At 44.6% G+C, this 576,716-nt stretch overlaps 6 protein-coding genes and 1 pseudogene across 7 annotated transcripts in view; 6 read left to right on the forward strand and 1 right to left on the reverse strand.

Moving 5' to 3' along the window:
- The window catches only part of LOC309569508 (tyrosinase-like), a 14,082-nt gene extending 12,534 nt beyond the window's left edge, over window positions 1-1,548 (forward strand). Inside the window, exon 4 of the mRNA XM_082275374.1 lies at window positions 1,326-1,548. Coding sequence (XP_082131500.1) covers window positions 1,326-1,506 — 181 coding nt within the window. The 3' untranslated portion in view covers window positions 1,507-1,548. The remainder of the gene's footprint in view (window positions 1-1,325) is intronic.
- Window positions 1,549-45,011: 43,463 nt separating this feature from the next.
- LOC309569509 (tyrosinase-like) lies at window positions 45,012-61,856 on the forward strand. The gene is made up of 4 exons (XM_082275375.1): window positions 45,012-45,842; window positions 53,460-53,673; window positions 55,667-55,808; window positions 61,601-61,856. The coding sequence occupies exons 1-4, from the start codon at window positions 45,048-45,050 to the stop codon at window positions 61,779-61,781; spliced, it is 1,332 nt and encodes a 443-aa protein (XP_082131501.1). The 5' UTR covers window positions 45,012-45,047; the 3' UTR covers window positions 61,782-61,856.
- A 57,183-nt stretch (window positions 61,857-119,039) lies between these two features.
- Window positions 119,040-425,746, forward strand: LOC309569234 (tyrosinase-like; the record flags this gene model as incomplete). Its single annotated transcript, XM_082274986.1, has 5 exons — window positions 119,040-119,136; window positions 156,089-156,948; window positions 184,172-184,385; window positions 423,099-423,240; window positions 425,566-425,746. The coding sequence occupies exons 2-5, from the start codon at window positions 156,154-156,156 to the stop codon at window positions 425,744-425,746; spliced, it is 1,332 nt and encodes a 443-aa protein (XP_082131112.1). The 5' UTR covers window positions 119,040-119,136; window positions 156,089-156,153.
- LOC309569512 (tyrosinase-like) lies at window positions 291,958-315,854 on the forward strand (the record flags this gene model as incomplete). The annotated part of the gene is made up of 4 exons (XM_082275378.1): window positions 291,958-292,752; window positions 303,905-304,118; window positions 306,402-306,543; window positions 315,657-315,854. 4 exons carry the CDS (start codon window positions 291,958-291,960, stop codon window positions 315,835-315,837), a joined length of 1,332 nt encoding a protein of 443 aa, XP_082131504.1. The 3' UTR covers window positions 315,838-315,854.
- Window positions 364,623-365,717, reverse strand: LOC309569520 (proline-rich AKT1 substrate 1-like; annotated as a pseudogene). The gene has a single exon. The product of its transcript is annotated as a proline-rich AKT1 substrate 1-like (transcript).
- On the forward strand, window positions 408,509-416,669 carry LOC309569870 (tyrosinase-like; the record flags this gene model as incomplete). Its single annotated transcript, XM_082275862.1, has 2 exons — window positions 408,509-409,362; window positions 416,436-416,669. Exons 1-2 carry the CDS (start codon window positions 408,568-408,570, stop codon window positions 416,667-416,669), a joined length of 1,029 nt encoding a protein of 342 aa, XP_082131988.1. The 5' UTR covers window positions 408,509-408,567.
- Window positions 425,747-469,413: 43,667 nt separating the features above from the next.
- Window positions 469,414-484,503, forward strand: LOC309569510 (tyrosinase-like). Its single transcript, XM_082275376.1, has 4 exons — window positions 469,414-470,267; window positions 473,546-473,759; window positions 481,422-481,563; window positions 484,122-484,503. The coding sequence occupies exons 1-4, from the start codon at window positions 469,473-469,475 to the stop codon at window positions 484,300-484,302; spliced, it is 1,332 nt and encodes a 443-aa protein (XP_082131502.1). The 5' UTR covers window positions 469,414-469,472; the 3' UTR covers window positions 484,303-484,503.
- Window positions 484,504-576,716: the final 92,213 nt, after the last annotated feature.

The raw sequence follows: 576,716 nt of genomic DNA on the forward strand, positions 1-576,716 counted from the left end.
TATGTTAATTACTTTGTGTAACTTTCGGGGTTTTTATATATGAGGATTTACTAAAATGTGTATGCTGCCTTTAGTTGTACTTTAAAGCGAAAGTCTCGTATTTTTTCCAATAAAAATACCAAACGTGTTATACTTCCCTCCTCTGTTGCAGTGGATTTGCACAGAGAAGCCCCAATCCTCCTCTTCTCGGGTCTCTCTTCTGTGCTCCTGGCCCCTCCCTCCTGTTCAGTGCCCCACTGCTAGCAGCTTTAATTATGGCCTGGTCATGAAGGTGGTAAAACCTTCCGGAGGTCAAGTGGTTGAATGTCTTCATCAATCTGTACACATTGCTCTTCCCAAAGGCGTCATCTCTGTAAACATTCTATAGTAGGGATCAACCGATTATCGGCAAAGCCGATATATCGAGGGCCGATATGCACTTTCCCCGATATATCGGAATAGGCCACTAAGGTGGCCGATATTACCGATATTTTGAAAAGTGCCTGTACCGGAGTAATGCCCACAGCTAGAGGCATCACCCCGGTACCGGCGTCCATAGCCGACGGTCGGCTGTCTTGTAATGACAACCGATGTGACTGAGAAGCCAATCAGCTGTCATTACAAGGAGCGGGAGGTGATGTCCCCCCTCCTCCCGCTGCCTTCCGCGGCTCGCCCGGGTCTCCCGTCCCACTGGGAGACCCAGGCAACCAGCCTGCATGGCCGCCGAAGACCCGATCAAAGCCGCATTCGGCTCTGATTGGGTCTCCATGCAAAAACCCAGAAGTGATGTCATGACATCACTTCCGGGTACTCGGCGCCAGATTAAAAAAAATGACAGCATTCCAAACAGCCAAACTTGGCGTTTTGAATGCTTTTTAGCACAGAGGAGAAGTATGGGGTCTTTTAGACCCCCAGATCCCTCCACAAGAGTACCTGTCAAGTAAAAAAAAAATATATATATATATATATATATTTTTTAAAATGTACAAATATAGCGGCCCATATCAGCCAATATCGATACGCGATGACCAAAATATCGGTATCGGCAATGAAAAAACGATATCGGTCGATCCCTATTCTGTAGTCTTCTGTGGATGTCTGACAGCCTGCACCCCTCCTTCATCAAAACTCAATGATGGCCCATTACTTGTGCTTGGAATTCAATATTTACATTTAATGAAAAAGATGAAGAGCTCCTGAGAATAGTTACTCTACCAACATATAAAATTTGAATGACCTATGTAAATTAATAAAAAAGTTAAACCAACTTTTGCATTTCTTTCAGTACAGCCCTCATTGATTTTTGTCTGGATTTTGTATCTTCACATATTCATCAATATTTGTAGGATCTTCGAGGAATGGATTCGCAGACACAAGGCAACTTCAGACATGTACCCTATAAATGACCAACCAGGCCAAGGTCCTGAAGAGTGCTCCACTCCGTACTTCCCGTGTTACAGGAACAAAGACCTCCTACGCACCTCTACCCGATTTGGATATATCTACTCTAAATATCAGGGGATGTAAAGCGCCATTGAAACAAGTCTTATGAGACCGGGATCTGCTCTTTGTGTGATGAGAAATCGATTCAAACAAGCGTGCAACCTCAGAACCACAACAAGCTCTCATATCAGATCTGTCCAATCGTCTCACTTCAAAAATCTTCCATGATGTGTTTCTAGTGTAATTTTGTAAATCATAACACATTCTAACTGAGGAATTAAAATCATGAAAAAAAAAAAACCTTCCACTACTGATTTTATTTGAAATTGCTACTTAGTTGTCTGTGATTGTGATCCAAAAGCTTCAACAACAGCTCACTGTCATTGGCATCAAAGCAGCATGGAGGCTCTAGCTTTGGTGATCTCTTAAAGCGGAGTTCCGGCCTCGGGGGTGAAATTTAGCTAAAAATACCCCCCTGGGACAGTCAGGGCTAGTACATTCCACAATGGATAGCCTCTGTACTATCCCGGGTCGCACTTACCTTTTAGAAGAAATACTTACCTTGAAAATTTCTTCTCCAGTGCTGCCATCTCAGGTGTGGGCAGCTGAAGTCGGAGCGTCCTCTTCTGCGTCCTCTTCCGTGTCCTCTTCTCCCAGAATGCACCAGAAGCTGTTTAGCGGGAATGAGGCGCCCGCGCTGGAAGTGACGAGCGGGGCAGGTGCAGGCGCATTGATTCCTGGGAGCGATGACGTTCATCTCCCAGGAGTCAATGCAAAGAGGAAGTGACGGCGCGGGCCGCGGCCGCAGATGGAGGAAGTGGAAGAAAGGTGAGTATATTTTCTTCAATAACAAGGTAAGTAAACAGGAAAAAAAAAATCGTAACTATCTATTTGTTTTTCAGGTGACCGAAAAAAAAAGCGGATGGCCCAAAATCGATTATGTCGATTTTGAGGCCGAAACTCCGCTTTAAGAATTAGCGATGGGACCTTGTGAAGGTCTGGTTCTTCAGTCTGGAAGCTTTTGTGTGTGTGTGAGTAGTTTCTTGAGTAAAGAATCATACACATTACGATTTTTTGTACTCTGTGGCAGACTCCGGACACCCTGACTCGGTATCTCTGCCAATAAACCGCTTCCTAAGCTCTAGAAAATGAGGCAAGTGACTATAGTTGTAGCTACCCCAAAGAACTAGCAGAAATAAGAGGGGGAAAGAAACAATAACCCCCAAAGACATTAGGACTTTATGGGCATCCACTGGTTAATCTCACAGAAAATTTAGTATGTATTCACACTACTTAGGATTGTATGTTTTCTGTGAGATTAACCAGTGGATGCCCATAAAGTCCTAATGTCTTTGGGGGTTAGTGTTTCTTTTCCCCTCTTATTTCTGCTAATTCTTTGGGGTAGCTACAACAATTGCACCACCCGCTAGCTTAAAAACACCTGAAAAAAAATTGGATAATTAAAATTTTTTTTTTTCACTTACCTTGTTTTTAATGAAAATCTACTTACCTTCCTTACTCTTCCTCCCTCTGCGGACACGGCCTCCGACGTCACTTCCTCCTTGCGTTGACTCCTGGGAGATGAGCGTCATCAATCCCAGGAGTCAATGCGCCTGCACCGGTGTCACTCATCACTTCCGGTGCAGGCACGTAATTTCCTGCTGAACAGCTTCTGGACATGCCCAGAAGCTGTTCAGGGATGCCCCGGAAGTGACGAGCAGGGCCGGTGCAGGGCATTCTGGGACTCGGACATCACAGAAAAGGACACAAAGAGGGACGCTCCGGCTTCAGCTGTCCACACCTGAGATGGCAGCGCTGGGCAAGACATTTTCAAGGTAAGTATTTCTTCTTACAGGTAAGTGAAACAGGGGACAGTTCAGAGGCTATCGTTGCTTAAATGCACTAGCCCTGAATGTCCTGGGGGTATTTTTAGCTAGAAAATTTTTTTTGCCCAGAACTCCACATTAACCAGTGGATGCCCATAAAGTCCTACTATCTTTGGGGGTTAGTGTTTCTTTTCCCCTCTTATTTCTGTTCATTCACTATATGGGATGAGGCACCACGACATTTGGGATCATGTCTCAATTTTTGCATATACCCCAAAGAACTAGACCCCCAGATGATTTGATCCAAAAAGCGACATGTTCCATGGATGGGGCCAAAGTGACAGCTGGTTAAAATTACACGGGTGTCGTTCGTGGAGTACCCAGGCAACAGTTCCATAGCCGTGGTTACCAAACCCCGGTGAGATGTAACTCTGAAGTTCCAAGGTTCCCGAGCAAGCTCCCTCTCAGTAACCACCCCAACCCATGCCCCACCAAAAGGAGAACATAGTCCCAAAAGAGCAAGGTGGCAGGACAATGGGCCTTTGAAGTGACTCCTAGTAAAGTTGGCTAGTATTCCTACTGGCCCTAGCCAATATACAGTTCCAAGCGAATGTGGCTAGGACCCGGTGACGTGCTAATGGAGTGCCCAGGCTAGATGGGTGTTTGGATGGGCATAAAAGTCAACTGGTGACCACCTCCTTCTGGATAACCTGAAAACACAGTAAAACACAGAGTTTTCTGGGCAATGGTTCTCCTGCAGCCCCAAGTCCATGACATACTCACTGCAAAACCTGCTTATAGGTGGGGTGCAGCAGGCTGTGGCTGGAATTACACACAGTGCAGGTGCAATAAAAGAATTTGTATTCAAATAATGCAGAGACAGTTCACAAATAACACCGATGGGAAGGCAGCTCAGCCGAGGAACACTCACAGTTCCATCAGTGTGTAGAGAGCAGGATGCAGCCGAACTGACAGCGCCTGTAGTGAGGGGAAGAATGCAGCCTGGTCATCTTTTTGCGAGACCTGAACTTTACCTTTTCATCAGGAACCTTTCTCTGCTGCTAGTGCTGTCCCTGACAAACGGGGGAACCGGCCGTACTCTACCAACTCACAAATGCGTGCCAAACCTGAGGGCTAGGCCCTTAAAAAGGCTCTGCCTGACCCAAGATGGCAGCCAGAGTCACACGGAGCGACAACATCCATTGGGAAAGTTTTCCCAGTGACCCAGGAACCATAGAGGAACCCTGTTCCTCCTGACTTTCTCTTTAACTGCAGTGTCGCTGTGGGAGAGCGCCACCTGCTGTGGAGAAAGTAGACTTGCCCTGCCTACATGTGTCTCTTAGTTCCCTATTTGGAAGGCTAGGGGCTACCCCCTACTATGCCCCCAGCAGGGGAGAAAATGGACTATCTCGATACCCAGAAAGTAGGAAAAACGTAATACATTTTTTTTTTACATTTTATTATACAAACTGGTTAAAAAAAGACACATATCCATATACATGAATAAAAACAATGTTTCCAATAACAGATTTTTCAAATTGGTATTGCTGGTGATATAGTATCCTCAGGTAATCATAAGAGCACAAGATGTAGTTAAATCTCCATGTGCAGCAAGTCCTCTACATGTTTCGCGGTAACAACTGCTTCTTCAGGAGGAAATTATTACTACCATTTATAATATAGATAAGGGGCACAATTCACTAAGCAATATTTTACCGCATTCGAGCATGCAGTAAAATAACGCACAACGCTCCGAAGAAAAAAAACTGTGCAATTCACAAAGAAACTCTCCTTAAAATCTTGCATGCGTTATCTTACCTTAAATACCACTTGAAACAGTACAGTAAGTTAACGTAAGCGAAGTGTAAGGCAGCCAGCAATTTGTATCATGGGTGGTATGGTATGGCTTCTCTGTGTTGAGGGCTCAAGGTACCCTATGAGTTGGGTATAACGCTCCAAGATAAGTGGCTTGGATAACCAGAACTTCTGCAGGGTATCAGCATTGGAGAATTGATTCAGCAATGTGCATTCCTTAAAGCTTCTTTCCTTAAAAGGGAGTGCTTGAGATCTTCTCCTCCTCCTCTTCTGCATTACTTTATATTCCAGAAGACTGGGTTCAAAGGGCTCCATCCACTTTGCTATGCTGTCTGCCAGCCTTCAGAAGCAACTCCTGACTAATGTCTAGCGGACACCTGCTCCAGCTTGCCCTTTGCCACCTACAGTGAGAGAAAAAAGTATTTGATCACCCGGCTGATTTTGTATGTTTGCCCACTGACAAAGAAATGATCAGTCTATATTTTAATAGTATGGTTTTTTTTTAACAGTGAGAGACAGAATAACAAAAAAAAAAAAATATTCCAAAAAACGCATTTCAAAAATGTTATAAATTGATTTTCATTTTAATGAGTTAAAAAAGGAATTTGATCCCCTATCAGTCAGCAAGATTTCTGGTTCCTGGGTGTCTTCTATATAGGTAACGAGCTGAGATTAGGAGCACTCTCTTAAGGGAGTGCTCCTAATCTCAGCTTGTTACCTGTATAAAAGACACCTCTCCACAGAAGAAATCAATCAGATTCCAATCATGGCTAAGACCAAAGAGCTGTCCAAGGATGTCAGAGACAAGATTTTAGATCTACACAAGGCTGGAATGGGCTACAAGACCATCGCCAAATCACCTTGGTGACAGGGTGCTGAAAAAAGGGATCGGTGAGAGGGTGACAACAGTTGGTACGTTAATTCTCAAATGGAAGAAACACAAAATAACTGAAGATTCGAGTTACCAAACAGCAGTCTCGAAACCTTAATGACTTGGAGAGGATCTGCTGTACAAAGAGGAGTGGGACAAAATCCCTCCTGAGATGTGTGCAAACCTGGTGGCCAACTACAAGAAACATCTGACCTCTGTGACTGTTAACAAGGGTTTCTCCACCAAGTACTAAGTCATGTTTTGCCAAGGGGTAAAATACTTTTCTTTATCATACATCATGGGACACAGAGCAGCCATATTCATTACTATATGGGTTATACGCCACCTATAGGTGAATGGACACAGGCAACCAATCACACAGGAAGTCCCCCCATATAACCCCTCCCATACAGGAAGTACCTCAGTTTTTTCTGAGGTTTTTTTTAAGCCCGTGAAGAAGCTCTCCACATTTTTATGTTTTTTTTCAAAGAAGAAGAAAGAAGATTATGCTACATACCCCAATCAAAGATCTCTGAATCTAAGGGGATTAGCAATCAGATCCATCCAAAAAAATTCAAAGACTAAAGGGATGGCACCTGAGCCTCGGGAAAGGAGATACGAGGGTTTGCCTGTAATGTTGTGCTTTTTAGGCACTGGACCCTGGGACCCGAACCCTTGGTAAAACCAAACCCCAAAGGCGCTCCGTTAGGGTGCTCTACAGGTCCAAGGTAGTGGCCCCTCAAAACAAGGGGACCCAGTCCTTGAAGTAGTCCTTAAAGATATAGTAAGCACTGGTAATGAGGGAAAGGAGGGAGGGGCGTTGGGATCATTATGTTACTTACCCAAGAGAAACTAGCAGCCAATGACAGAAGAAAAGTAAGGGCACCTGAGGGTACTCCCCACACAGCAGACAAGGGGGGCAAACTGCAAGCACACGTATCTATGGATCATTCAGAATAGAAAATTGTGGTTTTCCATGGCTAACAAATACCTTGTTGTAGTATATCTCACTATAACTTAAAGTAGAGAATAGAAACACGAAAGAGCGGAGGAAGTGGAAGGGTGAGAAAAAGGGGAGAGAAAAGAAAAGGGGAAGTGGGGAAGGAGGAGAGGGAGGGGAGAGAAGGGAATGGAGAATGGAAAAGGGGAGGTGGGGAAGGAGGAGAGGGAAGGGAGAGAAGGGAATGGGAAAAGGGGAAGTGGGGATGGAGGAGAGGGAGGGGAGAGAAGGGGATGGAGAAAGTAAAAGGGGAAAGTTGGGGGGGGGGGGGAGAGAAGGGGATGGAGAAAGGAAAAGGGGAAAGTTGGGGAAGGAGGGGAGGGAGGGGAGAGAAGGGAACAGAGAAATGAAAAGGGAAAGTGGGGAAGGAGGCGAGGAAGGGGAGAGAAGGGAAGAGAGAAAGGAAAAGGGGAAGTGGGGAAGGAGGAAAGAGAAGGGGATGGAGAAAGGAAAAGGGGAAAGTTGGGGATGGAGGGGAGAGAAGGGGATGGAGAAAGGAAAAGGGGAAGTGGGGAAGGAGGAAAGCAAGGGGAGAGAAGGGAATGGAGAAAGGAAAAACCAAAGTGGGGATGGAGGAGAGGGAGGGGAGAGAAGGGAATGGAGAAAAGGAAAGGGGAAAGTTGGGGAGGGAGCCTAGATAAGGGGATGGAGAAAGGAAAAGGGTAAGTGGGGAAGGAGGAGAGGGAGGGGGGAGAAGGGGATGGAGAAAGGAAAAGGGGAAAGTTGGGGAGGGAGGGGAGAGAAGGGAACAGAGAAAGGAAAAGGGAAAGTGGGGAAGGAGGAGAGGGAGGGGAGAGAAGGGAAAAGAGAAAGGAAAAGGGGAAGTGGCGAAGGAGGAGAGAGAAGGGGATGGAGAAAGGAAAATTGGAAAGTTGGGGAGGGAGGGGAGAGAAGGGGATGGAGAAAGGAAAAGGGGAAGTGGGGAAGGAGGAAAGCGAGGGGAGAGAAGGGAATGGAGAAAGGAAAAACCAAAGTGGGGATGGAGGAGAGGGAGGGGAGAGAAGGAAATGGAGAAAAGAAAGGGGGAAAGTTGGGGAGGAAGCTGAGAGAAGAGGATGGAGAAAGGAAAAGGGGAAGTGGGGAAGGAGGAGAGGGAGGGGGGAGAAGGGGATGGAGAAAGGAAAGGGGAAAGTTGGGGAAGGAGGGGAGGGAGGGAGGGGAGAGAAGGGAACAGAGGAAGGAAAAGGGGAAGTGGGAAAGGAGGAAACAGAAGGGGAGAGAAGGGAATTGAGAAAGGAAAAGGGGGAAGTTGGGGAAGAGGAGAGGAATGGGAGAGAAGGGAATTGAGAAAGGAAAAGGGGAAGTGGGGAAGGGGAGAGGGAGGGGAGAGAAGGGAATAGAGAAATAAAAAGGGAAAGTGGGGAAGGAGGAGAGGGAGGAGAGAGAAGAGGATAGAGAAAAGAAAAGGGGAAGTGGGGAAGGAGGGGGGGGAAGGAGAAAGGAAAAGGGGAGAGTTGGGGAAGCAAGAGAGGGCAGGGGAGAGAAGGGGATAGATAAGGTAAAAGGGGAGGTGGGAATGGAGGAGACGGAGGGGATGGAGAAAGAAAAAAGGGAACGTTGGGGAAGGAGAAGAGGGAAGGGAGAGAAGGGGATTGAGAAAGGAAAAGGGGAAGTGGGGAAGGAGGAGGGGGGGGGAGAAGGGGAGGGAGAAAGGAAAATGGGAGAGAGTTGGGGAAGCAAGAGAGGGCAGGGGAGAGAAGGGGATGAAGATAAAGTAAAAGGGGAGGTGGGGAAGGAGGAGAGGGAGGGGAGAGAAGGGCATGGAGAAACAAACACACAGTATACACACACTATACACACCCACACAGTACACACACACCAGCACTTATATCAGCCTGATCGAACACACTGCTGCTTCCCCTCATCTCCTGGCATGCTGGTACTTGTAGTGCCCCAGCAGGTCACAGACATTAAATGTGGTATTGCAGGAGAGGTGGGAGTGGGCAGGTAACGAGTAGGGAGGAGTAGCAGACTTTGGGGGAGAAGTTTAGAACATGTCCTTCCTCCAGAAGCAGTGCACTGCTCCTCACACAGAAAATCTAAAAGCCTCAGAGACAGGAGGAGCCCTGCTACACTGCTAGAGGAAACAGTCTCCCCCCTCCTGCTCACCAGGGTAAGCACTGACAATAATACATTTAGTGTAGCTTGGCTAGCTCACCTTCTTCTAGCAGGCTCCAGCCTGTCCCACAGTGCAGACTGTGTACACTCCTCCCTCTCCTGTCCTTCAGCAGTCAGCATCTCCTGCTCTAAAGTCAAATAAGGTGGGCTGGGGAAGGGGGCGGGAACTCTGTGTTCCTATTGGCTGAGGAGGCAGTGGAGAGGCGGAGCAGCTATAGCCTCCGGATTTTTACAGCAGAAGGATGTCAGTAACTGACATTTCAGGCCCTGTTCATACCTCAGTATTTTTCAGCTCGTAAAACGTTCATCTCTGAAGTCTCAAAATGCCCAACAAGCCAAATCCCATTCATTCACATATGAGCGTTTTGTCACCTGAAGCAAAGTGCCTGAAGCTCAAATAAGTACATGAGTTTCTTTTTTGGCTGATAACAAGCGTTTTTGGTAGATGTCAATGCCTGCCTCCAAACACCTGCAAAAAATGCCTGGAAAAAACACCTGAAAAATGGCAAAAAAAAACACCTGGAAAAACCGTATAAAAAAAAAGCCTGAAAATGATACCTTTAGTCATAAAAAAAAAGCACAGATTTTTAATTAAAGAATTACCTCTGCCACCCCTCTTAAAGTCCTGCCTGGGTCCAATGGACCCCGCGGAACCCATGGTAGGGGCGACCCTGTGTGTTGCCATCTACGGATGGGGCCCATCATGGACTGCCACTATCCTAGAAGGAGGAGGCGGGGATTTGCCCAAAAACACACCAGAATGAACCAAAAATTTTCCAGGAAAAAAAATGATATCTGATTTAAGAATAAAAAAAAATATTGTGTGGATGTCTTATGCACTAACACCATGATCACCATATTACGAGTCATATTGTAATTGAATGTTATTAAAAATGACCTTTCCTATTCAATGTGCAGCTGTTGTAATTTTCTGAAAATTCAATATGGCCGCCTGGAGCTGTTCTGTACACAGAATGTATACTGACCACACCCCCAGAAACATCATTTCCTGCTTGTGTGATTGGCTCACCAATTTTCCCAGAAGTCTCCGCTAAAATACAAATCAGATTTCTGGCATCTCCTGCAACAAAAATGTCATTTTTGGTGAGATCCTCCCAATAGGAACACGTCTAAAGGGATGCAGGCCCAGCAGCTTTCCTCATTAGAGCCCTGCAGCTGCACAGCTGATTGATAATTATGAAACCACTCCCATTAGACCCACTCAGCACAGAGGAACAAACAATGATTTCTTCGGAATAACAAAAAGTAGGAATCTGCAACAAAGTTTGCTAAAATCCCTGCAATGTACAGAGATCACTCAGAGGGGAATGTTTTTTTTTTTTTTCAACAAAAGCAGAGTTACGCTTTAAAAAAAAAAAAAAAAAAATTAAATTCATATCTACCACTAGATGGAGACAAAGCACAGGATTTCTGGGAGTCCCAGGATCATGCCAGGGAACTCAGCTGCATTACAAAATAAAAAAAAAATCAAATCAACGCAAAAAAAAAAGCCAGTTTGCGTAGGAGGGATTTACAGCATAGAAAATTGTACAAGCCTGCAGTTTCATCATAATTAGTCAAATGTAAGCGCATACTTTAAAAATTAATGTGAAATATATTTAAAAAAATTTATTTTAAAATGAAAAATAAACTTTCACTTTAAAGACATGTATATATTATTGTTAGAATATTCTCTACACAAGCCAATTTATAATTGAATATTAGTTTAAAATGATCCTTCAGCTTCAATCTTGTAGCCAAATGCAATTTTCTAGAACAGCAAAATAAATAAACGAAGAAATAATGATATACTATTAAAGAAACAAAAACAAAATAGTTTCTTCCTTTTAGCCAAAACAACCCGAGGCATTTTCTAGATTATTCCAGCATAGAATGTCCCAATAAATTTCAGTTGCCGCCAGTAAGACTGACTCCTCTTTGAAGTAATAATAATAGGATGTTCGCTAAGTAATAAAACATATATATTTATTTATTTATTTATTTATAGGGAAGAAAAGTAAAATATATTTATATATACCCTTATTTAGTTTCGGAATTATGAAATATCCCACATAAATATTTTGTATTTCCATACTCAGCCTGAAGGTGGAGCCCTAATCTTAAGGGGCCATTCACACTTCTGCAATGTGTGCTAAAACACACGCCTTAACGTGCAATAACCGCATCACATGGTCATCACAAGTGGTCCTGCCGGTGACCCCCTCTAGTGATATGAAGATCTATATAGAGGAATCAGGACCTCTTTCCTCCTGCTGGTGACCCCTCTAGTGATATAAAGATCTATATAGAGGAATCAGGACCTCCTTCCTCCTGCTGGTGACCCCTCTAGTGATATTTAGAGGAATCAGGCATCAGGACCTCCTTTCTCGTGCTGGTGATTCCTCTAGTAATAGAAAGTTCTATATAGAGGAATCAGAAACTCCATCCTTCTGCTGGTGACCCCTCTAATGATATAGAGATCTATATAGAGGAATCAGGACCTCCTTCCTCCTGCTTGTGACCCCTCTAGTGATATAAAGTTCTATATAGAGGAATCAGGACCTCCTTCCTCCTGCTAGTGACCCCCTCTAGTCAGTTGTCGGCTGGTGCTCAAAAATTTTTTTTTGGGGGGGGGGGGGGGGGGCGCAAACAGAAAAATGTAATAGGTATTGGTTTGCGGCCAAAAACGCTGTAAAAAATTGCGTGACTTTGAGGTCACAAAAGTGTGAAAGGGGCCTTCAGTGATCAAGGTATAGTGTGCCCCCTTTCAATGCAGAGTGACCACAGCGTGCCCCCTTTCAATACAGAGACCAGCATGCCCCCTTTCAATACAGAGATCATCGTACCCCCTTTCAATGCAGAGATCATTGTACCCCCTTTCAATGCAGAGACCAGCGTGCCCCCTTTCAATGCAGAGACCAGCGTACCCCCTTTCAATGCAGAGACCAGCGTGCCCCCTTTCAATGCAGAGACCAGGGTGCCCCCTTTCAATGCAGAGACCAGGGTGCCCCCTTTCAATGCAGAGACCAGCGTACCCCCTTTCAATGCAGAGACCAGCGTGCCCCCTTTCAATGCAGAGACCAGCATGCCCCCTTTCAATGCAGGGACCAGCGTGCCCCCTTTCAATGCAGAGACCAGCATACCCCCTTTCAATGCAGAGACCAGCGTGCCCCCTTTCAATGCAGAGACCAGCGTGCCCCCTTTCAATGCAGAGACCAGCATGCCCCCTTCAATGCAGAGACCAGCGTGCCAAGCCCCCCCCCCCCTGAGACCAGTGCACTTACCTGTAGCGGTGGCTTCTCTTTAGTCCCCGCGTCTCCTCGAGTCCTCAGTCCTCCCACCTCCTCCTCGGCCAATGGCATGGGGTTTACCTTTCGGCCAATCAGGAAGCGGGTCTCGGACCCGCTTCCTGATTTGCCAGGAGGAGGATCCGTGTGACAATAGTGAATTTTCATTCGCTATTGTCACACAATGGGTGGGCTCGGGGCACACTGCTCTGCACCCCGGGTCCACCCTTTGCTGAAGCCTATTAGAGCCTCTGGCTCTAATCCGGTGATGTAAAAAAAAAAAAGCCCCATTGAACTCCATGCGTCTGGCGCCCCGCATGTAGATTTGGGGGCCAGATGCATGGATAGGGGGGGCGGCACCCCTGCGCCCCCAACGCATCAGCCGCCACTGCCTCTAGTGATATAAAGATCTATATAGAGGAATCAGGACCTCCTTCCTCCTGCTAGTGACCCCTCTAGTAATATAAAGATCTATATAGAGAAATCAGTACCTCCAAGCAAGTACCTCCAAATCTTCTTCCTCCATAGTTAGGCCAACAAATACCCCCAATATTGTACTCTATAAGAATTTTCTTTCTCCTTAATCCCATTATGTTCTATTCAAACCAGTTTTCTATATATACAGTACATTCCCTTTTCCTGTGTGACACCAGGATGATGTGCATTCAGTAAGAATAATCATCCAGGACATAATTTGCTTTAATTGTCAAATTAAGGACTAGCACGTCTACCTTGTTAGAGCTTCCGGGCAAATACATCAAGCTTGTAATCCTCCGGCGTTTACTGAGCTGCACTGCAATGCTAATTTTTTTATTTCAGGAAAATCATGACAGTTCAAATCTATGTTGTGTGCGCAAATCAACAAAATTGTTTATTTTTTTTAATCAGACTGGAAACATTTGTATTGTATTCTGCGGGTTTGGTCAGAATAGCGAGTCCATTGACCTTCCATAGATCCCAGCATGATGGTGGTTTACCAGGCCCAGAAACTTCTAACCACCTGGATGGCAAAGCTCTGTGCCATGGCTTGATCCTGCATGACTGGCTGGTGGAGCCCCCTAGGTGTATATCTGTTTTTTGGTGTCTCACTCAGCACAGTGGGGAAAAGAACGAACCTCTCTCAAGTTTTATTGTTTATGGCAGGGGTAGTCAACCTTTGAATGGTAAGAGATCAATCTGAGCAACATGTAAGAGATCAAAGATCCCTGGGGTTCAGCACCCCCCCCCCTTTTTTTTCTTTTTTTAACCACTTAAGCCCCGGAAGATTTTACCCCCTTCCTCACCAGGGGGTATTTTGCGATTCGGCACTGCGTGACTTTAACGGACAATTGCGCGGTCGTGCGAGACTGTACCTAAACGAATTTGACGTCCTTTTTTTTCCCACAAACAGAGCTTTGTTTTGGTGGTATTTGATCACCTGTGCGATTTTTTGATCATGCGCTATAAACAAAAAAAAGCGTCAATTTTGCAAAAATAACAATATTTTTCAAATTTTTTTATATGAAATTCCCCCCCAAAAAATGTAAAAATCAACATTTTCAGCCAATTTGTTTTCTGCTACATATGTTTGGTAAAAAAAAAATCGCAGAAAGCGTATTTTGATTGGTTTGCGCAAAAGTTATCGCGTTTACTAACAAAGGGAAAGATTTTTGTTATTTTTGTTGTTTTTTTTTAACTCGTAATGGCGGCGATCTGCGATTTTTTTGCGGTACTGCGACATTGCGGCGGACAGATCGGACCCTTGACTGACATTTTTGACACTTTTGGGGTTACCAGTGACATTTCTACAGTAATCAGTGCTATACATATGCACTGTGCCTGTAAAATTACACTGGCAGTGAAGGGGTTAACTTTATTTGAGAGGGAGGGGCTGAGTGTGTCCCTAGGGGCGTGATTCTAACTGTGATTGGCTGTGGCTTGAGCTGTAGGAACAATGATCAACGGTACCTACATAGTAGAACCGTATGATCATTGTTTCTACACAGGGGAGAATGACAGGCGGCTTGTTTACACTAGCTGCCTGCCTTTCTCCCTCTCCCCCGACGATCGCCGAGTGACCGGCGGACATCGGGTCCGCTGGTCACACGCGCGGGGGGGCCCGTGACCGGCGGCGCGCGGGAGCTCCCCAGAGCCTCACAGGCTAGTGACATATATATACGTCACTTTGCCTGTGAGGGGCTGACCGCCGCAGTATATGTACTTGCGGCGGTCGGCAAGTGGTTAAGAAATTACCTAAGAAGGATTAACTAAGTAGTATGGGAACTTAGAAAAGTATATTAAAACAAATGTAGTGCCATGTGTGTGCCAATAAAATTATTATTTGTGCTGCTTTGACCAGCCCGTTTTTTTGGATGCTGTAGAGCGGTGGTCCTCAACTCCGGTCCTCTGGGCCCACTAACAGGCCAGGTTTGCAAGATAACTAAATTACATCACAGGTGATCTCATTTGCTGCTCAGTGATTGCAGTATTCTAGTCTGCATCTCCCCAAGGTAATACTTAAAATCTGGCCTGTTACTGTAATGGGCCCCAAAGACCAGAGTTGAGGACCACTGCTGTAGAGGGCTGGCCTACCAGCCCAATTTTATGCCATTTGTCTCTTATAGGGGGGCCGGTTGAGGTTTGGTGACCTTTATTATCCACTTCCCTACCGTAGGACATCCATGGACTTCCTTAGGTTGAGGTGGTTATACCGGGATCAAAAGGTTTAAATATAGGCTATGAATATTCTGGTACCTCATCCATAATATCTACCCACGAAAAAGAATCTATAGCACCTCGCAGACTTTACTGGTACCAGAAAAGGACAGTGAAAGAATATATTTTTTTAAAAAAAAAAGAATATTTTATTACTAAGAGCTAAAAAATATTTCATAAAATCATACAAATCGGTGCTTGTATGAATAGTACAGATCGCAAATGTAAGATTTCTTCAATATTCCTTTGCTACCGTTTCAAGAGGTTGACGCGTTTCACAATTTTTGCTTCCTTCAGGACCTCAAGTATTATGGTTTCTTTTTTGTGGTTATACCGAGATGATGCCTGCAGCTACAGACATCATCCCGGGGGTATATTTTTTTTAGCTAGCGATTCAATTTTTTTTGTAAAAGCTATCCTAGCAGCTGATTAGCCACTGGATACACAATATTGTCAAAAGTATTGGGACGCCTGCCTTTACACACATATGAACTTTAATGGCATCCCAGTCTTAGTCTGTAGGGTTTAACCACTTTACCACCGGAGGATTTTGCTGTCTTACGTCTGGGCCACTTTTTGCAATTCGGCACTGTGCGAATTTAACTGACAATTGCACGGTCATGCAACGCCGTACCCAAAAGAAATTTACGTCCTTTTTTTCCCACAAACAGAGCTTTCTTTTGGTGGTATTTGATAATCTCTGCGATTTTTATTTTTTGCGATATTAATTAAAAAAATGCGACAATTTTGAAAAAATAACAATATTTTTCTACTTTGACAGTTAAAAAATATCCAATATATTCAATTTTTGTCATATATTTAGGCCAAAATGTATTTAGCTACATATCTTTGACAAAAAAATTCTCAATGAGCGTATTTTTAACCGCTTTAAGACCAGAAGATTTTACCCCATTCCTGACCAGGCCATATTTTGAGATTCGGCACTGCTTTATTTTAACGGACAATTGCGCGGTCGTGCGATGATGTACCCAAATTAAATTTACGTCCTTTTTTTCCCCACAAACAGAGCTTTCTTTTGGTGGTATTTGATCATCTCTGCGGTTTTTATTTTTTGCGATATTAATTAAAAAATGCGACAATTATGAAAAAATAACAATATTTTTCTACTTTGACAGTTAAAAAATATCCAATATATTCAATTGTTGTCATATATTTAGGCCAAAATGTATTTAGCTACATGTCTTTGGCAAAAAAATTCTCAATGAGAGTATTTTTAACCGCTTTAAGACCAGAAGATTTTACCCCATTCCTGACCAGGCCATATTTTGCGATTCGGCACTGCGTTACTTTAACGGACAATTGCGCGGTCGTGCGATGCTGTACCCAAATTAAATTGACGTCCTTTTTTTCCCCACAAACAGAGCTTTCTTTTGGTGGTATTTGATCACCTGTGCGATTTTTACTTTTTGCGCTATAAAGAGGGGAATGTCTGGTGACTTTCAGTTTTTTATTTGTTAACAAAGTTTGAAATATCCAATAAATTTTGTTCCACTTCATGATTGTGTCCCACTTGTTGTTGATTCTTCAAAAAAAATTACAGTTTTATATCTTTATGTTTGAAGCCGGAAATGTGGCAAAAGGTTGAAAAGTTCAAGGGGGCCGAATACTTTCGCAATGCACTGTATGTGCAATAAATCACAGGTGAATCACATCCGGCTGCAAACACTAAAAGTGCTTACACCTTCGCAATCAAATACCAATAAAAAGCAAAGTGTTGCGCCAGAAAAAAATCTCACATAACAACTGTGATACAAATGAGAGTAAGTGAAATTCATAAATCACACATAACAACTGTGAAGAGGATAAAAGTAAGTAGACTTTCAAAATATAAATGACTAAACAAAATCATATATGGTGCAATATATGTGAATAAATGTTCATCAAATAAATCCCTGAATCCACACAGGTGACACCTCAGTGAATGTGTATTCCTTCACCATACAAAGTGGCCTCTCACCTTGTTTCTAGGCCTGAGTAATGCAGGTCAATCCAAGCATTTTTCCCTCAAACAGGGAGATGTCAGACTATAGTTACAGGGAGGCTGATCCTGGATTCCACTTCCGATCATAGATGGTCATACATGAAGATTTAACCACTTTACCACCGGAGGATTTTGCTGTCTTACGTCTGGGCCACTTTTTGCGATTCAGCGCTGTGCGACTTTAACGGACAATTGCACGGTCGTGCGACGCTGTACCCAAACAAAATTTACGTCCTTTTTTTCCCACAAACAGAGCTTTCTTTTGGTGGTATTTGATCACCTGTGCGATTTTTACTTTTTGCGCTATAAACAAAAAAAGAGCGTTTATTTTGAAAAAATAACAATATTTTTAACATTTTTTTATATGAAATTCCCCCCAAAAAAATGTAAAAATCAAATTTTTTGTAAATTTTTGGCCAATTTGTTTTCTGCTACCTATGTTTGGTAAAAAAAAATCACAATAAGTGTATTTTGATTGGTTTGCGCAAAAGTTATTGTGTTTACTAACTAAGGGAAAGATTTCTGTCATTTTTGGTGTTTTTTTTTTAACGAGTAATGGCGGCGATCTGCGATTTTTTTTTGCGGGACTGCGACATTGTGGCGGACAGATCGGACCCTCGACTGACATTTTTGACACTTTTGGGGGTACCAGTGACATTACTACAGTAATCAGTGCTATAAATATGCACTGTTACTGTAAAAATGACACTGGCAGGGAAGGGGTTAATTTTATTGGAGAGGGGGGGTTAATGTATGCCTGGTGCTTACTGACGTGTGTGGGGGGAGGTGACTGAGTGAGTCAGGGACAGATTGGATGTTCAGCTATGCTGAACCCTGCAATCTGTCACTCCCTGTCACTTAGGAGATCCGCCCGCTCTGTTTACACAGGCGGGCGGATCTCCTAACTAGATTCCCTATGATCGGGGAAGAGCGGCGGCGATCGGCGCCGCTCCTCCCCTGGCCCGACTCCCGCTGTGACTGAAAACAGTGGGAGCAGTGGGTAGGCCGCGCACGAGCGCCGCCTACAGGGGGAGGAGTCTAGCGACGTAGTACTACATCGCTAGACGATAACGAGCCACGTTGCTGCAGTAGCAGCAACGTGAGCAGACGGCAAGTGGTTAAAAAGAAGAAATCTAGTGCTCTCTGCTTATTTAAACAGTAATTTAATGAATACATAGCTGCACTTACATAGATGGCACTCAGCAGTGCCTGCTTAAAACACAGTTCATGGCAGATCAGGGAAAGATGCAACGTCGGGTATGCAGGCTCCGTCCCCTATACGCGTTGCGTCAATGCTTCCCAGCTGTGACTTCCTCGGTAGGGGTCTTATATATTATATACATTGTATATACAGTATATATATATATATATATATATATATATATATATATATATATATATATATCATATGTATGCTGCCATAGATTGGCCTCAGGAAAACGGAAAATTGCTATCATAATGTGGTATTTGTGTGTTATATAATCATATAGTGATGTCACCTGTGAGGCATCTATGCGGCACCCCGGGGTATGGCGAGGGTGGAGGTGTCAGCAGCCAACCGCAACGGGAAAATCAGGTCACAGCAATTCCTCAATTACTGTTAATTATAACCTGATTATTTCTGTGGTTGGGTCACAGGTGGAGAACCGGTTATCAAGCTTAATAGTTATGTAAAGAAATATAAAGAATAAAAAGCAGCGCTCAAACATCGAGAGACATATAAAGTGCAATGTGTTATACAAATACAGTATATACATTAACACATAAATTCATATAACCAAAAGAAATTTTGAGTGAAAGGAGACTTTTTTTTCAAGAATGTATAATACACTTACTGTATATACAGTATATACATATACAGTGCCTTGAAAAAGTATTCACACCCCTTGAAGTTTTCAACATTTTGTCAATTTACAACCAAAAACGCAAATGTATTTTATTGGGATTTTATGTGATAGACCGACACAAAGTGGCACAGAATTGTGAAGTGGAAGGAAAATGATAATGGAAAATTGTATCAATTACTTACCGTAATTTTTCTTTCCTGGCCTATCCTCATGTCAGCACACAACAGGTTAAGACCTCCTCCGGAGCCCACAGGACCACCTCTTCCTAGCTAAAAAAAAGACAGCCCCTCACCCAACTGAAGTGTTCAATAACCTAGCCTGCGACAGGCCACTAGGGAGGGAGTCCTGTGCTGACATGAGGATAGGCCAGGAAAGGAAAGTTACGGTAAGTACGATAACAATTTTCCATTTTCCTGGCCCACCTCACGTCAGCACACAACGGGTATACCCTAGCTCATAGGTGTGCGCAGCCTAATGCATTAGGGTATGCACATCAAAGCTCAAACACACACTACCGATCATGCACGATGTTCATTCAGAAAGGGAGGGGGCTGGAAAATTATATATTTACCGGCCCCTTTCCCCATTCATCCTAAAACATCCCCACAGCAACAGCCGGCTGGATAGGAGAGGAGGGAAGTGGGGGTAAGTGGGAGGGGAGCCAGGGCAGTAGGGGATTCTGTGCTGCACAGCACGATTAGGGTGTGCCTGGGCACACCTGGCACACCCTGTGCGCACACCTATGCCCTAGCTGAATATATGGCAGGAGAGAACACATGAAGAGAGTCACTCAAAGAAAATCTGTTAAATTAAAAAATAATTAATACCTCTTGTCCCAATTGCACATCTAGTTTGTAAGGTTGAATGAAGGCCGCACAAGAACTTCAAGCTAGCGGCCTTACATAGATCTTCAGAGAAATCCTTGCATATCTGCCCCAAAGGTTACCGTCCCTCTAGTCAAATAAGCTTGCAACTGTTTCAGAGCAGAAAGGCCTACTTCCTGCATGCCAATTGTAACGGATCAACTGGCACCCCGACTGGGTACCTCCATTGACGGATGCTCCTGGTGCTTCCCGAGGGCTCCAAACACTCCACCAGACACCATAACCACCTCAGATTCCACTAATCGCCGCAACTTTGTTGGGTCTCACCATCTCCTACCCACCCTGGACCTACGACAAGGCTCCAGGTTCCAGGAACAGGAACAAGCTCTTACAAGAGCTTAGTGATTATTCAAGGGAGAATGAAGAGCATAGCAATCCCTTGTAGCAGATTCCCTGTCACGATCCGGGGTCAGGCTCCAAGACCAGTAGCTATAGCAGTCGCAGGTCACACAGGAACCAGCAGGATAGGAACACTGGCAGGTCACCCAGGCAGATGACGCAGGCTCACCTGAGGTGCGGAGTCTAAGTACTAACCGGTCTTTACCAGCGCTCCTGAAGGTGGAGATGGATTTTGCTGCGTGTTAGCACCAGGTCGCAGTCCTCAAGATCGCCCCACCAGGAGGTGAGCTAGTCAGAGTCCAGTAGCAGATAGGGATTAAGCTGAAGCGTAGTAAAGGAGTAGCCAAAAGGTCGGTAACCAGTAGTTGCAGGTTGGGATCAAGCAGAAGAGTAGTCGAGGAACAAGCCAAGTGTCGATAATGGATGTTAGCAAAGATACGGACGGCAGCAGGAGAGACAAGCGAGATATCGGCTGTTGAAGGCACAATATTCTGGCAACCAGGAAGTGCAAAGACATGGCTTATAACAGGAAGTTCATGGGAGGAGAAAAGGGTTCAAGGTTCAAGGCAATAAAGATTCACAGCAGGATCATTCAAGGATTTGTCCAGGGAGCTGTCCAGCATTCCAGGTAGCTCAGCGAGTAGAGTCATTGCCAGACACCATGGAGGTCCCAGGTTCAAGTCTGGGTCCTCACATTCCCCCAATAAGAGACAGGACTCTAGATTGAGGGTGAAGTAGAACTCTTTATTGAACAGTCACACAGAATGTATATACAGCATGGACCTCCCCCTCCTGATCATATTACCACACACAGGTGAAGGGGTTGCCTGATTACATTATCATATGCAGATGGAACCGTATACAGAAACAGAATTAACCTGAACTAATTATCTAGCCATCTGGAAAGAACAATGTGAGGTCATTAACATTCAACAATGGGACAGACAGACGTAACACAATCCACATTCCATCTCAATAGATAGACAATAGGACAAGACTGAAAATGACAGTCTGCCGTCTTACATTGAAATATACATCTAGGTGTCACAGACTCCATGGCAACAGGCCACAGGTCTCACAGTGTAAAGTGGGACTAAATCTTCATACTCCTTGAGAGATATTGCTGACAAATATCATTTTCTAACTTGAAGCAATCCAAACCATTAAGTATCGGTCTTTCACTCCCAGTGACGGTTAAAAACGTCACACCAATGTAATCAATTAAATCCAACAGTGGATGACTCTTGAGGACCTGATGGCTAAACGAAAAGATTGTCCACTTTCCTCTTTGACCAAGTACACAGTAACTTGACCACGTGTAAGGAACAGAAGTCTTCCTGCTGTGCACCCAGTGACTCTTGTCTTGTGTGAAAACTCAGAGGGACTACTTCACAGTTTTGCTGGAAACTGGATATCACTTTAAATTTGAGCTTTGGAGATAGACATAGTATCACTATTTCTGGTAAAAAAAGGAAAAGACACAAAAGGGCCCTTGCAGAAAAAAGTGTTGCAATCTTCAACATCCTTCTGTCTGAAGTAGTTGCTGGCAGATGAACTAGTTTTTCTGGTTTCTGGAGAAATTTAATGGTAATGAAACCATTGGAGCAAAGGGTGCCAGCCCCATTGCTCTCAGATCCAAGCCTAATTCCCACAGAGGGAACAAGGATCTCATTCAAGGTCATATTTAGATAGTCAACTGCAAAAAAGCATCTGGTAACTGGCTCTTCCACCCGTCTGAAGCCTGTGAAAGATAAGGTAAAGATTTGTACCTCAAATGGAGTTGTATGCCAGATCAACCTCTAGCACCGACCGTAAAATGTCCAGGATATTGGCTAGAGCAGGGAACACAGGAAAGAAACAAACAAAACCAACTTTTTTCATATCCTCTCATATGTAGCATTTACGGATGATCTTCTGGACACCAAGGTCTGAGCAAGCATGAATGAGAATCCCTGCATCTCTAGTCTGGCCTATTCCATAGCCAGGCTATTAAAGTAGTCTCATTGGATTTGGGTACTGTCACTGACCTTGCCATTAAAGATTTCATTTGACCAGAAACGGGTTTGGTGGCGCTGATGACATCTGGGGGAGGAGTGTAAGCCAAGGCCTTCTCGGTAGGTGGGAATTACTTGTATGGCATAGACTTGTTCTGTTCAAATTTTCACAAGCAACTTTATATTCAAGGAGAGAGAGACAAAGATCAAACGGAAAATTTCATGGAACTGTGAGCCTATCTTGAATGACGGAGTCTTTGCATTGGTATCCTGTTGCAAATATCCGAAGCTGCATGTTCAGTGGAGTCTCACTGGAGGACACCGGAGAGAGACAAAGATTAGAGTTGAGCGGACACCTGGATGTCCGTGTTCGGCGGGTTCGGCCGAACTTGAAAAAAAAGTCCGGGTCCGTGTCCCGGACTTTTTCCGAACTTTACCCAGACACCGAACCCCATTGAAGTCAATGGGGACCCGAACTTTCAGGCACTAAAATGGCTCTAAAACACCAATGGAAAGGGCTAGAGTGCTGCAAATGGCAGCAAAATGTAGTTAAGAGTGCAAGTGCTCTTAAAAAAATCCCCTTTAACCACTTTAATACAGGGCACTTCCCTCCCTTCCTGCCCAGGCCAATTTTCCCCTTTTAGCGCTGTTGCATTTTGAATGACAATTGCGCGGTCATGCAACACTGTACTTACACAAAATTTATTTCATTTTCCCCCCACAAATAGAGCTTTCTTTTGGTGGTAGTTGATCACCTGTGCGATTTTTACTTTTTGCTAAACAAATAAAAAAAGACCGAAAAGTTTGAAAAAAAAAAGTTTTTTGTTTATGTTATACAATTTTGTAAATAAATAAGTTTTTTCCTGCACTGATGAGCACTGATGAGACTGCACTGACAGGCACTGATGAGGAGGCACTGATGGGGTGGCACTGATGGGGTGGCACTGATGGGGTGGCACTGATAGGCGGCACTGATATGCGGCACTGATAGACACTGATATGTGGCACTGATAGGTAGCACAGATATGCAGCATTGGTGGGCACTGATAGGCGGCACTGCTGGGCACTGATAGGCGGCATTGATAGACACTGATAGGTGGCACTGACGGGCACTGATAGGTGGCACTGACGGGCACTAATGGGCACTGATAGGCGGCACTGGTGGGCACTGATCGGCACTGACGGGCAGCACTGATGGGCACTAATGGGCACTGATAGGCGGCACTGGTGGGCACTGATCGGCACTGACGGGCGGCACTGATGGGCACTAATGGGCACTGATAGGCGGCACTGGTGGGCAATAATGGGCACTGGTGGGCGACACTAAAGGATGGCAATGATGGGCACTTGTGGGCAGCACTGATAGGGAGGACACTGGTGGGCATCACTGATGGGGAGGGCAATGGGGGGCTCCCTGAGCCCTGATTGCCATCCCTGGTGGCCATAGTGGGCATCCCTGGGGTCATAGTGGGCATCCCTGGGGTCATAGTGGGCATCCCTGGTGGATCTAGTGGCATCCCCCCCCCCGAGGGTCTGCACTGGTAATCAATGATCTGATTACCAGTGCGACCCCCCCCTGTCAGGGGAGCCGCCGATCGGCGCTCCTTTACTCGTGCCTGTCAGGCACGAACTAAGGAAAGCCGATCAACGGCTGTTCCTGTTTACGATGTGACCAGCCATAATTGGACACGGCTGATCACATGGTAAAGAGCTACGTCAGTAGTCTCTTTACCGAGATCGGAGAGGCAGGGTGTCAGACTGACACCTCGCATCACCGATCGGCGCTCTGTGCGCCCCCGGGGGGTGCCCAGAGCTGTGTTATCCTGCCGCCGTCATATGACGTCCGGTCAGGATAACACAACCACATTCCCACCGTCATTTTGTCATAGGGCGGGCGGGAAGTGGTTAAATTTGTAATTTTTAAATAGCAGATTAGAACAGCAATCTGTAGTGAAATATAGCTGAACGCTGCACACAACAGACTGATAAAAATAGATTTTTTTTCTCCCTCCTCCTCCTCAGTGGGCTCAAGTGAGGGCAAAAAGATCGTTCACTGCACCACCCCCACACAGCAAAATCGATGTAGACTGTCCCTGCCTAATCGCTCCAGCCTGTCCCTAAAATGCTCAAAAAGATCGTTCACTGCACCACCCCCTACACAGCAAAATCGATGTAGACTGTCCCTGCCTAATCTCTCCAGCCTGTCACTAAAATGCTCAAATAACTGTCCCTGCCTACACTCCTACCTGTCCCTGCATTCTTTTCGGGCACAATTTTTCCCTGTCTGTCCCTAATCAGCAGCAGCCAGCATGTATGATGTGTGCTCTCTCCCTAAACTACAGCAGAATGACGCACCGCACTGTGGCACTCGAACTTATAAAGACATGGGTCACATGCTTCAGATGGCCAATCACAGCTACTAATACATTAGTAGGCATGGCTGGGATGGCGCACACCAGTTAAACGCTTGTTGATTGGCTGTTGAAAGCCCGCCATTAAAAGCGCGCCATTACATACAAAACAGGAAATACAATTACCGAACACGGATTTTAAACCCGAACATACAGTAAAGTTTTCGGGTCCGTGTTCGGGTAACAAAAATCTAATTATTCGGTACGAACCCGAATAATACAGTCCGTGTTCGCTCAACACTAACAAAGATCAAACTGAAAATTCCATGGCACTGTGAACCTATCTTGAATGATGGAGTCCTTGCATTGGTATCCTGTTGCAAATATCCAAAGCTGCATGTTCAATGGAGTCTCCCTGTGAGCTACTGCTGGAAAGCCTCATTGGCCCAATATTCCGCCTAACCAAACCACTAGTTGATTTTGCTTTCCTGGCAAGAAGGCCAACGTTAAAGCAGAGTTCCGGCCTCGGGGGTCAAATTTAGATAAAAATACCCCCAGGACAGTCAGGGCTAGTACATTCCACAATGGATAGCCTCTAAACTGTCCCGGGTCGCACTTACCTGTAAGAAGAAATACTTACCTTGAAAAGTTCTTCTCCAGAGCTGCCATCTCAGGTGTGGGCAGCTGAAGCCGGAGCGGCCTCTTCAATGACTCAGAGTCCCACAATGCACTACACCGGCCCTGCTCGTCACTTCCGGGGCAGGTGCGTCATCCCTGCAGCTGTTTAGCAGGGAATGCCGCGCTTGCACCGGAAGTGATGAGCGGGGTCGGTGAAGGTGCATTGACTCCTGGGAGCGATGACGTTCAGCTCCCAGGAGTCAATGAAAGCAGGAAGTGACGGCATGGGCCACGGCCGCAGAGGGAGGAAGTGGAAGGAAGGTGAGTATATTTTCTTAAATGACAAGGTAAGTGACCAAAAAAAAAAATTGGGAGCATCCATTTCTTTTTCAGGTGGCACTCAGCAAGCGGATGGCCCAAAATCAATTGTTTCGATTTTGAGGCCGGAACTCCGCTGTGTGTGGCTCTCTACCCAGCAAAACGTTTCTGTTGCAAGATGTAACAGGAAAAGACTTCTGATGCCCCCCGGGCAAGAAATGTAGGCTACTGCTGTCTTGTTGTCAACCAACGTCACTCAGACCCCTTTGAAGTAGATACTGAAAGGCTTGCAATGCTAGAAAAGGTTTCCTTCAGTTCCAGATAATTGGGGAGTCTGCATTCCACCTGTTGCTTCAGATTGTGGACTCCCCCAGCCCCGAAGACTGGGATCTGCCATCAGAATCATCCTATCCCCTGGGCTGAGAGGCATGCCCTGAAAGAAGTACAGTGGCGATGTCCAAAATTCCAGTTCTTGCTGAATTTGTACAGGCACAAAGATTTTCTGATCCATAGACAGCCCAGCTCATAGACCAAAGAAGGCAAATTAAAAAAGGCCCTCATGTGCCACCTGGCCCAAGGTACCACCACTGCCAACAAGATCTTCAAAAGATTCCTGGGGCTGTGCCATTTCTGTAAAAGGCAAACACCTGAACTGGAAGTGACATCTGGCCACCGCAAATCCCACGTGCCTCTGGTGCTCGGCATTGATCGGTACCTGGAAGTATGAGTCGGCGGGTCACCAAAAAAGAAGAACGCTTCAGTTGGGGGGAGGGGCTGTCTTTTATCTAGCTAGGAAGAGGTGGTCCTGTGGGCTCCAGAACATGGGCTAACCCGTTGTGTGCTGACGTGAGGTGGGCCAGGAAAGGAAAATTATGGTAAGTATTTGATACAATTCTCCATTATCCTTTTCCTATCACTTCACAATTAGGTGCCACTTTGTGTCGGTCTATCACATAAAATCCCAATAAAATGCATTTACATTTTTGTTTGTAAATTGACAAAATGTTGAAAATTTCAAGGCGTGTGAATACTTTTTCAAGGCACTGTATATGTATATACTGTATATACAGTAAGTGTATTATCCATTCTTGAAAAAAAGTCTTTCACTCAAAATGTATTCTGGATATATGAATTTATTTGTTAATATATATATATATATATATATATATATACTGTATTTGTATAACACATTGCACTTTATATGTCTCTCGATGTTTGAGCTCTGCTTTTTATTCTTTATATCTCTTTACATAACTAATAAGCTTGATAACCGGTTCTCCACCTGTGCCCCAACCACAGAAATAATCAGGTTATAATTAACAGTAATTGAGGAATTGCTGTGACCTGATTTTCCCGTTGCGGTTGGCTGTTGACACCTCCACCCTCGCCGTACCCCGGGGTGCCGCATAGATGCCTCACAGGTGACATCACTATATGATTATATAACACACAAATACACAAATACCACATTAATGTTTTTAATTACAGTGAATGCATGGCATGGAATGGTAGTTACTTATTTTATGGACCTGACACTTTGTATTTTGGCCTCATAGCCCCGCCCATTTATTTCACATTTTCTTTCTATCCCAGGGCAATGTATGGATAGATATACTTCCCAAAATATTGGAAACAAATCCCTTTTCTTCCTTGTTGCTCCTCAAAGGTCCCTCTTCCTGGTCTAAGATGTAGACTTCTCCAAAAATAAAAAATAAAAGACGCTATAGAAATGTATTTATTTAAAAAAAAAAAAAAAAGGAAAGAAAATACACTATAGAAAAGTATTAAAAAAAAAAAAAAGCAAATACACTATTGAAATGTATTTCTAAAAAATAAAAAACAAGAAAAAAACGAAAGAAAAGACACTATAGAAATCTATTTATTGGAAAAAAAAACAATAGAGATGTATTTATTAAAAGAAAATACACTATTGAAATGTATTTCTAAAAAAAAAAAAACGAAAGAAAAGACACTATAGAAATCCATTAATTGGAAAAAAAAAAAACAATAGAGATGTATTTATTAAAAGAAAATAAACGATTGAAATGTATTTCTAAAAAAAAAAAAAAAAAAAAAAAAAAACGAAAGAAAAGACACTGTAGAAATCTATTTATTGGGAAAAAAACAATAAAGATGTATTTATTAAAACAAAAAAAAAGGAAAGAAAATACACTATATAAATGTATTTATTGGAAAAAAAAGAATAGAAATGTATTTATTAAAAAAAAAAAAAAAAGGGAAAGGAAGTACACTATGGAAATGTCTTTATTTAAAAAAAAAAAGACACTATATAAATGTATTTATTAAAACAAAAGAAAACAAAAAAAAAAAGGAAAGAAAATACACTATAGAAAAGTATTTAAAAAAAAAAAAAAAAAAAGAAAAAATGAAAGAAAAGACACTATAGAAATCTATTTATTGGAAAAAAAAACAATAGAGATGTATTTATTAAAAAAAAGGAAAGAAAATACACTATAGAAATGTATTTATTGGGAAAAAAAACAATAGAAATGTATTTATTAAAAAAAAAAAAGGGAAAGGAAGTACACTATGGAAATGTCTTTATTTAAAAAAAAAAGAAAATACACTATATAAATGTATTTATTAAAACAAAAGAAAACAAAAAAAAAAAAGAAAAGAAAGGAAAGAAAATACACTATAGAAAAGTATTAAAAAAAAAAAAAAGAAAATACACTATTGAAATGTATTTCTAAAAAAAAAAAAAAAAAAAACAAAACCCAAAGAAAAGACACTATAGAAATCTATTTATTGGAAAAAAAAACAATAGAGATGTATTTATTAAAAGAAAATACACTATTGAAATGTATGTCTAAAAAAAAAAAAAAAAAGAAAAAAAAGACACTGTAGAAATCTATTTATTGGAAAAAAAACAATAGAGATGTATTTATTAAAAGAAAATACACTATTGAAATGTATTTCTAAAAAAAAAAAAAAAAAAACGAAAGAAAAGACACTGTAGAAATCTATTTATTGGAAAAAAAACAATAAAGATGTATTTATTAAAAAAAAAAGGAAAGAAAATACACTATATAAATGTATTTATTGGAAAAAAAAGAATAGAAATGTATTTATTAAAAAAAAAAAAAAAAAAAAAAAAAGGGAAAGGAAGTACACTATGGAAATGTCTTTATTTAAAAAAAAAAAGACACTATATAAATGTATTTATTAAAACAAAAGAAAACAAAAAAAAGGAAAGAAAATACACTATAGAAAAGTATTAAAAAAAAAAAAAAGAAAATACACTATTGAAATGTATTTCTAAAAAAAAAAAAAAAGAAAAAATGAAAGAAAAGACACTATAGAAATCTATTTATTGGAAAAAAAAACAATAGAGATGTATTTATTTAAAAAAAAGGAAAGAAAATACACTATAGAAATGTATTTATTGGGAAAAAAAAACAATAGAGATGTATTTATTAAAAAAAAAAAAAAGGGAAAGGAAGTACACTATGGAAATGTCTTTATTTAAAAAAAAGAAAATACACTATAGAAATGTATTTATGTAAAAAAAAGGAAAGAAAATACACTATAGAAAAGTATTAAAAAAAAAAAAAAAAAAGAAAATACACTATTGAAATGTATTTCTAAAAAAAATAAAAAAAAAAAACAAAAGAAAAGACACTATAGAAATCTATTTATTGGAAAAAAAAACAATAGAGATGTATTTATTAAAAGAAAATACACTATTGAAATGTATGTCTAAAAAAAAAAAAAAAAAGAAAAAACGAAAGAAAAGACACTGTAGAAATCTATTTATTGGAAAAAAAACAATAAAGATGTATTTATTAAAAAAAAAAAAAAAAAAGGAAAGAAAATACACTATAGAAATGTATTTATTGAAAAAAAAAAGAATAGAAATGTATTTATTAAAAAAAAAAAAAGGGGAAAGGAAGTACACTATGGAAATGTCTTTATTTAAAAAAAAAGAAAAGAAAAGAAAATACACTATATAAATGTATTTATTAAAACAAAAGAAAACAAAAAAAAAAAGAAAAGAAAGGAAAGAAAATACACTATAGAAAAGTATTTCTAAAAACAAAACAAAAGAAAGCACCCCCTAGAGACACATTTAACCCTTTCTTCTGTCAGCAATGAACACAGAGATCCTCTTATTTAGGAACTCAGGTCTCTGTGTTCATGCAGCAAGTCCATCCCCCCACACAATTAGAAAACACCCCCTAGGCTCACATTTACCCCTTTGATCGCCTCTGGTGTTAACTTCCATCCTGCCAGTGTCATTAGTACAGTAACAGTGCATATTTTTAGCACTGATTACTGTAGTAATGTCACTGGTACCCCCAAAAGTGTCAAAAATGTCAGTCAGGGGTCCGATCTGTCCGCCGCAATGTTGCAGTCCCGCTAAAAATCGCAGATCGCCGCCATTACTAGTAAAAAATAAATAAATAAATAAATAAAAATTGCATAAATCTTTCCCCTAGTTAGATGCAATAACTTTTGCACAAACCAATCAAAATACGCCTATTGGGACTTTTTTTTTTTTACCAAAAAAATATGTAACAGAATACAAATTGTCCTTAAATGATGAAAAAAAATAGATTTTTACATTTTTTTGGGGAATGTTATATAGTAGAAAGTGAAAAATATAGTTTTTTTTATTTTTTCAGAATTGTCGCTCTTTTTTTGTTTATACACAAAAAATAAAAATCGCACAGGTGATCAAATACCACCAAAAGAAATCTCTATTTGTGGGAAAAAAGGACATCAATTTTATTTGGGTACAGCGTCGCACGATCGCGCAATTGTCCGTTAAAGTAACGCAGTGCCGAATCACAAAAAATGGCCTGGTCATTAAGGGGGCAAATTCTTGGGGTCCAGAAGTGGTTAAATAGACAGGAAGTTAGGAAAAAACTCCCATATGGGGACTCTAGAATGTCAAATAGTTTTCAATTTGTTTTCGAGTTTCCAAAGAGAATAAAATAGAATAGAAAGTAAAGGAATAACATAGAAAAGAACAGAGAAGAATAAAAAAAGGATAGAATAAAATATAAAGAATATAACATCTCTATCTGGCAACCATCTAACAGCTGTAATTTTATTTTCTCCAGCAGCCCATCCCCCACAGTTATTACCTCTTGTATCTCTTGACCCCCTCACCCCCCCCCCCCTCATAGATTGTAAGCTCTAATTTGAGTTTGAATACATAAGAAAAGAGTAGAAAAGAAAATAATATAAAAAAATAATAGAATAGACTAGGAAAAAATAGAATTAAAAAAAAAAAACAGAAGAATAGAATAAGTATAACCATTTCCCACAATTCAAATAGAACCAATAAGAATTTAAATAGAATAGAAAAGATCAGATTAAATAGGACTAGAAAATAAAAAAATAGTAGAGAGAAAAAAGACTAGAACAGAATAGAATAGAACAAATATAATAAATTCGGTATTTTACATAGAATACATTTAAATAGAAAAGAATAGAATAGATTAGAATATAATACATTTAAATAGAAAAGAATAGAATAGAATAGAATAAAAAAATTGAAAAATTAAAATTAAAAAAACAATAGAATAGAAAGAATATATCCATGTTTCAAAATACAAATAGAATCAATTCAAATGTAAATAGAATAGAAGAGAATAGATTAGAATATGAAGATGGTTATATTCTTTCTATTCTATTGTTTTTTTTTTCTTTTTCTATTTTTTTATTCTATTCTATTTTATTTTTTTCTATTCCATTCTATTCTAATATATTCTATTCTTTTCTATTCAAATGTATTCTATATAAAATTTGAATTTGTTATATTTGTTCTATTCTAGTCTGTTGTTTATTTCCATACTATTCTATTATTTTCTATTCGATTCAAATTTGAATTGATTCTATTTGAATTTTGGGAAATAGTTATATTTATTCTATTCTATTGTTTTTTTAAATTCTATTCTTTTCTTTTCTGTTTTATTTTCTATTCAATTTTGTTCTGTTTTTCTCTACTATATTCTACTCTTTTATGTTCTGTTATACAGTATTCTTCTCTATTCTATTCTTTTCTATTCAAATATATTCTATATAAAATTCAAATTTGTTATATTTTGTTCTAGTCTAGTCTGTTTTTTTTCCTATACTATTCTTTTGTTTTCTCTTCTATTCGAATCTGATCTTTTCTATTCCATTCAAATTTGAATTGACTCTATTTGAATTTTGGGAAATAGTTATATTTATTATATTCTATTGTCTTTTTTAAATTCTATTCTTTTATAGTCTATTCTTTTTTTTTCTATTCTTTTCTATTCTACTCTTTTATGTATTCAAATATATTCTATTTGAAATTTGAATTGATTCTATTTGAATTTTGGGAAATGGTTATATTTATTCTATTCTATTGTTTTTTTTTTAATTTTATTTTTTTCTTTTCTGTTTTATTTTCTATTCCATTTTGTTCTGTTTTTCTCTACTATATTCTACTCTTTTATGTTATGTTATACAGTATTCTTCTCTATTCTATTATTTTCTATTCTATTCCTTTATCTTCTTTTCTATTTTATTGTCTTTGGAAATTGGAAAACAAATCGAAAATACTTTTTGAATTTGAAAGAGGCCCTCAGCACTTTATTAAAAAAACGATTCTATTCTATTTTATTATTTTCTATTCTAATCTATTCTATTCTTTTCTATTCAAATATATTCTACATAAAATTTGAATTTGTTATATTTGTTCTATTCTATTCCGCTCTAGTCTGTTGTTTTTTTTCTATACTATTGTTTTATTTTCTATTCTAATCTAATCTGATCCTTCAAATTGACTCTATTTGAATTTTGGGAAATGGTTATATTTATTCTATTCTATTGTTTTTTTAAAATATATTCTTTTCTTTTCTGTTTTATTTTCTATTACATTTTTTTCTGTTTTTCTCTACTATATTCTACTCTTCTATGTTCTGTTATACAGTATTCTTCTCTATTCTATTATTTTCTATTCTATTCATTTATCTTCTTTTCTATTTTATTGTCTTTGGAAATTGGAAAACAAATCGAAAACTTTTTGAATTTAAAAACGTTTTGAATTTGAAAGAGGCCCTCAGCACTCAATTAAAAAACAATTCTATTCTATTCTTTTCTATTCAAACATATTCTATATAAAATTTGAATTTGTTATATTTATTCTATTCTATTCTGTTCTAGTCTGTTGTTTTTTTTCTATACTATTCTTTTATTTTCTATTCTATTATAATCTGATCCTTCGAATTGACTCTATTTAAATTTTGGGAAATTGTATATTTATTCTATTCTATTGTTTTTTAAATTCTATTCTTTTCTTTTCTGTTTTATTTTCTATTACATTTTTTTCTGTTTTTCTCTACTATATTCTATTCTTTTATGTTATGTTATACAGTATTCTTCTTTATTCTAATATTTTCTATTATATTCCTTTATCTTCTTTTCTATTTTATTGCCTTTGGAAATTGGAAAACAAATCGAAAACTTTTTGAATTTGAAAACCTTTTGAATTTGAAAGAAGCCCTCAGCACTCTATTAAAAAACGATTCTATTCTATTCTATTATTTTCTATTCTATTCCAATCTATTCTATTCTTTTCTATTCAAATATATTTTATATAAAATTCTAATTTGTTATATTTGTTCTATTCTATTTTATTCTGCTCTTTTCTGTTGTTTTTTTTTTCTACACTATTCTTTTATTTTCTATTCTAATCTGATCCTTCGAATTGACTCTATTTGAATTTTGGGAAATGGTTATATTTATACTATTCTACTGTTTTTTTAAATTCTATTCTTTTCTGTTCTTTTTTATTTTCTATTACATATTGTTCTGTTTTTCTCTACTATATTCTACTCTTTTATATTCTGTTATATTATTTTCTATTCTATTTTTTTTTCTCTATTATATTTCTTTTATTTTATTGTCTTTGGAAATTGGAAAACAAATCGAAAACTTTTTGAATTTGAAAACTTTTTGAATTTGAAAGAGGCCCTCAGCACTCTATTAAAAACGATTCTATTCTATTCTATATAAAATTTGAATTTGTTATATTTGTTCTATTCTATTCTGTTCAAGTCTGTTGTTTTATTTTTTTCTATACTATTCTTTTATTTTCTATTCTAATCTGATCCTTCAAACTGACTCTATTTGAATATTGGGAAACGGTTATATTTATTCTATTCTATTGTTTTTTTAAATTCTATTCTTTTCTTTTCTGTTTTTTTTTCTATTACATTTTGTTCTGTTTTTCTCTAATATATTTTACTCCTTTATGTTCTGTTATACAGTATTCTTCTTTATTCTATTATTTTTTATTATATTCTATTTTATTCTATTAATTTATCTCCTTTTCTATTTTATTGTCTTTGGAAATTAGAAAAAAAATTGATAACTTTTTGAATTTGAAAACTTTTTGAATTTGAAAGAGGCCCTCAGCACTCAATTAAAAAACGATTCTATTCTATTCTTTTCTATTAAAATATATTCTATATAAAATTCCAATTTGTTATATTTGTTCTATTCTATTCTGTTCTAGTCTGTTGTTTTTTTTCTATACTATTCTTTTATTTTCTATTCTATTCTAATCTGATCCTTTGAATTGACTCTATTTGAATTTTGGAAAATAGTTATATTTATTCTATTCTATTGTTTTTTTAAATTCTATTTTTTATTTTTCTGTTTTATTTTCAATTACATTTTGTTCTGTTTTCTCTACTATATTCTACTCTTTTATGTTCTGTTATACAGTATTCTTCTTTATTCTTTTATTTTCTATTCTATTCTATTCTATTCCTTTATCTTCTTTTCTATTTTATTGTCTTTGGAAATTTAGAAAACAAATCGATAACTTTTTGAATTTGAAAACTTTTTCAAATTAAAAGAGGCCCTCAGCACTCTATTAAAAAAAAAAAAAAAAAAAATCTGTGGAATAATGATTCACAGAGGAAATTATTTCCCCAACCAGGAAGTGTGTGATGTAGGTGACCTGATATGTGATGATGTCTGACATTGGATTGTACAGATTATGACTTCCTTCTGTATTGCTACACATTGGGTTTCTTGTTCTTCCTGGTGATATCAGCCACACTGCACACATGGGAAGGAAATACAAATTTTATTTTCTGAATCAGATTCTAAAACAACTTTATTGTGGCAAAAATTAAAAAAAAAAAAAAATTAAAAAAGTATTTTTAAAGCCACGCTTTTTTTTTTTTTTTTTTTTTTTTTGTGTTTTTTATTTGATTAGGAAATTGGTTGAACCTCTGACAGCTTTTTTTGTTTTCCATCTGTGTCTCTTTGGGGAGATTTCCTTTGACTTGCTGTACTGGAAACACAAAAGTATTTTGGAATCTTACAAAAGAGAAGGAATTCCCCTTTAAGGCCCCTTTCACACTTGTGCGACTTGTGACTGCAAAGTCGCATGACAAGCCGTGTACCATGATTTCCAATGAGTATCGTTCATATCTGTGCGACTTCAAGTTGCAACGACTTCAAAGTAGTCCCTGCACTACTTTGGTCTGAGTTTGATGCGTTTTGAGGTCCATAGACATAGGCATTGCTTCAAGGCCAGTTAAAATTGTGGCAAAAAATTATGGTAAAATTGTGTGACTTTTAGGTCGCACAAGTGTGAAAGGGGCCTACAGTATCTCACAAAAATGAGTACACCCCTCACATTTTTGTAAATATTTTATTCTATCTTTTCATGTGACAACACTGAAGAAATGACACTTTGCTACAATGTAAAGTAGTGAGTGTGCAGCTTGTATAACAGTGTAAATTTGCTGTCCCCTCAAAATAACTCAACACACAGCCATTAATGTCTAAACCGCTGGCAAAAAAAGTGAGTACACCCCTAAGTGACAATGTCCAAATTGGGCCCAATTAGCTATTTTCCCTCCCCGGTGTCATGTGACTCATTAGTGTTACAAGGTCTCAGGTGTGAATGGGGGAGCAGGTGTGGTAAATTTGGTGTTATCGCTCTCACCCTCTCATACTGGTCACTGGAAGTTCAACATGGCACCTCATGGCAAAGACCTCTCTGAGGATCTGAAAAAAATAATTTTTGCTCTACATAAAGATGGCCTATGCTATAAGAAGATTGCCAAGACCCCAAAACTGAGCTGCAGCACGGTGGCCAAGACCATAAAGCAGTTTAAAAGGACAGGTTCCAGTCAGAACAGGCCTCGCCATGGACAACCAAATAAGTTGAGTGTACGTGCTCAGCCTCATATCCAGATGTTGTCTTTGGGAAATAGATGTATGAGTGCTGCCAGCATTGCTGCAGAGGTTGAAGGGGTGGGGGGTCAGCCTGTCAGTGCTCAGACCATACGCCGCACACTGCATCAAATTGGTCTGCATGGCTGTCATCCCAGAAGGAAGCCTCTTCTAAAGATGATGCACAAGAAAGCCCACAAACAGTTTGCTGAAGACAAGCAGACTAAGGGCATGGATTACTGGAACCATCTCCTGTGGTCTGATGAGACCAAGATAAACTTATTTAGTTTAGATGGTGTCAGGCGTGTGTGGTGGCAACCAGGTTAGGAGTACAAAGACAAGTGTGTCTTGCCTACAGTCAAGCATGGTGGTGGGAGTCTCATGGTCTGGGACTGTATGAGTGCTGCCGGCACTGGGGGGGGCTACAGTTCATTGAGGGAACCATGAATGCCAACATGTACTGTGACATACTGAAGCACAGCATGATCCTCTCTGGGCCACAGGACAATATTCCAACATGATAACAACCCCAAACACCTCCAAGACAACCACTGCCTTGCTAAAGAAGCTGAGGGTAAAGGTGATGGACTGGCCAAGCATGTCTCCAGACCTAAACCCTATTGAGCATCTGTGGGGTATCCTCAAATGGAAGGTGGAGGAGTGCAAGGTCTCTAACATCCACCAGCTCTGTGATGTCATCACGGAGGAGGGGAAGAGGACCCCAGTGACAACCTGTGATTCTCTGGTGAGCTCCATGCCCAAGAGGGTTAAGGCAGTGCAGGGAAAATAATGGTGACCACAAAATATTGACATTTTTAGGCCCCATTTGGACATAGAGGTGTACTCACTTTTGTTGCCAGTGGTTTAGACATTAATGGCTGTGTGTTGAGTTATTTTGAGGGGACAGCAAATTTACACTGTTATACAAGCTGTACACTCACTACTTTACATTGTAGCAAAGTGTCATTTCTTCAGTGTTGTCACAGGAAAAGATAGAATAAAATATTTACAATAATGTGAGGGGTGTACTCACTTTTGTGAGATCCTGTATATACTGGAATTTACACAACTGCCAATGACGGTAATCAGCGACTTATTGTGAGACTGTGATAGTGTGGCGGCCAATCTGGCGCTAACTGACACTGGCTCGGAACTAACACTGATGTCACTAGTGACACTAATACAGTGATCAGTGATAATACTATACACTGTACTAATGACGCTGGCTGGGAAGGGGTTAACAAAAAGGGGCCATCAAGAGGTTAACTGTGTGCCTAAAAATGTGTAATGTGTGCTGACCTGGCTGTTTTTTCTCCCTGCTTTTCAGGGGAGAATAAACAGCCAGATCACTGTTCTGTGTTTGTAAACACAGAACACTCTTCTGTGATTGGACCCAGATGAAGTCATTGGATGAAACCTGCTGACAAACTCGTGCTGCCTGTGTCCAATCACAGCATGGGTCAGCAGGGGGCGAACTCATGCGCGCACCAAACCTGGAACGAAACCGGCAATTTAAGTTGCCATGCCCGCACCTGCCGCCCGCTCACACCATGTTATTGGTGAATGGGTTGGCAAATGGTTAAACCCAAAAACAAACATTTATTATAGCTTACCAATTGTTCGATGTAACTGCTGCATTTGCCTTTATTTTCACCTGGTGATCCTGCCAGTAAGTTTGTTGTTTTTCAACTTCCTTTAACCACTTGCTGACCAACCGCTGCCTATGTACGGCGTCAGGTCGGAAGGTTCCCGCGAATCACCTGTATCCTGAGGGTGCGGGGAAGCTGAGGCGCGGGGCCACGATCGCTCCCCATGGAGAGAGAGCGATGGTCTGCTGTTGTAAACACAGCTGACCGTTGTTCTCTCAGTAATCATCACAGAGCTCCCGTGTTCACCCTATTTAGGATCACAGGTCTCTGTGATGATTCCATAAGCCCATCCCCCCCACAGTTAGAAAGGACCCCTTAGGCTCACACTTAACCCTTTGATCGCCCTTGGGTTAAACCCTTCCCTGCCAATGGCATTATTACAGTAACAGAGGATATTTTTAGCACTGATTACTGTAGTAATGTCACTGGTCCCCCAAAAGTGTCAAAAATGTCAGTCAGGGGTCTGATCTGTCGCAATCCTGCTAAAAATTGCTGATTGCCGCCATTACTAGTAAAAAAATAAAAATAAATAAAAATGACAAATCTTTCCCCTTGTTTGAAGACGCAATAACTTTTGCGCAAACCAATCAAAATACGCTTATTGCAATTTTTTTTTTTACTAAAAATATGTAGCAGAAAACAAATTGGCCTAAAATGATGAGAACATTTTATTTTTAAATATTTTTTTGGGGTATGTTATATAGCAGAAAGTGAAAGATATATGTATTTTTTTTCAGAACTGTCGCTATTTTTTTGTTTATAGCGCAAAAAATAAAAAGCCCAGAGGTGATCAAATACCACCAAAAGAAAGCTCTATTTGTGGGGAAAAAAAGACATTGATTTTATTTGGGTACAGCGTCTTATATATAGAATCACAGGTCTCTATGATCATTTCAAAAACCCAACCCCGCACAGTTAGTAAACACGCCCCTAGGCTCACACTTAACCCTTTGATTGCCCCTGGGTTAACCCCTTCCCTGCCAGTGTCATTTTTACAGTAACAGTACATATTTTTAGCACTGATTACTGTAGTAATGTCACTGGTCCCCCCAAAAGTGTCAAAAATGTCAGTTAGGGGTCCAATCTGTCCGCCGCAATGTCGCAGTCCCACAAAAAGCGCAGATCGCCGCCATTACTAAAATAAATAAAAATGACATAAATCTTTCCCTTAGTTAGTAGACGCGATAACTTTTGCGCAAACCAATCAAAATACGCTTATTGTTTTTTTTTGTTTTACCAAAAATATGTAGCAGAAAACAAATTGGCCTAAGATGTTAAAAAATTATATTTTAAATTTTTTTTTTTGGGAATGTTTTAAAGCAGAAACTAAAAATATCGTGTTTTTTTCTCAGAATTGTCTCTCTTTTTTTGTTTATAGCGCAAAAAAAAAAAAAATCGCACAGGTGATCAAATACCACCAAAAGAAAGCTCTATTTGTGGTAAAAAAAGGACGTAAATTTCGTTTGGGTACAGCGTCGCAAGACCGCGAATTGTCCGTTAAAGTAACAGTGCAGAATCGCAAATTACGACCTGGTCAGGAAGGGGGCAAATCCTTCCGGTCTTAAAGTGGTTAATATCTCTCAGGACAAACAAACTAAGGTAAAATATAGGTCACAGCTGGCATTTGTGGTGTCTCTTCTTAGCTGGACTTGTAGCGTTTACTTCAGTGTGTTCACTGGTTGGTCCAGGGTCTTCTGAACCTCTAATTTTACCTGAACCCACCTTGGAGTCTCTCTTCTCCCTCTGCAGGTTGGCAAGAAGTAACAAACAGCAAACATGGGCACATAATAACTAATTAAATAGTATATGACAGTGAAACATTTCTACGCCTTGCTCTGGCATTTCTTGAATCATGTTGGGATTACATAATGGATTAAATGTTTGTTGTCATCAGGAAGTCACCGAATGCATTAAAAAACAACAGGAAATTCAAGAATATACATTCTGTTCTAAAAATAGAAGAGTTCCTGTTTCGGACATCGCAATTCCTCTGCCCATATATAAATGGAGAAGATGCAGAGATCCTCATTGGCACTGGGATTCAAGAACTGGTGGAGCCAAGACTATGGTCCTTCTCCTTCCAGCTTTGGCCTGCTGAAGAGACATTGATTTTGGGGTAAGGTTTCTGAAGTTTACTTATTTGTCTTTTCTATGTAACGCTGGCCCTTTTTCCATGTCACTTTACTGAGAACAACCAACCAACCAATTATTCGCAACATTTTTGGTCCTCAAAGAAGGTTGAAATGCTGGTTAGTGAGACAGCTGCTGCCCCGGCCGGGAGGGTTAGAGTCAACTACAGTATGTTTCCCGGGTTTATCTTGGTGGGCTTCTTGCGTCTGACCCATTGGCCCTGTGTTTTTTTTTTAAAAGGGGCAGAGGACCGGATCCCCGGGTCCTCACTGCTGATGCCATTGGTGGAGTCCGTCCTTCCAGTCTTCTGTGCCATGCCAAGTCCAAAGTTCAGGCTGATTAAAGTCTGGCTTCAGGAGCTTTCCACAGCGTAGGGGGATAAGACTCTTACCTCCTGTAAGTATGCTGGGGCAGCCACAAGCCTGAGTTTGGGACTAGGGTAGTTAGGGAAATTATTATGCCAAAAAGTTTCAGAAAAGCTTTTGAAACTTTGTCTTTGCATGCTTTGAAGTTACTAAAGAGGTGCAACGAATGAAACCAGCACTCAAAGTCTACAGTTTGGGTCAGTAAAACCACATTGGGGTATGAAAACAGTATGTAGTTACCAAGGGTAATAAAGGTTTTACAAACAGCCTGTCGTGTGGCAGGTGGGGCAGCCTCTTGCAGCGAGGGAGTAGTTGTCGGCACTCTCTCTGTGAGCGGTCCCTCCCCTGAGGTAGGGGAGATACACTATACAGGAGAGAGAGCATCAGCTTTGCATGTCCCTCCTTAATGCAACAAGTGACAGTAGTGGTGTGTGTTGACATGGGGCTCAAGAGAATTACCTAAAGTTCAGTCGTCTGTTTAAGTGTGCACAGTGTATGGCCATCTTTAAATCAGAGGTCTGCCTTAAGGTTGAGTTATCCCTGAAAGCGACCTCCACCCTATCCCATGGCATTGGTGGGCACGTCACAAGCAAAGGCTCCCCCATGTGCAGGAGAGCGACCTGTTCTAGGTGCCTAGTGCAACCCAGAAGAACCCACCTTGGGATAGGCCTCCTAGCTGACCCACATTTGGCGCCTAACCGGTAGAGGATCATGGAGGAAGTGTCTGCTGCCTACTATACACGGACTTATGACCCTACCATGAATAAATACACAAGATATGGGACATATTTAGCCTATTCTCTCCTTCAACCTCAAAGATTAATCGACTATGGAAACCAGACAAAAAAGAGCTAGCCCTGGTGTGCCATAATCCTAAATTGCAAAATTTGGGGGAAGGTGTGGCTATTGAGCCAAACCAAGGAGAGAAACGGACTTTAAAGGCACATAATGAGTAGGCAATAATTATGTTTATTAAGTAGATTAAAACAAACATATATGTGAATACATACAATAAACAAGTTTAAAAAGCATAGAGAGGGATAAAAACCCTTAATATGACTACATATGTCATTTTACAGCACATCATAGTTAGAAGTGCAAATAAAATACTGGTCTAGAAAAGGTCAACGCGTTTCGCAATATGCTTCCTCAGGACCACAGACGGTTGTATCACCTCTTGATGAAACAAACAAAATAAGAAATTAACAGGTATAATAGTAACATAGTAACATTATATCTTTATCATAATTCTTGCCTGATAAGTATTAAGGTAAGTGAACCAACCTGTCTAAAGTGCAAAAAAATGATCATCCACCACAGGTATGATAGCCAAAAATGGGGGGCAAAGAGTAAAAGTGTTATGTTTGTTTTAATCTAAACATAATTATTTTTAAGAATCACTGCCTACTCATTATGTGCCTTTAAAGTCCATCTCTCTCCTTGGTTTGGCTCAATAGCCACACCTTCCCCCAAAGATTAATCGACTATGTTGCAAAAATTAAAATACCAGATATACCTGTAAAGAAGATAGTCAATAACTGCTGTTCCAGTGAAGATTAACTACCATCTTAACTTTCTTCTGAAACCTCCAATTTCGGAACTGTGAACCTTGCACGTGCCCTGGTATTTCCTGCTGACCTCACTGTCACCAATCGAGGTTCTAGTTTCTGCACTGTAGATGTTTACATATCCCCATGTTCTCTTGTACTGAGCAAGGATTTTTAACACTAAAGAAACCCTGTTATCTTAAGAGTGTAGACCAGCCATTCTCATCCAGGGTTCCATGGAACCCTAGGGTTCCTCCAGAGGTTGCTTAAAGTTCCTTGAGCTGTGGTTGATTGCCCTCCACTTTGATGATGCCTGCATGGCTCCAGAGCCAACATCACAGTCAGAGACATGACACCAATGATCTTGTGGCACTCTAACCACCACTGTAGGGCTTTCTTCTGACTCCCAATGTAAGGGGCAGTTTTCCCACTGACCCTGAAGAACTGGTTTTAGCAAACCAAAAAACAGTTTCAAAGGTTCCTCTAGGGTAAAAAGATTGAGAAAGGCTGGCACAGACCCTTAGCTTGGGGATACAAGTATTGCTTAAATCAGGTGTCCCACTGGCCACAGTCGGGTCCCACAAAAGTCTGAAGGACAGTAAACAAGCCCTTTCTTCAGGAGCTTTCTGAAGAAAGGGCTTGTTTACTGTCCTTCAGACTTTTGTGGGACCCGACTGTGGCCAGTGGGAATAGACAATGTCTCAGGCTTGGTGGTCAATGGAAGTAAAGAAAAAAATTACATAGTGCCTTGGTCAGTAGGGGGAAAATTAGTACTTTATTGTTGGTGTCAGTGGGAAGAATGGTGCCCCACTGTTGGTGTTAGTGGGAGGAATAGTGCCCCACTGTTGGTGTCAGTGGGAGGAATAGTGCCCCACTGTTGGTGTCAGTGGGAGGAATAGTGCCCCACTGTTGGTGTCAGTGGGAGGAATAGTGCCCCACTGTTGGTGTAAGTGGGAGGAATAGTGCCCCACTGTTGGTGTCAGTGGGAGGAATAGTGCCCCACTGTCAGTGGGAGGAATAGTGCCCCACTGTTGGTGTCAGTGGGAGGAATAGTGCCCCACTGTTGGTGTCAGTGGAAGGAATAGTGCCCCACTGTTGGTGTCAGTGGAAGGAATAGTGCCCCACTGTTGGTGTCAGTGAGAGGAATGGCGCCTCATTGTTGATGTCATTGGGTGGAATAGTGCCTTGCATCAGTGGAAGGAAAAGTGCCCCAGTGGCCAGATAAAGGCAAGCAAAGGGATCTAAACCTGTTGACAAATTTTTCTATCTGGCTTTTTCAGTGGTCACCACCTTTGTCTACCTGGGCCTAAAGGCATGAGAGTAATGAAGAAGTGGGGTCACGTTTTCTTAAGCTGAACTCTAGGTAGTATGAACGACCCAATTCAGTGAATCTCTTAAATTAAAAAAATTACATTAAATTATGTATTCTTAGTATAAGCTGTGTAAGATCCTGAATTTGAGATAGTATCAGCCTTCTGCAGTCACCGTACAGCAGAGCTGTAGTATGGGTGGAAAAAGCAGCACAAGGAACCAATCAGATGACAAGAAGCTGATATGAGGAGACCTGGGCGACAGCGAGATAAGCTCATCAATTTGCTGCTTCTCACTTACTGCCCAGTTTTTTTTGGTGTGATGCCAGGGAGAATTCCCTCCACTTTCCGTTCCCAGAGCATTAGCAGGAAGTTGGAGAAGATCCCTCCAAAGCAAGGGACATCCCTTTGGGGCTTCTGGTTTGACCTTATTTAAGCACTTTTGATTCATGTTTTATAAACCTATAAAATGTCTTAGGCTGGCCATAGACAGTTTGAATCTTGCTGAACTGGCCGAGATTCGAATTGTGCATGGGCAGGCTGAATGTTCCCAAGTTGATCGATCAAGCTTGGGTACAACCAGCCTGTAGTATTTTACATGGCTGGTATAGCTGCTAACATTACTCATTGTCTTCTCCCAGTGGGGATGGCTTCCCCGCCCCTCCACCGGTAGAATACAATGACTAGGGGGGAGGGATTCCCCTGTCAATACTGTCTTTGTTAATGGGGGAATCCTGTGGTTGCAGGAAAGAATTTCACTCCATGCCTTATTTTCCACTTGCAGCCAGCAGCTGGTGTCATTAAGGCAGTGCTTTGCAATTCTGCCGAGTAATTGCATGGCTTTGCAAGGGATAGTCTGATGTAATTCAATTTCCTGTTGTTCAGCATTGTGCACTTCCGTTCTCGGCTGTAGACTGGAAGTGACGTCAACCAACTCCTCCCGACGCGTTGCGTCACACTACACGTGACTTCATCATTATGGACTTTTTCATTACCTGCATTCTTTTAGTCATCAGTTTGTAGTGAATTTAATATACTATATTACATGTTGGGAGTTGTTCATCACTTTATGTATTCTGTATGTCATGCACTTTTTGAATTTCATCTTTTGTTTTTTACACAGATGTGTATATTTTATATACTTTATATGTTTTCACGTCAATTTTAAGGTTTTAGCGCCGATGTATTATTTATTATTCATTGCTATAAGAATTTGCAGTTAGAGAGAGGCAGTCAAAAAGTGAGCAGGCAGTCCTGGATCTTTTTAGAAATCCCAGTATTCTCCTCAAAGTGATTTGGAATCACCCATGAAGCAGTAGATATGTGCAGGACGAAAACATTTGTTTTGTTTCGATTCAATATTTACATAAATTTGTTTAGTTAAATTTGTTTAATTCCTTTTCAGAATTTGTTTAATTTTTTTCTAATTGGAATCTATTCGAATTTCCGAATTCGGTTGAATTTAAGTCAATTTGACCTAATTCTGAAAATTCAAATCAATTAGAATTCCATTCAAAACCATATTTATTCTATTTGAAATTATATTCTTTCTATTCTATTTTCTGTTCTATTCTTTTTTACTTTATTCTATTCTATTTGAATTTATTCTATTCGATATTTGAACTTTTAGAGGATGGCTATATTCTATTTTATTCGATTGTATTCTTTTCTATTCTATTCGAAATTTAGGAAATGATTATATTTACTCCATTCTATTCTTTTTTCTTTTCTATTCAACAACTCAAATTTTTGAAGAAGGTTATTTTCTTTGAATTTCATTCTATTCTATTGTTTTTTGTTCTTTTGTTTCTTAAATATATATATATATATATATATATATATATATATATATTTTTTTTTTAATTCAAATTTCAGAAGATGGTTATATTCTACTTTGTTCTTTTTTTTTCTTTTTTTTTATTCTAATCTATTCTATTCCTTTATTTTATTCTGTTCCTTTAATTTGTATTCAATTTTGTTCTGTTTAACTATTTTCTTTTATTTTCTATTCTATTCCTTTATTTTCTATTCTATCCCTTTATTTTCTATTCCATTTTTTTTTTATTCTTTTATTTTCTAGTCTGCTCTTTTCTATTCTATTCTCTGTGGAAATTTGAATTCGAATCTGATTCAAAAATTATTCGAATTCAATTGCATTTTGTTATTTTGGATTCGTTACTATTGTCATTCGGAAATTCGGATACATCTGTATATCCAAATAACAAAAAATTACAAAATAACAAAAAATTTGTCATAATTTCGACTCAGAACTAACTGCACATGTCTGTGGAGCAGCAAAGAGGAAAAATGTGCAAGGTCTGCTAGCTGAATATACATCTCATTACCCTTTTAATGTTTTATGCATTTTGCAGTCACCGTATTGTACATTATCTTTCTTCTTTTTTTTTTTTAGACTGGAATTCCTACTATCTTCACCAGGGGTCAGTTTTTCTGCAGTGAACCATGATTGTCCTCTGTGCCTTCCTCGTTCTTTGCTGTCATTTAGTCCAGGGTCAGTTCCCACGGGCCTGTACCACATCTGCCACGTTTCGGACCAAATCCTGTTGCCCCCTTTGGAAGGACGGCAGCCCCTGCGGCTCCATCTCGGGTCGTGGCAGATGCCGTAACCGGGTTGTGTTTACTTCCTTTGCAGCTGGCCGAGAACGCCAATATGATGACGACCGCTTGGACTGGCCGAAATATTACTATGACAAAACCTGCGAGTGCTTTGGAAATTACAGCGGCTACGACTGCGGTGACTGTAAGTATGGGCATTTCGGAGAAAAATGCGACCGCAAAAACTCCGTTGTGCGAAAGGAAATTCGAGAACTTTCTTTGCTCGAAAGGAAAAGATTCTTCAGCTACTTGGCACTGGCCAAAACCACAAGAAGTCAGGACTTTGTCATCCTCTACACCGGAGACCGCCATCACAAGGACACATACCGCTTTGTCGATGCCACCATCTATGATGTTTTTTCCTGGATCCATTACTACTCTATAAAGCCAATTCTAAGGAATGGGACCTTTGATTATAGAACAAATTACGCCCATCAAGGTCCGGCTTTTCCCGGTTGGCATCGGTTGGGCCTCCTCTTCCTGGAGAGGCAAATTCAGCTCTTGACGGGGGATGAAAATTTTGCCCTTCCTTATTGGGACTGGAGAGGAGACAAAAACTGCTCAATCTGCACCAATGACTTTATTGGAGATAATGATGTTCAAGGGTTTCTCAGTCAATACTCCCATTTTGCTTTTTGGAAGGTAAGTAGAATAACAATAATACTTTTAGGACAGTTACATTTTTTTTAAGTTTATTTTTTTTGTTATTGTTTAAGTGTATATTTTTTGGTGGTGGGGGTTATATGTGTAGCGCTCACCCCCGAAGGGGCCGCTGAAGTAGACTGGTTCTCTCGGTACGTACAGACTCTCTTACAGTACTACCAAGGCTTCCATCTACAAGAACAGCTCCATGCACACCGACAATACAGGCTCAGTTTAGGGCAGTGATGGGGAACCTTGGCACCCCAGATGTTTTGGAACTACATTTCCTATTATGCTCAGGCACTCTGCAGTGTAGTTGAGCATCATGGGAAATGTAGTTCTAAAACATCTGGGGTGCCAAGGTTCACCATCACTGGTGTAGGAGATGTCTTATTACTATTTAGTTCTAAAGAACTTGAACAAGAGAGAGGTTTAGGGTCACAGGATACTCCAAAATCATAATAGCAGTCAATGGGAGGACCAACTTCTCACTAATCTTTCTTAAATCAGCCCTTCCTGGAAGTAACAAGGCATGACCAGAATATCTAGGACTCTATAAGAGCAGTCCCACTCTATATAGTATCCCCTGGCACATAGTTTCCTTCTTGCACACCCACCACGGCCTTTACTCACAATGCCCCAGTTGTTGTCTCCCAGCATCCACAGGTAGATCTTCAGTAAGGTCAGGGCTTTTTTTCGCAGAGAATAGGTGCAGGAACTCCTCCCTTCTGAGTCACCCCTTAACTCTGTCCCCTACCCACCCCTGAGTACCATTCCTTGGTTTCACCTCCTACCCACCTCCCAGTACCACCCCTTTTAGAGAATTAACAATACCAAGAAAGGCAATATAATAGATCTAGAAACAATGGACACCCCAGCAACAATAAATCCCTATGAGCAACAGAAGACCTCCCCAGCAACAATAGACCCCCATCCTCTGCAGCAAAAGATTCCCTATTAGCCAGCATCAATAGACCCTCCAGCACACCCCAGCACCCATTACAGACATTCAGTTCTGGAGGTGCCGGAACTGCGTTCCCTCGCGTTCCCGCTGAAAAAAAAGCCCTGAGTAAGGGTGATAAAAGATCTTTCTCCAGTTTAGGACTTTAGGACAGTGCCCTCCAGCAAACAATCCATTAACAATGTCCTCCAGCCCCTCAGCCCAGCTCCTTCTGAGACCCAGACTGCAATTTCTTGTCTCATTAACTGTCTACTAGGGGCAGCAGCCTCAGAAAAACTGGAACCCTCCCTGGAGAGGAAAGAACACTTTAGAAAGGCCTCACAAACATTTATCGCCTCCCTGATCACCTTCTGAATGCCTCCATCCAGGGATTGGCTGGGGAATAATACAAAGTCAATATTCAACTCTTTCCTAGGGGTAGCAGCCCCAAACGAGCTGGAACCCTCCCTGGAGAGGATAGAACACATTAAAAAGACCTCTTAAACTTATATCCACTCCCCAACCACCTTCTGGACGCCTCCTTCCTATGACTGGCCAGAGAATAATAAATGTTCACCTCTCTCAGGGTAGCAGTCCTAGGAGAGCTATAACCCTCCTTCGAGAGGAAAGAACACTCTAGAAAGGCCTTCTGAACACTTATCACCTCCCCTCCCACCTTCTGGATGCCTCCTTCCAGTGATTGGCTGGGGAATAATAAATATTCACTTCTGTCCTAGGGTCAGCAGCCAAATGGAGAACAGGAACCCTCCCTGGAGAAAGAACACTCGAGAAAGGCCTCCTAAAAACGTATCACCTCCTCAATCACCTTCTGGATGCCTCCTTCCAGTGATTGGCTGAGGAATGATAAATATTCATACTGGTCATTTGAATCTCCCTGCCCTATATACTGGAAACTCCTTTCGGAAGTCAACTGGATGAACACAGACTGGAACTCAACTGGATGAACACAGAGATCTGTGTTCCTGAACCGGAGGAATGCAGGATCCCTGTGTTCATCTCTGACAGAAGAAAGGGTTAAATGTGTCCCTAGGGCAGTGATGGCGAACCTTGGCACCCCCAGATGTTTTAGTACTACATTTCCCCATGATGCTCATGCAGTCTGCAGTGTAGTTGAGCATCATGGGAAAAGTAGTTTCAAAACATCTGGCGTGCCAAGGTTCGCTATCACTTCCTTAGGGAGTGCTTTCTAACTGTGTGGGGGATGGGCTTGCTGAATGAACACAGAGATCTGTGTTCCTACATAACAGGATCCCTGTGTTCATTACTGACAGAACAGCGGTCTGCCGTGTTTACAATGGCAGATCGCCGTTCTGTCTCCCATGGGGAGCGATCGCAGGTGCCCGGCGACAATCGCGGCCGCTGGACCTGCTGATTGGCTCCCCCCTGTAGCTAATCGCGTCCCCCCACTAGTAGTCTCAGTTACGTAGTTTTGCAGGACAGAGCCGACCTGCCACAGTATATGTACTGCTGGCGGTCGGTAAGTGGTTAACCTAACAACCTAAGTAGAAGAGGGCGCTGCACACGCTCGGTGTTCTGTTCCAAAAAAAAAAAAAGAATATTTCTGAAATTCAGAAATACCAGGAATAAGCAAACTGTGGCATAGTTGCCAACATTTAAAAAAAAAATTCCAGGGACACACCTATTAATTACCACACCCACTTTCCTGAAGCTCCGCCCACTCTGCATTATTATTCTCGCCTACTTATCAGATTATAGAGTCTACTCAATATAGAGAAAATTACAGGAAATTAAAAAACAGAATTTTAGTAAAATCTTACCGTAAAATTCCTTTCTCTGAGTCCTCTGACAGTCGCCGCCCACTCATACAGTCTTCACCAATGGGTATTGACCTCTTATCCATAGGAGCAAGCTAGGCATAAGACTTGTTAGAAACAAAGCAATTTACATAGACACACCTTTAGGGGGCTGTCCCTCTGGTCCAATACCCCCCTGCTATCAGCATTCCCAACTCAGTTTGGTAGCAAGCAGTTAAAGTCCAAGAGAACCCCACAAGAGGGGCGGGGGCGGCGACTGTCAGAGAATTCAGAGAAAGGAATTTTACGGTAAGATTTTACAAAAATTCAGTTTTCTCTTACGTCCTCTGACAGTCGCCGCCCACTCATACAGTCTTCACCAATGGGATGTCCCAAAGCAGTGTAGACATGAGGGGTTGGAAGCGCAACCATCACAAAGGCAACGCAGCACCCAGGTCAGAGAAAGGAACCTTATCTAAAAACTCTGGGTAACAGAAAAGCTCAACTGGAGCAAACAACCCAGGAAAGCAAATAAAAAAGAGAGAAAACAACCCCAACAAATGGGGACCGGCCATGGCCCCCTCAAGGCACTGCCGCACACAGAACTTTGCGGCCAAAGGAGGTATCTGCTGATGCCAAAACATCAAGTTTGTAGAATTTGGAAAAGGTGTGCACGGACGACCAAGTTGCTGCCTTGCACACCTGGGCCACCGAAGCCTGATGTCGGAAAGCCCATGACGCACTCACCGCTCTGGTAGAGTGCGCCTTGACAGGGAAGGGCGGAACCCGTTCCCTAATAGAATAGGCCTGTACAATCGTCTGCCTGATCCATTTCAAAATGGTTGCCGCAGACGCAGCAATACCCTTCCGAGGGCCCTCGGGAAGGACAAAAAGGGAATCCGACTTTCTGAAGGATTCAGTAGACGACAGGTACACCCTGATCGCCCGGACTACATCCAAGGAATGCAAGGCAAACTCCTTAGGATGCTTAGGATTCGCACACAGCGAAGGCAAGACAATATCCTCTTAAGGTGAAAATCTGAAACCACCTTAGGAAGAAAAGATTGGTGAGGTCGCAAGACCACCTTATCCCTATGAACAACCAGGTAAGGGGAGCGGCACGACAGGGCCGCCAACTGTGACACTCTGCGGGCAGATGTGATCGCCACCAGGAAGGCAACCTTCCGAGACAGCACAGGCAGAGGAATCTCCCGGATGCTCTCAAAGAGAGGACGGACCAAATTCAAGTCCCAAGGAGGTAAAGGTGCTCTCCTAGGGGGAGCCAAATGACGCACCCCTTGAATAAAAGTGCGTATTAAAGAGTTTGATGCCAAGGGGCGCTGGAAAAGGATTGCCAGTGCAGACAACTGACCCTTAATCGTGGTGAGCGCAAGACGCTGGTCCACACCAGTTTGCAGGAAGGCCAACACCCTCGCCACCGAAAAGGAGTGAGGATGGACGCCCCTGGATTCACACCAGGCAAAATAAGCCATCCAGGTAAGATAATAAATCTTACCGGACGAGGCCTTCCTAGCCTTAAGCAGGATGGAAGATCGGCCCCTGAGACAGCAGATTGTCCCGTAACGGGAGACGCCATGGAGGCTCGACGACCAGTTGTATGATGTCCGCGTACCAAGACCGGCGTGGCCAGTCCGGGGCCACCAGAATCACCAACTTCGGTTCCGAGACCAACCTGCGAAGAAACCTGGACAACAACTGAATCAGGGGGAAGGTATAAATCAGGCGATACTGATTCCAGGCACCCCCAGCGCATCCGAGGTGTCTGCCAGAGGATCGTGCGTTCTTGCCATGAACCTTCCCACCTTGTTGTTTAGCCGGGATGCAAACAGATCCACATCCGGGGATCCCCATCACGCACACAGCATTTGAAACACCTCCGGGTGTAGGGACCATTCCCCCTGGTCCAGGGTCTGGCAGCTCAGATAATCGGCCTGCCAATTCTCCACACCCGGAATGTGAACTGCCGAAATCGCCAGGACGTGTGTCTCGGCCCAAGACAGAATTTTGGTCACTTCCTGGGCCGCCTGGGCACTCCTGGTGCCCCCTTGGTGATTGATGTAAGCCACCACAGTGGCGTTGTCCGTCTGCACCCGCACAGGGCGGCCCTGAAGATGATCCGACCAACGGAGCAAGCACAGTCTGATCGCTCGCAGTTCCAAGATGTTTATCGGCAGGAAGGATTCCTCCTCTTACCAAGTGCCCTGGGCAGACAGAGTGCCCAGAACGCCACCCCAGCCCGACAGGCTGGTGTCCGTGGTGATCACTGTCCACAACAACGGCCGGAAGGACTTCCCCTCCGTCATAGCCGGAGACTGGAGCCACCACAGAAGAGCCTCTCTGGCTTGGCGACTCAAAGATATCCTCTTTTTCCAAGGATTGAGGAAGCCTGTCCAACCTGGCTAGGATCTCCACTTGGAGAGATCGTGTGTGGAACTGTGCAAACGGTATCGCCTCGAAGGCTGACCCCATCAATCCCAGGGAGCGCATGCAGGTCCTGAGCGACGAGGATTCGCTGTCCCTGAGGGACCTGACCTCGTTCTGCAGAGTCTGGAGCTTGTCCTCCGGCAGAAAGACTTTTGCTTGGGCGGAATCCAGGACCATCCCCTAGTAAGGGAGTCGAACAGAAGGGGACAACGTTGATGGTCCACCCGAACTCCTGGAGCGTCTGAACCTTAGTTGACAGATCGCGTAACAGACTCAGGCTGGCACTTGATCTTAACAGGAGATCGTCCAGATATCCCAAGATCGCAACTCCCTGCGCCCATAACAGGGCCAGAACAGGATCCAGCACTTTGGTAAACACCCTTGAAGCCGAAGCGAGACTGAAAGGTAACGCAACAAACTGATATTGTTCCTCCGCGATTGCGAATCGGAGGTACCTCTGATGACCCTCGAATATGGGGATGTGTAAATACGCATCCTTGAGGTCGATGGAAGCCAGGAAATCTCCAGGGAGGCTACCACCGAACGGAGGGATTCCATGTGGAATTTTTGAACCCGCACAAAGTGGTTCAGAGATTTCAAGTCCAGAATCGGACGTACCTTGCCCTCCTTTCTGGGCACAGTGAACAGATTTGAGTAAAACCCCTGAAATCTGTCCCGATGCTGCAACGGAACGATAACCCCCTGGGCGAGAAGATCCTGAACCACCCGATGAAGATCTTGTAAACGATCTGGGGTCAAATGAAGATTTGAGGGAAAGAACCTGTCCGCTGGCCGCGAAAGGAATTCGATCTTGTAACCTGATCGAATGATTTCCTGAACCCACCTGTCCGGGATCCGGAGCAGCCAAGGTTCAAGAAAACCGCGCAGACATCCCCCCACCCCTGGAATGGGTAAGGGTGTCCCTTCAGGTCGCGGCAGACTGGGCCGCCGCGCCAGCGTGGGCGGCTTTTGACTTGCCCGCCCAAGGCTTCCTCTGGCCACCATGGCCTTTGAAGGATTTGCCCTTGTCCTGTGCCTTGAAGGCACGAAAGGATCCCTGATTTGGTTTAAAGGAAGGGCCCCGCTTACCGCGGAAAAACTTACCCTTGGTATTCTGGGGCAGCAGAGTGCTCTTGCCCCCAGTGACCCCTTTAACAAATTCGCCAGGGAGTCCCCAAAAAGGCGAGTCCCCGCATAAGTAATGTCAGACGCCGTCTTCCTGGAAGTGTGTTCAGCCGACCAGCTCTTCAGCCATACCAAACGACGGGTTATCACCGTGACAGCAGATAGGCGTGCGGGTAAAGGGGCCTTATCCAAGGCCACGTCACACAGGTACAGAACAGCCTGAATAATCTGGTCCACCATCTCCAAAATAGTAGGAGGGGCGGAATCCGCCACAAGGGTGCGTCTGAGCACCTTGGCCTAATCTACCACAGCCTGAGAGACCATCACTGAGGCGAAAATAGGTTTCATCAAGGACTCTATCAACGCACGGAACCGCGGTTGAGGCGTCCTAGCGGGTGCCGTCAGCCAAACAGAACTCTAGCAACGCACGGAACCGCGGTTGAGGCGTCCTAGCGAGGTGGCCACCTCGCGAGCTTTTGTCCCTGAGGACAGGGACAGGTCGTTTGCGAGGCCAGGGCGTACGCATAGCCTGCTAAATGCTCTATGGTGGGCTGGGATTCCATAAGGTTCTCTGTCCTGGGACACCAGGACAACCAGTCCGATTCCCAGCCCCGCAAACGCTGTAGTCTTCCGAAGATCCGACTAACTAAGGGCAGGAACAAATAAAAAGCTAGTAGTGCAAAGAAAACACTTAGCATAAAATAAAAGTAATAAAACAGAAGAAAGGCTGAGACTGTAGCCCCAGCACAGGGATAGTCTATCTTACCCCTAACTAGGCAGAAGACAAACTGAGTTGGGAATGCTGATAGCAGGGGGGTATTGGACCAGAGGGACAGCCTATGGTGTGTCTATGTAAATTGCTTTGTTTCCAACAAGTCTTATGCCTAGCTTGCTCCTATGGATAAGAGGTCAATACCCATTGGTGAAGACTGTATGAGTGGGCGGCGACTGTCAGAGGACGTAAGAGAAAAGGAATTTCAAACTTAAGGCCACAGTTGCAGAGTTGGAATAATTCTCCCATTCAGCTTCACTACTTCTGCGTAACATTTATGGGCAGCCCGGTTAACAGGCGCTTCCAGGGACAATATAAATTACCTGGGACAGGCTCCTATTTGCAGGGACTGTCCCAGGAAAAAAGGGACAGTTGCCAAAGTATGCTGTGGCCCTCCAAGACTACAAGTCCCATCATGCCTCTGCCTCTGGGTGTCTTGCTTTTGGCTGTCAGAGTCCTGCTATGCCTCATGGGACTTATAGTTGTGCAACAGCTGGATAGCCACAGTTTGCATATCCCTGCTCTATATTAACAAGGATATTTATGTTGCTCTCCTTTAGTCTATTTGCAGCGGTTACGATTATGATGAGGCTTACTGCCTGGGTGCTGATGATCAGAATCAGATGGAAAAACTGCATAGGAAGCCTGGCGTTAATCCGGATTCCCCTAGGCTGCCCAACTTCCTAGATGTGGAGGAAACTCTGAAATGGGAAGATTTTGATCTCCCTCCCTACAACAGAGCAGCAAACAAAAGCTTCCGTAATGCCTTAGAAGGTGGGCAAGCAGTATTGTAACTTTACTTCCTTTTTCTTAAAGTGTGTATTTCGCCCACGCAATGTTTTGATGTTTTTGAAATAGAAGGAAACTTTTTTTTTGTACCATTACTGAAATTTCCCCTCACTTCCTTTCTTGGAGATGCAACAGGAAGTGAGAGGAAATCTCTCCAAAGCGATACACCTTCTTAGACATTACAAGTTCATTAGGTTTATGCAGGGCTTTTTGTAGCTCAGAGAAAAGGAACCTCCCCAGAGTAACCTATTCTCTCCGCCCCCTACTTACTGTCCCTTGTCTCTATTTCACTACCAACCCCCCCCCCCCCAGTATTACTTCTTTTAGAGACTACAGAACCAATCATCATTTTGTGGTGCTAAATAGTTTGTATGGAATTTGTAAAAGATAACAACAAAAGTAGCAAAACAAATCCCAAGCAGCCAGCAATAATAGACCATCCCCCAGCAACCAAGGACCCCCCCTGCAACATTAGACCCCCGCCCCCAGCAATTATAGACTCCTCCAGCAACAATAGTTACCCCAGCAACACTGGACCCCCAGCAACAATGGACCCCTCACAGCAATGATAGACTCCTCCAGCAACAATAGTTTCCCAAGCAATAATGGACCCCTCCAGCAACATTGGACCCCCCTAAGCAACAATGGACCCCCAGCAGCAACATTAGACCTCCCCTACAGCAAAAATAGACTCCTACAGCAACAATGGAACCCTCACAGCAGTAATAGTCTCCTCCAGCAACAATATATTCCCAAGCAACAATGGACCTCCCAGCAACATTAGACCCCCTCCCCTCCCACAGCAATGATAGACTCCTACAGCAACAATAGTTTCCCCAGCAACAATGGACCCCTCACAGCAATGATAGACTCCTCCAGCAACAATAGTTTCCCAAGCAATAATGGACCCCTCCAGCAACATTTGACCCCCCCTAAGCAACAATGGACCCCCCAGTAACATTAGACCCCCCCCCTACAGCAACGATAGACTCCCACAGCAACAATGGAACCCTCACAGCAGTAATAGTCTCCTCCAGCAACAATATGTTCCCAAGTAACAATGGACCCCCCAGCAACATTAGACCCCCCCCTCCCACAGCAATGAGAGAGTCCTACAGCAACAATAGTTTGCCCAGCAACAATGGACCCCTCACAGTAATGATAGTCTCCTTTAGCAACAATGGACCCCCCCCCTAAGCAACAATGGACCCCCAGAGAACATTAGACCCTCCCCCACCCCCACAGCAATGATAGACTCCTCCAGCAACAATAGTTTCCCCAGCAACAATGGACCCCTCACAGCAACATTATGCCCCCCCCCCCCACAGCAATGATAGCCTCCTACAGCAACAGTAGTTCCCCCAGCAACAATGGACACCTCACAGCAATGATGGTCTCCTCCAGCAACAATAGTTTTCCAAGCAACAATGGACCCCCCCCAGCAACAATATACCCCCAGAGAACATTAGACCCCCCAAAGCAATGATAGACTCCTCCAGCAACAATAGTTTCCCAAGCAACGATGGACCCCCCCCCCCCCAGCAACAATGGAGTCCCCAGAAACATTATACCCCCCCCCCCCCACAGCAATGATAGCCTCCTACAGCAGCAATAGTTTCCCCAGCAACCTGCTTTCCAAAGTAGATCCCCCACCAACACTACAACCCCCGCAATAATAAAACGGCCTGCAGTCAGCATTTATAGACCCTTCAGCACACCTTGCCAGTACATACATGCAATGCTGGAGATGCTGGCACTGCGTACCACCACATTGCTGCTGAAAAAAGCCCTGGGTTTATGTCACACTTTAGATGCAGATATTAATTACCCTATCTTCGCATGGTTTTTATTTCTTTTATTTGCCAAACTCAAAGTTAGCAAGTGGTACCCAAGACCCAATAAGGGAAAAGTGTGGGATATGGGAGCTTGAAAGGAAATGTAATCAGATGGCTGTAATATTGTATTATGATCTTTGCAGGCTTTATAAATCCTAAAGATGGGGTAACGCGACAGATTGGCATGCATAACCTGGTCCATAACTTCCTTGGAGGGACGATGTCCGAGGTTGTAATCTCCAGCAACGATCCCATATTTGTACTGCACCATTGTTTCGTTGACAAGTAAGTTTTATTTCTAAACAGGGGCGTAATTACAGGGGTTGCAGGGGTTGCAATTGCAACAAAGCCCCATGCTCCAGGGGGCCTGTGCGGCTCCCCTGTACACCTGGATAGGAGGGGCAGCGGGGGCACCATGTAGAGAAATCACTGTCCTCCTTTTTCCTCCTCTAGCTGCAGGAGGAAAATGGAGGAGATTGGTTCCTCTGTATGCTGTCCCCGCCGCTCCTCCTATCCAGTTCACTTGTGTAATGCTGACTCTGGGCCCCTGTGTGCCCCCCTTGTCCTCCCTCCCCCTATCGTGCTGCCCCCCCACTGTTCTCCCCCCCCCCCCTGTGCTGCCCCCCCCCCCCACTGTGCTCCCTCCCCTCTCCTCCCGGCTGCTGCAGGGGATGTGTCACAATAGAGAACCAGGCAGGGGTCGATAAATATGTAATTTACCAGCTCTTTCCTTTTCTGAATGGACAGAGTCATAGTTAGTGATATTGTAAAAAAAAAAATAATATGATAAAAAATAATACAATACCAAAAAATAAAAACTACTGACACCAGTGGGTGAGCTTCCAGGATTGCAAAGGTCACACTTGCAACCGGGCCCTGGCATTCCACCACCGTGGGGAGGCCCCAAGATGGCAGGAAGGGGGCCCACTGCAGAACTTGTGAAAGGGTCCCGCAACGAGAGTAAAGGGCCCCAGGATCAGTGGGAAGGCCAGGGGTCCGGGGGGGGGGGGGGCCCTTCATGGTTTCTTGCACCGGGGCCCTGAAGGTTTTAGTTACGCCTCTGTCTCTAAATCTGTTGCATCAGAGGTGGGAAACTTACTGGATACATGATCCTTCAACTATGACCCATGACATCACCAAAGGGCCATGTATGATATTCAGAATTTGTGGTGCCACAGGAAATTGTCAGACATACTATAGGTGTGATTAGAGAAGACAGTCAGAGCAGGGGCGTAACTACAGGGGTTGCAGGGGTTGCAATCGCTACCGGGCCCCATGCTCCAGGGGGCCCGGTAGCAAACCAGTGGGTGAACTTCCAGAATCGCAAAGGTCACACTTGCGACCGGACCCTGGCATTGCACCACTGTGGGGAGGCCCCAAGATTGCAGGAAGGGGGCCCACAAGATTGCAGGAAGGGGGCCCACTGCAGAACTAGTGAAAGAATCCTGCTCTGGGACCGTAATAAAAGGCCATGCAACAAGTGTAAAGAGCCCCAGGATTAGTGGGAAGAGCCCTGGGCTTGAAGGTAAGGGCCCCGGCCAGGGGTCTGGGGGGCCCTTCATGGTTTCTTGCATCAGGGCCCTGAAGGTTCTAGTTACGCCTCTGAGTCAGAGTGGGAACATGGTATATGAGACTGCTAGAGAATATTATCATTACATTACCTTCACAACTCAATTCTCCAAGTCCTACTACTGACTGAGCCTTGCAGCCATGTAGGGGTCTAACAAGGAAACCAGCATGTTGGTGGGCATAGGCCTCTGAAAATGAAGAAAGAGGTTTTCTGAGGCTTCAGTGCTGGAACAGAGGAGAGGTAGGAGAAAATGGGCCAGAAAGAGGAGTATACTCGGTCTTATATTGCAGGGCACCAGTTTGAAATCTTTAGAAACCGGACAGGGTCTCTTTAACCCCTTGCCACCCATATAATGCATATGTGCAGCAATAAAGAGGGTGGACATTAATGACCACACTGCACATATGGTTCCATGGGCAGCCAGGGTGTCTGTGCTGATAAACCTTCCACCCAGAACCCCGCCCCCTGCAGCCCTCATTGGGAGTGCTCTGTGACCGCCTTGTCCTTCGGACACAGCTGATCACAGATCGGGGGAAAGAGCCAACCACAGTGGCCCTTTACCATGTGATCAGCTATGTCCAATCACAGCTGATCATGTGTAAACAGACTTGTTGGTCATCAGCAGTCCCAATAACTGGCAAGGCTGTCAGCACACTGTTTACACTAATAATCAGGACACTGGTCACCAGTGTCCTGATTATCAGTGCAGCCCCATGAATGCCAATCAGTACATATTAATGCAGCTTTTCAGTGCAGCCTCATCAGTGCCCATCAGTGCAACCTCATCAATGCCTATCAGTGCCAATCAGTGCCGCCTCACCAGTGCAGCCCCATCAGTGCCCATCAGTTCAGCCTCATCAGTGCCCATCAGTGCAACATCATCAGTGCAGCCTATCAGTAGCCATCAGTGCCACCTCACCAGTGCAACCTCATCAATGCCTATCAGTGCCAATCAGTGCCGCCTCACCAGTGCAGCCTCATCAGTGCCCATCAGTGCAGCCTCATCAGTGCTTATCAGTGCAGCCTATCAGTACCCATCAGTGCTGCCTCACCAGGGCAGCCTCATCAGTGCCTATTAGTACCCATCAGTGCCGCCTCACCAGTTCAGCCTCATCAGTGCCTATCAGTGCAGCCTATTAGTACCCATCAGTGCCACCTCACCAGTTCAGCTTCATCAGTGCCCATCAGTGCAACATCATCAGTGCCCATCAGTGCAGCCTCATCAGTACCACCTCACCAGGGCAGCCTCATCAGTGCCTATTAGTACCAATCAGTGCCAACTCGCCAGTGCAGCCTCATCAGTGCCCATCAGTTCAGCCTCATCAGTGCCCATCAATGCAGCCTATCAGTAGCCACCAGTGCAGCCTCATCAGTGCCCACCAGTGCAGAATTAGCGCACATCAGCGAAGAAGAAAAATTACTTATCTGCAGTTTTATAACCGAAACAAAGAAAAACTTTTTTTTTTTTGTTTAGTTAATGTTGGTCTTTTTTAGTTTGTTTAGCAAAAAATTAAAAAAAAACCCAGGGGTGATCAAACGCCTCCAAAAGAAAGCTCTTAGTGCGTGGAAAAAATCCTATAAATTTCATTTGGGTACAGTGTAGCATGACCGCGCAATTGTCATTCAAAGTGCGACAGCGCTGAAAGCTGAAAATTGGCCTGGGCAGGAAGGGGGTGAAAGTGCCCGGTATTGAAGTGGTTAGAGGGATGCCGGGCCTGGGTGGGAAGGGGTTAAGTTGAAGTTTCCATGTTTTAGAAAATGTACTATGTGTTTTTTTTAATAAATAGCAGGGCTGTACCCAAAGTATTGCAAAAGTGGGCCTAAACTTTTTATTAACCTACATCGGTTGTTCAAATTGATGATAGAGTTGATCAGTTGAGTTGATCAAGAGTAACTCTTCCTCTGTAGGATCTCTACTTCTTCTTCTTCATTGCAGGTAAATAATGGATTGCAAGCAGAAGCAACATGCCGCCATTGAGTTCTTGACAAAGGAAGAATGCAGGCCGTGTGACATCTACTTAACCTCCTGCTGACCGCTCACAGGAAATATACTGCGATTGGGCGGCAGGTGCAGACATGGCAACATATATGTATGCTGCTGGCTTGGTTCCAGGTTTGGGATGCCCATGCCCCCCTGCCGTGATTGGATACAGTACAAGGTTGGCAGCAGATTTCAGCCAACGACTTTGGCTAAAACCTGCTGATCGGCTGTGTCCAATCACATACAGAGTTCTATGTTTACAAATCTGTATACTGAGAACAGCGATTTCACTGTTTTTTTCTCCCTGAAAAGCAGGGAGAAAAAACAACTAAGTAAGAGCAGCACGCGTTACACATTGTTAGGCACACGGGTAACCCCATAATTGCCCCTATAAGTTAATCCCTTCACAGCCAGTGTCATTAGTACAGTGTATAGTATTATCACTCAACTATTCTCCGGCATGGAGGAGTCTCCTCAGTCCTCGGCTCCCGGCTCCCGCCTCCTCTACCAGCCAATTGCATTGGGTTTGCCTTTCGGCCAATCAGGAAGCGCGTATCGGACGCGCTTCCTGATTGGCCAGGAGGAGGATCCATGTGACAATAGCAAATTTTCATTTGCTATTGTCACACAATGGGTGGGCTCAGGGCGCACTGCTCTGCGCCCCGGGTCCACCCTTTGCATCGCCCTATTAGAGCCTCTGGCTCTAATCAGGTGATGCAAAAAAAAAAAGCCCATTGAACTCCATGCGTCCGGCGCCCCTGCATGAAGATTAGGGGGCCGGACGCATGGATGGGGGGGGGGGCAGTGCCCCTGTGCCCTCAACGAACCAGCCGCCACTGTTATCACTGATCACTGTATTAGTGTCACTAGCGATGTCAGGGTCAGTTAGTGACCCTCCCAGCCGGTGTCTGTTAGCACCAGATTGCTCACCACCCTATCGCAGTCACTCTATATGCCAGGGGTGCCAAAGTCAATTTTATCACGGCCGCATCAGCATTATGGTTGCCTTCAAAGGGCCAGTTGTATCTGTAAGACTAGATGTCCTCACTCCCTCTTAGATCAGATATAAAGAGCCCCCCCCCCCCTCCACCATCAGAAGTCAAGAGACCTGACCCCCCCCCCCTTACATCACAGTGTACACCCCTTACCTTGTGCTGCTGCTGGGAAGAAGCTGGGGCAGATCTGGGAGGCAGAAAGTGCAGGGTCTGGAGGAGGACTGAAGTCTGCTGAATGCTGAGACAAGGGGAGGCAGAGTCAAAGGGGTGCTGTGGCTTCATAAAGAGACACAGAATCTGTAGGAGGTGTTCTTTCCTTCTCTCTGCTGCTGACTGCTGAGAAAGGAGAGCAGACACAAGCCTCTCCAGGGCTATATTAGGGGGTACTGCAGCTGCAGGAGAGCTGCGAGGGCCACAAAAAAGCCTAGAGGGACGGATTTGGCCCACGGGCCTTGTTTTTGACACATGTGCTATATGCCATTACAGTATAGCGTCTATAGCTACGTAAATTCCAGTACAAATACCAGGGGTCTCTAAACTTTCTAACCAAAGGGCCAGTTTACTGCCCTTCAAGTGGGGCAGATGTGAGTGGGGTGGGGCAGAATGTGGGAGCAGAAAATGCCTCGGCATCAGTGGGCATAAAAAATGCTTCATCATTGGTTTTATTGGAAGGAAGAAGCCTCCATCGTTGGTATCAATGGGAAGAATAGTGCCATCAATGGTGTCAGTGGGAGTTAAAGTGTCCCATCATTGGTGTTAGTTGGTGGCATAGTGCCCCGAGGGCCAGATAAAGACAAGCAAAGGGCCACATCTGGCCCCTGGGCCGTAGTTTGGAGACCACTGATATATACTATAGCTTGTAGACTCTAACTTTCGCGCAAACAAATTAATATACATTTATTAGAATTTTTATTTTTTTTTACCAAGACATGTTTAAGAATACATTTTGGCCTAAATTTATGAAGAGATTATATTTTTTTCTTTTAAATTTTTTTATTGGATATGTTTTTTAACAGAAAGTAGAAAATATTAGTTTTTTTTTTTTTAAAAATGTTTTGTATTTTTTTTTAATATATATAAAAACAGTGGTAATCAAATACCACCAAAAAAAAGCTCTATTTGTGAAAAAAAAAAAAAAATGTTATAAATTTTGTTTGGGTACAGTGTGGCATGACCGCACAATTACCAATTAAAGTAGCGCAGCGCTGAATAGCAAAAAATTGCCTGGTCATGAAGGGGAGGTCAAGTGGTTGAACCTCTTCTTGTCAATGGTGTCATCCTTAAACATTCTTGTGTAGATGTCAGACAGCCTGCACCCCTCCAAGAACTCAATGATGGCTTCTGCTTGGAATCCATTATCTACTTATCTAAGGAGAAGAAGAGCTCCTATAGTTACTTCGCCAACATGTGAAATTTGAATGACCTATGTAAATAACAAAAAAGTTATGCTCACTTTTGGATTTCTTTCGGTAAAGCCCTCATTGGTTTTTGTCTAGATTTTGTATCTTCACATATCCATTAATATTTGTAGGATCTTCGAGGAATGGATTTGCAGACACGATGGAACCTCAGACATGTACCCTGAAAATACCCAACCAGGCCAAGGTCCTGATGAGTGCTCCACTCCGTACTTCCCGTGTTACAGGAACAAAGACCTCCTACGCACCTCTACCGAATTTGGATACATCTATTCGAAATACCAGGGGATGTAATGTGATGAAGCAAGTCTTATAGGACTGGGATCTGCTCTTTGTGTGACGGGAAAAATTATTCAAATGCATGTGCAACCTCAGAACCACAACAATATCAAATATCGTCCAATCATCTCACCTAAAAAAATCCTCCATGATGATTTCCAGTGTGATTTTGTAAATCATAACACACTCTAACTAAAGAATTAAAATCACAAAAGGAAATCTACCACTATTGACTTTATTTGAAATTGCTACTTACTTGACTAGGATTGTGATTCAATTGCTTCACCGACAGCCGAGTCATTGGCCTCAAAGAAGCACCGAGGTCAGAAGTTCTGTTTTTCGTGCTACATAATTGTTCGAACAATTTTTAGATGTACTGCAGGGGTAAAGATCCATTTGTTTTGGAGAATCAGGGCTCCAGCTTTAGTAATCCCTTCTGAATGAGTAATGGGACCTTATAAAGGGTCCTAGGCTTCTCAGCTCTTGGAGGTACAAGACGGGGTGCTGGTTCTTCAGCCTGGAAGCTTTTCTATTGGCACTTTTCCACTGCAAGTACCAGCTAGTACCGGCTTGGCTCTACTCGGCCCTGCTTGGCCTGGTTTGCTTTTCCACTGCTGGTACCGCATGGTATAGGGTCGGAACGGTTCGGTACGGTACGGTATAGGTTTGCTTTTCCACTAAAGCAGTACTAAAGTTAAGTGGGTGGGATAACAACGGGGTGGGTGGGATTCTCTGACCAATCAGTGGCTAGTAGTGACTGCATGCAAAGGATTGTGGGATATGGTACCAGTTTGGTACCTGTTGGAACCACAATCGAGTAGGTACTGTTTTTTCAGGGCCGTACCGTTCGGTTCCATGCAGTGGAAAAGCAAACCTATACCGTACCGTACCGAACCGTTCCGACCCTATACCATGCGGTACCGCAGTGGAAAAGCACAAAAGGGTGCCGAACAGGTACGGTTCCATGCAGTGGAAAAGCGCCATATGTGTGAGTAGATCTTGAGTAAAGAATCCTACACATTAAAGATGGGATTTTTTTTGTATTCACAGTAAAAACCACTTTTCTTAGCTCATTGAAGTGTACAGTATAGATCTCTGACCATCTATGACCATTGGGGTTTGGCATCACCTTCAGCACTAGGACACCAGGCAACAAAAACAAGAGCACAACCTGATGCCTCGTACACACGCAATGATTATCGGCCGACCGATCGGCCGACTTTTGTCCATTGTTGTTGTGTTGGTTGAAATGTGCTCTAGACTGCACACGAATTTTCTCGCCAACAAAAATCTACTTCAGAAGTGATGTCATGGGATGGTTTACTTTCCGTGTGTTTTTTCATCTCTGAGCATGCCCAGTCTTGCTCATCAGATTTTTGTCTGCCGAAATCTGTGCTGACTGACGGAAAATCGGCCGTTGTGGTGACGGCCAACAAAAATTTTATAGCCTGCACACCAGATTTTATTCGGCCGAAAAGTCAGAGTCGGTTGTCGAAAGCATCATACTAACAAGCCGACAATAGGCCGATCGGACGTTGGCCGAAAATTCACGGCCAACTATCGATGCGTGTGTACGAGGCATGAGGATAATCCCCCATTTGTGAAAGGCAACTCTAATTACTCGGGATATAATCCTCCATTGAAGCAAGTCTTCAAGTTGAAGAAAGTCTGTGATTGGGGTCAGCTCTCTATGTGATGGGAAAACCCTTCAAATGACCGTGTGACCTTGGGACCACAACAAGCTCGCCAAAACAAATCTGTACATTCATCTCACTTTAAAATATTTTATTGTAATTTTTTACACTTTGGACACAGTAGAGATCTTGATCTCTGACCATTGGGATGCTCCAAAACAGTGCATATCGAGGGGTGGGAAAACCAATAAAAAAAGGAAGAAATCCATGCACAGAGGAAAGAGATTCCCATCAGGTCACTGCTCCTTGACACTAATGCCCCATACACACGTGCAGATTATCTGCAGACTTTTGTCTGCAGACTTACCTTTTCTATGTAGTGCAAGGGCCTGCCGGATTGCATACAAATTGAAAGTGTTTAGGTTTGATCTCATATTATATGGTTTTGGTAAGTCTGCAGATAATCTGCACGTGTGTATGGGGCATAAGTTAAGAGCTGAGATTCTTTTTGCAGATGGGGAGGGTTCACCGCCATCAGAGGCTGCCCCTAGGCTGTGCTCTTGTTTTTTTTTTTTGCCTAGTGCCCTTCTCCAGAAGGTGGCGCCAAAACCGCCTAGTGCCCTTCTCCAGAAGGTGGCGCCAAAACCCAATGGTCAGAGATCAAGATCTTTGCTGCGTTCTTCAATAAATGCAAGAGAAAATTTGATTCCAGACTTGACTAAGAATAAGAATAGTCAGTGCAATTGGGGGATTAGGACTCCCTACTTCATCTGATGATTCTTTACTCAAGGTGGCATATACACAAAAGCATTCTTGTTTTTGGGTCGTATTTTTTTCTCTAAGGTCTCTTAGGTCAATAGTTTTTTTTCTCTTATTACAGCGCTCTGACTAATAATGTGACCCTATCACTTAGCACATGCTAGTGGAATCCATATTTGACTTCATGTTCAGTTCATGATGTTCAGTTGAATGCACCACATTACCCATACACAATAACCAAAACTCAAAAATTGGACTTTTGTGGTGTAAATAATGTATACAGTTGTATAAAATGTTTAATTTATCAATTAAAAATGTGTTTTATAAAACATTTGTACAGTATTCATTCACATGCCTATCAATCTATCATATCCTTTTCGATAGACAAAAGAATACAATAATGCATAGTTATATTTATCAATTCAGGATTTAAATAATAATTAGCGTAGCGCCCTCTAGTGTGTGCTACTAGTGTGAGACCTACTAGTAAGACAAGGAGGGGGGAGGGCGGGACTTTAAATGAAACGCACGGTGGGATTGGCCGTGCGCCTCCATCCCTAATATCAATTGAGACAATGCAAAAAAGGTTGGGACTTTGAATGAGAGACATGACAGAGTAAAAAATGTTATATCATATTTATTGATACATAAAAAAGGGGGTAATAATAATGTATTGCACGTATAGGCTAGCATGGTATAATAACAGTGAAGTAATAGAGTACATATGTACACCCCGACAATGACAATCTCAAAAGAACCAACATGGCAATAAAACAGTAGTACAGAGTATTAGCATGACAACATAACATCCATTGACTGACGCGTTTCGTTGACTAACGCCACTTCTTCAGAGTCGGTGTATGATCATATCTATAAGTAAATGAGTATAAGCGTATAAGTACATTGCATTAGATGGTAGTCTGGAAATTGGGGGAGAAGGGGAGAAAAAGAGGGGGGGAATGGGAAACAAGGTCCCCATAGCCCCAACACTTACACAGTGGTTCCAAAGGTGACTGGTTCTGGGGGTGGGGGCAGCAACCCCTGATGTCTCCCCCGGGAGCTGAGGGCACGAGGGGTCCGCGGGTAAGGCGAAGGTGTCACATATAGAGTAAATTTGTAGAAATGTTGCTGGGAAAGCGGAGTATATCTGAATAGAGTAAACGGCCATAATTAATGGTAATTGATTGTATTAAGTATACAACTTGATGTTACTGAACTGCTGTGTGTGATGAAGGAAAATAAAGATGGTGTGAGGATGGAAAATGAAGTGAGGTGAAATGGGGGGATGTGATGAGGGACTGAGATAATAAAAAGATTGTAAAATGGTCATGGTTATGATAAATATATAACAGTAGCCAAAGTATATCTATATGAAATGAGTATAAATATTAACTGTAATAGATAAGTATGTACTATATAGGGGATATAAGGCTACTTAGTTGGTATGTATAGTAATAGAATACCTACATGGCTATGTACTTTGTGAAGAAAATAATGCTAGTAAATGGTATATGTAGTAAGGGAGTTGTGGTAAGGGAATGTCAAAACATATTAACTTGGAAATTATATTGAGTGAATGGGTGTGGGGGTGATATGTGGTGAAGTGAAATAGTAAAGGCAGAAAAAAGGGGGAGTCATGGGATGGTGGTAAAAATGTGAATGAAGTGATAGATGTGAATGAAGTCGGAAGAAGCCCGACTGGTAGCTGTGCCTGATTAAGGAAGCGTGTAATAGTGACTGAATGAAGAGCGGGGTGATAAGGGAAGGGAATTGGTGTGAGAGTAGTAGAAGTAGAAGAATGATATAAAGTAACCTGTAACAAGAGTAAATCCAGCCAGAAAGGAGAGTGTGACACACTATAACGCCCGAGCCTGCCGACCATCAAGCGCCCAGCGTCACGAGGTGCAGAGATATGGAGCCGCAGAGCGGAGGCAGACGCCATACCGCCCAGCCGGCTTCCTCTTATGCACCGGGTGGAACAGCAGCCGTTGGCGTGCGGGGGCCAGATGACGTCACACGCCGGCGCAGAGCGTGACGCCGATGTGTGTCGGGACCGCCCACCCGATCCGCCGTGCTCGAGGAGCATAGGGGGAAGGGGAGGGCCCCCGTCACACATCGCAGCTCCCGAGGTATGCAGAGGGGAGAGAGCCATCACCGCCAGCCAGCACCGCTGGAGCAAACTGGAAAGTCATTAAATGATCACATATAGGCCTGTGAGAATAAATATGTATCAAGTATGGAGTATATGTTATATATAAATATACGAATATAACTGGGGTTGATACCTGTGACTAAAGTGCAAAGAAACCCCCAGCGAAGCCAGGGGGAATCTATATTGACACAGCACGTTTAGGCTAAAAAAATGTAAGCCAATATGTGCAGTCAATGCACAGTGAAACAAAATTGTATCAACCTGTCATGTCTCTCCATCCCTGATTCAGGTAAGACAAGGAGGGGGGAGGGCGGGACTTTAAATAAAAAGCACGGTGGGATTGGCCGTGCGCCTCCATCCCTAATATCAATTGAGACAATGCAAAAAAGGTTGGGACTTTGAATGAGAGACATGACTGAGTAAAAAATGTTATATCATATTTATTGATACATAAAAAAGGGGGTAATAATAATGTATTGCACGTATAGGCTAGCATGGTATAATCTAGTGTGTGCTACTAGTGTGAGACCTACTAGTAGTTTGCACCTTATCCTGACTCATGATTAATGGGGTTGTAAAAGCATAGGGTTTTTTTTTTATCTTAATGCATTCTATGCATTAAGATTAAAAAACCTTCTGCGTGCAGAACCCCCCCTCAGCCCCTCTTATACATATCTGAGCTTCTCTATCCAGTGATGTTGAAGGAGTGTCTCAGCTGCCCTGGACTCCCCTCCTCATTGGCTGAGACAGCAGCGTGGGGCGATTGGCTCCTTCTGCTGTCAATCAAAGTCAGTCAGCCAATCAGGAGAGAAAGGGGCAGGATGGGGCCGGGTCGCGGCTCCATGTCTGAATGGACACAGGGAGCTGTGACTCGGCTCGGGTATCCCCACAGCAAGCTGCTTGCTATGGGGGCACTCAACAGGAGGGAGGGGCCAGGAGCACGGAACAGGGACCCAAGAAGAGGAGGATCCGGGCTGCTCTGTGCGAAACCATTACACAGAGCAGGTAAGTATAACATTTTTGTTATTTATGTAGCACCCTCCTAGGTAGGTGCTAGGAAAAGTAAATGTGTGGCCCTGTCTGCTTATCAGGGGGGCTTGATCAGTTACTTATGGCGCTTTTCCACTGCATGGAACGGATCAGTTTGGCTAGGTTTGGCGCCTTTCCACTGCATGGTACGTGTTAGAACGGTTTGGTGCGGTTTGGTACAGCGGCGCTTTTCCACTATATGGTTCGGCTCGCTTAAACAGTACCACCTCAGTTGGGGTTCCAAACGGGCCGTACCTATACCATATCCCACAATCCTTTGCATGCAGCATTGATTGTTTGCCACTACTAGCCACTGATTGGTCAGAGAATCGTTGTAATCCCACCCACTTTGTACTAAGTACTACAACAGTGGAAAAGCAAACCGAGCCGAGTAGAGCCTATACAGTGCTGAAAGGTGCCGACTCGTACCACGCAGTGGAAAAGCAAACTGAGCCGAGCTGGGCTAAGCAGTGCCAAGTGGAGCCGAGCCGGTACTTGCAGTGGAAAAGTGCCATTAGGCTGTTATGTGTTTCCAGGTGTGGTCTGTTGAGTCTGGGGAGTCTCCCCACTGTATCCAATGAGGGCTTTTGTTGGATGGTGGAGGAAACCGTGCCAATAGCGCACCAGGGTTTATAGCTGTCCCAGTGGGCGGAGTTCGCCACAATGGACCCTGGGATTGGGTATAAACCTGGTGGGAGAATGTGACAGAGCATCTTTGGCGGAAAGCAGAGTCCCAGGAGGAGGCTGACGGCTGTCTCTCCTCCTGTCAGAGCGAGTGAAGGTGTCCTGGGCAGTCGGCCTGAAGGACCGGAGGTTGAGCTGGGCTGCAGAAAGGGATCCAGAGTGTTGCTGACCGAGTGGAGCTGCTGGGCAGAAGTTTCCTGGAAAAACAGTGTTGTGAGTACTCAAAATCTGCCCAGGGGTCTGCCTATGAAAGGGGGCCACTCCAGAAGGTCAAAGGAATCCAGGAGCCAGCCAACCGGTAGCTGTGGCATAGAAAGGGGGTGCCAAGTGTTTAAGCCCTGAAGATAAGGGAGTGAAAGGGGGCACCCGTGTGGGCCCTGAAGCGTTCAGCAGTGCAGCAAAAGCGTACAAGTAGCTACCTCAGAAATGAGTACCTAAGGCAGCTAAGAGAGGACTTTTTTAGTTGAAGCTCAGTTACAAGAATAGGTCAGCCGTAACCGGCATCCGGCCAGCATTAACCAGCGTGAAGTCAGCAGTGGCAGGCATTCAGCCAGCGTCAAGCCAGCGTCAAACAGAACTTCTTAAGTGTCTCCACCAAATTGTGCATAGTTGAGTTAAAGGAGTATCCAGGGCTTTTTTTCTCAAATAGTAGGTGCAGGAACTCCCCCCTTCTGAGTCACCCCTTGTTTCTGCCCCTTACCCACCCCCAAGCACATCCCTTGGTCTCACCCCCTACCCACCTCCCAGTACCGCCCCATTTAGAGAACAGAGAACCAAGTATCATTCTATGGTGCTAAGTAATTTGTATTGAACTTGTTCATTTTAACAAGAAATGCAGCAAAATAGATCCCCTGCAGCCAGCAACAATAGACCACCAGAAACAAGAGATCACCCACACAACAATGCTCCCCCACAACAAAATACCACCCCAGCAGCAATAGATCCACCCCAGCGACAATAGACCACTAGCAACACCATTAAATTCTCCAGCAGCCAGCAACAATAGACCTCTTTCAACAGTAGATCCCTTCTAGCAACAATGGACTCCCCAGAAGTATAAGATCCCTCCCAGCAACAATAGATCCTCCTCCAGCAACAACAGACCCCCCATGCAAAAATAAATCCCCACTAGCGACAATAGATCTCCCAGGGGCCATCATCAATAGACCATCCAGCACACCCCAGCACCCCTTGCACTTAAATACATTCAGTGCTGGAGGTGCCGGAACTGCGTTCCCCCAGAAAAAAAGCCCTGGGAGTATCCCACTCATCCCTTCTCCCATCCAAGTTCCTAAATAAATCAAAAACCCAAAGATTCTGGACTGGTCATTGTCTCAGTGCTCACACTTGGAGAAACATGCTTAAATATGCTGTTGTTGTTAGCGGTAACCCAGGGGGACCCATATCCAGCAAAACTGCTTGGAATTATTATTATTATTCAGGATTTATATAGCGCCAGCAGTTTACACAGCACTTTACAATATAAAAGGGAGACAATACAATTACAATACAATAAAATACAAGAGGATTAAGAGGGCCCTGCTCAGAAGAGCTTACAATCTAATGGGGTGGGGCAGATGTTACAAGAGGTTGTGGAATGAGCTGATGGAAGATTAGTGATAGGCTTCCCTGAAGAGATGAGTTTTCAGGGATCGCCTTAAAGCAGCTAGAGTAGGAGATAGCCGTACAGGTTGAGGTAGAGCGTTCCAGAGGATGGGAGAGGCCCTGGAGAAATCCTGGAGACGAGCATGGGAGGAGGAGACAAGGGAGCTTGAGAGTAGGAGGTCTTGAGAGGAGTGGAGAGGACGGTTTGGGTGATATTTGGAGACAAGTTTGGTGATGTAGCTCGGGGCAGAGTTGTGAATGGCTTTGTATGTTGTGGTTAGTATTCTGAATGTCAATCGCTGGGCAATCGGGAGCCAGTGTAGGGATTGGCAGAGAGGGAAGGCAGACACTGAGCGGTTGGTAAGGTGACAACAAGCTGTTGCAACATTGTGCTACATTTAAAAAAAAAACAAGACTTTATAATCACTTTCTGTGAGTCTGTAATTGGGTCAGGGTTAGTAGAGTTCAGGGCAGCATCACTCATACACATAGCTCTCTGGTGCCACCCCCTGGTTCTAGAATATTGGATAATGTTCTGGAAACTAGCTGCCATAACCCTGGTAGACTTTTTTTACTGTGGGCAATTTGCCATCTAATAAAAGTTATCCCGGCAGCTGATTTCAAATGGAAACACTTTTAGAGGCAGCGGGAGAGGTGCCCCCGCTGCTTTCGGGGTTTACTGGAGCCAATCGGTGAACCCGGATGCGATCCGATCCATTTGATGGATAGGCAGGAAGTCAAGTAAGAGCAAGATGTCCCTCCCACTCAGATCTATGCCCTTTGAGGACCGGAGAGACTTCAGTTGTCACTTCCAGGTCTCGGGGTTTAAAGAGATGATTTTTTTTTTTTAAAGAGGAAGTAAACCCTCATAAAAAAAAGGAAAAAAAAAAAAAAAACCTGTAAAGACAAAGGCATAATGAGCTAGTATTACATAGTTACATAGTTTGTGAGGTTGAAAAAAGACATCAGTCCATCCAGTTCAACCTATGATGTGTGTGTGTGATTGCTGTTAACCGTACATTGTATACCCCTGTATGTTGTACATTGTATACCCCTGTATGTTGTACATTGTATACCCCTGTATGTTGTACATTGTATACCCCTGTATGTTGTACATTGTATACCCCCTGTATGTTGTACATTGTATACCCCTGTATGTTGTACATTGTATACCCCTGTATGTTGTACATTGTATACCCCTGTATGTTGTACATTGTATACCCCCTGTATGTTGTACATTGTATACCCCTGTATGTTGTACATTGTATACCCCTGTATGTTGTACATTGTATACCCCTGTATGTTGTACATTGTATACCCCTGTATGTTGTACATTGTATACCCCTGTATGTTGTGGTCTTTAAGGTGCCCATCTAATAGATAGTTGCATAGTTTGTGAGGTTGAAAAAAGACATCAAAGCCATCGAAGCCCTCGCAGTGCCGCCCGCTCAGCGACAGGACGGCCGACATGTCCGGCCGTCCTGCTTCCTTGTTTTCGTTCTCTGGCCATCTGATTGGCGCGGGATACGCCGTTCGCGGCATAGGGCTGTGAAGGAACGGCACGGGTGGCCGTTCCTTCAAAGCGCATGCGCCGATGATGTCATCGGCTCCATGCACTGTAAATATCTCCTAAACTGTGCATGTTTAGGAGATATTTATAGCACCTATAGGTAAACCTTAATATAGGCGTACCTATACGCAGAAGACTTTAAAGTGGGTTTACAACCACTTTAAGTCAAAGTGTAAAAAAAAAGAAAAAAAATGTTTTTTTTTTTTTTGCTTTTAAAGGTAAATGAGAGATCTGGGATCTTTTTGACCCTAGATCTCTCAAAAGAAAGGACCTGTCATGCTTATTTCTATGACACTACATAAAAAAAAAAAAAAAAAAAAAATTAAGGAATTGTGTACAAATAAAAAGTAAAATAAATAAATAATAATAAAACATAAATAAATAAGAAAAAAATAAAGTGCCCCATTCCACTGTGCTCGCACGCAGAAGTGAACGCATACGTATGTTGCGCTCGCATATGTAAACGGTATTCAAACCACACATGTGAGGTATCGCCACGATCGTTAGAGCGAGATCAATAATTCTAGCACTGGATCTCCTCTTTTAAACTTTTAAATTGTCACCCATGGAGATTTTTAATTACCATTGTTTGTTGCCATTCCACAAGCGTGCACGATTTTAAAGCGTGACATTTTAGGTATCTATTTACCCGGCGTGACTTCATCTTTCACATTATACAAAAAAATTATGCAAACTTTCGTGTTTTTTTTTAATTCATTAAAGTGTATTTCTTTCAAAAAAATTACGTTTGAAAGACCGCTGCACAAATACTGCGTGACATAAAATACTCCAATGATCGCCATTTTATTCTATAGGGTCTCTGCCAAAAAAAAAAAAAAATAAATATATATATATATATATATATATATATACATACAGTGCCTTGCGAAAGTATTCGGCCCCCTTGAACTTTGCGACCTTTTGCCACATTTCAGGCTTCAAACATAAAGATATAAAACCGTAATTTTTTGTGAAGAATCAACAAGTGGGACACAATCATGAAGTGGAACGAAATTTATTGGATATTTCAAACTTTGTTAACAAATAAAAAACTTAAAAATTGGGCGTGCAAAATTATTCAGCCCCCTTAAGTTAATAATTTGTAGCGCCACCTTTTGCTGCGATTACAGCTGTAAGTCGCTTGGGGTATGTCTCTATCAGTTTTGCACATCGAGAGACTGAAATTTTTGCCCATTCCTCCTTGCCAAACAGCTCGAGCTCAGTGAGGTTGCATGGAGAGCGTTTGTGAACAGCAGTTTTCAGTTCTTTCCACAGATTCTCGATTGGATTCAGGTCTGGACTTTGACTTGGCCATTCTAACACCTGGATATGTTTATTTGTGAACCATTCCATTGTAGATTTTGCTTTATATTTTGGATCATTGTCTTGTTGGAAGACAAATCTCCATCCCAGTCTCAGGTCTTTTGCAGACTCCATCAGGTTTTCTTCCAGAATGGTCCTGTATTTGGCTCCATCCATCTTCCCATCAATTTTAACCATCTTCCCTGTCCCTGCTGAAGAAAAGCAGGCCCAAACCATGATGCTGCCACCACCATGTTTGACAGTGGGGGTGGTGTGTTCAGGGTGATGAGCTGTGTTGCTTTTACGCCAAACATAACGTTTTGCATTGTTGCCAAAAAGTTTGATTTTGGTTTCATCTGAACAGAGCGCCTTCCTCCACAAGTTTGGTGTCTCCCAGGTGGCTTGTGGCAAACTTTAAACAACACTTTTTATGGATATCTTTAAGAAATGGCTTTCTTCTTGCCACTCTTCCATAAAGGCCAGATTTGTGCAGTATACGACTGATTGTTGTCCTATGGACAGAGTCTCCCACCTCAGCTGTAGATCTCTGCAGTTCATCCAGAGTGATCATGGGCCTCTTGGCTGCATCTCTGATCAGTCTTCTCCTTGTATGAGCTGAAAGTTTAGAGGGACGGCCAGGTCTTCGTAGATTTGCAGTGGTCTGATACTCCTTCCATTTCAATATTATCGCTTGCACAGTGCTCCTTGGGATGTTTAAAGCTTGGGAAATCTTTTTGTATCCAAATCCGGCTTTAAACTTCTCCACAAAAGTATCTCGGACCTGCCTGGTGTGTTCCTTGTTCTTCATGATGCTCTCTGCGCTTTAAACGGACCTCTGAGACTATCACAGTGCAGGTGCATTTATACGGAGACTTGATTACACACAGGTGGATTCTATTTATCATCATTAGTCATTTAGGTCAACATTGGATCATTCAGGGTCCAGGATCCTCACTGAACTTCTGAAGAGAGTTTGCTGCACTGAAAGTAAAGGGGCTGAATAATTTTGCACGCCCAATTTTTCAGTTTTTTATTTGTTAAAAAAGTTTGAAATATCCAATAAATTTCGTTCCACTTCATGATTGTGTCCCACTTGTTGATTCTTCACAAAAAATGACAGTTTTATATCTTTATGTTTGAAGCCTGAAATGTGGCAAAAGGTCGAAAAGTTCAAGGGGGTCGAATACTTTTGCAAGGCACTGTATTGTTGCCATAACCCCAGGATTTTTTTAAATGGCGGGTGGTCTGCTTTAACTTTAGGGTGGTCCCAGCGGCGGATTCCCCACTGGATCATCCTTATGGGCAGTGGGAGCGGTGCCCGCCGCTTCCTGGTCATTTTCCCAGCTTACTGGACCCGCCGGTAGCAGGGAGAACGATCCGGTCCGCTCTCCTCTCAGGCAGGAAGTCGAGTGAGGGCAAGATGGCCCCCACTCCACTCTATGGCCTTGGAGGACCGGAGCAATGTCATATGTCGCTTCCTAGCAATGGATTTAAAGAGTCAATTTTTTTTTCATCATGAAAAAATGTGAATTTTACATTTTTTATTTTTTTTTTATTTTTTAGTGTAGATGTGAGATGTGAGGTTTTTTTGACCCCAGATATCACATTAAAGAGGTCCTGTCCTGCTTATTTCTATTACAAGGGATGTTTACATTCCTTGTAATAGGAATAAAAGTGTTCATATTTTATTTTTTTAAACAGTGTAAAAATAAAAAAATAAAAGATAAAATAAATAGGAAAAAAATAAGTAAAGCGCTCTGTCCCCGTTAGCTCGCGCGCAGAAGCGAACGAATACGCAAGTCGCACCCACATATGTAAACGGTGTTCAAACCACACATGTGAGGTATCGCCAAGATCGTTAGAGTGAGAGCAATAATTTGAGCCCTAGACCTCCTCTGTAACTCTTAACTGGTAACCTGTAGAAATTTTTAAAATGTCGCCTATGGGGATTTTCAAGTTCCAATGTTTGTCATTCCACGAGCGTGCGCAATTTTGAAGCATGACATGTTGGGTATCTATTCACTCAGCATAACATTATCTTTTACATTATAGAAACAAATTGGGCTAACTTTACTGTTTTTTCATTTTTTAATTAAAAAAAGTAAATTTTTTCCCCCCAAAAATTGGGTTTGTAAGACCACTGCGCAAGTATGGTGTGATAAAAAAAATTGCAACGATCTCCATTTTATTATCTAGGGTCTCTGCTAAATAAAAAAAATAAATAAATAATTAAAAAAAAAAATAATAAAAAAAAAAAAAAATATATATATATATATATATATATATATATATATATATATATATATATATATATATATATATATATATATTATATATATAATGTTTGTCTCTAGCAAAAAAAGAAAAAAAAATGATTTTAACTTGTAAACAACAAGTGTCAGAAAAAGGCCCGGTCCAGAAGTGGTTAAATGTGTTTGCATAGCAATTTTCAGAGTCAGCATATCATATAAAACCATATATATCATTAACAAAACAAAATAACACAAACAACGCATCAGTCCATAAAGTGTCCTTTGGTATGAATTTGCTTGCATATGCTCAATCTTTCATAGAAAACAGACTTGTGTTCACATATCCAAACGACTGCATCCTTAATTAGTGTTCACCACTAAGTTCTCCAATCATCCACATACATAAATGATAATCCCCTCCTCCGATGTGCCCTGACCTAAGGCATAAGACCAACCAATGGTCTATATGCGCTTTTGTGCCTCTCTGGGGATCTGTTTTATGCTGTTTAACTCCTTTGGTAGGTTTAGCTCCTCCTTTTTTAGCTCCTTTTACTAGGAGCTGCTCCCGGTCTTGAGACAATAACAGCAGATCGTCAAGATAGTGGTGGAGATTACCGTATTTATCGGCGTATAACACGCACTTTTTCCTCCTAAAAATGGAGGAAAAAGCAGCAGTGCGTGTTATACGCCGATATTAAAACGAAACGGCCAGGAAGCATTGCCGAGAGCAGAAGGGGTGGGCCGGGCCGAGGAGAAGGAAGGACGAGCTGTCATAAGAGCAGAAGGGGGCGGGCCGAGCCGAGGAGAAGAGAGAACGAGCGAGCGCAGTCATCGGAAGTCCCGCCTATGACAGATGTCACACGTCTCCGCAGAGGAGGCGGGACTTCCGATGACTGTGCTCGCTCGTTCTCACTTCTCCTCGGCTCAGCCCGCCCCCTTCTGCTCTTATGACAGCTCGTCCTTCCTTCTCGGCCCGGCCCGCCCCTTCTGCTCTCGGCGCTGCTTCCCAGTCTTTTTAAAAACAAATGAGGTCAGTTCCAATGGCGCTTGCGATGCTGCATATTTGGACATTGCGCTTGCGAGGCTGCATTTATGGACACTTGGTGGGCTGCATGTATGGACACTTGGTGGGCTGCATTTATGGACACTTGGTGGGCTGCATGTATGGACACTTGGTGGGCTGCATTTATGGACACTTGGTGGGCTGCATGTATGGACACTTTGTGGGCTGCATGTATGGACACTTGGTGGGCTGCATTTATGGACACTTGGTGGGCTGCATGTATGGACACTTGGTGGGCTGCATTCATTGACACTGCTGGTGGGCTGCATTCATTGACACTGCTGGTGGGCTGCATGTATGGACACTGCTGGTGGGCTGCATATATTGAGGCTGGATATATGGACACTGCTGGTGGGCTGCATTGTTGGACACTGCTGATGAGACTGCATATATGGGCACTGGTGAGATATCATTTGATTTTAAAAAAAAAAAATGTTCTGAGTTTAAAGCTGTTTGTTAAATTTAAGCTTTTTTCCTGAAATTTCTCTCCAAATATTGGGTGCGTGTTATACGCCGGCGCGTGTTATACGCCGATAAATACGGTAATTCCTTTGGTCCTGACCAGGCCCACAACGGCCAATAAGAGCTTTGAAAATACATGAGGCGATGTCGTAAGCCCGAACGGGAGACATGTAAACTGGAGGTGGATCTGATCTACGTGAACCGAAGAAACCTCTGGAAGTCTGCTGCTATTGGGACATGGAAGTAAGTGTCCTTCAGATCTATCGACACAAGCCACTCCGCTGGCTGAACTGCCTGACGGCTAGTAAACAATATCTCTATTTCAAATTTTTTGTTTTTGATGAAGGAATTCAGGTGCATAAGGTCTATGACCGTTCTCCAGGCACCATTCTTCTTTAATACCAGGAAGAGAGGGGAGTACAGGCCCAGGGATCTTTCGTCGGCCGGAACAGGCACGGCAGCCCCTTGAGCCACCTGTAAATTCATGTAAGACAGAAGAACTTGCCTCTTTTATTCGGAATGTGGTAATGAAGTGGGAACAAACCTGAGTCTGGGTGGGCTGCAGAATGTCCAGGTATGGCCTGAAGAAACTGTCATGACCACCCAGTAGTCTTCGATCAAGGCTGCCCAGACGTGCTGAAAACGGAGTAGATGAGCACGACTTGCTTCGCCTGGGCATGCCCAAAAAGATTTAGTGGCTTCCCGTCCACCAGAAGACACTCCCTTGGACACCTTCTGGCCTGATGACTGATTTATCTTCCAGGTCTTCCTGAATTCACGGCCAGGCCTATAAAGGCGAGCATCCCTTGCCCGATCAGAACCCTGCCTGGGCTGAGCCCTCTTCTGGCCTAGCAGGCGCCGATCCTGGGGTAGGAATCCCAACTTCCCGCCCATGGCGCGAGAAATGACACTCTCCAACTTGTTGCCGAAGAGAGAGGATCCCTCGAATGGAATCCAACACCATGCTTGCTTTGAAGCAGGGTCAGCTAACCAGGGGAGCAGCCACAAGGCACTTTTAGCAGTAACAGAAGAAAGCATGACCCGCGCCACCAAACAAATAATGTCAAGGGAAGCCTCCCCCAGAAAGGTAGCCGCCAGTCTCAGCTTGTGTACCGCCAAGCTCCTGGCCACCTCTTCAGAAACACTTCTTAGAGTCACGTCCACATTATCTGTCCAGGCCTCCATTGCTTTGGATAGGGCCGCAAGGGCCAAGGCTGGTTTACAGGCCATGCCTGCTGAAATGTAAATGCGTTTGAGATCGGTATCAATTCGCCTCTCAAGGCCATCTTTAAAAGATACCGTGTCTTCCAGTGGGAGAGTGACATGCCTCACCAATCTCAATAAGGCCACATCCACAAGAGGAGCTGACTCTAGATGTTTCACCACATCTTCAGTCTTAAATGGATACATCTTCGCTACCTTAGATAGCAGGGAATTTTTCCTTTCAGCTCAACTCCATTCCCCTGTAATAATTTCGCCGAGTTCACCCAAGAAGGGGAAATATTGGCATTTCTTCTTAAGGTGTTTAAAATACCTCTTCTGTTTGGAAGGTGACTCCACTGGTTCCTCCCACTTCAAGGCTTCCTTGACTGCTTTTACCAGTGTGGGATCCAGGGCAAAGTCAAAACCCACACCGGGGTCGTCCACTTCTGCCTCACTATCCGAGGAATCAGTTGAAGAATGGCTCCGCTGAGAAGGATCAGGAATATAAGGATTGTCCCCAACAGGAGTGCCCACCAAGCCGGCAGAGGGGCTGCTGGTACGGCCAGTTTCCAAATCTTTTAAGGATTCCTGGACCACCTGTCTAACCAGAGACTCCACCTGCTGGTTACTACCCTCCCTTTCACTCGTGCCATGGTGGTAACAAGGCTCACAAAGCGATTTGCCATCAGGGACCTGCGATTCACATCCCCAGCAGGATCTCCTGTCAGAGTGGTGTCCTGATGCCATTCTGGAATCTTCTCTATGATGCCTAGTGGATGACCTGTGGTGACTAGAACCTGAAGATGAATGCCGGTGTTGTGACCTAGAAGGGTCTTTATCTTCATGTGCGTGTGCCTTTCAGACCTAAAAGGGCTTCAGAGAAAGCGAAGGGTTAACAGAAAAGGGGAAACCCAAACCGTACAGGGAGAGAAAAAAAAAGAAAAACAATCCAACCTGTATTGTAAGGGCTGGCCAACAGGGGGCAGTGAAACACCCATGCCTCTGAAGGTGGACTGCAAGAAACATCATAATATTAGCCAGGGAGAGAAGGACACAGACCTCTCGTTCCCTGCATAAGCAGTACTCACCCATAGAAGAAACCAGCTGAGTCCAGGGAAGCCGCATAGGATTTGCAGAGCAACCCAGAGAATAGATGTTCTGACAGCTATTTAAATCTGCTGCCAGTGATGACGTCACCGCCCACGGCGCCTGCCCTGCAAACAGCGAAACCCTGTGGCGCTCGTGCACATGCGCGACTGCCGTCATTTCGGCCGCACTGCGCATGCGTAAACCAAGCCTTGATTCGGGTCGAGGCCGGAAGGCACAGGCAGACAGCGGGGCGGAAGAGAACGCCGTGGATTGGAACGCAGATGCGTTCCATAGCGAGCTAGTCCCCAGGGAAAAGGGAGAGAAAAACAAAAAGACATTTCAAACGGTACAGATATAAACTGCTGCCATAAACAGGAAAGATGTTACAACTCCACGACCAGACCTGGGACTACCGGAAGACACCGCAGCTACACGTTTTCAGGGCATATTAATGGGCCACCCGCTAATAGCTAGGACGATTGGCCATATTGCCGCTTGCCTGCCAATGACCAGGCTTGTAAGCTCTTCTTGGCACAGAACTCCACGCCCGTGTCCACCCCGCTAATAGCCAGGGCTTGTTGGACCTCAAAGGGGACACCGCCAGAATCCATTGTGTAGACTGCCAGGCCTGAATCGGGAAATCTTCATGAGGTAAGACTTGACCAAATCCATTAGGGGGAGGACAAAAAAGGAACATGTCCTCTGGCCCAGAGCAAAGATTTATGGGAGTAGGGTCCTATGAGATAGGAGGAGTCGGGACTAACCCACACATAGGCTGCCATGGAGTCTGTCAGGAAATATATATATATATATATATATATATATATATATATATATATATGTGTGTGTACAGTAGCTCACAAAAGTGAGTACACCCCTCACATTTTTGTAAATATTTTATTATATCTTTCTCCTCTCACCTTCCAGGACGGCAATCATATGAGAGATGAGAGGCTCCTCCCTACAGGAAACACAATCAGTTCAAAGCTGTTAAAAGGCCTCACCCTTCCCCTTGTCCCTGCTTGATTGTGTTTCTCCCACAGCGAAACATTTATTTTTTTGTCTCTGACCTGAAGACTTTGAGTTGGATGGTCCCCCTGTGAGCTGAAAAGCGCGCTCCAAGCCTTGTTTTGAAAACTGGAACATCCGGTTTATGTTCGAAAGGCAGAGCATGCGCAGCGCTACCCGGAAGGATTGGTTGGTGTGTAAGAGTTAATTGGGACCCTTGGTGGTTTGGGCTACTGCCCGCCCCTTGATGAACTAGAGTCATTGTTTTCTGCCACTCTGATGGTTTTCTGGGTGTAAACCTCTACACAAAGAGCTGCATTTACTAACCTATATTTAATGTTTGCTTATTAAGCCCTTCAGGTGTCTGTTTACCTCCAAGCTAAAATTGTGTCCACCTCTTCCTGAGGCTGACTTAATTGATCTCCAGGTCTGTGCTAGTTAAGACCTTAGATGCTGGTAGACTTGGATTCCCACCTGTGTGTGGGCTAACTACACCTACTCATACAATGATAGGGTAACAGCTACTACTACTGTGGTGTATGCACCCACCTTAGACTTCCAATTTTTTGGAACTACCCTGGTTCTCCTCTGGTGGAGGAAGGTTTAGTATCTAGAGCCCAAGCTATGCCTATATAAAGCTTGCCCTCTGCTGGCTATTTTTTAGTTGAATTCACCATGACTCTGACTCTACGCCTGGTCTGGCTGTATCTCAGAAATACACAATGTGGAAGTTTATTTGTGTCTTTACGGTGTTTTGCTGCTCATCAGAAATACGCAACACTAAGTTGTCTGTCTTTTCTGTTTATTTTGGCTATATGATTCTTTTGCTTAGTAGAAATACACCACATTGAAAGTTGGGGGCGTCTTTCTATTATACCTTATTCTTCTGTACATTAGAAATGCACTACATTGTTGTTAGTAACATTTGTGTTGGTTAAATGGCTGTACCCAGGCTGCTAAGTCAGAAATGCACAAAGGTTCCCAGTAGTGATCAACCGATATCGTTCCTTCATTGTCGATACCGATATTTTGGTTATCGCGTATCGGTATGGGCAGATATTTTCGTACATTTAAAAAATATATATTTTTTTTTACTTGACAGGTACTCTTGTGGAGGGATCTGGGGGTCTAAAAGACCCCAAACCCCTCCTCTGCACTTAAAAGAATTCAAAACGCCAAGTTTGGATGTTTTGAATGCTGTCATTTTTTTTTAATCTGGCGCTGAGTACCCAGAAGTGATGTCATGACATCACTTTCCAGGTCTTTGCATGGAGACCCGATCAGAGCCGAATGCGGCTTTGATCGGGTCTTCGGCGGCCATGCAGGCTGGTTGCCCGGGTCTCCCGGTGGGACGGGAGACCCGAGCGAGCCGCAGAAGGTTGTCTTTACAAGACAGCTGACCGTCGGCTATGGACGCCGGTACCAGGGTGATGCCTCTAGCTGCAAACATCACTCCGGTACAAGCACTTTCCGAAATATCGGTAATATTGGCCACCTTGGTGGCCGATTCCGATATATCGGGGAAAGTGCATATCGGCCCTCGATATATCGGCTTTGCCGATAATCGGTCGATCCCTAGTTCCCAGTGTCATTTCTGTTATACTGTAACTACACTGGTAATAATCAAAGTGCGCAACTTTAAAGTGCTGTTTGTAACATCTCTGTTACGTGGCTGTACCAGGTTACTATTCAGAAATGCGCAACTTTAAGGATTGCTAGTTACATTTCTGTCAGGACTACATTGTTACTTTTCAAGTTGCACACATTTTTAAACTTGGTTAGTAACATTTCTGTTACATGGCTATACCATGTTACTATTCAGAAATGCACAGCATTAATGCACAACATTGAAGATGGCTAAGTGACATTTCTGTTATGACTACCCAGTTACTTATCAAGTTGCACAAACTTTTACATTTTGTTAGTAACATTTCTGTTACATGGCTATACCATGTTACTATTCAGGAATTCACACCATTAAAAATGTCTAGTGACATTTCTATTATGTCTGCATTGTTACTAATCAAGGGCCTATTTTGCGATTAGGCACTGCGTGAGGTTAACTGACAATCGTGCGACGCTGTACCCAAATCAAATTGACGTCCTTTTTTTCCCACAAATAGAGCTTTCTTTTGGTGGTATTTGATCACCTGTGCGATTTTTACTTTTTGCGCTATAAACAAAAAAAGAGCGACAATTTTGAAAAAATTATATTTTTCACATTTTTTTAAATGAAATTCTCAAAAATAAAATGTAAAAATCAAATTTTTTTAACATTTTAGGCCAATTTGTTTTCTGCTGCACATTTTTGGTAAAAAAAATCACAATAAGCGGATTTTGATTGGTTTGCGCAAAAGTTATTGCGTTTACAAACCACGGGAAAGATTTATGTCATTTTTATTGTTTTTTTTTTAACTAGTAATGGCGGCGATCTGCAATATTTTTTTTGCAGGACTGCGACATTGCGGCGGACAGATCGGACCCTTGACTGACATTTTTGACACTTTTGGGGGTACCAGTGACATTACTACAGTAATCAGTGCTATAAATATGCACTGTTACTGTAAAAATGACACTGGCAGGGAAGGGGTTAACTTTATTAGTGATCAAGGGGTTAAGTGTGTCCCTAGGAGTGTGATTCTAACTGTCAAGGGGCGTGGCTTGTGATGTAACCACAGAGACATACGATCCTACATGGCAGGATCGTATGATCTCTGCAGTTACATCAGGGAGAATGACAGACGGCTGTGCTTACATCAGCCGCCTGCCTTTCTCCCTCTATAGCGGGAGATTGCGAGTGGCCGGCGGCCATCGGAGCCGCCGGTCACTCGCGTGGGGATGCCAGGGATCGAGCGGGGCGGGAGCGCGCGCTCGCCCCCTAGAGGCTCATGGGCAAGTGAGCCCAAGTCAGCCCAGGAGGGGCTGACTGCCACAGTATACTGTATGTACTTGCGTCGGTCGGCAAGTGGTTAAAAAAAAATGCACAGCATTTACGTTTTGTTAGCGACTTTTTTTTGGTTGATCTTATGACTGTACCCTGTTGCTAATCAGATATAAGCAACATTGACGTTAGCAATGTACTTGCACTATATGACTATACCTTGTTGCTAATTGGAAACGCACAACATTGACATTGTTAGTGTCTTCTGTTATGACTGTACCTTGCTGACAATCAGAAATGTATGACATTAAAGTCTAGTGTCTTTCTGACATATAACTATACCTTGTTGCTTATCATAAATGCACAAACTTGGGAGTTTGTATCTTATCTGTTATGTTTGTTATATGAAGCTACCTTGTCAGGGATCAGCAATACACAGCAAGGGAGTTTGTGTCCCTTCTATCTTTATGTTGGTTTTATTGCTGATCTTGCTACACTTAAGAAATGCACAACATGCATGTTTGTCCCACTTCCTGTTGAATCTGTGTCAAGATTGCCTGGTTTTCAGTCAACCTCTGCACAGATTGCTGTGTGAGCCTGAGTAACTTTACTAAATCACTGGATTCAGCAGGCCTCCTTTGATCATTTAAAGCGGAGTTCCGGGCACAGAAATTATTTTTTACTGAACATACCCCCGGGACAGTCAGGGCTAGCACATTCCACAATGGCTAGCCTCTGATCTGTCCCGGTTCGCACTTACCTTTTAGAAGAAATACTTACTTTTAAAAATTTCTTCCACAGCGTTTCCATCTCTCTTGTGGGCAGCTGAAGCCGGCGCGGTCCTCTTCGGTGTCTTCTTCCGCGTCTTCTTCTCCCAGAATGCGCCGCACCGGCCCCTCTCATCACTTCCGGTGCGGCGCCGCATTCCTAAACAGCTTCTGGGCATGCCCAGAAGCTGTTTAGCAGGGGAATGCGGCGTCGCCCGGAATGGACGTGCGGGGCCGGTGCCGTCGCATTGATTCCTAGGAGCGATGACGTTCAGCTCCCAGGAATCATTGCGAGGCAGTAAGTGACGGGGTGAGCCTCGGCACTGGAGGAGGAAGTACCCTGAGGTGAGTATTTACGATCTTCAATTACAAGGTGAGTATACAAAAAAAAAAAAAAATAACTATCCAATTCCTTTTCAGGTTATGTGTAGCTAGCGGAAGGGCACAAAAAAAAAATACAGATTTTGTGCCCGGAACTCCGCTTTAAGATCTCGAACCTTTTTAGGACCTAGAAAAAAAAAAAAAAAAGCTTACCGGTTGCTAAGCTCTGCTTCATCCGCTGCATGTGAATTGGCAGGTGAGGTGCCTGAATGCCCCTGCACAAATTAAAAGAAGAGAATGTAGGCCACATCCAAGTAACATCATGAACATTTTCTTAGAACATGTCCACCTTGTTAAGTCAGATCACATACTCCGGCATTGAATGCAGAATTCTTGCCAGCTCAAGTTTCAGCTCCAGTTCTATCTCCAGGTCCAGCTCCAGCTCCAACTCCAGCTACTCCTTCATAAGAGGCTAGATTTTCTATAAAAAAAGGCCAAGAAATAGATTAGGAGCAAACATTAGGCTGTAAGAATTATTTGCCATTTGTAAACATGGTTTAATGGATCAAGCACTGGGCCCAAACATTCCAAACTGGTTTCCTACTTTTTTTGCAGGGCTCATAGGACACTTGCTAACACTCCAAAATAACAGAATTGTGTGTCTAAAAAGGCATGGTATGAATCTAAGGCAGGGGGCACATTAATGACTTGTCCTGTCTTTTTGGGGCCACACATTTAGGGCAACACTGCAAAAAAATGGTAATAGCTTAATCCACAGTCAAACAAACATTTATCCACACCACGTTAGCAATACAAAAAAAAAACCCAAAACTTCCTCCAGGCCTTGCTGCAGTGTGGGTTACCGCTCCTCCTCCTGCTGATGTTGTGCTGTAAATAGAACATTGCCATGTGAGTTAACATTTGTAGAGGAGAGAACAGTCTTACACATTGTTTGGCACATTCACATTTTTTACTTACCAGGAGTGATGAACATCTCCACATGGGTGCCATCCTCCTCATCACTTGAGAGGACTGGAGAGGACAGACAAAAAAAAAAAGAAGATTTGAAGAACAAGTAGAAAAGCACACTAAAATTTCATATAGGATACTAGTTACAAATTTCAGAACAACTCACACAAGTAAGATCCAAGAGTTAGTTACTTACCACTCTGCCAGCCATCGGTATCCGGTATCCCCATAAAGACAAGTATTTGCAACTGAACAAGTATGTCATCCCTGTATTCTACTTCACAGACATAAGCTGCTGATGCCTGTGCATTTAACTTTACATCTAGGCAAACACTGCTTTTTATGCCGCTGTATGTAGCGAAGCCAAGGACCAGGAATTGTTGTGGGTGGAGGAATTTCGATGAAACCTGGTCTACTGGTCACATGTGTTGAATTCCTCAGAGATCATTGCCTCATTCATTTTTATAAATGTTAGGTGGTTTACACTGTCACGAGCTAGGCGAGTGCTCTTATCGGTCACGATCCCCCTTGCTGCGCTGAACGTCCTTTCGGACGGGACACTGGATGGAGGGCAAGCCAACATTTCCATTGCAAATTGTGCAAGCTCTGGCCTGAGGTCAAGCCTGCCCTCCCAGTAGTCCAGGGGTTCATCACTCCTCAGAGCGTCCACATCGGCCGTTAACCCGATGTAGTCGGACACCTGTCGGTCTAGGCATTCCCTCATGCTGGATCCAGAGTACAGCTGTCGATGGTTCGGCTGAACGAAGGATCTCATATCTGAAGTGACCAAGACATCTTCCAACCGCCCTCTTCTTGCAGGCGCTGTTGGATTGCAACTTTCTCTCTGTGACTGGAAATTCCTCTGCCAGCGCACGGAAAAGCAGAATGCAGCATTTCCCGCAGCAAGGCCTGGAAGTGCTGCATTCTGACCGCCCTCTGTGATTGTGGTAACATTTCCGCCATTTTTTGTTTTTTACCGGGGGTCTAAGTACGTTGCCACCCAGAACTGGTCCTTGGCCTTTATGCGTTTTATACGGGGGTCCCCCTTAAAACACTGCAGCATGTAGGCCCCCATTCCCACTAAACTGGAAGCGGTATAGTGGCCTGCTGCCAGCTCATCATCCAGGATAATGTCATCCTTGTTCTCCTCCCCCCATCCACGGATAACACCATGGATCCCAGAAAGGTTTAAAGCATGCTCTTCTTGCTCCTCCTCATCCCCCCCCCCCAGCACCATCCTCCTCCTTTGACTCCTCTTCAGACTCCTGCTGTTGATTTGTCTCAGATGGAGTAGCACCCCCTGGGAATTCATCCAACATTGCGACTTCCTGATCTTCCTGCTCCTGCTCCTCGACGGCTTGATCAATGACACAACGCAATGCACGCTCCAGAAAGAAGGTGTAAGGTATGATGTCACTTATGGCGCCCTGGCCGTGACTGACCAGTTTGGTGATTTCATCGAATGGCCACAGAAGTCTGCATGCGTCCCGCATGAGCAGCCACTGGCGAGGTGAAAAAAACCCAAGCTCCCCAGAACCTGTCCTGCCGCCGAGTTCGAACAGGTAGTCATTCACTGCACGTTTCTGCTGGAGCAGCCTATCGAGCATATGCAATGTTGAGTTCCATCGCGTTGGGCAGTCACAAATAAGAAACCTGAGGGGCAGGTTGTGTCGCCGCTGAATCTCAGTAAGGCGAGCCATGGCTGTGTAAGATCTTCGGAAATGGCCTGAGATTTTCCTGGCGTGCCGCATGACGTCCTGGACCCCAGGGTATTTGCCAATGAATCGCTGCACCACCAAGTTCAGGACGTGTGCCATGCATGGCACGTGTGTTATTTTGCCCTTTTTCAGCGCGCTCAGCAGATTGGCATCGTTGTCGCACACCACTTTACCAACTGACAAATTCAGCGGTCTCAGCCACTGATCTGCCTGTGAACGCAAAGCTGAAAGGAGTGCAGGACCAGTGTGGCTCTTAGCTTCCAGGCACAACAGACACAGCACAGCATGGCAACGTCTCACCTGGCATGTGGAATAGGTTCTGGGGATCTTGGGTGGCGCAGGAGAAGAGACGGTAGCACCGGAAGAGGAGGGGTCAGCCGAGGAGGAGAGGGAGGATGGAGGGGGAGGAGAAGAAAAGGCAGGCCTGCTTGCAATCCATGGCGGTACAACTAAATCTACACGGGTGCCACGGGTTACATGCTTAACGGCCATCAGAAGGTTCACCCAGTGGGCAGTAAAAGTGATATACCTCCCCTGCCCATGTTTGCTAGACCATGTGTATGTGGTCAGATGTATCTTGGCACCAACACTGTGTGCCAGAGATATATTCACTTGCCGCTTAACATGGTCATACAGCTCTGAAATGCCCTTTTGCGAGAAATATTTCCTGCCTGGGACCTTCCATTGTGGTGTTCCAATGGCCACAAATTTACGAAAGGCCTCCGAGTCCACCAGTTTATATGGCAGTAGTTGGCGGGCTATCAGTTCCGACAAGCTAGCAGTCAAACGTTGGGCAAGAGGGTTATCCGGCGTCATCATTTTTTTCCGCTCCAACATTTGGACCACAGAAGCCTGCCTTTTTCCAGAACAATGTGACGACAACATCATGGAAGGTGGAGGGCAAATGTGAGGAGAGAGGAGAAGGAGAAGCAGAAGGAGAAGGGGCTGGACGGTGAGAGCCTGGAGTGTGGCTTTGTGGGTTCTGACGGTGTTGCTCCCACTGGGCTCGGTGATGGGAGTTCTTAAGGCGGTTGTCCCTAGGTGAGTGTTGGGCTTACCGCGACTTATGCGTTGACTGCAAAGGCTGCAGATGGCAACACTGTTGTCAGCAACGGACACATTAAAAAAAGCCCACACTGCGGAGCATTGTGCCGGCATCCTGAGAGTGCCAGATGTGACTGTACATGGTTGATGGCTCACTCCTGATACATTTGCAGTCTGATTTCTACCTCTTGTGCAATGCAAGTTCTGCCTGCCTCTCCTCCCTATCTGCCGGTCCGTCTCTCCCTCTGAACTCCCTTTTTCTTCCTCTCTTGTGGACACCCACGTGACGTCCATAGACTCGTCATCATCAACGTCATCTTCCCCACCACTAACATTCGAGATCTCGGAGTAGGCAGCAACAGCGGGGACCAACCTCCTTGGGCTGATCTGGGTACTGTTGTCTGACTGCTGAGTGGTGGCTGTTGCTACCTCCTCTTCCTGATCCGATTCCAACAATGGCTGCGCATCGCAAACATCTTGTGATAGATCAGAAAATAATTCTGAAATTCTAAATAAGTGACCCACTCAACCAAGTCTGGTGCGTCCTTTGTTGTAATTGCACGCGGCTTTTGAAACTTCAGATTTAGGCTCCGGCTTACCGCTCCTGCCCTACCCCTACCACCCCTGCGTACATCTCTACCTCTTCCTCTGCCTGTCATGTTTTTTACTTCAATTAATTTTTATTTGATTTTCACAAAAGGAGAACAAACATATACCAAACATAATAAACAAAAAAAAATGTTTTTTAATTACCCTGTGACAACAGTCTCTAGAGAATCGCAGTATATCTGAAAAAAGGTAGATAACACCCCGATTCAATCTGTGGTATTGGGGGGGCCACAGGTTTATCACACCAGTTCTACAAATAATTGGCCAGTATCTGTTGTCACTGTGTGTAGCACAGTTAACACAGCAAAAGAGGCCAAATTTTTGCAGGACTAAAATACAATCTTAGAAAAGTATACTGTTAAATAACAACCCGCTTCAATGTGTGCTATTGGGGGGCCACTGGTCTATCACACCAGTTCTACAAAAAAATTGGCCAGTGAGTTTGGCACTGTGTGTATCAGACTTCACACAGCAAAAGAGGCAATATCGTTGCAGGACACAAATACACTTGTAAAGGTATACTCTGATAACACCCCACTTCAATATGTGCTATTGGGGGGCCACTGGTCTATCACACCAGTTCTACAAATAATTGGCCAGTAACTGTTGTCACTGTGTGTAGCACAGTCAAACCAGCAAGAGAGGCCAAATTTTAGCAGGACTAAAATACACTCTTATAAAAGTATACTGTTAAATAACACCCTGCTTCAATATGTGCTATTGGGGGGGCCACTGGTTTATCACACCAGTTGTTGAAAAAATTGGCCAGTGAGTTTGGCACTGTGTGTACCAGACTTCACACAGCAAAAGAGGCAATATTGTTGCAGGACACAAACACACTTGTAAAAGTATACTCTGATAACACCCCACTTCAATATGTGCCATTGGGGGGCCACTGGTCTATCACACCAGTTCTACAAATAATTAGCCAGGGAGTTTGCCACTGTGTGTAGTGTTGCTGCAGAAACGCTCAGTCTCGCCACCACACCTGTCACAATGCTGCACAGTGCACAATAATACTACTAATCCACTATAATATGCTTTCTACAAAGTATATTATACTGTGGATTACCCCCCTCCCCCACCCCCCCCCCCCCCTTTTTAGTGTACTGCACAGCAATACCAAAACATTTGCAGCCCTTTAAATGACTTTTGTGGACATTGACAGAGCGATTTCTGTGTGACTGCAGCCGATCTCTAACTGCCCCTAAAGCAACCGCTGGATACCTCTCCCTATAGTAAAGATACTGTAATAGACCCTAGAACGACATTGGAGCACTTTAAATGACTTTTGTGGACATTGACAGAGCGATTTCTGTGTGACTGCAGCCGATCTCTAACTGCCCCTAAAGCAACCACTGGATACCTCTCCCTATAGTAAAGAGATTGTAATAGACCCTAGAACGACATTGGAGCACTTTAAATGACTTTTGTGGACATTGACAGAGTGATTTCTGTGTGACTGCAGCCGATCTCTAACTGCCCCTAAAGCAACCACAGGATACCTCTCCCTAAGCTCAAAAGATACTAGACCTATACCGAAAAATACCAGCTCTGAAAAGGACTTTTGTGGACATTGACAGAGCGATTTGTGTGTGACTGCAGCCGATCTCTAACTGCCCCTAAAGCAACCACTGGATACCTCTCCCTGAGCTCAAAAGATACTAGACCTATACCGAAAAATACCAGCCCTGAAAAGGACTTTTGTGGATCTTCACAGCGCTATATGTGTCTAGCAAACTCTCCCTGATGAGCACAGCAGACCTCTCCCTACACTGCCAGAAAACGGAATGTGAAATGGCCGCCAGATCGGGTCTATTTATAAGGTATGGGGACTGTCTATGTGCTGGAATGTTTCAATTGGCTGTCCCGTTCCACCTGACGGCTGTGTCATGGGTCAAAGTTCTCCCCAATGTAAACAAATATGGCCACCACGAACGACGTCCATGTGTCCGAAAATTTGGCGGGTAGGGAACAAGCAAAATTTGCCGCGAACCGACCGCCGGGCGAACCGCAAGGCCATCTCTAGTTGGGACTACAACTCATGACTTAGCAGTCCTTGTCTATGAGCATAGACCACTACACCAATGTAAACAAGCAAAAAATTGGGGGAGCAAACCCTGAACATGTATATCTAAAGCCGGTGCAGCTATGGACCAAGCGACATGAATATTAAAAAAGAATAGCGCACACATGCAATAGAAATGACTATCAAATATGGAGACAATCCATAAATAAAAATGGGGATTTAGTCCCACCATATGGCCATATCGTGCTCAAGCCCACCACTACACCAATGTGCTGAGAACAATTAGAGATGACTGAAAGTTTAAGATGAATAAATAATGAATGTTGATAATTAGAGAGCCCTGTAGTCTACTAATATTAAATCTAAAGGTTAAAACCCATAACTATACATAAAACATAAATGTAACCATAATAGCTCACATTGCTCTGTAATATTGATTCAGAATATAGGAATTTCCGTTTATGAAAAATGCGACCGCAAATTGGTATACTCTTATCGGACATTCACTATTGCATCTAGTCGTAAGTTTATATTTGCAGGTACATTTAGTTAAGGTGTTATTTACTCTAGCTGGGAGTAGTTAAATGGGAAGTGAGCATTTCTACTCCTTTCTTTTAGTGTATTTGGCTCACTGTATGGAATTCAGTAAAATAAACACTAGGCTGGTCAATGGTAAATGAACTCAGTGTTGGTGCTATATCAGGTTAAGGTAAATGACCGTAAGTACATAAATAAGCATATAGAGAAATAGATCACAGTTCATTAAACTATATGATCATTAGGTTATAGCAGTTTAGAATGGAGCTGTATATGATTTATTTTTTTCCATAACTGATAATCTCTAAATTAGCAATAACCAATGGTATACAAAATGGCAACAACAATGGTGATCAACAGTGCTTTAACATTTCCGCAACCTAGCTATGCTGCTTAGAATTCACTCTGTAGGGTTGATTTACTAAAACTGGAGAATGCAAAATCTGGTGCAGCTGTGCATGGTAGCCAATCAACTTCTAACTCCACCTTGTTCAAGTAAGCTTTGACAAAAAAAAACCTGAAAGCTGATTGGTTTCTATAAAGAGCTGTATCAGATTTTGCACTCTCCAATTTTAATAAATCATCCCCTGTATGACTTGCTACTCTTAGGCCCAGACCTTCCTACAGAGGTACCTCTTACTCTTGACAACAAGTAAAGTCCTTATAGAACAGCAATTTGAGGGGACAGTCCTTTCTTCAGCTAGCTAATGTTGGGGCTCAGTCTTTATGGTGATGAACATAAGTACAGTCCCAGAAAAGTCTGCATGCAGTTGGTAAGGCTGCTAATTGGATGGCCAGTCCCTGTGTGCTCAGTCTCTGCTAGCAGCAATAGGTTAGTGGCAGCAACGCCCTTTCACCAGTCTCAATGATACAGCAACAACTATCCAGCCATCCGATAGTCAACTCACGTCTGGATTGGCCTGGAGTGGCTCCAATCTTTCAAAGGATTAGTCCCAGCACTCGGGTGTAGGTGCTTACAGATCTGACCTGCTCCAGTCCCACACAGCCAAGAGACCCTTCAGTGCCTCAGTCCTGATACTTTGGTCTCTAGTTGAGGTGTTAATTACTCTAGCTGGGAGTAGTTAAATGGGAAGTGAGCATTTCTACTCCTTTATTTTAGTGAATTAGGCTCACTGCATGGAATTCAGTGAAATAAACACTAGGCTGGTTAATGGTAAATTAACTCAGCGTGCTATATCGGGTCAAGGTAAATGACCGTATGTACATAAATAAGCATAGAGAAATAGGTCACAGTTCATTAAACTATATGATCATTAGGTTATAGCAGTTTAGAATGGAGCTGTATATGATTTATTTTTTTCCATACCTGATAATCTCTAAATTAGCAATAACCAATGGCATACAAAATGGCAATAACAATGGTGATCAACACTGCAATAACATTTCCGCAACCTAGCTATGCTGCTTAGAATGCATTCTGTAGGGTTGATTTACTAAAACTGGAGAATGCAAAATCTGGTGCAGCTGTGCATGGTAGCCAATCAACTTCTAACTCCACCTTGTTCAATAAAGCTTTGACAAAAAACCTGAAAGCTGATTGGTTTCTATGCAGAACGTTATCAGATTTTGCACTCTCCAATTTTAGTAAATCTACTTCTGTATGACTTGCTACTCTAAGGCTCAGACCTTCCTACAGAGGTACCTCTTACTCTTTACAACAAGTAAAATCCTTAAAGAACAGCAATCTGAGGAGACAGTCCTTTCTTCAGCTAGCTAATGTTGGGGCTCAGTCTTTATGGTGGTGAACATAAGTACAGTCCCAGATAAGTCTGCATGCAGTTGGTAAGGCTGCTAGTTGGACGGCCAGTCCCTGTTTGCTCAGTCTCTGCTAGCAGCAATAGGTTAGTGGCAGCAACGCCCTTTCACCAGTCTCAATGATACAGCAACAACTATCCAGCCATCCGATAGTCAGCTCACGTCTGGATTGACCTGGAGTGGCTCCAATCTTTCAAAGGATTAGTCCCAGCACTCGGGTGTAGGTGCTTACAGATCTGACCTGCTCCAGTCCCACACAGCCAAGAGACCCTTCAGTGCCTCAGTCCTGATACTTTGGTCTCTAGTTGAGGTGTTAATTACTCTAGCTGGGAGTAGTTAAATGGGAAGTGAACATTTCTACTCCTTTATTTTAGTGAATTAGGCTCACTGCATGGAATTCAGTGAAATAAACACTAGGCTGGTTAATGGTAAATTAACTCAGCGTGCTATATCGGGTCAAGGTAAATGACCGTATGTACATAAATAAGCATAGAGAAATAGGTCACAGTTCATTAAACCATATGATCATTAGGTTATAGCAGTTTAGAATGGAGCTGTATATGATTTATTTTTTTCCATACCTGATAATCTCTAAATTAGCAATAACCAATGGCATACAAAATGGCAATAGCAATGGTGATCAACACTGCAATAACATTTCCACAACCTAGCTATGCTGCTTAGAATGCATTCTGTAGGGTTGATTTACTAAAACTGGAGAATGCAAAATCTGGTGCAGCTGTGCATGGTAGCCAATCAACTTCTAACTCCACCTTGTTCAATAAAGCTTTGACAAAAAACCTGAAAGCTGATTGGTTTCTATGCAGAACGTTATCAGATTTTGCACTCTCCAATTTTAGTAAATCTACTTCTGTATGACTTGCTACTCTAAGGCTCAGACCTTCCTACACATGTACCTCTTACTCTTTACAACAAATAAAATCCTTAAAGAACAGCAATCTGAGGAGACAGTCCTTTCTTCAGCTAGCTAATGTTGGGGCTCAATCTTTATGGTGGTGAACATAAGTACAGTCCCAGATAAGTCTGCATGCAGTTGGTAAGGCTGCTAGTTGGACGGCCAGTCCCTGTTTGCTCAGTCTCTGCTAGCAGCAAAAGGTTAGAGGCAGTAACGCCCTTTCACCAGTCTCAATGAGACAGCAACAACTGTCCAGCCATCCGATAGTCAGCTCACGTCTGGATTGGCCTGGAGTGGCTCCAGTCCTTCAAAGGATTAGTCCCAGCACTCAGGTCTAGGTGCTTACAGATCTGGCCAGCTCCAGCCCCACACAGCCAAGAGATCCTTCAGTGCCTCAGTCCTGATACTTTGGTCCCTACACAGGCTCAGTCTCCCTGGCACTCCTGCTGCCAGGAGGGGGTAAAAGAGGGAGCAGAGGCACACTCACACAGCCCACAGTGGTGGGTGGAGGATCACACAGCCAGCAGGGCACCCTGGTAAACAAAGAAAAGAGGACATTCAAGATAAACTCAAACAATATCTTGCCAAAGTAAGCAACAAATTTGGGGAAACGCCTAAAATACTATGCAGAGAATGGCTCAGAGAACGCAAGGTGTAAAACAAACTATTCTGAGGAAGCATGGAATTATTTTCCAGACTAATGTCCCCTTCAATCCAGAACAAAATAGAGAGAATAGACCTCTTTACTACCACCAATGCATGCCATACATCAGTGGGTTTGGGGGTTTTACACACACTGTGTATGCAAATCTGACAAGCCACCTTTCAGCTGTCAAGTGATATACAGCTGCCAGATCACTCCCACACTCCTCCCATTATTGCTGACCCCCCCCCCCCCTCATTACTGATTGGTAATGTTAGGAACTACCTGGAAGCATTGGGAGAGGGGACACAAGAAATACCCAGGATAACATTGTAGCAGGTTTTCCAGGCAGTGGGCCTGATGTGGGTCTGCCATTGTTACCGGTGACACCTTCAGCCCTTTTAAGCTGAATACCCAAGTGTGAGATTGGAGACAATAACCATTCCAGCATATTTGTTTTTTTTTTTATAATGGGGATGGGAGAAGGGAATGAGTGGGATAATCCTCTGGCTCAATTAGGTACAATTGGGACACTTTGCATAAAAATGCCTGTTAGCGCTGTCTTGATGCCAGCTGAATGCCGACCAACGCTTGCTGGCGCTTGAAAAAAAACTGACTTGCTGAACTTGTGCTTGAACTTGACCTTTGACACTCTGGTTAGCTCAAAAGTCCTGGACTATACTGAGACTTGACTCTTGACACTCTGGTTAGCTCAAAAGTCCTGTAAACAGCTCCCTCCAGCCCTTCACTGACTGAGGTAGCTCTTTGTAACTGCTTGTGCTGCTGCAACTCTCAACACTGTAAACTGCACACTGTACACTTTAACTCTTCAGGGTCCAACCGCTGGCGCCCCCTTTACACTTCAGGGTCCTCTCTCTAGGTACCTCCTCTACACTTCAGGGTCCTCTCACTAGGCACCCCCTCTACACTTCAGGGTCAACACTGGCACCCCCTTTACCGCTAGCTTGCTTCTTGATCCCCTGTGTTAGGGTTCAGGTGGTAGCCTGAAAGCAGAGGAAGGCCTAGTGTGGGTCAGAGGGCGGAGCTTGGATGGGAACCCCCAAGGTGAGTGGCACAGGCTAGCCTGAGGTGTGGAGTCTAAGTATCCACCGGTTTTCGCCAGAGCCTCTAGTGGTGAGGATGGACTTCGCTGTGTGGGAATACCAGGTTGCAGTCCTCAGGGTCGCCCCACCAAGGCGAAACTGGTCAAGCTCCGAAGGCAGATAAGCAGAGAAGGAAGATCCGAGAGAATGGTCAAAGAAGCCGGGGTCGGGACGGGCAGCAGGTTGACAAAGTCAGGAACAAGCCAAAGGTCAAACGAGTATCAAGCAGGTAACAGGACACAGGTTTCAGGAACACCAGAGGAGCTACAGACAAGACAGCAAACACACAGTGCTGCTGAGGTGTTTAAATAAGGCAGCCTGTTGCCAATTACTGCAATTAGTCTGCACTAGGTTAACCCTTAGATGGCCCAATAGGTTTCTCTTTTGTGGATGGGCCTGAAAAAAACGCCTGGATTAAGTCAGCAGCGTGGATGTTTCATTCAGGCTGCCAAGAGTTCTCTTCCGGGCCATAACCCTTCCACTTAATGAGAAACTGTAGCTGATTACCCTTCTTCAGACAGTCCACCACAGCCTCAATTTTGTATTCCATGTCTCCATCCACGATTAAAGGTTCTGGGGTTCCTGGACTTCTGTTAGGGAAGGCATCGGTGATCATGGGCTTCAACAGCGAGACATGAAATACAGGATGTATCCAAAGGGTATCTGGCAGGGATAATTCATAGGATACAGCGATGAGTTTCCTTTTAACTGGGAATGGGCCGATAAATCGGGGAGCCAATTTTTTGGATGAGCAGGCCAAACAAAGATTAACCGTGGTTAGCAAAACTCGGTCGTTTGGTTGGAGAACCAGCCCCCCCCCCCCCTTCTTCCCATCGAAATTTCTCTTGGAAGCCGTCTGAGCTTTGGCTAAGGTTTCCTGCAGAAGGTTGTTGTTACGGGAAAAGAAGTTGATGGTGTCTTGGACTGTGGGCACTCCGGATTCAGACGGAATATCAGCTAGGAAAGAAGGATGGAACCCGTAGTTAGCGAAAAAAAAGAAGATTGTCCGGTAATGGAGTGTTTGGAATTAGTGTAGGCAAATTCCGCGAGTGGCAACAGGGTTACCCAGTTGTCCTGGACAAAGGTGGTAAAACACCAGAGGTACTGTTCCAGGGTCTGATTTGTCCTCTTGGTTTGTCCGTTCGTCTGTGGGTGGTAGGCCGAGGACATGGACAACTCAATCTTCAGTAATTTACATAAGGCCCTCCAAAAGCGGGACATGAACGGCACCCCTATGTCCGATATAATATTTGTGGGTACCCCATGGAGTTGCACGATCTCCTTAATGAAGATTTCCGCAGTATCTCTCGCAGTGGGAGTACCCTTGAGGGGTAAAAAATGGGCCATTTTAGAAAGCCGGTCTACCACCACAAAAATTACGGAGCAACCTGCCGAAGGTGGAAGTTCCACAATGAAATCCATAGCGATGGTTTTCCAGGGCCAGTCGGGGATGGGAGATGGTCTGAGGAGACCCCACGCCTTACTTCTAGTGGTTTTACTCTTGGAATAAGTGGCGCAGGAGAATACATAATTCCTGCAGTCTTTTTCCATATCAGGCCACCAGAAGTTTCGTTGCATGAGGTCAAGGGTCCTATGGACAACAAAATGGCCGGCCAGAGGGTGATCATGGCAGGCCACTAGAACCGATCCTCTGATATCCTCCAGGACAAAGATTTTGTCCTTGCGAGACAGGGGTTTTCCCGGGGGACCGGAAATGTTGGCAGAGGCCTGCTCGAGACTGGCCTTCAAGCTAGTAAGTGGAAGCAGGAAGTTCCTTTCAGATAGGATGGTGTCAGGTACCGAATTCTCCTTAGGCTTGTCAAACATCAGGGACAGGGCATCTAGTTTGATATTTTTGGACCCGGGCCGATAGGTGATGTGAAATGAGAATCTCGAGAAAAACAGAGCCCATCGTGCCTGACGGGGTCTCAGTCACTTTGCAGATCTCAAATACTCAAGGTTCTTATGATCAGTGAAAATAAGAATAAGGTGCGTTGTTCCTTTGAGCAGATACCGCCACTCCTCAAGAGCGGCTTTGATAGCCAGGAGCTCCTGGTCTCCAACATCATAATATTTCTCCGTGGGGGAGAGTTTCCCAGAAAAGAAAGCTATCGGGTGTATTAAGTTCCTGATTCCCTGTCTTTGGGAGATGATTGCCCCGATAGCGACTTCTGATGCGTCTACCTCTAGGAGGTAGGGTAAGGTAGGATCCGGGTGACTCAGGATAGGGGCAGAGATGAAGAGTTTTTTAAGAATTGAGAAGGCAGATTGAGCTTCAGGGGTCCACTGGAAGCGGACGTTCTTCTTGGTGAGGTGAGTAATAGGGGCAATAATGTTAGAAAATCCCTTAATGAACCTCCTATAGAAATTAGCAAAACCAACGAAGCGCTGTACTCCCTTTTTGTCCGATGGAGGAGGCCAGTCCAGGATGGCAGAGACATTCTGGGGATCCATTTTTATTCCATCTGTGGAAATTATTAACCCCAGAAACGGAATGCTGCTCTGCTCGAAAATGCACTTCTCTGCCTTGGCGTAGAGACCGTGCTGACGAAGGCGACTGAGGATATTTCGAACATGCTCACGGTGTTGCTCTAGGGACGTTGAAAAGATTAGGATGTCATCCAAGTACATGATGATGAAAATGTCTAACCAATCCCTGAAGATGTTGTTCACAAAGTGTTAATATGTGGCAGAAGCATTGCAGAGGCTAAACAGCATCACTAGGCATTCGAAATGTCCGAATCTGGTGCGGAAAGCAGTTTTCCACTTGTCGCCTTCTCGGATACGCAGGAGCGTGATGATGTCAATGGTGACGAAACGTGGTTACGTCATTTCCGCCCCACTGGAACGCAGATCCGGCCGCTGACACGCATAGCATCCCGGAAGCAGCGGCTAACAAGGGTTTTGTGGTCCCTAATCCTTTACATGCTCGTTTACCAGTTTCTTTATGTGAGTACATTATTTTATTTAATAAAGCATCCGTTTTAAATGGTACATCACTATATGAGGCCTTGTAACGCTCTGATTATTTAGATCAATGGTCTGGATCTACAGCTGCAGAGTTCCACTCAGTAGTCTTGTAGAGAAATGTTAAATCACCTGATCCAACTCTCTTGACTCATCATAGTGGTTCAGCCTGGTTCAGTATGCACATGTACAAACACTCAGTAAGTGATGTTATGAGAGTGATAGGTACTAAATGCAAGTAGCAGTGAATTGATACACTGAAGGTATAGGTTCTGAGGAATGGTAGTAATTGGTGATGAATAGTAATCTCAAGAGCTAGCAATCTAGTACATTCAACAGGTGGTAAATAGTAGTAGGCAAGATGTACAAGAGTTGGTAAGCTAGTTCAGTAATGCAGGTTTAGGTATTAGCAAGCAAGATGTATGAGAGCTAGCAATCTAATTCAGCAATGCAGGTAATAGATGTTAAAGAGCAAGATGTATAAGAGCTAGCAATCAGTTCAATAATGCAGGTAAAAGGTAGCAAGCGTTGTTGATAAGGAGGGGTCCCCTGTGGGGTACTTATCAATAGCCAGGAAGCAAATGAGCGTAGAGCGAGGTAGCGAGGCTCTGTTCAATCCAGAAATGGGGCGTGTCACTGGAAGATTCGGCAGCGTCAGGTTAGGCATCTATCAGGAGCGGTTGCACGAACAATGTGTGAGTGCAGACCGTCAGTTGAAATAGGCGCCCTATGCGGCGCCTGATGATGACGTCAGCGCTGTGAACCATTACCACACCCATATGCGTTCCACCTACCTGAGTGGTGGAACGCAACCCGGAAGTAAAGAGGCAGAAAGGCACTGAATATACCAGGGATCTTACAGGCCTTCTTCTTGCATACAACCCTGGATACTTACATACCTATTATTTTTTGTACGATTATCTATTGATCACTTCAATATTAGAAAAATTAAAGTATGTCTACTGTATATGGGTATCGAAACATAAGATGCAGTACAAAATGGTACCAACGTCCCTATATTAAATGTTCAGAAAAAACATTGCTCTGAAACTTCAGAGCTCTCGCCGTAGCCAGATTTGGAGAGGGCTAAAAAAACCAAGATGGGACTTTATGGGTACCAGATAGAGATCAAGGATTGGCAAATATATATAAAATCATTTAAATTTTATTAGATATTAATGTAAAATCAAGCAAAATACAAAAAAAAAAGAAAACAGGGGAAAAAGGAAAAGAAAGAACATGGATATATTATACAGCGGTATTCATAGGTGTAAATAGACCATAGGCATAGTTAGTCATAATTAAATGGCTTGTCCGGATGGTAACCCGGCTATTGTCCACAAAACAGCGCCCAACATGTTTCGCCAAGAGCCAAGAACTGGACCAGTCCACGGGAACGCTATGCGAAGCAACACACACAGCATTACAAACCCTCTCAGTCTTTGATAAGGGCTAACTACCTTTCAAGCCTCTCCATAATGCTTTGTCCTGGGATCTTCTCAGACGCATTTAATTAAAATCATCAGCTTAAATAGTTATCTCTGGAATTTTGTAAACTGATAGTGCAGAAGCTCTGCATATATCCATCTTTTTCCTGTGGCCTCCCTGTTATTTCTTAATGGTAGCAGGATATGTTATATGCAAATCAGTGATCTGATCAGGTGTCAAATAAGTACCTTTATGACCATACTTACAGCAGCTATACGCGCCTGAAGAAGCTCTTGGCGAAACATGTTGGGCGCTGTTTTGTGGACAATAGCCGGGTTACCATCCGGACAAGCCATTTAATTATGACTATCTATGCCTATGGTCTATTTACACCTATGAATACCGCTGTATAATGTATCCATGTTCTTTCTTTTCCTTTTTCCCCTGTTTTCTTTTTTTGTATTTTGCTTGATTTTACATTAATATCTAATAAAATTTAAATGATTTTATATATATTTGCCAATCCTTGATCTCTATCTGGTACCCGTAAAGTCCCATCTTGGTCTCTTTAGCCCTCTCCAAAGTTTCAGAGAAATGTTTTTTCTGATCACTTCAATATATCACACTGTAGCACTTTGGATTTGGACGCATCCACTGAGGCACTTTCTATTTATATTTATATATTTTTACATATTTTGATATTTTATTTTATTCTATGTCTTGGTTTCTCCCATTTAGAACAGACACCTATTGTTCACTTTAGCACTTTATATAAATTTTTTCAATATCACCAACACTGACATCTTATTGCAATGTTATTGTGTTATTATTGATTATGTACGTCATGGTTTTTTAATCATATCTTTATACAGTTTTGGGTTAGAACCCCGCCTCTCTTTATTTCATACCTATTTTTAATTTTACCTTCAGGCAGCCCCACCTACCTCACTACACCTTACAAATACTGAAACTAGGCAAATATGCATGTCTGTTTCTTGAATATACGTGGCCATTGACATGCAATTTTAGGTGATGTAGCCAATGTATTACTATGTGGCAAAAAAATAATGACACACAACTGTGAACACACAGGGTGTTAGCATGGCTGGGGCTTGAACTCATGACCTAGCAATCTTTGTCTAGGAGCATAGACCACTAGACCAAAAGGCTGAACACAATCAGACATGCCTGAAAGTTTCAGATGAATAAGGGTCCTTTCACACATGGAGTCCATCGGACGGACTCCGTTTTTCTCAGCGGGGGATCGATCCGTCGATCCCCCGCTGAGCAGGCGGATGACAGCTGTTCTCCACATTGTGTGCGGAGACACAGCTGTCAGGTCCCCATACATCTCTATGGGGGAATCGGATGGGAACGGACCGTTCTCATCCGATCCCATCCAATCCGATCCGCTGGACAGATGGAAAATTTAGTTTCCATCTGTCCAAATTTGATGGACAGGATTGGATCGGATGTCAGTGGACATGTCTCCTCTGACATCCGATGCCCCATAGGGATGCATGAGGGGACCGTTCAGATCCACCAAAAAAACTGACAGGCGGATCTGTGAAAGGGGCCTTAAAAATGAAGATTGCTAATTAGACAGCTGTGTAGTTTGCTATTAGTAAATCTAAAGGTTCAAACACATAAGATACATAACTATACCTAAAAAATAAAATAAACTATAATAGATGACATTGCTGTGTAATAGTGATTCAGAATAGACAAATTTCCTTTTATGAAAAACACAAACGGAATTTGGTTAACTCCAAACCCGAATTCACTAAAGCACCTAGTTGAAGTTTTAACTCTAGCAGCTTCACCGAATTAAGATGCTAATGAGTTTAGGTTGGAGTTAGTTTTGGAGAAGTGAGCAGCTCTACTCCAAACTCTTAGTGAATTAGGCCCTCAGTGACACTTTTGGGGACCAGTGACACCAATACAGTGATCAGTGCTAAATAATATGCACAGTTACTGTATAAATGACACTGGCAAGGAAGGGGTTAATATCAGGAGGGAGCAAGAGGTAGTGTGTTCCTAGGGAGTGATTTCTAACCGTGTGGGGGATGGACTGACAGCAGGAAGGGAGAGATCGGTGTTCCTGATCAGTAGGAACACACAATCTCTCCCTTCCTGTCTGACAGAACAGCCGTCTCCCATGTTTACATAGGCAGACGGCCGTTCTGTCAGTCTCCTTCACAATCGCGGATGGCCAGCAGTGATCTCGGCCGCTGGACCCGCAGACTGGCTCGCGCCCCCCTAGAGCCCTAAAGCAAAATCACCTATACTGTATGTACATGCTTTTCCGCTTAAGGGCCGCCCTGCCACAGTATATGTACAGTAGGTGGTCCTTAAGTGGTTAAACAAATGGAAGCATTTCCAAATTTCATGGCTGGGCCGTAGAGCATCGATTAAAATGACAATTTTACCCAAGATCCTGTATTATTTCTTGACTTTACCGATACCTGTTCCTCAAGCACAACTTAACCACTTTAACCACTTTACCACCGGAGGATTTTGCTGTCTTACGTCCAGGCCACTTTTTGTGATTCGGCGCTGTGCGACTTTAACTGACAATTGTGCGGTCGTGCGACGCTGTACCCAAACGAAATTTATGTCCTTTTTTTTCCCACAAACAGAGCTTTCTTTTGGTGGTATTTGATCACCTGTGTGATTTTTACTTTTTGCGCTATAAACAAAAAAAGAGCGTACATTTTGAAAAAACAACAATATTTTTCACATTTTTTTATATGAAATTCCCCCCCAAAAAAATGTAAAAATCTAAATTTTTTTACATTTTTGGCCAATTTGTTTTCTGCTACATATGTTTGGTAAAAAAAATTCACAATAAGCGTATTTTGATTGGTTTGCACAAAAGTTTTTGCGTTTACTAACAAAGGGAAAGATTTTTGTCATTTTTTTTTTTAACGCGTAATGGCGGCAATCTGCAATTTTTTTTGAGGGACTGCGACATTGCGGCGGACATATCGGACCCTTGACTGACATTTTTGACACTTTTGGGGTTACCAGTGACATTACTACAGTAATCAGTGCTATACATATGCACTGTTACTGTAAAAATGACACTGGCAGGGAAGGGGTTAATTTTTATTGGAGAGGGAGGGGTTAATGTATGCCTGGTGCTTACTAACGTGTGTGGGGGGAGGTGACTGAGTGAGTCATGGACAGATCGGATGTTCTGCTATGCTGAACACTCCGATCTGTCACTGCCTGTCACTTAGGAGATCCGCCCGCTTGTGTTTACACAGGCGGGCGGATCTCCACACTAGATCCCCGATGATCGGGGAAGAGCGGCGGCGATCGCCGCTGCTCCTCCCCTGGCCAGACTCCCGCTGTGACTGAAAACAGCGGGAGCGAGCCTCCGGCGGTGCAGGCGCGCCGCCGAGAAAGGAGAGTGTTGTAACGCTCCTGCGTTTTATGTATAATGTGGATTTACAGCTGCAGAAATATTCCACTTCAGTAGTCATGTAGAGAAACGCTGAGACACCAATCCCAACTCCCAAGACTCATTATGTATGGATAGTCTCAATTCAGCAAGTAAATACACACACTCAATAAGATGTTCCTAGAGTGACTTATATGTATAGTAATAAAGTGATGATAGGCTGAAGAGACAGGTTGGGTAGAGGTGGTAGATGACAGACACTTGAAAGGAATGTTCTTGAAAGTAAGATAGTAGCAGATGGGATGCAGATATGTTTAGCAATCATGTATGGTAGCAGATGATAGAGTAGCAGGTGAACATACAGGATAGACCAACCCAGTGCAAGAGCAGATGGTATTAGGCTCAAGAGCTAGCAATCTTAGTTAGTGCAGATGTAGTAATAGTCCTTAGTATGCAGAGCTAGATAGTGTAAGCTTTAGTATGAAGGTTATAGAGGTTTCCCCTGTGGGGTACTTATCACTAGTAGCAATGTAGTAGAGGAGAGGTTCGACAAGAGCGGATGATCCGGTAACGGGATACAGGGATCAGCAGCGTGGTTCCGATAGCGAGGTATGCTTGCAAGCATGAGAGCTTCAAGGCAGATTATGCGGCGTTGAACGAACATGTGAGTGAGACCGCCGGAGGTTGAAATAGCCGCTCCAACGGCGCTCAGTGATGACAGCATCGGTCTTAAAGGTGTATGCGCACCTTACCAAAAGAGAATGGTGGGGCGCATACACTTAGGAAAAGTGGAATTAGGGTACCAAAGGTACCAGAACATTACAAGTGTCTGACGACGTAGTACTACGTCGTCAGACGATAACGAGCCACTCTGCCACAGTAATATTACTGCAGGCAGACGGCAAGTTGTTAAGACCGGAAGGATTTGCCCCCTTAATGACCAGGCCACTTTTTTCCACTTGGCACTGCGTGATTTTAACTGACAATTACGCAGTCATGCAATGCTGTACCCAAACAAAATTTACATCCTTTTTTTCCCACAAATAGAGCTTTCTCTTGGTGGTATTTAATCACCTGTGCGATTTTTATTTTTTGCGCTATAAAAAAGAAAACAGAGTGACAATTCTGAAAAAAAAAAAATATTTTTCACATTCTGCTATATACCCTTTCAAAAAAAAAATTAAAATTAAAAAATAAAAATGTTTTAACATTTTAGGCCAATTTGTTTTCTGCTACATATTTTTGGTAAAAAAAAATCGCAATAAGCGCAAAAGTTATTGCTTCTTCTAACTACGGGAAAAATTTATGTCATTTTTATTGTTTTTATTTTTACCAGTAATGGCGGCGATCTGTGATTTTTTTTGCGGGACTGCAACATTACATCGGACAGATCAGACCCTTGTATATATACAATAAGTCGCGCTAAATGATAATAGAACAAATAAATGTCCAATAAATTGCAAAAAAAAGGTCCCAAATTAATGAACGTGGATAATGAAGAAATGATGGTTGGAATCTTGATCAGCACACAAATATTCTAGATTCCCTTAGGAAATGCGCTTACCAGACAGGTAATTCAAGATCGCAAATTTCATATGCTTAGGATGACTCGATTGCATAGATTCCAACGTTGAAGTACTCGATAAGTGGTGTCATAAATCATATAGAAAAAAGGAAAAACACTCCATAGCGTGATACCGTAAAAAAATAGTTAAATCATTTTCCCTATAGAAAATACAAAAAATCATTGACAAGACATATGCTTAACGCCGCTAAATCCCTCATCCCAATACATTGGAATACAAAAGTGGCCCCCACTAGGGTTGAGCGAACACCTAGATGTCCGTGTTCGACGGGTTCGGCCGAACTTTAAAAAAAAGTCCGGGTCCGTGTCCCGGACTTTTACCGAACTTTTCCCGGACACCGAACCCCATTGAAGTCAATGGGGACCCGAACTTTAAGGCACTAAAATGGCTCTAAAACACCAAAGGAAAGGGCTAGAGTGCTGCAAATGGCAGCAAAACGTAATTAAGAGCATGGCAAGTGCTCTGCAAACAAATGTGGATAGGGAAATAACTTAAAACAACAAAAAAAAACAGAAAAATAAAACAATGTTCTTCTTCATCTCTGAAGGACGAGGCCCATATGGAGTAGGAGGGAGGTTGAGGTGGTGGTGGATGTGGCGGTGACATAGGCGTGCGCACAGGGTGTGCTGGGTGTGCCTGGGCACACCCTAATCACCTAGGGCACATAGCATTGCCAGTGAGGAGATGGGAAAGATCTCCCTGGGACCTGCTCTGCTCTATTTCTCCTTGCCTACAGGTACATGGCCCCGATACATTACTCTCCCTGCTGGCAAACACATGCATGTGTATTTCAACTTTGGGGTGCACACCTTAATGCAATAGGCTGCGCACACCTATGGGCGGTGTAGGTGGAAGCGGCGGTGGAGGAGGACCAGGGCCGGATTAACAGCATCATGGGCTTGGTGCTGAGGATTTTGAAGGGCCTTAGGGCCGTGCCTTGCCATGCACCCAGAGGAGGAAGGGTGCAGCCATGCATGCCTAATTCAACATGGGATGCTGTCTCTGAAGCCCATAAACACATCCATGCATCGCCAACTGTCCCTCCTTGTCCGGCCTTCGCGCTGTGTGGGGAGGTTCTGAGGGTGCTGCCTGGGGAAGTGAGCATAGAAGCTAGACTTCTGTGTTTACAAGTGACAGAAGAGCGGTAACAGTGAATATGGCCAACCCGGGGGCCTATATAAAAGGTAGGGGCCTGGAGCTGCAGCTCCAATAGCCCCTACATTAATCTGGCCCTGAGGAGGAGGACGAGGTAGCCAACACTGCTTCTTTTCACAAATTTTAAATGAGGGTACACCCCAAAAGAGTGAGAAAGAGCAAAAATGGAACAATGGGTGGGTAAGGTCGGTATCCATTGCTATTCTGCACAAGGTACGGAAAAGTCCCGTGGGATCCATGCCTGGTTCATTTTAATGAACGTGAGCTTGTCCACATTGTCTCTGGACAGGCGGCTGCGCTTGTCTGTTATAACGCCCCCAGCCGTGCTAAATACCCGTTCAGATAATACACTGGCTGCAGGGCACGCCAGCACCTCCAAGGCGTAAAGGGCAAGCTCAGGCCATGTGCCCAATTTGGAGACCCAGAAGTTGAAGGGGGCAGACCCGTCATTCACTACATGTAGGCGTGTGCACACATACTGCTCCACCATGTTGGTAAAATGCTGCCTCCTGCTAAGACGTTCCATCTGAGCTGCTGGTGCTGCTGTTTGTTGTGGCGTGCTGACAAAGCTTTTCCACATTTCGGCCATGCTAACCCTGCCTTCTGAGGTGCTGGCGGTGCCCTGGTTGCGTTGGCGACCTCCTCCTCCTCCTCCTCTGCCTTGTGCTTCCACTGTGGCCCCGCTGTCAGATGGGAATGCCAGCAGCATGGCGTCTACCAGCGTGCGCTTGTACTCGCGCATCTTGCGATCGCGCTCCAGTGAGTGAATTAAGGACGGTACGTTGTCCTTGTAACGGGGATCCAGCAGCGTGGCCACCCAGTAATCAGCACAAGTTAGAATGTGGGCAACTCGGCGGTCGTTGTGGAGACACTGCAGCATGTAATCGCTCATGTGTGCCAGGCTGCCCAGAGGCAACGAAAGGCTGTCCTCTGTGGGAGGTGTATGGTCCGTGTCCTCTGTATCCCCCCAGCCACGCACCAGTGATGGCCATGAGCTGGCCTGGGTGCCACCCTGCTGTGAACATGGTTCCATCTCCTCCTCCAGCTCCTCCTCCTCCTCATCCTCCTCATCCTCCAGAACTGTGCCCCTGCTGGACAATTGCGTCCCTGGCGTTTGCGTGTGCAGGAACCCACCCTCGGAGCCCCTTGCGAATGACTGCCCTGAAAGCCTTGGAAATGTTACCTCTTCATCCTCCTCCTCCTCCTCATCCTGTGCCACATCCTCTTCCATCATCGCCCGAATTGTTTTTTCAAGGAGGCATAGAAGTGGGATAGTTAAGCTGAGAACGGCGTCATTGCCACTGGCCATGTTGGTGGAGTACTCAAAACAGCGCAACAAGGCACACAGGTCTCGCATGGAGGCCCAGTTATTGGTGGTGAAGTGGTGCTGTTCCGCAGAGCGACTCACGCGTGCGTGCTGCAGCTGAAACTCCACTATGGCCTGCTGCTGCTCGCACAGTCTTTCCAGCATGTGCAAGGTGGAGTTCCACCTTGTGGGCACGTCACATATGAGGCGGTGAGCGGGAAGGCCGAAGTTACGCTGCAGCGCTGCCAGGCGAGCAGCAGCAGGGTGAGAACGCCGAAAGTGCGCACAAACGGCCCGCACTTTCTGCAGCAGCTCTGACATATCGGGGTAGTTTTTAAGGAACCTCTGCACCACCAAATTCAGCACATGCGCCAGGCAAGGGATGTGCGTCAAACCGGCTAGGCCCAGAGCTGCTATGAGATTTCGCCCGTTATCGCACACCACCAGGCCGGGCTTGAGGCTCGCTGGCAGCAACCACTCATTTGTCTGCTGTTCCATGCTCCTCCACAACTCCTGCGCGGTGTGTGGTTTGTCCCCCAAACAGGCAAGTTGTAAAACTGCCTGCTGTCGTTTACCCCTGGCCGTGCTGAAGTTGGTGGTGAAGGTGTTACGCTGTCCGGATGAGGAGGCGGTAGAGGATGAGGAAGCGGAGTAGGAGGAGTTAGGAACAGGAGGCAAACTGAAGCGCCCTGCAATCCTCGGTGGTGGAAGGACATGCGCCAAATTGCTATCCGCCTCAGGCCCATCCGCCACTGCATTTACCCAGTGTGCCGTTAGGGAGATATAACGCCCCTGACCGTGCTTACTGGTCCACGTATCCGTAGTTAGGTGGACCTTGGCACAGATGGCGTTGCGCAGTGCACACCTGATTTTTTCCCCCACTTGGTTGTGCAGGGAAGGGATGGCTTGCCTGGAAAAGTAGTGGCGGCTGGGCACGACGTACTGTGGGACAGCCACCGACATAAGGTTTTTAAAACTGTGCGTCTCCACCAGACGGAATGACAGCATTTCAAAGGCCAATAATTTTGAAATGCTGGCATTCAGGGCCAGGGATCGCGGGTGGGTAGGGGGGTACTTCCTCTTCCTCTCAAGTGTTTGGGAGATGGAAAGCTGAACGCTTCCACGGGACATTGTGGAGATGGTTGTTGGTGACCCAGGTGGTGGTGTTGCTGACAGATCGTCTGTTTGCGGGGTGGCAGGTGCCGGTATCACTACAGATGTGGCTGGAGCGGCCGAGACTGCAGCAGAAGAGGAAGCAGGATGAGCCAGAGACGTTTCTTGGTTTTGAAGGTGTGTACTCCACTGCAGCTCGTGCTTTGCACTTAGATGCCTGATCATGCAGGTTGTGCTCAGGTTGAGAAGGTTCATGCCTCGCTTCAAGCTCTGATTGCACAGGGTGCAAACCACTCGTGTCCTGTCATCAGCACATTTTCTAAAGAACTTCCACGCTAGAGAACTCCTTTGAGCTGACTTTGGTGCGCTCGTTCCCTTGCTGCGTTGGGCAGTAGCGGGCGTAGTGTCTAGGGCACGGCCGCTCCGCTTCTGCACCCTGCTCCCTCTTCTGCTGTGCTGGTGGCTCTGTGCGACCACCGCCTCTTCCTCCAAACTACTCAGTTCACCTGCATGACGTTCATTCCATGTGGGGTCGAGGACCTCATCGTCCTCCACATCATCTTCCACCCAGTCTTCACCCCTGCCCTCCTTGTCGGTCTCCACAATGCTGAACGCCGCAGCAGTTGGCACCTGCGTTTCGTCATCATCGGAGACGTGCTGCGATGATCCTTGCATGTACTCATCTTGAGAAATAAGTGGTTGGGCATCGCTGCACTCAATCTCTTCCACTTCTGGGGCAGGGCTAGGTGGATGGCCCTGGGAAACCCTGCTGACAGAGTCCTCAAAAAGAATAAGAGACTGCTGTATGGCTTGGGGCTCAGACTGCTGGCCTGATTTGCAAGGGGGTGAGGTGAAAGACGGTTGGACATTGGCTGCAGGTGCCAACTCTGACCTTTCTGCAGTAGACTGGGTGGGAGACAATGTGAAGGAACTGGAGGCACTGTCAGCAGCAAACCAATCTACTATCGCCTCAACTTGTTCTGGCCTCATCACTTCTAGGGGCGTTTGATGCCCTACCAAATACTGATGCAGGTTCTGTCGCCTACTCACACTTGAGGAAGGTGTTTCACTTGTGCGTGTAGCTGGCACAGATCGACCATGTCCTCTCCTTGCAACAGGAGCTCTACCAGCAGCACCACGACCCAGGCCACGGCCCTTATTTGACGGTCTCCTCATATTTCTGTAATTTAAGATCTTGCCCTAGAAAGGTTTTTATTGAATAGCGGAATAGAAAATATGATCCAAAAAAAGTGTATGTATATCACACGTACACAACCACACTAGGCCCCAATTACTATTGTTTGTACCCCTAAAAGGCTAGGAGTAGGGGGAGTATGGAACAGGCAGCACCCTCAAACCTTCAGAAGTATGAGATGAACCCCAACAACTTGGAAAGGTGGATCTCTCTCACACGTACCGACACAGACTATCCCGCAATTCAATTGATCCTCAAAGGTTTTTATTGAATAGCGGAATAGGAAATATGATCAAAAAAAGTGTATGTATCTCGCACGTACACAACCACACTAGGCCCCAATTACTATTGTTTGTACCCCTAAAAGGCTAGATGAGGAGTAGGGGGGGTATGGAACAGGCAGCACCCTCAAACCTTCAGAAGTATGAGATGAACCCCAACAACTTGGAAAGGTGGATCTCTCTCACACGTACCGACACAGACTATCCCCCAATTTAACTGATCCCCAAAGGTTTTTGATTAAATAGCGGAATAGAAAATATGATCCCAAAAAAGTGTATGTATATCACACGTACACAACCACACTAGGCCCCAATTACTATTGTTTGTACCCCTAAAAGGCTAGGAGTAGGGGGAGTATGGAACAGGCAGCACCCTCAAACCTTCAGAAGTATGAGATGAACCCCAACAACTTGGAAAGGTGGATCTCTCTCACACGTACCAACACAGACTATCCCCCAATTTAACTGATCCCCAAAGGTTTTTGATTAAATAGCGGAATAGAAAATATGATCCCAAAAAAGTGTATGTATATCACACGTACACAACCACACTAGGCCCCAATTACTATTGTTTGTACCCCTAAAAGGCTAGGAGTAGGGGGAGTATGGAACAGGCAGCACCCTCAAACCTTCAGAAGTATGAGATGAACCCCAACAACTTGGAAAGGTGGATCTCTCTCACACGTACCAACACAGACTATCCCCCAATTTAACTGATCCCCAAAGGTTTTTGATTAAATAGCGGAATAGAAAATATGATCCCAAAAAAGTGTATGTATATCACACGTACACAACCACACTAGGCCCCAATTACTATTGTTTGTACCCCTAAAAGGCTAGGAGTAGGGGGAGTATGGAACAGGCAGCACCCTCAAACCTTCAGAAGTATGAGATGAACCCCAACAACTTGGAAAGGTGGATCTCTCTCACACGTACCAACACAGACTATCCCCCAATTTAACTGATCCCCAAAGGTTTTTGATTAAATAGCGGAATAGAAAATATGATCCCAAAAAAGTGTATGTATATCACACGTACACAACCACACTAGGCCCCAATTACTATTGTTTGTACCCCTAAAAGGCTAGGAGTAGGGGGAGTATGGAACAGGCAGCACCCTCAAACCTTCAGAAGTATGAGATGAACCTCAACAACTTGGAAAGGTGGATCTCTCTCACACGTACCAACACAGACTATCCCCCAATTTAACTGATCCCCAAAGGTTTTTGATTAAATAGCGGAATAGAAAATATGATCCCAAAAAAGTGTATGTATATCACACGTACACAACCACACTAGGCCCCAATTACTATTGTTTGTACCCCTAAAAGGCTAGATGAGGAGTAGGGGGGGTATGGAACAGGCAGCACCCTCAAACCTTCAGAAGTATGAGATGAACCCCAACAACTTGGAAAGGTGGATCTCTCTCACACGTACCGACACAGACTATCCCGCAATTCAATTGATCCTCAAAGGTTTTTATTGAATAGCGGAATAGGAAATATGATCAAAAAAAGTGTATGTATCTCGCACGTACACAACCACACTAGGCCCCAATTACTATTGTTTGTACCCCTAAAAGGCTAGATGAGGAGTAGGGGGGGTATGGAACAGGCAGCACCCTCAAACCTTCAGAAGTATGAGATGAACCCCAACAACTTGGAAAGGTGGATCTCTCTCACACGTACCGACACAGACTATCCCGCAATTCAATTGATCCTCAAAGGTTTTTATTGAATAGCGGAATAGGAAATATGATCAAAAAAAGTGTATGTATCTCGCACGTACACAACCACACTAGGCCCCAATTACTATTGTTTGTACCCCTAAAAGGCTAGATGAGGAGTAGGGGGGGTATGGAACAGGCAGCACCCTCAAACCTTCAGAAGTATGAGATGAACCCCAACAACTTGGAAAGGTGGATCTCTCTCACACGTACCGACACAGACTATCCCGCAATTCAATTGATCCTCAAAGGTTTTTATTGAATAGCGGAATAGGAAATATGATCAAAAAAAGTGTATGTATCTCGCACGTACACAACCACACTAGGCCCCAATTACTATTGTTTGTACCCCTAAAAGGCTAGATGAGGAGTAGGGGGGGTATGGAACAGGCAGCACCCTCAAACCTTCAGAAGTATGAGATGAACCCCAACAACTTGGAAAGGTGGATCTCTCTCACACGTACCAACACAGACTATCCCCCAATTTAACTGATCCCCAAAGGTTTTTGATTAAATAGCGGAATAGAAAATATGATCCCAAAAAAGTGTATGTATATCACACGTACACAACCACACTAGGCCCCAATTACTATTGTTTGTACCCCTAAAAGGCTAGGAGTAGGGGGGGTATGGAACAGGCAGCACCCTCAAACCTTCAGAAGTATGAGATGAACCCCAACAACTTGGAAAGGTGGATCTCTCTCACACGTACCAACACAGACTATCCCCCAATTTAACTGATCCCCAAAGGTTTTTGATTAAATAGCGGAATAGAAAATATGATCCCAAAAAAGTGTATGTATATCACACGTACACAACCACACTAGGCCCCAATTACTATTGTTTGTACCCCTAAAAGGCTAGGAGTAGGGGGGGTATGGAACAGGCAGCACCCTCAAACCTTCAGAAGTATGAGATGAACCCCAACAACTTGGAAAGGTGGATCTCTCTCACACGTACCAACACAGACTATCCCCCAATTTAACTGATCCCCAAAGGTTTTTGATTAAATAGCGGAATAGAAAATATGATCCCAAAAAAGTGTATGTATATCACACGTACACAACCACACTAGGCCCCAATTACTATTGTTTGTACCCCTAAAAGGCTAGGAGTAGGGGGAGTATGGAACAGGCAGCACCCTCAAACCTTCAGAAGTATGAGATGAACCCCAACAACTTGGAAAGGTGGATCTCTCTCACACGTACCAACACAGACTATCCCCCAATTTAACTGATCCCCAAAGGTTTTTGATTAAATAGCGGAATAGAAAATATGATCCCAAAAAAGTGTATGTATATCACACGTACACAACCACACTAGGCCCCAATTACTATTGTTTGTACCCCTAAAAGGCTAGGAGTAGGGGGAGTATGGAACAGGCAGCACCCTCAAACCTTCAGAAGTATGAGATGAACCTCAACAACTTGGAAAGGTGGATCTCTCTCACACGTACCAACACAGACTATCCCCCAATTTAACTGATCCCCAAAGGTTTTTGATTAAATAGCGGAATAGAAAATATGATCCCAAAAAAGTGTATGTATATCACACGTACACAACCACACTAGGCCCCAATTACTATTGTTTGTACCCCTAAAAGGCTAGATGAGGAGTAGGGGGGGTATGGAACAGGCAGCACCCTCAAACCTTCAGAAGTATGAGATGAACCCCAACAACTTGGAAAGGTGGATCTCTCTCACACGTACCGACACAGACTATCCCGCAATTCAATTGATCCTCAAAGGTTTTTATTGAATAGCGGAATAGGAAATATGATCAAAAAAAGTGTATGTATCTCGCACGTACACAACCACACTAGGCCCCAATTACTATTGTTTGTACCCCTAAAAGGCTAGATGAGGAGTAGGGGGGGTATGGAACAGGCAGCACCCTCAAACCTTCAGAAGTATGAGATGAACCCCAACAACTTGGAAAGGTGGATCTCTCTCACACGTACCGACACAGACTATCCCGCAATTCAATTGATCCTCAAAGGTTTTTATTGAATAGCGGAATAGGAAATATGATCAAAAAAAGTGTATGTATCTCGCACGTACACAACCACACTAGGCCCCAATTACTATTGTTTGTACCCCTAAAAGGCTAGATGAGGAGTAGGGGGGGTATGGAACAGGCAGCACCCTCAAACCTTCAGAAGTATGAGATGAACCCCAACAACTTGGAAAGGTGGATCTCTCTCACACGTACCGACACAGACTATCCCGCAATTCAATTGATCCTCAAAGGTTTTTATTGAATAGCGGAATAGGAAATATGATCAAAAAAAGTGTATGTATCTCGCACGTACACAACCACACTAGGCCCCAATTACTATTGTTTGTACCCCTAAAAGGCTAGATGAGGAGTAGGGGGGGTATGGAACAGGCAGCACCCTCAAACCTTCAGAAGTATGAGATGAACCCCAACAACTTGGAAAGGTGGATCTCTCTCACACGTACCAACACAGACTATTCCCCAATTTAACTGATCCCCAAAGGTTTTTGATTAAATAGCGGAATAGAAAATATGATCCCAAAAAAGTGTATGTATATCACACGTACACAACCACACTAGGCCCCAATTACTATTGTTTGTACCCCTAAAAGGCTAGGAGTAGGGGGGGGTATGGAACAGGCAGCACCCTCAAACCTTCAGAAGTATGAGATGAACCCCAACAACTTGGAAAGGTGGATCTCTCTCACACGTACCAACACAGACTATCCCCCAATTTAACTGATCCCCAAAGGTTTTTGATTAAATAGCGGAATAGAAAATATGATCCCAAAAAAGTGTATGTATATCACACGTACACAACCACACTAGGCCCCAATTACTATTGTTTGTACCCCTAAAAGGCTAGGAGTAGGGGGGGTATGGAACAGGCAGCACCCTCAAACCTTCAGAAGTATGAGATGAACCCCAACAACTTGGAAAGGTGGATCTCTCTCACACGTACCAACACAGACTATCCCCCAATTTAACTGATCCCCAAAGGTTTTTGATTAAATAGCGGAATAGAAAATATGATCCCAAAAAAGTGTATGTATATCACACGTACACAACCACACTAGGCCCCAATTACTATTGTTTGTACCCCTAAAAGGCTAGGAGTAGGGGGAGTATGGAACAGGCAGCACCCTCAAACCTTCAGAAGTATGAGATGAACCCCAACAACTTGGAAAGGTGGATCTCTCTCACACGTACCAACACAGACTATCCCCCAATTTAACTGATCCCCAAAGGTTTTTGATTAAATAGCGGAATAGAAAATATGATCCCAAAAAAGTGTATGTATATCACACGTACACAACCACACTAGGCCCCAATTACTATTGTTTGTACCCCTAAAAGGCTAGGAGTAGGGGGGGTATGGAACAGGCAGCACCCTCAAACCTTCAGAAGTATGAGATGAACCCCAACAACTTGGAAAGGTGGATCTCTCTCACACGTACCAACACAGACTATCCCCCAATTTAACTGATCCCCAAAGGTTTTTGATTAAATAGCGGAATAGAAAATATGATCCCAAAAAAGTGTATGTATATCACACGTACACAACCACACTAGGCCCCAATTACTATTGTTTGTACCCCTAAAAGGCTAGGAGTAGGGGGAGTATGGAACAGGCAGCACCCTCAAACCTTCAGAAGTATGAGATGAACCCCAACAACTTGGAAAGGTGGATCTCTCTCACACGTACCAACACAGACTATCCCCCAATTTAACTGATCCCCAAAGGTTTTTGATTAAATAGCGGAATAGAAAATATGATCCCAAAAAAGTGTATGTATATCACACGTACACAACCACACTAGGCCCCAATTACTATTGTTTGTACCCCTAAAAGGCTAGGAGTAGGGGGAGTATGGAACAGGCAGCACCCTCAAACCTTCAGAAGTATGAGATGAACCCCAACAACTTGGAAAGGTGGATCTCTCTCACACGTACCAACACAGACTATCCCCCAATTTAACTGATCCCCAAAGGTTTTTGATTAAATAGCGGAATAGAAAATATGATCCCAAAAAAGTGTATGTATATCACACGTACACAACCACACTAGGCCCCAATTACTATTGTTTGTACCCCTAAAAGGCTAGATGAGGAGTAGGGGGAGTATGGAACAGGCAGCACCCTCAAACCTTCAGTATGAGATTGTGTTCACTGTACCCCACAAAGATTGAGTTCACTGCACCCCACAATGATTGTGTTCACTGCACCCCACAAAGATTGTGTTCACTGCACCTCACAAAGATTGTGTTCACTGTACCCCCCAAAGATTGTGTTCACTGCACCCCACAAAGATTCTGTTCACTGTACCCCACAAAGATTGTGTTCACTGCACCCCAAAAAGATTGTGTTCACTGCACCCCAAAAAGGATGTTGTTCACTGCACCCCAAAAAGGATGTTGTTCACTCCACCCCAAAAAGATTGTGTTCACTGCACCCCACAAAGATTGTGTTCACTGCACCCCAAAAAGATTGTGTTCACTGCACCCCAAAAATGATTTTGTTCACTGCACCCCAAAAAGGATTTTGTTCACTGCACCCCAAAAAGGATGTTGTTCACTCCACCCCAAAAAGATTGTGTTCACTGCACCCCAAAAAGATTGTGTTCACTGCACCCCACAAAGGATTTTGTTCACTGCACCCCAAAAAGATTGTGTTCACTGCACCCCAAAAAGGATGTTGTTCACTGCACCCCAAAAAGGATTTTGTTCACTGCACCCCAAAAAGATTGTGTTCACTGCACCCCACAAAGGATTTTGTTCACTGCACCCCACAAAGATTGTGTTCACTGCACACCAAAAAGGATTGTGTTCACTGCACCCCAAAAAGATTTTGTTCACTGCACCCCAAAAGATTGTGTTCACTGCAGCCCAAAAAGATTGTGTTCACAGCCCAAAAAGATTGTGTTCACTGCAGCCCAAAAAGATTGTGTTCACTGCAGCCCAAAAAGATTGTGTTCACTGCAGCCCAAAAAGATTGTGTTCACTGCAGCTCACACACAGAAAAATGGATGTGGATCACTGACACCTGCCTATCTCCAATCCCACACCACACAGCAATATCGATTGTAGTTTGTAGAACACAGTTTCCCTAAAATTCAGCAGACTCTGTCCCTAACAGGATTGAGAAGAGATCGTAGATCAGGATTGAGTGCAGACCCCACCCCCCACACAGCAATATCGATTGTAGTTTGTAGAAGACACTGACCCTATATAATTCAGCAGACTCTATCCCTAAAATGCCTACAACTCGCCCTGCCTAAACACTCCGACCTGTCCCTCAATTCTATCCGGACACAAATGGTTTTTTCCTGCCTATCTTTCCCTAATCAGCAGCCAGCACGTTGATGTGTGCTCTGTCCCTGAATCTAAGCAGCATAATGACGCCGCTGCGGCTGCCTCGAACTTATAAAGACTTGGTCACATGCTTCAGACGGCCAATCACAGCTACTGAGACATTTGCAGGCATGGCTGGGATGGCTTAAGGCACACCAGTTAAACGATTGTTGATTGGCTGTTGAAAGCCCGCCATGAAAAGAGCGCCAAAGCATGCAAAACCCGGAAATAAAACGACCGAACACGGATTTTTACCCGAACATACAGTAAAGTGTCCGTGTCCGTGTTCGGGTACAAAAAATCCAATTATTCGGTACGAACACGAATAATACAGTCCGTGTTCGCTCAACACTAGCCCCCACAACAAAAGATTGGCTGGACAGAATTGGCTACATATATGAGATGGAGGAGACTCTGGCTAGAAAACTGGAAAGAAACGATATTTTTCAAAAAATGTGGTCCCCCTGGAAAACATTCACGGTCTCATCAGAGTACAAAGACCTTATGGCAGCTCAATAAGACTCAAATAGGTCATTCACTTAAACTCAGGCACATTGACAACTTTTACCCCACCCCTATCCCCCATCCCTTTACCTTCCTACCCCGTCCCACTCTTCTATTATCTCTACTTCTCACTCCTTTATATTTCTTTTCATCTCTCATCTTTCTTTCTCTTTTTGCTCTGTTTTTCTTCATTATACAGGCGAGCCACGTCACGTGACTCGTCTGTTGGACAATATCACAACAGTAACTGACTTACATTCCATCTTTATGGACTATATGCTTATAAAATTTATACGTTTGGAAATATATATGCAGGTCTATTTTCATTTATGCATCTCACACCTTCTCTTTGAGAATGGATTGTGGATACCTTATGTGAATGTTTCTTAGCCTTATTTGAATGTTACTGAACAAAATGTTTAAATTTGATATACACTTTACCATTGTAATGCATACTATTCCTTGTTTGTTCATTTTCACGAATAAAAGTTTTATATTGAGAAAAAAAAATAAAAAATAAATAAATAGTATTCAAACAATAAATTCCACCACCACATAGAAGTGCAGATATCCGTCACCAACTGTGAAGCTGCTTACCAGAACAATGTGAATCAAAAACATAGATAACTTCCCAATGGTGAGTGAGAGGAAAGGACCACCACCGACCATATAGCCTCTTACCAGATAGAAAAAAGAAAATCAGAGGATTCAGAAATAAAGGTTCCAGATACAGCTACTCCTCAGACTTGACACCCAAAGACACTCTGTGCCTCTTACCAGATCTCGGTTTCAGGTGCACAAGGATGTATTAACTCGATGCACTCCCCCAGCGTATGAACAGGCAGCCACAGGAACCAGATTGATGCTAACAATGTGTCAACATATATTCTCAAAAACCAGAGCCATGCCAGTAGGTGAACCGGACCAGTCCAGATAAAAGAGAGAAAGCGCCAATAGTGTGAAATCCTCAAAACAGATTTATTAGTAAAAAGAGGTACACTTACAAGTATAAACGGATTAAAACACAGGGAGGATGAAAGCCGCCGGCCGGACGGCAAAGCGCATCCGTTCCTTCCACACGCTTCCGGAGATGACGTCAGCACGCCGTGACCTAACGGCGTTTCGTCCAAGAAGACGTTATCAAAGGTGACCCTTGACTGACATTTTTGACACTTTTCGAGGGGACCAGTGACATTACTACAGTAATCAGTGCTAAAAATATGCACTGTCACTGTAATAATGACACTGGCAGGGAAGGGGTTAACACTGTGGGTGATCAAGGGGTTAAATGTGAGCCTAGGGGAGTGATTCTAACTGTGGGGGGACATGGCTTGTGAAATTACCATAGAGACCTGTGTTCCTATATAGAAGGATCACAGGCGCTCTGTGATCATTCCAGGGAGAAGAACGGTCAGCTGTGTTTACAACAGCTGACCGTTCTTCTCTCTCAGCGGGGAACAATCGCGGGTGTCAGGCGGCAATTGGAGCCCCCTAGCCTCCTGCTCATGAGCGCCGTACAGTTATGGTGATTTGCCTGGGAGCGGCTGCCTGCCGCAGTTCATCTGCGGTTGTAAAGCTGTTAAGAATCTTCAAGCAGACTCTTAAACTTTATATGGAATTACAGACAACATAGGGTACCTCGCTCTACACTCTTTGCCTTTTGGAATGAGGGGAGCCTAGCTTTCCCCAACCTCATACATAATTATCATGCTGCCCAATTACGAGCCATTGCCTCATGGGTCACACTTCCGGCGTATAACCGCTGGACACAAATCTCTATCTGTTTTTGTATGATTAAATTTAAAACTTTAATAAAAATTGTCAATTATATTAAAAAAAAAAAAAAAGGGCTCATCCATGTATCTGCAGCCGCTTGCAGACACCCTTGACCTGCATGTATAATGTTACAACATAAATCAACTTGAGTTCTACTGGACATCGTTTTACACAAATAAACCTTTCTAGCAAATTTAAACTAAGTTCAATGATTTGCTTACACTACAGTATGTAAAAAAAAGTTAACAGTCTCCTTTCTGAATGAAATACGTTCTTTTTATTGGCTACATTGGATTTTAGGTAGCATTGTCACACCTTTTCTGGGATGTATTTTCTATCTATGGTAATTTTCTGACTTTATAAGCTGATGCATAAAGAAGAAATCCTCAGAGTTATATCCATATTAACAAGAAATCTTTCATCCTGACAGAGAAGACGTCCATCCCAGACACAAGTAAGTTTTATTTTTATTTTTTGCCATGGCAATATTGCCATGTTCTTAATGGGTTGGTTCACCTTATCGCAAAACAATGAAAAGGTGAAATAAAGCCATCCATACACAGTTACAGACTGAACTAAAAAAAAAAAAAAATTTACCTATTTCTCATTCCTGCTATACAGCCTTGATGGGCAAATCTCCTGCTGTCCCTATTGCATTCTGATGGCTGTCACCAATGTCGGAACACCTAAGCAGTGGCTGTACCTTGGGTTCCCCAAGGCTCTGTTCTTGGACCCCTTCTCTTCTTTATCCACACCTCCTCCCTTGGTCACTTGATAACTGCCCCTTTCAATACCATCTATAGTAAACAAGCAAAAAAATTTGGGGGAGCATACCCATGTATTTCTAAAGCTGGTGCAGCTATGAACCAAAAGACATGTATATTAAAAAAGAATAGCGCACACATGCAAAAGAAATTACCAAATTTGAAGACAATCCATAAATAAAAATGGGGATTTGGTCCCACCATATGGCCATATAGTGCTCAAGCCCACCACTACGTCAAAGTTTTTTTTTTTAATATACATGTCTTTTGGTTCATAGCTGCACCAGCTTTAGAAATACATGGGTATGCTCCCCCAAATTTTTTTGCTTGTTTATTATGTATTCGGTCTGACCAGACTACCGAGGTTGAGCAGCCCACCCCCCCCCCCCCCCCACACACCTGTACTCCATCAGTGTCCACTATCAAGTGGATATAGGAGGAGTCCCCTGTAGTGCATTTGCACATCTTTCCCAGCAAGGAGTGTTGTCTCCCAGGGTTAGAAAGGCTGGATTCACCCCTTTTTCATGGATAGTGTAGGACCCACTGATAATGGGGTACTTTAACGTAGTGGTGGGCTTGAGCACTATATGGCCTTATGGTGGACCAAATCCCCATTTTTATTTATGGATTGTCTTCAAATTTGGTAATTTCTTTTGCATGTGTGCGCTATTCTTTTTTAATATACATGTCTTTTGGCTCATAGCTGCACCAGCTTTAGAAATACATGGGTGTGCTCCCCCAAATTTTTTTGCTTGTTTATTATGTATTCGGTCTGACCAGACTACCGAGGTTGAGCAGCCCACCCCACCCCCCACACACACCTGTACTCCATCAGTGTCCACTATCAAGTGGATATAGGAGAAGTCCCCTGTAGTGCATTTGCACATCTTTCCCAGGAAGAGTGTTGTCTCCAAGGGTTAGAAAGGCTGGATTCATCTCTTTTTCATGGATAGTGTAGGACCCACTGATAATGGGGTACTTTGACGTAGTGGTGGGCTTGAGCACTATATGGCCATATGGTGGGACCAAATCCCCATTTTTATTTATGGATTGTCTTCAAATTTGGTAATTTCTTTTGCATGTGTGCGCTATTCTTTTTTAATACCATCTATAGGCCAATGACACCCTAATCTATCTGCCTACTCCTCACCTCACTCCTTCAGTCTACTCTGGCATTACTAACTTACTAACTGACATATCAGCATGGATGTTGCACCACTTCCTTAAACAAAATCTCTCTAAAACCCAGCTGATAATATTCCCCCTCGCCCATGCCCTCCTCCATGACTTTTCTATCAAAATCAATAATGCAACCATCAATCCCTCCCCTCAACCAGGATACTCTACTAGGTGTAATCCTATACTCTGACCCGTCTTTCAGCCCCTAATCCAATCGTTGTCAAAAGCTTTAACTTTTCACCTTTGTAACATCTCTAAAATTCGCCCCTTTTTAACCACTTTACCACCGGAGGATTTTGCTGTCTTATGTCCAGGCCACTTTTTGCGATTCGGCACTGTGCGACTTTAACTGACAATTGCGCGCTCGTGCGACGCCGTACCAAAACGAAATTTACGTCCTTTTTTCCCACAAACAGAGCTTTCTTTTGGTGGTATTTGATCACTTGTCGATTTTTACTTTTTGCACTATAAACAAAAAAAAGAGCGTTTATTTTGAAAAAAATAACAATATTTTTAACATTTTTTTATATGAAATTCCCCCCCCCCCCCCCAAAAAATGTAAAAATCAAATTTTTTAAAAATTTTTGGCCAATTTGTTTTCTGCTACCTATGTTTGGTAAAAAAAAATCACAATAAGTGTATTTTGATTGATTTGCGCAAAAGTTATTGCGTTTACTAACAAAAGGAAAGATTTCTGTCATTTTTGGTGTTTTTTTTTTAACGAGTAATGGCGGCGATCTGCGATTTTTTTTTTTTTTGCGGGACTGCGACATTGCGGCGGACAGATCGGACCCTTGACTGACATTTTTGACACTTTTGGGGGTACCAGTGACATTACTACAGTAATCAGTGCTAAAAATATGCACTGTTACTGTAAAAATGACACTGGCAGGGAAAGGGTTAATTTTATTGGAGAGGGAGGGGTTAATGTATGCCTGGTGCTTACTAACGTGTGTGGGGGGAGGTGACTGAGTGACACAGGGACAGATCGCATGTTCAGCTATGCTGAACCCTGCAGTCTGTCACTGTTTGTCACTTAGGAGATCCGCCCGCTCTGTTTACACAAGCAGGCGGATCTCCAAACTCGATTCCCCGACGATCGGGGAAGAGCAGCGGCGATCGCCGCTGCTCCTCCCCTGGCCCGACTCCCGCTGTGACTGAAAACAGCGGGAGCGCGCCTCCGGCGGCGCACGAGCGCCGCCTACAGGGGGAGGAGTCCAGCGACGTAGGTCTACGTCGCTGGACGGAATCGAGCCAGTTTGCCGCAGTACAGTCCCAGTGACTGGTCGGCAAGTGGTTAACAAATGAAACCACCAAGCTACTCATTCACTTCCTTGTTATCTCTTGCCTTGACTACTTGAACTCCCTTATCATAGGCCTACCTCTCCATAGGCTTTCCCCAATACAGTCTATCATGAATGCTGCTGCCAGACTCATCTACCTTACCAACCGCTCAATGCCTGCCACCCCTCTCCGCCAATCCCTACACTGGCTTCCGATCAGCCAGTAAATTAAATTTGAAATACTAACAACAACATACAAAGCCATTCACAACTCTAACCGAGCTACATCACCAGTCTTGTTTTCAAATATCACCCAAAACCATCCTCCCTGCTCCTCTCAAGACCTCCTATTCTCAAGCTCCCTTGTCTCCTTCTGCTATGTTTGACTCCAGGATTTCTCCAAACCCTCTCACATCCTCTGCAACTCTCTACCTCAACCTGTCTGGCTATCTCCTACTCTAACTGCCTTTAGGCAATCCCTGAAAACTCCTCTTCTCAGGGAAGCCTATCACCTCCTCCAACTAATCTTTTACCTCTTCCATCAGCTAATTCCCCACAGTTACAACCAGTTGTACCACCTGCCCCACCCTATTAGATTGTAAACTCTTCTGAGGCCCCCCTCCTAATCCATTTGCTTTTTATTGTATTGTAATTGTATTGTCTCCCTTTTATATTGTAAAACGCTGTGTAAACTGTTGGCGCTATATAAATTCTGTATTATAATAATAATAATAATAATAATAATATCTGATTGGATGCAGCTGCTGTTTGGCTGAGAATTTTGCTTAACAGATCCCTTGATTCTTCAGTTGAAAGATGTTTGGCAGGAGGGTAGTGACAGGGCAACCCATGTAGCAAATTTTGGCCAATTCATGAAGAACCATCCAAAATGTGCATAGCCTATGGCCAACGTAACTCCCAACACCATCCCCATCCCTGCAGTCCCCTCTGCATGTAAATTATGTGATCCCCATCTTCTACTGCCCTCTCCAGCCGGTATAATGGTCAGGCAGCTTAAAACTTTACAACACAATGCCTGGAATAAGGAAGAGAATGCGCTGACCAATGAGAAACACTTCTTTATTCCAAGATGCAGTCCCAGAGGAAAGCAACCTCAAAAGGATTCTCATTGGTTAGTGAGAATCCTTTTAAGGTTCCATTTTTCTGGCATCCCAGAATTTCATGAATTTCATGTCATTTTTTTTCTGTGGGAACATAGGGGAACGCAGTGCCAGCACCTCCAGCACTGAATGTATGTAATGGCGAGGGGTGCTGGATAGGGATGGGACGAACACCCCCCTATTTGGTTCACACCAGAACATCTTGAACAGGAAAAAAGTTCTAGTGAGCATGCAAACTTTATTAAAGTCTATGGGACACAAACATGAAAAATTAAAAGTCCTCATTTTAAGGCTTATATGCAAGTTATTGCCATAAAAAGGGTATGGGGGTCCGGGTACTGCCCTGGCAGACATGAATCAATGCAAAACAAAAAAAAAAACGTTTTTAAAACAATCGTTTTTATAGGAGCAGTGATTTAATGATGCTTAGAGTGAAACAATAAAAATGAAAAACTCCTTTAAATATTGTGCCTGGGGGGGTCCCCTTAGTAAAGTGGAGCATCTGTAAGATGTATGGATCCTGCTGCAGCAATACTGACATTTCTAAAGGAAAAAATGTCATTTAAACTTGCTCACAGCTGTAATGTATTGCCGGCTCCCGGCAATACAGATACAAAAAAACAGCATGGGGTACACCCCAAAATCCATACAAGACCCTTATCCGGGCACGCAGCCTGGCAGGCCAGGAAAGGGGAGGGGACTCCAGATCCCGCTCCCCCTATGTAAATAGGTATCGGGTACATTGTACCCCTATCCATTCACCAAAAAAGTGTACAAAAAATAAAATAAACACGTAACACAGTTATTGACAAGTCAAAAATAAAGATAAAAAAATAGTGTCCCCCGATATAAATCCATCGTCAATCACGCCGCCCGCCGGACCTAAAAAATAGAAAAAAAAGAAAAGCTCCACTCTCGGTGATAGGTTATAGTGGACTGTCTAATAGCGGTATGACAGTTCGTATATAGGGAATGGGTGGGGCCACATCGATGACATCACCGGGTGGTCCCGCCCATGACGTCCCAGACCGGTGCATGCTGGGTCGGTGATGTCACGAGGGGTGGGACTGTCGGGTGACATCACCGGTGTGGCCCTGTCCATTCCCTATATAAGAACTGTCAAAACCGCAAATAGGCAGTCCGTGGAAAGCGTTCACTGAGAGCCAAGCTTTTTTTTTTTCTTTTTTCGGGTCAGCGGGTGCGGCAGGCAGCGTCATTGACGTTGGATTTACATCGGGGGACACTATTTTTTTATTTTTATTTGTTAAAGGGGGCTTCCAGATTCCGATAAGTCCCCCACCTGCAGACCCTGATAACCACAGCCCAGGGTTGTCAGGAAGAGGGCCTTGTCCCCATCAACATGGGAACAAAGTGCTTTGGGGTGCACCCCAAACCATCCTCCCCATGTTAAGGGCAAGTGACCTGATATGGTTCAGGAAGGGGGGGTGCAAAGAAGTAGTAGAACCGCACTCAGGTAGATGAAAGTAAAAAGAATACTTTTTTATTCTTCAAATCATAGATAAACAGACAGTGCAGGGGAACAGGCAATCCAAGGTTAACGCGTTTCACGGCACATACAGCCGCTTACTCATAACCATAGTGATGGATCACGGAAATCGGTTTGATATACACATTCTAATATGATGATTGATCGCAGATTTGTGTCATCAACTTGATGTTTCTCAATTGAGAGACCGATAAGTCAGTGATTCAGCACCTGGGATATTTAGACATACATATGGGAGTGCTTCACAAACATGACAATAGATGTAAACAACATAAAAAGGTGTACAACATAAGTGGTAATAACTATAATAATAAAATCATGTGATGCAAGAGGAAAATCCATATCGGCATAATGCAGAGGAAAATATATATACAACAAAACATGAACATCAAAACGAAAATGTATTATATAAATACATAATATTGCATAACTTTCCTCTGTTATCTTGCATAGATATTGGGTCTCAAGACATGCCTGTATCTAAATAGCAATAAATGATGGAAAATAATATTGGGAAAACAAATATATTATATTTGTTTTCCCAATATTATTTTCCATCATTTATTGCTATTTAGATACAGGCATGTCTTGAGACCCAATATCTATGCAAGATAACAGAGGAAAGTTATGCAATATTATGTATTTATATAATACATTTTCGTTTTGATGTTCATGTTTTGTTGTATATATATTTTCCTCTGCATTATGCCGATATGGATTTTCCTCTTGCATCACATGATTTTATTATTATAGTTATTACCACTTATGTTGTACACCTTTTTATGTTGTTTACATCTATTGTCATGTTTGTGAAGCACTCCCATATGTATGTCTAAATATCCCAGGTGCTGAATCACGGACTTATCGGTCTCTCAATTGAGAAACATCAAGTTGATGACACAAACCTGCGATCAATCATCATATTAGAATGTGTATATCAAACCGATTTCTGTGATCCATCACTACGGTTATGAGCAAGTGGCTGTATGTGCCGTGAAACGCGTTAACCTTGGATTGCCTGTTCCCCTGCACTGTCTGTTTATCTATGATTTGAAGAATAAAAAAGTATTCTTTTTACTTTCATCTACCTGAGTGCGGTTCTACTACTTCTTTGCACTTCATCCGGATGACGGGTCTTACCAGCACCAGGTCGGACTGGCACACCTGAGCGGCTCTATCTCTCCCATACCCTTGATCTCCGTGATTACAGCCAGCCCGGTGAGTCCTGTTTCAATTCCTTCAATTTCTTCAACACTTACGGATTTTACATCGACTACAAGCAGACAGTGCATTTGTGTGTCTCACACACGGAACAGATATGGAGGCACCCTCTACGAGCCGAACGCTTAGACTATTAAGCAATAATCCGCTGCGGCAAGATGCACAAGCCACCCTCAAAAAGGCTAAAGATGATTCTTCTTCTTCCATTAAAACGATTTTTCACAAACTGGAAAAGCTTATGACCAAAGAAGTCAAAGCTTACTGGGAGAAAACCACATTAAGCGAGTATATTGATGTCGCAAGGATCCCAAGAGGTCTCCGTATAAAAAAATTTCCAACCTTTGATTTGCATAATGACGATCTCAAACAACAGTGGACAGATACCTTATCCAAATGCTCTTTTGAGCTCATGAGGCTCATCGTGGATTCCAAAAACTTGGAGCTTGATAAATTACAAGAGGAGATTCTATCATTACAAACAGAACTTTCACCATTCAAGGAGTCCTCACTTTTTGCAGACCTGGATCATGGTTTGAATGATAAAATCGATAAGCTTGAACTGGACATTATAAAGGGAAAACAAGAAAAGCTGCTCAGAAATGAGATCGATTATGATACAAAAAATGTCTACACGTGGAAAAGAACAAACACCTGGTATCGTCAATATCCTACCAAGAAACGGGTTAGCTTTTCAGATCCTGACATGGGGGCCATAGACACATCGATGGCTAATACATCGGACACATCAATGGAATCCAGATCGGGCAATGTGTCATCGGCTTCAAAAAACGGATCAAGCAAACGCAACAGAGGGTACACAAAGTAAAAGGGCAAAAACGCACAAGAAGAGGAGGGAGAAGACACCACCGGCAAATCTCGCCTCCGTTCCTCTCGGAAATAGACTCAAACAATTCATCTACCGGTATCATAACAGCAAGTAATAATGTTATTTATTTGTCTAAAAGAACTTTAACTGCTGATGATGTCAGTCTATTATCCAAAGGTCTAAATTTTTGCCCCCATGTTCATTTTGACCCCTTTCAAACCATTCTACAGGTCAACAAATTTGTTCGCAATTTAACGCTTAAAAGGCATTTTTTTGATAATATTGATACCATCTCCAATGATGTTGATCTTGCCACATCCCCCATTTTAGACAGGCCTGTGCTCACCTTCCGTGAGGCATGTGCCGTTGTTGAATTGGAGGATCTGGCAATGGAGAGTTTATATCAGTCAGATGAGAGTTCTGAGGAAGGGATCAAGAGAATCACTTTGTCTAGCTTCTCTAACTTTTACCCGATCCAGTCACGATCACCAAGCATGGACCTCTTCCAAAGGGCAGTGGAGAGGGACATATTTGGCTTAGCCATTGTTACACCGTCCTCCATACCTAGGTCCCTTGACAATTTAACCAGCAAAGAGAGAGTCTCTTTAAAATCATTGAGGCAGGACACAACCATCACCATCAGAAATGCTGACAAGGGAGGGGCAATTGTTATACTTGACAGTGAGGCTTACAAAAGAGAAGCCTTTAGACAACTAAATGGCACCTGCACCTACCAGCCTTTGAAAAGTGATCCCACTGTGAATTATAAATCGGCACTATGCACTTTAGTTGAGAAAGGCTTAACCCTTGGTGTTTTTTCTGCCAATGTAGCAGAGAAACTCCTCCCAGACCACCCAGTTACACCTATTTTTCACCATCTCCCCAAAGTCCACAAGGGCTTAGATCCAATTTTGGGGAGACCTATTGTCTCTGGGATTGGATCTCTCTGTGAAAAATTGGGTGAATGGTTGGACGGTCAATTACAGGACCTTGTACTAGAACTCCCTAGCTACTTAAGGGATACCAAACATCTTTTAAACATTATGGATGCATTTTCATGGGCGGAGGACTACATCTGGATTACATGCGATGTATCCAGTTTGTATTCCTCTATACCCCATGATCTTGCCGTTACAGCCATAGATACTTTTCTTAAACAACATACTCATCTCAGTGCCGAACTACAAGCCTACATTCTTGAGGTATTGTTATTTCTTTTGCAACACAATTTCTTTTCATTTGATGGCAATTTTTACCTCCAAAGGTGTGGGGCAGCGATGGGGGCTAAGTTTTCCCCCTCTCTCGCCAACCTATACATGGGTTGGTGGGAGAGACCCCACATCTTTGGAGGTGACAATCCATTTAGAGACCGAATTGCACTTTACTATCGCTACATAGACGACCTCATCTTTGTCTGTCACAACAGTGTGAACTTGGATGATTTTTTGTTACACTTAAATCACAACTCTTTGAATTTAAAGTTTACAGGCACTTCAAGTGCACAAAAAATAGAATTCTTGGATGTTGTGTTGAGCCATGAGAACAACAGAATTACATCCAATTTATATAGGAAACCTTTGTCTGGTAACAGTTTATTACACGCACACTCTAGTCATCCAATTCACACGATTAAGGGCATCCCTGTAGGACAATTTCTCAGAGTTCGCAGGATTTGCAGTAGTTTACAAGACTTTAAGAAACAAGCGACATTATTATACCATCGTTTTTTGGACAGGGGCTATCCTAAATGGATGTTAAATAGGGCTTATTCCATCGCCTTAAATAAAGATCGTTCAGATCTTCTAACATTAGATAGCTCAAGAGACCCATGTCATACACAACACGATATTGTTCCCCGGAACAACCATAGGAACACAACGTGGAAAAATGCCAGGAAATCTAGGAGTTCCAAAAAAATGATTCCTTCGATCACATTATCTTTGCCCTACAGTTTAGAGTTTAACAAGATAAAAAAGATTCTTCTAAAGCAATTGCCCACATTATATACAGATGATATTTGTGCAAATGTCCTTGAAGATGGGGTGAATATAGTAGCGAAGAGGGCAGCCACCTTGGGTAATTACCTGTCTCCCAGTCTTTATATTTCTGAAAAACCTAATACATCTAGGACATGGCTTTACTGTAAAGGGAATTTTAAATGTGGCATGTCAGATTGTGTTACTTGCCCACACATTATCAGCGGGGACAATTTTGTCTCTACTCATGATGGGAGGGTATACACCATCAAAGATTTTTTCAACTGTAACACAAAATACCTCATTTATAGGGTTGAGCGAACACCTAGATGTCCGTGTTCGACGGGTTCGGCCGAACTTTAAAAAAAAGTCCGGGTCCGTGTCCCGGACTTTTACCGAACTTTTCCCGGACACCGAACCCCATTGAAGTCAATGGGGACCCGAACTTTAAGGCACTAAAATGGCTCTAAAACACCAAAGGAAAGGGCTAGAGTGCTGCAAATGGCAGCAAAACGTAATTAAGAGCATGGCAAGTGCTCTGCAAACAAATGTGGATAGGGAAATAACTTAAAACAACAAAAAAAAAACAGAAAAATAAAACAATGTTCTTCTTCATCTCTGAAGGACGAGGCCCATATGGAGTAGGAGGGAGGTTGAGGTGGTGGTGGATGTGGCGGTGACATAGGCGTGCGCACAGGGTGTGCTGGGTGTGCCTGGGCACACCCTAATCACCTAGGGCACATAGCATTGCCAGTGAGGAGATGGGAAAGATCTCCCTGGGACCTGCTCTGCTCTATTTCTCCTTGCCTACAGGTACATGGCCCCGATACATTACTCTCCCTGCTGGCAAACACATGCATGTGTATTTCAACTTTGGGGTGCACACCTTAATGCAATAGGCTGCGCACACCTATGGGCGGTGTAGGTGGAAGCGGCGGTGGAGGAGGACCAGGGCCGGATTAACAGCATCATGGGCTTGGTGCTGAGGATTTTGAAGGGCCTTAAGGGCCGTGCCTTGCCATGCACCCAGAGGAGGAAGGGTGCAGCCATGCATGCCTAATTCAACATGGGATGCTGTCTCTGAAGCCCATAAACACATCCATGCATCGCCAACTGTCCCTCCTTGTCCGGCCTTCACGCTGTGTGGGGAGGTTCTGAGGGTGCTGCCTGGGGAAGCGAGCATAGAAGCCAGACTTCTGTGTTTACAAGTGACAGAAGAGCGGTAACAGTGAATATGGCCAACCCGGGGCCTATATAAAAGGTAGGGGCCTGGAGCTGCAGCTCCAATAGCCCCTACATTAATCTGGCCCTGAGGAGGAGGACGAGGTAGCCAACACTGCTTCTTTTCAAAAATTTTAAATGAGGGTACACCCCAAAAGAGTGAGAAAGAGCAAAAATGGAACAATGGGTGGGTAAGGTCGGTATCCATTGCTATTCTGCATAAGGTACGGAAAAGTCCCGTGGGATCCATGCCTGGTTCATTTTAATGAACGTGAGCTTGTCCACATTGTCTCTGGACAGGCGGCTGCGCTTGTCTGTTATAACGCCCCCAGCCGTGCTAAATACCCGTTCAGATAATACACTGGCTGCAGGGCACGCCAGCACCTCCAAGGCGTAAAGGGCAAGCTCAGGCCATGTGCCCAATTTGGAGACCCAGAAGTTGAAGGGGGCAGACCCGTCATTCACTACATGTAGGCGTGTTCACACATACTGCTCCACCATGTTGGTAAAATGCTGCCTCCTGCTAAGACGTTCCATCTGAGCTGCTGGTGCTGCTGTTTGTTGTGGCGTGCTGACAAAGCTTTTCCACATTTCGGCCATGCTAACCCTGCCTTCTGAGGTGCTGGCGGTGCCCTGGTTGCGTTGGCGACCTCCTCCTCCTCCTCCTCTGCCTTGTGCTTCCACTGTGGCCCCGCTGTCAGATGGGAATGCCAGCAGCATGGCGTCTACCAGCGTGCGCTTGTACTCGCGCATCTTGCGATCGCGCTCCAGTGAGTGAATTAAGGACGGTACGTTGTCCTTGTAACGGGGATCCAGCAGCGTGGCCACCCAGTAATCAGCACAAGTTAGAATGTGGGCAACTCGGCGGTCGTTGTGGAGACACTGCAGCATGTAATCGCTCATGTGTGCCAGGCTGCCCAGAGGCGACGAAAGGCTGTCCTCTGTGGGAGGTGTATCGTCCGTGTCCTCTGTATCCCCCCAGCCACGCACCAGTGATGGCCATGAGCTGGCCTGGGTGCCACCCTGCTGTGAACATGGTTCCATCTCCTCCTCCAGCTCCTCCTCCTCCTCATCCTCCTCATCCTCCAGAACTGTGCCCCTGCTGGACAATTGCGTCCCTGGCGTTTGCGTGTGCAGGAACCCACCCTCGGAGCCCCTTGCGAATGACTGCCCTGAAAGCCTTGGAAATGTTACCTCTTCATCCTCCTCCTCCTCCTCATCCTGTGCCACATCCTCTTCCATCATCGCCCGAATTGTTTTTTCAAGGAGGCATAGAAGTGGGATAGTTAAGCTGAGAACGGCGTCATTGCCACTGGCCATGTTGGTGGAGTACTCAAAACAGCGCAACAAGGCACACAGGTCTCGCATGGAGGCCCAGTTATTGGTGGTGAAGTGGTGCTGTTCCGCAGAGCGACTCACGCGTGCGTGCTGCAGCTGAAACTCCACTATGGCCTGCTGCTGCTCGCACAGTCTTTCCAGCATGTGCAAGGTGGAGTTCCACCTTGTGGGCACGTCACATATGAGGCGGTGAGCGGGAAGGCCGAAGTTACGCTGCAGCGCTGCCAGGCGAGCAGCAGCAGGGTGAGAACGCCGAAAGTGCGCACAAACGGCCCTCACTTTCTGCAGCAGCTCTGACATATCGGGGTAGTTTTTAAGGAACCTCTGCACCACCAAATTCAGCACATGCGCCAGGCAAGGGATGTGCGTCAAACCGGCTAGGCCCAGAGCTGCTATGAGATTTCGCCCGTTATCACACACCACCAGGCCGGGCTTGAGGCTCGCTGGCAGCAACCACTCATTTGTCTGCTGTTCCATGCTCCTCCACAACTCCTGCGCGGTGTGTGGTTTGTCCCCCAAACAGGCAAGTTGTAAAACTGCCTGCTGTCGTTTACCCCTGGCCGTGCTGAAGTTGGTGGTGAAGGTGTTACGCTGTCCGGATGAGGAGGCGGTAGAGGATGAGGAAGCGGAGTAGGAGGAGTTACGAACAGGAGGCAAACTGAAGCGCCCTGCAATCCTCGGTGGTGGAAGGACATGCGCCAAATTGCTATCCGCCTCAGGCCCATCCGCCACTGCATTTACCCAGTGTGCCGTTAGGGAGATATAACGCCCCTGACCGTGCTTACTGGTCCACGTATCCGTAGTTAGGTGGACCTTGGCACAGATGGCGTTGCGCAGTGCACACCTGATATTTTCCCCCACTTGGTTGTGCAGGGAAGGGATGGCTTGCCTGGAAAAGTAGTGGCGGCTGGGCACGACGTACTGTGGGACAGCCACCGACATAAGGTTTTTAAAACTGTGCGTCTCCACCAGACGGAATGACAGCATTTCAAAGGCCAATAATTTTGAAATGCTGGCATTCAGGGCCAGGGATCGCGGGTGGGTAGGGGGGTACTTCCTCTTCCTCTCAAGTGTTTGGGAGATGGAAAGCTGAACGCTTCCACGGGACATTGTGGAGATGGTTGTTGGTGACCCAGGTGGTGGTGTTGCTGACAGATCGTCTGTTTGCGGGGTGGCAGGTGCCGGTATCACTACAGATGTGGCTGGAGCGGCCGAGACTGCAGCAGAAGAGGAAGCAGGATGAGCCAGAGACGTTTCTTGGTTTTGAAGGTGTGTACTCCACTGCAGCTCGTGCTTTGCACTTAGATGCCTGATCATGCAGGTTGTGCTCAGGTTGAGAAGGTTCATGCCTCGCTTCAAGCTCTGATTGCACAGGGTGCAAACCACTCGTGTCCTGTCATCAGCACATTTTCTAAAGAACTTCCACGCTAGAGAACTCCTTTGAGCTGACTTTGGTGCGCTCGTTCCCTTGCTGCGTTGGGCAGTAGCGGGCGTAGTGTCTAGGGCACGGCCGCTCCGCTTCTGCACCCTGCTCCCTCTTCTGCTGTGCTGGTGGCTCTGTGCGACCACCGCCTCTTCCTCCAAACTACTCAGGTCACCTGCATGACGTTCATTCCATGTGGGGTCGAGGACCTCATCGTCCTCCACATCATCTTCCACCCAGTCTTCACCCCTGCCCTCCTTGTCGGTCTCCACAATGCTGAACGCCGCAGCAGTTGGCACCTGCGTTTCGTCATCATCGGAGACGTGCTGCGATGATCCTTGCATGTACTCATCTTGAGAAATAAGTGGTTGGGCATCGCTGCACTCAATCTCTTCCACTTCTGGGGCAGGGCTAGGTGGATGGCCCTGGGAAACCCTGCTGACAGAGTCCTCAAAAAGAATAAGAGACTGCTGTATGGCTTGGGGCTCAGACTGCTGGCCTGATTTGCAAGGGGGTGAGGTGAAAGACGGTTGGACATTGGCTGCAGGTGCCAACTCTGACCTTTCTGCAGTAGACTGGGTGGGAGACAATGTGAAGGAACTGGAGGCACTGTCAGCAGCAAACCAATCTACTATCGCCTCAACTTGTTCTGGCCTCATCACTTCTAGGGGCGTTTGATGCCCTACCAAATACTGATGCAGGTTCTGTCGCCTACTCACACTTGAGGAAGGTGTTTCACTTGTGCGTGTAGCTGGCACAGATCGACCATGTCCTCTCCTTGCAACAGGAGCTCTACCAGCAGCACCACGACCCAGGCCACGGCCCTTATTTGACGGTCTCCTCATATTTCTGTAATTTAAGATCTTGCCCTAGAAAGGTTTTTATTGAATAGCGGAATAGAAAATATGATCCAAAAAAAGTGTATGTATATCACACGTACACAACCACACTAGGCCCCAATTACTATTGTTTGTACCCCTAAAAGGCTAGATGAGGAGTAGGGGGAGTATGGAACAGGCAGCACCCTCAAACCTTCAGAAGTATGAGATGAACCCCAACAACTTGGAAAGGTGGATCTCTCTCACACGTACCGACACAGACTATCCCGCAATTCAATTGATCCTCAAAGGTTTTTATTGAATAGCGGAATAGGAAATATGATCAAAAAAAGTGTATGTATCTCGCACGTACACAACCACACTAGGCCCCAATTACTATTGTTTGTACCCCTAAAAGGCTAGATGAGGAGTAGGGGGAGTATGGAACAGGCAGCACCCTCAAACCTTCAGAAGTATGAGATGAACCCCAACAACTTGGAAAGGTGGATCTCTCTCACACGTACCGACACAGACTATCCCGCAATTCAATTGATCCTCAAAGGTTTTTATTGAATAGCGGAATAGGAAATATGATCAAAAAAAGTGTATGTATCTCGCACGTACACAACCACACTAGGCCCCAATTACTATTGTTTGTACCCCTAAAAGGCTAGATGAGGAGTAGGGGGAGTATGGAACAGGCAGCACCCTCAAACCTTCAGAAGTATGAGATGAACCCCAACAACTTGGAAAGGTGGATCTCTCTCACACGTACCGACACAGACTATCCCGCAATTCAATTGATCCTCAAAGGTTTTTATTGAATAGCGGAATAGGAAATATGATCAAAAAAAGTGTATGTATCTCGCACGTACACAACCACACTAGGCCCCAATTACTATTGTTTGTACCCCTAAAAGGCTAGATGAGGAGTAGGGGGGGTATGGAACAGGCAGCACCCTCAAACCTTCAGAAGTATGAGATGAACCCCAACAACTTGGAAAGGTGGATCTCTCTCACACGTACCAACACAGACTATCCCCCAATTTAACTGATCCCCAAAGGTTTTTGATTAAATAGCGGAATAGAAAATATGATCCAAAAAAAGTGTATGTATATCACACGTACACAACCACACTAGGCCCCAATTACTATTGTTTGTACCCCTAAAAGGCTAGATGAGGAGTAGGGGGAGTATGGAACAGACAGCACCCTCAAACCTTCAGAAGTATGAGATGAACCCCAACAACTTGGAAAGGTGGATCTCTCTCACACGTACCGACACAGACTATCCCGCAATTCAATTGATCCTCAAAGGTTTTTATTGAATAGCGGAATAGGAAATATGATCAAAAAAAGTGTATGTATCTCGCACGTACACAACCACACTAGGCCCCAATTACTATTGTTTGTACCCCTAAAAGGCTAGATGAGGAGTAGGGGGAGTATGGAACAGGCAGCACCCTCAAACCTTCAGAAGTATGAGATGAACCCCAACAACTTGGAAAGGTGGATCTCTCTCACACGTACCGACACAGACTATCCCGCAATTCAATTGATCCTCAAAGGTTTTTATTGAATAGCGGAATAGGAAATATGATCAAAAAAAGTGTATGTATCTCGCACGTACACAACCACACTAGGCCCCAATTACTATTGTTTGTACCCCTAAAAGGCTAGATGAGGAGTAGGGGGAGTATGGAACAGGCAGCACCCTCAAACCTTCAGAAGTATGAGATGAACCCCAACAACTTGGAAAGGTGGATCTCTCTCACACGTACCGACACAGACTATCCCGCAATTCAATTGATCCTCAAAGGTTTTTATTGAATAGCGGAATAGGAAATATGATCAAAAAAAGTGTATGTATCTCGCACGTACACAACCACACTAGGCCCCAATTACTATTGTTTGTACCCCTAAAAGGCTAGATGAGGAGTAGGGGGGGTATGGAACAGGCAGCACCCTCAAACCTTCAGAAGTATGAGATGAACCCCAACAACTTGGAAAGGTGGATCTCTCTCACACGTACCAACACAGACTATACCCCAATTTAACTGATCCCCAAAGGTTTTTGATTAAATAGCGGAATAGAAAATATGATCCAAAAAAAGTGTATGTATATCACACGTACACAACCACACTAGGCCCCAATTACTATTGTTTGTACCCCTAAAAGGCTAGATGAGGAGTAGGGGGAGTATGGAACAGGCAGCACCCTCAAACCTTCAGAAGTATGAGATGAACCCCAACAACTTGGAAAGGTGGATCTCTCTCACACGTACCGACACAGACTATCCCGCAATTCAATTGATCCTCAAAGGTTTTTATTGAATAGCGGAATAGGAAATATGATCAAAAAAAGTGTATGTATCTCGCACATACACAACCACACTAGGCCCCAATTACTATTGTTTGTACCCCTAAAAGGCTAGATGAGGAGTAGGGGGAGTATGGAACAGGCAGCACCCTCAAACCTTCAGAAGTATGAGATGAACCCCAACAACTTGGAAAGGTGGATCTCTCTCACACGTACCAACACAGACTATCCCCCAATTTAACTGATCCCCAAAGGTTCTTGATTAAATAGCGGAATAGAAAATATGATCCCAAAAAAGTGTATGTATATCACACGTACACAACCACACTAGGCCCCAATTACTATTGTTTGTACCCCTAAAAGGCTAGGAGTAGGGGGAGTATGGAACAGGCAGCACCCTCAAACCTTCAGAAGTATGAGATGAACCCCAACAACTTGGAAAGGTGGATCTCTCTCACACGTACCAACACAGACTATCCCCCAATTTAACTGATCCCCAAAGGTTTTTGATTAAATAGCGGAATAGAAAATATGATCCCAAAAAAGTGTATGTATATCACACGTACACAACCACACTAGGCCCCAATTACTATTGTTTGTACCCCTAAAAGGCTAGGAGTAGGGGGAGTATGGAACAGGCAGCACCCTCAAACCTTCAGAAGTATGAGATGAACCCCAACAACTTGGAAAGGTGGATCTCTCTCACACGTACCAACACAGACTATCCCCCAATTTAACTGATCCCCAAAGGTTTTTGATTAAATAGCGGAATAGAAAATATGATCCCAAAAAAGTGTATGTATATCACACGTACACAACCACACTAGGCCCCAATTACTATTGTTTGTACCCCTAAAAGGCTAGGAGTAGGGGGAGTATGGAACAGGCAGCACCCTCAAACCTTCAGAAGTATGAGATGAACCCCAACAACTTGGAAAGGTGGATCTCTCTCACACGTACCAACACAGACTATCCCCCAATTTAACTGATCCCCAAAGGTTTTTGATTAAATAGCGGAATAGAAAATATGATCCCAAAAAAGTGTATGTATATCACACGTACACAACCACACTAGGCCCCAATTACTATTGTTTGTACCCCTAAAAGGCTAGGAGTAGGGGGAGTATGGAACAGGCAGCACCCTCAAACCTTCAGAAGTATGAGATGAACCCCAACAACTTGGAAAGGTGGATCTCTCTCACACGTACCAACACAGACTATCCCCCAATTTAACTGATCCCCAAAGGTTTTTGATTAAATAGCGGAATAGAAAATATGATCCCAAAAAAGTGTATGTATATCACACGTACACAACCACACTAGGCCCCAATTACTATTGTTTGTACCCCTAAAAGGCTAGGAGTAGGGGGAGTATGGAACAGGCAGCACCCTCAAACCTTCAGAAGTATGAGATGAACCCCAACAACTTGGAAAGGTGGATCTCTCTCACACGTACCAACACAGACTATCCCCCAATTTAACTGATCCCCAAAGGTTTTTGATTAAATAGCGGAATAGAAAATATGATCCCAAAAAAGTGTATGTATATCACACGTACACAACCACACTAGGCCCCAATTACTATTGTTTGTACCCCTAAAAGGCTAGGAGTAGGGGGAGTATGGAACAGGCAGCACCCTCAAACCTTCAGAAGTATGAGATGAACCCCAACAACTTGGAAAGGTGGATCTCTCTCACACGTACCAACACAGACTATCCCCCAATTTAACTGATCCCCAAAGGTTTTTGATTAAATAGCGGAATAGAAAATATGATCCCAAAAAAGTGTATGTATCTCACACGTACACAACTACACTAGGCCCCAATTACTATTGTTTGTACCCCTAAAAGGCTAGGAGTAGGGGGAGTATGGAACAGGCAGCACCCTCAAACCTTCAGAAGTATGAGATGAACCCCAACAACTTGGAAAGGTGGATCTCTCTCACACGTACCAACACAGACTATCCCCCAATTTAACTGATCCCCAAAGGTTTTTGATTAAATAGCGGAATAGAAAATATGATCCCAAAAAAGTGTATGTATATCACACGTACACAACCACACTAGGCCCCAATTACTATTGTTTGTACCCCTAAAAGGCTAGGAGTAGGGGGAGTATGGAACAGGCAGCACCCTCAAACCTTCAGAAGTATGAGATGAACCCCAACAACTTGGAAAGGTGGATCTCTCTCACACGTACCAACACAGACTATCCCCCAATTTAACTGATCCCCAAAGGTTTTTGATTAAATAGCGGAATAGAAAATATGATCCCAAAAAAGTGTATGTATATCACACGTACACAACCACACTAGGCCCCAATTACTATTGTTTGTACCCCTAAAAGGCTAGGAGTAGGGGGAGTATGGAACAGGCAGCACCCTCAAACCTTCAGAAGTATGAGATGAACCCCAACAACTTGGAAAGGTGGATCTCTCTCACACGTACCAACACAGACTATCCCCCAATTTAACTGATCCCCAAAGGTTTTTGATTAAATAGCGGAATAGAAAATATGATCCCAAAAAAGTGTATGTATATCACACGTACACAACCACACTAGGCCCCAATTACTATTGTTTGTACCCCTAAAAGGCTAGGAGTAGGGGGAGTATGGAACAGGCAGCACCCTCAAACCTTCAGAAGTATGAGATGAACCCCAACAACTTGGAAAGGTGGATCTCTCTCACACGTACCAACACAGACTATCCCCCAATTTAACTGATCCCCAAAGGTTTTTGATTAAATAGCGGAATAGAAAATATGATCCCAAAAAAGTGTATGTATATCACACGTACACAACCACACTAGGCCCCAATTACTATTGTTTGTACCCCTAAAAGGCTAGGAGTAGGGGGAGTATGGAACAGGCAGCACCCTCAAACCTTCAGAAGTATGAGATGAACCCCAACAACTTGGAAAGGTGGATCTCTCTCACACGTACCAACACAGACTATCCCCCAATTTAACTGATCCCCAAAGGTTTTTGATTAAATAGCGGAATAGAAAATATGATCCCAAAAAAGTGTATGTATATCACACGTACACAACCACACTAGGCCCCAATTACTATTGTTTGTACCCCTAAAAGGCTAGGAGTAGGGGGAGTATGGAACAGGCAGCACCCTCAAACCTTCAGAAGTATGAGATGAACCCCAACAACTTGGAAAGGTGGATCTCTCTCACACGTACCAACACAGACTATCCCCCAATTTAACTGATCCCCAAAGGTTTTTGATTAAATAGCGGAATAGAAAATATGATCCCAAAAAAGTGTATGTATATCACACGTACACAACCACACTAGGCCCCAATTACTATTGTTTGTACCCCTAAAAGGCTAGGAGTAGGGGGAGTATGGAACAGGCAGCACCCTCAAACCTTCAGAAGTATGAGATGAACCCCAACAACTTGGAAAGGTGGATCTCTCTCACACGTACCAACACAGACTATCCCCCAATTTAACTGATCCCCAAAGGTTTTTGATTAAATAGCGGAATAGAAAATATGATCCCAAAAAAGTGTATGTATATCACACGTACACAACCACACTAGGCCCCAATTACTATTGTTTGTACCCCTAAAAGGCTAGGAGTAGGGGGAGTATGGAACAGGCAGCACCCTCAAACCTTCAGAAGTATGAGATGAACCCCAACAACTTGGAAAGGTGGATCTCTCTCACACGTACCAACACAGACTATCCCCCAATTTAACTGATCCCCAAAGGTTTTTGATTAAATAGCGGAATAGAAAATATGATCCCAAAAAAGTGTATGTATATCACACGTACACAACCACACTAGGCCCCAATTACTATTGTTTGTACCCCTAAAAGGCTAGGAGTAGGGGGAGTATGGAACAGGCAGCACCCTCAAACCTTCAGAAGTATGAGATGAACCCCAACAACTTGGAAAGGTGGATCTCTCTCACACGTACCAACACAGACTATCCCCCAATTTAACTGATCCCCAAAGGTTTTTGATTAAATAGCGGAATAGAAAATATGATCCCAAAAAAGTGTATGTATATCACACGTACACAACCACACTAGGCCCCAATTACTATTGTTTGTACCCCTAAAAGGCTAGGAGTAGGGGGAGTATGGAACAGGCAGCACCCTCAAACCTTCAGAAGTATGAGATGAACCCCAACAACTTGGAAAGGTGGATCTCTCTCACACGTACCAACACAGACTATCCCCCAATTTAACTGATCCCCAAAGGTTTTTGATTAAATAGCGGAATAGAAAATATGATCCCAAAAAAGTGTATGTATATCACACGTACACAACCACACTAGGCCCCAATTACTATTGTTTGTACCCCTAAAAGGCTAGGAGTAGGGGGAGTATGGAACAGGCAGCACCCTCAAACCTTCAGAAGTATGAGATGAACCCCAACAACTTGGAAAGGTGGATCTCTCTCACACGTACCAACACAGACTATCCCCCAATTTAACTGATCCCCAAAGGTTTTTGATTAAATAGCGGAATAGAAAATATGATCCCAAAAAAGTGTATGTATATCACACGTACACAACCACACTAGGCCCCAATTACTATTGTTTGTACCCCTAAAAGGCTAGATGAGGAGTAGGGGGAGTATGGAACAGGCAGCACCCTCAAACCTTCAGAAGTATGAGATGAACCCCAACAACTTGGAAAGGTGGATCTCTCTCACACGTACCAACACAGACTATCCCCCAATTTAACTGATCCCCAAAGGTTTTTGATTAAATAGCGGAATAGAAAATATGATCCCAAAAAAGTGTATGTATATCACACGTACACAACCACACTAGGCCCCAATTACTATTGTTTGTACCCCTAAAAGGCTAGGAGTAGGGGGAGTATGGAACAGGCAGCACCCTCAAACCTTCAGAAGTATGAGATGAACCCCAACAACTTGGAAAGGTGGATCTCTCTCACACGTACCAACACAGACTATCCCCCAATTTAACTGATCCCCAAAGGTTTTTGATTAAATAGCGGAATAGAAAATATGATCCCAAAAAAGTGTATGTATATCACACGTACACAACCACACTAGGCCCCAATTACTATTGTTTGTACCCCTAAAAGGCTAGGAGTAGGGGGAGTATGGAACAGGCAGCACCCTCAAACCTTCAGAAGTATGAGATGAACCCCAACAACTTGGAAAGGTGGATCTCTCTCACACGTACCAACACAGACTATCCCCCAATTTAACTGATCCCCAAAGGTTTTTGATTAAATAGCGGAATAGAAAATATGATCCCAAAAAAGTGTATGTATATCACACGTACACAACCACACTAGGCCCCAATTACTATTGTTTGTACCCCTAAAAGGCTAGGAGTAGGGGGAGTATGGAACAGGCAGCACCCTCAAACCTTCAGAAGTATGAGATGAACCCCAACAACTTGGAAAGGTGGATCTCTCTCACACGTACCAACACAGACTATCCCCCAATTTAACTGATCCCCAAAGGTTTTTGATTAAATAGCGGAATAGAAAATATGATCCCAAAAAAGTGTATGTATATCACACGTACACAACCACACTAGGCCCCAATTACTATTGTTTGTACCCCTAAAAGGCTAGGAGTAGGGGGAGTATGGAACAGGCAGCACCCTCAAACCTTCAGAAGTATGAGATGAACCCCAACAACTTGGAAAGGTGGATCTCTCTCACACGTACCAACACAGACTATCCCCCAATTTAACTGATCCCCAAAGGTTTTTGATTAAATAGCGGAATAGAAAATATGATCCCAAAAAAGTGTATGTATATCACACGTACACAACCACACTAGGCCCCAATTACTATTGTTTGTACCCCTAAAAGGCTAGGAGTAGGGGGAGTATGGAACAGGCAGCACCCTCAAACCTTCAGAAGTATGAGATGAACCCCAACAACTTGGAAAGGTGGATCTCTCTCACACGTACCAACACAGACTATCCCCCAATTTAACTGATCCCCAAAGGTTTTTGATTAAATAGCGGAATAGAAAATATGATCCCAAAAAAGTGTATGTATATCACACGTACACAACCACACTAGGCCCCAATTACTATTGTTTGTACCCCTAAAAGGCTAGGAGTAGGGGGAGTATGGAACAGGCAGCACCCTCAAACCTTCAGAAGTATGAGATGAACCCCAACAACTTGGAAAGGTGGATCTCTCTCACACGTACCAACACAGACTATCCCCCAATTTAACTGATCCCCAAAGGTTTTTGATTAAATAGCGGAATAGAAAATATGATCCCAAAAAAGTGTATGTATATCACACGTACACAACCACACTAGGCCCCAATTACTATTGTTTGTACCCCTAAAAGGCTAGGAGTAGGGGGAGTATGGAACAGGCAGCACCCTCAAACCTTCAGAAGTATGAGATGAACCCCAACAACTTGGAAAGGTGGATCTCTCTCACACGTACCAACACAGACTATCCCCCAATTTAACTGATCCCCAAAGGTTTTTGATTAAATAGCGGAATAGAAAATATGATCCCAAAAAAGTGTATGTATATCACACGTACACAACCACACTAGGCCCCAATTACTATTGTTTGTACCCCTAAAAGGCTAGGAGTAGGGGGAGTATGGAACAGGCAGCACCCTCAAACCTTCAGAAGTATGAGATGAACCCCAACAACTTGGAAAGGTGGATCTCTCTCACACGTACCAACACAGACTATCCCCCAATTTAACTGATCCCCAAAGGTTTTTGATTAAATAGCGGAATAGAAAATATGATCCCAAAAAAGTGTATGTATATCACACGTACACAACCACACTAGGCCCCAATTACTATTGTTTGTACCCCTAAAAGGCTAGGAGTAGGGGGAGTATGGAACAGGCAGCACCCTCAAACCTTCAGAAGTATGAGATGAACCCCAACAACTTGGAAAGGTGGATCTCTCTCACACGTACCAACACAGACTATCCCCCAATTTAACTGATCCCCAAAGGTTTTTGATTAAATAGCGGAATAGAAAATATGATCCCAAAAAAGTGTATGTATATCACACGTACACAACCACACTAGGCCCCAATTACTATTGTTTGTACCCCTAAAAGGCTAGGAGTAGGGGGAGTATGGAACAGGCAGCACCCTCAAACCTTCAGAAGTATGAGATGAACCCCAACAACTTGGAAAGGTGGATCTCTCTCACACGTACCAACACAGACTATCCCCCAATTTAACTGATCCCCAAAGGTTTTTGATTAAATAGCGGAATAGAAAATATGATCCCAAAAAAGTGTATGTATATCACACGTACACAACCACACTAGGCCCCAATTACTATTGTTTGTACCCCTAAAAGGCTAGATGAGGAGTAGGGGGAGTATGGAACAGGCAGCACCCTCAAACCTTCAGAAGTATGAGATTGTGTTCACTGTACCCCACAAAGATTGAGTTCACTGCACCCCACAATGATTGTGTTCACTGCACCCCACAAAGATTGTGTTCACTGCACCTCACAAAGATTGTGTTCACTGTACCCCCCAAAGATTGTGTTCACTGCACCCCACAAAGATTCTGTTCACTGTACCCCACAAAGATTGTGTTCACTGCACCCCAAAAAGATTGTGTTCACTGCACCCCAAAAAGGATGTTGTTCACTGCACCCCAAAAAGGATGTTGTTCACTCCACCCCAAAAAGATTGTGTTCACTGCACCCCACAAAGATTGTGTTCACTGCACCCCAAAAAGATTGTGTTCACTGCACCCCAAAAATGATTTTGTTCACTGCACCCCAAAAAGGATTTTGTTCACTGCACCCCAAAAAGGATGTTGTTCACTCCACCCCAAAAAGATTGTGTTCACTGCACCCCAAAAAGATTGTGTTCACTGCACCCCACAAAGGATTTTGTTCACTGCACCCCAAAAAGATTGTGTTCACTGCACCCCAAAAAGGATGTTGTTCACTGCACCCCAAAAAGGATTTTGTTCACTGCACCCCAAAAAGATTGTGTTCACTGCACCCCACAAAGATTGTGTTCACTGCACACCAAAAAGGATTGTGTTCACTGCACCCCAAAAAGATTTTGTTCACTGCACCCCAAAAAGATTGTGTTCACTGCAGCCCAAAAAGATTGTGTTCACTGCAGCCCAAAAAGATTGTGTTCACTGCAGCTCACACACAGAAAAATGGATGTGGATCACTGACACCTGCCTATCTCCAATCCCACACCACACAGCAATATCGATTGTAGTTTGTAGAACACAGTTTCCCTAAAATTCAGCAGACTCTGTCCCTAACAGGATTGAGAAGAGATCGTAGATCAGGATTGAGTGCAGACCCCACCCCCCACACAGCAATATCGATTGTAGTTTGTAGAAGACACTGACCCTATAATTCAGCAGACTCTATCCCTAAAATGCCTACAACTCGCCCTGCCTAAACACTCCGACCTGTCCCTCAATTCTATCCGGACACAAATGGTTTTTTCCTGCCTATCTTTCCCTAATCAGCAGCCAGCACGTTGATGTGTGCTCTGTCCCTGAATCTAAGCAGCATAATGACGCCGCTGCGGCTGCCTCGAACTTATAAAGACTTGGTCACATGCTTCAGACGGCCAATCACAGCTACTGAGACATTTGCAGGCATGGCTGGGATGGCTTAAGGCACACCAGTTAAACGATTGTTGATTGGCTGTTGAAAGCCCGCCATGAAAAGAGCGCCAAAGCATGCAAAACCCGGAAATAAAACGACCGAACACGGATTTTTACCCGAACATACAGTAAAGTGTCCGTGTCCGTGTTCGGGTACAAAAAATCCAATTATTCGGTACGAACACGAATAATACAGTCCGTGTTCGCTCAACACTACTCATTTATTTAATTTCATGTAAATCATGCTCTATGCAATACGTAGGCAGAACCACTCGTAGATTAAAAGACCGGTTCAGAGAGCACCTTAGTGACATTCGTACTTTAAAATCCACTAACATAGCTAAACATTTCAACAATATACATCAAGGAGATATGTCTTTAGTACAGGTCCAAATCATTGACCGTGTCACCAGACCTCCTCGAGGTGGTGACATTTTTAAATTGCTTTGCAAAAGGGAGGTTTTTTGGATTTTTAAGTTACACACACGGATACCTCATGGGATAAACTGGGAATGGGATGTCACTCATTTCTATGAGTGACTTCCTTCCCTTGGCGTCTTTTAACACCCACAACCCATTTCTTTTGGTATTCATTTTTTCTTCTCCCAGTCTGAGCTCAACTTCCTATATAATATTGATGTGTTATTTTCTTGTTTCAACAGGGAACATATACACTAATTTATTCCATTTATTCATAGCGTCTTCGGTCTGTTTCTGATATCAGTGGTTATTGTTATATGTTCACATGTGTGCATTTACAATTTATATGACATCCATCAAATGCGGCCATTGATTATTCTGACCACTTGTTTTCATTACAGTTATGAGGGTCCTCCGTTCATCTTTTTCCCGTTGGTTTTTGGTCCTATGAAATCGCTGCTTCGTTGGCATTAATTAATTATTTATTAGTCTTATATTTTTTATGTTTGCCTTCGACTGCTATTGTGTGTCTTTTACTATTGTAGCATGTGTTGACATTATTACCCTTGTCTGCAATGGTTCATTGACCTCTTCTTTACTTCCTTTTTTCCAACGGGTATATGTATATAGTGTTTATGGAATATATTCATCTCGACTATGATCTTGCGTCTCTAGACATTCTTCATTATTTTTCATTAAGTTTACAACAAAAAACATCTTTACTGCAACATTTAAGTTTTATCACTTTCATTATTGTCATATACACATCATAGCGCATATCTTCATCAATTAGTACATGCACAATACACAACAGATTGTTTCGCCCATTTTATCAGGTTCACTCACCATTTTACATGGTCTACATTATCTTTCTGTTGTTTATCAATTCTCACACTTTTAATTTTAATTTTGTCACTTCACTATCATTTCTCATGATTGGCACAAACATTGTTATTTATTCACAAATTTTATTCAATAGCCTTTTACTGCCAACTATGGTATCTCACACACCCTTTGCATTCACTTTTTATTACCTGTCACTACCCATCCTTTCCTTCCACCCCCCTCTTTTTTCCTTTCTCTCCCCCTTTCCCCTTTCCCTTTCCCTTCCCCACCCCTCCTTTTTCCTTCCCTTTCTTCCCTCCTTTTTTACATATTCATTGCATATACTTCACGTTCATGCACTTGGTTTGATTATAATATATAGGATTGACACGATGTTTAAGATATACGGTGCTGGGTTTGATTGCCATATTTATTTATGCATACATGCACGATTTTTTTTTTTGTAGGATGACTTTTGTCTTATATATGTATCTTTCCTACATGTACATGTATGTTATTATTTTTTATGGCTTTGAGCATTTTACCCATGCATGCTCATGTGCGTGATTGTGTACACTTGTGTTGCATTTGATACATTTGGATACACGCATACACTACGTACACTTTATATTTCACATCATATATATATTTTTATATTTTCATTGGGAAACAGTTATATTATTTTTGTCCAATTGTTTATATTCATACAAAATACTATATTTGTTTTCCCAATATTATTTTCCATCATTTATTGCTATTTAGATACAGGCATGTCTTGAGACCCAATATCTATGCAAGATAACAGAGGAAAGTTATGCAATATTATGTATTTATATAATACATTTTCGTTTTGATGTTCATGTTTTGTTGTATATATATTTTCCTCTGCATTATGCCGATATGGATTTTCCTCTTGCATCACATGATTTTATTATTATAGTTATTACCACTTATGTTGTACACCTTTTTATGTTGTTTACATCTATTGTCATGTTTGTGAAGCACTCCCATATGTATGTCTAAATATCCCAGGTGCTGAATCACGGACTTATCGGTCTCTCAATTGAGAAACATCAAGTTGATGACACAAACCTGCGATCAATCATCATATTAGAATGTGTATATCAAACCGATTTCCGTGATCCATCACTACGGTTATGAGTAAGCGGCTGTATGTGCCGTGAAACGCGTTAACCTTGGATTGCCTGTTCCCCTGCACTGTCTGTTTATCTATGATTTGAAGAATAAAAAAGTATTCTTTTTACTTTCATCTACCTGAGTGCGGTTCTACTACTTCTTTGCACTTCATCCGGATGACGGGTCTTACCAGCACCAGGTCAGACTGACACACCTGAGCGGCTCTATCTCTCCCATACCCTTGATCTCAGGAAGGGGGGGGACGCTCACTCATCCCTCCCCTTTCCTTGCCTGCCCGGCTGCATGCTCTGATAAGGGTCTGGTAAGGATTTTGGGGGGGCCCATGTCGTTTTTATTCTTAATTCTTAAAAGCCATACGAGACCCAAGCAAGCTGTTTTTACCCCAATTTTTTTTAATTTACACTTTATTTTTGCAGTCATTTTTTTAAATGTAGCTCTCAGCAGGGAAGCCTTAACCACTTGCCGCCCACCCGCTACAGATATACCGCGGCAGGCTGGCTCAGCTGCGTGAACCGCCATACCTGAACGGTGGTTTGCGGGAGCGCTCCTAAAGCGCGCGGAGGCTTGCACCCACCCCATTAGGAAGCGGGGAAGCCAGGCACCCGTGATCGCTCCCCTCTGAGAGAGAACGATGGTCTGCTGTTGTAAACACTGCAGACAGTTGTTCTCTCTGGAATGAACACAGAGAGCCTGTGTTCCTCCTATTTAGGAACACAGGTCTCTATGTTGATTCCACAAGTCCCTCCCCCATACAGTTAGAAAACACTCCCCTAGGCTTACACTTAACCCTTTGATCACCCCTGGGTTAACCCCTTCCCTGCCAGTGTCATTATTACAGTAACAATGCATATTTTTAGCACTGATTACTGTAATAATGTCACTGGTCCCCCCAAAAGTGTAAAAAATGTCAGTTAGGTGTTCAATCTGTCTGCCGCAATGTCGCAGTCCTGCTAAAAATCGCAGATCGCCATCATTAGTAGTATAACAAAAATAAATAAATAAATAAAAATGACATAAATCTTTCCCTTAGTTTGTAGCTGTGATAACTTTTGTGCAAACCAATGCAAATACGCTAATTGGGATTTTTTTTTTACCAAAAAAAATGTAGCAGAATACAAATTGGCCTAAAGGGATGAAAAATTTTGATTTTAAATGTTTTTTTTTTTTGTGAATTTTATATAGCAGAAAGCGAAAAATATTGTTTTTTTTCAGAATTTTTTTGTTTATAGCGTAAAAAATAAAAATTGCCCAGGTGATCAAATACCACCAAAATAAAGGACATCAATTTTATTAGGGTACAGCATTGCACAACCGCGCAATTTTCCATTAAGGTAACGCAAAGCCGAATCGCAAAAAATGGCTTGGTCATTAAGGGGGCAAAACCTTACAGTCCAGAAGTGGTTAATAACATATTGACTGTTCGCTCGGCAGGCAAACATCCCGCTAAGTGCCGAGAAAGTTCAGGTGTTGGGTGAGTACCTGAATGGGTGATGTTTAGGCCAAACTTGTGCTTGGCCCAAACCATTCACCCATCCCTAGTGGTGCTTGAACACTGTAACCCTTCACAGTTACTCTTGCTGGGCGCAGGAATGGGTCCTGCTGTTAAAAATGAGTAAAAAAAATTGAAATTACATGCACCTGTCAAACAGGTGCAGAAAAATTGGGTCATGGGTGTTGGTTGTGCCGTAAACCAAAAAAATTGTTGGAAGCTAGCATAATCAAGATTCAGGAATAGGATAGGCAGCATAGGCAGTCTTAAAGGGATTCCAGATCCCTAGAAAATTCAATCAGTTACATCAGCATCAGGGACTTTATAGCTGCTGTTGATCCAGGACTGATTCATTTTGATAAATGTCATCCGGTCAACGGAGTCTGTGGACAGACACACTTTTTTATCCGTCACAAAACCTCCAGCAGCACTGAATGTCCATTCGGAAAGCAGGACAGGCCAGTGGCTCGATTGCATATTGAGCAAGTTCTGCCCAGTGGTTCATCCTCAAGACCCAGTAACCCAGTGGATGCTCAGTTGAAAAGGTCTCCAAGTCTGCTCTTGCCCCTAGAAAATCCTGCATCATATGATGCAGATGCTGTCAATAGTTGCCTAAACCTAACAGCCCTGGGCACTGAGGACAAAAGAATTGTTTAAAGGTCAGCCGGCCGCCTTCTCCACCTCTCCTCCTTTGACCAAATGAAGCCTCAGAAACACGTTGTCCAGGAAATGGTAACCTCACAATGTCTGTAAAGGTGTTACAAATTTTTCTTCAAGGCGTCCTCAAGAGGTTTCATCCTCTGCGAACCCTTGTAACGTGGATCAAGAAGGGTTGTCAACCAGTAATGTCAATGGTCCCCCCAAAAGTGTTTAAAAATGTCAGCTAATGTCTGATGTCGCAGTCCCGCTAAAAATCACAGGTCGGCGCTATTACTAGTAAAAAATAAATAAATAAATAAAAATTACATCAATTTTTCCCCTAGTTTGTAGATGCGATACTTTTGCGCAAACCAATCAAAATACATTTATTACGATTTTTTTTGATTAAAAAATGTTATTTAAAATATTTTTATTGGGAATGTTTTATAGCAAAAAGCAAAAAAATATAGTTTTTTTTCCAAATTGTCACTCTTTTTTGTTTATAGCGCAAAAAATTAAAATCGCACATGTGATCAAATACCACCAAAAGAAAGGTCTATTTATGGGAGAAAAGGACATCAATTTTATTTAGGTACAGCGTCGCACGACCGTGTCAGTGTCAGTTAAAATAATGCAGTGCCAACTCGCATAAAATGGCCTGGTCATGAAGGGAGAAAATCTTCCGGTCCAGAATGGTTAACATCAACTCTATACATTTACCCAAATCATGTATTAACATTGGTAAATAGCAGCACTGAAAAGCTAATATAAAATGCAAAAAAAAAAAAGTTTTATTTTTTTTCAATGGTGTTAAACAATGCTCTAACTGTATCCACTGATCCAGTGCATACTATAGATGGAAGATGTGAGGAACAGTAATACTTAGCAAAAGTGGAAAAACAGTTCAGTCCATTAGAGAGTTCATGAGCTTTAACCACTTCAGCCCCGGAAGGTTTTCCCCCTTCCTGGCCAGGCCCTATTTTGCGATTCGGCACTGCGTTATTTTAACGGACAATTGCGCGGTCGTGAGACGCTGTACCCAAACGAAATTTACGTCCTTTTTTTCCCACAAATAGAGGTTTCTTTTGGTGGTATTTGGTCACCTGTGTGATTTTTATTTTTTGCGCTATAAACAAAAAAAGAGCGACATCTGTGAAAAAAACAAAAATTTTCACATTCTGCTATAGGACATTCCAAAAAAAAAAAAAAATTAAAAATCTAAATTTTTTAACATTTTAGGCCAATTTGTTTTCTGCTACATATTTTTGGTTAAAAAAAAAAAAAAATTGCAATAAGCATATTTAGATTGGTTTGGGCAAAAGTTATCGCATCTTCTAACTACAGGAAAGATTTATGTCATTTTTATTTTTATTTTTCTTTTACTAGTAATGGCGGTGATCTGCGAATTTTTAGCGGAACTGCGAGATTGCGGTGGACAGATCGGAACCCTAACTGACATTTTTTACACCTTTGGGGGGTACCAGTGACATTCCTACAGTAATCAGTGCTAAAAATGTGCACTGTTACTGTAATAATGACACTGGCAGGGAAGGGGTTAACCCTGTGGGTGATCAAAGGGGTTAATGTATGCCTGTATGCTTACTAACTGTGTGTGTGTGTGTGTGTGTGTGTTTCTGTGACAGGCTCAGACAGATCGGGGTTGTAGCTTAGCTGAAACTGCTGATCTCTCTCTGCCTGTCTCACAGAAGATGCGCCTGCTTTGTTTACATAAGCAGGCGGGTCTTCTCTCCATTTCCCGGATGATCGCGGGAGGAAGGCGCGCCGCCAAAACCACATGCACTCCAGTCACTAAGTGACTGGACGCAGCCGAGCCGTTCTGCCGCAGTAATATTACTATGGGCGGTCAGCAAGGGGTTAAATCTCTCAATTCATCTTCCTTTGTAGTGGAAAAACTGTATCCAAATTCACACTGGTCATACAATCTTCATAACACACCAAGGGAGGCACACGTGTCACTGCTTCCCCATCACATATATACTCACCACATGACTTTTCCTCACACTCCCATGCTCTCAAATGTAAAGCGCAAACACTTACATTTTCTCTGTCCTCTTGCCTTGTGGAGTGACCCTCTGCTCCCCCCACAGTCTCTTGTCCATCTCCTCCTGTGGGCAGGCTGGGGAGTGTAGTCTTTGCCCCCAGGGATTGATATGGGGCCGCTGGTGATAGAGACTACATGTCCCACAATGCTTTGCAGCTGCTGGAGTCCAGACAGATGATGGGCTCTGTCCCCCTGCCAATGAGGAAGCAGGGGAGGGAACAGAGTGGGTGGCTGCTCTCACGCACTGCAGTGTCAAGAGGGGGGAGGAGCTAACAGGCTCGATCTCACTCGGAGCCTGCCAGAAGATTAGTGAGAGGCTTTGAGGGCAACCAGTGGGGCTGCAGGTGACATAGAGGCCCCCCCTACCTACAAGAGTGCCACCTGAGCCGAATGCTGATAAGTGCCACTGTATAGAAATTGGCTGGGGACTGTATGAGTGTGGGAGGCACACAATGGAGCCCCAGCACTCAGAGGACGGATGGGCAAATTGCCGCCCTAGGCCTGGGCATTGTCGGCCTAGGCCAAAATACAGCACTGGCCTAGACCAGTGTTTCTCAACCTCTTTTCAGTCAAGGCACCCTTTAAAAATATGAACGATCTCAAGGCACCCCATTCTAAAATGTAAAAGCTAATCGAATAGTTTTATATAATGCAGCAACAACCACACAAGTAGGTACACTTTTGAAAACTGGTACTGACTAGTATTCCAATGTTTCTCTTCTCGCTCAGTTTTTCTCTATCACTCTTCACTAATGTGACCCCAATGCTGATGGAGAGGGGCAGGGGAAGATGCTATAAAACAAGGATGCTGTGAAGGCGACTGACATCCTCCCTATCAACTGATGATGCCATTGGGTGTTAGGACGCCGGAAGCTAGACGGTTGTAATGGTGCACAATGAAACCCTGTGACTCCTCTATCATGTAACTGACACTATTATCAAGTAATTCAGGTGACTCCTCTGTGCATGATGGTGAGGCTATGGAAGGAGTAGCTGTGGACAAGGAGCCTGGCTATGGCAGCTGCGGTGGAAGGTAAACTACTACGAGCCTGGGTAACAGAGGATGAGGAGGATAAGGGCGGCTTAGTTATCCACCAGAAAAAAAGGACAAGCGTGCCCCGCCTGCAGAGGATGTACCATGTCCACGACCACCACTTTTCACTGTGGACACAGAGGCTGCTTGCCCTCTTTTTGTGGCCTGTGAGCAACTGCCCCTTTTTGTTGACCTTTTGGACATGATGGGGATTTTTGGCGGGGGGGGTTTATAACTTTTTATTATAGAATGTGGGATGGAAATATGATGCTTGGGTGCAATACTTTTGTGCTTGGTGCGCTATAAACCGTTTCAATATTGTTTTTTTTTTTTTGGGGGGGGGGTGGCGATTTTTATAACTTTTTATTATAGAGTGTGGAAAGGGAATATGGTGTTTGGGTGCAATAAGTTTGTGCTTGGTGCCAGGGCTGCTGTTAGAAATCGCGGGGCCCCGTACAGACTACCTGGCAAGGCCCCCCCCCCCCCCCAAGAAAATATTAAAGCTATATTTAGCTAAAATTGCAACAAAATCACTATTATCAGACACAAATATAACATAACTCGCATAATTCCTGCTAAATCTAAAAAAAAACTATGTTAAATAAAAAAGAAGATGAGATGAGAAAAATATATAGGCTGGGCAGTTGGAGCTCAGAGATCAGAGAGACAGAGAGAGAGAAACAAAGTTACAATTTACAAATAAACTCCTGAGCAGAGATAAGTGCTTGGAGGGGGTCCCACACAAGGGAGGGGGATTAGTGAGGCACAACTGTCTCTTTCTCAACAAAAGCTGATAGCAGGGAGAGGGACAGATCAGATTCAGGTGCTGGAGGAAGATTTCTGTATTAGCTGTCCATCACTAATCCCCCTCTCTGTGTGGGCCCCCCTGTGTGCTCGGGCCCCCTGCAAGAGGGCTGGTGGCCCCCCCTATCAGCGGCCCTGCTTGGTGCACTATAAAGCATTTTATTATAGTTTATAGTTTATTATAGTATTATAGTATTATAGTTGATTTTTAATAGAGAAAAACGTAATAAAGAAAAAAAAGAAAACCCCTGCTGATGCAGAAGGAATAGCACATAAAATTAGTGCTGCTGCGCCACAAAAACAAAAGAAAACCCCTGCTGATGCAGAAGGGGGGACAGCAATTATGTCCAAAATATTATTAGTGCTGCTGTGCCACAAAAAAAACCCTGCTGATGCAGAAGCAATAGCACCTGCAACGCAGAAAGGGGTGACAGCAATTATTGCCCTAAATATTATTAGCCCTGCTGTGCCACAAAAAAAACCCACTGCTGATGCAGAAGGAATAGCACCTGTGATGCAGAAGGGGGACAGCAATTATGCCCTAAATATGATTAGTGCTGTTGTGCCAGAAAAAAAAATCCCTGCTGATGCAGAAGGAATAGCACCTGCAACGCAGAATGGGGGGACAGCAATTATGCCCTAAATTTTATTAGTGCTGCTGTGCCACAAAAAAACCCTGCGGATGCAGAAGCAATAGCACCTGCAACGCAGAAGGGGGTGACAGCAATTATTGCCCTAAATATTATTAGCCCTGCTGTGCCACAAAAAAAACCCACTGCTGATGCAGAAGGAATAGCACCTGTGATGCAGAAGGGGGACAGCAATTATGCCCTAAATATGATTAGTGCTGTTGTGCCAGAAAAAAAAATCCCTGCTGATGCAGAAGGAATAGCACCTGCAACGCAGAAGGGGGGACAGCAAATATGCCCTAAATATTATTAGTGCTGCTGTGCCAGGAAAAAGAAACAGACACACACTGCTTACGTAGAAAAAATAGCACCTGCAACACAGAAGGGGGGACAGCTTTTATGTTCTAAATATTATATATGCTGCTGTGCCACGGAAAAAAAGAAGAAAAAACACACTGCTGACGTAGAAGGAATAGCACCTTCGACGCAGAAGGGGGGAACAGAAAGTATTGCCCTAAATATTATTAGTGTTGTTGTGCCACGGAAAAAAAAAAAAACACTGCTGACACAGAAGGAATAGCACCTGCGAAACAGAAGGGGGGACAGCAATTATTCCCTAAATATTATTAGTGTTGCTGCGCCACAAAAAAAAATCACTGCTGAGGCAGAAGGAATAGCACCTGGGACACAGAAGGATGAGTACTAATATTGCAGCAACAGAACCTGATGCTGCAAAAAGAAATATATATTTCAATGAAAAAAAAATGGGATCAGTGGGGTGACACAGAGGTGTTGTATACACCAACACTTCAGTGGCACCACTACACTGTGTTACACAGGAATCACAGCACAGCACTACACTGACTGCACTACACTGTGTTACACAAGAATCAGCCCTACACTACACTCCACTGACTGCATGAAACATCAAAGCACAATCCACTAACTACAGTGCCTAATCTCCACTCCTAACACACTAAACAGGGCTGCCATGTAAGCAGCCTTACATAGTGTGGGGCGTAGACTTAGCCCCTCAGCCATGATTGGCTAAAGGCATCCTGTCTTTGGCCAATCATGGCTCTGACAGGACATTGTATTATGATAGGCCAAAGCATACAGGTCAGGTGCCTGCTTTGGCCAATCACAAGCACTTAATGCACTGCAATCGCACAGTGCATTATGAGGCACTTGTTGGCAGACGAACTTCCGGCTGAGCGCCCCGGGTGTTCACTAGTGCTGGGGTGTGCTGGAAGGTGTATTGTTGCTAGCTGCTGAGAATCTATTGTCACTGGGGGATCTTAATATTGCATTAAAGGTCTATTGTTGGTAGTGGGGGGGGGGGTCTACTATTGCTGAGGGTTCAGTGTTGTTAGCAGGGATCTACTTTTGCGGGAGAGATCTATTGTGTCCTGGCACTACAGCCAGGACAAGATGATCCAGAGCACAGGGTGAACATTCCAAACTGCAACCCCCCCAAGATGTATGAGCATTACTGTATGTGTCAACAAAAATCTTCCCACAATAACACTGAGCACTAATCTACATGCTTACCCCTAAGCCTAAATTTCCCCTCCTCCCAGTACAAATCTGCCCCCCTGCTAAAATCCCCCATCTCAGTCCTTGCTCCCCCATCCTCCAAATCCCACCAGCTCAAATCCCCCCCCCCCAAAAAAAAAAATGTCCCCTCTTAGTACACATCTTCCTCCCGTCACTTCAAATCCCCTCTCCCAGCACAAATTCCCCACAAATTCCTCTCTCCTAGTACAAATCTTGCCCCCACCCCCCCCCCCCTCTGAGCACAAATCCCTTAAATCCGCACTTTTAGCACCCCCCCATTTCCCCTCCTAGAACAATACTTGCCCCCTGGCACCCCCCAAATTCCCCCTACCAACACAAATCCCCTCCTCCTCAATCTCCTTGTGGCGCTCCCCTCACCTCACATGAGGTGAGGCAGCCGCCCCTCTGCCCACCCCTTGTTCCAGTCCTGCCTGGCACTCTTGCAGCATTCTATAGAGCCACCCTTGAATGTAGGCCCTAAAGCTGTCACCCCACACTTTGTGCATCAATAGAAACACACAGCTCTGTAGCTTAGGATGGCAAGGCACTCCCCTACCCCCTCCCTTCTCCTCCCCCCTCCAAGATAACAGACTGACTAGAGACTGCACTGTCCACTGTTAACTGGAATTCACGGATTCAGCACTGGGAGTAGGAGCCAGCAGCATTAAAAGTTGTAAACTGCAGGTGGCGGGGTTTCAATTAAAAGTTTACTGTGGATTTTTTTTTTCTTTTGTGCTCAATGGGCTCAGCTAAAAATAAGGGAAACAAAAGCTGAGGGTTTAACACTAATTTAACAAAAAAATATTAAATATTAATGAAAGTGGTTCTCAATTCAGAAGGTGCATTCTATGCATTAAAATAATTACCTTTCGATTCAGCAATGTTGCACGAGAGTCTCAGCTGTCCAGGACTCCCCTCCTCATTGGCCAAGACAGCAGGTGGAATTATGTAAGATTGCAAAAGGCTACAATTTTATGTATTATTTATTTTGATGTTGTTATTCTGTGAGCTGCATATTATTATTATTATTATTATTATCTTCATTTGAATAAGCAAAATCCAGAATAATAAGAGGGTAAAAATATGAAAATGTGAAAGGTCTACTTGCTGAATGTACATGATCATTTCCCATTAAAGTTTTATATAACACTAAAAAGTCTTTTACAACACCTTTCTTTTTTTTGTTTAGGTTTGAGTTCCTAAAATCTCTGGCTCCACTGTCCTCTCTAGGAGTTGATTTTTCTGCAGCAAGCCATGATTGTCTTTTGGGTTGTCCTTGTTCTTTGCTATAATTTGGTCCAGGGTCAGTTCCCACGGGCCTGTGTCACAGATAAGGCATTACATGACAAAGAATGTTGCCCACCTTGGAAGGATGGCAGCCCCTGTGGCTCTAAGTCAGGCCGTGGCATATGCAGAGACCATATTGTGCCTGCTTTGAATAAAACTAGCCAAGTGCCCCTATACAATGATGACCGCCTAGACTGGCCAAATTTTTACTTTGACCATGCCTGCCAGTGCTCTGGAAACTACAGTGGCTACAACTGCGGTGACTGTAAGTACGGTTATTTCGGAGAAAAATGTGACCGCAAAATCACCATAGAGCGGAAGGAAATTCGACAACTTTCTTTCCTTGAAAGGAAAAGATTTTTCAGCTACTTGGCACTGGCCAAAATCACAAAAAGTGAGGACTTTGTCATCCTCTACACCGGAGACCGTCATCACAAGGACACATACCGCTTTGCTGATGTCGCCATCTATGATGTTTTTTCCTGGAACCATTACTACTCCATGAAGCCAATTCTAAAGAATGGGACCTTTGATGATGCCACAAACTACGCCCATCAAGGTCCAGCTTTTCCCGGTTGGCATCGTCTGGGTCTCCTCTTCCTGGAGAGACAAATTCAGCTCATGACGGGGGATGAGAACTTTGCCCTTCCTTATTGGGACTGGAGAGGAGAGAAAAACTGCTCAATCTGTACTGATGACTTCTTAGGGAACAACGATGAGCAAGGGTTTCTCAGTCCATACTCATATTTTGCCTTGTGGAAGGTAAGTAGGAAACTATAACTATTTTTAACAATAGATATACAGTGTAATTGCAGCCAAAAGTGGGGAGGGATTAGAGGTTCTGTCCGGTTTAGATTTTCTCTGATTTTGTGGGGTTGACAACAATTTTATCTGATAGGAAATTGGGAAAAAATTGTAACAGAAATATGGCACATACACAGCAAAAATACTGCGGCAGGCTGGCCCTCCTGCGTGAACCACTATAGGTATACGTCAGTCACGCACCTGCTGCTAGGGGGCGAGGAGATATTATTAGGAGATATTTGCAGTGCATGCAGCCGCTCACGCGAGCGAGCGGCGCATGCGCTTTGAAGGTCCGGGGGGTCCTTCAGTTTTCCTTGCCGGGAGCTTGCCGGAAAATCACTCGCGGGAGTGACGTCATCGCGGCTCCGGCCAATCACAGCGCCGGAGCCGCCGAACCCGGAAGAGGCATACTAGCTCATTATGCCTTTGTCTTGCAGGTTTTTTTTTTTTCGGGTTTACAACCGCTTTAAACCTGTAATATACGAGTAGAAGCATGGCAAGAGGTCATGCGGATGTGGAAAAGTGGTTGTCGGCCCGGAATACGAAGTATATATTAAAGTGTGGACATCTGTAATCCGTGCTGGAGATGGCAGCCTCTGTTTGGGATTTTTTTTTTACCAAAAATATGTAGCGGAAAACAAATTGGCCTAAAATGTTAAAACATTTTGATTTTTTTTTTTTTGAGAATATCATATAGCAGAATGTGAAAAATATTGTTTTGTTTTTTTTTCAAAATCGTCGGTCATTTTTGTTTATAGCACAAAAAAAAAAAAAAAAAAAATCGCACAGGTGGTCAAATACCACCAAAAGATAGTTCTATTTATGGGAAAAAAAGGACATCAATTTTATTTGGGTACAGCGTCGCATGACCGTGCAATTGTCCCTTAAAGTAACACAGTGCCGAATCCCAAAATAGGGCCTGGTCACTAAGGCGGCAAATCCTTCCTGTCTTAAGGTGGTTAAGGGGAAAACCTTCCGGTCCAGAAGTGGTTAATAAAGCACAGGCACTAGGATAGAGATTGCAATCTAACAGAGAGGATGAGGTAAACATAAGATTTTTTTGTAGCAGTGGGGAGGGGAGCAGAGTGGCACCAGTGAGAGCTGACAGGCAGGGAGGGGAGGGAGAGGAGGACAGGAGGGCTGCAGATGACGGAGACACCTACGCTGACCACGGTGTCAGGGCTCAGAAGTCATGATACACCTTGTTCAGCGTACAGGGGGAGGGTAGAAACTGGCAGGATCAGCCAGGATTTTTTAGGCATTACAGGGGGCCAAATGACACAGCACAAGCACAAGCTGTATAACATGCTTTAACCACTTAAGCCCCGGAGGATTTTCCTGCTTAAAGACCAGGCCCTATTTTGCGTTTGGGCACTGCGTGAATTTAACAGACAATTGCGTGGTCGTGCGACGCTGTACCCAAATAAAATTGAAGTTCTTTTTTTCCCCACAAACAGAGCTTTCTTTTGGTGGTATTTGATCACCTGTGCGATTTTTACTTTTTGCGCTATAAACAAAAAAAAGAGCGTCAATTTTGAAAAAATAACAATATTTTTCACATTTTTTTATATGAAATTCCCCCCCAAAAAAAGTAAAAATCAAAGTTTTTTAACATTTTAGGCCAATTTGTTTTCTGCTACATATGTTTGGTAAAAAAAAAAATCGCAATAAGCGTATTTTAATTGGTTTGCGCAAAAGTTATTGCGTTTACTATCTAAGGGAAAGATGTATGTCATTTTTATTGTTTTTTTTTTTTTTTTACTATTAATGGAGGTGATCTGCATTTTTTTGCGGGACTGCGACATTGCAGCAGATAGATCGGACCCTTGACTGACATTTTTGACACTTTTGGGGGTACCAGTGACATTACTACAGTAATCAGTGCTATACATATGCACTGTTACTGTAAAAATGACACTGGTAGGGAAGGGGTTAACTTTATTAGGGATCAAGGGGTTAAATGTATCCCTAGGGGCGTGATTCTAACTGTGGGGGGCGTGGCTTGTGATGTAACCACAGAGACATACGATCCTGCACAGAAGGATCGTATGATCTCTGCTGTTACACCAGGGAGAATGACAGGCGGCTTTGTTTACATCAGCCGCCTGCCTTTCTCCCTCTCCATCGGGAGATCGCGGGTGACCGGCGGACATCGGAGCCGCCGGTCACTCGCGCGGGGATGTTAGTGAATGAGCGGGGGCGGGAGCGCGCTTCCGGCGGCACACGCTCGCCCCCTAGAGGCACTGCACCACCCCCACACAGCAAAATCGATGTAGACTGTCCCTGCCTAATCTCTCCAGCCTGTCCCTAAAATGCTCAAATAACTTTCCCTGCCTACACTCCGACCTGTCCCTGCATTCTTTTCGGACACAATTTTTCACTGTCTGTCCCTAATCAGCAGCCAGTACATATGATGTGTGCTCTCTCCCTATACTACAGCAGAATGACGCACCGCGCTGTGACTCTCAAACTTATAAAGACATGGGTCACATGCTTCAGATGGCCAATCACAGCTACTAATACATTAGTAGGCATGGCTGGGATGGCTTAAGGCACACCAGTTAAACGCTTGTTGATTGGCTGTTGAAAGCCCGCCATTACATACAAAACAGGAAATAAAATTACCGAACACGGATTTTAAACCCGAACATACAGTAAAGTTTTCGGGTCCGTGTTCGGGTAACAAAAATCCAATTATTCGGTATGAACCCGAATAATACAGTCCGTGTTTGCTCAACACTAATCAGGAGCGAGCCATCAACCGTGTACAGTCACATCTGGCGCTCCCAGGATGCCGGCACATGGCTCCGCAGTGTGGGCTTTTTTTAATGTGTCCGTTGCTGAAAATAGTGTTGCCATCTGCAGCCTTTGCAGTCAATGCATAAGTCGTGGTAAGCCCAACATTCACCTAGGGACGACCGCCTTAAGAAGGCACCTGAACTCCCATCACCGAGCCCAGTGGGAGCAACACCGTCAAAACCCACAAAGCCACACTCCAGGCTCTCACCGTCCAGCCCCTTCTCCTTTTCCTCTCTCCTCACATTTGCCCTCCATTCCACCTTCCATGATGCCGTCGTCACGTTGTTCTGGAAAAAGGCAAGCTTCTGTGGTCCAAATGTTGGAGCGTAAAAAAATGATGATGCCAGAAAACCCTCTTGCCCAACGTTTGACTGCTGGCTTGTCAGAATTGATAGCCCGCCAACTACAGCCATATCAACTGGTGGACTCGGAGGCCTTTCGTAAATTTGTGGCCATTGGAACACCACAATGGAAGGTCCCAGGCAGGAAATATTTTTCGCAAAAGGGCATTCCAGAGCTGTATGGCCATGTTCAGCAGCAAGTGAATATATCTCTGGCACAAAGTGTTGGTTCCCAGATACATCTGACCTCAGACACATGGTCTAGCAAACATGGTCTAGCAAACACGGCCAGGGAAGGTATATCACTTTTATTGTCCACTGGGTGAACCTTCTGACGGCCGTTAAGCATCTAACCTGTGGCACCCGTGTAGATTTAGTTGTACTGCCACGGATTGCAAGCCGGCTTGCCTCTTCTCCTCCTCCTCCATCCTCCCTCTCCTCCTCGGCTGACTCCTTCTCTTCCGCTGCTACCGTCTCTTCTCCTGCACCGCCCAAGATCCCCAGAACCTATTCCACATGCCAGGTGAGACATTGCCATGTTGTGCTGCGTCTAGTGTGCCGAGAAGCCAAAAGCCACACTGGTCCTGCACTCCTTTCAGCTTTGCGTTCACAGGCAGATCAGTGGCTGACACCGCTGAATTTGACAGTTGGTAACGTGGTGTGCGACAAGGGTGCCAATCTGCTGAGTGCTCTGAAACAGGGCAAAATAACACACGTGCCATGCATGGCACATGTCCTGAACCTGGTGGTGCAGCGATTCGTTGGCAAATACCCTGGGGTCCAGGACGTCTTGCGGCTGGCCAGGAAAATCTCGGGCCACTTCCGAAGAACTTACACAGCCATGGCTCGCCTTGCTGACATTCAGCAGCGACACAACCTGCCTCTCAGGCGTCTTATTTGTGACTGCCCGATGTGATGGAACTCAACATTGCATATGCTCGATAGGCTGCTCGAGCTGAAACGTGCAGTTAACGACTACCTGTTCAAACTCGGCAGCAGGACAGGTTCTGGGGAGATTGGGTTTTTTCACCTCGCCAGTGGCTGCTAATGCGGGACGCATGCAGACTTCTGCGGCCATTCGATGAGATCACCAAACTGGTCAGTCACGGCCAGGGTGCCATAAGTGACATCATACCTTACGCCTTCTTTCTGGAGCGTGCATTGCGTCGTGTCATTGATCAAGGCGTCGAGGAGCAGGAAGATCAGGAAGTCGTAATGTTGGATGAATTCCCAGTGCGTGCTACTCCATCTGAGACAAGTCAACAACAGGAGTCTGAAGAGGAGTCAGAGGAGGATAGTGCTGGGGGGGATGAGGAGGAGCAAGAAGAGCATGCTTTAAACCTTTCTGGGATCCCTGGTGTTATCCGTGGACTGGGGGAGGAGAACGAGGACGACATTATCCTGGATGATGAGCTGGAAGCAGGCCACTACACCGCTTCCAGTTTAGTGCGAATGGGGGCCTTCATGCTCCAGTGTTTTAAGGGGGACCCCGTATGAAACGCAAAAAAATGCCCAGAGGGACTTTATATGAGGTGGACCCAATAGTCATGACACTTAAGTTGAAATATATCTGGTTTATTGTGTAGAACCAATATACAAAGTAATACAACATGAATGTTTGACATACACAAAACAGAACATAGTCATAAAAATATATTAAAATGTCTCGTAACAGTAACAATATGCACATCAATACATAAATCTTGGAAACTGGATGCACGTTTCGTGGGTCGTATTGCCCACTCGTCAGGAGTGTAAGTGTGCAGGCAGGTCTGGAAAGAAATGATTATTATTGTATTATAAACATGCAGGGTTGGTGGCTATTGGAGTATGAATACTCAAAAATAGAACCCATGTGGGGAGACAACATACTCACAAATATAGCCGCGTCATTGTGCTTAAAGAGGAAGTAAACCCTCCTCTGTAACTTGTACCTATAGGTAAGCCTATGATAAGGCTTACCTATAGGTACTGTAAATATCTCCTAAACATGTACCGTTTAGGAGATATTTACCTTACATGCAGCCAGTGACGTCACTGGTGCATGCGCTCAGAAGGAACGGCTGCTCGTGCCGTTACTTCAGAGCTCCATGCCGTGACCGTCGGCTCCCGCGCGTGTGCGCGGGAGTGACGTCACCGCGGCTCCGGCCAATCAGATGGCCGGATGCCGCGATCCCGGAAGACGGGCGACTGGACATGTCTAGAACAAGGTTAAAACAGCGCTAGCATCACATGAAAAAGTGACTGGTGAATGTAATAAGGTTCTGAAAGTGCAAGGTGATCAATATAAATAATATATAAAAATATAAATATAGATGTGAACCAGCAATAAATCATAATAAATATATATAAATATGGACTAGTAATGAATCACCATAGATCACAATAAATATTCCTAAAAAAAGTCCTTAAATCTTGGTGTAATAAAAATAAGGTGCTCAGGTGCAGAAACCGTCCGATCAAGCAGTGCTCAAGTGAGTGGCCTGTCCCTCCAGGTCCCCTACTCACCACAGGTATGTATCAGACACGCTTGATAGGATCATATATGGCTTAGGTGGCCAGGCTTCATTATGGATAGTCCCAGGGAAAAAAGGAATGCCTTATTTAGGATCGCTCCAAAAGGTCTCCGTTGTTCCCAGATGGAAGAAAAGAGAAGGGGCCAATAGTGTAATACGTTCTTTAAAATGTATTCCCCCAAAGCATGTATTGTACTTACAAGATGAACGAACAAAGCTCGCATTGAATGTGTACAAGAGGTAAGGAGCGCCGCTGACGGCGTGCGTTCCACTGACTCCAGGAAGTAAAACCGGATGTGACGATGCGTACCCGTGTGCCGGAAATTACGTCAACGCGTTTCACCCGTAAAGTGGGCGTTTTCAAAGCTCCATGCCGCCAATCAGATGGCCGGATGCCGCGATCCCGGAAGACGGGCGACTGGACATGTCGCCCGTCATACAGGTAAGCGGACGACACGGCTAAGGTAAGTATTTCATAATGAGCTAGTATGCGATGCATACTAGCTCATTATGTGTTTCTCTTGCAGGTTGCAAAAAGAAAAAAAATTTTTTGGGGGGTTTACAACCTCTTTAAAGCCAGTGCTTCCATACAGCGGCGGCCAAATAGTCCAACATGGGAGCTGAGGGGGCAGGATCCAGAGGCATTGCAATCGACTCAAGGAGAGCAATGAGAAAGTGTTGCATGTGTATCAATCAAACACCTGGCTAGAGATGTACCGAACTGTTCGCCGGCGGACAGTTCCCGGCGAACTTAGCATGTTCGCGTTCGCCGCTGCGGGCGAACATATGCGATGTTCGGTCCGCCCCCTATAATACATCATTGAGGCAAACTTTGACCCTGAACTTCACAGTCAGCAGGCACATTTCCAGCCAATCAGCATACCTCCCTCCCACACCCTCCCACCTCCTATAAATAAGCAAGGGCAGCATCCATCTTAGATCATTCTGAAGCAGTGTGTTAGTGAGAGCAGGGAGAGTGTTGCTGCTGCTGCTGCTGCTGTTAATAGCTAGGCACAGTTGTTAGTCAGTGTTCTTGGTCCACTATTGCTGTAAGGACAGCATCCTGACAGCACCCCAAAAAGCCCTTCTAAGGGCTGGTATTTGTGTAATTTATTATATATATATATATATATATATATATATATATATATATATATATCTAGTGTCCCCAAAAGCCCTTTTAAGGGCTGGTAATTGAGTATTTTTTTTTATTTATATATATATATCTATATATATAGTGTCCCCAAAAGCCCTTTTTAGGGCTGGTAATTGAGTATTTTTTATATATATATATATATATATATATATATATATATATATATATATATATCTATTGTACACTGCAGTTGCCTGCCCACTGTGTGTGAGAGGCCACAGACCCACCACAGACTGTACTGTGTGCACACCACACTCATTTCGGGTGGCACAGGCACAGTACCTTGCATTTTAAAAAAAAAAAAAAAATTCCTGTCATAATTGCAGTGAGTGCTGTGTCAGGTCCACAGAGTGCACTGTACCCACTGCAGTGCACTTCCCACCACTGATATATATACGGTGGCACAGCATCTTGTTGCAAATTGAAAAAAAAAAATATTTTTTATTATTGCAGTTGCCTGGGCTGCCAGTGACTGTCAGGTCCACAGAGTGTACTGTGCCCACTGTAGTGCCACTGCGTGCCCACCCACCACTGATATATATACGGTGGCACAGCAGCTTGCAAAGTAAAAATATATATATTTTTTTTATAATTGCAGTTGCCTGGGTGCCAGTGACTGTCAGGTCCACAGAGTGTACTGTGCCCACTGCAGTGCCACTGCCCACCCACCACTGATATATACGGTGGCAGGCATGACTTTTTTTGGATTAGTGTCTGGGGGGGTCTAAAAAGCCTGTGAAGTTTCAGCTCTGTAGCATGTCCAGAACCAGAAAAAAAAGATCATATAGGTGTAAAAGGGGTTCCCATCATCCCTGCTCTACTGAAAAATGATCTTTTTTTCTGGTTCTGGACATGCTACAGAGCTGAAACTTCACAGGTACACTTTTTAGACCCCCTAGACACCAAATCACACAAAAAAAGTTCTTAAAAATTGTCATTTTTGATAGAGAGCCAATTATTGGAAAAATTAAAAAAAAAAACTTAAAAAAAAAATTCTTTGTATTTATTGTCTGGGGGGGTCTAAAAAGCATACCTGTGAAGTTTCAGCTCTGTAGCATGTCCAGAACCAGAAAAAAAGATCATATAGGTGTAAAAGGGGTTCCCACCATCCCTGCTCTACTAAAAAATGATCTTTTTTTCTGGTTCTGGACATGCTACAGAGCTGAAACTTCACAGGTACACTTTTTAGACCCCCTAGACACTAAATCACACAAAAAAGTTCTTAAAAATTGTCATTTTTGATAGAGAGCCAATTATTGGAAAACTTAAAAAAAAAAAAACTAAAAAAAAAAAAAATTATTTGGATTTATTGTCTGGGGGGTCTAAAAGGTGTACCTGTGAAGTTTCAGCTCTGTAGCATGGCCAGAACCAGAAAAAAGTTAGGGTCAGGGCTAAGGTTAGGGTTATTTTTAGTGCTTAGGGTTAGAGGGTTAGAGTTAGAGGGGTAGGGGTAGGGCTACTAACTCTAACCCTAAGTATCTCACCGTAACCCTAACCCTAGCCCCTAACACTAAACCTAACCCTAACCCTCTAACCATAACCCTAACCCTCTAACCTTAACCCTAACCCTCTAAGCCTAGAAATAAAAATAACCCTAACCCTAAACCTAACCCTAACCTTAACCCTAACCCTAACCCTAACCCTAGCCCTAACCCTAGCCCTAACCCTAATTCGTAATTATTTCTGGTTCCGGACATGCTACAGAGCTGAAACTTCACAGCTACACTTTTTAGACCCCCCAGATGCTAAATCCAAAGAATTTTTTTTTTTTTTTAATTTTTCCAATCATTGGCTCTCTATCAAAAAGGACAATTTTTAATAACTTTTTTTTGTGTGATTTAGTGTCTGGGGGGGTCTAAAAAGTGTACCTGTGAAGTTTCAGCTCTGTAGCATGTCCAGAACCAGAAAAAAAAATAGAATTAGGGTTAGGGCTAGGGTTAGGGTTAGGGCTAGGGTTAGGGTCAGGGCTAAGGTTAGGGTTATTTTTAGTGCTTAGGGTTAGAGGGTTAGAGTTAGAGGGGTAGGGGTAGGGCTACTAACTCTAACCCTAAGTATCTCACCGTAACCCTAACCCTAGCCCCTAACACTAAACCTAACCCTAACCCTCTAACCATAACCCTAACCCTCTAACCTTAACCCTAACCCTCTAACCTTAACCCTAACCCTCTAAGCCTAGCCATAAAAATAACCCTAACCCTAAACCTAACCCTAGCCCTAACCCTAGCCCTAACCCTAACCCTAGCCCTAACCCTAGCCCTAACCCTAGCCCTAACCCTAGCCCTAAGCCTAACCCTAGCCCTAACCCTAATTCATATTTTTTTTCTGGTTCCGGACTTGCTACAGAACTGAAACTTCACAGGTACACTTTTTAGACCCCCCATATGCTAAATCCAAAGAAATTTTTTATTTTTATTTTGTTTTAATTTTTCCAATAATTGGCTCTCTATCAAAAAATTACACTTTTTAAGAACTTTTTTTTTGTGTGATTCAGTGTTTGGGGGTCTAAAAAGTGTACCTGTGAAGTTTCAGCTCTGTAGCATGTCCAGAACCAGAAAAAAAATTAGAATTAGGGTTAGGGCTAGGGTTAGGGTTAGGGCTAGGGTTAGGGTTATTTTTAGTGCTTAGGGTTAGACGGTTAGGGTTAGAGGCGTAGGGGTAGGGTTACTAACTCTAACCCTAAGTATCTCACCATAACCCTAACCCTAGCCCCTAACACTAAACCTAACCCTAACCCTTAAAGCCCAGTTCCTGTCCCATTTTGGTCGGTTCTGGTCTGTTTGCGGTTGTTTGCGGTGCGTTAAACGGGGAGTTTGGTCTGTCACTGTGAAGCGGGCGTAACCCTTACACTACCTGATCGATACAACATCATACCTGATCGTATACACACACTGGATGTTTTAAAGCACGTTATTCCAAACAATTTAGGAATGTTAGGTGATTTATGCCCTTTATGGAATAAAACCAGACTCTGCGTCAACTACGTAATTTTCCATGGGAGTTTTGCCATGGATCCCCCTCCGGCATGCCACAGTCCAGGTGTTTGTCCCCTTGAAACAACTTTTCCATTACTATTGTGGCCAGAAAGAGTCCCTGTCGGTTTTAAAATTCGCCTGCCTATTAAAGTCTATGGTGGTTCGCAATGTTCGCCGGTTTGCGAACATTCGCCGATGTTCGCGTTCGCCGTTCGCGAACGGCGAATTTTATGTTCGCGACATCACTACACCTGGCCAGTCTCTAAATGAAAAAGTATACATGTGGGTAAGTAAGCAGTTGCTTCCTGTAGGATAGCAGCCAAAAAATTGATAATAGTAATATATATTGGATGCATCAGAGACCTGAGTATGGACCAGGGAATGAAAAGAAATAACCAAAGGGTAAAGAAAGGTGCCCAGGTAGATAAAAGTAACCCAAGTGAATAAGGATGAAAAGATATAAGACTGAATAAAACCAATATAAATAAATCACCATGGAGTGCATATGTGAAGTGATACAATAAAGACACGAGAAGGGAAAGAAAAGCAGAAAAAAAGGGAAGAAAAAGAAGTGGAAAGTGAATGGAAAGTGATGTGAAACAAAGTGGCTGTGTGCTTACCATAAAGAAATGAATGCTGTTGTTTAGTATCCACCCTGTGTTGAAAGATTGGACTGTCTGTGATCACTCATCCTCGCCTTAAATGTCTTGCAAAGCATCATAGGTCCCGCCCCCAACGTCATGTCTCAGGTGTTTTGATTGCAGACAATTACATGCAGCATGTGGAGCCATATGTGAACACCTGAGATAAACGCAGGCATCCATTCACCTGGGTGATGGTCTCGCCGCAGGTAACAACGCATGACGCCGCAAAGTGGACGTACTGCGTGCATCGCGGGACCATGACGCCGATGCACAGGTGGCCCCACCCGAATGGTCAGGAGGGGACAGGGGGAGTCTGTGATGAGTGATCACAGACAGTCCAATCTTTCAACACAGGGTGGATACCAAACAACAGCATTCATTTCTTTATGGTAAGCACACAGCCACTTTGTTTCACAGCACTTTCCATCCACTTTCCACTTCTTTTTCTTCCCTTTTTTCTGCTTTTGTTTCCCTTCTCATGTCTTTTTTGTATCACTTCTAGGGTTGAGCGAACACGGACTGTATTATTTGTGTTCGTACCGAATAATTGGATTTTTGTTACCCGAACACGGACCCGAAAACTTTACTGTATGTTCGGGTAAAAATCTGTGTTCGGTCATTTTATTTCCGGGTTTTGCATGCATTGGCGCGCTTTTCATGGCGGGCTTTCAACAGCCAATCAACAAGCGTTTAACTGGTGTGCCTAAGCCATCCCAGCCATGCCTACAAATGTATTAGTAGCTGTGATTGGCCATCTGAAGCATGTGACCAAGTCTTTATAAGTTCGAGGCAGCGCCGCTGCGGCGTCATTCTGCTGTGTACTAGTTCAGGGACAGAGCACACATACGTGCTGGCTGCTGATTAGGGACAGACAGGCAGGCAAAACTCATTTGTGTCCGCATAGAATTGAGGGACAGGTCGGAGTGTGTTAGGCAGGGCGAGTTGTAGGCATTTTAGGGAGAGAGTCTGCTGATTTTTAGGGTCAGTTTTCTACGATCGATTTTGCTGTGTGAGAGGGGTTTGCAGTGACCGATCTACGATCTTATCAATCCTTTTAGGGAGAGAGTCTGCTGATTTTTAGGGTCAGTGTGTTCTACAAACTACAATCGATATTGCTGTGTGGGGTGGGGTTTGCAGTGACCGATCTACGATCTTATCAATCCTTTTAGGGAGAGAGTCTGCTGATTTTTAGGGTCAGTGTGTTCTACAAACTACAATCGATATTGCTGTGTGGGGTGGGGTTTGCAGTGACCGATCTACGATCTTATCAATCCTTTTAGGGAGAGAGTCTGCTGATTTTTAGGGTCAGTGTGTTCTACAAACTACAATCGATATTGCTGTGTGGGGTGGGGTTTGCAGTGACCGATCTACGATCTTATCAATCCTTTTAGGGAGAGAGTCTGCTGATTTTTAGGGTCAGTGTGTTCTACAAACTACAATCGATATTGCTGTGTGGGGTGGGGTTTGCAGTGACCAATCTACGATCTTATCAATCCTTTTAGGAAGAGAGTCTGCTGATTTTTAGGGTCAGTGTGTTCTACAAACTACAATCGATATTGCTGTGTGGGGTGGGGTTTGCAGTGACCGATCTACGATCTTATCAATCCTTTTAGGGAGAGAGTCTGCTGATTTTTAGGGTCAGTGTGTTCTACAAACTACAATCGATATTGCTGTGTGGGGTGGGGTTTGCAGTGACCGATCTACAATCTTATCAATCATTTTAGGGAGAGAGTCTGCTGATTTTTAGGGTCAGTGTGTTCTACAAACTACAATCGATATTGCTGTGTGGGGTGGGGTTTGCAGTCACCCGATCTACGATCTTATCAATCCTTTTAGGGAGAGAGTCTGCTGATTTTTAGGGTCAGTGTGTTCTACAAACTACAATCGATATTGCTGTGTGGGGTGGGATAGGAGATAGGCAGGTGTCAGTGGTCCACATCCATTTTGCTGTGTGTGGGGTGCAGTGAACACAATCTTTTTGGGGTGCAGTGAACAAAATTTTTTTGGGGTACAGTGAACACAATCTTTTTGGGGTGCAGTGAACACAATCTTTTTTGCCCACTGAGGAGGAGGGAGAAAAGTATTTTTCTATCAGGCACTGTGTGCAGCGTTTTTCCTTCAGCTGTGCTGTGCTGACTAATCATACACTGCTGTGTTCAGTTCACATGTGCTATTATTGAGTGGTTTCAAAAATCATACACTTTTTTTCTATTCCACTATTCAATATACAGCCTTGGGTTAAAAAAAAATTAAATTGTGGCCTGCAGCAGAGCTGAATGATATTTGGGTTTTTTGGGGTTCATCTCATACTTCTGAAGATTTGAGGGTGCTGCCTGTTCCAAACTCCTCCTACTCCTCATCCAGCCTTTTAGGGATACAAACAATAGCAATTGGGGCCTAGTGTGCTTCTGTACGTGTGAGATACATACACTTTTTTTGATCATATTTTCTATTCCGCTATTCAATAAAAACCTTTGGGGATCAGTTAAATTGCGGGATAGTCTGTGTTGGTACGTGTGAGATCCACCTTTCCAAGTTTTTGGGGTTCATCTCATACTTCTGAAGATTTGAGGGTGCTGCCTGTTCCATACTCCTCCTACTCCTCCATCCAGCCTTTTAGGGATACAAACAATAGTAATTGGGGCCTAGTGTGCTTCTGTACGTGTGAGATACATACACTTTTTTTGATCATATTTCCTATTCCGCTATTCAATAAAAACCTTTGGGGATCAATTAAATTGCGGGATAGTTTGTGTTGGTACGTGTGAGATCCACCTTTCCAAGTTTTTGGGGTTCATCTCATACTTCTGAAGATTTGAGGGTGCTGCCTGTTCCATACTCCTCCTATTCCTCATCCAGCCTTTTAGGGGTACAAACAATAGTAATTGGGGCCTAGTGTGCTTCTGTACGTGTGAGATACATACACTTTTTTTGATCATATTTCCTATTCCGCTATTCAATAAAAACCTTTGGGGATCAATTAAATTGCGGGATAGTCTGTGTTGGTACGTGTGAGATCCACCTTTCCAAGTTTTTGGGGTTCATCTCATACTTCTGAAGATTTGAGGGTGCTGCCTGTTCCATACTCCTCCTACTCCTCATCCAGCCTTTTAGGGGTACAAACAATAGTAATTGGGGCCTAGTGTGCTTCTGTACGTGTGAGATACATACACTTTTTTTGATCATATTTCCCATTCCGCTATTCAATAAAAACCTTTGGGGATCAATTAAATTGCGGGATAGTCTGTGTTGGTACGTGTGAGATCCACCTTTCCAAGTTTTTGGGGTTCATCTCATACTTCTGAAGATTTGAGGGTGCTGCCTGTTCCATACTCCTCCTACTCCTCATCCAGCCTTTTAGGGGTACAAACAATAGTAATTGGGGCCTAGTGTGCTTCTGTACGTGTGAGATACATACACTTTTTTTGATCATATTTCCCATTCCGCTATTCAATAAAAACCTTTGGGGATCAATTAAATTGCGGGATAGTCTGTGTTGGTACGTGTGAGATCCACCTTTCCAAGTTTTTGGGGTTCATCTCATACTTCTGAAGATTTGAGGGTGCTGCCTGTTCCATACTCCTCCTACTCCTCATCCAGCCTTTTAGGGGTACAAACAATAGTAATTGGAGCCTAGTGTGCTTCTGTACGTGTGAGATACATACACTTTTTTTGATCATATTTCCTATTCCGCTATTCAATAAAAACCTTTGGGGATCAGTTAAATTGCGGGATAGTCTGTGTTGGTACGTGTGAGATCCACCTTTCCAAGTTTTTGGGGTTCATCTCATACTTCTGAAGATTTGAGGGTGCTGCCTGTTCCATACTCCTCCTACTCCTCCATCCAGCCTTTTAGGGATACAAACAATAGTAATTGGGGCCTAGTGTGCTTCTGTACGTGTGAGATACATACACTTTTTTTGATCATATTTCCTATTCCGCTATTCAATAAAAACCTTTGGGGATCAATTAAATTGCGGGATAGTTTGTGTTGGTACGTGTGAGATCCACCTTTCCAAGTTTTTGGGGTTCATCTCATACTTCTGAAGATTTGAGGGTGCTGCCTGTTCCAAACTCCTCCTACTCCTCATCCAGCCTTTTAGGGATACAAACAATAGCAATTGGGGCCTAGTGTGCTTCTGTACGTGTGAGATACATACACTTTTTTTGATCATATTTTCTATTCCGCTATTCAATAAAAACCTTTGGGGATCAGTTAAATTGCGGGATAGTCTGTGTTGGTACGTGTGAGATCCACCTTTCCAAGTTTTTGGGGTTCATCTCATACTTCTGAAGATTTGAGGGTGCTGCCTGTTCCATACTCCTCCTACTCCTCCATCCAGCCTTTTAGGGATACAAACAATAGTAATTGGGGCCTAGTGTGCTTCTGTACGTGTGAGATACATACACTTTTTTTGATCATATTTCCTATTCCGCTATTCAATAAAAACCTTTGGGGATCAATTAAATTGCGGGATAGTTTGTGTTGGTACGTGTGAGATCCACCTTTCCAAGTTTTTGGGGTTCATCTCATACTTCTGAAGATTTGAGGGTGCTGCCTGTTCCATACTCCTCCTATTCCTCATCCAGCCTTTTAGGGGTACAAACAATAGTAATTGGGGCCTAGTGTGCTTCTGTACGTGTGAGATACATACACTTTTTTTGATCATATTTCCTATTCCGCTATTCAATAAAAACCTTTGGGGATCAATTAAATTGCGGGATAGTCTGTGTTGGTACGTGTGAGATCCACCTTTCCAAGTTTTTGGGGTTCATCTCATACTTCTGGAGATTTGAGGGTGCTGCCTGTTCCATACTCCTCCTACTCCTCATCCAGCCTTTTAGGGGTACAAACAATAGTAATTGGGGCCTAGTGTGCTTCTGTACGTGTGAGATACATACACTTTTTTTGATCATATTTCCCATTCCGCTATTCAATAAAAACCTTTGGGGATCAATTAAATTGCGGGATAGTCTGTGTTGGTACGTGTGAGATCCACCTTTCCAAGTTTTTGGGGTTCATCTCATACTTCTGAAGATTTGAGGGTGCTGCCTGTTCCATACTCCTCCTACTCCTCATCCAGCCTTTTAGGGGTACAAACAATAGTAATTGGAGCCTAGTGTGCTTCTGTACGTGTGAGATACATACACTTTTTTTGATCATATTTCCTATTCCGCTATTCAATAAAAACCTTTGGGGATCAATTAAATTGCGGGATAGTCTGTGTTGGTACGTGTAAGATCCACCTTTCCAAGTTTTTGGGGTTCATCTCATACTTCTGAAGATTTGAGGGTGCTGCCTGTTCCAAACTCCTCCTACTCCTCATCCTGCCTTTAGGGGTACAAACAATAGTAATTGGGGCCTAGTGTGCTTCTGTACGTGTGAGATACACCTTTCCAATTTTTGGGGCGCATCTCATACTGCCGAGGATTTGAGGGTGCTTCAGTCTGCCTCCTGCCTGTTCCGAACTCCTCCTACTCCTCATCCTGGCTTTAGGGTACAAAAAATTGTAATCGGGGCCTAGATTGTGTTTGTACGTGTGAGATACACCGTTTTGTAAAATTTGTCCTATTCCGCTATTCAATATACACCCTGTTTGAGTGTAAAAAATTCAATTGCGGGATAGTCTGTACCGGTACATGTGAGATACACCTTTTTAAATTTGTTTGGCGCATCTCCTTCTACCGCCGAGGATTGCAGGGCGCTTCAGTTTGGCTCCTGTTCCCAACTCCTCCTACTCCTCTTCCTCATCCTGCCTTTAGGGTACAAAAAATTGTAATCGGGGCCTAGTTTGTGTGTTTGTACGTGTGAGATACACCGTTTTGTAAAATTTGTCCTATTCCGCTATTCAATATACACCCTGTTTGAGTGTAAAAAATTAAATTGCGGGATAGTCTGTATCGGTACATGTGAGATACACCTTTTTAAATTTGTTTGGCGCATCTCCTTCTACCGCCGAGGATTGCAGGGCGCTTCAGTTTGCCTCCTGTTCCCAACTCCTCCTACTCCTCTTCCTCATCCTGCCTTTAGGGTACAAAAAATTGTAATCGGGGCCTAGTCTGTGTTTGTACGTGTGAGATACACCGTATTATAAAATTTTTCCTATTCCGCTATTCAATATACACCCTTTTGGAGTGTAAGAAAATTAAATTACGGCATAGTCTGTATCGGTACGTGTGAGATACACCTTTTAAATTTGTTTGGCGCATCTCCTTCCACCGCCAAGGATTGCAGGGCGCTTCAGTTTGCCTCCTGTTCCCAACTCCTCCTACTCCTCTTCCTCATCCTCCCTTTAGGGTACAAAAAATTTTAATTGGGGCCTAGTCTGTGTTTGTACGTGTGAGATACACCGTTTTTTTATCCTTTTTCCTATTCCGCTATTCAATATACACCCTTTTGGGGTAAAAAACATTAAATTGCGGCATAGTTTGCAAATTTGACTGTCAGATACACCCATACGATACTGTTGTTGTTTTGTTCCGCTATTCAATAAACACCTTTCTAGGGCAAGATCATAAATTACAGAAATATGAGGAGACCGTCAAATAGGGGCCGTGGCCTGGGTCGTGGTGCTGCTGGTAGAGCTCCTGTTGCAAGGAGAGGATGTGGTCGATCTGTGCCAGCTACACGCACAAGTGAAACACCTTCCACAAGTGTGAGTAGGCGACAGAACCTGCAGCAGTATTTGTTAGGGCATAATGCGCCTCTAGACGTGATGAGGCCTGAAGAAGTACAGGCGATAGTAGATTGGGTTGCTGACAGTGCCTCCAGTTCCTTCACATTGTCTCCCACCCAGTCTACTGCAGAAAGGTCAGAGTTGGCACCTGCAGCCAATGTCCAACCGTCTTTCACCTCACCCCCTTGCAAATCAGGCAAGCAGTCTGAGCCCCAATCCATACAGCAGTCTCTTGTTCTTTTTGAGGACTCTGTCAGCAGGGTTTCCCAGGGCCATCCACCTAGCCCTGCCCCAGAAGTGGAAGAGATTGAGTGCAGCGATGCCCAACCACTTATTTCTCAAGATGAGTACATGCAAGGACCATCGCAGCACGTCTCCGATGATGACGAAACGCAGGTGCCAACTGCTACGGCGTTCAGAATTGTGGAGACCGACAAGGAGGGCAGGGGTGAAGACTGGGTGGAAGATGATGTGGAGGACGATGAGGTCCTCGACCCCACATGGAATGAACGTCATGCAGGTGACCTGAGTAGTTTGGAGGAAGAGGCGGTGGTCGCACAGAGCCACCAGCACAGCAGAAGAGGGAGCAGGGTGCAGAAGCGGAGTGGCCGTGCCCTAGACACTACGCCCGCTACTGCCCAATGCAGCAAGGGAACGAGCGCACCAAAGTCAGCTCAAAGGAGTTCTCTAGCGTGGAAGTTCTTTAGACAATGTGCTGATGACAGGACACGAGTGGTTTGCACCCTGTGCAATCAGAGCCTGAAGCGAGGCATAAACCTTCTCAACCTGAGCACAACCTGCATGATCAGGCATCTAAGTGCAAAGCACGAGCTGCAGTGGAGTAGACACCTTAAAAACCAAGAAACGTCTCTGGCTCATCCTGCTTCCTCTTCTGCTGCAGTCTCGGCCGCTCCAGCCACATCTGTAGTGATACCGGCACCTGCCACCCCGCAAACAGAGGATCTGTCAGCAACACCACCACCTGGGTCACCAACCATCTCCACAATGTCCCGTGGAAGCGTTCAGCTTTCCATCTCCCAAACACTTGAGAGGAAGAGGAAGTACCCCCCTACCCACCCGCGATCCCTGGCCCTGAATGCCAGCATTTCAAAATTCTTGGCCTTTGAAATGCTGTCATTCCGTCTGGTGGAGACGCACAGTTTTGAAAACCTTATGTTGGTGGCTGTCCCACAGTACGTCGAGCCCAGCGGCCACTACTTTTCCAGGCAAGCCATCCCTTCCCTGCACAACCAAGTGAGGGAAAAAATCAGGTGTGCACTGCGCAACGCCATCTGTGGCAAGGTCCACCTAACTACCGATACGTGGACCAGTAAGCACGGTCAGGGGCGTTATATCCCCCGAACGGCACACTGGGTAAATGCAATGACGGATGGGCCTGAGGCGGATAGCAATTTGGCGCATGTCCTTCCACCACCGAGGATTGCAGGGCGCTTCAGTTTGCCTCCTGTTCCTAACTCCTCCTACTCCGCTTCCTCATCCTCTACCGCCTCCTCATCCGGACAGCGTAACACCTTCACCACCAACTTCAGCACGGCCAGGGGTAAACGACAGCAGGCAGTTTAAAAACTTGCCTGTTTGGGGGACAAACCACACACCGTGCAGGAGTTGTGGAGGAGCATGGAACAGCAGACAAATGAGTGGTTGCTGCCAGCGAGCCTCAAGACCGGCCTGGTGGTGTGCGATAACGGGCGAAATCTCATAGCAGCTCTGGGCCTAGCCGGTTTGACGCACATCCCTTGCCTGGCGCATATGCTGAATTTGGTGGTGCAGAGGTTCCTTAAAAACTACCCAGATATGTCAAAGCTGCTGCAGAAAGTGCGGGCTGTCTGTGAGCACTTTCGGCGTTCTCACCCTGCTGCTGCTCGCCTGTCAGCGCTGCAGCGTAACTTCGGCCTTCCCGCTCACCGTCTCATATGTGACGTGCCCACAAGGTGGAACTCCACCTTGCACATGCTGCAAAGACTGTGCGAGCAGCAGCAGGCCATAGTGGAGTTTCAGCTGCAGCACGCACGCGTGAGTCGCTCTGCGGAACAGCACCACTTCACCACCAATAACTGGGCCTCCATGCGAGACCTGTGTGCCTTGTTGCGCTGTTTTGAGTACTCCACCAACATGGCCAGTGCCGATGACGCCGTTCTCAGCTTAACTATCCCACTTCTATGCCTCCTTGAAAAAACAATTCGGGCGATGATGGAAGAGGATGTGGCACAGGATGAGGAGGAGGAGGAGGATCAAGAGGTAACATTTCCAAGGCTTTCAGGGCAGTCATTCGCAAGGGGCTCAGAGGGTGGGTTCCTGCACACACAAACGCCAGGGACACAATTGTCCAGCAAGGGCACAGTTCTGGAGGATAAGTTGGATGAGGAGGATGAGGAGGAGGAGCTGGAGGAGGAGATGGAAGCATGTTCACAGCAGGGTGGCACCCAGGCCAGCTCATGGCCATCACTTGTGCGTGGCTGGGGGGATACAGAGGACACGGACGATACACCTCCCACAGAGGACAGCCTTTCGTTGCCTCTGGGCAGCCTGGCACACATGAGCGATTACATGCTGCATTGTCTCCACAATGACCGCCGAGTTGCCCACATTCTAACTTGTGCTGATTACTGGGTGGCCACGCTGCTGGATCCCCGTTACAAGGACAACGTACCGTCCTTAATTCACTCACTGGAGCATGATCGCAAGATGCGCGAGTACAAGCGCACGCTGGTAGATGCGATGCTGCTGGCATTCCCACCTGACAGCGGGGCCACAGTGGAAGCACAAGGCAGAGGAGGAGGAGGAGGAGGAAGAGGTCGCCAATGCAACCAGGGCACCGCCAGCACCTCAGAAGGCAGGGTTAGCGTGGCCGAAATGTGGAAAAGCTTTGTCAGCACGCCACAACAAACAGCAGCACCAGCAGCTCATATGGAACGTCTTAGCAGGAGGCAGCATTTCACCAACATGGTGGAGCAGTATGTGTGCACACGCCTAGACGTACTGAATGAGGGGTCTGCCCCCTTCAACTTCTGGATCTCCAAGTTGGGCACATGGCCTGAGCTTGCCCTTTACGCCTTGGAGGTGCTGGCGTGCCCTGCAGCCAGTGTATTATCTGAACGGGTATTTAGCACGGCTGGGGGCGTTATCACAGACAAGCGCAGCCGCCTGTCCAGAGACAATGTGGACAAGCTCACGTTCATTAAAATGAACCAGGTATGGATCCCACGGGACTTTTCCGTAACTTGTGCAGAATAGCGATGGATACCGACCTTACCCAGCCATTGTTCCATTTTTGCTCTTTCTCACTCTTTTGGGGTGTACCCTCATTTAAAATTTGTGAAAAGAAGCAGTGTTGGCTACCTCGTCTTCCTCAGGGTCAGATTAACGTAGGGGCTATTGGAGCTGCAGCTCCAGGCCCCTACCTTTATATAGGCCCCGGGCTGGCCATATTCACTGTTACCGCTCTTCTGTCACTTGTAAACACAGAAGTCTGGCTTCTCTGCTCGCTACCCCAGGCAGCTCCCTCAGAACCTCCCCACACAGCACGAAGGCCAGACAAGGAGGGACAGTTGCCGATGCATGGATGTGTTTATGGGCTTCAGAGACAGAATCCCATTTTGAAGTAGGCATGCATGGCTGCACCCTTCCTCCTCTGGGTGCATGCCAAGGCACGGCCCTTAAGGCCCTTCAAAATCCTCAGCACCAAGCCCATGATGCTCTTAATCCGGCCATCGTCCTCCTCCACCGCCGCTTCCACCTACAACGCCCATAGGTGTGCGCAGCCTATTGCATTAGGGTGTGCACCCCAAAGTTTAAATACACATGCATGTGTTTACCTACATGTACATGGCCCCGATACATTACTCTCCCTGCTGGCAAAGAGAAATAGAGCAGAGCAGGTCCGAGGGAGATCTTTCCCATCTCCTCACTGGCAAACAGAGCGATAATGCTATGTGCCCTAGGTGATTAGGGTGTGCCCAGGCACATCCCGCACACCCTGTGCGCACGCCTATGAGACCGCCACATCCACCACCACCTCAACCTCCCTCCTACTCCATATGGGCCTCGTCCTTCAGAGATGAAGAACATTGTTTTATTTTTCTGTTTTTTTTTTGTTGTTTTAAGTTATTTCCCTATCCACATTTGTTTGCAGAGCACTTGCCATTAGTGATGTCGCGAACATAAAATTCGCTGTTCGCGAACGGCGAACGCGAACATCGGCGAATGTTCGCGAACCGGCGAACATTGCGAACCGCCATAGACTTTAATAGGCAGGCGAATTTTAAAACCCACAGGGACTCTTTCTGGCCACAATAGTAATGGAAAAGTTGTTTCAAGGGGACAAACACCTGGACTGTGGCATGCCGGAGAGGGATCACACAAAAAAAAGTTCTTAAAAATTGTAATTTTTTGATAGAGAGCCAATTATTGGAAAAATTAAAAAAAAAATAAAAATAAAAAATTTCTTTGGATTTAGCATCTGGGGGGTCTAAAAAGTGTACCTGTGAAGTTTCAGCTCTGTAGCATGTCCGGAACCAGAAAAAAATACGAATTAGGGTTAGGGTTAGGGCTAGGGTTAGGGTTAGGGTTAGGTTTAGGGTTAGGGTTATTTTTATGGCTAGGCTTAGAGGGTTAGGGTTAAGGTTAGAGGGTTAGGGTTATGGTTAGAGGGTTAGGGTTAGGTTTAGTGTTAGGGGCTAGGGTTACGGTGAGATACTTAGGGTTAGAGTTAGTAGCCCTACCCCTACAACTCTAACCCTAAGCACTAAAAATAACCCTAACCTTAGCCCTGACCCTAACCCTAACCCTAACCCTGATTCTATTTTTTTTTCTGGTTCCGGACATGCTACAGAGCTGAAACTTCACAGGTACACCTTTTAGACCCCCCAGACAATAAATCCAAAGAATTTTTTTTTTTTGTTAAGTTTTTTTTTTTTTCCAATAATTGGCTCTCTATCAAAAATGACAATTTTTAAGAACTTTTTTTTGTGCGATTTAGAGACTAGGGGGTCTAAAAAGTGTACCTGTGAAGTTTCAGCTCTGTAGCATGTCCAGAACCAGAAAAAAAGATAATTTTTCAGTAGAGCAGGGATGGTGGGAACCCCTTTTACACCTATATGATCTTTTTTTCCTGGTTCTGGACATGCTGCAGAGCTGAAACTTCACAGGTACACTTTTTAGACCCCCCAGACAATAAATCCAAAGAAATTTTTTTTTTGTTAAGTTTTTTTTTTTTTTCCAATAATTGGCTCTCTATCAAAAATGACAATTTTTAAGAACTTTTTTTGTGCGATTTAGTGTCTAGGGGGTCTAAAAGGTGTACCTGTGAAGTTTCAGCTCTGTAGCATGTCCGGAACCAGAAGAAAATACGAATTAGGGTTAGGGCTAGGGTTAGGGTTAGGGCTAGGGTTAGGGCTAGGGTTAGGGTTAGGGTTAGGGTTAGGTTTAGGGTTAGGTTTAGGGTTAGGGTTATTTTTATGACTAGGCTTAGAGGGTTAGGGTTAAGGTTAGAGGGTTAGGGTTATGGTTAGAGGGTTAGGGTTAGGTTTAGTGTTAGGGGCTAGGGTTAGGGTTACGGTGAGATACTTAGGGTTAGAGTTAGTAGCCCTACCCCTACCCCTCTAACTCTAACCCTAAGCACTAAAAATAACCCTAACCTTAGCCCTGACCCTAACCCTAACCCTAACCCTGATTATATTTTTTTTTTCTGGTTCTGGACATGCTACAGAGCTGAAACTTCACAGGTACACTTTTTAGACCCCCCAGACAATAAATCCAAAGAAATTTTTTTTTGTTAAGTTTTTTTTTTCCCAATAATTGGCTCTCTATCAAAAATGACAATTTTTAAGAACTTTTTTTGTGCAATTTAGAGACTAGGGGGTCTAAAAGTGTACCTGTGAAGTTTCAGCTCTGTAGCATGTCCAGAACCAGAAAAAAAGATAATTTTTCAGTAGAGCAGGGATGGTGGGAACCCCTTTTACACCTATATGATCTTTTTTTCCTGGTTCTGGACATGCTGCAGAGCTGAAACTTCACAGGTACACTTTTTAGACCCCCCAGACAATAAATCCAAAGAAATTTTTTTTGTTAAGTTTTTTTTTTTTTTCCAATAATTGGCTCTCTATCAAAAATGACAATTTTTAAGAACTTTTTTGTGCGATTTAGTGTCTAGGGGGTCTAAAAGGTGTACCTGTGAAGTTTCAGCTCTGTAGCATGTCCAGAACCAGAAAAAAAGATAATTTTTCAGTAGAGCAGGGATGGTGGGAACCCCTTTTACACCTATATGATCTTTTTTTTCTGGTTCTGGACATGCTACATATATATATATATATATTAAAAAATACTCAAATACCAGCCCTCAAAGGGGCTTTTGGGGACAATATATATATATATATATATATATATATCACAGAACAAAAAAAATTACACAAATACCAGCCCTCAAAAGGGCTTTTGGGGACAATATATATATATATATATATATATATATATATATATATCACAGAACAAAAAAAATTACACAAATACCAGCCCTCAAAAGGGCTTTTGGGGACAATATATATATATATATATATATATATATATCACAGAACAAAACAAAATTACACAAATACCAGCCCTCAAAAGGGCTTTTGGGCTTTTGGGGACAATAGATATATATATATATATATATATATATATATATATATATATATATATATATATATATATCCAAAAAAAAACCTCAAATACTAGCCCTAGGAAGGGCTTTTTGGGGTGCTGTCCTTACAGCAGGAGTGTACCAAGAACACTGGCTAACAAGACCGGGAACTGTCCCCAGCTATAACAGCAGCAGCAGCAGCAGCACTTTCCCTGCTCTCAGTAACACAGAAATGATCTAAGATGGATGCTGCCCTTGCTTATTTATAGGAGGTGGGAGGGTGTGGGAGGGAGGGTATGCTGATTGGCCTGGAATGTGTCTGCTGACTGTGATGTTCAGGGTCAAAGTTTGCCTCAATGATGATGTATAGGAGGCGGACCGAACATCGCATATGTTCGCCCGCAGCGGCGAACGCGAACGTTCGAAGTTCGCCGGGAACCGTTCGCTGGCGAACCGTTTGGTACATCTCTACTTGCCATGCTCTTAACAATGTTTTGCTGTCATTTGCAGCACTCTAGCCCTTTCCATTGGTGTTTTAGAGCCATTTTAGTGCCTGAAAGTTCGGGTCCCCATTGACTTCAATGGGGTTCGGTGTCCGGGAAAAGTTCGGCAAAAGTCCGGGACACGGACCCGGATTTTTTTTCAAAGTTCGGCCGAACCCACCGAACACGGACATCCAGGTTTCCGCTCAACTCTAATCACTTCACATATGCACTCCATGGTGATTTATTTATATTGGTTTTATTCAGTCTTATAACCAATCTTTTCATCCTTATTCACTTGGGTTACTTTTATCTACCTGGGCACCTTTCTTTACCCTTTGGTTATTTCTTTTCATTTCCTGGTCCATACTCAGATCTCTTGATGCACAAGATGTCTTGGTCACTTCAGATATGAGATCCTTCTTTCAGCCGAACCATCGACAGCTATATTCCGGATCCAGCATGAGGGAACGCCTAGACCGTCAGGTGTCTGACTACATCAGGTTAACGGCCCATGTGGACGCTCTGAGGAGTGATGAACCCCTGGACTACTGGGTGGACAGGCTTGACCTCTGGCCAGAGCTTGCACAATTTGCAATGGAAATGTTGGCTTGCCCCCCGTCTAGTGTCCTGTCCGAAAGGACGTTCAGCGCAGCAGGGGGGATCGTGACCGATAAGCGCACTCGCCTAGCTCATGACAGTGTAGACTACCTCACATTTATAAAAATAAATGAGGCACGGATCTCTGAGGAATGCAACACATGTGACCAGTAGACCATGTTTCATCGAAATTCCTCATGCCAGGCCACAAATATCCGCCAGACCGCCATCCAACCACAGCAATTCCTGGTCCTTGGCTTCCCTACATACAGTGGCATAAAAGGCATTTCATGTCCATTGAATGGCACATTTTTGGGGCCTTTCAGGGCCGACAATTATTTTTTCTGTGAATGCCTAATGTACCTCCAGCCACCAAATACTTCGTTCTTTGCTGTCAGTTAAACCCATGTGGGCTAATTTTTGGGGCCTATACAGGCCGACACTTACTTCTGTATATTGTGTGAATGCCTAATGTACCTTCAGCCACAGAATACTACGTACTTAGCTGTCAGGTAAACCCATGTGGGCTAATTTTTGGGGCCTATACAGGCCAACACTTCTGTATCCTGTGAAAGCCTACTGAACCTCTCTCCATCAAATACTAAGTTCTTTGCTGTCAGTTAAACCCATGTGGGCTAATTTTTGGGGCTTATACAGGCTGACACTTTTGTATCCTGTGAAAGCCTACTGTACCTCTAGCCATCAAATACTAAGTTCTTTGCTGTCAGTTCAACCCATGTGAGCTAGTTTATGGGGCCTATACAGGCCAACGCTTCTGTATCCTGTGAACGCCTACTGTACCTCCAGTCGTCAAATAAACGACATTCTTTGCTGTCAGTTAAACCCATGTGGGCTAATTTTTGGGGCCTATACTGGCCGACACTTACTTCTGTATACTGTGTCAATGCCTAATGTACCTTCAGCCACAGAATACTACGTACTTAGCTGTCAGGCAGGTAAACCCATGTGGGCTAATTTTTGGGGCCTATACAGGCCGACACTTACTTCTGCATCCGGTGAATGCCTAATGTACCTTCAGCTACAGAATACTACATTCTTAGCTGTTAGGTAAACCCATGTGGGCTAATTTTTGGGGCCAATACTGGCCGACACTTACTTCTGTTACCTGTGAATGCCTAATGTACCTTCAGCCACAGAATACTACGTTCTTAGCTGTCAGGTAAACACATGTGGGCTAATTTTTGGGGCCTGGAATGGCCGACACTTACTTCTTTATCCTGTGAATGCCAAATTTTTAAGACTGGAAATAAAAAACAATGGGTCTGTAAAGGTTCCGCCAAATTGTGGAATGGATGCGGACCCATTTTACAGATGTGTGAATGCACCCTATATGTATTAGACAATTTATTCACCGGCTGCTGTCAGTTCTGGCTGATTTATGAAAAAAAAAAATATTTTTGCTGTAAAAAAAAAATTTAAAAATTTAGGGCAACTTTTTCAATTGCAATACTTCTGTTATGACATTGTCCATGTGCTGGGACTATTTGTGCACAGCTAGTACGTCTTTTGTGGCTGCAAATATGACCTAAAGGTTTTTAAAGTTCGCCTCCCATTAAAGTCAATGGGGCCCGCCGCAAACTCGCGGTTCGCGGACTTTTGAGAAAATTTGCGTCTGACGTTCACGAACGGCCCCGGCCGATGTTCGTTCATCTCTATTGCCAAATAATCAGGTTGCTAATGTTCTATGAGCAGACATTAAAGTGGAGTTTTTATATTTTGTCTGAATTTTTCCTCAACCCTTGAACATATCATCAACATTTATCGTTGATCACCATCTTGAATCCCCTTTCCACCAATGATGACCACCTTGAATCTCCTCCTTATCATTGATAGCCATCTATGAATCCCCTCTTCTCTAATGATGACCAACTTGAATCCCCTCTCTATCATTGATAACCATCTGTGAATCCCCTCTCTACTAATGATGACCAACTTGAATCCCCATTCTACCAATCACAATCACCTGTAAATCCCTTCCCCATTATTGATAACCAATACTGTCCTTGTTATGCTCTTCTATTAGAACTAAGCTTTAACCCACCCCTTGTATGCTATTGATTCTAGCATGGCATATACAAAATATGACCAAAAGTTGACACTTAACCATCAAACACACACACTAGGGGGCACACCATCACACAGGCTGGGTTGGCAGTACTCCAGGACTGCGCAAAGTTCATATATCAATACATGAGCACCACTCAGTCCTGGAAGAATGCCCTCCCCATTACTAACTAAAGAGGAACAGGGAGTACTGATGATGTAATATTGAAAATCAGCAAATAGGCATTTATCTTTCTCTTAACAAAGCTTTTCATATTTCCATCTTTTAGTCTATTTGCAGCGGGTACAACTATATTGATGTTTACTGCCTGGGTGCTGATGACTTCAATCAGTTGGAGAAACTACACAGGAAGCCTGGCACTAATCCTGATGCCCCTACACTGCCCACCTTCCAAGATGTAGAGGACACTTTGCAATGGAAAGACTTTGACACCTATCCCTACAACAGATCGGCACAAAAAAGCTTCCGTAATATATTAGAAGGTGGGCAAGCAGAATTGTAATGTTACTTTTTTTTTCCCCTTAACCACTTCAGCTCTGGAAGGTTTTACACCCTTAATTCCTCTACTCTTGTAGCTGCTGACTTAGCATTTCTGAAAGGGGGGGGGGGGGATTCCGCTTTAAGCTTAGTAGACATGGGCCGAATGTCGGGCGGCATTGGCCGGTTTAATAGAAACCGGCTGACGTTCAGCTTGTGTGTACTGCATTTGGTCCCACAGAACCGGCTTCTGTTGAAGGGGCATAACTGAAAAAGGTCTGCTGATTGGCTCCCAATCAGCGTTCTCAGCCAATGGCTGAGAGTCTGACCATAGTGTTCTGGTGGGGGGCTGCCCCTCCCTGTCAGAAGACAATAGAACAGCAGCAGAGATCACTGTACTAACATCAGATAGTTAGTACAGCGACTCCCCCCTGAGCTGTCAGTTTTTGTTTTCGTTCAGCCCTGCTGAATTGAACAAAGAAAAAACTATTAGTATGTACCAGGCGATAGTGGAGAAAACTGGTTTTACAGTTTTTTCCAGAATTGGTAACTATGGGATTGGTTGGGTCCTGGAGTCCGGAGGCTTCGAAGATTCTAGGGAGGGAAGAAGCCTCTAGCTCTGTGCCCATGTCTTACTGGAGACCAGCAGCCTGACTGTATAGGTGTGCAAAGCCCTTATAATTAAGGGGCAGGCAGTGATTAAGGGTTCCACCCTGGAGACAGGAAGTCCCCTGCCCAGGCCTGGGTGTGGGCCAGTGCAGCATGGAGTTGTGAGAGAGACGGTGTGTCTTTAGGCAGGAGCCTGTTAAGCCCAGCGGGGCTGTGTGGAGACAGACTCTGAGATTGCAAAGTCTGAATAGCTTTCTATCGTGTTCTATCGTGGTGAAGATAAACACCCCTGGGGGGGTATATGTTTTGGATTTGTTTTTAAACATTTACTTTATTCTTAAATAAAAAAAGTGGGTCATCAAATCTTGAAAATGTATTTCCCAGCTGGGGAAATGAACCTTCGGGGGCCTTTCACAAGGTCCGTCTCCGCAGGTGGACTCCTTGCTGCTCAGCGGGGATCGATCCGCCGATCCCCGCTGAGCAGGCAGATGACAGCTCCGTCTCCGCTCTGTGTGCAGAGAGGGAGGTGTCAGATCCCTGCTGTTCTCTATGGGGGAATCGAATGAGAACGGACCGCCTGTCCGTTCTCATCCGATCCGATCTGTTCCTCCAGACGGATGGAAAATAGGGTTTCCATCCGTCTGGATTTCACGGACAGGATCGGAATCGGATAGCAGCTGGTGTCGGTGGAGATGTCTCTGCTGACATCCGCTGCCCCATAGGGATGCATGGAGGATCCGATCAGGTCCACCTAAAAAACTGACAGGCGGATCTGATCGGATCATACGTGTGAAAGGACCCTAAAGCGATATTAAACCCTTGGTTTTTTTTTAAATACCAAACATGTTATACTTACCTGCTCTGTGTAATGGTTTTGTACAGAGCAGCCCAGATCCTCCTCTTCTCAGATCCTTCTTCGGTGCTCCTGGCCCCACCCTCCTGCCGGGTGCCCCTACAGCAAGCAGCTTGCTCTGGGGTCACCCAAGCAGGCGCGCTCCCGACCCAGGGCTCTGTGTGTCCATTCACACACGAAGCCCCCTCTGTCTCCTGATTGGCTCACAAAAGCCAATCAGGAGTGGGAGTCCCCGGAGAGGCAAGGCTCTCGTGGACATCACTGGATCGAGAGAGGGCTTAGGTAAGCATAAGGGGGGTGGGGGGGGGGGCTGCTGCATACAGAAGGTTTTTAACCTTCATGCATAGAGTGCGTGAAGGTAAAAAACCTTGTGCCTTTACAACCACTTTAATGGCAAGGGCACTATACTTGAGAGAAACCCCCAAATACCACAAGATATAGACAAAACTAAAAAACTTGACATTGGTTCCCTAATCCATCAAAAATAAAACAAAACAAAAAACCCTTTACACAGGTGAGGAAATTCTAATTCCTGGGTATGGACCCTGATTTTTAAAACCATAGGGGCACCTTAGATCAGTGACGGCTGGAGCTTAATTTTTTTTGGGGGGCGGCAAACAAACTCCCTTCCTGGTCCACACTCACCCCATCCATGGTAGAGGCCTCCCCAGCTTTTTCTCCTTGCTAATCCGGTCTTAAGATCCACCTCCTGTCCTGATTGGCTGGGAGGAGAAGCCTTAATTTGCTAATGTCACAAGTGGGTGGATTCTGGGCGTAGTGCTCTGAGCCCAACCATTTTGAAGCCAATCAGAGCCTCAGGCTCTAATCATATGCTTCCAAAAAAAAAAAATGAATGGGAGCCTATGAGCCCGGCACCCCACATGGAAATTAGGCCCCTGCGCCCCTTATGAACCAGCCACCGCTGCCTTAGACACTTGTACTACAGAAATGGTTGTAGAAATGTATTAGGTTTATGTCACAGGGCCATTCTACATGCAGATAGTAATAATACCGAAAGATTAGTAGGGGTTTTTCTTTTTTTTTTTACAAATATAAGTTTTATTAAGATTTCAGGGTGAGACAGTATAATCCAAAATTCAATAGACAAAACATATCATATTCAAATATATTTCTACATCAATCTGTTCATTACACAGCTAATTTTGGATGTGCTCTTCTCACCCTATCATCCCTATTTCTATATAACCCAAATCAACCCCGGACATTTTTAATTTTTTAATTTGCCAAACTCAGCATTAGCTTGTGGTACCTACAGACCCAATAAAGGAAAATAGAAAGACATGGGAACTCAAAAGGAAATGTAACCAGAGGACTATAACCTTGTTATATTATCTTTGTAGGTTTTGTTAATCCAGCAAATGGGAGCACACAACAGACTACCATGCATAACCTGGTCCATAACTTCCTTGGAGGAACGATGTCTGAGGTTCCAATCTCCAGCAATGATCCTATGTTTATACTGCACCATTGTTTTGTTGACAAGTACGTTTTATTACCAAATCTGTTTCAATAAAGGTGGGCAACTTACTAGATAAATAGGACTTCAAAAACAGCCCATGGCATCACCAAAGGGCCATATACACTCACCGGCCTATATACACTCACCGGCCACTTTATTCGGTACACCTTGCTAGTACCTGGTTGGACCCCCTTTTGTCTGACGTGAGCTCTAACGTGTTTCACCCACAACAGTCCTAGCCTAGAGAAAAGTTTGGTTACAGGGGTACAAACTTGAGCAACACTATTAAACTGTAATAAATGCATATATTTACAGTATACAGTAAAACCTTGGATTGCGAGCATAATTCGTTCTGAAAACATGCTTGTAATCCAAAGCACTCTCATATCAAAGCGAATTTTCCCATAAGAAATAATGGAAACTCAGATGATTCGTTCCACAACCATTTATTCATAAGTCTTTCAGTTTATAGTCTATATACAAAGATTATAGCAATGTGATAGGTTGTGTCATCATAAAATGTCCATCCACAAATGGCGCCTCCACAAGGGGATGAGAAGCAAAATCCAGCAGGAGCTACAGAGTATAAAAGAGAAGAGAGGCGCCTCTAAGTGTAGCAGTATGGGGACATTTAATGAAGGTACAACATTTAGCAACTCACATGGTTGATGATTAAGAGGCACATCTAAGTATGCAGGCATCCGGCGTAAAGCTGTCCACATAGATTACTTCTGAACCACTGGCTCTCACCGATGTCAGTCTGCAATTGTGATTGGGAAGACTACCCTGCAGTAGAGTGATCTGAAAGCGAGACTTTGAATCGCTCGTGGAGCGCAGCGTGGAAGGGTGTGATGAAGATGGCAGTGCGGAGGATGGTCTATATGGACAGCTTTACCCCGGATGCCTGAATACTTAGATGTGCCTGTTTTAATCATCAACCATGTGAGCTGCTAAATATTGAACCTTCATTAAATGTAATAATATTGCTACACTTAGAGGCGCCTCTCTTCTCTTTTATAAAGAAAAAAGATAGCCCTAATGGGACTTTATATGAGGTGAATACAATAGTCACTAGGAGTAAAAAAGTAGATTTTATTGTAAAATACAATGCATAATAAATATATATGTGTGCATGAACACAAGCATAATTGCAAGACATGTAAGGCAGATTGAACACATTGAAGAAGTAACAACATTGCAGCATATTGAACATAATAACAGCATATCAACATCAATGTAACATGACGATAAATAATTTGTAATGGAGACTCTACGCGTTTCGTGGGTCCTTATGCCCACTCATCAGGAGTATATAGATAAATCTGTATGAAAATAATGAAATAAGATGTCAATGTCCACTATGCATTATTTGGCCAGCAAATATGGAATTTCAAAAAATGAATAAAAATAAGAAATGTGTGTAGCCCAAATGGGGAAACCACACTTACTTCTGGCTAAATCAGACTGGAAAACACTACCATAGAGTGGGGGTATATTCGTCTGATCCGGGAGCTGAAGGGGCAAGGATATGCTGCACCACGGCGGAGAGCCAGGAGAGGAGACATATGTGGTTAGAAAAGGTGAATCAAGGTGGATGAAGTGACACTGGCTGGAAATATATAAATATGTATGAATAAATGAGTATATCGGTACATTTATATAAATGAATCAATCAGTATATCATAATATAAAGGTATGTACTGTATCACGAAGTGATACCAAAAAGAAAGAAGAAGTATTTATATATGGAAAATGTATTCCAACAAAACCAGTGTCAGAATCAAAAAAAAAAAAGGGAGAAAACAGGCAATAAAAGAAAAGAAGCTTAGGACCCAAGAAAAAGTGCTGATCTCTGTGCATCTAATGAACCAAGAAAATGACCAAAGTGCTAGATCACAAGAGAAAAGGTGAGAAGAGTAAGTAGACTTGTCTGACTGTGAAACATTAGTGGGATTGACACATGTGTAAAGTTACACAGGATGGCAGTAGTAAAAAGTAGCAATATTGTGAGAATGGAATCAGATTGAGACAAGTGTATAAACAAAAGTAACCAGAGAAAGTGAAGAGACAGGGGGGAGTGAGAAATCAGTGAGTGAGATAACCCCGTAGTCAGGAGCTCAAGACATGGCAGGAAAAGAGAAATGTGCAGAGACCAATGATGTATCCCAATAAGAAGAGAAAAAATGAAGATGAATAGACATGAAGCAGTGAAGTGCAAAGAGAGATGGTTCCTCACCTAAATGTCCGTGTAGGCTGCATGCAAATCCAGTCCCTAACTTCGTGATACAGTACATACCTTTATATTATGATATACTGATTAAAATAATATGTACCGATAAATGTACCGATATACTCATTTATTCATACATATTTATATATTTCCAGCCAGTGTCACTTCATCCACCTTGATTCACCTTTTCTAACCACATATGTCTCCTCTCCTGGCTCTCCGCCGTGGTGCAGCATATCCTTGCCCCTTCAGCTCCCGGATCAGACGAATATACCCCCACTCTATGGTAGTGTTTTCCAGTCTGATTTAGCCAGAAGTAAGTGTGGTTTCCCCATTTGGGCTACACACATTTCTTATTTTTATTCATTTTTTGAAATTCCATATTTGCTGGCCAAATAATGCATAGTTGACATTGACATCTTATTTCATTTTTTTCATACAGATTTATCTATATACTTCTGATGAGTGGGCATAAGGACCCACGAAACGCGTAGAGTCTCCATTACAAATTATTTATCGTCATGTTACATTGATGTTGATATGCTGTTATTATGTTCAATATGCTGCAATGTTGTTACTTCTTCAATGTGTTCAATCTGCCTTACATGTCTTGCAATTATGCTTGTGTTCATGCACACATATATATTTATTATGCATTGTATTTTACAATAAAATCTACTTTTTTACTCCTAGTGACTATTGTATTCACCTCATATAAAGTCCCATTAGGGCTATCTTTTTTCTTTGCAAATATTAGGGATGGAGGTGTTTACAATTGCAAGTGTTAGACCAACCCCTCTTGACTCTTCTCTTTTATACCCAGTTGTGACATGACGCTACTTGTATATCAAGACATCGCTTGTATATCAAGTCAAAATTTATTTAAAAAATGTGCTTGTCTTGCAAAGCGCTCTCAAACCAAGGTTTTACTGTATACACTCACTGGGCACTTTATAAGGTACCCCTTTCTAGTATGGGGTTGGACGGACCCCCTTTTGCCTTCAGAACTGCCTTCATTCTTCGTGGCATAGATACAACAAGGTGTTGGAAACTCCCCAGAGATTTTGCTCCATAGTGACATGATAACGTCGCGCAGTTGCTGCAGATTTGTCGGCTGCAAATCCATGATACGAATTTCCCGTTCCACCACATCCCAAAGGTGCTCTATTGGATGAGATATGGTGAGTGTGGAGGCCATTGGAGGACAGTGACCTCATTGTCATGGTGAAGAAACCAGTGGTGAGATGATTGGAGCTTTGTGACATGGTGCATTATCCTGCTGGAAGGAGCCATCAGAAGATGGGGACACTGTAGTCATAAAGGGATGGCCATGGTCAGCAACAATACTCAGGTAGGGTTTGGCCTTTAAACGGTGTTCAATTGGTACTGAGGGGCCCAAAGTGTGCCAAGAAAATACCCCTCACCAGTGAGAACCGGTGATACAAGGAAGGATGGATCCATGCGCCAAATTCTGACCCTCCCATCTGAATGTCGCAGCTGAAATCCAGACTCATCAGACCAGGCAACGTTTTTCCAATCTTATATTGTCCAATTTTGGTGAGCCTGTGCCAATTGTAGCCTCAGTTTTCTGTTCTTAGCTGACAGGAGTGGCACCCAGTGTGGTCTTCTGCTGCTGTAGCTCATCTGCTTTAAAGTGATTGTAAAGTCTTGTTTTTTTTTTTAGTGGAACAGGGGACCCGGACGAGCGACAGAAGGCAGCAGGAGGGGGGGGGGAACGTCCCCTCCCCCTGCTTGTGCACTGGGGGCATGTCAGGACAAGTCTGATCATTGGAGGAGAGCATATATAAACGGTGGGGGGTACTGCGCTTCTGGGTAAGTGAATAATATTGAATAATAAATAAATAAAATGCACTAAAACTGGTGTATGTGACTAACACAGTGTATACACATGGGAACTAAACCATATACATAAAATTCATAATCATAGTGAACAAGGGTAAACAAACAATAACCTAAAAATCACTTAATGTGTTCATCATTCTTTAGTGATAGATAAAGTGCTCAGGTGCATATATAAGTGTCGTCTGTGCTTCACAGAAAAATAAATCGCGGTCTGGGTGTAAATAAAGTCCAAAGACTAAAAAAATTGTGCAGGTGAATAAACATAAGTCCACAGGTGCTATTCCTTCACCAACCACCGTGCTATAAAAAATGGGGTGCTTCTCCTTCCCCTCAGGGTGTCCAAGCCTCTCACCTTAAATACTAAGGGTAAAAGCCTTAATAGTCATCCAGGGGGCTCCTCTCCAGTTTTATGCCGTACTCCACTAGTGACAGATATCTGGGCTACTGCAGATGATAAGACTCCCTCTCCCACTCCAGATTCTCCACAGTTCCAATGGCTCTCAAAACAGAATGCTCAAAATAGTGCAGTATGTCTGGATAATGGGTTCTTTATTAAAATTAGCTTTAAAAATACTCACATTTGTTGAGTATAAACAGCGCAAAAACAAAGGATAGCGTCGGAGTGGGATCGCAGTCCTCACTTCCGCGATGTGCGTCACTTCCGGTCCGAACGTCCCTACGCGTTACGCCACTTCCGCGTCACGTGGCTTCTTCAGGGGTAGCTATTGGACGCGTGTGACGCTCATAAATACTGTTGAAGCCGGATATACTGATCTCGCCATTTTGGATAAGGGTGTTGGATTGATTGTCCGAAAACCGGATATACCGATTCCGCCATCTTACTGGAGCCCGCTCCGGACTTACATAGTATTTCATAATTATATAATTTGGTCTGTGAGTAACGATTTGCAACTGACTGTATAAATACAGACAGGGCAATCGTATTCATAAGGAAGTGCAACTAGATAAAGCCGAATCCATTCAAGTTATTAACGGAGGACTGTGTCCCGGGAGTGTAGCACATATTACCATTACTGAATAATTGAATATTTTATGCTAATACCTAATAATATATACTCTAAAATTCCTATACATTTGAATACATCATTAAAATATAATTAAATTGATAAACCCTGAAAGAAATAATAATAATAAAGCACTGGGTCAAAAGGTACATTCATAAATAATCCTAAATCGCATAATCACTGATTCATCTCAAATATATATATAATGTATCCCAAAATCCATATATCTACAGGCAGATATTTATATATAGACAAAAATAATATTAGTGTGTCCAATATATGTTAAAATAATGAATATTATTAAAAAAATATATATATAATATATTCAATGGGTCCTAATCAACGGAAGGAAACAAAAGAAAGATGTATAATAAGTTCCTACCACCAGGTGGAACCCATTTTAGAAACTAGGGAGATATAGTCATAGAATAATGGACAGATGATGAAGGATGGTATAAATAGGGATCTAGAGTCTCCTAATGGGATAAAGTGGTTCAATACCATCCTTCATCATCTGTCCATTATTCTATGACTATATCTCCCTAGTTTCTAAAATGGGTTCCACCTGGTGGTAGGAACTTATTATACATCTTTCTTTTGTTTCCTTCCGTTGATTAGGACCCATTGAATATATTATATATATATTTTTTTAATAATATTCATTATTTTAACATATATTGGACACACTAATATTATTTTTGTCTATATATAAATATCTGCCTGTAGATATATGGATTTTGGGATACATTATATATATATTTGAGATGAATCAGTGATTATGCGATTTAGGATTATTTATGAATGTACCTTTTGACCCAGTGCTTTATTATTATTATTTCTTTCAGGGTTTATCAATTTAATTATATTTTAATGATGTATTCAAATGTATAGGAATTTTAGAGTATATATTATTAGGTATTAGCATAAAATATTCAATTATTCAGTAATGGTAATATGTGCTACACTCCCGGGACACAGTCCTCCGTTAATAACTTGAATGGATTCGGCTTTATCTAGTTGCACTTCCTTATGAATACGATTGCCCTGTCTGTATTTATACAGTCAGTTGCAAATCGTTACTCACAGACCAAATTATATAATTATGAAATACTATGTAAGTCCGGAGCGGGCTCCAGTAAGATGGCGGAATCGGTATATCCGGTTTTCGGACAATCAATCCAACACCCTTATCCAAAATGGCGAGATCAGTATATCCGGCTTCAACAGTATTTATGAGCGTCACACGCGTCCAATAGCTACCCCTGAAGAAGCCACGTGACGCGGAAGTGGCGTAACGCGTAGGGACGTTCGGACCGGAAGTGACGCACATCGCGGAAGTGAGGACTGCGATCCCACTCCGACGCTATCCTTTGTTTTTGCGCTGTTTATACTCAACAAATGTGAGTATTTTTAAAGCTAATTTTAATAAAGAACCCATTATCCAGACATACTGCACTATTTTGAGCATTCTGTTTTGAGAGCCATTGGAACTGTGGAGAATCTGGAGTGGGAGAGGGAGTCTTATCATCTGCAGTAGCCCAGATATCTGTCACTAGTGGAGTACGGCATAAAACTGGAGAGGAGCCCCCTGGATGACTATTAAGGCTTTTACCCTTAGTCTTTAAGGTGAGAGGCTTGGACACCCTGAGGGGAAGGAGAAGCACCCCATTTTTTATAGCACGGTGGTTGGTGAAGGAATAGCACCTGTGGACTTATGTTTATTCACCTGCACAATTTTTTTAGTCTTTGGACTTTATTTACACCCAGACCGCGATTTATTTTTCTGTGAAGCACAGACGACACTTATATATGCACCTGAGCACTTTATCTATCACTAAAGAATGATGAACACATTAAGTGATTTTTAGGTTATTGTTTGTTTACCCTTGTTCACTATGATTATGAATTTTATGTATATGGTTTAGTTCCCATGTGTATACACTGTGTTAGTCACATACACCAGTTTTAGTGCATTTTATTTATTTATTATTCAATATTATTCACTTACCCAGAAGCGCAGTACCCCCCACCGTTTATATATCTCACACTGTATGGTCACCAGTTCCGGTACTAGCAGCATCTGGGGTCTCCATTTTATCCCCTATCACCCTAGTTTAGACAGCGCAGGACTCATTGTACTATACGATTGGAGGAGAGCAGGCTGAGTTCCCAGCACAGCTAGAGAACTGACCGTGGTGTGCTCTCCTGCTTAGTGTGGTCAGTTTTGAATAAGAAAGCAGAAGGAGTGACAGGATCACCAGGGATTTTACATAAAGGAAACAATACAAAGAGAATAGGGGACTTTCTCATACAAGTACACGGCACAGCAGGAATATGAAATGCTGGGGTAATGCTGGGGCATGACAGCTGCCGGAAATCAGCCGATACACAGTCTTCTGTGCCACTATCTCCTGCCCTGTGGGGACCTCTGTGTGCGGGGAGGGAGGGGGGATGGGGGGAGGGGTAACATGTTTTGAATAGAATTTTAATATTTCTGAAAATTGTTTTAGCCATGAGAAAAAAAAAATTCCCGGAAGAAATGGACATTTTTGGAAAAACCGAAAAAAAAAAAAAATTCAGTGTGGAGTTTTACAAATTGAAAGTAGTTTTGTCACACTGGGAAGGTGAAATTCAGTGTATATAAAAGTATTATGCTTGAAATAAAAGTGCAGTTTTTTTCAGTAAATAAACTAAACTTTTCTTTACAAATGGAATAACAAAGACTGTTACATTTTACCTATACATGAGAACAGGTATTCCCCTCCCCCCATTTCCCTCGTAATAATCTAAAAGCTTCTTGCCAATATGCATGTTCAGTTAACCGCTTGCCCGACTGCCTGCCACAGATTTATTGCGACAGGCTGGCTCGGCTGCAGGAACCGACGTAGGGGTACGTCGGCTCGCTGGAGTGGTCCTGGGGGTGAGCACGTGCCGCCACCGCGCACCCGCCCCCACTAGGCAGCGGGGATGCCAATGCACAGGACCAGCGGCACCGATTGCCGCCGGGCACCCGCGATCGCTCCCCGCTGAGAGAGAAGGACGGCCAGCTGTTGTAAACACAGCCGACCGTTGTTCTCTCTGGAATGATCACAGAGCGCCTGTGATCCTTCTATATAGGATCACAGGTCTCTATGATCATTTCACAACTCTGTCCCTCATACAGTTAGAAAACACCCCCTAGGCTCACATGTAACCCTTTGATCACCCCTAGGTTAAAGAGGTTGTAAACTCTTTTTTTTTTTTTACACCCTGAAAGACAAACACATAATGAGCTAGTATGCATCGCATACTAGCTCATTATAAAATGCTTACCTCAGAATGAGCCCCCGCCGTGCCGCCCGCTTACCTGTATGACGGGCGACATGTTAAGTCGCCCGTCTTCCGGGATCGCGGCATCCGGCCATCTGATTGGCCGGAGCCGCGGTGACGTCAATCCCGTGCATGTGCGCGGGAGCCGACGGTCACGGCACGGGGCTCTGAAGGAACGGCACCAGCGGCCGTTCCTTCAGAGCGCATGGCCAGTGACGTCACTGGCTGCATGTAAGGTAAATATCTCCTAAACGGTACATGTTTAGGAGATATTTACAGTACCTATAGGTAAGCCTTAATATAGGATCACCTATAGGTACAACTTCCTGAGGAGGGTTTACTTCCTCTTTAACCCCTTCCCTGCCAGTGTCATTAGTACAGTGACAGTGCATATTTTTAGCACTGATTACTGTAATAATGTCACTGGTCCCCCCAAAAGTGTCAGAAATGATTTGTTGGTGTTAGCCAACAATATAATTAGGTTTATCTATTATTTTTTATAATGTTGGGATAATATAATCATTATGATCTCTGTTTGAAACTATTATACCGCGTGAATCATTGCTGAACTTTGCACATTGCATGCTAAACAATATTGGCTGACCCAATCCTTTATAAATCCTCCAGTTGCCCCCAGTGGCAGTTTGAAAACAGTGGCTGTCCTTCGAAACATGTTATCGTCCCCTGTACCCTCCCCCCCTTCCCCCCAACATAGAGGTGAACTGTGGGTGTGTTATGGTTTTTTTTTCTAATAAACAATGCTTTTATTCTAATGTGGATCCCGCGCTCCTGTGTTTCTGTTCTTATGAGACTGCTAGAGGTTACGGTCATTACAGTACCTTGAAAATCAATGCTTCATCGTCTATTACTGACTTAATCTTGCAGGAATGTAGGAGTCAGGGGAAGAAACTGGCATGCCATGGGAACACAGGCCTGGGAAGAAGGGATATATGTTCCTAAAGTGTGTCTATGGTGGGGAAGGGGGGTGTCTGGGTTAGGTAGGTGGTTGGGCAAGGATGTGCCTGTAGGGAATGTGAGACAGCCAAGAAAGAATGTCTTTTGTTGAGGTGTCCAGGGATAGACATCTGCCTCTGCAGGGCATAAGACGGTTGTTAAAAGTGGGAGAGGCAACTGAGGATGGATTTCTGAGAGTGGGGTAGGGCCAGAAATTGATATCTGTCAGTGGGGTATGGGGTTGAGATGGATGAGGGGGCCAGAAATGGATATCTGTCAGTGGGGTAGAGGGTTGAGGAGGCCAGAAATGGATATCTGCTAGTGGGGTAGGGGGTTAAGGAGGCCAGAAATGCATATATGTTAGTGGGGTATGGGGTTAAGATGGATGAGGGGGCCAGAAATGGATATCTGTCAGTGGGGTAGAGGGTTGAGGAGGCCAGAAATGGATATCTGTCAGTGGGGTAGGGGGTTGAGGAGGCCAGAAATGCATATCTGTCAGTGGGGTATGGGGTTGAGATGGATGAGGGGGGGCAGAAATGGATATCTGTCAGTGGGGTAGGGGGTTGAGGAGGCCAGAAATTGATATCTGTTAATGGGGTAGGGGGTTGAGGAGGCCAGAAATGGATATCTATCAGTGGAGTAGGGGGTTGAGGAGGCCAGAAATGGATATCTGTCAGTGGGGTAGGGGGTTAAGATGGCCAGAAATGCATATCTGTCAGTGGGGTTTGGGGTTGAGATGGATGAGGGGGGCAGAAATGGATATCTGTCAGTGGGGTAGGGGGTTGAGGAGGCCAGAAATTGATATCTGTCAATAGGGTAGAGGGTTGAGGAGGCCAGAAATGGATATCTATCAGTGGGGTATGGGGTTGAGGTGGATGAGGGGGCCAGAAATGGATATCTGTCAGTGGGGTAGGGGGTTGGGGAGGCCAGAAATGGATATCTGTCAGTGGGGTAGGGGGTTGAGGAGGCAAGAAATGGATATCTGTCATTGGGGTAGGGGGTTGAGGGGGATGAGGGAGCCAGAAATGGATATCTGTCAGTGGGGTAGGGGGTTGAGGAGGCCAGAAATGGATATCTGTCAGTGGGGTAGGGGGTTGAGGGGAACGAGGGAGCCAGAAATGGATATCTGTCAGTGGGGGTAGGGGGTTGAGGAGGCCAGAAATGGATATCTGTCAATGGGGAAGGGGGTTGAGGAGGCCAGAAATGAATATCTGTCAGTGGAAGATAGTGAAAATGTAAGAGAGGGGTGGATTTAAGGAGTGAAGGGAGGGGTGGTAGTGGGATTGTCGATTGGGGGGGGGGGTGATAAGGTAGCCACTAGCCAGGGTAATCTATATGTGTTTGTAGAGAAAGAGGAGTGAGTGAGGTTACCAGGAATGGATATGGGATGGGAGGTGAGCTGCTGTGAATGTTGAAGAGCTGACATGGAAGTTTTTTGCGATTATTTGCTCCGGTCACATATCTTTGGAGGATCGGGGACTGATCAGTGTCTGACATGTTTTGGTGGTCAGGGACAGAGGAAGCCAGGAATGTGGTACAATTGTGGTGTGTACGTAGTGCAGGGATTGATTAATTGGGTAATACAGGAAAATAGATTTTGTGACCGAATCCCCCCAATGACAAAACGCAAATAAGGCTTTATATAATAGGATTTTTGTATGGAGATTCATTATCTTTATCTATCCATAAATATTTCTAGGATATTTGAAGAATGGCTTCGCAGATACAATGCAACTCCAGATGTGTACCCTGAAAATGATCAACCAGGTCAAGGTCCTGACGAATGTGTTACTCCGTACTTCCCGTGTTACACTAATAAACAGCTCTTACACAGGTCAGATGTATTTGGATACAAGTACTCTAAACACAATTGGATGTAATATTCCATTGCAGCAAGTCTTATCAGATTGACGTCTGTCTTTAAATCTCTTTACTTGACTGCTTAATCTGAGGACAACAGCAAGTTCTCATAACAAATCTGTCCAATCATCTCACTTCAAAAATCCTAATGCTGATTTTCCAGAGTAACTATGTAAACCATAATACAATCTAACTGCAAAATAAAAATGAATTGCCGATAGTAGTGGTCAGTTTTTATTTGTCTGAAAATGTTACTTAATTGTCCATCATTGGGATCGAATATCTTCAACACCAGCTGAGTCATTGACCCCAAAGAAGCATGGAGGTCAGGAATTCTGTCTTCACTTGCCACATAATGGTTCTAAAATGCTTTAGGTGTGCTGGACAGAATTTAATTTTTTTCTTGATAATCAGAGTTTTAGCTTTGAGCCTCTCTGATGAAGGGTCTTTGAGCCCTTGTGGGGGTCCTAGGCTGGTCTACTTCTGCAGGTACCAGGCAGGAAGCTGGTTTCTCAAGCTGAGCCTTGAGTGAAAAATCATACACATAAAAATGTTGATTCTGGACTTAAAGCTGAATTAAAGATACTGTATGAATTGTACGGATACTTACATTAGACCAGCGTGGACCAATGTACAGTAAGTATGTATGTGCCATACCTGGCCGAGCCTGTGGAAGCTGAAGATCGCTGTAGTAGGCACCTCTAGTACCATGATCAGTACTAGTTTCTGAGTCCCAGGCTGAGTGGCTGCCCTACTGCTTAGTGAACACTGGAGGCTTCTCACTCTGCATGGCGCACGATTCAGAGAACACTTTGCAGTTTCTAAATGAATGTAAAGCAATCTCTGATTGGACAAGCTGGAGATCATGACATAACTGTCCTGCCTCTCCACCTTGTCTAATCAAAGAACTCTGCATTCATTGAGAAAATGCAAAGTATTTTCTGAATGATGACAATGGCGAACATTTGACCAAGGGCAGCCACTCAGCACGAGACCTGGAAGCTAGTGGAAATCACTGTAGTAGCAGTACCTACAACAGAGATTGCCAGCTTGATGGGAGATTGGCCAGGTTATGGATTGTGCGTGGTTACATTGGTCCAAGCTAGACCAATGTAACTATGCAAAAATATCCATACCCGGAATTCATATTTAATTGGTCAAAGGAATACATTTTATGTATTTGAGGGATAAGGACTAGAGTTGATTGAACACCTGGATGTCCGGGTTCGGCGGGTTCTGCCGAACTTGAAAGAAAAGTCTGGGTTCGTGACCCGGACTTAACCCGAACTTTACCCTGATCCCGAAACCCTTTGAAGTCAATGGTGACCCAAACTTTTGAGCACTAAAATGGCTCTAAAAAACACATGGAAAGGGCTAGAGGGCTGCAAATGGCAGAAAAATCTTCATAAGAGCATGACAAGCGCTCTGCAAACAAATGTGGATATGGAAATAACTTAAAATACATAAAAAACAGAAAAATAAAAAATAATCATCTTGATCTAGGAGGACGAGGCCCATATGGAGTAGGAGGTTGAGGTGGCGGAGGATATGGTGGTGTAGGTGGAAGCGGCGGCGGCGGTGGAGGAGGAGGAGGACGAGGCCCATATGGAGTAGGAGGTTGAGGTGGAGGTAGATATGGCGGTGTAGGTGGAAGCGGCGGCGGTGGAGGAGGACGAGGTAGCCAACACTGGTTTTTGTTTTTAATTTTATTTCTTTTTAAATTAGGGTACACCCAAAAAGAGTGAAAAAGATGAAAAATACAACAATGGCTGGGTAAGGCCGGTATACATGTCTATTCTGCACAAGGTACGGACAAGTCCTGTGGGATCCATGCCTGGTTCATTTTAATGAACGTGAGCTTGTCCACATTGGCTATGGACAGGCGGCTGTGCTTGTCTGTGATAACGCCCCCAGCCGTGCTAAATACACATTCAGATAATACACTGGCTGGAGGGCAGGCCAGAACCTCCAAGGCGTAAAGGGCAAGCTCAGGCCATATGCCCAACTTGGAGACCCAGAAGTTTAAGTTGGCAGACCCGTCATTCAGTACGTCTAGGCATGTGCACACATACTGCTCCACCATGTTAGTGCAATGCTGCCTCCTGCTAAGATGTTCCATATCAGCTGGTGGTGCTGCTGCTTCTTGTGGCGTGCTGACAAAGCTTTTCCACATTTCGGCCATGCTAACCCTGCCTTCTGAGGTGCTGGCGGTGCCCTTGCTGCATTGGCGACCTCTTCCTCCTCCTCTGCCTTGGCCTTGTGCTTCCACTGTGCCCCCGCTGTCAGGTGGGAATGCCACCAGCAGCGAGTCTACCAGCGTGCGCTTGTACTCGCGCATTTTCTGATCACGATCCAGTGAGGGAATTAAGGACGGTACGTTGTCCTTGTAATGGGGATCCAGCAGCATGGCCACCCAGTAATCAGCACACGTTACAATGTGGGAAACTCGGCGGTCGTTGTGGAGACACTGCAGCATGTAATCGCTCATGTGTGCCAGGCTGCCCAGTGTAAGATTCTGGTACCTTTGGTACCCTTATTTATCATTTTCCTTTCAACATTGCGTCCCACCTTTCTAGTTAGGTGGAACGCATACACCTTTAAGACGGATGACGTCATCGCTGAGTGCCGCTGAGCAGCTATTTCAATCGCCGGCGTTCTCTCTCACGTTGTTCACTCACTGTGTGTCTACATGCTTACAAGCCTTGTCTTGCTGTCGGAACCTCCAGCTATTCGCCTTTACCTGGAACAGACCGGAACCTCGCTACTGATCCCGTATCTCACTAACGGATCACTCCCTCACTACTGGACCCCTCTACTTACTAAACCTTACTAGTGATAAGTACCCCACAGGGGAATCCTCCATAACTAACTTACACTATCATCTTCTGCACATTAAGGACTGTTACTATCTATGCATACTAATTCTACCATCTGCACTGTTACATAGATTGCTAGCTCTTGAGTCTACTACCATCTATCCTTGCACTGGGTTAGTCTATCCTGTATATGTCATCTGCTGTCCTTACCACCTGTTACCATACATGATTACTAACCTATCTGCATTCTACCTATTACCATCTACTACTCTCCTGAACATTACTATCAAGTGCTTACCATTACTGTCACTGCTCACACCTGTCCCTTCAGCACATCACCACCATACTATCATATACATCCTATCACTCCAGGAACATCTTATTGAGTGTGTGTATATCTGTATGCTGAAGCAGACAGGCCCACAGTGATGAGTCTGGAGAGTTGGATCTGGTATTCCAACACATCTCTACATGACTGCTGAGTGGAGATTCTGCAGCTGCAAATCCAGCTTACAATAAAAACGCAGGAGCGTTACACCCAGAGGAAATGAAAAGCTGTCCTCTGTGGGAGGTGTATCCTCTGTGTCCTCTGTATCCCCCCAGCCACGCACCAGTGATGGCCATGAGCTGGCCTGGGTGCCACCCTGCTGTGAACATGGTTCCATATCCTCCTCCATCTCCTCCTCCTCATCCTCCAGAACTGTGCCCCTGCTGGACAATTGTGTACCTGGCGTTCGTGGGTGCAGGAACCCATCCTTGGAGCCACTTGTGAATGACTGCCCTGAAAGCCTTGAAAATTATACCTCTTCCTCCTCCTCCTAATCCTGTGCCACACCCTCTTCCATCATCGCCCGAAGCGTTTTTTTCAAGAAGGCATAGAAGTGGGATAGTTAAGCTGAGAACGGCATCATCGGCACTGGCCGTGTTGGTGGAGTACTCGAAACAGCGCAACAAGGCACACAGGTCTCGCGGATGCCCAGTTACTGGTGGTAAAGTGGTGCTGTTCCGCAGAGCGACTCATGCGTGCGTGCTGCAGCTGAAACTCCACTATGGCCTGCTGCTGCTCACACAGTCTGGCCAGCATGTGCAAGGTGGAGTTCCACCTTGTGGGCACGTCACATATGAGGCGGTGAGCGGGAAGGCCGAAGTTACGCTGCAGCGCTGAAAGGCGAGCAGCAGCAGGGTGAGAGCACTGAAAGTGCGCACAGAAAGGCCGCACTTTCTGCAGCAGCTCTGACATATCGGGGTAATTTCTAAGGAACCTCTGCACCACCAAATTCAGCACATGCGCCAAGCAAGGGATGTGTGTCAAACCGGCTATGACCAGAGCTGCTACGAGATTTCGCCCGTTATCACACACCACCAGGCCGGGCTTGAGGCTCACTGGCCGCAACCACTCATTGGTCTGCAGTTCAATGCCCCTCCACAACTCCTGCGCGGTGTGTGGTTTTTCCCACAAACAGGCAAGTTTTAAAACTGCCTGCTGTCATTTACCCCTGGCTGTGCTGAAGTTGGTGGTGAAGGTGTTACGCTGTCCGGATGAGGAGGCGGTAGAGGATGAGGAAGCGGAGTAGGAGGAGTTAGGAACAGGAGGCAAACTGAAGCGCCCTGCAATCCTCGGTGGTGGAAGGACATGCGCCAAACTGCTACAGGCCCAGGCGCCACGGCATTTACCCAGTGTTCTGTTAGGGAGATATAACGTCCTTGACCGTGCTTACTGGTCCACGTATCAGTAGTTAGGTGGACCTTGCCACAGATGGCGTTGCACAGTGCACACCTGATTTTGTCACCCACTTGGTTGTGCAGGGAAGGGATGGCTTGCCTGGAAAAGTAGTGGCGGCTGGGCACGACGTACTGTGGGACAGCCACCGCCATAAGGCTTTTAAAACTCTGCGTCTCCACCAGATGGAATGACAGCATTTCAAAGGCGAGGAATTTTGAAATGCTGGCATTCAGGGCCAGGGATCCCGGGTTGGTAGGGGGGTACTTCCTCTTCTGCTCCAGTGTTTCGGAGAAAGAAAGGTGAACGCTTCCACGGGACATTGTGGAGATGGTTGTTGGTGACCCAGGTTGTGGTTTTGCTGGCAGATCCTCTGTTTGCGGGGTGATACTGTCCCTACAGAGGTGGATGAAGAGGCTGAGACTGCAGCAGCAGAAGAGGAAGCAGGAGGAGCCAGAGACCTTTCTTGGTTTTTGATGTGTCTACTCCACTGCAGCTCGCTTTGCACTTAGATGCCTGGTCATGCAGGTTGGGCTCAGGTTGAGAAGGTTTATGCCTCGCTTCAGGCTCTGATTGTACAGCGTGCAAACCACTCGTGTCATCATCACATTGTCTGAAGAACAGCCACGCTAGGGAACTCCTTTGAGCTGGCTTTGGTGTGCTCTGTCCCTTGCTGCGTTGGGCAGTAAAAGGCGTAGTGTCTAGGCCATGGCCGCTCCGCTTTTGCACCCTGCTCCCTCTTCTTCTGTGCTGGTGGCTCTGTGCGACCACCACCTCTTCCTCCAAACTACTCAGGTCACCTGCATGATGTTCATTCCATGTGGGGGCGAGGACCTCATCGTCCTCCACATCATCTTCCACCCAGTCTTCACCCCTGCCCTACTTGTCGGTTTCCACAATTCGGAATTCTGCAGCAGTTGGCACCTGTGTTTCGTCATCATCCGAGACGTGCTGCAATGGTCCTCCCATGTACTCATCTTGAGACATAAGTGGTTGGGCATCAGTGCACTCAATCTCTTCCAATTCTGGGGCAGGGCTACGTGGATGGCCCTGGGAAACCATGCTAACAGAGTCATCAAAAAGAAGAAGAGACTGCTGCATGACTTGGGTCTCAGACTGCTTGGCAGATTTGCAAGGGGGTGAGGTGAAAGATTGATGGACATCGGCTGCAGGTGCCAACTCTGAACTTTTAGCAGTAGACTGGGTGGGAGACTATGTGAAGGAATTGGAGGCACTGTCAGCAACCCAATCTACTATCGCCTGTACCTGTTCTGGCCTCAAGATTTGTAGAGGCGCATTAGGCCCTGCCAAATACTGCTGCAGGTTCTGTCGCCTACTCGCAGCTGAAAAAGGTGTTCCACCAGCAGCATCACGAACCAGGCCATGTCCCTTTTTTGACCTTCTACTCATATTTCTCTAATTTTGGATCTTCCCCTAAATGGGTTTTTATTGAAAAGCGGAATACAACAACAGTATCCAATGGGTGTATCTCACTGTAACATATGCAGACTAGGCCACAATTAAATTTTTATCCCCTAAATGGGTTTTTATTGAAAAGCAGAATACAACAAGAGTATCCAGTGTGTGTATCTCACAGTAACATATGCAGACTAGGCTGCAATTTAATTTTTTTTCCCCTAAATGGGTTTTTATTGAAAAGCGGAATACAACAACAGTATCCAATGGGTGTATCTCACTGTAACATATCCAGACTAGGCCGCAATTAAATGTTTTCCCCTAAATGGGTTTTTATTGAAAAGCGGAATACAACAACAGTATCCAATGGGTGTATCTCACTGTAACATATGCAGACTAGGCCACAATTTAATTTTTTCCCCTAAATGGGTTTTTATTGAAAAGCAGAATACAACAACAGTATCCAATGGGTGTGTATCACTGTAACATATGCAGACTAGGCCACAATTTAATTTTTTTCCCCTAAATGGGTTTTTATTGAAAAGCAGAATACAACAACAGTATCCAATGGGTGTATCTCACTGTAACATATGCAGACTAGGCCGCAATTTAATTTTTTTCCCCTAAATGGGTTTTTATTGAAAAGCGGAATACAACAAGAGTATCCAATGGGTGTATATCACAGTAACATATGCACAAAATGCCGCAATTTAATTTTTTCATTCCCCTAAATGGGTTTTTATTAAAAAGCAGAATACAAAAACAGTATCCAATGGGTATATCTCACTGTAACATATGCAGACAAGGCTGCAATTTAATTTTTTCCACTAAATTGGTTTTTATGGAAAAGCAGAATATAACAACAGTATCCAATGGGTGTATCACACTGTAACATATGCAGACTAGGCCGCAATTTAATTTTTTCCCCCTAAATGGGAAAAGCGGAATACAACAACATTATCCAATGGGTATATCTCACTGTAACATATGCAGACTAGGCCACAATTTATTTTTGCCCCCTAAATGGGTTTTTATTGAAAAGCGGAATACTACAACAGTATCCAATGGGTGTATCTCACTGTAACATATGCAGACTAGGCAGCAATTTAATTTTTTCCCCTAAATAGGTTTTTATTGAAAAGCGGAATACAACAACAGTATCCAATGGGTGTATCTCACTGTGACATATGCAGACTAGGCTGCAATTAAATTTTTTCCCCCTAAATGGGTTTTTATTGAAAAGCGGAATAGAACAACTGTATCCAATGGGTGTATCTCACAGTAACTTATGCAGACTAGGCTGCAATTTAACTTTTTTCCCCGAAATGGGTTTTTATTGAAAAGCGGAATACAACAACAGTATCCAATGGGTGTATCCCTCTGTAACATATGCAGACTAGGCTGCAATATACTTGTTTTCCACTAAATGGGTTTTAATTGAAAAGCGGAATAGAACAACAGTATCCAATGGGTGTATCTCATTGTATCATATGCAGACTAGGCTGCAATTTAATTGTTTTCCCCTAAATGGGTTTTTATTGAAAAGAGGAATACAACAACTTTATCCAATGGGTGAATCTCACTGTAACATATGCAGACTAGGCCGCAATTAATTTTTTTTCCCCTAAATGGGTTTTTATTGAAAAGCGGAATACAGCAACAGTATCCAATGGGTATATCTCACTGTAACATATGCATACTAGGCCGCAATTTAATTTTTTTTCCCTAAAAGGGTTTTTATTGAAAAGTGGAATACAACAACAGTATCCAATGGGTGTATCTCTCTGTAACATATGCAGAAAATGCCGCAATTTAATTTTTTCTTTCCCCTAAATGGGTTTTTATTGAAAAGCGGAATAGAACAACAGTATCCAATAGGTGTATCTCACTGTAACATATGCAGACTAGGCTGCAATTTAATTTTTTTCCCCTAAATGGGTTTTTATTGAAAAGCGGAATACAACAACAGTATCCAATGGGTTTATCCCACTGTAACATATGCAGATTAGGCTGCAATATACTTTTTTTTTCCCCTAAATGGGTTTTTATTGAAAAAGCGGAATACAACAACAGTATCCAATGGGTGTATCTCACTGTAACACTTGCAGACTATGACGCAATTTAATTTTTTTCCCCTAAATGGGTTTTTATTGAAAAGCAGAATACAACAACAGTATCCAATGGGTGTATCTCACTGTAACATATGCAGACTAGGCCACAATTTAATTTTTTCACCCTAAATGGGTTTTTATTGAAAATCGTAATACTACAACATTATCCAATGGGTCTATCTCACTGCAACATAGGCAGACTAGGCCGGGATTAAATTTTTTTCCCCTAAATGGGTTGTTATTGAAAAGTGGAATACAACAACAGTATCCAATTGGTGTATCTCATTGTAACATATGCAGACTAGGCCGCAAATTAAATTTTTTCCCCCTAAATGGGTTTTTATTGAAAAGCGGAAAACAACAACAGTATCCAATGGGTGTATCTCACTGTAACATATGCAGACTAGGCCGCAATTTAATTTTTTTCCCCCTAAATGGGTTTTTATTGAAAAGCGGGATACCACAACATTATCCAATGGGTGTATCTCACTGTAACATAAGCAGACGAGGCCGCAATTTATTTTTTCCCCTAAATGGGATTTTATTGAAAAACGGAATACAAGAACAGTATCCAATGGGTGTATCTCACTGCAACATATGCAAACTAGGCCGCAATTTAATTTTTTCCCCCTAAATGGGATTTAATTGAAAACCAGAATACAACAACAGTATCCAGTGGGTGTATCTCACTGTAACATTTGCAGACCAGGCCGCAATTTAATTTTTTTCCCCTAAATGGTTTTTTTTTAAAGCGGAATACAACAAGAGTATCCCATGGGTGTGTCTCACTGTAACATATGCAGACTAGGCCGCAATTTAATTTTTTTCCCCTAAATGGGTTTTTATTGAAAAGCGGAATACAACAATAGTATCCAGTGGGTGTATCTCACTGTAACATTTGCAGACAAGGCCGCAATTAAATTTATTTCCCCTAAATTGGTTTTTATTGAAAAGCGGAATTCAACAACAGTATCCAATGGGTGTGTCTTACGGTAACATATGCAGACTAGACAGCAATTAAATTTTTTCCCCCTAAATGGGTTTTTATTGAAAAGCTGAATACTACAACAGTACCCAATGGGTGTATCTCACTGTAACATATGCAGATTAGGCTGCAATTTAATTTTTTCCCCTAAATGGGTTTTAATTGAAAAGCGGAATACAACAACAGTATCCAATGGGTGTATCTCACTGTAACATATGCAGACTAGGCCGCAATTTAATTTTTTTTCCCTTTAAATGGGTTTTAATTGAAAAGCAGAATACAACAACAGTATCCAATGGGTGTGTCTCACTGTAACATATGCAGACTAGGTCGCAATTTAATTTTTTTCCCCTAAATGGGTTTTTATTGAAAAGCAGAATACAACAACAGTATCCAATGGGTGTATCTCACAGTAACATATGCAGACTAGGCAGCAATTTTTTTTTCCCCTAAATGGGTTTTTATTGAAAAGCGGAATAGAACAACAGTATCCAATGGGTGTATCTCACTCTAACATATGCTGACTAGGCCACAATTTTAGTTTTTCCCCCTAAATGGGTTTTTATTGAAAAGCGGAATACTACAACAGTATCCAATGGGTGAATCTCACTGTACCATATGCAGACTAAGCTGCATTTTAAATTTTTTCCCCTAAATGGTTTTTTATTGAAAAGCGGAATACAACAACAGTATCCAATGGGTGTATCTCACAGTAACACATGCAGAAAATGCAACAATTTTAGTTTTTTCTTTCCCCTAAATGGGTTTTTATTGAAAAGCGGAATGGAACAAAAGTATCCAATGGGTGTATCTCACTGTAACATATGCAGACTAGGCTGCAATTTAATTTTTTCCCCTAAATGGGTTTTTATTGATAAGCGGAATACAAAAACAGTATCCAATAGGTGTATCTCACTGTAACATATGCAGACCAGGCTGCATTTTAATTTTTTTCCCCTAAATGGGTTTTTATTGAAAAGCGGAATACAACAACAGTATCCAATGGGTATATCTTACAGTAACACATGCAGAAAATGCCACAATTACATTTTTTCTTTACCCTAAATGGGTTTTTATTGAAAAGCGGAATAGAACAACAGTATCCGATGGGTGTATCTCACTGTAACATATGCAGACTAGGCCGCAATTTACGTTTTTTTTCCCCTAAATGGGTTTTAATTGAAAAGCGGAAAACAACATCAGTATCCAATGGGTGTATCTCACTGTAACATTTGCAGACTAGGCCGCAATTTAATTTTTTTCCCCTAAATGGGTTTTTATTGAAAAGCGGAATACAACAACAGTATCCAATGGGTGTATCTCACAGTAACACCTGCAGAAAATGCCACAATTTAATTTTTTCTTTCCCCTAAATGGGTTTTTATTGAAAAGCGGAAGACAACAACAGTATCCAATGGGTGTATCTCACTGTAACATATGCAGACTAAGCTGCAACTTAATTTTTATCCCCTAAATGGGTTTTTATTGAAAAGCGGAATACAACAACAGTATCCAATGGGTGTATCTCACAGTAACACCTGCAGAAAATGCCACAATTTAATTTTTTCTTTCCCCTAAATGTTTTTTTTTTGAAAAGCGGAATAGAACAACAGTATCCAATGGGTGTATCTCACTGTAACATATGCAGACTAGGCTGCAATTAAATTTTTTCCCCTAAATGGGTTTTTATTGATAAGCGGAATACAACAACAGTATCCAATGGGTGTATCTCACAGTAAAATATGCAGACTAAGCTGCAACTTAATTTTTTTCCCCTTAATGGGTTTTTATTGAAAAGCGGAATAAAACAACAGTATCCAATGGGTGTATCTCATTGTAACATATGCAGACTAGGCCGCAATTTAATTTTTTCCCCTAAATGGGTTTTTATTGATAAGCGGAATACAACAACAGTATCCAATGGGTGTATCTCACTGTAACATATGCAGACTAGGCCGCAATTTAAGTTTTTTCCCCAAATGGGTTTTTATTGAAAAGCGGAAAACAACAACCTTATCCAATGGGTGTATCTCACTGTAACATATGCAGACTAGGCCGCAATTTAATTTTTCCCCCCTAAATGGGTTTTAATTGAAAAGCGGAATACAACAACAGTATCCAATTGGTGTATCTCACAGTAACATATGCAGACTAGGCAGCAATTTTTTCTCCCTACATGGGTTTTTATTGAAAAGCGGAATAGAACAACAGTACCCAACGGGCGTATCTCACAGTAACATATGCAGACTAGGCCGCAATTTAATTTTTTTCCCCTATATGGGTTTTTATTGAACAAGCGGAATACAACAACCGTATCCAATGGGTGTATCTCTCTCTAACATATGCAGACTAGGCCACAATTTAATTTCTTCCCCTAAATGGGTTTTTATTGAAAAGCGGAATAGAACAACAGTATCCAATGGGTGTATCTCACAGTAAAATATGCAGACTAAGCTGCAACTTAATTTTTTTCCCCTAAATGGGTTTTTATTGAAAAGCGGAATACAACAACAGTATCCAATGGGTGTATCTCACAGTAACACCTGCAGAAAATGCCACAATTTAATTTTTTCTGTCCCCTAAATGGGTTTTTATTGAAAAGCGGAATAGAACAACAGTATCCAATGGGTTTATCTCACTGTAACATATGCAGACTAGGCTGCAATTTAATTTTTTCCCCTAAATGGGTTTTTATTGATAAGCGGAATACAACAACAGTATCCAATGGGTGTATCTCACTGTAACATATGCAGACTAGGCCGCAATTTAATTTTTTTCCCCAAATGGGTTTTTATTGAAAAGCGGAAAACAACAACCTTATCCAATGGGTGTATCTCACTGTAACATATGCAGACTAGGCCGCAATTTAATTTCCCCCCCCTAAATGGGTTTTAATTGAAAAGCGGAATACAACAACAGTATCCAATGGGTGTATCTCATAGTAACATATGCAGACTAGGCAGCAATTTTTTTTTCCCTACATGGGTTTTTATTGAAAAGCGGAATAGAACAACAGTACCCAACAGGCGTATCTCACAGTAACATATGCAGACTAGGCCGCAATTTATTTTTTTTCCCCTATATGGGTTTTCATTGAAAAGCGGAATTCAACAACCGTATCCAATGGGTGTATCTCTCTCTAACATATGCAGACTAGGCCACAATTTAATTTTTTTCCCCTAAATGGGTTTTTATTGAAAAGCGGAATAGAACAACAGTATCCAATGGGTGTATCTCACAGTAACATATGCAGACTAGGCTGCAATTTAACTTTTTTCCCCTAAATGGGTTTTTATTGAAAAGCGGAATACAACAACAGTATCCAATGGGTGTGTCTCACAGTAGCACATGCAGAAAATGCCACAATTTAATTTTTTCTTTCCCCTAAATGGGTTTTTATTGAAAAGCGGAATAGAACAACAGTATCCAATGGGTGTATCTCACTGTAACATATGCAGATTAGGCCGCAATTTAATTTTTTCCCCCTAAATGGGTTTTAATTGAAAAACAGAATAGAACAACCGTATCCAATGGGTGTATCTCACAGTAACATATGCAGACTAGGCTGCAATTTAATTTTTTTCTCCCTATATGAGTTTTTATTGAAAAGCGGAATACAACAACCGTATCCAATGGGTGTATCTCACTGTAACATATGCAGACTAGGCCGCAATTTAATTTTTTCCCCCTAAATGGGTTTTTATTGAAAAGCGGAATACAACAACAGTATCCAATGGGTGTGTCTCACTGTAACATATGCAGACTAGGCCGCAATTTTTTTTTTTCCCCCTAAATGGGTTTTTATTGAAAAGCGGAATACAACAACAGTATCCAATGGGTGTATCTCACCGTAACATATGCAGACTAGGCTGCAATTTAATTTGGTGGACTTTCATCTTTCCTCTTCCTCAGCATGCAATTCTCTATGTGGATCTTATCATTTATATTTTTTATTATTATTATTATTATTATTATAATACAGGATTTATATAGCGCCAACAGTTTGCACAGCGCTTAACAAAATGAAGGCAGACATTACAGTTACACTACAATTTGGAACAAAAGGAATTAGAGGGCCCTGCTCGTTAGAGCTTACAATCTATATGCCCTTTTACACCATCTTTCTGGTAAGAAGCTCATCTTCACAGGTGGTGGGATACTTCACAAAGTTCAGCTGGTCTTTGATATCTTCTTGAACGACACCTGTATTTATTTGTTTCTACCACAGACACTTTTTTTGGACTTTTTCAGTGCCGGTTCACACTACCGCGATTTGTCAGGCGACTTGGTTGCCTGACAAGTCGCGGTCCTTTCTGTGCTACGGGAACCGTTCTAATAGGATCGACTCAAGTCGCTCCGACTTAGAAAAAGGTTCCTGTACTACTTTTGACTGAAGTCGGAGCGACTTGCATTGACTTCCATTATGTGAAGTCCGTGCAAGTCGCGCCGAAGTCACGATGCACGGCGACATCACAGGTCGCCCCGAAGTCGTGTCGCCATAGTGTGAACCGACTCTTACTTTGCACTGTTATTTTATCAACAGTTTTTTTTATGTTACACATTTGTGGTTGCACCCAGCACTAGGGTGGGAATTTCACTTCAATTTTTGCTGCATTGCAAGGATTGTTTGTTTGGATATACTTGTACCAACAGGCATGTTTATTGAGTGATATATGTTTGCACATAGCACATTATTGAGTATTTCACCTGGATTTTTGTGTTCGCATTATCAGGACCCTCTTATTTTGTGCACTTCACATATAAGTTGATAACAACTCATTTATATAGTGTTTTACACTCTAGAGTTATTTACATTTATTTGTTAGTGCACCTGATATATATACACTTCATTCACATTTTCACCATAATTGGCTCCAAGGTTGCAGCTTCCCATAGTATTTAATCAGCACACCTTTCATACCCCACTCATGGATATTGGGGGAACCCTACGCCATTTTTTCTTTTAAATTTTTGATTGGAGTTCCCCTTAAAATCTGTATCGGCCCCTTAGGGCCTGGTGTGGATTTTGGGGGGGAACCCATGCTGTTTTTTTTTATTCTGTCATAGGGTTCCCCTTAATCACTTAAATACAGGGCACTTTAACCCCCCTTTCTGCCGAAACCAATGTTTAGCTTTCAGTGCTCATTGGCATCTATGGAAAATATTGATCAGCCTAATATGGCACTACTCCCCATCTTTAACATTGGCATCTATGGGAAATATTGGTTAGCTTGACATGGCACTGTTCCCCTTCTTTAACATTGGTGTCTATGGGAAATATTATTATATGCATGGTTACCTGGTTACTCTCCTACCAACAGTTCACCTCATTCACTTTGTAATTATTCCATCAGTCTATACTCCTACTCTCCTATCTACAGCATGCAAGTAGCATGAAGCTTTCCTATATAGTATATACTCAGTTATTACCTATTTTTACTCATTCTATATAGATACTACTTCTACGTGACTACCAGCATCAATTTCAACACCTTGATCTACACTCTTTTCTGTGTGTGGCATCTTTCGCCCTGACCGCTGACCTCATGCTCCCTCAGCTCCCATGGGAGGCGTCTGGGTCCTTCCCTCATCCTCCAGCAATGGCCTACTGCCAGACACAATGTGTAAGTTCTGGGAATGTGGGGATTATCTCCCCCCCCCCTTCCCAGTTCTCATCAACCATCAATTAATGTAATGTCTTTACATACATCTTTTATAGTCATGGATCATACACCTACTCTTGAAGAAGTGGAGATTTTGTCCACAAAACGCATCCGTTTATGGATGTTATGATGTCATATATTTTTTTTATCTTTTTACTATTTCCTATAATTATTATGTTGGTTTTTCTTGGTTTGGGGGTTAATATTTTCACCAGCCAGTCTTATACCATTTACTTATGATGTTTGTATTGTATACATTATGTTTATATACATTTTTGCATGCATCATTCAATGAGGTATTCTTTTTCCACCAGTCTTGTCATGTTATGTCATGTTTCTCACTCAAAGTCCCAACCTCTCGGTATTTCTATTTGATATTAGGGATGGAGACGCACGGCAAATCCCACCGGACTACAACATATCTATACATTTTAAAAGTGGGGTATGCCTGTACACTACACTGACTGCACTAAACTAACTCAACACACTATCCACTAACTACCTGCCTAATCTCTATCATAACACACTATACACGGCTGCTGTGTTAGCAGCAGCCTTAGATAGTGTGGGGCGTGGACTTAGCCCCTGAGGCATTATTGGCTAAAGGAACCCTGCCTTTTGCCAATCATGGCTCTGACAGGACATTGTGCTGTGATTGGCCAAAGCATACAGGTCAGGTGCATGCTTTGGCAAATCATCAGCAATCAATGCACTGCAACAGCACAGTGCATTATGGGGCGCTCATCAGCGGGCAAATTTCCCGCTGAGCGCCCCATTTGTTCGTGTGTTCAGCGAACACACATACAGCTGATGTTCGAGTTGAACTTACATTCAACTTGAATGTAAAGCCAATCCCTAGCTGGCAGACAAGCCTACGGTGTCCTCCAGGGAGCCGGCTCTCACACTCCTTGGTTAGGTTCGCACCAGAACTCCCTAACATGGAAAAAGTTCAGACTCGAACCGCGAACCCTATTAACCGAATATATATAGAGGAATTCTTATAAATATACAACCTTATATGTAAAAGAATTCAGTAGCGCAATATCTGATATAGACCCAATAAATCAAATTTGCGTTTCATCATTTCAGACTTCGTCACAGGGTTCAACCCTATTAACCACTTCCAGACTACCCACCGCATATATACTGTGGCAGGGCGGCCCAGGTGTGCAAAATCATTTTCAGCTAAGCTGAAACACTGATATCTCTTTTCCTCTAGTACATCCACTCCCCCTACAGTTAGAAAACACTCCCTAGAAGCACACTTAACCCCTTGATCACCCCTAATGTTATCCCCTCCCTGTCAGTGTCATTTATACAGTTACAGTGCATATTTTTAGCACTGATCACTGTATTGGTGTCACTGGTTCCCCAAAAGTGTAATTTAGTGTCAGCCGCAATGTCACAGTCCCACTAAAAATCGCGTATCACTGCCATTGTGAATAAAAACAATTAAAAAAATAAAAAGTCCATAAATCTATCTCATAGTTTGTAAATGCTATAACTTTGCGCAAACCAATCAATATACGCTTTTTGGGATTTTATTTACCAAAATTATGTAGCAGAATACAAGTTGGCCTCCGTTCGCAGGCTTTGAAAAATAAGGGAGCCTATGCACAGCAAGTTTTGTGGAGGCATGAGAAGCAGACTCCTCTGGGTCACTGAGGATTACAGTATCTGGGACTACCTCCTCTTAGCCACGTACAACTTTAAAGGGTTCTGGGGATGGAAAACCATCTGTTAAGGCTTGACATAAGTCTTGCTCTGCGTTAATGCCTCCAAAACTGCCAAAATCCTCCTCCTCCCTCTCCTCTTGAGTGTTCTGTGGTGTGGCAAGAATGGTGTCTGTATAAATCGGGCTTTGAGAGGAAAGGAAGTCCTCCACTTCCTCCCACTTGCTCTGCCTCGAGTGCCCTGTCCATATTGACATGCAGAGTCTGCTTCAGCAGAAACACAACAGGGATTGTGTCACTGATGCATGCATCGTCACGGCTCACTATCCTTGTGGCCTCCTCAAATGGTGACAGAAAAGCCCTGGTGGGCATGTCACAAATCAGGTAGTTTACGGGCAGGTGGTATGCCTGCTGAATTTCAGCCAACCGATCACTGGCTGTGTATGACTGCCTGAAATGGCTACAGACTCCTCCATCTTTAGAAGATCTTCCAACCCTGGGTACCTACTTAAGAAAAGCTGCACCACCAAATTGAGGACATATGCCAGCCAGCATGTGTCAACTTTCCCTGTCTAAAGGCAAATGGGAGGTTTGTGCCATTATCGCACACCACCATTCCTGGCTCCAGCTGGCATGGTGTGAACCACCTCTGAGTCTTCTCCTGCAGAGCTGCAAGAATCCTTGCTCCTGTGTGGCTCCTGTCCCCTGGAGAGACCAGCTGAAGCACTGCATGGCACCTTTTAGCCTGACTCAATAAATAGCCCGTTGAATGCTTAGGGGGTACTTGTGGTTCATAGGACAATTCAGCAGGAGAGGGCATGGGGGAGGAGGAGGAGGGGGTGGAGCTAGTAAATCTCACATCATCACCACTAGCTGTATGGAGACATGGCGGCACAACATGCTGCAGCATTAAGCCCTGTCCTGCATCCTTCCAAGTTGAATGCAGAGTTACCCAGTGTGCTGTGAACTAAATATTGTCATGAATCTGCAGTAATGTTTGATTCCCTGACTGTCTGCTTACCTGTCTGGTCTGTGTATCAGCTTTAGGGACCGTACTCTCACACCTGTGTGTTTAAGTAATCTTCTCTCAGCATGGCTTCACCCCAGCCTCTAACAGGAAACACTATATTAACCTGCGCACTGCAAGCCAGCTTTTGCCTGAGCAACAATTGTGTGAAGGCTTCCCTGAGTGTTTCTTGCCGTGTGCTCTACGTCTGATCTCTGCATACCGACTTTGGCTTGTTCACCTGACCATCCCTGTCTGCTTGTTACCCCAACCTTCGGCTTGTCCTTCTGACAATCCCTGTCTGCTTGTTGCCCTGACCTTTGGCTTGTCCTCTTGACAATCCCTTGTGGCCCTGTACTGCTGCTTCCTCTCCATCCACCACAGCCAGCCATGAGCATGAACTGGGAGACCCTGGGGACAACGACCTGAAGTCAGCTGCAGCCAAATCCATCCTCACCATCAGAGGCTCTGGGGAAAACCTGCTGTCTCTTAGACTCCACGCCCGGAGAATCTTATGCTCTAGCTCCCTGTCCAGGACCGTGGCTGCAACCCTGTGTAACTGTTTCTCTGAGCCATTAACCCTCAGCAGTCAGCCGTTGGGTTCACAACCTCCACGGTGTGCTTCCCGTCACTTCCTGCAGGTGACACTGAGAAATATATCATCACTGACCATACTTGCTGGACCACGTGTCAGCAGTAATGTGGGACTTGCGGCTGTCTGCCTTGCCCAATGATACCACAACATTGCCTTTCACTTGATGGTAGAGAGCTGGAATGGCCTTCCATGAAAAGAAAAAGTGACTGGGAACCTGCCATTGTGGTACAGCGCATTCTGAAAATTCACAGCATAATCCACCAGAGAGAAAGGCAGGAGTTGTAAAACCAGCAGCTTTTACAAGCTTGAATTTAGACGCAGGGCATATGGGTGGCAGTGACTGTTTTGTTTTTCCTTTTTTGCTGCAGCAGATGGGGCAGGAAAACTTGCCTGCTATAGTCTACAGCTGGGGGTTTGCTACTGGAAGACATGCTGCAAGGACTTGGGACACCCTGGGCTAAACCATTATCCCTGTCCATGGAGACTGCTTAGAGATCATGAGGTATAGCGGGGTAGATCGGAAAGGTGAGGAGTGAGGAGGAGCAAAATTACCTCCCTTTTGTGTGGCTTTCGGGTGCTCTTGCCAACTGGCTGAGTGCCGGAAGGTTTAATGTCTTGTCAAGCACGTTTTACCCAATTTGAAAATTGCAACATTGCGATCGGCTGCACATGTGCTAAAAAAGGCCCAAAAAAACTGAGCTGTGGGAAGTGGACCGGGAGATAACAGCTCCACAATCTGATGGAGTAGGGTGGCTGCTCTCTACTCTTCAATGATGGCTGCCTCTTTGGGGTTGTGCCTCACCCTCATTTTCCTTCTCTGTTCTATACAGCACCCAAGTCGCATCAGTGTCCTCATCATCATCATCCCCGCCATCCTTATTATCACTGGAGACTACTTGGTAATATGCTGCGGCTGGGGGAACATGACTGCCAATTTGTTGTATACCTGAGAAAAGGGTCGATCCCTGATACCTAGATAAGTAGGTGTAGCCTCCGTCCCAGAAAAACGTTTAGGAGCAAGTTTGATGCCTCAGGTCAAGGGATTGGGACTTTGCGGGCTTAGTAAAATGCTATATTTATTAAAAATAATAATAATATGCTGATAGCAAAAATAATGATACAAACAATATAAACACAGTAAGTGCCAATGGGTTATAGACCCATGTGAGTAGGTGAGGTAGAACGAAAGGTGATAAGGTGGAAATGGTGACTTTAAAGAACTCTGTCTATTTAGGGCTCATAAATGTGAGCTTGAGAGAGAGTATCTTTGTCAGACTTCCAAGTCTGACAAAGATACTCTCTCTCAAGCTCACATTTATGAGCCCTAAATAGACAGAGTTCTTTAAAGTCACCATTTCCACCTTGTCACCTTTCGTTCTACCTCACCTACTCACATGGGTCTATAACCCATTGGCACTTACTGTGTTTATATTGTTTGTATCATTATTTTTGCTATCAGCATATTATTATTATTTTTAATAAATATAGCATTTTACTAAGCCCGCAAAGTCCCAATCCCTTGACCTGAGGCATCAAACTTGCTCCAATTTGTTGTATACCTTGTTGTTTACCAGTGTTCTCCCCTTTCTGTAGGCTCATGTTCCTACCTTCCTCAACCTCAGAACCAACATCTGAATCAAGTAATCGCCGTGCATTGTCAAGGAGCAAGTGGCTGACTCTGTGTTCAAATAACTCACCTGACTCCATGCCTAGTGCTGGGGCTGTGGCAGGAGTAGCTGTGAACAAGGAGGCAGAATAAGCCACTCTGGCAGCTGCGGTGGACTGCACGCTAGTCTCTGATTGGGTGACGGAGGATGAGGAGGGTTTAGTAAGACAGTCCACAGCCTCCTCTGCATGCTGTGGCTGGATAGCACAGGCAACATCACTAAATAGAGGAAATGATGCCCTGCCTGACCACGTCCACCTTTGCCTCTGGACACATTTGCTGCTTGCCCCCTCACAGTGCCATGGGATTGTCTGCAACTCCTTGTTTGCCTCCCAGACATGATGGGGGGCGCTTATTAACAAAATGTAACAAAGATGTTGAAATGCGTGTGTGGATGCAGTTTAATCAATGGAAAGTGGTTTTTGGTGCACTTTAAATTTAGTACTCACTACACAGACACAGAAGGTCCAGATATGCCAGGGAAATATAGAAAAAGGGAACTGGACATAGAGGACAGAGATGTCGCGAACCTAAAATTTGCCGTTCGCGAACGGCGAACGCGAACCTCCGCAAATGTTCGCGAACGGGCGAACCGGGCGAACCGCCATAGACTTCAATAGGCAAGCGAATTTTAAAACCCACAGGGACTCTTTCTGGCCACAATAGTGATGGAAAAGTTGTTTCAAGGGGACAAACACCTGGACTGTGGCATGCCGGAGGGGGATCCATGGCAAAACTCCCATGGAAAATTACGTAGTTGACGCAGAGTCTGGTTTTAATCCATAAAGGGCATAAATCACCTAACATTCCTAAATTGTTTGGAATAACGTGCTTTAAAACATCCAGTGTGTGTATACGATCAGGTATGATGTTGTATCAATCAGGTAGTGTAAGGGTTATGCCCGCTTCACAGTGACAGACCAAACTCTGACAGACCAAACTCCCCATTTAATGAGTGGTGGGCACTGCAGTGGGCACAGTACACTCTGTGGACCTGACACTCACTGGCAGGCCAGGCAACTGCAATTATAAAAAATATATATTTTTTTTAATTTGCAAGGTGCTGTGCCACCATATATATATATGAGTGGTGGGCACTGCAGTGGGCACAGTACACTCTGTGGACCTGACACTCACTGGCAGGCCAGGCAACTGCAATTATAAAAAATATATATTTTTTTAATTTGCAAGGTGCTGTGCCACCGTATATATATGAGTGGTGGGCACTGCAGTGGGCACAGTACACTCTGTGAACCTGACACTCACTGGCAGGCCAGGCAACTGCAATTATAAAAAATAGATATTTTTTTAATTTGCAAGGTGCTGTGCCACCGTATATATGAGTGGTGGGCACTGCAGTGGGCACAGTACACTCTGTGGACCTGACACTCACTGGCAGGCCAGGCAACTGCAATTATAAAAAATATATATTTTTTTAATTTGCAAGGTGCTGTGCCACCGTATAAATCAGTGGTGGGCACTGCAGTGGGCACAGTACACTCTGTGGACCTGACACTCACTGGCAGCCAGCAGGCAACTGCAATTATGACAGAGGAAAAAAAATATATATTTTTTTAAACTGCAAGGTACTGTGCCACCTGAGATGAGTGTGGTGTGCACACAGTACAGTCTGTGGTGGGTCTGTGGCCTCTCACACACGGCGGGCAGGCAACTGCACAATATATATATATATATATATATATATATATATATATATCAAAAAACAAATTGACTGAAATACCAACCCTAAAAAGGGCTTTTTGGGGTGCTGTCAGGATGCTGTCCTTACAGCAGGAGTGGACCGAGAACACTATCTAACAACTGTCCCTATTAACAGCAGCAGCAGCACTCTCCCTGCTCTCACTAACACACTGCTTCAGAATGATCTAATATGGATGCTGCCCTTGCTTTTTTATAGGAGGTGGGAGGGTGTGGGAGGGAGGGTATGCTGATTGGCTGGAATGTGTCTGCTGACTGTGAGGTACAGGGTCAAAGTTTGCCTCAATGATGAAGTATAGGGGGCGGACCGAACATCGCATATGTTCGCCCGCAACGGCGGACGCGAACAAGCGATGTTCGCCGGGAACTGTTCGCCGGCGAATAGTTCGGGACATCTCTAATAGAGGAAGGGACACCAGCATATCTGGGAAATGGGGATTTAAATGTGCCTATCAAACACCTTGAATTATATAAAGAGTCGTTTTGTAAAAAAAAATATCAAAAAAGTTTTATTATATATGTATCAAAGGAATCATATTATATTTGTATTACAAACATATAGATAATTGCAAAAGTATTTTACAATACGGTTGTCCCAAAAGGGCAATACATAAATGGATCTATTGCTGGATCAATGCATTTCGCTGAAGATGCTTTATCAGGGTCCAGCAAGTTTTAATTCACAATAGAGTTATACAATGATATCAAATCTAAAGATAGACAATATAACAGTTAGAACATAAAAGTAGAGTATATATATGTTTTAGAAAATATTGATAATAGTCATGATTAGTGATGTCGCGAACCTAAAATTCGCCGTTCACGAACGGCGAACGCGAACATCGGCAAATGTACGCGAACCGGCGAACCGGGCGAACCGCCATAGAGTTCAATAGGCAGGCGAATTTTAAAACACACAGGGACTCTTTCTGGCCACAATAGTGATGGAAAAGTTGTTTCAAGGGGACTAACACCTGGACTGTGGCATGCCGGAGGGGGATCCATGGCAAAACTCCCATGGAAAATTACGTAGTTGACGTAGAGTCGGGTTTTGATCCATAAAGGGCATAAATCACCTAACATTCCTAAATTGTTTGGAATAACGTGCTTTAAAACATCCAGTGTGTGAATACGATCAGGTATGATGTTTTATCGGTCAAGTAGTGTAAGGGTTACGCCCGCTTCACAGTGACAGACCAAACTCTGACAGACCAAACTCCCCCTTTAACAACAGTCAGTCAGTCCATTTGCACAACCGCAAACTCCCCATTTGCACAAGGTTGGATACCAAGCTAGCCATGTCCCGTTCCTTGTCCTCACTAACATCATTGAAGGTCTCTTCCTCCACCCAGCCAAGTACAACACCAAGGGTCCCCGAAAGGTGAGAACAAGCCCCCTGGGACGCCTGCTGTGGCTGGTATTCCACCTCCTCAAAGCCACCTTCCTCCTCTGACTTCTCTTCTTCAGACTCCTCTCTCTGCGTTGCCACAGGTCCAGCAATTGACAATGACAAGGCTGCTTCTGGTGGTGATGGGGAGTGGACCACAACTCTTCCTCTTCATGCTCATCTACAGCCTGATCCAGTACTCTTCGTAGGGCACGCTCCAGAAAAAACGCATATGGGATGAGGTCGATGATGTTGCCTTGGGTTCGACTGACCACCAGGGTTGTCACCTCCGCAAAAGGACGCATGAGCCTACAGCCATTGTTCATGAGCATTCAGTAACGCGGCCAAAAAATACCCAGCTCCGCAATGAAAGAAAATGAATGTTTTTTCTATGAAAAATGATCCTGCGGATCGCTTTTGGTCTGTTCACAATGAAGCAACGACCTTATCATCTGGGGTGTGCCAACACACTCCTAGAGGTGATCGCTTCATTGTGATACGCAAGCCCCTTCACCACGACAAGGTAACGATCACGAAGGGGAATTGACACATGTATGTGCCTTTTTTTTTGTTTTTTGTTTTTTTGCAGCCACAGAGGCCAGAAAAATTAGGCATGTACACATGCATGAAAAAGCAGGTATTGTTGCAGCCGCTGCTATAGCAGCGGCCTGAAAAATTGAGGTTTTCAAGGCAGAAAGTGCACTAAAACATTGCGGCTTGAACCGTAGTTGGTGGCGGAGACGTCACGTAAGTCATCCGGCATGCAGAGAATGATTAAAGACAGCAGCGTGTGGACCATTTTTAGGCCAAGGCATCTCAGTCATCACCAGGCCTTTTTTAGTCAAATGCATCCCCCACTGTCAGTCCCTTCGGGATCCATGCCTCATTCATCTTAATAAACGTGAGGTAATCAAGACTTTTTTGACCTAGGCGACTTCTCTTCTCAGTGACAATACCTCCTGCTGCGCTGAAGGTCCTTTCTGACAGCCCACTTGAAGCGGGGCAGGCCAGAAGTTCAATGGCAAATTGGGATAGCTCAGGCCACAGGTCAAGCCTGCACACCCAGTAGTCAAGGGGTTCATCGCTCCTCAGAGTGTCGATATCTGCAGTTAAGGCAAGGTAGTCTGCTACCTGTCGGTCGAGTTGTTCTCTGAGGGTGGACCCCGAAGGGCTGTGGCGATGCATAGGACTAAAAAAGCTCCGCATGTCCTCCATCAACAAGACGTCTGTAAAGCGTCCTGTCCTTGCCGGCGTGGTTGTGGTGGTAGGAGGAGGATTACTTTCACCTCTTCCCCTGTTGGATTCCCGTTGTGCTGTGACATCACCCTTATATGCTGTGTAAAGCATACTTTTCAACTTATTTTGTAGCTGCTGCATCCTTTGCGACTGCCGGTAATTGGGTAACATATCAGAGACTTTCTGCTTATACCGGGGGTCTAGTAGCGTGGCCACCCAGTACAGGTCGTTCTCCTTCAGCCTTTTTATACGAGGGTCCCTCAACAGGCATGACAGCATGAAAGACCCCATTTGCACAAGGTTGGATGCCGAGCTACTCATGTCCAATTCCTCGTCCTCACTGATGTCATTGAAGGTGTGTTCTTCCCCCCAGCCACGTACAACACCACGGGTACCAGATAGGTGACAACGAGCACCCTGGGATACCTGCTGTGGTTGGTGTTCCTCCTCCTCAAAGCCACATTCCTCCTCTGACTCCTCTTCCTCACACTCCTCTTCCAGTGTTGCCGCAGGTCTAGCAAGCGATGGTAAGGCTGTTTCTGGTGGTGGTGATGGTGACCACAACTCTTCCTCTTCCTCTTCTCGCTCATCTACGGCCTGATCCAGCACTCTTCGCAGGGCACGCTCCAGGAAAAAAACATATGGGATGATGTCGCTGATGGTGCCTTTGGTGCGACTCACTAGGTTTGTCACCTCCTCAAAAGGACGCATGAGCCTATAGGCATTGCGCATGAGCGTCCAGTAACGTGGCAAAAAAATACCCAGCTCCGCAGAGGCTGTCCTAGCACCCCGGTCATACAAATACTCGTTTACCGCTTTTTCTTGTTGGAGCAGGCGGTCGAACATTAGCAGTGTTGAATTCCAACGTGTCGGGCTGTCGCAAATCAAGCGCCTCACTGGCATGTTGTTTCGCCGCTGAATATCTGCAAAGTGCGCCATGGCCGTGTAGGAACGCCTGAAATGGCCACACACCTTCCTGGCCTGCTTGAGGACGTCCTGTAAGCCTGGGTACTTCTGCACAAAACGTTGCACAATCAGATTCAACACATGTGCCATGCACGGCACATGTGTCAACTTGCCCAAATTCAATGCCGCCAACAAATTGCTGCCGTTGTCACACACCACTTTGCCGATCTCCAGTTGGTGCGGGGTCAGCCACTGATCCACCTGTGCGTTTAGGGCGGACAGTAGTGCTGGTCCGGTGTGACTCTCTGCTTTCAGGCAAGTCAACCCCAAGACAGCGTGACACTGTCGTATCCGGCATGTGGAATAGCCCCTGGGGAGCTGGGGGGGTGCAGTTGGTGTGGAGCAAGACGCAACAGCAGAAGAAGACTCAGCCGAGGAGGTTAGCAAAGAGGATGGAGTAGGAGGAGTAGAGGAGGTGGCAGCACGCCTGCCTGCAAGTCGTGGCGTGTCACCAACTCCTCTGCAGCAGAGCCACGCATTCCATGCTTGGCAGCCGCCAGCAGGTTTACCCAATGCGCAGTGTAAGTTATATACCTGCCCTGACCGTGCTTTGCAGACCAGCTATCAGTGGTCAGATGGACCCTTGCCCCAACACTGTGTGCCAGACGGGACATGATTTCCTTTTCCACAATAGAGTACAGGTTGGGGATTGCCTTTTGTAAAAAATAATTTCGGCCGGGTACCTTCCACTGCGGTGTCCCAATAGCGACAAATTTTTTGAAGGCCTCAGACTCCACCAGCTTGTATGGTAAAAGCTGGCGGGCTAAGAGTTCCGACAAGCCAGCTGTCAGACGCCGGGCAAGGGGGTGACTCTGTGAGATTGGCTTCTTACGCTCAAACATTTCCTTGACAGACACCTGACTGTGGGCAGGTGACGAGCAGGAACTGCTGAAGGTGAGAGGCGGAGGGGCGGGTTGTTGATAGGGGGCATGGAGGACAGCAGTGGTTGACGTGGCTGAAGATGCTGGACCAGGAGGAGGATGGTGGCTTTCAGTTTGTGTGCTGCTTTTACTCATGTGTTGATCCCATAGGCGTTTGTGATGTGAGATCATGTGCCTTCGCAAAGCAGTTGTACCTAGGTGGGTGTTGGACTTCCCACGACTCAGTTTCTTTTGGCACAGGTTACAAATGGCATCGCTGATATCAGAGGCAGACACACAAAAAAAATGCCACACTGCTGAGCTATGCAAGGACGGCATTCTGGTGGTGGCAACAGCTTGCGTTGATTGGCGTGCTGTCTGGCTGACCCCGGGTGCCGAATCTACATGCTGTCTGACTGCGCCACTAGCTCCTTGCGATGACCTCCTCCCCCTGCTTCCAACTCGTCTCCTCCTCCTCTCTGTCTCCCCATCTGAACTTTCCCCCTCTTCTTCTGCTCTTCGAGCAGGCACCCAGGTGACATCCACAGACACATCGTCATCATCAGCCGCTTCACTTGACAACTCAGCAAAGGCAGCAGCAGCAGGTACAACATCATCATCATCATCATCACAATGTACGTCCATGTGTATAATGCTGCCTGACTGAGACATATCCCCGTTATCTACATCCTCTGGCACTAATAGTTGGGCATCACTTATTTCTTCCAACTGATGTGAAAATAACTCCTCTGACGGATCAAGTGAAGCGGCTGTGGTGCTATTGTTGGTGGTGGTGCCGGCGGGCTGGCGAGTGGTAAATTGAGAGGTACCCAAAGCTGAGCTGGAGGAGGATGGTGCATTAAGGTTCCGAGTGGAAGCTGTAGACGATTGGGTGTCCTGTGTAAGCCAGTCAACTATGGCCTCAAAATTTTTTGAGTTCAGGGTCTGTGGTGGCCTCTGAACACTGGGCATTATTCTAGGGCCTAAGGAAATCACAGCACCACGACCACGACGGCCCTTGCGGGGTGGCCTGCCTCTGCCTGTCATTTGTTTTTTAATGTGTTGTGTACTATGAGTGCAAGGTGCTGTGGTGTGTTGGGCAGTGGGTACAGTACACTCTGTGGACCTGACAGTCACTGGCACCCAGGCAACTGCAATTAAAAAATATATATATATTTTTTTACTTTGCAAGCTGCTGTGCCACCTTATATATCAGTGGTGGGTGGGCAGTGGCACAGTACACTCTCTGTGGACCTGACACTGACAGCAGTCACTGGCACCCAGGCAACTGCAATTAAAAAATAAATATATTTTTTTTTACTTTGCAAGCTGCTGTGCCACCTTATATATCAGTGGTGGGTGGGCAGTGGCACAGTACACTCTCTGTGGACCTGACGCTGACAGCAGTCACTGGCACCCAGGCAACTGCAATTAAAAAATATATATATTTTTTTTTTACTTTGCAAGCTGCTGTGCCACCTTATATATCAGTGGTGGGTGGGCAGTGGCACAGTACACTCTCTGTGGACCTGACAGCAGTCACTGGCACCCAGGCAACTGCAATTAAAAAAAATATATATATTTTTTTACTTTGCAAGCTGCTGTGCCACCTTATATATCAGTGGTGGGTGGGCAGGGGCACAGTACACTCTCTGTGGACCAGACAGCAGTCACTGGCACCCAGGCAACTGCAATTAAAAAATATATATATATTTTTTTACTTTGCAAGCTGCTGTGCCACCTTATATATCAGTGGTGGGTGGGCACACAGTGGCACTGCAGTGGGCACAGTACACTCTGTGGACCTGACAGTCACTGGCAGCCCAGGCAACTGCAATAATAAAAAATATTATTTTTTTTCAATTTGCAACAAGATGCTGTGCCACCGTATATATATCAGTGGTGGGCAGTGCACTGCAGTGGGTACAGTGCACTCTGTGGACCTGACACAGCACTCACTGCAATTATGACAGAGGAAAAAAAAAATATTTTTTTAAAATGCAAGGTACTGTGCCTGTGCCACCCGAAATGAGTGTGGTGTGCACACAGTACAGTCTGTGGTAGGTCTGTGGCCTCTCACACACAGCGGGCAGGCAACTGCAGTGTACAATAGATAGATATATATATATATATATATATATATATATATATATATATATATATATATATAAAAAGAAAAAACTCTATTACCTTACCAGCCCTTAAAAGGGCTTTTGGGGACACTAGATATATATATATGTATATATATAAATAAAAAAAAAAACTTCAATTACCAGCCCTTAAAAGGGCTTTTGGGGACACTAGATAGATATATATATATATATATATATATATATATATATATAAGAAGAAAAAACTCAATTACCAGCCCTTAAAAGGGCTTTTGGGGACGCTAGATATATATATATATATATATATATATATATATATATATATATATATATATATATATATATAAAAAAATTACACAAATACCAGCCCTTAGAAGGGCTTTTTGGGGTGCTGTCCTTACAGCAGTAGTGGACCAAGAACACTGCAAGACCAGGAACACTGACTAACTGTCCCTAGCTTAACAGCAGCAGCAGCAGCAGCAGCAGCAGCTCTCCCTACTCTCACTACACACACTGCTTCAGAATGATCTAAGATGGATGCTGCCCTTGCTTATTTATAGGAGGTGGGAGGGTGTGGGAGGGAGGTATGCTGATTGGCTGGAAATGTGCCTGCTGACTGTAAAGTTCAGGGTCAAAGTTTGCCTCAATGATGTATTATGGGGGGCGGACCGAACATCGCATATGTTCGCCCTCAGCGGCGAACGCGAACATGCTAAGTTCGCCGGGAACTGTCCGCCGGCGAACAGTTCTATACATCTCTAATGGACACATTATTGAAGGATATGATGATATCCCTGAGATCTACAATCCATGCTGATATCATGTCTTTGGCCCTCCAATTCAAATCAGAAGTAACAGCCGTTTCTGACAGAGTTACTCATATTGAAAGCAAAATGGGGGAAATCACCTCCACCTTTAATAATATGGTGGATGCGCACTATGAAAGAGACTCTGAATTGCTCCAGATGCAGCGCAAGCTGGCGGATTTGGAGGATAGAAGCAGACGGAACAACGTCGAAATTCGGGGCATTCCGGAGTCAGTTAAACCCCAGGAATTGAAAGCTTATTTCCTTGAGGTCCTTAGGGAGGTGCTGCCCGAATCCCCTCTTGAGGACTTTGTCATAGACTGCATCCACAGGCTACCCAAACCTCAACACATCCCCTCCCATCTGCCACGAGATACCATTGTTCGTATACATTTCTAACACATCAAAGAGCAATTTATGCTTGCTACCAGAAGACGTGAGAATCAGTCCCCGACACTACAAGATCTCTCCTTCTTCACTGATTTATCAGCCTTCACGATGCAACAAAGTTTTAGCCACCGTCACCGTCACCAAACCCTTGCCATGCCATTACGTATTGCTGGCTTTACCCTGCAAAGTTGTTAATTAGCAGAAATGGTACCACTCATGTTGTTGCCTCTGTTAAGGAGGGCATCTGTTTGCTACGTGAATGGGGAATCTTAGACCCGGCTCACTCACAACCGAGTGCAACCCGCAATTCTCCCAACACTATTGATCGCTCTTCAGAATCAGATGTCGGTTGAATCCAAGGAGCTCACTCAAGCTATTTGAATTACTACTGCATTAGGCCAAGGAGAATGGCCACATTGTTGCCTTCCATTATCCCCCCCGTGCCTTAGCGATAAGTATATCGCACAGATTCGCATACGAATCGACTTGTTTTTGTTGTTTTTGTTTTTACTTGCTTGACTTTGTACTTTTTTTTGTCCTCTCAGCAGTATTTCCAGCTTTCCTTACTGGACCTGCCACTGTTCCCACAACCGTTGCATCACTGCGACATAGACCTCTACCTTTACACCCACTATCGCCAGAGGGCCTCCTTGTTATTGACGTTTGAGCTACATTCACCAGTGGTCAGTTATCTCCTCGGGGGCTACTGAAAAATACAGGTAACTGGACTCTACAGAACTTTCCTCCATTTTTTCTACCTTCCGAGCATTGATCCCCTACTCATCCACTTCATTCTACGCAATGCCATTTATTATCTCTTCCCTTAATGTGAAGGGTTTGAATAGCCCCTACAAACGACAGATGGCGTGGAGGGAATCGCTCAGGTTGAGATGTGATGTTATGTCTGTGCTTTCAAGAAACCCACTTTGCAAGCCGTACCCCACCTCTTTTTACGCATCGTAAATTTCCACATGTGTTTATGGCTAATGGCCCAACCAGTGTAGTTATTGCTATTAGAGACACGGTGCAATTCCAACAGGTGGACTTGTATTTAGACCCCTCTGGTCGTTTTATTGTTCTTATATTTGACATTAACAATACTAGATTCACAATAGTCTCGGTATATCTGCCCAACACTAAACAGCTCTCCTGCCTCAACAAGATCTGGAAGAAGGTCACTACAATGAAACAGGGACATGTTATTGTCTGTGGTGACTTTAACGCTACACCGGTCAATGTCTTAGATTCTACCAAAACTCCTGGTAAACACAACCGCAGAGTGACTTTAGCCCACTTGCTCTCCTCTTCAGGTCTTTTTGACGTATGGCGTTGCCAGCACGCAACGGAGCGTGATTATACATTTTATTCTAACGTGCATTGCTCATACTCCCGTATAGATGCATTTCTGGTCGATAGATTTTTACTTCAGAAGATTACTAAGTCTGTTATTCATTGTATAACATGGTCTGACCATGCCCCGATCCCCATCAGTGTGGGGGAGGTAGGCTCCGAGACGCAAGCAAATAGATGGCGAAATAATGTTTATGTTATGTCTCAGCCTGAGAATACCCAAAAACTTAATTCGTATTTAACCGAATACTTTGCCATCAACGCTGCGTCGGTAGCCGACCCCTTTACACTGTGGAACGCCCATAAAGTGTATATACGGGGGTTACTTATCCAAATGAGCGCTAGACATAAAAAAACAGATATCAGCCAAAGTAGATGGACTACTCTCTACTATACAAGCTCTAGAAGAGGTTAATAAGAAATCTACCTCCCCGTCAGTTTGTGAGCAGTTATTTAAAGCTAGGCAGTCGCTGCGGTCGCTGCTAGTTGCACAGCATGATGGCTCCATCCGCAAACTGAAAGCGAATTCTTACCGCTACGACAATAAAGCAGGGAAACTGCTAGCTTCCCGAGTTAAAAACAAAGCTTCTACTCAGAGAATACCTTTCCTATATAATCCCAAATCCGGAGATAAGGTCTACAACCTGCAGGTTATTGCTAATTCGTTTAGTGAATATTACGAATCATTATACAACCTGAGCTCGGATCCATCCACCCCCCAACCCAATGACTCAGTTATTTCAGATTTTTTATCATCCGTCTCCTTACCATCCTTGTCCCGGTCCGGTTTGTCCCAATTAAACTTACCCTTTACGATTTCTGAAATAGAGCAGACCATAACAAAATTACCAAATAATAAATCGCCTGGCCCTGATGGATACTCTTCTGAGTACTATAAGCTATTTTCCACAACAATTTCCCCGTTTTTGTTACAAATTTTTGAAGCAGCAAAAACCAATGCTAACTTTCCTCCTGAGATGCTAACGGCAATGGTTATAACCCTGCCCAAGCCTGGCAAGGATCCTACGACTCCCCAAAATTTTCGTCCGATATCTTTATTGAATGTCGACGTGAAATTGTATGCTAAAATGTTAGCAAATCGCATGGCTGGCCTCTTACCTAATTTGATACATAGCGACCAGGTAGGTTTTGTTCTTGGTAGGCAAGCTACTGACGCTACTAGGAGGATGATGAATCTTCTGTATGCAGTGAAGCGGTCGGGGAAGCCTTCTCTGCTTCTCACTTTGGATGCAGAGAAGGCTTTTGACAGAGGGGCTACCTGAAGCAAGTGCTGCACAAATTCGGTTTCATGGGTCCAGTCTTAAACGCGATTATGGCATTGTATTCCTGCCCATAGGCCTTCGTGTATACAGAGGGCATGTTCTCTACAAATTTTAAAATCTCAAATAGCACTAGACAGGGTTGCCCACTGTCTCCCTTAATCTTCGCCCTGGTCATGGAACCCTTGGCAGAAAAGATAAGATCTGACTCCCGTATTAGTGGCATTACTTCTAATTATATCCAGCATAAAATATCTCTTTTCGCAGACGATGTCATTCTAACATTGACAAACCCCGGAACTCTTTGCCAGCTGCTCATCAGACTTTGCTCCGGTTTGGTGAGGTCTCTTTTTATAAAGTGAATGCCACCAAATCTAATATCCTTGGAATAAATGTAGATAGGGCGTCCGCAAAGCTTCTACAAAGCGCACTGCCCTACCCATGGACTACGGGCCCTTTAACATACCTGGGTATCAAGCTTACTCACCCGCTAGCTGACATGTACAAAACTAACTATGCCCAGGGCTTTTTTTCTCAGAGAAAAGGTGCAGGAACTCCCCTTTCTAAGTTACTTTGTGTCTCCGCCCCCTACCCAACTTCAAGCACTAACCCTTGGTTCCATCCCTACCCACCTCTGACCACCGACACTTGGATCCACCCCCTACCCAGCTTCCAGTACAGCCCCTTTTAGAGAATATAGAGCCAAGTATAATTTTGTAGTGAAATGTATGAAATTTGGTTATGATAACAAGAAAAGCAATACAATTGAATCCCCACAGCCAGCAGCAATATACCCCCCCCCCCAGCAGCAATAGACCCCCAGCAGCAGCAAAAGATCTCCCAGCAGCCAGCATCAATAGACTCTCTAGCAGCCAGCAACAGTAGACCCCCTCCCCAAACAGTAGATCCCTTCCAGCAACAATTAACCCACAGTATCAAAAGATTTTCCAACAGCAACAATAGATTGCCATCCAAAAATAGATCCCCTCCAGCATCAATAGATCCAGCATCAGTAGACCCTCTAGCACCCCTTGCCATGGCATACATTCAGTGCTAGAGGTGCCGGAACTGCGTTCCCCCGCGTTCCCGCTGAAAAAAAGCCCTGACTATGCCCCATTGGTAGCATCGATAGCGCAAGATATTTCTTCACTGTGCCAATTCTATATCTCTTGGTCGGGCCGCTTAGCGGCGTACAAAATGCTTCTGCTACCGAAAATTCTTTATATCTTTAGAACTGTCCCGATAGCAGCACCTCAATCCTTCTTTTCAGTATTACAAAAGCAATTATCCCATTTTGTTTGGGACAGTAAGAAGAATCAAACTGCCCTGAAACTCCAAATGAAACATAAATTATCGGGTGGAAATGGTATGCCGATATTAAGAGACTATCATACAGCGGCAGTCCCAGATCAGGGAGTGGTTCCGGACTGACCCTCTGAAGCCGTGGTGTCGGCTTGAAGCAGCGTGGCTGGGAAGTAAGTCCTTTACCTCTTTGCTTCTTGCGCCACATGCACCAATGTTAATTAAAAACATAAATCATCCAACTGTACAAGCTACACTGCAGGGATGGACGCATTTTCTCAACTCTTCCATTGACCCTTCGCACTCTATTAAGATCCCGATCCCATTAGCCTCGCTTCGGTGGGTCATCCCTGATCTTTCAGTAGCGGGGTGGGAACGGAAAGGTATCACACACTTAGCACACCTATATTATGGGGCTGGTCTGCTTCCCATTGAAGCCCTACAAACCAAATATGCTCTCCCTGCCACGGACATTTTTAAATACAATCAAATTTCCACCTTTTGTAAAACTCTGCACACCACGCACTTCTCGGTGTCAGAAGATCTTTGGAAATTCTGGCATGCACATAGTAATAACCCCAAAGGCATCACTCTAATATATAACCTAATTGACTCTAAAACCACGTTTTCTAAAGCAACTGCTCATACCAAGTGGGAAGCGGACCTAGGTAAGACGTTTTCAGATCAGCAGTGGTCAACGGCCATTTCTACCACCTATAAACTCTCCAGATGTTCCAATTACTGGGAATTGGCTCATAAATTTCTCACTAGGTGGCATTACACCCCCTACATCACAGCTAAATTCTCCATTGGTCAGTCTAATCTGTGCTGGAGGGATTGTGGACAGGTGGGAACGTTGCCGCACACAGTGTGGGCTTGCCCGCGTCTGCGTGCCGTTTGGAAGGCTGTTTTCAACCTGATCTCCACAATTACCGGTATCTCAATAAAAGCCACCATAGAGCTAGCCATCCTTGGGTTGACAGTAACCTCCTACCCGAAAAATTCCAGGTCTTTCATTATGCATGTCATATTTGCTGCTAGATCAGTTAATATGCGTAAATGGAAAACAAATGATTCCCTTTCCGTGGCTGAAGTCATATCCCATGTCAAGACAATTGCTGAGTATGAAAAACTCCTAGCTTACAAGGATGGAGAGATCATTGCATATGAAAATAATTGGTCCCATTGGCACCGAGCGGTTACCAGTGGCTTTCTTAAAGGAAGGTAGTGGAAATGGGTTTGGTAATACAAATCTATTCTGCTGAATCAGGTTTAGAAGTTGGAAGTTGATGAGGACTTTCTGTTTATTCTTTTGTCGTTCATGTTTTCTCTACTGGTCATTATAATGGATGTCAACTTTGGCGTGGGATTCTGGGGTGGCCTGGAGCTTCGGCCGGACTGGTGGGCCCTCCGGACCATAAGTGAGGGATCCTTGGGGGACTCACCGGTCTGGACGATGATTCTGACGATCGCGGGCCTGGAGAAGTCTGCGGTCTTGTGCACTCCTGTGGCTGCTCAGTGCCCTTGTCATTTTTGTCACTATTGTCAATCACACTCAGTTCGCCTTTTGCGGCATTGTTACCATTTATGTTAGTCTTATACTTTTTGCCTTTGTTACTAGGGGCCAATGCCTCATTCTACTGTTATGTAACTATAAAGTACATGTTATTTGTTAAACGCTAAAACCTTAATAAAAATGTATCTTATAAAAAAAAAAAACGAATGCTGTCTATCCAGTGAACCGGCATTCCTAAATAACTTTTGTTGTTGGCGGACCAAATGTCCGCAGGGGTACACACATGATCCAGGGACTCGAACATTCTTTTAAGCTTCGATTCCATGTCGGAATAACACTTATCCATGTAATGTGAAAATGTTTTCCTGCCGGACGTTGGCTTGCGACTGCGAGCAGTGGGTATTTTAGCTAGTATTTTTCTAAACCTGGGCGATTCAATGGTTGACAGGGGAAGCATGTCTTCTACAATGAATCCTGAAACTAGCCTGTTCATTTCGTTTTGTGTTACCGGCTGCTGTGCTCCAAGACCAAGGCTTGAGAAAAGCTTAGCTTGAGCAGGATCTTTTGCCACAAGTTTTGTATTGGCATGCTGGGCTGACAAATACTTAGAAAGGTTGCTCATTGAGTTGGCAGCAGTTGAAAGAAACTTGTCGCCTGGGCATAGTGTGCATTTCACACGAATATTTTTGTCTTTTCGAGCAATAAAGTGAAAGTAGTGTGAATATCGCCAGTGGCTGAACCCACTTGTCTCTGTCTCCGTCTCCATCTGAGTGCTACACGATCTCTATGGAAAATAAAGAAAGGTTGGGACTCAGTTGGGACATGATCATTCAGACTGGGTGTGAAAAAAAACTAAGGAGGTGTGTCATACTCATATAATTGACGAAAATAAGTCAAGTGCCATAAAGAAAAGGAAGGGTCCGGGAGTAAAGTGATAAATGATAAAGAATAGTAGAATACACCCAACTAACTGCAGTGCCTGCCTGGGTTACAGAGGTGAGGTGGGGAAACTATGGGCACAGATCAGGCTGCAATGATGGGCACAGATCAGGCTGCAATTATCTGCACAGATCAGACTGAAATGATCTGCACAGATCAGGCTGCGTATGGGCACAGATCAGCCTGCATATGGGCACAGATCAGCCTGCAATGATGGGCACAAATCAGCCTGCAATGATGGGCACAAATCAGGCTGCAATGATGGGCAATGGCGTGGCTGCAGGTGGGCACTGTTAAGGAGGCATTGATGGGCATTTTGTTTTAAAGTTCTTTATTTAAATTTGTAGGATTTTTTGCTGAAACTTCCCTCATATCATTAATAAAATTAGGGAGTCTGCGGACTTTACCTTCCAAATTGTCTGTCACTGTGACTGCCGATTGCCTGTTGCACCGTCCTTCACCCGCCAGGTCTGCCACTGGGATTGCTGATGCTGATTGCTGATGAATGATCAGTCTCAGACAGCCACCTAAAAGGAATAGAAAATTCAGCGCTAAAACATAAATGATGCATATAATCATTAAAATGCATAAAACACATGTGAAGTCCATATAGTCCTTAGAGGTTAGGTGACTAATCTCCATTGTGAGAAAGGGAAGTAAATACACCACTGCAACCGTGATCCCTCCACCACAGAAAATGCAGCCTCTCACCTCCTGCATTCGACCACTAGGGGTCACTAAGCTTGTCAGCAGTAATGGAAGATAGCCAGAAGATCACTCAGCAGTGCAACGGTGTCCACAGATTACATAGGATCCCAAAGGACTCATATTAGGATGTCCAAAAAGATAAATGAAAGAGATCTAATTGCTCTCCGTTTGATAAGGATTAAGGACATTCATTAGGTAAGCATTAGGAGAAGAGCACAATGCAAGTTAATGGAGATAAATGGTTGCAGAATTGCAATGACCAGGATTCCTTAAACTACAGAGGTAGAGAGACTGCCTGGGCTACTTTTTCTGGGTCAAGAGAGATACTGGTTGTCTTTTGCAGAGGGGAGCCATCCTGAGATGACCTGCAGGAGAACATCTCACAGCTGTACCAGAGGAAGAGAGTCACACAGTGGGAACTTGCTGCCTGATCTCCTGTCTACATACTGTACATGAACTTCACAGCCAAGACTGTCAGCATCAGCAGTGCACTTACCAGAAACTGACCACTTGGGTGATCCATCATCCTCATCCAGCATTGAAAGACTGAGCCTCCAGGACTTGACAGCTGAATCAGCTAACCGCCAAGTGCATAAAACCGGACCTGTCACCTGCCAGGAGTGGTGAGAAGAGAAGGAGAACCCACATTTAACCTCTTGCTACACGAAGTTCCACAAAGATTGCTCTTTACCTAGTAGCCCTGCAGCTATATATCACTTTACTTACTAGAGTGATCTCTTACAGTAGGCCCTGCTACTACAGTGGTCTCTTACAGTAGACATCACTACTACATTAATCTCCTACAGCATGCACCGCTGCTACAGTGATCTCCACTAGCTTCCGGCTACTTATTGTACACAGGAGGTCACTTGCTCAGAACGGTGCCATTCGGGGGAACATCACCATCATACTGAGGAGATTATAATTGTCCTCTATGCAGTGTTGCCAACCCCCCGGAGGGAAATTTACTGGCAGAACGTCCAAAATTTACGGACGGCACCAATTTTTTACTGGCAAAAAATCATGAAATTTACTGACCAAGACGCATTTTTTACGGACACTGAAAAAAGTACCTAAAATAACAATTGTCAGTGCTAAACCGTGCAAATATCAATATTTTAACTATAAACATATAGCTAGTGCTATTAGCAATGTGTTAAAGTTAAACAAAAGTCAAAAAACATATTTCTCAAATTTACATGAAGGTAGGTTGGGTTACCATAACCCAGCCAGCACAGAGTTCCCCCTTACATCAGAGTCTGCAGACTCTGGTCAGACATGGTACAGGCGGTGGTCAGACACTGCGGACAGGGTACAGGAGGTGGACACTGCGGACATGGTAAAGGGGGTGGACAGACACTGCGGACATGGTAAAGGGGGTGGACAGACACTGCGGACATGGTAAAGGGGGTGGACAGACACTGCGGACATGGTAAAGGGGGTGGACAGACACTGCGGACATGGTAAAGGGGGTGGACAGACACTGCGGACATGGTAAAGGGGGTGGACACATCGGACATGGTAAAGGAGGTGGACACTGCGGACATGGTACAGAAGGTGGACACTGCGGACATGGTACAGAAGGTGGACACTGCGGACATGGTACAGAAGGTGGACAGACACTGCGGACATGGTACAGAAGGTGGACACTGCGGACATGGTACAGAAGGTGGACACTGCGGACATGGTACAGAAGGTGGACAGACACTGCGGACATGGTAAAGGGGGTGGACAGACACTGCGGACATGGTAAAGGGGGTGGACACTGCGGACATGGTAAAGGGGGTGGACAGACACTGCGGACATGGTAAAGGGGGTGGACAGACACTGCGGACATGGTAAAGGGGGTGGACAGACACTGCGGACATGGTAAAGGGGGTGGACACTGCGGACATGGTACAGAAGGTGGACACTGCGGACATGGTACAGAAGGTGGACACTGCGGACATGGTACAGAAGGTGGACAGACACTGCGGACATGGTACAGAAGGTGGACAGACACTGCGGACATGGTACAGAAGGTGGACACTGCGGACATGGTACAGAAGGTGGACAGACACTGCGGACATGGTAAAGGGGGTGGACAGACACTGCGGACATGGTAAAGGGGGTGGACACTGCGGACATGGTACAAGATGTGGTAGGACCTACCCATCCATCTATCTACCTACCTGTGTGATATCAGGGGAGCTACCTACCTACCCATCCATCTATCTACCTACCTGTGTGATATCAGGGGAGCTACTTACCTACCTGGTAGGTAGGTAGCTCCCCTGATATTACACGGGTAGGTAAGTAGCTCCCCTGATATTACACGGGTAGGTAAGTAGCTCCCCTCATATCATTGCAATGCAAGGCAGTACAACAAGTTACACTTACATGAAACATCTCCAACTCCTCGTGATGCCAGGAGCCCAGGACCAGTGTGTGCCCCCCCTCACCCTTCCATCCAGATGAGAGGAGCCGGCTCTGAGTCTGACTTACCTTATCTGCGGCGGATGGATGGACTGGATGGTCAGTGGCCGGCATGGTGCCCAGCAGCACGGCTCAGCCCGCACGGATAGGTAGGTGACGGTGACCCCCTCCATAGCTCACGCCAATCGCACGGCTTGAGTAACGCAGGCATGTAAAGTAATTTAGTTACCGATCTTACCAATGTAACTCGTTACATTACTACGTTACCAAAAAAAGTAATGTAATCCATTACATTGTAACTAGTTATCCCCAACACTGGCTATAGTCATATCAGGACACTTACGGTGAATGAAGTATGGAGAGAGACTCAATTTAAATTTATCCATAGGGGGGCGTGGCGACCGCCGGCGAACATGGCCGCATAGTTGCAGAGCTCCGCTCCGCTCAGGGACAACATCGGCACAAATCAGACCTCCCGCTCCCGCTAGCAAGTCTGTGCTAGCCGCACCAGCTCCGCTACCTACTCCGCCACCCCTGGAGATGCGCCGACGCCGGGCGGATCCCCCTCCGGTGAAGAAACTCTCTGCCTTCTTCCCCCCTATGCAACGTGGAAGAGTCCAAGATGGCGCCGCCGCGGGGCTCCGGCCTCCGGCTCGACATCCCGAGCCATTCCCTGAGGGATCTCTCCCGGACCAGGTACAGCTACTGGACCAGGCAAGTCCTCACTCACCCTCTTCCTCCCCTCCATATGTGCCTTCCTCACCCACGTCCAGGAGCCCGGCCAAATCTAGGCCGCGGTTTGAGGCCCTCCACTGTGAGGCTTTCTCCACTGACATGGACACTCTGGCGGCCCCCTCCCCAGACCCCTTCCAGGACTTCCCCATATCTGACCAGCCTCTGTCAGTGGCCCTGATGGTGGATATGCTGCGGACCCTAAGAGCTTCCCTCCATGCAGATACACAGTCCTGTCTCAGAGAGTGCAGAGCAGGCATCGCCCATTTAGGAGACAGGGTTAATCAAGTCAAAGTACACATGAGTGAGGTTACATCCTCATTCAACTCTCTTGTGGACTCTCACTCCTCTCATCATGAGGTTATTTCATCTATGCAGGCCAAGTTAGCAGATTTGGAGGACAGGTCCCGCAGGAATAACCTGAAGATCCGTGGAATTCCAGAGGAAGTTCAGCCTCATCAACTTCCACATTTTGCCAAAGATCTATTCCTGGCTGTTCTTCCCTCCCTCTCAAGTGCTGATTTGACTATTGACAGGATCCATCGGGTACCTAAACCCTCTTTCCTACCTAAAGACACCCCCCGTGATGTATTGCTCCGCATTCACTTTTACAAAGTTAAAGAAGACCTCCTCTCTGCCTTCCGCCAGAGGAAAGATCTTCCACCACAGGCTGCCAACCTGCAAGTCCTGCCTGACCTTTCCCAGTATACCCTCCAGAGACGTCGCAATCTCTCCCCCATCACAAAAGCCTTACGAAACCACAAGCTGATTTACCGGTGGAAATATCCGGCCAAGCTAGAAATCTCCAAAGATGGCTCAAAACACTTTATCAACACCTTGGAAGAGGGCCTACGCCTCCTAAAAACATGGAATATCCTGCCTGATGATACAGATGGGTGGAACCCGGCCGCTCCACCACCCCTTACACACCTGCGCCAGGAGTGGCACACAGTCTCCCACCAGCGGTCCTCCAGGAAGAACAAGGGGGCCCAGGAGGCCCTTTTTCTTGCATCACCTCCCTTTGTTCCCTGAGTGTAATGCGGGTACTCCCGGATGTACCCGTTCTCCCCCCCACCAGGCAGTGGCCACTGCTCTGACCCTCCCAGGGTCGCCTTTTTTACCTCTGGCTTTTTTCTCCATTTATTTTGTGTTCTTTGTATTTTTGTTTTTTGGTCCTGGGCCTTTTTATCCGGGTCCCCACCTGTTATCATGGTCAAGCTCTCTTTTGTGTTCCTGCTTATTTGCTATGTGCTCCCCCATCCCCTGGCAAGCTATACTCTTCATGCAGTCCCCTCACACTGGTTACCGCCTTCTACAAGTGTTCCTTCCTTCCTACCCCAGTCTCTGATGCCCATTGCACCGCTGCTGGACGTCCTTCTACTCTTCAGAGGGGCACCTCCTCCTCATTTACCCTGCCTCTCACTACAGCGAAGGATCCTTAATCCCACTCTTGTCCATCTACAATGGGTGTGAAGCTTGTCTCCATTAATGCCCGGGGTCTTAACCACCCGGCCAAAAGAAGATCCTTATGGCAAGAGGCTTTGCACCTGAAAGCTGACATCTTAGCAGTCCAGGAGACCCATTTTGACATATCTGCTTCTCCTAAATGCTCACACCCGTCCTTCCCACATGTTTTACAGGCCTCGGCCAACGAAAAGAAAAGAGGCGTGATGATTGCTATTCGGGATACGGTAACATTCTCTCTTACAGACTCCATTTTAGATCCGAATGGCCGCTATATTGTACTGAAATGTACTGTTAACAACCTACCGCTTACCCTAGTGTCTGTGTATGCACCTAATTCCGGGCAGGTCAGGTATCTCCGCCAGCTTGTTAAAAAAGTGTCACGCTCGAGATATGGTAACCTTATAGTGTGCGGTGATCTCAATACACCGGTCAGTCTAGACCTCGATACGTCCTCCCAGCGTGGCAGAGGGGCCCCTTCCCTGGCTGCTCTGCTGAGTTCGGAGGACCTATACGACGCCTGGCGCTGTCTGCACTCCACTGAAAGATCCTATACCTACTACTCCCCCTGTCACAACTCCTATTCTCGCCTAGATTTCTTTTTAGTTGACAAAACCCTCCTGCAGAGAGTTACTGTGGCTTCTATACACGACATTGTGTGGTCCGACCACGCTCCGATATCCATACTTCTAGAAGAAGGGAACTCCTTTGCCACGGCGAGAATATGGAGATGTAACACGGCCCTCTTCCAGGATCCCAGTACCCGACAACTTATATCCCAGGAACTTCAACAGTATTTCTCCTTGAATTCTCCCTCAGATACCAATGTATTTAATCACTGGTGTGCCCACAAAGCCTTCATCAGGGGTATTCTCCTCAAACTCAATGCCCAACTCCGCAAGTCATACCGCCTCAAATTGGACAAAACCCTGACAGATCTCCGCACCCTGGATGCCCAAAACATGACTTCCCCCTCTCAAGCCCTTGCAGACGAGATAGCAGCCCTCCGTCACTCCCTTAGAGAACTCCTTTCCTCCCAACATGAAAATTACATGCGTAAATTGAAGTTAGATTATTATGCCAATAACAACAAGGCTGGCAAGCTCCTTGCCAACCGCCTCAGAGCACACAGATCCAAAACAAAGATCTCTTCCCTGGTCCACCCCCACACCCAAGCCACCCTGACGAACCCCCAGTCAATTGCCGACGCATTCTCAGACTATTATGGATCTTTATACAACCTGTCCACCTGTACCTCCACTCCTCAACCCACTGAAGCTAACATTACTGATTTTCTCTCTAAACTTAACCTCCCCTCCCTATCTGTGTCCCAACTTGAATCTCTCAATCTCCCCTTCACTGAAGGGGAGGTCTCCAAAGTTGTTAACTCCCTGCCCAACGGCAAATCCCCAGGCCCAGATGGTCTAGCCTCAGAATATTTTAAAAATTACCTTCCCATACTATCCCCTCATCTCCTTGCAGTCTTTCAATCGGCGGCCTCTAACGGCTCCTTCCCCAAAGAAATGCTCCTTGCCCATGTGGTCACCATCCCCAAACCTGGAAAACCCCCTGATACCCCAGCAAATTTCCGCCCCATATCACTTCTAAACGTAGACGTAAAAATCTACGCTAAACTATTGGCTAACAGACTCCACGAGGTGCTCCCTTCCCTCATAGGCCTAGACCAGTCTGGCTTCATGCTTGGTCGCCAGCCCTCGGACGCCACTCGTCGCATGATCAACCTTATCCACCACGCCAGAGCTAGTCGAACGCCCTCGCTGCTTCTTTCCATAGACGCAGAGAAGGCGTTCGACCGAGTCCATTGGGGGTACCTCACGGCAACGCTGCGCAAATTCGGTTTCCAAGGCCAGATTCTATCCTCCATTCTAGCACTATACTCGTGTCCCTCCGCTAAAGTCTTGACTAGGGTTGAGCGAACACCTAGATGTCCGTGTTCGACGGGTTCGGCCGAACTTTAAAAAAAAGTCCGGGTCCGTGTCCCGGACTTTTACCGAACTTTTCCCGGACACCGAACCCCATTGAAGTCAATGGGGACCCGAACTTTAAGGCACTAAAATGGCTCTAAAACACCAAAGGAAAGGGCTAGAGTGCTGCAAATGGCAGCAAAACGTAATTAAGAGCATGGCAAGTGCTCTGCAAACAAATGTGGATAGGGAAATAACTTAAAACAACAAAAAAAAAACAGAAAAATAAAACAATGTTCTTCTTCATCTCTGAAGGACGAGGCCCATATGGAGTAGGAGGGAGGTTGAGGTGGTGGTGGATGTGGCGGTGACATAGGCGTGCGCACAGGGTGTGCTGGGTGTGCCTGGGCACACCCTAATCACCTAGGGCACATAGCATTGCCAGTGAGGAGATGGGAAAGATCTCCCTGGGACCTGCTCTGCTCTATTTCTCCTTGCCTACAGGTACATGGCCCCGATACATTACTCTCCCTGCTGGCAAACACATGCATGTGTATTTCAACTTTGGGGTGCACACCTTAATGCAATAGGCTGCGCACACCTATGGGCGGTGTAGGTGGAAGCGGCGGTGGAGGAGGACCAGGGCCGGATTAACAGCATCATGGGCTTGGTGCTGAGGATTTTGAAGGGCCTTAAGGGCCGTGCCTTGCCATGCACCCAGAGGAGGAAGGGTGCAGCCATGCATGCCTAATTCAACATGGGATGCTGTCTCTGAAGCCCATAAACACATCCATGCATCGCCAACTGTCCCTCCTTGTCCGGCCTTCACGCTGTGTGGGGAGGTTCTGAGGGTGCTGCCTGGGGAAGCGAGCATAGAAGCCAGACTTCTGTGTTTACAAGTGACAGAAGAGCGGTAACAGTGAATATGGCCAACCCGGGGCCTATATAAAAGGTAGGGGCCTGGAGCTGCAGCTCCAATAGCCCCTACATTAATCTGGCCCTGAGGAGGAGGACGAGGTAGCCAACACTGCTTCTTTTCAAAAATTTTAAATGAGGGTACACCCCAAAAGAGTGAGAAAGAGCAAAAATGGAACAATGGGTGGGTAAGGTCGGTATCCATTGCTATTCTGCATAAGGTACGGAAAAGTCCCGTGGGATCCATGCCTGGTTCATTTTAATGAACGTGAGCTTGTCCACATTGTCTCTGGACAGGCGGCTGCGCTTGTCTGTTATAACGCCCCCAGCCGTGCTAAATACCCGTTCAGATAATACACTGGCTGCAGGGCACGCCAGCACCTCCAAGGCGTAAAGGGCAAGCTCAAGCCATGTGCCCAATTTGGAGACCCAGAAGTTGAAGGGGGCAGACCCGTCATTCACTACATGTAGGCGTGTGCACACATACTGCTCCACCATGTTGGTAAAATGCTGCCTCCTGCTAAGACGTTCCATCTGAGCTGCTGGTGCTGCTGTTTGTTGTGGCGTGCTGACAAAGCTTTTCCACATTTCGGCCATGCTAACCCTGCCTTCTGAGGTGCTGGCGGTGCCCTGGTTGCGTTGGCGACCTCCTCCTCCTCCTCCTCTGCCTTGTGCTTCCACTGTGGCCCCGCTGTCAGATGGGAATGCCAGCAGCATGGCGTCTACCAGCGTGCGCTTGTACTCGCGCATCTTGCGATCGCGCTCCAGTGAGTGAATTAAGGACGGTACGTTGTCCTTGTAACGGGGATCCAGCAGCGTGGCCACCCAGTAATCAGCACAAGTTAGAATGTGGGCAACTCGGCGGTCGTTGTGGAGACACTGCAGCATGTAATCGCTCATGTGTGCCAGGCTGCCCAGAGGCAACGAAAGGCTGTCCTCTGTGGGAGGTGTATCGTCCGTGTCCTCTGTATCCCCCCAGCCACGCACCAGTGATGGCCATGAGCTGGCCTGGGTGCCACCCTGCTGTGAACATGGTTCCATCTCCTCCTCCAGCTCCTCCTCCTCCTCATCCTCCTCATCCTCCAGAACTGTGCCCCTGCTGGACAATTGCGTCCCTGGCGTTTGCGTGTGCAGGAACCCACCCTCGGAGCCCCTTGCGAATGACTGCCCTGAAAGCCTTGGAAATGTTACCTCTTCATCCTCCTCCTCCTCCTCATCCTGTGCCACATCCTCTTCCATCATCGCCCGAATTGTTTTTTCAAGGAGGCATAGAAGTGGGATAGTTAAGCTGAGAACGGCGTCATTGCCACTGGCCATGTTGGTGGAGTACTCAAAACAGCGCAACAAGGCACACAGGTCTCGCATGGAGGCCCAGTTAAATTAAATAGCGGAATAGAAAATATGATCCAAAAAAAGTGTATGTATATCACACGTACACAACCACACTGGGCCCCAATTACTATTGTTTGTACCCCTAAAAGGCTAGATGAGGAGTAGGGGGAGTATGGAACAGGCAGCACCCTCAAACCTTCAGAAGTATGAGATGAACCCCAACAACTTGGAAAGGTGGATCTCTCTCACACGTACCAACACAGACTATCCCCCAATTTAACTGATCCCCAAAGGTTTTTGATTAAATAGCGGAATAGAAAATATGATCCCAAAAAAGTGTATGTATATCACACGTACACAACCACACTAGGCCCCAATTACTATTGTTTGTACCCCTAAAAGGCTAGGAGTAGGGGGAGTATGGAACAGGCAGCACCCTCAAACCTTCAGAAGTATGAGATGAACCCCAACAACTTGGAAAGGTGGATCTCTCTCACACGTACCAACACAGACTATCCCCCAATTTAACTGATCCCCAAAGGTTTTTGATTAAATAGCGGAATAGAAAATATGATCCCAAAAAAGTGTATGTATATCACACGTACACAACCACACTAGGCCCCAATTACTATTGTTTGTACCCCTAAAAGGCTAGGAGTAGGGGGAGTATGGAACAGGCAGCACCCTCAAACCTTCAGAAGTATGAGATGAACCCCAACAACTTGGAAAGGTGGATCTCTCTCACACGTACCAACACAGACTATCCCCCAATTTAACTGATCCCCAAAGGTTTTTGATTAAATAGCGGAATAGAAAATATGATCCCAAAAAAGTGTATGTATATCACACGTACACAACCACACTAGGCCCCAATTACTATTGTTTGTACCCCTAAAAGGCTAGGAGTAGGGGGAGTATGGAACAGGCAGCACCCTCAAACCTTCAGAAGTATGAGATGAACCCCAACAACTTGGAAAGGTGGATCTCTCTCACACGTACCAACACAGACTATCCCCCAATTTAACTGATCCCCAAAGGTTTTTGATTAAATAGCGGAATAGAAAATATGATCCCAAAAAAGTGTATGTATATCACACGTACACAACCACACTAGGCCCCAATTACTATTGTTTGTACCCCTAAAAGGCTAGATGAGGAGTAGGGGGAGTATGGAACAGGCAGCACCCTCAAACCTTCAGAAGTATGAGATTGTGTTCACTGTACCCCACAAAGATTGAGTTCACTGCACCCCACAATGATTGTGTTCACTGCACCCCACAAAGATTGTGTTCACTGCACCTCACAAAGATTGTGTTCACTGTACCCCCCAAAGATTGTGTTCACTGCACCCCACAAAGATTCTGTTCACTGTACCCCACAAAGATTGTGTTCACTGCACCCCAAAAAGATTGTGTTCACTGCACCCCAAAAAGGATGTTGTTCACTGCACCCCAAAAAGGATGTTGTTCACTCCACCCCAAAAAGATTGTGTTCACTGCACCCCACAAAGATTGTGTTCACTGCACCCCAAAAAGATTGTGTTCACTGCACCCCAAAAATGATTTTGTTCACTGCACCCCAAAAAGGATTTTGTTCACTGCACCCCAAAAAGGATGTTGTTCACTCCACCCCAAAAAGATTGTGTTCACTGCACCCCACAAAGGATTTTGTTCACTGCACCCCAAAAAGATTGTGTTCACTGCACCCCAAAAAGGATGTTGTTCACTGCACCCCAAAAAGGATTTTGTTCACTGCACCCCAAAAAGATTGTGTTCACTGCACCCCACAAAGGATTTTGTTCACTGCACCCCACAAAGATTGTGTTCACTGCACACCAAAAAGGATTGTGTTCACTGCACCCCAAAAAGATTTTGTTCACTGCACCCCAAAAAGATTGTGTTCACTGCAGCCCAAAAAGATTGTGTTCACTGCAGCCCAAAAAGATTGTGTTCACTGCAGCCCAAAAAGATTGTGTTCACTGCAGCCCAAAAAGATTGTGTTCACTGCAGCTCACACACAGAAAAATGGATGTGGATCACTGACACCTGCCTATCTCCAATCCCACACCACACAGCAATATCGATTGTAGTTTGTAGAACACAGTTTCCCTAAAATTCAGCAGACTCTGTCCCTAACAGGATTGAGAAGAGATCGTAGATCAGGATTGAGTGCAGATTCACCCCACCCCCCACACAGCAATATCGATTGTAGTTTGTAGAAGACACTGACCCTATAATTCAGCAGACTCTATCCCTAAAATGCCTACAACTCGCCCTGCCTAAACACTCCGACCTGTCCCTCAATTCTATCCGGACACAAATGTTTTTTTCCTGCCTATCTTTCCCTAATCAGCAGCCAGCACGTTGATGTGTGCTCTGTCCCTGAATCTAAGCAGCATAATGACGCCGCTGCGGCTGCCTCGAACTTATAAAGACTTGGTCACATGCTTCAGACGGCCAATCACAGCTACTGAGACATTTGCAGGCATGGCTGGGATGGCTTAAGGCACACCAGTTAAACGATTGTTGATTGGCTGTTGAAAGCCCGCCATGAAAAGAGCGCCAAAGCATGCAAAACCCGGAAATAAAACGACCGAACACGGATTTTTACCCGAACATACAGTAAAGTGTCCGTGTCCGTGTTCGGGTACAAAAAATCCAATTATTCGGTACGAACACGAATAATACAGTCCGTGTTCGCTCAACACTAGTCTTGACCAACGGCATGCTCTCAAAGCTGTTTGACATAACGAATGGCACCCGGCAGGGTTGTCCCCTCTCACCCTCCATTTTCAACCTTGCCATTGAACCCTTGGCCGAAGCGGTCAGATCTCATCCACACATAACTGGCTTTAAACTAAACCATCAATCCCACACCATAAATCTCTTTGCGGACGATATCATCCTCTCCCTGACAAATCCCATCGTCTCCCTCCCCTTTGCCCACAGGCTCCTACAAGAATTTAGCGCAATCTCCTTTTATAAGGTAAACTTCTCCAAATCGGTCATCCTGGACCTAGGTGTGAACGATCACGTGAAACTTCATCTCTCCTCTACCCTTCCCTATCCCTGGACTGATCAATCAATAACTTACCTGGGTATCTCCCTAGCCCCTACCATTTCCAAAATGTCCTCCCTTAACCTCGACCGTCTTCTCCTCCAACTCAACAAGGACCTGACGGCCCTGGTGAAACATGAAATCTCGTGGGTAGGCAGGGTCGCTACATTCAAAATGCTTCTCCTCCCCAAGATTTTATATCTCTTTAGAACCCTTCCCATACCACTGTCTCCTCTCCAACTCAAAAAACTATCGGCCCACATGAAACGCTTTGTGTGGCAAGGTAAGAAAGCCAGATGTGCCCTCAAGCACCTTACACTACACAGAAGGGTAGGGGGCTTGGGTCTTCCAGACATTGGAGACTACTACTTGGCCTCCTTATTGGCTCAACTCCCTTGCTGGTTTGATAACCGCAGGGCCTCTTGCTGGGTAACCCTAGAGGCCGCTTTTTCCCACTCAACGGATCTCTCCCTTCTGCTCCTAGCAGACTCCTGGAAGCCAATTTCCCTTGACGGCATATCCCCTCCAGCCCGGGCCTCCATTCTGGCATGGAGGTCCCTCCTATCCCACGCCTCGACTAACACCAATAATACCAAAATTAGACTTCCCCTTAAAATATTGGAGTCTCTTATCCCGCATCTTTCCCTGACTCTGTTTCAAAGGGCCGATATTTTATGGATAGACCAGTTATTTTCTGGCACATCCCTTCAGTCCTTTGAAACATTGTCCTCTATGTATGACATTCCCAAAAAGGCCATGTACTCTTTCACGCGCATCTCGTCCTTTCTCCTTAAACACCCTCCCTCAACCTAGACTTTCAAGCCTGGCATCACCTCTCAAATCCTAAACCACACACCAAAGGCATCACCCTGTTTTACTCCCTGCTTAATAACAAAACTCAAATGTCCAAAACCCCCCCTGATGAAGGCTTGGGAATCAGACCTTGGCAGAGAATTCCCTCTCCACCTTTGGGCCTTGGCCATGAAATGGGCATATGCCTCCTCTCACTGTGTTAACCATTGGGAAACATTCCAGAAACTCCTGACCAGATGGTATCGGACTCCCTCGTTGCTGTCGCGCTTCTACCCCACGGTCTCTCCACTATGCTGGCGAGATTGCGGGGCTACGGGCACCATCCTACACACATTTTGGTCTTGCAAATCTCTCACGAGTTTCTGGAAGAAGATATTTTCCATACTAGCTAGTATCACGAAGATCACAGTTAGCCCAAACCCTGCCCTTGCCCTCTTACTCCTAGGAATTGACATCTATCCCCTGCCTTACAGGACGCTAGTCTCTCACATTTTGCTCGCCTCCTCTTTAGCGATAGCCCGTCATTGGCGCGACCCCTCGCCTCCTAACCCCTCAGAGGTGGTCTTGCAGGTCCAACTGAACTACCAATATGAACGCCTACTGGCGCTACGCTCGTCCTCTTATCCCGCCTTTGAGTCCAATTGGGACCTGTGGGGACAGTGGCATGGGGGAAGTTCCCCTCCTGCTGCTGCCAACAGGGACCTCTCCCTATATGTCACAAAAGCCTCATCATCCTCCTTTTCCCCCTATACCAGAGCCTGATCTGTTTATCTCCTCTAAATACACTGTTGATATGACGACCTTGCCGTAGCGGTACCCCTTTGAAATTCTTATCTGTTGATTGTCTAACTTACCCTGTTGCACATGCTAGGTTATCTTTATGCTTGACCGTCTCTCTTGTTCTTGTACCATCTGCGATGTTGCAGCCGCACTGTTAAGTATTATATCCCTATGGTTCTCAACGCGGCTGCGACCGCGCCTTCATTGTTTGTTTTCTCTTATGTTATGTTAAAATTCAATAAAAATCATTTGAAATAAATTTATCCATAAAGCCTATATCCCAGCGCTCTTTACCAGAGATAAGAGAACTAAAGCAGTATGCCCTCTTTGTATGACAATGAGGCCTACATTGGCTCATAGATTTTGGCACTGCCCTAGAGTGGTCCCATTCTGGGATAGGGTGTTGCATTATGCCAATACGGTAATGAACACCCGTCTATTGAAATCACAGCACCTTATGCTATTTGGAATTAACTTGCCGAATACTGCTGCTCATGGGAACCCATGGCCTACTGTCCCTACGTGGGCACACCTATGCTTTTTGGCGGCTAAGAGGACCATTTTAAAATCATGTATCCAACCTAGCCCTCCTACCCTACTAGCTGTTAAAAGGGAGCTTCAGTCATTACTGTATAAGGAACGTATGTATACAGTCTTACAACATTATATACGTATAAAAAGTTTTTTTGACAAATGGCAACCTTTTATAGAGCAAGAACTTACGGACACGGATATTCAATATTTTATGAAACCTTTTAGATATATGGATTGGAATTTAAAGGCTGAACTAACACGAACTTTGGGAAAACTAAAGATAAGCGCTCCGTGGGTCTGATCATTACTACCACCTTCCTTCTTTTGTTCCCAAATAGATTTATTTCATGAGTATATTTAGGCCTTATATATTTATATGGACTGGCAATGGATTAATACTTTAGAATACATGTGTAATAGTAAAAAAAGTATTAAAATCAATCAAAGGGACCAGCCCATGTTAAGATGTTGAGAAATGATATCCTTTTTTTTTTCTCCTTTTTCTTTCCTACCCTAGAATATAGAGTAAAGATTTTTGATATTGTGATTTCTAATCTTTCTTTCTTATGTTTGTATGACTTGTTTGCTATAAAAAAATTAATAAAAAGATATTAAAAAAAAAAATTGAGAGGAACAGTTACCAAAAGATACCTTGTCCAGAGACATGCCTGATGTCCCCTCACCCACTGTGGTCAGAGATTACTTATCTCAACTGGAGAGAGACTTTATACAATTCAAAGAACAGCTTCAAAGACAGTCAAATGACAAAAATGTAAATGACCAGCTGAGAGAAGAGCTGAAAACAATGAAATCTGAACACAAATCTATCCTAGAAGAAATTCGATCTACAATGCAACAGCTACAACAAGAAAACACTCAACTGAGGGAAGAGATAATGACACTAAAATCACAAATGATGATCAACAACCAGGAAAGAAAATCAAAGGCTGTGGTCTGTACAGACAAAGTACTCATCAGCAAACAACAGACTAGTGGAACTCATCAACTCCCAAAAATTAACATTACAAAGCCCAACAATAGCCAAGACAACTCTAATAATCTGGAAACCACAAACAATCCATCATCAAACCACAAGAACAGGCAATAAACTCCTGAAATAGTCTTAATAATAGACTCAAATGGGAAATACCTTAACACCAAACGACTTTTCCCAGGAACGAGAGTCTCCAAAATTCACTGTTCAACAAATGAACAGGCAACAGGAGTCATCAACGACCCATATTTCACTAACCTCAAACATATCATCATACACACAGGCACAAACAACATCCAAGATCTGCAGGAAGTTATCGTGGACAAATTATTACAACTAACAGAGACTGCACAACAAACATTTCTACAGTCTAAAGTAATTCTGTCCTCCCTTCTTCCAAGGAGGGATATATCAAATGACATAACCCAGCAAATCAACACAGAGCTGGCAGACAAAACCAGGTCAAAACCTTCCATTCACCTGGCACAAGACCCTTTTATAATGCCCCAACACCTCTATGACAACAAACATTTGAACAAACAAGGGGTCAGTCTCCTGGCAAGAGAATTTAAAGACATTGTTCTTGGGAGATCTCACTACCCTGAACCTGGCACAAAATATTCTCAGACAGACACAATTACAAGACCCCAAGCCCCACCACTAACCCAATACAACACACTAAAGGGGAAAACAGGGCCACAAAGATGGCAAGAATGGAGGAAACCACCCGCCCCACAATGGACACCAAGACGACTAAAAAGCAGGGAAATGGAGGAGGAGGAGGAGTTAAGATCCTTCCTCCTCAGCACATTATGCGATATACTGATGTAACTGAGCTCAAAATGCACAAAAGACAGAGACAACCACCCAAAATCCAGTTTGCCCCTGGAAATTTACCCATTGCAAGGTATATAACTACAAAATTTCATCTTTAGTAATTAGTAGCTGGAACATTCAGGGTCTGAATGCTTCAGCCTTCGGATCCAAAGTAAACGATCCAGACTTCATACAAAGACTACCTGAGACAGACATACAAATCCTCCTGGAAACATGGACTCGGGCACAGGACAAACCAACAGTACCTATTGGCTATAGGGAATTCTCTGTCCCCGCACAAAAGGATAAAAACATCAAACAAGGTCGCTGTTCAGGAGGAATATTAGTCTGCTATAAGGAGGAGCTACATGACAACATTAATGCAATCAAAAAAGAAGAGAGCCACATCTGGATTAGAATAAGTAGCTCCATCCTTGCCTCTCATTCGAATATCTACTTATGTGCAGCATACATTGCTCCACCAGAGTCCCCATATTTCAGACCAGATATTTATGAGGTCCTACAAGGTGAAGTAATCCACTTCCAATCCCTGGGCCAAGTGCTCATCTTTGGAGACCTCAATGCTAGAACAGGAAGAGAAAAGGACTATACAAGTTCTGATGGCAACATGTACATACTGGTCCCTGCAAATTACGGCCACGAGTTGATACAGATACAAAGAAACAGCTATGACAGTACAATCAACAAAAATGGAAGAAAATTGCTGAATCTGTGCCACAGTCTGGGGCTCTATGTCCTCAACGGCCTTACCAACGGAGACTCTCTGGGAAGATACATAGAAACATAGAATGTGTCGGCAGATAAGAACCATTTGGCCCATCTAGTCTGTCCAATATATCTGAATCCTATGAATAGTCCCTGGCCCTATCTTATATGAAGGATAGCCTTATGCCTATCCCATGCATGCTTAAACTCCTTCACTGTATTTGCAGCTACCACTTCTGCAGGAAGGTTATTCCATGCATCCACTACTCTCTCAGTAAAGTAATACTTCCTCATATTACTTTTAAACCTTTGCCCCTCTAATTTAAAACTGTGTCCTCTTGTGGTAGTTTTTCTTCTTTTAAATATGCTCTCATCCTTTACCGAGTTGATTCCCTTTATGTATTTAAAAGTTTCTATCATATCCCCTCTGTCTCTTCTTTCTTCCAAGCTATACATGTTAAGGTCCTTTAACCTTTCCTGGTAAGTTTTTTCCTGCAATCCATGTACTAGTTTAGTAGCTCTCCTCTGAACTCTCTCTAGAGTATCTATATCCTTCTGGAGATATGGCCTCCAGTACTGCGCACAATACTCCAAGTTAAGTCTCACCAGTGTTCTTTACAGCGGCATAAGCACTTCTCTCTTTCTACTGCTTATACCTCTCCCTATACATCCAAGCATTCTGCTGGCATTTTGTGCTGCTCTATTACATTGTCTTCCCACCTTTAAGTCTTTTGAAATAATTACTCCTAAATTCCTTTCCTCAGATACTGAGGTCAGGACTGTGTCAAATATTCTATAATCTGCCCTTGGGTTTTTACGCCCCAGGTGCATTATCTTGCACTTATCCACATTAAATTTCAGTTGCCAGAGTTCTGACCATTCTTCTAGTTTTCCTAAATCCTTTTCCATTTGGCGTTTCCCTCCAGGAACATCAACCCTGTTACATATCTTTGTGTCATCAGCAAAAAGACAAACCTTACCATCGTACAAACTACCATGTAGGCAGCAGTGTGGTAGACTATGCCATCACAGATATGGACCCTGCCCTCATCAATGCATTTACAGTCACCCCACAAACACACCTGTCAGACCACAACCAACTAATACTATATATTAAATCGTCAAATAAACCATCTCCAAAATTCCACCAGGCTTCTCTCAGCAACCTACCACTATCATTTAAATGGTCAAAACAATCCGTCACAAAATACGGAGAGGTAGCTGACAGACCTGACATCAAAAAACATCTTGAAAACTTTCAAAACAACACCTATGAGGTAAGCCCATGAGGGGTGAACAAGGTAGCAAAGGACTTCCATAATATACTATACACCATAGCAGAAACAGCCCAGCTGAAAAAAGCCAACTGCAAGAAAACATTCAACAAACAATCCAATAAATGGTTCGACAAAGAATGCAAAGCATTAAGGAATACCTTACGAACAGCCTCCAATAACAAACACAGAGACCCCAACAACACCGACCTAAGGATAGCCCATGGCATTCTTCAAAAACAATACAAACAAATCCTTAAAGAGAAAAAGCAAAACTTCATCTCCAACAACCTGCAACAGTTAGAAGAGGCACTTCAGGAAAATTCTTTCTGGGAAATATGGAAAAATATTGGCTCAGCAACCAGAAAAAACAACCTCCACATCCAAAATGGTGACATCTGGCTTATTTACTTTAAGAACCTCTACAAAGATATCCCAGAAGAGGAGTTAACTGCAGAACAAAAAGACCTCATCAAAAGACTACACAATATGGAGGAAAAAATCAAGGACTTCCAAAACCCCCTGGATGTACCAATTACACTACAAGAAGTAACAGAGAAAATCCAACACCTGCAAACTAAAAAAGCCAGTGGGATGGATGGAATCCTGCCTGAAATGATTAAACATGGCTCCCCAGACGTACATGCTGCAATATGTAAAGTGTTCAATCTGGTACTGAGTGTTGGTCACTACCTTAAAATATGGAACCAAGGCCTCATAACACCCATCCATAAGAGTGGAGACCAGTATGATCCAGCCAACTACAGAGGGATATGTGTCAGCAGCACATTAGGGAAACTATTCAACAGTATCCTCAACAAACGGATCCTCACCTTCCTGACACAACACAACGTCCTCAACAGAAGTCAGGCAGGGTTCATGCCAAACCATCGCACTACAGACCACATCTTCACCCTGCACAGTCTGATCAAGAACCATGTCCACAATACAAGACATGGGAAGATAGTCGCCTGTTTTGTGGACTTTAAGAAGGCCTTTGATTCAGTGTGGCAATCAGGCTTATTCCTCAAACTATTGGAGAGTGAAATAGGAGGGAAAACATATGATGTCATCAAGGGTTCATATACCGAGAACAGCTGCAGCGTAAAGGTGAATGGAAAAAGAACAGAGCACTTTCGGCAGGCCAGAGGAGTCAGACAGGGCTGCAGTCTAAGTCCAACCCTCTTCAACATCTACATCAATGAACTGGCTGCAGCTCTAGAATCCTCCCGAGCACCTGGACTGACTCTGCATGACACCGAGGTGAAGTTCCTGCTGTATGCAGATGACCTCCTACTTCTGTCACCAACAGAGAAAGGCCTACAAGACAGCCTGGAAGTGCTGGAGAAATAAAGTGCCACATGGGCACTATTTATCAACTCAAAGGAAACAAAAATCATGGTCTTCCAAAGAAAGAACACAAAGAGCCCTTCATTTACACTAAACAGCCGCACTCTTGAGGAAACTAACAGCTACACTTACCTCGTCTTAGAAATTAACCAACCAGGAAGTTTCAAGCCAGCCATAGGAGCGCTAAAAGACAAGGCATCAGAAGACAAATGTTTCACCTAAAACCCCCAGTGAGAGTCTGGCTTAGAATCTCTGATAGCGTCATCACCCCAATCCTTCTTTTCGGCAGTGAGATATGGGGTCCTGTCACCTACCCAGACCAATCCAAATGGGACTCAAGCCCGACAGAAATATTCCATCTGGAATTCTGTAAGCACCTCCTCCAAGTCCGCCGGAGCACCTCTAACAGTGCCTGCTGATCTGAGCTGGGCAGATTTCCCTTACTTCTTGCAATACAGAAGAGGGCGCTATCATTCTGGGATCATCTACAAAAAAGCAGTCCTGACTCGTACCATCATAAGGCTCTACTGACCAATAAGAACCAGCCCAAGCCTGGCAGTCTGCAACAACTCATAAGCGCCTTGTCTATCCCAACCTCCCAACAGTCTGGCCTGACAAATTCACAAATAAAGAACATAACAAATTATTCAGAAGAAAAATATGTTGAAGAATGGAGAAATGAAATAACAAACACGAAGAAACTAACTGTTTACCAGTCACTGCAGAGAGACTACAAACTGGCCCCATACCTGGAGGTGCTATGAGAGCCCAAAGACAGACAGACCCTGAGCCTGTACAGACTGAGCGCCCACAGCCTGGAAATGGAATTAGGATGGCACAGACAAACCTACAAGCCCAGGGAGAGCAGATTGTGCCAACAGTGTGACCAGGGGGTCCTGGAGGACGAGGACCACTTCCTACTACAGTGTCCTAAGTACTCATCAGTGAGGGACACTCACTTCCAGAGACTCTCCGCTCTCATCCCGCACTTCAATTCTATAGAAGAGAAGAGGAAACTCCAAATCCTACTGGGAGAAGAGGAGCCAATGGTATGACAGCGTGTCACAGACTGAGAGGGACATGAAAAACTGAGGACTTAAAAATCCTTTACATGGACTCCCCATTCCCCTTTATATTACCCATTACCCCCCCCCCCCCAAACTCAACTGATTTGGCAATGCTAAAATGTATTTGGTCCTGCCAATAAAGCTTATTTGAAATGAATTGAGTTGAGTTGAATTGAATTGAATTGAGTTGAGAGAGAGAGAGTGAAAGAGAGAGAGATTAAGAAAGAGATGGGGAGGCAGACAGAGAAAGAGAGAGAGAAATGGAGAAAGAAGCAGAGAGGGAGAGAGAGAGATGGAAGGGGAAAGAGACTGAAAGCCACAGATGGAGAAAACGAGATATAGAGAGAATTACAGATGGAGGGGCAGACAGAAAGAGAAATGGAGAAAGAAGCAGAAATAGAGAGGGGTGGAGAGAGTGTGAAATAAAGAGTGAGAGAAAGATAAAGAGACAGAGAGATAAAGAATATATAATACAGAATTAAGATAGATAGAAAGAGAGAGGGAGAGAGACTGAAAAGTAAGAGATACATTATATATATATATATATATATATATATATATATATATATATATATATATATATCATAGGTAAAGAGAGGGAAATGGACAGAGAGGGAAAAAGAGAGAGCAGAAAGATAAATGGAGAGAGAGGAAAGGATGAGATAACAAAAGAAAGAAAGAGGAACAGAGTGAATGGATTTGGGAGGGAAGAAAGAAAGAAAGAAAGAGGAACAGAATGAATGAATGAGGGAGGGAAAGAGAGAAATAAATGAGGAAGGGAAGAGAGAAAGAGAAACAGTGTGAAGTAATGAGGGAGGAAAGAGATAAACAAAGAGACAGAGAACAAAGGAGAGTGCAGAGAGGAGCAGTGAGATGAACTGGAAGATCTATATACAGTATCTGAAGCATCAGCTTTAATCAAGAGAACATGAACTTGCATAGAAGGCTGTATATGGTGGAAGAAGGCTGTATATGGTGGTAGAAGGCTGCATATGGTGGCACTTGCAGCTCCTCAGGTGCAGAAATTTTTAGCCTCCATGTATGTGAGGCCTGAGTTCCCATCACCACTGCTTTAAAATGGGGTAGGGATAGCACTGGCCGAAATTATTTCAGAGCCACCCCAGTGCGATTTCAAAACAGCTAGCTTACCCTCAGCATTTTCTGTGTGCCCCCCTTTGGATTTAGTAGGGGGCCTGAACACACAGGGGGGCCCACACAGGGAGCGGGCTTAGTGATGAACTCTTCCTCCAGCAGCTGAAAGCTGGTCTCTCCCCCTCTCCCTGATGCCAACTTTTATCTGCTGAGAAAGAGACAGTTGTCCCTCACTAATCCCCCTCCCTGTGTGGGCCCCCCTACCAGCACTGGCTCTAATGTACCTTTGTTTCTCTCCCTCTGTCTCTCTGATTAGGCCATAACACTACCTTCCACATGACGGTAGAGAGCCGCAATGGCCTTACTCGAAAAGAAATGCCTTTTTGGGACCTGCCACTGTGGTGCAGCACATTCCACAAATTCACGAAAGGGAGCCGAGTCTACCAGCTGAAAAGGCAGCAACTGTAATGCTAGCAATTTGGCCAAGCTACCATTAAGACACTGAGCATGTGAATGGCTGGGACAGTATTTCTTTCTCTGGTTCAAATACTATATACAGGAGGGCTCCTTCGTTTGGGGATCATGTCGTTCAGAAAGTATTGGACCCTCCGAAAAGGCCAGAACTATTCTGGGACAGAGCTGGTTTTTACTCATGCCGCAGATGTACTATATATCCTGTAGACAAGTGAGGACCAATCTGAGAGGAAAAACCTCTTTCTTCTCGAGTGCGAATGGAAAGAGTTTCGAAATTAAGGATTTTATTTCGTGCAATTCCACACATGTCGTTTATGGTCTGGAATGTCCTTGCGGCCTGATTTATATTGGTCGCACTAAGAGGACATTAGCCAAGAGAATTTCAGAGCACATAGCCAAAATAAATAAAGGTTTTAAGGACCATAGTGTATCATTACATTTTAGGCAGGTACATAATAGAGATCCATCCGGCCTTATATTTTGGGGTATTGAGAAAATAGATCCAGTGTGGAGAGGTTCTAATATGGTGAGGGAACCTTCCAAACGTGAAACACACTGGATATATTTAACCAACTCTCTTTATCCTAATGGCCTTAATATTGAACTTGATGTGAACTGCTATTTTAGTAATTATTAAATCTTTGCAATATTCCCTCCAGATATTGGCCATTATTGCAACTTTTAAGGTAGTGGGCCAATATAGTGCACACATTGGATTATTTATTATTTTATTATTTATTAATTTTTAACTTTAATATATCAGTTTGGAAATTTTGATAATAACACTTTTAGAGATTTATATAATATGTACTTACCTGATGTGTATAGCTACAGTTTATCTCAGATCATATAGAGGTTGTGTATAGCTACAGTTTATCTCCGATCACATAGAGGTTCTGATTATACAGAGGTTCAGTGATCAATAGAGAATATCTATGAATACATCAATAGATGAAAAAAATATGATTATATTCCCTGCCTGTTTATAGTTGTGTAAAACTGTACTAACCATATTTATAACATGTTGATACATGTAAGGTGATATGAATCTGCTGTAGTATTGCGATCCATCAGGTACACTGAGATGTCAGTATGTGATGATACAGCTGGCAGTTTTTATGTTCATTTATATTGTATGTTATTATGCACGGGGATACTCTGTTTGGGCCTACTATGATCACATGAAATGGCCACTGTAGATCTGGCAATGGCTTATATGCGGAGGTTTCCTTTGATGCATTTGTTTTTATAAATATGTATACCATAGAATCAATGACCTCCTATGAGTTGGCGCTGATCCCTAAGTTGCTGATAGAGCGATGCAAGCAGCCGACTGAATGGGGTTAAGTGGTCTGAAGAGGAGCGAGATAAAGGGAAGTTTCCGTGCCGCATGCCCACGCCTTCCGTAGAAGTCAGTTGATGACGAAATGCGTCAGGGCGTGAGCACGTGGACACCCCGTCAGCCTATACGTCGAGCTGCTACGAATGACTTCGGGACCCATCGGCATACCGGTGAAGTACGGTGAGCCAGCGGTATCCGAGCCGGCGCTTGCGGCTGCAGATTGATATTTGAATACTAGATGTTTTTACTGCTTTTAACATTGTGAGTGTATAGTGTTGGGGATAGGGTCAGGGGGTGAATAAAAGTTCAAACGTACTGCCCTATGAGCTTTTTATTTCTTTCCCCGCATACACTTGCTTTCATCTCCCATTTGAGTTTCATCCAAGTAAATACAGAGTGTAAGCCTGGCATGGGATTAGCTGTTGTATACTACTGAGGAGTGCCATGGAAGACCGATATATAAAGCTCTGGATTTTAATATGGAGTGATGTTGGAAGGCTTAGTATACATCTAAAGCTGGTGAGTGCAATACTTAGGGTGGGGTCACGTGGTATGGTGGAGGCACTAAGGTTCCTTTCTCTACACTTCCTGGTGGTTGGCCATCCTGCACTGGGGACATTGCTATTCAAAGACTGTGGACTCACCACTTTGCATCTCTTAAGAGCTACATTATTTGAGCGCTGCTTGTGCATCTGACTGCCTGTAGATTTCCACACAAGGAGTTATATGCATCATTTTTGAACCGTGCAAAGGTTACTGTGGATGATTTCTGTAGTGATCTCTATTCCTACAGGTCTGGGACCCCTATAGAAAGATCCAAAACTGAGCAAAGGTTACTGTGGTTGATATCTGCAGTGATCTCTATTCCTACAGGTCTGAGACCCCTATAGAAAGATCCAAAACTGAGCAAAGGTTACTGTGGTTGATATCTGCAGTGATCTCTATTCCTACAGGTCTGAGAGTACTATAGAAGATCCAAAACTGAGCAATGGTTACTGTGGCTGATATCTGCAGTGACCTCTATTCCTACAGGTCTGAGACACCTATAGAAAGATCCGCAACTGGGCAAAGGTTACTGTGGCTGATTTCTGCAGTGATATCTATTCCTACAGGTCTGAGGCCCTTATAGAAAGATCCACAACTGGGAAAGGTTGCTGTGGCTGATTTCTGCAGTGATCTCTATTCCTACAGGTCTGAGACCCCTATAGAAAGATCCAAAACTAAGCAAAGGTTACTGTGGATGATATCAGCAGTGATCTCTATTCCTACAGGTCTGAGACCCCTGTAGAAAGATCCACAACTGAGCAAAGGTTACTGTTGCTGATTTCTGCAGTGATCTCTATTCCTACAGGTCTATGAATATTTTAGAATGTTACAGAAACTGACCGATGAAAAATACTGTGACTGGTATCTGATGTAAAGAAAGAAAGCTCTCCCTACCTCACACAGGAACCTTGGCCCTCCCTACACTGCTACTCACTCACTGGCGCTATGCTGTCTGATATGATGTAAATAAATCAATCTATCCCTACCTCACACAGGAACCTGTCCCTCCCTACACTGCTAGGAATGTCTATCTGCACTGTCTGACTCAAAAAAAAAAAATACTTTGTCCCTACCTGAATCGCGTGCCTGTCCCTGTCTGATTGCCCGCACAATGACACTACACGCTGCGGCTGCGCGAGCGGCCTTTATGTATTGTGGGGCGTGTACTTGGCCCCTGAGCCATGATTGGCTAAAGGCAGCCTGCCTTAAGGTCCAATCATCGCAGAAATCATTTGATTGGCCAAAGCATGAGGTCAGGGTGAATGCTTTGACCAACCACATAACGCGCTGCACGCACGGCGTGCGTGCAGCGAATTATGGGAAACTCGAATTTCCAGCGAAAAAGCAAATTTGTTCGTCATTGAACGATCAAATTGGCGATGTACGAGTCGAACTTACCTTCGACTCGAACTCAAAGCTCATCCCTAGAGACTGCTAAAGAAAGAATATACTAGGGTTGCACCAATTTTTTTTTATCGGCGAGTACGAGTACCGATACTTTTCGGAGCGATTTCCCCCACTGTGTGTGTATAAAAGGGAAAAGAGCCATCTAGTGGGCTCAACAACCATGCCACGTTCAAAGTCACTTAAATCCCCTTTTCTTCCTCATTCTGATGCTCGGTTTGAACTTCAGCAAGTCATCTTTACCACATCTAGATGCCTAAATGCATTGAGTTGCTGCCATGTGATTAGCAATTTGTGTTACCAAGCAATTGAACAGGTGTACCTAATAAAGTGGCCAGTGAGTGTATATCTGCAGCAGCTTGCTAAGACCTTTCCTCCATATATGTAATGTTACATAACATAGTATATGTCAACTTGTGATAGTTCATATTTACTGAGCATAAGTTTAAACAAATAAACTTTCTGGTTCTAAGGAATTTGACCAAGGCCAAAAACAGGATGATAGATTGCGCTACAATCTGTAAACCAAAGATGCCAACTGTCCCCTTTCTGAATGAAATACGTCCTTTTTATTGGCTGCACAGTTTTACCTATTATTGTCACAACTTTTTAGGGGCGTATTTTTATCAATCTGTGTCAATTTACAGGCTTTATAAGCTGATGCACAGAGGAGCAATCCTCAGAATGAAATCTATATTTGATTTTTCTCACGTGTGTTCTGTAAAGCTTTAACTTAGCAAGAAGTCCTTTTTTCCTGAGAGGGGAGACGTCCATCCCAGGACATAAGTAAGTCATTTTTTTTTTTTAACAGTATTGTCATGTTCTTAATGGGTTGGTTCACCTTTTCACATTTTTCCGATTTACCTTTACATAGGATATTCCCACCTTTAGTCCATCATTTATGCTGCTGCCAGGCTCATCCACCTTACCAACCGCTCAGTGTCTGCTACCCCTCTCCACCAATCCGTCCATTGGCTTCCGCTCACCCAACAAAACAATTTCCAAATACTAACAGCAACATACAACGCCTTCCACAACTCGGCCCCCAGCTACATCAGTAACCTAGTCTCAAAATACCAACCAAATTGTTCTCTTCGTTCCTCCCAAGACCTCCTGCTCTCTAGCTCCCTAGTCTCCCCCTCCCATGCTTGCCTCCAGGACTTCTCCCGAGCCTCTCCCATCCTATGGAATTCCCTACCCCAATCTGTCCGACTATCTCCAACTCTGTCCACTTTTAGGCGATCCCTGAAAACCCTTCTCTATAGAGAGGGGTTCCTGAGAGGGGAGACGTCTATCCCAGGACAAAAGTAAGTCTTTTTTTTTTTAACAGTATTGTCATGTTCTTAATGGGTTGGTTCACCTGTTCACATTTTTCGATTTACCTTTATATAGCCTATTCCCCCCTTTAGTCCATCACGAATGCTGCTGCCAGGCTCATCCACCTTACCAACCGCTCAGTGTCTGCTACTCCTCTCCACCAATCTCGCCATTGGCTTCTTCTTACCCAACAAATTAAATGGAGGAGGTCTTGGGAGGAACGAAGAGAAAAATTTGGTTGGTATTTTGAGACAGGGTTACTGATGTAGCTGGGGGCCGAGTTGTGGATGGCTTTGTATGTTGTTGTTAGTATTTGGAATTTAATTTGTTGGGTGAGCGGAAGCCAATTGAATTTAGATTTTTATAGCACTGCGTATGTAACTGTTTATGGCCTGTTTTCTTCCACCTTTTAATTTTTTTATGAAAGGGTGGAATAAAGCCGGCCATACACAGTTACATAGGCAGTGCTATAAAAATCGAATATATTCCTCCTTCAAAGCTATACAGCACAGATGGACAAATCTCCTGCTATTCCTATTGTATTATGACAGCCAGCACCAAATGGCTGTCAGAATACCCAAACAGTGGCTGTATTTGATTGGATGCAGCTGCTGTTTGCCTGGAAATTGTGCTTAAGACTTCTTCGATTCTCCAATTATTATTACTTTTATTATACAGGATTTATATAGCGCCAACAGTTTGTGCAGTGCTTTACAACATGAGAGCAGACAGTACAGTTACAATACAATTCAATACAGGGGGATTTAGAGGATCCTGCTTATAAGAGCTTACAATCTAAAGGGGAGGGTCAAGAGATACAAACGGTAATAACTATGGGGTATTAGCTGATGGAGAAAATTAAAGTACAGTTGTCCGATGGAGGTAGGATAGGCTTCTCTGAAGAGAAGGGTTTTCAGGGATCGCCTAAAAGTGGACAGAGTTGCAGATAGTCTGGCAGATTGGGGTAGGGAATTCCATAGGATGGGAGAGGCTCGGGAGAAGTCCTGGAGGCAAACATGGGAGGGGGTGACTAGGGAGCTAGAGAGCAGGAGGTCTTGGGAGGAACGAATAGAACAATTTGGTTGGTATTTTGAGACTGGGTTACTGATGTAGCTGGGGGCAGAGTTTTGGATGGCTTTGTATGTTTTTGTTAATATTTGGAATTTAATTTGTTGGGTGAGTGGAAGCCAATGGAGGGATTGGTGGAGAGGGGTAGCAGACACAGAGCAGATGGTAAGGTGGATGAGCCTGGCAGCAGCATTCATGATGGACTAAAGGGGGGATAGCCTATGTAAAGGTAAATCTAAAAAATGTAAAAACACAGTGGCCTTCTCATATTGAAAAAGATGGAACTGCAAGATCACCACTTCGTCCTAAGCAGGACTGGGTACCTCCACAACTGGAACAGACACTGTAGGAAAAAAGAACCCCAAGAGAGACCCAAAGGGGGTACTCAAGGGAAGTAGTTGAAAAGGAGGACCCACAATGGTGTAAATTATGAAACCCTATTCTTTATTAAAAAATGAAAAATGGAATTTCACATAAGATCTGGATATTATTCCCAAACACCTATTAAAACTCATACAAACAAGGCATTCATACAGGCCCTATTCACTCCAACTAGCGTGGCACCGGTGCACTCTCTCCAGACCTACAGTATGAGTGGGTGGAATGTGATGAATCTAACCATCACAGGGTAGAGAAAGTCCACATAGCTTTGGGATCAATTCCTCAAGTATTTCAATCCAGGGATGGACACAAGTGATTGGGTTCAAGTAGAATGGAGGCTAAGGTAATGGCCCCAGGCCAGTCCCAGTAACGAGAGACTGTGGCTTAGAAGTCATATCTGAACATTGATATTGATAGCTGTGGGAAGCTGACCCAGGGAGGAGGTGTAGAGGGAGAATAGGAGAGGCCCAAGAACAGAACCTTGGGTGACCCCGACAGAGAAAGGAAGATGAGAAGAGGAGGTAGAATTGTAAGTGACACTAAAGGTGCAGTGGGATAGGCAGAATGAGAACCAACCAAGAGTACAGTCACAGAGATCAAAGAAGTGGAAGTATTTTAGGGAGAAGGGTGGGGGGGTCAACCTTATCAAAGGCAGCCGAAAGGTCCTGAAGTAGGAGCACAGAGTAGTGTCCATTGTTTTTTGCTGTTAGTAAATCATTTGTGAGTTTTAGGGGAGCAGTTTCTGTGCAATGTTGAGGGTGAAATGTGGACTAAAGGGGATCAAGAAGGTTATTCATAATGAGGTGGTCACTCAGTGGGTTGTAGACCAGACGTTCAAGGGGTTTAGAGGAAAAGGGGAGCAAGGAGATGGGGCGTAGGTTGTTAAGATTGGTGGGGTCGAGGGAAGGCTTTTTAAGTATGGGAGTGACTAGTGCATGTTTTAGAGAGTTGGGGTAGATGCCAGAAGAGAGGGAGAGATTGAAGATGTGAGTTTAGAGGGTGTAAGATGGTGCAAGAGAGTGACCGCAGTATTTGAGAGGGAATAGGGTCCAGGGGACAGGTAGTTAGATAAGTGCTAGAAAAAAGTTTAACAACCTTGCATACAGAAGCAGGGTTGAATAAGGGGAGTGTTGAGTGTACCTGTGGATACGGGGTGTTAAGTGGGGGAGATACCCGTAGAGTGGACAATTCATAACGAATTGTTCTAATCTTATTTTTGAAGTGATTCACAATCTCCTGGGCAGTAAGTAAGTTAGTGGGTGGAGGCAGTGAAGGATGAAGTAGAAATTTGAAGGTAGAGAAGAGTTAACAAGCACTGCATGAGAAGGTGTTAATGAGAGTGATTAAATAAGTATGCTGGGCAGTGTGGAGGCAAGAATAGTATTTATGGAGGGCAGATTTATATTAGTTAAAATCTTTGTGATATGCCACAGACGTTCAAGAGCACGCCTACTCTTTTTTAGATTGTTTGCCAGGGTTGTAGGGGTTGGGCGGCCTGATTCTGTGCGGAGTGAGGGGGTGAGTTTGTCTAGGGAGGATGACAGTAAATTGTTGTAGACAGATGTAGTTAGGTTGGGGAAGGACAGGGGAGAGATTTTGTCATAGAGGTGGTCAGTAGCATACTAGAGAAGAGAAGGGTTAAACTGGTAAAGGTTTCTACAGGTAATTGTTAGGCAGTTTGAGGGAAAGGAGGTGGAAACTGAGAGAGAGCGAAATTAATAAGATAGTGAACATAGAGAGGTAAAGGACTGTTGGAGAGGTTGCACAGAGTGCATAGTTAGGAGAATACAAGGTTGAGGGTGTTATCAGACTGAGTAGAAGCATGTACTTTTAGCGTACCCCCGTGAGGGCCTCTCAACGAATCTGTACCCCACTGGTTGCCCTCTGACACCCTGGGTTCAGGCATTTTGGTGGTGACCAAGACAATTCGAAACACACACACAATACAAGTGAAACAGTTAAATTTTGTTTATTGAGGCATTAAGAGCATTCGGCTTCAATAACATAAACTTGTCACTTGCTGAACATCTACTATGACAAATGATACCGATGATAGAAAACAGTCAAAAACAAAGCAGTAACTGATTGCAGGATATAATGAACATTTACACAAGACCACCACCTGTCAGACCACCCTTTCTGTACCTCAACACCACAGGTCCAAGAAAAGATATAACACTCAGTCACTTGCTTGCAGATCCAGACCGGGGTCCCAAGAGAGCAATCCCGGCCCAGTACAGGCTTAATATTACCTCTCTCAACATTTTTTTACCAGGCAGCTGGTATTTGTAGTCCATTACAGTGTGGCCTGAATGTGAAACTTGAGTCCTGGGAGTACAGCTCTCAAGATGCCTTGCTTTATTCCCTCGTGTTAATCACTCTGATGATACTGATATTGCAGGCAATATTAGCCAGCTCCTGGCTACATCCTCCCCCCACTTGAAATCTTTGGTCCCCCAAAAAAGCAGAGATGTTTCAAGAAACCAACTGAAAAGTCATCTTGAAGAAACCTATAGAACCTATAACAATATTAATCACAGTTTAAACTTCGCAAATAATGACATACTTCAGGATTTTGCTGGAACCATTTATATACATTTTCTGTCAACTCAAAATCAGTTTGTTCACAGGCCAGAGCAATTGCTGTGGCCCACCCATCGGTGTCTGAGCGTGGGTCAAGATCGCCCCTTACCCAATTAGTGGTAGTGGGGCCAGGCATAGGTATTTGTCTTTGGATAGTGGAATCAGTTCATCAGAACTTTCCCCTAAGATGTCGTAAGTCTCTTGGGGGGATTTATATTTTTCCTCAATTTGATAGGTGAATGGTTTTCAGGCATGGGAACATGGGAAGTCTTTCTGTGCATTTCTGACTGCTGTTGAGTAAGAAGGCTGCAAAATGGGGTCTATGGATAAGGGCACAGAGTTAGGCCCTGAGACAGACAGGTCAACTTCAGTGGGGATAAGAATAGGCACCTGATCCTCAGCACCTTCTACTCTTGGCAATGAGGTTTCAGCCTCTGGGGAACAATCCGGGTAACAGTAAATCCTCATCAACAAAGCTGATCCACTCTCCTACATCTCATTCAGTAGATAGGCTGATGCTTTCAACTTTGACCTCATCAACCTTAATAGACTATGGAAGGATCTCAACTTCTGAATTAGATATACTTCCTCCTGCCCTTTCTTGTTGTCTTTCCATTCTTGGAACACTGTTCCCTACTTCAGCTTCTGAAGTCAAAGGCCACAACCAATTTCGTTGTCACATTTTCAGGGGTCCTGTCTTTCCTTTATGTTTAATTTGGTAGACCGTTAACCTGGGAGGCTGCTTGCAGATGACATCAGGTTGAGGTTGACAACGGTCTGCCAGCTTATGCTTTCCAGGCACTCATAGGTTTTTTAACAACACACGATCTCCAGGTTGAAGATCTTGCACCCTTACATTCAGGTAAAGTTATTTTTATTCCTCAGATCTCTGGTAGCAGTGCGATCCACAGCCTTCTCATATGCCTCAGATTCAGATTCTTTCATAGTCGATCCACAAATCCCTTGTGAGAAGTCAAAGAAGTATTATCGACATACTTCCCAAAGGCCAGGTCAATTGAGAGCCGAGCTTCTCTTTCAAACATTAGTCTATAGGGTGAATACCCAGTTGCATCACTCACGACGATACTATTGTAAGTTTGCTCAACAGCAGCAATGTGATTTCCCCAATGTTGTTTTTTTCAGTGGGTAAAGTTTCTAGCATGTTCACAGAGTTCTACTGAATCTCTCCGGCTGAGGATTTCCCTGAAGGTAGTCCTGGATTTCTTGATGCCCAGCAGTTGCCACAATTGGTGTATTATTATTATTATACAGGATTTTTATAGCGCCAGCAGTTTGCACAGCGCTTTACAATATGAGGAAAGACAATACAGTTACTGTACAATACAACTCAATACAGGAGGAATTACAGGGCCCTGCTCGTTAGAGCTTACAATCTAGAAGGGAGGGTCAAGTGAAACAAAAGGCAATAACTGTGGGGGATGAGCTGATGGAGAAATTGGAAATACAGTGGTTAGGTGTGGGTAGGAAAGGCTTCTCTGAAGAGGAGGGTTTTCAGGGATCGTCTAAAAGCTAATAAAGTAGGAGATAATCAGACAGATTGGGGTAAGGATTTCCATAGGATTGGAGAGGCTCTGAAAAAGTCCAGGAGGTGACGAGGGAGCTAGAGAGCAGAAAGTTTTGAGAGGAACGAAGAGAGCGATTAGGTTGATATTTTGAGACTAGGCTAGTGATGTAGCTGGGGGCTAAATTGTGGATGGCTTTGTAAGATGTTGTTAGTATTTTGAATTTAATTTGTGGGGTGAGCGGAAGCCAGTGGAGGGATTGACAGAGATGTGTAGTGGACACTGAGCGATTGGTAAGGTGTATGAGTCTGGCAGCAGCATTCATGATGGATTGAAGGTGGGAGGAGCCTATGTAGAAGTAAGCCAATGAGAAGGGAATTGCAGTAGTCGAGGCGCGAGAGGACCAGGGAGTGAACTAGAAGCTTTGTTGTGTCATTGGTTAGAAAGGGGCGTATTTTGGAGATGTTGCGGAGGTTGAGGCGGCAAGATTTGGACAGTAAAAAATTGTATAGAATTCCGTGCTATGATATACGTAACAGGCTGCAGCCTACCTCATATATTATCCCAAGAGAGGGATATATAATTGCGAGTAGAAAGGAGAGGATAAGTGGCGCTGCCTTATACCAGGAGAGTTATGGGCCAGTGGGAGAAATTGAGTGAGTCTGACAAGTGTCAATCATCCAAAGAATTAAGTTGAAAAGTGCTAGTGCAACAAAATATATGTATACAAAAAAAACAGTGTCAATGGCAGTGTAATGACTAAAAAAAGCAAATGAATAAACTAAGTACCCAAAAAAGGGGAAAAAAACATCAATAAAGTGACCAGTGCAAAAAAAGTTACATCTGTGCAAAAAGTCCCAAAAAAGTAAGTCCATAGAAAATTGGTGTAATCAGAAAGCCAAATAATTAATCAGTCTTCAACGTTGATTTGTGACTGTAAAGGCACACGTGCTCCCCCTCTCTCCCAGGACCGCACTCATCACAGAGAGATGAACCCCTACAGGGGTAACGAACATCAATCGCAGTTAGAATGGCTTTTGTATATATGCCCAGTATTGGAGACCTTTAATGTACAGACCACGAATTCCAGTATACTTGAAAGTCCGTCTCAGTGACCACAGATATGTAGGAATGAAAAAAACGTCATAGTGTGATTCCGTAAATATGAATGGTTTATTTAAATGGTAAACATATACTTACAAACAAGCAGTAAAAACAAGCTGTAAACAGAAGATGTTTCTGGAACACCGTACATTTTAGCAGAGACCCTGCTCTTGGAACAGTTATCAGGCAGCAGATAAGCACACCACAGCTAAAGTCTTCACCATCCAGTAGCTAGCAGGGAGGAACATGCTCATCTAAAGGGATACCTGGGATACGTTCTTTCACTTGAGCTCATCACTCGTCATCACTTGCACTTTCTGCTCCCAGTGCATTTGTATGGGTTGCTACAAAGGGAGATATGTGGAAATGAAGGGGTTAATCCTGCGCATAGTGTACAAAGGCTGTTTGATCCTGTCTTCTCTGATCCTGTCAAGATCTTACCTGTTGGCAGGAGAGCAAGGCTGCCAGTAGATTGAAAATAGGAGAGGTCCAAGAACAGAACTTTGGGGAACCCCAACAGAGAAAGGAAGAGGAGAGGAGGAAGTAGAATTGTAAGTAATGCTAAAGGTGCGGTTTGATAGGTAGGATGAGAACCAGTGAAGAGTACAGTCACAAAGACCAAAGTTGTGTAGTTTTTAATGAGGAGGAGGGGGTGGTCAACCATATCAAAGGCAGCAGAAAGGTCCAGGAGTAGGAGTACAGAATAGTGTCCATTGGTTTTAGCCGTTAGTAGATCGTTTGTTAGTTTTAGGAGAGAAGTTTCTGTGGGGTGTTGAGGCCGAAATCCAGATTGAAGGGGATCAAGAAAGCTATTCTTGGTGAGGTGGTTGCTCAGTTGGTTGTAGACCAGACATTCAAGGAGTTTGGATAAAAAGGGGAGTAAGGAAATAGGGCGTAGGTTGTTAAGATTGGTTGGGTCCAGTTAGGGGTTTTTAAGTATGGGGCTGACTAGCGCATGTTTTAGAGAGTTGGGGAAGATGCCAGAAGAGAGGGAGAGATTGAAGATGTGGGTTAGAGAGTGTAAAATACGGCCAGAAGGTGAATGTAGCATTTGCGAGGGAACAGGATCCAGAGGGCAGGTGGTTAGGTGAACGTTAGCCAATAGTTTAGCAACCTCGTCTATAGTTGCGGGGTTAAATGAGGGAAGTAGTGATTGTACCTGTGGGCATGAAGTGTAAAGTGTGGAAGGTATCTGAACAGCAGAGATCTCCTCATGAATTGTATCAATCTTCTGTTTGAAGTGATTGGTGATCTCCTGGGCAGTGAGTGAGTTAGTGGGTGGAGGCAGTGGAGGACGAAGTAGAGAATTGAAGGCAGAGAAGAGTTGCCCGGAACGGGATGATAGGCTGTTAATGACAGTGATAAAATAGGTCTGCTTGGCAGTGTGGAGACTGGAATTGCATTTTTGGAGGGCGGATTCATATTGGTTGAAATCTTGATGAGATCTAATCTTACGCCATAGGCGCTCAAGAGCACGGCTATACTTTTTCAGACTTCTAGTGTTATCTGTTTGCCAAGGTTAAAGGAGTCGGGGCCTGATTCAATGTGTGGTAAGGGGGGCCAGTGTGTCCTGGGAGGCTAAAAGTGAATCGTGTAGCAAGAAGTGGCTAGGTTGGTGCAGGACAGGGGTGCGATTTTGTCATAGAGGTGGTCGGTAACATAGTAGAGAAAAGAAGGGTTGAGATGGCGTAGGTTTCTACGGGTATCTGTTGGAAGGAGAGGAAGTGGAGGAGAGTGAGAGAGTGAAACTAATAAGGTAGTGATCAGAGAGAGGGAAAGGATAGTTGGAGAGGTTGCATAAAGTGCATAGGTGGGAGAAAACAAGGTCAAGGATATTGCCTTCAGAGTGAAGAGAAGCATGCTTCAGGTCAAAGGAGGAGGTTAGACTGGTAAGTTTGGAAGTGGCAGGAGTGTTAGTATTAATATGGATGTTGAAATCGCCGAGAATGATTGTGGGGATTTCAGAAGAGAAAAAGAGGTCATGGAGAGAGGTGAGTTTATTATAGACAGAGCGGGCATTCCAAAGGGCGCCAGAGAAAGGGAGTCTGGTCTTGGGAAGAAGAGAGATGGGAACTAAATTGTGCTGATTGCGGCTGCAGCCAGAGGGTGCAGGGTAATGGGTGTGTTGAGTACGGGTAAATGATGGAGGCCCAGGGTTTGGGGATATATGTCCAGAGGTTAGGAGAAGCAGAAAGGTGAGGGAGGTAATACGAGAGTGTGATTTATATGAAGGGACATGCCCCAGTGTCCTGGAGATTTTGTGTGCATGTGGATTTAGAAATAGCAGGAGATGGTGAGTGCAGTAATAAGGAGAGGTTAGAAGTGAAGGTGATATATATAAGTTGTGGGTGGAGAAGAGGGGTGAAGGAGAGAAAGTTTAAGAACAGAGGGCATGTCTGTCAGAAGGAGTGGTAGAGAGTGCATGTTACAAGGAGACAGAGCGGAAGGGGTAAACAAGGTCACCTGTATGTAGTCTGTGTGGTGTTTATCTTAGCATTTCCTGTGTTCATTCACTTTGTGCATGCACTGAAGTGCAGATTCAGAAGTGTTCCCACTTATAGAAATACCCCCACTTTGGGAAAGAGCCCCAACAGCAAACGTGCCCCCTCCTTTGCAAACGTGCCTTCCCCAAGTGATGCTTGCTTATATAAACTGTTAGAGATGGAGTGGGTGCTTTCCAATCAACTAATCAGGAGTTAATAAAGTATGACTGGCTAAACAGAGCAACATTTTCACTTCAGAAACAGATTTATACGAGGACAGCTAATAGAGATAAGAACAGGCTATAAATTAAGGTCATAGGGGGTAAATAAAGCATTGCAAAGAGAACAGTCTACAGATGGTTAAGCAAAATAAACATACCACAGTTAAAGACAAAACATAAGGAGAGCAGTTTTCAGTATCACAGGTTTGGGTGGAGTTGCAGCAGTATGAACATACCACAGTTAAAGACAAAACATAAGGAGAGCAGCTTTCAGTATCACAGGTTTGGGTGGAGTTGCAGCAGTATGAACATACCTGTGGAGGGACAGAGAAAAAAATTTTAGCTGACACATTCAGATGATGAGTGCAGAGTCAGAAGTGCTCCCACTTATAGAAATACCCCCACTTTAGGAAAGAGCCCCAACAGCAAGCGTGCCCCCCCCCCCCCCTTTGTATGAACTGGCTCTTAAAATCCCAACCTTGATCAGAGTGTATTTTGGCAGGCAAGCCATATTGAACAAAGAATTTTTCCAGAGGGACCAGGATCTTTAGTAGGGTAGGCCTTAGCATAGCTGGTGAAATGGGCAGTTACCACCAGAACATTACTTCTACCACCTGTAGCAGGTTCCAGGCACAGAAAGTCATTGCAGACCAGCTCCTTGGGCCATTGGCTCTGCAGATGTCCCATGGGAGCAGCCCTGACTGGTAAAGACTTTTGTTGAATACATAGCAAACAGGAATGGCAAAATATTTCTGTCTCTGCTCTCATATTAGGTCAGTAGAACCTATCCCTAATCAGGTGAAACGTTCTTTCTGTACCTAAGTATCCATGTTCATCATGCAAGGCCACCAGGAAAGTTGTTTGTTATTTTTCAGGAAGGAATAGTTGCCATCTCTCCCCTGAGTCCTCGGAGAAACCTCGCATGTACAATAATCCATCTGTGAGTTGCAGCCTATTCCATTCTGGATTTACAGTATTACTCTTGACTCTGCCACAGGGCTCTTCAACAGCAAACTGGGTTTTTGTTTAGTTAAAGCTTCAAGAGCCAGATGGCATTGTGGTGGGTCCTGACTGCTGGTCTGCTTTCAAGTGTTTCTTGGACAGCCAGGGAAGGCCCTCACCCCGCATGTGTGTTAGACCACAATAGTGACCAGCGCTGACCAATGAGAATACTTTTGAGGATCCTTTCTTCCAGGATGGCATCCTGGAATAAGGAAGAGATTCTCATTGGTCAATGCTGGCCATGTGAATGCCCTAACCAATGAGAAACTCTTCTTTGTTCCAGGATGCCCTTTTAGAAGAAAGGAACATCAAAAGGATTCTCATTGGACAGCATTGGCCATGTGACTGTACTGACCAATGTGAAGCATTTTAAGGAGCCATTCTTCTGAGACAGCATCCCAAAATTAAGAAGAGATTTTGAATGGTCAGTGCTGTCAAATGGCCAGAGCTGACCAATGAGCGCTCACCATTGCTTGTGTTACACTGTTTTATAACCTCTGGCCCTGTGTAGTGATGTCTTAAAGTGCTGGACCATTATACTGGATGCAGAGGGTGGTGGAAGATAGGGATTACATAAGGTATGTGCAGCTGGGACTGGAAGGGTGGCAATGGTGTTGTGAGTCAGGTCACCTATTCTTTTTTGTAACCTTTTAAAAGAAGGAGCGTGTGGACTCATCTAGATATTTTCTGTTCAGTTCCACTCCCATAATACATTTTCATGTGCTTTTTATAACCTGTGCTGTCAATGCGCATGATATAGTGGAAGAGATGAGCCCTGACCTAGATAGCTTGTGAAAGGGTTGGGTACTGGAGAGTGGTGAGCCAAACTGCCCTGGGTTTGGTTCGGCAAGGGTTTGGCGAACTTTAAAGAAGTTCAGATGCCGAACTTACTGTACATCCCATTGAAATCAATGGGAACCAAATCTGTCCAATCAAAAATGCCCATTTTCTGGGGTAATAGACAAAGAGCTATTAAAAAATAGCATGGGATGGGCATTGCCCAGGAGGACATGTACCAGTGCAATAACATTTCTTTGTAATGTCACTTTTGCTGTAGCACATCCTAAAAATAAGAGTACAGTCTCCCCCAAAATGCATACCAGACCCATTAAGTCTGGTGTGGATTTTAAAGAAGAATTGCAGGCATGAGTTTTTTTTCTATATAGTTACACTGGTCCAGCTTGGATCAATGCAACTATGTACTGTATATACCATACCTGACCGAGCTCCTGGAAGCTGGAAATCACCAAAGTAGACACCACTATTATACTGCTACTCTAATGATCTCCACTAGCTTCTGGGTTCTGTGCCAAATTGCTACCCTGGTACAGCCTGAATACAGGAGGTCAGCCACTCTACATGGGTGCCGTACAGAAATTGATTTGCACTTTTTGATTGAATGCAAAGCATTATCTGATTGGACAAAGTGGAGAGCATTATGTCACCACCTTGCGTCTCAACCTTGTCCAATCAGAGAACACTTTGTATTCATTCAGAAAATGCAGAGAATTCTTTGAATGTTGCCCATGCCAAGTGACCGATCTTCTGTGTTCAGAATGTAGCGGGTCCTCCAAGTTCTGGTCTCAGGGTGGCTCTGTCCTCTTGCAGAATCCTATGGAACCACCCTTGCATGCACAAATAGAAACACACAGCCTCATAATGTAAACCATTTCTTATGAAGTCTGACTCCTACTCCATTTTCTCTCTCATATTCTCCCTCTAATATTCCTTCTCACATTTGTGTGCTTTTATACATCCTGCTCCCATCTTACTTTCCTCACCCTGTTTCTTCTCCTAATCTCCAGGGACCTTTCCCCTAATCCTGGGCCTCTATTCTGTAACTGCAATCCCCATATCTGACACCCTTCCTTCTCCGAAAACAGCCGCAATCCAGTCAATTTACTTTCATTCCCCCTACTTCAAAAAAACAGCCCCCCCCCCCCCCATCTCATGTGCTCCCTAGAATTCCTGCTCTATCCATTACAAGCTCACATTTCTGCATAACCTTTTTATTTCTCATTCCTTTAACCACTTTACCACCGGAGGATTTTGCTGTCTTCCGTCCAGGCCACTTTTTGCGATTCGGCGCTGTGCAACTTCAACTGACAATTGCGCGGTCGTGCGACGCCGTACCCAAACGAAATTTACGTCCTTTTTTTCCCAGAAACAGAGCTTTCTTTTGGTGGTATTTGATCACCTGTGCGATTTTTACTTTTTGCGCTATAAACAAAAAAAGAGCGTTTATTTTGAAAAAATAACAATATTTTTCACATTTTTTTATATGAAATTCCCCCCAAAAAAGATGTAAAAAACAATTTTTTTAAAAATTTTTGGCCAATTGGTTTTCTGCTACCTATGTTTGGTAAAAAAATCGCAATAAGCGTATTTTGATTGGTTTGCGCAAAAGTTATTGCGTTTACCAACAAAGGGAAAGATTTCTGTCATTTTTGGTGGTTTTTTTTAACGCGTAATGGCGGCGATCTGCGATTTTTTTTGCGGGACTGCGACATTGCGGCGGACAGATCGGACCCTTGACTGACATTTTTGACACTTTTGGGGGTACCAGTGACATTACTGCAGTAATCAGTGCTATATATATATATGCACTGTTACTGTAAAAATGACACTGGCAGGGAAGGGGTTAATTTTATTGGAGAGGGAGGGGTTAATGTATGCCTGGTGCTTACTGACGTGTAGGGGGGGGAGGTGACTGAGTGAGTCATGGACAGATCGGATGTCCAGCTATGCTGAACACTCCGATCTGTCACTCCCTGTCACTATGGAGATCCGCCCGCTTGTGTTTACACAGGCGGGTGGATCGCCACACTAGATCCCCGGCGATCGGGGCAGAGCAGCGGCGATCGCCGCTGCTCCACCCCTGGCCCGACTCCCGCTGTGACTGAAAACGGTGGGAGCGAGCCTCCGGCGGCGCGCAAGCGCCGCCCAGAAGGGGGAGTGTCTGACGACGTAGTACTACGTCGTCAGACGATAACGAGCCACTCTGCCGCAGTAATATTACTGTGGGCGGAGGTAAAGTGGTTAACATACTTGCCTGTACTGAAACCTGGCTTCAAGAATCTGACTCTGCTTTTCCTGTTGACTTCTCCCATGATGGCCTCCACTGAACTCACTTACCCAGACCCAGTGACTGTAAAGGATGTGGAGTTGGATTCTTTCTATCCTCACTGAGTGCCTTTCAAGTCCATCCTACCCCTCCTTCTCTATCCCTCTTCTCTTTCAAGACACACGTATTCGTCTGTTCTCTCCAATTTCTCTGAGGATTGTAGTGATTTATCAGCCTCCTGGACCAGTATCACACTTTTTTGATGATCTGCCTGCCTGGTTACCCTACTTTCTCTCTTCTGAAATACCCAGGGCTTTTTTTTCCTCTGAGAATACGTACAGGAACTCCCCCCTTCTGAGTCACCCCTTGTCTCCACCCACTACCCACCTCTGAGCACTGTTCCTTAGTTCCACCCCCTACCCAACTCCCACGCACAACAAAATACCTCACCCAGCAACAAAAGATCCACCCCAGCAGCATTTGACCCCCTCCAATAGCAACTACAGCTCTCCTAGCAACCAGTATCAATAGATAAGCCAAAAATAGACCTCTACCTGAACAGGAGGTCCCTACCAACAACATAAGACCCCCCCAGCATCAATAGACCCACCAGCAGCAACAAGACCCTCACACAATAATAGATCCTTACCAGTGACAATAGATCCCCAAGCAGCCATCATCAAGAGACCCTCCAACAAACCCCACACCCCTTGCTATTACATACATTCAGTGCTGGAGGTGCCGGAACTGCGTTCCCCCCCACGTTCCTGCTGAAAAAAAGCCCTGGAAATACCCATTATCATTCTTGGTGACATCAACTTCTTGGTGACATCCAAACTTCTCTACTTAAAGTATAACTAAAGGCAAAACTTTATTTTAGATTTGGATGGAGTGGAGAGGGATTAGAACCCCTGTCAGGTTTTTATTGCAGCCTGTGCCCCGTTAGGGAGATTTACTATTTGTCCCCTGTATTTGTCCTGTTTACCATTGTCATTGAAAGTAAAGTAAAAACCCAAATTTTGGGTTGTCCCCAGAAAGGTAAAAGAGGGGAAATCTTCCAATGGGGACACGAGTTCTGGTGACCTGGGGGTTCCCCAAGAGATTCCTTTAACCACTTGCCGACCGAGTACGGTAATAGTACTGCGGCAAAGTGGTTCGTTATCGTCTGACGACGTAGTATTAACGTCGTCAGACACTCCCCCTTCTGGGCGGCGCTTGTGCGCCGCCGGAGGCTCGCTCCCGCTGTTTTCATTCACATCGGGAGTCGGGCCAGGGGAGGAGCAGCGGCGATCGCCGCTGCTCTGCCCCGATCGCCGGGGATCTAGTGTGGAGATCCGCCCGCTGTGTGTAAACACAGCGGGCGGATCTCCATAGTGACAGGGAGTGACAGATCGGACTGTTCAGCATAGCTGGACATCCGATCTGTCCATGACTCACTCAGTCACCTCCCCCCCTACACGTCAGTAAGCACCAGGCATACATTAACCCCTCCCTCTCCAATAAAATTAACCCCTTCCCTGCCAGTGTCATTTTTACAGTAACAGTGCATATATATAGCACTGATTACTGCAGTAATGTCACTGGTAACCCCAAAAGTGTCAAAAATGTCAGTCAAGGGTCCGATCTGTCCGCCGCAATGTCGCAGTCCCACAAAAAAAATCGCAGATCGCCGCCATTACGCGTTAAAAAAAAAAAACACCAAAAATGACAGAAATCTTTCCCTTTGTTAGTAAACGCAATAACTTTTGCGCAAACCAATCAAAATACGCTTATTGTGATTTTTTTTACCAAACATAGGTAGCAGAAAACAAATTGGCCAAAAATTTTTTAAAAAATTGGTTTTTACATCTTTTTTGGGGGGAATTTCATATAAAAAAATGTGAAAAATATTGTTATTTTTTCAAAATAAACGCTCTTTTTTTGTTTATAGCGCAAAAAGTAAAAATCGCACAGGTGATCAAATACCACCAAAAGAAAGCTCTGTTTGTGGGAAAAAAAGGACGTAAATTTCGTTTGGGTACGGCGTCGCACGACCGCGCAATTGTCAGTTGAAGTCGCACAGCGCCGAATCGCAAAAAGTGGCCTGGACGGAAGACAGCAAAATCCTCCGGTGGTAAAGTGGTTAATTTGCAGGGATTTACTCTCACTTCCTGTTTGGTTATGGTGTAGGAAGTGAAGGTAAATCTCCCCAATGGGACACAGATGGCAAAAAAAAAAAAAAAAACTTACAAGGGTTACAGCCCTCTCTTATTCTACCCAAAATGTAAAAAAAAAGTTTTGCATATGGTTACTTTAACCTCTTAATCTTTTAACCTAACACAAAAGACACACATTTCCACTCACTCCAAAGGCAACACCTGTGACCTTGTATTCTCCCTTCTCTGCACTCCTGACAGCCCAGTTGAAGGCAGGCTCTCCCTAAGCCGACTAAGTTCTGATGCCTCCTGGTAGGGATGGGGCTGCACTGGCCTGGTCGAGACCTGAAAGAAGACTGTGATGTATGTGCCCCTGGGGTGGCAGCCTTGGGGTGCCTTCATTCTCATGGTGGGGGAGCTCACCTAGAGTTTTTCAGCACCTTGGTCACTGCACCATACACACTTTTTTCGCACCTGCTTCTTGGGACAGGCCTTTTGGCTGGGACCAGAGGGAATTTTTATTCCTGGCCGAAGGGCCTGTCAAGGTCCCGCACTTTGACACTCCAGCACTTCTCCACTTCCCCTTCCCCCACTCTTGTGTTGTGTGTTTTTTTCTTTGTGGTTTGTCACTTTCTATCTCACTTTTTTCACGATGAGTAGGGTGTGGGTCCTTGGGCCTACCTTGAAAGTCTTGGGAGGGGGTGGATATGGCCTTCTGGCTTAGTTCGCCCTCTCTCATGGGGTCTCCCTTTGGGGGAGCCCCACCCAGTACTTGGGGTGGGCTGTTTCGGCAGTCCTCCCAGAGAACGGGGTTTGCCTGGTTTCGGCCGGGCAGACCATAGTGAGTGCCTCAGTCCCTGTCAGGAGTCTTGCGCCCCGGGGGATCAAGGTAAGGGTCCGTCCTCTTCGAAGGAGGATCATTTCGCACACCCTGTGCACTTTTTGTGTTCTTCACATTTGCGTGTGTGCACTTTTTTATGCACCGGGTGAGTCTGAGTGTGTTCACACACCATGGGCTTTAAGAGAAAAAACAGGCCATACTTCTCGTTGTTCCTGTGAATACTGGAAGTTCAGGCAAGTAGCACAGAGAGAGCAGGAGCCAGTAGCACTGAAAGTTGTTAACTGCTTGTGGTGGAGTAAGAATTTTAACAAATACTTTACTGGAGAATGTTTTTTTTTTTTTGTGTGCTCCATGTGCTATTCTAAAAAATGCTGAGGGATTTATACTATTTTACCAAAAACATGTTAAATGTAGCGCTACCCCCGCAGGTGAATATAGGTATCTCCCACTCTGCACAGCCAGGCACATGAATTTTCCACTCCCTCTGGAGACAAGAAACAGTCCATGCAGCTTTTTTTTTCTTTTTTTTGTTTTGTTTTTAGTTTAGGTGGAATAAACTTGGATGGGGAAGGGTTATTATGGGATGCCCACTTGATCTGCAAAGAAACTCTTCAGGGACTCAGCTATATACATCCAGTATATAAACTTCTCATCTTCTACCTCCAGCACAGGTTTGCTTGTAGAACTACAACTCCCAGGACCAGCTAGCACTGACAGTTTGATCTCAGTTAGATCCCAGTGCCGGCAGGGACAGTGGGCCCCTTCAGTAGTGTAGCAAAAAAAAAGGTCTTTGGTGCTAGCTGTCCTATTCCTGTGGCTACTGCTCCCAGTACCACCTCTTCAGGCACTACCAGCCAACCTGGCTGCAGCTGCCTCTTTCACTAGCCCTCCTGGCTACTTCTCCACAGTCCTCCCAGACTGACTCTGCATCCATCTCAGACAGCTTGCACCCAGTCCCTTCAGGCATGCCTCTCAGTCCTCTTACTGTAACACTTACCAGCCCTCTTGGCTGTTTTCCTCCCTGAAGATTTGCCTGGCAGTGTTCTCCTGCTGTCCTCTCCTTGCTCCCGTACCTCTTGGTCAGGATCCCCCTGTATGTCTTGAAAAGGGGTCCCTTCCGCACCCAAGCCCAGGCCTAAGGTCACCTCCCTCAGACTAGAGGGCTACTCTCAAAAGCCTCCGACAGCCTAACACTCCATCTCCATCCTCCACCCAAGCTCACACTGCCCCAGCTGGGCAGACCCTGAGTATTTGGGGGGGCCTGCCCCCTGACAACCCTTCTGTTGGGGATTTGTCAGGGCCCTCAGAATACTCCAGTCAGCTCCTCCTAGACCCCTTCCAACTGCTTCTGGAATCTTCTCAAGTTTCCGGCAAGCAGGGAGGAGTCACCAGTGATGCTGCAGCTGAGTCATCCAGTCTACCTGTCAGAGATGCCACATGCAGGCATCCAGCAAGGAATCAGCACACAAACGAATAAGATGCAAATACATTTAATAAGCAAGTGACATATTCCAAATACCAACACCAGTAGACCCTAAACAAGTAACCAAAATATAAATGTAACAGCAACCCCAATAGAACCTAACAAACTATATACAAAAGGATGGAGCAAACAATAGCAGGACTGGACAGGGACAGGAGACAAGGGAAGCAGGGAGCTAGGTACAGGAAGCAGGGAACAGGACTCAGGATCAGAATACAGGTTTCAGGAAGCAGGTTTCAGGTTTCAGGATCAGGCTCAGACAGGGACACGGCTAGCAGAGAAAATACTGAAGCACTGAGCCTAAGTAAAGGGCGGGTTTATATTCCCTCAGCAGTCCTCCTCAGATGCAGCTTAATTAAAAGTACAGTCCAGCTGCTGGGAGACACCCGCTGGTGGGCCCTGGAACTGTGCCCCTCCGTTCCAGGAACAACAGTGCCACCAGCAGGTGACCCACATAATGACACTGATCCTGACACTACCCGAGTCACTCAAACTCCGACCCAGGAAAAAACACACAGGCTTGGCTGCAAGCCAAGCCTGACAATTTACCTACACTAACACAAAACATCCCACTTTAGCACTCTATCAATGCTAGGGGGTGCTACACTCAGCCCCCCTCCCCCACCTAACGTCCAGCCTGTCCCCATGGCTAGAAATTAACAAAAAAGATGCTTCTAGACCCAGGAGCAAGGGCATCCCATAAAAATACAGTTCTGGAAGGGGATAGGGAACAAACTGGGACAGGGCTATAGTAAAAATAAATAGCAATAGAAAAATGTACATTGTCTGAGAAGCCATATATATACACCACTTGACTAGGGTAGTTCAGATCCCACCTGTTTAACCGGTTGCCGACCGCCGCAAGTACATATACTGCGGCGGTCAGCCCCGGGCAGGCAAAGTGATGTACCGGTACGTCACTAGCCTGTCACTTCCTTGTGAGCCAATAGCGGGCTCGTTCCCTGGGAACTAGCGATCGTCACTCGCGATCGTCCGCCGTGAAGGGAGGAAGGCAGGCGGCTAATGTAAACAAGCCGCCTGTCATTCTCCCCTGTGTAGGAATGGTGATCATACGGTTCTACTATGTAGGACCGTTGATCACTGTTCCTACACCAGTAGCCATGTCCAATCACAGTAAGAAGCACGCCCCTAGGACACACTTAACCCCTCCTTCCCCAATAAAGTTAACCCCTTCCCTGCCAGTGTCATTTTGCAGTAACAGTGCATATATATAGCACTGATTACTGCAGTAATGTCACTGGTACCCCCAAAAGTGTCAAAAATGTCAGTCAAGGGTCCAATCTGTCTGCCGCAATGTCGCAGTACCGCAAAAAAAATCGCAGATCGCCGCCATTACGCGTTAAAAAAAAACACCATAAATGACAGAAATCTTTCCCTTAGTTAGTAATCGCAATAACTTTTGCGCAAACCAATCAAAATACGCTTTTTGTGATTTTTTTTTACCAATCATATGTAGCAGAAAACAAATTGGCCAAAAATGTTAAAAAATTTAGATTTTTACATTTTTTTGGGGAATTTCATATAAAAAAAATGTGAAAAATATTGTTATTTTTGCAAAATTGACGCTCCTTTTTTGCTTATAGCGCAAACAGTAAAAATCGCACAGGTGATCAAATACCACCAAAAGAAAGCTCTGTTTGTGGAAAAAAAAGGACGTCAAATTCGTTTAGGTACTGACTCCCACGACCGCGCAATTGTCCGTTAAAGTCACGCAGTGCCGAATCGCAAAAAAAGCCCTGGTCAGGAAGGGGGTAAAATCTTCCGGGGCTTAAGTGGTTAACCATAATACCTGGATCAGTACCCAACACCACCCCCCTTTACCTTTAAATGACAACATTAACTCAGCACTGGGATTAAATGGCCGGTTCGGTCTTTTATTAAACAAGACCATAAATAACAGAAAAACATATAACAGTCAAACCAATCCAGATCAAAGAATGGTTGCAGATCCTTGACAAGGCCATCTCCCACAACTTTGGAGTCTGTGGTACCATTAAGTTAGGTTCTGTCCTCAGCCGCCAAAACACCTCCTCGAGGACTATCCTAACTGACCACAGACCCCTACCACCTTACACTAACTACCTGGTCGGTCTAGACCGAACCAGACCAACCATAGGATTTCATACCTGAGTTGGGTCTCACCATTTTATCGTGCGACACCATGTTTTGGACCCTCGTCAAGGACCCCAAATGCCAATGTTCAACCTCCTTAGCAGAACGACAGAAAACGGCATCACCATATGTTTCTCCTATGATCTCCAGTCTGCAAGTGAAGCCCCTTCACTCCTCCCCTCCAACTACTCGCTCTCCTGCTCCTCCCCATCACCTTGTCTGCTTGGCCAATAAGGTAAGAGTCCTGACCTCTCATATCCCAACAACTAATTTAACCCCCTACTGCCTAGTTTTCCTTCCACCCTGTCATGTATGCCCTATGCTTATCATGTCCTTCAAGCTCCAGGCATGTCTTTATTTACATCCTGGCTACAGGTCCCTGCAGCATCTGCTCACACCGACACCTGCAAAACAGAGAGAACGCAAGGCACACCACTACCACTAACAACTAACTAACTGTACGCATTTTTGTGTCAATAAGGGGTTATGATCCCACTGACAGAAAATAACCAATACACACACACATTTTTTTTTTTTTATTTCTGGAAGCAGGGGGTTATAGAACCTTCTGGCAGAAACAGCATGACATTTTGCTTTAGAGTCCCTGTTAAGAGGACCCCCTCCCTGGTCATCAGGCTCTTTGCAAAAAAAAGGTAAGAGTTCAGACCTAGGCTTCACCTGCATTCATCAGAGGGGACCGTCCATCTGGTATGGGTCAGGGTGGCAGGCCAGCCTAGTCTGCAAATAAACAGAAAAGCAACACAGGCAGCAAACTCCCAGCTGTCCATGCGACAATTCCCACTTGTGAGCTGCACACCTTACCCAGTCTTTTAGGCGTAGAGTTTGGGATCAGGCAGTCTTCTCATACTGTAATCTGATTTGTAATCCATGGGCGAGATCGCCAGCCATGGTTGCCACGGTGACAGCGCATGGTAAAGTTCACTGAATAGCAGGAAACAATGCCGCGATTGGTGCAACTGGGTAAGCAGGGCAACAATACCTCGACAGGCAGGTTGCTATGGGAAACAGCAGTTGATTTTTGGAGTAACATTTCCTTCCCTGGTTCAACCCCTCTGGTGATCTTTGGAACATGGCACAGTTCCCCGGCTCAATGAAAAACTGCGGTTGCTAAGAGCAACGTCCAGCAGGTTGACCATGGGCAGATATCCCGGGCGATGCCCCCAAATGTAGCGCTACCCCTGCAGGTGCCGCTGGTGAATATAGGTATCTCTCACCCTGCACAGCCAGGTACATGAATTTTCCACTCTCTCTGGAGAAAAGAAACAGTCCTTGCAGCTTTGTTTTTGTTTTTTTGTTTTTTGGGGGGATTCAACTTGAATAGGGAAGGGTTATTATGGGATGCCCACTTGATCAGCAAAGAACCTTTTCAGGGACTCAACTATATACATCCAGTATATACACTTCTCCTCTTCTATCTCCAGCACAGACTTGCTTGTAGAACTAAAATTCCCAGGACCAGCTAGCACTGACAGTTTGATCCAACACAGTCTCAGTTAGATTCCAGTGAATGCCCTTGGCAGGCAGAGACCGCGGGCCCCTTTAGTAGTGTAGCAAAAAGAGAGGTCTTTGGTGCTAGCTGTCCTATTCCTGAGGCTACTGCTCCCAGTGCCACCTCTTCAGGCACTACCAGCCCGCCTGGCTGCAGCTGCCACTTTCTCTAGTCCTGGATACTTCTCCACAGTCCTCCCAGACTGACTCTGCGTCCATCACAGACTGCTTGCACCCAGTCCCTTTAGGCATGCCTCTCAGTCCTCTGACTGTAACACCTATCAACCCTCTTGGCTGTCTTCCTCCCTGAAGCTTTGCCCGGACATGTTCTCCTGCTGTCCTCTCCTTGCTTAATTGCCTCTTGGTCAGGATCCCCCTGTGTGTCTTCAAGAGGGGTCCCTTTCGCACCCGAGATTAGGGGGTTAGTCTCAAAGGCCTTCGCCAGCTTAAAGAGGAGTTCCAGCCACCTGTGGTAAAAATAAAAGTCAGCAGCTACAAAAGGTGTAGCTGCTGACTTTTTAAAAAACAGTCACTCACCTGTCCCAGGATCCAGTGGTGAGCTCGCCCCAGGCACCCACTGTCTTCAGGCGCCGGCATCTTCACTATGGGCACCTGGCTGTGACAGCTTGCGGCTTCACAGCCGGGTGCCCACTGCACATGTGCAAGTCACGCTGCACATAGTGAGTGGTGGATGCGGTCTTCTGGGACCTGTCAGTGTCCAAGAAGACTGCAGGGGGAGGGAGGAAGAAGAACTTCCATTGCCTAGCGCTGTGCCGCTCAGAACGGAAGTGGGAAGCAGTCACTTGTCAAAATCAGGAACCCGCCCCCCCCCCCCCTTCCAACCCATCTGTTGGGGATTGGTCAGGGCCCTCAGAATACCAGCTCCTCCTAGACCCCTCTCAACTGCTTCTGGAATCTTCTCCAAGTTTCCAGCAAACAGGGAGGAGTCACCAGAGATGCTGCTATTGAGTCATCCAGCCTACCTGAGTCACTCAAACCCTGACCGAGAAAAACACACAGGCTTAGCTGCCAGCCAAGCCTGACAATTTACCTACACTAACATTCTACTCTAGCACTCTAGCAAAGCTAAGGGGTGATACGTAAATATAAATGAATAGGTTGGCATTGCCATGTAAAGTGACAGATTGCAATACTTTAGTAGAAATGAGAGGGATAGTGGCACTGCCTAGGGAGATATGAGCCAATATATATAAAAAGGACCACCCACCCAGGAATTGGGCCCTTAGGAAGCTCTAGGACGGAGTGAGAACCACCTTACCCATATTTTGGCAAGATACCCCTGTGTGGGGTTATCCTTTCTGGTGAGTGCATTATATTTCAGCGGGATCACGAGCATTCCAATCCCACCTGGCTTTTCCAATTATTTGGGATCAGCACGTTCACCGACTCTCTCACCTGGCTTATATATATATATATATATATATACACACAGGGATTCAGAGACTTTAATAATTGATTTTTATTGGATTATCTCTGTGACTCACCACTGTCATATTTATTTATTCATTTATTTATTTATTTATTTAGCTATTTATTTGTGGTTTCCCACATCACCATTTGCGCTTGGTCACTGTATCATTGCACCTTTGTGTGATTTTTTTATATATTTGTTCACTCTTATTTATTTATGACAGGCATATATACAGCACTCAGTCACTTATGATTGCACTTTGATAGATTCACTTATATTTAATTATTCATGATAATCTCATTGGCGTTCACTGGCCATTTTTTGATGTGATATTTAAATGCACTTTTATACAATTTTGGACTTTTCAATTATATTTAGACATTTTTATTTTTTGAGCTTTTACTAAATTTCCAACACCTTTTTATATATATAACATTGGCTCATATCTCCCTAGGCAGCTCCACTATTCCTCTCATTTCTACTATTATTCTGTATAACCTTTGGTTATATTTTAAAGGGAGGCTGCAGCTGTTTTTATTAACCTTAGCACGGAACCCTTTCTTCCTTTTTCTTTGGTATAGTCTATACCACTCTTGAACTGTACTTTTAAGCTGCCGACACTCTTACCGTTATTTTATACCTCCGTACAGCAAGTTTCCAGCTAGTCATATATGCTGTGAAAACTCTTTAAAAATCAGTGTATTAAACAATAAAAATATATAAATGAATTATAAATTAATATAAAAACATAAAAAGTGTATAGCAAACAAAATAATACGTACATGATTTGTCCATATCTCTATGTGCAATCTTAGACCCTTTATAAATTCACGGATGTGTATCACTCATTACTCCAGGTGCAATCCCACCGTCTAGGCTGGGATTTGCTGCATCAAAACCTTTTCTTGTAGTCATAAAGCATCTCATGATCTTCTCTCTATGGAATCAAACTTGCTACCCTCTGTGGTCTTCTTGAACCATAGATGGACACCCAACCGACAGATCAGCACGTTCTTGTACCAGTATTTAGGTGTGCAATGCTCAGGAAAGAGGAAAGAACCTTTTTAATAGGGACAAGCTCCAGATTTTTGTTTATTTGAAGGTTCGCATTCATGAATGTCTGGCCAAATTTCAGAGGTCGGGTGGAAGACTTTGGCCAGACATTCATGATAATATGTTTTTAGCCAAAGTCACAGCCCACATATCCCAGCAGCTCTTTGTCAGTGTGTTGGAGTTTAGTGAAAGTGAAGACCAGCTGACAATGAGGTTGATTTATTATACTGTGCACTTCAAATGCACTTCAAATGCAGTTGCATTTGCAATTGCTGTGCAGTTCAGATGCAGAGGGGAAGCTCTGCTGATGTGCAAGCAAGCATGCTGTTTTTTTTTTAATTTTCCTTGCATGTGATTGGGTGTTCTTTGCAAAGTTACGTTTTACCTCATTTACTAAGCTCTGGAGCAACTGCACTTGCAGTGCACAGTATATTTTCTTTTAGTAAATCAACCCTATTGCGTTTAGGGAGAAAGAGTTTGCTTGCTAGTGCAGCATTCTGCTATATACAGGCAGGGCTTTTTTTCAGCGGGAACGCGGGGGAACGCAGTTCCGGCACCTCCAGAACTGACTGTATGTAATAGTAAGGGGTGCTGGGGTGTGCTGCAGGGTCTATTACTGTGAGGGGATCTACTCTAACTGGAGGGGATATATTTTAGCAAGGGGGTCTATTGTTGCTCGTGGGGGATCTATTATTGCTGGGGATGAGTTCTATGTTGCTGGGGGGGTCAGTCTTTGCTGGGAGAGATCTACTGTTGAGGGAGGGGTCAATTGATGCTAGCTGTAGGGAGATCTGTTGTTGCTGCCGGAGTCTATTGTTCCTGGGGGGGGGGGGGATTTGTGGTCTATTGTTAGGAGGATCTATTGTTGCTTGCTGCAGGGGATCTATTTTACTACCTTTCTTGTTATCACTCCCAAATGATATACAAATTACTTAGCACCACAAAATTATATTTGGTTCTGTATTGTCTAAAATGGCAGTATTGGGAGGTGGGTAGGGGATGGAATCAAGGAATGGTGGTAGGTGGTGGAACCAAGGAATGGTGCTCGGAGGTGGATAGGGGGGGGGGCAAAGGAATGGTGGTAGGTGGTGGAACCAAGGAATGGTGCTCGGAGGTGGATAGGGGGTGGAACAAAGGAATGGTGCTCATGGGTGGGACCAAGGAATGGTGCTCGGAGGTGGATAGGGGGTGGAACAAAGGAATGGTGGTAGGTGGTGGAACCAAGGAATGGTGCTCGGAGGTGGATAGGGGGTGGAACAAAGGAATGGTGCTCATGAGTGGGACCAAGGAATGGTGCTCGGAGGTGGGTAGGGCCAGAGAAAAGGAGTACCTCAGAAAGTGGGGAGTTCCTGCACCTATTGTCTGAGAAAAAAAGCCCTGTATACAGGACTATATGCAGTGCTGTATTGTCATTGATACATTGCAGTTTGTGGGGCTAGGGAGAATGAAGTGTAAGTCTAACCAACAATCCTTTTGAGACCTTAAAGCGGAACTGTACTCACCTAGAATCCAGCGATGCGCCATTCCCAGAATTCACCGCCAGCCGCTGACATCTTTGGGGCGGAGGTAACGTCACTCCTGCACATGTGCAGGTAGTTCCATCAGATGTGGCATTGCTGAATTTGTGCAGTGCTGCTTACTGTACAGGGACAGACAGCCTGATAAGTAGCTTTAATGCAGAAGAAACAATGTTAAAATTGCTGCTTGTCCACCGATTTTTAATGAGGAGGAGTTCCACTTTAATTGGGACCTGGAATGGATGCCGGGGTGGGTATGAATGTGGGGTGCATGCATGCAAAAAAAAAAAAAAAAAGAATGGGGTAGGGTCCCCTGCACATTTTATGCCAAACCCCAAGAGTCTAGTATGGATTTAAGGGAGAACTTCATGCAAAAATGGGCCCTAATGATGAAGCACCCTATCCCCATGTCGATGAGCACAAGGGCTTCTTACCAACCCTGGCTCAGTGGTTGTGGGGGTGGGCACAAAAGGGCTAAAAATAAAGGGGGGCTCTCATATATGAGCTCCCCCTACATCAATTCAATAAGCAAGAAGTAAATACCACCCTTGGCAAGGATCCCTCCCCAATCACATATAGGATGTTAGCCACTGAGACAGGGAGTTTGCCCCCGCTAGGGGGCAAGTTAGAAGCCACCAGACATTGAAGTCTTTAGCTACACTTTGGTTCCTAGGCACCTAATCTTTACACATCTGGAACCAACAGACACCAGTGTTCCATTTTCACCTTGTTCCATTTTGGGGTGCAAAACATGCCCCACACCCCACCAGTCATCGTGTTCCTCCTTGGACACACAACACTTGCCACATACCAGAACCCTATTTTATGGATCCTCTCTTCCATAAAGGTTACACTGAGCTTACATCAGTACCATAAGTAAAGGACACTGAACACTTCTCCGATTAAATAAATTCCCCCATAAATCACTCATCAATCTTCACATACATGCGTCATCAATTCACAACTATTCGTCTAAAGTAGAATTGACTGTGCTGTGGCAAAATAAAACTGTCCCTAGTGGTTTCCCATAACTTTGTTAAATAATGTCCATAGCCAGTGCCATCTTAAGAGCCTTATAGGCCCCCAGGCGATGCAGTGCACTGGGGCCCCGCCTATACAATCACCCACGAGAATAAAAATGCAAATTATTGATAAGGTGATATTTATTGGTACAGCGGTGCCAGGCTAATGACAGCTTCCAAGTTGGGGGCTGGGTCCGGTGACCACACACATGGACAGGAGTCAGACTCTACTGTCCTGTGTGCGCCTGTTCCCGTGGAGGCGGACAGGCACTCCTGCAGTTGTGGGCTCCCCCTCCACGCCCCAAGTGGCCTGACAGCAGCGCAGTGCCGACAGGCGCTTACCACCTGCTAAGTTCGGTGGTGGGTTGCACACGGGAATCGGGACTAATGCTTGGCTGGGACTGGGTAGGTGGGGCCCCCCGGGCACGTTGGGCCCCCGGGCAACTGCCCAGCGTGCCCATTCGGTAAGATGGCCCTGTCCATAGCAACAAAGTCCATAGTAACTGAAGTCCCTGAAGATGGACCCATTTGAGGGGTAACAACAGCAGAGAGGAAATCACATAGTAACACTCTGTCCTGACCAACAAACTCCCATGGGTCAACAGCGAAGGGTTCTGGGCCAGTCCTCTGCAGATGTATTTATACCCCCAACACCCTCGCACATAACCCAAACCCTGTAGCAAACAGCCAAATAATATTTAATCACTTCTGGACCTTAATGACCAGGCCATTTTTTGTGATTCGGCACTGCGTTACTGTAACTGACAATTGTGCGGTCATGTGATGCTGTACCCAAAATTGGATGTCCTTTTTTTCCACCACAAACAGAGCTTTATTTTGGTGGTATTTGATCACATGTGCGATTTTTATTTTGTGCGCTATGAAAAAAAAAAGTGACAATTCTGAAAAAAAAAAAAAAACAATATTTTTCACTTTCTGCTATATAACATTTCCCAAAAAAATAAAAAAAATAAAAATCAAACTTTTTTTTATCATTTTAGGCCAATTTGTATTCTGCTACATATTTTGGGTAAATAAAATTGCAATAAGAGTATATTGATTGGTTTGCGCAAAAGTTATCGCGTTTTTTGTATTTGAAAAATCAAATTACGGGACAATAGCGGCCTCATGCCCACTAGGCTCTTCTGAACAATTTCCTTCCGACAGAAGCATTTTCCAAATGCATTTAGGCACATTTATATGTGTTCAGGCGTTTTAGCGTTTATTCATTTTATTGGCCAGAATATTAATTTATTCTGGTCATGGAAATGGATAAACGCTCATGCAATAAACACTCCAAGCAATTACAGTGCCTTGCGAAAGTATTCGGCCCCCTTGAACTTTGCGACCTTTTGCCACATTTCAGGCTTCAAACATAAAGATATAAAACTGTAATTTTTTGTGAAGAATCAACAACAAGTGGGACACAATCATGAAGTGGAACGAAATTTATTGGATATTTCAAACTTTGTTAACAAATAAAAAACTTAAAAATTGGGCGTACAAAATTATTCAGCCCCCTTAAGTTAATACTTTGTAGCGCCTCCTTTTGCTGCGATTACAGCTGTAAGTCGCTTGGGGTATGTCTCTATCAGTTTTGCACATCGAGAGACTGAAATTTTTGCCCATTCCTCCTTGCAAAACAGCTCGAGCTCAGTGAGGTTGGATGGAGAGTGTTTGTGAACAGCAGTTTTCAGTTCTTTCCACAGATTCTCGATTGGATTCAGGTCTGGACTTTGACTTGGCCATTCTAACACCTGGATATGTTTATTTGTGAACCATTCCATTGTAGATTTTGCTTTATGTTTTGGATCATTGTCTTGTTGGAAGACAAATCTCCATCCCAGTCTCAGGTCTTTTGCAGACTCCATCAGGTTTTCTTCCAGAATGGTCCTGTATTTGGCTCCATCCATCTTCCCATCAATTTTAACCATCTTCCCTGTCCCTGCTGAAGAAAAGCAGGCCCAAACCATGATGCTGCCACCACCATGTTTGATAGTGGGGATGGTGTGTTCAGGGTGATGAGCTGTGTTGCTTTTACGCAAAACAACGTTTTGCATTGTTGCCAAAAAATTTTGATTTTGGTTTCATCTGACCAGAGCCCCTTCTTCCACATGTTTGGTGTCTCCCAGGTGGCTTGTGGCAAACTTTAAACGACACTTTTTATGGATATCTTTAAGAAATGGCTTTCTTCTTGCCACTCTTCCATAAAGGGCAGATTTGTGCAGTATACGACTGATTGTTGTCCTATGGACAGAGTCTCCCACCTCAGCTGTAGATCTCTGCAGTTCATCCAGAGTGATCATGGGCCTCTTGGCTGCATCTCTGATCAGTCTTCTCCTTGTATGAGCTGAAAGTTTAGAGGGACGGCCAGGTCTTCGTAGATTTGCAGTGGTCTGATACTCCTTCCATTTCAATATTATCGCTTGCACAGTGCTCCTTGGGATGTTTAAAGCTTGGGAAATCTTTTTGTATCCAAATCCGGCGTTAACCACTTTAGCCCCGCTCACATGGAGGCTACTGCGGCAAAGTGCCGCGATCCCGTCCAGCGACGTAGACCTACGTCGCTGGACTCCGCCCCTTGTGGGCGGCGCTTGCGCGCCGCCGGAGGCTCGCTCCCTCTGTGTTCATTCACAGCGGGAGTCGGGCCAGGGGAGGAGCAGCGGCGATTGCCGCTGCTCTGCCCCGATCGTCGGGGATCGAGTCTGGAGATCCGCCCGCTGTGTGTAAACACAGCGGGCGGATCTCCATAGTGACAGGGACTGACAGATCGGAGTGTTCAGCATAGCTGGACATCCGATCTGTCCTTCTGTCACACAGTCACCTCCCCCCCCACACGTCAGTAAGCACCAGGCATACATTAACCCCTCCCTCTCCAATAAAATTAACCCCTTCCCTGCCAGTGTCATTTTTACAGTAACAGTGCATATGTATAGCACTGATTACTGTAAAAATGTCACTGGTACCCCCAAAAGTGTCAAAAATGTCAGTCAAGGGTCCGATCTGTCCGCCGCAATGTCGCAGTCCCGCAAAAAAAATCGCAGATCACCGCCATTACGCGTTAAAAAAAACACCAAAAATGACAAAAATCTTTCCCTTAGTTAGTAAACGCAATAAGTTTTGCGCAAATCAATCAAAATACGCTTATTGCGATTTTTTTTTTACTAAACATAGGTAGCATAAAACAAATTGGCCAAAAATTTAAAAAAAATGTGATTTTTACATTTTTTTGGGGGGGAATTTCGTATAAAAAAATGTGAAAAATATTGTTATTTTTTCAAAATAAACGCTATTTTTTTGTTTATAGCGCAAAAAGTAAAAATCGCACAGGTGATCAAATACCACCAAAAGAAAGCTCTGTTTGTGGGAAAAAAAGGACGTAAATTTCGTTTGGGTACGGCGTCGCACGACCGTGCAATTGTCAGTTAAAGTCGCACAGTGCCGAATCGCAAAAAGTGGCCTGGACGGAAGACAGCAAAATCCTCCGGTGGTAAAGTGGTTAAACTTCTCCACAACAGTATCTCGGACCTGCCTGGTGTGTTCCTTGTTCTTCATGATGCTCTCTGCGCTTTAAACGGACCTCTGAGACTATCACAGTGCAGGTGCATTTATACGGAGACTTGATTACACACAGGTGGATTCTATTTATCATCATTAGTCATTTAGGTCAACATTGGATCATTCAGAGATCCTCACTGAACTTCTGGAGAGAGTTTGCTGCACTGAAAGTAAAGGTGCTCAATAATTTTGCACGCCCAATTTTTCAGTTTTTTATTTGTTAAAAAAGTTTGAAATATCCAATAAATTTCGTTCCACTTCATGATTGTGTCCCACTTGTTGTTGATTCTTCACAAAAAATTACAGTTTTATATCTTTATGTTTGAAACCTAAAATGTGGCAAAAGGTCGCAAAGTTTAAGGGGGCTGAATACTTTCGCAAGGCACTGTAGCTACCTCTGACTTTTTTTTTCTGCCCAAATGTTCCTGTCGTGAACACAATTTTGGTGCCTTCAGAATTCTGCCCCTAAACACCCCTGCCTCTTAACTCCTCTAAGTCCCTTTGTTTGCATGGATACTTGCTGTGGTCTACTTGCTGAATGTAAATGATAATTTCCTATTAAAAGTTTCATGTGTTTAAAAGTCCTTGTATTTTACAGCCTCTTTCTTTTTTTTTTTTTTTTTTAGGCTTGAGTTCCTAAAAGCTGTTGTCCAACTGTCCTCTCCAGGAGTTGATTTTTTCTGCAGCAAGCCATGATTGTCTTTTGCGTTTTCCTTGTTCTATGCTATAATTTGGTCCAGGGTCAGTTCCCACGGGCCTGTGTCAAAGATGGGACACTTAAAGCCACATCCTGTTGCCCCATTTGGAAGGATGGTAGCCCCTGTGGCTTCAGATCAGGCCGTGGCCAATGCCGTGACATTATCTCAAATGTTACACCTAGCCAAAGCAAAGAGCCCCAAATTAATGATGACCGCCTGGACTGGCCAAAGTATTATTTTACACATACCTGCGAGTGCTTTGGAAACTACAGCAGCTACGACTGCGGTGACTGTAAATTCGGGCATTTCGGAGAATTATGTGACCGGAAAAACACCATAGTGCGGAAGGAAATTCGAGAACTTTCTTTTCTTGAAAGGAAAAGATTCTTCAGTTACTTGGCACTGGCCAAAATCACAAAAAGTCGGGACTTTGTCATCCTCTACACCGGAGACCGTCATCATAAGGACACATACCGCTTTGTTGATGCCGCCATCTACGATGTGTTTTCCTGGATCCATTACTACTCCACAAAGCCAATTCTAAAGAATGGGTTCTTTCAACCTTACACAAACTATGCACATAAAGGTCCAGCTTTTCCTGGTTGGCATCGTCTGGGCTTCCTTTTCCTGGAGAGACAAATTCAACTCATGACAGGGGATGAAAATTTTGGACTTCCTTATTGGGACTGGCGAGGAGAGGAAAATTGCTCAATCTGTACTGATGACTTCCTTGGTGGTAATAACGCACAAGGGTTTCTCAGTAAATTTTCCCATTTTGCCTTTTGGAAGGTAAGTGGGGGGAAAAAGTACTGTATAATGAGTCTGGGGACAATTTATTTTATGTGTTATGTTTTAACTGTATGTTTACTATGTAAATGCGGCCAAAAGGTTGTATTTTTAGTTTTGGATAGAGTGGGGAGCAGTGTTAATTTTGTCGACTAAAACATTTTAGTCGATTAAATAATACAATTTTAGTCGACTAAAATACGACTAAAACTAAAAGAATTGAGATGTCTAAAATACAATTAAAACTAAAATGGCATTTTAGTCTAAAGGCCAAAATATGATTAAAACTAAAATGCCATTTTAGTCAAAAGACTATGACTAAAACTGGATTAAAATTTGACGTCAAAATTAACACTGCACTACCACATAAGAATATGTAGGGGGCATCTACTAAGCTGCTAAAAGAAAAGAAAATGAAGAAAAAGGCTTTTCTTATTTTTTTTTTCTTATTTTTTTGGTTAATATTTAATTTTGGTAATATATTCAGGTAATATGTGCAATGGCAATACAGTCAATAGAGTTTACAGTTTTTTGGTTTTTTTACATTTCCAAGTTGAACTTCTGCTTGTCAAAAAGCAATATATTTGTTTTTTGAAACTTGGTTTTATTTATAAAGACGTTATATATCACAACGGTTAGGCTCGGTTCACACTACATCGCTCCGACTTCGGGGGCGACCTGTGAAGTCGCGTGCACCGCGACTTCGGAGCGACTTGCACGGACTTCATAAAATGAAACTTGCACGGACTTCATAAAATGAATGTTATGCAAGTCGCTCCAGGTCGCCCCGAAGTAGTACAGGACCCTTTTTCTAAGTCGGAGCGGCTTGTGTTGCTCCTATTAGAACCGTTCCTGTACTTCACTATGGGACGCGACTGTGCACGACTTGTCAGGCTGACCAAGTCGCCTGACAAGTCGTACCAGTGTGAATGGAGACTATAATCTGTGTCTGTAGTGCGTGTTCAACCCTTAATACCAAAAATAATTAAACAGTTTATTAGATTTTTACTCCAGGAGTATATAATGAGTTTGGCAATTCTAAAGAAATGCTTAAATAATGCATTACAATTTAACTAAACCCATTAAATTTTAGACGACTAAAATGTACTTGAGATTTTAGTTGACTAAAATATGACTAAAACTAAAACAATGCAGGTGACTAAAATACGACTAAAACTAAAATGGGATTTTAGTCAAAAGACTAAAATACAACTAAAACCTAAATGGCATTTTAGTCAAAAGACTATAACTAGAACTAAATTGAAATTTGATGTCAAAATGGGGAGGGATTAGAACTTCCGGCTTTTCCTGCTCTCTGGGGCTCCGTTTAACCTCCCTGGCGGTATGATTCTTTCGGATTTTAGTTGCTGAAAGCGGTACAATTATTTTGCATGTAATTCTTGTGAATGAGCAGCCCAAACCAACTATTTACATATCATTTTTTTTTACTGTGCGTTCTTCTTTATAACATCTCGGGTATGATAAAGCTTGAAACACAAAATCATAAATTATAACATAATAAAAAACTATAAATAAGTTCAAGTATGTATACATATATATATATATATATATATATATATATATATATATATATATTCTGTGTATATATATATATTCTGTGTATATATATATATATACAGTATATATATATATATATATATATATACATATATATATATATATATACAGTATATATACACAGTATATATTATATATATATATATATATATATATATATATATATATATATATATATATATACATAAAAAGTACAGTAAAACTGCAGGAAAGGGCACTGGGGGGCAAACTAATGTGATTTTTTTTTTATTTTGAATGGTATCAGTGTGTTTGGTGTGTTTTACATTTGAATTTGCCGCTGGTTCCACCTCCCTGCGAACGTCACGTCGCAGGAGACGGAAGCCGGGGGAACGGAGAGGATCGGGAGGAAGAAACGCCGCCGGGACACATCGCTGGATCCCGGTGACAAGGTAAGTAACCCCGCTTTCAGGATCCAGCGACTCTCCCTGGCAGTACCCCGAGTGTGGCTCTGGGTTACCGCTTTTGGCTCTGAAATTTAACCCCGAGCCACGCTTGGGAATACCGCTAAGAAGGTTAAGAAATAGTGAAGAAAGGGACTCTCGCGCTGTTGTGGGTAATGAATGCGTGAGACAGAGATAAGTGTGGTGAGGCTGTGGCTCCGACTAGCACTGAAAGTTTATCCTTAAACTTAGTGGAGAACTATTGAGATAGGGTGTAGTGCTGCGCTGCCTCTTCTCACAATTTGACAGTGTGATGCAATAAATGAATACAGATTGAATAAATACAGTAGATAAAAAAATTAAATAAAACGTGGTGGGCGTATTAATCTTATCAGATGCTGAAGTCACTGATAAATATATATTATATGAATAAATATCAATAGAAGAAAAGGTGGTAGGCGTATCAATCCTATAAAATGCTAAAATCACTGATGATCAACCATAAAGCAATTCAGTATAGATAGGAATAAATACATAAAACAATAAATTTAATAAAAATGCGAATGTGCTAATAAGGTGCTGGAATAGTTTATCCAAAAGTGCAAATTGTATTGTATCAATAGGTGACTTGTGCAATGAAATGTACCATATATGCAAAAAAAAAAAACATGTATTCACTGAAAAAATCACTATAAATATGAAAATGAAGTGCTGAAACAATTATTCCATAAGTGCAAATGGTATGCTATCAATTAGTGGCTCGTGAAATAGGATGTACCAGGTGATAGGTGAGTATGAGCCAAAATAGCTAATGTCTGAACCAATAATGTGCAACAGAATCAAAATACACAATTATATATGTAGCAGGTTTTCCAGGCCTGTGGCCTGATGTGGGTCTACCATTGTTACCGGCTACCTCTCCAGCCCATGTGAGCTGCCGCCCTGGATGTAGAGACTGAGGCATGGACAACTCCGGCATCTTGTTTTAGTTGTTTTATTGTAGATAAGGGGATGGGAGAAGGGAATGAGTGGGATACCCCTTTAGGCTTCAACTATGTACACTTGGGACTTGGTTCCTGAAAAATGCCCGTTGGCGCTTCTTTGATGCCAGCCGGCGCCAGCCAACGCTCACTAACTCTGAGAACACTCTGTAGCTTAATAGAAGTGCTGAATCCTTGACTCAAAGTCCAAAAGATTGTGAAATTGTAGAACCACCGACACTGTTATACTGCAACAAGTCACTGAAAACTTCCCTCCCGCCTTGCTCTGGCTCGAAGGTAGTACGTTGCAGAACTGTAAATTCCAACTGCCACACTCTCTGTACAATTCAGGGCCCAATAGTAGGTGCCCCCTTTAACCTTGAATCTTTTGGGGTTCACTGTCTATGTACCCCCCTCTGTAACTTCAGGATCCTCAACCTAGGTACCCCCTTTCTGCTAGTTGGCACTGGATCCCAGAACCTCTTCCGGAGTGGTCCCTTTAACTTGGCAGACCCCAGGGGCAATCATCAGTACTCACAACCTGTGTAGGCTTTGCTGGGACTGAACCCCCCTCTCTCTCCGCAGATTCTCGGCACACCGGATCCCCTCAGCTCAACTCAGCACTCTATGGATTCTCAGGCGACACCTCGAGACATCCACTTTCCTCAGACAGGAGGAGAGACAGCCACACTCTCCATCCTGGGACTCTGCTCCCACCAAAGACATCGTGTTATGTGCCACCCCCAAACTTATACCCACTCCCCGAATCCCTTGCAGCACAATCTGGCTCCTGGGGTCATTACAAGCCTGGATGTGTCCCCTGATTGGGTTTCCTCCACCGCCCTATGAGAAGCCTCTCACAGGAGCCAGTGGGGAGACTCACCCTTCAGCAAGCACATCTGGAAACCATGACACCCTTACTAATAAATCACAGCCCTGCTGTTAGGCAGACAAGGCCCACTATACATTTACCTAGCACCTACCTGTAGGGTGCTACATATATATGGATGAATATATATATATATATATAATTCTAAAGTGCTCAGTGTCTTAAAATCGTGACTGGGTGGACTTAAAGAGGATTTGACTCCCAGTGGTATCTTTGCATGTGATTCTATAGTGGAGAACGTATCCTAGTGCCAGGATACTGTGTGATCTAGGTCGTTTGTATCCAAAAAACATGCAGTTTGTGGATTCTTACGTTACCAGGGTTGTAGAAGAAAGTGCAGGTGATATGCTGTGGGGTGCCACCCATGGGCATCCGCAGAACTTTTTGCAGGGGGGGGGGGCGTAATTTTAAGGTCATCCATGCTCTGCCCCTTTTTGACAATGTCATGAAGGGGAGGGGCTTAGTCATTATCACATAACGGGCAGGCATCCAAAGGTTTGAGAAACATGATGCAAAAGCTTATTGGAAGAATCAAGCTGCCATAATCTGTTTTTATGTTCACACTATTGACATTATTGAATGCACGCTGAATGTTCGCTGATCTCCCTTCCCTCCATCTATTGGTACCTGCCATGCCAGTCCCAGGTCTGCCAATGGGTGCACGGAGCCCAGGAAACATGGCTGAGGTGTGTGTGTGTGTGTGCGTGTGTGGGGGGGGGGGTGTCCGGCACTAACGGGGGTGTGTGGAAGTGATCTGGTGGCTACACTGCTAATGGATAATTTCCATATGACAGGCAACACTTGGCTTTTCAGGTTTATACACAGTAAGTGAGATGCTTTCTTTTAGGCCTTGTTTTCATTTACGTTTCCAGGGCAGTAAAATCGCATGACTGAGCCACGTTTACCAGAACTCAATCACTCTCCCTTATGCTATTAAGGCACTGCCACCATAGTATGTAGTATGGCAGAGGCAGCTGAGGGTTTTACACACTCCCAGTGGATAAAGCCATTGAGCCTGTGTGTAAAACCCCCTGGCACCACTGTTGTACTATGTATGACAGTGGCAGTGCCTTTGCAGCATAAAGGGGAATGGTTGGGTGGTGGTAAACGTGGCTCAGCCATGCATTTTTACTGCCCTGAATACGTGAATGAAAACAAGGCCTAAAAGAAAGCATCTCACTTACTGTGTATAAACCTGACAAGCCAAGTGTTGTCTGTCATATGGAAACAATCCATTAGCAGTGTGACCACCAGATCACTTCCACACACCCCCCGTTAGTGCCGGCCACCTCCCCCCCCCCCACACACACATGCACCGGTCCTTAGCCATGTTTCCTGGGCTCCATGCACCCATTGGCAGACCTGGGACTGGCAAGGCAGGTGCCAACAGGTGGAGGGAAGGGAGATCAGCGAACGCTTACTGTTCTCCCCTTACTGTTTGATGACAAATCGCCAAAAGTAGTACAGAAACTACTTTTGGGAATTGGGTGGCACCGCAAATTCGGTGTTGCACTGATTCAGCCGATTCTATTGCAGGCAATTGGCTCCAAATTGACATGCGATTTGACATGTCAAATCGCATGTCAAATCAGACCAATGTGAATGTATGCTGAGGCCGGGCTGGGGCAGCAAATGTGCAGGTGCAGTGGACAAGCAAAGTTTCTCCTCCTGCATAAGCACCAATATCCCCAGGATTATATCCTTCAAATCAAAATCCACGTCATGTCATGTCATGTTTGTGCCCCACCACTGGCCTCTGCCCCTGTACTCCAGTGCTGCCTCTGGCCTGGTGCAGCATGCATAACCCACTAATGTTAACATCCTTCCTTTCCTTGAATCCCTTAAAATCTACATCCTGCTCCACTGCCCCTGATTGTGTCTTATCATGCCAGCAAGTCAATTATTTCTTCTGACTCACTTTTCACGGTCACCGCTGCTGGTGTGTCCCGACTCTCTCCTCCACGAGCTGCAGCTTCACCCCTCCTGACTGATGTCAGCAGGGAATCCTCAGTCCAGCCCACCCCCTGCAGCTGTCAGAAGGAGAGAGGAGAGGGAGAGCAGGGAGCCGGCGGCGATCGGCGCACGGAGCTTGACATTCCAGGGGGGGGGGGCACTCGCCCCCTCTTGCCCCCCCGTGCCGATGCCCATGGTGCCACCTAACTATGTGGTTGGCCTCTCACCTGACACTTTCTTGTAAACAGCCTTTTGGGGGTATATAGATGTCTCCTGGGGTCCTATGGATGGGGCCCTCAAGGTGTGCCTGGTGTCCGCTACTCCTATTAATCTCTGACACTTTCTTGTATACGTTTTTTAGGGAAACACAGATGTCTCCAGGGGTCCTGTGGGTGGGACTTTCGTGGTTTGCCTTGTGTCCTCTACACCTGTTAATCTCTTAGGGTAAGGGTACAAATACAAAGGTCTCTCATGGTGTAGTATTTCAATAGGTTTATTGAATAAAAGTGTAGAAAACTCACATTTAAAAAAAGCATTAAACAGCGCGGTGTATCTCTTATGTGTGTCTCTTCCAGGTATGTCACTTCTGGGTCAGCTCCGTACTGTCCTACGCGTTACGTCACGTGCGTCGTGACTTCTTCCGGGGATACGCCCACCACATTTTATTTAATTTTTTTTAAAACTATTTATTCAATCAGTATTCATTTATTGCATCACACTGCCAAATTAGGAGAAGAGGTAGCACAGCACTACACCCTATCTCAATAGTTCCGTTTAAGAAATGTCCTCTGGAAACTTTGGGTTGACATCATTTTCACCAGATAGAAAGTGGAGGAAAATTCATAACAGAAACATGGATAATAGTAAAAAGTTGCAAAGTTAACTTTAACCTTCTTCATCTCTACTAAGAAAAAAAAATGGTATTTCTACCTGTTGTGCTGTTGAATGAAATGTGCTGATGAAACTATTGTCATCATGTCAATTATTGATGAAAAATCTCTGTAAATCCTGAGTAATCAGGGGACCAATATTCTATGAGCAGATGGTAAGGTGGAGAATTCATATCTTATCTGAGTTTTTCGCTTTACTGCCTTTCGGCTAAGATCAAGTGTAATATCTGTTATATCAGTGTGAAGGCTAGTACCAGCTGCAACAGAAACCAGGGCACCCACAGGCAGTATGGGCAGGTGAGTAATTCTCCCAGGACAACTGAATGGTCCCAGTTCCTCCTGGTTTGAACGGATCTACCTTGTCTGGCCATGGGCTGGGAAGGCAGAGAGTCTGCAGTGTCTGCACCCCCTGGGAGTGTTCACCCTAGGGATGTTCTTAGTAACACTTGGGTTTGGGACCCCAAGATGTGAAAAGGCACGTGGTCATATCACCAAAAAATTTTCTTGCACAGCGCCTTTTAGGGCTGGGACTTCTGGATAAAGTCCGGGGCAATTTTTGTTACCAGGCCTCAGGGCTAGGGATGAGCTTCGAGTTTGAGTCAAACGTAAGTTCGACGAATGACGAACAAATGGGCTTCTTCGCAAGAACTTCGAGTTCCCGCATTATCATGGACTCTGACCTCTGATTAAAAAACAGTGGAACCGGACCCACATCCTCACAATTGCAAGCCTGGTATTCTACCACCTACAACACCATCAAGCCTGCTTAGGCTGAACACACTCTCCCTAACTTCTATCTCATCCACTGTGTAGGGTGAGATAGAAGTTAGTTAGGCAGGGAGAGTGTGTCCAGTCTAAGCCTGCTTGACAGTGGCATAGGTGGTAGAATACCAGGCTTGCAATTGTGAGGTTGTGGGTTTAAATCCCTTGGCCAGTGGGTGATTTATAAGTGGAATTCTAGAGTTAATAAAACATTGCAGGGAGAGAGATTTTTGCTTTTTACAGTTTTGTTGTAGATGCAGTGTATACCACAAAGTTATTTATATACAGTATATATATATATATATATAGGCACTTCAGTTTATATCAGCTTATGCCAGTATTGCTGAAAAATAAAATGGCGTGGGGTTCCCCCTAATATCCATACCAGACCCTTATCCGAGCACACAGCCTGTCTGGCCAGGATGGGGCTGGGGGTGAGCAAGCGCCCCCCCCCTCCTGAACTATACCAGGCCACATGCCCTCAACATGGGGGGTGGGTGCTTTGGGGAAGGGGGGCTATGCCCCCCCACTTCAAAGCACCTTGCCCCCATGTTGATGGGGACAGGGGTCTCTTTCCGACAACCCTGGGCTGTGATTGTGGGGGTCTGCGGGGGGGAGGCTTATCAGGATCTGGAAGCCCCCTTTTAACAAGGGGGCCTCCAGATCCCGCCCGCCTATCACGAGCTACCCCACAATGCACTGCTCATGTGCAGTGAATAAATTACATGATGTGGGGTGGCTTGTGACATCAGATCCCTATAAAAGAGCTGTCAAACTCAAAACAGCTCATAGAGCAGGAAGCGTCTGGAGAAGCAGAAGCTTCTTTTTTTTTTTCTATTTTTCGGGCGGGCTGGCGACTGATCATTAGGGGACACTATTTTTTTATTTTTTAATAAAGGACTTGTCCAAAACTTATTTTTGTCTTTATTTTTTTGTACACTTTTTTGGTGAATGGGTAGGGGTACAATGTACCCGATATCCAATCACATTGGGGGGGCGGGATCTGGGGGGCCACTTGTTAAAGGGGCTTCCAGATTCTGATAAACCTACCCCCGCAGACCCCCACAACCACAGCCGAGGGTTGTGGGGAAGAGACCCCTGTCCCCATCAACATGGGGCAAAGTGATTTGGGATTGGGGGGGCAGAGCCCCCCCTGCCTCAAAGTACCCATCCCCCCATATTGAGGGCAAGTGGCCTGGTATAGTTCAGGAGGGGGAGGTGCCCGCTCTGCCCCTTCCCTTTCCTGCCCTGCCAGGCTGCGTGCTCGGATAAGGGTCTGGTATGGATTTTGTGGGGGCCCCACGCCGTTTTTGTTTTAATTTCGACGTATGGTTCAGGAGGGGGGGGGGCGCTCGCTCATCCCCACCCCCATCCTGGCCAGCCAGGCTGTGTGCTTGGATAAGGGTCTGGTGTGGATTTTAGGGGGGGAACGCCACAACTTTTTTTTTTTTTTTTTTTTAATGTTGGCGTTTTTTTTCATTTTTTTTTTATCTGTATTGCCGGGAGCCGACAATACATTACAGCCGCGAGCAAGTTTAAATGACATATTTTCCTTTAGAAATGTCAGTATTGCTGCAATGGGCTTCATACATCGCACAAATGCACTACTTTACAGGCACATTAAGTAGACCCCCCAGGCACGATATTTAAAGGAATTTTTCATTTTTATTATTCCACTTTAAGCATTATTAAAATCACTGCTCCTGTAAAAATGATTGTTTTAAAAAAATGTTTTGCATTGATTTATGTTCCCCAGGGCTGTACCCGGTTCCTATACACTTTTTTGGGCCAAAAACTTGCATTTAAGCCTTTAGAATTAGGACTTTTGATTTTTCATGTTCATGTCCCATAGACTTTAATGGAGTTTGCATGTTCGCTAGAACTTTTCCCCTGTTCCAGATGTTCTGGTGTGAACCGAACAGGGGGGTGTTCGACTTATCACTGCTCAGGGCCTAGCTAGTGCACGGCCATTTATTTATTTATCCATTTATTTTTCTCCCTCACGTTTGTCACCTTTCACCTATGTGTGTGTTTTTTTCTCACTGGGATGGAGGGTGTGAGTCCTCGGGCTTGCCCTGATGTCTAGGGGGAGGATGTGTGGCCCTTAGGTTCCTTCCTCCCCTGATCCTGGTGGGGGCCCTCTCTTTGGGAGAGCCGCTCGACCTAGTACTCGGTGGTCAGCTTTGGCTCATCACGAGGAGAGGGGCCTGTCAAGCATTCTGGCTAGGCAAGCCATGTCATACCCCATGTCCCTGATCAGCTCCTCCCATTCTGTATACGCCCACTGGCTAAACAGGAACAGTGCTCCTCCCTGAAAGTGATGTCACTGGCTTTCAGTAACCACACCCACTTGCTGCTCTTGGACTCAGCAGGAAGTGGAGTTGAAGTCATGTGACTGCACTGAAAACTACAGAATTCAGGTAAAAAATTGGATTTTTTCATTTTGACACATAAGGCTGAACTCTGCTCACATTAATGATTGCAGGGGAGAACTTAGGGTATTAGGATGGACTTCCACTTTAACCGTTTTTTTTTTTTTTTGTTTTCAGCACCACTGCAGATTAAAAAAAAAAAGAAAAAATCAGAGTTTTTCCCTCAAACCTTTGAACATATCATCAACACTGCTTATATAAAAACATTGTCATTGGTATGTTCTTCTATAATGAGCTTAGACCCATTCTGTGCATGCTGTTGATTTCAGCAAGTCATGCTAGTGTTATGTTACGGTATCAGCCAAATGATCAGACCAGTGGTGATGTGCAATTTCTACTTTACTTAACAATGAAAATCAACTTAGATTACACAGGAGATCATGTGAACAGGGGGTACAGAACGGCAACATGAGGAGTGGGGAAACAGGCATAAAACATATGAAAACAATTCTACTGCAGTTCTACTAATGGCCACTGGATGGTAGCAGAGTGCTCTGAGTTCAGTATACTGATAGGATAGAGAGCTGAAGAATCTCACGTGTTCCAAGATATTAATCGTTCATTCGACAGACTGTAAGCTGAGGGGATTTCCTGCTGGCACAGACTTCACACTGGCACTGCTGATGCTGACTTCGGTCAGGAGGCTCTGAGGGTTGTAGATAAGAGCACCCCACTGCTTGGACAGCTTCTCCACATGGACTTAAACAGAGTCCTCTCCAGTGACTGGGGCTTGGATAGATGTTTTGTGCTCTTGTGCTCACTGCTGGTGGCCCGCACACCAGACTTATCAGGTGAGGACCCAGCACCTGGGGACAGCTCACTTGCCCAGCCACTGCTGTCCCATCCGGCAGGAACTCTCTGAAGCACAGGAAGCTGGGAGGAGCTGGAATTTATACTACCTGGGCGTGTCCAGGAGCTCAGGAGATGCTGGGAGCCCATAGGATTGTAGGGAGTTGAGTTAAAGGGACTTGCAACTGAATCTGGTTAAAGGGGCACACCACTACACTAAATCTAGGTAAACATTGACACTTGATCATTACACATAAACTAGGGGGCACACCATCACACAGGCTGGGCTCATAGCACTTCAGGACTGAGTGTTGCTTACATATCAATACATGAGTACTGCTCAATCCTGGAAGAATGCCTGCCCCCCAACAGCAACAGAGGAAGAAGAACAGGAAGTACTGATGATGTCATTTTGAAACTCAGCAAATAAGCATTCATCTCTCTCTAATAACAAGCAATTTCATAATTCCTTTTTTGTTAGTCTATTTGCAGCGGGTACAACTACGATGATTCTTACTGCCTGGCTGCTGATGACTTCAATCAGTTGGAAATACTGCACAGGAAGCCTGGCACTGCTCCTCGTGCCCCTAGACTACCCACCCTGCAAGATGTAGAGGACACTCTGAAATGGAAAGATTTTGACACCTATCCCTATAACACAGAGGCACAAAAAAGCTTCCGCAATGTCTTAGAAGGTGGGCAACATTTACCTTGTCTTCTTTTTTTCCCCTTAACCACTTGCCGACCGCTTACCACATATATACTGCGGCAGTGTGGCTCTCTTAGGCACACCGACGTAGGTAGACGTCGGTCACCTGTTAGCAGCTAGGGGGCGATCGTCAGCAGGGAAACCGATGCAGCGGGCAGGCAGCTCCTATTGTCGCCTGACACCCGCAATCGTTCCCCGCTGAGAGAGAAGGACGGTCGTGTGTTGTAAACACAGCTGACCGTACTTCTCCCTGGAATGATCACAGAGCGCCTGTGATCCTTCTATATAGGATCACATGTCTCTATGGTCATTTCAGAAGCCATGCCCCCCCCCGCAGTTAGAGTCACTCCCCTAGGCTCACATTTAACCCCTTGATCACCCACAGGGTTAACCCCTTCCCTGCCAGTGTCATTATTACAGTAACAGTGCATATTTTTTAGCACTGATTACTGTAGTAATGTCACTGGTACCCCCAAAAGTATCAAAAATGTCAGTTAGGGGTCCGAACTGTCCGCCGCAATGTCGCAGTCCCGCAAAAAATCGCAGATCGCCGCCATAACTAGTATAAAAAAAAAATGACATAAATCTTTCCCGTAGTTAGTAGTAACTTTTCCGCAAACCAATCAAAATACTCTTATTGCGATTTTTTTTTTTACCAAAAATATGCAGCAGAAAACAAATTGGCCTAAAATGTTAAAAAAATGTGATTTCTAATTTTTTTTTTGGAGAATGTTGGCTGTCTTGTAATGACAACCGTTGCGGCTGAGAAGCCGCTCGGCTGTCATTACAAGGAGTAGGAGGGGACATCCCCCCCCTCCTGCCGCCTTCCGCGGCTCGCCCGGGTGTCCCGTCCCACCGGGAGACCCTGGCATCCTACCTGCACGGCCGCCGAAGAGAAGACCCGATCAAAGCCGCATTAGGCTCTGATCGGGTCTCCATATAAAAAACCTGGAAGTGATGTCATGACATCACTTCCGGGTAATCGGCGACAAATTCAAAAAAATGTGAGCATTCAAAACATGCTTTTAAATGCAGAGGAGGGGTTTGGGGTCTTTTAGACCCCCCAGATACCTCCACAATAGTATCTGTGTAAAAGAATAAATGAAAAAAAAAAACATTTTTTTAAATGTCCGAAAATATGGGCCAATATCGGCCGATACCGATACCCGATGACCAGGGGAGGACTGGGCCTGGGGGCAGGGGGGCAATTGCCCCCTGGGCTGCTCTGATGTCCTGTAAAAAGGCTGCACTGCTTCTGCCACAGACATGCTTAAAGGATTCCTGGTGAAGAGAAGTAAAAAGTCTCTGCCACTGATCTACTGAGTGCGGGATGAAGACAAGGACAGAGCGCAGGCCTCCCTCCCCAGCATGGATGGTGTAAACTGTGTCTGAGCAGAGGCCGGTTCCATGCCCCACTTGAGACTCTCCTCCCCTGGCCAGCCCCAACTGAACTGTTCCAGCTCCCCCCAACTGCCCCCCGCTGGCCAGGATGGGAACCCGGAATCAGCCGGTGAGTAGAAAGTATCTGGAGCAGGGCTTTAGCCTGGAATGGGGGGTCAGGAGGAGGATGGGAAGAGGGAGAGTGGGAGGGGGGCCAAGTCGCTCCACCATGGGCCTCTGGTTTGTGCTTGTCCCCTAGACTTAAAGTTGCCAGTCTGCCCCTGCTGATGACCAAAATATCGGTATCGGCACTAAAAAAATGATATCGGTCGATCACTAGTTCTAAGTAATTTTCTAGCAAAAAATACTGCTTTTAACTTGTAAACAACAAGTGTCAGAAATGGGCCCGGTCCTAAAGTGGTTAATATGTATCCAAAGCAATGTATTGTTTTTTGGCAGAGCTGGTAATTCCTCTCCCTCTCTATGCCTTGGAGACTCAACAGGAAGTGAGCGGAAAATCTCAAGGAAATAACCTCTTCAACAGTTGTCACTAAAACCAGTTTTCCCATTGGACAATTTCCCCTCAATTTTAGATTCTCAATCACTTTCTGTTATGGTAAAAATGTTCACCATTGGACAAATAGAAAGGTTGAATCATCCTGGGGGGGACATCATAGACTTAATAGGTTTATGTCACATGACCCTTCTAAATGCAGATAGCAATAATAACCATAGTTTAGAAGGGTGTTTTCATGTTTTAATTTGCCAAACTCAACTCAACAATAGCTTGTGGTACCCAATAATAAGGTAATACAGAAAGAAACGGGAGCTGAAAAGGAATTGTAACCAGAGGACTGTAATATTGTATTATGATGATCTTTCTTTGTAGGCTTTAAGAATCCAAAAGATGGGATAACGGGACAGACCAGCATGCATAACTTAGTCCATAACTTCCTTGGAGGGACGATGTCTGAGGTTCCAATCTCCAGCAATGATCCTATATTTGTACTGCACCATTGTTTTGTTGACAAGTAAGTTTTATCACTACATTTTTTACATCAGAGGTGGGGCAACTTAATGGAGGGGTGATAAGGGAGCCAGGGGAATCTATATGTGTTTGAAAAAGGAAACATAAAAACCTGACTGAGCTCAACCTCAATTATACACTCTATATGTCAGGGGTGTCAAACTCAATTTCATTGCGGGCCGCATCAGCATTATGGTTGCCCTCAAATGGCCGATTGTATCTGTAAGATCAGTTGTCCAGAGCACCCCACGTCCCCTTACACCCTTACATGAGATGTCAAGAGCCCAACCACAATCAGAAGCAGTGCTGTATCTTGGCCTAGGCCGACAAGGCCCAGGCCTAGGGCGGCACTTTGCAGGGGGGCAGCAAAGTCTGTCACCCCCATAAAGCAGTCACACTGCTACCAGCCGATATGATAGGCTGCACTAATGGGCACTGATAGGCTACAATGGTGGCCACTGAAACCTAAATACACCACTGATCAGAAGTCAAGAGTCACCCACCCTTCCTTACATCACAATGCACCCCCTTACCTTGTGCTGCTGCCAGGAAGAGGATGCGGGTGGATCTGGGAAGAAGTGCAGGGTCTGGAGGAGAACCAGGAGGGCTGTAGTCAGCTTCCAGAGTCTGCTGAATACTGAAACCAGGGGAGGCAGAGGCAAGGTGGTGTTGCAGCTGCACAGAGAGGTGCAGAATCTGTAGGAGGAGTTCTGCCCTCCTATATGCTGACTGCTGAGAAGGGGGGGGGGGTTGGGAAAAGACAAGCCTTTCTGCCAGTGCCATCTTAAGAGCCTTATAGGCCCCCAGGCAATGCAGTGCACTGGGGCCCCGCCTATACAATCACCCACGAGAATAAAAATGCTAATTATTTATAAGGTGATATTTATTGGTACAGCAGTGCCAGGCTAATGACAGCTTCCAAGTTGGGGGCTGGGTCCGGTGACCACACACATGGACAGGAGTCAGACTCAACTGTCCTGTGTGCGCCTGTTCCCGTGGAGGCGGACAGGCATTCGTGCAGTTGTGGGCTCCCCCTCCACGCCCCAAGTGGCCTGACAGCAGTGCAGGGCCGACAGGCGCTTACCACCTGCTAAGTTTGGTGGTGGGTTGCACATGGGAATCGGGACTAATGCTTGGCTGGGGCTGGGTAGATGGGCCCCCCCGGGCACGTTGGGCCCGGGGCAACTGCCCAGCGTGCCCATTCGGTAAGATGGCTCTGCTTTCTGCAGCTGCACAGAGAAATGCTGGATCTGGCAAAGGAGTTCTCTCCTCTCTGCTGCCGACTACTGAGACAAGGGAGGTGCCCCAGCTGCAGGATAGGTTCGAGGGCCACATGAAATGGCCTGGGGGGCCGCATTTGGCCCGCGGGCCTTGTGTTTGACACCTGTGCTCAGGGCAGCTGATAAGGCAGTACAACCGGTCCTGTTGTACTGGGCCCAGACCTCATCAGCTAAGCAGGGGGGGGGGGGGGCAGGATAACTTTATTGTTCATTTCTTCCTAAATGAATAAATGGATTTTATTAGACCACACCTCCACTCCTACTTGTTTACTAGGGATTTAATTACATTTCCCTGGACCCCATTAGTTCAACAGAGGGACCCAAGAAGTGGGATTCTCTTTTTATTTTTGGGGCGTAGTGGGGGGTACAGTCAGTGTTGCTGTTTCACTGCACCCCAGGGGGGTGAGTGGGGGTGTGGGGGCCCTGTCAGGAAGGCTATACAAGGCCCAAGGATTTCTAACAGCAGCCCTGCCTGTGCTATATGTTGTATCCATAGATATATATAACAGGACCCAGTAATCTGACACATCTATATTAATGTAGAAATCCACTTTATTAAACACAGATATCTAGACAATACAAAGCCCACTATCTATATCATAAAACAAAAAATGAGCAATTATTAAAAATACACACAACCATGGCAGCTGAAGGGAAGTTGTGTAAACAACCCCCTCTCCCAAAAAAGGAAGGAAAACAAAAATATATTAGCACATATACAGTATCTCACAAAAGTAAGTACACCCCTCAAATTTTTGTAAATATTTTATTCTATCTTTTCATGTGACAACACTGAAGAAATGACACTTTGCTACAATGTAAAGTAGTGAGTGTACAGCTTGTATAACAGTGTAAATTTGCTGTCGCCTCAAAATAAGTCAACACACAGCCATTAATGTCTAAACCGCTGGCAACAAAAGTGAGTACACCCCTAAGTGAAAATGTCCAAATTTGGCCCAAAGTGTCAATTTTTTGTGTGGCCACCATTGTTTTCCAGCACTGCCTTAACCCTTTTGGGCATGGAGTTCACCAGAACTTCACAGGTTGCCACTGGAGTCCTCTTCCACTCCTCCATGGCAACATCACAGAGCTGGTGGATGTTAGAGACCTTGTGCTCCTCCACCTTCTATTTGAGGATGCCCCACAGATGCTCAATAGGGTTTAGGTCTGGAGACATGCTTGGCCAGTCCATCACCTTTACCCTCAGCTTCTTTAGCAAGGCAGTGGTCATCTTGGAGGTGTTTGGGGTCGTTATCATGATGGAATACTGCCCTGTGTCCCAGTCTCTGAAGGGAGGGGATCATGCTCTGCTTCAGTATGTCACAGTACATGTTGGCATTCATGGTTCCCTCAATGAACTGTAGCTCCCCAGTGCAGGCAGCACTCATGCAGCCCCAGATCATGACACTCCCACCACCATGCTTGACTATAGGTAAGGCACACTTGTCTTTGTACTCCTCACCTGGTTGCCGCAAAACACGCTTGACACCATCTGAACCAAATAAGTTTATCTTGGTCTCATCAGGACATGGCTCCAGTAATCCACGTCCTTAGTCTGCTTGTCTTCAGCAAACTGTTTGTGGGCTTTCTTGTGCATCATCTTTAGAAGAGGCTTCCTTCTGGGATGACAGCCATGCAGACCAATTTGATGCAGTGTGCGGCGTATGGTCTGAGCACTGACAGGCTGACCCCCCACCCCTTCAACCTCTGCAGCAATGCTGGCAGCACTCATACGTCTATTTCCTAAAGACAACCTCTGGATATGACGCTGAGCATGTGCACTTAACTTCTTTGGTTGACAATGGCGCGGCCTGTTCTAAGTAGAACCTGTCCTGTTAAACCGCTGTGGGTCTTGGCCACCGTGCTGCAACTCACATAGGTGTGCGCAGCCTATTGCATTAGGGTGTGTACCCCAAAGTTTAAATACACATGCATGTGTTTGCCTACATGTACATGGCCCCGATACAATACTCTCCCTGCTGGCAAAGTGAAATAGAGCAGAGCAGGTCCGAGGGAGATCTTTCCCATCTCCTCACTGGCAAACAGAGCGATAATGCTATGTGCCCTAGGTGATTAGGGACGTGCCCAGGCACACCCGGCACACCCTGTGCGCACGCCTATGGCAGCTCAGTTTCAGGGTCTTGGCAATCTTCTTATAGCCTAGGCCATCTTTATGTAGAGCAACAATTATTTTTTTCAGATCTTTAGAGAGTTCTTTGCCATGAGGTGCCATGTTGAACTTCCAGTGACCAGTATGAGAGAGTGAGAGCGATAACACCAAATTTAACACACCTGCTCCCAAATTCACACCTGAGACCTTGTAACACTAACTAATCACATGACACCGGGGAGGGAAAATGGCAATTTGGGCCCAATTTGGACATTGTCACTTAGGGGTGTACTCACTTTTGTTGCCAGAAGTTTTGACATTAATGGCTGTGTGTTGAGTTATTTTGAGGGGACAGTAAATTTACACTGTTATACAAGCTGTACACTCACTACTTTACATTGTAGCAAAGTGTCATTTCTCCATTGTTGTCACAATAGAGAAAAGATAGAATAAAATATTTACAAAAATGTGAGGGGTGTACTCACTTTTGTGAGATACTGTATATTTAAATGTATTTGCCCCAATGGGGCGTACAATATGTGTCAGCAAAATCAATATTTATATACAAATGCCTCCTCCGATTGTAGGATGATATTTTAGAGCTCCTGGCTGAATGTTGCAGAAAATTCCTTAGAAAGTGATTCTATGGTGAATTATATTCCAGAACTAGTTAGAATCGCATGTTATACAAAGTCCGTCAAGAGACCTTCTGGATATGTAAAAAGATCCAAACCACATATGGATAATGTCGCCCCCATGTGGCCAACACTGTTTGGATCGTGATGCAAAATGTATAGAAAAGGACAGAGCAGGGCTGCGGATAACAGAGGCATGTAAACTGACCACAGTGTTATGGCTCAGCAGCCATGATAAACCATGGTCAGCTTACAGGGGGGAGGGTAAAGCCAGGCTGCCTCAGCCAGGTTTTTTAGGTGAAAGAAGGGGCCAAATTACACAGCACAAGCGTTGTTATTCATGCTTTAACCGCTTGCCGACCGCCGCAAGTAGATTTACTGCGGCGGTCAGCCCCGGCCAGGCAGAGTGACGTTAATTAACGTCACTAGCCTGGGAGGGTCTGGGGAGCGAGCGCGCTCCCGCGCAGTCACGGACCCCCCCGCTCGTGTGACTGGCGGACCCGATGTCCGCCGGTCACTCGGCGATCGTCGGGGGAGAGGGAGAAAGTCAGGCGGCTTGTGTAAACAAGCTGCCTGTCATTCTCCTCGGTGTAAAAACACTGATCACACGGATCTACTATGTAGAACCGTTGATCTCTGTTCTTACACCTCAAGCCACAGCCAATCACAGTAGAAAGCACGCCCCTAGGGACACACACAGCCCCTCCCTCCCAAATAAAGTTAACCCCTTCACTACCAGTGTATTTTTACAGTAACAGTGTATATGTATAGCACTGATTACTGTAGTAATGTCACTGGTAACCCCAAAAGTGTCAAAAATGTCAGTCAAGGGTCCGATCTGTCCGCCGCAATGTCGCAGTACCGCAAAAAAAATCACAGATCGCCGCCATTACGCGTTAAAAAAAAAACAACAAAAATGACAAAAATCTTTCCCTTTGTTATTAAACGCGATAACTTTTGCGCAAACCAATAAAAATACGCTTTTTGCGATTTTTTTTTTACCAAACATAGGTAAGATAAAACAAATTGGCCGAAAATGTTAAAAAATTTAGATTTTTACATTTTTTTGGGGGGGAATTTCATATAAAAAAATGTGAAAAATATTGTTATTTTTGCAAAATTTACGCTCTTTTTTTGTTTATAGCGCAAAAAGTAAAAAGCGCACAGGTGATCAAATACCACCAAAAGAAAGCTCTGTTTGTGGGAAAAAAAGGACATCAAATTTGTTTAGGTACAGCGTCGCACGACCGCGCAATTGTCCGTTAAAGTCACGCAGTGCCGAATCGCAAAATACCCCCTGGTCGTTTAGCAGCCAAATCCTCCGGGGCTTAAGTGGTTAAGGGAACAGAATCAGTTTTTTGTTTTCTTTTTTTTTTTTTTAGGGTAACAAACACTATAAAGGAATAGAGGAGGTAGGAGAGGAGGTGTCCCCAAAGCTGGCTGAATGCCACCTCCTCTCCTAGCTCCTCCATTCCTTTAACTGCTTTGCCGACCAGCCGCCGTAGTTTTACTGCGGCAGGTCAGCTCTGTCCTGCGAAAGGATGTACCTGTACCTAGTTTGCGGGACCGCTAGCAGGGGCTCACGCGCACCACCGGTGGCGCGCACCCGTGCCCTTTGGCCACAGGGGGAGCCAATCAGCAGGTTCCCGCAATCGCTCCCCGTTGAGAAAGAACGGCGGTTTGCCATTGTCAGTTATGAACACAGGGATCCTCTTATTTAGGAACACAGGTCTCTGTGCTCATACAGCAAGAGCACCCCCCTACCCCCTCCCCACAGTTAGAAAGCACCCCCTAGGGACACATTTAACCCTTTGATCGCTCCTGGGGTTAACTCCTTCCCTGCCAGTGTCATTAGTACAGTGACAGTGCATATTTTTAGCACTGATTACTGTAGTAATGTCACCGGTCCCCGCAAAAGTGTCAAAAATGTCAGTCACGTTTCCGATCTGTCCGCCGCAATCCTGCTTAAAATTGCTGATCACCACCATTAATAGTAAAAAAATAAAAAAATAAATAAAAATGACATAAATCTTTTCCCTAGTTTGTAGATGCGATAACTTTTGCGCAAACCAATCAATTTACACTTTTTTTTTTACTAGTAATAGTGGCAATTTTAGTGGAGCTGCGACATTGCGGCGGACAGATCGGACCCCTAACTGACTTTTTCAACACTTTTGGGGGTACCAGTGACATTACTACAGTTATCAGTGCTAAAAATATGCACCGTCACTGTAAAAATGACACGGGCAGGGAAGGGGTTAACAGTATAGGTGATCAAGGGGTTAAATGTGTACCTAGGGGAGTGATTCTAACTGTGGGGGGGGGGGGGGGCGTGGCTTCTGAAATGACCATAGAGACATGTGATCCTATATAGCAGGATCACATGGGCTCTGTGATCATCCCAGGTAGAAGAACGGTCGGCTGTGTTTACAACAGCTGACCGTTCTTCTCTTTCAGTGGGGAGCGATCGCGGGTGTCAGATGGCAATCGGAGCCACCTGACCCTTGCATCAGCTTCCCCGCTGACTAGCGGGGGCGGGAGAGTGCCGCCGGCGGTGCGCGCTTGCCCCCTAGACTCCCGAGAGCGAGCGCTGTACATGTACGGCGATTTGCCCAGGAGCAGCTGCCTGCGGCAGTACATCTGCGGCGGGCGGTCGTAAAGGAGGTAATAATTGGCCAATTAGGTTTTTATGATATAGATAGTGGGCTTTCTATTGTCTAGATAGCTGTGTTTAATAAAGTTGATTTCTACATTAATATAGATGTGTCAGATTATTGGGTCCTGTTATATCTATCTATGGATACAACATATAGAGTGTATAATTGAGGTTGAGCTCAGTCAGGCTTTTACGTTTCCTTTTTCTTATAAATATGTATATATTGACAGCTCCCTCTTATTTGAGTTCTTTTCCTTTTTTTCTTTTTCTTCCCCTTTATCTTTTCTGTCTTGAGGAGACATTTTAAAGTTCTTCTTTCAATCTACATGTGTTTGCAGTGGAGAAAGTGGAGTGAGTGAGAGATTGATTGGGGCTGGTGTGTTTGGAAGGTGAGCTGCAGTGATTGTCCTAGAGCCAACATGAGACGAGTGTAGAGTAGTGCTCAGTGAAAAGGCCATCACACTTATGGTTACATGTATGAAGTTTTGTTGAAGTTGTTAGTTCACATGTAATCAGGGCCGGTGCTAGACTATTTTACGCCCTAGGCAAGACCAGCAACTTGCGCCCCCTCCCAAAAAAAGAAAAAAAAAAAGGGAAGGGGTTAAAAACTCCTCTATGTCATACCCAGTGACCCTGATCTGATGCTTCCTCCATGTTATGCTCTCTTACCTAGTGACCCCCATATTCCTCCATGTCACACCCGGGGATCCTGATGTCCCTCCATGTCACACCCAGGGACCCTGATGTTTTTCCATGTCACACCCTGGTACCCCAATATTCCTCCATGTCATGCTGTCATACCCACTGACCCCAATGTTCCTCCATGTCACACCCAGGGACCCCGTGTTCCTCCATGTCATGCTGTTCTACCCGGTGACCCCAATGTTCCTCTATGTCAGACCCTGATGTTCCTCCATGTCATACCTGGGGACCCTGATGTTCCTCCATGTCACACCTGGGGACCCTAATGTTTCTCTGTGTCACATCTGGGGACCCCATTCCCCCATGGCACACCCAGGGACCCCAATTCCTCATGGCTCACCTGGTGACCCCCAACCCGTTACACCCGGTGACTCCTATCCCCCATGTCACACCTGGTGACTCTGATTCCCCATGGCACACCTGATGACCCCGATTCCCTTTCATACCAGGGATGCTCCATGTAACACCAAGGGACCCCGATCCTCTGTTCTGGGGACACTCACTGGGCGGTATGAAGAGAGTGGCCCGCACTCTGCCCTCCTTCACTGTGATCCTGCTGATTCCTTCTCCCAGGACGCTTCTCTCCGGGACCACAGTGCTCACCACAGCTCCAACTGGCTCCTGGTGGAGGGAAAAGCAGCAGTCAGAGAGCTCCATACTTATTTCATCGCCAACCTCCTCAGACCCTTCTGGTGCCTCGTCGCTTCTGCTCCAGTAAAGGTTCCGCCCTCCAGTGCCGAGCTCTGGCTCAGGTTCAGCTCTCCTCAGCTCCCTGCTTAATACCGACCCAGGGAAATGAACGGCTGCACATCAGCTCAGTGCAGAGAGTCACTTCCTGCCCGGGGTTAAGGCCGCTCAGCTCCAGCCGAAGAGGATCATCATTCAGGCAGCACGCTGGTGGACTCGCTTCCTGCCTCTTTGGGCCCCCTAACAGTGGTGGAAAGCCAGGGCCTGGTAGTTCCGCACTGCCCAAGACACCTGGCATCTTCCACTGCCCCTTCTTCCTCCCCCACGGCCGCCGCTCCCCTCAGCTCACAAGGATCATTCATGATGGAGAGTGTGGACTCATGGCTGCGCCCCTAGGTGGCAATGCGCCCTAGGCGGCTGCCTAGTTTGCCTAGTGGAAGCACCGGCCCTGCATGTAATATGTATAGCCGACGTGTGTCTGAGGAGTTGCCTTGCCTTTTTATCAGGGCTGTGATAGTGGATAATGTTGCGACAGACCTGGAACTGGGAACCAACTGCAGGAACATCCTTTAAGATGCTGTCAAAATTGAAGCATGCTATCAGAGCACCATTCCATTGCTCTAGAGAGGGGACAACCTGTGGCCTCAACATGTCTCATCAAGACCACACCTCCATCAGTTATAAAACCCCTGAAGGAAGACGAAACCCAGATAACCTTTACTAGATATCGACCCACACATCAGTGCAGCGTGGTCAGAGATAGAGCCAATATGAAAGTTTTTGTGGTTAGTTGCTCAAGCCAGAATGCTCAGGAAGATCGGGAAATGATTGGGGTCAGACATTATTAGGTGGCCTGGGACAGGGGAAGCCAAGGATGAGGGGCAGTTGTGGAATGTGTGTGCAGTGAAAAGGGTGAATAATTGGACAATACAGGAGAAAATTAGTTGTGGCAGAATCCCCCACTGGCAAAAAGGAAGGGGGGGATCTTTGGCATTAGGATTTTTTCTGCAACATCCTTACCTTTTATGTATTCATAAATGTTTGTAGGATCTTTGAGGAATGGCTTCACAGACACAATGCAACTTCAGACAAATACCCTGTAAATGATCAACCAGGCCAAGGTCCTAATGAGTGCTGCACTCCGTACTTCCCGTGTTACAAAAACAAAGACCTCCTACAAAAGTCCAATCGCTTTGGATACATCTACTCTAAATACAAGGGGATGTAATGTTCTACTGAAGAAAGTCTTATGAAATTAAGGTCTGTTTTTCTAATGTAATTATGTAAACCATAACACCATTTAACTGAATAAATAAAAATTATTAAAGGCCATCAGTATTGGTAGACTTCTTGCATCTGAAAATGCTACTTAATTATTCATCATTGTGATCCAATATCTTCAACACCTACTGAGTCACTGGCCCCAAAGAAGCATGGAGGTCAGGAATTCTGGTTTTACTTGCCGCATAATTGTTCTGGAAATCTTTAGGTGTGCTGGACAGAGTTCAAGGTTTATTTTTGGAAAGCCTCTCTGATCAATGGTCTATGGGCCCTTGTCAGGGTCCTAAGCTGGTCTACTCCTGAAGGTACCAGACAGGGATCTGGTTCATCAGGCTGGAAATTTGTGTGTGTGTGTTAACCACTTAAGCCCCGGAAGATTTTACCCCCTTCCTGACCAGGGCCTATTTTGCGATTCGGCACTGCGTGACTTTAACGGACAATTGCGCAGTCGTGCGACGCTGTACCCAAACGAATTTGACGTCCTTTTTTTCCCACAAACAGAGCTTTCTTTTGGTGGTATTTGATCACCTGTGCGATTTTTTGATCATGCGCTAGAAACAAAAAAAGAGCGTCAATTTTGCAAAAATAACAATATTTTTCACATTTTTTTATATGAAATTCCCCCCCAAAAAAATTTAAAAATCAAAATTTTTTAACATTTTCGGCCAATTTGTTTTATGCTACATATGTTTGGTAAAAAAAATCACAATAAGCGTATTTTGATTGGTTTGCGCAAAAGTTATTGCGTTTACTAACAAAGGGAAAGATTTTTGTCATTTTTGTTGTTTTTTTTTTTAACGCGTAATGGCGGCGAGCTGCGATTTTTTTTGTGGTACTGCGACATTGCGGCGGACAGATCGGACCCTTGACTGACATTTTTGACACTTTTGGGGTTACCAGTGACATTTCTACAGTAATCAGTGCTATACATATGCACTGTTACTGTAAAATGACACTGGCAGTGAAGGGGTTAACTTTTTTTTAGAGGGAGGGGCTATGTGTGTCCCTAGGGGCGTGATTCTAACTGTGATTGGCTGTGGCTTGAGATGTATGAACAGTGATCAACGGTTCTACATAGTAGAACCGTATGATCATCATTCATACACTGGGGAGAATGACAGATGGCTTGTTTACATTAGCCGCCTGCCTTTCTCCCTCTCCACCGACGATCGCAAGTGACCGGCGGACGATCGAGTCCACCGGTCACATGCGCGGGGGGGTCGGTGACCATTTGGAAGCGGGAGCGCGCCTCCGGGGGCGCGCGCTCGCTCCCTAGACCCTTACAGGCTAGCGACGTAGTACTATGTCACTCTGCCTGTGAGGGGCTGACCGCCGCAGTAAATAGTCGTGCGGCGGTCGGCAAGTGGTTAAGAAGCACCTCAAGTGAAAAATCATAAACATGAAAAATGTGATTCTAGACTCAAAGCTGAATTGCAGATATGTATACTTTTGCAGAGTTATATTGATCTAGCTTGGATATCTGGCTGATCCCAGGGAAAGCTGGAGATCGCTGGAGTAGGCACCTCAAGTACAGTGGTCAACGCTACCTTCTGAGTCCCAAGCTGAGTGGCTTCCCTGCTGCTTAGTGAACACAGGAGGTTGCTCACTCAGCACAAGAGCCATTCAGAGAACACATTGCATTTTCTCAGTGAATACAAAGAGCTCTAGATTGGATGAGCTGGAGATCATGACTAAACCTTCCTGCCTTTCCACCTGATCTAATCAGAGAACGCTTTGCATTTATTGAGAACATGCAAAGTGTTCTTTGAATGGTGCCCATGCCAAGCAAGCGACCAATTGCAGCCACTAGGCATGGGACCTGGAAGCTAGGGGAGATCACTGGAGTAGCAAAGCCTACTACAGCGATTTACAGCTTCTGGGGTAATGGCCAGGTATGAATCATGCATAGTTATGTTGGTCCAAGCTAGGCCAATGTGACTATGCAAAAATATCCATACCTGGAATTCAGATGTAATTGTTTAAAGGAATACAGCCAACGTATTTTGAGGGATTAGAACCCATTTTCAGGGCTTTTGTGTTTGCCACACAGGAAGAAACACTGTTACAACATAAAATCTCTGTTACGGTTATCCAAGTGGTTCCATGGCAAGTTTACTGTATCATCACTAAAGATGGACTGAACACCCCTCTGTTAAGTTCGCACCAGAACATCTTGAACAGGGAAAAAGGTCTAGCAAACATGCAAACTCTATTAAAGTCAATGGGACACGAACATGAAAAATCAAAAGTCTTAATTTTAAAGGCTTAAATGCAAGTTATTGCCACAAAAACCCTGCCCTAAAGCACCCACACCCCTCCAGGTTGAGGGCATGTGGCCTGGTATAGTTCAGGAGCCCCTTCCCTTTCCTGCCCTGCCAGGCTGTGTGCTCGGATAAGTGTCTGGTATGGATTTGGGGGGGGACCCCACACCATTTTTGCTTTAATTTTGACGTGGGGTTTCCCTTAAAATTTATACCAGACCGGCAAGGCCTGGTATAGACTGGGGGGGGGGGACTCTACACCAAAATTTGGAACCTACGCCAAGGGGCGGGGCCACCCAGTTACGTCACCCAATGGCACCGCCCCTTCTAATGTCATGTGCCCTGCCTATAAAAGAGCTGTCAAAGTTGAACAGCGGCATACGGCGGGTAGCCTCAGAAGAGGAGAAGCGCTTTTGAATTTTTTTCTATTTTTCTGGTGCGGCAGGAGTCGTGATTGACTATGGATATACATCAAGGGACACTATTTTTTTTTATTTTTTATGTGTTTATTTTTTTTGTACACTTTTTGGTGAATGGGCAGGGGTACCCATTCACATGGGGGGGGTGAGATTTGGGGGCCCCCTTGTTAAAGAGGGCTTCCAGATTCTGATAAGCCCCCCACAGCAGACCCCCACAACAACAGCCGAGGGTTGTCGGGAAAAGGCCCTTGGGGGCAAGGTGCTTTGCGGTGGGGGGGTAGAGCCCCCCTGCCCCAGAGCACCTTTCCCCACATGTTAAAGGCATGTGGTCGGGTATAGTTCAGGAGGGGGGGCGCTTGTTCGCCCCCCCCTCTTTCCTGACCTGCGAGGCTGTCATGCACAGATAAGGGTCTGGTATGGATATTGTGGGAACCCATACGCCATTTTTTCTTTTACATTTTTGCATAGAGTTCCCCTTAAAATCTGTACCAGACTCTTAGGGCCTGATGTGGATTTTGGGGGGACGCCACACCGTTTTTTTTACATTTTGGCGTGGAGTTCCCCTTAAAAACTATACCAGACCCAAAAGGCCTGGTTTAGATTTTGGGGGGGAACCCATGCTGTTTTTTTTTTATTCTGTCATAGGGTTCCCCTTAATCACTTAAATACAGGGCACTTTTACCCCCCTTTCTGCCTAGACCAATTTTTAGCTTTCAGTGCTCATTGGCATCTAAAGGAAATATTGGTCCGCTTGACATGGCACTGCTCCCCTTCTTTAACATTGATGTCTATGGGAAATATTGGACAGCTTGACATGGCACTGCTCCCTGTCTTTAACATTGGCATCTATGGAAATCTTGGTCAGCTTGGCATGGCACTGCTCACGAACTACAAGTGACAGGGACAGAAAACTTGGAGGGCATCGAGAGGGGACCCAGGACTACAACATATCCATACATTTTAAAAGTGGGGTATGCCTGTACACTACACTGACTGCACTAAACTAACTCCACACACTATCCACTAACTACCTGCCTAATCTCTATTATAACACACTATACACGGCTGCCGTGTTAGCAGCAGCCTTATATAGTGTGGGGCGTGGACTTGGCCCCTGAGGCATGATTGGCTAAAGGCACCCTGCCTTTTGCCAATCATGGCTCTGACAGGACATTGTGCTGTGATTGGCCAAAGCATACAGATCAGGTGCATGCTTTGGCCAATCATCAGCAATCAATGGACTGCAACAGCTTCCCGCTAAGCGCCCCATTTGTTTGTGTTTTCAGCGAACACACGTACAGCTGATGTTCGAATTGAATTTACATTCAACTTGAATGTAAAGCCCATCCCTAGCTGGCAGACAAGTCTACGGTGTCCTACAGGGAGCCGGCTCTCACACTCCTTGGTTAGGTTCGCATTTGAACTCCCGAACATGGAAAAAGTTCAGACTCGAACTGTTAACCCTATTAACTAAATATATATAGAGGAATTCTTATAAATATACAACCTTATTTGTAAAATAATTCAGTAGCGCAATATCTGATATAGACCCAATAAATCAAATTTGGACACTATTGAATCATATAAAACATAAAAAGCATAAAACAGTCCAATTTAGTTAATATAAACATGAATTTGATAAAATGTCCATAGAATGCATACAAGATAAAAAGTCCAAACATATAAGCTGAACATGAACACCCCTGATATCCAAGTGTTGGAGAAGAACACCTTCAAGTCCACCACCAATATGTATGCAGAGTTGCAGACACCCAATCCTGAGTTCACTCACCAGAAAGGTATGGCTCCCACTCTCGAGGATGAGGCAAACACGCTCAATAACAATACTCCAGTCAGCTGGGGGTTTCATGAAGTCATAGCCTCACTCTCCGACATATCCCGGTCAAGCCGTAATAATGCAAAAAATAAAATAGCCCCTCACAGTGCAATAACATTTTGGACTGATAATATTTATTAAGAAAATAATGGTAATACACTCACATTGTACATATAAGTAAAAAGGGGTTTAGTAAAATCACAGTTCCAAGAGTGTCTCCAGCATCGCTCAGCCTCTCCACGCTGGTCAGTATGTCAGCCTGGGGACACTCGTCAATCTACTTGCATTACTTCCGGATACGGTACAACCACGCCCTGATGCGTTTCGTCATTTCCGACTTCGTCACAGGCTTCAACCCTATTAACCACTTCCAGACCACCCACCGCATATATACTGCGGCAGGGCGGTCCAGTTGCGCAAAATCATTTTCAGCTAAGCTGAAACACCGATATCTCTTTTCCTCTAGTACATCCACTCCCCCTACAGTTAGAAAACACTCCCTAGGAGCACACTTAACCCCTTGATCACCCCTAATGTTAACCCCTTCCCTGCCAGTGTCATTTATACACTTACAGTGGATATTTTTAGCACTGATCACTGTATTGGTGTCACTGGTCCCCCAAAAGTGTAATTTAGTGTCAGATTTGTCCGCCGCAATGTCACGGTCCCACTAAAAATAGCGTATCACTGCCATTACTAATAAATACAATTAAAAAAATAAAAAGTCCATAAATCTATCCCATAGTTTGTAAATGCTATAACTTTTGCGCAAACCAATCAATATACGCTTTTTGGGATTTTATTTACCAAAATGATGTAGCAGAATACAAGTTGGCCTCCTTTCGCAGGCTTTGAAAAATAAGGGAGCCTATGCACCCCAAGTTTGTGGAGGCATGAGAAGCAGACTCCTCTGGGTCACTGAGGATTACAGTATCTGGGACTACCTCCTCTTAGCCACTTACCGTATATACTCGAGTATAAGCCGACCCGAGTATAAGCCGAGGCCCCTACTTTTAGCACAAAAAGATGGGAAAAACCATTGACTCAAGTATAAGCCTAGGGTGAGAATGCAGGGCGGCGGGCATGGTACAGGAGAATGCAGGGTACTGGCATGGTACAGGAGAATGCAGGGTACTGGCATGGTGCAGGAGAATGCAGGGTACTGGCATGGTACAGGAGAATGCAGGTTACTGGCATGGTGCAGGAGAATGCAGGGTACTGGCATGGTGCAGGAGAATGCAGGGTACTGGCATGGTACAGGAGAATGCAGGGTACTGGCATGGTGCAAGAGAATGCAGGGTACTGGCATGGTGCAGGAGAATGCAGGGTACTGGCATGGTGCAGGAGAATGCAGGGTACTGGCATGGTGCAGGAGAATGCAGGGCACTGGCATGGTACAGGAGAATGCAGGGTACTGGCATGGTACAAGAGGATCCGGGGTTGTGGGCATACTACAGGAGATGCAGTGCTGTGGGCATGGTACAGGTGGCCCATGTATGTAGTTTGTGGTGCCTCAGGTCAGGTTAGGGATTTTAAGGGCAGGAGTAAAGGATGTAAATGGTAGTAGGTAATAATAGTTTATTAAAACAATATAATATATACAAACACTTGAGTGTGAATGGGTAAAGGCCCATTAGGTGCTGGTGAAGAGAAGGTAGAGTGTGTTTACACGTGAGAAATAAGTGACTTTCAGGTTCTTAAGGGGGGCAATCCTGCTCTGCTGTTCCCTGTATCAAATGACAGGGATTGGTTCAGAGGAGGTGTCCAATCGGTAACCCGATGCGTTTCGGCCAAGGTTAGGCCTTTGTCAAGAATGTGTCACCGATTCTATAAGTAATAAGGTATAATATAATCAGTAACATAATATATGTGCAAGAAAAGACTATTTTCTGCTGGAATTTGTTTACATACATGTTCAGTATCCACTTTCTTGCGAATGTGCCTTCCCAGTATTCCTTCAGGTGCTACAGGAACTATATGCTGTGTGAAATAAATGAATGAATTGGTGGATATTCGGACAAAAGGAAATGCCAAAGTGTGCGTGAATAATTATTATTTACTATCTGGATTTGGAGATTCGGTCCAGGGATCCGATGTGGTTCATAATATTGTCAACGTTTCCACAGAAGTTGAACCCATCTGTAAAGTATTTTTACATAGTGGTGGTTAAGAAAGTCCATGTCCGTATAAATTTGGTTTAATAGTGAAAATTTAGTACAGAAATGAGTGACTTTCTAAGGAAAAACGGCTGAGTTCGCCGTGGGTTCTTTGGTAGGAGATAATGCAAAAATCTCCTCCAAAGGAACTTACAATTTGTAGTAGTAGTTTGGGTTGGCGGCAATCCGGCAGCATAGAAACTCCAGGTGCTTCTCCTCCCTCGGTTGGAGAGAGACTGAATGCCTTGGAGCATTCCCCGGCCTTAAATAGGCTATCGCGCATGCGCAGATTGCGCTGCGTGATGCCGTGTGATCTGGTCCGTGCGGCAGTATGTGGTGCGCCTGCGTGAGGAGAGCGGCGCATCCCTTGATGACGTACGGTCGTGCCACATAGGCCGCCGACACAGAAAAAGAAGCCGAATGATCCTAGTGGGATCAAGGAAGATGCGAAACATCGACCCTCGGTTCTATGTGCCCCGATCTCAAGGGATTCGGGGCTTTCCGTGTCGGGAGCATCAGATTTGTCCGCCGCAATGTCACGGTCCCACTAAAAATCGCGTATCACTGCCATTACTAATAAATACAATTAAAAAAATAAAAAGTCCATAAATCTATCCCATAGTTTGTAAATGCTATAACTTTTGCGCAAACCAATCAATATACGCTTTTTGGGATTTTATTTACCAAAATGATGTAGCAGAATACAAGTTGGCCTCCTTTCGCAGGCTTTGAAAAATAAGGGAGCCTATGCACCCCAAGTTTGTGGAGGCATGAGAAGCAGACTCCTCTGGGTCACTGAGGATTACAGTATCTGGGACTACCTCCTCTTAGCCACTTACCGTATATACTCGAGTATAAGCCGACCCGAGTATAAGCCGAGGCCCCTACTTTTAGCACAAAAAGATGGGAAAACCATTGACTCGAGTATAAGCCTAGGGTGAGAAGGCAGGGCGGCGGGCATGGTACAGGAGAATGCAGGGTGACTGGCATGGTGCAGGAGAATGCAGGGTACTGGCATGGTACAGGAGAATGCAGGGTACTGGCATGGTACAGGAGAATGCAGGTTACTGGCATGGTGCAGGAGAATGCAGGGTACTGGCATGGTGCAGGAGAATGCAGGGTACTGGCATGGTGCAGGAGAATGCAGGGTACTGGCATGATACAGGAGAATGCAGGGTACTGGCATGGTGCAAGAGAATGCAGGGTACTGGCATGGTGCAGGAGAATGCAGGGTACTGGCATGGTCCAGGAGAATGCAGGGCACTGGCATGGTACAGGAGAATTCAGGGTACTGGCATGGTACAAGAGGATCCGGGGTTGTGGGCATACTACAGGAGATGCAGTGCTGTGGGCATGGTACAGGTGGACCATGCCCGCAGCACTGCGTCCCTTGTAGTGTGCCCGCAGCCCTGCATAATGGCAGGTAGTGAAGCTGTTTCACTTACCTGTTCCAGAGGCGCCTTCATTTTAAAAATGGCGCCGCCTGGCGCCGACACGTCATTGCGCACGCGCCGCCACCGCTCGTATAATTTTGGCTATTCCCGGCCTCTCCCGAGCGGCGGCGGCGAGTGCGCGGTGACATGTATGCGACGGGCGGCGCCATTTTTAAAGCTTTAGCCCGTCGGAGCGGACTTTTTTTTCCTTGACTCGAGTATAAGCCGAAGGGGACGTTTTCAGCACACAAAAAATGTGCTGAAAAACTTGGCTTATACTCGAGTATTTACGGTACTACTTTAAAGGGTTCTGGGGATGGAAAACCATCTGTGAAGGCTTGACATAAGTCTTGCTCTGCTTTAATGCCTCCAAAACTGACAAAATCCTCCTCCTCCCTCTCCCCTTGGGTGTTTTGTGGTGCACCAAGAATGGTGTCTGTATAAATCGGGCTTTGAGAGGAAAGGAAGTCCTCCACTTCCTCCCACTGCTCTGCCTCGAGTGCCCTGTCCATATTGACATGCAGAGTCTGCTTCAGCAGAAACACAACAGGGATCGTGTCACTGATGCATGCATTGTCACGGCTCACTATCCTTGTGGCCTCAAATGGTGACAGAAAAGCCCTGGTGGGCATGTCACAAATCAGGTGGTTTACAGGCAGGTGGAATTCCTGCTGAATTTCAGCCAACCGATCACTGGCTGTGTATGACTGCCTGAAATGGCTACAGACTCTTCTGGCCTGCTTTAGAAGATCTTCCAACCCTGGGTACCTACTTAAGAAAAGCTGCACCACCAAATTGAGGACATATGCCAGCCAGCATGTGTCAACTTTCCCTGTCTAAAGGCAGACAGGAGGTTTGTGCCATTATCGCACACCGCCATTCCTGGCTCCAGCTGGCATGGTGTGAACCACCTCTGAGCCTTCTCCTGCAGAGCTTCAAGAATTCTTGCTCCTGTGTGGCTCCTGTCACCTTCCCTGAGTGTTTCTTGCCGTGTGCTCTACGTCTGATCTCTGCGTACCGACTTTGGCTTGTTCACCTCACCATCCATGTCTGCTTGTTACCCCAACCTTCGGCTTGTCCTTCTGACAATCCCTGTCTGCTTGTTGCCCTGAACTTTGGCTTGTCCTCTTGACAATCCCTTGTGGCCCTGTACTGCTGCTTTCTTTCCATCCACCAGAGCCAGCCTTGAGCATGAACTGGGAGACCCTGGGGGCCGCGATCTGAAGTCAGCTGCAGCCAAGTCTATCCTCCCCATCAGAGGCTCTGGCTCTTAGACTCCACGCCCGGTGAATCTTATGCTCTAGCTCCCTGTCCAGGACCGTGCCTGCAACCCTATGTAACTGTTTCTCTGAGCCATTGACCCTCAGCAGTCAGCCGTTGGGTTCACAACCTCCACAGTGTGCTTCCCGTCACTTCCTGCAGGTGACACTGAGAAATATATCATCACTGACCATGCTTGCTGGACCACGTGTCAGCAGTAATGTGGGACTTGCGGCTGACTACCTTGCCCAATGATACCACAACATTGCCTTACACTTGATGGTAGAGAGCTGGAAAAAGTGACTGGGAACCTGCCATTGTGGTACAGCACATTCTGAAAATTCACCGCAGAATCCACCAGAGAGAAAGGCAGAAGTTGTAAAACCAGCAACTTTTACAAGCTTGAATTTAGACGCTGGGCATATGGGTGGCAGTGACTTTTTTTTTCTTCCTTTTTGCTGCAGCAGATGGGGCAGGAAAATGTGCCTGCTATAGTCTACAGCTGGGGGTTTGCTACTGGAAGAAATGCTGCAAGGACTTGGGACACCCTGCGCTAAACCATTATCCCTGTCCATGGAGGCTGCTTAGAGATCATGAGGTATAGCGGGGTAGATCAGACAGGTGAGGAGGAGCAAAATTGCCTCCCTTTTTGTGGCTTTCAGGTGCTCAGGTGGCGGAAGGTTAAATTTCTTGTCAAGCATGTGTTACCCAATTTGAAAATTGCAACAGTGCGCTCGGCTGCACATGTGCTAAAAAAGGCCCAAAAAACTGAGCTGTGGGAAGTGGATGGGGAGATAACAGCTCCACAATCTGATGGAGTAGGGTGGCTGCTCTCTACTCTTCCATGATGGCTGCCTCTTTGGGGTTGTGCCTCACCCTCACTTTCCTTCTCTGCTCTATACAGCACCCAAGTCGCGTCAGTGACCTCATCATCATCATCCCCTCCATCCTTATTATCACTGGAGACAACTTGGTAATATGCTGCGGCTGGGGGAACATGACTGCCAATTTGTTGTTTACCTTGTTGTTTACCAGTGTTCTCCCCTTTCTGTAGGCTCATGTTCCTACCTTCCTCAACCTCAGAACCAACATCTGAATCAAGTAATCGCCGTGCATTGTCAAGGAGCAAGTGGCTGACTCTGTGTTCAAATACCTCACCTGACTCCTCCTTGCCTAGTGCTGGGGCGGGGCTGTGGCAGGAGTAGCTGTGAACAAGGAGGCAGAATAAGCCACTCTGGCTGCTGGGGAGGACTGTGCACTAATCTCTGCTTGGGTGACGGAGGATGAGGATGGTTTAGTAAGACAGTCCACCACCTCTGCATGCTGTGGCTGGATAGCATGGGCAACATCACTAAATAGAGGAAATTATGCCCTGCCTGAGGACTGACAATGTCCACCTTTTCCTCTGGACACATTTGCTGCTGGCCCCCTCACAGTGCCATGGGATTGTCTGCCTCTCCTTGTTTGCCTCCCAGACATGATGGGGGGTGCTTATTCACAAAATGTAACAAAGATGTTGAAATGTGTGCGTGGTTGAAGTTTAATCAATAGAAAGTGGTGTTTGGTGCACTTTAACTTTAGTACTCACTACACATACACACTCCACTGACACGCTACAATATACTGCAGTAAAACAGCACTGATGCACTGCACTATACTGTGGTAAATGTGCAGTGGCTGGATAGCACGGGCAACATCACTAAATAGAGGAAATGATGGCCTGCCTGAGGACTGAACACGTCCACATTTGCCTGTGGACACATTTGCTGCTGGCCCCTCACAGTGCCATGGGAAAATCTGCCTCTTCTTGTTGGCCTCCCAGACATGACGGGGGGGGGGGGGGGGGTGGCGCTTATTAACAAAATGTAACAAAGATGTTGAAATGTGTACGTTGATGCACTTTAATCAATGGAAAGTGGTGTTTGGTACACAGACACACTCACTGACACACTACAATATACTGCAGTAAAACTGCACGGATACACTGCACTATACTGTGGTAAATGTGCAGTAATGCACTGAAATATGCTGCATTAAATGTGCAGTAACACACTGAAATATACTGCAGGTAACCTGCCCTGACAAATTAAATGACCCTAAAGTAAAAATTAATGGTCCTACTACACTCACACTGAACTATCACTAGATTCATACTAAACTGATACTTTACACTGACAATAGAATCACAATAGTACACTATAGCACACTAACTCACTAGTAGAACTGAACAGAGCCCTGTTCTATCTCTCTCCACGCAAATTTCGCACTGCAAATAGCCTCTATGGAGAGAATATTTTTATAGTGTGGGACGGGACTAAGAGCATTGACCCATGATTAGATAGAGTCCTCATTACTTTCTCCAATCATGGCCCTGACAGTGGTGCGCTGTGCCCTGATTGGGTACCAGCTTTCAATTCTTCAACCAATCAGGGCTTCCAATGCACTGTGCTGCAGCGCAGTGCATTGTGGTTGTTCAGGGGGCCAAAGGAACGGTCCAACTCTAGTCAAAAGGTCAAGCTGTTGTTTGACCACGGTTAGGTACGAATACAAATTTGGACAAATTTTGGGTTATTCTGAGTTTGTTGTGTTTATTCATTTTCTAATCAATTCCAATTTTTTCAAACGATTCAAATACAGATCAGTTGAAAAATAATCAAATGATTTGAATGCTGTGTGAAGAATAGCTGGTGGTTGATGACTCATCAGCTGTCTGTGGGCTTCCCCCACTGACAGTTAAAATGTAAACAAAAGAATGCTGGCAGTAGAAAATTCTGAAAAAAAAAAAAACGCATGGGGTCCCCCCCCCTTCGGGTCTGGTATGGATTATATGGGAACCCCACGCATGAACCAGGCCACATGCCCTCAACATGGCTTTGCCCCCCCTCCCCAAAGCACCTTGCCCCCATGTTGATGGGGACAAGGGCCTCTTCCCCACAACCCTGGGTGGTGGTTGTGGGGGTCTGTGGGTGGGGGGCTTATCAGAATCTGGATGTCCCCTCCCCCATGTGAATGAGTGTGGGGTACATAGTACCCCTAAACATTCACCAAAAAAAGCGTACAAAGTGAATAAAGACAGTACACGAGTTTGCCCCAAAACATCCCCCCATGTTGGAGGCATGTGGCCTGGCATGGTACAGGGGGGAGGGAGGGAGATCCCCCCCCTCCCCTCCTGACCTGCATGCTTGGATAGGGGTCTGGTATGGATTATGGGAGAACCTCACACCATTTTTTTTTCTTTTTTTTACATTTTGGCTTGGAGTTTGCCCTAAAATCATTACCAGAACTGAAGAGCCTGGTATAGATTGGGGAGGACCCAGCGCTGTTTTTTTTTCAGAATTTTCTTTTGCTGGCATTGTTTTGTTTAGATTTCAGCTCTTAGCGGGGAAGCCCACTGACAGCTGATGAGTCATCAGTTGCTAAGGATACAGCGACTGGCTTCTTCATTTTTCCACTAATCCAAATTTGAATAGTTCTGAAAAAATGTAATTCGAAAATTAACAAAAGGAAATTTAATGAAAACGTAACAAATCTAAACTGATTCCGAAACAAACCATCAAAATGAAATTAGTAACACAAATAATCTATCCAAAACTAAAATAGTTCCCTTCTGCACATGTCTAGTCTACCCCCCGACCCAAATTCATAACAGACCCTTATTCAAGCATGCAGCAAGGCTGGAAAGAGTGAATGAGCATGTTCCCTTTCCTGAGCCATACCATAAGAACCCCATCCCCCTCCCCCAAGCAAAGCAACCTGTCTCAATGTTGAGTAGGGATGATCGAACGGTTCGGGTCGACCATCGGTTTGACCCGAACATTGACTGTTCGAAATTCAGCCGAATTTCAAACTTTTTGCTGAAAAAGTTCGGAATTCGGCAACCAGAACTGACCAAAATGCAATGGGACAGGAACTGGGCTTTAAAAGCCAGTGATTGGACCAGAACCATCAGTAAAATGGGATTGGAGTGACTAGGGGGTCCAGAGGCCAATCGGTAGTGAATACGCCCCCCAGTATATAAGATAGCCCCGCCAAATCTCTAGCATTGTAATACAGGGGCTGTGGAAGAGAGTGGAAGCAGTTCTGTTACTCCTGCTTCAAAGTGTCATTTAGCAATTATTAGTGTGAGGAAAGGGATATCTAGTGTAGTTAGGGTACTATTTTCCACTATAGTTAGATTTAATAATCTAGTTTCTGTAAGGAAAGTGTTAAGTGTCAGGGGACTGTAGTGTAGTGTAGGGTTAACTGATTCTGACTGCTATGGCAGGGTGACCAAACCCTTCCATGTCAGGGTGACCGCCATAGAAAGCCATAGAAAAAAGATTGTTTCAATTAGAATTGCTATAGAACAGGATAGTGGCTTCTCTCCTTTCACACCTGGCCATTTTATTGCAGGCGTTTTATTGGGCTTTTTTGTGGACGTGTTTGGAGGCAGGCATGACATCTGAACTTCTGTGTAGGGGTATATATACACACACACATGTATGTATATATACACATACACATATATAGGTGTGAAAGTAGCAGAACCCTATGGCTGCGCTAATGAAATTATTAACAGCCATAGGACTTCGCTCCTATCACACCTATATGTGTGTATGTGTATAAATACATATAAGTGTGTGTGTGTGTATATACCCCTATACACAAGTTCAGATGTTATGCCTGCCTCCAAAGACACCCAAAAAATGCCCAAAAAAAACACCTGCAACAACACACCTAGGCGTTTTTGTAGCAGGCGTTTTTTTGGGCATTTTTTGGGCATCTTTGGAGGCAGGCATAACATCTGAACTTGTGTATAGGGGTATATATATACACACACACACTTATATGTATTTATACACATACACATATATAGGTGTGAAAGGAGCGAAGTCCTATGGCTGTTAATAATTTCATCAGCGCAGCCATAGGGTTCTGCTACTTTCACACCTATATATGTGTATGTGTATATATACATATAAGTGTGTGTGTATATATACCCCTATACACAAGTTCAGATGTTATGCCTGCCTCCAAAGATGCCCAAAAAATGCCCCAAAAAAACGCCTGCTACAAAAACGCCCAGGTGTGTTGCAGGCGTTTTTTTGGGCATTTTTTGGGCGTCTTTGGAGGCAGGCATAACATCTGAACTTGTGTATAGGGGTATATATACACTCACACATATATGTATTTATACATATACACACATATAGGTGTGATAGGAACAAAGTCCTATGGCTGTTAATAATTTCATTAGCGCAGCCATGGGGTTCTGCTACTTTCACACCTATATGTGTGTATGTATATATATACATACATGTGTGTGTGTGTATATATACCCCTACACAGAAGTTCAGATGTCATGCCTGCCTCCAAACACGTCCACAAAAAAGCCCTACAAACGCCTGCAACAAAAAGCACATAAAAAACAAAACACAGAGCGCTACGAAGACCTACAGCATATGAAGGGTGGATGAACAGAACTAATAAGCAGCTGAATCCAGGGGGGGGGGAGGGGAGGGAAGGGAAAAAAAAAAAAACACAGGCAATAAAAAAGGTTGTAGTTGCAAATAGACATAGGCATAAAATGGTACCATACAATAGGGGACAATGGGATAGCATAAATAGGTTGATGATCCTAAAGGGGATAAAGTCCGTGGGCACTGAGCTGCTCTTCCACAGATGAGGAGGAAGAATCTGTATAGACAAAAAGAAGAGGGGAGAAGCGCTCTAAGTGCAGACAATTTATTGCAGATAACAAGGCAGGTGATATACACTCACTAGACATGAAGACTGAAAAGCTGTATGTGTCAAAGCAATCCTGCAGCCATCCTCTGGAGGGTGTCCTCTGGTCACAGGAAGCCGTATGCAGTACTGTCACTGGCGGTGGGAGGGAAGAAAGCCGGCTGTCTCCCACAACATCAGCGGTGAGCGGTCAAGCGGCTCGGATCTGCGGTTCCGTGTTGCGAGTGATGGATGGAGGCACTCTCACCCACAGGGATGGTGGGATCTGTCCGATGTGTTACGGCATGCACGACGCGTTTCTGAGCATGCGCGGGGTCCTCTGCACCCGGCGCGCTCTTTCATCAGGTGCTAGAGTGCCGTAGTCTCTGTGGGGCTTTATGTAGTGCTGAACAAGAGGATAATTAGGCACAGCTGAAGTAAGGGGATGGCAACCGCCCACAGCACTGAGCAATAACCTAACCAATCAAACATTTTTGTAGCAATGGGAGAGATTAAAAACAACTTAGAAGTGGAGTGTGATCGGTCGGCTGCCCTTAAATACACATGTATGTGGGCTAGATAACCGCTTATCACAGTGATAGCAAACAATTAGGCAATACAAAACATATAATAAATGTAAAATAGGGGTAAGCCTGGGTTCATCAAGGCTTATGAAGAACATGTAAAAACGTTCCAGGTTTAAAATGATACAATTATAAAAATAAAAAAGTTGATAAAAAGCATCTTTAAAAGGTATAATTTAAGAGCTAATGCATAATACCTATACAGGCTGTGGTATGGAGAAACATATAAGCAAATGAAACAATAAAAGGAGGAAGGGGGAGGGGGGGGAGTAAAAAAGCCTTATATATTGGATAAGAAAATGGAGGATGGATATAACCCATATATAGGTGTACATATGTATATCCTAATAATTATATTTTCTGTATAAAGGATTTTTATATGGATTACCAACTACGGTACCACATGTATGATATATAGGGGAATAAGCCTTCTGATTGCTCAGTAGGTAAACCTTATAAAGTTTGTATAAAAGATTTATATACCAGAACCAGGGCCAAAGTGTATATATTAAAAAATCATCTGATATGATGTGGTGAAAAAATAATAAATAAAGACCAACAGAAAACCCTGATAATAATTATAAGATAGTGTGCACGTCTAATTCTTCATTTAACCCTCGAGGAGCGAGAACATCTAACGTATAGATCCAGAAAGTCTCTCGCATACATAATTTGGAAAATCGTTCTCCCTCCGGCAAGTCTTTGGGAATCGATTCGATAACCCAAATTTTTAGTCCCTCGGTGGATTTTCCGTGGACTTCTGAAAAATGTCGAGGGACACTATGAAGGTCACATCCACCTTCAATAAGACGGCGATGTTTGCCGAATCGTTGTCTGACTGGTCTGATGGTTCGACCTACATAGAGCAACTGGCAGGGACATATCAGACAATACACCACATAGTCTGTGGAACAGTTGAAAAAATTGTCCAAGACATAGGTTTTGTCATTATGTGTAAAGTTCTTTTGGCCATGTTGCACAAAACTACACATTTTGCATAACTTTTTACGGCAGGCATACATGCCTTTCAGGGGGATCATCCATGACGGATGATTAGTGGCCTTGATGTTCTTTAATTTGCTGGGTGCTATTTTGTTTTTCAAGGTGGTAGCCCTCCTATAAGTCACTTTTGGCTTGTCCAAAATGACCGAGTTCAAGTGGGGGTCTTGTTTTAGGATATCCCAGTGTTTTGATAGAATTTTTTCCATTTTTCTATACTGACAATGGAACTTAGTGACAAAACGAACAGGATGATATTCGCTCTTGGCCCTAGAACTAGGATGTTTCCCTGGAAGATAGGCCTCATAGGCTGAGTTTACCAAATCATCAGGGTAGCCCTTCTCTGAGAATTTTTTCTTTAAGTGTTTACTTTGAGTTAGATAATCTCCATCTCTGGTACAGTTCTGTCGAAGTCGACAGAACTGGCCTTTTGGTATATTTTTCGTCCATTGGGGGTGATGGCAACTCTTATAATGGAGATATGAATTACCTCCCGTGGGTTTGATATAATTTTTGGCATGTATCTGATGTAGCTCATGTCCCAATTCCAGATCTAAAAAAGGCATAGAATCTGGATGTGAGACTGATGTGAACGATAGACCCAAAGAGTTGTTATTGCAGTGGCTGACAAAACCGTCAATCTGGGATGCGGAACCATCCCAGATGACGATAATGTCGTCAATATACCGCCCAAAAAAAACGATGTGTTGAGCAAATGGATTATTCTGCCAAATGTATCTAAGTTCCCAATAGCCCATGGTCAGATTCGCATATGAAGGAGCAAAGTTAGCTCCCATGGCTGTGCCATTTATCTGCAGATAAAACGTGTCCTCAAACTGAAAATAGTTGTGGGTTAGGCAGAAATGTGTCGCCTCCAAAATAAAGGAAACTTGGTCATTAAGTGGGGAAGAATCTAGTAGGAGAAAATGTTGTAATGCTTGTAAGCCTATACTATGGGGGATAGATGTATACAAGGAGCTAACATCTAAAGATAGCCACGAGTAACTATCTTCCCATCTATATGGCGTAATCTGCTCCAATAGGTGGCCCGAGTCTCGTATGTACGATTGCAGACTTTGGGCCAAGGGCTGTAAAAAGACATCAATAAACTGTGAGAGGCCACTAGTGACGCTATTCATTGCTGCAACGATAGGTCTCCCTGGGGGATGAAGGGGGTCTTTATGGACCTTTGGCAGGTGGTAGAAATATGGAGTATTATAATACTCCTTTTTCAAAAAGGCCGCCTCATCCTTATTAATCACTTTTTTGGATAGTGCAGAACCTACCAGTTGTTCGACCTCAATTTTATATATGGGCAATGGGTCTTTTGAGAGCCTCAAGTATGTTTTTTGGTCACTTAATAGTCGAAGGGCTTCGTTCACGTAATCAGTTTTATTCTGTAGGACAATGCCCCCACCTTTGTCTGCAGATTTAATAATAAGATCAGGGTTATCAGAGAATCTCTTAAGGGCCTGGGATTCGCCATGATGGAGATTAAGGTGGGAGTATTTGCTCTGTTTTGATGTATGTGAACACATGGCTTGCAGGTCAGCAAAGACTGTCCTATAATAAGTTTCTAGATACGGGCCTTTTGAGCGTGTGGGGTAAAACACGGATTTAGGCCGTAAGTCCGTATGGGTATAGTGTGGCGACTCCGGGAGATGCTGAGTATATAACAGTATATCAGGGTCCAGATCGTCATCCTCACAGGGATCATAAGTGCTAAAGGGACTGCCAGGAAAAATCTCATCAGTTGGGGTAGGGGCATTGGTGTCTACATTGTCAGTGAGGGAGCTGGTATCAGCCTGTTTGGCCTTTATATTGAAATAACGCTTCAATGTAAGGTTGCGTATAAACTTATTTAAATCACGAAATAGTAAAAAGGAGTTAGGGAAGGAGGTAGGGGCAAAACTTAGGCCTTTATGTAATAAGGACATATCATCCTGATTTAACTGGACGGAGGAAAGGTTAAAAATCTTTATAGTCTCCGTTGTTTGGAGTTTATTTTTGGTAATTCGTTTACCTCCTCTACATCCTCGTCTATAATTTTTCTTTTTTTCTTTCTGGTATTGGTCAGTGGGCCCTCCTCTAAAAAAGACACCGGAGGAGGGACCATTGTAGAGGGAACCGTGTCAAGTTCATTGATCATGACAGGAAAAGATATATTTTGGCTCAAGCCAAGTGACTTTGGTGTTACTGGTATCTGACTGGCTATAGGGGGACTAATGAACTCTTCCCGGTTGGCGGGTAAGTTTGGGAGGGTCTGAACCGACGTGGGGACAGATGACTTACCAGCGGTAACCAAGACAGATATATAACCAAGACAGATATAGGTAAAGTTAGTAAGATTGAGAGCATTTCTGCCACCTATAATAATATTACTAAAAATAGACTTTCCAGTACCACCAACGCCCGAGTTACCGCTGGTAAGTCATCTGTCCCCACGTCGGTTCAGACCCTCCCAAACTTACCCGCCAACCGGGAAGAGTTCATTAGTCCCCCTATAGCCAGTCAGATACCAGTAACACCAAAGTCACTTGGCTTGAGCCAAAATATATCTTTTCCTGTCATGATCAATGAACTTGACACGGTTCCCTCTACAATGGTCCCTCCTCCGGTGTCTTTTTTAGAGGAGGGCCCACTGACCAATACCAGAAAGAAAAAAAGAAAAATTATAGACGAGGATGTAGAGGAGGTAAACGAATTACCAAAAATAAACTCCAAACAACGGAGACTATAAAGATTTTTAACCTTTCCTCCGTCCAGTTAAATCAGGATGATATGTCCTTATTACATAAAGGCCTAAGTTTTGCCCCTACCTCCTTCCCTAACTCCTTTTTACTATTTCGTGATTTAAATAAGTTTATACGCAACCTTACATTGAAGCGTTATTTCAATATAAAGGCCAAACAGGCTGATACCAGCTCCCTCACTGACAATGTAGACACCAATGCCCCTACCCCAACTGATGAGATTTTTCCTGGCAGTCCCTTTAGCACTTATGATCCCTGTGAGGATGACGATCTGGACCCTGATATACTGTTATATACTCAGCATCTCCCGGAGTCGCCACACTATACCCATACGGACTTACGGCCTAAATCCGTGTTTTACCCCACATGCTCAAAAGGCCCGTATCTAGAAACTTATTATAGGACAGTCTTTGCTGACCTGCAAGCCATGTGTTCACATACATCAAAACAGAGCAAATACTCCCACCTTAATCTCCATCATGGCGAATCCCAGGCCCTTAAGAGATTCTCTGATAACCCTGATCTTATTATTAAATCTGCAGACAAAGGTGGGGGCATTGTCCTACAGAATAAAACTGATTACGTGAACGAAGCCCTTCGACTATTAAGTGACCAAAAAACATACTTGAGGCTCTCAAAAGACCCATTGCCCATATATAAAATTGAGGTCGAACAACTGGTAGGTTCTGCACTATCCAAAAAAGTGATTAATAAGGATGAGGCGGCCTTTTTGAAAAAGGAGTATTATAATACTCCATATTTCTACCACCTGCCAAAGGTCCATAAAGACCCCCTTCATCCCCCAGGGAGACCTATCGTTGCAGCAATGAATAGCGTCACTAGTGGCCTCTCACAGTTTATTGATGTCTTTTTACAGCCCTTGGCCCAAAGTCTGCAATCGTACATACGAGACTCGGGCCACCTATTGGAGCAGATTACGCCATATAGATGGGAAGATAGTTACTCGTGGCTATCTTTAGATGTTAGCTCCTTGTATACATCTATCCCCCATAGTATAGGCTTACAAGCATTACAACATTTTCTCCTACTAGATTCTTCCCCACTTAATGACCAAGTTTCCTTTATTTTGGAGGCGACACATTTCTGCCTAACCCACAACTATTTTCAGTTTGAGGACACGTTTTATCTGCAGATAAATGGCACAGCCATGGGAGCTAACTTTGCTCCTTCATATGCGAATCTGACCATGGGCTATTGGGAACTTAGATACATTTGGCAGAATAATCCATTTGCTCAACACATCGTTTTTTTTTGGGCGGTATATTGACGACATTATCGTCATCTGGGATGGTTCCGCATCCCAGATTGACGGTTTTGTCAGCCACTGCAATAACAACTCTTTGGGTCTATCGTTCACATCAGTCTCACATCCAGATTCTATGCCTTTTTTAGATCTGGAATTGGGACATGAGCTACATCAGATACATGCCAAAAATTATATCAAACCCACGGGAGGTAATTCATATCTCCATTATAAGAGTTGCCATCACCCCCAATGGACGAAAAATATACCAAAAGGCCAGTTCTGTCGACTTCGACAGAACTGTACCAGAGATGGAGATTATCTAACTCAAAGTAAACACTTAAAGAAAAAATTCTCAGAGAAGGGCTACCCTGATGATTTGGTAAACTCAGCCTATGAGGCCTATCTTCCAGGGAAACATCCTAGTTCTAGGGCCAAGAGCGAATATCATCCTGTTCGTTTTGTCACTAAGTTCCATTGTCAGTATAGAAAAATGGAAAAAATTCTATCAAAACACTGGGATATCCTAAAACAAGACCCCCACTTGAACTCGGTCATTTTGGACAAGCCAAAAGTGACTTATAGGAGGGCTACCACCTTGAAAAACAAAATAGCACCCAGCAAATTAAAGAACATCAAGGCCACTAATCATCCGTCATGGATGATCCCCCTGAAAGGCATGTATGCCTGCCGTAAAAAGTTATGCAAAATGTGTAGTTTTGTGCAACATGGCCAAAAGAACTTTACACATAATGACAAAACCTATGTCTTGGACAATTTTTTCAACTGTTCCACAGACTATGTGGTGTATTGTCTGATATGTCCCTGCCAGTTGCTCTATGTAGGTCGAACCATCAGACCAGTCAGACAACGATTCGGCAAACATCGCCGTCTTATTGAAGGTGGATGTGACCTTCATAGTGTCCCTCGACATTTTTCAGAAGTCCACGGAAAATCCACCGAGGGACTAAAAATTTGGGTTATCGAATCGATTCCCAAAGACTTGCCGGAGGGAGAACGATTTTCCAAATTATGTATGCGAGAGACTTTCTGGATCTATACGTTAGATGTTCTCGCTCCTCGAGGGTTAAATGAAGAATTAGACGTGCACACTATCTTATAATTATTATCAGGGTTTTCTGTTGGTCTTTATTTATTATTTTTTCACCACATCATATCAGATGATTTTTTAATATATACACTTTGGCCCTGGTTCTGGTATATAAATCTTTTATACAAACTTTATAAGGTTTACCTACTGAGCAATCAGAAGGCTTATTCCCCTATATATCATACATGTGGTACCGTAGTTGGTAATCCATATAAAAATCCTTTATACAGAAAATATAATTATTAGGATATACACATGTACACCTATATATGGGTTATATCCATCCTCCATTTTCTTATCCAATATATAAGGCTTTTTTACTCCCCCCCCCTCCCCCTTCCTCCTTTTATTGTTTCATTTGCTTATATGTTTCTCCATACCACAGCCTGTATAGGTATTATGCATTAGCTCTTAAATTATACCTTTTAAAGATGCTTTTTATCAACTTTTTTATTTTTATAATTGTATCATTTTAAACCTGGAACGTTTTTACATGTTCTTCATAAGCCTTGATGAACCCAGGCTTACCCCTATTTTACATTTATTATATGTTTTGTATTGCCTAATTGTTTGCTATCACTGTGATAAGCGGTTGTCTAGCCCACATACATGTGTATTTAAGGGCAGCCGACCGATCACACTCCACTTCTAAGTTGTTTTTAATCTCTCCCATTGCTACAAAAATGTTTGATTGGTTAGGTTATTGCTCAGTGCTGTGGGCGGTTGCCATCCCCTTACTTCAGCTGTGCCTAATTATCCTCTTGTTCAGCACTACATAAAGCCCCACAGAGACTACGGCACTCTAGCACCTGATGAAAGAGCGCGCCGGGTGCAGAGGACCCCGCGCATGCTCAGAAACGCGTCGTGCATGCCGTAACACATCGGACAGATCCCACCATCCCTGTGGGTGAGAGTGCCTCCATCCATCACTCGCAACACGGAACCGCAGATCCGAGCCGCTTGACCGCTCACCGCTGATGTTGTGGGAGACAGCCGGCTTTCTTCCCTCCCACCGCCAGTGACAGTACTGCATACGGCTTCCTGTGACCAGAGGACACCCTCCAGAGGATGGCTGCAGGATTGCTTTGACACATACAGCTTTTCAGTCTTCATGTCTAGTGAGTGTATATCACCTGCCTTGTTATCTGCAATAAATTGTCTGCACTTAGAGCGCTTCTCCCCTCTTCTTTTTGCAACAAAAAGCAGGGTGTGAAAATAGCGAAGCCACTATCCTGTTCTACTGCAATTCTAATACAAACAATTTTTTTTTTCTGGTTCTGGGCATGCTACAGAGCTGAAACTTCACAGGTACACGTATTAGACCCCCCAGACACGGGATCCAAATAAATCTCTTTTTTTTTTTTTTCTTTCAATAATTTTTTCAATAATTGGCTCTCTATCAAAAATGACAATTATTAAGAACTTTTTTTGTGTGATTAATAGTCCCTGGGGCATGACCCAGAACTCTAGGCACTTTTTTAGGGGCATTTATTGGGTTTTAGGGCTTCAAAATGGTGTTTTTTGATTACTGAAGTTCGGGTCCCATTGATTTCAACTGGGTTCTGAAATCCGGGCCGAACTTTTGGGAAGTTCGGGTGTTCTGGTCGAACCGAAATTTTCAAAAGTTCGATCATCCCTAATTTTGAGGACAAGGGCCAATCCTGGCCCAGTAGTTGGAGTGTATGTTGGACCACCTTAAATGCACCTTGAAGATTCTGAGGCCACATTGAAATAGGTATTATGGTCAGATGGGACTAAAATGTAATTCTTTGGCCTCAACACCAAATGATATGTCTGGCAGAAATCCAATACAGCTCACCATCCAAATAACACCATTACTACAGTAAAGCATGGAGGTGGTAAAATCTTGTTTTTGGGGTGGTAATATCCTGTTATGGGGGTGTTTCTCTGCAGCAGGAACTAAAGCACTTGTCAGGATAGAAGGAAAAATGGGTGGGGAAAAATACCATCAAATTCTTAAGAAAAATCTGCTGCCCTCTGCCGGAAGGTTGTCGATGGGAAGAAGTGACCCAAAGCACACAGCAACAATGTGCACACAGTGGTTGAAGGGGAAAAAGGTGAATGTTCTTGCACGGCCTAGTCAAAGCCCAGACTTAAACTGCATTGAAAATCTGTGGAATGATATTGAAGTATTTAACTGTAAAAAATGAAAAAAAAATGATTGCGCTACTAACTTAGAGGAACAGCTGCTAGCACCACAATTCAACAATATTGTGTAACAAACAAAAAGATTTAAGAGTATTTTAAAAGTGTCTTTTAAGTGTACCTGTCATTTTTGAACAGGTGTTACCTGTGTAAGCAACTATAGTTATTAAGTAAACATATTAAAAAAATATGGTTCCATACAATAAAGTGCGATGTGCAGTAAACATATTCAAAACCATGCATATGAGTGTATGATAACATTAGTTCATAGCTGTGCAAAAAAAAATACCATTAACTGATACAGGTCAGAAGATTGATCTGATTGCTATATACTGCTAATGAGAAAAGTCGGGACCTCCAATCGATGCCTTTGATTGATACACACACCATTTATGACTACTAATGGAAGAATGAGATGCTGATGTATACCTCAACTGATTAAGAATGCCCCTGATGAGAATTCCTTTCTGAGATATACCACGCCTGTTATAAGTGGCGGCCGGTGTGTTGGGGGCGCAGGGGCGCCGCCCCCTATCCATGTGTCCGGCCCCCTAATCTACATGCGGGGCGCCGGGCGCATGGAGTTCAATGGGTTTTTTCTTTTTTTTTGCATCACCTGATTAGAGCCAGAGGCTTCAGCAAAGAGTGGACCCGGGGCGCAGAGCAGTGCGCCCTGAGCCCACCTATTGTGTGACAATAGCGAATGAAAATTAACTATTGTCACACAGATCCTCCTCCTGGCCAATCAGGAAGTGGGTCCGATACGCACTTCCTGATTGGCCGAAAGGCAAACCCCATGCCATTGGCTGAGGAGGAGGCGGGGGCCGGGAGGACTGAGGACTCGAGGAGATCGCCACGCCAGAGAAGCCGCGAGCCGCCGCTGCTTGTTACCTGATCCAGGATGTGTGGAGCGTCCTGACATCAGCCAGGTGAGGACAAGAGTGCAAAGGTCTGAGGACCTGCCTAGACACATGTACTGTACACCGCATATAATTTATACCTTCTGTGTACACCAAGTGCCCTGCGATGATTGCTACTACTCTGCCAGTCTGTGTGTTACCAGCTTACAGCGCTGGATGCATTATTATACAGTTTTTTTTCTTGTGATCACCTGGCGGTGCGGGAGGGGGTGATAGCCTGGTCAACAGAGAACTGTCTTTTGAAGTTCTAGCATCTTACTGTAGGAGTTTCATTCAAGCCATGCCAAGCCAAGAACTGTGGAAATTGGGGGACAAAAGGAAAGTTTGTGGTATTTTCTGCTGAGTGAAAGGGGGCACGCTGGTCTCTGTGCATTGAAAAGGGGCATGCTGGTCACTGCATTGAAAGGGGGCACTCTGGTCTCTGTGCATTGAAAGGGGGCACGCTGGTCTCTGTGCATTGAAAGGGGGCACGCTGGTATCTCTGCATTGAAAGGGGGCACAATGATCTCTGCATTGAAAGGGGGCATGCTGGCATCTCTGAATTGAAAGGGGGCATGCTGGCATCTCTGCATTGAAAGGGGGCACGATAATCTTCGCATTGAAGGGGGCACGCTGGTCACTGCATTGAAAGGGGGCATGCTGGTCTCTGTGCATTGAAAGGGGTCACGCAGGGGGGGGCGTGGTCGCCGCGTAGCTGCATGGACGTCTGAACCCACAGCTCCGCCAGACCAGGAAGACAATCGGCAACCATCGGCGTCCCAATCATCGCTTCAGCTCCCATTTCGCTGCCACGACAAGCGGAGGAGACTAACCTACCTTCGTGATGGCCAGGAAGAAGAAGGATGCAGGCCAGCCGCGCCAGCTTCAACATTTTTTCATGGCCCAGGAAAGACAGCGCAGCCAAGATGGCGGCGGCGGGTCTCCGGCCTCTTCCAGCGGCTCATCCCCGGCATCACAAAGCTCTCCTCAGCCCTTGGCGCAGAAGGCGGGCTAGCCTAGGTCCCCTGCGGCCTCCACCCCGCTATCCAGAAGTCCGGTAAAGAGTAAACCTCGGCTGTCGGAGGACACACATGCAGCGGAGGTAAGCTGTGGAGGGCACTCCTCCATGGACTCCACTAGGGAGCTGTCCCCTAATATTGACACATTCCCCGCATGTGAGCGCCCGGTCTCTGAGCCCAGGCTTAAGGACATGATGATGTCCCTGCGGGCCTCCATGCATGCAGATTTCATGGAGTGTGTCCGCTCCTTCAAGGTGGAAGTACAGGCCCTGGGAGGCCGCATGGACAAAGTGGAAAGCAAGATGGGGGAGTTCGCTGCATCTCATAATGAGCTTATTGACTCTTATTATGGACATGAGGATGAGATAGAGCAACTGAAATCAAAAATTGCAGACATGGAAGACCGCTCTAGGCGGAACAACGTGAAGCTTAGGGGGGTCCCAGAATCAGTACACAACGGGGACCTGGACAAATATGCCCGTGACCTTATTCTGTCAGTACTCCCAGATACCCCGCTGTCTGAGCTTGTCATTGACAGGATTCATCGGCTCCCTAAGCCCTCATATTTGCCAGATGACGTGCCACGTGATGTTATCATGAGAGTGCACTTTTACCATGTCAAAGATAACCTCATGACCGCATTCCGCAAAAAGACCCCGGTCTCTGACCCTTACTCTAAGATCCAAAAAATCCCCAAATAACACATACAGGGACGGAGGCAACACCTACTTACCTTTATTTTTCAAGCAGCCTAAGGAAAAATACCCCCAAGATCCAGGTGTTTGCGGACCTATCTCAGCACACGTTACAGAAGAGAAGAGTTCTCCACCCACTCACAAAAGTTCTGAGAAACCACTCCATTGTCTACAAGTGGGGATTCCCTGTAAAGCTCACCATCACTTATAATAACAAAGCACATGTCATCACCTCTCTGCAGGATGGTTTGCAGCTTCTACAGACCTGGGGTATCTTACCTGACCAAGGGGTTTTTGATCTCTATGACCCTATGTATAGTTGGGTTTGCCGTCGTCCCTGGTTGAGTATTGTATCGGTTTGTTGGTACCTCAGGCCAATAAGAAGTGGGACTTTTAAGGCAGGTATGGGGTATAAGATAAAGTACAAGCAAAAATTGCTAATAGTAATTAAATAATAATAATGATAATAATAATAAATGTTTAATTCTTAAAACATATGTACAGTGAAGTACAGTTGCGTGAAAGGGTTATAGACCCTTGTGAAGTTGTGTAATAGAAGGAGGGTTAGTGACATGTGAGAAATAGTGACTTTTGAGGGTATATCTCTGTCTGTTCCTGCTGTTAAGCTTGGGTGGTTCAGATCAGAGGTGTCTCCTATATCCTACGCGTTTCGGCCTTTAATTGGGCCTTTTTCAAGGTTGATTGTCACTATTTCTGTTGATAAAATGCAGGTTTTTATTAAATATAAGTATCACCACTTTTTTAAAAAAAAATTAAATAATAGTGGTGAATTTTTCAAAAATAGTACATACATGTTGTTTTCTTTGAATCCTTTTGTGTTGAAATGGCTCCCTCTTTAGCACAGCGAGAACCATGCGGTTTCCTGAAAAATTATACGTGTATATATATTTATGAGATACAGCTACAAAGTTGATAGTGGTTCTACAGGTGTGTAGTTGGACTTACATGGGCTGTGTCTCATATCTGGGGTAAATCATATGAATCTCCCCTGGTGGTTAGTTTTGATTCCGGTGTGTGTGAAACCGGTTCTGGGCAAGGATATCCTTGTGCCTTTAAATGGTACAGTTCTATATAAGACAGGTACATGTATAGGAAGATTTTATATCTGTGATGCAATAATGTAGTATATACAGTATATAACATTTTGGGTTTGTTTTTACCTTCATTATCACTTTGCAACAAGTGTTGTCCCATGCGGTTTCCAGCTGGGTCACACTTAAAAAGAGGGAGAAAAGACTCCTTCAGTAATGTATCTCCTTTTCAGGGTGGAGTAAGTGGTAAGGGTGGTGTTTCAAAACTTACAATTTTTCTTGTGCGCCGCTCTTGGTCCTCTCTCGTCCCCATTCAGTTGTGGAATGAGAGAGGCAGAGGTTCCCCGGCCTTTTATCAGGCTCGCGCATGCGCTGTGAGCGCCGCACGTCTGAAACCAGATTACATACAGCTGGTGTGTGTCTCTGGTGCGCCTGCGTCCTATGGACGAGTGCGCTTCCAGTTTCCACCGCTGTTGCTCACTGGCGCGGCCGCCGACACGGAGAGGACACAGGTCACAGACTGGCAGAGTCTGAGGCGCCGATGTCGCTGGCTGTTACGTTGTGCCTGTAAAAAGCCCCTGGGAGGGAAAACAGTGAGAGATCCCCCCAGGGGCTTACCGTGCCGGGTGTGCTAAAAGTATATGGAGATTTCTTCAACAAGGATTCAGTACAAGGCATAAGTGCATTATAATTTGCAAACAAGAGGTATATAAAAGGAAAAAACAGGGGAGAACATTCCATGAAATTATTAGCAGTTTTAATAGCAGTGTAATGAATAGTCAGGTATAAAGGGAAGGAGGGGGAATTTTCCGGTTATATCCCCATTGGAAAAGAGTGGGGAAAGTCTGTCAGATCGGTCTTCTCAAAGCTTATGGAATCTAAAAAGGGACGGAATTCTGCATCTTCAATTCGTGTTTTTGATAAAAGATATAAGATGTGTATATATATATATACATCTTTGGACGAGTTTTTTTGTGAATGGATTGAGTGATGAAAATGGAGGATGATTATAGGTATGGGGTGTGTCAATGATTGCTTCATTGTATTTTTTCCTTTTGGTAGCGAGATTTGTGTGGCTGATGTTTTTTGGACAAGAGTTTTTGTGAATGGACTTTCTCACAGTTTTATGATTTTTTCATTTTTTGATGAAGGTTTTTTATTCTAATCAGTTTTCCCTGATGAGAAACCTTCTAAAAAGGGGGCATAGCTTTCTGCTTCATTTAGGCCTGGAAAGGTGGTTGCGTTGAGACGTTTTATCCATCTCATCTCTAATTGAAGCAGGGTTTTGTTCCAATCACCCCCCCTCCTTGGGATGTGGATCCGTTCTAGGGCCATGAACGATATTTTTGGCATCTTATGGGCGTGTTTATAGGCCACGTGTCGACCCAGTGGTAGATGGAAATTGCACATTTCCATTGAATTTACGTGTTTGTTGATCCTCTTTCCGAATTCCTGTCTTGTCTTACCTATGTAGAATGCGTTACATTCGCATCTCATCATATACACCACGCCTTTAGTCCGACAATTGGTGAAGTGTTTGGGTTCAAAAGTTTCTCCATTCGGTAGAGTGGTTTTAGTGCATTTTCTTATGACTTTGCATTGGTCACATGACCCACATGGGTATGTGCCTTTTGTCTTGCATGGGTCTTTGCGTGAACCTTCTTTAAAGTCGCTATGAACTAGTCCTTGTTTGACAGATCCTGCCTTTCTGTACGTGATTGGCGGGTGGTCTGTGAGGAAGTCTTTCACTGTTGGGTCCTCTTTCAGAATTGCCCAATGTTTTTCCAAAATTGCTTTGATTTTTTTATTTTCGTTGGTGTATCTTAAAATGATTCGCGTTTTTTGGTCGGGTTGTTTGGGGTCCTGGGATGGTTTTTTAAATAGTAACTCTTGTCTTTCCTTGGAGTTGGCCTTGTTGTAGGCTTTCCTTAGTGAGGTTTTGGTGTAACCCCTTTCCATCAAGGGGTACTATTTAAAAAACCATCCCAGGACCCCAAACAACCCGACCAAAAAACGCGAATCATTTTAAGATACACCAACGAAAATAAAAAAATCAAAGCAATTTTGGAAAAACATTGGGCAATTCTGAAAGAGGACCCAACAGTGAAAGACTTCCTCACAGACCACCCGCCAATCACGTACAGAAAGGCAGGATCTGTCAAACAAGGACTAGTTCATAGCGACTTTAAAGAAGGTTCACGCAAAGACCCATGCAAGACAAAAGGCACATACCCATGTGGGTCATGTGACCAATGCAAAGTCATAAGAAAATGCACTAAAACCACTCTACCGAATGGAGAAACTTTTGAACCCAAACACTTCACCAATTGTCGGACTAAAGGCGTGGTGTATATGATGAGATGCGAATGTAACGCATTCTACATAGGTAAGACAAGACAGGAATTCGGAAAGAGGATCAACAAACACGTAAATTCAATGGAAATGTGCAATTTCCATCTACCACTGGGTCGACACGTGGCCTATAAACACGCCCATAAGATGCCAAAAATATCGTTCATGGCCCTAGAACGGATCCACATCCCAAGGAGGGGGGGTGATTGGAACAAAACCCTGCTTCAATTAGAGATGAGATGGATAAAACGTCTCAACGCAACCACCTTTCCAGGCCTAAATGAAGCAGAAAGCTATGCCCCCTTTTTAGAAGGTTTCTCATCAGGGAAAACTGATTAGAATAAAAAACCTTCATCAAAAAATGAAAAAATCATAAAACTGTGAGAAAGTCCATTCACAAAAACTCTTGTCCAAAAAACATCAGCCACACAAATCTCGCTACCAAAAGGAAAAAATACAATGAAGCAATCATTGACACACCCCATACCTATAATCATCCTCCATTTTCATCACTCAATCCATTCACAAAAAAACTCGTCCAAAGATGTATATATATATATACACATCTTATATCTTTTATCAAAAACACGAATTGAAGATGCAGAATTCCGTCCCTTTTTAGATTCCATAAGCTTTGAGAAGACCGATCTGACAGACTTTCCCCACTCTTTTCCAATGGGGATATAACCGGAAAATTCCCCCTCCTTCCCTTTATACCTGACTATTCATTACACTGCTATTAAAACTGCTAATAATTTCATGGAATGTTCTCCCCTGTTTTTTCCTTTTATATACCTCTTGTTTGCAAATTATAATGCACTTATGCCTTGTACTGAATCCTTGTTGAAGAAATCTCCATATACTTTTAGCACACCCGGCACGGTAAGCCCCTGGGGGGATCTCTCACTGTTTTCCCTCCCAGGGGCTTTTTACAGGCACAACGTAACAGCCAGCGACATCGGCGCCTCAGACTCTGCCAGTCTGTGACCTGTGTCCTCTCCGTGTCGGCGGCCGCGCCAGTGAGCAACAGCGGTGGAAACTGGAAGCGCACTCGTCCATAGGACGCAGGCGCACCAGAGACACACACCAGCTGTATGTAATCTGGTTTCAGACGTGCGGCGCTCACAGCGCATGCGCGAGCCTGATAAAAGGCCGGGGAACCTCTGCCTCTCTCATTCCACAACTGAATGGGGACGAGAGAGGACCAAGAGCGGCGCACAAGAAAAATTGTAAGTTTTGAAACACCACCCTTACCACTTACTCCACCCTGAAAAGGAGATACATTACTGAAGGAGTCTTTTCTCCCTCTTTTTAAGTGTGACCCAGCTGGAAACCGCATGGGACAACACTTGTTGCAAAGTGATAATGAAGGTAAAAACAAACCCAAAATGTTATATACTGTATATACTACATTATTGCATCACAGATATAAAATCTTCCTATACATGTACCTGTCTTATATAGAACTGTACCATTTAAAGGCACAAGGATATCCTTGCCCAGAACCGGTTTCACACACACCGGAATCAAAACTAACCACCAGGGGAGATTCATATGATTTACCCCAGATATGAGACACAGCCCATGTAAGTCCAACTACACACCTGTAGAACCACTATCAACTTTGTAGCTGTATCTCATAAATATATATACACGTATAATTTTTCAGGAAACCGCATGGTTCTCGCTGTGCTAAAGAGGGAGCCATTTCAACACAAAAGGATTCAAAGAAAACAACATGTATGTACTATTTTTGAAAAATTCACCACTATTATTTAATTTTTTTTTAAAAAAGTGGTGATACTTATATTTAATAAAAACCTGCATTTTATCAACAGAAATAGTGACAATCAACCTTGAAAAAGGCCCAATTAAAGGCCGAAACGCGTAGGATATAGGAGACACCTCTGATCTGAACCACCCAAGCTTAACAGCAGGAACAGACAGAGATATACCCTCAAAAGTCACTATTTCTCACATGTCACTAACCCTCCTTCTATTACACAACTTCACAAGGGTCTATAACCCTTTCACGCAACTGTACTTCACTGTACATATGTTTTAAGAATTAAACATTTATTATTATTATCATTATTATTATTTAATTACTATTAGCAATTTTTGCTTGTACTTTATCTTATACCCCATACCTGCCTTAAAAGTCCCACTTCTTATTGGCCTGAGGTACCAACAAACCGATACAATACTCAACCAGGGACGACGGCAAACCCAACTATACATAGGGTCATAGAGATCAAAAACCCCTTCTACATTATTACCCGGATGGAAAACACATCCAAAACCTCACGATCTCTATAACACCTCACCTCCCCTACTCACCTATGGTAGCCGATTAGCAGGACTACCATCACATCGCATTTCATTATACACAAGTGGAATCACATAATGATCTTCTCCAAACTGTATGCCCAAGGGCAGTAACAACAGAGAGGGATTTGATCAACGACACCCCACTGTGTAAAAAATCCAAAGACACCCAATTTCCCAAAGAATAATAATTGTCTTTGGATTAAAAAGGATAAAGACAAAATGGAGGAGGAAACAAACGGAAATCTAATTGGCAATGAGTGGGAGAGCCTTATGACCGGGATTCAAAAAGACTTTCAGGGCAATGAACAACAGAATTCTGACGTCACGGCACTCTTTAATACACTACGGAGACATCTTGAAAGAAAATCAGCCTTGTATTGGCACATCAAATCGTTTCAACGCTACATAAAGGAAAACATCAACCCAGTGGGACTTAGAATACAAATCTTTCCCACTATGGATAATATCACCCTACAAATGAAAAAAGACTGGGAGGCCATACTCAACGAATGTTCAAAAAATCTGATGATACTCCTACAAAATGAGTATGAAAGACAACTCAAAAATCTAGATGAAGAAATAAAAGAAACATATGATCTGTTGACCCCCCTCAAACCACTCCCCCTATATTCGGAACAAGAAAAAAAGTTAAAAACACATATTGAACAACACAGCCTGGACATCCTAAGGAAGAAAGAGAAAAAGTACTGGCGCGATAAGAACGCATTTGGCCAAAACAGAGCATACCGCTGGAACAACAACAAAAACCAGAGGAAAAATGCACCATCCGGACAGAGAAAGAACCCACAAAATTACATCTCCTCAGACTCATCGTCCTACACATCTGGAACAGAGGCAAACCCTCAGAGGAGAAGATTCCCACCCAAAAACAGAGAACAAAGGGAAAACCAATATGAAACAGAAAGATCCAATGAAGACCCACAAAACACGGATGAGGATAATGAAACCACAGAACAGAATGCACAAGAGACTGAGGAGACCAACCCACCAGCAAAACTTCATAAAATCTTCACAAGATCTCAACGGGAAAATCAGAGACTGCAACCTCCAAACAAACAAGGACCTTTTTTAGGGAAGGCGCGGAAACAGACGAAAGAAAAATAACACACCAACAACCAAACACAGGAATGAACAAAGAAACCATCACGATAGTCAATCTCTCCGCACACACACTAACCAAGGAACAAATAGAAGTCCTTACATTAGGACTCTCCTTCTGCCCCAACAAACCAGCAGACAAGTTTGAGGCCATAAAAGATGTAAACCTTTTTGCAAGGAACCTATTACAAAAAATTATGTACAGCAAGAAACCCGAAACAGCAGAACCTCAAACAGCACTATCGGCGGCAGAATACAGGGCTATACGGGACCTAAACCTCCTCCTAGAAGAAGGGGGACTAGAATGTTGGGCTGACAGCGATGAGGAAGAAACCACAACCTCCACTAATACTAGTAAAACAATAGTTGAAAAAATCAACGCACAGTTTAAGAAAAAATCACATAAATTCCCGTCGATCAACCAGAACCCAGCCATAGCCCTGTTCGTCAGGGAAAACACGAAAGACCTTGAAAAAATGACCATGACAAGAAACAAACAAAACTTAACCAAAAGTCAAAGAAAAGCCCTAAGAGAGTTACAAGACAACGAAAACATAACCATCAAACCTGCGGATAAAGGAGGGAATGTTGTCGTGATGGACAACACCAAGTATAAAGACATGTGCGAAACAATTCTAAACAACCGAAAATGTTATAAACAAATCATGCCCATCATGATTGAACAATACAAAGAAGAATTTTATGCCAAAGTTGACAAAGCTGGAATTGAAGGAACTATCTCCCCCACACTTTGGAACTATATCCGATCAAGACACCCGAAGACACCAACTTTCTACTCACTCCCAAAGATTCACAAAAACCCGATCGATCCACCCGGGAGGCCAATAGTATCTGGGAATGGCAACATCACCGAAGCCATAAGCAAAGTGATTGACGCATATCTAAAACCACATGTCTCAAAACTGACCTCCTATACTAGAGACACCATGCATCTGTTACAGATAATGAACGACATGACCATCCCCAGTGATTCCTTTCTTATCACTGTGGATGTCGAGGCCTTGTATAACAATATACCGCACAATAAAGGACTGGAAACAATCAAGAATGCTCTCAACCAGCTAAGCCCACAGGATGAAAAATTTAACACCTTTATAATTACTATGCTTGAATTCATCTTAAATCGGAATTTCTTTACGTTCGATGGTCGCTACTACCTTCAAACCTGCGGGGTGGCGATGGGCACAAGCTGTGCCCCCACCTACGCCAATTTATATCTAGGAGAGTGGGAAGAAGACTTTCTCATCAAAGAAGAAAATGCCTGGCTAACTGATAACATACTTCTATGGCAAAGATACATAGACGATATTCTGATAGTGTGGACAGGACCAGAAAACCAAATCAAAGATCTAAAAAACGCATTAAACAACAACACATACAATATGTATTTCACCTTAAATTACAGTAACAAAAAAGTTCCATTCCTTGACACATGGATCCACAAGGAACACGATGGACGCATACAAACCGCACTCTATAGGAAGGAAACCGCAGGCAATTCAATTCTACATGCCACGAGCTTCCATCCACCCCCACTAAAAAAAGCCATACCTTACAGTCAATACTTAAGGATTAAAAGGAATTGCACCAAAAAAGAAGTATACAAAAAAGAAGCTGATGCACTCACCACAAGACTGATGGAAAGGGGTTACACCAAAACCTCACTAAGGAAAGCCTACAACAAGGCCAACTCCAAGGAAAGACAAGAGTTACTATTTAAAAAACCATCCCAGGACCCCAAACAACCCGACCAAAAAACGCGAATCATTTTAAGATACACCAACGAAAATAAAAAAATCAAAGCAATTTTGGAAAAACATTGGGCAATTCTGAAAGAGGACCCAACAGTGAAAGACTTCCTCACAGACCACCCGCCAATCACGTACAGAAAGGCAGGATCTGTCAAACAAGGACTAGTTCATAGCGACTTTAAAGAAGGTTCACGCAAAGACCCATGCAAGACAAAAGGCACATACCCATGTGGGTCATGTGACCAATGCAAAGTCATAAGAAAATGCACTAAAACCACTCTACCGAATGGAGAAACTTTTGAACCCAAACACTTCACCAATTGTCGGACTAAAGGCGTGGTGTATATGATGAGATGCGAATGTAACGCATTCTACATAGGTAAGACAAGACAGGAATTCGGAAAGAGGATCAACAAACACGTAAATTCAATGGAAATGTGCAATTTCCATCTACCACTGGGTCGACACGTGGCCTATAAACACGCCCATAAGATGCCAAAAATATCGTTCATGGCCCTAGAACGGATCCACATCCCAAGGAGGGGGGGTGATTGGAACAAAACCCTGCTTCAATTAGAGATGAGATGGATAAAACGTCTCAACGCAACCACCTTTCCAGGCCTAAATGAAGCAGAAAGCTATGCCCCCTTTTTAGAAGGTTTCTCATCAGGGAAAACTGATTAGAATAAAAAACCTTCATCAAAAAATGAAAAAATCATAAAACTGTGAGAAAGTCCATTCACAAAAACTCTTGTCCAAAAAACATCAGCCACACAAATCTCGCTACCAAAAGGAAAAAATACAATGAAGCAATCATTGACACACCCCATACCTATAATCATCCTCCATTTTCATCACTCAATCCATTCACAAAAAAACTCGTCCAAAGATGTATATATATATATACACATCTTATATCTTTTATCAAAAACACGAATTGAAGATGCAGAATTCCGTCCCTTTTTAGATTCCATAAGCTTTGAGAAGACCGATCTGACAGACTTTCCCCACTCTTTTCCAATGGGGATATAACCGGAAAATTCCCCCTCCTTCCCTTTATACCTGACTATTCATTACACTGCTATTAAAACTGCTAATAATTTCATGGAATGTTCTCCCCTGTTTTTTCCTTTTATATACCTCTTGTTTGCAAATTATAATGCACTTATGCCTTGTACTGAATCCTTGTTGAAGAAATCTCCATATACTTTTAGCACACCCGGCACGGTAAGCCCCTGGGGGGATCTCTCACTGTTTTCCCTCCCAGGGGCTTTTTACAGGCACAACGTAACAGCCAGCGACATCGGCGCCTCAGACTCTGCCAGTCTGTGACCTGTGTCCTCTCCGTGTCGGCGGCCGCGCCAGTGAGCAACAGCGGTGGAAACTGGAAGCGCACTCGTCCATAGGACGCAGGCGCACCAGAGACACACACCAGCTGTATGTAATCTGGTTTCAGACGTGCGGCGCTCACAGCGCATGCGCGAGCCTGATAAAAGGCCGGGGAACCTCTGCCTCTCTCATTCCACAACTGAATGGGGACGAGAGAGGACCAAGAGCGGCGCACAAGAAAAATTGTAAGTTTTGAAACACCACCCTTACCACTTACTCCACCCTGAAAAGGAGATACATTACTGAAGGAGTCTTTTCTCCCTCTTTTTAAGTGTGACCCAGCTGGAAACCGCATGGGACAACACTTGTTGCAAAGTGATAATGAAGGTAAAAACAAACCCAAAATGTTATATACTGTATATACTACATTATTGCATCACAGATATAAAATCTTCCTATACATGTACCTGTCTTATATAGAACTGTACCATTTAAAGGCACAAGGATATCCTTGCCCAGAACCGGTTTCACACACACCGGAATCAAAACTAACCACCAGGGGAGATTCATATGATTTACCCCAGATATGAGACACAGCCCATGTAAGTCCAACTACACACCTGTAGAACCACTATCAACTTTGTAGCTGTATCTCATAAATATATATACACGTATAATTTTTCAGGAAACCGCATGGTTCTCGCTGTGCTAAAGAGGGAGCCATTTCAACACAAAAGGATTCAAAGAAAACAACATGTATGTACTATTTTTGAAAAATTCACCACTATTATTTAATTTTTTTTTAAAAAAGTGGTGATACTTATATTTAATAAAAACCTGCATTTTATCAACAGAAATAGTGACAATCAACCTTGAAAAAGGCCCAATTAAAGGCCGAAACGCGTAGGATATAGGAGACACCTCTGATCTGAACCACCCAAGCTTAACAGCAGGAACAGACAGAGATATACCCTCAAAAGTCACTATTTCTCACATGTCACTAACCCTCCTTCTATTACACAACTTCACAAGGGTCTATAACCCTTTCACGCAACTGTACTTCACTGTACATATGTTTTAAGAATTAAACATTTATTATTATTATCATTATTATTATTTAATTACTATTAGCAATTTTTGCTTGTACTTTATCTTATACCCCATACCTGCCTTAAAAGTCCCACTTCTTATTGGCCTGAGGTACCAACAAACCGATACAATCTTACCTGACCAAAGCTCCGCCCCACTGGCGCCCTCTGGCCGTATCTCCTCACTACCTGAGGAGTGGCACACTGTGTCTCACAGAAAGAAGGGGAAGAAATCATCCAAGGGACAGCCATCTCCGGCTTTAAGCAATAGTTCCCCTCCCTGAGTCTGACCACTGTGACTGCCTTTACCCCCTTACAACATGTGCAATGTACCTGCTTACGAGTTTCATCTCCTTTTTTTAACTTTGACGAACGTTAACCAAGTTTGTTCCTTTGTTCCACTACTTTTCTTCTTTATTTTTTTCCTGATGTGGGTCAGCAGCATCACCGAGCCAGCTTTGGAGTTAAGCGGACAGCCTCCGGATCCCCCGGATCGAAGTTTCCCCGGGCAGTGGATACGCCTATGGGAGTCATCTCTGCTAACCCTCTGGTGCAACTGGGGTCCAGGTAACGCAATCCATTTCCTTACACTTTCACCATGACTGTTACTATCACATCTTTTAATGTTCGTGGCCTAAACCACCCGGCCAAGCGGTCCTCCATGTGGAAGGAAGCTCTGCAGCTCAAGAGCGATGTCTTGTGCGCCCAGGAGACCCATTTTCAGAGTTCCCGACCACCAACTTTGTCTCATAGAAGCTTCCCGCACATTTTTACGTCATCAGCCCCGCAGAAACGCAAGGGTGTCCTCATTGCAATTTGAGACTCTGTTGCCTTTGCCCTGCGCAATCTTTTAGTAGACCCAAATGGACGCTACATACTCCTGCAATGCGAAATGAATAATGCCCCCTACACCGTGCTCAATGCATATGCCCCCAACACCCGCCAATTGCGTTTCTGGAAAAAAATGTTTCGCATATTGGACAAGCATAGACATGGATCTGTGGTGGTCTGTGGGGATTTTAACTTAACGGCTGACCCCACCCTGGACACCTCATCTACCCCTAAACGCCCACCCCCTGCTTTACAAACCCTCCTTCATGAGGAGGACTTGTTTGACGCTTGGAGATGCCTTCACCCAGGCGAATGTGACTACTCTTATCACTCTCAAAGGCACAACGCATATTCCCGCATAGACATGGTATTGGTTGACAAACACTTGTTGCAATCTGTTAAGGACTCGACCATTCACAACATCACTTGGTCTGACCATGCCCCGGTGACGGTCACTCTTCAGGAACATCGATCTCCAAGCCCTACTTATCTGTGGCGGGCAAACAGTCAGGTGTTGGACTCTCCTCAACATGGCTCCCACATTAAGCGGCACCTTGAGGAATACTTCCAGCATAACGCGGGGTCGGTTTCTGATCCCACAATAGTGTGGTGTGCCCACAAGGCTTTTATGAGGAGTGTTCTTATAAAACTGTGTGCGCAACTTAAGAGGCAGAGGACACGGCGCCTGGATGGGCTCCTGGATGAGATCTCCCGTTTAGAACCCCTCAACAAATATTCCCCATCCCCGCGTTTAGCTCAACAATTAAAAGACCTTAGGTCCGCCCTGCGAGATCTCCTGGTGGATCCGCAGGACAAATATTTCCGAACTCTCAAATTACTCACACTACTCGGCCGGTAACAAGGCTGGGAAGTTGCTGGCTAACAGGTTAAAGGCTAAACGACTCAAAAGTAAGATAGCATATCTCATAAACCCCACCAATAATACTAAAATCACGAACCCCCAAGAAATTGCTGACTCCTTTGCCAATTATTACGAATCTTTATACAATCTAAAACATGACCCAGACACCCCACAACCAACGGAGGCAATCATTTCTTCCTTTTTAGACTCTCTCAACCTACCGCTTCTTTCTACTTCTCAACTACGGGCCCTGAACGCCCCGATTTCAGCTGAGGAGGTGGAATGGGCGATCCGTACACTGCCGACAGGGAAGTCTCCGGGACCGGATGGCCTCCCCAATCTCTACTATAAAAATTTTATGTCGACCCTGAGTCCACACCTAGCCAAGCTATTTGCGGCATCTGTGTCCTCTGCCTCTATGCCTACTGAACTGCTTCAAGCGTATGTTGTGACATTACCCAAGCCCGGTAAGGATCCTACCTCCCCTCCCAATTTTAGGCCAATATCGCTGTTGAACACAGATGTGACATTGTACGCAAAGGTTTTGGCCCTTAGACTTCACCCCATCCTACCGAATCTTATCAATTCGGACCAATCTGGCTTTATCAAAGGTCGCCAGACCTCAGATGCGACCAGGAGGGTCATCGGGCTTGTGGACAGGGCTGGATCCGGGCGGGTGCCTTCTCTGCTGCTCTCGTTGGATGCGGAGAAGGCATTCGTCCGGGTCCACTGGATATATATGTCTAGAGTGTTACAAAAATTTGGATTTCAGGGCTCCATACTACATGCTATATTGGCGCTGTATTCCAACCCCTCGGCGAAGGTCTATACCTCCAATATGCTCTCTAGATCCTTTCCAATTACGAACAGGACGAGGCAGGGCTGCCCATTGTCACCCTCTATTTTTAATCTGCTTATTGAGCCTCTGGCAGAGGCTGTGAGTTCCTCCGCGAACATTAGGGGTATCACCACCTCCTCTAGATCACATGTTAAAAGTTTATTCGCGGACGATGTCATTGTCCTCATGTCAGACCCTGAGAGGTCCCTGGCTGCCATGCATTCCCTGCTGCAACAGTTTAGCTTAGTCTCTTATTATAAGGCCAACTTTACGAAATCTCTAATCTTGCCGCTTAGCTTACCCCAAAATCTGTGCCAAAAATTGAAGAGCTTATATCCTTATACATGGAAGCAAAACAGCATTCCGTATCTGGGAATTCACCTGACACCCAGGGTGGAACTGCTGGCTGAGGCAAATTTCCCGCCCCTCATTACAAAAATTGAGCAGGAATGTCGTAGAATCTCCACCTCTGAACTCACTTGGTCGGGCCGCCTTGCCTCGTTCAAGATGCTACTTTTGCCCCAGATTTTATATATATTTTGAACTCTGGTTATCCCAATACCCCGCAAAATCTTGGCGTCGCTACAGGCGGCACTCAAGTGCTTAGTATGGAGAGGCAGGAAACCTAGAAGTGCTCATTCATTCCTGATCAAGCGTTGGTCTGCAGGGGGAATGGGCATGATTGACATCAAGGACTACCTTGTGGCTACCCATTTGGCCCCATTGAGGCACTGGGTGGACCCAACGTTCCCAACGGTATGGAGCAACATGGAGGCTGAGATCTGCTCTCCCCTCCCCCTGCGGATGATGCTTTTGGCGGATATGTGGAGCCCCAGAACACTGAAAGTGCTCCCTGTCTCGGTCCAGGCTTCTCTTTTGGCCTGGCGGGAGTTCAGGGCGAACGCGCTCCAACCCTCCCTGATGACAAGAGTACCGGTTCCAATGGAGGTGTTGGAACTTGCTATCCCCCACACCTCACTCGGACACTGGACTAGTAGAGGTATAACCACCGTAGACCACATCTTGTCGGGAGATAGTTTGAAATCATTTGCCAGCCTGCAGGAAGAATTTTCGCTCCCACCCACCGAACACTACTTGTATCTCCGCATAGCTCACTTCTTTCGTTCCCTAGCTACGCCTCATATATATGTACCAACACAGGGTTGGAAGTTCCTAATGGGCGGCTTACGCTCGGTCAAGGGAACATCCCTCTTCTACAACTCCCTTCAACACAAAGAGGAATATAGTAAAACAGTCCCCTTTCTGAAATGGGAGAAGGACCTGGACACCACGTTCACTGATAAGCAGTGGCAAGCAGCTTTTCGGTCCGTACGACAATCCTCGTCGTGCACTAACCACTGGGAATTGTCGCAAAAGATAAATCTGAGATGGTATCTTACACCGTATAGATTGTCTAAATTTATAACTGATTGCTCGCCTCTATGTTGGAGGGGATGTGGTGAGGTGGCCCATATCACCCATGTGTTTTGCTCCTGTGGACACCTGAGGAGCTTCTGGAACAAATTGTTCTCCATAATCTCCAGTGTTACTGGGGTGCTGACCCGCCCCTCTCCAGCATTGGCTATATTAAACATAGGGACTGAGGCCTTTCCTCTAGATTGCTGCAATGTGGTCACTCACATATTGCTGGCTGCCCGCACCATCATAACTAGACAATGGAAATCAACGGCGGTTCCTAATGCCTCAGAAGCTATCGCGTTGGTAAAAACTAACTTCGCCTATGAAAAGCTGCTTGCCTACAAGTCGGGACGGGGTGTCAGGTTTGACAAAATTTGGTCCAGGTGGACCTCTTGGGCATCGGACAAACACTGATTACATGTTTATATGATTGCTAGAACTCATTGGTGCTATGCTGACCTACTGTTGTTTTTGTTATTTTTATTATTATTTTTGGTGTTTATTGTCATTGCAAGGCATACACTGCCTTCAAATATAGGACTCTATCAAGTAGTCATGTCATATGGCAGAGGCCCTAGGTATGTTTGCCTGGAAACATCCCGGTTGTTGTACTCAAGCTCTCCTGGTACCCCCCCTCCCTCTTTTTGTATGATGTTTGCCTAACTCTCTTCCTCTCCCCCTACTACCCCATTTCCACCCTCTCTCCCTCTCACTTCCGCTACTCTTATCCTTCTTCTATCCTCTATCTTCCCCCCCTATCGCTTCTTGTCTTCCCCCCTCTTCCTCCCCCCTACCCCCACCTCCTTCCCCGCTCCCGTCCCATCTCCCTCCCACCCCCCCTCCTACTCTCTTCCTATACCCCCTCTCCATTTCCTCTTCCCCCCAGTCAATCTACTCCCCTCCCCTCTCCCTCCTCCCCCCCTCTCCCTCCTCCCCCCTCCCCTCCCCCCGCTCCTTCTAGCCCACTCCCCCCTTCCTCTCAACCCTTCCTCAGCCCTCTTAGCCTCCCTTTCCATCCACCTCCACCACACTACTGTACGTATCCTCATCACGTTGGCCTTCCCTATCTACCCTCCCTATTCGATAGCCTTTCTCGATTTTAGAATCGCAAACGACGCCTATTACAAGACCTATGTTGTTTATATCACAAATTTGGACAGGGAGTAAGAGAATATGGACAGGGTACCGAGAGAGAGCAAATGTGATTTCACATATCTCTGAGTTTCTAAATGTATTTATATACACTGCCTTTGACCATGTTAAGATGTTAATCGGCGATGATGTTATTCGGCTGTATGTTATTCTGTTGTATGCCAATATCACAATATCATTCTACTGTGTATACCATGATAGACTATGCAATGACTTTGGTTATGATTATGTTTGTTTGTATCTCCTAAAAATCAATAAAAATTTTTCAATGGAAAAAAAAAAGAAAGGGGTCACGCTGGTCTCTGTGCATTGAAAGGGGGCACGCTGGCATCTCTGCATTGAAAGGGGGCACGCTGGCATCTCTGCATTGAAGGGGGCACGATGATCTCTGCATTGAAGGGGGCACGCTGGTCTCTCTGCATTGAAAGGGGGCACACTATACCATGATTACTGAAGGCCCCTTTCCACTTTTGTGACCTCAAAGTCACGCAATTTTGTACAGCGTTTTTTTTGCCGCAAAGCAATGCCTATTACATTTTTCTGTTTGCGCCCCCCCCCCCCAAAATTTGTGAGCACCAGCCACCACTGCCGGTTACCCCTGTAGGGGTACCTTGATCTGGTGAGTGCGACATTTACTAGGGGAGCACAACAGGACTCACCTGCACGCGTGACCTTAAAGAGTTTCACTTTATCCTCCGGATTTTGGGATCTGTTTGAAACAATCCTTTCCATATTATGGACTTTTAATAGTGGTGTGTTATCTGAAAAATGTTACCTAATTGTCTGTGATCCTGTTCCAAAAGTTTCAACACCAGCTGTGTCACTGGCCCCAAAGATGCATGGAGGTCAGGTATTTTTTTTTTTTTTAAATTCAAGGTTAATTTTTGTTTAGCATCAGTTCTCTAGATTTGGTGCTCTCTGAATGCCTAAATAGATCTTTCAAGGGTCCTAGGCTGATCAAACTCTGGGAGATATGCAGCAGCCTAAAGTAGCATAGTGTCAGAAATTAGGGGAGACATGCCTGTGCACTTAATATGAATGAAAAAAAATAAATAAAAAAATGGGTATTTCTTGGTGGAGGACTTACTTGTGGCCTGGTGGCTAGTTGGATTCCAGAGGCTGGTGAGCTGAAAGGTTCCCTGGTTTCCCCTTTAGTGGTGTCCACGACCGAGACGTTCAGTCTCCTCAGGCTAGAGGAGAATGGCGTCTCTATGGATCTCCGGAGTCCTTATGTACGCATCGCGCATGCGCGATCCCACGCAGCGCGATGTCTCGCATCCCCAGGCATTCAATGCTCTTGCCGGTATGTGGGATTTTGCTTAACGGAGCGCCGCCGACATGGATGGCTGCATGGTGACAGGGCTACCTGTCACTTCAATCACCTGATGGAACTGCACCAACTACGAGGATTTTCAACAAGAATCAGATGCCTTGACAAAATGACTGCTCAAAAGAGGTTATACAAAGTCATGCCTCAAAAAAGTGTTCAATAGAGTTAGAACTCAGGAACGGCAAAAAATACTTTTCAAGAAAGGACCAAGATCAGTCCCTGAAGAAGAAAAATAAACACCACGTATCATATTAAGATACACTAACCAACATTGCCAGATAAAAAAAATCCTAAAGAAAAATTGGACCATCCTCACCCAGGATACCACAACTAAAGATCTAGTCCCCAGTATACCGGCCATTACATTCAGGAAAGCGGGCTCAATTAAAGACACCCTCGTTCAGGGTGAATATAAGGATAACCCTAAGAGAGACCCATGCAAAGACAAGGGTACATACCCTTGCGGGAGCTGCACGCAATGCCGCGTAATATGCAGAAGCAAATCTAAAACATTACCCAATGGGGAGATCTTTCAGGCCAGGCACTTCGCAAATTGTAGAACTAAAGGAGTGGTATATTTAATGGAGTGCGCCTGTGGGGCCTTTTACGTGGGGAAAACCCGCCAAGAATTTGGCAAAAGAGACAACAAACACGTCCAAAGCATGACAATCAGGAATTTTTACCTCCCACTTGGGCGACATGTCACCCACACACATAATAACAAAATGCCCAGAGTAACTTTCATGGCCCTAGATAGGGGACTGGAACAAAATCCTCCTTCAACGTGAAATTCGCTAGATAAGATGCCTTCATGCTACAACACCCCCGGGTCTAAACGACCATGAAAGTTACCGTCCCTTCCTGGAGGGCTTCTCCTCCGGGAAAACGGACTAATGGAATAGGACCATCTATCCACCCCCTGACACAATTTCCATCTGAAGAGCTGTATAGCTCCACCCCACCCCAACAACATCAGTACCCAATAACTACCCCAAGGTTTAGGGTATGATTACTGTTATTTATATACTTATTTACTTCTTACACACACTGTGTATATATATATTAATTATTCACACGTTGTGTGTTAATACTGTTTACTTGATATGCATTTTTGCTCTTATTCTTTATTATGACTATATATGTTTAATATTAGTTTGCTTCCCTCCCCCTGTGTGACCAATTGTTTAAACTGTGCATATTGATAGCTTTCAATGTTGGGCAGGAGATGGGTGACCCCCACCAGACACAACCCCAAGACTGCACCCGACACGATAAGCCCCAGCAGGGGCTTTTGTTTTGCTGCACCAACACCCTTCTTCCATCTTCAGGTGCTTGAAGTGACAGGTAGGCCTGTCACCATGCAGCCATTCGTGTCGGCGGCGCTCCGTTATGCAACATCCCACACACCTGCGAGAGCATTGACTGCGCGCGCATGCGCAGTAGCTCTCGTACGGCGGAGGCCTGGGGATGCGAGACATCATGCTGCGTGGGATCGTGCATGTGCGATGCGTACATAAGGACGCCGGAGATCCATAGAGACGCCATTCTCCTCTAGCCTGAGGAGACTGAACGTCTCGATCGTGGACACCACTAAAGAGAAAACCAGGGAACCTTCAGCTCACCAGCCTCTGCAATCCCACTAGCCACCAGGCCACAAGTAAGTCCTCCACCAGGAAATAACCATTTCTTATTTTTTTTTTTTTCATTCATATTAAGTGCACAGGCATGTCTCACCTGCATGGAATAAAAAACAAAAAACAAACATATCACAATAAGAAATAAAAATTCTAAAAACACTAAAAGACCAGTATGGCAAGGGGAGGGGGGGGGTGAAAGGAAGAAAGGCCTGTCTTCCATCCTTACAAAGATAGATACAATATACACATGTTAAAGAGCTCCAAAAATATGGGAAGAGGGAAAGGGGATGGTGGTAAGGGAACAGAGGTCACATTATAAAATCGTATTAATTTCCAACTCTTCGTTGAGTCCCCCAGGGGACAAAGATTCAAGGTGAATATCCAGAAGGTTTCCCTGCGACACATGGTCTGAAAACGTTCAGCAACTGAGTCGCAGGGGGAATGGTCTCAATGACCCAAACACGCAAGCCCTCAGTGGACTTGTGGTGTAAGAGAAAGTGTTTGGGAACACTGTGTTCGTCGGAACCTTTCTCTATGAGTCTCCTGTCCCGAGCACCTGTTTGTCGATGCTGGATTTCCTTTATGTAAGTGTCTCAGAATACATTTTGCCCTTACTTTTACCAATTCCTGACCTGGCGCCCTTGTTTCCTTTTTCATTAACGCACAGCAAGGTATACTGAAGAGTGTTTATGAAGCTAAAACATGTTTGAAACTGTTTACAAGATATTGCAAGTTTATTACAATGTCACTAATTTCATATTTGTTCACTTTTTAGAATTTTGGTGATATCCTTGAAAAAGGCTCTTTTTACATAGCCGAAACGCGTCGGAAACCCTTTGTTTCACTCACATCCTCAGCAATTTTCAGCACGGATGTCTCTATAGTAAACATCAGGAATCACCTTTTCTGCACAAAGTGATATGGAACCATGCGGCCCTGCCGCTAATGTTTGTTACAATTGTATAGTATAAGTCTAAACGTTTTTTCAAATTTTGTAATTTGTACAATAAATTATATTGTTTTATGAAAATACCTTGCCTACACAATCCCATCTTTTTTGGTTTGAGGAACCAACTCATTTGCTTTGTTATATATATTAGGAATGATGGCAACTCAAACACTCCAAAAGCTCCAAAGGCAACTTCTGATCCAAACATCTTGGAGAACTAAGCACAGATCATCTGTGAATGTCGGCTGCCTCAGACCCTTCTGTCTCTTCATGTCATCCCAGACGCACTCCATGATGATGAGTTCAGGGTTCTGTGGGGGCCAAACCATCACTTTCAGGACTCTGTTGGGGGCCAAACCATCACTTCCAGGCCAATCACATGCTTCCCTGATGGTATGGCATGAAGTATCTGCCTGTATTTCTCAGCATTTGCTCCATTTGCAAAAATGCAGCCCCAAACTTACAGGGAACCTTCACCATGCATCAGTAGTTTCAATAGACACACACAGCACAGCTCAGGATTGTGCCTGAAATCTAATGGCTTCCTATGGTGGCACATGAACAAGAGGAGGTGCCCAGGGCTACGGCGGGGGACCCCGGAAGAGGAGAACTGGGGCTTTCCTGTGCAAAACCATTACACAGAGCAGGTAAGTATAAAGTTTTTTTTTGTAAAAAAAAAAAAAAACTTTTTCACTTTAACTGCTTGCTGACGGCAGCAAGGCGGCTCTTCTGCACAAGATCATGTACCTGTACGTGATCCTGCACTTCCAGGTCTGGGTGGCGCACGTGTGATTGGACACAGCGGAAGCCAATCAGCTGGTCCGGCAGACCTGCTGATCGTTCAGGACAGAAGCAGAACAGCGGTCTGCCTATGTATATAAAGCATATTGCTGTTCTGTCAGTAGAGAGGGTAGTGACCCTGTGTTTCTTCAAAGCAGTAACACAGATCCCTGCCTTCCCATAGCACAAGCACCTCTCGCACATTTAGTAAGCAAATTTTAGGCACACATTTAACCCTTTGATTGCCCCTGATGTTAACCCCTTCCCAGTCAGTGTCATTAGTACAGTGACAGTGTATATTTTTAGTACTGATCACTGTATTCCTGTTACTGGTACCCAAAAAAGTGTCAAAAGTGTCACTTAGGGCCTAATTCACTAAGAAGGAGGAGAAGAAATGTTCGCTCTCCATTTAATTACCCCTATTTAGAGTAATAGTGGGGGTCGCGGTCTCATAACTGGCAATTCCTATTCAGCTATGATTATTTGTGTATATGTATGCCAATAAACCATTGTTATATGGGATGTGTTCTATCTCATATGCGGCTATTTGTTTTTATTAAAATTATTGTTTATAGTCTGTTTTCTTCTTTTACTAACAAATGCTTTTCTGAATGATTAATACAGTATAATGTCAGCTATTCCGTAAGGCTACATATATTTTTTATGTATAGTTATGTATCTGTATGGGTTTTAACTTTTATATTTCCTATTAGGAGACTATAGAGTTCTCTAATTATCTATGTTCATTTTTTAATCATACTAAACTTTTAGGGACAATTAATTGTACTCAGCACATTGGCGTAGTGGTCTCCGCTCATGGGCAAAGACTACTTAGGTCATGAGCTCTAGTCCCAACCATGCTAAAACCCTGTGTGTTCACTGGTGTGCAATTATTTTTTTTCCACATAGCAATACTTTTGCTAAATCACATACAATTGCATGCACACGAGCATGCATATTAGGGAAACATCTATGCAGATGTGGCAGTGGCAATTAGGCGTTTGCCTAGTTTTAGCATTCGCAGCTGACTAAAATTTATGTAGGAGATGGCATGGCTGGGTTTTTAACCCATAATTCCAGTGTTTAGCAGAGCACAATTGTCCTTAGAATATTAAGTAGTACCATACTTTATTAATGAATTAGTGTAAATATTGAGAATATTTATTGTGCTCAAACGCAAGATCAGTGTAAAATTGTCACCAATTTTTAGCTGCGACTTGTTTTGGTAATATTTATGTTTCTTATTAATGTAAGAGTTATATCTCTTTTATATATTTGGCAGACTTTGGTATTGTCTCATTTCTTTTTTTTTTAAAGTTGTAAAAATCTGACAATTAGGGTACCCATGTTCGTCAAGCCTGGGCAAAAAAAAAAAAAATGAATCAAAAAAAAGGATTAAACAAACGTTTACTACCACATTAGGAAGTGAACCAGTCTGCCTCCTAATGGGTGGCGAGTTTCCTATTTCAAGCTTCTTTTGCTGATTCTTCAATTCTTGTATGAAAAAAAAAAAGTTGTCTTTTTTAAGTAGTGTGTCACACCATTGAGCAGGTGGGCTTCGGCTTCATTTAGTCTATAGTCTTAGTATTTCCGGTATTTTGCCTTGAAGTCACCGGTATTCAGGCGAGGATGAGGCAGATCCCCAAATGGCTGAGTGTTGTCATGAGCCAGAGCCCTAATGCTGGCAGCAATCCGGTCTAGATCTGGAGATGGAAACTTTGCACCTTCATCATCAGAATATTTGTTAGTCTGTCTTTTCTCTTTGAATCCCCACACCGGTACAGTGACTGGCAGAGACGTGGCATACTGCTGGAGATTGCGTTGTGGCAGAGGTTGCCCAGGGGCATCCTCAGTTAAACTTCCATCATCTGTACTTTCTTCTGGGTCAGATTCAAAGAAAGGTTCATAGTCTTGGCTGTTTTCTTCATCCATCATAAAGAGCCCTGTTGAGTCACTTGGAACACTGTCTGCCTTTTGCAGGTGGCTCTGCTTGTTGTAATCATAATCCTCTTCAGGTGAATTCAGAGGCGACAGCGGCTCAGGTAGCTGAGCCGGGGGCTTGGGTTTCTCATTGTCCTCCAGTGCAGTGAAGCCCTCCTTGCCATCGATAGAAGGGTAGCTCTTAGAGTAAGAGTTCTGTCTACCACTAGTGGTCTCTGTGTTGGTCTTGCTGATTGGTAGTGGGCTGGTAAAAGGAGTGGTTTTATGCACTACAGCAATGTCATCAATGTACCGCTGAGTGGCCTCTAGGAGCACCCCATTGCCATGAACATGATAGCCATAAGGGGGCACAATCTTTGATTTATAAGCAGTTATTAGCACAATGTCATTTCCAGTCTGTCAACGGTATTTGTCCGCGGCATTGATCAAGGCTTCCCAGGCCTCCTTGTGGTTGTCAGCCATGTCAGTCATGATTGAGATCTATCAAACCCTGGCTCTCTCCTGCAGTCCTCACTCTCAGCCCCCTGGGGTCGCACAGCTGCAAACGTCACACCGCCCTGTCTCATTTCTATTTTTGCAAAATATTGGGTTTTATCTGTTTATTCTGTTTTCTCTGTAATCCTGGTACTTCTTTAAGTTATAGGTTGAATTGTATTCAGCGCAGTGACAATCTTCAGCACTCACTGTTAGCGGCACTTAGGTCATAAGTTCAAATCCCAACCATGCTAGCAGCTGCATAAATGTAGCTCTGGTGAATCTGTAAGCGCAGGAATGATTGCACAATTGCAAAGCAGCAAACTGCACAGTAAAATGTATTCAATACTGTGGGATTGTTTCAATTTTACACATTGATGATATTCTTGTCTCATAAAATACCATTGCATACATTTAAAGCATTCAAATTCTGTTCACAATCATGCTGATGTGGCGGTGGTAATTAGACATTCACCTTTTTAAGAATATCTTTCATTTTCCAATTTAAGCATAATGGAGGTGATGCCATCTTAGGGATTTTAACCCATGGTCTGAGTATTTATAGGTAGGAGTGCTAACCACTAAGCCATTGGGATCAGTACAATTATACTTAGAATATGCAGTAGTCCCATGATTCACTAATGAACATAGATCAAAAGTATCTATATTCTCCTCAAATACAAAATCATTACTAAATTCATATACATTATGAGATGTGACTTGTTTTGCTGGTTCAGTATTTATATTCTTAGCATTGATGTTAGAGTTATAGCTTTATTATTTATATGTCAAAAGTTTGGAAAGTCTCATTCATATTTGAGGAGAATGTTGAGTTCTATTTATATATGTTCATTCCGTGATCATGGTACTACTTTATATTCCACATATAGCTAACCTTCTTTTTTTTTTTTTTTTTTCCAAACAAGTTTATTTCAATTAGCAAATCAGGGAATACAAGGTTTAGCTAACCTTCTTTGTGTGAAAGTAGAAAACATTCTATGGCCAACAGCTCTCACAGCCACTCTAATATTTACCTGAGTCCCATCATGATCCAATAATGGGCACAAGAGCCTTGGCTGTATGGGTACTCTCCCTCCTCATTTCCTGTGACAGCAATGGCTGCTATTGGCTCCCATTGTATAGGGTGGGGGAGGGGGCAGAGCTATGACTGTGTGGGGACGGCCATCCACAGCAGTGGCTCATGAGCAAGGCTGTTTGGGTCCCCACAGAACAAGATGCTTGCTCTGGGGGCACTTGATGGGAGGTAGGGGCCAGGAACTCCAGCGTCAGCACACAAGAAAAAAAAGGGTCAGTTTTGTTCTGTTGCAATCCACTGCAGTGAGCAGGTTATTTAAACATGTATCTTTTTTACACAAACCCTAACACATAGGATACGATTTAAATACACGCCTGTGATGCATGTCAGTACATCAACACAGGCTTCCCAGAGTATGTGCCATGCTTTCCACCCAAGATGTTAATTGGCTGAAAAATAGATATACATTTAGATACTTAGCAGAGTTTATTGTTCCTACTAAAGTAACAGGTGGCACAGACACAAGCAAACATCTGCCATGTGTTCTCCTCCCTCTCCACTCTTTGAAATTGCCACACAGTTTGGATTTGAGTTTAGTGTTATTGGCCAAGCAAACTGTTTGTCATGTTTGCCACACTAGCTAGAGGGTCAGATACAACTGGCAGATGTTTATTAGCATTTGTGTCCCTGTGAGTGATAACCCCGCAAAGTAGGAATTTATTACACATTCTCTATCTCTAGCTATGTTGTAATACGTACATGTAAAGTATCCAGAAACCAGCTGATTCCAGGTGGCAATCCCAGCATTGATGCTCTGCCATCTGGGGACTGGCAGCTGATGGACCTCTGGCTCCTTCTCCTCAGTCAGCTCCCAAGAATCATCCATGGCCATGCACATGTTGTGCAAGATGCAACAAGTGAGGATAATCCTGAAAGCCATTGGAGGAAAGAACAGCAGCTCCCCCCTGGGCCTGGCCAAGCAGAGAAAGCAGGACTTGAGCAGGCCAATATTAAGCTACACAATGGACCAGCTTCTCCGCAGGGCACTATTATAACAATGCTGTGGCTGGCCCAGGGGGTACCTGATTGGAGCCATCAGCCACATCAGCTGTGGATAACCAGCATCCCCTGGGAACAAAAAAAAAAAATGTTAGTCCTTTCCATCATGTGACCTTAGATGCCTGTAAAAAAATGGGAGACAATGGGGAATGTATTGGCCCAACCTGGTGATCTATGTATCTAGGTGTGTGCCTAAATAAGCCTAGACATTTCTTTGGTAACAAATCTTACACTATGTTGAGCCAAAACAAACAGTGACTCACTCCTGAAAAGAACTCCTTGTTGATGTGGTAATACCATTGTAATAACTAATGTGTTTAGCTTGTGTGGAGGTGGAAAGTCTTTACAGCTTGGGGTACCACATGAATTTTGCTGTCTTTAGCCAACATCTATAATGTTCCTGGGATGAGCTGACAGGCTGGGTGCACACAAGCAGATTCACATCTAGGCTTGTGATCAACCAGGGTGGAAATATGTTGATTCTAAATCTGTTTCTTCCTATAGAACCACTAAATTAACATAACATGTCTGTATGTAACCTTACAGTTTATGTTCTTCCCAAAAAACAATACTGTACCAATAAGCCCCCCGTGTGGCTTTTGACCACTTTCAAACTTCCGGAAGAGGCCGCTCTGCTCAAGGATGAAGGCATCATGGCACGACCTGACCTGGGATGTTGAGGGATTGCTTGCGGTTTCCGATAGTTTGCTTCACATCTCTTGGGGGGCCTAATTGCCATGTGCATACAATCAATGGCCCCCAGGATTTGTGGCATTTGTGCCCGGCAGTAGAAAGCCACCGTCAGGTCATTTCACTCGTCTTCATTTTGTGGCCAGTGGATAAATTGTGGCACAAGGTCAAGAATGGCATCTATGTCCTTCATAAACACACTGGACACCGTGGGTTGGCTTTTACCCATAATATTTCCTAAAGTGGCTTGGAAGCTGCCACGACCCAAGATGTTCAAAGTTGCCAGCAATCTGACCATGCCTGGCACAGCATGACAGCGAACTGTGGAGGAAGAGATTTTATCCTGTATGAGCTGATAGAGGTGTAGAAATGCTTCTCGCTCTAAGCAAAACCTGCTACGGATATCAGAATGGAATGTATTGCTAATGTGGTGTTGAGAAATATTTGTGTGTGTCATGTGCCTGAAAGGAGACTGAATTGACGAGGTTGGCCTCTCTTATATCTCCCGCCCAGGCCCCACTGAAGGTGAGACAGAGGGTGCCAAGGGACAGGAGGGACACGAGTGCCTGTGGGTGTTGATTGCAGAACCTGCAGCAGGGTATGCGGCTCAGAGGAGGCTGAAGAACCAGAGAAGCAGGAACAGCTGTTATGTTCGGAGGACTTGTCCAGACTTAAGGAGCACTCCGCTTATGTTGATGGTTCAGGAAAGGCAGCTTGTCAGGATTCCGGAAACTGGAACATACAGCAATGTATGAGACAGGTGCAGCAGACAGCCAGGCAAGCACTCGGGTAGCTCTGAGAGCCAGGATCAGAGGCAGGATCAGAGTTTCAGGAATAGCCGGGGTCATCAATAGGCGGGCAGCAGGGTACCAAGTCATGTGCAGAGCCAAAGTCGGGAACGGAGCCGGGTCAGGTTTAACAGAAAGGCAGAAGCGGAATCCAAGGTCAAGACCAGAACATGCTAGGTCAGCGACGGGGAAAGCATACATGAACAATGAGGACACAGGGTACAGCTGAAGATCAGTCAGCAAAGGAAATGGGAATGAGCTCCCTTTAAATAGCCCGTCTGGCGCCAAGAGGTATTGTGTGTGCGCATTCGCGTTTGCGCACTCTCGTGTGCGCGAGAACGCCAATTAGCCATTCTTCTGGAAATACCTTGCGCATGGGCATATCCATGCTCCAGAGGTCTCACAGGTATTCCCTGACAGTGTGACACCGGATTATGCAATTAACATTTTTTTTTCAGTGTTGCCCTAAATCTGTGTGGCTCAAAAAAGACGAGATGCTTTGATTTTGTAAGACCAGGGTCTAATCTTCATTCACTTCTAACCATTATGTAGCAATTCTAACACATCTGCTTCCTTGCTGGCTGTTAGTCATCAATGGGTCCCCTGTTTAAGATTCATACCACAACCATAACTCTGTTCTTTTGGAGTGTGTTAGCAAGTGCCCTGTGTTCCCTGCAAAACAGGAGGAAACCAGTTTGGAATGTTCGGGCCCAGTGCTTGATCCATTAAACCATGATTAAAAATGGCAGATAATCCTTACAGCCTAATGTTTGTTCCTAATCAATTTCTTGGCCTTTTTAGTAGAACATCACCTCATAAAGGAGCAGCTGGAGCTGGCGAGGATTTTGCATCCAATGCTGGGGTATGTGATCTGACTTAACAAGGTGGACATGTCCAAAGAAAATGTTAGTGGTGTTGCTTGGATGTGGCCTACATCTATACTTTTTAATTTGTGTAGGGACATTCAGGCACTGCACCAACAAATCCACCTGCAGCTGATGAAGCAGAGTCTGAACGTAAGAATTTTCACTTTTCTATGTCCCAAAAAGGTTCCTACAATTAGAGACCAATTACATTCCTGCCAGGCTAGGATTTGCAAAGGCAATCTTGATGTGTGCCTAGGCTTTTGGTGGGGTGGAGCATTGCTTAGTCAGGATTTTCTATCAGTTTGGTGCATGTTCCACGTATGTGGTATAGTAGGTCACTTTGTTGAAATCACAAGAATGAAGCTAGCAGTCTAGGGCAAGATTTGATGTCCAAACTGGTCAGCCATTGTAATGTTTGAAACAATGATATAATGGGAAGTCATTATCTTAAGTGTTCCTAACTTGCGTACATGACCATGAGGAAGTGCTTTTGGAAGTCCATCCACCTGTCCTACTGTATGCTTGTGGTGTTTCTGATGTGAAACTATTTTTGGAGTACCTTCTAATTGTGTTTTTTTTGTTTGCCTTTTAGCCCACCCCCATCCATGCATCTGGCCCCCTAATCTACATGCAGGGCACCGGATGCATGGATTCCAATAGGGGATTTCTTTTTTTTTTTGAAGCACGTGATTAGAGTCAGAGGCTCTAATAGGCTTCAATAAAGGGTGGGCTCGGGGCGCACAGCACTGTGCCCTGAGCCCACCCAGTTGTATGGCAATAACGAATAAATATTCGCTATTGTCACACTGATTATCCTCTCAGCCAATCAGGGAGAGGGTTGTGAGACCCCTTTCTTGATTGGCCAACAGGAGAAGTGATCTTACTGGTCACTGGCCAGGAAGAGAGATTAGACACATGGCTGGAGGAGAGGCACAGCGGTTCAGCAATCCAGCACTCCCCAGCTCAGACTGGAGGAAGAAGGAGGTAAGGAGGGAGGCCTTTTGGGGGGTGGGTAATATGGTGTGTTGTTTTGCCTGCCTGCCTGCTGGCCGGCCCTCCTTCAGTCCATCAGGAGAAGGGGGGTGGTGTGTTGGTTTTCCGCCCCCCCCCCCGAATTACCGAGCACCAGTCGCCACTGCTTTTAGCCAGCATTGGATGCAGCTGGATCGGCACCACTCCCTCCTCATCAGAATCCACTGGTCAATCTTGGGTGAGAGGCTGGTTGCCCGGATAGAGAGAGTAACTGTACCATCGTGGGACAATGACGGACAAGAAACTAGCAGTCGTGTTCCAAAAGCTGCAGCATACTGCCAAGTTTGCTCCAGTGACGAGGAGGGAGGGGATGATGAGGTCATTGAGATTTATTGTTGGTCTTGCTCGTGCGGCATATTACACACTTGCCACATCTAAAAAAGCCTTTTTGGTCAAGAAATGTGACCGTTTTTGGTAGGTGGGTCCGGGACATTTTTGACAATTTTATCTTTTAAAATTGGGGGTCTCCTATAAATGAACTGTTCCTGACAATGTCATCCTTAGTGACCCAGAGTACTCAGAATCTCATGCCTCCTCAAACTTACACTGCATGGGCTCCCTGATGCTACAAAGCCTTCGAAAGGACCCCAGGATTCGTGGTTGTAAGGAGAGGGATCATTAATGATTGGAAAACCTTCTTGATCCACGTTACAATGGTAAAGTTGCAGAGCTCATCCTGCCTTTGCAGAGGGAGCAGAGGATGAAACATCTTGAGGGCGCCTTGAAGAAAAAATTGTGTAACACCTTTCCAGACACTAGAAAGTTAACATTTCCTGGACAACATGTTTCTGAGAGTGAGCAAGAAAACAGCGCTTGCAAAAAATTAATATTGGTGATGTAACTATCAAAAATGAATATGTTTTACCAGTGCTAATAATAATTAAAGTGCAATAGTGCCAAATGTAACCATAATTTGTGCAAATTAGCACAAATTAGCAGTTGCAAAAATACTAAAATATCATGTGCAAATACTGATAAAAAATCAAATAGAGTTGTACAAATTTGTAATATAAAGTATCAAGGTGCAGTCCAATAAAAGTGCAAAAAAACAATAATTTGTGCAAATTAATAGACAATTGCAAAAATATTGAAAAAAATGTGCAAATACTGATAAAAAGTCCAATAATTATTAAAAAAGAATAGCGCGCAAATGCAAAAGAAATAACTACCAAATCTGAAGACAATGCATAAATAAAAATGGGGGTTTGGTCCCACCATATGGCCATATCGTGCTCAAGCCCACTACTGCGTCAAAGTACCCCATTATCAGTGGGTCCTACACTATCCATGAAAAAGAGATGAATCCAGCCTTTCTAACCCTTGGAGATAATACTCCTTGCTGGGAAGGATGTGCAAATGCACTACAGGGGACTCCTCCTATATCCACTTGATGGTGGACACTGATTGAGTACAGGTGTGTGTGTGGGGGGTGGGGAGGGTTGCTCAACCCCGATAGTCTGGTCAGACCGAATACATAATAAACAGGCAAAAAATTTGGGGGAGCATACCCATGTATTTCTAAAGCTGCTGCAGCTATGAACCAAAAGACATGTATATTAAAAAAGAATAGCGCGCAAATGCAAAAGAAATAACTACCAAATCTGAAGACAATCCATAAATAAAAATGGGGGTTTGGTCCCACCATATGGCCATATCGTGCTCAAGCCCACTACTGCGTCAAAGTACCCCATTATCAGTGGGTCCTACACTATCCATGAAAAAGAGATGAATCCAGCCTTTCTAACCCTTGGAGATAATACTCCTTGCTGGGAAGGATGTGCAAATGCACTACAGGGGACTCCTCCTATATCCACTTGATGGTGGACACTGATTGAGTACAGGTGTGTGTGGGGGGTGGGGAGGGTTGCTCAACCTCGATAGTCTGGTCAGACCGAATACATAATAAACAGGCAAAAAATTTGGGGGAGCATACCCATGTATTTCTAAAGCTGCTGCAGCTATGAACCAAAAGACATGTATATTAAAAAAGAATAGCGCGCAAATGCAAAAGAAATAACTACCAAATCTGAAGACAATCCATAAATAAAAATGGGGGTTTGGTCCCACCATATGGCCATATCGTGCTCAAGCCCACTACTGCATCAAAGTACCCCATTATCAGTGGGTCCTACACTATCCATGAAAAAGAGATGAATCCAGCTTTTCTAACCCTTGGAGATAATACTCCTTGCTGGGAAGGATGTGCAAATGCACTACAGGGGACTCCTCCTATATCCACTTGATGGTGGACACTGATTGAGTACAGGTGTGTGTGGGGGGTGGGGAGGGTTGCTCAACCTCGATAGTCTGGTCAGACCGAATACATAATAAACAGGCAAAAAATTTGGGGGAGCATACCCATGTATTTCTAAAGCTGCTGCAGCTATGAACCAAAAGACATGTATATTAAAAAAGAATAGCGCGCAAATGCAAAAGAAATAACTACCAAATCTGAAGACAATCCATAAATAAAAATGGGGGTTTGGTCCCACCATATGGCCATATCGTGCTCAAGCCCACTACTGCGTCAAAGTACCCCATTATCAGTGGGTCCTACACTATCCATGAAAAAGACTTTGACGCAGTAGTGGGCTTGAGCACGATATGGCCATATGGTGGGACCAAACCCCCATTTTTATTTATGGATTGTCTTCAGATTTGGTAGTTATTTCTTTTGCATTTGCGCGCTATTCTTTTTTAATATACATGTCTTTTGGTTCATAGCTGCAGCAGCTTTAGAAATACATGGGTATGCTCCCCCAAATTTTTTGCCTGTTTATTATGTATTCGGTCTGACCAGACTATCGAGGTTGAGCAACCCTCCCCACCCCCCACACACACCTGTACTCAATCAGTGTCCACCATCAAGTGGATATAGGAGGAGTCCCCTGTAGTGCATTTGCACATCCTTCCCAGCAAGGAGTATTATCTCCAAGGGTTAGAAAGGCTGGATTCATCTCTTTTTCATGGATAGTGTAGGACCCACTGATAATGGGGTACTTTGACGCAGTAGTGGGCTTGAGCACGATATGGCCAATATATGGTGGGACCAAGCCCCCATTTTTATTTATGGATTGTCTTCAGATTTGGTAGTTATTTCTTTTGCATTTGCGCGCTATTCTTTTTTAATATACATGTCTTTTGGTTCATAGCTGCAGCAGCTTTAGAAATACATGGGTATGCTCCCCCAAATTTTTTGCCTGTTTATTAAAAAGTCCAATAAACCTATACAAATTTATAATATAAAGTATCAAGGTGCAGTCCAATAAAAGTGCAAAAAAAAGTGCTTGAAGTGCTTCTGACATAAAGTACAATGGTGCTCCAAATAGTGCAAAGGTGCTCAAGTCCCTTTGGGAATCCACTCGCCAGAACCGATGGACCTTCATGGAAGGTCAAATGAACCTTATAGTAAATCCCCAGGACAGGACTCCTTCCAAAGAACCACCGTAAAAAAATTTCCTCTAGGCAGCAGGACTGATAGACCTTCATAGGAGGTCAAATGAGTCTTATGGTAGAACCACAGAATAAGAATCCTCCAAAAGAATCCCAGTGAAAACACCTTCCTCTGGACAGCTCAAACTAAAGGATGGATCGACATAGTGAAGCCCGTATATGTATATTTTATTATCTGCTTCATAGAATACTTGCAAGATTAAGATAAAAAGCATGCATGTATGAGAGAGATGATGAAATCACAATCCTTCCGGGAACGCAGCTGGCGTGCGTTCCACGGACTCCAGGAAGTGATGTAGTTGGTTTGCCGGGACCAGAAGTGCGTTGACGCGTTTCGCCCGCCTACAAGGGCGTTATCAAAGGTCTTACTCCTCTCCATGTTCTGTCTTGTTCCCAGCTTCCTTTGCTTGATCTCCCGTGTATGACCCCGGCTCTGTTACGATTACAATTTGTTTGTCCTGTTTTCTGTATATATTTGGTTTGAGCAGTTGTTCATTGTGTGTCACTATTGTTTGGTTATCTGGTTTGATTTACACAGTTTTCGTTTTCTGGAGGTGCATTTACATTTGTGTTATTCACTTATTTTTGAATAAACTATATTCTTTTACACTATATTTGTGCCCGATATTCTCTGTGGCAGTCCACACATTTCTGGTCACACCTGTTACTGACACCTGTCCTGCTTCCAACATGCTTTCTGAATGGACATTCAGTGCTGCTGGAGGTTTTGTGATGGATAAAAGAGTGTTTCTGTCCACAGACTTTATTGACCGGCTAACATTTATCAAAATGAATCAGTCCTGGATCAACAGCAGCTATCAAGCCCCTGATGCTGATGTAACTGATTGAATTTGCTAGGGATCTTGGATCCCTTGAAGACTGCCTATGCTGTCTATCCTATTCCTGAATCTTGATTATGCTAGCTTGTTCCAACAATGTTTTTGGTTTACGGCACCACCAACACCCAAGGCCCCACCAACACCCAAGGCATGTCATTTCATTTTTTGTATCTAAATATTAAGAGCAGAGCCTGTTCCTGTGCCCAGCAAGAGTAACTGTGAGGAGTTACAGTGTTCAGGCACCACCAACACCCAAGGCCCAATTTTTCTGCATCTGTATCACAGGTGCATGTCATTTCAATTTTTGTTTCTAATTTTTAACACCAGGGCCCATTCTGGTGCCCAGCAAGAGTAACTGTGAGGGGTTACAGTGTTCAGGCACCACTAGGGATGGGTGAAGGGTTTTGGCCTAAACATCGCCCATTTAGGTACTCACCTAACACCTGAACTTTCTCGGCACTTAGCGGGATGTTCACCCACCGAGCACACAGTCAGTAGGTTGTCAAGGCTTCCCTGCTGAGAAAACAAATGGTGTCACACGCGCCAAGGACCACCTCTAATTGTGAAATATAAAAAATATTAAATCAATAAGAAATAATTGCAAGTGATACTTTTAATGTATATGATGAGCAGCTGCTAGGCCCCCTCCTGCTACAGAGATAGACTGAATAAAAAAAAGGGGGGAAGGTGAGAACATGTACCTCCACAGGTCTGCGCTTGCTCAAATTAAACTAGGTGTATGAAATGGGCACCTAAAACCAAAATGTGGTGAGATATGTGCTATCGGACAGTGTTTAATATACTTTATGTGTTAAAGTAATTTTAAATAATAAAAATATTAGTGTGGTATAGTAAAGTCTTCAATACACACAAAAAAAAGTATACAAATAATAGAATATAGACGTGTATACCAAATACTTTGTATAATTGAGTGATACAGACTAAACTGATATATCAAACATAATTATATATTTGTACAAAAGGAAACAGTCCAAAAGTCCCAATTGGTCCAAAGACCAGATCAAAGTTCCAGACCAGATGGTCAAGGTGTTCTGTGAATCCCAGGAAAAGAAGACTGCACTACTACCTCTTACAAGGAATGAAGACCAAGGACACCACAAGTGCTGGGATGATGTTAGAAAAATTCACCAGATGACGTGGATCCTCTCCTGTCTTACAACAGAGGGGATCAGCCGAGCTTAGGTGGTCTCCCCCACCAAGGGATGTATCGTTGTCTCTTGGGTCCACTCGTGCCTCCTCTCCTCTTCCTTATTCCCAGAAGACTCAGCGTGTTTAGATGTGGGGAAAAAGGAATACAAAATCCTCATAGTGCATTCCAATAAAATTTATTGAAAAAAATATATTGGCAAAGAAATTGCATAAAAATCCCCAAAAAAAGTCCCAAAGGGTCCAAGGGAATAGCACAGTGACACGATATGTAGCACGGGAAAGGTAAATGCACCTTCCCGGGTTTAGACACGGTTGGAAGCACAGGGACAATGAGACAGACAGCGTGCGTTCCACTGCTAACCGGTCACGTGGTCTACCTGTGTTCCAAAATAACGCGTTTCGTCATCAACATATGACGTCTTCAGATCTTGGAAGATTAGAGGCGCTCATGTGAAAGGGGCCTTATGTGTTCCTTGTTCCTAATAAAAAAGAAGCGCTCGGGGGGGGGGGGCGTGACCGGAAGCCAAACTGGATTGCCGCATAATCTAGCTTCTACTCATGGACCTGCACAAAAACAGCTTCTAAGAGACATATCCTCTAGATGAGCAAATCCCACACCACCCGCTCGCAGAAGCAGGGGGGATCCTCCGGACAACCTCCAATACACATTTATTTCGAGCAGCTTGCCGGCCCGCCACTGCGGGAAGCAACCAATATGACACTTACTAGCTAATACCCCACATAAATGACCATAGAGGATATCAATATACTACCATTATATTGTGCCACTGACTACTGCCAGTACGACAGATTAAACTAGCCCGTGGCGTCTTAATCTAATGAAGTTGCATATACAGATATTCCAGATTAACTTTTACTCCTACAAATATTGCAGGGACAAATAACTGCATAAAATGGTGAATCAAGCCATTAGAGCAAAATATATATATTTTCGGCCGCTCATACATGCTTCAAGACCGGGTCAGAGTGTACCAAATCACACATAATATCAAATTATATAAACCCCAGAATAATCATGAAACTAAAAACTATCCACTCCATATTGTATATAAGGGATAGCATGCATACATAAAACATAATAATAAAATATCAAATTATAAAATCATGAAACTAAAAACTATCCACTCCATATTGTATATATGGGATAGCACACATACATGAATCACAATATTGACAAATAACTGCAATCTCATTAATTAATAAGAAAATGAGTATAGAAAAATAAACACATATAATAAAATGTATATAATATATATATAAAATAAATAAAATATAGAAAATATAGCGCATGTCCTGAGGTGCATATGCCAGAAACGCACCACGCAAATGCGTGAGACCTGGCTGGAGCCACCTAGGGGATTTTCCACAGTACTACGAATCACTAATGAAGCAGTTAAAATCTAGTTCGATATTGAGGCCTACTGGATCAAATAGTGACACCTGTTCTCTGACTATAAAACAAATTCTGATACCAAAAATAATTATGGCTCAAACAAAAATCAAGATCCCTTCTAGATGAAGACCTTCTGCTCAAAAGGTACTTCATCGCGTTTACTCAAAGCCCAATTCAGGGCTAAAAGTGCGTCATCATATTGGATGATGGTATAAAGGGATGACCCGTCCGCCGTCACCAAGAAGGCGGACGAGTCGTCCCTCAAAGACACATCACCCAACGTAACCAACAGATCCTTAGAGTCCTTCAAGAATGCCCTAGTTTGCAGGACACTAGGCTGTAGAAAGGTATCCAAATACTGACCAAGTCTCATGTTAACCGAACCGATACCATTAATTATCGGGCGGGGAGGAGGACAAGTGGGGTCCTTATGGACCTTGGGCAGCGTGTAGATGATGGGTATCCGACACGCACTTGGAACTAAATAATTCTTCTCTTTTTTGATTAATACATGACTCCTGAAGCCCTGATCAATCAACACCTTGAGTTCCTTCTCAAATTTAGGAGTTGGATCACAGTTGGTGAACATATCAGTAGTGATGTCGCGAACCTAAAATTCGCGGTTCGCGAACGGCGAACGCGAACATCGGCAAATGTTCGCGAACCGGCGATCCGGGCGAACCGCCATAGCCTTCAATAGGCAGGCGAATTTTAAAACACACAGGGACTCTTTCTGGCCACAATAGTGATGGAAAAGTTGTTTCAAGGGGACTAACACCTGGACTGTGGCATGCCGGAGAGGGATCACGCAAAAAAAAGTTCTTAAAAATTATAATTTTTTGATAGAGAGCCAATTATTGGAAAAATTAAAAAAAAATAAAAATAAAAAATTTCTTTGGATTTAGCATCTGGGGGGTCTAAAAAGTGTACCTGTGAAGTTTCAGCTCTGTAGCATGTCCAGAACCCCTAAAAAACAGCATTTTTCTTATATTTTCAGGAATATGGCTTCTCTGCGGCTGGCTTTTTCTCTTGCAGGCATTTATCGGGCATTTTTTTAGGCAGGCATGTCATTTTTTGTATTTAGTGTCTGGGGGGTCACAAAAGTGTACCTGTCAAGTTTCAGCTCTGTAGCATGTCCAGAACCCCTAAAAAACAGCATTTTTCTTATATTTTCAGGAATACGGCTTCTCTGCGGCTGGCTTTTTCTCTTGCAGGCATTTATCGGGCATTTTTTTAGGCAGGCATGTCATTTTTTGTATTTAGTGTCTGGGGGGTCACAAAAGTGTACCTGTCAAGTTTCAGCTCTGTAGCATGTCCAGAACCCCTAAAAAACAGCATTTTTCTTATATTTTCAGGAATACGGCTTCTCTGCGGCTGGCTTTTTCTCTTGCAGGCATTTATCGGGCATTTTTATAGGCAGGCATGTCATTTTTTGTATTTAGTGTCTGGGGGGTCACAAAAGTGTACCTGTCAAGTTTCAGCTCTGTAGCATGTCCAGAACCCCTAAAAAACAGCATTTTTCTTATATTTTCAGGAATACGGCTTCTCTGCGGCTGGCTTTTTCTCTTGCAGGCATTTATCGGGCATTTTTTTAGGCAGGCATGTCATTTTTTGTATTTAGTGTCTGGGGGGTCACAAAAGTGTACCTGTCAAGTTTCAGCTCTGTAGCATGTCCAGAACCCCTAAAAAACAGCATTTTTCTTATATTTTCAGGAATACGGCTTCTCTGCGGCTGGCTTTTCCTCTTGCAGGCATTTATCGGGCATTTTTTTAGGCAGGCATGTCATTTTTTGTATTTAGTGTCTGGGGGGTCTAAAAAGTGTACCTGTCAAGTTTCAGCTCTGTAGCATGTCCAGAACCCCTAAAAAACAGCATTTTTCTTATATTTTCAGGAATACGGCTTCTCTGCGGCTGGCTTTTTCTCTTGCAGGCATTTATCGGGCATTTTTTTAGGCAGGCATGTCATTTTTTGTATTTAGTGTCTGGGGGGTCTAAAAAGTGTACCTGTCAAGTTTCAGCTCTGTAGCATGTCCAGAACCCCTAAAAAACAGCATTTTTCTTATATTTTCAGGAATACGGCTTCTCTGCGGCTGGCTTTTTCTCTTGCAGGCATTTATCGGGCATTTTTTTAGGCAGGCATGTCATTTTTTGTATTTAGTGTCTGGGGGGTCACAAAAGTGTACCTGTCAAGTTTCAGCTCTGTAGCATGTCCAGAACCCCTAAAAAACAGCATTTTTCTTATATTTTCAGGAATACGGCTTCTCTGCGGCTGGCTTTTTCTCTTGCAGGCATTTATCGGGCATTTTTTTAGGCAGGCATGTCATTTTTTGTATTTAGTGTCTGGGGGGTCACAAAAGTGTACCTGTCAAGTTTCAGCTCTGTAGCATGTCCAGAACCCCTAAAAAACAGCATTTTTCTTATATTTTCAGGAATACGGCTTCTCTGCGGCTGGCTTTTTCTCTTGCAGGCATTTATCGGGCATTTTTTTAGGCAGGCATGTCATTTTTTGTATTTAGTGTCTGGGGGGTCACAAAAGTGTACCTGTCAAGTTTCAGCTCTGTAGCATGTCCAGAACCCCTAAAAAACAGCATTTTTCTTATATTTTCAGGAATACGGCTTCTCTGCGGCTGTCTTTTTCTCTTGCAGGCATTTATCGGGCATTTTTTTAGGCAGGCATGTCATTTTTTGTATTTAGTGTCTGGGGGGTCACAAAAGTGTACCTGTCAAGTTTCAGCTCTGTAGCATGTCCAGAACCCCTAAAAAACAGCATTTTTCTTATATTTTCAGGAATACGGCTTCTCTGCGGCTGGCTTTTTCTCTTGCAGGCATTTATCGGGCATTTTTTTAGGCAGGCATGTCATTTTTTGTATTTAGTGTCTGGGGGGTCACAAAAGTGTACCTGTCAAGTTTCAGCTCTGTAGCATGTCCAGAACCCCTAAAAAACAGCATTTTTCTTATATTTTCAGGAATACGGCTTCTCTGCGGCTGGCTTTTTCTCTTGCAGGCATTTATCGGGCATTTTTTTAGGCAGGCATGTCATTTTTTGTATTTAGTGTCTGGGGGGTCACAAAAGTGTACCTGTCAAGTTTCAGATCTGTAGCATGTCCAGAACCCCTAAAAAACAGCATTTTTCTTATATTTTCAGGAATACGGCTTCTCTGCGGCTGGCTTTTTCTCTTGCAGGCATTTATCGGGCATTTTTTTAGGCAGGCATGTCATTTTTTGTATTTAGTGTCTGGGGGGTCACAAAAGTGTACCTGTCAAGTTTCAGATCTGTAGCATGTCCAGAACCCCTAAAAAACAGCATTTTTCTTATATTTTCAGGAATACGGCTTCTCTGCGGCTGTCTTTTTCTCTTGCAGGCATTTATCGGGCATTTTTTTAGGCAGGCATGTCATTTTTTGTATTTAGTGTCTGGGGGGTCTAAAAAGTGTACCTGTCAAGTTTCAGCTCTGTAGTATGTCCACAACCCAAAAAAAACAGCATTTTTCTTATGATTTTTAGTAGAAAACTAATGCAGTGTCTTTCCAGCTGTCTTTTTTTCTTTCTGGCAAGCTGAAATATGATATGCCAAGGCAAACATGCCTATCAGTTGAGCTATGACACAGACAACACTGCACACATGGGGAAATATGTAAAACAAAAAACAGGAAAAGGAAATTAGGTGACGGTAACAAAACATGATATTGTGATTGGCCAAATAAAAAGTCACCTCGCGATGAGGTCGCGCCAAAGTCGCGCTAAGTCGCGCCAAAGTCGCACTGGAAGCGACGCTACTTTAGTGGTAGCGGCAGTGTAAACCAGCACTAAAACATCCAGTGTGTGAATACGATCAGGTATGATGTTTTATCGGTCAAGTAGTGTAAGGGTTACGCCCGTTGCCCGCTTCACAGTGACAGACCAAACTCTGACAGACCAAACTCCCCGTTTAACAGTCAGTCAGTCCATTTGCACAACCGCAAACTCCCAATTTGCACAAGGTTGGATACCAAGCTAGCCATGTCCCGTTCCTTGTCCTCACTGACATCATTGAAGGTCTCTTCCTCCACCCAGCCACATACAACACCAAGGGTCCCCGAAAGGTGAGAACAAGCCCCCTGGGACGCCTGCTGTGGCTGGTATTCCACCTCCTCAAAGCCACCTTCCTCCTCTGACTTCTCTTCTTCAGACTCCTCTCTCTGCGTTGCCACAGGTCCAGCAATTGACAACGACAAGGCTGCTTCTGGTGGTGATGAGGACCACAACTCTTCCTCTTCATGCTCATCTACAGCCTGATCCAGTACTCTTCGCAGGGCACGCTCCAGAAAAAACGCATATGGGATGAGGTCGATGATGTTGCCTTGGGTTCGACTGACCACCAGGGTTGTCATCTCCGCAAAAGGACGCATGAGCCTACAGCCATTGTTCATGAGCATTCAGTAACGCGGCCAAAAAATACCCAGCTCCGCAGAAAGAATGAAAGAAAATGAATGTTTTTTTTTATGAAAAATTATCCTGCGGATCGCTTTTGGTCTGTACACAATGAAGCAACGACCTTATCATCTGGGGTGTGCCAACACAATCCTAGAGGTGATCGCTTCATTGTGATACGCAAGCCCCTTCACCACGACAAGGTAACGATCACGAAGGGGAATTGACACATGTATGTGCCTTTTTTTTTGTTTTTTGTTTTTTTGCAGCCACAGTGTAGCACCAGAGGCCAGAAAAATTAGGCATGTACACATGCATGAAAAAGTAGGTATTGTTGCAGCCGCTGCTGTAGCAGCGGCCTGAAAAATTGAGGTTTTAAGGCAGAAAGTGCACTAAAACATTGCTGCTTGAACCGTAGTTGGTGGCGGAGACGTCACGTAAGTCATCCGGCATGCAGAGAATGATTATATACAGCAGCGTGTGGACCATTTTTAGGCCAAGGCATCTCAGTCATCACCAGGCCTTTTTTAGTCAAATGCATCCCCCACTGTCAGTCCCTTCGGGATCCATGCCTCATTCATCTTAATAAACGTGAGGTAATCAAGACTTTTTTGACCTAGGCGACTTCTCTTCTCAGTGACAATACCTCCTGCTGCGCTGAAGGTCCTTTCTGACAGCACACTTGAAGCGGGGCAGGCCAGAAGTTCAATGGCAAACTGGGATAGCTCAGGCCACAGGTCAAGCCTGCACACCCAGTAGTCAAGGGGTTCATCGCTCCTCAGAGTGTCGATATCTGCAGTTAAGGCAAGGTAGTCTGCTACCTGTCGGTCGAGTCGTTCTCTGAGGGTGGACCCCGAAGGGCTGTGGCGATGCATAGGACTAAAAAAGCTCCGCATGTCCTCCATCAACAAGACGTCTGTAAAGCGTCCTGTCCTTGCCGGCGTGGTTGTGGTGGTAGGAGGAGGATTACTTTCACCTCTTCCCCTGTTGGATTCCCGTTGTGCTGTGACATCACCCTTATACGCTGTGTAGAGCATAGTTTTTAACTTATTTTGTAGCTGCTGCATCCTTTGCGACTGCCGGTAATTGGGTAACATGTCACAGACTTTCTGCTTATACCGGGGGTCTAGTAGCGTGGCCACCCAGTACAGGTCGTTCTCCTTCAGCCTTTTTATACGAGGGTCTCTCAACAGGCATGACAGCATGAAAGACCCCATTTGGACAAGGTTGGATGCCGAGCTACTCATGTCCAATTCCTCGTCCTCACTGATGTCATTGAAGGTGTGTTCTTCCCCCCAGCCACGTACAACACCACGGGTACCAGATAGGTGACAACGAGCACCCTGGGATGCCTGCTGTGGTTGGTGTTCCTCCTCCTCAAAGCCACATTCCTCCTCTGACTCCTCTTCCTCACACTCCTCTTCCAGTGTTGCCGCAGGTCCAGCAATCGATGGTAAGGCTGTTTCTGGTGGTGGTGATGGTGACCACAACTCTTCCTCTTCCTCTTCACGCTCATCTACGGCCTGATCCAGCACTCTTCGCAGGGCACGCTCCAGGAAAAAAACATATGGGATGATGTCGCTGATGGTGCCTTCAGTGCGACTCACTAGGTTTGTCACCTCCTCAAAAGGACGCATGAGCCTACAGGCATTGCGCATGAGCGTCCAGTAGCGTGGCAAAAAAATACCCAGCTCCGCAGAGGCTGTCCTAGCACCCCGGTCATACAAATACTCGTTGACCGCTTTTTCTTGTTGGAGCAGGCGGTCGAACATTAGCAGTGTTGAATTCCAACGTGTCGGGCTGTCGCAAATCAAGCGCCTCACTGGCATGTTGTTTCGCCGCTGAATATCTGCAAAGTGCGCCATGGCCGTGTAGGAACGCCTGAAATGGCCACACACCTTCCTGGCCTGCTTGAGGACGTCCTGTAAGCCTGGGTACTTCTGCACAAAACGTTGCACAATCAGATTCAACACATGTGCCATGCACGGCACATGTGTCAACTTGCCCAAATTCAATGCCGCCAACAAATTGCTCCCGTTGTCACACACCACTTTGCCGATCTCCAGTTGGTGCGGGGTCAGCCACTGATCCACCTGTGCATTCAGGGCGGACAGTAGTGCTGGTCCGGTGTGACTCTCTGCTTTCAGGCAAGTCAACCCCAAGACAGCGTGACACTGTCGTATCCGGCATGTGGAATAGCCCCTGGGGAGCTGGGGGGGTGCAGTTGGTGTGGAGCAAGACGCAACAGCAGAAGAGGACTCAGCCGAGGAGGTTAGCATAGAGGATGGAGTAGGAGGAGTAGAGGAGGTGGCAGCAGGCCTGCCTGCAAGTCGTGGCGGTGTCACCAACTCCTCTGCAGCAGAGCCACGCATTCCATGCTTGGCAGCCGCCAGCAGGTTTACCCAATGCACAGTGTACGTTATATACCTGCCCTGACCGTGCTTTGCAGACCAGCTATCAGTGGTCAGATGGACCCTTGCCCCAACACTGTGTGCCAGACGTGACATGATTTCTTTTTCCACAATAGAGTACAGGTTGGGGATTGCCTTTTGTGAAAAATAATTTCGGCCGGGTACCTTCCACTGCGGTGTCCCAATAGCGACAAATTTTTTGAAGGCCTCAGACTCCACCAGCTTGTATGGTAAAAGCTGGCGGGCTAAGAGTTCCGACAAGCCAGCTGTCAGACGCCGGGCAAGGGGGTGACTCTGCGAGATTGGCTTTTTGCGCTCAAACATTTCCTTCACAGACACCTGACTGTGGGCAGGTGACGAGCAGGAACTGCTGAAGGTGAGAGGCGGAGGGGCGGGTTGTTGATAGGGGGCATGGAGGACAGCAGTGGTTGACGTGGCTGAAGATGCTGGACCAGGAGGAGGATGGTGGCTTTCAGTTTGTGTGCTGCTTTTACTCATGTGTTGATCCCATAGGCGTTTGTGATGTGAGATCATGTGCCTTCGCAAAGCAGTTGTACCTAGGTGGGTGTTGGACTTCCCACGACTCAGTTTCTTTTGGCACAGGTTACAAATGGCATCGCTGATATCAGAGGCAGACACACAAAAAAAATGCCACACTGCTGAGCTTTGCAAGGACGGCATTCTGGTGGTGGCAACAGCTTGCGTTGATTGGCGTGCTGTCTGGCTGACCCCGGGTGCCGAATCTACATGCTGTCTGACTGCGCCACTAGCTCCTTGCGATGACCTCCTCCCCCTGCTTCCAACTCGTCTCCTCCTCCTCTCTGTCTCCCCATCTGAACTTTCCCCCTCTTCTTCTGCTCTTCGAGCAGGCACCCAGGTGACATCCACAGACACATCGTCATCATCAGCCGCTTCACTTGACAACTCAGCAAAGGCAGCAGCAGCAGGTACAACATCATCATCATCACAATGTACGTCCATGTGTATAATGCTGCCTGACTGAGACATATCCCCGTTATCTACATCCTCTGGCACTAATAGTTGCGCATCACTTATTTCTTCAAACTGATGTGAAAATAACTCCTCTGACGGATCAAGTGAAGCGGCTGTGGTGCTAGTGTTGGTGGTGGTGCCGGCGGGCTGGCGAGTGGTAAATTGAGAGGTGCCCGAAGCTGAGCTGGAGGAGGATGGTGCATTAAGGTTCCGAGCGGAAGCTGTAGACGATTGGGTGTCCTGTGTAAGCCAGTCAACTATGGCCTCAGAATTTTTTGAGTTCAGGGTCTGTGGTGGCCTCTGAACACTGGGCATTATTCTAGAGCCTAAGGAAATCACAGCACCACGACCACGACGGCCCTTGCGGGGTGGCCTGCCTCTGCCTGTCATTTTTTTTTTAATGTGTTGTTACTGTTGTACTATGAGTGCAAGCTGCTGTGCCACCTTATATATCAGTGGTGGGTGGGCAGTGGCACAGTACACTCTCTGTGGACCTGACAGCAGTCACTGGCACCCAGGCAACTGCAATTTAAAAAATATATATATTTTTTTTTACTTTGCAAGCTGCTGTGCCACCTTATATATCAGTGGTGGGTGGGCAGTGGCACAGTACACTCTCTGTGGACCTGTCAGCAGTCACTGGCACCCAGACAACTGCAATTTAAAAAATATATATATATTTTTTTACTTTGCAAGCTGCTGTGCCACCTTATATATCAGTGGTGGGTGGGCAGTGGCACAGTACACTCTCTGTGGACCTGACAGCAGTCACTGGCACCCAGGCAACTGCAATTTAAAAAAATATATATATATTTTTTACTTTGCAAGCTGCTGTGCCACCTTATATATCAGTGGTGGGTGGGTGGGCAGTGGCACAGTACACTCTCTGTGGACCTGACAGCAGTCACTGGCACCCAGGCAACTGCAATTTAAAAAAAAATATATATTTTTTTTACTTTGCAAGCTGCTGTGCCACCTTATATATCAGTGGTGGGTGGGCAGTGGCACAGTACACTCTCTGTGGACCTGACAGCAGTCACTGGCACCCAGGCAACTGCAATTTAAAAAAATATATATTTTTTTTTTACTTTGCAAGCTGCTGTGCCACCTTATATATCAGTGGTGGGTGGGCACACAGTGGCACTGCAGTGGGCACAGTACACTATGTGGACCTGACAGTCACTGGCAGCCCAGGCAACTGCAATAATAAAAAATATTTTTTTTTTCAATTTATTGCAACAAGATGCTGTGCCAACGTATATATATCAGTGGTGGGCAGTGCACTGCAGTGGGTACAGTGCACTCTGTGGACCTGACACAGCACTCACTGCAATTATGACAGAGAAAAAAAAAATATTTTTTAAAATGCCAGGTACTGTGCCTGTGCCACCCGAAATGAGTGTGGTGTGCACACAGTACAGTCTGTGGTAGGTCTGTGGCCTCTCACACACAGCGGGCAGGCAACTGCAGTGTACAATAGATATATATATATATATATATATAAAGAAAAAAATCTATTACCTTACCAGCCCTTGAAAGGGCTTTTGGGGACACTATATATATATATATATGTATATATATAAAAATAAAAAAATCCTCAATTACCAGCCCTTAAAAGGGCTTTTGGGGACACTAGATAGATATAGATATATATATATATGAAGAAACAACTCAATTACCAGCCCTTAAAAGGGCTTTTGGGGACGCTAGGTATATATATATATATATATATATATATATAAAAAAAAAAAAACACAAATACCAGCCCTTAGAAGGGCTTTTTGGGGTGCTGATATTACAGCAGTAGTGGACCAAGAACACTGCAAGACCAGGAACACTGACTAACTGTCCCTAGCTTAACAGCAGCAGCAGCAGCAGCAGCTCTCTCCCTATTCTCACTACACACACTGCTTCAGAATGATCTAAGATGGATGCTGCCCTTGCTTATTTATAGGAGGTGGGAGGGTGTGGGAGGGAGGTACGCTGATTGGCTGGAAATGTGTCTGCTGACTGTAAAGTTCAGGGTCAAAGTTTGCCTCAATGATGTCTTATGGGGGGCGGACCGAACATCGCATATGTTCGCCGGCAGCGGCGAACGCGAACATGCTAAGTTCGCCGGGAACTGTTCGCCGGCGAACAGTTCTATACATCTCTACATATCAGTAATATTTCGAAGGGGAAGAAAAAACACAGTGTATCCATACACTTCAGACAATTTCATCAACAGGATCCTAGGGGTCTGCATTTTTGGGGAGTGGAGCGGGTGTCCCCGTCTTGGAGAGGCGCTAACTGGGTCAGAGAACTGTCCAAGTGTGAGACAAAGTGGATCTTTCTGACCCAGTTTCTTGATCCAGTAGGCCTCAATATTGAACTAGATTTGAACTGCTTCATTAGTGATTCGTAGTACTGTGGAAAATCCCCTAGGTGGCTCCAGCCAGGTCTCATGCATTTGCGTGGTGCGTTTCTGGCATATGCACCTCGGGACATGCGCTATATTTTCTTTTATTTATTTTATATATATTTTATATACATTTTATTATATGTGTTTATTTTTCTATACTAATTTTATTATTAATTAATGAGATTGCAGTTATTTATCAATATTGTGATTCATGTATGTATGCTATCCCATATATACAATATGGAGTGGGTAGTTTTTAGTTTCATGATTATTCTGTGGTTTATATAATTTGATATTATGTGCGATTTGGTACACTCTGACCCAGTCTTGAAGCATGTATGAGCGGCCGAAAATATATATATTTTGGTCTAATGGCTTGATTCACCATTTTATGCAGTTATTTGTCCCTGCAATATTTGTAAGAGAAAAAGTTAATCTGGAATATCTGTATATGCAACTTCATTAGATTATGACGCCACGGGCTAGTTTAATCTGTCGTACTGGCAGTAGTCAGTGGAACAATATAATTGCAGTATATTGATATCCTCTATAGTCATTTATGTGGGGTATTAGCTAGTAAGTGTTGTTCCAGCTGAAATATCCTTTAATGGTCCTTCGGTATTATGATCCGTCTGACATTGGCAAAGGAGATGTTAAATGTGCAGTTGGATGGTATGTGTGCACAGACAGTGCCTGATGGACCGGTCAGCTGTGTTTCAGAGTGTGTCCAGCCCCTACCTGATTTGCATGAGGCAGGGACACGCCAGTACAAAATGATTTGCCGTGCCGTGTGGTCACGCTACCAGTTGAAGTCGATATGACGAAACGCGTCGGGGCGTGACCATACGGCATCCATAGTTACCGACACAGCGGAGGAGCTGGAGTATCCGGAGTATCCAGAGGAACGTTCTTACTTGGCGTGGAGCCAATTCAAGCGTCCGAAGGGTATCTATCTCTCATGCTAGATGTCGGATTATGTTATTTATGCAATAACCATCTTGTAACAAGTGAGTGCAGCGTGTGGGATTATGTTGAATAAAGTGTGTTGAAATGGTATCACACTAGTGGAGCATTTCTTTTCACATGTACGGGAGTTACACAGTCTGAATTGGTGTTTGTGGCGGTCCGGTGGAGAAGTGGTTCCTAGAGTTTATGCCCTTTAAGCCTGATCCACGAGAGTGGGGAGGCATTGCCATTCGGTGAGTGTCCCATTCAGCTACTTCCCCGGCACTGTTGTGGTGGAGAGTGGGGTGATCCCCCTAATATCACGATTAGTTCTGCTCCTTGGATACAATTTACATTGATTTTGGTTCATGGACTATTTGTGTTGAGGACGGAGGTTATAAGGTCACTCTATATGATTTTAATGGTATATGTGGGTCTCAGCCCTTTAAAAGTTTGTGAACATCTCTTTGGTGGTGAGGGGTTCCCACCATCCTTGTGCTACTGTGATTTTTGACATATGTTTTTTCATCATATATCAAATTTCATTTTATTCATAGAGGAGGATTTGTAAACTACATAAATTACTATTCATCGAGTTCAGTCACAACATACAGATGACCGTTACATTCTCCGGGACATGCAACGACACCTGGAAGACCTGGACAATCGCCGTAATAACATCTGTGTCTAGGGCCTTCCGGAGGCTAAAGGGCCTGAGGACTTGTGTAAAGTTTTCCAAACCATATTCAACACTCTATTAGGTGCACCAGTTTCTCAGCACATTGAACTGGACAGAGCACATCGAGCATTGAAACCTAAAGGCCCACCGTCCAACCCTAGAGATGGCATCTGTAGGGTCCACTCATACACCTTAAAAGAGGACATGATTTATGGAACCAATACTGTATGAAGAAACCCCAATCCAGCTATTTCCCGACTTATCGTGATCACTCTTCAAAAACGTAGAATACTCCATCCACTTCTACGTACCATGCAAGAATCTGACATCACCTATTGTTGGCTCTTTCCTTTCAGCCTTTCAGCCACCCGAGCTGGGAAATCAGTGGTTCTCCGGGTCCCGGAGGACCTGGATGCGTTCTGTAAGACCTTGGAGATTCCTGTTCTGTCCCTGGCTGGGACAATATTCCACATCCTCCTCCTCAACCGATAGTCTGGCAGAGGGTTGCTCCGCAGAAGGGGGGCGACCCCCAGACTCTCCATGCAGGAGCCCATAGCAAAGGCCAATCTGAACTTTCACATAGCGGTGGAACTCTCATCTGTATGTTGTACTTAATTTGATGTTCACTGGAATGCCTCTGTTTACATTATCTATCTCTGGATAACACTTTTTTTAACCACAAAATAGCTAAATCCTCTCTCTCCTTATTGTGGAAACTGAGCTTTGAATGGACCCGGTTGGCCTCCATGGGTTAACTATTTGGCTAGGGCCTGCCGTGGTCTGAATGGTGTGGCCGGGGGGACTTGCTCTCTGACTTCCCGGCCCGGCCTGGGGTACTCCTAGTTCATGTTAGCAGCTTGCCCATGTTTAATATGTTAAAATATTTTTCTAACAGGATAATCTCTTAATGACTAGTTTAACTTGAGCAGGTGCCTCGAATAAAACCCACATTGTGCCCTCCACCTCTTTTTCTATCTCGAATGGGACAAGGAAGGGCTGTCCGCTCTCACCACTATTTTTTGCTCTGTGAATTGAGCCCCTGGCTGCCCAGATTGATTCAGACCCTGATGTAAATGGAGGAAATGGTTAGAGAATGGGAATTCAAAATCTCACTTTTCGCAGATGATGTGCTCCTTACTCTAACAAACCCGCAAATAACTCTCCCAAACCTACATAAATTATTGAATGAATATGAATCCTTGTCTGGCTATAGAGTCAACCCTTCTAAATCAGAGGCCATACCGCTCAACTTATCTCCTTCTGAGGTCCACCATCTCCAAGGGTCTTTTCCCTACGCATGGAAAACAGACGCCAATAAATATCCTGGGGTCCACATTACGTCCTGCTATGAATCACTATATGATGCCAATTTTAAACCCCTTTTTACGTCTATTAGACTGCTTTTAAACAAATGAAATGCATTTCCGAATTTCAAGGCTGGGCCGTATAGCATTGATTAAAATGACAATTTTACCCAAGATCCTGTATTATTTCTTGACTTTACCGATACCTGTTCCTCAAGTACAGCAAGAAACTTCAAGCAGACCTCCTAAACTTTATATAGAATTACAAACCACATAGGGTACCTCGCTCTACACTTTTTTGCCTCTCGGAATGAGGGGGGCTTAGCTTTCCCCAACCTCATACATTATTATCATGCTGCCCAATTACGAGCCATTGCCTCATGGGCCACACTTCCGGCGTATAACCGCTGGACACAAGCAGACAAACTATGGCTAGCCCCAATCCACCCTAATAACTTGCTGTGGAATACTGATGCGGACATTCCTTCTACCTCTCTCCTGCACACTATGACCCTATTGAGCAATATCTGACAGCTATGGCAAGCTCACTTTCCCCAATCTAAAGCATCCTTACTGTCAGCTTTTCTCTACAACCCTAAGCTCCCAGATAGCCTCACCTACCACATGATCTCACCTTGTTTGCAAAAGAACCTCTTCCATTATGGCCACTTAGTGAACCCTTTGACAAGGGTGCTGCACTTTTTTGAGGAGCTCAGGCAAAAGCATGATTTACCCCATAGTGCATTTTTTGGTTATCTACAAATTCGCACTAAGCTCTAACTTTTGCGCCCAACCTTCAGTTTTCTAAATTATCTCCATTTGAACTAATTACTCTTTCTGGCCCATCACAAAAAGGTTTAACCTCCGATATATATAAATGACTAAACACATACAACATAGACTACCAAAATAAACATGCTTACATGATTAAGTGGGAGCAAGCTCTAGTAGAGGAGTTCCCTATTAATCAATGGCAAATTATTTAGTCCTAAGCAGCCAAAAGCTCTATTTGCACCTTTTATAAGGAAAACGCCTACAAGATACTCTTTTTTTGGTACATGACTCACACTTTTTTACACGCCATATATCCATCGACCTCGGACTGCTGCTGGAGGTGCAGTCCAAGGTCGATGGATATGTGGCATGTAAATGAGTGGGAGTCAGCTTGCTTCACATCTATTGGCAATGCCCATCTTTGCAGTCATACTGGCACTCGGTCCAGGACTTCCTTCACCATTTACTCGAAGTTGATATTCCCTCTAATCCTAAAACTTTTCTCTTGGGGCTGCTCCCTCCCAAGCTATCCGGCCTAGTCAAAAGACTGGCCAGTCACATTTTGGCAGCGGCTAGGTGCTTAATAGCGATCTACTGGAAAAAAACAAACACCCCCCCCCCCCCCCACTCCAACAGAGTTTTACGCTTGGATTAAGGATGTAAAAACCATGGAATCCATGACGGCACGTCTGGCTTATAGATTCCCCTTTGAGCTCAACGACAGGAAAAGGATATAGGGGGAGCAGGCGTTCCTTTCCCCGTACGTAATATTGACTCTGTCTAGGTCCAGGAGTGACAAGCCATATTTCTCTTTCTATTATTCCTATTCTCTTTCCCTCTGATGTCCCTACTTCCCTTTTTTGTTTTTTTGTTGTGTGAATCCATTGGATACTCAATATACCTTTTGGGTTTGAAGCTACCGGAAATGCTTTCACAGGTACCCTCTGCATTGTTGTATCAGAACTAGATTGTTTGTTTCTCATCTTGTATACTTACATTTACTGATACACAGTATGAACCTTGTTGCAGTTCTGTCGGCTCTACTTAACACCCAAAAGTATTTCTATAACATAAAAATTACTGATCGCTGTTGGAGTCTTGCAAGACTTTCCCTGTTTATTACAGAATATCTTTTTTTTATTTTATTTATTTTTTTCTCTCTCTATCTATTTTTGTATGATTAAATATAAAACTTTAATAAAAATTGTCAATTATATATATAAAAAAAAGAAGGGCTCATCCATGTGGCAAGAGAGACATATCTGCAGCCGCTTGCCAACACCCTTGACCTGTATGTGTATTGTTACAACATAAATCAACTTGTGTTCTACTGGACATCGTTTTACACAAATAAATTTCTACATTTCTAGCGAATTTAAACTAAGTTCAAAAATACGGTGTTTGCTTACACTTCAGTATGTAAAAAAAAGTTAACAGTCTCCTTTCTGAATGAAATACGTTCTTTTTATTGGCTACATTGGATTTTAGGTAACATTGTCACACCTTTTCTGGGACGTTTTTTTTTATCTATGTTCATTTTCTGACTTTATAAGCTGATGCACAAAGGAGAAATCCTCAGAGTTATATCCATATTAACAAGAAATCTTTCATCCTGACAGAGGAGACGCCCATCCCAGACACAAGTAAGTTTTATTTTTATTGCCATGGCAATATTGCCATGTTCTTAACCACTTAAGCCCCGGAAGATTTTACCCCCTTCCTGACCAGGGCCTATTTTGCGATTCGCGCACTGCGTGACTTTAACGGACAATTGCGCGGTCGTGCGACGCTGTACCTAAACGAATTTGACGTCCTTTTTTTCCCACAAACAGAGCTTTCTTTTGGTGGTATTTGATCACCTGTGCAATTTTTTGATCATGCGCTATAAACAAAAAAAAAGCGTCAATTTTGAAAAAATAACAATATTTTTCACATTTTTTTATATGAAATTCCCCCCCAAAAAATGTAAAAATCAAAATTTTTTAACATTTTAGGCCAATTTTTTTTACCATATGTTTGGTAAAAAAAAATCGCAAAAAGCGTATTTTGATTGGTTTGCGCAAAAGTTATTGCGTTTACTAACAAAGGGAAATATTTTAGTCATTTTTGTTGTTTTTTTTTAACATGTAATGGCGGCGATCTGCGATTTTTTTTGCGGGACTGCGACATTGGGGCAGACAGATCGGACCCTTGACTGACATTTTTGACACTTTTGGGGTTACCAGTGACATTACTACAGTAATGAGTGCTATACATATGCACTGTTACTGTAAAAATGACACTGGCAGTGAAGGGGTTAACTTTTTTGAGAGGGAGGGGTTAAGTGTGTCCCTAGGGGCGTGTTTCTAACTGTGATTGGCTGTGGCTTGAGGTGTAAGAACAGTGATCAACGGTCCTACATATCAGAACCGTATGATCACCATTCTTACATAGGGGAGAATGACAGGCGGCTTTGTTTACATTAGCCGCCTGCCTTTCTCCCGCTGTAACGGACAATCGCGAGTGCCCGGCGGACATCGGGTCCGCTGGGCACACGCGCGGGGGGGTCCGTGACCGTGCGGGAGCGGGAGCGCACATCCGGCGGTGTGCGCTCGCTCCCCAGAGCCTCACAGGCTAGCGACGTAGATCTACGTCGCTTTGCCTGTGAGGGGCTGACTGCCGATGTAAATAGTCGTTAGGCAGTTGGCAAGTGGTTAATGGGTTGGTTCACCTTATCGTAAAACAATGAAAAGGTTAAATAAAGCCATCCATACATAGTTACGGATTGAACTAAAACGAAATCTGACATATTTCTCCTTCCTGCTATACAGCCTTGATCGGCAAATCTCCCGCTGTCCCTATTGTATTCTGACAGCTGGCACCAATGGCTGTCGGAACACCTAAGCAGTGGCTGTACCTTGGGTCCCCCAAGGCTCTGTTCTTGGACCCCTTCTCTTCTTTATCCACACCTCCTCCCTTGATCACTTGATAACTGCCCACGGCTTCCAATGCCATCTATAGGCCAATGACACCCAAATCTATCTGTCTACTCCTCACCTCACTCCTTCAGTCTACTCTCACATTACTAACTGACATATAAGCATGGATGTTGCACCACTTCCTTAAACGAAATCTCTCCAAAACCAAGCTGATAATATTCTCCCTCGCCCATCCCCTTTTCTATCAAAATCAGTAATGCAACCATCAATCCCTCCCCTCACGCCAGGATACGCTATTAGGTGTAATCCTAGACTCTGACCAGTCCTTTCAGCCCCAAATCCAATCGTCAAAAGCCTGTAGACTTCACCTTTGTAAAATCTCTAAAATTCGCCCATTTTTAACAAATGAAACCACCAAGCTACTCATTCACTCCCTTGTTATCGCTCGCCTTGACTATTGCAACGCCCTTCTGATAGGCCTATCTCTCCATAGGCTTTCCCTCCCTTCAGTCTATCATGAATGCTGCTGCCAGACTCATTTACCTTACCAACTGCTCAATGCCTCACCCCTCTCCGCAAATCCCTACACTGGCTTCCCATCGCCCAGCAAATTAAATTTGAAATACTAACAACAACATACAATGCCATTCACAACCCTAACCGAGCTACATCACCAGTCTTGTTTTCAAACATCACCCGAAACCATCCTCCCTGCTCCTCTCAAGACCTCCTGTTTTCAAGCTGCCTTGTCTCCTCCTGCTATGTTTGACTCCAGGATTTCTCCAAAGCCTCTCACATCCTCTGCAACTCTCTACCTCAACCTGTCTGACGATCTCTTACTCTAAAACTGAAATAGAAAAATCCGCGCTTAGGATAATTTTTAACCTATTTGTTAGTACTGGCTTCAGCCCACCTACAAACTATATTCCGAGGAAATATAGTAAAGAGTAAACAGTAAGGACAGGTGCGTGGCGCTGCCAGGGTATAGTTAATGGTCTGTGCACATCTCAAAAGTGCTAAACGTATAATAAACTCAAATAAACCAGTGTGTGTCAATTATATAACAATAAATATGTGATTAGTTATCATAAAGTATCAAGTGCAAAAAAATGCTGTGTATCCTATGAATACCGTAATAAGTGGCCCACCAAAAAGTGAAGTGCACAATGGTATGCAACACCAGAGGCCAATGTGGAAAAATTATATATGTGTGTGGGCCACAGAAAAAATATATGTTGACAACAGAAAAAATATATATATACGTGATGTCAGACCTAGTGGATAATTGAAAATCACTTAAATCCACCTCCGACCAGTAGTGTAAATACTAGTGAAAAGAAAAAATTTGTGTGAAAAACTAAATAGATCCTTGGATGTGCCTGGAAAGTCCAACTGTGCAATAAGTAGAATCAATAACCTCTGTACATCCTTCAGTGTATCAATAAAGTGCAATGGGCAATAAATAGCATTATATATAAACAGAAAACAATATGATAAGCAGGTATATAAAAACTAGAAGACAATATAATAAGCAGGTATGTAAAACTAGATAAATCCAAGATAAAAAACAGCAGCAGTTATCCAGATATTCAATAGTCCATAAAAGCTTAGGAAGGACTTAAAAAGGAAGGATAATCCCACAATAAATACAGTCCATAGGATACGGGAAAAAAGTGACTTCAGTGCAGGTGCTCTAGTTGAGATTTATGAAGGTGCTCGGAATCCGGTGGCCACTCAGTGCTCCCCGCACCCCCAGAAACCGCACTCACCAGAGTTGATAACTCCTGCAGGGGTATCAAGCCTTGGGTATATGGTCTTGTAATCCCCCTCTCTGGTTACCATAGGAAACTCATCTCTTTGGGGAAGCCTATCACACCTCCAACTAATCTTTTACCTCTTCCATCAGCTCATTCCCCACAGTTACAACCTTTTGTACCACCTGCCCCATCCTATTAGATTGTAAGCTCTTCTGAGCAGGGCCCTCCTAATCCTCTTGTTTTTTATTGTATTGTAACTGTATTGTCTCCCTGTATTGTCTCCCTTTTATATTGTAAAGCGCTGCGTAAACTGTTGGCGCTATATAAATTCTGTATTATACAGAGCGTCATTGCGTCATATCCGCCTGGCTTGGAACGCACATCCGGTCCCTGAAACGCACGGCGTCCCGGAAGTGCGCGGCCGCATTGTTTTTACCTGCCGTTTGATTCAGCTATGTTTGTGAGTACCACTCTTTGATTATAATAAAGTATTTTTAAAGTGGTACTACTCTATGTGAGCCTCTTTTCCCGCATATACCCGTGGACCCCATTTCCAAAGATAGTGGGACGAAGGACTCAGACAGGTCATTGTACGATATCTTTTCCTATGGCAACCAGAGAGGGGTATTACAAGACCATATACCCAAGGCTTGATACCCCTGCAGGGGTTATCAACTCTGGTGAGTGCGGTTTCTGGGGGTGCGGGGAGCACTGAGTGACCACCGGATTCCGAGCACCTTCATAAATCTCAACTAGAGCACCTGCACTGAAGTCACTTTTTTCCCGTATCCTATGGACTGTATTTATTGTGGGATTATCCTTCCTTTTTAAGTCCTTCCTAAGCTTTTATGGACTATTGAATATCTGGATAACTGCTGCTGTTTTTTATCTTGGATTTATCTAGTTTTACATACCTGCTTATTATATTGTCTTCTAGTTTTTATATACCTGCTTATCATATTGTTTTCTGTTTATATATAATGCTATTTATTGCCCATTGCACTTTATTGATACACTGAAGGATGTACACAGGTTATTGATTCTACTTATTGCACAGTTGGACTTTCTGGACACATCCAAGGATCTATTTAGTTTTTCACACAAGTTTTTTCTTTTCACTAGTATTTACACTACTGGTCGGAGGTGGATTTAAGTGATTTTCAATTATCCACTAGGTCTGACATCACGTATATATATATTTTTTCTGTTGTCCACATATATTTTTTCTGTGGCCCACACACATATATAATTTTTCCACATTGGCCTCTGGTGTTGCATACCATTGTGCACTTCACTTTTTGGTGGGCCACTTATTACGGTATTCATAGGATACACAGCATTTTTTTGCACTTGATACTTTATGATAACTAATCACATATTTATTGTTATATAATTGACACACACTGGTTTATTTGAGTTTATTATACGTTTAGCACTTTTGAGATGTGCACAGACCATTAACTATACCCTGGCAGCGCCACGCACCGATCTCTTACTGCCTTTAGGCAATCCCTGGAAACTCATCTCTTTGGGGAAGCCTATCACACCTCCAACTAATCTTTTACCTCTTCCATCAGCTCATTCCCCACAGTTACAACCTTTTGTACCACCTGCCCCATCCTATTAGATTGTAAGCTCTTCTAAGCAGGGCCCTCCTAATCCTCTTGTTTTTTATTGTATTGTAACTGTGTTGTCTCCCTTTTATATTGTAAAGTGCTGCGTAAACTGTTGGCGCTATATAAATTCTGTATTATAATAATAATAATAATAATGATAATATCTGATTGGATGCAGCTGCTGTTTGGCTGAGAATTCTGCTTAACAGATCCCTTGGTTCTTCAGTTGAAAGATGTTTGGCAGGAGGGAAGTGACTGGGCAACCCATGTAGCCAATTTTGGCCAATTCATGAAGAACCGTGCAAAATGTGCATAGCCTATGGCCAACGTAACTCCCAACACCATCCTCATCCCTGCAGTCCATGCTGCATGTAAATTATGTGATCCCCATCTTCTTTGGCCCTCTCCACCTGGTATAATGGTCAGGCAGTTTAAAACTTTACTACACAGTGCCTGGAATAAGAAGAGAATGCACTGACCAATGAGAAACTCTTCTTTAATCCAGGATGCTGTCCAGGAAGAAAAGATCCTCAGAAGGATTCCTATTGGTTCTCAATGAATGCGCTGACCAATGAGAAACACTTCTTTATTCCAGGATGCAGGCCCAGAATAAAAGAGCCTCAGAAGGATTCCTGCTGGTTCTCACTGAATGCGCTGACCAATGAGAAACCCTTCTTTATTCCAGGATGCAGTCCCGGAGGAAAGCAGCCTCAAAAGGATTCTCATTGGTCAGTGAGAATCCTTTTAAGGCTCCATTCTTTTGACATTCCAGAATTAAGAGGAGCTTCTCATTGTACTGTATGGTCATGTGTCCAGAACTGGCCAATAATCGCTTTTAATGCCTTTTTTTTCTGTAGGAACATAGGGGGACACTGTTTCAACACCTCCAGCACTGAATGTATGTAATGGCAAGGGGTACTGAGTAGGGATGGGCCGAACACCCCCCCCCCTCCCCAGTTGGGTTCGCACCAGAACATCTCGTACAGGGAAAAAGTTCTATCAAACATACGAACCCCATTAAAGTCTATGGGACACGAAAACGAAAAACCCTAATTTTAAAGGCTTATATGCAAGTTATTGCCATAAAAAGGGTATGGGGGTCTGGGTACTGCCCTGGTGGGACATGTATCAATGCAAAAAAATGTTTTTAAAACAATCATTTTTAACACTTTCACCCCCTTCCTGCCCAGGCCAATTTTCAGCTTTCAGTGCTCTCACACTTTGAATGACAATTGCGCGGTCATGCTACACTGTACCCATATGAAATTTTTATCATTTTTTTTCACACAAATAGAGCTTTCTTTTGGTGGTATTTAATCATCTCTGGGTTTTTTATTTCTTACAAAAAAAAAAAGAAAAAAGACAGAAAATTTTGAAAAAAAATGTTTTTCTTATTTTCTGCGAGTAAATTTTGAAAATAAATACATTTTTCTCCTTCACTGATGTGCCTTGATGAGGTGGCACTGATGGGCACTGATAGGCTGCACTGATGGGCACTGATGAGGTGGCACTTATGGGCACTGATGAGGTGGCACTTATGGGCACTGATGAGCTGGCACTGATGAGGAGGTACTCATATGCCGCACTGATGAGCACTGATAGGCGGCACTGATAGGCGGCACTGATAAGCACTGATAGGTGGCACTGCTGGGCACTGAGAGGTGGCACTGCTGGGAACTGAGAGGTGGCACTGCTGGGCACTGAGAGGCGGCACTGATGGGCGGCACTGATGGGCACTGAGAGGTGGCACTGCTGGACACTGATGGGTGGCACTGATGGACACTGACGGGTGGCACTGATGAGCACTGATGGGCGGCACTGATGAGCACTGATGGGCAGCACCATCAGTGCCCACACTCAGTGCCCATAGTGCTGCTAGTCAGTGCCCATCAGTGCCTAGATGAGCAGGCACTGATGGGCACTGACTGGCTGCACTATGGGCACTGATTGTGGGCACTGATGGGGGGGCACTGATGGCGGGCACTGTGGGCACTGATGGTGGGCACTTATTGTATTTTATTTACCTCTGTTGTAATCAGGGCACTGGTGATCAGTGCCCTGATTACATTTTTCTGTGTCCCCTAACGGCTGATCGGCTCTGCTCCTTCCTCACACGAAGTCTCTGTGTGAGGAAGGAGAGCTGGCGATGAGAGATGATCTCATATGTTTACATATGAGATCATCTCTCATTGCATGGGCTGATCACGTGGTAAATGGCCGCTGTGATTGGCCATTTACCACGATCTGTGATTGGCTGTGTCCAAGGGACACGGCCGACATAGATTTTCCCCGATGCGCGCTCGTGGGAGCCTGTCACTGGGAGGCCGTATAAAGACGGCCTCCCGGAAATTAGAGCCCGCGCTGTAGCCATCTTTCGGCTATAGCGCGGGCCGGAAGAAGTTAAAGGAGCAGTGATTTTAATGATGCTTAAAGTGAAACAATAAAAATGAAAAATTCCTTTAAATATTGTGCCTTGGGGTGTCATCTTAATGTGCCTGCAAAGTGGCCCATCTGTACGATGTATGGAGCCTGCTGCAGCAATACTGACATTTCTAAAGGAAAAAATGTCATTCAAGCTTGCTCGCAGCTGTAATGTATTGCAGGCTCCCGGCAATACAGTTAAAAAAAAGAAGAAAACGGTATAGAGTCCACCCCAAAATACATACCAGACCCTTATCTTGGCACGCAGCCTGGTCAGGAAAAACGAAGTGACAAGCAAGCACCCCCCCCCCTCCTGGACCATACCAAGCCACATGCCCTCAACAAGAGGGGGGTTGCTCTGGGGCACCCTGTCCCCATGTTGATGGGGACAAGGGCCTCTTCTCGACAACCCTAGGCTGTGGTTGCCAGGCTCTGCAGGTGGGGAGCTTATCCGAATCTGGAAGACACCTTTTACAAGGAAGCCCCCAGATCTCAGGCCCCCCCTATGTAAATGGGTATCGGGTACATCGTATGCTGATTCCTTACCCATTCACCAAAAAAGTGTACAAAAAATTAAACACACAAGACAGTTTTTGTACTTTTTTGGTGAACGGGTAGGGGTACCCCATACCCATTCACATGGGGGGGGGGGATCTGGGTACACCCTTGTTAAAGGGGGCTTCCAGATTCTGATAAGCCCCCCACCAGCAGACCCCAACAACCACAGCCCAGGGTTGTCGGTAAGAGGCCATTGTCCTCATCAACATGGGGACATGGTGCTTTGGGGTGCACCCCAAGGCATCCTCCGTATGTTAAGGACAAGCAGCCTGGTATGGTTCAGGAGGGGGTGCTAGCTTGTCCACGCCATTTTTTTTTTACATTTGGGCATGGAGTTCCCCTTAAAATCTTTACCAGAACCAAAGGGCCTGGTATAGATTTTTTTTGGGGGGGGGGGGTGTAATGATATCTTGCGTTGGCACGCTAGTTTGTCAGGCCGCCATTTCGTTCAAACGCTGTCACAAGCATCCATCTTGTGTGACAGTGTTAAAACCAAATGGGTCATTCTTACCAGCCTCATCCTCGCGCCTTTTGACAGTTTAATGACCCCCTGGCTCACTATATGCCAGGTTTCTGCTAAGCTGACATTTTTCACACCTTTAATATACACAAGCAGCTTGACCAAGCAGGAGTTGTGTCTCTGAGGACAGCAAGGGGTCAGATTAGATGTCCAGTGAAATTGCTTTGTACATTCTCAAAGCCAAATTGTTAACTTACATCTCACAATCCATGCTCAAATCATCGCCGAACATAACATATTACCAAAAAGTAGATATTTGGGTGCCCCATAAAGTACCAATCGAATTAAGTCCCAGCACGGACACCGTCATGCCTAGGAAAGGCAAGCTAGCGATCCAATGCCGTACAGGTCAGAGGTTATTTCGTGCTAACCCATGTTTAGTGTCTAAAGATAGGACATTCCAAACCGGACCATGAAATATCGGTTTCGAGCGTGTCACCGTTTCATATGTCCAGATATGAGTGCTTTTATGAATCTGTCAACGCGGGAGGTCATTTAGCAGTTTATAGACTCAGAGCCATTGGCTGAGTACTTCTGGTGACACCCCCTGGAGGGTCAGAGAAAAACACAGGAACTGAGAGAGAGCTCAGTTCTAATCCTAAGATCGAAGGCATAACACCGCCCAAGGGGAACCAAACATACCTGTTCAACTTTGAAACGAAGGTAATACCAGTACCGTTTTAATGCAAGTATTTTCATTCTTTTATTCTCCTATTTCTTAATTGCTGTATTGTGTCTCTATTTCTTTGTAACCCATTTTTCTGTAAATATTTTTATTCGCACCAATTTTAAACCTTTCTTATAATTAAACCTTCTTTTGAAAAGTGTTAACTTTGTCTCTAAGCTCTTAAACGCAACTTGACCCAAACGAATCTGCCTCCTGAAGAGCGCTACTGTGTGTTATAGACAGTTATTTTAAAGTCATAATTGATATTTGTACTGTTTAGGCTAACCTATCTGAATCATTCTTGTCATGTGACAGTGTGTTACAGACGGTTATTCTAAAGTCATAATTGATATTGGTAAAATCAGGAGCGTCCGCTAAGCTCAAACGTAGCGGTGGTGGCAGCGAAAGGGTTAATCGTTTAATTAACCCGGTGACAAACGCTCTCAGTCTGCTGGCATCTAGATTGTGGTCCCGCAAGCTGGACAATCTGTGTGCTGGGGGCAGCTGAGAGTGGCATTGTTACGCAAGTGACGGCAGGGTGTGAGATTGCTTGGTCTTTGGTCACGAGGTGGATGAGAAGGCCAGGGGTCTGATACCCGCCACCGTCACAGGGGGGCACACCATTTTTATTCTTAATTCTGTCATGGGGTTCCCCTTAAAAGCCATACAAGACCCAAAGAGTCCCCCAAGCTGTTTTTACCCCAATTTTTTTCAATTTACATTTTCTTCTTACAATTACTTTTTCAAATTCAGCTCTCAGCATGGAAGCCTTAACAACCTATTGACTGTGCGCTCAGCAGGCGAACATCCCGATAAGTGCCGAGAAAGTTCAGGTGTTAGGCGAGTACCTGAATGGGCGATGTTTAGGCCAAACTTATGCTCGGCCCAAACCGTTCACCCATTCCTAGTGGTGCCTGAATGCTGTACACCCTTACAGTTACTCTTGCTGGGCAGAGGAATGGCGCTGCTGTTAAAAAAAAAAAACTGCAATTACATGCACCTGTCAAACAGGTGCAGAAAATTTGGGCCTTGGGTGTTGGTGGTGCCTGAACACTGTAACCCCTCACAGTTACTCTTGCTGGATGCAGAAACTGGCCCTGCTGTTAAAAATTAGAAGAAAAAAAATTGAAATTACATGCACCTGTCAAACAGGTGCAGAAAAATTGTGCCTTGGGTGTTGGTGGTGCCTGAACACTGTAACCCCTCGCAGTTAGTCTTGTTGGGCACAGGAACGAGCCCTGCTGTTAAAAATTTAAAAAAAAAAATTGAAATTACATGCACCTGTCAAACTGGTGCAGAAAAATTGTGCCTTGGATGTTGGTGGTGCCGTAAAACAAAAATGTTGTTGGAGGCTAGCATAATCAATATTCAGGAATAAGATAGGCAGTCTTCAAGGGATCCCAGATCCCAGGCAAATTCAATCAGTTAAATCAGCATCAGGGGCTTGATAGCTGCTGTTGAACCAGGACTGATTAATTTTGATAAATGTCAGCTGGTTAACGGAGTCTGTGGACAGACACACTCTTTTATCTTAATCTACATTTTTCTTCAAGGTGTCCTTAAGATGTTTCATCCTCTGCTCCCTCTGCGAAGGCAGGATGAGCTCTGCAACTTTACCCTTGTAATGTGGAACAAGAAGGGTTGCCAACCAATCATGATCCCTTTCCATGATACCATGAAACCTCGGGTCCTTTCACAGGCATTGCAGAATTAGGGAGCTCATGCAGCGTAAGTTTAAGGAGGCATGAGATCCTGAGTCCTCTAGGTCACTAAGGATGACATTGTCAGAAGCAACCTCTCCCCAGCTGCATACAATTCCTGGGGTTTCTGGGGAATGAAAACCATCCCTTGAAGACTGCTGTATGTTATGCATGCTGTCACAATCCTCCTCCTCCTCCTCTTCCTCCTGTGTGTTTTGCGGCCCTGCAGGAATGGTATCTTGCATCGTTGCGGCTCACCATCCTTGTGGCCTCCTCAAATGGTGACAGGACAGTGCATGCATCCTTTATCAGCAGCCACTGGCATGGCAAAAAGAAGCCAAGCTCCCCCGAGCCTGTACTTGTGCCATACTCACACAGGTACTCATTGATGGCCCTCTGCTGCGTGCAGCCACTGCGGCATTGCCAATGTTGAGATCCATCTGGTGGGCATGTCACAAATGAGGCAGGTTGAATTCCCGTTGAATGTCAGCCAGCCAAGCACTGGCATTGTATGACCACCGGAAATGGCCACAGACTTTTCTGGCCTGCCTCAGAAGATCTTGTAAGCTCAGGTACCTGTTCAAGAAACGCTGCACCACCAAATTCAGGACATGTGCCAAGCATGGAACATGTGTCAAGTATCCCTGTCAGAGGGCAGAAAGGAGATTGGTGACATTGTCGCATACCTGGCTCAAGCTTCTGTGGCGTCAACCACCTCTGAGCCTGACCCTGCAGAGCCGACCAAATCTCTGCCCCGGTGTGGCTCCTGTCCCCAAGACAGATCAACTGAAGCACTGAGTGACATCTTTTAGCCTTTAGCCTTACTGCTTGCGTAGCTCCTTGAATGCTTAGGCAGCACTGCTGGTTCTGAGGACAATTAAGCAGAAGAGGCCATAGAGGAAGAAGAAGAGGCAGAATCACCACCAGCTTTTTGGAGGTGCTGTGGCGGAACAAGCTCCAGCACTGAACCCTGTCCCGCATCCTTCCCAGCTGCCAGCAGAGTTAGCCAGTGTGCGTAAAGGAAATGTAACATCCCTGACCATGCCTGCTGTATCATGAGTCAGCAGTAATGTGAACCTTCCTTCTGACCGCTCTGTCTAACGAGGCCAAAACATTGCCTTCCACGTGATAGTAAAGAGCTGGAATGGCCTTACGTGAAAATAAATTTATTTTTGGAACCTTCCATTGGGGTACAACACATTCTGCAAATTCATGAAAGGGGGCAGAGTCTACCAGATGAAAAGGCAGCAGTTGCAGTGCTAGCAATTTGGCCAAGCTAGCATTTAGACGCTGAGCATGTGGATGGCTGGGGCAGTATTTTTTTGTACAGTTAAGCAACTGGGGTAGCGAAATTTGCCTGCTGGCCAAATCAACAGGTGGTGTACTGCTAGCAGATTGAGTGCAAGTATCTGTGGCACTCATTGCTATACCATTATCCCTCTCAGTACAGGTTTTGAGAGGACATGAAGTATAGTAGGGGTAGAGATCCCAGATGAGGAGCAAGGAGAAGTCTGCATTTTTTATGATGTGGGTCTTTTAGGTGCTGTTGCCAACAGACTGCATGGCAGGTCGTTGTATGTCTTGTCAAGCATGTGGTGCCCAAGCAGCTGGTGTTCTGGCCATGCTTGATCCACTTCAGACAGAGATTGCAAACAGCAGCGCTGCAGTCTGCTGCACATGTTTTGAAAAAAAGCCACACCAATTAATTTTTTGGAAGTCAGCAGGGCGTTAGCAGTGCCCTGCACCTGTGGAGCTCTGTGGTGTGATGCTATAGGGTGGTTGCCCTTAAGCCTGCCTCCGGAGGACATGCCTCATGTGAGTTGTGCTGCCTCCTCCTCACTTTCCTCCTCTATTCTCTCAAGCACCCAAGTAGAGTCAGTGACCTCATCATCCCCTCCCTCCTCGTCACTTGAGAAAACTTGGCAGTATGCTGCAGCTGGGGGAACATGACAGCTAGTTTCTTGTCCGTCTTTGTCACCCCCTCTCTCTAGGCTCACGTTATTCCCTTGCTCAACCTGGGAACCAACATCGGAGAATTCAAATTGCTACGCCTCCTCCTCCATCATCTAACTGACACTATGATTGAATAATTGCATGCATAGTTGCATCCCCCGGGCATAATGGTGAGGCTATGGAAGGAGTAGCTGTGGAGAAGGAGCCTGTGGAATGGGCCACTTTGGGAGCTGCGGTGGAAGGCAAACTAGTATGAGCCTGTGTGGCAGAGGATGAGGACGGCTTAGTTATCCACTCCACCCAACTCTTCTGCATGTTGTGGCTCAATAACACGGCCAGCACCGGAAAAAAAGGACAAGCATGCCCCCCCTGCAGAGGATGCACCATGTCTGTGGCCACCACTTTTCCCTGTGGACATAGAGGCTGCTTGCTCTCTTTTAGAGGCTGTGAGCGTCTGCCGCGCCTTGTTGGCCTTTTGGACATAATAGGGATTTTTGGGGGGGTTTATAACTTATTATTATAGAATGTGGGATGAAAATATGATGCTTGGGTGCAATACGTTTGTGCTTGGTGCACTATAAACCGTTTTATTATTGTTTTTTTATTTTTTTGGGGGGGGGGGGATTTTTATAACTTTTTAATATAGAGTGTGGGAAAGGAATATGGTGCTACTTTTGTGGTTGGTGCACTATAAACGGATTTATTATAGTTTTTTTTTTAGTAAAGAAAAACCTAATAAAACAAAAAAAAAAACCCCTGCTGATGCAGAAGGAATAGCAACTATAACTCAAAAGGGGGGACAGCAATTATGCCCTAAATAAAATTAGTGCTGCTGCGCCAAAAAAAACAATAGAAAACCCCTGCTGTTGCAGAAGGAATAGCACCTGCAACGCAGAAGGGGGGGACAGCAATTATTCCCTAAATAATATTAGTGATGCTGTGCCAGGAAAAAAAAAACACACACATGCACACTGCTTAGGCATAAAAAATAGCACCTGCGACACAAAAGGGGGGGGGGTCAGCAATTATGTCCTAAATATTAATTGTGCTGCTGTGCCAAGAAATAACAACAACAATAACACTGAGCACAAATTTGCATGCTTACCCCTAAGAATAAATTTCCCCTCCAGTACAAATCTGCCCCCCTGCTGAAATCCCCCCTCTCAGTCCTTGCCCCCCTATTCTCCAAATCCCACCAGCTCAAATGTCCCCCCCAAACAAAATAATTCACACATACTAGCTCAAACCCTCTACCCCTAAAATGTCCCCTTTTAGTACACATTACCCTCCTGCTACTTCAAACCCAACCCTTCCCAGCACAAATTCCCCACAAATCCCTCCCTGCTAGTACAAATCTTCTTGCCCCATCCCCCCTCCCAACACAAATCCCTTAAATCACCACTTTTAGCACCCCCCCCCCCAAATTTCCCCTCCTAGAACCATACTTGTCCCCTGGCACCCCGCAAATTCCCCCTACTAACCCAAATCCCCTCCCCCTCAATCTCCTTGTGGCGCCCAACACCTCACATGATACTACGGTACCCAGGGCAGCCACCCCTCTGCCCACCCCTTGTTCCAGTCCTGCCTGGCACTCTTGCAGCATTCTATGGAGCCACCCTTGCATGCAGGCCCTAAAGCTGTCACCCCACACTGTGTGGATCAATAGAAACACACAGCCCTGTAGCTTAGGATGGCAAGGCACTCCCCTACCCCTCCCTTCTCTTCCCCCCTCCAAGCTAACAGACTCTCTAGAGACTGCACTGTCCACTGTTAACTGGAAGTTCACGGATGCAGCACTGAGAGTAGTAGCCAGCAGCATTAAAAGTTGTAAACTGCAGGTGGCGGGGTAAGAATTTTAATTGATGGTTTACTGGGGAGTTTTTTTTTCTATTGTGCTCAATGGGCTCAGCTAAAAAAAAAATGCTGAGGGTTTAACACTGATTTAACAAAAAAAAAAAATATTAAATATAAATGAAAGTGGTTCTAAAGGCAGAAGGTGCATTCTATGCATTAAGATAAAAAGCATTCTGTGTGAAGCGGCCCCCCTCAGCCCCCCTAATACTTACCTGAGCCCCCTTTCGATTCAGCAATGTTGCACGAGAGTCTCGGCTGTCCAGGACTCCCTCCTCATTGGTCAAGACAGCAGGTGGAATTATGTAAGATTGCAACAGGCTATAGTTTTATGTATTATTTATTCTGATTTACACAGTTTTCATGTTGTTATTCTGTGAGCTGTATATTATTATTATTATTATTATTATTATTATTATTATTTTCATTTGAATAAGCAAAATGCAGAATAATAAGGGTGTAAAAATGTGAAAATGTGAAAGGTCTACTTGCTGAATGTACATGATAATTTCCCATTAAAGTTTTATATGTGTTTTAAAATTCTTTTACAACACCTTTCTTTTTTTGTTTAGGCTTGAGTTCCTAAAATCTCTGGCTCCACTGTCCTCTCTAGGAGTTGATTTTTCTGCAGCAAGCCATGATTGTCTTTTGTGTTGTCCTTGTTCTTTGCTATAATTTGGTCCAGGGTCAGTTCCCACGGGCCTGTGTCACAGGTAATGCATTAGAAGCCAAAAAATGTTGCCCAGATTGGAAGGACCAAGGCTCCTGTGGCTGGCTCTCAGGCCGTGGCATATGCAGAAACCATATTGTGCCTGTTTTGGGTGATTCTGGCCAAGTGCCCCAACACAATGATGACCGCCTAGACTGGCCAACGTATTACTTTGACCATGCCTGCGAGTGCTTTGGAAACTACAGTGGTTACAATTGTGGTGACTGTAGGTACGGGCATTTCGGAGAAAAATGTGACCGCAAAATCACCATAGTGCGGAAGGAAATCCGAGAACTTTCTTTCCTTGAAAGGAAAAGATTTTTCAGCTACTTGGCACTGGCCAAATTCACAAAAAGTCAGGACTTTGTCATCCTCTACACCGGAGACCGCCATCACAAGGACACATACCGCTTTGTTGATGCCGCCATCTATGATGTTTTTTCCTGGATCCATTACTACTCCATAAAGCCAATTCTAAAGAATGGGACCTTTGATGATGCCACAAACTATGCACATAAAGGTCCGGCTTTTCCCGGTTGGCATCGTCTGGGTCTCCTCTTCCTGGAGAGACAAATTCAGCTCATGACGGGGGATGAGAACTTTGCCCTTCCTTATTGGGACTGGAGAGGAGAGGAAAACTGCTCAATCTGTACTGATGACTTCTTAGGGAACAACGATGAGCAAGGGTTTCTCAGTCAACACTCACATTTTGCCTTGTGGAAGGTAAGTAGGAAACTATAACTATTTTTACCAATAGATATACAGTGTAATTGCAGCCAAAAGTGGGGAGGGATTAGAGGTTCTGTCCGGTTTAGATTTCCTCTGACTTTGTGGGGTTGACAACAATTTCATCTGATAGGAAATTGGGAAAGATTTTTTTTTACCAGAAATATGTAGCAAAATACACATTTTTTTTGTGGGAATGTTATATAGCAGAAATGTATTAATGTCACTGGTCCCCTCAAAAGTGTCAAAAATGTCAGTTAGGTGTCCGATCTGTCCGCCGCAATGTCGCAGTCATGCAAAAAAAACGCAGATCGCCGCCAATACTAGTAAAAAAAAAAACCATTAAAAATGACATAAATCTTTCCCGTAGTTAGTAGACGTGATAACTTTTGCGCTTATTGCGATTTTTTTTTTACCAAAAATATGTAGCAAAATACAAATTGGCCTAAAATGTTAAAAAATTTTAATTTTTAATTTTTTTTTTTGAGAATGTCATATAGCAGAATGTGTATTAAAAAAGAATAGCGCACACATGCAAAAGAAATGACTCTCAAATATGGAGACAATCCATAAATAAAATGGGGATTTGGTCCCACCATATGGCCATATCGTGCTCAAGCCCACCACTACGTCAAAGTACCCCATTATCAGTGGGTCCTACACTATCCATAAAAAAGGGGTGAATGCAGCCTCTCTAACCCTTGGAGACAACACTCCTTGCCGGGAGAGATATAGCAGAATGTGAAAAATATTGTTTTTTTTTTTTTTTCCAGAATTGTCGCTCTTTTTTTGTTTATAGCGCAAAAAATAAAAATCACACAGGTGATCAAATAAAGCCAAAAGAAAGCTCTATTTGTGGGGAAAAAAAGGACATCAATTTTATTTGGGTATAGCGTTGCATAACCGCGCAATTGTCCGTTAAAGTAACGCAGTGCCGAATCACAAAACAGGGCCTGGTCATTAAGGGGGCAAAACCTTCTGGTCCAGAAGTGGTTAATAAAGCACAGGAACTAGGATAGAGATTGTAATCTAACAGAGAGGATGAGGTATACATAACATAGTTTTGTAGCAGTGGGGAGGGGAGCAGAGCGGCGCCAGTGAGAGCTGACAGGCAGGGAGGGGAGGGAGAGGAGGACAGGAGGGCTGCGGATGACGGAGACACCTACGCTAAACCACGGTGTCAGGGCTCAGAAGTCATGATACACCTTGTTCAGCGTACAGGGGGGAGGGTAGAAACTGGCAGGATCAGCCAGGATTTTTTAGGTGTTACAGGGGGCAAAATGACACAGCACAAACACTGCACTGTATAACATGCTTTACCCGTATTTAGCTGTATAACACCACTTAAGCCCCGGAGGATTTGGCTGCTCAATGACCAGGCCCTATTTGCGATTCGGCACTGCGTGAGTTTAAATGACAATTGCGCGGTCGTGCGACGCTGTACCCAAACAAAATTGACGTCCTTTTTTTCTCATAAACAGAGATTTCTTTTGGTGGTATTTGATCACCTGTGCGATTTTTAATTTTTGCTCTATAAACAAAATTCTGGATAAGCGACAATTCTGGAAAAAATAACAATATTTTTCACATTTTTTTATATGAAATTCTCAAAAAAAAAGTAAAAATCTAAATTTTTTAACATTTTAGGCCAATTTGTTTTCTGCTACGTATAGTGGGCCTTGGCTGCCTAACAGCAGGGCCATGATTTTCAGCTGGGCTTTCATGTCTCCCAGGTGTGGCTGTTGAGACTGGGGAGTCTTCCCACTGTGCTCCATGAGAGGGTTCTCATTGGTCAGTGGAGGAAACCCAGCCAATGGTACACTCAGGCCTGTATCTACCCCAGAAAGGCAGATTCTGCCGCACAGCATTCTGGGAGTGGGTATAAGTTTGAGGGGAGCCCATAACGCAGCGTCTTTGGCGGGAATCAGAGTCCCAGGAGGGAGAGTACAGCTGTCTCTCCTCCTGTCAGAAGGATTGGGCGTCCTGAGCGGCTTGCCTGAGGTGACAGAAGGCTGAGCTGAGCTGCAGAGAGGATCCGGTGTGCAGAGGACCAGCGGAGCTGAGAGGGGTAACGTTTCAGGAAAGCATTTCCAGTTCGTGAGTACTGCCCCTGGGGGTCTGCTTAGTGTGAGGGGACCACTCCGGTGAAGGTCAGAGGGATCCAGGAGCTAGCTAGCCGGAGCGGAAGCCAGTGAGGACCCTGAAGTTTAGAGGGGGTGCCTAGTGAGTGGACCCTAAAGTGCAAAGGGGGCGCCAGCGGTTGGGCCCTGAAGTGTTAAAGTGTACAGCGTGCAGTGTGCAGTATACAGTGTTGAGAGTTGCAGCAGCAGAAGCAGTATACAGAGAGATACCCAGTGGCGGCTGGTGCTCCAAATTTTTGGGGGGGCGCAAACAAAAAAATGAGTGACCAGCGTGCCCCCAATCAATGCAGAGTGCCACAGCGTGCCCCCAATCAATGCAGAGCGCCACAGCGTGCCCCCAATCAATGCAGAGCGCTACAGCATGCCCCCAATCAATTCAGAATGCCACAGCGTGCCCCCAATCAATGCAGAGTGCCACAGCGTTCCCCCCCAATCAATGCAGAGTGCCACAGCATGCCCCCGTCAATGCAGAGTGCCACAGCATGCCCCCCAATCAATGCAGAGTGCCACAGCGTTCCCCCCCAATCAATGCAGAGTGCCACAGCATGCCCCCGTCAATGCAGAGTGCCACAGCATGCCCCCCAATCAATGCAGAATGCCACAGCGTGCCCCCAATCAATGCAGAGTGCCACAGCGTGCCCCCAATCAATGCAGAGTGCCACAGCGTGCCACCCAATCAATGCAGAGTGCCACAGCGTGCCCCCAATCAATGCAGCGTGCCACAGCGTGCCCCCCAATCAATGCAGACTACCACAGCATGCCCCCATCCATGCAGAGTGCCACAGCATGCCCCCCAATCAATGCAGAATGCCACAGCATGCCCCCCAATCAATGCAGAGTGCCACGGCGTGCCCCAAATCAATGCAGAGTGCCACAGCATGCCCCATCAATGCAGAGTGCTACAGCATGCCCCCATCAATGCAGAGTGCCACAGCGTGCCCCCCAATCAATGCAGAGTGCCACAGCATGCCCCCCAATAAATGCAGAGTGCCACAGCATGCCCCCATCAATGCAGAGTGCCACAGCATGCCCCCAATCAATGCAGAGTGCTACAGCGTGCCACCCAATCAATGCAGAGTGCCACAGCGTGCCCCCAATCAATGCAGCGTGCCACAGCGTGCCCCCCCAAGCAAATGCAGAGTGCCACAGCATGCCCCCATCAATGCAGAGTGCCACAGCATGCCCCCCAATCAATGCAGAATGCCACAGCGTGCCCCCCATTCCATGCAGAGTGCCACAGCGTGCCCCCAATCAATGCAGAGTGCCACAGCATGCCCCATCAATGCAGAGTGCCACAGCGTGCCCCCCAATCAATGCAGGGTGCCACAGTGTGCCCCCAATCAATGCAGAGTGCCACAGCATGCCCCAAACAATGCAGAGTGCTACAGCATGCCCCCCAATCAATGCAGAGTGCCACAGCGTGCCCCTCAATCAATGCAGAGTGCTACAGCATGCCCCCCAATCAATGCAGAGTGCCACAGAATGCCCCCCAATCAATGCAGAATGCCACAGCGTGCCCCCCAATCAATGCAGAGTGCCACAGCGTGCCCCCAATCATTGCAGAGTGCCACAGCATGCCCCCATCAATGCAGAGTGCCACAGCATGCCCCCATCAATGCAGAGACCAGCGTGCGTGCCCCCTTCAATGCAGTGTGGGCTTCCCCCCCGAGACCAATGCACTTACCTGGCGGTGGTTTCTCTTCAGTCCCAGCGGCGGCTTCTCCTCACTCTGTCCCCTGGCGTGTCTCCTGCAGTCCTCCCACTCCCGCCTCCTCCTTGGCCAATGGCATGGGGTTTGCCTTGCAGCCAATCAGGAAGCGCGTATCAGACGCGCTTCCTGATTGGCCAGGAGGAGGATCGGTGTGGCAATAGCGAATTTTCATTCGCTATTGTCACACAATGGGTGGGCTGGGGACACACTCCTCTTCGCCCCAAGTGAACCCTTTGCATCACCCTATTAGAGGCTCTGCCTCTAATCAGGTGATGTAAAAAAAAGAAAAATCCATTAAGCTCCATGTGTCCGGCGCCATGCATGCAGATTAGGGGGCCGGACGCATGGATGGGGGGGCGGCGCCCCTGCGCCCCCAACACACCGGCCGCCACTGGAGATACCTCAGTCAGTGAAGGGCTGGACGGAGCTGCTTTCAGGACTTTTGAGCAAACCAGAGAGTCAGTAGTCAAGTCTCAGTACAGTACAGGACTTTTGAGCTAACCAGAGTGTCAGAAGTCAAGTTCAAGTACGGTTTAGCAAGTCAGCTTTCAAGTGCCAGCAAGCGTTGGTCGGCATCCAGCCGGCGTCAAGACTGAGCCAGAGGAGTATCCCACTCATTCCCTTCTCCCATCCCCTACTGTATATCAAATAAACAAAACAAACCAAAGATTGGTCTTTGACTCAGATCTCACTCTTGGGTATTCAGCCTAAATGGGCTGAAGGTGTCACCGGTAACAATGGCAGACCCACATTAGGCCCAATGCCTGGAAAACCTGCTACACTAAATTTGCCAGCAATAGAAAATTATAAAAATCGGAAACATACCGGACCACATGCCCTCATAATGCAGGGGGGGGGGGGGTTGTGCTTTGGAGCAGGTGACGATGACGTCACCAGGTGGCCCCGCCCTTACACATTTAAGAACTGTCAAACAGAGGAGCAGGCATTCAGCGGTTAGCCTTCGTCACAAGCGGTGTGTTTTTTTTTTGGGGGGGGGGGGGTCCTGCGGTGCGTCGTGATTGACGATGGATCTACATCAGGGAACATTTTTTTCTATAAAGGAAATATCAAAAACAAAAATCTCCTGTCTTTATTTATTTTTGGCCCCTTTTTATTTAATGAGTAGGGGGCAGGATCTGGGAATTCCTTTGTAAAAGGGGCTTTCAGATTCCAAAAAGCCCCCTGCCTGCAGATCCCTACAACCACTGCCCAGGGTGTTGTGGGGTAGAGGCCCTAGTGCCCATCAACATGGGGAAAATTTGCTTTGGGTTGGGGGGGACAGATCCTGGTATGGTTCAGGAGGGGAGGCATTCGCTCGCCCCCCCCCCTTTTCCTGACCTGGCAGGCTGCATGCTCGGATAAGGGTCTGGTTCTGATTTTGGGGGGACCCCATGCTGTTTTTAAAAAAATGTTGGCGTGGTTTACCCTTAAAATCCATCCCAGAGCTAAAGGGCCTGGTATGCACGGGAAGGGACCCCACACTGTTTTTAAATTTTTTTTTGTATTGCCAGCAACAACTTGCAGCCACGATAATCAATTTAAATGTAATTTCTTTTTTCTTTACAAATATCAGTTTTGCTGCAGCAGGTTCTATATGCGGAACAGATGCGCCACTTTACAAGCAGACTAAGAGGGGCCCCCAGCACTATATTTAAAGGAGTTTTTAATTTTTATTGTTTCACTTTAAGCATCAATAATATTACTGCTCCTTTTGCACTAATACATGTACCCCAGAGCAGTACACGGATCCCTTTTTTATTACCAAAACGTTGCAGATAAACTTTCAAAATGGGGACTTTTGATTTTTCAATTTCAGGTCCCGTAGACTTTAATAGAGTGTCAGGTCACCTGTGGCCAGGTGACAACTGCATCCTGTTGGAGACAGGGGTGCACCGCAGGGTAGTGACCCCAATAGCTGACTGCTGCGGATAGACAGGAAACTTGAGCCCAAGTTTCCCCAGGGCGCAGAGTCTAAGACCCAGCAGGTGTTCACTAGAGCCTCTAGTGATGAGGATGGACTTGGCTGCAACTGGGCCCAGGTCGCGGCCCCTGGGGCCCCCCGGGGTCACGCTTCATAGGGAGAGAGGGGAAGCAGCCACTCAAGACACAAGGGATAGTGATGGGTAAGCTGAGGTCGGGGCAACAGGCAGATGAGGGTAACCAAGGGACAGGCCAAAGGTCAGGGTCACAGGCAAACAGGAGTAGTCAAAGACGAGCCAAAGTCGGTACACAGAAAGGTGGATGTAGCACACGGCAGACAGGAACACAAACTAAAACACTGTTGAACAGAAAAGCAGACCTGCAGTGCACTGGTTAATATAGACTTCCTGGAATAGCCTGGGGTGGAGCCAAAAGGCGAGGAGAGATGATAAAAAGCAGCCAGAAGGAGAGTCTGGCCTCTAATGCAGACATGGAGGAGAAGGTAAGCTGCCAGACACTATTGCATGTCCATGACATAGAGTTTGAGGCTCAGATCCGAATGGTTTCCCTGTTAGGGAGTTCTGGTGCCAACCGAACTGGGAGGTTTTGGACAATCACTATTGCCAAGTAATCAGGTTGCTAATTTTCTATTAGCAGACATTAAAGTGGACCATTTATATTTTATTTGAATTTTTCCTCAACCTTTGAACATATCATCAACACTCATTGTCGATGACCATCTTGAATCCCCTTTCCACCAATGATGACCACCTTGAATCTCCTCCTTATCATTGATAGCCATCTACGAATCCCCTCTTGTCTAATAATGACCAACTTGAATCCCCTCCCTATCATTGATAACCATCTGTGAATCCCCTCTCTACTAATGATGACCAACTTGAATCCCCTTTCTACCAATCACAATCACCTGTAAATCCCTTTCCCATTATTGATAACCAATACTGTCCTTGCTATGCTCTTCTATTAGAACTAAGCTTTAACCCACCCCTTGCATGCTGTTGATTCTAGCATGCCATATACAAAATATGGCCAAAAGTTGACACTTAACCAACAAACACACACACTAGGGGGCACACCATCACACAGGCTGGGTTTGCAGTACTCCAGGACTGCGCAAAGTTCATATATCAATACATGAGCACCAATCAGTCCTGGAAGAATGCCCTCCCCATCACTAACAAAAGAGCAACAGGGAGTACTGATGATGTAATATTGAAAATCAGCAAATAGGCATTTATATTTCTCTTAACAAAGCTTTTCATATTTCCATCTTTTAGTCTATTTGCAGCGGGTACAACTATGATGATTCTTACTGCCTGGGTGCTGATGACTTCAATCAGTTGGAAAAACTACACAGGAAGCCTGGCACTAATCCTGATGCCCCTAGACTGCCTACCTTCAAAGATGTAAACGACACTTTGCAATGGAAAAACTTTGACAGCCCTCCCTACAACAGAATGGCAAATTGTAGCTTCCGAAATGCATTAGAAGGTTGGCAAGCTGCATTGTAATGTTACTTTTTTTCCCCTTAAAGGTTATATCCAGCTGAAACAATGTAATGTTTTTTTGGCAGAGCAGAAAAACCCTCTCACTCTCTCTTTCTCTCTCTGTCTTGGAGACGCAACAGGAAGTGAGGGTAAATCTCAGGGATGTGACCAGTGGCGGCCCGTCCATTGGGGGTGCAGGGGCGCCGCCCCCTATCCATGCGTTCGGCCCCCTAATCTACATGCAGGGCACTGGACGCATGGATTCCAATAGAGGATTTTTTTTCTTGAAGCACGTGATTAGAGCCAGAGGCTCTAATAGGCTCCAAAAAAGGGTGGGCTCGGGGCGCAGAGCACTGCACCCTGAGCCCACCCAGTTGTTTGACAACAGCGAATGAATATTCGCTATTATCACACTGATTCTCCTCCCAGCCAATCAGGAAGCGGGTCATGAGACCCCTTTCCTGATTGGCTAAAAAAACACGTGATCTTACTGCCTATTGGCCAGGATGAGGGAGGGGACGTACGGCCGGAGGAGACTCAAAGCTGCTCGGGGAAGGAGCAGGTAAGGATGCTTGCTGTCCGGCTGGGCAGCCAGCCGGCCTTCCGTCCCTGGAGGGGGGAGGAAGGAGAGAGGGGGTGGTAGATTAGATTGCCGGCTGGCCGGCCGGCCCGCCAGGGGGGTGGGGGTGTTGGTTTTGCCACCCTCCCCAAATTTTTATTCACCAGCCGCCACTGGATATAACCTCATTAGTGATGAGCCAAACATATCCCTGTTCGGTTCGCACAGAACACCGCAAACATCGGAAAAGTTCGCCGAACTCGAACTTTCAAACTCCATTGAAGTCTATGGGAATTCGAACTTCTAAAATCAAAAGAACTCATTTTAAAGCCTTAAATGCAAGTTTTTCCCCTAAAAAGGGTATGGGGACCTGGGTAATGCCCTAAAAAACATATATCAATGAAAAAAAAAGCATTTTTAAATGAGCAGTGATTTTAATGATATTTAAATATTGTGCCTGTACATTTTTGGATCTGTAGCATGGATATATCTTTCTACAGCAAAAAATACATTTCTAAAGGAAAAAATGTCATTTAAACTTGCATTTAAACTAACCTTAACCCTAACTCTAAGCCTAACCCTTAACTTAGGGTTAGGGTTAGAGTTGGGGTTAGGGTTAGGGTTAACCATGTAAAACATGTAGAATATCAGTTTGGTTAGGGTTAGGGTTAAGGCTAACCCTAACCCCAACTCTAACCCTAACCCTAAAGGTTGAGGTTAGAGTTAGGGTTAGGGTTAACCCTAGCCCTAACTCTTACTCAAACCCTAACTCTAACCCTAACCCTTGGGGTTAGGGTTAACCCTAACCCGAACCCCAACCCTAACCCTTAGAGTTACCCTAACCCCCTAACTCTAACCCTAACACTAACCCTAACCCTTAGAGTTACCCTATTCCTAACTCTAACCCTAATCAAACTGATATTCTACATGGTTCTAGATGGATTAGTAGCTGATATATAATCACTGCTCAATCTCACTGTATTTAGAACTTAATAAAGCACCTTCCTTTTTGCCTATTTTCCTTTTTAAAAAAAAAAAAAGTTAGAATTTTTCGAATTTGGTTCGAACATCCCGATTTGTTAGAAGTTCTATGAACGAGCGAACAGCCAATGTTCTACTCGAACTTAGGTTCGACTCAAACTCGAAGCTCATCCCTAAACCTCTTAGACAGTTGTCACAAAATCCGGTATCCCCATTTGACTATTATCCCTCACTTACTGTTTTGGTTACAATCAGGGAACTTTGGATTCCCCATTCCTTTATGTTAAGGTGAAAAGGGCCTCCATGACAAACAGATTGAATCATCCCAGTGGGGACTGTGACATTGCAGTGCCCCGCCACTGTGTTAGAAGGATTACATGTCACAAAGGATTCACTGATGCAGGGTGAGGGACTCCAGACATGGGCGTCCGCAGAACTTTTTTCAGGGGGGGGGCATCATTTTAAGGTCAAAATAATAATCAATAAATTATCAGCGCAACCAACTAGTGAAAAAAACCAAAGATGGTACAAACAGTTGAAACAGCAAATTAACCACTTGCCGACTGCTGCAAGTACATATACTTGGGTGGGCAGCCCCTCACAGGCAGAGTGACGTACCGGTACGTCACTAGCCTGTGAGGCTCTGGGGAGCGAGCGCGCGCCGCCGGAGGCACGTTCCCGCGTGGTCACGGACCCCCCCGCAAACCAATTAAAATACGCTTTTTGCAATTTTTTTTACCAAACATATGTAGCATAAAACAAATTGGCCTAAAATGTTAAAAAATTTTGATTTTTACTTTTTTTTGGGGGGGAATTTCATATAAAAAAATGTGAAAAATATTGTTATTTTTGCAAAATTGTCGCTCTTTTTTTGTTTATAGCGCATGATCAAAAAATCGCACAGGTGATCAAATACCACCAAAAGAAAGCTCTGTTTGTGGGAAAAAAAGGACGTCAAATTCGTTTAGGTACAGCGTCGCACGACCGCGCAATTGTCCGTTAAAGTCACGCAGTGCCGAATCGCAAAATACCCCCTGGTCTTTTAGCAGCCAAATCCTCCGGGGCTTAAGTGGTTAACCAAAAAAAAAAGCAAAAAAAATGATCCTGTTCCCTTAAAGCATGTTATACAGCACAGTGCTTGTGCAGTGTAATTTGGCCCCTTCTATTACCTAAAATACCTGGCTGATCCTGCCTGGCTATGTCCTCCCCTCTGTAAACTGACCACGGCATACCATGGCTGCTGAGCCCTGACACCGTGGTCAGTTTACGTGCCTCCGTCATCCACAGCCCTCCTGTCCTCCTCTGTCCTCTCTCCCTCCCCACCCTGCCTGTCTGCTCCTGTGTCAGTGCCCCCCCCCCCATCTTGCTGCTGTCGTTTTCAATTAAAGTTTCAGATCCTGTCTACAGTCTGTTTAATAATCCTGTGTGCCCCTGTGTCTGTGTTTTATAAAAAGCGGTGCTCGGCCTCTGAAAACTGGTAAAACGGCTTATTATATTTAAAACACACACACACAGACACACAGGATTATTAAACAGTCCAGACAGGATGGTAAAAAGTGGCTTAACAACCACATGAAAGGGGAAGTAGAGATTCCAGAGGGGGCATTTGCCCGCCCTTGCCCTTACCTGCGGACGCCCATGACTCCAGGATGGAGTCCCTCACTCTTAAGCTTAGTACACATGGGCCGAATGTCGGGCGGCATTGGCCGGTTTAATAGAAACCGGCTGACGTTCAGCTTGTGTGTACTGCATTGGGTCCCACAGAACCGGCTTCTTTTGAAGGGGCATAACCAAAAAAGGTCTGCTGATCGGCTCCCAATCAGCGTTCTCAGCCAATGGCTGAGAGTCTGACCATAGTGTTCTGGCAGGGGGCTGCCCCCCCCCCCCCCCGTCAGAAGACAATAGAAGGGCATAAGAGATCGGTGTACTAATGTCGGATAGTTAGTACAGCGACTCCCCCTGGGATGTCATTTTTTTTTTTTTCGTTCAGCCCTGCTTGGTTGAATGAAAAATAAAAACTAAGTGTATACCAGGCTTTAGTGGAGAAAACTGGTTCTATAGTTTTTTTCCAGAATTGGTAACTATGGGATTGGGTCCTGGAGTCCGGAGACTTTGAAGATTCTTGGGAGGGAAGAAGCCTCTAGCTCTGTGCCCATGTCTTACTGGAGACCAGCAGCCTGACTGTAGTGTGCAAAGCCTTTATTATTAGAGGCAGGCAGTGATTAAGGGTTCCACTCTGGAGACAGGAAGTCCCCTGCCCAGGTCAGGGTGTGGGCCAGTGAAGCATGGAGTTGTGAGAGTGACGGTGTGTCTTTAGGCAGGAGCCTGTTAAGCCCAGCGGGGCTGTGTGGAGACAGACTCTGGGATTGCAAAGTCTGAATAGCTTTCTATCGTGTTCTATCGTGGTGAAGCTAAACACCCCTGGGGGGAGGGGGGGGGGGGTTGTATGTTTTGGATTTGTTTTGAAACATTTACTTTATTCTTAAATAAAAAAACGTGGCCCATCAAACCTTGCAAATGTATTTCCCGGCTGGGGAAATGAACCTGAAGCAATATTAAACCCTTGTTTTTTTTAAATACCAAACATGTTATACTTACCTGCTCTGTGTAATATTTTTGCAAAGAGCAGCCCGGATCCTCCTCTTCTTCGATCCCTCTTCGGTGCTCCTGGTCCCTCCCTCCTGCTGGGTGCCCCCACAGCAAACAGCTTGCTCTGGGGTCACCCAAGCAGGCGAGCTCCAGACCCAGGGCTCTGTGTGTCCATTCACACAGGAGCCCCCCCCCGTCTCCTGATTGCCCGGAGAGGCAAGGCTCTCGTGGACATCACTGGATCGAGAGGGAGCTCAGGTAAGTATTAGGGGGCTGGGGGAGGGCTGCTGCACACAGAAGGTTTTTCACCTTCATGCATAATGCATGAAGGCAAAAAACCTTGTGCCTTTACAGCCACTTTAATGGCAAGGGCACTATACTTGAGCAGTGGCGGCCTGTGCATAGGGGGCGCCAGGGCACCGCCCACCCTAAAAAAAAGGAATGAAAAAAAAAAAGATTACAAAAAGAACATTAAAGTTAAAAAAAAAATTGCGTTCGCCGGCCTATGTGGTGGCTATGGGGGGGGGGGGGGGGCGGGGGTTTACGACCCAGCAGAGGCGCCGATTGGCTGCCTTCTGGGGCATAACCTGGGCGCAGGTCATAGCGCTAGGACACCCCCACTTTCATGATATCCTGGCTGTGATTGGTCCATTCTCCAGCCTGGACCAATCATCATCCAGGACATGCGATTGCTGACGCCGCTGCCGTCGCAATGGGGGCGGTGCCTGTGCGTGCGTCAGTCACACACCGTCACCGCCCGATCTCCTTCCCGCTGGACCGATTGGAAGAGCCAGAGAGCCCGCCGCCGTCAAAGAAGACTGAAGAGGACGAGACGAGCAGCACCGTGGACGGTTCCCGGAATCCAGCCGCTGTCAGAAGAAGAGGACTCGAGGAGAGGAGCAGCGCCATGGACGTCTCGCAGGCAGCCCAGGAGGAGAGCAGGTAAGTGATTAAAGCCGACCTGTGACCTCACCTGTGCCATGCCTGTACCATCACCTGTGCCATGCCTGTACCATCACCTGTGCCATGCCTATACCATCACCTGTGCCATGCCTATACCATCACCTGTGCCATGCCTGTACCATCATCTGTGCCATGCCTATACCATCACCTGTGCCATGCCTATACCATCACCGGTGCCATGCCTGTGCCATGCCTATACCATCACCTGTACCATGCCTATACCATCACCTGTGCCATGCCTGTACCATTACCTGTGCCATGCCTGTACCATCACTTGTGCCATGCCTGTACCATCACTTGTGCCATGCCTGTACCATCACCTGTGCCATGCCTGTGCCATGCCTATACCATCACCTGTGCCATGCCTATACCATCATCTGTGCCATGCCTATACCATCACCTGTGCCATGCCTAAACCATCACCTGTGCCATGCCTATACCATCACCTGTGCCATGCCTATACCATCACATGTGCCATGCCTGTACCATCACCTATGCCATGCCTGTACCATGACCTCAAAGTCACGCAATTTTTTTACCGCGTTTTTTGCCTTGAAGCAATACCTATTACATTTTTCTTTTTGCGCCCCCCCCCCCCCAAATTTTTTGAGCACCAGCTGCCACTGTACTTGAGAGAAACCCCCAAATATCACAGGATATAGACAAGATTAAAAAAACTTGACACGGGTTCCATTGGTTCTATAATCCATCAAAAAAAAAAAAAACCCTACATAGGTAAAGAAATTCTAATTCCTGGGTAATGTACCCTGATTTTTAAAACCTTAGGGGCACCTTAGATCAGTGACGGCTGGAGCTTTATTTTTTTGGGGGGGCACTCCATCCATGGTCGCAGCCTCTCCAGCTTTTCCTCCTGGCTAATCCGGTCTTAAGATCCACCTCCTGTCCTGATTGGCCGGGAGGAGAAGCTTTCATTTGCTAATGTCACAAGTGGGTGGATTCTGGGCGTAGTGCTTTGAGCCCAACCATTTTGAAGCCAATCAGAGCCTCAGGCTGTAATCATGTGCTTCCAAAAAAAAACAAAAAACGAATGGGAGCCTATGAGCCCGGCGCCCCACATGGAAATTAGGCCCCTGCGCCCCTTATGAACCAGCCGCTGCTGCCTTAGATACTTGTACTACAGAAATGGTTGTATAAATGTATAAGGTTTATGTCAAAGGGCCATTCTACATGCAGATAGTAATAATACCAATAGATTAGAAGGGATTTTTCATTTTTTAATTTGCCAAACTCAGCATTAGCTAGTGGTACCTGCAGACCCAATAAAGGAAAATAGAAAGACATGGGAACTCAAAAGGAAATGTAACCAGAGGACTATAACCTTGTTATATTATCTTTTGTAGGTTTTATTAATCCAGCAGATGGGAAAACACAACAGGCTACCATGCATAACCTGGTCCATGACTTCCTTGGAGGGACGATGTCTCAGGTTCCAATCTCCAGCAATGATCCTATGTTTATACTGCACCATTGTTTTATTGACAAGTATGTTTTATTACCATATCTATTGCATTAAAGGTGGGCAACTTACTAGATAAATAGGACTTCAAAAACAGCCCATGGCATCACCAAAGGGCCATATACACTCACCGGCCTATATACACTTACCAGCCACTTTATTCGGTAAAACTTGCTAGTACCAGGTTGGACCCCTTTTGTCTGACGTGAGCTCTAACATGTTTCACCCACAACAGTCCTAGACTAGAGAAAAGGTCGGTTGGAGGGGTAGAAACTTGAGCAACACTTTCAAATTGTAATAAATGCATATATTTACAGTATATACACTCACTGGACACTTTATAAGGTACACCTTTCTAGTACTGGGTTGGACCGACCCCCTTTTGCCTTCATTCTTTGTGGCATAGATACAACAAGGTGTTGGAAACGTTCCTCAGAGATTTTGCTCCATAGTGAAAAGATAGCATCACGCAGTTGCTGCAGATTTGTCGGCTGCAAATCCATGATGCAAATTTCCCGTTGCACCACATCCCAAAGGTGCTCTATTGGATGGTGATCTGGTGAATGTGAAGGCCATTGGAGGACAGTGACCTCATTATTATGGTGAAGAAACCAGTGGTGAGATGATTGGAGATTTGTGACATGGTGCATTATCCTGCTGGAAGCCATCAGAAGATGGGGACACTGTAGTCATAAAGGGATGGACATGGTCAGCAACAATACTCAGGTAGGCTGTGGCCTTTAAACGGTGTTCAATTGGTACTAAGGGGCACAAAGTGTGCCAAGAAAATATCCCCCACACCATTACACCACCACCACCAGCCTGAACCGGTGATAGCAGTGGGAGCCAATGATACCATGCTGCTGTCTCAGCCAATGAGGAAGCGAGTCCTGTGGGCTCAGGTAAGTATCTGGGGGGCTAAGGGGGGCTGCTGCACACAGAAGGCTTTTTACCTTAATGCAAATACTGCACCTTCTGCCTTTACAACCACTTCAAGGTTGGATGTGTTGTGTGTTCAGAGATGGTATTCTGCATACCTTGGGTGTAATGAGTGGTTATTTAAGTTACTCTTGTCTTTCTATCATCTGGAACCAGTCTGTCCATTCTCCTCTGACCTCTGACATCAACAAGGCATTTTCCTCCACACCACTGCCGCTCACTGGATATTTTCTCTTTTTCCCACCATTCTCTGTAAACCCGAGAGATGGTTGTGTGTGGAAATCCTAGAAGTACTCAGACCAGCCGTCTGCCACCAACAACCATGCCACGTTCAAAGTCACTTAAATTACCTTTCTTCCCCATTCTGATGCTCGGTTTGAACTTCAGGAAGTCATCTTCACTACATCTAGATGCCTAAATGCATTGAGTTGCTGCCATGTGATTGGCTGATTGGCAATTAAACAGGTTTACCTAACAAAGTGGCCAGCGAGTGTATAATATTCAGTATTTTTAATGCTACAGAAAATTGCCAGAAACTGCAGACATTCTACAGGTGTGATTGCAGAAGACAATGGGAGAATGTGAACATATAATTTGAGACTGCTTGAAAAAGAATATACTAGGGTTTCCCCAATACTTTTTTTTATCGGCAAGTACAAGTTCCGATACTTTCGGTCAAGTACTCGCCGATACCGAGTACCAACACTTTGCGGTGCGATTTGAGGAGGTCGAGGAGGCCAGAAATGGATATCTGTCAGTGGGGTAGGGGTTTGAGGGGGATGAGGGGGCCAGAAATTGATATCTGTCAGTGGGGTACGGGGTTGAGATGGATGAGGGGGCCATAAATGGATATCTGTCAGTGGGGTACGGGGTTGAGATGGATAAGGGGGCCAGAAATGGATATCTGTCAGTGGGGTAGGGGGTTGGGAAGGGCAGAAATGGATATCTGTCAGTGGAAGATAGTGAGAATGTCAGAGAGGGGTGGATGTAAGGAGGGTAGTGGGATTGTCGATGGGGGGGGGGTGATAAGCTAGCTAGGGTAATCTATATGTGTTTGTAGAGAAAGAGGAGTGAGTGAAGTGGCCAGGAATGGATATGGGATGGGAGGTGAGCTGCTGTGAATGTTGACGAGCTGACATGGAAGTTTTCGCAATTAGTTGCTCCAGTCACATATCTTTGGAGGATCGGGGACTGATCGGTGTCTGACATGTTTTGGTGGTCAGGGACAGAGGAAGCCAGGAATGTGGGACAGTTGTGGTGTGTACGCAGTGCAGGGATGGAGGAATTGGGTAATACAGGAGACGAGATTTTGTGACAGAATCCCCCCAATGACAAAACACAAATAAGGCTTTTTTGTAATAGGATTTTTGTATGGAGATTCATTATCTTTATCTATCCATAAATATTTCTAGGATATATGAAGAATGGCTTCGCAGACACAATGCAACTTCAGAGGTGTACCCTGAAAATCATCAACCAGGTCAAGGTCCTGGTGAATGTGCTACTCCGTACTTCCCGTGTTACACTAATAAAGATCTCTTAAACAGGACAGAAGTATTTGGATACAAGTACTCTATATACAAGGAGATGTAATATTACATTGCAGCAAGTCTTATCAGATTGAGGTCTGTCTTTGTTGGGATGGAAAATCTCTTTAAATGAATGCTTAATCTGAGGACAACAGCAAGCTCTCATAACAAATCTGTCCAATCATCTCACTTCAAAAATCCTAATGCTGATTTTCCAGAGTAACTATGTAAACCATAATACAATCTAACTGCAAAATAAAAATTAATTGCCGATAGTAGTGGTCAGTTTTTTTTTTTGTCTGAAAATGTTACTTAATTGTCCATCATTGGGATCCAATATCTTCAACACCAGTTGAGTCATTGACCCCAAAGAAGCATGGAGGTCAGGAGTTATGTCTTCACTTGCTGCATAATGGTTCTAAAACACTTTAGGTGTGCTGGACAGAATTCAAGTTTTTTCTTGATAATCAGAGTTTTAGCTTTGAGCTTCTGATGAATGATCTTTGAGCCCTGGTGGGAGTCCTAGGCTGGTGGACTTCTGCAGGTACCAGGCAGGGAGCTGGTTTCTCAAGCTGAGCCTTGAGTGAAAAATCATACACATAAAAATGTTGATTCTAGACTTAAAGCTGAATAAAGATACTGTATGAATTGTATGCATACCTACATACTAGGGATGATCGAACTTTTGAAAAGTTCAGTTCGACCAGAACACCCAAACTTCCCGAAAGTTCGGCCCGGATTTCAGAACCCCATTGAAATCAATGGGACCTGAACTTCGGTAACCAAAAAACACCATTTTGAAGCCCTAAAACACAATAAATGCCCCTAAAAAGTGCCTAGGGTTCTGGGTCATGCCACAGGGACTGTTAATCACACAAAAAAATCATTTTTGATAGAGAGCCAATTATTGAAAAAATTATTGAAAATAAAAAAGAGATTTCTTTGGATTTAGTGTCTGGGGGGTCTAAAAAGTGTACCTGTGAAGTTTCAGCTCTGCAGCATGTCCATAACCAGAAAAAAAAAGTTTGTTTGTATTAGAATTGCAGTAGAGCAGGATAGTTGCTTCGCTATTTTCACACCCGGCTTTTTGTTGCAGGCGTTTATAGGGCTTTTTTGTGAACATGTTTGGAGGCAGGCATGACATCTGAACTTCTGTGTAGGGGTGTATATACACACACACATGTATGTATATATACACATATATAGGTGTGAAAGTAGCAGAACCCTATGGCTTCTAATGAAATTATTAACAGGCATAGGACTTGGCTGCTATCACACCTATATGTGTGTATGTGTATAAATACATATAAGTGTGTGTGTATATATACCCCTATACACAAGTTCAGATGTTATGCCTGCCTCCAAAGACGCCCAAAAAATGCCCAAAAAAAAACTGCCTGCTACAAAAACGCCCAGGTGTGTTATTGCAGGCGTTTTTTTTTTTGGGCATTTTTTGGGCATCTTTAGAGGCAGGCATAACATCTGAACTTGTGTATAGGGGTATATATACACACACTTGTATTTATACACATACACACATATAGGTGTGACAGGAGCTTAGCCACTATCCTGCTCTACTGCAATTCTAATAGAAACAATCTTTTTTCTATGGTGGTCACCCTGACATGGAAGGGTTTGGTCACCCTGCCATAGCGGTCAGAGTCAGTTAACCCTACACTACACTACAGTCCCCTGACACTTAACACTTTCCCTACAGAAACTAGATTATTAAATCTATCTATAGTGGAAAATAGTACCCTAACTACACTAGATATCCCTTTCCTCACACTAATAATTGCTAAATGACACTTTTGAAGCAGGAGTAACAGAACTGCTTCCACTCTCTTCCACAGCCCTGTATTAAAGTGCTAGAGATTTGGCGGGGCTATCTTATATACTGGGGGCGTATTCACTACTGATTGGCCTCTGGACCCCCTAGTCACTTTAATCACATTCCTAGCATCCTCCTGCCCCCTCAATTGGTTTTTACTGATGGTTCTGGTCCAATCACAGGCTTTCAAAGCCCAGTTCCTGTACCATTGCATTTTGGTCGGTTCTGGTTGCCGAATTCCGAACTTTTTCCGCAAAAAGTTCGAAATTCGGCAGAATTTCGAACAGTCAATGTTCGGGTCGAACCGATGGTCGACCCGAACCGTTCGATCATCCCTACTACATACCTACATTAGACCAGCATGGACCAATGTACAGTAAGTATGTATGCGCCATACCTGGTCGATCCTGTGGAAGCTGAAGATCGCTTTAGTAGGCACCTCTAGTACCGTGATCAGTGCTAGTTTCTGAGTCCCGGACTGGGTGACTGCCCTACTGCTTAGTGAACACTGGAGGCTTCTCACTCTGCATGGCATGCGATTCAGAGAACACTTTGCAGTTTCTAAATGAATGTAAAGCAATCTCTGATTGGACGAGCTGGAGATCATGACATAACTGTCCTGCCTCTCCACCTTGTCTAATCAAAGAACTCTTTGCATTCATTGAGAAAATGCAAAGTGATTTCTGAATGATGACAGTGGCGAGCATTCGACCAAGGGCAGCCACTCAGCACGAGACCTGGAAGGTAGTGGAGATCACTGTAGGAGCAGTACCTACAACAGAGATTGCCAGCTTGCAGGGAGATTGGCCAGGTTATGGATTGTGCGTAGTTACATTAGTCCAAGCTAGACCAATGTAACTATGCAAAAATATCCATACCTGGAATTCATATTTAATTGGTTAAAGGAATACATTTTATGTATTTGAGGGATAAGGACCCAACTTCAGTTCTTTTGTGTAGCGCTACCCCCGAAGGAGCCTCTAGTTAAGGTGGAGTGAAGTTCATATTCCCATCGCACACTGTCCTGGATATAGGCACATATGTTGTGGGTGCTAAAGCGAACACCAGCTAGACAATGGATCTATCACAGGTACATACATATTTGCTAGCACACCATGGATCTTGCAAAAGCATTCCAAAAACTTTTTATTGCAGAGAGGATCACATCAAAAACAGTCCAAGGTTTTGGAGCCATGCAGGACCCCTTCATCATCACATGCCTGACGAAGGGGTCCTGCGTGACTCCGAAACGTTGCACTGTTTTTAAAGGGGGCTTTGTGAGGAAAATAAGTCCTCCTCTTCCTCCCGCTGTTCTGCCTCAAATGCCCTGTCCATGATTCCACAAAGTGTGCGCTCCAGCAGGAAGACTAGAGGGATAGTGTCACTGATGCATGCATCGTCGCAGCACCATCTTTTTGGCCTCCTCAGATGGTGACAGGACAATGCATGCATCCTTTATCAGCAGCCACTGGCGTGGAAAAAAGAAGCCAAGCTCCCCTGAGCCTGTCCTTGTGCCATACTCACACTGGTACTCATTGATGGCACTCTGCTGCGTGTGCAGTGGCTGCAGCATTGCCAATGTTGAGTTCCACCTGGTGGGCAGGTCACAAATGAGGCAGTTGGTGGGCAGGTTGAATCCCCATTGAATGTCAGCCAGCCTAGCACAGACTTTTCTGGCCTGCCCCAGAAGATCTTGTAAGCCCAAGTACCTGTTCAAGAAACGCTGCACCACCAAATTCAGGACATGTGCCAAGTATGGAACATGTGTCAAGTGTCAACCAAAGGGGGGGAGACCTTTACCAGTGTCACATCCCAATAAATTGTATGCTAGAAAATTTTGTAAGACATTTTCCTGCTATGGTGGACTTTAATGGCACTACATGAGAAAAAACTGTATAAAAATCTCTTCAATTAAACATATATTAAAATCCCAAAATGACGCCCAAAGCAAAAAGGGCAATATTAAAATAAGACGAATCGGGTGTTTTCCTTTCGCCATCACTGTATTTATGTTATTCGCAATCAAAAAACCCAATAAAATTTATATAAAAAAAAAAAATAAGACCTGGATAGTGACAATATTACTGTGTAACAGTAGAAAGTGAACAATTTCTTTATTGTTGGTCGACGCATTTTGCTGTGTGCTTCCTCAGGGCCAACAAATTGTATATCACAGTTTAATGCTCTTAAATAGTGTTGAGCGAACACGGACTGTATTATTCGTGTTTGTACCGAATAATTGGATTTTTGTTACCCGTGTTCGGTCATTTTATTTCCTGTTTTGTATGTATTGGCGCGCTTTTAATGGCGGGCTTTCAACAGCCAATCAACAAGCGTTTAACTGGTGTGCCTTAAGCCATCCCAGCCATGCCTGCTAATGTATTAGTAGCTGTGATTGGCCATCTGAAGCATGTGACCATGTCTTTATAAGTTTGAGAGCCCCCAGGGCGCCGTGTCATTCTGCTGTAGTTTAGGGACAGAGCACACATCATACGTGCTGGCTGCTGATTAGAGACAGACAGTGATTCTGTGAAAAATTGTGTCCGAAAAGAATGCAGGGACAGGTCGGAGTGCAGGCAGGGAAAGTTATTAGAGCATTTTAGGGCCAGGCTGGAGATTAGGCAGGGTCAGTCTTCTACATCGATTTTGCTGTGTGGGGGGTGGTGCAGTGAACGATTTAATTGAGCATATTAGGGACAGGCTGGAGATTAGGCAGGGACAGTATACATCGATTTTGCTGTGTGGGGGGTGGTGCAGTGAACAATCTTTTTGCCCTCACTTGAGCCCACTGAGGAGGAGGAGGAGGAGGAGGAGGGAGAAAAAAAATCTATTTTTATCAGTCAGTTGTGTGCAGCGTTCATCTTAGATCTATTTTACTACAAGTTAAAAGGGATTTTTTTTTTCCCCCTTCATAGCCTTTTTGCTCCAGTGCTGACTGTGACATAAGACACTGCTGTGTTCACATGTGCTATTGAGTGATTTTCAATTTTATACACTTTTTTCTATTCCACTATTCAATATACACCCTTTTGGGTTAAAAAAAATTAAATTGTGGCATAGTCTGTACTAATCTATTTAAAAATTACAAACTTAAAGGGGAATTTTGTTTTTTTTTTCCCTTCATAGCCTGCTGCAGAGCTGACGGTAACATAAGACACTGCTGTGCTCACATGTGCTATTGAAAAATCACCAATTTTATATCATATTTTCTATTCCGCTATTCAATCTACACCCTTTGGGGTAAAAATAATTAAATTGCGGCATAGTCTGTATCGGTACGTGTGAGATTCACCTTTCCAATTTTTGGGGCCCATCTTCCCCTGCCGAGGATTGCAAGGTGCTTCAGTTTGCCTCCTGCCTGTTCCAAACTCCTCCTACTCCTCATCCTGCCTTTAGGGTACAAAAAATAGTAATCGGGGCCTAGTCTGGGTCTGTACATGTGAGATAGATACACCTTTTGATATCATATTTTCTATTCTGCTATTCAATCTACACCCTTGGGGTAAAAATAATTAAATTGCGGCATAGTCTGTTTCGGTACGTGTGAGATACACCTTCAAAATTTTTGGGGCGCATCTTCCACCGCCGAGGATTGCAGGGTGCTTCAGTTTGCCTCCTGCCTGTTCCGAACTCCTCCTACTCTTCATCCTGCCTTTAGGGTACAAAAAATAGTAATCGGGGCCTAGTCTGGGTGTCAGAGAAACGGCCATGCTGCAACTGGCAACTCCGCCAGTACTTCCAATGGCCGCAATGGACTCAGGCCATAGACTCATTGTCAGTGAAATGGCTGTGCTGCAAACTGGCAACCTTGCCAGTACTTCCCATGGCCGCAATGGACTCAGGCCATAGACTAATTCACTGGCCTATAAAAGGACTCTGCTCAGCCTATCAGATTGCTGGATTGTCTTCAGCTCTTCCTGTTTCCTGAGCATTGCTACTTCCTGGATTCCAGTTTGACCCGGCTTGTTCCTGACCTGTCTGCTCTCTCTCCTGGCTTTGACCCTCGGCTTCGTCTGACCATCCCTGCTCCAGTTTGGCTCTCCCGTTATCTGATCTCGGCTTGGCTCACGGACTTGCTTCCTGTCTACCTGCCCTCCAGTACCTGATCTTGGCTTTCCCACGGACTTGTCTGCTTCTGGCTTTCCTGCTATACCTTTGGCTTGCACCTGTTGCAGCTTCCTGTGTTTGACCCCCGGCCGGTCTTACACCTACTGCCTGGTTGTTCCTGGTTCCTCCTTGGACTGTCCGGTGTATTCCTGCCCAGCACTCTGCTAGAGACCGCCTGTCTACCATCAGGACCCTGCCGGCAACCAGTGCTTCTGCGGGCGCTACACCCTCTGTCTCAACCCCAGGGGTGTGCTGCACTCAGCCGCAAGGGGAGCCCTCTCTGCATCTCGGCCTCGGATCAGGTACATGACAGTACAATGCAGCCATGTCAGAGGCCGACAGAGGTGCTTCCCCAATTGAGGCTTTGTGCCAGCAAGTCACCGCCCTCACTCAGGCAGTGCAAAGACTCCAGGAGGGTTATTTCCAGTTGGAAGGTCGCCTGCCACACCTGGTCGTTTCGCCTCCTACAGACTCCAATCAATTGCCTGCCAGCACCTCTTCATCCCCGTTACCACAAGGACACGCTAGCTCCGCCCACTCCATGCTAGTCCTGCCTCCTGAACCACGAGTACCCATGCCTGAGCGATTTTCTGGATATCGAAAGAAGTTCAGGGCCTTTAAGAATGCCTGCTTGCTATACTTGGCCTTGCAACCCCGGACCTTTTCTCTGGACTCTGTGAAAGTGGGGTTCATCATCTCTTTGCTGTCTGAAGAACCCCAAACCTGGGCTCATAACTTAATGGAACAGAAGAGCCCTGTTCTGGACTCTGTGGACACATTCTTTTAGGCTATGGCTCAGCTTTATGACGACCCCCAGCGCACGGCCACCGCAGAGGTCGCCCTACACTCCCTGCTACAGGGCAAGCGCCCAGTGGAGGACTACACGGTTGAATTCCGTAAATGGTCTGCTGACACTGATTGGAACGAGGCTGCCCTCAAGTATCAGTTTCGCCAAGGACTTTCTGAGATATTAAAAGATGAGCTGGCTCGAGTGGAGACTCCCGCTACCCTTGAGGGTCTCATACAACTCGCCATTCAACTTGATAGACGTCTGCGGGAGCGACGCTCGGAGCGTCTCCAAACATTCCGGCCTACCTGGATGCTTCCCAAGATCTCTTCTGCTCCACCTGCACCTCTGGTCTCTTCCCACATGGCAGCATCTGAAGGGGAACCTATGCAGCTGGGCCTGGTCCGCTCCTCCCTGACTCCTGATGAGAGACTACGACGTCGGCAGGCCAACCTATGCCTCTACTGCGGCGGGGCTGGACATTTTCTTCGGAACTGCCCCGTGAGACCCAGTAAGCCTTATTCTCAGCCCCCATTTAACTGCCGAGTTTCTGAACTTTCGCTCTCTCACCTTATTCTCCCGGTCTCCTTACAGGTAGCGGAAGGGGAGGTCCAACTTCGAGCCATCGTTGACTCTGGGGCCTGCAGCTGTTTTCTGGACATTTCTTTGGCCAAGAGACTCCATATTCCTCTTATCCCTAAGACACAAAGGCTCGAGGTCCATCTCGTCGATGGGTCCCTACCCAGTTCCGGACCAGTTATCCTAGAGACTGGACCCATCCTCACCACAGCAGACTCCGGTCATCAGGAGTTCATCCGTTTTGATGCCCTTTGTTCCCCCATGTTTCCCGTCATCCTGGGACTTCCTTGGTTGCAAGCCCATAACCCCCAAATCGATTGGGCCAAGAAGGAACTCAACTTTTCTTCTGCCTACTGTCAGCAGCATTGCTTCCCTCAAAGACCTAGTGGGCCTGCTAGTTGCTTGTCTGTTCAACCAACACCTGAGCCACTCCTGGATATCCCACCTGCTTACCAGGACTTCAGGGACGTCTTTGACAAGAAAAAAGCAGAGGTCCTTCCTCCCCATCGGCCTTACGATTGCCCTATAGAAATGATTCCCGGAGCCGAGATCCCGTTTGAAAGGATATTCCCCCTTTCTGAAAAGGAACTGGAGGCCCTACGGGTCTATATTGATGAAAATTTGAAAAAGGGGTTTATTCGCCCATCTTCTTCTTCTGCAGTGGACTATAGAGAGCTGAATAAGGTCACTATCAAAAACCGGTATCCGCTCCCCCTTGTCCCCGAACTCTTCCAGTGGTTCCGGACCGCCCAGCTCTTTACCAAGTTAGACCTGCGGGGAGCTTATAACCTTGTCCGGATACGGGAGGGAGATGAGTGGAAGACCGCATTCAGAACTCATTTTGGACATTATGAATACCTTGTCATGCCCTTCGGCCTGTGTAATGCCCCAGCCACATTCCAGCACCTGGTAAATGATATCTTTCGGGAGTTTCTTGACCACTTCGTCATTGTATACTTTGACGATATCCTAATTTTTTCTGCCTCACTGGAACTCCATCGGGTTCACGTTAAAAAAGTCCTTTCTAACTTGAGAAAACACAGACTCTATGCCAGGGCGGAGAAGTGTGACTTTGAAAAGGGGTCCATTCAGTTTTTGGGACTCATTATTTCCACAGATGGAATCACTATAGACCCACAAAAAGTGAAAGTGATCCTAGTTTGGCCTGCTCCTTGTGACAAGAAAGGTGTTCAGAGATTCGCGGGCTTTGCTAATTTTTTTTTTTTTTTAATTCTTTTTATTTCAATATGTGCATAAAAACAAACATTCCAAACGTCCTTTCAACAAAGGGACAAAACAATATAAAATAAAAAAATTATACAATATCCAAATAATTATCTGTTTACTTAGTATTCATAATCTCTTTATGCCAAGGTATATCCATTTAGCTTAATTGATCGCCGTTGTCCCGGGGTGCCCCAACCCCTTGCTCCATTGCATTCATAGATTTATTTCCTCATCATACTATGTGCATCCCTCTATATCCTCTTAGTTATCTCCTTATATTCAACCATTGGTTAATGATTGACTTCAATTATCCCAAATTTTATTATATTTCGTTGAGCATCCTCTATGCATATACAATACTTTTTCAAATGGTAAAATCTGATTTACCGCTCTTATCCAGTTCTTAACAACAGGGGGCTTCACTTGAATCCACTTAACTGTGATTGTTTTCCTTGCCATAAACAGCGTTTCTCTAAGCATTATCTTGTGATATCTAGACCATGTTATTTCATCTAATATACCCAGCAAACAGGTTTCTGGGGTCAAAGGTACAGGCATATTCAGGACAGAGGATAATATTTGAATTATTTCCTGCCAGAATCTTGATATCACTGGACAAAACCACATAATATGTATAAAGTCTGCCAGCTTAGCACTGCATCTCAAACATTTAGGAGATGCAATGCTTTGCATTGCATAAAGTCTACTTGGAGAGAGATATGATTGATGTAGCATATATAAATGTATTAACCTATTGTTTGCTGCTGGCGATACATATAAATGGGATGAACAGGCTTCTTTCCAATCTTCATCAGTTAAATTGGGAATTATTTCCTGCCATTTTGTTCTTATTGCCAAGGGATTCATTCCTGAATTAACCCTGGTTAAATGTGCATATATTTTAGAGATTAATCCTTTAGGGCCCTGGGACCTAAGGATACCAATCATTGGATATCTAGAGATCCCAGGTCCCAAAACTCCAAATTGCGCTTGTAACCCATGTCGCAACTGTAGGTATCTATATAATGAGGTATGTGGTATATCATATTTCATTTGTATATCTGAAAAAGAGTACATATGTGTTATGTCATATACGTCTGCAAGGACTGATATCCCCTTTTGTTCCCAGAACTGATACTCTACCAATTGTTTCAGTTGATTAAACATTGGGTTCCACCATAGTGGGAGATCCATGTTTATTTGTGTGTTTCCCTCTATACGTTTTGCCTCTCTCCATATTGTACGAGCTATTGTTAACATTGGTATTTGCTTATATTTTAATTTATTCAAAGGTGCTTCTAGGGCTATAAGTAAATTATCGATTTGTAAAACATGAGCCAGGTGTGATTCTACCATCTGTAGTGTTACTGGTACTATCCATCCTGTGAGATGTTTAAGTTGTCCAGCAAGATAGTATCTGTATATATTAGGAAGTGCCATACCTGCTTCTGTTTTAGCTCTCTGAAGTGTGGTTAACTTTATTCTATTTCTACCCTTTCCCCAAATAAATGTGGTAAATAGGGCATCTATTTTTTTAAAAATAGTTTTAGGGACTATAACCGACATATGTGAAAAAATGTATAAACATCTCGGTAATAGGACCATCTTGATTAAATTTATTCTCCCTGCAACTGAAAGTGGTAATTTAGCCCAAGTAGCTAATTTAGTTTTAATTGTTGTCATGAGTGGATTAAGGTTAGCCTGTAAAGCTGCTTGTGGTAATCTTGTAATATTTATTCCCAGGTATTTGAAAGAGGACACTACCTTTAATAAACTTGAATCCTTGCTTAGTGTGAGTAGTTGTGGTTGCAATGGCATAAGGGAGGATTTTTGCCAATTAATTTTAAGGCCTGAATAACAACCAAATAGTTCTATTATATGCATAGCTGCTTCCAATGATCCATGTGCATCATTTAAATATAAAACAAGATCATCAGCATATAATCCCACTATATCTATCCTTTCTGCCAATGTAATGCCCCATACAGAAGGGGTATGCCGAAGTCGAAGTGCCAAAGATTCAATAGCTACTGAAAATAAGAGTGGTGATAGAGGGCATCCCTGCCGGGTGCCTCTATATAATTGTATGGCCTTGGTTAAAAAGCCATTTACCAACAGCTGAGAAGTTGGATTTAGATACATTATTTCCACCCAAGTACAGAATTTCTCCCCAAATCCAAATGCCCTAAGCACTGCCTGCAAAAAGGGCCATTCAATAGAATCAAAAGCCTTTGCTGTATTAAGAGAGGACAAGACACTTGAATCTGGTAGTTGATCTCTAAGCTGAGCTATAAGTTGTGTTCTTCGAAGATTTATAGATGTGGATTTTCCTGGCATAAATCCAATTTGATCTGGATGTATAATATTAAGTACAGTGAAACCTTGGTTTGAGAGTAACTTGGTTTAAGAGCGCTTTGAAAGACAAGCAAAATTTTCAAATAAATTTTGACTTGATATACAAGCGATGTCTTGATATACAAGTAGCCTCAAGTCACAGCTGAGTATAAAAGAGAAGAGAGGCACCTCTAAGTGTAGCGATATGGTTAAATTGAATGAAGGTACAACATTTAGCAACTCACATGGTTGATGATTGGAACAGACACATCTAAGGATTCAGGCATCCGGGGTAAAGCTTTCCACATAGACCATCCTTCGCACCACCATCTACGTCATCCCTTCCATGCTGCCCCTTGCTTTCAGATCGCTTTAACCACTTGCCGACCGCCGCACGACTATCTACGTGGGCGGTCAGCCCCTCACAGGCAAAGTGACGTAGGTCTACGTCGCTCGCCTGTGAGGGTTTAGGGAGCGAGCGCGCGCCGCCGGAGGCGCGATCCCGCTCCCGCGTGGTCACGGACCCCCCCGCGCGCGTGACCGGCGGACCCGATCGCCGCCGGCCACTCTGCGATCGGCGGGGGAGAGGGAGATAGTCAGGCAGCTTGTGTAAACAAGCTGCCTGTCATTCTCCTCTCTGTATGAGAGCTGATCACATGGATCTACTATGTAGATCCATTGATCACTCCTCATACAGTTGAAGCCACAGCCAATCACAGTTAGAATCACGCCCCTAGGGACACACACAGCCCCTCCCTCTCAAATAAAGTTAACCCCTTCACTACCAGTGCATTTTTACAGTAACAGTGCATATGTATAGCACTGATTACTGTAGAAATGTCACTGGTAACCCCAAAAGTGTCAAAAATGTCAGTCAAGGGTCCGATCTGTCCGCCGCAATGTCGCAGTACCGCAAAAAAAATCGCAGATCGCCGCCATTACGCGTTAAAAAAAAAAACAACAAAAATGACAAAAATCTTTCCCTTTGTTAGTAAACGCAATAACTTTTGCGCAAACCAATCAAAATACGCTTTTTGCGATTTTTTTTACCAAACATAGGTAGCATAAAACAAATTGGCCGAAAATATTAAAAAATTTTGATTTTTACATTTTTTTTTGGGGGAATTTCATATAAAAAAAAGGGAAAAATATTGCTATTTTTGCAAAATTTACGCTCTTTTTTTGTTTATAGCGCGTGATCAAAAAATCGCACAGGTGATCAAATACCACCAAAAGAAAGCTCTGTTTGTGGGAAAAAAAGGACGCCAAATTCGTTTCGGTACAGCGTCGCACGACCGCGCAATTGTCCGTTAAAGTCACGCAGTGCCGAATCGCAAAATGCCCTCTGGTCGTTTAGCAGCCAAATCCTCCGGGGCTTAAGTGGTTAATGCAGGTTGGTCTTCCCGGTCAGGATTACAGACTGGCAGCTAGCGGTGCAGAAGATAGTTTATGTGGACAGCTTTACCCCGGATGCCTGCATACTTAGATGTGCCTGTTTTATTCATCAACCATGTGAGTTGCTAAATGTTGTACCTTCATTAAATCAAACCATATTGCTACACTTAGAGGCGCCTCTCTTCTCTTTGATACTCTGTAGCTCCTGCTGGATTTTGCTTCTAATCCCCTTGGAGAAGCGGCTATTTGTGGATGGATATTTTATGGTTACACAACCGATCACAATGCTATAATCTTTTTATATGGACTATAAACTGAAGCATTTGTGAATAAATGGTTGTGGAATGAATTATCTGAGTTTCCATTATTTCTTATGGGGAAATTCACTTTGATATAAGAGTGCTTTGGATTACAAGCATGTTTCCGGAACAAATTATGCTCGCAATCCAAGGTTTTACTGTATTACATTGTTTAATCTATGGGCCAAAATTTTTGCAAGAATTTTGTAGTCTGTATTTAATAATGATATGGGTCGGTATGAAGCACAGTCTGTTAAATTTTTATCTGGTTTTGGAATTAGTACTACTGTAGCTAAATACATGGATTCAGGAAGTCTTTTTACCCTGAAAGCTGCATCAAATACTTGAACTAGCACTGGGGCAAGAATATCCACGTATTTACTATATACTTCTAACGGAAGTCCGTCTGGTCCTGAAGCCTTTCCTATTGCTAGACTTGTTATTGCTCTTCTTACTTCTTCCTCGCTTGGATTTTCCTCTAATGATTTAACCTGCTTGGTCGTTAAGGCTGGAAAGTGTATTTCACTCAGATAAGTTGAAATTTCATCTGCATTATACGTAAGAGAGGTGGCATACATATCAGTATAAAACGAGTGAAAGCATGACATAATACCAGCCACATCCCTTACGCATTCCCCATCAGGGCGCTGTATATTAGTTATAACTAAACTTGTACTTTGTTGCTTAGCCATATGTGCTAAAAGACGACTTGAAGTATTCCCTTGTTCAAAGTACTTCTGTTGATATTCAAATTGTTTGTATTCAGCTATTACTGCTATATGTGCAGTATATTTTCTTACTGTCATTTCCCATTTTTCCCTATTTATTTCAGTTGGTGTTTTCAAAAAAACGCAGCTTTTGTATCTCTACATTGCTCTTCTAGATCTTCCGTTTCCTGCCTGGTGGCTCTTTTAATATATGATATTGTTGATCTAAGTGCCCCCCGTAGATATGCTTTCAAGGTATCCCAAAAGATCAAATCTCTTTGGGATCCATGCGTTTCTAAAAATATCTGCAATTGTTCAGGTATACGATCGTGCGTTCCAATCTGTGATAACCAATATGGCTGAAATTTTCTAGTTTTGCTTCATTCCCTCAATTCCTATTTCTATATTTACCAGGAGTTTTGAGTGATCAGACACTCCTCTAATCAAATATTCAACAGAGACAACCCTAGAAATAATTTTATCATTTCCCTGCGCCAGATCTATTCTTGACAGACATCCCCTTCCTGGGAATAAGCCCTGGTCTGGGGATTAAGCATTCTCCACAAATCTCTCCATCCAAATTCCTCCCCTAACTCACGAAACATAAGTGGTTTTCGAGTTCTTTTTAGGGGGGGTCCATGCCTGTCCACCAGCGGGTCCCACAGAAGATTAAAGTCTCCCAGGCATAGCACTAATGCCTCTGGGTATAAACTTGCAAATAGCATAGCTTCTTTAATTACACTTAATGTAGCAGGTGGTGGATTATATATACCTAAAATAACAAATGGTATATCATACACTTGAGCTCGTACAAATTCATATTGCCCTTCAGGGTCTACCTTTTTTTGAAAGCACTTCCATGGTACCGACCTATGGACAAGCAATGAAACCCCCCTTGCATATGTTGAATAGCTCGAGTGTATTGACCATTGGATCCAGGGTTTACACAATTGGTTTGTTGTATCTGGGATCATATGTGTCTCTTGCAGGCATATAATTTGTGCTTTAGTTTGTAATATATTTGTAATTACCTGGGATCTCTTCTGGGGGGTCCCTAGACCCCTAACATTCCATGATAGGAACCCACATTTTGTAGTCATCTTAGAGGTTTTTTTTCTATATATAGCTGTAGGTTCACTTCCCAAAAGGGATCCCATATATCTAACCGTCTATCTATGACATTTATCATGATAATACCCCATAGCAATGTACTCCTTATATTTTATACCAATATAATTATTGAGGTCAGTTGGGCACACCAGGACACAGCGATCTTCAAAGTAACAAGAAAAAATATGAAAAAGAAAAAAAGAGAAAAAGAAAAAAAAAATCACAAACAAAATTACCAAAAAAAAAATATTTTTTTTTAAAAAGAAAAATCATCATGCACATATAGCAAAATTTTGACCAATAGGTCTTACTCAAAAAAAAAAAAAACAATGGGACATTGCCCGAGCATACAAACATTTGCATGCAAGGACAATATAGCTGCGGCCTCCACTCAAGCTCCCACCTTACTCTCAGAAAAATTTCATGTTTTCCTCTAAGAAATAAAAAAGGAATTTTGCTAAGCCATCAAAAAAAAAAAAAAAATGTCTCAAAGAATTACCAGTGGTGGGAGGAGGGAGGGAGGGGAAGAGGAACCCCGGAAAAAAAAATAAAAAAAACGCACAAAAAAAAAAAAAAACCCATAGTTCCTTAACTCCCAGTCCCTCCACTCCCCCCGCCTCATCATTCCATCATCCACATGCTTCTTTTTTTCTTTTTCTTGTATCCTTCACCAGGAAAAAAGAAAAAGTTTTCATTACAAGGAAAAACGAAAAGGAAAATAGCAAGATTCTTCTTTCCGTTCACTTTATAGTTCCTTTCAAACAAAGCCATTCTTGTACACTCTCCGGAGTATTGAAGAAATATATTTTCCCATCTTCCTCCACCCTCATCCTCGCAGGGTATGCCATGGAGTAGCTACTGTGTCGTTCTCTTAATTTTGTTTTTAACTTCAAAAAAGGTAGCTCTCAATTTTTGTAGATCTATTGAAAAATCAGGGAAAAAAAACACTTGTGCGTTTTCATATTGAATGGTGTCCTTTTGTCTTGCTTTCCGTAGTATAAGATCCCGATCTTTACAATTCAAAAATCGTGCAAGTAAAGGTCTTGCAGGTGCTCCAGGGGCTGGTGGTTTTGCAGGAATTCTATGGGCTCTTTCTACTGCAAATGCTGTGGAGAAAGTAGTATCAGGAAATAGGGTTTTAATCCATGTCTCCACAAAATCTCCAGGATTCTTCCCCTCAGCCCTCTCTGGTAAGCCCACAAATCTGATATTATTGCGTCTTAATCTGTTTTCTAAGTCATCAACTTTTTGATTAAGGTATGTTACTTGCTTTTCAGCTGCTAATATACGATTTGGCACTGGAGTGTAATTATCCTCTAATGAGGATATCCTTTTTTCAGCCTCTGCCATCCGCTCTCTCACAGCCTGCAGATCATGGTGTATTAAACCAATATCCATTCTAATTTCCTCCATTTTACCAGTCAACATAGTATTACTTGCAGTTATAGCAGCTATAAGTTGAGAATGTACCTGTTCAAGTGAGAGTTTTGCTGGTTTCTCCGCCGGCATGTTGCTCTGTGTATTGCTGCTGCTTCCTCCACTCCGTGTGTTTGGTGGGCTCCGACCTACTTCCTGCTTCTCGGTCTGCACAAACTACTTCAAATGTTCTGTTGCCATAGCGGGACGTTCCTTACTTGTCTCCTTACTCATATTGCTCGGTATGTATCGCAAGCTGCCGCAATTCTCACATGGAGGTCCGGATCAAGGTGGGTATCAAGGTGTACCGCATGGAGCTCGAGTGGAGGCCTGCAGAGCTTCGATCACATGCAGCCAGCCATCTTGCTGGCTAGCCACGCCCCCTGCACACATATCTAAATGACATTAAACATCTAAGGAAACATGGCCAACATGCAGGATGCTTTGGATTATCTATAGCATATTTAAACTAACAGCATGGACACAATTTATGTTTAACAACATATATACTTCTATATATATATATATATATATTGTGAGGGATTAGCTCGGTGGTAGGCGTGGATGACCCCTTTGGGGGTGCGTTTTCACAGAGAGATAGCCGATTAGAGGTTGAAAACAAGACTGATTTATTCATGCAATTTACTTAACACAATTGCAAGCATCAAAACAGCCAAAATAAAATAAAAGACAAAATAAATCCTTGCCTCTGTGGGCGGCTACCTTCTCACGCTGGAACCTACCTAAGAAGTCTTTCCAACCTACTGTTGGGCCGACACTGCTGATCCTACAGCAGACACTCAAATGTCCATTTGTTTGCTTTTCACACAGCACAAACATTGTCCATTGAACATGTCCCTTTGTTTTCTTTCACACAGCACATGTTCATTTAACAGGTCCCTTTACTCTTCACACTCTTCACATGGAACACTTTGTCTTCTCACCTTTGAGACGTCTTCACTCGTGGTTACCCTCCTTAGCTTCACATCGCTTTAGGGGGTCTTCTCCCATGCTCACCAGCTTGTCGGGAGGCACACATCCGACTGTCCCCCTCTCCCAGCCCACACGGCGACAGGCGGCAGCAGTCCTTCTCCCATGCCCACACGGCGTCGGGAGGTACACGTATGTCTGTCCTCCTCTTCCCAGCTCACACAGCGACAGGAGGCAGCACTCAATAGATTTTCTCTGGACAAATTATAGAGTCCTTGATCTCCTCATTCTGAACAGCTGAATGGTTTTCAACTTCCTGCTGGCTCTCTCTGCAGCCAACACCCTATAGTATCAGTGAACTTTCAAAGCAGGTGGGAATGTGTCTCCTCTCAGTGACTACATTCCCAGATTTACCTGACTTCCTGTCACATACCCCCCCCTCTTGTTTCAACCCTAGGGTTGGGACACATATTTCCAGGCACGCATGTGTCAGGCACTGCTGACTCACTGATAAGCCTCCTATTATCCTCAAGCTTCCGGATGAAACTGTTTTGTCATCTTCATTGACAGATTTCTCATAACTGCCACACAGTTTGTCTCTCATCTCATATACACATTCTTCAACTGCATTTTTGGCATCATTTTGCTCCTTCTCGTTTCTGTCATCTTCATTGACAGCTTTCTCATAAATGTCAGACAGCTTGTCCCTCATAACCGTCTGTCCAATCCACCATGGAGGACCGTGATCCATAGGCAACTCAATTGGGCTAGTCTTAATGTCTTCAACATTCTTAAGACGCCTCTCTCTGCAATCCATAAATGTTTTCCACAAAACTTTGAGAACCTTTGCTTCACTAAGCTTTGTTCCAAGTAGGGACTCTTGACATCCCTCTGTGACTTGAGTTGCCTCTCCATACATCTGTACACAATCATTGACTTTTTGTTGTAAAAGGGAATGATCTTCCTTCTTGAGCTTTGCTTGCTCTAAGATGCTGTGCAGAGGATTTTCCAATTGAGACAACAGGCTGTCACACATTTCTTCAAAGTGACCCCTGTTCCTTTTCCCAGAGATATCAATATCATTCACCAAACATTTCATATTCATAGGCAGATCGGAAGCATTTGCACTCATCAACTTCTTAAACTTTTCGCCCTCCTGAGCGAGTCGCAGTAAAGGCCTACTATTTGATTTGATATTCAGTTTATATTTCTTGCCAAACTCTTCACAGAAGTAGTCAACCAGAACATCATCAACTTTCCTTACACCAACATAGGGGTTAAAGGCAACAACACAGTTGAACCCAGCGATCTGGGTGGTATCCATTATAGACCTCCTCTCTGCATCAGTGAAGAAGCATGGAACTGCAACACATTCTTTTACAGGTTTCTTCAATGCACTTTCTGCTGAACTATTTGACCGCTCAAGGTCACCTAGTTCTTTTTCTCTATCTGAATTCCACATGGAATGCATCTCAAGATCACGATCAAACTTCTGCCACCCGTCTTTCACCAGTTCCATTTTGGAAACACTCCCTGAAAGGCACTTATTCATTTGCTTCACGTTTTCACCAACAGCCTTAGTTTTCCCCACTAGGTTTTCAGCCTGAACTGAGAAATCATCACATTTCTTACTCAGCTCCTTTGTTTGCTGAAGCTCTAATGATACATTTTCCAATGCTTGAAGTTTTTGAAGGAACGGTTTATTCCAAAGGGGTGATTCAAGCCACATGTCATCACATTTCTGAGGCTCACTCAGGACAGACCCCAAAACACTGATCCTTTTAAAAACTGCATCAGGCACACTATCCCCTCTTTGGGACAGATCCTCTGTTGCCTGGAATTCCTCTTCCAGTTCCTGCAACGGAATCTTCATCTCTTCTACTTGCTGTTCTAAGGCTCGCTTAGACTTTTCTAGCTCCTGAACTCTTTTCACAACATCATCCTTGGAGCTGACCAATTCTTCCATTTCTGTACGCAGCTGTTTGTTAACACTTTCTAGTTCAGCCTTACACTCTAGAGCTTCCTCCAAAGAGCGAGCCAAGAACAGGGCTTTGCTCTCGTTATCACGCACCTCCGTTTCTGCACGGGCGCGTTCTTCTGCATATTTTGCAGACACAGTCTTCTCTTCACCAAGCATCTGATCAAACTTCTTTTTCACATCTTCAACACACTGTAATGAACCAACGCTTTCTTCCATGCGTTTTTTCATATCCGCTATCTGAGCTTGCAATGTTGCGACTTGCTCTGATAGGTTTTTCTTTGCTTCCGCCTCCTCTTTTAATTGTTCCAGGAAGCCATTTTTCTCATCTTCCATTTGTTTGAGCTTTGTGCTAAAACTCAGCCTTTGACACCTCTCTTCCTGTAAGAGTTCCTGCGTGTCTTGCAGCTGCGATTCCAAGATAGAAAAATCTTCCGCAATTTCTCTAGATTTGTTGTCTGCTTGAGAAAGCTGATTTGTAACATTGTCCAACTCAACCTGCAGTCGGTTTGCCTTCTCTGACAGCTTAGCACACAATCGGTCACCTTCTGACACCTTGACTTGCGATTCCAGAAGCTGTGCCTCTACTTTTTCCCTCTTATGTTCACAATCTTCTTTTCCCTGCATAAGAGCCTTCACCTCATTGGCTAGCATCTGGGAATAAGAATGTAATTCTGCCACACAGGCTTCTTTCTCCTTTAACTGCTGCTGGACACGTTGGGCTTCCCCTTTCCAACTTTCACAGTCCGCACGCCATTCATTTACCACATTGCTCAAAGTAGTGAGCTCATACACAGTACTCAGTAATTTAGCCTCTCTTTCACTTTTCTCGTTGTCGCTGAGAGACAATGTCGTTTTCAGAGCGACATTCTGTTCCTGCGACTCCTGCAGGTCTATTTTTGTAGCTCCCAAAGACTGAAGACTTTTTTCCAGCTGATTACGCAACTCCAACATATCAGCCATACTTTGCTTCTGCAAAGTCTGAATTTCACTTTCCTTTTCCATGAGGATGGTATCTTTCTCCATTATAGTCTCTCTGCGTTTTTGCAACTCGACCAAAAGAAGAGCAGTGGATTCTTCCCACTATAACACATGAGACTTGAGTAGTTCATTCATTTCCTGCAAGTTTCTATGCTCCATTTTAAGCAATTCCAAGGCTTGTTCCTTTTCTTCCATTTTCCGTTGCAAGGCATCCAACTCAGCCCTGCACACATACTCGGTTTCCTCCAAACCGATGGCCTCCATTGGCTGCTGGCGTCTCTGTTTCCAGCCTGCCATGCTCTCTTGATGAGCCTTTTGTTGAGCTGCAAAGCTCTGCTGAAAATCCGCATTTGCCTGCTGTTGAGCTGCATTTGCTTGCTGTTGAGCTGCATTTGATATAATCAGATGTTTCAACATCTCCTCCATTTTGAGTTTACTTTTCATCTGAGCACACTGCGTCTCCATAGCAGTTTCATCAGTGTTGCTAGGGACAACAACCTTCCTCTTTAGTAGACTCTCTTTAGGCATGGATGGGGCTGGTTCAGACGGCAACATCCCCTCCATCCATAGAATCCGGTCTCTCATTTCATCTATCTTTGCATTTTTCAGGCGTTTGGACCGCCCCATCTTCAATAACTCCACAAACAAATTTTTCACAGTCCAGCAAACAATTTTCAGACCACTGTCTCTTCAACACATGTAGTTTTTCTCTCTCTTGCAGGATCTCTTTTCCTGCGCACACAGTTTGTGCAGTCACTTGCACCAGACACAACAAAGTTCATCAAAAAATTTTGAGACCCCTGTCTCTTTAAAACACTTTTTTTTTTTTTTTCTGTCAGGATCTTCTCTCCTGCACACATAGATTGTGCAATCTCATGCACCAGACAAAGTTCATCAAACATTTGCACTTCCTTGCAGGGATCTTGCTGCTTCTGCCCACTGCATACCTCCACCATATGTGAGGGATTAGCTCGGTGGTAGGCGTGGATGACCCCTTTGGGGGTGCGTTTTCACAGAGAGATAGCCGATTAGAGGTTGAAAACAAGACTGATTTATTCATGCAATTTACTTAACACAATTGCAAGCATCAAAACAGCCAAAATAAAATAAAAGACAAAATAAATCCTTGCCTCTGTGGGCGGCTACCTTCTCACGCTGGAACCTACCTAAGAAGTCTTTCCAACCTACTGTTGGGCCGACACTGCTGATCCTACAGCAGACACTCAAATGTCCATTTGTTTGCTTTTCACACAGCACAAACATTGTCCATTGAACATGTCCCTTTGTTTTCTTTCACACAGCACATGTTCATTTAACAGGTCCCTTTACTCTTCACACTCTTCACATGGAACACTTTGTCTTCTCACCTTTGAGACGTCTTCACTCGTGGTTACCCTCCTTAGCTTCACATCGCTTTAGGGGGTCTTCTCCCATGCTCACCAGCTTGTCGGGAGGCACACATCCGACTGTCCCCCTCTCCCAGCCCACACGGCGACAGGCGGCAGCAGTCCTTCTCCCATGCCCACACGGCGTCGGGAGGTACACGTATGTCTGTCCTCCTCTTCCCAGCTCACACAGCGACAGGAGGCAGCACTCAATAGATTTTCTCTGGACAAATTATAGAGTCCTTGATCTCCTCATTCTGAACAGCTGAATGGTTTTCAACTTCCTGCTGGCTCTCTCTGCAGCCAACACCCTATAGTATCAGTGAACTTTCAAAGCAGGTGGGAATGTGTCTCCTCTCAGTGACTACATTCCCAGATTTACCTGACTTCCTGTCACAATATATATATATATATATATATATATTCACTTTTACTGTATACCTCGCTCCGCTTGCCAAGGGGTGCTAAAACCTTTAAGCCTTAGGAATTCTCTCAGCAGTCATCTTCCTGCTCTGTATATAAAATCTAAGTCATAGAAAACTTTTACCTCAGAGGGAAGGAGGAGTGGTCTAGTGGTTCTGTTGATTAAACATTCCTCAGGGAACCAAAAGGAAGGCAGAAAGGTTCCACCTAGCAGTAAGTGCTGAACACAGATTTACAGTGATAAGCGGACAGTTACATCAGGCATACATTAACCCCTTGATCACCAATAAAAACTAACCCCTTCCCTGCCAGTGTCATTTTTACAGTAACAGTGCATATGTATAGCACTGATTACTGTAGTAATGTCAATGCTACCCCCAAAAGTGTCAAAAATGTCAGTCAAGGGTCCGATCTGTCCGCCACAATGTCGCAGTCCCTCAAAAAAAAAATCGCAGATCGCCGCCATTATTCGTTAAAAAAAAAAAAACACCAAAAATAACAGAAATCTTTCCCTAGTAAACGCAATAACTTTTGCGCAAACCAATCAAAATACGCTTATTGCGATTTCTTTTTACCAAAAATATGTAGCAGAAAACAAATTGACCTAAAATGATAAAAAAATTTTGATTTTTACATTTTTTTTGGGGGGGGGGGGATTTCATATAAAAAAATGTGAAAAAATATTGTTATTTTTTCAAAATTGTCGCTCTATTTTTGTTTATAGCACACAAAAGTAAATTTCGCACAGGTGATCAAATACCACTAAAAGAAAGCTCTGTTTGTGGGAAAAAAAAGGACGTAAATTTCGTTTGGGTACAGCGTTGCATGACCGCGCAATTGTCAGTTAAAGTCGCACAGTGCCGAATCGCAAAAAGTGGCCTGGCCGTAAGACAGCAAAATCCTCCGGTGGTAAAGTGGTTAATGTAAAAAGAGCTTAACGTACCATAATGTACCTAAATCTCAATCAATTGTCTTGAAACTTTGCACAGCCTAAGTTCTACACTTCCCAAACCTATCCTTGAGGTTTCGTGGATTTTGGTCACCCACAAGGAAAACTGGGGACATTAAGCTCTTTTTTGTTTTTTGGGAGCTTAATGTGGCTTAACGTACAAAAAAAGAGCTTAGATGTGAATCCATTTTACCCAAACTTCGTACAATAGAAGAGTCTATCTATTCTAACATATTCTGAAAATTTCAGATCATTTGGTAAATCACACCAAAAGTTTTTCACATTAAGCTATATTTTACAACCATAAAAACACGTGGCTAAATGTACAGTAAAAAGAGCTTAACGTACCATAATGTGCCTAAACCTCATCCAATTGTCTTAAAACTTTGCACAGCCTAAGTTCTACACTTCCCAAACCTATACTGGAGGTTATGTGGATTTTGGTCTCCCACAAGGCAAACTGGGGGCATTAAGCTATTTTTTGGGGAGCTTAATGTGGCTTAACGTACAAAACAAAAGCTTAGGTGTTAATGATTTTCCCCCAAACTTCGCATTATAGAAGACTCTATCTATGTCAACATATTCTTAAAATTTCAGTTCATTTGGTAAATTACAACAAAAGTAACACTAAGCTATATTTTACATTCCTATAACAATTAATGTCAACAGCTTAATATAAAAAGAGCTTAGCGTACCATAATGTACCTAAACCTCAATCAATTGTCTTGAAACTTTGCACAGCCTAAGTTCTACACTTCCCAAACCTATCCTTGACGTTTCGTGCATTTTGGTCTCCCACAAGGCAAACTGGGGACATTAAGCTCTTTTTTGGGGAGCTTAATGTGGCATAACGTACAAAAAAGAGCTTAATGTCATTGATCTGAAATTTTCAGAATATGTTGGCATAGATAGGGTCTTCTATTGTGTGAAGTCTGGGGGAAAATGGTTCACATCTAAGCTCTTTCTTGTACGTTAAGCCACATTAAGCTCCCAAAAAAAGTGCTTAATGTCCCTAGTTTTCCTTGTGGGAGACCATAAATACATAAAACCTCAAGGACAGGTTTGGGAAGTATAGAACTTAGGCTGTGCAAAGTTTCAAGACAATTGATTGAGGTTTAGATACATTATGGTACGTTAAGCACTTTTTACATTAAGCTGTTGACATTAAATGTTTTAGGAATGTAAAATATAGCTTAATGTGAATAAATTTTGGTGTGATTTACCAAATGATCTGAAATTTTCAGAATATGTTGACATAGATAGACTCTTCTATTGTGCGAAGTTTGGGGGAAATTAGTTAATATCGAAGCTCTTTTTTTGTACTTTAAGCCACATTAAGCTCCCCCAAAAAATATCTTAATGTCCTCAGTTTGCCTTGTGGGAGACCAAAATCCACATAACCTCCAGTATAGGTTTGGGAAGTATAGAACTTAAGCTGTGCAAAGTTTCAGGACAATTGGTTAAGGTTTAGGCACATTATGGTACATTAGGGTACATTTTTACATTAAGCCACATGTTTTTATGGTTGTAAAATATAGCTTAATGTGCATAACTTTTGGTGTCATTTACCAAATGATCTGAAATTTTCAGAATATGTTGACATAGATAGAGTCTTCTACTGCGCAAAGTTACAAGACAATTGACTGAGGTTTAGGCATATTTTGGTACATTAAGCTCTTTTTACATTTAGCTGTTTACATTAAAAGTTTTAGGATTTAAAAAAAAATAGCTTAATGTGAATAATTTTTGGTGTGATTTACCAAATGAGCGATAATTTTCAGACTATCTTGGCATCCTTAGAGTCTTCTATCGTGTGAAGTTTGGGGGAAATTGGTTAACATCTAAGCTCTTTTTTGTACGTTAAGCCACATTAAGCTCCCCAAAAAACAAGCTTAATGTCCCTAGTTTCACTGTACTTGGCATCTGTAGGGTCCACTCATACACCTTAAAAGAGGACATTATACAAAAGACCTGATTTATGAAACCAATACTGTATGAAGAAACCCCAATCCAGCTATTCCCCGACTTGTTTTGATCACCCTTAAAAAACGTAGATTACTCCATCCACTTCTACGTACCTTGCAAGAATCTGACATCACCTATTGTTGGGCCTTTCCTTTCAGCCTTTCAGCCACCCGAGCTGGGAAATCAGTGGTTCTCTGGGTCCCGGAGGACCTGGATGCGTTCTGTAAGACCTTGGGGATTCCTACTCTGGAGCTCCCTGGCTGTGACAATATTCCACCTCCTCCTCCACCGATAGTCTGGCATAGGGTTGCTCCGCAGAAGGGGGGGGGGGGACCCCCAGACTCTCTATGCAGGAGCCCAAGGCAAAGGCCAATCTGAACTTTCACTCCTCCTAAACGGTGGAACTCTCATCTGTATGTTGCCCTTAATTTGATTTTCACTGGAATGCCTCCATTTACATGATCTATCTCTGGATAACACTTTTTTTTCCACCACAATATAGCTAAAACCTCTCTCTCTTAATTGTTGAAACTGAACTTTGAATGGACCCGGTTGGCATCCCTTCCATGGCTTAACTTATTGGCTGGTGCCTGCCGTGGTCTGGGTCATGTGGCCGGGGGGATTTGCCCTCTGGCTTCCCAGCCTGGGGTACTCCTAGTTCATGTTAGCAGCTTGCCCATGTTTAATATGTTAAAATATTTTTCTAACAGGATAATCTCTCAATGAGTAGTTTAACTTGAGAAGGTCCTCTGCAGGAGTATAAAAGACACACTTGGTCTTTGACACTTCCCCCTCAATGTGATTTGTTATCCAAAGTTCCCTATTAATCCCTTTTTTATCCCCCTAGTCCTTGTTGAGGGCGATGGAGATAATATGGAACTTCTTGTTTAATGTTACTCACTCATGTTTTACTTTTTTGTTTAATTAATTTGTTTGTCTTCTTTTTTTTCTTTCCAATCTCCTTGTCTCCTCACTCCTGGGCATTACGAGATGTCCCCCCATGATGATGCTCACCCGCAACCTCCCGGCTGGCTTTCCTGGTCCTTTGGGTTAGATAAGTACTATTTTTCAACTACACACATTTTATTTCAGCTTGAGTCCGACTCCCTCTATCATTATGATACAGGTCTACTCTTTGAATGTCAACGATCCTAACTCTAATTTTAAATGACACCTGGCACTAAGGACCTTTAGGGACTTGGGAGCGGAGGTTATATTCAAACAAGAACAACATTTGGATAAGAAGGGCACACTGGCATTTGCATCTAGGTATTTCTCCCCAGGCTACCTAGCCTTTGGTCCCAGGAAGAAAGGTTGGGGGGGGGGGGGGGCTATTTTAATAAAAAAGGGCTCTCCATTTACACCCATGCCCTAATATTCAGACCCCCGTGGGTGATTTCTCATTCTCAGAGGCAAATGGCAACGGACTGACATGACCTTCTGCAATATCTGTGCCCCAAATACCAACTAAACTACCTTTCTCACTCGTGTGTATAACCGCTTATTTAGGTCTCAGCACTCTCTCTCTTGGTGATAGGAGGGGACTTTAACCTGCCATTCTCACCGACACTGGATAGGATCACCACCTCCAAACATACAGTACAAGGCATAGGCAGGGTCAAAAAGGCTCTCCAAAGACTATGCCAAATGTACTATGATAAAGGCAATAAAGTTCATACACTATTGGCGAGCAAACTTCTAGAACAAACTCACAAGGCGGCCCCTCAAGCTCTTCAGGACAATAGTGGGTTCTTGCATTCCCATTCTGACCACATTGCTCAATTATTCTGCGATTATTACTCTAATTTATACAATGATCTGTCTATACCTTCACACAAACACAAGCTTTCGAGGCCGTGTTCAGGCTGGCTGGGGATGGGGACTGCACTGAGCTGTCAGAGGAGCCCGTACCGCCGCTCAGCACCTTCAACCTCCTCTCCACTCCTAGCCTGAAGGACAGGCTGACCGGGGACCCCCTCCCTCTCTGTCACCTCCCTCTCTCTCTGTCACCCCCCCCTCCCTCTGTCACCCCACCTCTCTCTCTCTCTGTTAAACCCTCCTCTCGCTTTCACTCCCTCTCTCCGTCACCCCCTCTTTCTCTCTCTGTCACACCCTCTTTCTCTCTCTCTGTCACCCCCCTCTCTCTGTCACCCCCCTCTCTCTCTGTCACCCCCTTCTCTCTCTCTGTCAAACCCCCCTCTCTCTTTCACTCCCTCTCTCCGTCACCCCCTCTCTCTCTCTGTCACCCCCCTCCCTCTCTTTGTCACCCCCCTCTCTCTCTGGGGGGGGGGGGCGCCAATACAGCTCCTCACCAAGGGCGCTGGAGACCCTAGGTACGCCTCTGTTTCTCTACAACCCTAAGCTCCCAGACAGCCTCACCTACCACGTGATCTCACCTTGGTTGCAAAAAAACCTCTTCCATTATGGCCACTTAGTGAACCCTGTGACAAGGGTGCTGCACTTATTTGAGGAGCTCAGGCAAAAGCACGATTTACCTCATAGTGCCTTTTTTGGTTATCTTATCTACAAATTCTGCACTAAGCTCTAACTTTTGCGCCCAACCTTCAGTTTTCTAAATTATCTCCATTTGAACAACTTACTCTTTCGGGCCCATCACAAAAAGGTTTAACCTCCGATATATATAAATTACTAAATGCATATAACATAGACTCCCAATATAAACATGCTTACATGATTAAGTGGGAGCAAGCTGTCGGGCCTAGTCAAAAGACTGGCCAGTCACATTTTGATGGCGGCTAGGTGCTTAATAGCGCTCCACTGGAAAAAGCAAACACCCCACACTCCAACAGGGCTTTTTGCTAGGATCAAGGATGTAGAAACCATGGAATCCATGACGGCACATCTGGTTGATAGGGTGGAACGCCATCGTGCAGTTTGGGAACCTTGGCACCTCAGGGAAGATCCCCCCTGACCAACAATTCAGCCAAGCGCTCACTCCGATGGAAAAGACTGGCGTGCTGCTCTCCTCAGGCAGGGAACTCCAACATAAGTGTATGAAAGAAAAGAAAAAAGGAGGCGCAAACACCTAGTGCATTACCCGTGGTCACCGTTAATAAAATTGTTTAATAAATACCAAATGCATACTCACAGACATGAAGATTGTTAAAATCGTGTTACAAGAATCCACCACACATGGGACGGATGGGACGCCCACACAGACTGGGAGAGAATCACAATGTGCATGTCTGTGTCACATATGTCTGGGGAAGAAAAGCTATGTTGCTAGTGTGGCCAATTAAAAGGAAATACTTGGCTGGATGCCCTAAAAAAGGGGGGGGGGAACAATTAAAGAAAAATTCTAAAAAATTCAGTGTGCATTTTAAGCACACTTGCACATAAATGCAAGGGCTAACTAGGTTGTATCCCGAAATCCCCCAGTGAATCTCTACATTCTGTAGGATCCTTGACTAAATGTATAATAATGCCAATACTTAGAGATCAGGTATTAGAAATGGGTCACTGTAATTGAATCACTATATTTCTTCCTAAACTGTTTTGAAATTGGGCACTGAACAGCCAATGGCCACTGGGGGTTCTGAGGGTTAATATCTATCCGAGGCGGGGTTGGATAGAGGGCTGATTGGTGCACTGGACGGTCCCGCCCACTCCCTGCGAGAGAGAGAGTGAGAGAAGGGGAGGAACCGGCTTAATTGTAGCTAGAGTGTATATATATTTGGATCTACTGCTGTTATGACCAGCTCTGATGAAGGGAGCTTGACTCCCGAAACGCGTTAGCGGTCCTATCTACAAGGACTTGTTCCAGTTCATGTGTAGTGGATTCTTGTAACACGATTTTAACAATCTTCATGTCTGTGAGTATGCATTTGGCATTTATTAAACAATTTTATTAACGGTGACCATGGGTAATGCACTAGGTGTTTGCGCCTCCTTTTTTCTTTTCTTTCAAGATCCCCCCTGAGCCAGTGGTGTATTTTGGTTTTGTGCTGCCCTAGGCAAGACTAAAATTGGGCGTCCCCTCACCCCCCTTCTAAGTAAATTTGCCCCACTCCTTTTTTAACGGATGTGACTCCCTCCAAAATTGAAGGACTACAAGTCCAAGCATGAGATCTCACGAGAGGGGGTGGGAGAGACAGATGGGGGTGAGGGAGGGAGGGAGAGAGAGAGGGGGGATGAAAGAGAGAGGGGGTGAGAGAGAGAGAGAGAGAGAGAGAGGGGGGGATGTGAGAGAGGATAAGAGGGGGAGTGAGAGAGAGAGAGGGGGGATGAGAGAGAGAGATGGGAGGAGAGTGGGGGGATGAGAGAGAGGGAGGTTGAGAGAGGGGGATGAGAGAGAGAGAGGGAGGATGAGAGAGGGGGATGAGAGAGTGGGATGAGAGAGAGAGAGAGAGAGGGAGGATGAGAGAGGGGGATGAGAGAGAGAGAGGGAGGGAGAATAAGAGAGCGAGAGAGGGGGGTGAGAGAGGGGGGATGAGAGAGAAAGAGGGAGAGAGAGAGAGAGAGAGAGAGAGAGAGAGGAGGGGGTGAGAGAGGGAGGGGGGAGAGAGAGAGAGAGGGCGGTGAGTGAGAGAGAGAGAGGTGGGGATGAGAGAGAGGGGGGTGGCTCTAGCAACCAGTGGCCAAAAGAGTCTCAGGTGGAGGGGGGGGGGGCTTTTTTGCCGCCCCCCTGCAAAGTGCCACCCTAGGCCTGGGCCTTGTTGGCCTAGGCCAAAATACAGCACTGCCCTGAGCTCAATGACAAGAAAAGGATATAAGGGGGGGGGGGGGCAGGGAGGGGAGAAGAGGACATGCGTTCCTTTCCCTGTCCATAATATTGACTCTCTCTAGGTCCAGGAGTGACAAGCCGTATTTCTCTTTCTATTATTCCTATTCTCTTTCCCTCTGATGTCCCTACCTCCCTTTTTTTGTTTTTTTATTGTGTGAATCCAATGGATACCCAATTTACCTTTTGGGTTTGAAGCTACCGGAAATGCTTCCGCAGGTACTCTCTGCATTGTTGTATTACAACTAGATTGTTTGTTTCTCATCTAGTATAATTACATTTACTGATATACAGTATGAACCTTGTTGCAGTTCTGTCGGCTCTACTTAACACCCAAAATTATTTCTATAACATAAAAATGACTGATCTCTGTTGGAATCTTGCAAGACTTTCCCTGTATACTATATCTTTTTTTTTTTTCTCTCTATCTGTTTTTGTATGATTAAATATAAAACTTTAATAAAAATTGTCAATTATATAAAAAAAAAAGAAAAAAAGAAGGGCTCATTCATGTTGCAAGAGAGACATATCTGCAGCTGCTTGCCAACACCCTTGACCTGCATGTGTAATGTAATGTTACAACATAAATCAACTTTTGTTCTACTGGAGATCATTTTACACAATTAAACATTGCTAGCGAATTTAACCAAGTTCAAAAATACAGTGTGTGTTTATACTACAGTCTGTAAAAAAAAAGTTAACAGTCTCCTTTCTGGATGAAATACGTTCTTTTTATTGGCTATATTGGATTGTAGGTAGCATTGTCACACCTTTTCTGGGACGTATTTTCTATCTATGGTAATTTTCTGACTTTATAAGCTGATGCACAAAGGAGAAATCCTCAGAGTTATATCCATATTAACAAGAAATATTTCATCCTGACAGAGGAGACGTCCATCCCAGACACAGGTAAGTTTTATTTTTTTTGCCATGGCAATATTGCCATGTTCTTAATGGGTTGGTTCACCTTATCGCAAAACAATGAAAAGGTGAAATAAAGCCATCCATACATAGTTACAGACTGACAAAAAAAAAAATCTGACCTATTTCTCATTCCTGCTATACAGCCTTGATGGGCAAATCTCCTGCTTCCCTATTGCATTCTGAGGGCTGGAACCAATGGTTGTCGGAACACCTAAGCAGTGGCTGTACCTTGGATCCCCCAAGACTCTGTTCTTGGACCCCTTCTCTTCTTTATCCACATCTCCTCTCTTGATCACTTGATAACTGCCCATGGCTTCCAATGCCATCTATAGACCAATGACACCGAAATCTATCTGTCTACTCCTCACCTCACTCCTTCAGTCTACTCTCGCATTACTAACTTACTAACGGACCACTTCCTTAAATTAAATCTCTCTAAAACCAAGCTGATAATATTCTCCCTCGCCCATGCCCTTTTCTATCAAAATCAGTAATGCAACCATCAATCCCTCCCCTCACGCCAGGATACGCTATTAGGTGGAATCCTAGACTTTGACCGGTCCTTTCAGCCCCAAATCCAATTGTCAAAAGCTTGTAGACTTCACCTTTGTAACATCTCTAAAGTTTGTCCCTTTTTAACAAATGCAACCACCAAACATAGAAACATAGAATGTGTCGGCAGATAAGAACCATTTGGCCCATCTAGTCTGCCCAATATATCTGAATCCTATGAATAGTCCCTGGCCCTATCTTATATGAAGGATAGCCTTATGCCTATCCCATGCATGCTTAAACTCCTTCACTGTATTTGCAGCTACCACTTCTGCAGGAAGGTTATTCCATGCATCCACTACTCTCTCAGTGAAGTAATACTTCCTCATATTACTTTTAAACCTTTGCCCCTCTAATTTAAAACTGTGTCCACTTGTGGTAGTTTTTATTCTTTTAAATATGCTCTCCTCCTTTACCGAGTTGATTCCCTTTATGTATTTAAAAGTTTCTATCATATCCCCTCTGTCTCTTCTTTCTTCCAAGCTATACATGTTAAGGTCCTTTAACCTTTCCTGGTAAGTTTTTTTCCTGCAATCCATGTACTAGTTTAGTAGCTCTTCTCTGAACTCTCTCTATAGTATCTATATCCTTCTGGAGATATGGCCTCCAGTACTGCGCACAATACTCCAAGTGAGGTCTCACCAGTGTTCTGTACAGCGGCATAAGCACTTCTCTCTTTCTACTGCTTATACCTCTCCCTATACATCCAAGCATTCTGCTGGCATTTCGTGCTGCTCTATTACATTGTCTTCCCACCTTTAAGTCTTCTGAAATAATTACTCCTAAATCCCTTTCCTCAGATACTGAGGTCAGGACTGTGTCAAATATTCTATATTCTGCCCTTGGGTTTTTACGCCCCAGGTGCATTATCTTGCACTTATCCACATTAAATTTCAGTTGTCAGAGTTCTGACCATTCTTCTAGTTTTCCTAAATCCTTTTCCATTTGGCGTTTCCCTCCAGGAACATCAACCCTGTTACATATCTTTGTGTCATCAGCAAAAAGACAAACCTTACCATCGAGGCCTTTTGCAATATCACTTATGAAGATATTAAACAAAATTGGTCCCAGTACAGATCCCTGAGGTACCCCACTGGTAACATGACCTTGTTCTGAATGTTCTCCATTGACTACAACCCTCTGTTGTCTGTCACTCAGCCACTGCCTAATCCACTCAACAATATGGGAGTCCATGCTCAATGACTGCAGTTTATTGATAAGTCTTCTATGTGGGACAGTGTCAAAAGCCTTACTAAAATCTAGATATGCAATGTCAACTGCACCTCCACCGTCTATTATTTTAGTCACCCAGTCAAAAAAATCTATAAGATTTGTTTGACATGATCTCCCTGAAGTAAACCCATGTTTTTTTTCATCTTGCAATCCATGGGATTGAAGATGTTCCACAATCCTATCCTTTAATAGGGTTTCCATTAATTTGCCTACTATTGATGTCAGACTCACTGGTCTATAGTTGCTCGATTCCTCCCTACTACCTTTCTTGTGAATGGGCACGACATTTGCCAATTTCCAATCTTCCGGGACGACTCCTGTTACTAATGATTGGTTAAATAAATCTGTTAATGGTTTTGCCAGCTCACCACTAAGCTCTTTTAATAATTTTGGGTGTATCTCATCAGGACCCTGTGACTTATTTGTCTTCACTTTAGACAGCAATCTTAGAACGTCTTCCTCTGTAAAGACACATGCATCAAACGATTCATTAGTCATCCTTTCAAGTGGAGGTCCTTCTCCTTCTTTTTCTTCTGTAAAAACTGAACAGAAGTATTCATTAAAGCAGTCGGCTAGCCCTTTATTCTCTTCTACATACCTTCCGTCCTTTGTTTTTAATTTAGTTATTCCTTGTTTTAATTTCCTTTTTTCATTTATATATCTGAAGAATGTCTTATCCCCCTTTTTCATAGACTGAGCTAGTTTTTCTTCTGCCTGCGCTTTAGAAGTTCTTATAACTTGCTTGGCCTCTTTCTGCCTAATCTTGTAGATTTCCTTATCTTCATTGCTCTGGGTTTTTTTATAATTACAAAATGCTCGCTTTTTATTTTTAATGATTTGGGCCACTTTGTCAATGAGTACCACAGTGGTCTCTTCCTTTTTTTTGCTTTTACTGACAAGTCTAATGCAATTTTCTGTTGCCTTCAATAATGCACCTTTTAAGTAGTCCCATTTCTCCTGGACTCCATGTAATCCGTTCCAGTCTGATAAGGACTCATTTATGACTAATTTCATTTTTGAAAAGTCTGTTTTTTTAAAATCTAAAACTTTTGTTTTTGTGTGGTGAGACTCTTTCACAGTTCTTATATTAAACCACACTGACTGGTGATCACTAGATCCCAAGGTTTTGCCTAAAATGACATCATATACCGAATCCCCATTTGTGAATACCAAATCCAAAATGGCCTCCCTCCGGGTTGGCTCCTCAACCACTTGTTGCAGAGACAACCCCAGTAGGGAATTTAGAATACCTGTACTCCTGGTAGAACTTGCTATTTTGGTTTTCCAGTTTATATCTGGAAGATTGAAATCTCCCATAATGATAACTTCTCCTTTCATTGTCATTTTAGCTATTTCTTCAACTAGTAGATCATCAAGCTACTCATTCACTCCCTTGTTATCGCTCGCTTTGACTATTGCAACCCCCTTCTCATAGGCCTACCTCTCCATAGGCTTTCCCCCCTTCAGTCTATCATGAATGCTGCTGCCAGATTCATTTACTTTACTAACCGCCCAATACCCATCACCCCTCTCCGCCAATCCCTACACTGGCTTCCGATCGCCCAGCAAATTAAATTTGAAATACTAACAACAACATACAAAGCCATTCACAACTCTAACCAAGCTACATCACCAGTCTTGTTTTCAAATATCACCCAAACCGTCCTCCCTGCTCCTCTCTAGACCTCCTACTCTCAAGCTCCCTTGTCTCATCCTCCTGTTTGACTCCAGGATTTCTCCAAAGCCACTCACATCCTCTGCAACTCTCTACCTCAACCTGTCTGGCGATCTCTTACTCTAACTGCCTTTAGGCAATCCCTGGAAACTCATCTCTTTGGGGAAGCCTATCACAACTCCAACTAATCTTTTACCTCTTCCATCAGCTCATTCCCCACAGTTACAACCTTTTGTACCACCTGCCCCACCCTATTAAATTGTAAGCTCTTCTGAACAGGGCCCTCCCAATCACCTTGTTTTTTATTGTATTGTAACTGTATTGTCTCCCTTTTATATTGTAAAGCGTAAACTGTTGGCGCTATATAAATTCTGTATAATAATAATAATAATAATAAGAAGAAGAAGAATATCTGATTGGATGCAGCTGCTGTTTGGCTGAGAATTCTGCATAACAGATCCCTTGATTCTTCAGTTGAAAGATGTGGTGACAGGGCAACCCATGTAGCAAATTTTTCAGTTGAAAGATGTGGTGACAGGGCAACCCATGTAGCAAATTTTGGCCAATTCATGGAGAACCGTCCAAAATGTGCAAATGAGCCTATGGCCAACATAACTCCCAACACCAACCTCATCCCTGCCGTCCCCTCTGCATGTAAATTATGTGATCCCCATCTTCTACTGCCCTCTCCACCTGGTATAATGGTCAGGCAGTTTAAAACTTTACTACACAGTGCCTGGAATAAGAAGAGAATGCACTGAACAATGGGAAACTCTTCTTTAATCCAGGATGCTGTCCAGGAAGAAAAGATCCTCAAAAGAATTCCTATTGGTTCTCAATGAATGGGCTGACCAATGAGAAACACTTCTTTATTCCAGGATCCATTCCCAGAATAAAAGAGCCTCAAAAGGATTCCTGTTGGTTCTCACTGAATGCGCTGACCAATGAGAAACTCTTCTTTATTCCAGGATGCAGTCCTGGGGGATAGCAGCCTCAAAAGGATTCTCATTGGTCAGTGAGAATCCTTTTAAGGCTCCATTCTTCTGACATCCCAGAATTAAGAGGAGCTTCTCATTGCTCTGTATGGTCATGTGTCCAGCACTGGCCAATAATCGCTTTTCATGCCTTTTTTTTTTTTTTCTGTGGGAACATAGGGGGACACCGTTTCAGCACCTCCAGCACTAAATGTATGTAATGGCAAGGGGTCCTGAGTAGGGATGGCCCGAACACCCCCCAGTACGGTTCGCACCAGAACATCTCGAACAGGGAAAAAGTTCTATCGAACATGCAAACCCTATTAAAGTCTATGGGACACAAACATGAAAAATCCTAATTTTAAAGGCTTATGTGCAAGTTATTGCCATAAAAAGGGTATGGGGGTCTGGGTACTGCCCTGGTGGGACATGTATCAATGCAAAAAAATGTTTTTAAAACAATCATTTGTAAAGGAGCAGTGATTTTAATGATGCTTAAAGTGAAACAATAAAAATGAAAAATTCCTTTAAATATCGTGCCTTGGGGGTCCTCTTAATGTGCCTGTAAAGTGGTGCATCTGTACGATGTATGGAGCCTGCTGCAGCAATGATGACATTTCTAAAGGATAAAATGTCATTCAAGCTTGCTCGCAGCTGTAATGTATTGCAGGCTCCCGGCAATACAGTTAAAAAAAGAAGAAAACGGCATGGGGTACACCGCAAAATCCATACCAGACCCTTATCTGGGCACGCAGCCTGGCAGGTCAGGAAAAAGGAAGGGACAAGCAAGCGCCCCCCCTTCTGGACCATACCAAGCCACATGCCCTCAACAAGAGGGGGGTTGCTCTAGAGCAGGGGGGCTCTGCCCCCCCTGCCCCAGAGCACCCTGTCCCCATGTTTATGGGGACAAGGGCCTCTTCCCGACAACCCTGGGCTGTGGTTGCCAGAGTCTGCAGGTGGGGGGCTTATCGGAATCTGGAAGGCACCTTTTATAAGGAAGCCCCCAGATCCCAGGCTTCCCCTATGTAAATGGCTATCGGGTACATTGTATCCCTACCCATTCACCAAAAAAGTGTACAAAAAATAAACACATAAGACAATTTTTGTACTTTTTTGGTGAATGGGTAGGGGTACAATGTACCCCATACCCATTTACTTTTTGAAATTCAGCTCTCAGCAGGGAAGCCTTAACAACCTATTAACTGTGCGCTCAGCAGGCGAACATCCCGCTAAGTGCAGAGAAAGTTCAGGTGTTAGGGGAGTACCTGAATGAGCGATGTTTAGGCCAAACTTATGCTCGGCCCAAACCGTTCACCCATTCCTAATGGTACCTGAATGCTGTACACCCTTACAGTTACTCTCGCTGGGCACAGCAATGGCCTTGCTGTTTAAAATTTAAAAAAAAATGAAATTACATGCACCTGTCAAACAGGTGCAGAAAATTTGGGCCTTGGGTGTTGGTGGTGCCTGAACACTGTAAGCCCTCACAGTTAGTCTTGCTGGGTGCAGGAACGGGCCCTGCTGTTAAAAATTATAAAAAAAAATATTGAAATTACATGCACCTGTCAAACAGGTGCAGAAAAATTGTGCCTTGGGTGTTGGTGGTGCCGTAAACCAAAAATATTTTTGGAGGCTAGCATAATCAAGATTCAGGAATAGGATAGGCAGCATAGAAACAGGAAGAATGGTTGTGTGGTGGGTGAATCAATACGAGTGTGTGACTGTCCCCCTATTTTAAATGTAGAACAGGAAAATGGTGGTCCGAATTCTGTGGGGTTTAAATACAGCCAACACACAAAACAATTGTAAAAGTATTCAAAAAAGTTTATTTGTACATCTTAAAAAACAGTAATGAGACAAAACATAAATTGATAAAATACAGACATCAGTATACCACTACGGTCAGTCATCTGTGCTATATGATAATTTATATACTCCAAATTGGTGTATGTCCCTCGTACCTATGGTGGTCCTATTTGGGGGGGGGGGGTAAATGTGAGTGAAGGAGTGGTATTAGCAGCTGCTATAGAATAGATAGTAATTGAAAAAGGGAAACCCCAAAATACTGGGATTTATTATAGCGCTTGCTGTTACTACTCAGGGATGGGCAATTACTTGTTTATACCCCGGATAATTGGATTTAGGCAATCAAAGTGGTATAAATATATATGTATAAATAAATAAAATTATGTGTGTAGCACGTAATTGTGTCACAGTATTATTCACAATTCATATATTATAAATGGGTCACGGAAAAGTAAAATTCACAGTAAAATGATTCACGATATAAGGTTCACAATAAAAACCTAGTGTGTCATAAAGTGCATATTAGTGCCAAAAAATTGTGCCAAGGAGTGTCCAAATAAACAGTTCATAGGTGCATGAATAGAAAGCTTTGGTGCATGAATAGAAAGCTTCAGTGCCAGGTAAGGTAAAGTGCAGGTGCTTAGTGCTGAGCCCTCCAGTAGTCCAACTGCTGGTACTTGGGCGTGACTTTTATGGATTAATGGGGGGTATGTACTCACCAGATGTAGTGGGTCTTAAATACCGTATGGTAAAAAGACCTTTAGGGCTTCATGGCCTCCTGGGTCTGGAAGGTAACTGCTGGGCCTTGTAGTCCCCTGCTCTCCACTTACAGGCACCATCTGTAGTAGGCGCAATCTTGAATTTTAATCTTTTTTGTAATGTGCATTAGCATTAGCTAATAAGGGCTACTTTTTTAACGGTACTGCACCATCTGGAGCACTTTATTTTTCCCTAAACCGGACCCTGAGGATCGAGGCTATCCAGGAGAGGGATCCCGGACCGCAGGGGACTACAAGGCCCAGCAGTTACCTTCCAGACCCAGGAGGCCATAAAGCCCTAAAGGTCTTTTTTACCATACAGTATTTAAGACCCACTACATCTGGTGAGTGCATAACCCCCATTAATACATAAAAGTCACGCCCAAGTACCAGCAGTTGGACTACTGGACTACTGGAGGAGCACTAAGCACCTGTACTTTACCTTACCTGGCACTGAAGCTTTCTATTCATGCACCAAAGTCACCTATGAACTGTTTATTTGGACATTCCTTGGCACAATTTTTTGGCACTTATATGCACTTTATGACACACTAGGTTTTTATTGTGAACCTTATATTGTGAATCATTTTACTGTGAATTTTACTTTTCTGTGACCCATTTATAATATATCAATTGTCAATAATAATGTGACACAATTACGTGCTACACACATAATTTTATTTATTTATACATATATATTTATACCACTTTGATTGACTAAATTCCATTATCCGGGGTATAAACAAGTAATTGCCCATCCCTGAGTAGTACCAGCAAGCGCTATAATAAATCCCAGTATTTTGGGGTTTCCCTTTTTCATCTGTGCTATAGCATGGTTTTACCGGATACACTAACAGGCAGGGGTGAAGCCATAAGGGTAGCATTTCAGTACCATTAAGTCTGACATGTTTCGGAAAATGAATTTCCTTCTTCAAGGGAGGTAGCACAAGATATGTCTGTCTATCAAAGAATAAATATAGCAAAGTCAACAGGTTTACACAGTATATTGTGGTACATATTAGACAAGTATGTAAAAAAAGATCCAATGCAACATTATAGAGAAAAACAGAAAAATGAAAGCACAAGTGTATGCTATTTGACAATTCTCAAGAAGGTACTCGTGCATCTGCATGTCCTATATGGCACAAAAACTATGTTATACAATTTTTTGAGTGTAATGCAATAGGCAGGCAGCATAGGCAGTCTTGAAGGGATCACAGATTCCTAGCGAATTCAATCAGTTAAATCAGCATCAGGGGCTTGATAGCTGCTGTTGATCCAGGACTGATTCATTTTGATAAATGTCAGCTGGTTAACGGAGTCTGTAGACAGACACACTCTTTTATCCATTACAAAACCTCCAGCAGCACTGAATATCCATTCAGAATGCATGCTGGAAGCAGGACAGGCCAGTAGCTCGATTGCATATTGAGCAAGTTCTAGCCAGTGGTTCATGCTCAAGACGAGTAATCCAGTGGATGCTTATTTGGAAAGGTCTCCAAGTCTGGACTTGCCCCTAGATAATCCTGCACCATATGATGCAGACGCTGCCAATGGTTGCTTAAAGCAAACAGCCCAGGGAGCTGAGGACTAAAGAATTGTTTAAAGGCATCGGGCAGCTGGCCGCCTTTCCTACCACTCCTCCTTTGACCAAACGAAGCCTCAGAAACACGTTGTCCAGGAAATAGTAACCTCCCAGTGTCGGGAAAGGGGTTACACAAATTTTTTTTCAAGGCATCCCTAAGATGTTTCATCTTTTGCTCCCTCTGCGAAGGCAGGATGAGCTCTGAAACTTTACCCTTGTAATGTGGAACAGGAAGGGTTGCCAACCAGTAATGATCCCTCTCCTTGATACCACGAAACCTCGGGTCCTTTCAGAGGCATTGCAGAATCAGGGAGCTCATGCAGCGTAAGTTTAAGGAGGCATGACATTCTGAGTCCTCGAGGTCACTAAGGATGACATTGTCAGAAGCAACCTCTCCCCAGCTGCGTACAACTCCTGGGGTTTCTGGGGAATGAAAACCATCCCTTGAAGACTGCTGTATGTTATCCATGCTGCCACAATCCTCCTCCTCCTCTCCCTCCTGTGTGTTTTGCGTCCTCGCAGGAATGGTATCTTCCTTGTGAGGAAAGAAAGCCCTCCTCTCCCTCCCGCTGTTCTGCCTCAAGTACCCTGTCCATGGTTCCACAAAGCGTGTACTCCAGCAAGAAGACTAGAGGGATAGTGTCACTGATGCATGCATAGTTGCGGCATTACCAATGTTGAGTTCCATCTGGTGGGCATGTCACAAATGACCGCCGGAAATGGCCACAGACTTTTCTGGCCTGCCTCAGAAGATCTTGTAAGCTCAGGTACCTGTTCAAGAAATGATGCACCACCAAATTCAGGACATGTGCCAAGCATAGAACATGTGTCAAGTATCCCTGTCGGAGGGCAGAGAGGAGATTGGTGCCATTGTCACATACAACAATTCCTGGCTCAAGCTGCTGTGGCGTCAACCACCTTTGCCCCGGTGTGGCTCCTGTCCCCAAGACAGATCAAATGAAGCACTGCATAACATCTTTTAGCCTTTAGCCTTACTGCTTGCGTAGCTCTTTGAATGCTTAGGCAGCACTGCTCGTTTTAAGCAGAAGAGGCCATAGAGGAAGAAGAAGAGGCAGAATCACCACCAGCTTTTTGGAGGTGCTGTGGCAGAACAAGCTCCAGCCCTGAACCCTGTCCTGCATACTTCCCAGCTGCCAGCATAGTTACCCAGTGTGCTGTGAAGGAAATGCAATGTCCCTGACCATGCCTGATGGGCCATGAGTCAGCAGTAATGTTAACCTTCCTTCTGACCGCTCTGTCCAACGAGGCCAAAACATTGCCTTCCTTATGATAGTACAGAGCTGGAATGGCCTTACGTGAAAATACATTTCTTTTTGGAACCTTCTATTGGGGTACAGCACAATCCGCAAATTCATGAAAGGGGGAAGAGTCTACCAGATTAAAAGGCAGCAGTTGTAGTGCTAGCAATTTGGCCAAGCTAGCATTTAGATGCTGAGCATGTTGATGGCTGGGGCAGTATTTTTTTGTACGGTTCAGCAACTGGCGTAGCGAAATTTGCCTGCTGGTCAAATCAACAGGTGGTGTACTGCTAGCAGATTGGGTGCAAGTATTTGTGGCACTCATTGCTATACCATCATCCCTCTCAGTACAGGTTTTTGAGAGGACATGAAGTATAGTAGGGGTAGAGATCCCAGATGAGGAGCAAGGAGAAGTCTACATTTTTTTTAAGATGTGGGTCTTTTAGGTGCTGTTGCCTACAGACTGTATGGCAGGTCGTCATATGTCTTGTCAAGCATGTGGTGCCCAAGCGGCTGGTGTTTTGGCCACGCTTGACCCGCTTCAGACAGAGATTGCAAACAGCAGCGCTGCGGTCTGCTGCACATGTTTTGAAAAAAGCCCACACCAATGAATTTTTTGGAAGTCAGCAGGGCGTTAGCAGCGCCCTGCACCTGTGGAGCTCTGTGGTGTGATGCTATAGGGTGAAATATAAAATGCAGCGCTAAAATATGTGAATAAATAACACCATTAAATATGAATGTCCATCATATAAGGAGAAAAGGTTCATGTATAAATAAATTCAAACTTCCACCCGTCCGATGTGTGAACACAGACTTGTCATTAGGTGCGCAGCCTACACTTCCACCAGGTAAATGATCAATCAAGTCTTAAATGTCTACATCCAGATGAAAACACCGCCTGGGACTTCAAGGTAACATGCAGTAAGCAGCAATATGCAGCCAAAGGAAAAGGATGACTCTCTCCCAATATTAGTACCGATCATTCCAGAACAGGTTTCAGATGTATAAAAATGGAAAGGAAACTCATGGTGAAGTATGCTTAAACAGGCATTATTATTAAAGATAGATTGAACTCACCAAATTACAGAAGATAAAAGCCAAAAGATGAGTCTCTTTAAAACAGGACACCAGAGCCACTGCGAGAGCGGTGGACCTCTTCCGGCATGTGACGTCTATCGCAGGGTAGCTCTGCCATGCTATAAGGTGGCTGCCCTTACGCCTGGCCCCGGAGGACATCCTGCCTCATGTTAGTTGTGCCACCTACTCCTCTATTCTCTCAAGCACCCAAGTACAGTCAGTGACCTCATCATCCCCTCTCTCCTCGTCACTGGAGCAAACTTGGCAGTATGCTGCAGCTGGGGGAACATGATGGCTAGTTTCTTGTCCGTCATTGTCACCCCCTCTCTCTAGGCTCACGTTATTCCCTTCCTCAACCTGAGAACCAACATCGGAGAATTCAAATTGCTGCGCCTCCTCCTCCATCATGTAACTGACACTATGATTGAATAATTGCATGCATAGTTGCATCCCCCAGGCATGATGGTGAGGCTATGGAAGGAGTAGCTGTGGAGAAGGAGCCTGTGGAATGGGCCACTTTGGGAGCTGCGGTGAAAGGCAAACTAGTATGAGCCTGTGTGACAGAGGATGAGGAGGATGAGGACGGCTTAGTTATCCACTCCACCCAAATCTTCTGCATGTTGTGGCTCAATAACACGGCCAGCACCAGAAAAAAAGGACAACCATGCCCAGCCTGCAGAGGATGCACCATGTCCGTGGCCACCACTTTTCACTGTGGACACAGAGGCTGCTTGCCCTCTTTTAGAGGCTGTGAGCGTCAGCCTCTCCTTGTTGGTCTTTTGGACATAATAGGGATTTTTGGGGGGGTTTATAACTTTTTATTATAGAATGTGGGATGGAAATATGATGCTTGGGTGCAATACTTTTGTGCTTGGTGCACTATAAACCATTTTATTATTGTTTTTTTTTATTTTTTGGGGGGGATTTTTATAACTTTTTAATATAGAGTGTGGGAAAGGAATATGGTGCTTGGATATAATACTTTTGTGGTTGGTGCACTATAAATGGTTTTATTATGTTTTTTTTTAGTAAAGAAAAACCTAATAAAACAAAAAAAAAAAACCCTGCTGATGCAGAAGGAATAGCAACTATGACTCAAAAGGGGGGACAGCAATTATGCCCTAAATAAAATTAGTGCTGCTGCGCCACAAAAACAAAAGAAAACCCCTGCTGTTGCAGAAGGAATAGCACCTGCGATGCAGAAGGGGGGGACAGCAATTATTCCCTAAATAATATTAGTGATCCTGTGCATGGGAAAAAAAACACACACACACACAGTTCTTACGCATAAGAAATAGCACCTGTGACACAAATGGGGGGGGGGGGTCAGCAATTATGTACTAAATATTAATAGTGCTGCTGTGCCAAGACGAAAAAAAACCCAATAACACTGAGCACAAATCTGCAAGCTTACCCCTAAGAATAAATTTCCCCTCCTCCCAGTACAAATCTGCCCCCCTGCTGAAATCCCCCCTCTCAGTCCTTGCCCCCCTATTCTCCAAATCCCGCCAGCTCAAATGTCCCTCCCAAAAAAAAAATAATTCACACATCCTAGCTCAAACCCTCTACCCCTAAAATGTCCCCTTTTAGTACACATCGTCCTCCCGCCACTTCAAATCCCCCCCTCCCAGCACAAATTCCCCACAAATCCCCCCCTCCTAGTACAAATCTTCTTGCCTCATCCCCCCTTCGAACACAAATCCCTTAAATCACCACTTTTAGCACCACCCCCCCCCAAATTTCCCCTCCTAGAACAATACTTGTCCCCTGGCACCCCCCAAATTCCCCCTAACAACACAAATCCCCTCCCCCTCAATCTCCTTGTGGCGCCCCTCACCTCACATGATACTACGGTGCCCAGTGCAGCCTCCCCTCTGTCCACCCCTTGTTCCAGTCCTGCCTGGCACTCTTGCAGCATTCTATGGAGCCACCCTTGCATGTAGGCCCTAAAGCTGTCACCCCACACTGTGTGTAGCAATAGAAACACACAGCCCTGTAGCTTAGGTTGGCAAGGCACTCCCCTACCCCTCCCTTCTCCTCCCCCCTCCAAGCTAACAGACTAACTAGAGACTGCACTGTCCACTGTTAACTGGAAGCTCATGGATGCAGCACTGAGAGTAGGAGCCAGCAGCATTAAAAGTTGTAAACTGCAGGTGGCGGGGTAAGAATTTCAATTAATAGTTTACTGGAGAATGTTTTTCTTTTTTTTTTTTTCTTTTGTGCTCAATGGGCTCAGTTTAAAAAAAAAATGCTGAGGGTTTAACACTAATTTAACAAAAAAAAATATTAAAAATAAATGAAAGTGGTTCTAAAGGCAGGAGGTGCATTCTATGCATTAAGATAAAAAGCATTCTGTGTGAAGTGGCCCCCCTCAGCCCCCCTAATACTTACCTGAGCCCCCTTTCAATTCAGCAATGTTGCACGAGAGTCTCGGCTGTCCAGGACTCCCCTCCTCATTGGCCGAGACAGCAGGTGGAATTATGCAAGATTGCAACAGGCTTTAGTTTTATGTATTATTTATATTGATTTACACAGTTTTCATGTTGTTATTCTGTGAGCTGTATATTATTATTATTATTATTATTATTATTATTTTCATTTGAATAAGCAAAATGCAGAATAATAAGAAGGTAAAATTTTGAAAATGTGAAAGGTCTACTTGCTGAATGTACATGATCATTTCCCATTAAAGTTTTATGTTTAAAAGTCTTTTACAACACCTTTCTTTTTTTGTTTAGGCTTGAGTTCCTAAAATCTCTGGCTCCACTGTCCTCTCTAGGAGTTGATTTTTCAGCAGCAAGCCATGATTGTCTTTTGGGTTGTCCTTGTTCTTTGCTATAATTTGGTCCAGGGTCAGTTCCCACGGGCCTGTGTCACAGGTAAGGTTTTCAAAGACAAAGTTTGTTGCCCACCTTGGAAGGACCAAGGCTCCTGTGGCTGGCGCTCAGGCCGTGGTAAATGCAGAGACCGTGTTTGGCCTGTTAGGGGAGCATCTTGCCATGTGCCCCAATACAATGATGACCGCCTAGACTGGCCAAAGTATTACTTTAAGCAAGCCTGCCAGTGCTCTGGAAACTACAGTGGCTACAACTGCGGTGACTGTAAGTACGGTTATTCCGGCGAAAAATGTGACCGCAAAATCACCATAGTGCGGAAGGAAATTCGAGAACTTTCTTTCCTTGAAAGGAAAAGATTTTTCAGCTACTTGGCACTGGCCAAAATCACAAAAAGTGAGGACTTTGTCATCCTCTACACCGGAGACCGCCATCACAAGGACACATACCGCTTTGTTGATGCCGCCATCTATGATGTTTTTTCCTGGATCCATTACTACTCCACAAAGCCAATTCTAAAGAAAGGGACCTTTGATGATGCCACAAACTACGCCCATCAAGGTCCAGCTTTTCCCGGTTGGCATCGTCTGGGCCTCCTCTTCCTGGAGAGACAAATTCAGCTCATGACGGGGGATGAGAACTTTGCCCTTCCTTATTGGGACTGGAGAGGAGAGAAAAACTGCTCAATCTGTACTGATGACTTCTTAGGGAGCAACGACATGCAAGGGTTTCTCAGTCCATACTCATATTTTGCCTTTTGGAAGGTAAGTAGGAAACTATAACTATTTTTAACGATAGATATACAGTGTAAGTGCAGCCAAAAGTGGGGAGGGATTAAAAGTTCTGTCTGGTTAAGATTTCCTCTGACTTTGTGGGGTTGAAAACAATTTCATCTGATAGGAAATTGGGAAAAATTTGTAACAGAAATATGGACAAAATAAAAAGCTAACAGGAACTTTAACCTTCTCCATCTCTACTAAAGAAAAATAATTGTTATATCTGCCTGTTGTTCCCATACAGCAGTGGTCCTCAACTCCGGTCCTCGGGGCCCACCAAAGGCCAGGTTTGCATGATAACTAAATTACATCACAGGTGATCTCATTTGCTGCTCAGTGATTGCAGTATTCTAGTCTGCATCTCCCCAAGGTAATACTTAAAATCTGGCCTGTTAGTGGGCCCCGAGGACCGGAGTTGAGGACCATTGCCATACAGTACATACACTGCGTCAGGTAGGCAGGTTCCCGCGAAACGACGTAACTGTATGTCACTTCAGGGGACCACGGATGGGGCGCGGGCCCATTTGCCACAGGGGAAGTTGATCTGCGGGCCCGGCAGCTGCGATTGCCGCTGGGCACCCGCGATCGTTCCCCGTGTAGACAGAACGGCGGTCTGCCGTTGTAGACCGTTGTTCTATCGGCAATGAACACAGGGATCCTGTGTTCCTCCTATTTAGGATCACAGGTTCCCTGTGTTCATTCCATAAGTACACCCCCCACACTGTTAGAAAGCACCCCTAGGGACACATTTACCCTTTGATTGCCCCTGGTGTTAACCCCTTCCCTGCCAGTGTCATTATTACAGTAACAGTGCATATTTTTAGCACTGATTACTGTAGTAATGTCACTGGTCCCCTCAAAAGTGTCAAAAATGTCAGTTAGGGGTCCGATCTGTCCGCCGCAATGTCGCAGTTCCACTAAAAATTCGCTGATTGCCGACATTACTAGTAATAAATAAATAAATAAATAAATAAATAAATAAAAATGACATAAATCTTTCCCCTAGTTTGTAGAGGCGATAACTTTTGCATAAACCAGTCAATATACACTTATTGGGATTTTTTTTTTACCAAAAAATATTTAGCAGAATATACCATTTTTTTTTATTGGGAATGTTTTATAGCAGAAAGTGAATTTTTTTTTTTTTTTTTTCAGAATTGTTGCTCTTTTTTTTGTTTTGTCAGGGCTCAGCAGCCATGAAACACCATGGTCAGCTTACAGGGGGGAGGGTAGAAATTGGCAGGATCAGACAGTTTTTTTAGGTGTTACAGGGGGTCCAAATGACACAGCACAAGCACTGTGCTGCATAACATGCTTTAAGGGAACAGGATCAACTTTTATTTTCAGGATAACAAACGCTTTAACAATGGCTTTCCCACTGACAGCTGAAAAAAAATGCTGAATTTGCCAGCAATAAAAAATTAAAAAACCTGAACCTTCATAATGCGGGGGGGGGGTGCTTTGGGGAAGGGGGCAATGATGTCACCAAGTGGCCCCGCCCCTTACAAATTTAGGAACTGTCAAACAGAGGAGCAGGCATTTGGTGGTTAGCCCTCAAGCGGCGTGTTTTTTTTTTTTTTTTTTTGGGTGGTTGGGGGGGTCCTACAGTGAGTCGTGATTGACGATGGGGAATATTGTTTTTTTATTTATTTTTTTTTTAATAAAGGAGATGTCAAAAACAGTCTCCTGTCTATTTATTTTTGGCCCCTTTTTTATTGAATGAGTAGGGGGGAAGGATCCGGAGGTCCCCTTGTTAAAAGGGGCTTTCAGATTCCAAAAAGCCCCCTGCCTGCAGATCCCTACAACCACTGCCCAGGGTTGTCGGGTAGAGGCCCTAGTTGCAATCAACATGGAGAAAAGGTGCTTTGGGGTGGGGGGGGCAGATCCTGGTATGGTTCAGGAGGAGTGGGCATTCGCTCAACCCTCCCCCCCTTTTCCTGACCTGACAGGCTGCATGCTCGGATAAGGGTCTGGTATAGATTTTGGGGGGACCCCACGTTGTTTTTTTTTTTTAAATGAATGCATGGTTTATCCTTAAAACCCATACCAGAGCAAAAGGGCCTGGTATGCACGGGGAGGGACCCCACACTGTTTTTGAATTTTTTTTTTGTATTGCCAGCAACAACTTGCAGCCATGATAATCAATTTAAATGTAATTTTTTTTACAAATATCAGTTTTGCTGCAGCAGGTTCTATACGCGATACAGGTGCACCACTTTACAGGCAGACTAAGAGGGGGCCCCCAGGAACTATATTAAAGGAGTTTTTCATTTTTATTGTTTCCCTTTAGGCATCAATAATATCACTGCTCCTTTTGCATTACTACATGTACCCCAGGGCAGTACACGGATCCCGATTTTATTACCAAAACCTTGCAGATTAACCTTCAAAATGGGGAGTCGACTTTTGATTTTTCAAGTTCAGGTCCCATAGACTTTAATAGAGTTTACGGCTTGGGTCCGAATGATTTCCCTGTTTGGGAGTTCTGGTGCAAACCGAACCGGGGGGTTTTCAGACAATCACTATTGCCAAGTAATCAGGTTGCTAATGTTCAATGAGCAGACATTAAAGTGGACCTTTTATATTTTATCTGAATTTTTCCTCAACCTTTGAACATATCATCAACACTTATCATTGATGACCATCTTGAATCCCCTTTCCACCAATGATGACCACCATAAATCTCCTTATTATTGATAGCCATCTGTGAATACCCTTTCCACTAATGATGACAAACTTAAATCCCCTCCCTATCATTGATAACCATCTGTGAATCCCCTCTCCATTAATGATGACCAACTTGAATCCTCTCCCTATCATTGATAACCATCTGTGAATCCCCTCTCCACTAATGATGACCAACTTGAATCCCCCTTCTACCAAACACAATACCTTGTAAATCCCTTCCCAATTATTGACAACCAATACTGTGCTTGTTATGCTCTTCTATTAGAATTTAGCTTGAACCCACCCCTTGCATGCTGTTGATTCTAGCATGGCATATACAAAATATGGCCAAAAGTTGACACTTGACCCTCAAACACACACACACTAGGGGGCACACCATCACACAGGCTGGGTTTGCAGTACTCCAGGACTGGGCAAAGTTCATATATCAATACATGAGCACCACTCAGTCCTGGAAGAATTCCCTCCCCATCACTAACTGAAGAGGAACAGGGAGTACTGATGATGTAATTTTGAAAATCAGCAAATAGGCATTTATCTTTCTCTTAACAAAGCTTTTCATAATTTCCATTTTTTAGTCTATTTGCAGCGGGTACAACTATGATGATTCTTACTGCCTGGGTGCTGATGACTTCAATCAGTTGGAAAAACTACACAGAAAGCCTGGCACTAATCCTGATGCCCGTAGACTACCCACCTTCGAAGATGTAGAGGACACTTTGCAATGGAAAGACTTTGACACCTATCCCTACAACAGATCGGCACAATATAGCTTCCGAAATGCATTAGAAGGTGGGAAAGCTACATTATAATGTTACTTTTTTTTTCCCTTAACCACTTCAGCCCTGGAAGGTTTTACCCCCTTAACTCCTTTACGACCAGAAGTACTGCAGCAGGCAGCCGCTCCTGGTACATGTACGGCGCTCGCTCTCGGGAGTCTAGGGGGCGTGTGCGTCCTTCTCCCTGGGATGATCACAGAGCCCATGTGATCCTTCTATATAGGATCACATGTCTCTATGGTCATCTCAGAAGCCACACCCCCCACAGTTAGAATCACTCCCCTAGGGTCACATTTAACCCCTTGATTGCCTATTCTGTCAACCCCTTCCCTGCCAGTGTCATTATTACAGTAACAGTGCATATTTTTAGCACTGATTACTGTAGTAATGTCACTGGTACTAGAGATGGACGAACATTGGCTGGGGCGGTTCGCGAACGCCAGCCGCAAATTTTCTCAAAAGTCCGCGAACCGAGAGTTTGCGGCGGGCCCCATTGACTTTAATGGGAGGCGAACTTTAAAAACCTTTAGGTCATATTTGCAGCCACAAAAGACGTACTAGCTGTGCATAAATAGCCCCAGCACATGGACAATATCATAACAGAAGTATTGCAATTGAAAAAGTTGCCCTAAATTTTTTTTTTTTTTTTTTTTACAGCAAAAAATATAAATATTTTTTTTCATAAATCAGCCAGAACTGACAGCAGCCGGTAAATACATTGTCTAATACATATAGGGTCCATTCAAATATCTGTAAAATGGGTCTGCATCCATTCCACAATTTGGCAGAACCTTTACAGACCCACCCATTGTTTTTCATTTCCAGTCTGAAAAATTAGGCATTCACAGGATAAAGAAGTAAGTGTCGGCTATTCCAGGCCCCAAAAATTAGCCCACATGCGTTTACCTGACAGCTAAGAACGTAGTATTCTGTGGCTGAAGATACAATAGGCATTCACAGGACACAGAAGTAAGTGGCGACCTGTATAGGCTCCAAACATTAGCTCACATGGGTTGAACTGACAGCAAAGAACTTAGTTTTTCATGGCTAGAGGTACAGTAGGCGTTCACAGTATACACAAGTAAGTGGCGGCCCTTTATAGGCTCCAAAAATTTGCTCACATGGGTTGAACTGACAGCAAAGAACGTAGTATATGATGGCTAGAGGTACAGTAGGCATTCACAGTGTACACAAGTAAGTGGCGGCCCTTTATAGGCTGCAAAAATTAGCTCACATGGGTTGAACTGACAGCAAAGAACTATGTTTTTGATGGCTAGAGGTACAGTAGGCGTTCACAGTATACACAAGTAAGTGGCGGCCTGTATAGGCTGCAAAAATTAGCTCACATGGGTTGAACTGACAGCAAAGAACTTTGTTTTTCATGGCTAGAGGTACAGTAGGCATTCACAGTACAGAGAACGGTAAGTGTCGGCCTGTATAGGCTGCAAAAATTAGCTCACATGGGTTGAACTGAGAGCAAAGAACGTAGTATATGATGGCTAGAGGTACAGTAGGCGTTCACAGTATACACAAGTAAGTGGCGGCCCTTTCTAGGCTGCAATAATTTGCTCACATGGGTTGAACTGACAGCAAAGAACGTAGTATATGATGGCTAGAGGTACAGTAGGCATTCACAGTATACACAAGTAAGTGGCGGCCCTTTATAGGCTCCAAAAATTAGCTCACATGGGTTGAACTGACAGCAAAGAACGTAGAATTTGGTGGCTGGAGGTACATTAGCCATTCACAGAAAAAATAATAGTCGGCCCTGAAAGGCCCCAAAAATTTGCCATTCAATGGACATGAAATGCCTTTTATGCCGCTGTATGTAGCGAAACCAAGGACCAGGAATTGTTGTGGGTGAATGGCGGTCTTTTGGATATTTGTAGTCTGGCATGAGGAATTTCGATGAAACCTGGTCTACTGGTCACATGTGTTGAATTCCTTAGAGATCCATGCCTCATTCATTTTTATAAATGTGAGGTAGTCTACACTGTCATGAGCTAGGCGAGTGCGCTTATCGATCACGATCCCCCTGCTGCGCTGAACGTCCTTTCGGACAAGACACTGGACGGGGGGCAAGCCAACAGTTCCATTGCAAATTGTGCAAGCTCTGGCCAGAGATCAAGCCTGCCCACCCAGTAGTCCAGGGGTTCATCACTCCTCAGAGCGTCCACATCGGCCGTTAAACCAATGTAGTCGGACACCTGTCAGACACCTTTTTTTATGCTCCAACATTTGAGCCACAGAAGCCTGCCTTTTTCCAGAACAACGTGACGACGGCATCATGGAGGGTGGAGTGTTGGACAACTGTAAGGAGACAGGAGAAGGGGGAGGAGAAGGAGAAGAGGCTGGACAGTGAGAGCATGGAGTGTGGCTTTCTGGGTTCTGACATTTTTGCTCCCACTGGGCTTGGTGATGGGATTTCAGGTGCCTTCTTAAGGCTGTTGTCCCTAGGTGAGTGTTGGGCTTACCGCGACTTATGCGTTGACTGCAAAGGCTGCAGATGGCAACACTGGTGTCAGCAACGGACACATTAAAAAAAGCCCACACTGCGGAGCCATGTGCCGGCGTCCTGGGAGCGCCAGATGTGACTGTACACGGTTGATACATTTGAAGTCTGCTTTGTTACTCTTATGCAATGCAAGTTCTGCCTGCCTCTCCTCCCTATCTGCCAGTCCGTCAGTCTGCCAGTTGCTGCCAGTTATACAAATAATTGGCCAGTAACTGTTGTCACTGTGTGTAGCACAGTTAACACAGCAAAAGAGGCCAAATGTTTGCAGGACTAAAATACACTCTTAGAAAATTATACTGTTAAATAACACCCCACTTCAATATGTGGCATGTGGGGGGGGGGGCACAGGTTTATTACACCAGTTCTACAAATAACTGGCCAGTAACTGTTGTCACTGTGTGTAGCACCGTTTACACAGCAAAAGAGGCAACATTTTTGCAGGACTAAAATACACTCTTAGAAAATTATACTGTTAAATAACACCCCACTTCAATATGTGGCATTGGGGGGGGGGGGCATTGGTGTAGCACACCAGTTCAAAAAATTGGGCAGTGAGTTTGGCGCTGTGTGTACCAGACTTCACTCAGCAAACTAGGCAATATTGTTGCATGACACAAATACACTTGAAAAAGTTTACTCAGATAACACCCCACTTCAATATGTGGCATTGGGGGGGAGCATTGGTGTAGCACACCAGTTCAAAAAATTGTCCAGTGAGTTTGGCGCCGTGTGTACCAGACTTCACTCGGCAAACTAGGCAATATTGTTGCATGACACAAATACACTTGAAAAAGTTTACTCAGATAACACCCCGCTTCAATATGTTGCATTGGGGGGGGGGGCAATTGGTCTATCACAGCAGTTATAATACATTATAAGTGCTTTTGTCACTGTGTGTAGTGTTGCTTCAGAAACGCTCAGTCTCACCACCACATCTGTCACAATGCTGCACAGTGCACAATAATACTTCTAATCCACTATAATATGCTTTCTACAAAGTATATTATACTGTGGATTACCCCCTCCCCCCCCTTTTTGTGCACTGCACAACAATACCAAACAATTTGCAGCCCTTTACATGACTTTTGTGGACATTGACAGAGCGATTTGTGTGTGACTGCAGCCGAACTCTAACTGCCCCTAAAGCAACCACTGGATACCTCTCCCTATAGTAAAGCGAGTGTAATAGACCCTAAAACGACATTGGAGCATTTTAAATGACTTTTGTGGACATTGACAGAACGATTTCTGTGTGACTGCAGCCGATCTCTAACTGCCCCTAAAGCAACCACTGGATACCTCTCCCTATAGTAAAGAGACTGTAATATACCCTAAAATGACATTGGAGCATTTTAAATGACTTTTGTGGACATTGACAGAGCGATTTCTGTGTGACTGCAACCGATCTCTAACTGCCCCTAAAGCAACCACAGGATACCTCTCCCTAAGCTCAAAAGATACTAGACCTATACCGAAATACCAGACCTCAAAAGGACTTTTGTGGACATTGACAGAGCGATTTGTGTGACTGCAGCCAATCTCTAACTGCCCCTAAAGCAACCACTGGATACCTCTCCCTAAGCTCAAAAGATACTAGTAGACTTAAAGCTGGATACACACTATCCAACTTTTGTGGTTAGATTTCCTTCAGATTTACCTTTTCTATGTAGTGCAAGGGCCTGCCAGGTTGCATACAAATTGAAAGTGTTTAGGTTTGACCTCATATTATATGGTTTTGGTAAGTCTAAAGGAAAAAAGTCTTCAGAAAATCGTATAGTGTGTATGGCCCATTATACTGAACAATACCAGCCCTGAAAAAGACTTTTGTGGATCTTCACAGCGCTATATATGTCTAGCAAACTCTCCCTGATGAGCACAGCAGACCTCTCCCTACACTGGCAAAAAACGGAATGTGAAATGGCCGCCAGATCGGGTCTATTTATAGGGTAGGGGGACTGTCCATGTGCTGGAATGTTTCAATTGGCTGCTCCGTTCCACCTGACGGCTGTGTCACGGGTCAAAGTTCTCCCCAATGTAAGCAAATATGGCCGCCGCGAACGACGCCATGTGTCCGAAAATTTGCCGGGTAGCGAACAAGCAAAATTCGCCACGAACCGACCACCGGGCGAACCGCAAGGCCATCTCTAACTGGTACCCCCAAAAGTGTCAAAAATGTCAGTTAGGGGTCCGATCTGTCCGCCGCAGTCCCGCTAAAAATCGCAGATCACCGCCATTACTAGTAAAAAAAAAAAAAAACAATAAAAATGACATAAATCTTTCCCGTAGTTAGTAGACGTGATAACTTTTGCGCAAACCAATCGAAATATGCTTATTGTGATTTTTCTTTTACCAAAAATATGTAGCAGAATACAAATTGGACTAAAATGTTAAAAAAAATATTTTTCCATTTTTATTTTTGGGAATGTCATATAGCAGAAAGTGAAAAATATTGTTTATAGCGCAAAAAATAAAAATCGCACAGGTGATCAAATACCACCAAAAGAAAGCTCTGTTTGTGGGAAAAAAGGACGTAAATTCCTTTTGGGTACAGAGTGGCACGACCGCGGAATTGTCCGCTACAGTAATGCAGTGACGAATCGCAAAACAGGGCCTGATCAGGAAGGGGGTAAAATCTGCTGGGGCTGAAGTGATTAATGACCAGGCCATTTTTTGCGATTCAGAACAGCGTAATTTTTAGGAAAAATTGCACGGTCGTGTGACGCTGTACCTTTTTTTTCCCCACAAATAGAAATGTTACGCTGTTCTGAATCGCAAAAAATGGCCTGGTCATTAATCACTTCAGCCCCAGCAGATTTTACCCCCTTCCTGATCAGGCCCTGTTTTGTGATTTTATGCCCTTTCTGATTGTCCATTCACACACGGAGCCCCCTCTGTCTCCTGATTGGCTCACAAAAGCCAATCAGGAATGGAAGTCCCCGGAGAGGCAAGGCTCTCGTGGACATCACTGGATCGAGAGCGGGCTTAGGTAAGTATTAGGGGGGGGGGGCTGCTGCATACAGAAGGTTTTTTACCTTCATGCATACAATGCGTAAAGGTAAAAAACCTTGTTGCCTTTACAACCACTTTAATGGCAAGGGCACTATACTTGAGAGAAACCCCCAAATACCACAGGATATAGACAAAACTAAAAAACTTGACACGGGTTCCATTGGTTCCCTAATCCATCAAAAACAAAACAAAAAACACAGGTAAAGAAATTCTAATTCCTGGGTATGGACCCTGATTTTTAAAACCATAGGGGCACCTTAGATCAGTGACAGCTGGAGCTTAATTTTTTTTGGGGGGCGGCAAACAAAATCCCTGCCTGGTCCACACTCACCCCATCCATGGTCGCGGCCTCCCCAGCTTTTCCTCCTGTCTATTCCGGTCTTAAGATCCACCTCCTGTCCTGATTGGCTGGGAGGAGAAGCCTTAATTTGCTAATGTCACAAGTGGGTGGGTTCTGGGCATAGTGCTCTGAGCCCAACCATTTTGAAGCCAATCAAAGCCTCAGGCTCTAATCATGTGCTTCCAAAAAAAATGAACCAGCCACCACTACCTTAGATACTTGTACTACAGAAATGGTTGTAGAAATTGTAATGGTGCCGAGCGTTAGGACACCATTTTGTCCTCCCAGCATCCATTTTGTAGAGTTCGTTTAAGATCTGTCATTTCCTTCCCCCCCCCTCTCTCATTCCCGGGAGCTAAAGTAGCCCCCACCTTTGCAGATTCAGGCAGGAATTGTGTCTCCAAAGAAACAGCATGGGGGCATAAACAAGCAGATCTTATCTCCTAACACATCCTGCACAGGCCAGGTTGTAAAACCTTATCTGAGAACAGATGTCCACTACCGGCTGCATGGAATCCCCCAGCAAAATGGTCATTAGGAAAATGGCTACAGTTACCCCCAAAATTCGTAACTGTTTACCTGAACATAACATATTAACAAAAAGTAAATATTTGAATGCCACATAACATACTGGACGTAACAAGACCACACATGGTCACCCTGTAATACAGGAAATTGGAACGAGCGATAAGATATCCCCTCTGTGATAAAAGATATTCATGTTTGATATTGTTTGAAAGCAAATGACATGCTTAGTTATAAAATATCAGTTTCAAGAATGTAACCCTTACATATGTCAAGATATTAAGAGTGGTAGGACTTTGTCCACAACAGTACATTTGAACTGGTCGTAAACCCCTGGACAGGCCTTTTGCCACTCTGTTGTAATTGGTCAGGGGTGTCCGTCACCGCCCCTTTGATCTCAGAGAAAAAAGACAGGAGCTGAGGGAGCTAGCACTCTCATTCTACCATCCAAGCAATAAAATCGCCTAAGAGAAGGACGGATCGCATGTTCAGCTTCTGAACTCTCAATACCAGCACTTTTTTGAATGCAAGTATTTTCACTCTTTCTCTTCATATTTCTAAATAGCTGTATTGTGTCTCTATTTCTTTGTAACCCATTTTTCTGTAAATATTGTTATTGGCACCAATCTTAACCTTTCTTATAATTAAACCTTATTTTGAAAAGTGTCAATTTTGTCTCTAAGCTCTTAAACGCAAACTGACCCAAAGAACCTGCCGCCTGAGAACGCTACTGATAGGATAAATCCTCAGGACATTCCTGTCTGCATGTGACAGAGCGTGTTACGGATGATTATTCTAAAGTCATAATTGATATTTCTAAAAATACGAGCGTACTCTGGGCTCATTATAACGTAGAGGTGGTGGCAGAGAAAGGGTAAATCATTTAATTAGCCCGATGACCATCGCTCTCAGTCTGCTGGCATCTAGATTGTGGTCCCGCAAGCTGGACAATCTGTGTGCTGGGTGCAGCTGAGAGTGGCTTTGTTACGCAAGTGACAGCAGGGTGTAAGATTGCTTGGTCTTTGTCACGAGTTGGATGAGAAGGCCAGGGGTCTGATACCCGCCACCGTCACAGAAATGTATTAGGTTTATGTCACAGGGCCATTCTACATGCAGATAGTAATAATACCGATAGCTTAGTTAGTAGGGATTTTACATTTTTTAATTTGCCAAACTCAGCATTAGCTTGTGATACCTACAGACCCAATAAAAGAAAATAGAAAGACATGGGAACTCAAAAGGAAATGTAACCAGAGGACTATAACCTTGTTATGTTATCTTTGTAGGTTTTCTTAATCCAAAAGATGGGATAACACAACAGACTACTATGCATAACCTGGTCCATATCTTCCTTGGAGGGACGATGTCTGAGGTTCCAATCTCCAGCAATGATCCCATGTTTCTACTGCACCATTGTTTTATTGACAAGTACGATTTATTACCAAATCTATTGCATTAAAGTTGGGCAACTTACTAGATAAATAGGATTTCAAAAACAGCCCATGGCATCACCAAAGGGCCATATACACTCACCGGCCACTTTATTCGGTACAACTTGCTTGTACCGGGTTGGACCCCCTTTTGTCTGACGTGAGCTCTAACGTGTTTCACCCACAACAGTCCTAGCCTAGAGAAAAGGTCGGTTGGAGGGGTAGAAACTTGAACAACACTTTCAAATTGTAATAAATGCATATATTTACAGTATATACACTCACTGGGCACTTTATAAGGTACGCCTTTCTAGTACTGGGTTGGACCGACCCCCTTTTGCCTTCATTCTTCGTGGCATAGATACAACAAGGTGTTGAAAACTCCCCAGAGATTTTGCTCCATAGTGAAATGATAGCATCACGCAGTTGCTGCAGATTTGTCGGCTGTAAATCCATGATGCGAATTTCCCGTTCCACCACATCCCAAAGGTGCTCTATTGGATGGTGATCTGGTGACTGTGGAGGCCATTGGAGGACAGTGACCTCATTGTCATGGTGAATAAACCAGTGGTGAGATGATTGGAGCTTTGTAACATGGTGGATTATCCTGCTGGGAGGAGCCATCAGAAGATGGGGACACTGTAGTCATAAAGGGATGGACATGGTCAGCAACAATACTCAGGTAGGCCATGGCCTTTAAACGGTGTTCAATTGGTACTGAGGGGCCCAAAGTGTGCCACCATTACACCACCAGCCTGAACCGGTGATACAAAGCAGGATGGATCCATGCGCCAAATTCCGACCCTACCATCTGAATGTCGCTGCTGAAATCCAGACTCAACAGACCAGGCAACGTTTTTCCAATCTTCTATTGTCCAATTTTGGTGATCCTGTGTGAATTGTAGCTTCAGTTTCCTGTTCTTAGCTGACAGGAGTGGCACCCAGTGTGGTCTTCTGCTGCTGTAGACCATCTGCTTAAAAGTGATTGTAAAGTCTCGTTTTTTTTTAAGTTTAAAATAACAAACATGTCATACTTACCTCCTCTGTGCAATTGGTTTTGCACAGAGTGCCCTGGATCCTCCTCTTCTCGGGTCCCTCTATGGCGCTCCTAGCCCCTCCAGTTGAGTGCCCCCACAGCAAGCAGCTTGCCAAGCCGAGTCACAGCTCAGTGTGTCCATTTGGACAAAGAGCCGCGGCTCGGCCCCGTCCCCTTTCTCTTCTCATTGGCTGACTGACTTTGATTGATAGCAGTGGGAGCCAATGATACCATGCTGCTGTCTCAGCCAATGAGGAAGCAAGTCCCGTGGGCTCAGGTAAGTATCAGGGGGGCTGAGGGGGGCTGCTGCACACAGAAGGCTTTTTATCTTAAAGCAAAGAATTCACCTTCTGCCTTTACAACCACTTCAAGGTTGGATGTGTTGTGTGTTCAGAGATGGTATTCTGCATACCTTGGCTGTAACGAGTGGTTATTTGAGTTACTGTTGTCTTTCTATCATCTGGAACCAGTCTGTCCATTCTCCTCTGACCTCTGACATCAACAAGGCATTTTCCTCCACACAACTGTCGCTCACTGGATATTTTCTCTTTTCCCACCATTCTCTGTAATCCCGAGAGATGGCTGTGTGTGAAAATCCCAGAAATACTCCGACCAGCCCGTCTGCCACCAACAACCATGCCACGTTCAAAGTCACTTACACCCCCTTTCTTCCCCATTCTGATGCTCGCTCGGTTTGAACTTCAGGAAGTCGTTTTCACTACATCTAGATGCCTAAATGCATTGAGTTGCTGCCATGTGATTGGCTGATTGGCAATCGAACAGGTTTACCTAACAAAGTGGCCGGTGAGTGTATAAAATTCAGTATTTTTAATGCTACAGAAAATTGCCAGAAACTGCAGACATTCTACAGGTGTGATTGCTGAAGACAATGGGAGAATATGAACATATAATTTGAGACTGCTTGAAAAAGAATATACTAGGGTTGCCCCAATACGTTTTTTTTTATCGGCAAGTACAATTTCCGATACTTTCGGTCAAGTACTCGCTGATACCCAGTACCAACACTTTGCAGGGCGATTTGAGGAGGTTGAGGAGGCCAGAAATGGATATCTGTCAGTGGGGTAGGGGTTTGAGGGGGATGAGGGGGCCAGAAATTGATATCTGTCAGTGGGGTACGGGGTTGAGATGGATGAGGGGGCCAGAAATATATATCTGTCAGTGGGGTAGGGGGTTGAGGAGGCCAGGAATGGATATCTGAGCTGCTTTGAATGTTGACGAGCTGACATGGAAGTTTTTGCGATTAGTTGCTCCAGCCACATTTCTCTGGAGGATCGGGGACTGATCGGTGTCTGACATGTTTTGGTGGTCAGGGACAGAGGAAGCCAGGAATGTGGGACAGTTGTGGTGTGTACACAGTGCAGGGATTGATTAATTGGGTAATACAGGAGGAGAGATTTTGTGACAGAATCCCCCCAATGATGAAACGCAAATAAGGCTTTTTTTTAATAGGATTTTTGTATGGATATTCATTATTTTTATCTATCCATAAATATTTCTAGGATATATGAAGAATGGCTTTCCAGATACAATGCAACTTCAGATGTGTACCCTGAAAATGATCAACCAGGTCAAGGTCCTGACGAATGTGCTACTCCGTACTTCCCGTGTTACACTAATAAAGATCTCTTAAACAGGACAGAAGTATTTGGATACAAGTACTCTAAATACAAGGAGATGTAATATTACATTGCAGCAAGTCTTATCAGATTGAGGTCTGTCTTTGTTGGGATGGAAAATCTCTTTAAATGACTGCTTAATCTGAGGACAACAGCAAGCTCTCATAACAAATCTGTCCAATCATCTCACTTCAAAAATCCTAATGCTGATTTTCCAGAGTAACTATGTAAACCATAATACAATCTAACTGCAAAATAAAAGTGAATTGCCGATAGTAGTGGTGAGTTTTTTTTTTTTTTTTGTCTGAAAATGTTACTTAATTGTCCATCATTGAGATCCAATATCTTCAACACCAGCTTGAGTCATTGACCCCAAAGAAACATGGAGGTGATGACTTAGGCACCCCAGATGTAATCCTCAAACTCATCTTAACCTCTAACCAACCCAATCCCCTTTTACCCCAACTCTGTAGAAAAAAATGCCAAAACACAATTGTTGGAGTAAAATGTGGCCGTAACGTCCATTTATTAAAACCAAACATAATATAACAAACATTTATTAAAACAGGAACCAAAAATAATAATACAATAACAAGAAACATGAGGTTGCCGATCTTTGGAGGCACAAAGTATCAATTATCAACTTTGTATCTGCGTAACTACCTAAACGGTCCCCAGCCGTACCACACCGGCTCAGAGACGACCTCAACATTCTGTAGATACCTCACAATTTTAACCTACCAGTTAAACCACCATTAACTGGCATTCCAGAGGTGACTCCATACCTTACATGGGTCCCTAAACTGATAGGCCTCCAAAGACCCCAACCACAAAATCATGAAGACCACATACAGAATCATAAATCCAATATATGAGTGGGAGGGTGGGAACGTTCCTCCCCACGTGCTTCACGGAATGCTGTGAAGATGTGCTGCCCTCTCCAAAACCACCCTACCAGTCCCTCCCACAGGCTAAATAAAAAACCCTAATTGGGTAGAAGAGTGATTGAACTTTTCCTGAACTTTCTAAACCCTATCTCTCCTGCTTACACTGCCTACCTAGTCATGCAAGCCCTGTGCTTATTTTTTATTTCTTTTCCTTCGGGCTGTACTGGAATTCTGTCTTCACTTGCCGCATAATGGTTCTAAAATGCTTTAGGTGTGCTGGACAGAATTCAAGTTTTTTCTTGATAATCAGAGTTTTAGCTTTGAGCCTCTCTGATGAATGGTCTTTGAGCCCTTGTGGGGGTCCTAGGCTGGTCTACGTCTGAAGGTACCAGGCATGGAGCTGGTTTCTCAAGCTGAGCCTTGAGTGAAAAATCATACACATAAAAATGTTGATTCTAGACTTAAAGCTGAATTAAAGATACTGTATGAATTGTACGTATACCTACATTAGACCAGCATGGACCAATGTACAGTAAGTATGTATGCGCCATACCTGGCCGAGCCTGTGGAAGCTGAGGATCGCTGTAGTAGGCACCTCTAGTACCGTGATCAGTGCTAGTTTCTGAGTCCCGGACTGAGTGGCTGCCCTACTGCTTAGTGAACACTGGAGGCTTCTCACTCTGCATGGAGCACGATTCAGAGAACACTTTGCAGTTTCTAAATGAATGCAAAGCAATCTCTGATTGGACGAGCTGGAGATCATGACATAACTGTCCTGCCTCTCCACCTTGTCTAATCAAAGAACTCTTTGCATTCATTGAGAAAATGCAAAGTGTTTTCTGAATGATGACAATGCCGAGCATTTGACCAAGGGCAGCCACTCAGCACGAGACCTGGAAGGTAGTGGAGATCACTGTAGTAGCAGTACCTACAACAGAGATTGCCAGCTTGCAGGGAGATTGGCCAGGTTATGGATTGTGCGTAGTTACATTGGTCCAAGCTAGACCGATGTAACTATGCAAAAATATCCATACCTGGAATTCATATTTAATTGGTTAAAGGAATACATTTTATGTATTTGAGGGATAAGGACTCATCTTCACTTCTTTTGTATAGCGCTACCCCCAAAGGAGCCTCTAGTTAAGGTGGAGTGAAGTTCATATTCCCATCGCACACTGTCCTGGATATAGGCACATATTGTATGTTGTGGGTGCTAAAGCGAACACCAGCTAGACAATGGATCTATCACAGGTACATACATATTTACCAGCACACCATGGATCTTGCAAAAGCAGTCCAAAAACTTTTTATTGCAGAGAGGATCACATCAAAAACAGTCCAAGGTTTCGGAGCCACGCAGGCAGGGGAGGACTGGGCCAGGGTGCAGGGGGGCAATTGCCCCCTGGGCCGCTCTGATGCCCCATAAAAAGGCTGCACCGCTTCTGCCACAGACATGCCTAAGGGATTCCTGGTGAAGAGAAGTAAAAAGTTCCTGCCGCTGACCTACTAAGTGCGGGTTGAAGACAAGGACAAAGCAAGCAAGGACAAGACAAGGACAAAGCATGGATGGTGTAAACTGTGTCTGAGCAGAGGTCAGTTCCAAGCCCCACTGGAGACTCTTCTCCCCCTGCTAGCCCCAGCTGAGCTGTCCCAGCTCCCCCCAACCTCCCCCTGCTGGCCAGGTTAGGAACCCCAATTTAGCCGGTAAGTAGAGAGTACCTGGAGCAACTTCAGCCTGGAATGGGTGTCAGGAGGAGGTCGGGAAGAGGTAGAGTGGTGGGGGGGTGGAGTTTTTTGCACCATTGGGCCTCTGGTTCGTACTTGCCCCCTGGGCCGAAAGTTGCCAGTCAGCCCCTGCACGCAGGACCCCTTCATCATCATATGCCTGACGAAGGGGTCCTGCGTGACTCCAAAACGTTGCACTGTTTTTAAAGGGGGCTTTGTGAGGAAAGGAAGTCCTCCTCTTCCTCCCGCTGTTCTGCCTCAAATGCCCTGTCCATGATTCCACAAATTGTGTGCTCCAGCAGGAAGACTAGAGGGATAGTGTCACTGATACATGCATCGTCACAGCACCATCTTTTTGGCCTCCTCAGATGGTGACAGGACAATGCATGCATCCTTTATCAGTAGCCACTGGCGTGGCAAAAAGAAGCCAAGCTCCCCTGAGCCTGTCCTTGTGCCATACTCACACTGGTACTCATTGATGGCACTCTGCTGCGTGTGCAGTGGCTGCAGCATTGCCAATGTTGAGTTCCACCTGGTGGGCATGTCACAAATGAGGCAGTTGGTGGGCAGGTTGAATTCCCATTGAATGTCAGCCAGCCGAGCACAGACTTTTCTGGCCTGCCCCAGAAGATCTTGTAAGCCCAAGTACCTGTTCAAGAAACGCTGCACCACCAAATTCAGGACATGTGCCAAGCATGGAACATGTGTCAAGTGTCAACCAAAGGGGGGGGAGACCTTTACCAGTGTCACATCCCAATAAATTGTATGCTAGAATATTTTGCAAGACATTTTCCTGCTATGGTGGACTTTAATGGCACTACATGAGAAAAAACTGTATAAAAATCTCTTTAATTAAATATATATTAAAATCACAAAATGACGCCCAAAGCAAAAAGGGCAATGTTAAAATAAGACGAATCGGGTGTTTTCCTGTCGCCTTCACTGTATTTATGTTATACGCAATCAAAAAACACAATAAAATTTATAAAAAAATAAATAAAAATAAGACATGGATAGTGACAATATTACTGTGTACACCTGTACATATAACAGTAGAAAGTGACCAATTTCTTTATTGTTGGTCGACGCATTTTGCTGTGTGCTTCCTCAGGGCCAACACATTGTATATCACAGTTTAATGCTCTTAAACAAATATAGTGTCAGTTTTATAATATAATATTCATATTCATATAACACTATTATTATAGTTTGTTGGTTTATTACATACAACACTTACATACAGATGTGTCAAGGGCATGTATCTGTCATATACATTAAAAAAGAAGAATAGCGCGCACATGCAAAAGAATTTATTACCAAATTTTCAAGACAATCCATAAATAAAAATGGGGATTTGGTCCCACCATATGGCCATATAGTGCTCAAGCCCACCACTGCGTCAAAGTACCCCATTATCAGTGGGTCCTACACTATCCATGAAAAAGAGATGAATCCAGCCTTTCTAACCCTTGGAGATAATACTCCTTGCTAGGAAAGATGTGCAAATGCACTACAGGGGACTCCTCCTATATCCACTTGATAGTAGACACTGATAGAGTACAGGTGTGTGTGGGGGGTGGGTGAGGGATGCTCAACCTCGATAGTCTGGTCAGACCGAATAGATAATAAACAAGCAAAACATTTGGGGGAGCATTTTCATGGATAGTGTAGGACCCACTGATAATGGGGTACTTTGACGCAGTGGTGGGCTTGAGCACTATATGGCCATATGGTGGGACCAAATCCCCATTTTTATTTATGGATTGTCTTGAAAATTTGGTAATAATTTCTTTTGCATGTGCGCGCTATTCTTCTTTTTAATACACATGTCTTTTGGTTCATAGCTGCAGCAGCTTTAGAAATACATGGGTATGCTCCCCCAAATGTTTTGCTTATCTGTCATATACGCCTGGGGCAGGCATAGAGGGACCAAAAAGCCGCTCTTTGCATGTGGTGCCCAAGCGGCTGGTGTTCTGGCCACGCTTGATCCACTTCAGACAGAGATTGCAAACAGCTACGCTGCAGTCTACTGCACATGTGTTGAAAAAAGCCCACACCAATAAACTTTTGGAAGTCGGTGGGGAGTTAGAAGCACCTGGCACCTGTGGAGCTCTGTGGTGAGATGCAATAGTGTGGCTGCCCTTAAGCCGGCCTGGAGGACATCCTGCCTCATTGGAGTTGTGCTGCCTCCTCCTCCTCACTTTCCTCCTCTATTTTATCATGCACCCAAGTAAGGTCAGTTAACTCATCCCTCCTCGTCACTGGAGCAAACTTGGCAGTATGCTGCAGCTGGGGCAACATGACTACTAGTTTATTGTCCGTCATTGTTTTTTTTTTTTTTCTGTTTATTGAAAAATTTTTCAAAAAGACAAAGAAAAACCGAACATAGACCGTACAGTTCGACATTAAATATGGTAAGTAGCTATGGAACAATATCAATGAGTGCATGAACATCTCAGTGTGTGCCAAGCACACCCAGTCATAAAAAGTCTGAAAAAACATAATGATAACACAACATCTTGCATCATAAAACAGATGTCGGAGAGAACTTATAGGAAAGCGAAAGGATAGCGAAAAGTAGAAAAAAAAGAGAAAAAAGAGGGGAGAGCAGCTGGGAGAGAAAGGGGATAAGAGGGGAGGGGAGGAGGGGTGGGAAATTAGGCCACGGGCAATTTACTGTATGTACCAAACAATAAAAACTTTAATCAGATAGGATTACATTAGAAGGTGATAAACCAAGGGGGGTGTCCTCAGTGAGTAGGGCCACATAGGATGAAGTGTTTTTAAAAGAAGACCAAGGTTGCCAGGCAGAGTGAAAACGGTCTAGTTTGTCATGGGCTATGAAAGTAAGTTCCTCTAATTGGTATGTCATATCAACTTTCCGTAGCCAGTGACATATCGTGGGAATGGTCGGTGAGCCCCAGAAGGTGGGGATCAGGGCTTTAGCCGCATTAAGCATATGAGGGATCATTGATCTTTTGTACTTAGAGAGCGGCATGTTAGTTCCATGCAGCAAAACAACCCAGGGATCTGATGGGATAGTAACTTCTGTGATGACTTGAATAAGCCGGAGGACTTCCAACCAGAACGGCCGAATTACCGAACAGTGCCACCAGATGTGTGCGTGCGATGCAGTATCTCCGCATCCCCTCCAGCATAACGGGGAGCTAGCTGGAGAAATAATGTGCATTTTTCTCGGGGTATAGTACCAACGGGACAATATCTTGTAGTTGGATTCCGCCACCTTGGTGGAGAGAGAGGAATTGTGAGCCAATGCAAGAACTTTGTCCTTCCGAGCATCGTAAATTTGAGATCCAATATCCAGTTCCCACTTGTGTAGAAAGTCCGGGTAGGGTTGGCCTTGTAATGAGATAAGTGCCTTGTAAAACTGCGAGGTGGGGTGTAGGGGGGGGGGGGTCCCGAGGGCATAATATCGCCTCAATAGGATTCAATTCCTTGGAGTCACGCAACGGACGTGGAAGAGTAGCTATGCACCAGGACAACTGTCTGTGTCTCCAGTGATCCATGACCGTTGCGGGGCTGGAGCTCAAAATGTGGCTAAGTGGTTTCACAGTATTAGAGTGGGTTACGTGGGATAAAAAGAGGGGAGTCTTAGGAGACCAATTTTTAAATCCAGCATCTAGTTTACCAGGCATGAAGTGGTTGTGGTTCAACAGAGGCATTAAGGGAGAGTTGTAGTTCCAGGAAAACTTTGTATGAATGGAATCCCAGACGGACAAGGTAGATAGGGTCAGGGGGGAAGTGTTTGGTGAGAGGGCCCTGGTGGACCTCGGAATCCATGGAACTGCAGACAAGTCTCTGTCACATAGGTCGTATTCCAGCTGTACCCATAATTTAGAACTAAAAGAGTACTTCCAATCAGCCACACGGGTTAGTGCGACCGCCCAAAAATAATCCCTGATACTAGGGAATGCAAGTCCCCCAGAACGCTTTGGACGAAAAAGCGTCGTCCTGGCAATCCTGGGGCGCATGCCCTGCCAGATAAACCTGGAAATCAAAGACTGCAAAATAGTAAAAAGCCCAATAGGTACACCCAGCGGTAACATTTGAAAAAAAAAAATAGAATACGAGGTAAAATGTTCATCTTAACTATGTTGGTCTTGCCTAACCAAGAGTGATGTAAGGAGGACCATTTCCGAAGATCTGATTTGAGCATGTTCAATAGGGGTATGTAGTTATGACGGAACAAGTTATCCAAGCGGGAAGTTAGAAAAATGCCTAGGTATTTCAATTTATCCAGACACCATTGAAATGGAAAATGTGGGGTCAGAGCGGAGGCTTCAGTATGGGGGAGATTAATATTTAATATTTCAGATTTAGACAGGTTAATCTTGAAGTTTGAGATGTGGCGGAAGTCTGCGAAGGCTCGTAAGAGTACAGGCAAAGAGATATGAGGTTGTTGGATGAAAAAAAGTATGTCATCCGCATAAGCTGCGTATTTATGCGTCTGACAGTTCACAGTGACACCATGTATGTCGTTGGAATGTCTAATAGTGGATAAAAAGGGCTCAAGTGAGATGGCAAACAAAAGGGGTGACAAAGGACACCCCTGTCGCATGCCATTGTGAAGGGGGAAGGGGGTACTAAGGAGGCCGTTAACCCGTACCTGAGCCGTCGGTTGGGCATATAAAGCCGCAATTCGTTGTATAGCCTTAGGGCCAAGGCCAAAAAAACGGAGGGTAGTCAACAAATAGTCCCAGTCCACCCTGTCAAACGCTTTTTCAGCGTCAGTAGAAAGAAACAGGGTGGGCTGGGACTCAGAGAGAGAGCACGAAGAGAGTTATCCCTCGCCTCCCGACCGGGGATAAAACCAGTCTGGTCAGCGGAGACCCAGGAGGGGATCAGGCGCAGGAGTCTGTTAGCCAGAACCTTAGAGTATAATTTAAGATATACATTCAGGAGGGATATAGGGCGGTAACTGCCACATTCTGTGGGGTCCTTTCCCAGTTTAGGCAGGACCGAAATGTGTGCAGCTAGTGATTCGGGGCGAAAACCAGTGGATTTTGAAATGGAGTTGGCATACGAGGTTAAGTGAGGGAGTAGGACATCTGCAAACTTTTTGTAATAAGCAACCGTGAAACCATCAGGGCCAGGCGCCTTACCGACTAGGGTGGATTTTAGTGCCAATTGGAACTCTTCTACAGAAAAGTCGTTTTCCAATTTTCGCAGGGAGCGTTTGGAAAGGGTTGGTAGATTAGCCCTTTTAAGGTAAGCCCAAATACGTTTGCGTTTCTCGGTTAAAGGGAGATGACAAAGATCGCCTTCTACATGATAAAGCTTGCTATAAAAATCCCTAAAGGCTTTGGAAATATCAGGAGTAGGGTTGAGCGGACACCTAGATGTCCGTGTTCGACGGGTTCGGCCGAACTTTAAAAAAAAGTCCGGGTCCGTGTCCCGGACTTTTACCGAACTTTTCCCGGACACCGAACCCCATTGAAGTCAATGGGGACCCGAACTTTAAGGCACTAAAATGGCTCTAAAACACCAAAGGAAAGGGCTAGAGTGCTGCAAATGGCAGCAAAACGTAATTAAGAGCATGGCAAGTGCTCTGCAAACAAATGTGGATAGGGAAATAACTTAAAACAACAAAAAAAAACAGAAAAATAAAACAATGTTCTTCTTCATCTCTGAAGGACGAGGCCCATATGGAGTAGGAGGGAGGTTGAGGTGGTGGTGGATGTGGCGGTGACATAGGCGTGCGCACAGGGTGTGCTGGGTGTGCCTGGGCACACCCTAATCACCTAGGGCACATAGCATTGCCAGTGAGGAGATGGGAAAGATCTCCCTGGGACCTGCTCTGCTCTATTTCTCCTTGCCTACAGGTACATGGCCCCGATACAATACTCTCCCTGCTGGCAAACACATGCATGTGTATTTCAACTTTGGGGTGCACACCTTAATGCAATAGGCTGCGCACACCTATGGGCGGTGTAGGTGGAAGCGGCGGTGGAGGAGGACCAGGGCCGGATTAACAGCATCATGGGCTTGGTGCTGAGGATTTTGAAGGGCCTTAGGGCCGTGCCTTGCCATGCACCCAGAGGAGGAAGGGTGCAGCCATGCATGCCTAATTCAACATGGGATGCTGTCTCTGAAGCCCATAAACACATCCATGCATCGCCAACTGTCCCTCCTTGTCCGGCCTTCACGCTGTGTGGGGAGGTTCTGAGGGTGCTGCCTGGGGAAGCGAGCATAGAAGCCAGACTTCTGTGTTTACAAGTGACAGAAGAGCGGTAACAGTGAATATGGCCAACCCGGGGCCTATATAAAAGGTAGGGGCCTGGAGCTGCAGCTCCAATAGCCCCTACATTAATCTGGCCCTGAGGAGGAGGACGAGGTAGCCAACACTGCTTCTTTTCACAAATTTTAAATGAGGGTACACCCCAAAAGAGTGAGAAAGAGCAAAAATGGAACAATGGGTGGGTAAGGTCGGTATCCATTGCTATTCTGCATAAGGTACGGAAAAGTCCCGTGGGATCCATGCCTGGTTCATTTTAATGAACGTGAGCTTGTCCACATTGTCTCTGGACAGGCGGCTGCGCTTGTCTGTTATAACGCCCCCAGCCGTGCTAAATACCCGTTCAGATAATACACTGGCTGCAGGGCACGCCAGCACCTCCAAGGCGTAAAGGGCAAGCTCAGGCCATGTGCCCAATTTGGAGACCCAGAAGTTGAAGGGGGCAGACCCGTCATTCACTACATGTAGGCGTGTGCACACATACTGCTCCACCATGTTGGTAAAATGCTGCCTCCTGCTAAGACGTTCCATCTGAGCTGCTGGTGCTGCTGTTTGTTGTGGCGTGCTGACAAAGCTTTTCCACATTTCGGCCATGCTAACCCTGCCTTCTGAGGTGCTGGCGGTGCCCTGGTTGCGTTGGCGACCTCCTCCTCCTCCTCCTCTGCCTTGTGCTTCCACTGTGGCCCCGCTGTCAGATGGGAATGCCAGCAGCATGGCGTCTACCAGCGTGCGCTTGTACTCGCGCATCTTGCGATCGCGCTCCAGTGAGTGAATTAAGGACGGTACGTTGTCCTTGTAACGGGGATCCAGCAGCGTGGCCACCCAGTAATCAGCACAAGTTAGAATGTGGGCAACTCGGCGGTCGTTGTGGAGACACTGCAGCATGTAATCGCTCATGTGTGCCAGGCTGCCCAGAGGCAACGAAAGGCTGTCCTCTGTGGGAGGTGTATGGTCCGTGTCCTCTGTATCCCCCCAGCCACGCACCAGTGATGGCCATGAGCTGGCCTGGGTGCCACCCTGCTGTGAACATGGTTCCATCTCCTCCTCCAGCTCCTCCTCCTCCTCATCCTCCTCATCCTCCAGAACTGTGCCCCTGCTGGACAATTGCGTCCCTGGCGTTTGCGTGTGCAGGAACCCACCCTCGGAGCCCCTTGCGAATGACTGCCCTGAAAGCCTTGGAAATGTTACCTCTTCATCCTCCTCCTCCTCCTCATCCTGTGCCACATCCTCTTCCATCATCGCCCGAATTGTTTTTTCAAGGAGGCATAGAAGTGGGATAGTTAAGCTGAGAACGGCGTCATTGCCACTGGCCATGTTGGTGGAGTACTCAAAACAGCGCAACAAGGCACACAGGTCTCGCATGGAGGCCCAGTTATTGGTGGTGAAGTGGTGCTGTTCCGCAGAGCGACTCACGCGTGCGTGCTGCAGCTGAAACTCCACTATGGCCTGCTGCTGCTCGCACAGTCTTTCCAGCATGTGCAAGGTGGAGTTCCACCTTGTGGGCACGTCACATATGAGGCGGTGAGCGGGAAGGCCGAAGTTACGCTGCAGCGCTGCCAGGCGAGCAGCAGCAGGGTGAGAACGCCGAAAGTGCGCACAAACGGCCCGCACTTTCTGCAGCAGCTCTGACATATCGGGGTAGTTTTTAAGGAACCTCTGCACCACCAAATTCAGCACATGCGCCAGGCAAGGGATGTGCGTCAAACCGGCTAGGCCCAGAGCTGCTATTAGATTTCGCCCGTTATCGCACACCACCAGGCCGGGCTTGAGGCTCGCTGGCAGCAACCACTCATTTGTCTGCTGTTCCATGCTCCTCCACAACTCCTGCGCGGTGTGTGGTTTGTCCCCCAAACAGGCAAGTTGTAAAACTGCCTGCTGTCGTTTACCCCTGGCCGTGCTGAAGTTGGTGGTGAAGGTGTTACGCTGTCCGGATGAGGAGGCGGTAGAGGATGAGGAAGCGGAGTAGGAGGAGTTAGGAACAGGAGGCAAACTGAAGCGCCCTGCAATCCTCGGTGGTGGAAGGACATGCGCCAAATTGCTATCCGCCTCAGGCCCATCCGCCACTGCATTTACCCAGTGTGCCGTTAGGGAGATATAACGCCCCTGACCGTGCTTACTGGTCCACGTATCCGTAGTTAGGTGGACCTTGGCACAGATGGCGTTGCGCAGTGCACACCTGATTTTTTCCCCCACTTGGTTGTGCAGGGAAGGGATGGCTTGCCTGGAAAAGTAGTGGCGGCTGGGCACGACGTACTGTGGGACAGCCACCGACATAAGGTTTTTAAAACTGTGCGTCTCCACCAGACGGAATGACAGCATTTCAAAGGCCAATAATTTTGAAATGCTGGCATTCAGGGCCAGGGATCGCGGGTGGGTAGGGGGGTACTTCCTCTTCCTCTCAAGTGTTTGGGAGATGGAAAGCTGAACGCTTCCACGGGACATTGTGGAGATGGTTGTTGGTGACCCAGGTGGTGGTGTTGCTGACAGATCGTCTGTTTGCGGGGTGGCAGGTGCCGGTATCACTACAGATGTGGCTGGAGCGGCCGAGACTGCAGCAGAAGAGGAAGCAGGATGAGCCAGAGACGTTTCTTGGTTTTGAAGGTGTGTACTCCACTGCAGCTCGTGCTTTGCACTTAGATGCCTGATCATGCAGGTTGTGCTCAGGTTGAGAAGGTTCATGCCTCGCTTCAAGCTCTGATTGCACAGGGTGCAAACCACTCGTGTCCTGTCATCAGCACATTTTCTAAAGAACTTCCACGCTAGAGAACTCCTTTGAGCTGACTTTGGTGCGCTCGTTCCCTTGCTGCGTTGGGCAGTAGCGGGCGTAGTGTCTAGGGCACGGCCGCTCCGCTTCTGCACCCTGCTCCCTCTTCTGCTGTGCTGGTGGCTCTGTGCGACCACCGCCTCTTCCTCCAAACTACTCAGTTCACCTGCATGACGTTCATTCCATGTGGGGTCGAGGACCTCATCGTCCTCCACATCATCTTCCACCCAGTCTTCACCCCTGCCCTCCTTGTCGGTCTCCACAATGCTGAACGCCGCAGCAGTTGGCACCTGCGTTTCGTCATCATCGGAGACGTGCTGCGATGATCCTTGCATGTACTCATCTTGAGAAATAAGTGGTTGGGCATCGCTGCACTCAATCTCTTCCACTTCTGGGGCAGGGCTAGGTGGATGGCCCTGGGAAACCCTGCTGACAGAGTCCTCAAAAAGAATAAGAGACTGCTGTATGGCTTGGGGCTCAGACTGCTGGCCTGATTTGCAAGGGGGTGAGGTGAAAGACGGTTGGACATTGGCTGCAGGTGCCAACTCTGACCTTTCTGCAGTAGACTGGGTGGGAGACAATGTGAAGGAACTGGAGGCACTGTCAGCAGCAAACCAATCTACTATCGCCTCAACTTGTTCTGGCCTCATCACTTCTAGGGGCGTTTGATGCCCTACCAAATACTGATGCAGGTTCTGTCGCCTACTCACACTTGAGGAAGGTGTTTCACTTGTGCGTGTAGCTGGCACAGATCGACCATGTCCTCTCCTTGCAACAGGAGCTCTACCAGCAGCACCACGACCCAGGCCACGGCCCTTATTTGACGGTCTCCTCATATTTCTGTAATTTAAGATCTTGCCCTAGAAAGGTTTTTATTGAATAGCGGAATAGAAAATATGATCCAAAAAAAGTGTATGTATATCACACGTACACAACCACACTAGGCCCCAATTACTATTGTTTGTACCCCTAAAAGGCTAGATGAGGAGTAGGGGGAGTATGGAACAGGCAGCACCCTCAAACCTTCAGAAGTATGAGATGAACCCCAACAACTTGGAAAGGTGGATCTCTCTCACACGTACCGACACAGACTATCCCGCAATTCAATTGATCCTCAAAGGTTTTTATTGAATAGCGGAATAGGAAATATGATCAAAAAAAGTGTATGTATCTCGCACGTACACAACCACACTAGGCCCCAATTACTATTGTTTGTACCCCTAAAAGGCTAGATGAGGAGTAGGGGGGGTATGGAACAGGCAGCACCCTCAAACCTTCAGAAGTATGAGATGAACCCCAACAACTTGGAAAGGTGGATCTCTCTCACACGTACCGACACAGACTATCCCGCAATTCAATTGATCCTCAAAGGTTTTTATTGAATAGCGGAATAGGAAATATGATCAAAAAAAGTGTATGTATCTCGCATGTACACAACCACACTAGGCCCCAATTACTATTGTTTGTACCCCTAAAAGGCTAGATGAGGAGTAGGGGGAGTATGGAACAGGCAGCACCCTCAAACCTTCAGAAGTATGAGATGAACCCCAACAACTTGGAAAGGTGGATCTCTCTCACACGTACCGACACAGACTATCCCGCAATTCAATTGATCCTCAAAGGTTTTTATTGAATAGCGGAATAGGAAATATGATCAAAAAAAGTGTATGTATCTCGCACGTACACAACCACACTAGGCCCCAATTACTATTGTTTGTACCCCTAAAAGGCTAGATGAGGAGTAGGGGGGGTATGGAACAGGCAGCACCCTCAAACCTTCAGAAGTATGAGATGAACCCCAACAACTTGGAAAGGTGGATCTCTCTCACACGTACCGACACAGACTATCCCGCAATTCAATTGATCCTCAAAGGTTTTTATTGAATAGCGGAATAGGAAATATGATCAAAAAAAGTGTATGTATCTCGCACGTACACAACCACACTAGGCCCCAATTACTATTGTTTGTACCCCTAAAAGGCTAGATGAGGAGTAGGGGGGTATGGAACAGGCAGCACCCTCAAACCTTCAGAAGTATGAGATGAACCCCAACAACTTGGAAAGGTGGATCTCTCTCACACGTACCGACACAGACTATCCCGCAATTCAATTGATCCTCAAAGGTTTTTATTGAATAGCGGAATAGGAAATATGATCAAAAAAAGTGTATGTATCTCGCACGTACACAACCACACTAGGCCCCAATTACTATTGTTTGTACCCCTAAAAGGCTAGATGAGGAGTAGGGGGAGTATGGAACAGGCAGCACCCTCAAACCTTCAGAAGTATGAGATGAACCCCAACAACTTGGAAAGGTGGATCTCTCTCACACGTACCGACACAGACTATCCCGCAATTCAATTGATCCTCAAAGGTTTTTATTGAATAGCGGAATAGGAAATATGATCAAAAAAAGTGTATGTATCTCGCACGTACACAACCACACTAGGCCCCAATTACTATTGTTTGTACCCCTAAAAGGCTAGATGAGGAGTAGGGGGGGTATGGAACAGGCAGCACCCTCAAACCTTCAGAAGTATGAGATGAACCCCAACAACTTGGAAAGGTGGATCTCTCTCACACGTACCGACACAGACTATCCCGCAATTCAATTGATCCTCAAAGGTTTTTATTGAATAGCGGAATAGGAAATATGATCAAAAAAAGTGTATGTATCTCGCACGTACACAACCACACTAGGCCCCAATTACTATTGTTTGTACCCCTAAAAGGCTAGATGAGGAGTAGGGGGGGTATGGAACAGGCAGCACCCTCAAACCTTCAGAAGTATGAGATGAACCCCAACAACTTGGAAAGGTGGATCTCTCTCACACGTACCGACACAGACTATCCCGCAATTCAATTGATCCTCAAAGGTTTTTATTGAATAGCGGAATAGGAAATATGATCAAAAAAAGTGTATGTATCTCGCACGTACACAACCACACTAGGCCCCAATTACTATTGTTTGTACCCCTAAAAGGCTAGATGAGGAGTAGGGGGGGTATGGAACAGGCAGCACCCTCAAACCTTCAGAAGTATGAGATGAACCCCAACAACTTGGAAAGGTGGATCTCTCTCACACGTACCGACACAGACTATCCCGCAATTCAATTGATCCTCAAAGGTTTTTATTGAATAGCGGAATAGGAAATATGATCAAAAAAAGTGTATGTATCTCGCACGTACACAACCACACTAGGCCCCAATTACTATTGTTTGTACCCCTAAAAGGCTAGATGAGGAGTAGGGGGAGTATGGAACAGGCAGCACCCTCAAACCTTCAGAAGTATGAGATGAACCCCAACAACTTGGAAAGGTGGATCTCTCTCACACGTACCGACACAGACTATCCCGCAATTCAATTGATCCTCAAAGGTTTTTATTGAATAGCGGAATAGGAAATATGATCAAAAAAAGTGTATGTATCTCGCACGTACACAACCACACTAGGCCCCAATTACTATTGTTTGTACCCCTAAAAGGCTAGATGAGGAGTAGGGGGGGTATGGAACAGGCAGCACCCTCAAACCTTCAGAAGTATGAGATGAACCCCAACAACTTGGAAAGGTGGATCTCTCTCACACGTACCGACACAGACTATCCCGCAATTCAATTGATCCTCAAAGGTTTTTATTGAATAGCGGAATAGGAAATATGATCAAAAAAAGTGTATGTATCTCGCACGTACACAACCACACTAGGCCCCAATTACTATTGTTTGTACCCCTAAAAGGCTAGATGAGGAGTAGGGGGGGTATGGAACAGGCAGCACCCTCAAACCTTCAGAAGTATGAGATGAACCCCAACAACTTGGAAAGGTGGATCTCTCTCACACGTACCAACACAGACTATCCCCCAATTTAACTGATCCCCAGAGGTTTTTGATTAAATAGCGGAATAGAAAATATGATCCCAAAAAAGTGTATGTATATCACACGTACACAACCACACTAGGCCCCAATTACTATTGTTTGTACCCCTAAAAGGCTAGGAGTAGGGGGAGTATGGAACAGGCAGCACCCTCAAACCTTCAGAAGTATGAGATGAACCCCAACAACTTGGAAAGGTGGATCTCTCTCACACGTACCAACACAGACTATCCCCCAATTTAACTGATCCCCAAAGGTTTTTGATTAAATAGCGGAATAGAAAATATGATCCCAAAAAAGTGTATGTATATCACACGTACACAACCACACTAGGCCCCAATTACTATTGTTTGTACCCCTAAAAGGCTAGGAGTAGGGGGAGTATGGAACAGGCAGCACCCTCAAACCTTCAGAAGTATGAGATGAACCCCAACAACTTGGAAAGGTGGATCTCTCTCACACGTACCAACACAGACTATCCCCCAATTTAACTGATCCCCAGAGGTTTTTGATTAAATAGCGGAATAGAAAATATGATCCCAAAAAAGTGTATGTATATCACACGTACACAACCACACTAGGCCCCAATTACTATTGTTTGTACCCCTAAAAGGCTAGGAGTAGGGGGAGTATGGAACAGGCAGCACCCTCAAACCTTCAGAAGTATGAGATGAACCCCAACAACTTGGAAAGGTGGATCTCTCTCACACGTACCAACACAGACTATCCCCCAATTTAACTGATCCCCAAAGGTTTTTGATTAAATAGCGGAATAGAAAATATGATCCCAAAAAAGTGTATGTATATCACACGTACACAACCACACTAGGCCCCAATTACTATTGTTTGTACCCCTAAAAGGCTAGGAGTAGGGGGAGTATGGAACAGGCAGCACCCTCAAACCTTCAGAAGTATGAGATGAACCCCAACAACTTGGAAAGGTGGATCTCTCTCACACGTACCAACACAGACTATCCCCCAATTTAACTGATCCCCAGAGGTTTTTGATTAAATAGCGGAATAGAAAATATGATCCCAAAAAAGTGTATGTATATCACACGTACACAACCACACTAGGCCCCAATTACTATTGTTTGTACCCCTAAAAGGCTAGGAGTAGGGGGAGTATGGAACAGGCAGCACCCTCAAACCTTCAGAAGTATGAGATGAACCCCAACAACTTGGAAAGGTGGATCTCTCTCACACGTACCAACACAGACTATCCCCCAATTTAACTGATCCCCAGAGGTTTTTGATTAAATAGCGGAATAGAAAATATGATCCCAAAAAAGTGTATGTATATCACACGTACACAACCACACTAGGCCCCAATTACTATTGTTTGTACCCCTAAAAGGCTAGGAGTAGGGGGAGTATGGAACAGGCAGCACCCTCAAACCTTCAGAAGTATGAGATGAACCCCAACAACTTGGAAAGGTGGATCTCTCTCACACGTACCAACACAGACTATCCCCCAATTTAACTGATCCCCAGAGGTTTTTGATTAAATAGCGGAATAGAAAATATGATCCCAAAAAAGTGTATGTATATCACACGTACACAACCACACTAGGCCCCAATTACTATTGTTTGTACCCCTAAAAGGCTAGGAGTAGGGGGAGTATGGAACAGGCAGCACCCTCAAACCTTCAGAAGTATGAGATGAACCCCAACAACTTGGAAAGGTGGATCTCTCTCACACGTACCAACACAGACTATCCCCCAATTTAACTGATCCCCAGAGGTTTTTGATTAAATAGCGGAATAGAAAATATGATCCCAAAAAAGTGTATGTATATCACACGTACACAACCACACTAGGCCCCAATTACTATTGTTTGTACCCCTAAAAGGCTAGGAGTAGGGGGAGTATGGAACAGGCAGCACCCTCAAACCTTCAGAAGTATGAGATGAACCCCAACAACTTGGAAAGGTGGATCTCTCTCACACGTACCAACACAGACTATCCCCCAATTTAACTGATCCCCAGAGGTTTTTGATTAAATAGCGGAATAGAAAATATGATCCCAAAAAAGTGTATGTATATCACACGTACACAACCACACTAGGCCCCAATTACTATTGTTTGTACCCCTAAAAGGCTAGGAGTAGGGGGAGTATGGAACAGGCAGCACCCTCAAACCTTCAGAAGTATGAGATGAACCCCAACAACTTGGAAAGGTGGATCTCTCTCACACGTACCAACACAGACTATCCCCCAATTTAACTGATCCCCAGAGGTTTTTGATTAAATAGCGGAATAGAAAATATGATCCCAAAAAAGTGTATGTATATCACACGTACACAACCACACTAGGCCCCAATTACTATTGTTTGTACCCCTAAAAGGCTAGGAGTAGGGGGAGTATGGAACAGGCAGCACCCTCAAACCTTCAGAAGTATGAGATGAACCCCAACAACTTGGAAAGGTGGATCTCTCTCACACGTACCAACACAGACTATCCCCCAATTTAACTGATCCCCAGAGGTTTTTGATTAAATAGCGGAATAGAAAATATGATCCCAAAAAAGTGTATGTATATCACACGTACACAACCACACTAGGCCCCAATTACTATTGTTTGTACCCCTAAAAGGCTAGGAGTAGGGGGAGTATGGAACAGGCAGCACCCTCAAACCTTCAGAAGTATGAGATGAACCCCAACAACTTGGAAAGGTGGATCTCTCTCACACGTACCAACACAGACTATCCCCCAATTTAACTGATCCCCAGAGGTTTTTGATTAAATAGCGGAATAGAAAATATGATCCCAAAAAAGTGTATGTATATCACACGTACACAACCACACTAGGCCCCAATTACTATTGTTTGTACCCCTAAAAGGCTAGGAGTAGGGGGAGTATGGAACAGGCAGCACCCTCAAACCTTCAGAAGTATGAGATGAACCCCAACAACTTGGAAAGGTGGATCTCTCTCACACGTACCAACACAGACTATCCCCCAATTTAACTGATCCCCAAAGGTTTTTGATTAAATAGCGGAATAGAAAATATGATCCCAAAAAAGTGTATGTATATCACACGTACACAACCACACTAGGCCCCAATTACTATTGTTTGTACCCCTAAAAGGCTAGGAGTAGGGGGAGTATGGAACAGGCAGCACCCTCAAACCTTCAGAAGTATGAGATGAACCCCAACAACTTGGAAAGGTGGATCTCTCTCACACGTACCAACACAGACTATCCCCCAATTTAACTGATCCCCAAAGGTTTTTGATTAAATAGCGGAATAGAAAATATGATCCCAAAAAAGTGTATGTATATCACACGTACACAACCACACTAGGCCCCAATTACTATTGTTTGTACCCCTAAAAGGCTAGATGAGGAGTAGGGGGAGTATGGAACAGGCAGCACCCTCAAACCTTCAGTATGAGATTGTGTTCACTGTACCCCACAAAGATTGAGTTCACTGCACCCCACAATGATTGTGTTCACTGCACCCCACAAAGATTGTGTTCACTGCACCTCACAAAGATTGTGTTCACTGTACCCCCCAAAGATTGTGTTCACTGCACCCCACAAAGATTCTGTTCACTGTACCCCACAAAGATTGTGTTCACTGCACCCCAAAAAGATTGTGTTCACTGCACCCCAAAAAGGATGTTGTTCACTGCACCCCAAAAAGGATGTTGTTCACTCCACCCCAAAAAGATTGTGTTCACTGCACCCCACAAAGATTGTGTTCACTGCACCCCAAAAAGATTGTGTTCACTGCACCCCAAAAATGATTTTGTTCACTGCACCCCAAAAAGGATTTTGTTCACTGCACCCCAAAAAGGATGTTGTTCACTCCACCCCAAAAAGATTGTGTTCACTGCACCCCAAAAAGATTGTGTTCACTGCACCCCACAAAGGATTTTGTTCACTGCACCCCAAAAAGATTGTGTTCACTGCACCCCAAAAAGGATGTTGTTCACTGCACCCCAAAAAGGATTTTGTTCACTGCACCCCAAAAAGATTGTGTTCACTGCACCCCACAAAGGATTTTGTTCACTGCACCCCACAAAGATTGTGTTCACTGCACACCAAAAAGGATTGTGTTCACTGCACCCCAAAAAGATTTTGTTCACTGCACCCCAAAAAGATTGTGTTCACTGCAGCCCAAAAAGATTGTGTTCACTGCAGCCCAAAAAGATTGTGTTCACTGCAGCCCAAAAAGATTGTGTTCACTGCAGCCCAAAAAGATTGTGTTCACTGCAGCCCAAAAAGATTGTGTTCACTGCAGCCCAAAAAGATTGTGTTCACTGCAGCTCACACACAGAAAAATGGATGTGGATCACTGACACCTGCCTATCTCCAATCCCACACCACACAGCAATATCGATTGTAGTTTGTAGAACACAGTTTCCCTAAAATTCAGCAGACTCTGTCCCTAACAGGATTGAGAAGAGATCGTAGATCAGGATTGAGTGCAGACCCCACCCCCCACACAGCAATATTGATTGTAGTTTGTAGAAGACACTGACCCTATATAATTCAGCAGACTCTATCCCTAAAATGCCTACAACTCGCCCTGCCTAAACACTCCGACCTGTCCCTCAATTCTATCCGGACACAAATGGTTTTTTCCTGCCTATCTTTCCCTAATCAGCAGCCAGCACGTTGATGTGTGCTCTGTCCCTGAATCTAAGCAGCATAATGACGCCGCTGCGGCTGCCTCGAACTTATAAAGACTTGGTCACATGCTTCAGACGGCCAATCACAGCTACTGAGACATTTGCAGGCATGGCTGGGATGGCTTAAGGCACACCAGTTAAACGATTGTTGATTGGCTGTTGAAAGCCCGCCATGAAAAGAGCGCCAAAGCATGCAAAACCCGGAAATAAAACGACCGAACACGGATTTTTACCCGAACATACAGTAAAGTGTCCGTGTCCGTGTTCGGGTACAAAAAATCCAATTATTCGGTACGAACACGAATAATACAGTCCGTGTTCGCTCAACACTAATCAGGAGAGGAATGGACCATAAGGCCAGAGGGAAGCTTCACCTTCTGTACAAAGGTTGCTGACTTCTGGGCTCTAAGAGACCTGGCAAGCATTCTACCGGGCTTATCACCCCACTCGTAACGTTTATGAGCTAAAAAGTGAAATTTGCGCTTGGTAGCTTTGTCCAGTAAGGATCGTAGGGATTCCTGAGCCTCCGTTAAGGCCTGTAAGTGGGAGACATGCAATGATAGTTTGTGTGACTTTTCCAGATCCGCCACCAGGGCAAGCTGCTCAGCAATCAATTGGCCCTGTTCCCGCTTCCTCCTCGCCCCCAGCTCCATCAACTTGCCCCTTATAGTAGCCTTATGGGCTTACCACACCAAGGAGGGAGATGCGCTCTCAGTGGCATTTTCAAGAAAATATTGGTTAAGAGTAGTGTTGAGCGAACACGGACTGTATTATTCGTGTTCGTACCGAATAATTGGATTTTTTTTACCCGAACACGGACACGGACACTTTACTGTATGTTCGGGTAAAAATCCGTGTTCGGTCGTTTTATTTCCGGGTTTTGCATGCTTTGGCGCTCTTTTCATGGCGGGCTTTCAACAGCCAATCAACAATCGTTTAACTGGTGTGCCTTAAGCCATCCCAGCCATGCCTGCAAATGTCTTAGTAGCTGTGATTGGCCGTCTGAAGCATGTGACCAAGTCTTTATAAGTTCGAGGCAGCCGCCGCAGCAGCGTCATTCTGCTGCTTAGCTAAGGGACAGAGCACACATCAATGTGCTGGCTGCTGATTAGGGAAAGATAGGCAGGAAAAAAACATTTGTGTCCGGATAGAATTGAGGGACAGGTCGGAGTGTTTAGGCAGGGCGAGTTGTAGGCATTTTAGGGATAGAGTCTGCTGAATTATAGGGTCAGTGTCTTCTACAAACTACAATCGATATTGCTGTGTGGGGGGTGGGGTGAATCTGCACTCAATCCTGATCTACGATCTCTTCTCAATCCTGTTAGGGACAGAGTCTGCTGAATTTTAGGGAAACTGTGTTCTACAAACTACAATCGATATTGCTGTGTGGTGTGGGATTGGAGATAGGCAGGTGTCAGTGATCCACATCCATTTTTCTGTGTGTGAGCTGCAGTGAACACAATCTTTTTGGGCTGCAGTGAACACAATCTTTTTGGGCTGCAGTGAACACAATCTTTTTGGGCTGCAGTGAACACAATCTTTTTGGGCTGCAGTGAACAAAATCTTTTTGGGCTGCAGTGAACACAATCTTTTTGGGGTGCAGTGAACAAAATCTTTTTGGGGTGCAGTGAACAAAATCCTTTTTGGTGTGCAGTGAACACAATCTTTGTGGGGTGCAGTGAACAAAATCCTTTGTGGGGTGCAGTGAACACAATCTTTTTGGGGTGCAGTGAACAAAATCCTTTTTGGGGTGCAGTGAACAACATCCTTTTTGGGGTGCAGTGAACACAATCTTTTTGGGGTGCAGTGAACAAAATCCTTTGTGGGGTGCAGTGAACACAATCTTTTTGGGGTGCAGTGAACACAATCTTTTTGGGGTGGAGTGAACAACATCCTTTTTGGGGTGCAGTGAACAAAATCCTTTTTGGGGTGCAGTGAACAAAATCATTTTTGGGGTGCAGTGAACACAATCTTTTTGGGGTGCAGTGAACACAATCTTTGTGGGGTGCAGTGAACACAATCTTTTTGGGGTGGAGTGAACAACATCCTTTTTGGGGTGCAGTGAACAACATCCTTTTTGGGGTGCAGTGAACACAATCTTTTTGGGGTGCAGTGAACACAATCTTTGTGGGGTACAGTGAACAGAATCTTTGTGGGGTGCAGTGAACACAATCTTTGGGGGGTACAGTGAACACAATCTTTTTGGGGTGCAGTGAACACAATCTTTGTGGGGTGCAGTGAACACAATCTTTTTGGGGTGGAGTGAACAAAATCATTTTTGGGGTGCAGTGAACAACATCCTTTTGGGGTGCAGTGATCAAAATCCTTTTTGGGGTGCAGTGAACACAATCTTTTTGGGGTGCAGTGAACAAAATCCTTTGTGGGGTGCAGTGAACAGAATCTTTGTGGGGTGCAGTGAACACAATCTTTGGGGGGGTACAGTGAACACAATCTTTTTGGGGTGCAGTGAACACAATCTTTGTGGGGTACAGTGAACAGAATCTTTGTGGGGTGCAGTGAACACAATCTTTGGGGGGTACAGTGAACACAATCTTTTTGGGGTGCAGTGAACACAATCTTTGGGGGGTACAGTGAACACAATCTTTTTGGGGTGCAGTGAACACAATCTTTGTGGGGTGCAGTGAACACAATCTTTGGGGGGGTACAGTGAACACAATCTTTTTGGGGTGCAGTGAACAACATCCTTTTAGGGTGCAGTGAACACAATCTTTGTGGGGTGCAGTGAACAACATCCTTTTAGGGTGCAGTGAACACAATCTTTGTGGGGTACAGTGAACAGAATCTTTGTGGGGTGCAGTGAACACAATCTTTGGGGGGTACAGTGAACACAATCTTTGTGAGGTGCAGTGAACACAATCTTTGTGGGGTGCAGTGAACACAATCATTGTGGGGTGCAGTGAACTCAATCTTTGTGGGGTACAGTGAACACAATCTCATACTTCTGAAGATTTGAGGGTGCTGCCTGTTCCATACTCCCCCTACTCCTCATCTAGCCTTTTAGGGGTACAAACAATAGTAATTGGGACCTAGTGTGGTTGTGTACGTGTGATATACATACACTTTTTTTGGATCATATTTTCTATTCCGCTATTTAATCAAAAACCTTTGGGGATCAGTTAAATTGGGGGATAGTCTGTGTTGGTACGTGTGAGAGAGATCCACCTTTCCAAGTTGTTGGGGTTCATCTCATACTTCTGAAGGTTTGAGGGTGCTGCCTGTTCCATACTCCCCCTACTCCTAGCCTTTTAGGGGTACAAACAATAGTAATTGGGGCCTAGTGTGGTTGTGTACGTGTGATATACATACACTTTTTTTGGATCATATTTTCTATTCCGCTATTTAATCAAAAACCTTTGGGGATCAGTTAAATTGGGGGATAGTCTGTGTTGGTACGTGTGAGAGAGATCCACCTTTCCAAGTTGTTGGGGTTCATCTCATACTTCTGAAGGTTTGAGGGTGCTGCCTGTTCCATACTCCCCCTACTCCTCATCTAGCCTTTTAGGGGTACAAACAATAGTAATTGGGGCCTAGTGTGGTTGTGTACGTGTGATATACATACACTTTTTTTGGATCATATTTTCTATTCCGCTATTTAATCAAAAACCTTTGGGGATCAGTTAAATTGGGGGATAGTCTGTGTTGGTACGTGTGAGAGAGATCCACCTTTCCAAGTTGTTGGGGTTCATCTCATACTTCTGAAGGTTTGAGGGTGCTGCCTGTTCCATACCCCCCCTACTCCTCATCTAGCCTTTTAGGGGTACAAACAATAGTAATTGGGGCCTAGTGTGGTTGTGTACGTGTGATATACATACACTTTTTTTGGATCATATTTTCTATTCCGCTATTTAATCAAAAACCTTTGGGGATCAGTTAAATTGGGGGATAGTCTGTGTTGGTACGTGTGAGAGAGATCCACCTTTCCAAGTTGTTGGGGTTCATCTCATACTTCTGAAGGTTTGAGGGTGCTGCCTGTTCCATACCCCCCCTACTCCTCATCTAGCCTTTTAGGGGTACAAACAATAGTAATTGGGGCCTAGTGTGGTTGTGTACGTGTGATATACATACACTTTTTTTGGATCATATTTTCTATTCCGCTATTTAATTTAACTGGGCCTCCATGCGAGACCTGTGTGCCTTGTTGCGCTGTTTTGAGTACTCCACCAACATGGCCAGTGGCAATGACGCCGTTCTCAGCTTAACTATCCCACTTCTATGCCTCCTTGAAAAAACAATTCGGGCGATGATGGAAGAGGATGTGGCACAGGATGAGGAGGAGGAGGAGGATGAAGAGGTAACATTTCCAAGGCTTTCAGGGCAGTCATTCGCAAGGGGCTCCGAGGGTGGGTTCCTGCACACGCAAACGCCAGGGACGCAATTGTCCAGCAGGGGCACAGTTCTGGAGGATGAGGAGGATGAGGAGGAGGAGGAGCTGGAGGAGGAGATGGAACCATGTTCACAGCAGGGTGGCACCCAGGCCAGCTCATGGCCATCACTGGTGCGTGGCTGGGGGGATACAGAGGACACGGACGATACACCTCCCACAGAGGACAGCCTTTCGTCGCCTCTGGGCAGCCTGGCACACATGAGCGATTACATGCTGTAGTGTCTCCACAACGACCGCCGAGTTGCCCACATTCTAACTTGTGCTGATTACTGGGTGGCCACGCTGCTGGATCCCCGTTACAAGGACAACGTACCGTCCTTAATTCACTCACTGGAGCGCGATCGCAAGATGCGCGAGTACAAGCGCACGCTGGTAGACGCCATGCTGCTGGCATTCCCATCTGACAGCGGGGCCACAGTGGAAGCACAAGGCAGAGGAGGAGGAGGAGGAGGTCGCCAACGCAACCAGGGCACCGCCAGCACCTCAGAAGGCAGGGTTAGCATGGCCGAAATGTGGAAAAGCTTTGTCAGCACGCCACAACAAACAGCAGCACCAGCAGCTCAGATGGAACGTCTTAGCAGGAGGCAGCATTTTACCAACATGGTGGAGCAGTATGTGTGCACACGCCTACATGTAGTGAATGACGGGTCTGCCCCCTTCAACTTCTGGGTCTCCAAATTGGGCACATGGCCTGAGCTTGCCCTTTACGCCTTGGAGGTGCTGGCGTGCCCTGCAGCCAGTGTATTATCTGAACGGGTATTTAGTACGGCTGGGGGCGTTATAACAGACAAGCGCAGCCGCCTGTCCAGAGACAATGTGGACAAGCTCACGTTCATTAAAATGAACCAGGCATGGATCCCACGGGACTTTTCCGTACCTTATGCAGAATAGCAATGGATACCGACCTTACCCACCCATTGTTCCATTTTTGCTCTTTCTCACTCTTTTGGGGTGTACCCTCATTTAAAATTTTTGAAAAGAAGCAGTGTTGGCTACCTCGTCCTCCTCCTCAGGGCCAGATTAATGTAGGGGCTATTGGAGCTGCAGCTCCAGGCCCCTACCTTTTATATAGGCCCCGGGTTGGCCATATTCACTGTTACCGCTCTTCTGTCACTTGTAAACACAGAAGTCTGGCTTCTATGCTCGCTTCCCCAGGCAGCTCCCTCAGAACCTCCCCACACAGCGCGAAGGCCGGACAAGGAGGGACAGTTGGCGATGCATGGATGTGTTTATGGGCTTCAGAGACAGCATCCCATGTTGAATTAGGCATGCATGGCTGCACCCTTCCTCCTCTAGGTGCATGGCAAGGCACGGCCCTTAAGGCCCTTCAAAATCCTCAGCACCAAGCCCATGATGCTGTTAATCCGGCCCTGGTCCTCCTCCACCGCCGCTTCCACCTACACCGCCCATAGGTGTGCGCAGCCTATTGCATTAAGGTGTGCACCCCAAAGTTGAAATACACATGCATGTGTTTGCCAGCAGGGAGAGTAATGTATCGGGGCCATGTACCTGTAGGCAAGGAGAAATAGAGCAGAGCAGGTCCCAGGGAGATCTTTCCCATCTCCTCACTGGCAATGCTATGTGCCCTAGGTGATTAGGGTGTGCCCAGGCACACCCAGCACACCCTGTGCGCACGCCTATGTCACCGCCACATCCACCACCACCTCAACCTCCCTCCTACTCCATATGGGCCTCGTCCTTCAGAGATGAAGAAGAACATTGTTTTATTTTTCTGTTTTTTTTTGTTGTTTTAAGTTATTTCCCTATCCACATTTGTTTGCAGAGCACTTGCCATGCTCTTAATTACGTTTTGCTGCCATTTGCAGCACTCTAGCCCTTTCCTTTGGTGTTTTAGAGCCATTTTAGTGCCTTAAAGTTCGGGTCCCCATTGACTTCAATGGGGTTCGGTGTCCGGGAAAAGTTCGGTAAAAGTCCGGGACACGGACCCGGACTTTTTTTTAAAGTTCGGCCGAACCCGTCGAACACGGACATCTAGGTGTCCGCTCAACCCTAGTTAAGAGCAGAAGATAAGAGAGCTGCATCTGCGGGGTTTGTGAGAAGTGAGTCATTCAGCTTCCAATTAGTGGAGCGGGGTGGGAGAGAAGGAAGGAGCAGGGTGGTCATTACAGGAGCATGATCCGAAATGGAGGCACAGCCAATGGAGGCGGATCGCAAAAGAGGTAAGTGAAAGTGGCTCAGAAAAATGTTGTCAATCCTGGAATAACAACCATGTGTTTTGGAAAAGTGGGAAAAGTCAGCATCTTTAGGATTTGTCCGTCATTGTTACCCCCTCTCTCTAGGCCCACATTTCTCCCTTCCTCAACCTGGGAACCAACAACGGAGCATTCAAATTGCTGCGCATCCTCCAGCATCATGTAACTGACACTATGATCGAATAATTCAGGTGACTGCTCCATGCATGATGGTGAGGCTACGGAAGGAGTAGCTGTGGACAAGAAGCCTGTGGAACGGGTCGCTTTGGCAGCTGTGGTGAAAGGTAAACAACTATGATCCTGGGTGACAGAGGATGAGGAGGATGAGGACGGCTTAGTTATCCACTCCACCAACTCTTCTGCATGCTGTGGCTCAATAACACGGCCAGCACCAGAAAAAAAGGACAAGCGTGTCCCGCCTGTAGAGGATGCACCATGTCCATGACCACCACTTTTCACTGTGGACACATAGGCTGCTTGGTCTCTTTAAGTGGCCTGTGTACGTCTGCCTCTCCTTGTTGGCCTATCAGACATGATGGGGATTTTTGGGGGGGTTAATAACTTTTTATTATAGAATGTGGGATGGAAATATGATGCTTGGGTGCAATACTTTTGTTCTTGGTGCACTATAAACCATTTTATTATTGTTTCTTATTTTTTGGCAGAGATTTTTATAACTTTTTATTGAGTGTTGAAAGGGAATATGGTGCTTGGGTGCAATACTTTTGTACTTGGTGCACTATAAACCGTTTTTTATATATATTTTTTTAATAAAGAAAATGTAATAAAGCCAAAAAAAAAAAACCCTGCTGACGCAGATGGAATAGCACCTACGACGCAAAAAGGGGGACAGCAATTATGCCCTAAATAACATTAGTGCTGCTGCACCACAAAAAATCCCCACTGCTGACGCAGAAGGAATAGCACCTGCGACACAAAAGGGGCTGACAGCAATTATGCCCGAAATAAAATTAGTGCTGATGCACCACAAAAAAAACCCACTGCTGATGCAGAAGGAATAGCACACACGACACAAAAGGGGGACAGCAATTATGCCCTAAATAAAATGAGTGCTGCTGCACCACAAAAAAACCCCACTGCTGATGCAGAAGGAATAGCACCTGCGACACAAAAGGGGCTGACAGCAATTATGCCCGAAATAAAATTAGTGCTGATGCACCACAAAAAAACCCCACTGCTGATGCAGAAGAAATAGCACCTGCGACACAAAAGGGGGGAAAGCAATTATGCCCGAAATAAAATTAGTGCTGATGCACCACAAAAAAACCCACAGCTGACGCAGAAGGAATAGCACCTGTAACACAAAAGGGAAGACAGCCATGATGCCCTAAATAAAATTAGTACTGCTGTGCCAACAAAAAAAAAAAAAAAGAAAAACCCACTGCTGATGCAGAAGGAAAAGCACCTGTGACACAGAAGGGGGAGTACTAATATTGCAGCAACAGAACCAGATGCAGTCCCCATGGAGAAATGGAGTCACAAGAACCAGAGGTAGGTAGTTGGGTAACAGAGTGAAGGAGGGGTAGAGGAAAGAGTGTTAGGGAGGGCAGTCCTGAGTTGGTACACCCCAACAAAAGTTGCATGATGTTGGGTTATAAGCTAAGGGATGGCAGTGCTGGAGCAGGCGCCCTCCCCTAGCTGCCAGGGGAGTGACTGCTCCGGTAAGGAGGGGGGCAGGGATGCAGGAAAGGTTAGACAGGTATTGGTGGTAAGGGACTCAATTTTTAGGAGGACAGAGAGGGCGCACATCTTCAGCACATCGTGGATCGGGTGGACAGATTATTGGGTGGGGCTGGGGAGGACCAAGCGGTCATGGTGCATGTAGGCACCAATGACAATGTAAGAGGAAGGTGGACAGTCCTAGAAAAAAATTTCAGGGAATTAGGGAATAGACTGAGGAGAAGTTAGTTTTCTCTGAAATGCTACCTATGCCTCAAGCCAGACCAGAGAGGCAGAAGGAGCTTAAGGAACTGAACAAGTTTCTGAGGAACTGGTGTAGGAAAGAGGGGTTCGGGTTCCTCGAAAACTGGGCTGACTTCTCAGTCAGTTACCGGCTCTTTAATAAGGAATGGCTGCACCTTAATGTGGATGGTACAGCTCTATTGGGAAGAAAGTTGGAGGGGCTTTTAATCTAGCTGTTGGGGACAAGGGCTCAGAGGAAGTGACAGCCAGCAGTGAGCAAAGGACAGAGGGTAATATATGGGAATCAGTAGTGATAATATATATGTAACGTCAAATCCCGGGGATGAATGAGTTGTCAAATCAAAAACTAAGCATCAGAAAACTTAAAAAGGAATCAATATCCACTCCTACAACACTGAGCGGAGTATACACAAATGTCAGGAGCCTAGCTAACAAAATGGAGGAACTGGAACTGCTATTACACAAGGAGGACTTAAGGCCCGTACACACGTACCGATCGTCGGCATACAAACGTCGGTGGACGAAGGATCTGCCGATTGTACGCGTGTTAGTATGGTGCCTCCGACAGATGTCTGCGCACAATCCGCGGACAAAAGTCTTTCGTGCAAACATGAAAATATTTGTATGCCGACACCAGAACGGACGATTGTTCGCCTGTCAGTACACAATTCGGCCGACAGACCGCAGATTTGCAAGACTGGGCATGCTCAGAAAATAGAAAACACAGGGAAAGTTAACCATTACATGACATCACTTCTGCAGTCGGCGGACAAAATTCTTGTGCTGTCCTTGTGCTGTCTTTGCACTTTTCAGCAGACACCGACATCCCGGGGAGAAAAGAGGAACATTTGTAAGCCGACCATCGGTACGTGTGTACGGGGCTTTAGACTTTGTGGGAATAACAGAAAGTTGGTTTGACAGCTGACACGACTGGCTGGCAAACATACAGGCGTATTCTTTGAATGGGAAGGACAGGGAAAGTAGAAGAGGGGGAGGGGTATGTCTCTATATCAAAAATGATGTAAGGGTGGTAGAGAGAAGTGACATTGTGACAGTAATTTTCTAGCAAAAAATACTGATTTTAACTTGTAAACAACTTGTGTCAGAAATAGGCCTGCTCCTTAAGGGGTAAAGAACACAATATACAGGGATATTATTATTGTCACTGACACACACACACCTACACAGGTTGAACTGGATGGACTTACAGTATGTCTTTATTCAACCCTAACTACTACCATGTTTCCCCGAAAGTAAGACATCCCCCGAAAATAAGACCTACTTGCAGTTTTGCCTCTCGCTGAAATATAAGGCATCCCCCCCCAAAATAAGACCTCCCCGATAATAAGGCCTCCCCCGAACATAAGGTCTCCCCAATAATATGGCCCCCCAAAGCTACCTTAACTCTGGACCGTAGCGGCGGGCGCCGCCGGGCAGCTCACTGTTGGCCGCAGCTCAGCCGGAGCAGACAGGAAGTGCGAGGTCTCTTTTAATCAGAGAGCCCGTGCCGCCGTCAGGACAAGCTGCTGCCTGCTGCTCGCTCTGCCCTGATGGAGTCTGGCTGACTCACAATTAGACAGTGAGTCGTGCAGGGCAGGAGTCGGGCACATTGTGTGGACACACAGGGGTGACTGACGTAGGGGGGAAATATCTGATAAAGGGATGGGGTGGATGTCTGGTGAAGGTGTCCACTGGCACAGGGGTGGGGGGCGTGGGAACACTTAAAATGACACAGGAGGATCAGAGGGGGCAATCAAAATGACACAGGAGGATCAGAGGGGGCAATCAAAATGACACAGGAGGATCAGAGGGGGCAATCAAAATGACACAGGAGGATCAGAGGGGGCAATCAAAATGACACAGGAGGATCAGAAGGGGGGGGGATTAAAATGACACAGGAGGATCAGAGGGGGCAATCAAAATGACACAGGAGGATCAGAGGGGGGGGGATCAAAATGACACAGGAGGATGTAATTTGCTGGTTTGTGATGACAACTACTACTGCACCATATACAGGTAATACATTTCCTTTTTTTTTGTACAACAATAAATATGTACCGTATTCTTCTTCATGGAAAAAAAGGACATCCCCTGAAAATAAGACCTAGCGCATCTTTGGGAGCAAAAATTAATATAAGACACTGTCTTATTTTCAGGGAAACAGGGTATGTGTTACACATGAGCATACTGTAGCCAGTCCGTGGTAGCCAGAATTATTGTTGGTTGGTAGGGGATCAAATACTTATTTTACTCACTGAACTGCAACTCAATTTACAATATTTGTATCATGTGTTTTTTCTGGATTTTTGGTTGATATTCTGTCTCTATCATATAAAATACACCTATGATAAAAAATTATAGACCCTTAATTTCTTTGTAAGCTGGCAAACTTGCAAAATCTGCAGGAGATCAAATCATTATTTTCCCCACTGTACAGACTGATTTTACTGTTGTGGGTTTAGTAACGCTTTCATTTCACCTTCCTCATTGATTTCAAAGCATTTACCAAAATTGCCAAAATTTCCCAATATTTGACACACATTTTGGGAAATAGAAAGACACTGCTTCTCTTCCCTGGTTCCTGTCCACAGCAACAGTGATTTTTCAAATGAACATGTTTTTTTATGTTTACCATGTACCCTTAATTGTGTCTGGGAGATTGTGGTGCACTTTAGATATTACAGAAGGATAAGAGTAATGTGATCATACAATACGATACGGCTCAAGGCGCTACTTAACGAGTGTAGAGTGATCCGTTTATACTTATATTGTGTCCATGTTTCAGGTCACAGATGGCACAATAATGATTCCTGCCTAACCCCCCCCCCCCCCCTTCTTATTGGAGAGCACTTAGCTTTTCACAATAGATTAAACAGATCAGAGGTCGGCGTGTTATTAGCGGCTGGCATTTCAGATAACAATGGCGCGCCGTGTGTCATTTCCAGCTCTGGTGTCTCAATTATCCTTTTCGTTAGGTTTTATTGGTTTTGTACAAACTTGAACAAGCTATTCACCTTGCCTTGTAATTACCGAGCAATTATATTTTATTTTCTGTTCACCACATTGTAATTTTTAAATGGAAACATTGTTAACATTGCCATTAACGGAATATATTGTCTGCAGTTTGTCCATTGAGATTCATTGATACACTGTATTACCAACAGTATTGGGACGCCTGCCTTTACACACACATGAACTTTAATGGCATCCCAGTCTTATGCCCCGTACACACGCACCGATTATTGGCAGTGAATTTTCGGCCAACGTCCGATCGGCCGATTTTCGGCTGGTTAGTATGATGCTTTCGACAACCGACTCCGACTTTTCGGCCGAAAAAAATCTGGTGTGCAGGCTATAAATTTTTTGTTGGCCGTCAACACAACGGCCGATTTTCCGTCAGTCAGTACAGATTTCGGCAGACAAAAATCTGATGAGCAAGACTGGGCATGCTCAGAGAAGAAAAAACACACGAAAATTAAACCATCACATGACATCACTTCTGAAGTAGATTTTTGTTGGCCGAGAAAATTCGTGTGCAGTCTAGGCACATTCCAACCAACACAACAACCCTGGACAAAAGTCGGACGATCGGTCGGCCGATAATCGTTGCGTGTGTACGAGGCTTTAGTCCGTAGGGTTCAATATTCAGTTGGCCCAGCCTTTGTAGCTATAACAGCTTCAACTCTTCTGGGAAGGCTGTCCACAAGGTTTAGGAGTGTGTCTATGGAAATGTTTGACAATTCTTCCAGAAGCGCATTTGTGAGGTCAGACACTAATTTGGACAAGAAGGCCTGGCTCCCAGTCATCGCACTCATTTATCCCAAAGGTGTTCTATTGGGTTGAGGTCAGGACTCTGTGCAGGCCAGTCAAGTTCCTCCACCCCAAACTCACTCATCCATGCCTTTATAAGCCTTGATTTGTGCACTGGTGTGCAGTTATGTTGGAACAGGAAGGGGGCCATCCCCAAACTGTTCCCATAAAGTTGGGAGCATGAAATTGTCCAAAATGTTTTGGTATGCTGACACCTTAAGATTTCCCTTCACTGGAGCTAAGGGGCCAAGCCCAACCCCTGAAAAACAAGCCTACACCATAATCCCCCCTCCACCAAATGATTTGGACCAGTGCACAAAGCAAGGTCCATAAAGCCATGGATGAGTGAGATTGGGGTGGAGAAACTTGACTGGCCTGCACAGAGTCCTGATCTCAATTCGATAGAACACCTTAGGGATGAATTAGAGCGCAGACTGCGAGCCAGGACTTCTCATCTAACATCAGTGGCCGACCTCACAAATGCACTTCTGGAAGAATGGTCAAACATTCCCATAGACACACATAGCGCCAATAGTTATGCAGCGCTTAAAGCGGAGTTCCGGGCAGAGAAACATTTTTTTGTTGAACATACCCCCGGGACAGTCAGGGCTAGCACATTCCACAATGGCTAGCCTCTGATCTGTCCCGGTTCGCACTTACCTTTTAGAAGAAATACTTACTTAGAAATTTTCTTCCACAGCGTTTCCATCTCGGTTGTGGGCAGCTGAAGCCGGCGCGGTTCTCTTCTCTGTCTTCTTCCGCGTCTTCGTGTCCCAGAATGCACTGCACCGGCCTCTCTCGTCACTTCCGGCGCGGCAATGACGAGTGGGGCCGGTGCGGCGCATTGATTCCTGGGAGCTATGACGTTTAGCTCCCAGGAATCATCGCGAGGCAGGAAGTGACGGGGTGAGCCTCGGCGCTGGAGGAGGAAGCTGTCATAGGTGAGTATTTACGATCGTCAATAAAAAGGTGAGTAAACAAAAAAAATAACTATCCAATTTCTTTTCAGGTGCGGCATACCTAGCGGAGGGGCACAAAAAAAAAAAATCTTTTTTGTGCCCGGAACTCCGCTTTAACAATGTAGAGGGGGACAGTACATTTACAATACAGTTCAATTACAATACAGCTCAGTACAGAAGGAATAGGAGGGCCCTGCTTATGGAGCTTACAATCTAAAGGGAGCTGGAGGTGGTACAAATGGTAATAGCTGCGAGGGATGACCTGATGGAGGTGACTGGGGTACAGTTCTTGGGGTGGGGTAGGCTTCCCTGAATAAGTGAGTTTTCAGGGATTGCCTAAAGGCGGACAGGGTAGGAGCTGAACAGACATACTGGGGCAGGGAGTTTCAGAGGATGAAAGAGGCTCTGGAGAAGTCCTGGAGGCGAGCATGGAAGAAGATGACAAGGTAGCTAGAGAGCAGGGGGTCCTGGGAGGAGCGGAGAGGAAGATGATGTATAAAACCTCCCTGCTTCTCTATGTATTTATCACACTGCCAAAACACTTTTGCCAAGTCACAATGAAAAAGATGGAAACTTACCTGCCACCCATGAAGGGATAATCTCTTGGCCAGTTGACTGTAATTGAGATCTTTAAAAGAGAGGTGTCTAGTGGGTAGCTCTCCTGAGCCACCTGTCCAAAATAAAGGGTGATATAAACCTCGAGGGAGGTCTATGTGCCCTTTGGCTCTACAATATTCATCAAAACAGCAGCCTATTCTTTAGTATTAATCTCATGGAAGGTCAGAAAGTCTCTGGAGATTCCACCTTCTTTGAACGTACTCAGCGTGGGTCAGATTGTTGAATATACAATACTTACAGTATTTATTTATCCACTTTCAGACATTACTCTTCGTAACAACATTGGGAAGAAGCTCTGAAGATTCAGAAATGTTGTTGTCTTGGTTTTTCTTGACACAATGGTGGTCAACCCCGAAGGCTTCCTATTAATTGTATTATAATATGAAATGTGGGAGCTCCTTGGGGAATGGTAATTTCGCCATCTTTCCTATTTATGCAGACTCCTTCTGAATCGCCGTCTCCTCAAGCTGGGACTTCATGTTCTTCTTTGTGATTCTTTTCGCTGCGGATTACTTTATTATTCTGAAGCTCCTAATAGAGGCTTTCTAAATAGTTCCCACTAATTAATTTGATTTCTGTTTTCGGAAAAACGTAGTTTGATTCTGGGCATTGCTAAGCAGCCAAACAAAGGCAAACCGGGGGAATCACTTAACATGCAGCAAGAGTACGAGCAAAATTAAAGAGCTACAATCTCATTACAAAGAAGGAGATTAGTGTAAACTGAAAAACTCTTTAAATTAATCTCAGCGCTTTGAAGTCTTTTCTTTGCAATGGCGAGCAACTGGAATGCAAACTTCACACCCTCTCATACCACATGCACCTGTAGCACCCTCCTAGGTAGGTGCTAGGTAAAAGCATCTTATGCTCCTTCTGCTTATCAGGGGAGCCTGATCTGTTAGGTTGCCTGTTGCATGTTTCCAAGTGTGCAAGAAGGTAAATCAGTGCAATTAAATATAAAGTGGTATAGTGTTAAGACCCAATAATTTGGGACACATAAAGAAAATACAGCAGCTATATAGAACCTCCTTCACTAACGGGAGAAATGAACTATAGACAAATATGTATACAGCGCTATATAAAATCAAATAAAGTGACAATATGATGCACATTGTCACTTTATTTGATTTTATATAGCGCTGTATACATATTTGTCTATGTTTCCAAGTGTGATTCACTGGGTCTGAGGGAGTGTCCCCACTATATCCAATGAGGGAGCCTGTTGGACAGTGGAGGGAACCCAGCCAGTGACACATTGGCTTTTGTGGGAGTCCCAGTGGGAGCGCATTCTTGCAATGCATCCTGGGATTGCTCATAAAAGCTGAGGGGACATGAAACAGGGCGTCTTTGGTGGGAAGCAGAGTCCCAGGAGGAGGGTGACGGCTGTCTCTCCTCCTGTTGCATGAGGAAGGTGGTCATAGGCAGTCTGCCTAGTGAACCAGGTGTGGAGCTGAGCTGCAGAGGATCCAGTGAAGCTGACAGTGCAGCTGCTAGCAGAGTCTTCTGGGAAAAACAGTGTCCGTAAGTACCAGGGGACTTGCCATAGGGTCTTTCCAGGAAGGGGGACCACTCCAGAGAAGTCAGAGGATCAAGGGGGCCAGCTCACACATAGTGTTACAGTAAAGGGGTGCCGTGTAGAACCCTGAAGAATAGGGACAAAGGGGGTGCCAAGTAGGGCCCTGAAGAGTGATCTACAGTATAGTACAGTTCATCTAATTCTTCTTCACTGCAGTGTCAAAGTGAAGCAGCGGCCTCGCTATTTTCAGAAGTCCCAGCAATTGTGCATAGTTCATTCAGTTGGAGTATCCCACTCATCCCTTCTCCTATCCAAGTTCTCAAACAAAAACCCAAACCCCTGGACTGTTTTCTGACTGAGCCAAGCACTTTGGATATACTATATTGTCAAGTTGTTGCTATGGGTAACCCAGGGGAATCTGCAACCACCAGCTCCCATGGGAGTAGTGCTATACATCTAACTCATTCCATTACATCATTAATAATGTCTGACAGTTCAGCCCTCATAGAGCAGAATAGAGAAGATTTCATTTGAGCACATTTTTTTTCTGGTAAATACCTATTTAATTGAAAACTAAGTGTGGACAAACACAGGAACACAAATTCAAACTTCTCTGCATGGTCTTAGCAGTAAGAGATATGGAAGCACTTAAATAACAAGAACATATCAAACTCCTCAATATTTTCTCCTCTTATCAAACGTATCATACATAGACAGTCCAGGTGCTGGCTACTATAGCCCATCTCCACTAGCCAACTAAGATATAAAAAACATCAGCTGCACTTCAAAGCATTCTCTAATTGAATGAGGTGGAGAGTTTGACGTCCCTGCCCCACATTGCAACTCGTCAAATCAGAGAATGCTATTGTAGCACCGCCCCCGCAGGGACTGCTGGATAATGACTTTGTGGGCTCCCCTGGTTACTAGCACATCTTTACTTGGGCAAGTCTCTGCATCTCTCCTTGTTCCCAATGGCTCATCACATAAATGAACAGTCTAGGGGGTGTTGTTTGGTTTTTTTTTGTTTATTGATAATTTGGGATAGGAGAAGGGGATAGTAGGATACTCCAACTGAACTATTCACATTTGGTTGAGGACTTCTATCTTCCAAGCTCCTCTTGAAAGGATATGGAACATCCAGGCTGTTAATCCACACTGCCACTAGTGTTGATGGAATTAAGTCTCTTTTTCTCTTTGCTCTCTAACAAGATGACTTGATGGACGATAAATAATCTATCTTCAGGATACTCTTTCTCTCTCTCTAGTATCCTCTTCCTGCTGACACCCGTCCACTGACTATCCTAGAAGCAGGGGTGGCCCCCCTCAGGTCAGGCCCCTTGACACGAGCTTCTGTACTCACTGTACTGCAGAGACAGATCCTCCAGTGTCTCCCCTCTCAGTCAGCTTCTCTGGACCTCTGGGTTCAGCTCCTCATTGCTACTCTTCAGGCCCTCGGGACGACCCCCTGACCCCCCATGGCACCTCTACAAAGGTGGAGGCAGCCGCTTCCTCCCTCCGGGACTCCGCTCCCCAACAAAAGACCTCGAGCACATGTGCTCCTGGCTTTTATACCGTATCCCAATACGCACCGAGGCAACTTTCCCTCTGCCAATCATCAGGACTGTATCAAAAGCCTGTGCACCCATTTGTCAGGTTTCCTACCGCTGTCCAACGTGCCTCCCTATTGGACCAGTGTGAAACACACTCTAGACAGAATGAATTGCACTCTGAGCACAATGAGCAGACCTCACTAACAGATCCTGCTCTCTGGTAGGCAGAGGACAATATAGATTTACCTTCAGCTCTTCTGGTAAGCAGACAGAGCACAAACTATACTTCTCCACTAGCACCTACCTAGGAGGGTGCTACACTATGTATTCATTGAAAAAAATGAAAGCAAAAATGCAAGGCAATCTCTGAATGGTGCCTGTGCCCGGTGTTCAGAATGCAGCAGGGCAGCCACTTGGCATGGGACTTGGAAGCTATTGGAGATCACTGTAGTAATGATGCAGTAGTATGGTGGGACCAAATCCCAATTTTTATTTATGGATTGTCTTCAAATTTGGTAGTAATTTTTTTTACATGTGTGCGCTATTCTTTTTTAATATACATGTCTTTTGGTTCATAGATGCACCGGCTTTAGAAATACATGGGTATGCTCCCCCAAATTTTTTGCTTGTTTATTATGTATTCGGTCTGACCAGACTACCGAGGTTGAGCAACCCACCCCACCCCCCACACACACCTGTACTCTATCAGTGTCCACCATCAAGTGGATATAGGAGGAGTCCCCTGTAGTGCATTTGCACATCTTTCCCAGCAAGGAGTATTATCTCCAAGGGTTAGAAAGGCTGGATTCATCTCTTTTTCATGGATAGTGTAGGACCCACTGACAATGGGGTACTTTGACGCAGTGGTGGGCTTGAGCACTATATGGCCATATGGTGGGACCAAATCCCCATTTTTATTTATGGATTGTCTTCAAATTTGGTAGTAATTTATTTTGCATGTGTTCGCTATTCTTTTTTAATATAAATGTCTTTTGGTTCATAGCTGCACCAGCTTTAGAAATACATGGGTATGCTCCCCCAAATTTTTTGCTTGTTTATAATGATGCAGTAGTGGTGTCTGCTTCAGTGATTTCCAGCTGCTAAAGTGATCCCACAGTTATGGTATAGGCATGGTTGGTATAGGCATCAAGTTGGTGTTGGGATGATCATGCTAATGTGGCAGATGCATTTTCCAATGAGTTATGCCAGTCCAACCTACATTTTAGGGCGTGGAAGCCCACTTTTGACAAAAAGAACAAAACAGTTCACATATAAATCAGTTGCCCATACAGGGGTTTCCACCATCAACATGAAAAATCAACTGAAAATGGCAAGCACCCTGGTTTCCTTGTCAGCACCGCTTCTGCTCTCTTTCTTTGTCCCTTGCCTGATTCACTTGGCTCACTCAGCCTTTAGTCGCAGCGCCCCGCTGCACGGCCCACTCCTGGCCTCTGGATAGGGGTTCAACTGACTCCTCAATAGGAGCCCACCTGACTCCTGGGACAAGACCTCTTATCTCCTAGGTACTGGCTGGGGCACTTCTGATCCCTGGTCGAGATCTCCTGTCTCCTAGCTACTGGCTGGGGCACCTCTGATCCCTGGGTGAAACCTCCTGTGTTCTGGCTGGAGAGCCTCTGACCCCCTCGGTGAGCCCTCCTGTCTTCAATTTTGGAGCTTTTTTCAAACTGGGAGCCCTGAGAGTATACAACAACCCTGAACAGCTGTGTACTCACACAGGCTGTAGGCATCCAGGAAAAGCCGGACACAGGATTGAAGGTTCCGTCCCACCTAAGACACTTTAAAAGTTTCAAGCTTCAGACCCCAATCCACAGCTTTCTCTGCTCAGAAACAATATTCTGGAACCTCCCATTAAAACTTTTTTTTTTTTTATTTATATTTGTTTATTAATTTTCCACAATACAAAACCAACAATAAAATAATTCAACATCTTACATTTTACATGTTTCCCCCCCCCTCCCTTCCTTCTCCCCCACCACCCTCCTCCCACCCCCTAACTTCCCCTAGTTTTCTTCCTCTCCTCCTTCTCTCAACTTAGTATATTCCCTTGTTTCCTTCAACTCACTCCAATTCTCCCAGATATTCAGCCACTCTTCTGTCCCGTCTTCCTTCCTTCCTTCACCATTCTTTAAATATTCCATAGTTCTTATTATTTCTACCCTTTTGATCCAATCACCCATTGTCGGGGCATCTTCCTTTTGCCAGTATAAAGGGATCAGACCTTTTGCTGCATTCATCAAATGTGGGATCAATGTTATTTTATATTGTTTTACTGAACTCTTTATACCACGAAATAGGCAAAACCACGGCTCTTCTGGGACCTCTATATTTGTAATCTTTTAATTTGGGCCAAGACCTTTTTATTTTCGGGCATTCCCACCATATATGTGCCATTGTGCCTACTTCCTTATCCCCTCCAGCAGTATGTGTTAATATCTACTGCGGAGCTATGTACCAACCTCATGACTTTTTCTAAGTGAAATTCAACCCCCCCCCCCCCCCCATGTTCCCAATTTCTTTACCCATTTTTCTATGAATGGCGGCGCTGTTACCAAAATTTTATATACCGGTATGTTTGATATGTTATTCTTTTCCTTCTCAGAAACACATATTTGTTCAAAAAGGTAATAACTCGTCTTCTGCTCTTAATGGTTTTGGCAGCGATGCCACAAAATGCTTCAACTGGCAGTGTCGCCATTCATTTTTTTTCCAATTCTTTTGTTGTAGTTTTACCAAAGTGCGTACTTTCCCCCTATCTAAGATATCCTTTAACCACTTGCCGACCAGTCACGTTGACTGTACTGCGGCAAAGTGGCTCAATTCCGTCCAGCGACGTAGACCTACGTCGCTGGACTCCTCCCCTTGGGGGCGGCGCTCGTGCGCCGCCGGAGGCTCGCTCCCGCTCTTTTCAGTCACAGCGGGAGTTGGGCCAGGGAAGGAGCAGCGGCGATCGTCGGGGAATCGAGTCTGGAGATCCGCCCACTTGTGTAAACAAAGCGGGCGGATCTCCTAAGTGACAGACCATGACAGATTGCAGGATTCAGCATAGCTCAACCTGCGATCTGTCCCTGTGTCACTCAGTCACCTCCCCCCACACACATCAGTAAGCACCAGGCATACATTAACCCCTCCCTCTCCAATAAAATTAACCCCTTCCCTGCCAGTGTCATTATTACAGTAACAGTGCATATGTATAGCACTGATTACTGTAGTAATGTCACTGGTAACCCCAAAAGTGTAAAAAATGTCAGCCAAGGGTCCGATCTGTCCACCGCAATGTTGCAGTCCCGCAAAAAAAATTGCAGATCGCCGCCATTACTAGTAAAAAAAAATAAACAATAAAAATGACAAATCTTTCCCGTAGTTAGTAAACACAATAAGTTTTGCGCAAACCAATCAAAATACGCTTATTGTGATTTTTTTTTACCAAAAATATGTAGCAGAAAACAAATTGGCCTAAAATGTTAAAAAAATGTATACATTTTTTTGGGCGTTAATGTCATATATCAAAATGTGAAAAATATTGACATTTTCTACTTTGACAGTTAAAAAATATCCAATATATTCAATTTTTGCCATATATTTAGGCCAAAATGTATTTAGCTGCATGTCTTTGACAACAAAATTCTCAATGAGCTTATTTTTTAACCACTTTAAGACCGGAAGATTTTACCCCATTCCTGACCAGGCTATATTTTGCGATTCGGCACTGCGTTACTTTAACAGACAATTGCGCGGTTGTGCGACACTGTAACCAAATTAAATTTATGTCCTTTTTTTCCCCACATATTGAGCTTTCCTTTGGTGGTATTTGATCACCTGTGAAATTTCTAATTTTTGAAAAAAAGAGCGACAATTTTGAAAAAAAAAACAATTTTTTCGCAAAATTTTCGCTCTTTTTTTATTAATATCGCAAAAAATGAAAAGCGCAGAGGTGATAAAATACCACCAAAAAAAGCTCTGTTTGTGGGGAAAAAAAGGACGTAAATTTCGTTTGGGTACAGTGTTACATGACCGTGCAATTGTCAGTTAAAGTCGCGCAGTGCCAAGTTGCAAAAAGTGGCCTGGTCATTGAGTAGGAAAATCCTCCGGGGCTAAAGTGGTTAAAATATCCATACCTGGAATTCTTCTGTAAGTGGAAATAAAAAGTCTTTCTTTGCCTTTGTTTGTTGTCCTCATGTACCAAGACATTTTATTGTGACTTTTCCTCTACTAGATTTTAACCGGTAGCCGACCGCCGCAAGTACATATACTGCGGCGGTCAGCCCCGGCCAGGCAAAGTGACGTACCGGTACATCACTAGCCTGTCACTTGCTTGTGAGCCAATAGCGGGCGAGCGCGCGTCCGTGGAGGCGCGCGCCCGCCCTGGCTCGTTCCCTGGTAAGTCCGTGCATGTGACCGGCGGACCCGATGTCCGCCGGTCACTCGCGATCGTCCGCCGTGAAGGGAGAAAGCCAGGCGGCTAATGTAAACAAGCCGCCTGTCATTCTCCCATGTGTAGGAACGGTGATCATACGGTTCTACTATGTAGGACCGTTGATCACTGTTCCTACACCAGTAGCCATGTCCAATCACAGTAAGAAGCACGCCCCTAGGGACACACTTAACCCCTTCTTCCCCAATAAAGTTAACCCCTTCCCTGCCAGTGTCATTTTGCAGTAACAGTGCATATGTATAGCACTGATTACTGCAGTAATGTCACTGGTAACCCCAAAAGTGTCAAAAATGTCAGTCAAGGGTCCAATCTGTCTGTCGCAATGTCGCAGTACTGCAAGAAAAATCGCAGATCGCCGCCATTACGCGTTAAAAAAAAAAAACACCAAAAACGACAGAAATCTTTCCCTTAGTTAGTAAACGCAATAACTTTTGCGCAAACCAATCAAAATTCGCTTTTTGCTATTTTTTTTTACCAAACATATGTAGCATAAAACAAATTGGCCGAAAATGTTAAAAATTTTTGATTTTTACATTTTTTTGGGGGGGGATTTCATATAAAAAAATGTGAAAAATATTGTTATTTTTGCAAAATTGACGCTCTTTTTTTGTTTATAGCGCGTGATCAAAAAAATCGCACAGGTGATCAAATACCACCAAAAGAAAGCTCTGTTTGTGGGAAAAAAAGGAGATCAAATTCGTTTGGGTACAGCATCGCACAACCGCGCAATTGTCCATTAAATTCACGCAGTGCCGAATCGCAAAATAGGCCCTGGTCAGGAAGGGGGTAAAATCTTCCGGGGCTTAAGTGGTTAAGTGGAAATAAAAAAAAGTCTTTCTTTGCCTTTGTTCGTTGTCCTCATGTACCAAGACATTTTATTGTGACTATTCCTCTACTAGATTTAAATGTTCAAACCCAACCAGACACTAGGAAATAAGTCATGGCAAAACACATTTAGAATTGGATTTGTTACAGCGGAGTTTCCTTTTAACGTGAAGAAATGACTTGCTCCCTCCCAATCAATCTGTTGTGTTTGTTATTGTGCAGCGGAATTGTCTTCCATCTTTTCTGAGCCTCAGTGCCTAATAATTTCGGATGAGCACCAAGAGAAGGTCCCTGCGGAGCCCGCTGTGCGTTCTATGTGCTGCCACAGGCTTTTACCCAGACATCGCTTCTCCTGCACTTCAATCCTCAGGGATGTCTGAAAATTTCCTCTCTGATTTTCCATGTTCTGGGGGCAGAGGAAAACCATCCATTGCAGCGGGCTGAAATCACCGCTCACTATCTCTCCGCATCACGTCTCCTTCCAAGCTCACCCAGGGTGACTTCTCACAGCCAACCTAAATATAAAGGAAAATGAGAAACCGTTTTGTTTATTTTTAAATATATATGTGATTGGCTTAACCACTTTAACATAGTTGGCAACATTTAAAAAAAAATTCCAGGGACACTTTGCAGCACAGCTATCATTTACCACACCCACTTCCCTGAAGCTCCGCCCACTCTGCATAATTAATCTCGCCTATTTATCAGATTTTAGAGTCTACTCAATATAAAGAGAATTACAGGAAATTAAAAAGGGAATTTCAAACTTAAGGCCACAGTAGCAGAGTTGGAATAATTCTCCCATTCAGCTGCACTACTTCTGCCTAACATTTATGGGCAGATTTGTATAAAGTACTCGAAACCCATACTTGAGTAGAAGTGGAAGTGCTCGATCAAAAAGTGACTTGAGTAGAAGTACTAAAGTATTCAACATTTTTTGTACTTAAGTATTGCAAGTAGTTTTTTTAAAAATTTTGCTACTCAAGTACTGAAAGTAAAAGTACAAGTACTGTGTTATGTAGTTATTAAAGAAAGAAGTCAAAAGTTTGAACATCATATTGTTTTTTATTATTTCAAATGCAGCTTTTATTTATACATACAGTAGCATTTATTTTCGTATGCGCTGATAATACACAATGTTTTGAGCTTCATGAAATCTGCCATCTACTGTTCTGGCAGTGGTCATTTTTATAATAGTAACGAGTAACTATGCAGCACAAAAAAAAAAATATCGGAGTAGAAGTATTGAAATCATTGAAAAAATGTAGTGAAGTAAAAGTGGAAGTAGGAGAAAAAAATTCTACTCTAGGAAAGTACAGATACCGCCTTTCCGTACTTAAGTACAGTAGTGAAGTAGTTCTACTTAGTTACTATACATCTCTGTTTATGGGCAGCCCAAATAACCGGCGCTTCCAGGGACAATATAAATTACCTGGGACAGGCTCCTATTTGCAGGGACTATCCCAGGAAAAAAGGGACAGTTGGCAAGTATACTTTAAGAATAGAAGGATTTGCCCCCTTCCTGACCAGGCCCTATTTTGCGATTCGGCACTGCGTTACTTTAACCGACAATTGCGCGGCCGTGCGACGCTGCACCTAAATGAAATTGATGTCCTTTTTTCCACAAATAGAGCTTTCTTTTGGTGGTATTTGATCACCTGTGAGATTTTTTATTTTTTGCGCTATAAACAAAAAAAAGAGCAACAATTTTGAAAAAAAAAAACAAGATTTTTCACATTCTTGTATATGATATTCTCAAAAAAAAAAAAATGTAAGAATCAAAATTGTTTAACATTTTAGACCAATTGGTTTCTGCTACATATTTTTGGTAAAAAAAAATCGCAATAAGCGTATTTTGATTGGTTTGCGCAAAAGTTATTGCATCTACTAACTACGGGAAAGATTTACATAATTTTTATTGTTTTTTTTTTTTTTTTGCTAGTAATGGCGGTGATCTGCGTTTTTTCTGCGGGACTGCGGCATTGGGGTGGACAGATCGGACCCCTAGGCTCTGTTCACATGAACGATCCGATCACATCTGCCTGTCAGTTTTTTAGGCGGATCTGATCGGATTCTCCATGCATCCCTATGGAGCAGCGGATGTCAGCCGCATCAGTTGTCATTACAAGACAGCCAACCGTTGGCTATGGACGCCGGTACCGGGGTGATTCCTCTAACTGCAGGCATCACTCTGGTACAGCACTTTCCCGAAATATCGGCAATTTCGGTAACCTCCGGGGCAGATTCCGATATATCAGGGAAAGTGCATTTCGGCTATCGATACATTGGCTGTGGCGATAATCGGACGATCCCTAATAGATATACCTGTCATATAACTATAGTCCTATACAAAGGAATACAAGCATCAGGCAAATAATGTGGAAAAAATTACCTTGGGTAGATAAGAGATAAATACATCCCATTAGAGGCTATTACACCAAGGAAAATGTATAGGGTCTGGATCTTATTGCTTGTGAATGTATTACTTTAGGTAGTATGGCAAGTAAAAAATAATCTGAAAAAGATATTAATAAATGCCAATAAATGGGCATACAGGATTTTTGTGAAAAACTGGAAATTACCATACCAAAATTACCAGGCTGGCTCGATGATTCTGTAACGGAAGAAGAACAGTTGGCGACTGACCGCAAAGTAAAGAAACTGAACTATAGAACACAGGTTGATAGAAGCAGTAGTTAGCACATCAATAGGGATAATGACCATATCTGACCATGCCCCAGGTATTATGAAAATAAAACTTCCAGGGTCTCAAAAAAAAATATATATATCTGGAGATTAAATGAAGATCTGATACAGGATGAAGAAGTAGGAAAAAGGATAGAGAAAGAACTGGAACAATATTTCTTAGAGAATGAAACTCCAGATATCTCCGTAGTAGGGGATGGGCTTCGAGTTCGAGTCCAACCTAAGTTCAAGCAGAACATTGGCTGTTAACTCGTTCATAGAACTTCGAACAAATCGGGATGTTCGAACCAAATTCGAAAATTCAAACTTTTTTTTTTTTTAAATCCTATCACCCCCTCAAACTGGGTGATCACTCCAGCAGAACATCTAGCTACATTTTGGCAGAAATTCCCCAGGCCGCACTCTAGAGATTTAGAGGCAGCCCCTTTTATGTTGGTTGACCTTTAAGCGGTGGTAACCTGGCCGGTAAAGACATTAACCCTTACAGCCTGGTTACCCCTAGCTTTCAGGTCAATCTGAGGACACAGGTGTTGCAGAGTGCGATCACTGGGTGCAGCGGAGTCCATTGAGATCAGACATTGTGGAGTAAACAGGAACTGGCTTCTTTATTGGAACATAACACAGAAATCGAACATGTCACCTCATTGTAATAAGAACACAGACAGGAAGAGATAACCAACAAGTTCAGTACAGTGTACAGGATATTACAACACATCATAGAAATGCATAGCATATCACTGAGCATTAGCGACATCTAGTGTCCTATTTGTGAACTGCAGTTAATCGGTAATAGGCTAAGCTTTAAAGTTGTTGTATCTAACAACAGGAAAGTATACAAATTGTGTAAGATTTGGCACCTGGATGGCTCAACTAACATGAGGAAATGAGCTTAGCCAGGGAAAACAAGTGCTTACATATTCAGACCCATTAACTTCTTGTAGGCACCTGCCAAAAGGGGGGTCGCATTTTTGGGAAGTGTACACGCCCATTCACTTTGGCAGCTTCATGGAAGGAAGGGGGGGGGGGTGCTGATAATGGGAGAACAATAAAAATGTGTCTGTTTTAAAAAATGAATGCCTATATGGTGAAAACGAATGTAGTACTAAGGGGGTTGCTTGTAGTTGCATGTTCTTCCGTACCTCCTTGACTCTGTGAACGTCCCAGCCCCTGTGACACTCTAGGTTCAGATATGTTGTATATACCTTTAAATAACACACTGACACAATGCAAATTTGCTTTAGCTCTTGCAGATTTACTTGCTCAAAAAGAAAGGCTTAAAAGGGGTATTAATCAACCAGGCACTAGATAAACTGCCAGGACTCAATCCAAATAATACTAACAGATAAATAACCATTAGCAGTAACAAGTAAATAACACCAATATACACAATATCAGACAATAAGTGAATGGATCTCTCGGTAAAGCGATTGATTGCTACAAGGACTTCTACTGAAGGGAAACCCCAGTGACAAGGTCTTACCTTGCCTTCCTGTTGGCAGCCATCTTGGACATGTGCAGACTGCTGTCTCTTATAAACTCTGTTTGCATCATCACTTGTCTGCTGCCTAGGTGTCTCTCAGTGATGATGTTCCACACCTGACTATAAATATCACCTGATGGCTTTCAGACCTTGCCCTTGTGTTTGTGCTCCAAGGTGGATCACTGCTAGCTGTCCTCTGTTCTCTGTGGTTTCTCGGTGCATGACTTGGCTTGGCTTGGCTGACGACCTTCCTGGCTCTTGATTCTGCATCGGCAGACGACCCTGCATCGATTGACGACCCGGCTTCGGCAGACTACTCGCTCCTGGAATTCGATCCCGGCTTGGATGACTACCCGCTACTGGACTCAATCCCGGCTTGGATGACCACCCACTCCTGGACTTGATCGTGGCTTGGATGACCACCCACTCCTGGACTCGATCCTGGCTTGGATGACTACCCGCTTCCGAACTTGACCCCAGCTGTTCTTGATTTGGCTCCTCTCTTGCTGTGCGTTTATTATTTTACTTGAATCTTCATGTGGACTGGTTTCCTGGCACCCTGACACCCTGACACCCAGGTCGATCTATAATACCTGTGTCCTAATGAGGTCATCTAGATACCAGTAGCGTGTCCCCTATAGAAATGCAGTGTTTAGAATGCAAAGCCTTGCTATTATCTTCACCGGCAGTTGGAGCTCTAAGAACAAAGAATTCCTGAATGTAGTTCAGTGAGAGACAATCAATGCAGAGTAGTTAGTTCTGACTAGTGGTAATCCCCTTAGATATCCAGGTGTAGGGTGTCTGTATAAAATGTTCAAAAGATATAGTAGTGGCTGATAGCTGGGTTTTGAGCAAGTGCTCTCTCACCAATCCTGATGATCTTCTAATGGCTCCTTGGAGAACAATCAAAGTCAATACTTTGTACTGTGAGGGTTGAGATGGCTGGAGTCTGCCGATTCAGCTATACGATCAGCGATACTGCTGGAGTGCCCCTGATGCAGCGGGCATTGTCCATTCTGCCTGAGCTGAGAATGCAGGTGGCTGGGCGTTGCGCAGTAGGCTGCAGTCCTCTGTCACAGTTGCAAACCGATGCACACGCGATGGATCCTGGGAAGCAAGAGAGCGTGGGCCTGGTCAGCAGATCCCTTTATAGTCCCTCCCACAATTCTCCCCTGGAGCAGATGGCCCACTGGGAGGTGTAGTCCATGAACAGTTCGGCAGTTCAGTAACCTCTCTTCAGGAGACCACAGCTCCCACAATGCTCTCTTCTAGTCTCAGGAATATGATGCATGAAATCCGAGCCCAGCACTAGGGGAGTAAAGACAGTCTAGGAGAGCAGAGAACAAAGTCTGCAGTGTTAGGTAGCTGTAGTCCACTCCCAGGTAAATTAAAAATGAACTTTGTCTGTCTTTATAATTACTAGCAGTGGCGGCCCGTTCATTGGGGGCACAGGGGAGCCGCCCCCCCATCCATGCATCCAGCCCCCCTAATATACATGCAGGGCACCAGAAGCATGGATTCCAATGGGTTTTTTTTAAGCACCTGATTAGAGGCAGAGGCTCTAATAGGCTTCAAAAAAGGGCAGGCTCGGGGCGCAGAGGACTTCACCCTGAGCCCACCCAGACGTATGACAATAGTGAATGAATATTCCCTATTATCACACTGATTCTCCTCCCAGCCAATCAGGTCGTGAGTCCCCTTTCCTGATTGGCTGAAAAGAGAAGCGATTTTACTGGCCATTGGCTAGGGAGAGGGAGGAACACACGGCCACTTGGGGAAGGAGGATGTAACGATGCTGACTGTCTGTCCGTCCATCTGTCCATTCCGGGGTGGGGGTTGGGTGTTGGTTTTGCCGCCACCCTCCCTCCAAATTATCATGCACCAGCCACCACTGATTACTAGTGACTGTCTTTCTTTTTTAAAGTTTTCGGTGTCTAAATTACACTACTTACAACAAGGAGGACTTGAGAGTAACACAAAGTGACGACTCTGATGGTCTTGCTAAAATATAAATGCACAGAATTTAATCAGTGCAGCATTGACTAGAAAAGCAGACAGACAGAAAGTGCAGCCAGCAAATATGGCAATTTCTGGAGTGAAGTGCCATGTCACATAGCCATTTAGAGAAGAGCGCAGCCAAGAGCTGTCACCTCCTATCCATCCACTCCTCTCTCTCTCATTAATCAGCAGAACACAGCACGTCCTTCCTAAATAAATTTACACCAGTATAGAAGACTCTGCGACCTGCTAACCACAGAGGAAATGGAAGTCCCAGCATGCAAAGGAGATGAGACATAACAAGTTGGATGAATGGAGTCATTTCAGGGTATAGTGTCTGTCCGCCTATCAATCTATCCATTATCTATCTACCCTGGCCGGTACCACACAGGAAAAAGATTTAGGAGTACTTATTTCAAGTGATTGCAAAATGAACAAACTGTAGCCAAGCAGTGGGAAAAGTGAATAGAATTTTAGGATGAACCACTAGAATGATCACCAGCAGGAGGAAGGAGGTCCTGATTCCCCTATATAAATCTTTAGATTAGGGATAGAGTATTGCCGATATTTTTGTGACGTCCTTCTGCCTTCTTAGGCCGCCTCTCTCACCTTGGACAGCCTCATCTGGAGTCTCCCGGGAGTGTATCACAGCCATCCACCCACCCACAGCAAATCAAAAAAGCAAGGGGATTTCCAGTCACTACTTACCAACCAGCCAGCGACCAACCAAATAAACCTGTCTAACAGTATGCGTTAAAAGCAGGGGTTTAGTTGCACACATTTGCAAATACATGCATAAGCTGCAGGCCACGACAAGGCACCCTAATATCTGCAGACCCTAACTCTACCTTTAAAGAGTCTCCACAATGGGAGCACATGCATTCTGATGAGATAGATGGAGGACAGGTGACTGGAGGGAGCCCACCCACAGCAGCCAGGTGCCAGCTAGCCACCCACATCCACAGACCCTGTACCAGCCAGCCGCAGGCACTGTACCAGCGAGCCAGCCAGCCACCTACAGGCCCTGTACCAGCCAACCACAGGCACTGTACCAGCCAGCCACCCACAGGCCTTGTACCAGCCAGCTACCCACAGCCCCTGTGCCAGCCAGCCACCCACCACCGGTTGCCAGACAGCCAGCCACCCACCACAGGGTGCCAGCAAGCCAACCATTAAGCATTAAACAAAAATTAACATGTTCAGTACCAGATTTGTGTCAAAAATTGTCTTTAAAGATCGGTATCGGCCCTGAAAAAACGATATCGGTCTATCCCTACTTTAGATCACTAGAGGGGTCAACAGAAGGAGGACAGAGGTCCTGATTCCCCTATATAGATCTTTATATCACTAGAGGGGTCACCAGCAGGCAGAAGGAGGTCCTGATTCCCCTATATAGATCTTTATATCACTAGAGGGGTCACCAGCAGGCAGAAGGAGGTCCTGATCCCCCTATATAGATCTTTATATCACTAGAGGGGTCACGAGCAGGAGGACAGAGGTCCTGATTCCCCTATATAGAACTTTATATCACTAGAGAGGTCACCAGCAGGAGGACAGAGGTCCTGATTCCCCTATATAGAACTTTATATCACTAGAGAGGTCACCAGCAGGAGGACAGAGGTCCTGATTCCCCTATGTAGATCTTATATCAATAGAGGGGTCACCAGCAGGCGGAAGGAGGTCCTGACTTCCCTATATCAGTGATGGTGAACCTTGGCAGCCCAGATGTTTTAGAACTGCATTTCCCATGATGCTCAGGCACTCTGGAGTGTAGTTTAGCATCATGGGAAATGTAGTTCCAAAACATCTGGGGTGCCAAGGTCCACCATCACTGCCCTATATAGATCTTTATATCACTAGAGGGATCCCCAGCAGGAGCAAGGAGGTCCTGATTCCCCTATATAGATCTTTACATCACTAGAGGGGTCACAGCAGGAGGAAGGAGGTCCTGATTCCTCTATATAGATCTTTATATCACTAGGAGGATTACCAACAGGAGGAAAGAGGTCCTGATTCCCCTATATAGACCTTTATATCACTAGAGGGGTCACCAGCAGGTGGAAGGAGGTCCTGATTTCCCTATATCAGTGATGGTAAACCTTGGCAGCCCAGATGTTTTAGAACTACATTTCCCATGATGCTCATGCACTCTGAAGTGTAGTTTAGCATCATGGGAAATGTAGTTCCAAAACATCTGGGGTGCCAAGGTCCACCATCACTGCCCTATATAGATCTTTACATCACTAGAGGGGTCATCAGCATAAGGAAGGAGGTCCTGATTCCTCTATATAGATCTTTATATCACTAGAGGGATCATCAGCAGGCGTAAGGTAGTCCTGCTCTATATAGTCTCTAATAGATGTAGGTGGGGTACAGCATGGTACGGTGGCAATAATACACACAGTCTTTATTTAGAGTTAGACCTAATTTAGAAGACTGTGTCCTTCTGACGGGAGGAGAGACAGCCGTACTCTGCCTCCTGGGACTCTGCTTCCCGCCAAGTGCTTGCCCCAAACTTATACCCACTCCCAGAATCCTCTGCGGCAGAATCTGCCTTCTGAGGTAGATATAGGCCTGAATGGGCCACTGATTTGGTTTCCTCCACCCTCCAATGAGAATCCTCCCATGGAGCCAGTGGGGAGATCTATCTATCTATCTGTCTATCTATCTATCTATCTATCTATCTATCTATCTATCTATCTATCTATCTATCTATCTATCTATCTATCTATCTATCTATCTATCTATCTATCTATCTATCTATCTATCTATCTATCTATCTATCTATCTATCTATCTATCTATCTATCTATGTGCATTAGCACAGCACCCCAATTAGAACCCCAAAATAATTAATAACACAATACAACCTAATGGCTTGAAAATTGTTGTGGCCCCTTATTATTGGTATTGAAATGAATAAATAAAAAAATAAAAAAATTGAAATAAAATGTTTTATTACTATTATAAAAATATCAACCAAAACTAAAGCTAAACTAATATTTGACAAAAAGAACATTACATAACCATTAAATTCAACATTTTGGAGTCAGTTTAAGGCTACCTGCACATGTGGGCGTAGCGATCGCAGGCAGAATCACCGCGATTCTGCCCGCGATTTGGAAATTATTCCAAATCGCGGGACGCCTGTGCGTTGCCTGTGATTTGCAATAGCACCCCAAACGTTGTGCGATGTTGCCGCAATTTCCGCCTGCCGAATCGCGGCAACATCGCGCAAACAAAATCGCGGGACGCATGACGCCCCAAAGAAGCTCTTGTATCTTTTTTGGGCGTCATGCGTCCCGCGACTTTGTTTGCACAATGTTACCGCGATTCGGCAGGCGGAGATCGCGGCAACATCGCACAACGTTTGGGGTGCTATTGCAAATCACGGGCAACGCACAGGCGTCCCGCGATTTGCAATGATTTCCGAATCGCGGGCAGAATCGCGGTGATTCTGCCCGCAATCGCTACGCCCACATGTGAACGTAGCCTAATGTGGACTGACATAGCATCAGATATACTGTATATATTTTTTTCAAGGTACGTGCCCCCCTGACAATTCCTTTATCTGCTTTATCTTTTTTTCTCAATAGGACTTTATCCTTCTTTGTTGAGCCATCATCCAGGGTCACCGTCTACTTACTGGACCAAGATGTCATCAAGGACATGATACGATCATGTAAATCCCAATGCTGGTGCAATTCTTAGTTGCTTCTCACCTTGTGACTTGCTACAAATTTACATTGTTAGCGTCTGATCACTGAGGGAGTGGAGAACATGCTTCCTTCTGGCTGTATTGTACTGTATATACAGTATGCTGTGTACTAGATGATCTAGATAACGATTCTTAAGAGCACTTTAGTAGAGGCCCAAGCTTTTACCTAGCTTTTCTAGTACCCCACTTAGGCTGGCGTTCCACCATGGTTCTTAGATCCCCATGCTAAGCACTCTAGACCTCAAACCCAGGCCTCTTTCCAGACACTTGGTCACCCTCTCCAGGCAGCAAGCCCAGGAGGATTAGACCTACAACTATGTCCCTTCCCCACAGGGGCTGACTGGCAACTTTTGGCCCAGGAGGCAAGTACAAACCAGAGGCCCGTGGTGCAGTGACTTGGCCTCCCTCCCATTCTCCCTCTTCCTGGCCCCCATTCCAGGCTGAAGCTCCACTCCAGGTACTCTCTACTTAACGGCCGAATACGGGCTCCCAAACTGGCCAGCAGGGGGCAGTTTGTGGGAGCTGGGACAGCTCAGTTGGGGCTAGCTAGGGGCTCGGGGAGAAGAGTCTCCAGTGGGGCATGGAACAGGCCTCTGCCCAGACACAGTTTACACCATCCATGCTGGGGGGAGGCCTGTGCTCTGTCCTTGTCTTCATCCCGCACAAAGTAGGCCAGCGGTGGGGACTTTTAACTTCTTTTCACCTGGAATCCTTTAGGCATGTCTGTGGCAGAAGTGGTGCAGCCTTTTTACAGGGAATCAGAGCAGCCCGGGGGGCAATTGCCCCCCTGCGCCCTGGCCCAGTCCTCCCCTGCTTCCCCAAGCAAGAGGCTTTAGGAAGGACTGCCAAACCAAGGTCACTCCTAAATATTTATACCCTTTCCCAACCTACACCACTGGCGATAAACCTCCAAAAGGGTGGCTAAGTATGATGGCTCAACAAGTTTTTAACATTTTTAACTCAAATCATTGTAATTTCATACCCTATTGCCAGGGACACTCCCCAACAACAAGCAGAAGCAAACAATAACCAGAGTTTAGAAGGGGCCCACAGCAAGCTGACATATTGATCAAGCTTAATCTGACTACAGCCAAGCAATTGTAAATGTAAAGAGACTCCTGCTTGGGGCAGGGTGGCTACAACAGATTAGTTGGGAGGTGGGACGTTTGAAGAATGGAGTGGGAAAGTGTGCAAGATCATGAGTATGGCCTCCCGTTAACCTACACACATATTCTAGACACCTATACATGTACATTTTAACACCCCCTACAATATACAATCTGTAGCAGTAAAGCAGCACATGAATAGTTGGAGGGTCATAAAGGGGTATAGTTAAATAAATAAATTCAACAAAAATCCGGCAACTTGGTGCTTCTTAACCACTTAAGCCCCGGAAGATTTTACCCCATTCCGACCAGGGGGTATTTTGCGATTCGGCACTGAGTGACTTTAACGGACAATTGCGCGGTCGTGCGATGCTGTACCTAAACGAATTTGACGTCCTTTTTTTCTCACAAACAGAGCTTTCTTTTGGTGGTATTTGATCACCTGTGCGATTTTTTGATCATGCGCTATAAACAAAAAAAGAGTGTCAATTTTGCAAAAATAACAATATTTTTCACATTTTTTTATATGAAATTCCCCAAAAAAATGTAAAAATCAAAATTTTTTAACATTTTCGGCCAATTTGTTTTATGCTACATATGTTTGGTAAAAAAAAATTGCCAAAAGCGTATTTTGATTGGTTTGCGCAAAAGTTATCGCGGTTACTAACAAAGGGAAAGATTTTTGTCATTTTTGTTGTTTTTTTTTTTTTAACGCGTAATGGCGGCGATCTGCAATTTTTTTTGCGCTACTGCGACATTGCGGCGGACAGATCGGACCCTTGACTGACATTTTTGACACTTTTGGGGTTACCAGTGACATTACTGCAGTATCAGTGCTATATATATGCACTATTACTGTAAAATTTCACTGGCAGTGAAGGGGTTAACTTTTTTTGAGAGGGAGGGGTTATGTGTGTCCCTAGGGGCGTGATTCTAACTGTGATTGGCTGTGGCTTGAGGTGAAGGAACAGTGATCAACGGTCCTACATAGTAGAACCGTTTGATCACTATTTCTACACCAGGGAGAATGACAGGCGGCTTGTTTACATCAGCCGCCTGCCTTTCTCCCTCTACACCGACGATCGTGAGTGACCGGCGGACAATCGGGTCCACCGGTCACACGCGCGGGGGGGGGGGGGGGGGGTCAGTGACCGCGCAGGAGCGCGCCTCCGGCGGCGCGCGCTTGCTCCCGAGACCCTTACAGGCTAGCGACATAGACCTACGTCGCTCTGCCTGTGAGGGGCTGACTGCCGCAGTAAATATACTGTGAGCAGTCGGCAAGCGGTTAAAAGATCCTTTATTGATGCACAACAGCAAATAAAATGTCCATAGATGCTAACGTGTTTCGGCCTCAGCCTTCCTCATAGCAACTATGCTATGAGGAAGGCTGAGGCCAAAACGCGTTAGTATCTATGGACATTTTATTTGCTGCTGTGCATCAATAAAGGATCTTTTAAGAAGCACCAAGTTGCCGGACTGATGACACACAAAGCTGCTGGAAAAAAGTCTTGGGAGTCAATTTGCTGCCCCTCTCCAAGTGCTGCCTGGGTCCAATGGACGGAGCGGGACCCATGGTAGGGCCGGCCCTGGAAAGGGGCATGGGCATCAGGGAGAATCTGCGCCACACAGGGTGATTAGGGTGTGCCCAGGCACGTCCGGCACACCCTGTGCACACGCCTATGGCCCCACCCCCTTTGAAACCTGTGTGGCCTGCACATGGAGGATACGCCACTGGTTGGGGGAAAAGTAGGAGGTGGCAAACTTTTCCCTATGGGGAGAAGTGAGTCAAACAGAAGGCAGCCAATAAACCTCCAAGCCCTACGTCCGATCTCTATCTGCTTTTCATAAAGTTCACTTCAGCTGCACTGCACTATTATGCTTCAATTTAAATTAAATAAAGTAAAAATATGACTTTTTCCTTCGGTCGGGGGCTTTATTCTCCCTATCCCTCTCTGCACTGTTACGGCAAAAGCTGTCAAATGAAATCATAATCGAAATCTTAAAATTCCGATTGACACAATCCTTTTGTAAACCCAAGTGCATCCCGTTATCCATTGTCAAAATATTTGGTAACATTTTTGCTTGAGTTCTTCCTCTTCTCACATTTATTTTAGGTGAATTTGTCATGTAACACATCATGCCTAAGTAATACTAAAGCCCAGAAGCAGGCACCAGCAGGTCCATCTACGCACCTTTACGTCTAAGTCAATCTTCTTCAATGCACCCTAGGGGGGGACCCTGGGCCCAGCCACACTCAGCAGGCAGGACTCAACTGAAATCAAATCATGCATGGCCTATTTATGAAATGTCCCGAAATCTTCTATATATCGGTTTTATCATTTTTTCATATGGAATTTCTTTCCTTTAATGCCACTTGCTAAAAGGAAAGTCTGTCTTTGACGTCTCTCTGGTACATAAATTGCACATATTCAATTTCAGGCACTTCGTATAAGGTCATATAAGTAGAGAAATACTGATAAAAACCAGGTGTGTAACTACAGGGGTTGCAGGGGTTGCAATTGCAACCAGGCCCCATGCTCCAGGGGTGCAGCTCCCCTGTACACCTGGATAGGAGGGACGGCAGGGGCAGCATGAAGAGAAATCACTGTCCTCCTTTTTCCTCCTGTAGCTGCAGGAGGAAATGGAGGAGATTGGTTCCTCTGTATGCTGCCCCCGCCACTCCTCCAATCCAGTTCACTTGTGTTCTACTGTCACTGGGCCCCTGTGTGCTCCCCTGGTCCCCCCCTACTGTGCTGCCCCCCCCCCCACTGTGCTGCCCCCACCACTCCTCCTATCCAGTTCACTTGTGTTCTGCTGTCTCTGTGCCCCTGTGTGCTCCCCTGGTCCCCCCCCCCGCCCACTACGCTCCCTCCCCTCTCCTGCCGGCTGCTGCAGGGGATGTGTCACAATAGAGAACCAGGAAGGGGTCAGAAAATATGTAATCTACCAGCTCCTCCCTTTTCTGAATGGACAGAGTCATAGTCAGTGACATTGTAAAAAAAATAAAATAAAATGATAAAAAATAATACAATTAAAATACCAAAAAATAAAAAAAACTGACACCAGTGGGTGAAATTCCAGGATCACAAAGGTCACACTTGCGACAGGGCCCTGGCATTCCACCACCGTGGGGAGGCCCCAAGATGGCAGGAAGGGGGCCCACTGCAGAACTTGTGAAAGGGTCCCGCTGTGGGACTGTAATAAAGGGCCCCGCAATGAGAGTAAAGGGCCCCAGGATCAGTGGGAAAAGCCCCGGGCTTGAAGGGAAGGGCCCCAACCAGGGGTCCGGGGGGGCCTTCATGGTTTCTTGCACCAAGGCCCTGAAGGTTCTAGTTACGCCTCTGATAAAAACTTTGTAATATATATTAAATATATTAAATTATTGCATATAAAAATACAAATACAAAAAGGTACGCAAGATACATGATAATGTAGACACAGCACAATTACAATGGAACTGGAAATACACCAACTATGAAAGATGCAGTGATGAGGAATGGAATGATATCTGGAGTGTGCAGTTTACTCAATTAGTTTCGGCACGGGATAGGTTAATCCATTTCCAGTTTTTGAATAGGATCTACTACACGCCAGCCAACTGGCCAGAATTTACCCGGGGGCGTCGGCGGAATGTTGGCGCTGCACTTGCTCTCCTGGCTGATTCTGGTCATGTGTTCTGGTCCTGTCCACTGGTTGGGGATTACTGGAGGGACATACTCAAATGCATACTGGAGATTACTTCTATACAGGTCCCCATGACAGTGGCGGTTTGTCTGCTTGGCCTGGTGGAAAGTTTGGTGCCCATTAGGGCTCAGCGCACGTTATTGACCCTATTGCTTTATTATGCTAGGAAGGCTTTGACCTTTTACTAAAGAAACCTACCACACCCTCAATCTCTTACTGGAAGGGGTTGATTCGGCAAGTGGTTAAAGAGGTTGTAAACCTCCTACAAAAAAAAAAAAAAATAAAAGCCTGAAAGACAAAGGCATAATGAGCTAGTGTGCATCGCATACTAGCTCATTATGAAATACTTACCTTAGAACGAGGCCCTTCCAGCAGCGCCTGCACACTGCTGAGATGGCCAACATGTTCACCCGTCTTCCTTCCGGGTTCGCGTCCTCCTGCTGTCTGATTGGCATGCGCGTGGGACCCGCTGCTCACGGCACAGGGCTCTGAAGGAACAGCACGGGCGGCCACTCCCTCATAATGCATGCACCAGTGGGTATCAGGACAATATCCCCTGGGACAATATCCCCCCTGGAAAACATCCCCCTGGACATAGGGTTAGAGGGGGGATATTGTCCAGGGAGGATATTGTCCGTGTATATTTTTAGCACTGATCACTGTATTAGTGTCACTTGTTCCCAAAAAAGTGTCAAAAGCGTCAGTCCCGTGTCCGATTTCTCCACCACAATATCACAGTCCCGCTACAAGTCGCTGATCACCGCCATTATCAGTAAAAAAAAAAATATATATATATTATATATTTATGCCATAGTTTGTAGGCACTATAATTTTTTCCCAAACCAATCAATATACACTTAATAGGATTTTTTTTTTTTACCGAAAATATGTAGCAGAATTCAAATTGGCCTAAATTGATGAAGTAATTTGATTTTTTTACAACTTTTTAGTGGATATAAAACAGGGATTGGGATTGGCTGGTACTGAAGACATCACGCTTGCTTAGCCATCAAGCGCAATGTTCCTTTCTCAAGAGCTGACAGTCGGCAGATTTTATACTCGTTTGTGCCTATTTACAACTCATCAAAGGTACTTATATATTTTAAGTAAAAGGATTTAAATGTTAGCAGGCTTCACTATGTTCATTCATTTTTTTTATTCCCGATCCATTTGGAGCTGCTGCTGAGCAGCCACCGCCTATCTCGGATGCCGGGTTATTTTGTGCTTTTATGACCATTATAATTTATGGTCCATGCTATCTGGTAAGAAGCGTATGCTAATGCCTCGTACACACGTACCGATCGTCGGCCGAACGATCGGCCGTCTTTTGTCCAGGGCTGTCGTGTCTGTTGAAAACTACAAAAGACTGCACACGAATTTTGTCGGCCAACAACAGCCGACTGCAGAAGTGATGTCATGTGATGGTTCACTTTCCGTGTCTTTTTTCTTTTCTGAGCATGCCCAGTCTTGCAAATCTGCTGATTGTCGGCCGAATTCTGTACTGACTGGCGAACAATCGGCCGTTCTGGTGTTGGCCAACAAAAATTTTAATGCCTGCACGACAGATTCTTTTCGGCCGAAAATGCGCTGTCGGCTGTCGGAAGCATCATACTAACAAGCCGACAATCGGCCGATCGGTCGTTGGCCGAATATTTACGGCCGACAATCGGTACGTGTGTACAGGGCTTAAGTGTTGGTGCTTGGTGGTGTGTTTCATAAATCAACATTACTTATATACTTTTTTTCACTTTATGGACACTCTTGTTTAATATTGAAAGGGAATTTTTAATTGAAAGGATTTTTTTATGTTCACCTAAAACTGGATTTTGTACCCATTTCATTATATCACTTTCATATGATTGATTTTTTTTTCAATTATATATTTTGCTCATAATTTATTCACTGCATGTTTAGTTGTTTTCATACCACTTTATTTACCATATGATTATTCATGATTGCACCATTAGGATTTAGCGCCGGTTCACATACACGCGACGCTACTTCCCGGGGCGACCTCCGAGATCGCGGTGCGAGCAGCGCGCCGCGACCTCGGAGCGTCCGCCACGGACTTCATAACATTGAAGTCTATGGCGGTCGCCTCCGGGTCGCCCCAAAGAAGCTCCGGACCCTTTTTCTAAGTCGGAGCGACTTGTGTCGCTCCTATTAGAACGGGTCCGCAGCTTCCCTATGGGAGGCGACCTGCGGCGACCTGTGAGGCGACCAGGTCGCCTCACAGGTCACCTTAGTGTGAACGGGGGCTTAGTGCTACTTCTTTTTTGTATTGATTTTTTTAATGGATATGTTTTATAGCAGAAAGTAAAAAAAATGTTTTGTTGTTTTGTTTTTTTTTTTCAAAATTGTCGCTCTTTTTTTGTTTATATCTCAAAAAATAAACGCAGAGGTGATCAAATACCACCAAAAGTAAGCTCTACTTGTAGGAAAATAAGTACATATAGTATCTCACAAAAGTGAGTACACCCCGCACATTTTGTAAATGACACTTTGCTACAATGTAAAGTAGTGAGTGTACAGCTTGTATAACAGTGTAAATTTGCTGTCCCCTCAAAATAACTCAACGCAGCCAATAATGTCTAAACTGCTGGCAACAAAAGTGAGTACACCCCTCAGGGAACATTTCCAAATTGGGCCCAATTAGCCATTTTCCTTCCCCGGTGTCATGTGACTCGTTAGTGGTACAAGGTCTCAGGTGTGAATGGGGAGCAGGTGTAGTAAATTTGGTGTTATCGCTCTCACTCTTTCATACTAGTCACTGGAAGTTCAACATGGCATCTCATGGCAAAGAACTCTCTGAGGATCTGAAAAAAAGAATTGCTGCTCTACATAAAGGTGGCCCAGGCTATAGGAAGATTGCCAAGACCCTGAAACTGAGCTGCAGCACTGTGGCCAAGACCATACATTGGTTTAACAGGACAGGTTCCAGCATTGCTGCAGAGGTTGAAGGGGTGGGTGGTAAACCTGTCAGTGCTCAGACCATACGCTGAACACTGCATCAAATTGGTCTGCATGGCTGTCATCTAAGACAGTTTGCTGAAGACAAGCAGACTAAGGACATGGATTACTGGAACCATCTCCTGTGGTCTGATGAGACCAAGATAAACTTATTTGGTTCAGATGGTGTCAAGCGTGTGTGGCGGCAACCAGGTGAGGAGTACAAAGACAAGTGTGTCTTGCCTACAGTCAAGCATGGTGGTGGGAGTGTCATGGTCTGGGGCTGCATGAGTGCTGCCGGCACTGGGGAGCTACAGTTCATTGAGGGAACCATGAATGCCAACATGTACTGTGACATACTGAAGGAGAGCATGATCCCCTCCCTTCAGAGACTGGGCCTCAGGATAAAATTCCAACATGATAATGACCCAAAACACACCTCCAAGATGACCACTGCCTTGCTAAAGAAGCTGAGGGTAAAGGTGATGGACTGGCCAAGCATGTCTCCAGACCTAAACCCTATTAAGCATCCGTGGGGCATCCTCAAATGGAAGTTGGAGGAGCGTAAGGTCTCTAACATCCACCAGCTCTGTGATGTTCTCATGGAGGAGGGGAAGAGGACTCCAGTGGCAATCTGTGAAGCTCTGGTGAACTCCATGCCCAAGAGGGTTAAGGCAGCGCTGGAAATAATAATGGTGGCCACACAAGATATTGACACTTTGGGCCCAATTTGGACATTTTCACTTAGGGGTGTACTCACTTTTGTTGCCAGCAGTTTAGACATTAATGGCTGTGTGTTGAGTTATTTTGAGGGGACAGCAAATTTACACTGTTATACAAGCTGTACACTCACTACTTTACATTGTAACGAAAGTGTCATTTCTTCAGTGTCGTCACGTGATAAGATTTAATAAAATATTAACAAAAATGTGAGGGGTGTACTTACTTTCGTGAGATACTGTATATTTTATTTGGGTACAGCGTTGCACATTGGCGCAATTGTCAGCTAAAGTAACGCAGTTCGGTATCGCAACAAATGGCCTGGTCATGAAGGGGGATAAATCTTCCGGTGCTGAAAGGGTTAACACTTGTGCATGGTACAACAGAACACACCAGGAATATGAAATGTTGGGGTAACACGTTCTTTACCTGCGTAGCACCCTCCTAGGTAGGTGCTAGGTAAAGGCACTGTTTTGCTCCATCTACTTATCAGGGGAACCTGATCTGTAGTTCTGCCTGTTACATGTGTCCATGTGTGATTCATTTGGTCTGAGGGAGTGTCCCCACTGTATCCAATAGGGGAGCCTGTTGGACAGTGGAGGAAACCCAGCCAGTGACACACAGGCTTTTGTGGCTGTCCCAGTGGAACGGCACAAGAATGGTGCATCCTGGGATAGGCTAAAAAAGCAAGGGGCACAAGTGCCAGGGCGTCTTTGGGTAGAAAGCCAGGTCCCAGGAGGAGGGTGACATTGTCTCTCCTCCTATTAGTAAGGAAGGTGGTCACGGGCAGTCGGCCTAGTGAACAGGAGTGTGGTTCTGAGCCAGAAAATCCAGGATACTGACAAGTGGAGCTGAAGGCTGGGAAAAACAGTGTCCGTGAGTACCGGTAAGCTTACCAGGGGTCTACCCAGGAAAGGGGACCACTCCAGTGGAGAGTCAGTGGACAGGGGCTAGCACACACCGCAAGTAGAGAAAGGGGTTGCCAAGGTAGGATCCTGAAGGTTCAACACAACAGGATCACATTTTCTATCTTCACTGCAGTATCAAGGTGAAGCAGCGGCCTTGCCGCATTCCACAGTTAGTGTCCTCAACATTTTTGCATAGTTCAAGTTGGAGTATCCCACTCATCCCTTCTCCCATACAAGTTCAAATAAAATACAAAAAAACAAACAAATCCCCTAGACTGTTCCTGACTAAGCCAAAGACTTAAAGTGCTAAGAATTTACAAGTTGTTGCTAAGGGCAACCCAAGGTAATCCATTCTCAGCAGCTCCCAAGGGGGCAGTGCTACACCTGTATTTTCTTTTAACCACTTGCCGACCGCCACAAGTACATTTACTGCGGCGGTCAGCCCCTCCTGGGCAAAGTGACATAGTACTACGTCGCTCGCCCAGGAGCCTGTAGGGGGCGAGCGCGCGCCGCTGGAGGCGTGCTCCCGCCCTCCGCTCGTTCACAGGCATCCCCGCGCGAGTGACCGGCAGCTCCGATGTCCACCGGTCACTCGCGATCTCCCGCTGAAGAGGGAGAAAGGCAGGCGGCTGATGTAAACAAAGCCGCCTGTCATTCTCCCTGGTGTAACTGCAGAGATCATACGATCCTGCTATGTAGGATCGTATGTCTCTGTGGTTGCATCAAAAGCCACGCCCCTTGACAGTTAGAATCACGCCCCTAGGGATACATTTAAGCCCTGGATCTCTAATAAAGTTAACCCCTTCCCTGCCAGTGTCATTTTTACAGTGACAGTGCATATTTTTAGCACTGATTACTGTAGTAATGTCACTGGTACCCCCAAAAGTGTCAAAAATGTCAGTCAAGGGTCCGATATGTCCGCCGCAATGTCGCAGTCCCGCAAAAAAAAAAAATCGCAGTTCGCCGCCATTACTCGTTAAAAAAAAAACAATAAAAATGACATAAATCTTTCCCGTAGTTATTAAACGCAATAACTTTTGCGCAAGCCAATCAAAATACGCTTATTGCGATTTTTTTAACCAAAAATTTGTAGCAGATAACAAATTGGCCCAAAATGTTAAAAAATTTAGATTTTTACCTTTTTTTTTGAGAATTTCATATAACAAAATGTGAAAAATATTGTTATTTTTTCAAAATTGTCGCTCTTTTTTTGTTTATAGCGCAAAAAATAAAAATCGCTGGGGTGATCAAATACCACCAAAAGAAAGCTCTGTTTGTGGGAAAAAAAGGACGTCAATTTCGTTTAGGTACAGCGTCGCACGACCGCGTAATTGTCCGTTAAAGTCACGCAGTGCCGAATCGCAAAATAGGCCCTGGTCTTTGAGCAGCCAAATCCTCCGGGGCTTGAGACCCCATTCACACTGGGGCGATCCGACTTGCCGGGGCGACCTCACATTGAAGTCAATGCAGGTCGCTCCGGGTTGCCCCAAAGAAGCTCCGGACCCTTTTTCTAAGTCGGAGCGACTTGTGTCGCTCCTATTAGAACGGGTCCACAGCTTCTCTATGGCAGGCGACCTACGGCGACCTGTCAGGCGACCAGGTCGCCTGACAGGTCGCCCCAGTGTGAACGGGGTCTAAAAGGTTATTATTATTATAAAGAATTTATATAGCGCCGACAGTTTGCGCAGCGCTTTACAATATGAGGGAAGACAATACAGTTACACTACAATTCAATACAGGAGGATTTAGAGCCGGTTCACATTAGCGCGACTTGTCAGGCGACTTGTCAGCCTGACAAGTCGCGCTCCCTCGCGGTCCATTGACCGCTACAGGACCCGTTCTAATAGGAGCGACACAAGTCGCTGCGACTTAGAAAAAGGGTCCTGTACTACTTCAGGGCAACCTCGGAGCGACTTGCATAGACTTCCATTATGTGAAGTCCCTGCAAGTCGCTCCGAAGTCGTGGTGCAATGTAATGCACAAGTCGCCCCCGAAGTAGTAAGGAGTCGTGTCGCGCTAACGTGAACCGGCTCTTAGAGGGCCCTGCTCGTTAGAGCTTACAATCTAGAAGAAAGTGGTTAATCGGAAACTCCATGTTTAGGGACTTTTTAATTTAAAACTCATGCCACCCTGTTGTAATGTCAATATACTGTTGACTACGTTCTTTTTAAAAATCAATAAAATAAAAAAATATATATTTTTATTATTTTTTTATTGATGTATTTATTTATTTATTGTTAGATGTTTGATACACCAAGCAGTGCCCATAAAGAGTCAATTTTCCAGCACGATTTTTTCCCTTTTTAAAAAACGGTCAGTAATTGCGTTTTGCGATGTATCGGTGTCCACGGTCGGATTGTATGATTGGCAGGCCACTAGGCTGCATCCTTGCTGCGCTCTTGAAGCCTCGGATATCTACATGCTGCTCGTCATATATTCACATCGATACGAGTCATTCTCTGCATGTTTCTGCTTAATTTCATCAGCTTCGTCCTGCCTGACCTTGAGACGGCAAACGGTGCTGGCTTCGCATGCATTAACTTTCTGACACAACTGAAAAAAAAACTGCGTTTCCACCGGAATAACAATGTATTCTGTGAGTCATTGACATGAAATATTTATCATTCAGCACGTTGTGGTCAAAACTGCAAAGAAAAAACACAATCACCCAAGTGATAACAAAAGAACTGCGAGCTCGATATGTGAACCGCGTGATGAATGTGCCGGGGAATGGGGCTCACAGCAACCAATCAGAGCACTGCTGTTAGGTTTTAGCGTGCGTTATCCAGTGGAAGCCAGAATGCAAGTGATTTCTATGAATAAAACAGGCACGCCATTCTTTCTCCAATCGTGATGTGTGACGTACGCCGGCATCTCCGTCACGCCATACTTTAAAATTATGCAAAATCCAGAGGCACTCCAGTCTGAATTGTAAAAAAACACAAATGTTACCTAGAAATGGAAACCTGAGTCTGGGATCATGCACACAACCACCCTGATGAAATTACCCTCACATCCCCCTTTAAATCAGAGGGCCCCCAACACATCAGAGGTCCTCCATCACATCAGAGGTCCTCCTATAACATGAGAGCCCCCCTTCACATCAAAGGTCCCTCATCAAATCAGTGGTCCCCCATCACATCAGAGGTCATCCTATCACATCAGAGGTTCTCCTATAACATGAGAGCCCCCCCTCCTTCACATCAAAGGTCCCTCATCAAATCAGTGGTCCCCCATCACATCAGAGGTCCTCCCATCACATCAGAGGTCCTCCTATAACATGAGAGCCCACCCCCTTCACATCAAAGGTCCCTCATCAAATCAGTGGTCCCCCATCACATCAGAGGTCATCCTATCACATCAGAGGTTCTCCTATAACATGAGAGCCCCCCCTCCTTCACATCAAAGGTCCCTCATCAAATCAGTGGTCCCCCATCACATCAGAGGTCATCCTATCACATCAGAGGTTCTCCTATAACATGAGAGCCCCCCCTCCTTCACATCAAAGGTCCCTCATCAAATCAGTGGTCCCCCATAACATCAGAGGTCCTCCTATAATATGAGAGCCCCCCCTCCTTCACATCAAAGGTCCCTCATCAAATCAGTGGTCCCCCATAACATCAGAGGTCCTCCTATAATATGAGAGCCCACCCCCTTCACATCAAAGGTCCCTCATCAAATCAGTGGTCCCCCATCACATCAGAGGTCCTCCTAAAACATGAGAGCCCCCCCCCCCCATTCACATCAAAGGTCCCTCATCAAATCAGTGGTCCCCCATAACATCAGAGGATTTCCTATAACATGAGAGCCCCCCCCCCCCATTCACATCAAAGGTCCCTCATCAAATCAGTGGTCCCCCATCACATCAGAGGTCCTCCTATAACATGAGAGCCCCACCTTCACATCAAAGGTCCCTCATCAATTCAGTGGTCTCCCATCACATCAGAGGTCCTCCTATGACATCAGAAGTCCTCCTCATCACATCAGAGGTCCCCCGCCATCACATCAGAGGTCCTCCTATGACATCAGAGGGCCCCCATCACATCAGAGGTCCCCTCATCACATCAGAGGTCCCCTCATCACATCAGAGGTCCCCTCATCACATCAGAGGTCTTCCTATGACATCAGAGGTCCCCTTGTCACATCAGAGGTCAACTCATCACATCAGAGGTCCCTTTATCACATCTGAGGTCCTCCTATGACATCAGAGTCCCTCAGGACAAAAAAAGATCCTCCTATGATATTAGAGGTCCCTCCTTCACATCAGATGTCCCCTCATCTCATCAGAGGTCCTCCTATTACATCAGAGGTCCCCCTTCACATTGGAGGTCCTCTTCTCGGGTCCCTCTTCACCTGAGCTGAGTCACAGCTCCCTGTGTCTATTCAGATACGGAGCCCCATTTCTGCCTCACCCCTTCTTTCTCCTGATTGGCTAACTGGCTTTAATTGATAGCAGCGAAAGCCAAATGGCACCACTGCTGTGTCTCAGCCTAACAGGAGGAGAGTCAAAGAGAGCCGAGGAACTTGTAAACATCACTGGAGGAAGATGGGGCTCAGGTAAGTACTAGGGGGTGCTGGAGGGTGGCTGTTGCACAAAGAAGGTTTTTTTATCTTAATGCATAGAATACATTTAGATTAAAAAAATCAGAGCCCCCTTAAAATCAGAATTCCCCCCTTCGCCTCATTACATCAGATGTCCCTTCATCACATCTGAGGTCCCCCGTCACTTTAGAGGTCTCCCCATCACATCAGAGGTCCTCCTATTACATCAGAGGTCCTCTCATCACATCAGAGCCCCCTTAACATCAGAGGTCCCCCATCACATCAGAGGCCCCTATCACGTCAATCTCCCCTATACAACAGAGACCCCCTATAGATGACAACCCCTCCATCACATCAGACTCACCCTTATACATCAGAGGCCTCCAATCACCACAGAGTCCCCCATCACATCAGAGTCCCCCATCACATCAGAGTCCCCCATCACATCAGAGTCCCCATCACATCAGAGACCCCCAATCACAGAGCCCCACATCACAGAGCTCTCCAGTCACACAGGTCCCCCCATCTCAAAGCCCCCCAAACACACAGTCCCCACAATCACAGAGCCCCCCAGTTGCACAGCCCCCTACCCATAAGAGCCATACCCTGTGGTTCCAGCAGCATGGCAGAGGCCCGAGGTGAAGAAGGTCTAGAGAAGGCTGACTTCCATCTTCTCCTGAATGCTGGGGGTGGCCCTGCATGTTGTCTGCCCTGGACCAAAGTCATGTGTTGCCATGGTGCCAGCGATTTGGCTGCCATCTTTACAGAAGGAAATGGCGCCATGAATCCTGGCCCTAGATCAAAAATGGTTATTATGGTGCTAGTGGCCTACCCACCCACACCATAGCAACTGACGACGCTGATCCAGGGCATGCTAGGTCCAAAGCACCTCACCGCCCCCTTACATGGGATGTCAAGAACCCCCCCCACCATCAGAAGTCAAGAGTCACCCACCCTTCCTTACATCACAATGTACCCCCTTACCTTGTGCTGTTGCCAGGAAGAAGATGCGGGTGGATCTGGGAAGAAGTGCAGGGTCTGGAGGAGAACCAGAAGGCTTGAGTCAGCTTTCAGATTTTGCTGAATGCTCAGACCAGGGGGGCAGAGGCAAGGTGGTGTTGTGGCTACACAGAGAGGTGCAGGATCTGTAGGAGGAGTTCTGAACTCTCTGCTACCACGAAGTAGTGGGGGGGGTTGTTCAAAGATGAGCCTTTCTGCTGCTGCACAGAGGAGTGCAGGATCTGGCAAAGGAGTTCTGTCCTCTCAAGGTGGGGGCAGAGACAAGGGGGATGCCGCAGCTGCAGGAGAGGTGCGAGGGCCACATAAAATGGCCTGGGGAGCCGCATTCGACCCGCGGGCCTTGTGTTTGACACCTGTGTCTTACAGTGTGATTGCAAGCACAGGTCTTGTCAGCAGGTGATTGGGCAGCCAAAGACCGGTGTTTGTCTATTCGAATTGTGTTCAATTTAGCAGTAATGAAGGGGGCATTTTTGGACCCCTGAAATCTTTGGATTATCCCCCTGGATAATTTTGGAACACAGTTGTATCTGGACCTTTTAGCAGTAGTGTGGAGCTTCAATCACCATGTTTGTTACATTGCAGTACAAGTCAAGGAGACTGTAGAGATCTTCTGGGGTGTGGAAGTTGCCTGTGTAGGAACCAGATGACTTACATCAGCATCAATGCTTTAAGATAGCAATGCCAGTGAGAGGAACCCAATGGGCCAAGCGTTATTTATCCACTTTCCTCAAGATACTAGTGTGAAGGAATGTGAATTAAGCAAAATGTCTATTTTTCTAGGTGTATTTTTCTGTGATGGATAGGAAAGTGCGCTGATTCGGATTGGGGTGTGCTGCTACCTTAGAGTGAAATGTATAGAATGTGTGAAAAATCAGGTGCGCTAACCCAAATACATATATACAACATACAAAAATGTTGTAAACAAATCACTTATAACTAAGTAAGTGGAAAAAACAGTACAAATCGTGCTAACAAAATAGTCCGAAATGTGACTAGTGAATCACCAATGTGCAATAAACGTCCATGTTAATCAAATCAAAAGTCCATAGATAAAGGTGCAAGTATGGTGACATAAACTTCAAACTCTGGAAGATGTGAACTGTGATTGGAAGGTGCAGAGTCCCACCACCAGCTTAGCCTCTTACCAAAAGCTGAACGTTAAGGGCATAAGTAAATGTGACCGCTCCAGGGGTCATGCAGTCTGTGGAGGAATTCCCAAAAGAAACTCAGAAGGCACTCTAACACACTCGTGCTCCCTAGACTCTTACCGGACAAAGCCAAACAAGGAGCCTGGAATATTGATGGTAGGTGACCCTGCCGGGAATTGCTGGACTCTGGATGGCTGCTGTGGTTAATTGTGTCCGAGAGGAACAGACCCAAACAGAAAGCCTGATGGTAGACAATCCTGCCAGAAGTGACTGGACTCGGGATGGCTGCTGTAACTTCTTGTACATGTACATATCTTTTTTCTGTCTTCCTTAAGCCCCGTACACACGTACCGATCGTCGGCATACAAACGTTCGTCTTTTCTCCCCGGGATGTCGGTGTCTGTTGAAAAGTGCAAAGACTGCCCAAGAATTTTGTCCGCCGACTACAGCCGACTGCAGAAGTGATGTCATGTAATAGTTAACTTTCCCTGTGTTTTTTCTTTTCTGAGCATGCCCAGTCTTGCAAATCTGCGGTCTGTCGGCCGAATTCTGTACTGACTGGCGAACAATCGGCCGCTCTGGTGTCGGCATACAAAAATTTTCATGTTTGCAAGAAAGACTCTTGTCCGCAGAATGTGCGCAGACAGCTGTCGGAGGCACCATACTAACAAGCGTACAATCGGCAGATCTTTCGTCCGCCGACGTTTGTATGACGACGATCGGTACGTGTGTACGGGGCTTAACCCACTTAAGCCCCAGGCCTATTTCGGACACTTTTTGTTTACAAGTTAAAATCAGTATTTTTTTCCTAGAAAACTACTTAGAACCCCCAAACATTATATATATTTTTTTAGCAAAGACTCTGGAGAATAAAATGGCGGTCATTGCAAAATTTTTTGTCACGCGGTATTTGCGCAGCGGTCTTTAAAACGCCATTTTTTTGGAAAAAATTTGAACAATCACATTTCACTGCATTTAAAAAATACTAAACAGTAAAGTTAGCCCATTTTTTTTGTATATTGTGAAAGAACATGTCACGCCGAGTAAATAGATACCCAACATGTTACGGTTTAAAATTGCGCCCCCCCCCCCCGTGGGATGGCGACAAACTACGGTCAATAGAGATCTCAATCTGCGACGCTTTAAATTTATTTAACGGTTACCAGTTTAGAGTTAGAGTGTAGCTCTTTTTTTTTTAATTATTGCCCACGCTCTGGCGATCGCGGTGATACCTCACATGTGGGGTTTGAACAGCGATTTCATTCGCGGCTCGACTTGCGTATACGTTTTTTTTTGTGCGCGAGCTAACGGTTTTTTTTTTTTTTCCTATTTATTTTTTATTTTTTTTTAAACTTTATTACAGTTTTTTAAAAAATGTAAACATCCCTTGTGACACCAATATGTAGTGACAGGTACACTTTATGGAGGGATCAAGGGTCTAAAAGACCCCAAACCCCTCCACTACACTTCCCTGTATGCAAAACACAGAAAACGGCATTTTTGCATACAGCCGTTTTTCAAATCTGCCGCCTTTTGCAGCACAGTAACCCGGAAGTGACGTCATGGATGCCGCCTCCGGGTTACGTCATCGGAGACCCGATCGATGCCGTTTCCGGCATTCATCGGGACTCCATCCAGCCGGCGGACGTGCCGGCTGGGTGCTCTGGGCTCCCGGTGGGACGGGAGCCCCGAGCAAAGCCACAGAAGGCGGCGGGAGGGGGGGACGTCCCCTCCCGCCCCCTCGGGTAACGATCGAGCGGCTCCCGAGCCGCATCGGTCGTTACCGACGGAAAGCCGACCGTCGACTTCAAACCACGGTACCGGGATGATGCCTCTAACTAGAGGCATCATCCCGGTATAACCCCGCAAAGTGTACCGACGTACCGGTACGTTACTATGCGGTTACTATGCGGTAAGTGGTTACTCAAAATAGCCGTTACTAGATACCCCCCACCACCGAGAATGGAATGTGAGAAAAAGATGGAGCCTTGGCACAGTGCCTTCAAGAGAAGATAACATTCACAAACTGGAAGGGGACTACCTTATAATGGACATGACTAATCAGAAAGCTGCAAATAATCAGTATTGTGCTAATATTATGCTTATGACGTACTAACATAGGACACCGCCTACTAACTATTTAACTATTTTGCACTTGGGGACTGGAAACATAAAAGCACAATACACGTTAGGAGGGGAACCCTTGGGGGAATCAAAAATGGAGAAGGATCTGGGAGTCTTGGTTGATGATAGATTAGGCAATAGCATGCAATGTCAAGCGGCAGCTGCCAAAGCCAGGAGAAAATTAGCATGCATAAAGAAAGGGATGTATTCCAGAGATAAAACTATAATCCTTCCACTTTATAAGACTCTGGTCCGACCTCATCTGGAGTATTCTGTCCAGTTCTGGTCGCCAGTCCTCAGGAGGGATGTGTTGGAGCTGGAGAGAGTCCAGAGAAGGGCAACTAAACTAATTAGGGGATTGGAGGACCTTGACTATGAAGAGCGTCTGCAATCGCTTGATTTATTCTCCCTGGAGAAGAGACGCTTGAGGGGGGACATGATAGCAATTTTTAAATATCTCAATGGGGATCTCAGCTTAGAAAAAAAGCTGTTCAGTTGAAGGGATTGCATGAGGACTCGAGGACATACAATGCCATTAGAGGAGAAGCGTTTTAACCTCAGGCAACGTGGGGGGTTCTTTACTGTTAGGGCTACAAGATTGTGGAATTCTCTACCACAAGAGGTGGTTTCTGCGGGAAGTATGGTGGCTTTCAAAAGACTCTTAGACTTACATCTCAAGGATCAGAACATTCAGGGGTATGAGAGATGATTACAGCCACACACAGCTACACAGGTTGAACTGGATGGACTATTGTCTTTATTCAACCTCACCTACTATGTAACTATGTAACTATGTAACTATGTAACACGCTGTACATTAGGAATAAACAGGAAGTATCATTTACCTGAACAATTTGTGTCAGTGTGTGATATCCTCGTGCATGCACTCTAATTACCTATTTAATTAGACCCAGTAGCAGAAATCTATTTTGAACCTGATTGAGGTTCGCAAACTATAAGCGCCGGTTCACACTACCGCGGCGCTACTTCCAGGGGCGACCTCCGAGATCGCGGTGCGAGCAGCGCGCCGCGACCTCGGAGTGGCCGCCACGGACTTCATAACATTGAAGTCTATGGCGGTCGCCTCTTGGTCGCCCCAAAGAAGCTCCGGACCCTTTTTCTAAGTCGGAGCGACTTGTGTCGCTCCTATTAGAACGGGTCCGCAGCTTCCCTATGGGAGGCGACCTGCGGCGACCTGTGAGGCGACCAGGTCGCCTTACAGGTCGCCTTAGTGTGAACGGGGGCTTACACTAGAGTGACAGCTCTTATGGGGCTGCTGTCATCACATCCAAGATGGCGGCACCCAACAGCAGCCCCACGGCTTTTGGATGTCTACTCAAAGGAAGCTTTTACAAGTAAATGGGAGGCCTAAAATATGGAAAATGAACATATCATCTTGAATCGTGAAAAGATTGTGTTTGAAATGAATGGACAGGTGAGAGGGTCACTTTATGCATCCATGCCATGCATCCTAAATACGCTAAACCATCCTTTTACCGTTACTCCCTACATTGCCTTATTGAGTAACCCTGCAGTGCGTTTCTTTTTATCTGTTTTCCAATCAGCGCACATCAGCACACATTTGTGTACAAATCGTTCTTTCTTAGTTCACATGTCAGATCTCATTTTCTCCCGTTCCAGCTAGACCAAATGCCAAACGCCAAATGCTACTTGCTGGAAATTGATATTTTGTAGTCAGAAAGGTCTGATGGTTACAAAAGGTTAATCAGAATGATTGGTTGTGCCTCAAGCCTCCGTCTCTAAAGGTACCAAGAGGACAGAGAGGATGGGGGGAGTCCTCTGTGTATGTGTGAAGCAGTGCTGGGACAACATTGTCTAAAGCCCAGGCCCAGGGCGAACATGTCAAACTGCACAGCCCCCCTCCTTGCAAGATGTATGAGCATAATGAGCTAGCAAAAATCCCCCCCCCCCCCCAAGAAAAAAACCTCTAGGTCAAATACCCCCCCCCCCCCAGCACACATCTTTGTCCCCCCCCCCCCATCCTCCCACCTCAAATCCTTCTAGCACTAACCCTCTACCCCTCGAATTTCCCCTCTGAGCACAAATCTCTCCCCCCATCCAAATCTCCCCATTCCAGCACAGATTTAATCCTAGCACAAATCCCCCCGCTCAAAAATTTCCCCTCCTAGCACAGATACCCCTCCACCATCATCCCTACTAGCACAAATCCCCTTCCCCCTCTACCTTATCACCTTTTCTACACACCCCCAAATCATCCCTCCTTGCACCAGTCCTCTTAACAAATTTCCCCTCCTAGAATAATTCTTAGTCCCTGCTGCCTCCTCACATTTCCCCTCCCAACACCCCCCCCCCCCCCATCTCCTCGTGGTGCCCTCCTACCTCAAATCCTCCTAGCACTAACCCTCTACCCCTCGAATTTCACAGATTTCATCCCCATTCCCTCATCCTAGCACAAATCCCCCCCCCAATCATCCCTACTAGCACAAATCCCCTTCCCCCTCTACCATATCACCTTTTCTACACACACCCAAATCCTCCATCCTTGCACCAGTCCTCTTAACAAATTTCCCCTCCTAGAATAATTCTTAGCCCCTGCTGCCCCCTCACATTTCCCCTCCCAACACCCCCCCCCCCATCTCCTCATGGTGACCTCCTACCTCAAATTAAACCACAATGCCCAGGGCAGCCGTCCCTCCTGCCCACCCCTTGTCCCGGCCCTGGTGTGACCCCACTGTTCTCCAGTACCTGTGGTGTAGGGCATACTTGCCAACTGTCCCTCCTTTCCTGGGACAGTCCCTGCAAATAGGAGCTTGTCCCAGGTAATTTATATTGTCCCTGGAAGCGCCTGTTAATCGGGCTGCCCATAAATATTAGGCAGAAGTAGTGCAGCTGAATGGGAGAATTATTCCAACTCTGCTACTGTGGCCTTAAGTTTGAAATTCCCTTTTAAATTTCCTGTAATTCTCTTTATATTGAGTAGACTCTATAATCTGATAAGTAGGTGAGATTAATTATGCATAGTGGGCGGAGCTTCAGGGAAGTGGGTGTGGTAATTGATAGCTGTGCTGCAAAGTGTCCCTGGAAATGTTTTTTAAATGTAGGCAACTATGGTAGGGGTGCTCCATTTAAAATGTTTGATAGTGTAGGGATGTAGTATTTTTTTTCTAAATTCCGTCTTGCATTTTTGTAATTTCTCTATGGAAGTGATTCTCTACACACAAAGTTTATTTTGTCTGCCACGTGTTGTTTGAGCTGGCTCCAGCAGGGTGTGCTACAGAGCTATCAAAGTCTAATGGGCAGTAAACTGGCCCTTTGTTCAGAAAGTTTGGAGACCCCCCTGGGCTAGAAGAATGAATCTCCCCTCCTGGGAAGTATTCCTGAAGGTGTCAGCTGCTGGAAACCAGAGTGTATGGCTTACAGAAGACAAGCTGTGATGATCCCCCATAGATGGAGATGGCTGATTGGGTGGGAAATATGCACAGGAATCTTTCCATGTTGTTTGAGATACCACTTAACCAGTGGCGTACCTAGAGCATTTGGCACCCGGGGCGGATCCTATATCTGGCACCCCCCCCCCCCACTTTAAAATGTAAAAACACCCACAAAAAAATGTAATGTTTTCAAGAATATTTTTTGCACAAATTTCACAGCCCCCCATCACAGTGCCCCTTGCGGTCTGCCCTCCGTCTCTCTAATCACAGTTCCCCCTTTTGCACTCTCTGCCTCCCCTGCACAGTCCTACCTTCAGCATAGATAGATAGCTAATATTAGTAATGTGTTTAAGTTTGAGTAAGAGATTGTAGACTTGCTAAAGGAGATATTCAGAGACTGCAGACATGATACAGGAGATGGTCAGAGACTGCAGACAGGATACAGGAGATGCTCAGAGACTGCAGACATGATACAGGAGATGGTCAGAGACTGAGGACACGATACAGTAGATGATCAGAGATTGAAGACATGATACAGTAGATGGTCAGAGACTACAGACATGATACAGGAGATGGTCAGAGACTGCAGACATGATACAGGAGATGCTCAGAGACTGCAGACATGATACAGGAGATGCTCAGAGACTGCAGACATGATACAGGAGATGGTCAGAGACTGCAGACATGATACAGGAGATGGTCAGAGACTGCAGACATGATACAGGAGATGGTCAGAGACTGCAGACATGATACAGGAGATGGTCAGAGACTGCAGACATGATACAGGAGATGCTCAGAGACTGCAGACATGATACAGGAGATGCTCAGAGACTGCAGACATGATACAGGAGATGGTCAGAGACTGCAGACATGATACAGGAGATGGTCAGAGACTGCAGACATGATACAGGAGATGGTCAGAGACTGAGGACATGATACAGTAGATGATCAGAGATTGAAGACATGATACAGGAGATGCTCAGAGACTGCAGACATGATACAGGAGATGGTCAGAGACTGCAGACATGATACAGGAGATGGTCAGAGACTGCAGACGTGATACAGGAGATGGTCAGAGACTGCAGACATGATACAGGAGATGGTCAGAGACTGCAGACATGATACAGGAGATGGTCAGAGACTGCAGACATGATACAGGAGATGGTCAGAGACTGCAGACATGATACAGGAGATGGTCAGAGACTGCAGACGTGATACAGGAGATGGTCAGAGACTGCAGACATGATACAGGAGATGGTCAGAGACTGCAGACATGATACAGGAGATGGTCAGAGACTGCAGACATGATACAGGAGATGGTCAGAGACTGCAGACATGATACAGGAGATGCTCAGAGACTGCAGACATGATACAGGAGATGGTCAGAGACTGAGGACATTAAACAGTCGATGATCAGAGACTGAAGACATGATACAGTAGATGGTCAGAGACTGCAGACATGATACAGGAGATTTTCAGATAGAAGAGCACTAGGGGGGCCGGAGAGCACAGACGAAGCAGAGAGCACTGGAGGTGCTAAAGGGCACGGTGGGGGGGGGGGACTGGAGAGAATTAAGAGGGGGTTTGGAAAGCATTGTAGGGGGGTTGGAAGGTGCAGGGGTGGATTGCACTGGGGGGGACAGGGAGCACTTGGGGGGCGAGCAGGGAAAACCAGGGGGGTGGAGAGCACTGGGGGGGACAGGGAGCACTTAGGGGGGGTGGGCAAGGAAAATCGGGGGGTGGAGAGCACTGGGGGGACAGGGAGTACATGGGGAGCAAGCAGGGAAAATCAGGGGGGTGAAGAGCACTGGGGGGGACAGGGAGCACTTGGGGGGGTGGGCAGGGAAAATCAGGGGGGTGGAGAGCACTGGGGGGGACAGGGAGCACTTGGGGGGCGGGCAGGGAAAACCAGGGGGGTGGAGAGCACTGGGGGGACAGGGAGAACTTGGGGGGTGGGCATGGAAAATCAGGGGGTTGGAGAGCACTGGGGGGACAGGGAGCACTTGGGGGGCGGGCAGGGAAAACCAGGGGGGTGGAGAGCACTGGGGGGGGCAGGGAGCACTTGGGGGGCGGGCAGAGAAAACCAGGGGGGTGGAGAGCACTGGGGGGCAGACAGGGAGCACTTGGGGGGCGGGCAAGGAAAACCAGGGGGTGGAGAGCACTGGGGGGGGGACAGGGAGCACTTGGGGGGCGGGCAGGGAAAACCAGGGGGTGGAGAGCACAGGGGGGGACAGGGAGCACTGGGTGGGGGACAGGGAGCACTTGGGGGCGGGCAGGGAAAACCAGAGGGTGGAGAGCACAGGGGGGGGACAGGGAGCACTTGGGGGCGGGCAGGGAAAACCAGGGGGGTGGAGAGCACTGGGGGGGGGCAGGGAGCACTTGGGGGAGGGCAGGGAAAACCAGGGGGGTGGAGAGCACTGGGGGGCAGACAGGGAGCACTTGGGGGGCGGGCAAGGAAAACCAGGGGGTGGAGAGCACTGGGGGGGGACAGGGAGCACTTGGGGGGTGGGCAGGGAAAACCAGGGGGTGGAGAGCACAGGGGGGGACAGGGAGCACTGGGGGGGGACAGGAAGCACTTGGGGGGCGGGCAGGGAAAACCAGGGGGTGGAGAGCACAGGGGGGGGACAGGGAGCACTTGGGGGCGGGCAGGGAAAACCAGGGGGGTGGAGAGCACTGGGGGGGGCAGGGAGCACTTGGGGGCGGGCAGGGAAAACCAGGGGGGTGGAGAGCACTGGGGGGGGGACAGGGAGCACTTGGGGGGAGGGAGAAAGCACTGTGGGGAGCTGAAGAGCATGGGGGGGGGCTAAAGAACAGGGGGGGTCTAGTGCACTGGGGGTGGGGCTAAAAGCACTGAGGGAGGGATTAGGAGCACTGGAGGAGGTTAAGAACTTTGGGGGGCCAGCAAAAGAAGTTGTATAGGAGGGGGATGGGGCAGCTGCATATAGATGAATTGATCTTTCCCTATTCTTCCTGCAGGAGGGAGAGGAGAATCGGTTATTCAGCAGGAAGCTGCAGGAAGAATAGAGAACGATGAATTCCTCTATATGCAGCAGCCCCATCCCCCTATCCAGCACACACTTTTGCAAATTGCAATGGGCACTCACCTTCTTCCCGCCGAGGCTCCGCCCCCTTATTCCCGCCGCGGCTCCGCCCCCTTATTCCCCCCGCGGCTCCGCACAGACTGAAGGAGCTGCCACTGCAGCTGCCTTCACACTGTGGGATCTGTCTGAACACACCGGCTGACACCCCCCAGTGAGTGGCACCCGGGGCGGGCTGCCCCCCCGCCCCCCCCATTGGTACGCCACTGCACTTAACCACTTGCCTACTGGGCACTTTCACCCCCCTCCTGCTCAGGCCAATTCTTAGCTTTCAGAGCTGTCACATTTTGAATGACAATTGCGCGGTCATGCAACGCTGTACCCAAATTACATTTTTGTAATTTTTTTTTTCAAACAAATAGAACTTTCTTTTTGGTGGTATTTAATGACTACTGGGGTTTTTATTTGTTACTGAACTAACAAAAACATACCGAAAATGTTGACAATTTTTGTGTCACACGCTCCGGCAGGATTTGGGCTTTGAAAACAGCCAGCCTTTGAAAACAAATGGCGCCCTGAGCCCACCCAGTTGTATGGCAATAGCGAATTAATATTTGCTATTATCACACTGATTTCCCTCCAAGCCAATTAGGAAGCGGGTTGTGAGACCCCGTTCCTTATTGGCTGAAAATAGAAGCGATTTTACTGGACATTGGCCAGGAAGAGAAGAGAGAGGAGACTCACCGCCGCTCGGAGAAGGAGCAGGTAAGGATGCTGGCTGTCCGGCTGGGCAGCCAGCCGTCTGTCCCGGGAGGGGAGAGGGGGTGGTTGATTTGATTGCTGGCTGGCCGGCCGTCCCGCCAGGGGAGGGGGGGGTGTTGGCGAGTGGGCACGGGCACTTGCCCAGGGTGGTGCGCGCATGCCCCCAGGTACAGCGTTTCGCGGGAACCTGCCGACCTGCTGCTGTATAACTGTTATACGGCGGCTGGGCGGCAAGTGGTTAAACAGAGCAGGAAAGTATGACATGTTTATTTTATTTTATATTAACCGCTTTACCACTGCTCACTGTGCTGCTACTGCGGCACAGTGGTTCGTTATCGTCTGGCGACGTAGATCTACGTCACCAGACATTCCCCTCTCTCGGCGGCGCGCGTGCGCCGCCAGAGGCTCGCTCCCGCTGTTTTCAGTCACAGCGGGAGTCGGGCCAGGGGAGGAGCGGCGGCGATCGCCGCTGCTCTTCCCCGATCGTCGGGGAATCTAGTTTGGAGATCCGCCCGCTTGTGTAAACAGAGCGGGCGGATCTCCTAAGTGACAGGTAGGGTCAGATTGCAGGGTTCAGCATAGCTGGACATGCGATCTGTCCCTGTGTCACTCAGTCACCTCCCCCCACACACGTCAGTAAGCACCAGGCATACATTAACCCCTCCCTCTCCAATAAAATTAACCCCTTCCCTGCCAGTGTCATTTTTACAGTAACAGTGCATATATATAGCACTGATTACTGCAGTAATGTCACTGGTACCCCTAAAAGTGTCAAAAATGTCAGTCAAGGGTCCGATCTGTCCACCGCAATGTCTCAGTCCCGCAAAAAAAAAATCGCAGATCGCCGCCATTACGCGTTAAAAAAAAAAACACCAAAAATGACAGAAATCTTTCCCTTTGTTAGTAAACGCAATAACTTTTGCGCAAACCAATCAAAATACGCTTATTGTGATTTTTTTGTAGCAAGAAACAAATTGTCCAAAAATGTAAAAAAAATTTGATTTTTACATTTTTTTGGGTGGGAATTTCATATAAAAAAAAGTTAAAAATATTGTTATTTTTTCAAAATAAACGCTCTTGTTTTGTTTATAGCGCAAAAAGTAAAAATCGCACAGGTGATCAAATACCACCAAAAGAAAGCTCTGTTTGTGGGAAAAAAAGGACGTAAATTTCGTTTGGGTACAGGGTCGCACGACCGCGCAGTTGTCAGTTAAAGTCGCACAGTGCCGAATAGCAAAAAGTGGCCCAGACGTAAGACAGCAAAATGCGCCGGTGGTAAAGTGGTTAATAAAAGGAGGATCACAATCATAGTTACATAGTTACATAGTTACATAGTTAGTGAGGCTGAATAAAGACACCAGTCCATCCAGTTCAACCTATGATGTGTGTGTGTGTTTGCTTTTAACCGTACATTGTATACCCCTGTATGTTGTACATTGTATACCCCTGTATGTTGTGGTCTCCAAGGTGTCCATCTAATAGTTTTTTGAAACTATCAATGCTCCCTGCTGATACGACTGCTTGCGGAAGAGAATTCCACATCCTTACCGCTCTTACAGTGAAGAACCCCTTACGCACTTTAAGGTTAAACCACCTTTCCTCTAGTTTTAGTGAGTGGCCACGTGTCTTATTGTATTCCCTTTCTCTGAATAGTTTGTTCCTTATGCTCGGGTCGCCAGTACAGTATTTGTACATTGATATCATATCCCCCCTCAATCGTCTTTTCTCCAGAGAGAATAAGTTCAGTGCTTGTAGTCTTTCCTCATAGCTGATGTCCTCCATTCCCCTAATTATTTTTGTTGCCCTTCTCTGGACTCTCTCCAGTTCCAGCACATCCTTCCTGAGGACCGGTGCCCAGAACTGGACAGCATACTCCAGATGTGGCCGGACCAGAGTCTTGTAGAGTGGGAGAATAATCTCTTTATTTCTGGAGTGAATCCCCTTTTTTATACATCCCAGTATTCTGTTGGCTTTGCTTGCGGCGGCTTGGCATTGCATGCCACTGCCAAGCCTGTTGTCCACCAGTACCCCCAGGTCCCTTTCCATCCTAGACTCACCCAGAGGTTCCCCCCCTAGTGAGTAGCTGGCTTTCTGGTTTCTGGCCCCCAAGTGCATTACTTTACATTTTTCTACATTAAATCTCATCTGCCATGTAGTTGCCCACCCTATTATTTTGTTCAGGTCCGCTTGCAAGATTTCCACATCCTGCATAGAAGATATTGGCATGCCTAATTTAGTATCATCTGCAGTGGCGGTTTTGGGCACGGGCGAACAGGGCAGTCGCCCGGGGCGGCATCACGTGGGGGGGCGCAACTCGGCAGTGGCACGAACCTGGTGGTGGGGGAGAAAAATAAAATGATCTTTGCTGCGGGCGGCTGGGGCGCCCCTGCTGCTGAAGGAGCCGGCGGCTGGAGTTTGCCTGGAGCGGGGATTGTGCATAATGCAGCCTCGCTCAGAACTAGCGGGGGGAGGCAAGGAGGAGCCTGGAGCCGAGGAGAGTGTACACACTACACACACAGTGACACAGCAGCGGCGGCAGCGCGCTCAGAACTAGCGGGGGAAGGGGAGGAGGAGGAGCCAAGGAGTACTGTACATGTGTGTACTGCTAGTGCTACACACGCGGCGGCGGCGCAGAAGGCGAGGAGGAGGAGCCGAGGAGGAGAGTACACTACACACAGTCAGGGGTTATGCAGCGGCGGCGGCCGCGCTCAGAACTAGCGGCGGGGGAGGCGAGGAGGAGGAGCCAAGGAGGGTAGTGTACACTACTGTAGTCACTTGCAGGTAAGTTGCTCTCGATCTCCTCTATGTTCGCACCTGGGAATGGGGGGGGGGGCACATGACAGCATCCTGGAAGGGGCACGCTTTTCTCTGCATTGAAAAGGGGGTACGCTGGTCTCTGCATTGAAAGAGGTACGCTGGTCTCTGCATTGAAAAGGGGTACCCTGGTCTTTGCATTGAAAGGGGGGTACGCTGGTCTTTGCATTGAAAGGGGGTACCCTGGTCTCTGCATTGAAAAGGGGCACGCTGGTCTCTGCATTGAAAAGGGGCATGCTGGTCTCTGCATTGAAAAGGGGCATGCTGGTCTTTGCATTGAAAGGGGGTACCCTGGTCTCTGCATTGAAAAGGGGCATGCTGGTCTTTGCATTGAAAGAGGTACGCTGGTCTCTGCATTGAAAAGGGGTACCCTGGTCTTTGCATTGAAAAGGGGTACGCTGGTCTTTGCATTGAAAAGGGGTACGCTGGTCTTTGCATTGAAAGGGGGTACGCTGGTCTTTGCATTGAAAAGGGGGTACGCTGGTCTCTGCATTGAAAAGGGGGCACGCTGGTCTCTGCATTGAAAGAGGTACGCTGGTCTCTGCATTGAAAAGGGGTACCCTGGTCTTTGCATTGAAAGAGGTACGCTGGTCTTTGCATTGAAAAGGGGTACGCTGGTCACTGCATTGAAAAGGGGTACCCTGATCTCTGCATTGAAAAGGGGCATGCTGGTCTTTGCATTGAAAGGGGGTACCCTGGTCTCTGCATTGAAAAGGGGCACGCTGGTCTCTGCATTGAAAAGGGGCATGCTGGTCTCTGCATTGAAAAGGGGCATGCTGGTCTTTGCATTGAAAGAGGTACGCTGGTCTCTGCATTGAAAAGGGGTACCCTGGTCTTTGCATTGAAAAGGGGTACGCTGGTCTTTGCATTGAAAAGGGGTACGCTGGTCTTTGCATTGAAAGGGGGTACGCTGGTCTTTGCATTGAAAAGGGGTACGCTGGTCTTTGCATTGAAAGGGGGTACGCTGGTCTTTGCATTGAAAAGGGGGTACGCTGGTCTCTGCATTGAAAAGGGGGCACGCTGGTCTCTGCATTGAAAGAGGTACGCTGGTCTCTGCATTGAAAAGGGGTACCCTGGTCTTTGCATTGAAAGAGGTACGCTGGTCTTTGCATTGAAAAGGGGTACGCTGGTCACTGCATTGAAAAGGGGTACCCTGATCTCTGCATTGAAAAGGGGCATGCTGGTCTTTGCATTGAAAGGGGGTACCCTGGTCTCTGCATTGAAAAGGGGCACGCTGGTCTCTGCATTGAAAAGGGGCATGCTGGTCTCTGCATTGAAAAGGGGCATGCTGGTCTTTGCATTGAAAGAGGTACGCTGGTCTCTGCATTGAAAAGGGGTACCCTGGTCTTTGCATTGAAAAGGGGTACGCTGGTCTTTGCATTGAAAAGGGGTACGCTGGTCTTTGCATTGAAAGGGGGTACGCTGGTCTTTGCATTGAAAAGGGGTACGCTGGTCACTGCATTGAAAAGGGGTACCCTGATCTCTGCATTGAAAAGGGGCATGCTGGTCTTTGCATTGAAAGGGGGTACCCTGGTCTCTGCATTGAAAAGGGGCACGCTGGTCTCTGCATTGAAAAGGGGCACGCTGGTCTCTGCATTGAAAAGGAGCATGCTGGTCTTTGCATTGAAAGAGGTACGCTGGTCTCTGCATTGAAAAGGGGTACCCTGGTCTTTGCATTGAAAAGGGGTACGCTGGTCTTTGCATTGAAAAGGGGTACGCTGGTCTTTGCATTGAAAGGGGGTACGCTGGTCTTTGCATTGAAAAGGGGTACGCTGGTCACTGCATTGAAAAGGGGTACCCTGATCTCTGCATTGAAAAGGGGCATGCTGGTCTTTGCATTGAAAGGGGGTACCCTGGTCTCTGCATTGAAAAGGGGCACGCTGGTCTCTGCATTGAAAAGGGGCACGCTGGTCTTTGCATTGAAAGGGGGTACGCTGGTCACTGCATTGAAAAGGGGTACCCTGGTCTCTGCATTGAAAAGGGGCACGCTGGTCTTTGCATTGAAAGGGGGCACGCTGGTCACTGCATTGAAAGGGGGCACGCTGGCCTCTGCATTGAAAGGGGGTACCCTGGTCTCTGCATTGAAAGGGGGCACGCTGGTCACTGCATTGAAAGGGGGCACGCTGGCTTCTGCATTGAAAGGGGGCACGCTGGTCACTGCATTGAAAGGGGGCACGCTGGTCTCTGCATTGAAAGGGGGTACGCTGGTCTCTGCATTGAAGGGGGCACGCTGGTCACTGTGCTTTGAAAGGGGGTACGCTGGTCACTGTATACCTTAATTACTGAAGGCCCCTTTCACACTTTTGTGACCTCAAAGTCACACAATTTGTTTACAGAGTTTTTTGCCGCAAAGCAATACCTATTACATTTTTCTGTTTGCGCCACCCCAAAAATTTTGAGCACCAGCCACCACTGCCAGGCTGTGTCCAGAAGGATTTTTTTATTAGATAGCACGCTGCATGGCTCTGGGCCACCACCAGACCAAACACTGCTTGATGGGCCTACTTTAGGCCTGATTCACATGTATGCAGATTGGGGGCCCACATTTTCAAAGGCACAGCATCCTATTCATTTGAATGAGCTGCTTTCCCGCAGAAAAAAAAGGTGCATGCAGCATTTCAAAATTTTAGTGGCATCATGCACCATGCGACTTACCTGCAGTTCCTTCACTGGCAAGTTTGCTGTATTTTTAGGTATGTGGGCCATGCATTTAAAAACACAGTGCATTTGCGTTAACTGTGTCATGCAAACGCACTGTGTTTTTAAATGCATGGCCCACATACCTAAAAACGCAGAAAGCTTGCCAGTGCAGGAACTGTAAGTAAGTCGCATGGTGCAAAAGCAGGATGGATTTCAAGGCCCCTGAAATTTTAAAATGCTGCATGCACCTTTTTTCTATGTGAAATACAGGCATAGCAGCCCATTCAAATGAATAGGAGGCTGTGCCCTTCTAAAATGTGGGCCGCCAACCCACATACATGTAAATCAGGCCTAAAGCAGTAGTAAAGTCATTTACAAATAAAAAAACTGGTCCTCCTGCAGGTTTAAGTCATCCCGCACTATATACACATTGATGTGAAAATGGCTGCAATGTAATGGGGGTGTTGGGATGTTATAAGGGGTATTGCGATGTGTAAAGGGGCGCTATGACGTGAAAATGGTTGCAATGTAATGGGGTGCTGTGATGTGATGAGAGATACTGTAATTTTTAAAGGGGCACTGTGACGTGAAAAATTGGACTGTTATGGAATGACATAGTATTACTACAATAAAATGTGTGGTGTGTACAAGATGTGAAGTTTTGTCATGTTATTTTTTTTTTTTGGGGGGGGGGGGGCGCCGGGAGGGAGTCTCGCCCGGGGAGCAATTTAATGTAGAACCGCCACTGATCATCTGCAAATACTGAGATTGTACTAGATATCTCCTCCTCTAGATCATTTATGAATAAATTAAACAGGATTGGTCCCAGGACAGAGCCCTGGGGACCCCACTTTCCACACCCGCCCAATCCGAGTACTCCCCATTAATCACCACCCTCTGGACTCTCCCCTGGAGCCAGTTCTCTATCCAGGTACTCACCTTATGGTCCATACCTACCTTCCTTAGTTTGTACAGTAAGCGTTTGTGGGGAACGGTGTCAAAGGCCTTTGCAAAGTCCAGATACACCACATCCACAGGCTTACCTTTATCTAAGTGGCAGCTCACTTCATCGTAGAAGGTTAATAGATTGGTTTGGCAAGAACGATTTTTCATGAATCCATGCTGATTACTACTTATAATACCGTTTTCATTACTAAAGTCTTGTATGTGGTCCCTTATCATCCCCTCCAAAATTTTGCAGACTACTGATGTTAGGCTGACCGGCCTATAGTTACCCGGGATATATCTCGGCCCCTTTTTAAATATTGGTACCACGTTGGCTTTTTTCCAATCAGCTGGCACCATACCTGTCTGTAAACTATCCTTAAAGATCAAGAATAATGGTCTGGCAATCACCTGGCTGAGCTCATTAAGAACCCTTGGGTGCAAGCCATCCGGTCCCGGGGATTTATTTATGTTAAGTTTCTCTAGTTTAGTTCTAAGTCTATCTTCTGTTAGCCATGGCGGCACTTCCTGAGGTGTATTATTTAGTTCGGCCTTACAAGCAAGGTTCGTGTAGCCCCCCGATTCTTTTGTGAAGACTGAAGAGAAGAAATTATTTAACACTTCCGCCTTTTCTCTGTCCTCAGTGGCCATTTTTCCTTTATCATCTTTTATGGGGCCAATGTGTTCTGGCCTCGCTTTCTTACTGTTTATATACTTAAAGAACTTCTTGGGGTTCTTTTTACTCTCCTCCGCTATATGTCTCTCGTGTTCTATTTTAGCCGCCCTGATTTCGTCTTTACATTTCTTATTACACTCTTTGTAGTGCTTAAATGCTGCCAATGACCCCTCAGTCTTGTATTTTTTGAAGGCCTTTTCTTTAGCTCTAATATACATTTTTATGTTGGACTTTAGGAGTAAGAAGCTGATTACACATTTTTTTCCTGTTGTCTCATATTAGCTGATGTTGCGAATGTGCAAATACATCTTCTTCAGGGCTAACATTGATAGTAGGCTTTGACTATATGAAATGACAGAGGATGTGAAATGAACACGTCTTCTGAATAAACCCTCATTCCTGTCTCTGGAAATGGGAGCGATCCTTCTTCTGTAGCGAGCGGCAGGATCGGAGTTGCGCAGCGCACATTTGCCACTCAGAGCCGCTGATGTGTGTCACACGCTCCGGCAGGATTTGGGCTTTGGCAGAAGCTGGAAGTTTAGACAGCCAGGCTTTGAAAACAAATGGCTCCACTGGAGATGTCAAGTACGACTGAGAGAAGATGAAAACAAAAACAAAATGAGAAACATCAACAGCGACAAAAAACGATCGGGCAAATTAATTACATGTGTGATGGAACGTTAATGGTTTGTGAAATGCTGGAACACAGGTGAATGGGTCGACCTTCCTATTGCAGCTATAAGGGAACCTGTTTGGAAATACAAGTGGTTTAAATATTTTATATTAAAATTATGTTATTATATTTTTTATTACATTAATATTATATATACAAGGGGTATTCAAAAAGTTTAATGCAAGACATGGATGAGAGAGTTTGGGGTGGAGGAACTTAACTGGCCTGCACAGAGTCCTGACCTCAACCCCATAGAACACCTTTGGGATGAATTAGTGCGGAGACTGCGAGCCACATCAGTGCCTGACCCTACATATGCACTTCTGGAAGAATGGTCAAACTTTCCCATTGACACACTCCTAAACCTTGTCTTGGAATGCCTTAGAGCGGTAGTATCCCGCTTTTTGACACTTTTACCTACAGGTAAGCCTATAATAAGGCTTACCTGTAGGTACAATTAATATCTCCTAAACCGGCATGGTTTAGGAGATATTTGCAGTGCATGCAGCCGCTCACGCGAGCGGCGCATGCGCTCTGAAGGTCCGGGGGGATCTTCAGTTTTCCTTGCCGGGAGCTTGCCGAAAAATCACTCCCGGGAGTGACGTCATCGCGGCTCCAGCCAATCACAGCGCCAGAGCCGCCGAACCCGGAAGAGACACCGAGGGATCATGGCAGCGCCCGCAGCGATGTCCGGGGGTCCGTGTTGGGGCTTCGTTCTAAGGTAAGTAATACATAATGAGCTAGTATGCGATGCATACTAGCTGATTATGCCTTTGTCTTGCAGGTTTATTTTGTTTTGTTTTCGGGTTTACAACCGCTTTAAGAGTTCCCTTCATTGGGAATAGGGGCCAAGCCCAACCCCTGAGAAACAACCCCACACCATAATCCCCCCTCCACCAAATGTTTTGGACCAGTGCACAAAGCAAGGTCCATAAAGAGATGGATGAGCGAGTTTTGGGTTGGAGGAACTTGACTGGCCTGCACAGAGTCCTGACCTCAACCCGATAGAACACCTTTGGGATTAAATAATGCGGAGGCTGCGAGCCAGGCCTTCTCGTCCACATCAGTGCCCAACCCCACATAGGCACTTCTGGAAGAATGGTCAAACTTTCCCATAGTCACACTCCTAAACCTTGTCTTGGTATGCTGATGCCTTAAGAGTTCCCTTCACTGAAAATAGGGGCCAAGCCCAACCCCTGAAAAACAACCCCACACCATAATACCCCCTCCACCAACTGATTTGGACCAGTGCACAAAGCAAGGTCCATAATGACATGGATGTGCGAGTTTTGGGTTGGAGGAACCTGCCTGGCCTGCACAGAGTCCTGACACACTCCTAAACCTTGTGGACGGCCTTCCCAGAAGAGTTGAAGCTGTTATAGCTGCAAAGGGTGGGACAACTCAATATTGAACCCTACGGACCAAGACTGGAATGCCATTACATGCGTGTAAAGACATATATATATATATATACAATATATATATATATATATATATATATATATATATATATATACAGTGGGGGAAATAGTTATTTGGTCCCCTGCAGATTTTGTAAGTTTGCCCACTTACAAAGAAATGGCGGGTGTACATATATATACATATATACATATATATATATATATATATATATATATATATATATACATATACATATATACACATATATTTGTATATTTATGTTAAAATTTTGTATTTTATAAATATTTTTTTATTAAGAAATATTCTTATTATTATTTTAATATTGGATTTAACTCTTCTAAAGATTCTGGCAGCATTAAATCTGAACTCAAATTGATAGTGAAGACCCACTTTTTTTCCTCAAAAAAAAAAAAAAAGAAAGAAAAAGAACTAGATTAAGTCCTCATGCACACTGGACATTTTTACAGCTGCTGTTTTTGGCATCAGAATTTTTTTTTTCTGCAGCCAGTAAACTCCCCAGCATGTTATCCTATGTCTCTATGCACACATTGGCAGTTTTTGGCAGGGGCGTTTTATGGCTGTGAAAAAAACCCCCAGAAGTAGTGGGTTTTAGGAGGAGTTTTTACAGCTGAAAAATGCTCTAACACTGATAAAAGTTGAAAAATGCAGAAAAGTGCAGAAAACGCGCCTATTCTCCATAAGCTTTTGTGGGAGTATAGTTTTGCTAAAAAAAAAAAATTTGCTACAGCTGAAAACAGCTAAAAAACGCTGAAAAATGCCTTTTACAGCTATAGCGTCCAGTGTGCATAAGGCCTTATACTTACCTGCTCTGTGCTTAGAGCAGCCACTTACCTCCTCTTCTAGGGTCCTCTGCCAGTGCTGTCCACTCCCTGTGTTCCCCCCCCCCCCCCATAGCAAGCTGCTTGCTGTGGGGGCACACTTGCAGGATTACTACTGAGCTGGGCTGTGTGTGTCTATGGACACACACAGTGTGGTTCAGCCCCCCCCCCCCCCCCCCCACGCACTACGCTCCCTTTTCACAGGATTTGATTGACAGCAGCAGGAGTCAATGGATGCATATGGGAACAATGCTGGATCAGGGAACAGTGGGAGCAGTGCAAGGACTCAGGTACGTTTTTAGGGAGGGGGGAAAGCAAGCAGCTTGTTTATTTTTTTTTTAAAAGTTAATGCAGGTAAAAAAACGTGTGACTTTAGAACGACTTTAACTCCCAAAAGAAAGTTAGTTCAACCTCCCACACAAGAATTCAAGAACTTTACATTTTTTGATTATGTTTTAACCACTTACCGACCGCCCACCGTGTATATACGCCGCTACTTTGACGTTAAATACCGGGGTTATGGCAGCAGATAGCAGATAGCTGCCATAACCCCGGAATTTTTTTAAATGGCGGGCGGTCCTCTTTAACATAAGGTTGGCGGTAGAGGTGCCCCCCCGGTTGTTTTTTCCGCTTACCGAAGCCGTTGGTAGCAATGTTATATGTCGCTTCCTAGCAACGGATTTAAAGAGCCCATTTTTTTCATCATGAAAAAAATTACTTTTTTTTTTTTTGTGTAGATGTGAGATGTGAGGTCTTTTTGACTCCAGATCTCACATTAAAGCGGAGAATCGTTTTTTTTTTTTAAAAAATACTTCCCAAATAGTGATCCACTGCCCTTCATACATCCGCTAATCTGGTTTTACACAGTTAAATAAGTGATTTTCAATCATAAAATCTTACTTTAGAAATCGTTTGCTGAGCGCCGCCATCTTTGTTGTGGTCACCCAAAGCCGCAGTATGAAAATGTATGCCCTGCTTCCTGGTTCTAGCTGGATGGGGCAGATGGATGCTGCGCGAAATCTCGCGCATGCCCAGTACTATGCGATCGGCATAGTAAGGGTTTCCATAGGGACGCCGATCATCACGTTATTTCCTGTTTGCAAATAATGCGATGAGAGGAGCGGCTGGCCGCCTACGTCACTGCCCATTGCCTCCTGATAGTGATGAGTAAGAGCTCCCAGGACGCATTGCAGGAGAGGAAGTGACAGCGCGGGCCGCTGCCGCAGAGGGAGGAAGTGGAAGGAAAGGTAAGTAAAAAAAAAAAAAATCGGAAATATCCAATTCTTTTTCAGGTGACACTAAGGAAGCGGATGGCACAAAATCTATTGTGGCGATTTTGCGGCCGGAACTCCGCTTTAAAGAGGTCCTGTCCTGCTTATTTCTATTACAAGTGATCAAAAACATTTTTTTTTTTTTTTAAAGTGTAAAAATAAAAAATAAAAGATAAAATCAATAGGAAAATAAAAAAAAAATAAAAATGTTAAAGAGCTCTTTCCCCGTTAGCTCACAATCAGAAGCGAACGCACACGCAAGTTGTGCCCACATATGTAAACGGTAGTCAAACCACACATGTGAGGTATCGCCGCGATCATTATAGCAATAATTTGAGCCCTGAACCACCTCTAAACTGGTAACCTGTAGAAATGTTTAAAGTGTCACCTATGGGGATTTTTAAGTACCAATGTTTGTCGCCATTCCACGAGCGTGCGCAATTTTGAAGAATGACATGTTGGGTATCTATTTACTGGGTGTAAAATTATCTTTCACGTTATAGAAAACAATTGGAATAACTTTACTCTTTCTTATTTTTTAATTCAAAAAAGTGTATTGTTTCCAAAAAAAATGTTTGTAAGACCGCTGCGCAAACACTGTGTGATAAAAAAAATATTGCAACGATCTCCATTTTATTCTCTGCTAAAAAATATATATATATATATATATATATATATATATATATATATATAAAATGTTTGGGAGTTCTAAGTCATTTTAGAAAAAAAAAAAAAAATGATTTTAATTTGTAAACAAGTGTCAGAAAAAGGCCCGGTCCAGAAGTGGTTAAAATATGTTCTTTTTGGCCCCATGGCCATTCCAGTCTAGGCCAGAATGATGTGTCACTGGTCCTGCAGCCTCCTGGGATACTTACACCACACCTTACTGTGGCTGCAGTATCAGCGAACTGAGCGTACGGGGGTTGGAGGTGGGCTGAAGGGTGGGCCTGGCATGTCTTCAGAGCTGGTTGCCTGCACATGGAAGAGGCAGCTAGCTGAAGAGGACCAAGATGGTGGTGTGGGTCCCACTGTATGGTAACTGAACAGCCGATCACAGCAGGACAATGCTGGATTTGCTATGCTTGTAAGTTTGTGTTTTGGAAAGAACACAGAAATTGTGGTAATAGGGAAAAAAACAGTGTTTGTAAACATTGATCAGATAGGAAATAGGGAGATACAAGGTAACATTGTTTATAAACATTGTTCAAACATGAGATAGTAAGTTGAAAAATAACATTGTTTGTTTATAAACATTGTTCAGACAGGAGATATAGAGATACAAAGTAACATTGTTTATAAACATTGCTCAAACTGGAGATAGAGAGATACAAAGTAATATTATTAATAAACATTAAACGGATGGGAGATGGAGAGATACAAAGTAACATTGTTTATAAACATTACTCACACTGGAGATAAAGAGATACACAGTAACATTTTTTATAAACCTTAGGCTCTTTTTACACCTGGCAGTCCATCGGCGGACTCCGTTTTTCTCACGGGGGGGGATCGATCCGCCAATCTCCCACTGAGCAGGTGGATGGCAGCTCTGTCTCCGCGCTGTGTGTGGAGACGGAGCTGTCAGGTCCCCGCCCTTCTCTATGGGGGAACCGGATGAGAACGGACCGTCTGTCCATTCTCAGCTGATCCCATCCGATCCGATCCATTGGACAGATGGAATATAGGGTTTCCATCTGTCAAGATTTGACGGATCGGATGTCAGCGAACATGTCTCCGCTGACATCCGATGCCCCATAGAGATGCATGGGGCATCCGTTCAGATCCGCCAAAAAAACGGACAGGCGGATCTGAACGGTCCGCCTGTGTGAAAGGGGCCTTAATCAGACTGGAGATAGAGAGATACAAAGTAATATTATTTATAGCAAGATAATCTATAAAAGTGCAGCGCTAGTGAACAATAAATATATTGAAATGATAAATAACAGGTGAAAGTGAATAATCAAAACATGTATACATATAAATGAATAAAAATAAATAATTAATGGTGAGTCCCAAAATAGTAAATCCAAAAGGAGTTGAGGTGAATGTGAAATCAACAATCCCAAGTGTAAAGTGACATGACTGTCCACTGCGGTGATATTCAAGTGCTCATTGGGTCCCAACACCAACAGGATATAGAGATATATTAAGCTCACCAGAACCGTAGGACTCAGAGTGCCATATAGCACCTGGGTCAAACCAGCTTGGTAAACTGTACCTGTTTCGGATCATCCATCCACAGTTTAACAAGCTGGTTTGACCCAGGTGCTATATGGCACTCTGAGTCCTACGGTTCTGGTGAGCTTAATATATCTCTATATCCTGTTGGTGTTGGGACCCAATGAGCACTTGAATATCACCGCAGTGGACAGTCATGTCACTTTACACTTGGGATTGTTGATTTCACATTCACCTCAACTCCTTTTGGATTTATCATTTTGGGACTCACCATTAATTATTTATTTTTATTCATTTATATGTATACATGTTTTGATTATTCACTTTCACCTGTTATTTATCATTCCAATACATGTATTGTTCACTAGCGCTGCACTTTTATAGATTATCTTGCTACCACAATTTTCTTGTCAGTTGTTTCGTGCAGCAGCTTTCGTATGGTTAGCGCAATATTTTCTTTTTTTTTCTTTTTCATTAATATTATTTATAAACATTAACCACTTAAGCCCCGGAGGATTTGGCTGCTAAAGGACCAGGGGTTTTTTTGCGATTTTTTACTGCGTGACTTTAACGGACAATTGCGCGGTCGTGCGACGCTGTACCTAAACGAATTTGACGTCCTTTTTTTCCCACAAACAGAGCTTTCTTTTGGTGGTATTTGATCACCTGTGCGATTTTTTGATCACGCGCTATAAACAAAAAAAGAGCGTAAATTTTGCAAAAATAACAATATTTTTCACATTTTTTTATATGAAATTCCCCAAAAAAAAAAGTAAAAATCAAAATTTTTTAACATTTTTCGGCCAATTTGTTTTATGCTACCTATGTTTGGTAAAAAAAATCGCAAAAAGCGTATTTTGATTGGTTTGCGCAAAAGTTATCGCGTTTACTAACAAAGAGAAAGATTTTTGTCATTTTTGGTGTTTTTTTTTTAACGCGTAATGGCGGCGATCTGCGATTTTTTTTTCGGTACTGCGACATTGCGGCGGACAGATCGGACCCTTGACTGACATTTTTGACACTTTTGGGGTTACCAGTGACATTACTGCAGTAATCAGTGCTATACATATGCACTGTTACTGCAAAAATGACACTGGCAGGGAAGGGGTTAACTTTATTGGGAAGGGAGGGGTTAAGTGTGTCCTAGGGGCGTGCTTTCTACTGTGTAGGGACATTGCTATTGGTGTAAAAGCAAAGATCAACCGTTCTACATAGTAGAACGGTCAGATCTTTACTTTTACACAGGGAGAACTGACAGGCAGCTTGTTT

The sequence above is a fragment of the Pelophylax lessonae genome (genome assembly GCF_965119305.1).
Source record: "Pelophylax lessonae genome assembly, chromosome: 13".
NCBI lineage: Eukaryota > Metazoa > Chordata > Amphibia > Anura > Ranidae > Pelophylax > Pelophylax lessonae.

Coding starts and splice junctions, on each gene's coding strand:
- LOC309569510 (XM_082275376.1), top strand. CDS start 469,473: ATGATTGTCTTTTGGGTTGTCCTTGTTCTTTGCTATAATTTGGTCCAG. Junction 470,268..473,545: donor CATATTTTGCCTTTTGGAAG/GTAAGTAGGAAA, acceptor TCCATTTTTTAG/TCTATTTGCAGCGGGTACAA. Junction 473,760..481,421: donor CTTCCGAAATGCATTAGAAG/GTGGGAAAGCTA, acceptor TTATCTTTGTAG/GTTTTCTTAATCCAAAAGAT.
- LOC309569509 (XM_082275375.1), top strand. CDS start 45,048: ATGATTGTCCTCTGTGCCTTCCTCGTTCTTTGCTGTCATTTAGTCCAG. Junction 45,843..53,459: donor CCCATTTTGCTTTTTGGAAG/GTAAGTAGAATA, acceptor GCTCTCCTTTAG/TCTATTTGCAGCGGTTACGA. Junction 55,809..61,600: donor CACCATTGTTTCGTTGACAA/GTAAGTTTTATT, acceptor TAATATTTGTAG/GATCTTCGAGGAATGGATTT.